Source organism: Ursus arctos, unplaced genomic scaffold, assembly GCF_023065955.2.
Source record: "Ursus arctos isolate Adak ecotype North America unplaced genomic scaffold, UrsArc2.0 scaffold_13, whole genome shotgun sequence".
Taxonomy (NCBI): Eukaryota; Metazoa; Chordata; class Mammalia; order Carnivora; family Ursidae; genus Ursus; species Ursus arctos.
In genome coordinates, this window is record NW_026622797.1 from 2,549,854 (window position 1) to 3,122,910 (window position 573,057).

Consider the following 573,057-nt stretch of genomic DNA (forward strand, 5'->3'; position numbering starts at 1 on the left):
CCTCCCACAAAAAAATCCACCACAGCTGCAGTTCAGCCAATGAGAAATCATCCCCACCCTGAACTCTTGCTTTTCTCCAAAGGGCTTTGTTTCAGAACATCCCCTTCCAATCTCCTCCTTCTCCATAAAATAATGTTCCTCTCCTTTGTTTGAGGGACCTGCCCATGGTTTTGCCATAGCTTGCATGTCCTAAATTGCAGTTCTCTGTCATAAACAAATAAACCCATTTTTGCTGGTAAAAAACTAGCAAGCAAACAAAAAAACACGTGACTTCCATTTTTAAGGTTAACAATACATGCGTGTATGTGTGAGTCTGTGCACGTGCACGCAGAGACAGCATGCATGTCTGTGCTGGAGTACAATGCAGCTTACATGCGGGTGTCCAACACGCAATTGTACTGTTCTTTACACTCCGAATGTTTCAGTAGTTTTGCAATAACGTGCTGATGAAAGTGAGGGAATCCAGAACTATGAGGAAGCTGAGTAAGAGAAAGTGCGGACTCTAGAATCCTATGGGCCCTGGGGACCCTGCCTAGGTCTGTAGTAGGTCCTAGGAATCTTTTTCACAGCGCAGGTGACTGTAATGCCGGTGGTGGGTCTGCACATTATTGTGTAAAGGAAGAAAGCAGAAGTGGAGGTTTTCCGCCTCCCCCAGCTCTTCTCCCCACTAGCAGCATCTGTTAAAATTGGTATTGCCTTTCCAGACAACCTTATATAGAAATGTGTTCCATGCACGCATACTTCTCCCGTTCCATAATTTGCATCTCTGCTTACTTTTTAATTTACTAATTTCACTTAACAAATCCTGACCACCTTCTGCCATGTATACACACAGATCCTACCTCCCTCTTAACTCCTGCGTAGTGTTCTGTTGAAGGGTACTCCAAATTTTTGCAATTACACCAGGCTTTGTTTGCATTTGTTCTGTTTGTTGTGGAAGTAATGCACACTGACGGTGAAAAATGCGAACGGAGATGGGCGCAATGGTCATGTTAAAGATTCTGGAGTCAGGTTTTTTTTTTTTTAAGATTTTTATTTATTTATTCGACAGAGATAGAGACAGCCAGCGAGAGAGGGAACACAGGCAGGGGGAGTGGGAGAGGAAGAAGCAGGCTCATAGCAGAGGAGCCTGATGTGGGGCTCGATCCCATAACGCCAGGATCACGCCCTGAGCCGAAGGCAGATGCTTAACCGCTGTGCCACCCAGGCGCCCCTGGAGTCAGGTTTTTTTTTTAATGGTATCAAAATTCTGAAGGAAGAAGGTGGCAGGTTCAGGTCAGCCAACTCCCAACCTGGGCGTGGGCAGAAACTACTCTGGGGAGCTGGAAAGTCCCAGGATACTGCATCTGCAGCTTGAAATCCCCTAGGATAGGAAACTCTATGGAGATGAGCAAATGCTACAAATTAGGGCTTTTTTTTCTAAAACAGAGAACCAGTTGTTAAGCATTTCCTAGCACACCTTTGCATTCGCCAGGTTTCCCGAACCCAGGGATTGATACTATCGGTTCATTCTCGCAGCCTCCAGACCTCTCTAAGCTTCAGACCCCTGAGCTGTGAAGTATTCACCTACCTCACAGAGTTTTGTCCTGGGTAATATAAGACAGTTCGTTGGAAATCACATCTGTTTCCTGATATTGAGAAAAGACTTAGAGAGGTTGGCTTCTGAGATTGGCCTTAAGGAGACCCATCAAATCAGAAATAAAGGTCATTCCAGATGTGAAGGTGAACACGAGTGAGAGAGGGGCTGGGAAGTAGGGCTGTGTCTGCTGTGTCAGAATTAGGACACATGAGAGAAAAGGGGAGGAAATGACTATCTGTAGACTTTAGGCCCGGGACAGCCACACGCTGTGGGCGAGGAAACTGAGGAATGGAACCCAAGTTAGTGGTGGACAAAGTGCAGGGGGCGTAGGTTCATGCACATAACGGTGGGTTATTTGGAGAAGGAAGAGTGCAAGTGTCTGATGAATGCCTAGGGTTGGTATCCAGAAGGCAGTTTGAAAGTCACCTGTCAGCACCTGACGTTGAACCCTGGCTGCGGAAGGTGTAAGAAAACAAGGTCCGGTTCCTTCAGTCAAGGACCTGGCAGGCCCAGGCATCAGTGAGATGATCCTTGTTTTTATGATGTCAAGTCAACTGTCCTGACCCCTGTGAACACTGGGATGAGGCCTCTGGCGGGGAGAGAGCACTGTCAGTTTCCAGAAGCAGACGGCACTCACTCATGGTGAGACACAAGAGATTACACCAGGAGGTTTGCTGAGGGGCCTTCCAGTCCGACGGAGCCAACGGACCAGAACACCAGGGCCCAGACTGAGGGCAGTATCAGGGAGGGCAGGGGGAGCCCAGGCTGGAGATGCAAGTCACTTGGTCATCAAGGGCTTCATCCACCCACAAAACAGGCATGACTTTTATCTTGAAGGTAGGAAATAGTGTGCTAAACATAGTCTTAAAAGGAGCGTGGTATTATTCCATTTGGGTTTGATAAAGTGTCCAGAGTAGGGGAAGTGGGTGGGTTGGACACACTAGAGGCAAAGGAATTAGTCCAGGAGCCCCGAGAGGATAAAGATGGGCCTGAACTCCGATCAGAAGAGAAAGCTAATGATCAGGAATTCTACACAAACTTTGCCAAAATTTGCTGTGTAAATTCCATCATTTCATCAGCTATCAAGGAGAAAAACTCCCTAATTTCTTTCTGTATGGAAGAGCTCAAAATCCTTTGAACATGTTGCCACATGTCATGTAACAAGAGAAGTAATAAAATTAAATTATTCTAAATTGTTTTTAAGAAAAGAATATAAGTTGGGGTGCCTGGGTGGCTCAGTCAGTTAGGCGTCTGCCTTTGGCTCAGGTCATGATCTCAGGGTCCTAGGACTGAGTCCTGCATCGGGCTCCTGGCTCCATGGGGAGCCTGCTTCACCCTCTCCCTGACACTCTCCCCCTGCTTGTGCTCTCTCTCTCTGTCAAATAAATAAATAAAATCTTTTTTAAAAAAAGAAGAAAAAAAGAATGTAAGTTTCTAAAAGTCAGTTGGAGACTGCAATACACATTTCTTTCGTGAGCCAGTTATTACCCAGGACAGAAGGGTGTACACGGAGGGTCCTCATTTTGTCATTTTACTGTCTACAATGAACCATGATTTAAGCTCCATACTGAAAACCGTAAACTCCTGCAACATAAGGAGGAACACTGTATGTAATCATTACTATTACTAGGGCGACTCAGCGGGACGCAGAAAGGTCGAATCTGTACTCAGAAAGTGAAGGAATAAAATGGTGTCTCCTGTACCAAGCTGGCTGAAATTAGGGAAAGAGGAGAGGAGCTGGGCCTAAGGCCCTGGCCCAGGCCCATGGGTAGCTGGATGTTACAGAAGCTAAGTAAATATGCTAAGTAATGAGAGGGCAGGCATGAGGGGCACCAGCATGTGTGCTCAGCAGGTGAGGGGGGGGGGTTCAGTGAGGGTGTTCACAGCAGAGAGAAATAAATAAGTGAGGGAGGGAGGGGGAGAGATGGGGAAGGAAGTGATGGGGAGGATGAGGGGCAGGGAGGAAGCGGTGAGGAGGGGGAGGGGAGAAGGGAGTGATGGGGCAGGGGAGGGGGAGGAAGAGTGCTGGGAGAGGGAAGAGAGGAGAGGGAGGCAGAGGGAAAACGGAGAGAGAGGGGAGGGAGGAAGTGGTGGGGGAGGGGAGGATAGAAGTGATGGGGGGGGGAGGGGAGCTCTGCCGACCAGCTGACCAGGAGAAGCCAGGTTTGATTTGGCCTTCTCTAGGTCTGCAACTAGAGTTCCTCTTTCAGCTAAACCACAGTTCTCCATTTTGTTTCTTTCAGCAGCTTTAGAAGATAATTTTCTAAGTTACTAGGGTATTTTTTCAATGACTTCTTTATCATAAGAGTTCATGTAACTCTTTACCTACTCCCAGAGAGTAGTTGGCAATGGGGGATTTTGCCCTAAAATGTGTGTGTGTTTCCGGTCATGAAGGCAATGAAGTAGAAACTCTGTCCAAAAACACTCATTTCCTTGAGGAACTTGAGGCTGAAGCTATCACTATCTGTACCTTCATAAATGTGAGATTTTAATACTGTTGCTTAAAATCCATTTAGTAATTGAAAGGAAACATACTATTGAATTCAGAAACTTCCCAAAGAAGGTTTGTGCTAAGGAGAAAGACGTGGAAAACATTCACTGATTGTCTAGAGAGGTAAGAGAGCTAATAATGCGTTAATCTTCATAGCTCACCACAGCTGATGGGTCATAGGTTAAAAAATATTTAAAATGAAATAATGAAAAAGATGCCCTTAAACGTGACTAATTACTTGCTTCCCATCTAGCCTGCCGTATTCGTTAATTTCGTCTCCGAGTTTTACTGGAGGACATTAGGAAGGAGAAAGGATCGCACAGCTGGTAATTTGGCTTTATCCAAGCTACTCAATAAATTGTTCTTTTTTTCACAGTTTCATTGAGGAATAATTCACATATCATGCTTTCATTCATTTAAAGTGTACAATTCAGGGCACCTGGGTGGCTCCATCAGTTAAGCATCTGACCCTTGCTTTTGGCTCAGGTCGTGACTTCGGGGTCCTGGGATCGAGCCCTGTGTCAGGCTCTGTGCTGGGCATGGAGCCTGCTTGGAATTCTCTCTCTTTCCGGCTCCCTCTGCCCCTCATTCCCTGTGAGAGGGCATGCTCTCTCTCTCTCTAAAATAAATTAATTAAAATAAAGTGTGTAATTCAATGATTTTAGTGTATTTACAGAGTTGTGCAACATCACCATACTCTAATTTTAGAATTTTTTTTGTCCTCACTACAAGGAAGGTGTGCCCATCAGCCGTTGTGGAAGCCCTGGGCAGCTGCTAACATATTTTAGGGTCTCTAATTTTGCCTATTCTGATCATCCCTATACATGGAGTCATAACATGGGGTCTCCTGTGACTGGCCTCTCTCACTCGGCATCATGTCGTCAAGGGCCATCCGTGCTGTGGCAGGTGTCAGACTTGGTTACTCACTAGGGAGAATGTTACTACAGAGTACTGCTCCATTGCACGGACACATTTATTTATGTGTCTGTTTATCAGTCGACAGACACTTAGGTCTTTTCCGAGCTTGGGCTATCACGTATAACGCTGCTGTCAACACACAAGTCAAGTTTTTGTGTGAGCGTATATTTATTCAAAGTGGTTGTGATCGGCACCAACAAATAAAGACAACTTGCCTTCCGAGCAAAGAAAGGTCTGGATTCAGGCTGCAGAAGTGAAGGGGTGTGGAAGGTGGTTTGAGAGACAGAACGAGCCACAGAAGCACCTCTTTCCCTAGATTCTGAGAATGAATTCTGGAGGCTACCCTAGGGAAATTGCTTCAGACACCCCACCAGCACATTCTCGGCACAGAACGGCCCTGGTTCCATCACATTCCAGAACTGAAAGCCTATAGTGCGCGTGGAGTAGTCCTCGAGTCTGTACTTTCTCTCGTGAGGCCAGCCAGCCTGTGCTTGCGAGGCTCTGGAGCGTGTAGACAGAAGTGGGGGAATGAATGAGGGTCTCTGTGGCCTAGGGGCTTCCACGAATGTCTTAGAGTTTGTGTAAAAGACAGCGACGTGCTGGGGAAAGAGAAGGACTCTGTGTTTCCGCCCATTGGGAGTGTTCATCACACCTTCCTGAAATTACCTGGTTCATGATTCCAGCAAGGACTTACTGATAACAGGCTGCATGGTGGTTAAAAGCACGGACTTTTGAACCACCTTGCCCAGGTTCAAATCCACTTCCTAGTTGTGTTGACTGTAGCGAGTTCCCTCATCTCTCTGTGCCTTGGTTTCCCGTTTGTAAATGGGGTAGAGGTCTGTGTGTACGTGAGTCTGTGCAGTTAAACAGATTGCTAGATCGCATCGAAGGTCTGAAACGCGGAAGGCACGATTCGAATACTAACTGTTATTAGTTTGTACTCGCGGCCTCGTTTCATTTCTCCCATGGTCCTCTGAGCTGGCTTCTGTTTTTTTGAAACTCTGTGTTACACATGAGACAACTCATGCCAGGAAGAGTTTTGTGGTTCACCCACAGCCACACCAGCTATCTGGTTCCCATGATGTTTTGCGGAAATATTCCCCCCAATATTTATATGATGTCACTTAATTACATAAAATGGAATTAAATAAAATAGGGGAAAAAGTTATTGAATGAAGGCAATACGGAAAGCAAGAGCTAGGAAAGGGGCTTCTACCTTCCCAAAGACATAATCGAAGCCACCAGAGGGCAGTACGGGCAAAGACAAGAGCCAGGAATCAGCACCGAAACCCCGAGCCCCTCGCTCTGTAGTTTTCTTTGACTGCTTGCTCAAGGATGTGAGGATGTGAGGATGTGACACAGAAGCAGATGGCCCCTGGTATCAGTTCGTGGACCCTCCAGTTACCTGATGCTGTTAAATTAGATATTCTTCAATACCTAGAACAATGGGAAAGTGTTTTTCTTCTTTCTGCTACTTCTGAGTATTTATTTAGCTTTAAGTGCGTAGCCCTTTTTATGAATTTATTTTTTTATAGACTTTTTTTTTAATGTTTTAAAGTAATCTCCATACCCAGCATGGGGCTCAAACCCAAAACCCTGAGATCAAGAGTCACGCTCCACCCACTGAGCCAGCCGGGCGCCCCTCCTCTTTATGAATGTAATTATCTTGTTGCTAAGTGCTAGGTGTGTGCACGGAGCTGGTACCAAAGCCATAGCTCTAGTACCGTATCAGTATGTGGTACATTCAGAGCTCGGAAATGCACATTCTCTGTGCTGCAGAAGCTGTCTGTATACTACTCATACTTGAAGAATTGGGATTTTTAAAAATTACTTTGAATTGTTGTTATTTTTGATTCACTCTTTTCATCCCTTAGTTAAATATCTTTGACATCAAAGCTCTGAATTTGACTGAAGTAAATTAATTAAGTTAATTAAAACCATTAGGAGCCACCTGGGTGGCTCAGTGGGTTGAACGTTTGACGCTTGATTTCAGCTCAGGTCATAATCTCAGGGTTGTGAGATCCAGCCAGGCATGGAGCCCAACATCAGGCTCTGCGCTCGGTGGGGAGTCTGCTTGTTTCTCTCTCTGCTCCTCCCCCAGCTTGTGCACTCCCTCTCCCTCTCTCTCAAATAAACAAACAAACAAACAAACAAATAAATAAATAAATAAAATCTTAAAAAAAAATCCATTAGATGCCAGTACTATTTTAATTCCCAAATGGACTTGAATTCATTCTCTCCAATGTGCGTGAAATAGAAAATTGTTCTAAAGAAAAGATTCACGGTAGCCATACTCTCAGTTTCGAAGGGGAAGAAACACTTTATTGATATGATAAAAATCTAATAGAAACAGAAAGAAAAAAAGAGAAACCTGTGTATAGATGAGGGCAGCAGTAAGCACTAAAGGATGACGAGACGGCTCCATCAAATCTGGCCCTTACAACACCCAGCCCCATCAGCTGGGGAAGCCCATGGAGACAGCCAAGCAGGAGTCCGGATTGAGAGGCCTGGGGGGAGCGTCCTCCCTTCAGGTGAGACTTCCAACTAACCATCTCCATAAGGGCCACAGTTACTGGGTAAATGGCGGGGACAGAAGTTAAACATTTGTTCGCCTACGTGCAGATTGGAGGGAGCTGCATTCCTAAGTTATCATGTCTGTGTCTTGCATGTATATGCAAGGAGCCTGGGCTGAACGTGTTTGCCTCCCTCCTGGGTACCATTCCAGGGGAGCAGCCCAGACTGGAGCAGGAGGGGATGCGAGGCAAGGTTTGCAATTTTTGGCGCCCAGACCAGAAGGGTTAGTTCTGATCTGGAGGACAGCTAATGTCACTAACCAGGCTCCCAAGGTCACTTGTGCAGCAAAAGTCTCACACACGACATTTCTTAATCTGCCTGCCTACGTGCAGGTTGGTTGGGATGGTCAGTTATGCAGGACAAATCATAGAAACCTCCATCCATACAAGACAAAAACTAGGCTGACTTAATTGGTGAATCTAAAAAATACTCATGAAGATTAAAATACACACAACACACAAAGATCAGGATATACCCATTGAAAGAACCCTTTAGCCTCTTAAAATGTCTTTCATATATATTTGCATATATACATCTACCAAACTCCTCTTTTTGCCTTTGACTTGTGTTTTTAAATATGCATTTCCCCAATGACTGTTGAGATTGCGTATCTTTTCATCTGTTTATTAGCTGTATGCATTTAATCTTCTGAGATTCTTGTTCACCCATTTTCATAGTAGGTTGTCTTTTGCTTGTTGATTTCTACAAGTTCTTTATATATTATGGACACCAAACCTTTTTCAGTAATGTGTATTGCAGATTATGGCTTATCTCTTCAATTTCTTTGTGTTGTCAGAAATTTTAAATTTTGATGTAGTTGTATTTACCATCTCTTTTATGGTTGCTACTTTAGGGACTTTGTTTTTTAAAAATCCTGTGTAACCCAAGATTAGAAATATAGTATTCTATGGGTTCTTCTAAAAGTTTTAAATGTTTGCTTTTTATATTTAAATCCTTAATCTCTATGAAATTATTTTTTGTGTATGGAGTGCAGGAGGGATCAAATTTCAATTTTCCACATACGTAACCAATTATCCCAGCATTATTTATATTGAAGGGGCCCTTCTTTGCCCATTTACATGCAATGTGGTCTCTAACATAAATCACAGTTGCAAACATCCGCGAGTTTTCCTCTGGGGGTCTCTGCTCTGTTCCAGTTTTATGTTGGTCTATAACTGCACCAATAACATAGTTATATTATTATAACTGTATAAAATGTTTTGATGTATGATAGGGCAACCTTCCACTTTATTCTTCTCTTTCAGGAATGCTGTGGCTATTCTTGGGCTGTTACTCATCCAGATGTTAGTTTACCAATGTCCTTGAAAACACATATGGATTTCGACCGGTTCTAAGTGTTAACCTTAAAAATAAGACTGTCCGTTATTTTACTAGCAAAAAATGGGCTTATTCAGGACAGCAAAGAATTAATACAGGATGCACAAGCTATAGCAAAACCACAAGCAGGTCCAGGGAACAAAGAAGAGGTGCATTATTTCCTAGAGGAAAGGGCCAGTGGGAGAGCTGTTATAAACAAAAAGTGGGTTGGATGAAACAGAGTGTGAAGGATCGTGGCTTCTCATTGGCTGAGTTGTGACCACCTCTCATTGGCTGGGCAGTTGCTAGGGGGGGAGGAAGCTCTTCTTCCCCTGCTCGGATAATAAATTAGTAGCTAAAATGGTATGGACTTGCAAGGTGGTCTCTTGCCATTGGGTCTGCAATAGCTGTCAAGGGCTAGGGCCCGAGGGCTCCCCCTACTGACCTCCCTCTCCATTCTAAACGAGACTTCCTTTTATTAAATGGTGAATCAACCACAGAAGATAGAGCAGAACCATGAAATTAGAAAAACCACCCTAAATACGTCTTCCCTTCCACATGTTCAAGAAAACTAGTGTTACACAACGATGCCCAACAGAAGAGGATTAAGGTCAAATCCCATCCAAAGTCCTTGTAAGAAAAAAAAAGATAAAAAACAACTCTGTGGGTAACAAATCATGCAAGAAAGTCGTGTCTCCAAACAAATGAACACTGTGATATTTTTAAATGACTTGTACCACAATAAAAAAATATCCTCCTTGAAAAAAATTGAAAGAAGTTAGCAGACATAAAAATGATGTAAGATATGAAAAAGTGACACCTCAGATTTAAGCAAAACTCAGAAAGGAGGTGAGAAACTCAGGAAATAATTTAAATTTTTAAAAAAAATTCTTTCAGAAATAGAAGACATGAACAGACTTTTCTCCAAAAAAGACACCCAATGGCCAACAGACACATGTAAAAATTCTCAACATCCCTCAGCACCAGGGAAATACAAATCAAAACCACAATGAGATACCACCTCACACTGGTTAGAATGGCTAAAATTAACCACTCAGGAAATGACAGATGCTGTCCAAGATATGGAGAAAGGGGAACACTCTTACGCTGTTGGTGGGAAAGCAAGCTGGTGCAGTTACTCTGGAAAACAGTACGGAGGGTCCTCAAGAAGTTGAAAATAGAGCTACCCTACGACCTGGCAATTGCACTACTGGGTATTTACCCCAAAGATACAGATGCAGCGATCCAAAGGGACATCTGCACCCCAACGTTTATAGCAACAATGTCCACAATAGCCAAAAATATGGAAAGAACCCAGATGCCCATCGACAGATGAATGGATAAGCAAGATGTGGTGTATGTATACAATGGAATAGTACTCAGCCATCAAAAAGAATGAAATCTTGCCATTTGCAACAACGTGGATGGACTAGAGGGTATTATGCTTAGTGAAATAAGCCAATCAAAGAAAGAATTATTTAGGATCTCACTGATATGTGGAATTTAAGAAACAAAACAGAGGATCATAGAGGAAGAGAGGAAAAAAATAAAACCAGATGAAGTCAGAGAGGGAGACAAGCCGTAGGAAACTCTTAAGCATAGGAAACACACTGAAGTTTGCTGGAGGGGAGGTAGGTGGGGGGAGGGGGTAACTGGGTGATGGGCATTAAGAAAGGCACATGATGTAATGAGCACTGGGTGTTATATGCAACTGATGAGTCACTAAACTCTACCTCTGAAACTAATAATACGTTATATGTTAATTGAATTTAAATAAAAATTTTAAAAAATTATTTCAGAAAGAAGAGAAATAACATAAAAGCCAATAAACAGGACTGACAATGCATTAAGAGAAAATGAAAGAATGGGAAGACGTGAAGAGGGCTGTGCGGTGGCCAGAAGGCTGGGTGTCCCGAGATGTCCGGATCCTGTGTGTTTGTTTCCCCAGACGGCAGAGGAGGGGAGGTGGAGAGACTATGCGGGGCCATGTCGGTGAGGCCGGGCTCATGACATTGTCCGCAAGGGTGGGGTATTCCTCCTGCCTGTGGTGACGAGATGCACCCTTGTCAGAGTGAGAAGTAAATGCGAGTCCCCAGAGGACAGGTATACAGAGGTCTACGGAGAAACCTGTCTCAGCCGGAGTGGCAGGACTCCCCCGAACAGCCTGGAGGGACAGGAACCAGCTGCTCTGCTGACCTTCTTGGCCCTTTGGAAGAGAGCAATACGGCTCCTTTTTTCTTACATATTCTTTTGGAGAGCCTAAGAAGAAACGATAGAAGAATACCTCATAGTTAATAATGATTACCTCTAGGAAAAGCACAAATTATACAAGAGAGTAATAAATATAATCATAGTATCCAACTAGTCTCAACAGGAAATACTACTGACATTTTCACATGAAGTAAACAATTAATACTGTTTTAACTCTTACTGCCTGGAAAGAAAGAGGAGAATCGGGGGAGATGATTTAAATATGCCATTAAACCCTTGTCTTCCCTCACTAAGACCACAGAGGATGCCTCAGCGTGAGGCAGGGAAAGCCATAAGAGTGAGCAGAGCCAGAAGGATGGAGGGAAACGTGCAGCCACAGCAGGGGCGGGCAGAGGGGGCGGCTGGGAGCAGCAGCGTGTGCCCCGGAGCTGTTGGGATTCACCCATGCAAACATCTAGCATGACTGCAAGGATAATAAAGTAAATTAGTATTTTAAATATTAGACACAAACTGTGCCCCACTTTTATTTCTCCATATGAAATTTTTGTTTTTCTTTAAAAAATATTTATTCTATTTATTTTTCTTTTTTTTTTTTAAGTAGGCTCCATACCCATTGTGGAGCCCAATGCAGGGCTTGAGCTCATGACCTTGAGATGAAGACCTGAGCTGAGATCAAGAGCCACACACTTAACCGATTAAGCCACCCTGGCGCCCCTAAAAAAATATTTTCATTAGGTGAAAATATTATAACAAGGGAAATAAATTATAGTTGCACTTTTCAATTTGCTAACTTCTTCTGTTTAATATATATTTTATAGTGATTTTCCTGTGGCAAAGTCACTGACTTCCAAATATCATGATAGGGGCTAAATTATTCTGATAATCAATCATTTCATGCAGCTAGAAAGGTTTTAACTTGGGTTGGATTTAACATTTTTCCATATACTTTGTCCTACTTTGGATTAGAATTCTATGCCTGATTTTATTAAAGATTTATTTATTTATTTTAGAGTGAGTGAGGGAATGTGTGTGTGTTTACGTGAATGTACGAATGGGGGGAGGGGCAGAGGGAGAGAATCTTCCAGCAGACTCCCCACTGAGCAGAGAGCCAACTCAGAGAACCATCCACGACCCATGAAATCACTACCTGAACTGAAACCAAGAGTCAATGCCGAATGAAATGAGCCACCCAGGGGCCCGTGCCTGATTTTTTATCAGTAACCAAGTCTTATCCCTTACTGTGCCCAACATTCTAGAATAGCTAAGATGTGTGACTTTACTTGGATGGACATGAGGAAACCAGAAAATACAGGTTTGTGTGTCTAGATTTCAATTTTTAAAAATTAGATTCCTGTTTACAAAAGTAGCATGTAGTCATAAAACAAGTGAAGATAAAATAAATACAAGGAAAATGTATTCAGAGTTTTGTCAATGTACACACATATATACCCATATATGTTTATATCAGCTACTTAAGACAAGCATTCTTTCTAAAAAAACTTTATTTAAAGTCCAATACAGTTGACATACAGTGCTATATTGGTGTCAGGTGTACAAGACAGTGATTCCTCACTTCCAAGCATCACCTGGAGTTCATCCCAGCAAGTGCCCTCCTTTGTCCCCATCACCTGTTTCCCCCACCCCCCACCCACCTCCCCTCTGTAACCAGCAGTGTGTTCTCTAGAGTCAAAAGACTGCTTCTTGGTTTGTCTCTCTCTCTTTTATCCTTTGTTTGTTTTGTTTCTTAAATTCCACGTACGAGTGGAATCATATGGTATTTGTCTTCCTCTGACAGACTTATTTTGATTAGCAATCAAATTTGCAATCAAAATTGCAAATGGCAAGATTCGTTCTTTCTGACGGCTGAGCAATATTCCATCATTAGTGCACCCTGCAGCTCCAGCCGCCTCAGGGCCCAGCCACCGTAACACACTGAAATGGGCTTGAGTCCTCCCACCAGCGGCCTCAGGGACAGCCATCCCCAACGGGCCTTTCCCTGCAGTCTGCAGGCATGATAAAATCGCTGTTGGTTCATGCTTCAAAGCATGGGGTTCCTCCCCGCAAAGGGACAGAAATGCTAGGACGTGGTCCTGAGCCTGGAGAGGAGAAGACAGGGCTATTTCTTAGACGGCATTGGCCGTATGTATGGGAAGATGGCAGGGCAGCTCTTCATGACAGGGTTAGGCCAATTCATAGATTTGGACTTAGGAAAGCGGTGGTGCCTATCACTGAGACCATTTTTTTCTTCTAATTGCATTTACCCAGTACTTTTCCAAACCTGACTTCCTTTGCTCATATCCACGGAACGACGAGCGCCTCAGGGCAGGCTGCAAGCAAGGGGACTGCATCCCTGGACTGAGCCACCTGTTCCGGAGCCCGGGGCTAGTGCAGGGCACAGCTGGGTGCAGAACTTCGACCTCCTTCTCCACCCCACAACACTCCCTGCTCTTAGGTCTGCAGACAGTTCGTGCAACACACACACGGATATGTATTTAAGAACAGTAAATAACCGTTCATTATTTCTGTCAGCGGAACTCTCGAGCTGGAGGACCATGAACAGGTACAGGGCGGCCTCTGATCTGGGCAGTGGGTTCCTGAGCCGCGTTCCCCGGGCGCAGCTGCCAGTTTTCCTGCAAGACTCCTTGAACACAAACACCAGCTGCCCTGCGGCGAGACCCAAATGATGGGCGTCATAGCAGGAGCCCCGTTCAGTCAGTTTCTCTCAGGGAAGAACTAGTGGTCAGCCTTCCATATGTGCCACCTCCGAGAAGATAGGAAATAAGCAGCTTTCTCTGATCTCCTAGCGCAAGCGTCTCACTTGCTAGGTTCAGGCTCTGTGTTACTTCAAAGGAGTGGGTCACACCCGCTGGCGTGGAACTTGAGTGGATTACGGCCCAGACAGCACAACCGTCAGAGTGATGTGTGGCTTCCTTTATCAAAGGGACATTCATGACTGTGGACAGACACTATTCATGGTCACACTGCCACCGCTACCTCTGTGCTGACACTGAGCCCTCATTTCTACCAGAGACCTCTTAATAAAATTAGTAAATAGTAAATAAATAATAAAAGTTGCTAAAATAACGTTGTGTGAGGTCATCCTCCGGGAACGCTCAGGCTGTGAAGCAGAGCCTTTGTCCCAGCCGGTCACTGGGACGATGCTCACAGCCTTGGGGATACAGACGCCATGCCGGGAGGGGGAGTTAAGACTGATCTCTGTGTGCCCAACTTCCAAGGATTCTTCTTCCTAATACTGAGCTTCTTGGAAAGGAGTCTTCCAAAGAGGAAGGCTCCTCCTGCTCTAGAGGAAAAAGATGTTCCCTCGGCCCATGGAGCCCCTCTCTGTGGGGCACGGTCTTGGGGTGTCACACCCTCTAGTGCCACTAAGGGACAGTTCAAGAAGACAGCTCCCGAGGGAGTTTCCCAGACAGCAAAGACTCAAAGACTCTCCCTCCTAAGGTTCTCTATCTGCTTCTCGAGAACCTGACATGCTCCCTTGAATCAGAAAGGTAAGCTTTTCTCACATCAGGAGTAAGCCTGAGTTGACTGATGGGTTTGACTCTGAGGATGGGATTGGGTTTCTGGCTGACACTCTCTAATATAATAAGTTCTTTGTAGGTTTAAGGTTCTGAATAAAATATATTTAAGGCAAACAACATATGATATATACAATATATAAAATACGTAATACACCAGAAAATATGTTTTATAATGATTTGAATTTATGATAATGTTTACATGTAAACTTACAAATGGGTTTGTAGGCTTTCAAAACTGTTTTAGAAGTTTGAGAGCAAAAGCCTTTGAAGTCCCTACATCACAGTGAAATGCCAGCCCTGGTTGGGTTGGTTTCTTAAATTGGGTCAGTGGTAGGTGTCAGAAGTGTTTGAAGTCGGAGGATCTAGAGCTCTGGTTCTCAAATGGGGGTGATTTTGCCCCTTGGGGCATTTGGGGTGTCTGGAGACTCTTTGGGTGGCCACAGCCGAGGGTGTGCTCCTAGCATCTGGTGGGGGAGGAGCCAGCAATGCTGCTCCACCTCCTATAGCCTCCACCCCCACACGTCCAAGGATTATCAGTTTCCCTGGAGGGTTACAGAAGGGAGGTGGGTGGGGGATGGGGTAAGGGGGTGATGGACATTAAGGAGGGCACATGACGTGATGAGCACTGGGTGTTATATGCAACTAATAAATCATTGAACACTACACCAAAAACTAATGATGTACTATATGTTGGCTAATTGAATTTAAATAAAAAAAAAAAGTTAAAAAAAAAAAAGATCATCTTACCCAAACTGTCAAGAGTGCTGAGAATGAACTCTGATCCCAAAGGTCAACTTTATCCAATACTAAGCTATTTAAAGTACCACCATTTTAAAATTAAATAAAAAGCAATTTTATGAAATAGAATTAAAATTTAAACTACAACAATGAATTTCAAGACAAGCCAATTCCCATATTAGTGACCTTGATGAGGATTAGAGTATTAATTTTATTAACTCTTGCCCCTCGTGTGAGTGTTCTAGTGTTCCGTGACATAAACCTGGGAGGGGGCAGAGCTCTTCCCTGCCCGCAGGAGCACAAGGCTGCCTGCCTGTGAAGCCTGAAGCTGGTGTGGCCGAGCTGCCAGCTGAAGTGCATTTTTAGTTGTTAGAACATCGGGCAGATAACGCCACTTATTCAGACTTCAGTATTTGGAACACTTTTTTTTTCCCCCAAAATAAATGAAGTTTAGGCTGTTCCTTCAAGCCAGACAGCTGACCACGTTTGTCCTCAGTGATAACACTGGAGTTTTCAAGTGAAACTTTGGAAAGGTTGGATTGGCCATGGCTGCTTGAAAGCCTCCTAATGTTTAAAGAGCTTTCTGCGGAGGTCAGTGTGGTATTAATGAAGATGATTCTTTGATATCGATCATGAGACACGTCAACACTGGGGAAATCTGCGTATAACTCAGTGAGCCATTCCTTTCCAAATTCCCGGTTCACAGCACTCTGGAGTCTGCGCGGCATAAGGCTTTCCCATTGCTGCCGTGACAGGCAAAGTCGGGGCGGGAACAACATGACTGCAGGGTGGCTGAGTCTCCCTGGCTAAAACCAAGAGTAGCATATTGGACTGAGGTCCTTTCTGGAGGTGCTGGCGGGGGGGGGGGGGGGGGGGATCTGTTCCCTTGTCTTTCCAGCCTCTCGGGGCCCACGTTCCCGGCTCGTGGAATTCCTCTTCCATCTTCAAAGCTAGCACCCACGGGTTGAGTCCTTTCCATGTTGCCTCCCCCTGACTCTTCCACACTGACATCACCCTCTCAACGTCCCCAAACAGCCTATCAGCAAATGTCCCTTTTGCAAAGTCAGGTAACATACTCCCAGGTTCAGGGAAACAGGACATGGATGCTTTCTGGGACCATTATTCTGCCTACCACACATGACGATTGATGTGCTCAGAACTCCGGCTAGAGCAACGGATCCGAAGGTAACAGAGCCCAAAGTTCACTGACATGGTTTCAGGTCCCGCATTGCAGCTCATTTTTCTAAACTTCACATTCTAGCATTTTTGTCTAGTATCTAAAGGCTATTAAAAATACTCCCACCCTTCCCAGCTACATATGTGAGTGGGCCTGGATATTCTTTATAAACTTTAACCAAGCAGCCTACTGCAACAGAATGAATGCAGAAACAAATAAAAGAATCCAATTTTCTTTCATCCAACCAGACATTTAGGAGATTTGCAAAATGTAAAAACAATGCCACGCTTCTCACTAAATTGCTTGTGTTTTGAAAAACATTGTAATTTGTATTAAAAATGTTATTTATATTAATGCATAAAGGGCTTATCATTATTTTTAAATTAATAAATGTTTAAAATGTTCTCAGTTTTAACTGCAAATAAGGTAAATATTATTAAATGTAACACATATAAAAAAAAGTCTGAGAAATGCTGTCTTAGAGAATAAAGTAATCCTTGGGCGGGCCTGTAAAATGATGCCCCAGGATGACGTTGGAAGGGCCTGTAATGATCCTTTTTGCATTATTTCCAAGTCTTAGGTAACATTTGGTAAATATTTTCCGGAATGTCTGTGGTGTAGGAGGGAGAACAGTCTCTGAGGACTCAGGACGCGGGGCTCACCCAGCAAGGACCCTGCTGACCTTCTCACAGCCCCAGGCTCCTCTGAGAAATGGATGGGAACACCTGCTTTGTCTACCTATTGGAGCGTCAGAGACTGAATAAGTATAGTAAAACGCTTTTGAATCAGACGTAAATGGAAGTTATTTGTTTTGTTTTGTTTGTAAGCAGGTATGGGGGAACAATAGGGGAACATAGCTTTGGCTGAGGGGGGCTGAATGTATTAATTAGCAAGTGTCTGTTAATTGCCTCCCCTAGCCACAGCTCAGCGGCAGCATACAAGAATCACCAGACGCAGCTCTGTCCTGAGGAGTTCCTAATTTCTGTTAGAGAGGGAGTGGTAACTTCCGTATCCGAGAGTATATTTTCAGTGGCTTTAGGCTACAGAGAAATTCAAATTCGAATAAGGAACTGGAAGGATTAAACGGAGGGGGCAAGTTTTAAGAAAAAGTGAAACCTGATTTGAGTTTTGAAGAATGGTGGGATTTGTTTCCTTTCTTACTGGGATATAATTGATATATAACATTCTATTAGCTTCCAGTATACAAAGTAATGATGTGACGTTTGTGTGTATTGTGAAGGACCACGGGAGCACGTCTAGTTAACACCTGGAACCACACAGTTACACAGTTCTTTCTCCTGGAATGGGAACCTCTAAGATCCACTCTCCTAGCACCTTTTGAATATGCGATAGGGAATGACCAACTGTGGTCTCCATGCCCTACATTTTGAATGGACAAGATTTGAAGCGAAGGGGGAGCAGGTCCCGGCAGAGACGCTACAATTAAGAACAGTTCAGACCGAGGGGAAAGAGCATGATTTTGGTTTCTGAGCCCACATGTCTGGTGCTCTGGGAGGCCCCAGGCCTGCTGCTGGCCTGGCAGGAGGCAGCCTCCACTCCTCCCTGGGCCCCCCTAATTCTTCGCTTCCCCTGCCGCGTTCGACGCTGTTTATGCACAGATACAGAGGGTTAATTAATGATGAGACAAATGACTTCCCGATGACACAGACTTTTTCAGACAATGATGAAAGCCGAATTAGGATGAGCTCTTGTTTACTTTAAGCTGGTTATGACAAATTGTGAGTCACCATCTTAATCTGGTCCAGGTAAACTATTGTGTGGCTTAGCCAGCTTCCAGGCCAAATCAGCCCCAAAGGAAAGTGCAAATTGCATTAATGACTAGCTATGTGTTGAAGGAGGAACACGATAGCACTTAGACTAAAGAGTCCCCTTTTTCACCTGTGGCCAAATAAATGCTTGAGACAGATGAAAAGGAAACTACAAAGTTGTATCCAAATAAGAAAATCAGCCCTTCCACCCTAGATTAGACTCTCAAATGAACCCATGATGCCTTTTCTTCAAAACAAAACCCAAATAAATGGACACAGAAAACTTATTTCCTAGGCTTGGGCCTTTGCAAGGCCTGGAAAACCTAGGCTAAACCCAGGGGCAGAAAGGTCCAGGGCTGTGGTCTCTGAATACAGATTTCCACCTTGAAGGATCCAGGGTGCCTTTCGACAAAGAAAGGCAGGAGTGGCAAAATGCATATTAACTGATGTGGAATTTGAGGCAAATACAATAGAAACAGGGAAACGTTCCTAATGATAAATGGGAATTTTATAAAGAAAATGTGAAGCGGTATCACCAAACAACGCAAAAGCAAAATACACAGAAATGCAAGACCACCGCAAGGATGTGGTGCAGGTGGTGTGGTGGGCGCCCCGTCGCCTCGAACCCGGAGGACGCCCTCTCTGCCTGTCTCCTGTGATGTGAGCACACATCGTGGCTGCCGGGGTCGCCACACCCCTCGGTCCCCTGTAAATTTCCCTCTGCTTCTCCTCCAGTGGCTTAGCTCCTATTGACGATCATCTCCAGATCCACTATTTTATTTGGGGTTGCAAAATGGCAATATCGTAATACCACTATTCCTTCCTCATGCTTTGGCTGGAACTCCATAAAGGAGAACTTTCCTGATCCGTGATATGATTGACGTGCACTTCATCAGGGAAGAGTGAGCAAGGGATTCTTACTCGTTAGTCACGGGTGTTCAGCATTAATGACTTGGTGTTCTCACTGTCCCCAAAGGACCACTGAGGCTCGTTCCCTGGGCCTGGGGAAGGGGGGTGTCATTAAGCATTCACAGATTCTAATGTATTTGATATGTTTCAATCCATTGCATTTATTTTTTATTTTGATGCTCAGAAAAATGTGATTTTGCCAGTGGGCACCCCTCAGCTGCACTCCCGAGCTGCGTGGTGGACGTGTTGGCCAGCGTCCCCCTCCTCTGTGGTGCACCGGGTGCCGGGCTCCGGGCTTGCGGGGTGCAGTGACCCCTCCAGCCTGGGAGCAGCCATTCTCAGAAGCCCTGGCTCCCCCCGGTGAGAATCTTTGTGTCCTAGTGCTTGTTGGTACTGAGCTGCTCACTGCTACTGGGTCTTATCCGTGGAGAAGTAACAAGGTTTCTGTTTGGTGGCTCTGCGTCTCCTTTTTACAGAAAACATATCACGGGTTTGTAATGAGGTTCGCAATCAAACTGAGCATGACAGAACTTCCACTTAATTTTTAGTACATTTCTTTGTTTTCTTTAATTTTTAGGTTGGCACTGTCTTTCTCTCATTGTTAAAACATCCCTACTGGCTTTCATCTCATTCCCTATTTGTTCGGTTTATTTATTTTCTTAGCTTCGAAGCAACAACGCTGTGCCCTTACTGACAAAATCGACACTGGACACAGCCCAGTCCCTTCCCAGTTCCTTCTGCTTCAGGAGGTGTCCTACTGGGAAGTACAGTCAAATTACGGGGTTCAGAGTGACTTCAAAGAATTCTGGACCATGTGGTTATGCCATGCATTCAATACCTACACACATTTCTTCCACTTTGCTTTCAGTTCTTAGGGGCTGCCTTTCTAAGAATTAACTTGTGTTGCACAATGATGTCACATGTACCCTGTTCCAAAGTTAAACCTGCAAGACAATCGCTTTCAAAGAGTCTCCTTTGTTCCCTCCCCGGAGAATTTGTTCCAGTTTCTAAGGCTGTGGAACAAAGGACACAAAGGTCAGCGGCACGCACAACCACTTATTAGACTCTCTAACTTTGTGGGCCATCAACTCAGACAAGCCCAGGGCAGGATGACCCCATTGTGCTTCTGGATGACGGTGGGCCTCAGTGGGAATCGGCCACAGCCGGAGCCCAGGTCCTCAGCAGGCCCTGCCGCTGGCTCTCAGCTCCTGTCCAGACAGGCCTTTCCGGGTGTCCCTTTGTCTGGGCAAGCCTGTGCTTCCCCACGGCCCTGCTTGTGGCTTCCTCACAGTGAGTGCCCTAGGACAGCAGGACAAAGCCACAGTGACCACATGGCCTGAGAGGCCACATCCCTTCTGCCACCTGCTATCTGTCAGGTGTCAGCGGTCCCATCCAGGTTCATGGGGATGGGAGTCTCCATATTTCCATAGAGCCAAGCAACATTCTGGAAGAGTCTCTGGGAAGAATGCCAAGGCCACTTTCAGATACAAAGTGCCATCACATTTTAGTTAGATTTTGGTTTGTCCTTCCATTGTAAATGCTTAAAGACAGGAGAAGAACGGGAAGAGCTATACAGGAGCATTCCACACGGCAGTGGATCTGGGAGGGGACCTGGAAAGCTGGAGGAGGGGTGGTGTGGAGGAGGGACAGGCTCCCCAAAAATGAGGAAGAGGGGCCGAGCAGAGAGTTCAGGGCTGGGCTGTAAGGCCAGGCCAGTAAGAGCCCTCTTTTCTCCCTCTACTCTAGGGGAAGGAGGACACTTGGTCCTGTTTACATGAGTTGAGATTTTTAATTGACTTGTAAACGCTTCTATATAAGGGATAGCGTTCATTACGGGACTTGTATTCAAAGACGGCACGAGCTTCTGCATGCGGGCAGCCTCCTGGATAATGCATACGGGCCCCTCTGCCCCATGCACGCAGACACAGTCTTTCTAGGGAGGACATGACCAGTGGGTGAAATGAGCGCAGTGCGCCGGGTCCCCCTACCTCAGGGGCTGATGGGCACATCCCGAGCCTCTAATGGCACATGGTGGGCAATGAAGACAGCTTTATGCCACTCGATGGCTGCCTTTAGAGTGCGTGCTCTTTCCAGTATATTTGGGTATTCTCTCAGCTCCTAAAAACTGTAAGTCAAGACTAAAATTTTGAGAATATCCACTACATGAACTGTTAATGCAATATTCAATATTTTTCGTAATGCAGAATGTTTCTCTGAAGAAGAGTAGCTCAGTTAGGTAGGACCCCCTCAGAAGTCTACAATAGCTCACTTAGTTCTTTTAAGATAAGTAATTGTTAAAAATAGCCCAAGTAAACAGTCTGTTCTAATATCTATGTAGGAGTGTACGTGAGTGTGTGTGGGTGTGTGTACACGTGTGCATACATAGGTGAGTGAGCTCATCTTTTTTGCTGTTCCTTTTTCAGAGCCTTTTATGACAGCAGTCAGAAATATCACAAATAATAGACTTTTTAGGTAAGCATTTGGTAATAATTCCTTGACCTTGAAGTCTAAAATTTGTTATCAAAGAATAAAGTTAATACAGTTGATGCTTGAACAACAGGCTGTAACTGCTTGGGTCCACTTCTATGCAGGTCTTTTTCAATGGACAGAACCGCACTATAAATGTATTAAGAAAATGGATTTTCTTAATGGCATTTTCTTTTCTCTAGTTTATTTTAAGACAATAGTATATAATATATACAACATGCAAAATGCATATTAATCAACTGTTTATGTCATTGGTAAGGCATCTGGTCAACCCAGGCTATTAGTAGTTGAGGTTTTGGGGAGTCAAAAGTTATATGCAGATTTCTGAATGCACGGGATCAGGGCCCTTAACCCTTGAGTTGTCCAAGGGTCAGCTGTATAGTCTTTTATTTCACATTTCAGAATCTCATACTGTTTGATTTGATTTAGTCACTTTCTGTTCCAGAGAGTTTCTTCTTTGTGGTTCCAACTATTAAAGTGACATCTTCAAGAAACATTACCCTGAGAAGCCCTTGTCTGGCCTCCTCTTCTATCCCTGTTTCGTGGCAGTCACTGCCCAGAATAAACAGGTCCACAAAATCGCTGCCACAGTAGCCCCACTGCATGGGGAGGCCACAAATATTGGTAGTATAAGAAGAGAAAGATAAGGAGCGCTTGGGTGGCTCAGGCTGTGATGCTGAGTCCTGGGATCAGTCCCCACGTTGGGCTCCCTACTTGGCGGGAAGTCTGCTTCTCCCTTTCCCTCTGCCTTTCTCCCCAGCTCCTGTGTGCACGCTCTCTCTCAATCAAGTAAATAAATAAGATCTTAAAAAAAAAAAAGGAGAAAGGTCAGAGGGAAAAAATTTAGAAAGTGTCCTAACTTTCTCAGCATACAAATAATTTAGAATACAAAGGAGTTTTTAAAAGAAGATTCCCCTAAGGGTGGCAAAGTTATTTAGAGCTTGAGAACCCTATGGACACAGCAGAGACGGGGGTCACGGTCGCCCCTCACACCTTTAACGCACAAGGTCTATAACCAGCCCCCCAAAGTCAGGCTCAGGGCGAAGGCAGAATCTGAGTTCCCACCAGGAGTCCCTTGCTGTCCTGCCCTCCCAGCACAGTGTCCGGAGTGTCTGTAGTAAGACAGGATGCAGCCCTAAGCTCCCACCTGCACCAGGCTCAGCGGGCTCCTGCTAAGCCCCCACTGACATCTCTTTTCATCATCCTGACACTGTAGAGAGGATTGCTTTCCTACTTTACAAATGAGGTCACCGAAGCTTAGAGGAGACAGCTAGTTCACCGAGTTTACACAGGTAACGAGTGGGAGAACCCGAACTTAGGCCAGGCAACCTACCGTCGGAGCACAGGCTCCTGACCACTGTGCTCCCTCTGCTATAAAACGAGGCTGCTTGACCTGAAGTCCTTGTTCACCCTGAGCCTCCTGGCCTGGGTCAGGGCTGTTCGTTTGAAAGACGCCCAGTAAACATGAACTTTGAAGCCAGTGGGCCAGAGTGCTCCCTGGGCTGGCCAGGACCCTGCAAGCTCCCTTTCCTTAGCACACACAGATATTGAGGAGTATGTCTGAAAACTTTGCACCCTGACATTTGGCACACGCAATTGTTCCACAACTCAGGGCTCGTGTTTATTAGTTGCATCTGACAAATTCCCCACCAACAGATGCCGCTCGCCCACGGGGAGCTGTTCAGTCAGGTTTGAGCTTCTCCGGGCTTCCTGTTGCGGCCCCCCGCACCCCCCAGGCTGCCCTCTGTGGGAGCAGCATAGGGCCCTCCCATCCAGACCCCGCATGCTGTCTACTCTCCTCACCCTTCACTTTCCCACCTGGGTTTGTTGAAGGTCCTGTTTCCGCCTCCTCACCTATGAGAGACCCTATTACTCTTCCTAGCTATTTGATGTTGTTGGCCGTATGTCCCAGACGTTTGCCGTGTGACCGCAAGGCCCCTACTTTTAGGAGGTGGATATTTTCTACTCTACTGATGCCAATCTTGACCATGTCACTTGTTTGGGCTAAAAAGATTTAAGTGGAAGATGAGACATCAGACTGTAAGGTTCAGAGCCACAGTGTGGTTCTGTCACAGCGTGGCTGTTAGAATGGCAGGTGGGGCTATGGCTTTCCTTCAGCCTGGGTCCCAGAGTGAAGAAGGCCAGGGTCTGCAGCTGCCCAACCTACAGCCAGCATGGAGCGTGAGCAAAGGTCAACGTCTGTTGGGGTAGTTAGTGAGCCACTGAGGTTTGGGGACTGTTTGTCATTGCAGCATAACCAAGCAAAAGTGACTTGGGAATGAGAAACCAGAAGGAGTGAGATCGACAGGAAGCTAGTCAATAAAAGTATCTTAGTCTTTGAGGCAACAGCACTGACTGAAGGATGATCTGTTCACAGAAATGGCCATTGCCACCTTGTCCCTGCCTCTTGGGGACCTGCTTCTGCACGAGTTGACTCCACCTCTTAACCCTCACAACCGGTCCCTGTTTCTGCTGTCTCGTGGGGGCCATTAATATCACCCTCAGGTTCCTCCCCACCTCTGCTTGTTCCCGTGAGAGAGCCTTTACTCAGTGTCAAGGAAAAACCGAGTTTCCCTATGGAGGGAAAAACCCAGTTCTTCCGGTCTGTGTGTCCCTTCCCTGTGGGTCTCTCTTACTCCTGCCACAGAACACTCCACTCAGCTCACCACATGTATGGGGGGTTTTCCTGGTAGCTGGTTCCTACAATTTAACTCAATTCGGACACTACCTGGAATCAGCATCAGACCCCACAAGTTAAGGGGTCCGTCTAGAGGGAAAAACAGACATTACAGAATCATCACACACATATTTTATTCGAACAGTGGTAAGTACTATGCAGACACCACCCAGGAGAGCATATTACCTGTACGCCTGACCCTTAGATGGTCCTAGATGATGAAGGACCCTGAGGAAGCCATGTGTTTACTCAAAAGGTAAATATGATTGGCATTAACCAGGTTGAGGATGTGGGGTGGGGACTGGTGGGAGCGGAGTCACCTCGGTGGTGAAAATGGCTGGGGAACCGAACAGACCAGCATTGCTGGGGGAGCCAGGACCTCTGGCACCGGTGTGCGCCCGGGGCCTGCACGAGAGACCCAGGCAGTGAAGGTTGTCAGGGCCGCAGAAAGCCCAAGGGGACAGGACACCCGTCTCGGTTGGGAGGTCTTGGGCAATCTGTGAGGATACAGTTTCCGAGGACCTAGAGGGAGGACCGAGGACTGTGAAGGCCAGCCCAGTAGGTGGTGGAGGACGGAGGGCAGTGATGTTAGCGACTACTTTGACGGATCTGCACCCGCCCCTCCCCCCACGCCCCCTGAGCTTAGGCCCAAGGACATTCATTTGCTGCCACAGCTTTGCTTTTCCGTTTGACTATCCTGGAAGAAGGCTGATGGCCCTTGGACGGTGAGGGGGGCAGCTTCAGCAGTGAAGTCCAGCTGTTCTGTCCAGTTTCTGTGAGGTGCTGCACACAGTAGGGGCCATGTGAACTGAGCAGAGCTGAACGCAAATAGGTGGGGCTAGTGTAGGGGCGCGCTCCGTGCTCTTGGAAGAGAACACATGACCTCCACGAAGGTCCCAGGCTGCCTCCCTAACGGGCCCGGTGGCCCGAAGGGCAGGGAGTCCTGAGGGAACCGTCGCGCCCCGGCTCCTGGAAGCCTTCAGCACTGCCCTAGGCCCTACAGGGCCACTTCCTTTGTGGCTGCACTTCTCGGAGGCCTTGGAAGCGCGGTCCTGTGCACCCCTGCCATCGGCTCTACCCAGAACGTCCCTCAGGCGTTCAACTGTGCGAGGAGGGGCCGGGGACACAGCAGACATCACAGAAGGCAGGCCCGGGACGAGAGCTAGGCTGAAAGAGAAGCCTCCTCAAGCAGACAAGCGGGGGAAGGGCGGACCACCGGGATCAGGGGCTTGCCGGTCAACGGGGCCGTGTCCTGGCGGAGGGGCGCCAGGGGGCGTGTCTGCCGGGGCCGGGGGCGTGTCCGTCTACGGGGGCGTGTCCGCCAGGGCCGGGGGCGTGCCCGCCTACGGGGGCGGGTCCGGGGCCCGTCGCCTAGGGGAGGAGACGTGCAGGTCCTGGCGGCTGGGCGGAGTCCACTGCGAGGTCGCGGCTGGGGTCACGCTGCGGCACTGGCGGGGACGCGTACGTGCTTGGGGGGCCCGGGTGAGGCGGGGGCCCTGGCCGAGGCCCAGTCGGAACCCCGGCTTGAGAGGGGGCCGGGGCCCGTCGGGACTGCGGGCTGGGGGAGGGGCCGGGGCCGCTCGGGACGGCGGGCTGGGGGGCGGCCGGGGCCCACTCGGGACGGCCGGCTGGGGGGAACCCTCGGGAAGGCGGGCTGGGGGGGGGCGCTCAGAACGGCGGGCTGGGGGCCCCCTCGGGACGGCAGACACCTCGGGGGCGGAGTCGGCCGCCGGCCAGTCAGAGGTGGGCCTCAGGAGTTCTGTCCATTCTCTGGGAGACGCAGGGCCTGGCGCCGGATATTTCGGAGCTGAGCATTTGTGCACGGGAGTGTGTCGTCCTCTGGCTTGGGGCACGATGAAGCCTGCAGCCGCCCACAGCCTGCTCCTGCGCTCCCTGTGCCTGGCGCTGTGCTGCTTCGGCGGCGCGCGCGCGTCCTTGAGGAGGTGAGCCCGGGACCCCTGGGCGTGGGTGGGGCGGGTCTGAGCTTCCGCAGGGGCTGGAGGCCTGGGGTCGAGGTCGCGGCCAGGCAGGTGCTCTGACACCCTCCGACATTCTAGACGCGCACACTTGAGTTCGGTGCCGGTACAGCGTCGGGGATAGGGAGCTGGTTCCTCTTTTTAAACTGCTTATGCTGGCTCTGCATCCCCCTGCTTTCCCCTTCCACCTTTTCATTCAGTGTTGCTGCTGATCCGAGGTAAACAGGAGGTTTTGTGGAGGATTCTCGTTGCCCTTTTGTAGAGGAAACCAAATTTTGAGCACCAGATTTTAATTTTTTCTTCTATTTATTTTGGGTAATGATTTCGTATTTAATAAAGGTTTTCGTACTTACGTAGTAGGTAAGGGAAAAGGTGGGTTTTACTTTTTAATTAAGTGTCATTGCTGTTTTATCACCTACTTGAAAAGGTAACATTATATTTCAGCTTTCCCAGAAAGCTTATTTTCTGAAAAAGAGCTACTGTAATTAATGGATTTGTTTTTGCCATCAGGTTAAGAGTGTATCATTGGAGAAGTAGTATGGGGTTCTGGTTGAGTGCCAGCTGCTGGCTCATCCAGATGTGACCTTGGGGCTCCCTGTCTGGCTTTGCTCATCTGTAAAGCGGACGAAACAGCGCCTGTCTCCTCAGCGTTGATTCCAGGCGAGGCAGAATGTGCTTAGATAGAGCGACGCCTGGACTGTAGCAGTCAGTAAATGTCAGATAAAGACCTGACGTAATATGTGGCCCCTGCCCCCCCCCCCAATCCCCTCATAGTTCAGGCACTGATGTAGCTGGACAACCACGGTGAGCAAGGTGTGGTTTGGAGAAAACACAGCTGATTCAACCCTCCAGGACGTAAGGGTCAGCAGGTGGTTTCCCAGGCGCTGGCTGGGTTGACAACCTGGTGACTCTTCTCTCTTCTCTGCCTGATGGCCTCTCTCTTTACAGCACTTTCAGCCTCTGCACTGCTTCGGGGGGCTTCTCTATACCCCCGCTGCTCTTGCCAGGTTGGGCGTGGGCCTTGTGTTGTAGATGTTCTGAGTCTTGATAGATTTATGGTAAATAGCAACCTGGTACTCTCTGTCCCTGGCCGGAGCTTAATCCTGTAGCCTCAGTTTCCACCTAAACGAGGGTTTTGCACCCAGAAGAAAGCAGCTTCTGATATTTGTCCCAGCTCCAGTTCTCATGCTGCAGCTCATCTTTTTTTTTATACTGTGTGCTACTTACAACTAAGTTATCTCTAATGTGATTCTGTACTTGACTCAGCAGGACTCACCACTTTACAGAAGCCAGTGTGTGAGAACTTGCTCCTGTTTTACTTTTGAATTATTCCTTCTAAAATCTAATTTATCTTGAATTAAGTGTCTGTTTGAGTGATGTCCCTGTGTGGCTGCTGACATTTCCCATCTGTGGAGTGTTTTCGCCAGTTATCCTCCCTGCTTCGACCAGTTTGACGCATCTCCACTCCCCCTCCACTCTCCCCTCCTCTCCCCCTCCACTCCCCCTCCATTCCCCCTCACCTGGAGGTCCTAGAGCCAGGAGGTTTCAGGCCGTGTGGGTCATGGAGGGAACGGCCATGCTGCAGACCGAGTCTGAGGGAGCATCGTGTCTGAGGGAGCACTGGGAGGCCAAGCACCTGCACCTTCACACCAAGGGGTATAGAGCGCTGAGCAGCTCGTGCTAGTTCAGGTCGTGTTTTGTTGCCACGCGAACCACAAAAAAAATTCAGGTTTGAGGGCTTTATGGGTTTCGCAAATGCGGCTAAGGGATGACAATGCTTCTGTTTCTACACTCGTGACCAACCCTAGGAGGAAGGCACTCAGGGTTCCTTCCCCCCTCCCTCCCGGCCTCTGCCTCCCTTCAGTGAGGTCTTCCGGGGCTTTCTGGCCTGAAATTTCAGTTCCTGGCCGCACTGCTGACATGCCTTATATTCTTTGTCACTTGTCACTGTGGGGCACCACATGTGTTCTCTTAGCTACCGTGGTCACCATCCCCCTCCCTGGGTCACGTGCTTCAAGTGGGTGGGGGCTTGTTTCCTCACTCAGGGCTGAGTCCCCGTCCCACCGTAGTGCCTGGCCCATGACAATCACTCAGTGTTTGTTGAATGCGTGATGGTGTGAATGGATGGATGAATTAGTTTTTCTTTAACTTTAAAACAGTTCTTGAAACCTAAGTTCCTTGTCTTTTAACAGCGGCAATCATGAGTGGAAAAAACTGATTATGGTTCACCACTGGCCTGTAACAGTGTGCAAGGTGAGTTTTTCTGCCTTGACTGGCCCTGTTCATCTGGTGAAGCCCCATGCAGGTTGGGTTTCTGTGCCCACGTTTCCTCGCGGGCCAGAGTGTCATTCGTTGCTGGATATCACTGACGCTCTGGGGCTGCTCTCTCTGGGTCGAGTTTCCTAAACTTCACACCTCGTTGTCTCTTTCTGCCTCTAGTGCTGTTGCTGTGCCCTGGCTAGAGTAGTGTTGGAGGGAGGGGAATGGAGTTGTGACCAGCTTTGAGTTTTGTTGGAGACCTAGCCCTCCCCCAGGCAGCGGGCGTCGCGGGAGCCCTGGTTCCTGTGGGCAGGTCTGCATGTGGAAAGCTCCCGTCTTGGGTGACACCGGAAGATCTGCCTTCAGGGCATGGAACAAGGTCATTTGGTGGGCGAGGCCGTTCTGTGACAAAGTGTGGGTGTGTTTCTGTGCACTGACTGTAACTATGCATGGGAATGCATGCCAATCTTGAGCCTTCAGAAATAAGATTTAAAAAAAAACCTGCTAGTGAAGTGTCACTGTTAGGGAATTAGTTTCAGTCCGGGGTCCCCATGACAAGGCGTCCCGGTACTCTGGTCATGGTGTCATTCTGGGCAGCAGGGCTATGTTGGGGCTCACTCCTCACATGAGTGACATAGGTGTTACAGGGGCAGTGGCCGCTGTGTCTTTCTCCACGATCCTCGGTTCTCTACATGGGCCCTCAGGCACACGCCAGGGACTGACAGGTACTTGCTGATGATTTAATGAAAGCCGTCCCTGGGCCCCAATCGTCCCCTTAAAAGCTCGTCTGAGACACTGGACGTAGGGCCAGCAGAAGACCCCCCGCTCCGGCCGTGGGTCCTGTCCTTGTTCTTCACCATCCGGGCAGCTGTGGGAAGTGGGCCCCCTGCTTGGACTGTGCTTTCCTGAGGGATGAACCTGGGGTGTCCGGAGAGGTGAGGTATATACCCCCTGCTCTGATCCTGCACTTGTCGTCCTGCTCTTCTGCCCTCTTGGTCTGGCAGGTACCTTTCTCACCTCCTCGTACCAGTCTCCTAAACCAGAGCCTCCCTAATTGCCAGACCAACCTGGGGCAGAGCTGCCTCCCCAGAAAAGGTGATCCCGACAGGAATGGCTTGAAAATCTGCCTGCCTCTCACCAGACACCCACGCCTGCTTTTCATGGGCTTATTCCCTGCGGGAGCATCAGGCATGAGTTCTGGCTTACCTGGTCCCATAGCTGAAACATTTCTTGATAGTTGGTTGTTTTGGAAGAACTCCCAATTTAGCTAAACAATTTGGAGGTCCCTTAAGAGTATGCTACTGAGCTTTTATCTCTGTGAGTTTATCTTTATTGTCCCACCCTCACCTTGGCATTTTTCGCTCCAGAGCACTCACGTTTATATTCTGTAATGTTCACACTTACTGTGTCACTCACGCATCCGGACTTGGCCCCTGAACCAGCTCGTTTCATGGGGACTGTGAATCCTCAAACATTTATTTTTGGTTACACAGTAAGGAAATTAACAGGCAAATAAGGGTGTTTCCAGCAGATTGACTTAATTTGAGAACACATTAAAAAAAAAAGCAAAACTCAGTTTTTGAATGTGTTGTGTAATTGAGGATTGGGCCTCTCCTTGCAGATAGAGCGCCTGCCCCGTGCAGCTCCTCAGGGCCGTGCTGGAAGCCGCAGTAAATAGATAACGGGACGGTGATGTGCCTGTGTCTTTTCTCTGCAGGAGGTTGAGCACGACTGCAGAGACCCCCCGGATTACTGGACCATCCACGGATTATGGCAAGCCCCAGCGCCGGTCACGTTTAAACAGGGAAAATCTGGCTAACCCAAAAGTAGCTTGAGGCTGGTCCTAAGAGTTACACTGGTGATTTTTGTTAGGAATTTATTCACTAGACCAAATTCTTATTTAAAATATCTTCGCTGTTTGTAAATAACCTTAATTTTGTTGTGGTTTAGTTCTGTTTTGGTGGAACAGTGACGATTTGCCTCAGATATGCCTGTAGGGACTGTGGGGCCAGGCTGGGATCACTAAATGTAAGCCTCCCATTTTATCCTTCTTTGGGGGCAGTACGTAGATGCATGAAGATAAGTGAGCGCGTGTGCGCTGTACATACGTGTGCATACGTGTTCCGCGTGCCCACATTGTACGTGTGTCGCAGATACCCGAATTCATCTTCCGGGTATCCCCTGCATTTTTGTAGTTTCTTCTTTCCCTCTTTGTGTACGGACTTGTCATGTTGAACTGTGCACACGAGTCTGTCTGTTGTGCCCCTGTCCTGCTGCTCCCATGGGAGGAGGGGCGTTCTGGCCTCTGCGGGCATGTGCTTGTTCCTGAGGAATGGGGTTCTGTGGGCAGCAAATTAAACTGGGGCTTGGGGCCCCGGCTCCAGCCCCTCGTTCGCCACAGACTCGTCAGTGACCCCGACATTGCAGTCTCTGGGAGCTTGGCTTTCTTAGGTCATGCTGATGTTCCTGCTGCTTCACTTGTAGCTGGAAGGACAGTGCACAGCTCTGCTCCCAACCCAGCGGGGAACTGCACTGGTTTTGGGGTGCTAGGTCAGCCTGTTGACACTGGAGACACGTCAGGGGTCTAGGAAGTAGATTTGGCGGCCTGGGAACTCAGCTGCATCTGAAGACTGGGAGTTGACACGTCCAGAATTAGACGTGGGGAAGTAGGGAGGGGATCCGTGCATGGGATTTTAAGAAACCGTACTAGCTGAGCCTGGGTCATTGGCAGGTGCGCTGTGAGCACCGTCTGTATGCTGAGTCATTGAGCCTCATCCTCCTGTAAAGAGAGGGAGAAGTGCCCTGCGGGTGGGGGTGGAGATTGGCTGGGGGTGGAGAATTCAGGATGGGGGCCTGACTCCCTAGCTCCCCCTACTGGCTCGTTTCATTTGCTTCCTGGGGAGAGAGTCCTGTTGCCTTACTCCTGGAAGGGTTCTTTGGTGGCCCTTACCTGAGCGTTCCTTGTTAAGTGACTCACATGGCCTTAGAGTGTCTCTGCCTTTGCTCCTTGTAGGCGTTAATGGAAGTGTTGCCTCCTGTCATTTGGAGCTCATCTCAACCAAGACTAATTTCTGTTGTTTTTCATTTTAATTTCAAGGCCCGATAAAGCAGAAGAATGTAATGGATCATGGCCCTTTAATTTAGAAGAGATTAAGGTATACAGTGTTCGTTATGTCGCTCCTGCACATACCGCACTCAGGTGTCTCCTCATAAGTGTACCCTCAGCGTCATGCTTTCAGATGAGGACTCACGATCGTATTTACCAGGATTCAACCCCTGCCACTTTTTCGGATTTATGGATCCCCAAAACAGTTCCACACATTAAATCCAAACTAAGCTTTCTCCCCCACCTGGGACCCACACCACTACAGGTGAACTGTATGAAGTGACAGCAGACGAAGGTGAAGCTGACCCCGACCATCCCCCGCCAGCCCACGTTAGTCCCCGGTCCCCTGTGCCTCCGGCCAGCATTTCTAGACCGCTCTGGCTCAGAGGACAGGCGCAGGGTACTATTCCTGTCCTTTCTGGCTGTGGACGGCTGGGTTTCCAGGTAGGGCCTGTGAGCAGGAAGGAAGGGGTAGGCCTTCCCAGCACAAAGGCCAGTGTTACTGCATATACCAGGGAACGGCTTTTATGAGCACTGCTGGCAGATGTTCTCTTTTGAGACACTTCGCTGTGCATCAGTCATTTGTCTGGTAACAAGAACCTGGATTTATAGGGCAGGGTCTGCCAGGTCACTGGGCCTCCTGAAAACATGAGGTAGCATCAGGATTTGCTAGAATGGGGGTCCTTCCTGGGCTATGAATATATGGCCCCCAAAAGGACAAGGTAGGAAGTTCCAAACCCTTCACACGTTCTAGTCCACATGGCATTCTTTTCTCCTCTTTCCTTCCTGTGAGGACCTTCTCTGGCATGAGCCTGGAGGCCTGAGTCTGAGGACCATCTGTGAGAACTATTAGTGCACCCCAAAGCCTGGCAACGTCTCGTTCCTCAGACACACATCCCCCTTCCCAGACTCACTTTAGCTTGCCGAATACCGCAGGGCTGCTCCTGGTTCTAGAGTCTCGTGACCCGATGGTGGAATTGCAGATGACAGCGTGCTGAGTGCCTCCAGCATTCCCATCCGAGGGAGAAAGAGCCCCGGCTGCCATGTTTGCATGAGAGCTGGCATGGGGTACGGGCCAGGCCTGGAGAGCCCAGTGGGCAGAGGCCGTGGGAGTGGAGAGCAGGAGGGGATCCCAGAAGCCGAGTGAACAGGGCTCAGTGACTCCCTGGGAGAGAGGCTTCATGTGGGGCTCTGGATAGGGGCTTTGCTGGAGGTGTCCTTCCTGACATGGGGGTGCTGGCTGGGGACTGGGCTTTGGCAAGTATGTGGTTGACAGTCAGCTTTGGACGCGTTGGGTTTGACGTGCCCTGGAAATGTCCAGGTGGGGTACGTGTGTCTGTCACAGGAGCAGTCTGGGCTAGAGATGAACTTTGGGTGCAATCAGTGCATAGACAGTATGAAGCATACAGGTGGGAACACGGATGGGGTGGAGAAGCAGGAACAAGCCTGGAACAGAGATGGGGGGTCATGTGACGGAGTAGCCAGAGGAGGGGAGGGGAGGAGGCAAGACAGGAGAAGGGGGATTCAGGAAGGAGCGCTGACGGGGTTCCTAAAAGGAAGGTTGAAAATGCCCTTTCAGTTGAGCAGCCTGCCGGGCAAGGTGGGGATGTGGCCGCAAGCTACTCTTTGTTCAGAACACAGCTGGTTTACTTGTTCTGTCCCAGAAAGCCCAATTTAGCGTAGGTCCCCCACAAATGTGGCCTACTCCCCACTATGTGGGGCTGGTGGGAGCTGAAGCCCGAGTGTGGGAGGTGCAAGATGGGAGGACATGGAGACAGTGAGGCAGACCGCTTCCTGGGAAGTTTGGCCGTGAGAGTGTGAGGGCAAGGTTTCTCAGGCAGGCGACACGAGGGGGGTCCAGTTGTTCAGTGACTGGCGGGTAGTGGGGGGAGTGGCAAATACGGGAAAGCGAGGTCGCCCAGAGTTTGTTTAGACACTGTTTTAACTGAACCTTGTTTCTGATCTAATGGGTTTGTAGAAACTGAAAAGTAAACCTGAACTCTGTTCAATTTAGGGCAACTATCTTCACAGCATAGGGGGGCCCAGCCCGCTCAGCCCGGATGAGCTCCTTTCTGGGGGAAGGAAAACCTGAGTTTTGTGGCGTGTGTTTTAATTAGTAGATGCTACTCTTTAGAGCAGTCTCAGAAACCTAACGCAGAAAAATTGAGTGGCAGGTGCAGAGTTCCCACGTATGTCCCCCGAACACACACACCGTGTCCCCTGTGGTTGAACCGTGTATTTGTGTGGCATGCTTGTCGCGGGATCGATACTTTGTCGCAGGCGGACACTGTGTGGTTCCCAGTAGGCTCGCTCTGTGTCAGAGGTGTATGGGTTTTGATAGATACGTAATGACATGCATCCCCGTTATACAATATAGCAGAGTTCGCTGCCCTAAAATCCCTTGTTCTCCACCTATCCTCTGCCCTCCTCCGGCCCCTGACACCACTGACCCTTCACTGTCTCCGTACTTTTGTCTTTTCTAGAGTAGCGCACATCGGGACTCACAGCCTTTTCAGATTGTCCTCTTGCACTCAGTGATGTGCATGGAAGGCTCTTCCGTGTCCTTTCCTGGCTTGATGGCTGGTTTCTCCTTAGAGCTAACATTCCCTTGTCTGGCCGGACCATCATGTGTTGACCCACTCCCCTCTGAGTGCTCCTGTTTTCCAATGCACTTTCATGATTAGTCAGATTTCACTTTTATATGTGTTTTAAGAAACACTTCATGCAGAACAAGGACAGAATCGTTTTACTCACCTGACTTACTGATTACAGAGGTCAGTTCTCTTAATGTATTGGTTTATCAGATTTGCCTTCTAGGTGTTGAGTTTTTTTTTTTTTTTTTTTTTTAATGCACAGGACCTTCTGCCCAAAATGAAGATGTACTGGCCTGATGTGATCCATCCGCTAAATCACAGCCATTTCTGGTGAGTGCAGGAGCCCCATAGCCTCAGGGGGGGACCGCACGGGGCTGGGGGCGTGGGGACAGACCACGGGGCTGCCCTTCTGAGCCACGGATGTGTGAATGATTTTTTATTTGGGGTGCCATTTTCAGGGCCTTTCTCTAATAGATAAAAAAAATGAGGGCAAGGGGCACCTGGGTGATTCAGTCAGTTAAGCAGCTGACTCTTGATTTCAGCTCAGGTCTTGATCTCAGGGTTGTGAGTTCGAGCCCATTGTTGGGCTCTGTGCTGGGCATGGAGCCTATTCGGAAAAGAAAAATGCAGGCAAGTGGAATTTATAGACTTGCTCTTAATCTGCTATTTCGTTCATCACTTGGTTTTAGATTCACCTCTCCTGAGGTTTCACTAAGCCAAATACATGCATATCTAAGGAGCAGTCGCTCCAACACAGGCGGGAGAGAATGTTTCTTAAAGGCTTTGTGCTGTTGTCACGAGATACATCAAGAAAGAAGAGGCGCTTCAGAAGATCTCGGTCCCATGCTACAACTTAGGGAGGACAGGGTGAGGTCCCACCTGCGGCTCTGCCCGCAGCCTGTTCCAGAAACGTCTTTAAGTGTAGCGAGAGCTGAGCCAAGAAGAAAAATGCTGTGTTTAACTCAAGATAGCTTTTTCAGTCATTGCTTTTGAAGAAGGTAAAAGTAACATCCCTTCTATTTACATTATATTAACCAAAAATAATTATTGTCTCTGCCTCACTCCAGTGTGGCAATTTATAATTCACATCGCAATTATTCAGATTTTGTCCAAAATGATTAATTCAATTTGGAAATACTTGTGTGTAGAATATTCAGGAAAAGAATGAAGTGTAGATGGAAGCTTTCTGAAACCATGGAACGGTGCTGAGCACCCCGGGGTCCCTGGTGCTCTGGCAGACACGTGTGGCAGGGACGTGGCTCTGGGGTCCACCCCCCCACCCCACCCCGCCCCCAGCTCTCTTCAACAGGAGCAGCACTCAGAGTCAGGGAGAGGAATGGCCTGGGTCCCCGGTGCGTGTTCTGCACAGCCGCGTTCCAGACAAGGCTTACCCAGTACTTGACGGCGACTGAGCTGGAATGGGGGATGGGGAAGCAGGGAAACCCTCTGCAGCCCTTCACAGTGCATGTAACAGTGCCGAATCTGTGCAGAGTATGCCAAGTACGGTTTTCCCACTTGTTCCAGTGTTCCAGGACATAGTCAGTCACGTTGTTGGTGCCAGGTGACTTAACAATAAATCAGATACCCATAAAGAAGGTGGCCTGAGCTGGTCCTTGAATGTAATCCAGGTAGTGCGGGCAGAGCACACGTGTGTATTTGTGCTCTCGTAAAGGCAGAGTGATGCTTTTTCAGGTTGAATAGTAAGTGGAATATCTAAAAACTTTTGTTCTAAATGCAGAGATGAATATCCCACTCTTGTTAGTACTTATGCTCCTAGAGCCTGAGTACGGGGCAGCTGCTGTCACTGGCCCCCTCCCTGCGTGTGGCGTTGGGTCATGCTTCACTGTTGCCCAAATTCCCTTTGCTGTGTGAGTTTCTAGAGGGTCCCAGAGGCACTTCGGCCTGTCCACCTCGGCTTTGTCGTTGGAGGCCGGAGGTGGAGGAGGGCTCCTGTCTGAAAACTGTCCTCTTTCATCCCAAATAGGAATCAAGTTTGCACAGTACATGGTCTTGGTATTACTTCATGCTTGAGATAATTCTCTAAGATTAAATCTGTTCATAAAATTGGCCATATTGAAAAACGCCATGGACACAGCCCTCTGCAAAGTAGGATTTCTATTTGTTTTTTGATGCTTGTTTGAAAAAGAATGAGAGTTGGGTGAGGCTCAGTTTGGCGAGCAGCCTCACTGTGGAAGGTGTCCTGGGCCTTAACATCGCCTCTCATCCTGGACGGCGGCCCCCGGGTCTGCTCGTGGGCCCTGTTGGCGGGCGAGAGGGCCACATCATGGTCACTTCTGCCTGGTAACTGACCATTTCGTGTTAAATGAAAAATGTCCAGTTCCATAGGATGTGGGATTCAATGTTGGACGTATGCTAACAGTGTGCTAGTAGGTTCTGATCCTTAAGTTAAACTTGATCCAAACGTAATAAATACTCTCCCAGGAAGCACGAGTGGGAGAAGCATGGCACCTGTGCTGCCCAGGTAGACGCCCTCAACTCGCAGAAGAAATACTTCGGTGGAAGCCTGGATCTGTACCAGCAGCTGGAGCTTAACAGGTAGGGGCCCTCTGCGGCCTGGTCCTCCCAGGCAGCGGAACCGTCCTGGGGAATCCTAGCATCTCCCACCCAGCCTTCCAGATCAGTCTGGGCCGTGGTCACGTAGAGTAGCCTTGGAGGCGTAGGTCCCTCTCTGCGCTTGGACGCCATCGGACGGTGAGTTGGCCCGAGGAAACAAGGCTGGCCAGGGCATGCGTCTTCAGCCGGGACTTCTGATGGAAGTCTATCGCGTTAACGCGACAGGTTTGTAAAGACCGCGCGTCGCTCAGTGTTTGGATCTCTGCTCTAGTGCTTCTAGCACGAGCAGGAGGAGGTGGTGGGCAGGGGTCCTCAGAGCCTAGAAATTACCCAGGCCTCGTAAAGACCACCTCCAGATGGCCCTGCCGAGGGCCTGGGCCCCACCTGCTCATCAGGCCCGCCCGTGACCCGAGCTGGGGGCGAGGCTGGCTGTCCACTGAGCATTTCTGGTGACCAGGTGTGAGGAATTCTTGGTCTTCTTCATCTCAGTGGTCACATAATAAACCCGTGACCTTACATTAAAAGACCAGGACGGGAAATTAGACAGTTTGCTTTAGTTAGAACAGTCAGAATCCTATCACGCGCCTTTGCTCTTCACCTGTGTTTAAGCTTGTGAATCACATGTGCTTGGCAGTCGCCTGAGCCCGCATGGGTTCTCTGCACGTGCGGGCTACTCCCCTGGCGTACAGAGGCATGGCCGCCCCCTTTTCCCTGGGATTGGGGTGGGGTGGGTGCAGTGCTGGCACAGGAGGGGCGAGCGCCTGTGGGGAGAACAAGATGGCCTGAACTGCGCCCTCCGAACGAGGCCTCAGAGCCATGTGTGCCTCGGATCCTGCGGCTGACGCTGGCCGGCTGTGCTATGTGTCCAGTTTCTAGTCTTTGGGTCTTACTTCCGTGCTGGACGATGCCAGAAGATGCCGGAGGGGTCACCTCAGGTTCCAATGCCCTCCCGCTCTCGGACCCGCAGGACTGAGGACTGCCACTCGGGGGGTACACAGGGCCATGCGGGCCTGCTCCCGCACGCCGGGCTTCTCTGCAGGCTCTCTTCGCAGAAGGAGCAAGACCTTTGGGAACATTTCCTCACCCCAGAAGTGTAGGCGACACCCAGTTCCGACGTCATGGTGAGAGGTAACCGGGAGAGTTTCCGCGGAGCACACGGGCGGAGCAGGATCCATCCGTGATCCCTCTGCAGAGAGGAGGCGGCCCCGAGTTTTCCTGATGCACGAGCCGCGCGGGGTCCGGCTTACTCCCCAGGCCTGGTTTGCTGAATTGGGTGGGGAAAGGACAAGGAATGGGGACTGCTGAAAAGCTTTTTATAAAACATCTAAATAATCCGTCCCTTCATCCAGCAACTATTTATTAAGTGCCTCCTGTTTACACTTTTTGAATCTCTGCAGCTTTACGTGTGTACACGCCTGTGCAGGATCCCCAGTCGTGGGGTCACTGCAGCATCAGAAAGGCCGTGGCCGTCGGGTGGGGGCGCCTGCTTATTCCCTCCTGCAGAAATCCTGCAGAAATGCGTGCTCAGGGCCTGCTGAGCACAGCGTGTGCTGAGGTGTAATGTCCGTTAGACTACGTGGGAATAGAGTTGTAGAGAAATCAGACTCTTACCCGGTTCCTCCAAGGAAAAGCTAAAATCTCAGTACTCGCAAAATCAGGAAGTCAAAACATAAAATCCTTTGTATTTTTCTCTATTATAAACCGTTACCACAGATTGTCTTTTTCTCAGAGGGAAGCCTGTCATATTATCATAAACCAGCAGTGTTTTATTCACTTTATCATATGAAGGTAGCAAACCTGAAAAAATGCAAAATATCGTGAACCGAAGATCTTGGATAACCCACACAGGCCAGGGAATTAATGCCAAACTAATCTTAATGCCGTAGAAAACAGTACAGATTAATCTGGGCTGAATGCCAGGCTTCCCCAAATATTTCTCTCTCTGCCTCACTTCCTTGGTGACCTGACTCTTCAGCAATGCTGCCCAGTAGAAATATAACGCAAACCACATATGTAGCTTAAAATTTCCTAGTACCTCATTGAAAAGAGCAAAAAGAAACCAATGAAATTGGTTTTATATTATTTAACCCAATATACCCAAAATATTACATCTTGAGATAAATATTTAAAAATTTGTGAATTTTGCATTTCTAGAGCCAGAGCCTTTGAAACCTGGTGTTTACGCAGCACAGTGTGAGGGCAGAAGCGGGCATGATTATTTCTAGGCTCCGAGGACCCTTGCCTACCACCTCCTCCTGCCTGGGCCAGGAGCGCTACCTCAGAGATCCAGACACTTGGTGGCGTGCAGTCTTTACAAAGTCTGTCTTGTTAACGCCATATATACTGTTGCCAGAAATCACGGCTAGAGGAGGCGTGCCCTGGTCAGTCGGGTTTTCCTCCGGCAGACTCCTCTGACGACGTCCATGTCCAGAGAGGCAGCCCGGGTCTCTGTCTGCTCCGGGTGGTCGTAGCCCGGATAACCCAGGGAGGCGCGATGGGGGCTCGAGTGTGGTTTTGGGACTATTAATCTGAGGCTTGCTTATGTTGTGCTCCGTGATTTAACAGGTACACTAGTCCTGCGGTATTTTGATAGGATAGCTGGTCAAAACCATATGCTTTAGGAAATGATTCAAGTCTGTGGGTGTTGAATATATTTAAGGATTTGACCAAGTGTGGTTTTCTAGGATAAGCCTGGAATCCAAAATCAGTTGCTAACTATCTTTTGAAATAGGCTTTGCAAATAGGTGGTAACGTGTGTGCCAGCTCCAGTGGGTACCGGCCGTCTGGCCACTGTTGGGAAGGGTCCAGGTGCTGGAGAGAGAACTCAGATCAGCAGTGTGCGTGCTGTGGGGGAGGGGTGGTCGGGGAAGCCCCAGCACCATTTATATGCTGTCCTTCCTCACGGATTTATTGCCCAAAGCAATAGAAAATAAGTGCTTTCTTTTAAGAGTGTCTTCATTTTTATTAGGAACTGTCATGTTCAAAAAGAACGAGAGGAAAGTGTACGTTATTATACAGCTGGTTTTTTTTTTTAATTTAAATTTTAGCATGCTCCAAAAACTGGGAATAAAGCCATCTATCAATTACTACCAGGTAAGTCTTGCTGTAGCTTCGTAATGTGTGTCTGCTCCCTGAGGACGCTTAGCGTCCACCCACGGTCACTGCGGCCCGAGTGCCACACGTGGGTTTAAAGTGACTCCAACAAGCCCCCTCCTGTTTGACTATTTTGTTTCCAAATGGATTATATTTAAGTCTTGTTTCCTGGTGCACATTGTGTGTGAACGGAAAGCTGCGTAAACTGATGATTTTTGAAGCCTAGATTCACGGTCCCTCCGTGAGAAGTGTGTTCCAGGCTCGCACAGGGCAGGGGAGTAGGCGATTTGAGAAGCACATTCCATTTTATAATATTTTGTTTGAAGAGGAAGCCTAAGATTCATTTTTGTTTTCGTGATAAAACTAGAGAAATTTAAACAGACCAGATCTTACTGTCTGGTAAGTGTATGCAAAAGATAATTGTTTTCCACCCAGGATAGCCTGTTTTTGTAAATGGAGTCTTACTGGCTCATGGCCAGGCCAGTTCCTTTACCATCCCCCACCATCACCTTCCGTGGGCAGGTGTCCCACCGGAAGACACCAAGTGACCCCCGGAGCCTGAGGTACTTCCTCTGGTCCTTTTCACAGTCAGCTTGCTGACTCCCGCTTTAGAGAACCTGATATGTTCTCGATATAGGCTGATTTAATCTCCTGAGATTAAAAAAAGATTTTAAGTTACCGATTTTAGCAGTCCCTGGTTTCCAGTCTCCTGACTGCACACGGAGCCGCCATTTAGGTCTCTTGACTGTGAAATCAGTCGGCATTTCTGTGCTATGTGGTCTGTGCTCCACTGTGCAGCCAGTTTCCTCTTGATCTGTTTTCCTCCCTGCAGCGAGAGTGGGGCGGGGTGGGAACAGTGACCCTGGGGACACAGTGTCCACTGCCCCGGGAGAGAGGGTTTACAGGGCCCCCTCGGTCCTCGGGGTTCACGTTCAAGCAGGTAGAGGAACCATGTTTTCGTTTTTGCCCAGAATGTGTCTATTTCCATGAGAGTAAAGGCACCAAGGACAACAGATGGTTTGAGCTCCCTGTTGGTGCTGCAGGTACCTTGTTAGGTTCAGAAGCAGCAAGATGTGAGCTCACACAGGAGTCCTGGCCGGGGGAGGTTGGTTTGCCTTAGTGCACACAGCAGCCAGGCTCTGGGTGTGGATAGAAGCGCAGGGCAGGGGCGAGAATGGAGATAGTGGGGCATTTGCGGGGCCGCTGTGGTCTGAACGTGGAGCCCAGGTGGGCGACAGCCTCTCCTCGGGGCGCCTCCAAGTCTTGTCTGCGAGCCCGTGTGCCCGGAGGCCTGCGCACTATGGTCAGCTGTGCGCGTCTGTGAGCGTGGAGCCGGAGCGTCCCGTGTGCGTGGGGCAGAGCCCTTACACCACCTCTGTCCAAGTATTTCTAATGCGTTTCTTTCATTTCAGATTTCAGATATTAAAGATGCCCTTGCCAGCATATACGGAGTCATACCTAAAGTCCAGTGTCTTCCACCAAAGCAGGTCAGATGTGCTGCGCTCTTTTTGTTGCTCTTTCTGTCTTTATCAAGAGGACAGGCTCAGTGTTTTCAGCGTCTGTGTGCTCACCACAGAGTTCCCAGGGGCAGAGATGTGTGTGTGCATGTGTGTGGGAGTGTGTGCGTACAGGCATATGCTGTGCGTGCTTTAAAATCTCAGATGGTTAAACACGGATTCGGAGGGGTACATGCACCCCTCTGTTTCCAGCAGCATCTACAATAGCCAATCCATGGAAGCAGCCCAGGTGTCCATCGACTGATGAATGGATGAAGATGTGGGCTATATATACACGATGGACTATGACTCAGCCATCAAAAAGAATGAAATCTTGCCATTTGCAGTGATATGGATGGAGCTAGAGAGTATAATGCTAAGCGAAATAAGTCAGAGAAAGACAAGTACCATATGCTTTCACTCCTTTGTGGAATTTAAGAAACAAAACAAATAGAAAGACGGGTGGGGGGGAAGGGAGACGAGAGAAACCAGGAAACAGACCCTTGACTCTGTAGAGAACACATGCTGGTTACAGAGGGGAGGTGGGAGAGGGGAGAGGGAGACAGGGACTGGGACGAAGGAGGGCACTTGCTGTGATGAGCACCGGGTGATGCTTGGAAGTGAGGAATCACTATCTTGTACGCCTGACACTAATATAGCACTGTATGTTAACTATATTGGACTTTAAGAAAATTTCTACACACACATACACACGCACACACTCACACACTCACACTGTTCTTCGATGCCGTGCTCGAGTAGGGTTTGTTTTCTTGAGACTCGGCCCCAGCGGGAACACACCTGCTCTGGCAGGTGGAGTAGGAGCAGGAGGCAGGAGGCGGGTGTACGAAACATTCTAAGTTAGCGATTGTCTCGGGCTTTACATTGTCAGTCTTAGTCATTTTAGCCATAGATACTTGTCTAGTTTGTAGATGGACTATAATTTCTTTTGTCAGCTTTGATGGAGACTTGAGCAGTAGGGTACTTTTGACCCATTTATTCTACGGAACTTCTTCTCCCGATGCCGTGATGCATATACCGCGTGTGCAGGGGGCACGTGTCTAAGGTGGCGGTGTCTGCTCATGTGGGGCCACCAGGCTGGCCCCGGGGACGTCTGGGTGGTGACGGGGCGGCGAGCTCTGCGGCCCCCTGCCGGTCGCTGCTGGAGAGAGGGGCTCGTTGCTGGTCCCTGGAGTCCCCCCTTGTCCCTTCAGGTTCTGAGACTTGATGACCCCAGAACAGGTGACCCTCTGAGACCTAGGTGTTCAGGCGCCTCTCATTTTCCGTGTTCAGGGTGAGGAGGTGCAGACGATCGGTCAGATCGAACTGTGCTTCACCAAGGAGCTGCAGCTACGGAACTGCACGGAGCCCGGGGAGCCCGGGGAGCCCAGGGGGGCCTGGGGCCCGGGGCTGGAGGTGTGCGAGGACGGCCCGGCCTTCTACCCCCCGCCACAGCAGACCGCTCACTGACGCCCACAGGCCACGGGATGTTGTTTTGAAAAGCCAGAGAGAGTCCCAACCCGCTGCTTGTCGGAAAGCGGCTGCCAGGTGATACGTTCATTTCCCAGTGTCTTTACTGGAAGGCTGCTGTGTTTAACGCTCCCCTTCGCGCCTGCGAGCTGACTCTGCGGTGCCTGTGACTCCGGGTTGGGTGTGGGTACACTGAGAGAAAGGTCTGCCGTGCCTCAGTAGAGGCTTTGTGGTTAGAATAAAGGAAACAGATTTTCTTCTTTCTCCTTAATGAAGCTCTCTGGGTCTTAGACACGGTGGGCACCCTTGGAGGTGGGCTCACGGTGAGCATTCAGAACAGCTCTTGCCTGTCCCTCTAAGTGGGCGGCTTTCTTGGCGTGGGGTCGCGCGGGGCCTGTTCTCAAGCCGGGATCAGGCCAGCAGCGGGTGGCCGTCTCCACCTCCTAGCTCACAGCGGGCTCACCCGCGTCCACTCGGTGTCCTGGCGCTGGCAGGTGAGATGCTCCGAGGGGCTGCAGGGGACATGTCAGCCGGCGTCCCCACCCAGTCAGGTGCTGCTGAAGATCCGCTCAGACCGCCTGGGTTCCTCTGTGTGAGGAGCTAGCCCAGCCACAGCTGTGTGGGGCCACTGGTGAGTCTGGACTCAGAAACGTGGTGACGCGGTGTAGCCCTGGAGACTGTGCCCCGTCCCCAGGGACCGCGCCCTTCCGTGTGCGCAGGGCGACACAGCTCCTCCCGCTGATGGGCAGGCCTCCCACCTGCTGCACAGCGGCTGCGTTTGTGAAGTGGACTGCCCGAGCTCTGTAAATCCCTCTTAACGTGATTTCTCCTTGGTCTCTGTCATTTTGAAATGTGTTTGGCTGTGGGGGTTAAAATAGAACCCATCTGTTTGCCTTAATCAGGTTGATACCATCCAAGTTCTTTTATTTAATCAAACACTTGAAAATAGAATTGACTCTGTGCCAGGCCTTGTGTTAAGTACTTCGTAATCCTAAGAACAACCATATTTTCAAAATAACCCTGTCTTTCACAAAAAATCTATTGAATTGAATGGCTGTAAAAGGTCATGCTGTGAGGAAAAACTGATGTTTCATGTTTTAGGGTTAGTGTTAGGGAACAGGTAGGTGTGATTGATTCCAACAGCAAGACGATTTTCTTAAAGATGCTGAATTTCTCATCAGAGCAAGTCCTAATTTTTTTTCCCCGCAGGGTGAATCTGTAAGGCTGTGTGTGTTCTAGGGCTGCCATAACAAAGGACCACACACTGAGTGATTTAAAACAACAGAAATTTATTCCTTTATGGTCCTGAAGGCCTTTCATCTGTGACCAAGGTGTGGGCAGGGCCGTGCTCCCTCTGAACGCTCACGGGGAGAATCCTCCTTGGTCTCTTCCAGCTCCGGCAGTCCCCCACTCATGGAGGATTCTGTTCAGCCCCTGCCTCTGCCCTCCTGTGGCTTCCCCCCGTGTGTCTGCCTGTGTCAGGTCTCCCTCTCCTTAGAACAACACCAGTCATACTGGACTAGAGCCACCTTAACAACCTCATTTTAACTTGATTACACCTGCAAAGACCCTATTTCCATATAAGGTTATATTCACGGGTCCTGGGGATTAGAACCCACAACACGGACACAGACAAGACCGGTCTGGCTGCTGGTCTTTGTGTTCCGTATAGTAGGGTTTCAGTGCTGTGATGCCGTTACTCCAAGGAGGAGCCCACTGGAAAACGACCCTCCTGCAAAAGGAGAAAACTAGGAATTGTCGGAGAGGAGATCTCTGAGGGACCTCAGTGCACTCAAAGCCCACACCGTAAAGGTGGCTTACTTGATCCGGGCCGAAGTGATTTTTTAAAACAAGATTGAGGTTATCCTTTGTAACGTGCGTTTCTGGTAATGCACAAAGACCACAGTGAGAAACACCAAACAACTTCTCAGCAGGTACGATCAGGATGTGAACAGTTCCAGCCACCTGGAACTTTGAGTGAGTGCCGTGTTGGGGGCGAAGGGCAGGCTGCCCCCAGATAGGTCGCTTTGGCATGAAGATTATTTTGAGTTATAAAGGAATCAAAACCCAGATTTGGGAAAAGCTCTTTACCTCCCCCTCAGTGGCCAAAAAAAGAATTCAGATAGGGGCCCTGCTCCAGGAAGAGAGCTGTCTCCATATGAACTAGGGGTGGGAGATGGGGAGGAGGCGCCCAGTGCCCTGTTTGATCAGAGTCTCCTAGTCCCAGGGGGTCTGTTGTGCAGCCCAGCAAACATTGTTTGCCAAACATGTACTCATTTTCCTCTTCCTGTGAATTGCATTTCTTTCCTGGAAGTCCCAGTCCCCTGCCCTTTTCTTAGTTTAGGATGACACATATACCTCATTTTGCTGGTCTCTGGAATTTCTAGGTCCGTGTGGATTTCCTGTGTGTACACTATTAAATCTGATTTTCTCCTGTTACTCCGTCTCATGTCAACTTGATTCTTAGTTCAGCTAGAAGGACCTTTGAAGGGGATAGGAATTCTTGCTCCTGGACAGCTGACAGATGCATAAATAAACTTCTGGAAGATAGAGAAGGGCATGAACAGCCAGACCCTGGCAATAGGAGATGAGAGAGGACATGATAATTGAGAGGGGCCATGAAGGTTAGTTCTGTGGAGAAGGTTTGCTAGGATATGTCTCAGCGGATCATTCTGGATCAATTTATCCTGGTACCCAGTGGGTCCTTTCAGTTACGTAGATTCACATCTTTTATCTCTGGAATGTCTTCAAGGGTTATAATTTTATTTTTTTAATTTTATTTTTTGAGAGTAAGAGAGCAACCTTGGGGGGAGGGACAGAAGGAAAGAGAACCTCAAGCAGACTCCGTGCCCAGTGTGGAGCTGGACGCAGGACTGGATCTCACGACCCTGAGATCATGACCTGAGCCCAGATCAAGTCAGATGCTAAACCTACTGAGCCACCCAGGCACCCCTATAAATTTTATTTTATTTTTTAAAAGATTATTTTAAAGAGAAAAAGAAAGCATATGCACAAATTGTGGGAGGGAGGGAATCTCCAGCAGAGAGAGAGAATCTCAAGCAGAGTCCCCACTGAGCCTGGAGATATGGGGCACCGTCTGACAACCCTGAGATCATGACCTGAGCTGAAATCAAGAGTTGGACGGTCGCCCCACTGACAGCTACACAGCACCCCAGCAAGGCTTATATTTTAAAGGGTAGTTTTGTTACATTGTTACAGTTTTCTTCTTCAGGGACAGCATTTATACACTGTAAAGTCTTAAACTTCCTTATAACTTACAGCCCGTTTGATGAGGTTTTGGAGTGGTGTTGGGGTCTGGAGCCAGCAGCCAAGAAAGAATTCTTGAGATGTGTTTGGTGCAGAAAGGTGGTTTTATTAAAGCCCTGGACAGAACCCGTGGGCCGAAAGAGCTGCTGCCCCTGGGGTTGTGAGGAGCAACTGATGATAGACGTTGGGGTTGGGGGAGGTCAAGACAAAGGGAAGTTCCGAAGGGACTTCGATCTGCTGAAGAAGACTCACAGGATCCCGGAGGCCTGGCTATGGTCCCGCTGAAGTTGTTTCTCCCTCCAGCAAAGCATTAACGTGTGACAGCAGGGAGCTTCCAGGAAGAAGGTTATACTCTGCCTGCCTCAAGTGTTTGTCGGTGGGCTGCAGGTTATAAGCACATTTAATTTTATCTATATTTCCCTCTGCCTTTGTTCCCCACATCACACTGACAACTACTTGAGGCAGGCCGGGTAACCCTCCGAGAACTCAACCGCCTTCATGGGCATACTTCGTTAAGGGCAAAAGGCAACCTTAGCTTGACATCAGCCGGTCCTCCAGGATCCTGCAAGTCTGCTTTAACATATGACAGTCCCCCCAAGATATATGTTGGTAGTCACCCACCCAGCATGTGATCAGCCACTCCTCCCCACCCCAGGGCAGCTGTTTCTGCCCATGGATCCTGGCCCTGTACTTTAATAAAGCCACCAAAGACGTCTTAAGAATTCTTTCTTGACCGTTCACCCCCGAATCCCAACATTTCACATCAGTTACCACTAGACTGAAAACACAAACCTTCCCAAGTACCAAAATCAATTTTTCACAAAACAAAAAGAACACTCCAAATAAGGAAATGTTCACTGTAACTTAACACACATGGTAATTGCCACATGATGTAAATGACAGAGTTGAGACTAAGCAGCCCTGTGCAGACACATGAAAGCACATCACTTACCCACTGAAAAAAAAACTTTTTAAAAGGCTCAAAAGCAAAACCCAAACTCTATGGTATAAAAGAGGCGCACCTGAAATGCGGTGATTTAAAAAGCAACAAGTAGAGAGGGACAGACTGACCCGGCAAATGGAGACAGGAGGGTGTTGCGGACAAGAGAATCTGTCTGCCCAGAGCATTCCAGGAACTGCAGCGGGGTCCTTGGCCATGTATAAAAATAAGCTCTACGGGAAGACCCGGGTTCCTGAGACCAGGATGCTCAGTGACTGCTTTCCCCGGACAGATGGTGAAGTGGCCGCGTCAGGAGTCTGATCAAAAGCAGTAGCATGATTTTGTCTTCCCTGTAAGGGAGAGGATGACAGGGCCCTGCTGTCTGAGCTGAGGGCGGGTGAAGGCTCAGCCTCCAGGGAGAGACGCGCCGGCGGCCCTGGCCTCTGCCTCCGGGTGTCTTGCCCTCTCTTCTGCGTGGACCATCCCTGTCCCCCTTCTGTGCAGGGGCAGAGGGTGAACGTCTGTGTCTAGACCCTCCTCCCCTTGGGCCTCCAGCAGTGTCCTTACTCAAGAAAGAAACTTTATACCCCAGAGAGTCATTGAAAAGATTGGTATTGTTTCTTTGAGTCGTTTTGTAAGTACAGGGCTGGAGGCTAGGGTTTCAACTTCATTATTTCCAGCCTAGCCAGGGAATCTAAACAAACTTCTCGTTTGAATTGCTTTTCTGTTCTGGCCCAAGGAGATCCAGGAAAGCGGGTGTGTGTGTGTGTGTGTGTGTGTGTGTGTGTGTGTGTGTCTGGAGAGGCTTCTCAGACACCCGTCTATCTAAAGCCTGTCTTTTCTTTGTTCTGATAAGCCGTTATCTTTTTTTTTGTTTTTTTATTATATTCTGTTAGTCACCATACAGTACATCCCTGATTTTTGATGTAAAGTTCGATGATTCATTAGTTGCCTATAACACCCAGTGCACCATGCAATACGTGCCCTCCTTACTACCCATCACCAGCCTATCCCGTTCCCCCACCCCCCTTCCCTCTGAAGCCATCTGTTTCTCAGAGTCCATAGTCTCTCATGCTTCATTCCCCCTTCTGATTACCTCCCCTTTCTTTAAGTCAAGCAGAGAAAGACAATTATCATATGATTTCTCTCATCTGTGGAATATAAGAACTAGGAAGACCGGTAGGGGAAGAAAGGGATAAAGAAAGCCATTATCTTTTTAAATAGGGCGTATTTATCAGTGTGCTAGCCGTTGTCTTGTGGGTGGAGACGTGGCCTGGCGCTGGGGGCCCGTGAGCTTCCAGCAAAGCCAGGCGGTCAGAGGGGGAGCCGACAGGGGCGGGGGGACGCCGGGGGCAGGCTGGCTTCAGAGCTGTCGTGTGGCCCGCCCAGGCACCCCGTACGAGGAGGCTTAGGTCACTGCGGGATGCCGCTCAGGCCCTGAGGGGGACTGTTTACCAGGACTTGTTTTGGCCTGGAGCGCACAGCAGGTGGTGGCCGCGCGCTGGATAACGCGGACGGAACCTCGAGGAAGGGCCCTGCGGGGGCCGCAGGGGAGTGGAAGCTGCAGCAGTCTGCCCCAAGGGCTCAGTCTGTCCCGCAGACACTCGGAAGTCTGTGTATGCATCACGCCCTGCATCCAGCTCCGCCCACGCCCTTCCCCCTGCAGACATTCGGGGGCGGGGCCGGGGCGGCCCCGGGGAGGCAGCGCCCCAGGACAGGCAGGAGCAGGTGGGGGGCGGGCGTAAGCGGGATGGGGGGGGACAGAGGGGGGATGGGGAAAAGCGGGCAGGGGTCTTCCATGGGACCAAGGGAGCCCCCCCCCAAGTCAGCACCCAGCGGGTGGGCAGGAGCAGGTGGGGGAGGAGTGCAGGGAGAGCGGGCAGGGGTCTCCTACGGGACCAAGGGAGCCCCCCCCCCCAGTCAGCGCCCAGTGGGGGGAGGAGGGGCGGGCAGGGGTCTCCCACAGGACCAAGGAAGCCCCCACCCTCACCCCAGTCAGCACCCAGTAGATGGGCAGGAGCAGGTGGGTGGGGGAGGGACGGGCAGGGGTCTCCCACCGGACCAAGAGAGGCCCCTCCCCCCGAGGGGGTCGGTGTCCAGCTGGTGGGTAGGAGCAGCTAGGGGCCCAGCGAGTGGGGCAAACAGAGGGGGCAGGGGTTTCCCACGGGGCCAAGGAAGGCCCCTTGGCGGTAAGCGCCCAGCGGGTGGGCAGGAGCAGCTAGGGGAGGAGCTGGAGGGGGAGGGATCTCCCAGGGCTCCCCCCCTCGTCCCCCCGACCCCCAGCCGAGGGCCAGCTGTGGGCTGATCCCTTTGCCTGGAGCATCACAGGAAGAGCGCCCCTGAATAAACCCAGAGGAAGAGCGCCAACCCTGAAGCCCAGGAATGACCTTGGAGCCCCCTCTGCATCCCCAGCACGGGGAAGGGGCCTGGCACCCACCTGGCGCTCCCACCTGCCCAAAGCAGTGCCTCTCCCTGCTGGTGAGTGAGTTGTCATCGTTCCTGAGTGATTACTGTCCCAAGTCACTGCTTCCCATGGAAGCCTGGTGGCCCTCCTCAGTAAATGCCATCACCACCCTCCCCTCTCTTGGTCCTGGCAGAAACTCCAGCGTTAACTTGGAACTTTCTCTTCCTTTGCTCTATTCTTGTCATTCAAAACATATTTGAATTATATTCGTTTTCTCCTTTCCAGAAGACTTAGTTCAGAATCTCATCATTCCTTCTGGAGACCACTGCTGACTGCAAGCCACTCTCTCCAAAGGCACCTCAGCACCTCGTTTGTGTCACTCTGAATCACAGGGAGGCCCTCTGCCATGGGGTCAGACCTGCAATCCTTAGCGTGGGGACCAGGGAGCCTACAGTGCCCTCCCTCCAGACCATCAGCGTCAGCGGCACCAGCACCCCCTGGGGCTCTGGAGGGGTCCTGGCCGGCAGGTCTCCATGGCCTGAACTGTCCCTGCTTTGCTCAGCCACCCCCACTTACATGATAACACCCAGCTCCATTGGGACCCTCAGAAGTTCCTGCAGACCTCCTGGACCCCACTCTGCCCCTGGGTCTGGGGGAGCCTGGGGTCATGCCTCTGTTATAGCTCTTGCTGAGTGTAGACACGGGCTACATCTCACTTGCCATGAGACCGTGGCTTCTTTTTTCACTTTACAAAGGTTTGAGCACTTCCGTGAGCCAGGCACTCATTCAGGCACTGGGATGCAGCAGTGAACAGATAGACAAAAACCCTTCCTCTTGGAGCCTACGTCCTAGTGGAGGGAGCAAAAGACAATGAATGAGGACGTTGGGTGGTTTATTTAATGGTGCTGAGTTTGGGGGTAGGGGACGCGCTAAGGGTTAAAGAACTTGGGCAGGCTAGGGAAGCAGCTGTCAGCCTGTCCCCCTGCCCAGAGGAGGAGGCGCAGGAACTGTCTAATTACGTTTTCTCTTTCTGTGGTGTTTTTGTGAACTTTGGATCAGGAATACAAAGAATTTAATCCAGGTCCCAAGGCAGTTTGTAAATATCTTTCCAAAACTCAACGAGATCAGCAGTAGTCATTGCTGCTGAGGGCTGGAAAACACTTCCGTGCAGTCCAGGAAGCTGCTTTCCCTCCCGAGATCTGGCTCATGGAGTGGGAGGCCAGGACACAGCCCCAACATGTCACACTGATGCCCATACTTCTGTAAGACAGTCAGCCTAACCCCATTGTTTATGGGGTCGGCTGCATTTACATAGAGGGGTGGTAATAGGAATTCTTCATCCTAAGCAAAACCTTTGACAGAAGACGAGAAATGCTTTGTGATGGGAATTGTGTGTTTCTGAGAGCTGTAACCAGCCCTCCACCGCCTGTAGACAAGAAGGACAGTTTCAGGTTCAGTTGACACTGGATTGCCGGAGGGTTGGAAATGCACAGGGTCAGAGCTGGTATGCTCCACAGTGTCTTCACATGGACTTGCCTGGAACATTCCAGACCTCCGCGGCTTCCGTACATTCAGAAAGCAAGAATCGTGCACTAATTCCTGTTCATTCTTGGATGTTGAAAAGTCTGCAGTGTTGACGGGCCCATTTTCACCAGCAAAAGTGTTGACCCTGGCTTGTCTAGTGGGTGGTCCCCCACTCCAGACCCCGCTGTCCCAGTAATTCAGGTCTGGATTGGCTCCACCGCGAGCTACGCACGCCTCATGCTTTCGCAGTGCACGGTACAGCTGCTTGAACACAGGTGCTTAGTACATGTGTGACCAGATTTGCAGAAAGACAGTCGGCAGTGGCCCAAAGAGGATCCTGTTCATCAGAAGTCACCTCCGAGTGGCCCACCAAGTGTCCAGTACTCAGGTGCAGGGCGCCCTTCGTTGCAGACTTGAAGGTCACCTGCATGCTTTTTCTCCATGTTAGAGCACAGAGCACCATAAAGAAGAGCAACAGATACTTGTGGGGTCCCATCCAGGATGCTGGGAGTCTCCTGCAGGTGGGTTACGCCATGCACATCGATGGATACGATTCAATGTCGCTACAACTGACGGTCTCGTCTGTGATGTGGGTGCAGTGGGGCACCACTTACTGGAGGGGACATGCTGCAGTGTGGGCAGGCACCAGTGAAGGAGGGGTTACTAGCTCTGGGAGAGTGTTGCCTTTTGAGTGTGTGAGTTAGTGATCCATGAGCACACGGATAGATATTTCTTTCACATTTATAATACATATCACCGACATAAATATGAACATATATATTCATGAACACATACATGCATGCATATCAGTTAGGACCCTGACAGTTACGAGGAACAAGAAAATGAAAGCTGTCTTTAAAAATGAAAGGAATTAGTTGACCTCAGTTATTGGAAACGGCCCTCAGGTGTAGTCTGATCAGGGGTACAGCTCAATTACTATGCAGTTGGCCCGGCTCTGTCCTCCACATGGTGGTTTTCCCTCCGCCCCGTCTCCACATGGAGCAGAATGTCAGCTGCCCTGCCAAGCCTCCAGTCCATCCGGGAGGAGCTTCCAAGTAATTTCCTTTGAAAGCAAAGCAACGTTCCCCTAAACAGAGTCTCCCTAAACTCCTTGTTCACTTTCATTTTTATCTCTATGGGACATAGAAGGACAAGCAGGCCCCTTCTGCAGCGGCTACTCAGAGCTGCAGGATTGTAGGAAAGGCCGCCTTTTTATGCTTTATGCCTAATTATGACAGAGGATAAGTACCTCAAGTCATATACCAGTGTTCTTATTTCTCTTTTTTTAAATAGATTTTATTTTTTTATTTGAGAGAGAGAGAGAACACGAGCAGAGGGAGAGGGAGAAGCAGACTCCCTGCTGAGCAGGGAGCCTGATGTGGGGTCTGATCCCAGGACTCCAATATCATGACCCGAGCCGAAGGCAGACGCTTAACCGACTGAGCCACCCAGGTGCCCCCGGCGTTCTTATTTCTGTTAAGGTTTTTAAAATTTATGTATTTGAGAGAGCAAGAGAGTGTGAGCATGGGGGGGGGGGGGCATGCAGAGGAAGAAGCAGGCCCAGGCTGAGCAGGGAGCCCCACGCGGGGCTCTATTCCAGGACCTGAGATCATGACCTGAGCCGAAGGCAGACGCTGAACCCCCCGGGAACCCACCCAGGCGCCCCTAGTTCTTCCTCAATCCTGCGGGCAGCCCGCAAGGCGTAACCCCGGGCGCCTGCACGAGACCAGAGCAGTGGCCGCGCTGGCAGACTTGCGGAGGGGCACAGCCACGGCGGCAGCGGCGTACGGAGAGCGCGCCCCTCCCACGGACACGCACCGACGTGAGGTGGAGACGGCGCAGGGCAAAGGGCGCTGCGTCCTGCCACGGCCTCCCAGCGCGCTTCTGTGCTTTGGAAGCCGCTGGCGCCGCGTGCGTGGCCCTGGCCGGCTGAGCTGCAGACGGCAGTAGGGTCTAGGCAAGCGTAGACAGCTGCCCACCGCTAGCGTCCTGCCATTGTTTAACCTCGAGGTGAGGCTTTGCACTTCGTTGGGTCACCTTCTCCCCTTGGGCCCTCCTTCGGCGGAGAATGGCGGCGGGGGGGAGGCCGCCGCGGGGCAGGGCCGCTGCAGGGGAGCCGGGCGGGCAAGAACACGGAGGTCAGCAGAACACGGCCTGCAGCCGCTCGGGGGACGCACTGGGTCCATGGGCCCTGTCCCCAGCTTACAGGGGGCCGCAGACCCCGACTCGGGAGGCCCAAGGTCCAGCAGGGTGTTCGGTGCAGTTGCCGCGCAGTCCGCATGGTGGCCGCCGAGGGCCGGAGGCCGCAGTGAGACGGCGTCCGTTCCTGCCCACGCGCAGGCTCTCTCCGGGGACCGCCGCCGGCGGGAGCGCATTGATTACTGAACACTTGCGCTCCCATTGGAGAGAACGGGCTCTGCTCCGTGCCTTTTCCTCCATCATTCTCGCCCAGACCTGCAGGGCAGGCGGTGACTCGGGCCTTGTACCGCGGGCACCGGCCTTGTGGTCACCGCGTCCCGGGGGCCCGTGCGCTCTGGACGGTCACCGGCGGTGACACGGGTGGCTCGGGAAGGGCTCACTGCTCTGCGTGCTGGCGGTAGGGCCGCGAGACAATCTGAGACCTCCTGGAGGCAAAACTGTCCCTTGCCGTGTTCTTAAATCTGAGGTGCGCCAAAGACAGCGCGTCTGGTGAAGGGGAGCCCAGCCCCGGGCGCTCTGCCTGGAGCCCGGGACCACCCGGTCCTCCTCGCGCCTCGCATTGGGCACCGGGGCTGGGCGGGAGCATGGTGCCCGGGCTGTGCGTGGGAATCTTCCCAGCACCCGCCGCGTCTGTGCATTGGGACGGCAGTTTGTAGGGTGACCACGGGGAGGCGGATGGACAGGGCGTTCGCTCAGGTGTGTAGGGCTTGTTGAACGTTACAGTGAGGCCCTCTTAATCCCTCCTCACTAAGTGTGATTGTGGGGCTGCTGTTACTTCTGCGTTAGTTTGTAAGCAGAAGGATGGGTCATCAGTGTTCGATCCGCAAACAGTGTTTGCGTGTTGTAAAGCTCGCCTTTGCCTTGGTGATAACGGTCTTCCGCGTCTGAGGGGTCTGTGTTCCTTTATCGGTGATTTTCTGTAGTCAGAAATCTCTTTAGGAGGACCTGTCAAGCTCTTAAGAATGTGCTACATCTCCTGCTTATTTTAATCTCCAGACTGGTCACTGATTTTTTTTTTTTTTAAGATTTTTATTTATTTATTTGACAGCACTAGAGAGACAGTGAGAGAGGGAACACAAGCCTGGGGAGTGGGTGAGGGAGAAGCAGGCTCCCACGCCAGGAGCAGGGAGCCCGACATGGGGCTGGATCCTAGGACCATGGGATCATGACCGGAGCTGAAGGCAGACACTTACCAACTGAGCCAGCCAGGTGCCCCTGGTCACTGATTTAAAAAAAAATTTTTTTTTTAAAGATTTGATTTACTTGAGAGAGTGGGGGGAGGGGCTGAGGGAGAGAATCCCAAGCAGGATCCATGTGGAGCCCGACAGGGGGCTCCATCCCACAACCCTGAGATCATGACCTGAGCCGAAGTCATATGTTTGTCACTCAACCAACTGAGCCACCCAGGCGCCCCCAGACTGGCCACTGATTTTTAAGCTGAGCTCAGGATGGGCCTGCTTTTGTGTTACCCCTAAGGCAGCTGTGGGTCACTATGCTGTTTGTCATAGGTGTAATGCAGAGAACATTGATACAGTATTTGGAATATGTCATCGCATTTACATTGGACCATAGCTGTGACATTCAGGCAGTTTACCACTTTTGCATTAGAATCATGAGACTATAACATGAAAATATGGGCCAAAAGAATTGAAAAATTGTTCTTTCCTTCTGGTTCTTCCATTCAACATTTTGATCCACTATGATGGTTAATTGTATATGTCAACTTGGCTGGGCCACTGTGCCCAGATACGTGGTCACACATTATTCTGGATGTTTCTGTGAGGGTGTTTTTAGATGAGATTAACTTGTAAATGGGTAGACTTTGAATAACAGAGATTGCCCTCCCTAGTGTGGGTGGGCCTCATCCAATCAGTTGAAGGCCTGAATAGAACAAAAGACTGACAGCCCCAGAGACAGAAGGAATTCTCCAGCAGATTTCAGACTTGAACTGCAGGTTTCTGACTTGACAGTCTGCATATCATGTGAACAAATCCTTATACTCACTCACTCAGTGTCCCTTTCTCACACACACATCCTGCTGGTTCTGTTTCTCTGGAGAATACTGATACATACAGTTTGAGTGAAGGTAGCATTGGCACCTGCAAGGCACCCAGCCAGCTGAGTTCCTGGGGTCTCCCTGAGCCGGCTGAGTTTCTGCTGTTCTGCTTTTCAGCGGTGAATGTAGGGTTAATGCTGATTCCATGCAGGGCTCCCTACAAGGTCTCTACCGCCAAGAACTATGAGCGTACCCAGAGACAGATCGTGATGGGTAATTGGAGGTGTCGACTTGGCTGGGCTAAGGGCTGGTAAACATCGTGGCTGGGTGTGTCTGTGAGGGTGTTTGTGGAAGACATGAACACTGGACTCAGTACAGCCAGTAGAGACCCACCTCACCACAGTGTGGGGCACCATCCCATCTGCTGGGGCCCTGAATGGGACAAAACGGCAAAAGAAGGGCAAATCACTCTCTCTTCTTGAGCTGAAACATCTGTCTTTTCCTGCCTTCGGACCCGAGAGGAAGGTTCTGCACCTTGGGCCTGAGACTGAAGGACCCCACAGGCTTTCCTTGTTCTCCAGCCTGCAGATAGCAGAGACCTTGTGAGCCAAGTCCTAGAATAAAGCCCCACTCACATGTCTGTATGGATCCTGTAAGCCTCCTGCTTTCTCTGCAGAACCCTAACACAGACAGTACTACCAATATCGATGGAGTTGGTGAAAATAGTCAGATGGGGAGCTGAGAGGCACCTGGGGGGCTCAGTGGGTTAAGCAGCCAGCTCTTGATTTCAGCTCAGGTCATGATCTCAGCGTCATGGGATTGAGCCGCGAGTCAGGCTCCCTGCTCAGTGTGGAATCTGCCTGAGAGTCTCTCCCTCTGCCTCTGCCCCTCCCTGCACTTACACGCTCTCTCTCTAAAATAAATAAATAAAATCTTAAAAATGTGGAACCGAAAATGTGGTGGCCAGTGAAGTATGCCCACCCCATCCTGTCCCTTAGTCACTCAGAGACTCTGGGCCACCTGGTACCATACGTATTCTTCTTTCTAAAGAGTTTCGAGTTTACAGGAAACTTGGAAGAATGGTGCAAAATGCTTCCCCTCTGAGGCCGTGGAGGTAAGCTGCCGCCGTGATGCCCGTCACCCACACGCATTTGGCGTGTGTTTTCTGCAACAAAGGGCATTCTCTTACGAGCGCCGTCATCTGGATGAGGAAATCGGCCTGACCCTCCACTGCCACCCAATCCGTAGACTTGCTCCGTCTCCACCAACTGTTCCCACATCACCTGTAGAGAAAAGCATCTACCCAGGACCCCTCCTTGCATTTAGTGTCCATGCTGCTTTGTGGCCTTCCATCCGGAACATTCCTCGGGACTTGTGGGACCTTCATGTCCTCGGCACATGGGCAAACTATTTTGTAGGCTTCCTCTGAGGTTTCTTCAGGGCATGTTCTTTGTCGAGTCTGCTGGAGAAGTGGGCCTGCGTCTCCTGCATCCTGCCGGGGTGCCTGGTTTCTGCTTGTCCCGGCAAGCTGCGACCTGACAGCCTCTCCACCCTTACGAGTCTCCTTTCTTCCTCACCGTCAGTGACTGTTCTGTGTGTGGACGGACTCTGTAGTTACCTAAATACATTGTTCCTCACGGCACTTATTTGGTGCTCAAATAGCCCCCAGTTTGGCCTGTGGGAGCCCTTCTGGCTGGCCTGTCTGCTCACATGGTCCTGTCATTGCCTGAGCATTTCCTTACCTTCGGCACAGAAGGATGCCTCTCTACACTTGATGTCTGTATTTATTTCCATATTGGTCTGTGCATATTGCAAATGCTGGGTTCACCACATGCTTCCCGTTCCAGTCGAATGCAGCAAAGATCGCTGCTCTGCTCGCTTCCCACATCTGTGCCTTTCTTTAACGTCGGCAAAGCCGGCTGTTGATCCATCCATGTCCTGCCTGGCTGTGCCCCGTGCATGCGCTCTAACACCCCATCCCTACGGGGCCTCGTCCCACCGGGGCAACATCCCAAGGGACGAGGGGAGGAAGGGAGTTTCACCCCTTGTAAAGCTACGCATGGTGCTTGCATTTTCATGATGTATAAAGTCTGTGCCTGTGCACACTTGTGCCCTGAAATTCTTCCGGAAGATGAAAAACAGAAGCCGTGAGGCCAGAGAGAGTGATTTATGTTTAGTAATAAAAGTGTTCTGACGGCTAACACTCAAATCATTTTACCCCAATTATCTGCTGTGCGAATCCACCCCGAAGGCTGGCAGGATTCTCGGCCGAGGGTTATGGTGGGGATGGCCCGGATTCTCTGCAGCGGGCAGGGGGTCCGGCAGGCGGGCCTCAGGTGCAGTCGGGGGCATTGCTGGTTCCCTTTATGCTGGAGTTTTGTGATGCTGCGATAACACTCTTTCGAAAGAATCTGTTTTGCCACATCGGCCTTCTGAGGTGCCTGCAGCAGGGGGAACCGGAGCCCTGGCCTGGGGTGTGTCTGCTCTGGCGGGAGAGGACGTGTCTGCGGGAAGCCCAGGAGGCCGCGGAGCAGAGCTGCTGCAGAGCTTGTCGCCCCCAGGAAGCCCGGGGGAACCGGGGGAACCGTTCCAGGAAGGTTGAAGAAGCCGCTGATGTTCCTTCCTGAAAAGCCAGTGTGAGAGGAACGGCCCCGAGCGCCGGGGAGAGATCCCGACGCTCAGAGGCTGCCAGCGACGAGGAGCCACACAGGCGGCCCAGGACCAGAGCCCTGCTCAGCACCCCGGTTTCCCGGAGCATTTCACTGGGGCCGCCTCTTCTCAGCGCTCTCACGGGAGAGGCAACGCAGCGGCAGGCAGGCGGCCTTGTCTTTAACCGCGCTCCCTCCCCTCCCTCACGTTTATCATAGAAGTCGCCCTGAGCAGGAGACCCAGGAAGCAGAATTTCTGGGGGTGAGAAATCCCGTAGGCTCTGCAGCTTATGTACCACCTTCTGTTGGTTTCACCCTCACGGAGGGGAGGGGAGACAGTCACCCCGTGAGTCGTGAGGGGTCACGCCACCGCCAGAGGCCCTGGCGAGGCCACACAGGGCCCAGGCGCAGACCCAGGCTGTGGCTGCAGGTAGCACATGGCCCCGGCGGTCACCGCCCACTGCTTGGAGGCTCAGGGGAGACACAGCGCATGGGCACGGTGACTGCCCCGTCACCCCTCAGAGTCCCAGGACACACATCCGAACAGGCAGGCCTGTGTCTCACGTCAGCGTCCGCACTGATCAGTACTGGTATTAATTACTGGGACGTGGGAGAGGGACCCAAGGGCTCCTTACAAATGAGGAATCTCGAGGTGATTGTCTGTGAGCACGGGAGAGCAATCCTTACTCAGTCTCCCAGGGTCAGGAGAGCCTTTGCAGGGACACAAGTCCAGCGCAGGGTCGGGGAGCCAAGGACAAAGCTCCCAGGGGAGAGGAGCATGCAGGAAATTGGAGAATGAAAGCCCTTTCCGAATCTTTTCTGTGATGAAGAATCATGTTTCTTTTTAAAAAAAAATATTTTATTTATTTTTTTGCCAGAGACAGAGAGCGAGAGAGCACGTGCGTGCGCGGGGGAGGGGCAGAGGGAGAGGGAGAGGCAGACCCCCCCCCCCCCGCTCAGCAGGGAGCCCAATGCAGGACTCGATCCCAGGACCCCAAGATCATGACCTGAGCTGAAGGCAGACGCTTCACTGACGGAGCCCCCCAGGTGCCCCAAGAAGAATCATTTTTTAGCTTGAGAGAGGTGTTTGCCTGGCTCATCAGCTTGCCCGGGGAGAAAGAGTTGGTGCCTGTAGCAGACGCAGGACGCAGGATGCAGGGCAGACAGATGGACTCGTAGAGCACCCTCAAGTAGGACTCTCCAGCCGGGACGAGGAGGAGTGTTCAGGCAGATTTCCGTCCAGGCCAGGTGTCAGAAGCAGAGAACGTATTCACGCATCTGTCGGTGGCATGAACCAGCTCATGCCCATGTCACTGGCTCACCACCCCTGCCTGTCCTCTGCCCCGTCTGCGTGCGCGGGGCGCGGGCCCCAGCTTCTGGAAGCAGGCACATCGGAGACAGTGACTTCACGTCCTTCTGGCCGGACACTCGAGGGGGCCATGGCCTTGGCTTCTCCCCGCTCCGGGGGGTGGCTGCCTGTGCTTGTAGGGGCTGTGCTTCCCAGGGCCTCTGCCCCGGCCCCTCTCCTGGTCCTGCTGCTGACAGGCACCTTACGGCCTCCTCCCACTGCCTCCTTGGCCTTCTAATCCCATTGCTGTAATGTTTTATTCATGCTTGTGTGTGAAGTCTGCAGTATTTATTATTAGTGTGTTACTGGTGTTCATGGTGTGTTCGCGGGAGAGCAGAGACCCTCTGTCGTATCCCTGGTCTCACCCCATCATGGGGGCTTGAGCGTCCTGCAGACATTGGGACACGCGAGGCCACGGCATCAGAGAGGTGAGGGACTGGCACTGGGCACGTGGACGGTGAGCGCCCAGCTAGCAGTCCCAGCTCAGGAATGTCCGAGTCTGAAGCCAGCTGCCATGTGTCCCTTCTCGATGATGGTTTTCATGTCTCCACATCCGTAACCGCCTGGGATCATTTATGACCAGCTTCCTATGGATGAACCGGCCAGTGGACGTGTTTGCAAATCGCGGGCGTAGACTGTGTCAGGAGTGAGTCTGCAGAAAAGCCCCCCCATGCCCTGGACACACTACCCGCATCCTGAGTGGGGGCTGTCTCATCCCGTCAGGCTGCCCCAGCAAATAGACTGCAGACGGGTAACGTCTGAGCAAGACATTGATTCCTCACTGTTCCGGAAGCTGGAGGTCCGAGATCGCCAGCAGGGTCAGTGCCCGGGGAGGCTGTTCCCGGTTCACAGAGTGGTCTCCTCGCTGTGTCTTCATGTGGTACAAGGGTTGGGGGTGCCTGGGGTCTCTCTTATGAGGGCACTCATCCCATTCATGAAGGCTTCACCCCACGACCTAATCGCCTCCCAACGGCCCACCTTCTAGCAGCATCACGCTGAAGATTGAGAATGCAACCTAACGGCTGTGGGGGACACAACCATTCAGGCTGCACCAGGAACCAAGGCCAGCTGGGGCCTCTGACTCCAAATCTCGTCATCTCGGGGGAATCTCATCTGGTTTTTGTCCATCTGGAAATCTCAGGCGTCTCTCGGAGCTGTCTAGAGCGTGCAGGAGGCGGGATGAGTGTCGAGCCCGAGGATGCTGTCGGCAGTATCTACTCTTCACCTGTGCACAGGGGAAGCAGGAGACCTCAGTTTTCTGTCTTCACCCAAAGGCTTGAGCTGCCTTTCGTGTCTCTCTGTCCTACAGAGGGACCATGCAGACATCGTGTGCAAGAGGAAAAGACACTGGACTGTGGATTACTATCAATAATGGTAACCGCGATAGATAGCGGTTATCAATCACAGCATCATTAAAACTGGGCTTCGTTGAGTCAGGATCAAGGTATAATTATTTCTGGAGGCATAATTCAATGAAGAGGGGGAAATCCAGTTTAAAAGCAGTAGTTTCTATAAACTACAGGCTCAAGAATTGTGCCTACAATTAATTCACTCATGCCAATGACTATGGAGTATGATTTTTGAAGAATATGTGATTCAGACCGTTTGGTATCTCAGAGAGGACCTGTAAGTTACCTGCCTTATTTCACCCCCTTATTTTTCTGAGCCAAGGACATTTTTGTCCTGATATGTCTGGGAATGCCTACGAGTATTTTCCTGCTAAATTAAGTTAGCAGGCCTCTGCATTAAGGAACTGGAGAGATGGAACAGAAGACCTGGTCCCCGTAGAACTTTGCTGTACAGTTGGGTCGAAGTTCATCCAGATCTATGATATGACACAGGTGGAGCATGAGACGCCGAGTGACTGGTACAGATGCCGAGGGGGGTGGCGGAGAAAGGCAGCCCCCCCCCAACACGGAGTAGGGAAGCAGCAGGGCAGGAGCCGGGATGGGGTGCAGAGTTTGTGAGCAGGTGTGGCGAGCCTGGAGAAAGGCTGAGGGGCCACCATGACCGTGGCCGTTACTGGAAGTTGAGCAGGAAGGGACACTGGCAAAAGCAGGTTTCTCAAATGAGAGTCTGGTGGTTCTTTCGGACACAGGGCTCAGAGCTCAGTGGCTGCTTGGTGGGGGGCTCGAGGCACAGCTGCTGGAGGGTGCCCGGCGCTCAGAGGGGGCAGACGGCCTGGAGGAGGCAGGGCAGGGTAAAGAGAGAAGCACCAGGACTCCAGCCAACGATGGAGGGGTGTGGGGGCAGAGGCTGGGAGAAGGTGGGCCCCGGGCTGGAGGGGACTGCTGCCCACCACGGAAAATCGGAATGTGTTCTGGGAGCTAGCTGAGTGGGAGGAGACAGTGTGGCCATGTCCGGGCCGAGTTTCTGCCAGGAATGAAGGAAAGGCTGCGGGAGAGGTCTCGCCACAAACCTCAGAGCTGCAGAGCTGCCGAGACGCCCAGGTGAGGATTATTCCACCAGAGCGTCCCGCGTGTCCTCCAGGGACATCCATGAGCTCTCGAGAGGCACGCGCACCAGACACGCACGGAGTTATGCGCTAGGTTTCTGCAATGCGGGGATTATGGGGGTGTAGTTTATGGTGACGGGATTTCCTAGCGAGTGCATGCTCTTGCGGCTGTCCCCCGCACCCCGTGTACTCCCCTTCACTTTCACCTTTCTTTATTCGTTCAGTTATGCAACAGCTGTTGCCAGAGCGCCTCCCCCAGGTGAAGAGCAGTGTGCTGAGGGCTGGGGGTTCCGTGGTGAGTGGGAGAAGTCCGGGACCACCCTCCTTCTCCTGCTCGACACGACAGATGCTGAAGGACCCGCCTGGATAGAGGCGGTGAGCGTGAGGCCGGGTCCCGAGAGGTGCTATGGAGCACGGGGCCGCTGGGGACATCACCCGTCACGCTCACCGGCCAGGGTCCCCCACGTGTCTCTGCTTTCCCTGTGACATTCTATTCCATGTCTTGAGCAGAGAATCTACCACTCCCGGTCTCCATGGTCTCCATGGTCTCCAGCAGAGAAAACACTTAAATCTCTGTGCACAAAACCTCCCAGAGGTTCTCAGAAGGTCAAGACCCACAGTTGTCCTTGCTCTTACGCCGTGGACGCTACGCAGGTGATTTTCTGTGTGTCCAGAGCAGCATGCCGTGTGAGCGAGCAGGCCCACGCCGCTGGCCGCACCGCCATGGAAACAGGCCCGCTCCGCCAGGGGCCCCTCCCGCCTGCTGCAGTCAAAGCTGCGAGCACAGGGAGGGAGGAGGCAGCCAATAAAAGAGAAAATTATGTATTGTGACATAACACACAGAAAGCCGCATGCTGTACTTTCTCCTCTGTGCACTGGGAATTGTGTCCTTGGGATTTAACGCCCACGTCCAGTGAGGACCAGGCTAGAATTCTGGCGCTCAGCTCCCAGATGGTAACTGAACGCCCCCGCGTGCCTTCTCTTTGCCTCATGGTCCTGTACCCAGTGTCCTTTACTCACCAGCGTGAGGTTGGTGCTGAGCCACTTGATCGGTAGACCAGAGGCCCGGGTGACTCCAGTTTGCTTCTCCAGCTGGGAATTCAGGGGCAGGTGTTCGGTGGCTCCAATGTTCATATGTAGCTATAACCTTCGAGAAGCAAGGAAGAGCCCACACCTTTTCCAGCCTGAAATTACATCAGAGCTGAGATCGCTGGCCGGGATTCACCCAGCGTCCTTTTGCGGCTGGCAGCGCAGTCGGCACGATGCTCTGGCCCATCTCACCTCCGTTGGGAGCTGTCAGGAGGGGCAGCATCCTGCTGGTGCCTGAGGCCTCGCTGGGCTCCTGCTGGCTTTCTCCTCCTCCTCTGTGGGGCCTGTTTGTCAGTGCTTCTGGGCCAAGGTCTCCTCTGTTCCACAGGGACTGGCAGCAGGACCCTGAGAGTTCAGCACAGCCACAAGACACTCGGGTGAGCTGTGCTTTATGATTTCGGTGTTTCCTCCTGCGATTTCCCACGTGGTCCTCCCAGCAAGCCTGGGGAGGTGGATGGAGCAGGTATGCTCAGGCTCGTCTGAAAGGTTACCAGAAGGTGTCCGAGTGCATATTACTGCAGCGTGGGCCTGGGCCTCCCACGCTAGAATCACCGCATGCTGGTTAGAAATGCAGAGTCTCAGGCTCTTCCTCCACCCGTGTCTCAGTCTGCATTTTAGCAGGGACCCCAGCGATTGCTGTCCTCGATGCCCTCTGACAAGCATGGTTTTGGGAGCCCAGAGCCGGGACTTTCCATGGCCCCCCACAACCACCCTGTCCTTCCCATGGAAAGTTCAGCATCTCCCCAGCTCCACACTGTCTCCCAGTGAGGGAGCTCAGGACTCGTGTCTAGGTCCAGGACACAGAACCAGATAGATTCACAGCTCCTGAAGCAGCAACTGGAAGGCTGAGTCCAACCAGCAGGGATGGGCAGGGAGGGGTGGGTGAGAATGGCAGTAAAGCCCACAGGCGGGGGCATCAGGGCATGAGGGTCCAGGAGAGATTGCAGAGTCCCGGGTTCGAATCCCTGTTCGACAATGCACTGGCCTTCTGACTCTGCTTCACTTCCCTCCCCTGTGAAACGCGGGCCGCGTTAGGGAGTGGTAGGCGAGTCAGCACGGAGACAGGCTTAGAGGGGTATCTGGCGTGTGTTAAGATTTCAAAGGTGTAGCAGCCATCAGTCCCCGAGAAGCCTCTGGGGCAGTTGAGAGATGCTGGGCACTGGTTGGGAAGCATCTCACCGCCTACTGGCGGAGGCCCAATTCTCACCCACTCCCCCTTCCTCGCCTCCTCTTGCGTGTCCGTGGCTGTGTTCCAGTGTGGACCTGGCTGCCCGTCAGCTGCTGTGGGAAGAGAGTCACTGATGACAACAGCGCCGGGATCTCTGCATGAAACGGCACCGCTCTGTGACCATGTCAGCTCTCCGGCACCACTGCAAGGCCAGTGGATGATGGGACCTGTGGCCTCTTTTCCAAAGCAGAAGGATCCTGACGTGACGCCACTGGCAGTGAATCTCGGCTGTGGGGCCGAGGAAGGGGCTGAGCAGGGCTTTGCAGACAGATCTGTAGGCAGAACAGCAGCCCTGCCTGACTCAGGCTCCTGGGCAGAACGCCCCCCACCCCCGCACCCAGGAGGGCCCCGTGCTACAGACGAGGTGAACGAGTACTAGGCTGGGGGCCAGCATGTGTGGCTGCTCCCGCTGGTGGCCCGTGTGTCTCTGCAGCAGCTGGGGTGGTGCTCGCTGCTGTAGCAAACACACCCCGGCTTATTTCTCCCTGTGGAGCTGTGTGGTTGCAGCGTTCTGGCTGGTGGGCGGCCTTGCACGCGGTGACTTAGGGGCCCAGGCTCCTGTGGCAAGTGGCTCTGCTGGCCCCTTTCACCTTACTGCTGGGCTTTATCGTTTTGGGAGCCATGGACCCCTTTCGGTGGCCTGAGGAATGGGCTTTTCTCAGAATAACGTCCTTAAACACATAGAGTAAAGCACCTAGGATAACGCAGAATGGGATCTATCAGTAGCAAAATCACCAGTCCTGATGCAGCTACCATGTTTTCCTGGCCACGCTCACACCCAAAGGAAATGCAAAACATCGCGGAGGTCAGTAAAAACAAAGATGTAGTTCTTTTCCCGACTGGAGTTCACAGAGGCTCCTAAGGATTTGATAATAATTGGTCTGTCCTGATGCAGCTACCATGTTTTCCTGGCCACGCTCCTGACGTCTGAAGTCTGACCCCTGAAGTCTGACCACAGGTTTAGACCCTCAGCCAGCAGTCCAGGGCAGAGCAGGACCACGGCTGATGCCTCTGCTGGGAAGGACAGCCACGCCTGTCACACTGACCGGCTGCGCCAGCCACACAGCACACTAATGCACTAATGCCCCGGGACAGGCTTTGTGTCTCACACCACGTCTCTGGCTTCAGCATCTCCTGTCTGCCGCGCCCGAAACACTGATGTTTGCTGGTGGATGGAACATCTTCTCTCTGAACCCTGGGAGGAAAACTTAAATTCAGGGGTCTGCTCATGTCATTCCACAAATCCACCAAAAGCTGTTTTCAATGTGTGATACCTGGCCAAGGTCCCCCTGAGATCCAGGTGGGGTTCTGCTTTCAGAGGCTCCAGCTAGAGATGCTGCTGGGAGGAAGCCGGCCGTGCATCCCCTCAGCTCTGGAGAGACAGACCGAGACATGGTCCTGAGACCCGAGGCCTCGGGGAACAGGAGCGACCTGCGGCCCCTCGGTGCTCCCTCCTCCACCACTTCTGTCTGTCCGTCTGCGCAGGGCATGCGAAGGTCCTGCGCAGGACCTTCTGCAGGTAGGAATTGCTGGGGAAGAGTCAGGTTGGTCCTCCGGGCATCTGGCATCTTCCACCGAGGTATCTGTGAGGCGAGCACGGGGAGAGGCTCCTGTCAAAGTGAAGGTGATGCGGACGGCCCTGGGGCCGTGCCTGGGGGCAAGTGCTTTAGCTCTCCGAGTCAGCCACGCTGAGACAGCCCATCTGTCAGTCCCGAGAACAGAGAGCCGCTCCAGCGCCAGGTCTGGCTTGTACTACTTTGCTCGGGCTGTCGGAACACATTACCCCGCCGGGTGGCTCACGGCACAGGCGCTCATTCTCCCCCAGAGCTGGAGGTCAGAGCCCCACAGTCACGGCGTCTGCAGGCCGTGCTCTTCCTGACGGCTGCCTCGGCCGGCTTCTGGTGGCTCCAGGCGTTTCCTGGCTGTGGCCACGTGCCTCCAGCCTCTGCCTCCACCTTCGCGTGGCCTCCCCCATGACTGAGTTCTCTCTTCTTACAGACACCAGTCACTGGATTAGGGCCACCCTGATCTAGCACAGCTTCATCGAACCGCATCTGCCAAGACCCTGTTGCCCGAGAAGGTCACAGCCGCAGGTGTCAGGCGGACCTGACTTGGGCTCGGGACACCCTCCAGCCCAGAACGCAACACCTCCGCCAGGTTCCAGTCAGCCCCGTGCACACGCACACACCTGGGCGCTGCGGTTTCTCACCTCCTAACTGAGCTTTCGGTGCCCAAGGCTTGAAGAGGATAAAAATATGTTGCCTAGTCCTTCTTTGGGCCTGCCTCAGTTTCCCAAGTCCCCCTCAAAGCCGACGGCCTACTTTGAGAGGAAAATGAGCAGTAGGGGTGATGATGCGGGGACGCTACGTGAGCGGGTGTGTTTCCTTGTTTTCAGATCTGATGCGTCTTCAGCCGACGCTCTGTAAGGACCAATAGTCTCTCAGGAGGGTGTTTGTTGGAAAGTAGAATATAAGCATCTCAACTGATGATACCCTTACTTTCTCTCTTTTTAAAAACTCATTCATGCCTAGACCAATTATTATCAAATCGTTAGGAGCCTGGGACATGAGCTTTTTAAAAAAATCAGTGATCTAACCACTGACCTAAAGCTTTGGGTTTTCTGGTTCAAAGCTTTGTTACATTCTTTATACAGATCCAACCTGTTACTTTTTAAAAAATTAACAATTTCAAAGAAATTTGAAGGACTGTCCTAGGGAACAGCTGTACACTCATCACTTAGATTCTGCCATGCACGTTTTGCCGTGTTCATTCTGCCATCTGTCCACTTATCCATCCCTCTGTCCCTCCACTGCCGACACCTCTGTACTTGCCCATAAGTACTTTATCACGTGCGCCATTACATGTGTCTACAGGTTTCACTGTAGGCGTCATATTTGCCTTCAATGAAATGCGGATCCAAAGTGTCCATTAAGTGGGCGTTGGCAGCGCACACGCTTCTCTCACCCTGACCCCGTCAATGTAGGGAACGAGACCATTGACCCAGAGGTTCCCGGGCCTGTCTCAGTTAATCCCTGCCCCATTACTGTGCTGATTTTTTCATCACACGGGAGACTGGCCTATTCTATAACTTTACAGAATTGGAGCCAAACAGCCATTTCCTACTGGAACTCTTCTACTTTCTGTGGCTGCCGTAACAAGATAGCACAAATTCAGCTGCTTGAACAATGCAACTTATTTTTTTTTTAAGATTTTATTTATTTATTCGACAGAGATAGAGAGGGAACACAAGCAGGGGGAGGGGGAGAGGGAGAAGCAGGCTCATAGTGGAGGAGCCTGATGTGGGGCTCGATCCCAGAACGCCGGGATCACGCCCTGAGCCGAAGGCAGACGCTTAACCGCTGTGCCACCCAGGTGCCCCTGAACAATGCAACTTTATCTTCCAAGCACAGGAGCTTCTGACCCCGTGGGGTTTGGAGTGAACCGCCCTCCCCACACATGGATATGCTCTTGTTCACTAACCCCATCCTTTGTTCTTATGGAGGCTGCATTACACAAGCATGATTGATTATATCGCTGGCCACTGGTGATGAACTCAGCCTCCAGCCCCTTCCTTCCCCAAGCTTGGGGGTGGGGCTGAAAGTTCCAGCTCTCTAATCCCACGGTTGGTTCCCCTGGTGACCAGCCCCACCCTTAGGTCATCTGGGGGCTTTCTAAAAGTCACCTCATTACATATGCTCAGAGTTTGTTACGAACAACAGAAGACACACATTTCGCCTTTATCGCTCTGAAACTATTTCAGGAACCAAAGACAAAATCAAATATAACAAAATGTGCCCCTATTGCTCTAATCACTGAGGAAATCACAAGGGCTTTGGGAGCTGTGAGCCTGGAACTGAGGACCAAAGTTTCTATTTATTACGTCACTGAAATTACACTCTCGTCCTCCATCACCAAAGCCAGCCGTGGCCTCTCTGGCCTCACTGTGCACCACTGTGACTTCTTTTCTTCCCTCTTCAGCTCTTAAGGAAAGTGACGACGACGGTGGCCCACGGGGGTGATTCAGGATAACTTCCCTATTGAGGGTGAGCTGATTGGCACCCTGAATGCCTCCTCACCGTGTAAGCCAACAGTCCGGGGTCTCAAGCCTTTAGGAGGCGCCATCCTGTCTACCACGTCTTCGCAGCAGTCCTGAGGTTCGTCCGTGTTGCTTGTGTTGGGTAGTGGAGCCGGGAGCCTACTGTACAAAATTACTGGCTGGTTTATCCACTCTGTTGGTGGGCAGCTGGGATTCTCCCCATTTGGGCTATTATGAATAAAGCTGTTTTGATCATTGTTGTTCACGTCTTTCGATGAGATGTGTGTTATTTCCCTCGAGTGAATACGTAGAAATGGAAGTGCTGGATCAGAGAGTAGGTGTATATTTCATTTTTTGAAAGAAAATGCAGACCTTTCCCCCAAAGTGCTTATGTCATTTATCCTCCCAACAACAACGTGTGAGTTTTGGTTGCTCCGCATCCTTGCAAACATTTGGCGGTATTGATCTTTTTAATTGTAGCAATTCCAGTAAGTTGGTGTTCGTAGCTCATGGGGATTTACTTTGCATTTCCCTGATGACTAATACCGTTAAGCACTTTTTCTTGTGCTTATTAGCTGTTCCTGTATCTTATTTTATGAAGGGGCTCATCACATCTTTTGCCCGTTTTTAGAGGATTGTTTTTTATTATTGAGTTGTAGTAGTTCACATGTTCTGCAAACCAGTTCTTAGATACAGGTTTTCCAATTTTTTTAAAAAGTTGAACTTGCCTAGTTGTTTCCTTAATGCTGTGTTTTGGTGAGAAGTTTTTATTTGAATATAATCTATTTTTTTCTTCTATGGTTATTTCCTTCTGTGACTTATTTAAGAAACATCTGACTACTCTAAGTCACAAAGATTTTCTTTTACATTTTCTTCTGAAAGTTTTATGGTTTTAATTGTGATCTATTGCAAATCACTTTTCATATATGGTATGACAAGGAGTCACGTTTCCTTTTCCTACAAAATGGAAATCCAGTTATTTCAAGACCATTTGTCAAAAGGTTTATCTCTTCCTCTGGGGATTGTTTTGGCATTTTTATTGAAAATTGGGAGAGTATATAAATAAAGGTCTATTTTTGGGGTCTCCATTCTGTTCCATCCATTTTTCAGTCCTTTTGCCCGTATCATACTCTTGATTACTGGAGATTTATGGCAAATCTTAAAGTCAGGAAGTTTAGGTCCTCCTACTTGGTTTTTCTCTAAAGGGATTTCTTTGGATATTCTAGGTTCTTCAAATTTCTATATAAATTTTAGAATCTACTTACCAATTTTTATTTATTTATTTATTTATTATTATTTTTTAAGATTTTATTTATTTATTTGACAGAGATAAAGACAGCCAGCGAGAGAGGGAGCACAAGCAGGGGGAGTGGGAGAGGAAGAAGCAGGCTCACAGCAGAGGAGCCTGATGTGGGGCTCGATCCCAGAACGCCGGGATCACGCCCTGAGCCGAAGGCTGACGCTTAACCACTGCGCCACCCAGGTGCCCCAGCCAATTTTTATTTTAAAAATCTGCTGATATTTTGATTGTGATTGAGTTACTGAGCTAAATATACAGATCAATTTGAGAAGAAATGACATCTAAACAATAGTGAGTCTTCCAGTCAGTGAGGATGATATATCTCTCTATTTACTTAGGTTTTCTTTAATTTTTCTTTACAGTGTTTTATAGTTTTTGGTGTAGAGTCTTATATATCTTTTGCTAAATTTGTTCTTAAATATTTTGTTTTTGATGGTATTGTAAGTGGACTTGTTTTAAACTTAATTTTCCAATTATTTGCTACAGATACAAATTTTGTTTATTATTTGTGATAATTTAGCACTATTTTAAATTCATTTATTAGTTACAGTGATTTCATAGATTCTTTAGGATTTTCTATACATGCAATTATGTCATCTGCAAATAGAGACAGTTTTTTTCTTCTTTTATACAGTTAAGTCTTTTATTTCTTTATCTTGTCCATTGTGATTTCTAGAATCACCAGGACAGTGTTGAATAAAAGTGATGAGATAAGGTATCCTTGTCTTATTTTTTGCTCCTGAGAAGAAAGTATTTAATAATTTACCATTAAGGATGACATTAGCTATAGATCTTTCATCAGATGGAAGATGCTCTCATCCATTTCTGAGGGTTTTTTTTCCCCTTTAATCATGAATGGATATTGAACTTTGTCAAATGCTTCTTCAGAACCTATTAAAACAATCGTGTGAGTTTTCTTCTTTTTTTCTATTAACTTGGAAATTACCTTTTTTAACTTTTTATTTACTAACAGGGTGGTTGATTTTGATCAAGGTTAAACCAATCTTGAATTTCTTAGATAAACCCAACTTAAGTATATATTTTTCTTTTCATACATGTTTCATTTATATTTGCTAGTATTTTGTTAAGAATGAGTGTGTTCATGAGGGTTATTGATCCGTACGTTTCTTTCTATTTTTTGTTTTTGTTAATGTTTTTGTCAGGTTTTGGTATTAATGTTACATTGGATTCATGAAGTAATTGAGGTGTTTATCCCTCCTTTCTTTTCTTTTTTTTTTTTTTTTAAGATTTTATTTATTCACTAGAGAGAGAGAGAGAGTGTACAAGCAGGGGGAGAGGCAGAGGGAGAGGGAAAAGCAGACTCCCTGCTGAGCTGGGAGCCCTTGGCAGGCTCCATCCCTAGACCTGGAGATCATGACCCAAGCCGAAGGTAGAGGCCCAACCATTTTAGCCACACATGTGCCCCCCTTCCTTTATTTTCTGGGAGAATTTAGGTGACACTTATACTACTTTTTTCCTACAATATTTGAATTCAACACTAAAAATATCTGGACCAAACATCAAAAGTCTTTTTGATGTTAATTCAATGACTTTAACGGATATAGGATTATTTAGATTTTCTGTTATCTGTGCCAATTTTGAAAGTTTTGTAGTTTTTCACCTACAGAAATCCCATTGGATCTTTTTTCTTATAACTTTGGTTTTTCTCCTCATTTCATTCATGCTTTCTTCTACCTTCTCAAACATATGGTACATATTTATAATTGCAGTTTTAATGTCTTTTTCTGTTATTGCTATCATCTCTGTCATTTCTTTTTCTTTTCTTTCTTTTTTTTTTTTTTTTAGAGAGGGACATGGCAGGGGAGGGGCAGAGGGAGAGAGACAGTCTTCAGCAGGCTCCATGCCCAGCACGGAGCCCGACGCAGGGCTCGATCCAACGACCCTAGGATCCTGACCTGAGTCGTTATCAAGAGAGAGACGCTCAATCGATGAGCCACATAGGCGCCCCTCACCTCTGTCATTTCAGAGTTTGTTTCTTTGATGATTTTTCTACTGATTATGGGTCATATTTTCCTGTTTTTTTAAAAATTCAAAACATTTTTTAATTGAAGTGTAGTTGACATATAATATTAGTTTCAGGTGTACAACATAGTGATTTAACAATTCTGTATGTTATGAAATGCTCACCACAGTAAGTATACTTACCATCTGTCACCATATGTTATTATAATATTATTGGCTATATTCTCCATGGTGTACTTTTCATTCCTATAACTTATTTGTTTTATAACTGGAAGGTTGTACTCCTTTATCCCTTTCACCTATTTTGCCCATCCCCCATCTTCCTCCCCCGTGAATTCTCCGTGTTTGTGAGTTTTATATACTTAGAGTCTGTTTCTGTTGTTATTGAATTATTTGTATTGTATCTTGTTTCTTTGCATGGCTAAAAATTTTTGATAGGATCTTGGACATTTTAAATTCAACATTGGTGGGTGCTGAATTTTGTTGTTTCAGTATTGTTGAGTGTTGTTTGGGGAGGCAGTTTAGTTACTTGTAATTAGTCTAATCTCTTCAAAGCTTGCTTTAAAACCCTGTTACGGGGTGCCTGGGTGGCTCAGTCATTGGGCATCTGCCTTCAGCTCAGGTCATGATCCCAGGGTCCTGGGATTGAGCCCCGCATCGGGCTCCCTGCTCAGCGGGAAGCCTGCTTCTCCCTCTCCCACTCCCCACTCTCTGTCTAATAAATAAATAAAATCTTAAAAACAAAACAAAACAAACCCCGTTACATGGGTTCAGGACAGCCTTGTCTAGGGATAATTTATTCCTATTACTAAGGCAGAAGTCTTTTGAGGACTTCACTGATGCTCATGTGGTAGGAGGTCTTTCTGCTCAGGCTGGGGAAAGCATGACCTCTTCTCAGTCCCATGTCAGTGCCATGGATCGTGCTCCCTGCTACTTCACTGTGGCTCTTTCTCTGGCCTCTGGTGTGCTTCCCGTACACATGCACAGACAAATGTCAGCTACATCTTCAAGGGTACATCTCTTCATATTTCTGGAGCTCCATCTTCATTGGTTTTAAAACCAGAAATTTGAATCTTCCCAAATCCTAAGTTCTTCCCAAACCCCAAATTCTGTCTCCTCCATTAAGGGGGATGACTGAGCTCTGTTTGATCTCTGCTTCCTGCTCTGTCACCTGCAAACTCTTTCAGGCAAAAATGTGGGGAAGTCTTGGGGCTCACCTTATCTCATTCCCTTCTCTCAAATAAATGGTTGATGGGATCTCTGTCCTGAGCTAAAATTGAAAATGTCAAGCATCTCATCAATATTGGCAGCCATGCAAAGAAACAAGAAAATGTGACTCATGGTCATTGTTCCACATATTTTGAAAAATATATTTATGTATCTTTTTGGTTTAGATAGGAGGGTAAATGCAGCCTCCGTTACTCCATCCTGGCTGAACAGAAGTCTCTGTGGGTTTTGATCACAGTTTTCAGCCCTACCATACTGTTACTATGGCTGAAAGTCATAAAACAAGAAACTCACCATGTGGCACTTCTTTCTCCCAAATTGTGTCTCCCTTCCAAAATCTGCTTGTTTTTGTTTACTCTCAGAGCCTCTGAGTAGTTGTTTTTGTATTTTGTATGTAGTCCATGGTTATTCTATTCAAGAGGGTTGGTCTGTTGAGAGGTGAAACCAAACTTTATCTTTTCTTAAGAAATGTAATTTACTCAATCTTTAATATATCCCCATCGATACTGCCAGCCAATGTGAAAACATCCTCCCATCCTCTGGTTCACGGTCTGATTCTTCCTGGGCGGGACCCAGTCTATGTCTAAACCGTGAGCCTTCTTCCCCACCAGCTGGTCAGCTGGTATCTGTTTCCTGACCTTTGCTAGCCTTAGACCCCTTGGCACATAGTACCACCTGAAAGGAGCTTTGGCCATTCTGCAATGGAAGCAGCTGTTAAGTTATAATATAACAATAATTCATATTATTAATTCATTAAGTAAGTTCCCAGGCATTCTGTGGGTGTTAGAGATAAATTTGAAAATCAAGGTTTCTGTTCTCAGATCATTTGATTTTAGGTCAGAAGAATGAACAGGTGGCATAAAGCGTCAGGGAACACGTGTGAAAAAAGTATCACACACTTAGGTAATTGTTATAAGGCTCCTAATGACCTCCAAGGGAAGCATTGTACAAATCAGCCTCGGGGAGCAGGGGCGCTGCATACGGCTGTGCAGGCATGGGACGGTGCTGGCGGCAGCCCTGCTATTACAGCCTCTCCCCCCAGTATAATAGGACATGCACAACAGTCCGCCATAGCCTTGGAAGAATGCAGAAAAGCCTCAGGAGGGAATTTTGAAGGACTTGAAGTATGAATACTCATTTGCCAGCAATGATAGAATAAATTAATATTTGGATGGCCGATTGTGATATATAAAACCTGTCCTTCCACACCCAGATGACATGCCCATTCACAAGGCAGCTCCCAGCACATGGAGGCTGACCACTGAGGACCCTGCTCTTTCAACCCAGTAATACTCATTCCCCCTCATTCCAGATGTTCCATGTGCTTAGCTCCCTCACTTTCTAACCCACAGACCGGCTTTTGGGGACTTCTGACTCCTTCAGTTTGGCCGCCCTTCCTTCCTGGGTTTGGGGTTCACACCATCGTGGTTTGGGCTACTTGTAGCACAAGTGGGACATGCTCCTTCCACCCGTCCGGGGAGCTCAGGACGTTCTGTCACCACCGTGGGGCTGTGGCATCCAGACACGTGGGTGTTAGTGCTATTGATTACAATACCGATACTCTGATTTCTGGGTGCAGACCGAAGCTCAGAGAGGGGAGGCCATCAACCCAGGCCACAGGATAATTGAATCATGGGGTTGGGGTGTGGACTTTGGGTGTCGGGCTTGGACGTTGTGGTCTTTCTAACCCACACCCATATTCTTTCCGTAAGTTGATTTAACGCCTTCTTTTTATTCACACCCAGGCCATGTATCACCTGCTGAGTCACCTGCTCAAATGCTGACCACGGCGTCTCCCCATCTTCCTGAGTCCCTGTTCTGTGAGTATCCTGCCCTAGCTTGCGCTTCCCCCAGTCTGGCCCCAACGCATCTAGCTTTCGTGTTTTGTTTAGTTTTGTTTTCAATCCACTTGAAAATTTTCCTCAAGGCTGTACGGTAATGTACATTTCTGTCCTCTCAAAGAGCGCTGTGAAAGTTAGGACACACTCATATCGTTAACCCGATCATCTTGAGCTGCCTGTCTGGGATCCTTTTCCACACCGACAACTGCCTCCTTGTTTCTTGGAACATTTAGCTCAGATGGCAACCGTTAAGTCACCACCAGTAACATAAGCATAAACAAGTCTATAATTTACCCAATTACTAATTTCTCAATTTTTGAAAATAATTTTTGGACAGATGGTTCATTAAAATGTAGTAGAAAACATCAAAAGTGTTACAGACACATAATGAAATATATAGATAATGCTTCGATGTCATGTTTGAAAAGACTTCCTCTCCCCAGTTAGGGAAAAAGGCAGAAGTTTTGTCTCTAAGCAAAAAGGAAAGGGAAAATTTCATAATTATGTTCATGTTAATTAAGTTTTGGGTTTGTCCCTGTATTTCAAAACTTATAATAACACGAGTTATGTAAAAGTGATCATTTGTAAAACTTTACTGTCCTCTCAGGATATTAAGAACAGTCTTTAAATTTTATGTAGACAAATCTATTTGTTCTTTTGTGATTTATTCCATTTTTTATGCTTAAAAAGTTATTCCCCAACCAAGTCAGATAAATATTCAGCTGTGTTTTCTTTTTGTTGTTATAACTTCATTTTTTACAATGAAGATTTTAATTATCCCGAATTAGCTTTGTGTATTTGGGAAGTGAGACTTTAGGCTGTTTCTTCCCCCCGAAGGGCCACTTTCTCCGCGGTAGTCATTAACCCATCTATCTCTTTGTAACTGCTGTTCAGTCTTTCTCTACTGTGTTTTAAGTCTATATACTTTTTCTGCAGTTACTCTGTGAAGGACTCACTCCCATTGATTTATGTGCGTATTTTTGTCTCTCTGCTGCCCTGCTTTCATCAGTGTGCCTTTCAAGTGTAAGTTATAGCTGATATAACATATTGTTCCTGTTATTCTTTTTACTCTTTCTTGGTTAGTTTTTTTTTTTTTTAAAGATTTTATTTATTTATTTGACAGAGATAGAGACAGCCAGTGAGAGAGGGAACACAAGCAGGGGAAGTGGGAGAGGAAGAAGCAGGCTCATAGCGGAGGAGCCTGATGTGGGGCTCGATCCCAGAACTCCGGGATCACGCCCTGAGCCGAAGGCAGACACCCAACCACTGTGCCACACAGGCGCCCCTCTTTGGTTAGTTTTAAACTCTTTTTTTCTTTTCTTTTTTTTTTTTTTAAAGATTTTATTCATTTATTAGAGAGAGAGGGACAGAGAGCAGAAGCAGGGGGAGGGGCAAAGGGAGAGGGAGAAACAGACTCCCTGCTGAGTGAGGAGCCTGAGATGGGACTCCATCCTAGCACCCTGAGATTGTGACCTGAGCTGAAGATAGACACTTAACCGACTGAGCCACCCAGGCACCCCAGACTCTTATTCTCATAAGTTATAAATCACAGTTGGATTTTGACTGTAGCCACAATAACATTAAAATCAATTCTTGTAGAATATACATGCTTACATCTTTCAGTTTTCCTAGCCAGGAACATAGCATATTCTTTAATCTAGCCATGTCAATAAGTCAGTCCTTTCACTACTCCTATATTTGCTTTCATGAAAATAGGCCACCATGGAAAGTATGTTTGAGTCACAAAGATCTTTTGGTCACTATAAAATCACCCACGTAAGCAGAGCTCACTTTTCCTATTTGTAAGATGAACCTTGTAAAGATTTTTGTATTAAAAATTATTTTATTGTAGTATATAACAAGTCACAGAAATGTTCCTGAGTTCAGGCCAGTATATACCCAAGTACACACCCAGTACAGACCCCAATACACATCTGGGTACACACCCAGTACACACCTGGTACATACCTCGTACACACCCAGTACTAACCCAGTACAAGCCAGTACACACCCAACATGCCCAGGACACACCCAGTACACACCCAACATGCCCAGTACACACCCAGTACACACCCAGTACAAGCCAGTACACACCCAACATGCCCAGTACACACCCAGTACACACCCAATGTGCCCAGTACACACCCAGTACACACCCAGTATAAGCCAGTACACACCCGACATGCCCAGTACACACCCAGTACAAGCCAGTACACACCCAACATGCCCAGTACACACCCAGTACACACCCAGTACAAGCCAGTACACACCCAACATGCCCAGGACACACCCAGTACACACCCAAGCACACGCCCAGCACACCCTCAGGCCCCTGCACTTGCTGGACTGCTTGCGCCCAGGTGTCCGCATGACCGTGCCTGAGCTCTCTCGCCACCTCCAAGTGTTTGCAGGACTTTTCTCCCTGCATGGGCCTCGGCTGCTGTGCCTGGCATTCCCTGTCCTCCTTCCCAATCGTCATGGGCTTACTACATGGGACTGACTCTTTGTTTCTTGTTGGTCTCCTCCAACCGCAACGTGATCTCGACAGGGATTTTTGTCTTCTTGGTCCAGATTTTTCTACCCAGGCCATATGGAAAGGCACCTGGGCACAGAAACAAGCACTGTCAACAAATTGTACGATAATCGAGGGCCTAGAGACGTTCTGTTACTAGTTTGTATCCTGTCAGTAACGATGAACAAGGCCTATCTTGCTCCTGCTCCGAGTAGCTTTGCCACCGATCTTACTCATGACTGAAGAAGTCGAACAGATGAGGAAGGAAAAGCTTGGGTGGAGGGATAGGGGCTGATGAAAAGAGGCTGCAGCCCCACTCCGCTTCTAGAGGGCACTGGGACTCTGGTGGGCGTCCTGGGAAAGCGGCCTCCCTCTGCCCTGGGGCCCAAGGCCCTGCCGGTTCCCGTGAGCGTGGGTGTGGCCCCCGTGGTGCGTGTTAGCTACGGGAGCGGCCCTTGCGGCCCATACCCACGCCCCCGGGCCAGCTGACTTTGTGGTGGTCGGGGAGGGAGAACCACGGGCTCACACGGGTCACACGGGCCTCAGTGGGGACGTCCTGGCCAGACCCCGGCGGACGCCGCCATCCCCTCGGCCGCACCACTTCCGTGCCCCCCAGATGCTCTGCCGGGACCCAGTGACGGCCGATCCAGAGGTCGGGAGAAATGATCTTCCCTCCCCTCGGGCTTTTCCAGTTCGCTTAGCAAACATTCCTGAGAGAGAGCAAAGACTCACGTGCACGAGGGACCGGCACGCGGCAATGCGGAGGACATCGCCCGAGCTCCCATCCGAAAACATCTATTTTTACTGGGGAAGAAAAACGTCTAGCGGAGCTTTCTCAGCTGACGGCAGCGCCACCTCAAAACTGCGGTAATCAGCCGCGGGGCAGAAACACATATTCCAAACACAAGACAAAAGGCTGCTTTTAAAGAAAATCAAGCCAGATCACAGAAACGCTGGATGAAGTAAACACATGAGAGGCTGTTTGGCTTGGTTTAAATAGCTAAGACTTCAGTGTTTTTATACGAAAGGAATCCAGGTCTGTGAAAACACCTCATGAAGTGAAATCCCTGGAGAAATTGGGGATTGTTCTCGGGCCACCGTTCGGGGCCCCAGGTGGGTCAGCTTAGGCCTGCAAAGACAGAGGATGTTGATTTGAATGACCGCGTCGATTTTAACCTCATTGTGGACGCTGTACGTGGGGGACCGAAGAGAACAGCTGGGAAAACAGCACAAGGGCATTTGAGCTTCTGCAGCTCCGCACGAATTTTCTTATTCAGCAAGTCCTCAAAGCCTGACCGCTGTGGGGTCACGTGTATGGCACAGCTGAGCTCCCGGGGTTCACGAGGAAAACCTCACTGAGGTGACTCCCTCCTAGGTAGAAAACTCAGCCCATGAACACAGCTGTGCAGGAACGGTCATGTTTCTTTAAATCTAGTGAGTTCTGAGACCAACTCCCAATCACCGCAGACCCCCAGTTGTGCAATGACGATATAACCGGACTGGGGTCGGTGCTGGGCACTCACTCTCCCGTCCTGCTCCTTCCAGGTCCAGCTGCTATTCTGGGCATCTGTGTCCATCACAGGGAACCCGTGTGGAGGCAGGAGGTGCAGAAGGGCCTGGCTGGGAGCTCAGGGCGGTGGGTAGCAGTGGGTGAGGGGTGCACTGAGGACAAACGGGGGCTCTGCATGCCGTGAATCCCCAACACCCACTCTTGCTTAGACCGAGAGCATCACCCTCACTGACTGGCTGCCCCAGCCGGACGCAGGAGTGCCATCTACCCTCTCTGGGGTCACAGGCCACAAGCCTCCCATCACAGGGGGGGAAGAGGGGCCATAAAGATTTAATGTGTTTGTATAAAGAAACGTGTTTGGTTACGCAGATGACTATATATTTTTTGGGTGTCTTTAGTTTTTGTCCACAGTTCCTGAAAACACTCAGAACCCTGAGGCAATATGGGTGTCTTGTTATTAATGAAGGTGACCTCTGGACCCACCCAAGGGCACAGCTGATTGCCTGGAAGAGGGCATCATTCTTCTCCATGTGACTGGAGGGCTGGAACTTTCCGTCCCGCATTAAGCCCTACCCCCAACCCCACTCCAGAGAGGGGAGAGGAGCTGGAGCGTGAATCAGCCGATGGCCAGTGACTTAGTCAATCACAACTGTGCAATGAACCCTCCCTAAAAACTCAAGACGAGTGGTTTGGGGTCCTTTTTTTCTGGACAGCTTCCATGCTCGGGGAAGCAGAGCATTTCCACAGGCCGCCGAGCCACGCATTGAGCTCCGTGAGGACACAAGCTCCCTCGCGCAGGTCCCCACCCCCCGTCTCTCTTCATCTGGCTGCTGATGCGCCTCCTTTAATCACATCCCTTAATGAGCTGGCAAACCCGAATTTCCCTGAGCCGCCCTAGCGCATTCATGGAACCTAGGAACAAGGTCCTGAACACCCCCAACCTGTATCCTGTGGGTCAGAAGCACAGGTAACAGCCTGGGCCTTGCACCTGCACACCCCAGTCTGCAGTGGGGGTGGGGCGGTCTTGTAGGACTGAGCCCTCCCCTGTGGAATCTGGTGCTGGTAGTGCCAGAACCGGCTTGATTCTCAGACTCCCTGCTGCTGCCTGAGAGGGGCTTGGTGGTGTGTGTTGGGGGGTGGGGATTGGGTCCAGGAACTTGAAGAGGAGGAGTCCCTTGGGGACTTGGGGGGGAAGAACAGAATGGACTTTTCCCAAGACTTTTTATCCTTACAAGAGATACACACTACTTCATTCCCAAAATTAGTCTTGAGAATTCAAGGTTAGGTTAAATTCTTCTTTTTGTTTTTTTTAAAGATATTTATTTATTTATTAAGCATGAGTGTGCATGCATGAGCACGGGGAGAGGCAGAGGGGGAGGAAGAGGGAGAGAGAATGTCAAGCAGACTCCCCCACTCAGCATGGAGCCTGATGTGGGGCTTGATCTCACAACCCAGAGTTCATGATCTGAGCTGAAACCAAGAGCTGGACACTTAACTGACTAAAATTATTCTTAAGAAATAGCCCAGGAGTTCAAAAGAAGCATTTGCTTTAAAAAAAAAATGCCTTGCTGTGATGATTCCTTTACCAGTATTCTCATTAATGTAGTCAATATTGATCTTACAGATTTTACAGTTAAAACTAGGACAAAAAAATCATCATTCTTCTATCCTTATACCACTTTGGCAAAATTTATAATCAAAGCACTCCGATCAATGCACAGATCCCATTGGTCCTGCATGTTTTTATTGTCTCCCTCTACCGTGCCTGACCCTCTGCAGCCTGAAATACTCCTTTGTTTAGCAAAGACTTGGCCAAAGACTACATACGAACCAAGCGCTTTGCTTGACTGCAGAGACGTCAGGGACAAGAGTGGACAAGGCATCCTGCCCTTGTGGAATGAAGGACGGAGGAGTCACTTGCTGGCAAGCTGTTCTGCTTGGATGATGCATGAACCAAGTCAAAGGGGAAAGAGCACTGGACAAATCTGCAGCCTTCACTCTTCCCAGGAAATGACCATGTCACATGTGTGCACATGCACACACACAATGTTGTTGATGCCTTGTCAAATTCCCTTAGCAACTAATCAGTTGTAAGCACTAAGCTTGTTCAGCTCTGCAGTGGGTGCTTCGGTGAAGGCCGCATTGCTTGTTTTCTGGTATTGTCAGTGCCTTGCTTCCTGTTCGCAAACACCGCCCCTCCTCTTCTTTTATGACAGAGAATTCCACACCACTGTCATTATTATTCTGTAACTGTGAATATTATAACACACTCCAACACTTTGACCAGGAGCAGATGTTTGATTCCATACGTTACTTGGAAGATTTCTATAAATACTGTGGGTTTTAGTGATTCTTTATATTCTAAGTAAGTAACAAGCATGGTTTTAAGAATTCATCAAGTCCTGTTTATACATATGCTTAATTTTCTAAGGTCAGTACAAATGACGACTGGTTCCAGTTCTTTCCAAAGCCTAATACTGAGTCGAGGACAGAATAGTTTTCTAAATTTTACTGTTTATAGTCTTTCATCATTTTAATGGCTAAGTTTGTTGCGTTTATCCTTTCTTAACCTGATAAGCGATGGCCATTTCTTTCTTGTATAGAGACTCAGTCGTTATTAAAAGACTTCAGTAAATGATGACAATCGTAGTGCATTATCTGTATGCTGTCAGCCATGGGAAGGAAGGGAGATCAGAGCACATCTCCAGGACTGTTCCCCGGGTCATTGACCAGGCTGCGCTCCCGACACCCTCCCCTGCCCTCAAAGCTGGAATCCGTGTCCACATTTCCACTGCGTTCACGCTGCTTCCTTCAAGAGGCACTGAACGTGTTCGACTGACAGATAGTAACATTAATGTTTGTGTTTCCAAAAGGAGCTTGAGTTGGTCCAACGGGGAGCGCTTTAAAAACAAAAAATCTAGGAATATATTTTCCTTCAAAAGTCTCTTGTGAAGGCATGGTGACTCGTGTGAATTCCCACAGAAAGGCCCGCGCGCCGAGCTCACGTCTTTCCAATGAGGTGTAGCTTCGGGAAGGCATCAAACGCAGTGTCTTGTGGACGATGGTTTGTTCATGGTGTTAGTCGAAGGGCTGTACGATTAGCCTTATGAGAGCTGAAATAGATTTTGGAACAAATATGTTTGGCTTGAGGCCACATTAATTTAATTTAAATAAATCCCTGGGAATCACTTAATTGACAATTACTGCAGAGGACGCCGAATTAGAGAGTGCAGCTTTCGTCTTAGCATCTCTGCAGGACAGCGCTTTAGAAGACTCCTGACCGGGAAGGCTGGTGAACGTCATGCAGGCTTTTTAAAAATTTTTTTAAAGGATTATGCTAACTTCTGGGAAGTATTATTTGTGGGCAAAACAGATGAGTGAGCTGAATAGGTAAACATAGATATTTTATCATGTTTACTTCTTTCCATATCGTGTGTGTGTTCTTATCTCCGGTGTGAGATTCATGTGACCGAATGGGGAAGTCTTAGCCAGGGCTGCGTGTGTGTCCCTGAGTGAGACACCGTTAGGACTCACACCGAGACCCGGGGCCCAGCTGCCAACGGTACAGAAATCACGGGTCATGTTGACCTTCCTCACCAGTGAGATGAAAAATTAGTTGGGAGGATTGTAGATAAAAGCTTCTTCTTTAAAATTTTCTCTTAGCTTATAATTTACTTTTCATAGTGAAAAGACGCTGTTTACTCTGTACTCAGCCTTTTTTTCCCTTCCTTGTGAATAATTTCTTTTGGAAAAAAGCTGATGTTATGGTTCTGATTGTCACGACTTTGTTTTGTTGTAAATGGGGCTTTGGGTATTTCCCATGAAAGGGGCTGATTTGGATTCCAGTTACCTTTGGGGTCTTTCTGGACAAACTGCAGAAGGTTAGTATGTAAAGTGGTTTCTGGAAGCCTGTGAGTTGCCAGCTAAAATGATGTGCCCTCGCTCGTCCCCATGGAAGGAATGTGCAAACAAGGGTCTCTATGCACCAGTTTTCTTTGGGCCTCTGGTTCTCGATTGTTGTAGAACAGTAGCATTCTAGTGCTTTCTGCTTTATTGTTGTATTCTGCCCTCATTCTGCGGTGTGCGTTTGCTTGGGCCACCGTAACAAAGTATCACAGACCGGCTTACGCAACAGAAACTTACTGCCTCGGGTCCTGGAGGCTGCAGGTCCGGGATGTGGGCATCGCCAGGGCCGCAATCCCTCTGAAGGAGCTGGGGAAGATCCCAGCCTCCCTCCCAGCTCCCGGCGGTTCCCTGGCTTGTAGCAGCAGAACTCACATCTCCCATGGTGTTCTCCCTGTGCCCATCTGTGTCCACAGTCCCCTTCTCTAAGGACACCAGCTGCAGTGGCTTAGGGCCCACGACTCCAGTATGATCTCAACTTAACTAATTACAACTACTGTGAACATCAGGAACAGAAAATCCCACTAAAGCGGAGTGGGGAGGTTGAGTAGGGGCACTCTCACGACCTATGATTCACACTGGGAGTCCATTGCAGACCCCACAGGAAGAGCTAACCCTGGATAGACTTGACCTTGCAGGCAGACACTCCTATCCCAGCCAGAGGAAGAGACACTTTGCCCATCCTGCAACAGCTCAGCCAAGGAGGAGCCACCAGACTTCCAACTCCCAATGGACTTTCTATGACAGCCCTCCAGGTGACTCCTTTGCTCCTTACAGAGCCTCCTGCCTCTCTTGGTCCTCCTGACTCCCTGCGGCGTCGCCACAGCTTGTCTGACCTGTAACTCCTCTCTTATTCCCCAATAAGTCCATCTTTTGCTGGTGAAATAACTGGTAGATTTTTTTTTAAGGTTAACACTACAAAGACCCTATTTCCAAATAAAGTCATATTCTGAGGTGCTAGGGGCTAGGACTTCAACGTGTGAATCTGGGGATGGGGGTAGGGGACGTCACAATTTAGCCCGTAACTATGGAGAACATGCCTTTTGTTAAAGCTGAGTTGGTTTTGAGGGTTTTGGAGGAGGATTTTGTGAAACTCCAGATTGGAAATACCAAGGCCGGTGATCATGCCCCTAGAAATTAGTAATTCTCTTCATTTTACCAAATCCTTCGAACCTATCAACTTACAAAAATGCAACAGCCTGAGTTAAACCACCGGGTCAGTTAAACATGCCCGTCACAGTGTGGAGGACTTATCATCTTAAGCACCAGACCCCTTGAAGTTAGCGGGGGCCCCTGCGCTCAGACCCTGACACACACTTTTATGCAGCATTGTGGATGGGATGGACTTCAAACTAGTTGGGTCTTAGTGGCAGAATGGGGCCAGAACCAGATTCCCGATCCCACTTCGGTGCTCGGGAGGCTTTAGCCTTCCTTCTGTTATCGGAGACCCAGAGGGTGAAGGGGCTCTCTCCCACCCTCCTCTCCTTCCTTCCAGGGCAGGGGACATACCCAGTTCTCCTGTTTTCATGTACTCGGGAGAGTAATTTTTACTGGGGGCCAGGTTTCAGGGAGCGTGGTGCCCGTTCACATCTCATTTTGAAAGAGGACTCTGGCTGCCTCCATTTTGACCTTAAACTTTCCAGTTGGGTTCTTCTTTCCAGTTGCTCTTGGCTCAGAGAGAAGACCCTGCGGGCAAAGCGTCCTCTGATGGGAAATAAAACTACCCCTCAAGTAAGGACTACCCTGAGCAAGCAAGACCACGACCCTGACCATTGGACCTTCACTGCCCGCCTGCGTGTACCCGCCCGCCTTTGCCCCATTATTCTTATATAAACCTGGAAATGTTTTCCATCTTTTGGAGACAGTCTTTGAGACACTAGTCTGCTGTCTTCCCGGCAGTGGCCTCACTGAAACAAATTCCTTTCATGCTTTACCACTGCTTCTTTCTCTGCCTTTGGTTTTGTCAGGAGTGAGTGGCCAGAGCTGGTCTGTTTGAGACACCCCCCCCCCCAGGTGCTCGTGCTCCCCTGCTTCCCCCCTACACTTTCACTGTGATTTTGTGGCCAGGGACTCTTGAAATACTCCCTACTCTGTGTAGGTTGTGTGGCTTGCTTCACAGAGACCCACTTTACCAAGTACGCTTCGACAGCCATTTCTTCTTGGAAACTGATGCTTGTGGATGGGTTCCTGGAAATCAGCTGTTGGAAGTGTTATTCCTGTTGAAAATGTTTGAGTTTTCTTGGGATTTGATTGAAAGCTCTGACCCAATCGCACATGATTTCTTGAGTTCTTTATCTGAAGCTCTATCCTTGACGGTATTCACACAGAACCATTGTCTCCTTTCTGAAAAACTGTCTTTCTCCTCTCTAATTGTTCATGACTCCCAACGCCCTGGGAGCTTTTCAGGTGTGGCTGATTCTTTCCTGGGTTGATATGTTTTTTTGAAAGTTGTCTTTTCTCTTTTACTTTATTTTTTGGTCTTGCAGGTAGTCTGTGTTCATGGTCTTCTCTCTTCTCTGTCGGGCACACCTGGGGCTGCATCTAGACAGGTTGTCCCAGGGGAGGGCCACAGTCTACAAAATGAGTGCAGGGGGGCGCCTGGGTGGCTTATTCGTGAAGCGTCTGCCTTCGGCTCAGGTCATGATCCCAGGGTCCTGGGATGGGTCCTGGGAAGAGTCCTGGGAAGGGTCCTGGGAAGGAGCCCCACATCGGGCTCCCTGCTCGGTGGGGAGTCTGCTTCTCGCTCTGCCTGCCACTCCCCCTCCTTGTGCTCTCTGTCAAATAAATATAAAATCTTAAAAAAAAAAAATAAGTGCAGAGGTAACTCACCGAGGTGAGTGATTGTTTTTAAATAATCATCTTGGATGCTTCAGAAGGCAATGATGCAGGGTGATGAAGCACGGAAGTGTGATTCCAGAGCCGGGATTATATCACAGCTCCTCTGGCTGTCTGCAGGATCCTTCAGCACTCCTGGCTTCTTTGCTTCACCTGTGGAATGGCTGAACGATGTTCAGTGCCTTTGTGAGTGCCACACCTGCAAAGTTTAAAAAGAGACATCATGCTGAATTGTGAACCATATTTTCAGCAATTCCTAAAGATATACCTTTAATAATATCTCTTTTGTGTCTGATGACAGCTGATTCTGGTAAGGTTCCAGCACATCCACTGGAGGCTGGGGTCCTGGGGGGGGGGGGGTTTGTCCTCCTCAGCGGGAGGCAGGGGGCTTGGCTGGACCTCACAGGAGGTCCCAACCAACGTCCTTCTCCATATTCCTTCCCCAAACAAAAGGATGATGTTTCACTTCAGTCAGCCTACGTCTGAGTTCTCGTGGAAAATTCCAGAAAGTGGAAGTTTTATAAGCACCCAATAAGGAATTCAATTTCACTCCCTCCCCACTGCCTTTAGAAGCTCCATGTTCTCAGTCATTCAGGTGAACCGATCTTGACATCTCACCAGCACTATTTTTTATGTCAATGATTTCCCTATCTTTATTACATAAATATCCTTTCATTTTATGTTATTAATCTGTGATCTCTTACACTATGCCCCCGATTACCTTATTATAGTGAACACATTGAAACCCTTCATTCTGCTCTATCAGTGAATGCTCGCTTTGAAAACAAACAACATTGTTATTATTTTTATTTTGAATGGAATTCATTTTCAAGATCTTACTGGCCTGATTTTGTAGATATGTAAAGTGCCTCATGAATCAACACTAAGAATGGATTGGAGCCTATCCCCTTAATTCTGACTCTATTTGCTCTGAAATAGGAAGGATCTAGGATTTGGGCTAGTTTGCTTTTTTTCCCCCCTTGGTAATCAACTGCATTTCTTAGCGATTTTACAAAGATGGAAAAGACAAAGGGATTGATAATTTTTGGAAGCAGTGAGCCATTTTTCTTAGATATTTTTATCAAAGATAAAGGAATTTGCTGTAGAAATGAATAGAGGTATTTGACTTTAACACCATTTCCCGAAAGAGGGGATCAAACATCAGATTAGTAGTTAGAAGTCTGGGAGACGAATCTTTTATTCTGAGAGAGAAATGTAGTAAACAGAAGACAAAGAGAAAAAGAAGGAACCGAGGATGGAAAAGTCCCCTTGAGACGCCGCAGGTCCTGATCCCTCTGGAGAGAAACTGGGATCACCAGTCCCTCATTTCCGGTCTTGTCCTGTGGGTGGGTGCCTTTGGGCAAGTTCCTTCTCTATGAGCCTCAGGATTTTCTCATCTGTGAAATTGGATTGTTAAATCCACATTAGATGGAAGTTAAATGAGAAAAGGTGCACGATGCACATAACATTCTTGCCGGAACTTGCTAAACGATTGACCCTACATTGTTTGAATTAATATTTCCCCCCAATCCCTGTCCTGACTTGGACAGGTGCTGTAACTGGCCGGTTAAACAGCCCATTTTGCCTTCGTTTCCTCGCTGGAACACTCGGCCGCCTTGTGCGGGGGCGGGGGGGGGGGGGTGGGGGGAAGGCGCTGGGGCCGGGGTCGTGCGCCCAGGCGCGGGGGCTGGAGCGGGGCCGCGGGGCGCGCAGGGAGCCAGGGCCGCGGGGGCCGCATCACCTGCTGTCCCTCTCCCCCCCCCCCAAGCCGTGCAGTCCTGCGGCCCGGCCCTGCTGGTCTCCTGCGGGGGGCCCAGAGCTCGGGATGGGGTGGGCGGCTGGGAGGAAGCAAGAGGCCCTGCCGGGTCACGATTTTCTTCAATATTCGAGCACGAAAAGCAGCTCCCCTGCACCTGGCTTCCTGCCTCATCCCCTCCTGTCGGGCTAATGGGGGTCTCGTAGGGCTTAGGGAGTGGTTGGTGAAGGAAGGTGTGTGTGTGTGTGTGTGTGTGTGTGTGTGTGTGTGTGCGCGCGCGCTCGCGCGTGTGCCGCGCCGGGAGGGAGAAGGGCAGAGTCTGCCGCAGGGCCCCCTCCTCGCCTCCCCTCTTCCCAGCCCTTGGTTGCTATGCAGTTTCTATGGCAGCAGCATCCTCAGACCCAACTTGCACCCATCATTTAGAGCCAATTAAGGTAAAATAGTGGGGGGAGGGAAGGAGGGAGTGGCAATGGAAGGGGGAGGGGCGAGGCCGGGAATCCGCTCGCAGGCTGCAAGTGCAGGTTCGCGGTTGGGTCTCGGCTCTGCTCGTCCGCCCAGCGTAGCGGCAGGAGCAGCGGGAGCGGCAGGAGCAGCAGCAGGCGCCGGGCCCGCAGCCGACTCGCCCCGCAGCCATACTGCAGACCCCTGGCCCCCTGCCCACCGCCGGGACCCTCTCCGACGCCGCCTGCCCCTGCCCGGGCGCCGACTCCCTGTCTGTCCCCTCTCGGCACTGTTCCGTGCCTCCGCTTCTTTTCTCCTCACCACCAGTACTTGATCAGACGGAGAGGAAAGTTTTAAAAAATGCCGATTGCACAGTTGCTGGAGCTATGGAAAAAGATCGAGGTGGAGCCCATGGAAATAGAGGTGAGTACCACGGAGAGAGCAGGCATGCTGCAGGAGCCTAACTGTGGCGCGCGGAATGCCTCCTAGAATGGACTCATATTTGTTGGGGACTTTTATGTGACAGAAACTTGAATTTTTAGTGTGTGCAGAGCTGTGCATGTCGTGTCCCACGGGATGCGTGCGCGTACATATAAACATTATGTATATAGGGGCCCCCCCACGCGGGGCGTTGTGTGGGGTGTCAATTAAATTAAATGAATGAAAGCTAACGCGCTGAAGAAATTGTTGCTCTTACACCAAACTTCAGGGTGCTTTCTGAGCAATGTGTGTATCTTGAAGTCTTCACAGGCTTCCAAACGGATCTGCATCCGTTGATTTTCCTTCAACAAGTGGCTTTACGTTATAAGAACTCCATTTGCTACAGTCGAGGATGAAACCAGAGGCAGAACGGTGATGACTTCTTCAGAAACAGAACGCACGAAGATAATGCAGCCTTAATAGCGTGTGCGTTCCAATAAAGAGGAGCTGTTACAAATAAAGAGAAAAGATAATGAAATGAAAGTGTCGATGGCCCCTCCCCAGGGCTGGCTGGTGGGGGTCACCTCTGACACTGCTTAACTACATGCTTCCCCAGGGACCTGGAACTTTCTGGAAGTCTGGTCCGTGGAATTTGATTTGCTTAATTTGAATTATAGATGATCAACATATATTTTTCCGTGAAGAGTATGTTCCTCAAGTTATGCATTATGAGACCACCCCTCCTCCATTATTAGCTTACCTACTGAATTATTAGACATACCTGTGCTGTGTCTTCGGCAACTCAAGTTGCTTTCCCAAATGGCAAATTCTAATAACTTACTAAATGGTTACAAAATCCAAGCTTTAATTTTTGTCTTATCTCTTATCCCAGCATCATGTCTGTAAATTCAATGCTTCTTTTAAATGTTACTTATGTTTATATGTACAGACTCTATGTTGAGACATTCACGTAACAATTTTAAACTGAATGGGGGATTCTGTTTTGGAAGAGAATTTACTTCATATTTTATATTTAGTACTTTTTGGGGGAGCCAGACTAACTTAGTGCTTGGGCTGCACACTGGTATTCAGCAGAGATGTTGGGGCATGGCATAGATAGGAGCCTATTTTTTGATGGACAACGTGCCGTTGCTGCCGATGACATGGAGCTAAGTCTAGAGAGGTGACACCCCAGCTCTTTACTGTCATTGGCTATTCTGTTTGCACAGGATATCTTTCCTGGCATCCAAGACAGTGCCTTAGAAAGAGCCTCTCACGTACGAGGTTGCTAATTCAGGGTTTATTTTTTTTTTCTTTTGAGAGAGATTTGAGTTTTTAAAAAAACCGAATGAGTGAATTGAATTAATAATGATTAGCCAGAAGTTCTTTTCTTACTTCCTGGTGCGTTCTGAAGCCCTCTTGGTAATCTGAACTACGTCTGTGGTGGAGAGCCAGCTGCCAGCCCCCCCACAGCTGGGCCCCACGAAGGAAGCCCTTCTGCCAGGGCTGGGGGAGGATTTGGCTGGAGGCCGAGAGACGAGGGCAGCAGTGGGGAAGCGAAGGGGCTTTGCAGGATTGCTTGTAGGGCTCCAGACTTCACATCACTGCCACTGACCAAGGCTCTAAGGAGCAGCTGGTGTCGTAAATATCCCTGAGATCAATTGAAAATGGACCAGCAATGTATATATTCATGTTATTTAGAAAATATGTCGTAGACAGCACTGCCTGGCCACCCTGTTTAGAGGGCAAATTTTTAAAGTTTTTGAGACTGATGTACATGGAACAACAAATCATGAAAATTGGATAAAGTAGATGGTACCGAAGCAAAAGAAATTTTCTTCAGGCTTCCTGGGTCCACGTTTGAGGACCGTGCACCCTCTGCAGTGTGCTTTATGAAGACAGAGCATCCAATAGGATTGGATTGGAACTATTGCTTTGGAATCCAGAAAATCCGAGCTTTTTCTGGAAAGGTTAAATGTGAAGCCTTGGTCCCAAGGTCCTTCAGGTCCGGGGGAGTCCTGTGGGTCCGCTCCAGTGTGAAATCCATCTGCTCTGGGGCGGAGGCTCATTTTACTTTCCAGTTTTGCGCAGTTTTAGGTTGTATGATATTACACTATCTCACATGTCAAGACATTAGGCAAAACACATGGAATACATTTGGCCTCTGAACTCCAAATTAAATATTGTAAAATCCTTGCGTGGGAAGCTTCCCATGCTCTTCCTAGGGCGCTAGTGATTCTGTGAGTCGCTTTTGCACAAATTTAACACGACTAATGACTGGTTTTCCAGTGCAACCAGCACTATGGGATTCCAGTTTTACTCCAATTTAGAAGTCGCTCTGCCCTTGCCTTGTTTTCTCGGACTGGCCTGGGTTGGGTCTGAGGCTCACTGTACTGGAGACGCTGTTATCTTCACACAAACCAGCTTTGCCTCAACACATAGACTGGGCGAAATACATTTTTTTTTTTTAAACAAGCTGTGGCCAGTTTTATTAAAGAAAAATTTTGCGTGATTTACTTTTCACCAGTCTATTCTGGCATGCTTCTGATGATATCAGAATCGCCTGGATCAGTGAGAGCCAGTGTGCATGCTCTGTAGTATCTCCCACATGCTGTGCCCGAGTCAATATTATTGCCACTGCAGCGATGGACACCAGTTTTGGCCAACATGGCGTGGTATTCTATTTCAGATTTCCTCCAGGCTGGGCAGTTGTTGGCGAGGATGAACAGTTTCGCTTTGCCACGTCTGATCATTTTCAGAGCCTGCTTGTACCCAGCACGTACTTCCCACTTTTCATAACGAGCTGGAGCCTAGAGTTGATCGACTCCAGTGACTTTTTCGTTTTCTTTGTGGCCACCATCTTCCTGCCTTAGATGCGGGACGGCCCCAACCAAGAGCAGCCGCCAAAATGGGCGGGAGAGGGAAAGGCTGGGGGAAATTCATTTGACTGTCGAGGGAAAGTATTTGCGGTTTTCTAAATTGTTTTGAGATATTTCGGGTGGTATATTTGACCAGTTAATGAGGTGTATTGACAAGGAAACGTATGCTAATTAAAAACTGGGCCCTCCATAAGATCCCTGAAGAATCTGGCCTTAAAAAGGAGCCTACGTCTGATGTTTTAGCGGGACTCTTGCTCATTGCTTTCAGCAGGCTTATCGCGGCCGAGGGCATGCCTGGGGCGGGGGGTGGGAGGGTGAGAAAACGGGAGACAGTTTGGGTAAGGTAGGGCGGAAACCTGCCCACAGCGGCTACCTGACCCATTTATCCCCTTTTTGTGTTCTTTTAAAGGAATAAGCATGACCTTCCTTTCTGGGATGTCATCATGCGTTAAGCTTAGAAAGGAAAAGCTCCTGTTTTTAAAACAATGCAAATAGTCAAATAGGACTCCCCGACATCTCACGGTCTAGCTTGTCCATTGCTGGTTATCTTATGGCCGTTAGGTGAGCAGACTGCCTGGAAGTGAGGGATCAGCCGGCTTGGGGTGTGTGGTGGACAGTGGTACCCGTGCTGCCTGCCGGCTGGCGCTCCTCCCCTGAGCTCTCTCTGCATCTCTCGGCGGTAGATGCTGTTACGTTCTGGACGTATATAGGGGAACTGAGGCCCAGGTTAAGCAGTTTGGTTTAAGTCACGATGCAGTAAGCAAGACTCAGACCCAGACCCTCCTGGTGAAGGCTTATCCTACAGAAGCACTCTGCTTTATGTGTTTATGGACCAGGCACTTGACTCTGTCCGAGTTAAGTCGTTCTCTTATCGTCCCTTGAGACTGTGATTTTATTCCGTTCGAACAAGAATGGTTGCAAACGCCTTCCTGTTTCCGTCTGTTAGTCGTTGAGCCCCACGCGAATCCATAGCCCCCACCTTGCTGGTCAGGGAGCTACGTCAGTCACCTGTTCCTCCTTCCACTTGCGGCCTGAGTTGTACACGCATGGCTGATGGAGCACGTTACAGTTGTGGATGTGAACACTCGGTGCTTTACTCACCGCCTGTTACAGAAAGAGCCACTTCCTGCAGAAGCTTCCCATGGTTGCAGGTAGATGCAGGTGGGAAGGGGCCTTGGCTTAGTTGCCCTGCTCTGCTGCACTGGTAGGGGATAGCTCGTTCGCTCTCTGTATTGATTACCTGTATGATGCTCTTTACAAGAGTGTTGCCATGCTAACGCTGTTCAATGTGTATCTTTGTTGTCAGACCACCGAGGAGGATCTTAACCTGGACTCGGAGCCCACCGTCGAAGATACCGTGGAAGAAGTAATTATACATGTTTTATTACAGCCTGATTGTTTGGGGAGAAGGTGGGGTGGAGGGAGGAATGGAAGTTTGAAATTAATAGCCCGTGGCGATTATTTTAGTGAAATATATGTGTGCAAACATACGCCGACACAAACACATATATGCACACATGTGTGCTATGTGTCTATGAGAGTCCATAAATTTCCCTCCAAAGGGATGCATGAAACATAGGAAGAAAAATCACAAACCAAGGTTCAAGGCGTAGTCTTTGGGTGTGGACTTTGCAGAGGGAGATGACATATTTCACCAGTAAGGACAGGCGTGTGGAATAACCAGCGGGGCACGGAAGTGATGCATAATTTCACCTGCTGGGGGTAGGCGCCGCGGCCTCTGCACACGTGTGGGGCTGTGCTCTCAGAGCCCCGCGAGCAGAGTGGGGAAGTGGTCCCTCCGAGGGAGCAGATCAGGAGGGGAGGCTGAGAGGAGAGACGGGATTGTGGGGAGGACACCCTGCGGGGTGTGGAGTGGGAAAGAGCCAAGAGCATTAGCTGTCGCTGGCTGTGTCAGCCTGGTTGCCACGCTGCGTGGGGGCATGTGCCTGACCTGGGTGGCAGGAAACCGGGTTTGCCCTCAGGGAGCGGAAAGGTCCAGACCGCCCCCCCGACCCCGGGAGTCGTGGGGAGGTTATGGTGCCAGCAAGCTCGCTCTGAGGGGCCTCGGATAGGAAAGTGCTACATTCCAAAGTTGATTCACAGCCAAGGGAAGGGATTCTATTGAAGCAGTCGCATCCCAGCCGCTTGTGAGGAAGTGCCCTCCAAGGCAGCTGTAGCTGGGGGAGGTTGACGAGGCAATTAAGAAGCTCTCATTTCCTGAGTTGCTCAGCGATGCACCACTTGGAACCATAAAAGTTGTAAGATGTGCAATTCTGTTGACTTTTGAAAACAGCTGGGATGGGTGGATCAGTGAACATTGCTGGCTTTACAAGATGGTCTGTTCGGATGCTAAAAACTGTCACGTCTGTGGAAATGCATGCCCGCCAATCTGCAGTTGCAGCCCAGTGCCACCGGATCTTATGATCGCATGACATAATATGTTGGTTAAATAAGGAGAAAGGGCACAAAGCTACCTCATCTCTAGCTGGCGGCCTTTCCGCTCTGTGTGTTTGCTGCTGCACTGGGCTCTGGAAGTGTGCAGCCCGGCTCTGCTCCTGGCTTGGCAAGGAGCTTCCAGCCTTCTTCACAGAACGTGCCCTGCTGTATGCCTGCCTTCCCTGGGACAGTAGGTGTAGCCCTGTTTTTGCCATCCCATGGAGGTCAAAGGCTAAATGGACTTATGAGCCGGGGACTTAATTCCCTGAGAGGACAGACTGCCCAGTAGCGGGAGTGAACAAGGAAGGAGTGCCCTCCTTGCAAACCAACAAGGTCGAACGCCCAGGGTCTCAGGGAAACCAAGCCATGCCTGACCTGCCACTTTTATTTACACTTTGCTAGGTATTTGTGGGAATTTTGCTCAGCAGAAACCTTCGGTGTGTCTCTTGCAGGCAGATTAATGTGGTACATTAGCAGTTAGGGTCAGGAGGCTGCATGGTGCTGAGCTCCTACAGCTGTGCCGACTCTTCCTTCTGGAAGATTGTGAGAGCCACGATTGTGTCACAGGACATGCTCAAAAGTGCTTATGCAATTAACAGAGAATCTTTTATTTTTTAAAAAGATTATTTGAGAGAGAGAGAGTGAGAGAGGGCATGAGCACGGACAGGGGGAGGGGCAGAGAGAGAAGCAGACGCCCCACTGAACAGGGCTCGATCCCAGGTCCCTGGGATCATGACCTGAGCTGCAGGCAGACGCTTCACTGACTGAGCCACCCAGGCGCCCCCAACAGAGACTCTTTTAACTCATTCACAGTATTTATTTCCTAAGATCTCCTAGTCTCAAGGTGTCTCATCCTTAACATTTTGGATGGAAACGCAGATGATGATTTGTTGCAGTAAAATCCTTCGACCTCTTTAAAGTTCTTTTGATAATAGGAGGTGAGACATGGTAAATTATTACTATTTCCTGATGGTAGAAAATGGATTTAACTTTGACTCTTAATGAACTAAGGAAGAAAGTTCCAAACACATTTTAGGAGTATTTTGTAGGACGTCATGTTGATATGTGACAGGTTCATGGTGTTTGTGGGGACACTGAGACATAACAGGACCGTGGGCTGCTTCCGGAGGTTTCTGACAGACGACGCTGGAAGCAACATGCAGGTCCAGCTGCAGCAGACCAACGTTTCTGTCTGAGGGTTGGTGAGAAGCAAGCGCTTCCTTGTGTGTCCTCTTTGGCCTTCAGAGCACAGCTGTGGGGTCTCCTGTAACGGAAGGATTTATGGCTCAGACACGTGAGAAAAGTCAGAGCAGAAAATTTCACACCTTTGGCCAGTCTGACGTGTATGATGACGAAAAATCCTATTTAGGAAAAAAAAAACATTCGAATCAACAACAGTTCATTCATTCATTCATTCATTCAAGAATAGTTATTGACAACCTGTGGGCAGAACATGGTGCCCAACACGGAAGGATGACAAGGAAAGTGGGCGCGTCCTGGAGGCACGAGGGAGAGGACAGGGGAAAGGACGCGGGAGCTACTGCAGCCTTGTCGTCACTCTGATATGGCTCCTCTGTGTGGAACCATATTCATAGGATATATTTTAAAGCCTAGAACACACTTGGGACATCTTCTGTATAAATATCTCAACGTGTGGTTCACATCATGGCTCTGTCCATGGAAGCACGTCTGGAATAAAGATCACAAGTGAGACAGGAAGTTGGTGTTGGTGCCACGTGAAGAGAAAGGCTTCCTCCCTGCCAGGATGTCGGTGCTGGGGCAGGGAGTTTGTGTCCTGAGTCCAGAAGGGTGGCTCTTAGTCGAATTTCACTTGACAGAAAAAACAACGAACTCCAAACAACAACAACAAAGACCTCAGCCAACTGCATCAGGAAATGTTTCTTCAGCTGTGTCTTCCAGGGGTTCTTGGGAGGGACTCGCAGTCGTGGCAGGGAAACCCGGGAGCAGAGAGCTGACCCGTGCATGTGTGGGAGGCGCCTCCTTTGTGAGGTGTGCGCTCCTGTTCCTGTCTCCTTTTGCGGGTTACGTGTGCAAAGCTGGGCGGAAGGTGAGGATTTAGGACCCTACCAGAGTCCACAGTTGACTGCAGAATCGCATGCTTCCCTTGCGCACACACTGCAGGATTAATCCACCAAGACTGAGCCTGGGTGTCTGGGAAGCCCCTGGGGGCCGGCCTCACCACACAGGAGCCCCGTCATTGGTCTCTGGGGGCAATGGCGTGGTGTGGGGAGGCGGGAAGCAGAGGGCCCCTTCCAGCATGCGGAAGCCGGGCCTCTAAGCACCGCTCAGCCCGACTCCGCGTCCCGGCATCATCAGTTACCCTTCCGTCTCTGTGTCACAGACACAGGTGTTGTTTTAGACAAGTTCCTAATCTCACAGAGCAACCCGTGAAAAATACTGGAATTCTCTGTATCCATTTTTAAAGCGATTAGATATCAGGGTCATGTTTATTAATAAAGACCATTTTCTTGTCTGGTTGACTTCAGAAACCAAGTCCAGATAAGTTATTCTCCACATTAGCGTGGTTTTACTTCAATTGCTCAAGACGACTGGGGTGTTTCCCTCTCCCCGCTGAGCTTCTCCTCCAGGTTCTGATAGCAGAGATTCTGACGTCTGTAAGGCAGAACAGTGTGTGTGTGTGGGGGGGGTGTCACCTGTGGAGGTCAGCTACCACTTGGCGAAGAGCTCTGTGGGGGGCCGGGGGGGTGGCTACCAGCGAAGGGAAGACAACTCCCGTGGCCTGTGAGGATGCTTGAAGATGTCATCCCTGTTGCCCGGCCCCCGGCCTCTTCTCAGAGGTCAGGTGGAGCAGTGGGCAGTTATTTGGGGAAGTATGTTCTGTGACTTCTGAGCATCTGTCAACGTGATGTCTCCAGTGACCAGCAGCCTGACTTCCAAGCAGCTACACTTTGGACCCTTGATTTCTCTGCTCAGGGGAGGGGGGTTCAGAGCAAGGCCATGGCAGAGATTTGAGGGAGCGTGAAAAACCCTTCATGCTTGAAGGAAAGAATGACACTTCCCAGGTTTTATCAGAACACTAATGTCACGGTCACAGTGGGATGTCACCCGGGTGGGGGCTGAGCCACCCGGATCACCTGTAGATTCCAGCAGATCATCTCTTCCCTGTCTCACTCTGGGGATCTAGAGAGTTCCATTGTTCCTTTAAAAAAAGAAAGAAGAAACAATCCAAACTGGTTTGAATAGAAATGAGACAAGAAGGATAATGAAGCCTCAGAACTAATAAAGCGATTAAGAGCAAAGCAATTAGTTTAAAGCCATAGTTAGCAGCGTGGAACAGAGAGGGACGGTCTTCGAGCCCCACTCATTTTCCTCCTGCCTGTCAGGCGCTCGTCACATCTCCTGGAGCCGGCATCACCCACATCAACTCCACACCGTCAGCCCGTTTACATTCGTATTTCTTACCGTTTTTCTGTCCAGCAAAACACAGGCATCCTTTCGGCCCTTACAGAGATTCCGGAGAAGATCCTGCAACCAGAAGTATTTGGAGGGTTGTGTGGCTGAGCCAGGGAAGAGCCCATCTGTGTTTAAACACGCTGTGGGGTCGGCAGCGGGAATACGGACTTCACGACGCAGGGACGTTTAGTGAGGCAGAAGTAAAGGCCAATGTGCCATTTCGTCACGAGAACGGGTGCAGCCCATCATCGGAGGTGTGGGCGGCAGCTCTCCGCGAGCATCCCCACGAGGCAAGAAGTCGGGCTCTTCCCATGTGCCCACCCTGCGGCGCGGTCGTCCCGTTATCGCTTAGGTGTCCCCACCCGTTACTGCTGGCCACAGGAGGACGGCTTCAGCTGGTTTCTGAGGCTGAGAGCCTCATCTTTCGGCTTCTGTAACAAAGCCGGTAGCCAGCACGTTTCCGAGGGCGCTTTCTCTCTGGCGATGGAAGGGCGGCTCCATCAGTACCGACAGGAACATTCTCCAAACCCTGCGCGCCCCCCACGGACCCTGTCCTGCTGTCTTAGAACACCCCATCCGGGGGCAATGTGGTCCCATATTTGGGCCAGCAGAGCAATTGCTCGCTTTGTTCTGTGTCCGGGCTGGAGCCTGTGTCAACGAGCAAGTGGCCCGCGTGGGCCTCGTGGCAGCCGCGGGGGCAGGACGGCCACGGATGCGGCCCGGGCGCGGCGATTTCACGGCTGGCCACGTAGAGAAGACGCTGCTCTTCCCGGGTGGAGGGTGCTTACCAGTCCCATCGTGGCCAGGGATAACCCACGTCCCGAAGCAAGTGCCCAATCAACGCTACACTTGGGCCCAGAGCACGGGGCTGGAAAAGCCCCGAGATCAAGTCTGGGTGTCTTCTAGGGCCACCTGTGTTTGAAGCCCCACAGAAGGACAGCGCACCGGTCCCGCCAGAGGGGAAACCCAATGACTTGGTGAGATAAGAACGCTGCCTTTTAACTCGAATCTGATTTCCATCACCTTCCGTCCTCGCGAAGCCGCAGAGAAGTGGGGGGAGGTCCATCACTGTCCCTCTGTTTTTCAGGTGGTGAAATTGAGGCGTCAAAAATGCTGTGATTTGCTAAGTATAACGCAGCACCGACAAATTAGGGAATTTCAAACCGAAGCTATTCATGCTGGTGTACTTTCTCTTCCTAGAATCACTGCTCCCCCCGGGGTGGCTGATGGTGGCTGATGGCGTTTGGCTAATGGAATCAGGGCCCAGGTCAGACGCTGTGGCTTGTCTTCTCCTCTGGGATTAAAGCAAGGTGATAGGTGCCTCCCCGGCCCCACTGGCCCCTTTCTGTGCCCACACTGGAGACCTCAGGCAGCGTCCCTGTGGCCACATCTGCACTTCCCGTGGCTGTGAGGAACTCACGGGCTCCACACTGTCACACTGGGATTCTCTCTCCTTTCCTCTTTTCAAAATTCTCTCTCCCGCTCTCTTCAAAGTGGGAAAACACAGAATTGTTTTCTCTGTGTACCAAAAAATCCAAGAATTACATAGGTTCCTTATATTCTGTTAACCTCAAATGGATAATTTGAATAATTATGGTAAGAGAGGATCCTTGTATCCTCCATAGTAATGCTCTCTGTTGGGTAAAATTGAAAGTATCAGGTAGAAAATTGTGTAGTGTATGACTGTTCAGAAATTTTGAGGTAATAAAAGAGTAAAACAACAGAACCATATTCTTGTAACATAGATGCAGCTGTGAGTGGGGTGTGGAGACATAGACTTTGCAATTTATGTGAGTCATAAACCTCTCTAGGGAATCATTCAGACATATTTTTCTCCAAGATGTAGTGCCAAAACACCCCTCAGTGCCAAATGCATGTTGAGTAAGCAGCCGGCCGGGCGTCAGCAGCGTCTCTGCCCTGGCCAGGCTTCCCTGGGTGCCGGCGGGGGCTCCGGTCCCTCGGCCCTACCCTGATTGCCACCCACCCCGGAAGGAAGGGAGCAAACAGTGGGCACAACTTATATGCAAAGAACTCAGAGTCTCTGTGCAGACATAGTTTGGGGAGCGTCTATTGTCTATTTTAGGCTTGACAGAAGCATGAGTAAGACCTCCTGTTCTTCAAGAAATCATCATCTTTGAGGATTCACACACATAAATGCCTGTTTCCAGAGTAATAGGATAAATACCAGAGGGTGATTTCTAGCTCCTTCTTGAAATGACGAGGGTCTCTGGTGCTGTGGGGGATCACAGGCCCTGGGCGCACGCCGGGTGGGAGCCAGCCCACCCCTCCCCCCACCTCCTCCCACTCTCCCTCCTCCTAATTCTCCCGGCAAATGTCTGAGTGAGCGCTGTGTGCCTGGCACTGTGCCAGGCTCTAGGGACTCAGTGACTCAGATAAAAGAGACAGACAGGAGTCTCTGTCGCATGGACCTTCCATCTGAGTGTTCTTGTAAATAAGTAACTAAATGAGACCGTTCCATACAGCGGCTAGTGGTGTAGGGGAGCAGTGGGGATGGAGAGTGAGGGGGCCATGTCAGCAGAGTGGTGGGTAGAGAAGTCCCCTCTGAGCAGGCGGGGTTTGGGTTGGGACTTGAATGAGGGGACAGACCAGCTAAGGAACCTGGGGAAGACAGTTCCAGGCACAGGGTGGGTGCAGTAGCCTGGGGAGCTTGGGAGCCCAGGAGAAGGTGGGGTGCAGGGTCATGGGGACCAGGCTCAGGTCTCTGGTGTGACTCTGGATTTTCTGGGAAGTGGGAACGTCCCACGGAGCTCATGCGAGAAGAGTAGACTCTGGGAGCCTGGCCCGGGGTGTGTGTGTGTGTGTGCACTGCACGGCTGGCAGGTGTTTCTGTTGGCTTTGTGGGTACGGCATCCTTTCCCAGGCTGCTGTGACGGCTCCGCGGACGGGGCTCGGACAGCAGACATTTACGCCCACGGTACTGGAGCCTGGATGGCTGACCTGGAGTGCCAGCGGTTGCCTCCTGCTGGGCTGGGAGGGAGAACCCGTTCCAGGCGCCTCCCGAGCCTGGTGTGGCTGGTCATCTCCGTGTTCCCGGGCTCGTGCACACGTGGCCGCGCCCCTGACTCTGTCCTCATGGGACGTTCTCCCTGTGTCTTCACACAAGGAGTCTGTCACGTTGGATTAGAGCCCACCCAACTTCATGACTTATTTCTTAGCTAATTAAGTCTGCAGTGGCCCTCTTTTCAAATAAGGTCATGTTCTGAGGTCCTGGGGTTTAGGACTTTCGAGGGCAAAGTTCAACCCATAACAATTACAGTGTTTGGGAAACTCAGTTTTCTTGGTTTCATGGGTCTGGGGCTCAAAGTCTTTGCCACAGACCCTGCTTTTTAGGGCATGAACTAAAACCCACAAGTGTATGCCAACTAATTTTGTAACAATTTCTTCTTCCACGCCAGCCAAGCGGCGTGTGGGGCTCCCTCTGACTTTGGGTGACCCCAAGCTCTGGTGGTGGGGGTGCCTTGTTTGGGATGAGAGAAGGTTTTCGGGTTGGTTTTGCCTCAGACCCCTGTCCTCTGAGGGCACATCCCTCCCCCTCGGTCAGTCCCTGTCCCTCTTAGAGCGTGGTCATGGGGTATGATGCTTACGTGGCGGCGGGAGACGGGAATATAACAGAAATCATGACGCGTGCTGTAGAAACTCTCACCTGCTCTCAGCCACGAGGCCCCCTCCCCGGGCCCTCTCCTGACTTCACTGCAGTGTGCCTCTGGGGGCCAGGGGCGGCCAGCGTGGCAGGGATGTCTCCTGTCGAAAGAACTTTTTGATTTTTACATTTTCTTGCTCTGCAGTTAGGCTCCTTTCTTGGGCTTTCATCTTGCCTCCTGTAGCCCCAGGAAACTGCGTCTTCTGCCCCTTCCTGACACCTGACGGGCCCCAAGGCCGCTCCCTCCCAGAGAGTGGGGCGGTCTCGATGGCCAGAAGCCCACCTCAGGGGCTCGGGCTTGCAGACACCCCTAACAAGACAGTAAGGAGTGGGAATATTCAGCTTTCTTTTCAAATAAGGTGAGGCGATGCGCTCCATCCTCAGTGACCAGGGACGCGGCTCTCAGACTGGAAAGAGGTTTGGTAGCACCACGCGCGGCTGGCGGACACCGAGGATCTGCGGGTCTGTACCTCTGTGTTACTGTTGGGCTGTCATGGCGCACGGACAAGTCAACCCAGAACCCAGCCTTTGCCCGGCCCTGGCCTAGGCTGTGCTGCGCCACTGCCTGTTTCTGGGGTCCGGGCCGCCCCGCAGAGCGTCCCTGGGCAGCCCCAGCCGTGCTGGGTTCCGGAGGAGGCAGAGAGGGCGGAGGCCGGGCTGCTGCCTGACAGTGCGCGCTCGCTGGGAAGTCTGACAGTCCCGTGGAGGGTCTGGTACAGCTGCAGACTGGTCCAGCAGGTCTCGGGGGCCTGAGAGTCTGCATTTCTAGTCAGCCTTTTCCCCAGGGGTGTGGTGCTTCTCGTCCGCCGGCCACACCTTGAGTCCCCAAAGCAGGGAACCCTCAGAACAAGGGCAGGATACTCACAGTTAGAAAGTGCTTTCTAGAAGCAGTGCGGTAGACTGATTGCTGCAGTGACCACAGCCGTACGTTCTGGAGGTCAGGAGTGCTAGGATCTAGGTGTCGGCAGGGCTGCGTTCCATTCCAGGCTTTTTCCAGCCTCCAGAGGTGTCTGAATTCCTTGGCTCACCCCGCCCTCTGCTTCTGTCCTCCTGTCTGCTGACTCTGACCCTCCTGCCTCCTCTCAGAAGGACCCTTTGATGACATCAAACCCATCTGCATAATTCAGGATAGTCTCCCCATCTCAAGATCCTTAACTTAAGGGGCGCCTGGGTGGCTCAGTTGTTAAGCGTCTGCCTTTGGCTCAGGTCATGGTCCCAGGGTGCTGGGATCGAGCCCCGCATCAGGCTCCCTGCTCCTCTGGGAGCCTGCTTCTTCCTCTCCCACTCCCCCTGCTTGAGTTCCCTCTCTCGCTGGCTGTCTCTCTCTCCCTGTCAAATAAATAAATAAATAAATAAATAAATAAATAAATAAATAAATAAAATATTAAAAAAAAAAAAAAAGATCCTTAACTTAAACTTGGAAGGTAACCTATTCACAGGCTCCCGGGCCCTCTGGGCCCTATTATTCACAGCGGGTGTGTCTGTGGGACAGCTCATCTGGTCTCTTCACAAGACTGAAGCAAAAGACCAGGAAGGACAATTGCATATCACAGGGACAAAAGAGGCATAATGAAATGTAATGTATACTTCCAGGCTGGGTCCTGATTTGAAGAAACCAACTGTAAAACATATTTCTTGGGACAACTGGAGGATTACGAACGTGGAATAGATCATATTTTTGTAGATTATTTTTGTTAGTATTTTTAGGTAAAGTATATGAACCATACATTTCACTGCTAAATATTTCATTTTTTTCCCTCAAACTTAACATTTTCCTATGTAAGCACAATGCCCGTAATGACTGACAGGTGGATACTTTCATTCTGCCTTCTCCCAAACCTTTAGATTAGGAAGGTCAAAAGCATCTCACTTTATAAGTTAAGGGCTACCTACCCTTCTGTCCATGTTATTTTACTTCCATGAAAATAATCAATTACAGCTAAATCGTACCTCTGTTGGATAGGGCATTGATTTCTAGCTATTAATTTTAACAAAGAGCATCAGCTGCTGACCCCTTCATATGAAGCTTTTAAACACCAAAGTACTCCGTTCATGACTCAGACATACCTTGTTTACCATACAGGGATTTGGGGTTTGTGACCTAGAGCCTTGGTTAATGAGTACTTGCTTATGAACGGAGTCAACATAATTTTTGTGTGCCTTGAAAGTAGGAGTTAAAAAGAGGTCTTAAGTTAATTGTGAATTAGGACAAATTCTGCTTCTTGATTGTTTTTTTTTTTTTCATGTGAAAACTTTATTTACTTCTGAAGGGAAAGATAATCAGATAAGTTATTGGTTCAAAGCAAGCAAGCAGATAGCATCAAAAAAGACTGGTGCTCTGGTTCTGCTTAGGGTGCAGAAAGTCATAAAGAAAATGTTCTTGGGAAAGAGAAATAGCTTCAGGTGAGCTACAAAGTCATAACTTTCCTTGAACCCACCAGAAAGCAAGGCAACCAGGGCGCTTTATCCTAAAGGATGACGAGCCCCTTCAATGAGGGCTGGGACATGATCTATTTCACCTGTGGCAGAGAACAGGCAGAAGACACAGCCATAGAAGTGGGTAAAAACAAAACAGCTAAGTGTGGGCTTTTGCACCAGTTTAGAATCTGGGGGCCTCAGGCATATGGGAGCCCACACTCCCTTGCATCTCCTCTCCATGGGCCTTTCTTGGAGGTATGTGAGAAAGATCAGGGCCAGAGCATGGCTTGAGGGAGACTTGAACCCAGCTCCTAGCACTTCTCTCACAGGATGCAAAGGTCTACACTACTGGGAGGAGCCTCATACTCCCTTCAATGTTCAGGACCCTGGAGGGACCCTGTCTTTGGAGCAGCTAAAAGCTAGCTGCTGTGAGAGGGTGAGAGGGTCAGGAATCCCACCCTGCTCCCTATACTTCTAGATATTACCAATAAGAATTGGAAATTGAAATTAAAGTTATATGCAAAACATGCAAAGACTGTAACACATAGGGATAAATCTAACAAAATCTATGCAAGGTTTATATACTGAAAACTATAAAACACTGCTGGGAAAAGAACACTGCTGAAAGATTAAGGAAGACTTAAATTAGTAAAGAGACATACTATATTCATGGACAAGAAGACTCAATATTATTAAGGTGTTTATTTTCCAAACTGATTTTGCTAGTCTATGCAATGCCAACGGTAGTCCCAGCAGATTTTTTTCCCTTTATTTTTTAGAGCAGTTTTAGGATCACAGAAAATTGAGCAGAAAGCACAGAGATTTCCCAGGTAGTCCATGGCCCACACATGTACAGCCTCCCCCACTATCACTGTCTCCCTCTGGAGCGGTACATTTGTTACAATCGATAACCATACATGGACATGTCTCAGTCACCTAAGGCCAAAGTTTGCATGAAGGTTCGAGTGTGGTGCTGTCTGGACAATGCATGATGACTTCTACCCATTGTTACGATAGCTTACAAAGTAGTTTCACTGCCCTGAAAATCCTCTGTCCTCCTTTGAATCCATTTCACCTTCTTAGCTCTGTGACCTCTGCTTTGGGTTCATCACCTGTTAGTGTGGATAAGATTTGTGTCTACTCCATAGTTGTGAGATCAAATGAGGAAATACTGTGTGAGAGTTTGGCTAACTGCCTGCACACAGTGAGCACTCTGTAAAGGCTTTCTATTAGGATGATCTGCATTGTCATGGAAGAAAAACCTCACTAAGCATCTTAATCAGGCTAATTAAGTTGTCTTACATAAAAGAGCAAGCTGTTTTCAAATAGGTTGGCAAGATGTATTTACAATGAAACATTTTAATGGGGACACTATAAATAAATTCTGTTCTTTAAGGCATCATGGACAACGCTTTGGCTCCACAGTGCTTTTCCAGCTTCTAGTTCCTTTGATTATGTGTGCTTGAAAGTAATAAGTATATATTTAGAAAATAGGATATACGGTTCATGGTTTTCATTTATTTAGACTGTCCTTTATTTATTTATTTATTTATTTATTTATTTATTTATTTAAAGATTTTATTTATTTGAGAGAGAGAGCGAGCGAGCTGGGGGAGGGCAGAGGGAGAGGGAGAATCAGACTCCCTGCTGAGCAGGGAGTCCGACATGGGGCTCCATCCCAGAACCCTGAGATCATGACCTGAGCCAGAGGCAGACGCTTAACTGACTGAGCCACCCAGGTGCCCTTGTCCATTATTTAAATATCTGTTTATCAGCTACTTATCATGCCATCATCTACTTGCTATCTATTATCTATTTGTCCATCAATCATTCTATCATCTATCTATCTTTTATCTACCTATCCGTACTATGTAATTTTGAGATTGTGCGTATATATGTATGTGTATGTGGTAGAATATAATTTGTTTGAAATATTTCCTGTTGTAATTTCCCCTCTCAGTTTTGGAATTTCTATCACCTTTTGCTGCTATGACCAGGCACGGGGAAGTCCAGGAAGAATACAGTCAGAGAGAGAGGAAAGAGGATGATTGCCCTGAAAGAACTCCTACCAGGAAGTGTGAAGCCCTTTTTCTGTAGGAAGATGCTCTTGTAAGGAGCTACAGAGAAGGGCAAGAGAGTGAACTCAAGGCTCGATGTTCTCATTTTCCTCACAGTTGATCTTTTTTTTTTTTTAATTTTGGCAGAGGTGGGGAAGGAGTGATGGTTGTTAGAAACACAAAAGAAGTTTAAGGGTAAATTCGAGCAGGAGGTGTGGTTCTCACTTCTCCTGGCCAGGCCTAGAAAGTCCACCTGCTTCTTTAGAAACGCACAGGGGTCGTGACCTCTACAGATCCAACGTAGCTGAGGAAGGATCCTGAGGGAACACGTCTGTGGTGGGGCTTCGGGTTTTGGCTGCTTGGAATTGGGATTCTGAGGTGAAGACCTGCCTTCCTTTGAGGGAGTTTCACAGGAGTGCTCTCGGGGTCCATACTCCTGGGGAGTGCAGGGAGAGACTGGGCAGAAGGAGCAGTTGTGCACATATGTAGCCACAGCAAAGGCCTTGCCAATCCTAATCAAGAGGGCAGGGACCAGGTCGTTATAGCCCATCATTGGTACCTGCCAGTAGGGGGCGAGCTCCTGGGTGAAGGAGATCTTCTAGCTGAGGGCAGTGCCTTGCAGGGATTTGAGTCCCCAGCCACTGGAAGGACTGTGCTCTCGTCTTGCAGAGGTGGGGCTGGAGAGCTGGGAGGCATACCCCAGTGTCTGCAGTCAGACTCTTGGCGATGCTATGGTTCCAAGGGAGCCCTTCATCATAGAAGTAACACCCCAACTGCATGGCATGGTCCAGCTCTAAGGAAGAGAGAGCATCTGGCTAGAGGCATTCAGTGGTCAGGGCTCTGGTGTGATGGGAAGAGCCAGGAAAAGGTTTTAGTCTAGAAGGGAGGGGGAAAGAAGAAAGAATGTCCTGAATTTCAAGTAAAAGGTCATAAAAATCAACATGGGTGTCAGGATGGAAGGTCATGGCTATGGGATTCCCACCCCTATCCTGGAGAAGGGAGTTAAGGCAGCAGCACGAATACCAGACCCGCTTTCAGGGTCGAGAAGGGAGGGAGCCAATACCAGGTCGAGGGAATGTGTCAGATCCCGCAATGTAAGCACACCCGTGAGAAAACATAGTGGTGTGAATTCAGCACACTGTGCCTCTAAGACAACTGTCCTTGCTTCATTGCCTTGCAGAAAGACGTCTTTGAACTTGGTATAGCTTCTTTCTTGCACACATATTGAGAGAGAGGTTTTATACTCTGGATCAGTGATGTCATTCTTTGGGGGAGATTCTTCAAAATTTGTAGGAAAACACACATCAAATTTACCATCTTAACCATTTTTAAGCGTATAGTTCAGTGGGTTTAAGTTCATCCACACTGTGGCGCCACCATCACCACTAACCATCCAGGAAACATTTTTTATTCTGCAATACTGAAGTGCTGTACCCATGAGCAGTAACTCTCCATGTCCCCTTCCTTCGGTCTCTCCCCTCCCCCCATAGAAACAGACACCCTCTGCTTTCTGTCTCCATGATTTTGACTACTCTATGTGCCTCATGTAAGTGGGATCGTACAGGATTAGACTTTTGTGGTGGGCTCATTTCACTGAGCGTAACGTCCTCAAGGTCCATCATGTTGCATGTAGCAGGCGTCGGAACGACCTTCCTTTCTAAGGCTAAGTAGGATTCCGTTGTGTGTAAAACCATATTTTGTTTATCTATTCACCTGCCGATGGACACTCTTGTTGCTCGCATTTTGGGCTATTGGGAATAATGTGTCTTTGAACAAATATTTGTTTGAATTTCTGCTTTCACTTTGAGTATATACCCAGAAGTAGAACTGCGGGGCCATTTGGAATGTCTATGCTTCATTTCATGAGGACACTCCACAGCAGCTGTCCTGTTTCATATTCCCACCAAAGGTTCCAATGTCTCTGCACCCTTGCTGACATTTGTTATATTCAGGGTTTGTTTTTTTTTTTTTTTTGACAGTAGCTTTCCTAACGGGTGTGAGGCGGCATCTCATGGGCTTTGGTCCGCGTTTCCATAATGGTCAGTGATGTTGGGCATCTTTTCATGTGCTCATTGACCATTCAGATATCTTTTTTGGAGAAATATCTATGCAAGTCCTTTGCCCATTTTCGATCGGATTATTGTTGCTGTTGTTGAGTTGTGGGGATTCTTTAAACATTCTGGATATTAACCTCTTACCCGATGTAGGATTCGCAGATATTTCTCCCATCCAGTGGGTTGCCTTTTCGTTCTGTTGATTGTGGCCTTTGGTCCTCAGAAGCTTTCCATCTTGATGTAGTCCGATATATGTGTTTTTCCTTTGTGCTGTTCTTTTGGTGTCCTATCCAAGAAGACATTGCCAAATCTAACGTTATAAAGCTCTTCCCTGTTTTCTTCTCAGGGTTTTATACTTTAAGGTTTTATATTTAGGTCTTTGATTTTTGGTCAGTGTTTGTGTAATATGGTGTAAAATAAGACTTCAACTTCTTCCTTGTGTGTGTGTGTCCAAGTCTTGATCTTCCTTCCAAGGACAAGGGCTCAGGGACGCTGTGGTGTTAGCACAGAGCTGGGGACACAGTGGGGTCTGGATCCCTGCTCTCTGGGCTCATTGTATGCTCAGGATTTAACGTTTCAGACATGATGAACATCATGTCCTACAACTTTTCTCAGAAGACACAGAGGACTTTGTATCAGTTTTTAGATTACAACTATAAACTGCATATCAACTTAGAGTTGATTTGGAGGAGGAAGAGAAAGCTGTGGGAAAATGTTTTCTATGCTCCAGTGATTCCAGCCGGTTCGTAAAATTTACATCTGTTTTTCTCGGTAAAACTTAAAATACCCACCAACCTAGAAAATTTGCCAAAAAAGAACATTTATTCATGTCTTAAGTGTTATTTAATGACTCATTGTTATATTTGTCTTGATTCATTCTTTTAGGTTAATCCCATTTTTCTTTAGTTTCTACGCAAGATTATTGATGAGAAAGGCAGGATGCTCGGGTGACAGTCGGGTCAGGGCTCTGGTCATTGCTGCTGGGAGATCTCATTTGCAGGGTCCAGAGTCTCCCCCACGGCACCCCCACCCCAAGGTGAAGCCCAGCTGAGCCCTGGGTCTCTTCGTTCATGGCATTATCTGAAAACAAGAGTTAGAGATCCTGCCTGTTGGAAGTGGTGGCTGCCACGCAGACCCAGCTCCCTGGATGCCGCTGTTCCAGTCCGTCCAGTCTGTTCCCTCCCTGCTTCCCCGCCGGCCAGCAGGTGCACATGCTCCTTTCTGTGGTCCCACCTGGAACCCCGCCCTTTCCATTCATTTGGAGAACCTGCCGCTGTTCTCACTTTGAAATGAGTGCCTGACCACACAGTCAGCTGAGTTCTTAAAGGATTTTAAAGGCCCTCTTTCTTCATTTGTGGGGAAACACCACTTGAAATGCAGCCACGTGTTTGGAACCTGAAATATGCTCACTTCCCGTTAGAGGCCCCAAGGGGAGGGAAGCTCGCGGCCCAACAAGCACTTCAGCCCAAGCACTTCGGGGTATGAGGTTGGGGTCAGTAGGCTCGTGGGGGCCAGGCAGCAGAGGACCCTAAAGCATGACGCTTAGGCGTTTAGCTGTCTTAATGGGACAGGTCTGAACACACACATACACACACACACACACAGAAAGACTGACTTGGAGCCAGATTAAAGATTCAATTTCACTTCAACTGTCATTAGGAAATGTGTCCTGGAGCATCTTATAAAGTGAAGATCCCAAGTTCTAGCTGCTGACATAGCACAGGGCTCCCAGGCTGGACAGACCTCCGGGGGTATGCGTCACAAAGTGGGCTGTCCTGTACTCAGTGGCCGAGGGGCAGAGAGCTGCCCTGGTTCCCGTGTCGCTTTTGGTGGAGATCACCAGTGCTCATCATGAGTCCACGCACTGCTCTCCTTGACTTATTTATTCATTTATTTGTTTTCTATAGACATTCTTATTCACAACACCTGGACTGTAGGTGCCGGAGTTTCTCCTGGATATGTTGACATGTGTGTATGGGTACATGTGTATACACACACGTGACTATGCATGTACACACAGTACAGGCATACATGTGACTGTGTGAACGTGTGTGCACACACACACCTACTACACACACACCTACGACACACACACGTACTACACACACACAAACACTACACACACCTACTACACACACACACACCTACCACACACACCTACTACACACACACACCTACCACACACACACCTACTACACACACACCTACCACATACACACCTACTACACACACACACCTACTACACACACACCTACCACACACGCACACTTACTACACACACACACACTACACAAACACCTACTACACACACACCTACCACTCACACACCTAATACACACACACACTTACTACACACACACACCACACACACCTACACACACACACCTACTACACACACGTACTACACACACACTTACTACACACACTTACCACACACACACCTACCACACACACACCTACTACACACCTACCACACACACACCTACCACACACACACCTACACACACACACCTACCACACACACAACTACACACACACACCTACTACACACACACACCTACTACACACACCTACACACACACACCTGTTACACACACGTACTACAAACACACCTACTACACACACCTACCACACACACATACCGACTACACACACACACCTACCACACACACACCTACCACACACACACCCACACACCTACTACACACACCTACTACACAAACACACCTACTACACACACGTACTACACACACACCTACCACACACACACACCTACTACACACACACCCACACACCTACTACACACACACACCTACACACACGTACTACACACACACCTACTACACGCACACACCTACTACACACACCTACTACACACACACACACCACACACGCACCTACCACACACACACCTACTACACACACCTACCACACACACACCTACCACACACACAACTACACACACACCCCTACTACACACACACACACCTACTACACACACACACACCACACACGCACCTACCACACACACACCTACTACACACACCTACACACACACACCTACTACACACACACACCTACTACACACACCTACACACACACACACCTGTTACACACACGTACTACAAACACCTACTACACACACCTACCACACACACATACCTACTACACACACACACTTACCACACACACACCCACACACCTACTACACACACACACCTACTACACAAACACACCTACTACACACGTACTACACACACACCTACCACACACACACACCTACTACACACACACCCACACACCTACTACATACACACACCTACACACACGTACTACACACACACCTACTACACGCACACACCTACTACACACACCTACCACACACACACCTACTACACACACACACACCACACATGCACCTACCACACACACACCTACTACACACACCTACCACACACACACCTACCACACTCACACCTACTACACACACACACCACACACACACCTACTACACACACCTACCACACACACACGTACTACACACACACACACCTACTAAACACACACCTACCACACACACACACCTACTACACACACACCTACCACACACACACACCTACTACACACGTACTACACACACACGTACTACACACACACCTACCACACACACACCTACACACACGTACTACACACACACCTACTACACACAACACCTACTACACACACACACCTACTACACACACACACCTACTACACACACACACCTACTACACACACTGACTACACACACACGTACTACAGACACGTACCTACACACACACGTACTACACATGCACATCTACTACACGCACATACCTCCTACACACACCTACATGCACATGCACATCTACTACACGCACACACACTACACACACACCTACTACACACACACACACCTACCACACACACACACACTTACCACACACACACCTACTACACACACCTACCACACACACACGTACTACACACACACCTACTACACCTACTACACACACACACATACCTACTACACACACACACCTACCACACACACCTACTACACACACACACCTACTACACACACGTACTACACACACACGTACTACAGACACGTACCTACACACACACGTACTACACATACACATCTACTACACGCACACACCTACTACACACACCTACTACATGCACATGCACACCTACTACACCTACTGCACGCACATGCACACCTACTACACGCACACACACTATACACACGCCTACCACACACACATACCTACTACACACACACCTACTACACACTCACACCTACTACACACACCTACCACACACACACACCTACCACACACACATACCTACTACACACACACACACACACACACACCCCTTCCTAGATGGAGTTGTTGAAAGGAATTCACACAGAGAGTGCATGTTCAGTTTTAGGGGAGAGTGACATGCTCTTTTCTAAATCAGCTTTTGTACAAGGTAAGGTCTTCCTTCTCCGCTGGAATGATGGCTTCGGGTCACGACCGCCCCATCCGGAGGGGCCACGTGCTTGTGACTCCACGTTCAATCCAGGTATCTGTCAGCAGGTTGCCGCTCGGCAGGGCAGGGCCTTGGGGGGTTTTCCTTCAACAGTTTTTGTCTTAGGAGGAGGGCACATATGAGCATGCTTGACAGTCTGAAAGTTTGCTTCTTTCCCTACCTGACAACTTGATAGCCTCTTGAGACATAGTTTGACTTTGATTACTGAGTACTTCCCATGGAGTAACCCAAGACGTTCTGTTTAAAATTTTGTAGAAGACGGAGTCCATTTATATCCACTTTAAGACATTACTGTCATCTTCCCATTCAGTTCAGTTCAGTCCTTTTCAAAGGTTAACACCATGTGCCCGCTAAGGAGACCCGGGCCCTTCAGGAACCTGGTGATGGGCTGTGCGTGGTTATGAGGGCAATGCTGTGGAAGGCAAGCGGGATTCTTCTGTTACAGAATCCTTACCTTATTTAAAAATCTCCGTGAAAGCCTTTTAATCATCTGCCATCCATATTTGGAAGAGGCATGTGTATCGACAGCAGTACTTTTTAAAAGGTACCGCACGTGCCCTTCCAGGCTTGGTGCTACGTAGACGTAAATGGTACAACTGCTACGCTTTTGTGTGAAGTCTCTCCTTTTACTTGTGGAAGGAATCAGTACAGATGAAAACTCGAGCAACCGCAGACAAACCCAGGACCTCTCTCCATGGTACTAAAACCCTCCTTCTCACGTAGGCACAGAGTTCTATGGTCATTCCCTACCTAGTCAACCAGCAGTTCTCTTGGATTTTTCTTTTTATTGTCTTTCCTCTCCAATTCTGCTGCCGCAGATCTATCCCAGGCCCCCCGCGCCTTCCTGAAATGCTGAACCCTTTGGCTGAGGGCCTGGGTAACGAGGGAGAAGGGATGGGGTGGAGCATCCAAGCCCCTGGCAGCCCCGTGAGAATTTCTCCTTTCATGCCCTGGACTGTTTCCCCAGTTCATTGGTATCTGTAGATCTGAAGTTACAGGCGGGATGATATAATTTCGGTGGAGTGGATTAGTTTGGACTTAGGTTTCAGTAGCATTTGAATCCTGAGGGTGTTACTGTATGTGAGCAGCTGTAAGTCTGGCGTAGGTCTGGCTAGGCTGGAAGCTGTAACAAACTATCCCAGCAGCGCAGCAGTTTGAAGAAGTAAGTGTTCACGGCTTCCCACATCACACCCAGGGAAGTGGTTGTGTGCAGCCTTCCCACGCCGTGAGCTGGGGCTGGGCTCCCTGGGGCGCCGCCCTGTCATGCCCTGGTGCACCCACCGGCCCCACTGGGGCCCCCACATCAGTCAGAGGGGAAATGGTGAACGTGATCAGTTTTCTGGATTATGTGGAATTATGATTGCAGAATAATCTTTAAACTCGTCTTTCATGTGATATTTAAAAAAAAAGATTTTATTTATTTGAGAGAGAGAGGGCACACAAGCAGGGGGAGCAGTAGAGGGAGAGGGAGAAGCAGAATCCCTGCTCAGCAGGGAGCCTGATGCAGGGCTCCATCCCAGGACCCTGGGATCATGACCTGAGCCGAAGGCAGACGCTTCACCGACTGAGCCCCCTGGGTGCCCCATGTTTCATGTGACTTTTGGTCCGTTTCTTTACTCATGCACACGAAACAGTGCTATCCTTGGGGTTTCTCTTCTCTCCTTTGTTGTCCCACAGAGTAGCATCTCGTAGATGCTGGGGTAAGATATTTCTAGCTTTGGAGGACTCGTGAGAAAGCATTAGCGTGTATTGCCGAGATACTCTCCTGTAGCTTCGGTGAATAATAATGAGCAGTTTAGAAGAAAGACACTTGTCTTTGCTCTACTGTGCCTTAACATGGAAGGGCTCATACGATTTCTAGATTACATTTTAAGAATATTGTCTCTTTGTTCTTTCCTCATTAATATAGCCAACACTTAAAAAGGGTTCTTGATTATAATTGGTTTTATAGATAGTCTTTTTAAAAAGCATAATGTCTTCTATGTGGTGTCTCAGTAAGATGATCTGGTACAAAAAAAATTTAGGCATAAAACCGTACATATCTTTGAGAAGCATTAAATACATTTTATGTTGTTTATTGCGAAATGTATGTATACCAGTAACATGGAGTTGATCAGTAACAGTCAGCCAATCAAAAAATACTTACGTAGTGTCTGCCATGTGCCAGAGAATACGAGGGATCAGGCATCGCTAAGCTTTGAGGTTCAAGACAGTCTGACCTTGGTGTCTGACGTAAATATGCTGGAGGAAGGTGAAGGCTAAGTCTGGTCTCTGTCCAATGGTGTTACTCCATAGTGTTTTCTAGATTACATTCTAATTTTAATATACTTCCTTTAGGAAAAAACTAGTAACGCCCAGAGTTTTCTTCACAGGGAAGGTAGATGCCCCTAATACCATATGCACGGGTTGACTTGTGTCCCCTCACATGTTGTAGTCCTCTGAATGTGACCCCACTTGGAAATAGAGACTTCACAGATAGAAGCAAGTGGAGCGGAGGTCTGTGGGGTAGGCCTTCAGCAACTACGACCGCCCTACGAATGGAGGAGGAGAGGAGTGTGGGCACATGGGGAGACAGCGTGAGCCGAGGTCGGCAGAGGCCGGGCGGTGTGTCTGTCGGCTCAGGGCCGGTGCGTTCGCCGGCAGCAGCAGCAGGAGCTGGAAGAGACGAGGGAGGGTTCTCCCCTGCGGGTTTCTGAGGGAGCATGGCCCTGCCAGCACCTCGATGTTGAACTTCGCTCCTGCAAAACTGCGAGACAAGGATGTGCGTGGTTTGAAGCTCCTGGGTTGTGGTGCTTTGTTATGACGGCCCTGGGACGCTGACAGAGAGTATTGTAAGGGAGCTTGGAAAACAAGTGACAAAAGACAGAATGGATCTCCTTTAATGTTGTTAGAGTCAAACAAGATCAAATCTAGAGTTTGAACAGAATCACGTTATAGACTTAGGTGGTTCTAGGAAGCCCACCATGAGGTAGCGACCTGAGGTTTGTCTAGGAGGAGCGTGAGTGGGGGAGGCGCCCCTTCATCAGGACGCCTGGTCCCTCGTTCCTGCTGTGGGACCTTCCCCTTCACCTCCACCCCTTGACTACAAACGGGATCCAGAGAACTTAGAGATGCAGGAGGGCCACATGATTTACTGTGAGTTATTTGAAAATAAAATCCATGAGACAGTTTTTTTCTCTGAATGGTCTAAAAGTTACTAAAAACTTTTTTTTTTTATTTTAAGTAAACTCTACACCCAACATGAGGCTCGAACTCACAACTCCGAAATCGTGAGTTGCATGCCCCACCAGCTAAACCAGCCTACAGTTATTTTCAGTTAGAGAGGGAGTTTTCTGACTTTTAGGGGAGATCCTCTTTGTCTGGGGCAGTCTGTTTTGAACGGGATCATTGAATTTATAACCCATCAAACTCCTTGGCATGTGTCTCCATGAAGTCATGGTGAAGCTCAAAGATGGACAGCACGAGACGCTGTGAAAATGATCTGCTCATGATCTGGCCTGAAAACCTGCAAATGAGTACGGTCTTTTGAGGTCTTTTAAGTTCTTAGCTTAAAATTATTCATGAAACTAGGTGTGAAGTTGCAGGAACAAGGCCTCGGACTTGCCTGAGAAGGCGCTAGAAGCGGACCATCTATTTACAGCCGAGTGGGGCAGGAGGGGCGCGAAGGAGGGGGATCCCACTGCGTCGAGTGCTGGGAGGGGAAGGTAGAGGACGCCACCTCTCTGGACGAGAGTCTGTCCAGACTACGAACCTGGGAAGCCTGTCCGAGGAAGTGGTGTTTACACTGGGAACTGACAGCAGGCCAGGGGGGCTGGGGGTGGCTTGCAAACATCGGGATGCCTGACACTTGCTGGGATGCCCCCAGCCTCCAAGATGGCATCATAACAAGGTTGTATGGAAGTTCCCTCTACAGAATTCAGGCTCCGTAGGGAACTGGCTACTATTGTTCACCCGCATCATTAACATTCTGAACGAGACCCTGAAATCCACCATGACTCTGGAATCACTAGAGAAAGAATCCATTATGTTCGATGTAATTTTCTTGTTAAGTAAATTTTATTTTTCGAGAGCTATTATTTCAGGAGTATATGCGGTAATTTGATTCAGAAGGACATGTGATTAACCAGGACTCTTCATCCCTTGACCGCACAATGGGAGCCCGAAGCAGACTGCACTCACATTTGCAAAAATGCTGCTTTAGACCTTTTAAAAGGTCAAGGATGCCTTTTTTTTTAATCGAAGGATTAAAAAGAATTTTTATACATATACAACTTTTTAAAAAATGAGTGAGTATTGATTCTAGCATGCTAAGACTGTTGTGCTTTTCAGGGGTCGAAGGTTCATGCAAACATTCCCCAGTATCAGCGTCAGGTGCTGTGGGTTTCCATTTAGTGTTTGGAGGCCTTCACAGAGGGCCTGCCTCTCCATCACAGACTCATGCTGGGCCTGGGCTGCAGGCGCTCCCCGTCAGCAGCACTGAAATACAAGTAGAATACAAAAATGTCAGGACATTTCCACGGTGGTTTGTGCCCATTTACAGTAGGTACAGTTATCGTGTAGACACAAGTAACCGTTCTGTGTCCAGGAGCTGCTGGACTGGGGAGGAGCCTCCTTTGCCCAGTTAGCGGGCCTGTGTGCGTGAGCAGAGACAGAAGAGGGCAGGGTGTGTGGGTCTGGCCCCACCGACCGTGGTGCAAGAGGCGCACAGGATGGGCCAAGAAGCTGCTGTCCCCACATAGGCGCTTAGGCGCATCGTCAGAAGTGACCGGGTGAAGACAGCGTTTAGGACAGGAGCACTGCGCCCACACGCCCTGTCCCCTGGAGCATGCTGGAGCCATGGGACAGTGGTCATGGTGACATCGTGCCCTCGATTCAGGTCTGTGTGTCACTGTGGTGCACACAGTGTGAGGTCCCTCCCACCCCCAGCACGAATACTCCCCCTGCTCCTGGTCACACTGTGCCGTTTGGAATGACTGGTTTACTTCACAACCAAGTTCAGGTGTATTTGTGTTTGCAAATGTGCGGCCATCCTAGGAGCCGCGGGTGCCGTCTGTCCGTTCTCGCTGCTCGAGATAGTTATGTTCTGTGAAGTTGCCACAAACACTGAATTGGCAAATACTGGACCAAGGCCCCTTAAGGAGATGCAGGGTGAGGTCGCTGTGAGCCTCTGGTCACGACATTGTCATCAGTGGACCAATTTGCAGGCTCCTTTTGTTTGAGTGTCTGTCTAGCAGCACCTGACTTAGCATATGCTGTTGAACGTGCTCCCAGTGACACAGATGTGTCCCCCTCCCAGGGCACTCACCTGCATTCGCAGGACCTCCTTGTCTCCCTGACATCGCTGTCATTGGAGCTTTGGCCCCGAGCAAGCCGTTCTGTCTGAAACTCCAGGCAGCTGCACGGGTCACAGGGTGCCTGCTCTGTCCAGCTGGCCCAGGGAAGACGAGTCCTGCTTGACTGGTGCTGAGTTGTTAGTGGTCTCAGCTGGCGTGATGTTGTGTGCAGACACTTGGTGCACTGTGCTTGGTCATTATTATGTGTGTTGGTGATAAGCCACAGTGAGCGTCCCCACATGTGCCCCTATATGGACCTGTGCACGTGGATATGCAGTTAGCGGTGAAGTTTCTGGATCATGGCTGTGCATGTTTTTAGTGTGAATAAACATTGCCCGAACACTGTCTGGCAGGGCTGTGCCCGTCCACACCCCACAGCTGTGCGTGAAGTCCTGGGTCCCACATTTCCACTGGCCCTTGGCGCTGTCCAGCATTCTGACTTTGCCAGTCTGGCATGTGTCCAGTGGTGTCCTGTTGCTGTTTTAATTTGGACCTAATTATTAACAACTTTATCTCTTCCTAGGCTTGGTATCCACTTGGGTTTTCTCTTCTGAGCATCACCTGTTCATAGTATTTGCCCATTTATGTATTTGAATTCTTGTCTTTTTCTTTGGATTCATAGCTGTCCTTATTTATTCCTCATGTTGATTTTAAAAATTACAAATATCACTCTTAATATAGCTACTATACAGTAATCTCGTTCTGAAGTAAACACAAAGCCTAAATTTGATGTTATCAAATCTATATTTTTTGTTTTGCCTTATGGTTTGAGCTTTGGGGATTTCTTCATTTAAACAAATTTCTCATTCTTGAGTCACAGTGCTGTGCTCCTCTTATGCAGACATAGACTCACATATCTTCTATGAACTTATGGCTTAATTTTCCAGTTGTGGTTCTTTGGCCCCCTGAGGCTCCTCCTGGCACACTGGGGCCCTAGGACTCTGTACCTGTCTTCACGCAGTGATCCAGGTTCCCCAAAATCACCGTCTAGAAATCAGATTAAAGCGGACACCAAGTTGGGTCAGGCACACAGTGATGTATCTGGAGGGAGTTCAGCAAGCTTGCGTGGCTCTGACTCCTGAGAGGAGAGGGCGGGAGAGGATAAGGATGGAGAGACCCCCAGCCTGGGGGCCCCATTTTTTTGTTTTTTTAAAGATTCATTTGTCTGTTAGAAAGAGGGCACAGATGTACTTTTAAAAGCGTGTTCAGGGAAGACCTCACGAAGATGCCTCTGAATAGAGAATAGAGAACGTGAGCGAGGAACTTGCTGCTCCCCATGGAGGGCGTTCCTGGCAGAGGCAGGAGAGCGCTGGCCCCTTTGAGGCCTGGAGACACTGCGAGAAGGCCAGCGTGACTGGCGGAGAGGGAATGTGGGGAGAACGTTGAGGTGAGGTCACGAAGGTAATGGGGACTGGATTGCGTGGGGCCTCTTGGACCACTGTAGGGTCAGGGCAGCTGCTCAGTGAATGGAAACCGCTGGCTTTGTGTGGTGTCCTCCCTGTGTTCTCGCTGGGTCACCCTGGCTGCCAGGCTGGGAAGGGAGATGTCTGTAATCGTACACAAGAGGCCATGATTGCTTGGACCAGAGGGATAGGTAGCTAAGGAAGTGGTAAGAAGAAGTCTTACTACAGACATATGTGGAATTCAAGCCAACTGCATCTTCTGCAAGAGTGGGTGTGGGTGTAGGAGGAGTTCAGTGCAGAAAGCTGAGTGAAGAGGCGTTTCAGGGAGGAGGGAACGACCTGGGTGCTGAGCAAGGGAGGGGGCGGTCAGAGGATGGACCGCCACATCGAGCACTGCAGAGTGCAGCTCTGGTGGGGGGCTGAGTTCCAGAGAGCTGGGAGGAGGGAAGTTGGAGATGATGGTCAATCAGCAAAAGGGGCAAAGAAATGGAGGCAGGTAGCAGGAGGCTGTTCGGGGTTCCTATGATTCTCTAGCGGGCAGATCGAGTCTCGGTGAAGTGAGTGAACTTGCCCAGGGACACGTGGCCAGAGCCACACTCAGGAGCCGGGGTCCTTGACCCCACCCACAGCCTCTGTGGGACCTTGTGCAGGTTTGCTCACTGTGAATGATGCATTCTTTTTATGTAGTTTTGATTGTTTGTTTGCAGGGATTTTTGCAAAGTGAACTTGTCCCAGGCAAACTTACTTACCTGTCATTAAGCACCTATATTTGCAAGCCCATTAGTGTTTCTGCATGAAAGGTCAGAGCAGATGATAAGACCTCCTATCAAATTGTCCCCCAGTCATGTGTGCCTGGTTGTGCGCTAGGCCCACGGGTGACGGCTTCACACCAGTTTAAAATCCCGGAGCCACGGAGTTTAGGCAATTTCTCCTCTGAAGTTTTAATCTCTTCCTTGGGACTGCTCCTGCAGTTTGAGGGGGACAACAACAACACTGACCCAACATCGGGGAATTTACAAGAGTATAAACTGGCCGCATTGCAGCGGGAGCAGTGGGGGAAGGAGAATTTCTTTTTAGTAATAATATGTCAGGAGGGAGAGGGAAAAATTAAGTCTGCTGTCTTGGCTGCTGGACCTGGAGTGTGTTTTGTGTTGCAGTAGAACTAAGAAATGCTCTCTCTTTGATTAAAATCCAAATATCTAGGGATGTTTTATCTCGTAGCTTCAGGCCATGCTTCTGATTAGTGCAGGTGCCCAGGTCACTCGTGTTCAAAGGGAATAACTCGTTATCTCCCCACTGGGCTGCATAGAATGCTTTGTATCTTTGATAGAATTTAAAAACTTAATGGATAATAACAGTACAAGGGGTAAAACAAACATATTTATGTAGATAGAAATAAAAACATAGGTAATGCCCTGACCATTCACTGAACTCCGTGTTTTTATGGGCCTGGGGTCCTTATTTATCTTATAATAGAAACCTTTACTGTGAATTCCCACTTTATTAGCTAATCTATTTCTGTCTACATATTATTTTTATCACCTTTACTATTTCATATAGGGGTTGCTTAACATTAAAAAACCACTTATGGAAATGAGCAAATGTAATCAACATTCAGAATCATCAGAGACTTTTGAAACTCGACAGAAATTTCCAGTGGAAAATTTTTTAGAGGCTCATGGTTTTGCAGTATTATCTGGGTTCCACAAGAGGAGTCTACAAAATGACATCAGCACATTTCAGATGCAATTTCATAGCAGCGCTACATTTAGCCTTCTGCTAACATCTTAAAAGCAATTTGCAGCCATTTCTGCTCATCCCCAAGGGAGTTTCCATTTTTGAATTAAAAAAAAAGATGGCTTTGAAAAATAGCTATGGAAAATGTAGGGGCAATTTTCTAGATTTTATGTACATTGAAACATGGCCTGCTCCCCAGCTGTTGGCTCTCAGGGGCTGAAAAGCCCAGGACACAGGCTGCAAGCCTCTCTTGGGGCTTCTAGTCCCAGAGGATCCCATGCGAGTCCCAGGTGAGGAGCGTGCTTGGGTGGAAACCTGAGTCTGTCAGTGAAGCATTTGTCTCTCTGGTGGTCTGGTTGCCTGGGCTTGTCCAGATAATCCCTACTCCGGGATTGCCGCCAGCCCAGTCTTCGCATTAACTGCTGGCTTGGTGCTCAGAACCTGGGGGTCGCGCAGTGTGTGGGTTCCCTTGGTGTTCCCTTGGTGTCGACTGTCCTATGGGAGTAAGCTGCCGGTGTCCCGGCCAGCCCTCCTCGCCTCCACGGGGCCCTCAGCCGATTTCCACCTGTGCTCCGTCCTCCCGGGCAGGCTTTCTCCCGTCTCCCTGCAGTTCTCCATCAGTGTGGCCAGGTGGCTGGGACACAGGGCTGGGGTGGGCCCCTCACTGGCTGGCCAGGTGAGCGGGGCTTCGGGGTCCATAGCTGTGAGCCTGGGACCATCCCAAAACCACCCACATCTTCAGTAGAAAGGGCGTGTATTTCTCCCCATCCTGTTATGGGAATATTTGAGAGCCGTGAGTGACAGTGAAACTCACAGCCACCAGCCCCTGGTTCACTTAGCTGTGGATCTGAATACTTTGTCCTGTCTCAGCAGCACCTGCCGGCTTGCTTCTGTGTCCACGTCACCAGTGGAAGCTCCATTTCTCAAATGCCTCTGATTTTCTGTTTGAAGGATATTTAGTCAAAGTGCACAGTAATTTCTGCATCTCTGTTTTTGGACATTCTTTTTTTTAAACCTCAGTGACTTTGTACAGAGTCTTAGGACCAGAGGGACAGATTTAATACCCAATATTTAAGGAGTATGGTTAAAAGAAATGACATAAAATCGATGTAGGTCTTGAAAAGTATTCTAATTGCTCTTACTTCATCATTTTATATACATTATTATCTACGGTTTATCACTTGGTCACAGAGATTATCATTTTGATAAACAGTGTAACTCAAGCAGTTTAATACTATGGTTACATATGCGTACATTATTTTGTCTTTGTTAGTAAGGCCGCTTGTCTCCTTTTCTCTCTTTCTTAATAAGTGATGAGCTTGGACCCGCCGGCTGAACTCTGATGTCATTTTATCCAGGGAACTGGCTGGCGCACGGGAGAGACCATCCAGTTCTTCAGGTCTCCCTTTCCCTATTTGAAAGTTGGGGTCTGGATGGATTCCCCTCGGAGGGACACCCTGAAAACCAAAAGAGTCAGGCTGCCGGCACAGCGTAGCACCCAACGGAGCCAATGCCTCTGCTGTGGGACTGTCCCTATCTCCTTTGTCCAGATGTCACCCTTTCCTGAGCACAGAGACCTTCCCAAGGGTGGGCAGTGGGGGCAGGAAGGAGTAAATGCCCCTGCCTGCTCAATGCAAAAAAAAAAAAAAAAACAAAGAAAGAAAAAAAGAGATACAACACCTTCCAAAATCCTAAACTGGGTCTTATTTTCAAATCTTGTTTTAGATAGTCTGTTTTTCTGTTTTTTTTCCTTGCACGAATAAGTTAAAGAGTCACTACAACTAATTAAAAGTAATTCACTTCTCTTTTACTGTTTGCTGATGTCTGGGGAAACATTTTCAAGAACATTTTCTGTAATTTATCTGCAAATTTTTGAGATTACACACCTTTGAGGCCATTGAATAATTACTTCTCCAAACCCTTTTTCTCTTACCAGTTATAAACTATTCACACAGCTAATAAGTAAAAAAAAAAAAAAAAAAAAAAAAAAAAATCATTTAATTTGATTTCTCAAAATACTAAGTTTTTTGTAATTAAATATACTTATTAGTTTAAAATTATATGAATAAATGTACACAGAATACTATAAATAAGCATACAATACGTTTAGTGTTAAAAAGTTGAAAATAAGGTGAATAAAATTAGATTTATTACAACCATATAAACCATTCTCTTCCCTTTACCTTCTGTCTCCCCCCTCCCTTTTTCTATCAAATGTCTTAAATTTCTTTAATAGTAGGCACACAATTAGATTATTCCAGGACTGGTGACAACACTTAAGCAAAATCATTTACCGAAGTGCTAATGCCCTTAAATTGCTTTCCTCGGCTTCTGCCGTCCTCCTGGACGCTGGTCCCCGAGAGCCCAGAATCTCTCGGTTTCACTGTCCTTTCTGGTGTCCCTCAAACTCTGACAGTAACCCAGCTGCTTTTGTAGAGTGCAAGTTCTATTCCTTTTAGATTCTTCCTGTTTACGTTATGAATAGTCTGCAATTTCAGAGCTAACCGAGGGCATGTTTCCAGCCTCTCACGAAATGTTATTTTCCTGGGGCGGGTGATCAAGGGAAGGGCAGTGACTGGAATTTGAAGTGATCTCAGGTGGCAGGTGCCAGCTCCACAGACATGTGAAAGGCCAGCACCGCATTCCTACAGTTCATATGTGCCTCCCCCAGGTGTTTCCTTCAGACATTTCAAGCAGTCCCAGCCCCAGGTTCAGCAGGTGCGGGGATGGAGCGGGCCTGCCCCCATCCCTGCTCCGTCTCAGGGCAGATACTGCCACCAATTTGTCAAAATCACCTGAAACCTTTCTCCTGGACCCTGGCTGTGTCAGCCTAATTGCACCGCCATGAGCTCTCATCTCAAATGTGTCATTGACTCAAAACTCTTTTTCTAGAACTCCTAAGGAGTTGGCTTAATTGAAACAGTGATCTGTTTTCCAGGATCTAAATGAGCTCATGACATCAGCGACTGTGAGATGTGCTCGAAACCAAACAGGTCCCTGATTTTTACACGGGGACTCCATAGTCCCCGTGAGCCCGCTGCTCAGCAACTCCCCTCCTCGCCCCCTCCCCACCCCAGACAGGCTGAGGGTCTCCTTCTTTGCAGCCTGAAGAGGAGGAACCACCAGATCACACCTTTTAACATTTGCATCTAAAAGTAAGTTTTATTAGTTACCAAGGGAACATCTTCTGTCATTTAAAAAATGCAGATATTACAAAATAAAACTGTCCACTGCTTTGAAGCGCTCCCCCCACGGTCTGAATGCATAGGGACTCCATCATCTTTTTAAAAACATGACCGTGCTTTTCTCTGAGCAGGCAAAAATTTTTTCTGACTCCTCTTCTCCTTGAATTTGGATTTCCATCCACCTACCACTTTCAATATTATCTTAATGTGATATAGATGGATCTTGGCAAAAAAAAAAAAGTCTTTTATTCATCGCCTATATTCTTGCAGTAGACATCTGTTCATAAGTTGATTTTTAGATTAATTATAACCACCACAAGACTCTAGGTGCTAAGTTTCTTTTGAATTACTGTTATTATTGGTATACAGTTGCATAAAATGTTTCTTAAACTGGAAAATGATCAAATGTAGCAAGTGCAATGACTGGGACTTCAGAGCAGCAGAGAGGACAGCCCCTCTGCAGTGTTATGCGTGCCAGGCACGGGGCCGCTGTGCCCTCGAGCCGGCTGTCCTGCTTCTGAGCTGGGAAACTCACTCACATCAACAGGTCTGAAAGGTGGAAATGAAGAAAGATTTGTTATAGAGTGACTTGGTCTTTCTGAGCTGTATGCCCAAGAGCGCCTTGTGATTGTTAGAGAAGATTATTTTGAAAGCTCTACCAGCTGAAAATTTGAATATGTTTCCCTTTGGATTTGCTGAAAGCAAAGATCTGGTGCCTGTGGGATTTGCTAGAGAAGCCCGAGTGCAACTAGCTTGTAGGGTTTCAACCAGGAGCTCTGTATGGCCCCGAGGTGTCTGTCCCCCCTGCCCCGAAAATGCAAATGCACAGAGGGAGATTGAGGGGTGAGAGGTGAGCCTTTGTTTTGGAAAGAGGAAGCCAGGCCTCGGAGTGGAAGGGGGAAGGGGAATTGGAGGGAGGAGTTCTTCCATCTCTTTTAGGAAGGAGTTGGGCATCTGGAAATTACAAATAATTGCTTTAAACATATTTATGCCCACGTGCTCCTGAGAAGGTCTTTGCACGTATGCGTACCCAGTCTGGGGAGCACTGAAGTGGGTGTCTCAGCTGGCTGCAGGGCCAGCAGATGGTAGGTCTGAGCACAGCCCCCGGGAGAGCCAGGCAGGTGACCGCCTGTGCTCGGGTTGGCAGAGATCATTCGGGGTCTAGTGGGAGAAGCCCAGTAACGACCTCTTTGGGCACCAAGGTTTTGGTGTTGTCCACATAAGCTCCTTTTGAATACTAACTAGTAATACCGGACTTGTCTGCTTTAAGTAGTGAGGAGGTCAGACACACACGCCCAGATGTGTTGTGCCAGGTGTCATGGTTTCGGCTTCTGCGTGGTGGCGGACGCGGCAGGTGGGAGGGGACATGTCACCCATCCCGCAGCGGGCTTTCTGCCTCCTGTACCAGCACGTGCGAGCGGAACAGGCCCAGTGGTGCAGCTCCATCACTCCAGAGAATTCTTAACTCGATCAGGCCCGTGACGGTGCTCTGAAGAACCTGGCAGGCACGTTTCACCGTTCCACACTTATGGCCTGTTTCACTTACCATGAGACACGGACAGAAACAGTGTGGCAGAGTCGAATTTTCCCGTCCCCCAGAATGCTGCTACGCCAACAGTTCTGTCTTCACTCAGCTCACGACGTCTGCTTGACGAGGAGGCTGATGATTTGGACGTTATTTTCCTTCTGCTTCTTTTCACTGTGCAACGAACAAATCAGGGATTCTCTTTTCACTCTTGCCTGTGTTGTACCCCAGTATCCAGTGGGGCACCCCGTCCCGGTGCTTGCAGGGCCCAGTCTGCAGACCCTGGCTCTCCCGCTCTGTCTCTGGCACGGCTGCGAGGCAGGCGCTTGCCCGCCGTCACCGGGACGTGGTCAGCCGTTTCTGTGCTTCAGTTCTTCAAGGGCTTCTCCACACTGATATATATATTTCTTTCTAAAATAGAATAATTCTATCATGCCACTGATTAGAAACACATCATGTGTTTAAGCGGCATCCACACCCTGTGTGAGCCCTACCCTGCCTAGGTCATCCTCCAAAATACACGGATGGGGTGACTCCCTCCGCTGGGACCCTGAGCCAGCCCAGGCAGGGAGACAGGGCCGCAGAGCCCGGGAGTGGAGAAGCTTCTCTGTCCCCTCACGTTCTATTTCGGGGGCCTTGGAATCAAATTGACAAAAGGCATATTGGCAACAGGAGAGAAGGAGCTTACCTAGGCACACAGCAAGCTCATGCGACATTGCTCGGCGATGAGTAACTCCAAGGGGTAGTCAGAATTTGGGGTTTCCTTACCTGACTTAGGAGGGAAAGGGAGGAGCGAGGACGGCTCCTGTGGGAGGAACAAATGTGTTTCTTTGGGGAAGATAAATAGGTTTTTTAGGAGAAAGCGTGTGTAGCATTTGTCGATTCAGGTGTGAGTGGTCTCTCCATCTCTTCAGCGCCCAGAACCCCCTGCCCCCCCCAGAGAGGGGGTTCATGGTGGGTTTACACTCGGTCTCTCCCTGGGAAAGGAGCTGCCCTGTAGATCAGATTCACGGCCGACCTCATCTCTCAGAAGTTTCTGCTTTGGGTCTGATAAGGGAAGGTGTGACAAGGCTCCTTCCTGTGTCTGTTGAATGTCAAAGGTCTTCAGCTTTAAACAGTCTTTATATGAACCCCGGGGTTCCCAGTGGGTCCCCATGCTGCTGGTCGCTGTGCCTGTCCTCTGCCTTCCTTGATTTCTAGGCCACAAGGCGAGCCCAGCCGTGTCCCGGATCCGCCTTGTCCTGCACTCTTCCCTCTGCCCGGACACCAGCCCTGCTCCCCTCTGCCGGACCATTCAGGCTGGCCTGGAGCACGGGCTCTGGTGGAAACCCTCCCTGATTTCCCGTGGCTTGACACAGCGCCCCTGTGGTGTCACACGCTGCACCTATGTGCACACCTGCTGTCAGTCTGTGAACGCTGAGCTCTTCCACGGAGCCCTGGGCGCTTAGCTGGGTGTGGGGACCAGGACAGTCTCCGTCTGTGATGATCACCTGCCATGTGCAAGGAAAGGGGGTCCTGAAGCACTTGAGGAGGAGCCGGGGCAGGAAGGCACTGTGTTCCTCTGACGTGCTGCCCTCATGGGAAATAGGGCTCAGAGAAGGAGCCCTTGTGGTCAGTGGCCCTGTGATGCCCCACAGTCACGTTCAGTCTCCTGTGGGACCGGTTTCAGTGTCTGGCAAGTGGAGGGTTTCAGAGTAAAAGCAACTGTATGTGTGTATGTTTCGTGTTCTTTTTTTTTTATTTAAAGATTTTATTTATTTATTTGACAGAGAGAGAGACAGCCAGCGAGAGAGGGAACACAAGCAGGGGGAGTGGGAGAGGAAGAAGCAGGCTCCCAGCGGAGGAGCCTGATGTGGGGCTGAATCCCAGGACCCTGGGATCACACCCTGAGCCGAAGGCAGACGCTTAACGACTGCGCCACCCAGGCGTCCCTTTTGTGTTTTTTAATTTAAAGACATTAATGATAACGTGGCTTTGCTAGAACAGCAAAGAAACAGGCACACACTTGGGATTTGCAGGTTCCCTTGGAGAACAGATGCCAGTCCATCCCAAGTGGGGTTGGCATCACGATCGTAAGACACTGACAGGCCAAATAGGGTTTTTTTTTTTTTAATGAATACACGTAATGTATATTTCTTTTCTTCCTGAATTTGAAATAAATATATTGAGTTATAAAAAATGTGGAGAAACATAGAAAAGTATAAAGCAGACCTTTAAGATCACCTCCATGTAACGAAGCGGAGAACATCACTCGTACCACGGGGTGTATTTCTTCATCTCATGACCTTACTTCCTGGTCTATCTCCCCCCCCCTGAAGGCACACTTCACACCTGTTTCTTCACCTAGAATCGGCGTCTCTGTTCTATGTGTCTATCACCACCAGGTATGCAGCTTACTAGGACTGAAGCACACATTTTTATGTTTTTTTAATTTCTTAAAGATTTATTCATTTATTTTAGAGAGAGAGAGTGTGCATGAGTAGTGGGGGAGGGCAGAGGGAGAGAGAAAATCTCAAGCAGACACCCAGCTGAGCGCAGAGCCCAACGTGGGCCTTGATCTCATGACCCTGAAAACATGACCTGAGCCAAAACCAAGAGTCGGATGACTGAGCTACCCAGGTGCCCCTATAACGTTTTCTTAACATTTTATAACTTTCCCCTAAAATTCTTAAGTATTTTTAACAACTGTAGAATTTTCCATCCTATACTTATACCATATTTTATTTGTACCAGTCTTTGCTGTTGAATATTTGGGTAAGTGTTCAGTTTCTCACCATTATAAAAAGCACTATAATAAACATCTGCATACTTATGTCTTTATCTTTGGATAAACTCCTAGTTATTGGGTCAAAGACTTTAGATTTTCCTTTATAGAAACACTTAGTTTGCATCTTATGAGTCTTGTGCAAAACAGTCTTCTTGGGCCTCACCGGGAAGCACATTTTCCTTCTGGGTTTGCGTGTCTACACGGGTGTTGGCAAGCGGCACAGGCGACATGCACAGCGGGTGAGCCTTCAGGGCTGGGCGCTGCTTATGCGACGCAGACGCCCGTATCCCGCCCTCTGCCGAGGGGCCGTGAGCCCGAGCGCGCTGCGGGAAGCCTGCGAGTGCTGCTTTGGGAAGCGAGAGGACTGGAAGCAAATGACAGCAGTCAGAAAACGGGCTTCGGCATCCGCTAAACCCCACTCCGCAGCGCTAGCCATGCGACTTCGGGAAAATTACTTCTCTGCCAGGCTCCATTTCCTCAGCGGAACTTGGAGCTGGTGCCTGGAGGAGTCACCGTGAGGACCTAGCGACCTAGCGACCTAGCGCGGGAGCGGGAGCGCGTGTGGCTTGTGCCTGGTGGGGATGCTCTGCTGGCCTCTCCGCCGTCCTTGGGCATTTTCTGGCGCCTCGTCCCCAGAAGGTAACTACTTCGGCAATGACAAATCCTCTGGTACATCGAACAGCAATCGCCCCATAGACCAAAAGAGCAAATGATGTGTTTTTCCATGTAACCTCTGACCTGGCAGTGAGGAAATGGAACCGGGGTGACCTGCCCCTGCACATAAAGGGCGGTGACCCACGGGGGCCCAGGGAGGCACCAGGTCCCTTCCTTGGCTTTCTGGTCCAGGAGAGACTTTTCCATCAGGTTGGAGGTGTGAGTATAAGGATGGTGTCAGGGAACTTCTAATTTCAGAATGAGAATTGCCTTTATGGACGAAAGGATTGTGCTGTCAGGGTCCAGACTAACAGAGGGCGTGTGTGTGTGTGCATGTGTGAGGGTGTGCGTGTGTGTGCATGTGTGTGTGTGCAGGTCTGTGCGTGTGTACATACACATACAGACGGCTGGCACGTATTGTCAGGAGATGGGCTCCAGTGCTCAGGGTGCTGGCCAGCCTAAACCATGTAGGGCAGGCTGCCAGGCGGTGCTGTAGTCTCAGGGCACCTGGAGGAGAAGCCCTTCCTTCCTGGGGAACCTCAGTCTTTCCCCCGAAGGCTTTCCAATGAAGGATGCGGCCGTCCATAGGATGGAGGGCCGTTTGCTTTACTCAAAGGTCACTGATGTGAAGGTTAAGCGTGTCTAAACCTTCACAGCAGTATCCAGACTGCTGTCTGGCCAGCACCCGTCCCCATGGCCAGGCCAGGTTGACACACACAAGTTAACTGTCCTGGGAACCTAAGGCCTGTCATTGGCCAGGGTTGAGCAGACAGGTCCTGGGACAGGGGTCCCATGTTCCATCTGGGGCAGAGGAAGAAGCACTCTGCTGAGTAAATCACAAATAATTAGAATCTGTGAAACTTTCATAAATGTGCGTGCCTGGCCTTGCACGCATCTGGGTTGTGTGTCACAGGGCTGAGCTGGGAAGGGGACGGTCCCCTCTCCCTGGAGCTAGTTGCCTCTCCGCTGTGCATTAGGGGTCCGGGGAGCCCTGCCCGTGCTCAGCAGGCTTTAGGGAGGCTGGCCCAGCTCCCCAGGCCGCAGAGTGAAGTCATGCTTCCTCCCGGGGCTCTAACTGAGCTACAGTCTTAGTACTGGGCCTTCTGAGCTGCTCCTGGGGCACAGCTGCGGCCGTTTCCCAGTCTCGTGCATGCACGTGTGTCTCTGCCGCCTCCTCCACTCGTCCTCCTCCAGAACCTGCCAGGACCCCCAGCGGGCTGGAGTCTTGCTCCTAAAGGTGCAGTTCCTTCTCAGCCAGGGGTGATCCGGCACCCGGGGGGATGCTAGCCATGTGTGGAGATGGTTTTGGTTGTCGTAACTGGGGTGGAGTTTCTCTTGGCATTGGAGATGAGGGATGCTGCTGACCATCGCACAGTACGCAGGACGGCCCCCACGACAGAGGTACCCACCCCACGGGATGGTAGTGCTGAGGCGGGGCCCCGGGGCCCCACCGGGGCCCCACACGCTGGCTTGCGGGAAGAGCTGGCCCCTGCAACCTCTGACCCTGCTCCTGAGCCTACTTTTCCGTGTGGTTCTTCCCAGCTTCTGGCTCATGGCTCAGCTCTGCACTGAATCCCCGGATGCCATGTCCACACTGGGTCTTCCCGGCCGGCTGATGGCTCCTGGGCCAAGTGCCCACATGACCCCAGTGAGTGCATGGGCTTCCTGGGAGCCTTGCTTCCACGTAAGGTCAAACAACATGCTCAAGTGATGGGGATGTCCTTTCATATTAATATTATCGTGGCAGTCCTAAAATGCATCAAGTTGTGGATAATGAAGCACGAAATGAAACTAGTTTCTAGTTTCTCTGGAAGAGTCATTGATAATGACCTGACTTGGTCCTAAATGCGTTCTGTAGATCTATTTTCTCTTCCTTGTGATTTTCTTAGTAGCGTTTTCTCTTCTCTAGCTTATAGCATCATATAACATAAATTATGTGTTAACTGGCTGTTATGTTACTGGTAAGCCTTCCGGTTAACAGTAGGCTAGTAGTAGTTAACTTTGGGGGGAATCCAAAGTTACGTGTAAATTTTCAACAACGTGGGGGTGGGTGCCCCAGCGTCCGCATCGTTCAAGGGTTAAATGTACACTTGTTTCACAGTCCGGTGTATAGATGTGTGTCTTCTCCACACCTGGGTGCTCCCCCTTCAGACTTCATACACTGATTTATTTTCCAAAGGCGTGGCCCTCACAATGGAGCCAAAGGGAAAGGCGTGAGATGGCCCATGTTTCTGTGGGAGGAGAGCGCTGACCTTCCGTCTTGCGGTGCTGTTTCTTTAGAGGGATCTTCTGGTCCTCAGACTCCGGGAGAGAGCTCTGTGCTCCAGGAGGGTTTGAGGAGGAGGAGCTGATCGTCCAGCAGAGTGACTCAGCACACCTGAGTGGTTGTGATTTGGTTACTTGGACTGTGACGGCCACACACAGAAGCATGCCCGGCTCGGTCTACATGACCCAGCCAGGCTATTTTGTAAGGCAGTGTTGAGGAGGCAGGCACCATGTATCCTGAGTCTCTAAGCTAAGTACACGTGTTCCACAGGTGTAGACAAAGACCATAAATAGCAGGGAAAGTGTCCCCTGAAACAACCCCAGTAGAGGCTTCAATGTCTGGACTCGGCACATATTTCAAGTTCAATTACTGCAGTGGTTTGAAGGCTCAGTGGACATTTGAGCCGGTTTCCTGGCTCTTCTGGGTTGGCCCACAGAGGCATGTGGCTCCCTGGCTGTGTTCGTCCGCTAGAGCTGCTGTGACAAGCGCCACAGACGGGGTAGTGTTCCTCCCAGGCCCGGAGGCTGGACATCTGCAGCCCGGGGTGGGCAGGCTTGCTCGCTTCTTCTCTGCTGGGTCGGAGACAGCATCTCCTGCACCCTCTGTGCACTCCTGTGGCCTCATCTCCTCTTACAAGGACACCAGTCCTGTTGGATCAGGGCCCATGACACGCGTCACCCCATTTAACTCGATCACCTCCGTAAAGACCCTTCTCCAGGAGAGTCATACTCTGAGGGTGTGGGGGTTCCAGCTTCAACATGTGAATTTTTGAAGGGCACAGTTCAGTCCAGATCAGTCTGTACCTATAAATAATGGGTGTGTTTTTCATTTTTTTAACATGGATGGAATCACGATCTATGTTCCCTCTTGAAACTTATTTTCGAAAAGCTCTTTTTTTTAATTTTACTTTTGAGATTTATTCATGTTGATCACGTGGTTCTGTTTCATTCACTTGGAGTGCTGTGTAGCATTTCCTGATATGAAAAATGTGTTTATTTGTCCGTTCCCCTACCAAGGAGCCACGTCAGGCGATTTCCAGTTTTTGTTCTTTTAAGCAGTGCTCAGTGGAGAACCTGTGTCTTCCCATGAACGTATTCTAGAGTTTATTTCTCTGCTTAAATACTCAAAGTGAAATTGATGTCCATAAGATATGCACATTTTCAAATTAACTTGGCATTGACATATTCCTCTCCAAACTGGTTGAACTCATTTGTTCTCCCTTTGGCAATTTATCAGAGGTCCTTTTTCCAGATACTCACCAACTCCCATTGGATGCAACTGGGCACACGTAGGCTATTTTTTTTAAAGATTTTTATTTATTTATTTATTTATTTATTTATTTATTTATTTATTTTAGAGAGGGGGCAGGGCAGAGAAGGAGAGAGAATCTTGAGCAGACTCTACCTGACGCAGAGCTCGATCTCAGGATCCTGAGATCATGACCTGAGCTGAAATCAAGAGTCTGATGCTTCACTGACTGTGCCCCCAGACGCCCCACTTATGCTCTTTTTAGGAGTGAAGAACTTGTTTATCTGATGAAGATGAAAAGCACCTCTTTACCTCTCTCTAGTGTGTGCATTAACTGTAACATATCTCTGATGCTAATTCTTTTGAAGTCACATAGGTTATGAGTATATTCTTCTAGTCTGTGCCTGTTTTGACCTTGTGGTGTCTTTTGTCATGCAAAATGTTTCTTATTTAAATGTAGTCAAGTCTATTGATTTTTAAAAATAGAATGTATGGATTTTTGACTTGTTCGAAAAACCCTTCAGTAGTCCAAGTAAAAATACACCCTCCTGGACGTCCTCTGAACAATTACGTATTCAGCTTTTTCCCATTTTGGTCTCGCGTTTATTTTTACCCTCGGTAGGAGGCCGATCTGACACTTGGCTGGAACCCCTCGTCCGTCCCTCAGTGTCCGGTCTGTCCTTCTCTGAGCTCTCGTGTGTGGGGGGCGGCTTCTGGGCGCTGCTGGGCTCCTTGCGCAGTTGTGATCCCTCCGGCACTGGCGAGAGTGCTGATTCCTGTCCGGTCGTGCGTGTCCCCTGCTTGCCTGTCTTCAGAATAGTGTTGGCTACTTTTCAGCCTTCACTCTTTGACTTGAATCCCAGGAAAAAATATTCCTGCTTGGATTTATGATGGTCATTGCATTAAATGGATAGATTGATTTGGGGGAAAGTGACTTCTTCTTCTTCTTCTTCTTCTTTTTCCCCATGTTAAGATTTCCATTCTGGAATAGGATATTTATCTTCACTTTGGTTTTCTTATATTTCTTTCAATAAATTTTTTTCATATTTTCTGTAAAGTCCTTACACTTTTTCATTAGATATACCCTTTATACTTTACAGGTATCCTTTTCTTGTCCTTTCTTGTGTTTCTCCCTTCTCCTCCTCCTTTTTGCAATTTCGAATGTCATCTCCTTAAATGGCTTCCTGCTGATGTACAAAAGCACTGTTAACTTCTGAGTATCACTCTTACGTTCGATAACCCATCATCTTCTCTGAGTAGAGTGACTAAGTTGTCAGGAGGCTCTCTCGCATTTCCCAGGGAATTAGACTCTCCCTGAGCCCCGGCTATTTGTCTACATGTATTTCTTCTACTATGTGTCTGTTGAGTTTAAAAATATTTATCTTATGTTCTGTTCAGTGCTGCCCTCCTGCTGTCGGAGGCTCTGGGTGCAGCCCGGGCTCTTCTGTGGGTCCGCTGTCTTTTCCTCCGGCCACATCTCTGCGTGGGTGTTGAGACTTGGGGCTGTGAGCACACTTGGGAGCCTCACCCCTTCAGTGTGGACTCCTGGCAGCCTGGCTCCAGCCCGTGTCCGTCCACGGGGAGCCCTGATGCGTCTGCCGGGCGGCTCAGGTGGAGTCCTGGCGTGGGCGCGACTTTCGTGTGAAACTCAAAGGGAACCTACCGCCACTATAAATCCGCCCAGACTCACGGGGGGCACAGCTCTGGCATGTTCAATGACCAGCGATGACTTTATTTTATTTTTATTATTTTTTAAAGATTTTATTTATATATTTGATAGAGAGAGACAGTCAGTGAGAGAGGGAACACAAACAGGGGGAGTGGGAGAGGAAGAAGCAGGCTCCCAGCGGAGAAGCCTGATGTGGGACTCGATCCCATAACGCCGGGATCATGCCCTGAGCCGAAGGCAGACGCTTAACGACTGAGCCACCCAGGCGCCCCCAGCGATGACTTTATAAAAATACTTTAAACCTGAGCCCAGGACGCGTGAGGTGAATTTCCTGATTCTTATGCTGCTCAGTGGATTGCTGTCCCAAGCTGACCCCTGCCAAGCCGACTGAGTGTCCCAGCTTCCCACGGCCGGCTCCGTGCCAGCCCCTCCGCTCACGGGGCCGGGCTCTCCTTTCCTGTACTGCTCTCCTGGCAGTATGAAAACCTGCTGCCAACAGCAAAACGACGAACAGCCCACATGAAAAAGGGCAGAGGTTGTGAATGGATATTTCTCCAAGGAACACATACAAGTGACCAAACAGCACGAGGAATGATGCTGAACATCATCATGAGGGAGACGCACGTCAGAACCACGATGAGGTCCCATGCGCACCTAGACGGCTATTGTGATCAGGAGAAGGGGGAGGGGGAGGGGGAGGGGGAGGAGGAGGGGAAAGGGGAGGGGGAGAGGGAGAGGGACGGGGAGGGGGAGAAGGAGGGGGAGGGGGAGGGGAGGAGGAGGGGGAGGAGAAGAAGAAGAAGAAAAGAATATGCAAAGTCAGAAGTTTTGAGTGAGATCGTGGAGGGGTTGGCCCTTTGGCACATTGCTGGTGGGAATGTAAAATGGCTCCCCTGCTCTGGAAAAACCTGGCAGTTCCTGAAAACCGTTACCGTAACTCAGCAATCCCACCGTGAGCTACATAGGCAGGACTGTTGAAGACAGGGACGCCCACGCCGGCTACAGCAGCCCGAGGCGGGAACGCGGGCGCCCCTCGGCAGGTGTATGGCTGAGTGAGGAGTGGTGTGCCCGCACCGCAGAGAACCGCTCGGCCATAGAAAGGACCGAGGTACCGATGTGTGCTACAGCGGGCTGGACCTCAGAAATGTGATGCTACGTGAAGGAGGCCAGGCGCCGAAGGCCTGCGTGGTCTGGTTCCGTTCATGTGAAGTTGTGGAGCAGAAACTCCAGAGAGGCTGCAGGGGCTGGGGGAGGAGGGCCACTGGGTGGGTGGGGTGGGCGCGGACTCCTCAGGGCTTCCTTGCAGGGTGATGAAAATATCCAGAAGTGAACGGTGGGATGGTTGCACGACAGTGACAATGTGCTTAATGACACTTCATTTCGAAAAGGTTAATTTTATGTTATGTGAAATTCACCTCAATTAAAAAATGTTTTTAAAATTCAGAATTCAAAGATGACAAAAACGGCAAGCCTCCAGTTGGTGGAGGTCCAGTCCCGTGGTCTGTGTCCTTCAGCCCCTGTGGGCTTCCCTTCCTTCCTCCCACGCTGGCTGCTCACCGAGGGACATTTTCCTGTCATCTCTAAGTGTGCAGGGGGGATCCTGCCGTTTGCAGGCAGTGCACGTGCTCGGAGGGCCCCCCATCTGTTTCACCACAGACCTGACCCCTGGGGGCCCGGAGCTGCAATCCGGAACACCCCTTCTTCTAGTGCCCACAGCCTCTTGGCCTGCTTCGTCTAGAAACACGCCGGCCACAGTCCCGGAGCCCCGGTGACTGGCCAGGGCGCATTTCCCAGTTGGTGGTGTAACATCACCTCCATGACCCCTCAGGGTGAATAAATGACCCACATGTGGCCGAGGGTCTCTGGGGCTCTGGGTCCCCAGCAGAGGGAGAGGACGCTGGGTTGTGGAGAACAAGCCCCGCTGTCCCGACAATTTGGTCTCTGTGGGAGCTTGGTGTTTGGCTCCCATAACGCCGGGATCATGCCCTGAGCCACACAGATGAGCGCCGTCCTCTCCTGCAGCCCCGGCCGGGCTGGCGGACTCGCAGTTTCCGCCCCGCGCAGGTGGGAGGGAGGAGCGCTTGCTTAGTGAGGACCACAGGACCTGTGGATACAGGGACTCCAGCAGCCTGCAGGCCTGTGTGTGGGGCAGGGGTGGGGGTGTGTGCCCTAGCCACCCCCGTCCACAGGCATTTAAGAATCAATACTGCAGAGAAGAGGGTGGATAAACCCGACAGTTTAAGTTAGAAATTTTGGGAATTTCTAAACGATTTCAGAACATCAGAATTGACATTGATTTACGGCCTAATTGTTTATGGGAAGTAGAATTCGGATAGGGCCCCGCTCAGCCTCCCCGTAAGCGGGTGCTCGGCCGGAGACCGGGTCTCTGGCGCCATCTGCTGTTTGTCCGTGGCCGCGCAGCCCCCACCGGCCGGAGGTGGGAAACCAGCCAGAAATACAGACCAGTTAGGTCTAGTCGGACACCTCTGGGGTCAACTTCCAACGGATCCCAGACCGGAAACAGACGCCAGCATTTGAGTGATGTAATGTCTCTGAGGCGGGCTAAGCCAGCCCGGTTTGGGGAACACGTTCCTGCATCCGTGTGGCCAACAGACAGACTGTTGTTTGCTCCGCGTTTAAAGCGTGTTGCTCCTTTCTCCCAACTCCTCCAGAAGGCTGGTGCTGCCCCACCTGTGCAAACAGGGAAACCGAGGCTACCTGGCTAAGTCACTTGCCCAGCATCTGATGGCAGGAGACAACCAGGAGCCTGAGCTCTGCCCCCGCTGCGGCTGCACCTGCTGGTGGCGCCCGGGAGCCACAGTCTGCCCCAAGACCATGCGGTCAGTTCTGTGCACGCAGTAACTTAAAGTAACAGCAACATTCCAGGCAAATCAGGGCTTAAAGTGTTGAGCTTTCTCAGCGTCCCATGGACGAATTTCACTGAGGAAGTGATAGTGTGTATTCACTCTATCACCTGCGTACCTGGCCAAGTGTGGCTTTTGAGGACGGTGCACACAGTCTGCAAGGTGCCCCATTGTCTAGTAAACAGGGACTCTGGGAGGGAGCCAGACCGCTTAGGTTTATAAAGTGGGGCCGTTGACTTTATCTACTGAAAAGCTAATCTCAACAGACCCACAGAGTCACATGAAGCTTGGCCAGACTCGAAATTCCAAACGCCGTAAACACTATGGTGGGTGCCTCTCACTTTCCTGTGGCACATGATTGCTTCCTAGAGCTTTACAAAAATACTCAAGCCATATTTTTTCCAGAATGGTTGTTGATACTTTGTCTAGATAGTTCTGATATTTTCTTTCAAGTTAACAAAGCACAAACATATTTGCCCCTGTTTGTTTATTTTCCACAAAGAAGTCTGAGGGGTTTTCTCTTCGTGGCACACACCTGGAGTCCCATCTGCTTGTGCGAAGTGCTTCATACCCTCGTCACTGTAGTTTTTCCCTGGGGAGCCGGCCCAGATGCTATTGAACTCATGCTAGATGCATTTTGACAAGAACGCAGTCACAGGATGTAATGGGAAGAGAGAGGACAGGCCGATTCCTCTCACGATGGAAACCCGAGTCATCGTCCTCCTGGCTCTCCCGTTCCCTCTCTCCCCCCACCTGCCTTCTGTCTCCTTCCCCACCTGCATAATCACAGGTGCTCTGAGGGAGAAAGGTGGGACTTGCCGGGGAGTCCTTTCTGCTCATCCTGGATTGGAATGGAGTGGGAAGGATGGGGGTCAGCACTCTTGGAGTTGAAAGACACCCTGCCCTTTGCCCCCCACGTTTGGCTCAGGAGCTGAGTCCGGCGGTGTCAAGGGAATGGGGAACAGTTGGGAGGAAGCGGAGGTGTGAAGGGGTCTGCCAGATGGTCGGTGGACCGGCACTTCATTTCCGTTGAGCCTGACGCCCCTGCTTATTCACTGACTCCTGTTGGCTAAGTGAGGGCCCCAGAAAGTGAAGAAGGAAACTCCATGACTGTGAGTGAGAGAATATGCAAACTCAGCATCTCGAGTTTTCAGGAAGAGCCCCCCAAATATTGAACACCTTGTACACGCGGTCTTAGGGGCTTCAAGACAGCCCTGGTTAGGGCAGCCCCCCGCAGAAGGTGACCGGTTGGTGGGTGGGTCGTGGGGTTGGATCAGACAATGGAGGAATGCATGAGTCTATGGCACTTTGGGGACTTTATCTGCAGACACATCACTGATGTTGCATTAGGCCTCACACTTCTTTTTCAGGTTGCAGAAACCACATCAAACTGGCACAAGCAAAATGGGCAGTTTATCAGCCCGTGTGGTTGAAAAAGATGTGGCTCTTGGTGGGTCTGCATGCAAGGGTCCTAACACTGACTTTCCCTCCATGCCCAGGCAGGCACATTCCCTAGGTACCACAAGCACAAACTCCAGACTCAGAGCGCCTGCAAAGCTGGCCGCCAGGACAGACAGGGCCGGTGGCTCCCCCAAAGCCCTGGGCAGGCCTCACTTGTTGTGGGGTTCATGCCCATCTCGGAGCAACACTGTGCCCGGAAAGTGACCAGGCCCAAATCAACAGGGTGATCACGGCAGGGTCACGCTCTTCTCGGCTTCATGGGATCCATTCCCTCTAGAAGGAAAGATACTTTCTCCATGAAGGGAGACAGGCTGCCAGGGAGGAGACCCATGGTGTTTGCCACACATGCCCAATGCAGCCCCAGCTGCTGCACAGGTTGCCAAAATGAATCATGGAACGTGTGTGTACTATTTAATACTCACTGTCCAGCTGGGGGACACAAAACAGGGACAAAGGGACAGGAGAGCGAGGATTCTCAACCTTGACGGCACAACAACATCACGTAGGAGGCATGGTCAGTGCTGATGTGCCAGGACTCTGTCCCTGCACTTTGGACTGGTTTCGTCTAGGGGTTTGCTAAGCTCCAGGGGTCTCGGGGTGCCTGGATGGCGCAGTCGGTCCAGCGACTGACTCATGATTTCAGCTCAGGTCATGATCTCAGGGTCGTGGGATTGAGCCCCACGTCGGGCTCTGTGCTGAGCCTGGAGTCTGCTTGAGATTCTCTCTGCCTTCCCCCACTCTTTCTCTGTCTCCAAAATAAATAAATAAGTAAATAAAATCTTAAAAAAAAAAAAGAAGCTTCAGATATTTCTAACGTGCACCGAACGTGGAGAGTCAGGGGTGTGAAGAAACGAAGGAGTGGAAGATACGCTGCCCTTGGCCAGGTGTGTGGGAAGACTGGCGGTGTAGGTTGAAGTTGAGAGAAATCATGCCCAGCAATGCAGAATTCTCTTGCTGCGGGATCCCTGGCCTTTCTTGCGTGGGGTGAGCCATGGCTGCTCACGAGGGGTGCAGGAGATTCATTGAAAGTTTGCTTTCTTTCTATCTCTTATTTTGTAGTAAGTATGAGCCAAGGAGCAGGGAGTGGAAGGCAGATTATGAATAAAACAGAAAAGGGAAATGAGCCCCGCAGTTTGTGGGCACAGAAACAAGACTAGCCTGGCTTTCTGTTCCCAAATTCCTAAAAGCACGTTGCTAAGTAAAGTCTTCAGGCTTCTCAGGGTGTTATTCTAGCCCGAGAGAGGCTTGGGGAGAGGCAGGGATGCTGGAAGCGTGTTTCTGGCTTGAACCCCACGACGGAACCGGGCCGGACTGTCACTAGCTGTGTGCTCGTGTGTGCGCAGACCCCAGGCCCTGGCGGTCCTGCAGCCGGAGTGATTGCCTCCCAGGGAACGGAGAGCCGATGAGTCGCCTTAGGACGTCTGTCCTGTTCCGTTAGTGATAGTCCTGCTAATTAAATACGCATCTGGAGATGAAACCAGTCACTTTTGTTTTTTAATTTTTGGTGGGATTTTTTTTTTTTTTTTGGTTTTTTGGGTTGAGTTTTGAGGTTGGTAATGGGAACATCATCACTTCCTTTGACTGAATTGTAAAAGTTGCACAAAAGTTTGCAAGTTCCCTTCTTTTGCTGTTTACTTCAAGCCTTCCTGAAAGCTCGAGAAACTCCTCCAATTCTTTAGAACCATGTGGAGATTGATGTTTAGAAGCAAAAAACTCCCGGGCTCGGTGAGTGCCTACCTGTCCTCACCAGCACAGCTGCTCGCCGTATATGCCATCCTGTGACTTACAGGACTTTTTCTTCACTTTCTGCCTCAACAGGGCAAATGGGACTCGACCTTGCCTGAGACAAAGTCAGCCGCGTCGGTAGAGGTAAGAGCTGCTCGCATTCACTTGTTTCTCCGTGAGATTATGGGTTCCAGTTTTAAGAGCGTGGTGAGCGTGAAGTGTTGTTTCAGTTTCTTGCATTCTCTGACACTGCTCAGTCCAGTGGAGCGGCGGTGGCGATGAGATTTTAGAGGGGGGATCCCGCACAGTGAAGTTTCAGTTAGGTGACGTTCTGGGTGAAGGGAAGAAATGCCTGGACTTGTGCAATTATGTCTTTGTGCAGCAGGGGTCTGCCTTGTGCATGAAGCTGGGACAGTCTCCTGCTTTCTCGGAAGACGGCGAGGTCTGTTCCGAATTTGTGGCTCGCTGGGGACATCATATATATGATTCCATGTGCGTTATTCCTTTTCAGACTCTAGCCCGTGCCTTCAAGATAAGCCGGGAGTAACAATGGCAAGAGGGCCCTCAGAACAAGGTGACGCTGGGGTGGGGGGCTGGCCCTGTGCTGGGTCTGCCGGGAGCTGTGGGAGAGCCTACTGACCTCATGCAGAGGTCAGGTCTTCATCAGAAGCTTTTCTAGGTATTAGGCCTAAAATGGGTCATTTTAGATGAAGGGAGATTTCCCACAGTATTTCGAGCAGCTCTGTGGTTTGAATAGTAACATCATCAATAGGGTTTGATAAGGTGGTTTTACGGGTGTTTTGCTTTGCCTGGCTCCCACGATCCCGCTACGTGAGAATGCTGCGTGTCCAGGCAAAGCCACGGCATCTGTACCGGCCAGGTTGAACGTTCACAGCAGGCATGGCGGGAACAACAGGCCTGGTCCTCGCAGGTGCCAAACAGGTCATTTGAAACCTGGGTGTTGGTCAGGCTGATTTAATTGTATGAATACATCGGATTTCTTTCTGGTTCATGCTAAACAAAATACGTACTGAACCCCCCTCCCCACTAGGGTCCCGCTTCACTGGCCTTGTTGAGGTGGTGGGCTGCCCTGTGCGTGCGCAGGTCGGGAGCTGCACAGAGGAGTGATGGGCTTCTCAGCAACTGCGCAGTGGGTCTGCAAGTCCCAGGGGGTACGAGAGAGTCCCGGCTGGTTCCAGGAGCCTGCATTCCTGGAGCAAAGGAAGCTCCTTCTGCGAGGGGTCAGTCTCGTACTTGACTGCTGGCATCCGCAGGAACAAGCTCACCACTGAATTCTGTTGTGCTTTTAGCATACTTACGGTACTCCTGTCTGCATCCCGTAGATTTTTGTAAGTAGCTCCGCACGGAGAACTGGGTGGATAAAAGGGTTCTCTGTACCACTATCTTGTGAGAAGTATTTTCCTTATTAGACATAAACATGGTGTCCGTGGGACTGAAGGTTGGTGGTGATGATTTATGGTCTGTGACGTCGCAAGGTGGTTCTGGTTACTTGGTTAAGTGGCTAGACAGGGGTCCGAACAGTCCTTTGCTTTGCAGCCTCATGCAGAAACACTCAGAAACAAGGCGTGTCATGGTGGGAGGGAACGGCCCTTTTCTCATCGCCTCTTTGCAGTCTAGTTTATAACCTGTTCGAGAGAAAAACAGTTCTGGTCTCATTGGCGCCTCTTACCAGAGTCACGTGGCTCTCTGTGGTGAGGTCAGTGAGGAGCTGCGTCTCGCGGAGGGATGAAAAGTCCCATTGTTCTGCCTCTCCTCACCCTCCATGCGTGGACTGGCCCGGAGAACAAGGACGAAGGGATCCCATACTGCATATGCTTCTCTACTCTTGGCTGCAGAAATGGATGTAGGCAGAGTGACAAGATCGTGTCTGGTGGGTGATGGAGACCGTACCAGGCCCGGGATGTACCCGTGAGTGTCACGCCTGCGTCATTCGCAATGACCAGTCCTGCACGTGTGCTGCAGTAGGGGCCACGGTCAGAGTCGGAAACATTTCCAAGAACTGCCATTTCTCTGAGGACCCTGCTTGTGGTCACACCTAGGTCAAGGCGCTGGGAGGGCCCTGGGAGCACGGCTGCAGCACCCACGGCCAGCCTGACACCCCCCCCCCCCCAGGGCTTGGCCATGTTTTCAGGAGTCCCTTCTTCCATGCAGGGTAAACACACACCAATCCGAGCTCATGCAGCATCATCGGGGGGCACTCGGGAAGTCTGAAAACGGTGACCGGAGCAATGAGTTAGGAGTTCACCTTCGTGTCTGCTCTTCTCCCTCTCTCGGCAAGAGGTTGTGTTCAAGATTGTTCAACCACGGGAGGCTCCTGGGGTCTCCTGTTTCAAATCCTAACGCAGATCTGGCTGCGTGGCTGCAAGCAGGTCCCGCTGCAGCTCTGGGGAGAGACACTACAGTGTTTTCCCAGGCGTGCCCTGGACGTGCCACCCCGCCCACACGGGCAGGGAGCCGACTTTCCTGTATTTCACCGGCTAAACCTTCACGTTGCCTTCAGGTCAGCAGCTCGTTGAATTTCCTCTTTCTCTGTTATGGTTTCGTTCTTTATGTTTTGATTGTATAAAAAGAAATGTCCAAAGGAGACAAAGGAGGTTACAGCCCCGAGGGAGGTGGGTTTTCTTTGCCGCAGCACCAGGAGAACCAAGGGGTTGCTGATGCCCCTCCAGGGCCTCCCCTCTCTCTCTTCCTCTCTTCGTGCTGAACACCAAGCCCCTTGCACGGGGCTGCATCGTTCAGCCACCTGTTGACCTGGGGGGCTGTTCCCTCAGATTTCCTGCTACCTGGAGCTGGGGAGCGTGGCCGTCCTGATTGTCACGGAGCCGTGCTGGAGCCCCGGGTTGTGCGTGACGAGGGGAGACAGAGGCAGGCTGCCCGGTCCAGGGGACGGGATGGGAAGCCACTTGAAGACTTGTGCCCAGGACAGGAGAACATGTGATGTGCCTGATACACGCTTGTCCGTGTCTGCCTGACATCAGGGTGTGTGTGTGTGTGTGTGTTTTAATTTTTAATAATTCATGAAAAATCTGTTCGTTAGTCAGATACCTCAGTAGGCAAAAAAATAACATAGTAACTCAAACTTAATCCTTTGAAAGGAAACCAGAGAGTTAAAATGCTGACATTCCTGGGACACGACGGCCACTCAGCCGGTATCCGTCCAATGCTAACCCTGCTTCTCCTTGGGAATTCTGGGTGGGCGGATCCCCGCGCGGAGGCCCCTGTGCATGCGGTCCCAAGCGTGGCTCACAGACCTGTGTTCAGTTAGGGTCCCGGGACGGGAAGGTGCATTTGGTTCTCCTTTCCGTTTTGCTTTCTCCGAACGAAGCTTTAATCTTTCTCATCCTCAACCAAGTTGAATCTGAGCCCGTGTAGTTTCTGAATCAGACAGATTTTCCTGTTTCTCTTTGTCTTTTTCATCCAATCTTCCCCTGTCTGTTTGAGTCCCAAAGCATAGGACTTGTGCTTCTCGATGGTGTGAGACAGTGTGAGGTGGGAGGGGACATGACGAGATGCTGAAGCGTGGGGCGTAGGCACGGGACTCTGCTTTGCGTTCTGCTCTCAGGGGTAAAATCCTACCATGTCACTGGCTCCTTGTGCAGAGGAGCTGAGCCTCCTTGCTCCTGGGCTCCGGGTTAAAGCGTCCTCGTCCACGCCCAGCCCAGCGACACCCTGGGGACGCCGGTGGGGCCTCGCCTTGCAGTCCTCCCATGGAACACAGGGCACGGAGGGGTCCTGGGTCAGGCGGCGGGACGGCGCGTTGGCGCTGCGGTGGGCCACGGGGCTGGGTCACGCATCTCCACGGTGCTGGCGGGGCCCGGGGAGGGGTCCAGAACAGCGGTGGCAGCAGAGTGAGCTGTGACCAGGAAGGAGCGTGTCTGCAAACTCTGTGGGTGTTTCGTTCTCTCCTTGAGTCACCAGGAAAGAGAAAAATACAGTCTCTTTCCCGCATTTACTTTAATCACGGGGTGGTCTCTCTGTGCGTGTAGCCTTTCAGTAGAAACCCAGCGAAGCATTTAGGGGCCAATTTTGTGCTAGGAACATCCTTGAATCGAGGTCATCCTTTTAACTTTCCCTCAGGTTAGCTGAAGAAAAACCAAACATTAGCTTTAGGGAAAAAGGCTGAACCCCACATTTTAGCATATTCAGCTATAGCCTATTTCCCAACCAAAACCAGACAAGATTTATAGAAAAACAAAGCAAAACAAAACGCCAAGAAAATCCTAAGGCCTTTTATTAAGTTCTAGGATCACAGGTGATTTGTTTTTCCTTTGTCATGCTTTTCTATAATTTTCAAAGAATTCTATACTACTTATAAAATAATTAAGTTTGAAAAAATTCATTAGCTAAGGCTCAAGTCATCCTAAAAGTATCAAAATGACTATAATCGTTGGGTGGCGATGTATTACAGATGTCTTGGATTTAGTGACATATGGAAAACTCTAGTATCTTAGGTGATTTCACCAATTTAAGGTGACATTTTGTGACACTTAGTGACAAATAACACAAAAGAATTCAATTCAATTAACTGACAAGTCATTGCAATTTATTAATGCAGCCAAAAAGAGGTTGCTGTCTTAATTCTGTATCCCAAGCAACCCAAAGGGAACTTTCTGTTTGAATTTGTAATTTGCCTTGTGACTTCCTCCTATTGTAATCATAGCTATTAAGATGTTGACCTCCTGTGAACCCCGAAGCAGGAAGCTTTCTGTGGCAGCAGGTGCGGGGAACGGTGTCAGCATGTGGTGCTCCTTCACCCGCTCATCACCGAGCACCCGCCACGGTCTGTTATCACCGAGCGCCCGCCAGGGTCCCTGGTCACCGAGCGCCCGCCACTGTTCCCGGCAACTTTGCATGGCGACTGTTCCTTTGCTCTTCCTGCATTTCCCAGAGGAAGAAGTGAAGGTCAGGAGGCATGAAGTAAGATGCTCGGAGTCATGCAGCTGAAGGGGGAGGCTTGGTCCCTTGTCTTTCAGACGAGTAGGAAGCTCTTTAAATTCTTTTATAAATGCCAGCTCGACACCTTACATCTTAAGCTCCAGTTTAGGCGGTGTTTTCTAAATTATGGTCTTGGGGATAAAATAAAGAGCTCTAGGAAATATGGCTATCTTTTATGATCTACCAGAGGGTAAATAAAGCTATTATTTTTTTATGACGGTGCAACTTATTTAAGACTCCACACGGATGTGCACGGCACCTGCCCCGAGCCGTGGGTGCGCTGCGGAACCGGCCGCATGGACTCCACGGCTGTGCTAAGTGTCAGAGCTGGGAGCAGCCGGGGGAGCGGCTGGTGGTGAGCTCATGGCAGCAGATGGTCGCAGACGCCGTGGAGAAGCCACTGCTTGCCTGAGCGAGGCCATGCGGGGCCACCTCTGGAATAGTGGCCCTGCAACGGCCACTCTGAGCTTCTCCCAGACCTGGATTTTCTTTGAGGCATCGCTTCAGAAAATCTACTTGTTTGTCTGGGGATTCTATGGTCCTTATGCTGTCAGCCCCACAATTGCTTCTACTGGTTTTTCCATTTGAGGAGCTGTCCACGTTCTCCAAAAGCTTAAGAAAGGACCAGACTAGAAGCCCACAGAGCTGGGCTAGTATCCCATCCTTTCCCCACTTAGCTACTTGGTAACTATGACCTTGACCCAGGCCATGTTACCTGTTGGGCCTCTGGACTGCATGGAATTATAGATGAGGTAAATGGTCAGATCTTTTAAGTACTTTGTTTTTTCTTTCATATATGTTTGGACCTTCATAGATGGGCATGTATAAATAAATCGATGTGTTGTGCAAACCTTCCATGCATTTATAAAGGTAAAAATGTTTGTTGCTGTTGGTCTCCAGAGTCCTTTTACAAGCACTTTCCCTCACGTTATTAGAAGCTGCCCATTCACGATGAAGGGTTTCCCCTTCCTTTTCAGAGAATGCTGGTACTCAGCTCCCGTGCTGTGGGAAACTCATAGCCCCCACATGGGCAGTGTGCAACTCCCTCCTGACCCACGCACCTGCTAGCCGGGGGCTGGCTCTCCTCCTGTCTAACCCTCCCAGGGGTGCCGCCTCTTCTCTCCTTCCTTCTCTGCCCCGTTATGATCTAGTCTGATGCCTTCTCTTGCACAACTGCTCTTGTAAGAAAGGGCAAGTGAAAAATCATACGCTACCTTCTTTCCTGGCCCTGGGGGGAGGAAAGACATGGTGAACACGTCGTGTTGGCTTGGACCAGGTTTGGGCTGGTCTGTCTGATTCTGTGGGGCCCAGAGAAATGGGACACCTGTACTAGGTTTTACAGGGGAAGACCCACACCAACGCCCGAGATCAACATTATCGTGTCTGACGGAAACGTGAACGGATGCTTTCTGCGTTGGTGGTGGTTTATATCTTGGACATAATTGTGCAAGCATCTTCCTTCTACCGCTGGAGGTCGGATGCCCAATGCGACAGCAATAGTAGTTTCTTTAAAGCAGTGACCAATACACAGTGATAGCTGTTTTTCAAAATTATGTCTTTTGAAAAAGTATTTGGAAGATGAATAAGCCAGGATTGTCATGGAGATCTACCGTGGCGTAAAAGGCAATTTCTTGTCACGGTCACCATGACAACATTCAGGCCACGTGCTCTCATATACCTGCAATTAAATTCTATTAGAAAGGAAAGATCGCTAGCGCCAAGCTGCTGGGTTTACCACAACTGCTGTTTAGCTGGAGACCAAAGGCCTGATCGGTTTTGCTAATGCATTTTCAAAAGCACTAAGTCTTAGCTAACTACTTTTTCATCCGTACGGGAGTTTGAGTTGAATTGCAGCTAGGACACCTCAAAACACTCTTATGAGCAGCCTGATGAGTTGAGGTCCGACAGTCCAGGCCCTCTGCTCCCCAGTCCTCCCAGCCTCACGCACATGGCCACCAGGTGAAGACAGGGAGCGAGAATTGTCGGTGAGCACATTGTTTCACCTGAATCGGGCGGAACGTGTGGGGCAGAAAAGATGACATTCTGGGCTGAGCTTCTTCAAGTTTTCTGTGGCGCGCGTGAACCTGAGCCAGCTCATTTCCCGGGGAAGGCAGCAGCCTCGCCCTGGCCGTCTGCAGCCCGAGCAGGCTCGGCGTCTCCACTCGGGGCAGGTGTGTCGCCCTCGAGTCAGCCAGCAGCTCTGCCGAGTGGGTCGTGATGCTGCTGAGATGCTTTCTGTCTGACTCTTGGGATTTCTTCTTTTCTAGGAGACCAGATAGATGTGCCCTTAGAAGTAGATGGGGAAGCCTTTCATTTTATTCTGCCTGGAAAATAATCAAAGACACTGTGACCCCAGACAAGCCCCCTCTCCCTTCTCCGAAGAGCCACCCCCAGGTGACGCTGGTGTCAACTGTGCTGTGAGGCATCCCCGTGTGACATAAGCTTCGTTTCCAAGGGGTTGCATCTGTTAGAGATAGAGAAAATGAACCATCTGCGTGCATCCCCTGCAGTTGTGATAATATTGGAACCCCAGCAACCTCCCTCCACCAAACAACAATTCGGTAAAAAAATTCTAAGTTTCTGTCAAGCCCGGATACAATATTCTTTTGCTAAAGCAAAGGACTATTGAAATAATTGAATCCAGGGAGGATCACAGGAGCCCAGGTTTTCAGGAAAATGTTTTATACGGTCCTCCTTCAACTCTCCGAAAGCATGAACTTCTCTTTTAGGGGAAACCGTGAAACTAGGATGTGTTTTCAGCTTCCAATGCTTTGAGAATTCCAGACTGAATTGTGCAGGGACTGTCTGGGCCCAAACAAAGGAAGAGATAAGAAATTTGGGTGAGAATAGGGAGAACACTTTTTTCTAGTAATTTCCCGATGTTAGTATTTTGTGCCAGCTTTCAGTAGCAAAACAGAACAGAGATTTTTTTTTAATAGGGGCACTTTTCTCTGCTGCCATAATTTGGCCTACGAGCAAACCGTGCTTTCTTCACATGGTAAATCAGATGAGGAGTGCGACCATTCTGCTCGGATGTACTAACCGTCAGGAGCTGCAGAAGAGAGAAGGGTGTGTGGAAAGCAGCCAATGTATGTGGCACATGTTCTGAAAATCCCGTATTCTAGGTTCCTAACAGAGTCTTTCCAATGGGAAGTATGACGAACAAAAATTCTGCCCTAGAATGGCCCTCCGAAGGGCTGACCTGGTCATTACTCTTCCTGCAGCTCCTGTGTGACCTCCGTCTGAGATGTGCATGTGTGTGGAACCGTGTGAGAGCAGACAACTGTACGACTAGTTTCATTTGACTGGGAAGACGTCTCCTTGAAGCACGGTGTGGTGTAAGGAGGGGATGGACCAGCCTGTCCTAAATCAGGGCAGTTTCTGTCCCTTTCATCTTCAATTTCTTCCTTGTCTTGGAATCCTTCTTTCCATGCCCTACAGTTTTATACCAAGTTATTTCCACACCCGCACTGTCAGGAGTGACTTCTCTTGTCTGTCACCCGAAAGCCGATTGTTGGTTGGTGGTTTTTGTGCTGGTCTTTAGGTCTTCAGAGAAGGAGACAATTTATGCGCTCACAGAAAGCTTTAAAAACACCAGTGTCGTAGGTGTGACCCTGACCTCACTCCCGGCTCACAGGTTTCGTGCGGAACCTCGCACGCTTCTGGCACGGCGAGATAAGGCTCGATGCAAGTGACGGCCGCAAACGGCTGCTTGTCCCGCAGGAAATAGGGGCGCTCTGTTTTCACCAGGAAGGCAAAGCAGATTTCTCTGTTGCCTAGACAGGCCCCACTCGCACTTAGCCTGTAAGAGCGCTTAGCCAAAGACGGAAAGCGCGTGTGCATGCGCGTGCACGCGGCGTGGTGTTGGTCAAAGGGTAAGACAGTGAGTAATGCAATCCTTGCACAATCCGTGCCCATTAGTTGACCCAGTGCCACCTAAAAAAAGAAGCCACCATTTTTATGTGCCCCTCTCCTGCTGGGGTCTCCTGTAGCGTGGCAGTGCTCGGGGGCTGGAGGGCGTGCTGCGGGGAGGGGTCTCCCCGCCTGCCCCCTGCGGTGTGCCTGACACTTTGGAACATTTGACTTGGTTCCGGTGAAGTTGCTGCTTTGATGGATTCAGCAGGTGTTGTGCGAAAGGCTGTTAGGACTCAGAGTCAGTGAGCTCGCATTTAGAGCGGGAGAGATGGACAGGCTCCAGGCGAGTCCCCTCCCGCTTTCCCCTTTCGCTTGGGAGTTGGCCAGGCTCAGGCTCGCCTCCACCGGAACAGCCCACCCCAGTGAGCCGTGCGAGGGGGTGAGCTTCCACCCCTCATCGCAGGGGGTCCGAGCTGCTGGTGGAGGCGCAAGGCGGAGGAGGCGGGCAGAGCTGCAGGGGCGGCTGCGGGGAGCTGACAGCGGCCGGGGCGGCACATGATGGCTCAGACGCCCTGCGGGACTGGCCCCTGGGGTAAATGATGACCAGGTTGCCGCACAAGAAACTGCACAGACTCTTTCTCAGGAAGGTAAGGGGGCGACCGGCGCTGCATGGGGAGTCCTGGGGGAGTTCTGACAGCTTGCTGCTGGGAAATTCCTGCTGTCCGCATCTCCGCCCCCAGCGGGGGCTAAGGTCAGAGCTGTTCTCTGGGGAGACTGAGGCTGTCCGTCCCTGTCTGCCCCCTGAGTCACAGGGCAGGGGCGGGTTCAGAGAGCAGGTCCGCGTTTGCACTTGCCTTGGTTCTGAGGGCCCTTCCAGCCCAGAGGCATGCCATGTATCACTCTCGTGTGCATTTGCACAATCAGGGAGGTGGGGTCACCAGTCACAGGTCTGCAACGTTAGAAGCAAAGGAAACGAAATATGATAAAGTTGACGTTTATTGAAACTGTTACTGAAAGCTGATGTTTTAGGAGAGATTCATTCAGCAGTCTGCCATTACATTTTTTTCCTTTGTAAAAAACTTTTCTATTGTAGTAAAATGCACAGCACAGAAAAATTTGCCATTTTCACCATTTTCATTTACCGTTTTAACCATTTTCGAGTGTCCCGTTCAGGGGCATTGGGTACATTGACTTAGCTCTGCGGCCACCCCCACCTTCCATCAGCCGAGCACCCTCATCTTCCCGGACTGAAACCCAAGGAACACTCAGTCCCCACCGCACCTGCCCCCAGCACTTACCAGTTTGTAAGTCTGGTAACTCAGACACGTTCTAGTCCCGTGCCGTGAGATGCCTCACGTTACAGTCCAAGCCGAGCCGAGTAGCAGCTACAGTCTGTCTGTCGGATTTGCTAGGAAATTGCTTTGAGTCGTATACCTTTTGCGGGGGGGGGGTATGAAATACAGGGTTTTAAAAATCACCAACATACTGACATAGGTATGGGATTTGTGAGTCAATGCTTTTTTTGGAAAATCTGTGATTTTCCAAATTCATATCTGTTTTTTTTTTTATGCTAGACAAGAAATGTTCTGATTTCTCTTGTTCCTCTTTAGTAAATCTCTCTAAATTGATGTACGCTTGTTATATGCAGATTTATGGTTAATAAAGATGTTATTTGTAGATCTTAATGCATGAAAATATAATTTGAAGGTAAATTTATGTTTCATTTTAAAAATCACTCCTGAAATACTATTTTTAGTGATTTTTTAAGGTGAATATAAGCTGTTTCCGTCACTTCTGGGGTTAAGTAAACTGAGGCATTAAGGTGACAAGGGGCACGCCCGCCGTGTAGAAGTGTAGACGGATCTGTGCGCCCAAGTTCACCCTGGACTTGCGCCCCCTCCCCCCAGTAGCCCACTGCCCTCAGCACTGCTTCCTCACGTGGCTGTTGGCGCCATCTGTGTGAGCCCATGTCTCTAGGAGCGAGTCCTCGTTGATACCCCTCCTTCTCCCAGAGACATCAATAAACAGTTATAATCAATTTGAGAGTAAAATATAAGTAAGTGCCAGGGGAGGGGAAGGACATAAGGTAGAAAAAATGAATCCGAGTGCCCCAAATGGGGGTCAGGAGGGGCTGCAGCTCACAGACGGCGCGGTGGGTGTCCTTCCGAGACGGTTGGCTCCCCGAGGCGTGGGACGCACACAGTCTGAGTGAAAACAAACAAAAACCGCAAGCCAGTCGTTCAGGTGAACGCATGTCTTTTTGTCCCTGAGCCCAGAGACAAGCCTCTCCCGCAGGCCTTCCTGGAGCAGGCACCACAGGATACGCGGTGAACAATGTCTCCTCCTGAGCGCACGGCATCTCGTAATAATGTTTTTTTGTGATGCCCTGAATTGTAGGCTCAGGGGTAAGACCCACATACAAAGCAGAAAAGCACTTCTATCAGAAGTCGGCCCTCTGCTGTCCAGGCAGACAGCTATCTGGAGATCTGACGTCATCAGGGGGGTCGGAAGCCACTTGGACACAGGCGTGGACGTCAGCACCTCAGACGGTGCTCTAACTTTGGGGAGGGAGTCTGTCCATTTCGTTAGGATCTAGTGGCCCTGAGTTAGGGTTCCTTGACAAGTGAGGGAATACAGTTTCTGTGCTGCAGGTTATGAGAAGGGGCTCATAAAATGTGGTCACTGGAATGGGTCTTAGAAATCACACAGCCCACTACGGTTTTCTAGACAAGGAGACTGAGGGTCCAAGATGTCAAAATGCCCAAGATCACACAGAGAGTCCGTGGCAGGGTGGGGCCCTTCCAGGCTTCTTCTGAGCCCTTCTCTTTATACCATGATGGGCAGATGTGTCATGGGTCAGCACCGCCCCCAGAACACTGGGATAGTGACCCCTAACCGCCCATGTTAACCATTCTTTATCTCCTGTATTTGACACTCTGACATCTGGGGAAGGCTGACCCCAGAGAGAAGGCCCCTCCCACGGTGAGCCAGTTCCTAGAGACAGCAAACAACTCACGGGGAGTGTACTTTTCACATGCAAGCCAACCCCCTCAGTGGGGCTCTCCCTCTCTGGGCCACTAGCCCCTCACCCGCATCACCCCGGGGCAGGTACAAGACAGCTAGCCCCCCGCCCTCATCACCCCCAGCAGGAGCCAGACAGCTAGCCCCCCCGCCCTCATCACCCCCAGCAGGGACCAGACAGCTAGCCCCCCACCCTCATCACCCCCAGCAGGGGCCAGACAGCTAGCCCCCTCCGCCCTCATCACCCCCAGCAGGGGCCAGACAGCTAGCCCCCTCCGCCCTCATCACCCCAGGGCAGGTTCCAGATAACTGGGCAGCGCAACACCTGAGAGCCCACTGAGATTTTTCAAGCTAGGCAGTCCTGAGCCTGCTGACCATACCTCACCTGTCCCTTCCCATGGAAACCTCAGTAAAGGTCCCCTGTTCCCGCTATCCTCTGACTGCCCGGGCTTCCCCGTGTGGCCCTGCATGTTGTGCTGTGCCCCCACCTTTTGGGGATGTGAGTCACAGACTGTCTTCCCGGTGACAGCTGTCTCCTGCCCGCTGGCCTTGCCATCCCTGAAGAGTAATCCAACCTGTATTGTAAAACACTGTCCGTTGTTTCTGAAACATTCAACATACTGTTGTGTGAAATAAGACAGGTGAGACCACGTCCCGTAGTTGAGAAAGTGCGGCAGGTGACAGCACTGATGCAGGGGGTTGTAATGAAGCCGACCCTGGGCAGTGGGCACCCTGAGTCCTGCGAGGGGGCTGAGACCCTGTATGTCTGGGGGCCTGGTCTGCAGGAAACCAGCACGAGAGAGCATGGTAGAGGAAGTTCACAGCACGAGCAAAGGCATTGTCCAGAACTTGGGTCACTGCCTGTGGTGGTGGCCGAGTAGGTGTCTGATAAGTGCGTGTGTTCTGGTAGGAAATCCCAAGGCTTTCGGTTGTTGATCCCAGAGAGCCCACGGGCAACTCAGTTCCGTGTGTTTTCCCAGTTTCATAGACACCGACAACTGTTTATCAAGCATGTTGCGTGTAATAATGATAACTTCACCATGGTGACGTGTCACATTAACAGCCCGCCTGCGTAGCAGGTGAAATGTGGTTCTCGCGGTGACAAGCTCTCACCACAATGGCTGATCTGTTTCCCTCTGGATGCGCTTCTAAACTGCAATGTGACTTTTTATTAAGTTCATCAGAACTGATGTGTTTTTTGTTTTTACAATGCGTTGTAACATTAGAAAGTTGGTTGTGGAAGAATGTTTAAGGTCAAAACAGAGACGGTGATTGTTGCACACGTAAAGGACATTTTTGTGTCCGTAGGACAAGAAAAAAATCATCCAACAGCATTATCTACAGCTGGTTTGTAAAAAAAAAAAATACATATATATATATGCAATAAAGTTTTGACTTGCTAGGAATGAGGGGGGAGAAATGTAATTATGTTGTTTTAAAAACATAAGCTTGAGAAGAATTTCTACCACATTTGAGGGACACTTAAAAGACCAGTAAAAGAGGAGTTTTTAAAGGCAGTTTATATTGAGGATTATTTAAAGGCTGCTAATACAAAACACGTACTGCTCATTAGAAACCGGTTGCAGGGAAAGAATGGCTCGTGTCAAGGAAAAGAAGGAGAGAGCGTTATAGGAAGTTTAATTCAGAAACCATTTGCCCATGTATTGATTCTCTTTCCATTTTATCAACGAAAACTTCTGTTCAAAGGAAACTGATAACAGTGAGCGTCAAAGAAATCGAGAAGTCGGGTAAAAATACAAGCAGCTGGAATGTCAGGAAAGAATGGGAAAGTCGTCTTGGAACGCCCGGTCTGACGTCTCCGTAGGACTCCACACTTGCGGCTCCCCAGACCCTGTGATCTTGTCAGACCGGTGAAGCCACAGACCTGGACTTCACTTCTCCGCTTGTCGTGGAATAGTTACCCCGCAGCGCACGTGTATGTCTTACAACAATGGGGCACATGACTAGTGGCACTGCTTTTTAAGAACGGAGTGGAGAGACCCAGGGATCCACTTTCTGTCACAAAGGGTGTGAGTGGAGAGAAAATACCGAGGCAGCCTCCAGTTAATAGCAAGGCTGCTTATGTTGGAAAATAGAATGGAGACTTGAAGTGTATTGTTGGGTCTTTACAGAGACTGTTTTCCTGAAGTCGTGACTAAGGTTTTATGTGTGAGAGGCTTATTTCGAGGTGGTCAAAGGAAGTCAGGTGCGTACCGCTGGGTAGCCGGCGATGGCGTCTCTTTGTTCTACCTGAGGGTGACGGTTCGTCTATTCCATGAGTATCAGTTCCGGAGCGTGGCGCTGGCTGTGAACAAGATGGCGGGGCCTACCCTCTTACACCCCGCAGGACAGCCGGCGCGCTGCCCTTGGTGAACTGTGGGCTCCACACAGGAGTAGCATGGCATTCAACGCCACGTCCAGGGAAATGGCACCTTGTTCTGCCTCCTGTGGGAGGCCCCCCAGTGCGAGCTGTTCACAGCGAGCAGGCCGGCCCCGCCATGTCACAGCGCCGTCCGGGCTGGAAGTGGTGAGCTCCCAGTGGAATGCATAAGGCTCACTGCAAGGCCGCGGCCTGGGCCGCAGTGACCACATAGGGAAGCATCCCCAAGAGCGTCCATCCCTCTGGTCCAGGTCTCACCAGGAAATGAGCCACCACCAGCACAAAACTGTGGGACAGACACGGTGGAGGAGCAGGGATGGGAGGTGGCTTCGCAGGATTCAAACCCACGTTCTCCTCTGAGCTCTAACTGCTCTATGCGCTGTCTTTCCGTCTGACAAAGTGGGAGGGCCCAAGGAAGGGATCACTAAGGCCTAGAACCTTCCTTAAATGGAATCACTGTGTGATAACCTTCTCATGCATATGGGTCGATCATCCTTGAGTTAATTATTTAACAACACATTCATTTTGTTCGCCAGTGTCCTCTTTTGAAGTCAACAGCTCTTTACAATTTTACTAATGCATAAAATAAGCTCGCTCTCTCTCTCTGAAGATTTCTTTCCATTTATTCTGAGTTATCTTTCAGTTCTTGAATCTGGGGCTTTGTAACAGGTGTGGCTCCAGCTTTCCTCACGACCGCGTGGCCACGCAGATGCCCCTCAGAGCGTCTGTCCCGCGTGAACGTCCCGCCAGGCTCGGCTGCTGGCCTTGGGCGGCCGCCCGACCACCCAGTTTGCTAGGCTGGCCCCTTCTGGAGAATAAAGGCTATAATTAAAATAGTTAGAAACAAAGTCTTTATTTAAAAGAATAAACACTGACTTTACATAATTTCTAGTAACTGCACGTCAGCCATTGATAAGTTTTTAGAGCGAGATTTTTAAAATATTAACACCCGGGTGCAGATTAATTGCCTTTTTGACTAGACAGGAAAAAAGTAGTGCATAGTAATCCTCACAGATCAGGCCTGCTGTTACCTCTCTCTGTTGTTCAAGGTCTTTTTCTCATGGGAAGACTGGCTTCTGCTTTTCAGGTTTTTCTTTGCTCCACAGCCTGTGAGCTGTGAACAGTCGTGAAGAATATTCTGTTTGTTCTATAGATTCCCAGGAATCTGTGCATCTGTTTGACTTTGCATAAAATCCCAAATTGTCTAAGTTTTAGAATCCACTGGTGTTACAAAGTCCAATCCAACTGGCTTGAGGAAAAAAGAATGGAAATTTGTGGAGCTCACAAACGGGAAATGCAAGAGCACCGTGGTTCTGGGCTCAGACACACCCCGTCCTTCCAGGCTCCTTACTAGGGCAGAGTCTGTCCCGGCCCTACATGGCCGCCCTGTTGCTAATTCACGTCACCACATGCCCAGTCCGGCAGGAGAGAGGTCCTTGCGCCCCCACCCCTCCTGTCATCTGTTCCCTGTCCCCAAGGGCAAGATGGGGGGGATGGATCTCCCTGCAGACATGGAGCCTTCTGCAGGCCTCCCCTTTGAGGGTTACCAGCAGGTGCTTGGCGGTTTCCCACAGAGGCACAGGTGGCCCCCCGCGCACCCGCAGAAATCCTCTCTGTGACTTGTGTGGTTCCCGCCCCTGGAATTCACCACCTCACTTAGCCTGCGAGACCCTCCAGAATCACCAGGCCGGCAGGCTGGTTTTCCCACTCCTCCTGAAGAACAGACAGGCAGCTTCCAAGTCCCATCGGTGAGGTTTTCAGGAAGCGGCATGGGGTTGGCCACACCGGCTGATTTGCAGAAATGATGCTGTAATTTCTTATTTCTCGGTTGTGTCCCCAGGGACCTGAAAGGACTGCCGTCCCCTGTAGCTGTGGGGGCCATTCAAGGTGCTGTGCTCTGTGATTTGCTGAGCTGTGGGGTACGAGGCAGGGCTGCCCTCCCAGAAGGACGCGTCCCACTTGAGTGCATGGGCTGAGGCCCTGCCTCTTTTAAGGCAAATAGAACCTGTCCCCCAGGAGCTGAGCCTTTCTCTCTGTGTGTGGTCATAATCTACACAGCAGGGGGGAGATCTCAGTGCTAGGGGAAGACCCCCCTTCCAAGGGGAGGGCTTGGGTGTATGGGATTTCCAGCTTCTGTTGCTGGGGTCCAGTGCACTCCTTGAGTCCTGGATCTGCTGGGGACGAGCCACATGGCCCTCCTTCCTGAAGGCCAGGGGTGAGGCTTTCATGGCATGGCCCCAGGGAGCAATGCTGTCCTCTATCCCCAAGCAACACTCCAGGAACACAGCAGGTGGCTGCCCTCATGTACGGACAGTCTGCATCATCTGGGGAGAGGACTGTGTGCTCGTGGGGACGATGAAGGGGCAAAGAAGGGGGCAGCGTGGTCAGGAGGAGGCAGTGCCTGGAGGGAAAAGGAAGCAAAAAGGAAGGAGCTGGGTGTCTGGGCAAGAGGAGGAAGGCCTGGTGCGGGGCTCAGGAATGGAGTGTGGGTGGGGAGGTCACAGGTGCTTGTGTGTGTATGTGCATGTTTGAATCCAGTCCTGTGTTCCCCCAAATTCACATGTTGGGAGTCCCACCCCCCAGGACCTCAGAGGGTGACTGTATTTGGAGTCAGGGCCTTTACAAAGGGGATTACATGACAATGATGTCCTTCGGGTAAGCCCTGACTCCATATGACTGGTGTCCTTACAGGAAGACGAGATTAGGGCATAGACGTGCACAGAGGGGTGAGCAGGTGGGGCCCAGGAGGGAGGACCAGGCCCGCTGACACTGGATCTCAGATGCAGCCTCTGGAATGGGGGAGACAGTGTCTGTGGGGAGCCGCCCAGCCTGTGGTATTTGTTATGCAGCCTGGCTGACTCCTACAGGGAGAGGCTGTACGGATGCCTGGCTGCAGCTTTGGGTGGGGCGGCCTCCGTGGTCTCCGGCTGGAGCTGCCACACTTGTCACTGACTGAATCTGGCAACAGCTTCCTCGTCCTTCTGAAACGGGGGACAGAGCATGGCCAGAGGGGACACACAGAATACAGCAAGAGCTGTCCGCCACTGCCCACATGCCCCCAGGGTTTCCAGCCTCGCCCATGAAGGCACGCAGCCATGTCTGAGCCTCTCTGGGCTCTGCTCCTCTGCCGCGGGCCCCCCTGTCCCTCCTGGTGTACACCTACCTCTCTGCCCTCTTCCCACGGCCGCCGCGGCGGAGGGCCCAGCATTATTTATACTGTTACTCTCCTATCTGTCGCCATAGAGGCTGTGCTGGGAAACGAGGGAAATGCCCCAGGGGCCCTCCTGCGGGTTGCGCGCTCCCCAGCTGGGCCGGTGACGACGCGGGCTGCGAGTGTCAGGCTGCTGTGTACCCACATCAGTGGCCGCCGTGGCCCACGACCCACCAGTGGTGTGTGGCCAGGAGGTGCCCTGAGGCCTTCGCCTCCCCGGCCGAGGGCGAGGAACCCTGCTGCAGGCCTTCTGAGGTCACCGCACCACCAGGGCTGGGTGTCCTCAGGGACTTGGGACGGAGAATGCAGGTTAGTGGACAGCACTGCATGAGGGCCAGGGGCCGCGTGCAAGGAGGGGCCGCACCGTGTCCTTCATCCCCGATGTGGGGTATGGAAGCGCCGACTAGAAACTCAGGCGCTCTGGGGGTGAGCAGACAGGTAGACTCGCGATCGCCATCATGTGTTTGGGCCCCAGAGCTGACACAGGTTTGACGGGGAGGACAGGCCTTCTGGCAGCGCGAGAAGCTGGTGTGAGAAGGACAATATTCACATCTGTGTCTCTCTGAATCTCCTTCTGTTTCTTCCTTGAAGGGAGGTGGGGCTGTGCATGCCTGGGAGCCCAGGACCGGCCTGACGTGGGCCAGTTTGTCATGTGGGCCCATGAGTGGAAAAGGCAAGGGGGAGAAGGGCGAGAAGCCCCTCGCCGCATCCGTGTGCGAGGACGGCATGCAGCTGAGCCAGGCGGACACACACGTAAAATCCCGTGCATGTCTCAACCTAGTAGGGTTCTGTGGGAGCAGGATAGCTCCCCTGGGGTGCAGGACGGGCCTGATGAGCTCTCGGTAGAGTCAGAGCGGTTGTCATAGCAGCTGAGGCCACAGCCCTCTGCTAGATGTTCAGCCGTGTGTGGTGTTGCATGCTTGCCCCACCGTTGTTTTATATCACGCGCTCATGAAGAAGCGTGGCGTGGCTAAGCCACGGGTTTGGGAATACGCTTGGCTTCAGGCTTGTTCACTCTGCCCGGCTGAGCCTCTGGGTCTGTTGTTTCTCCAGGGAGCTGTCCCACAGCAAGTCCTCCCTGCTCGGCTGGGAGAGTCCTTGCCCGCGCCCCGCCCCGGGGCACCCGCGACCCTGCAGAGTTGGCTTTCATGGGCTGCCTCCCTGTGGTGGCAGCTCTGTCCTCACAAGGCAAGCCCACGGGGAGGCCTCCATGGTGTCTCCTCTCCTGGGGCTGGCAGTTCAGACCCAGCTCTGGAGCCTCTGGTTGCCAGCTGGTTGGGGGCAATCTAAATTGCCTGGCGCCCGGGGCTCGCGTGCATTGCTAGAAAAATACGCAGGAATAAAGCACAGGAAGGCGTTCGGGTGGCAGGGGAAACGGATCTTTCTTGCCCCATTCTTAGAATAGTTTTTGGGGAAATACATTAGCTCTTTAAATACTGGTTCTTTAGCTCCGTGATAACTGTCTTGGGAAGAGTTCTGGCTGTCCGCTGGGCTGATGCTGTGGCCTTACCCCCATGCCTTCAGCCGGAGGGACTCCTGCTTCCTTCTGGAGCTGTCTGCTTGTGTTGGGGCCAGTGTGTGTGTCCAGCCCCTCGGGGCTGGTGCAGGCACAACCTGGAACAAGATTTGCCCTTGTCCTGTCACCCCCTCCCAGGGCTTGTGCAACAGTCAACACGGTCATGATCAAGCCTGTCCGCATGGAACTCACACCTGCTTACACAGTTAAATAAGCCTTATGAGTGATGGGAACAAGTTTGGTGCAGGACCTCGCTCCGCGCCTCAGAGGAAAAGAAAGCATGAGAAGGGAGCAGAGTGTGGGGAAGGGGGTGAAGGGGTGAGTGACGGAGGGAACGCTTCGTGGTCAGGTGCTGCTGGTAAGGGCCCTCCCCTGTGAGCACATGGACGCAGGGCTGGGGGCAGGGCGGATGACACTTGGCTGACCCTCGCCTGCACACTTAGGGTGCAGAAGTGGTTCACGAGCCATCAGCGTGTTATTAATGAGATGAGGATTCTAATTACCCTCATCCAATTAGGTGGCACTCATTAGGGGCTGAGTTATCCACTCAAGTGCCAGCTTATATTTATTTTTGTGCTTTTCTTTTTCCAGCTGGAAAAAAATTAAATTTAGCAAAGTACAGAACATGATTTGATATTCACCATCCAACATTTAGACACCAAACTCGCGGGCGCGCTGCACTGGGACAACATGAGTACATTTGATCTGGATCATGTTGAAAGCAAGCTGAGGTCCCTTTTGCAAACCTCAGTCCCACTCACCACCCCTGTGCCATCAAGCCTGCCACCAGCTTGAATACGGGGTGCAGCCCACATCTTTCATTCTGTAGCACGGGTATGAGGAACGTACGTATGAACAGTGCGTAGAATCATTTTATGTGCTTTTAAAGTCTCCTCAGTGGAATCACCCTGTACGTATTTTTCTGCAATCCACGCTTTTCCCTTCAGTGCTACTGGTGTTCCTTTCCTTACTCACCCTTCCTGCTGGACATCCACATTCCGTCTGAATTTTGGCGGCTAAATGAGGCTGCTGTGGCCTCCTGCTGTTTTCTGTGTAGACATGGAATTGTGTCAGAAAGTGCATTTTAAATTTTATTAGATTACTGCCAATTACTATTCAGATTTCTGCTAAGTGGGAGGATGCTTGATATTTTCAGACTTTTTAAATATTTTGCCAGCCTAACATGTGAGATATTTTAATCCGTGTTTCTCTGTTACTGGTGAGGTCGGGCATTTATTGAGATATTTTATTGGCCATTTTCATTTCTTTGTGAATTATTTACACCCTTTGTTTATTTTTCTATTGGGTTATCTGTTCTCCTTAATGATTCCTGATGTTCTTTATAAATTCTAGACATTAGTCCCTTGTCACAAAAGCTGCAAGTAGCTTCAAACCGCTTGTTGTTCTTGTCTCTGTGTGGGGTCTTTTATAATAAGAAATGTTTGAGCTTTGCAAGCCAACCAATATTTTTCTTAATCTTTTTGTTTGTTGCTTAAGAAGTTCTTCCAACCTAAAAACATAAAGACCGTCTCTTTTCCTTCTAATACTGAATTATTATTTCTTTCTAGTGCTAAATTTGGTTTTGTATATAGGGATATAAAAACCAAATTGGTTGTCTTCTAGAAAGACAGCTATTCTCTGGATCAGCTGAGCTGTCTTTCACTAGCCTCTCTCTTCTCTGATACTTCTTTGTATATGTTTTATTGGTTTTAAATGTATATCTTAGGTGCTATGAGCCCTTTAGCCTCGAGTAAAGTACACCGATTATTTGGCTGAAAATTATTTTTGAAATAGGCGCTAAGACACCTCGTTCATTCCAGATCACAGTTTTCAACAATGCTGGGTTTCGAGTAGATTGTTCCTTAGGGAGTAACAGGAGAGGCGTTGGATCTGGACCAGAGGGAGGTCAGCTTACACCTTGCGCTCTACAAGGACTGTGTTCCTAGAAGATGTTTTAGGACATCTTTCCCTCCTCTCCTGGCATGTAAGGTCCCTGGACATGGGTCCTGGCACTGGGAGCAGAGCCTGACTTTGGCAGGTGTTGCATAGACATTTAGGGAACAAATGATTTTAAAGCGTGGTGTGTAGGAAACAATGAAGGAGCTGGTGTCATTGGCACAAGGAGAAGAACACAGTAAAAACAGGGTATGTTTCCAAACATGGCCATTTTGTAGAGAAGGGTTCTAGGTATCGTGGGGCCAGCGGGTGGAAGCTGCAAGGGGGCAGGTCCATTCAACACTTCGCTCTTCTGGGATTCACATCCACCCAGGGAGGCAGGGGCTGGCCCAGTGGAGGTGCGTACTGGCCATCAGGTTGCACTGGCTGGAGAGGGCTATGTGGATGTGTGATTGTCCCCGTGACGGTGGGGTCCCTTGACCTGAGGCTCCTGCTTCCTTAACGACAAGCTCTTTCTCTGTCCTTTATGGAATTTGCGGTGTCCACACCGCGCTCTCTCAGTGACCTGACTCAGGCACAAGAAAAGCCGTAGCAAATGAAACTGATGGACTCCCAGTCCGGTCCAAAGGGCAGGACGCAGGCTGTTTTCACACATGTGTGGGGTTATTCAAGCAGTTCATCTGGAGATCCTTAAACCTAGCGGATTTCTCGGAGTTCATACTTGTAAGTTTATCTGCTTCAAGTTTTTGCATTATAGCTTTAAGTGACTTGCAGATTTAGAACTGTTTAAAAATGGAATAGCACCATGCAAAATATCAAGGAAAAGAGGAAATGTTAAAATCGTTGAAGACATGAGTTTAGACAAGTTAAATGTGAATGACTCACTGCAGATGCTAAGCTTGTCATGAGTTTTATAAATATCTGCTAACTCTTGTAAATTTTATTTCTGTTGTTAGGGTGTTTTTTTCCCCTCTCTCCACTTAAAAATAACTCCTGATTTTTTTCAACAGTCTGCATTGAAGCAATATTGCTGATATGTGTATGAGACTGTTCACATTTCCAGACCTATGTGTGTTTTTGCAAACATTCGTCTTGCAGATATACAAATCGATGTGTCCGGGCTCCAACTATACACCTGTTGTTGTGTGATGCTTGAAAATGTCTCCTGAGAACCCCTGGCAGGAAAGGGATGATAACTTCTAGTGCCTTTGGATATTTTCTTGATGGTGTGTCCCATTGCTGGGATCAAACATTTCTCTTCTGAAAGCAAACTTTCGTTTTGAAACTCAATGGATTGGGGCCTCCCATGTTCTGTGCAAAAGTTTGCTATCTCCCTGGCAGATCTCATTGTATCCAGTTATGCAGATTTTTTTAACCCAAGAAAGCCATATTCTCTTCATCTGTAAAATGGGGTCAGTACTGGTAACGACTTCTAGGGCCGTAGGGACCATGGAATTTGTCAAACTTGAAAGACAATTGAATGTGCCATGTTGTAAGGCAGCCCCCACCTCAAAGGCACAACGAAACACTGCATGTTAGCTGCTGTAGCTGCTGGTCTCTAACCATGGCCTGCATGGTAGGTCCCTGTGTGTCTAAGGGCTGCCCTGGTGTTCATGCTGCACAGTCCCTGGCTGTGCTCGTGAATGACCTTGGCATCTGGCCCTTCCGTTCTCCCACACCTGTCCCTCCTCTGTCTTCCTCCAATGCCGGGGCTCCCACCTGTGGTGCTCTGCTATCTTCTAGCAATAAGTAGTGCAAGATATGTGCCTGAGGGACTGAGCTAGGGAATTTGCTGGAAGGGTTTCTAAAAGGTGGGTGGACTTCCTCCCCAAACAGTGGCTTTTAGGATTGTTCAGCTATAACTTCCCTTTTTGTCATTTTATTTATAATATGACTACTATTGCTACTGCTACTAAAAATGAACTGGAAATAACCTAAATGTACATTAATGCAGGATTGGAATATTCAACAATAAAATAGATATTCAAATGTTAATTGATAGGGCAAAAGTCCACATGTATAATATGCCAACTGTAGAGTATGAGACAGTGATATAGAAAAAATTATATTTTAATTAAAAGTGAATATGTGTGTATGCCTAAAATTCTAGGATATAAAAGACAATGTCAAAGTGAGTTTTCTGTGAGTGATGACTTTACAATGTTTATTTTACTTCATATAATTTTCTTTATTTTCTTATTCTTTAGCAATGAGAAATAGTGGTTTTCTTCGTGATCAGAAAAATAGTTATTTCTCTTTATGAAAAAATTAACAAACAGTGTATATTAAAGGGGATTTGGGTTAATTTGGGGTTCATCTAAACTGGGAATATACTATATTTCTGGTTACTCTAATTGCCATGTGTCTCCCGCCCTAAATTTTCCAAGAGTAGAGGCATATGTATTTTTTTTAATCTCTAAGTTAAATCAGCTAGTATTTGAACTCCTATTGTGTGCGTAGCCACACTGGGGCTAGAAGGGCGGGAATGACGTCCTCAGGTAACTCGTCATCTAGCCAGGACCACTGGCTCCAAAACTTAGCAACAGAGCAGAAAGGATAAGTACAGCGTGGCAGCGGAGAAGACAGATACACTTGTGTGGACGTATGGAGGAAGAAGCATTACTTCTAGAAGGGGTGTGGGTAGACCAACACATTTCCAGGAGACATAGTATTTGGACAATACAATAAACAATGGGCATATTTGTTATCTATTACTGTGTGACAAAGTTTTCTAAAACTCAGTGGCTTAAAATGACACACGTCTGTCATTTCAAGTTTCTGTGGGCCAGGAATGTGGATCCCAAGCTTCAGGGTCGCCAGCATAGGTGTTGGCCATGACTGGACTCATCTGAAGACTCAGCTGGGGAAGGACGTCCTTCCACCTCCCTTGGCTGTGGGCTGTTAGACCACAGGCCTCAGTTCTTTGCTGGCCGTTAGCTGGAGGCTGTGGCAGTTTCTTGACATACAAGCATCTGCAACACAGACAGCAGCTTGCTTCGTGAGCGTGTGCGTGCGGAGGAAGCCAGAGCTTGCCTGCAAGTCGGAAGTCACAATCTTTTGTCACCTAATTGCAGAAGTGACAATGCATCGTTGTTACCATTTTCTGTGGGTTTGAAGCAAGATAGTAGGTTCAGCTCACACTCAAGGAGGGGGATGGACCAAGGGGACAGACACCAGGAGGTGTGTTCATTTTGGGACACCTCAAAGGCTTCCTACCATATGGAGTTGTGTGTGTAGATGTTGGGGTGGGGTGGGTACCCAGGAAGAGCTGAGCAAGGAACAGTGAGTAAAACCGTGACCCTAATTTTAGAAATGTGACCCTCCTCATAGTCCTTGCTAAGAAAACACATTCCTTTTTTGGTACTTTGCTTTTCCTTCCTCAGAAGGTAATGACAGATTTTCTCAATGTCAAGGTCATTATATAAAGGGACTAATGCTGAGCTTCTGGTAACACTTAAAGTCATGGGATCACAGCCTCTCTGCCCTGAGAGTTCCCAGAGGGCTTTCCATGCCCAGATACAGCGTCTTTCAAGTTCACGACTGTGAGTGGGTCCTTTACGTCAGGACGCAGACCAGGGACCCAACTCACCTGGGGGACTAGCCTGGCGTTGGTGAGCATGGCTGGGATGAGCCCCTCACTTAGTCTCTGTCTCAGTAGCTCTAAAGGAATAAAGGTTTCCTATGCGAGAAGAATTTGCGAAGAAGAAGTCTAGAATTCTCTTTAACACCTGGGGTGTGTGCAGCTTCTCTCATTTATAGAGTCCTCTGTATCTGCTGGGTGCTGATTATAAGTTCTGAGGTCTGAGTCATTTCACAAGGCATCTGGATACACACACTTAGGAATCTAAGGGGGTTAATTAAGCACTTTTTGGAGTAAAGAGCAAACTGTGGGTACATAACCAATTATTACACCAGGCTGAGGCAGGCAGGGGCGAAGGGTCATGGCTGAGCATGATTTATTAGGTAATGAGAACTTGACAGCTTTGGAGATCTATTTGTTTCTACATAATTGGACAAGTGCAACCCCTTTCTTTGTAGATTAAGCCCAGCATGATCGCTATTCAGCAGTGAGAAGAAATGACCTGAAAATTTTGTATCTTAGTCAGGATTTCAGATAAATTCAGCACCTAGAACCTTCCTTGATAGAGGGGGCAAAGCGTGCCACAGCTTTAGGTTCCTCTGTGAACACACGCAGGTGTGCAAGCTGTGCCACTCCCCTGCCCCCACTGCTGTCTTCCCTCTCCAGGCAGTCATGGTTCTGGGAGGACAGGTCTTCAGGGATTTTCCAATTCTGTCAAATCTGCCAAGAGATACCTTTCATTTCCTCTTGCCATGAGGACGCTGCCAGCTACGCTGTGGTTTGCGAACTTTATACCTGGAAGAGAAAAGCTTCTCCTCCTCCCTCTGGGATTCCCATCCCCAGGCAGCCACCCGCCCTTTCCATCGTCCAGCCAGACTGATGATCCACAGAAGTTGTGCAGGGACTCGGTGGGGTGGGCCTGAGCCCCAGGAGTCTTGGAGAAACAAGATTGCTGTGTTGACAGGATAAACAGTGGATTTTTAAAAGAGGTTTTAGAACTTTGCAGATTTAGGAGTGGGTTTTTTTTTTTTGTGGTTAGGAAAACTTTCTGAGTGGTCTTGACCTTCCCCACCACATACAACCTTGATATTTTGTGCCTCTCTCTTGAGTTTGGGAAAAAAATTACTGGAGAAATGAAAGGAATTCAAAGAAAAGGACAGGAAAAACATAACAGAAGCCAAGCTGTTGGTTCAATTGAAAGAGCGGGAGGGTCAGAAATGACATCCTCACTTGGAAATCCCCTGAGAACGGTGTGCGAGCAGCGCCCAGTTACGATGTGCTCTTCCCACAAGTGACTCCTGAGAAAATCTCAGCAGAGGCTTTCAAGTGAGATTCAAGAAACAGGACAGGATGACTCGGTGGGCTGAACATGTTTTGAGACAGATCCCTTCAGCCCAACTTGTAAGACGTGAAGTAGAAATGCTCCATGAGCCTCCAGAATTTTCTAACGGAAAAACAGAGGTGAAATCACGCATGGAGAGTCACTCCCAAATTATCTGCACGTGTGCCGTCTTACTTCGGTGACAACCAACCAGATAACCGGTTTCTGCATGGGTTGATGAGTCTGAAGGTTGTAGGGAGTTTTACCATGAACTTTATCATTTTAGGAACGTTCGTAACATGTTTTTAACAAACCTGTCAGTACATTGTTTAACTGCATCCAATGCGTACCCATAAATCACACATTCTGCATATCCGACCAAGCCAGAGCGCGCGGCGGGAACGCTCCCTCGGGTGCAGACTCAGTTCATCCACCGCACGGCTTCATCAAATCTCTTTCCTGTAGACATTCACATTTTTTTTGGGTGCTGTTGTCATTTTGCTTTACCAATCGCTGCCATCCATGTATTTCCTTTGTGAGCCCGTGGCTCGTGCCTGGAAGTGGGCCTGCTGGGGAGGAGGGAACCATTGTTCCTGGCTTTGCTGACGCCGCCGAAGCGTGACTCGCGTGAGTAGGTGGGGTCGCTTCTCAAAGTCCTTTCAGGTTTGCTGGGAATTGGATCTGAGATTGTCTTCCTGGGAATCACGACTTGGAAATTGGATCTGAAGCAGCTCAAGGACATAGGTGCAGACTTTTATAATTTGTAATCCGAGACTCCTTTCTGTCCGAATAATGTCTTACTGATGGGGTTAACAAGGGGATATGAACTTTCCCAGTCTGTGATATTGTGTCATTCTGTGTATGAGAAGATTGTCATGGAAAGGTGAGTTTGCTTAATATTTCATGAGACCAATTCATAAAATATTTAACTGTCCCGGAAGGAGAAGTTGCTTTATAAACGAAACATGGCTCCGTTCAGCGCTGGCTCAGCATCAGCTGTGTCAGGCACGCCCCAGCCCGGCGTTCCGGCCGACAGGTGCAGCGTCACGGGGACAGTAAACCTGCACCATTAATTCTTGCTGCTGTCAGGCCCCATGTACCTTGTGTAAACTCATTAGGTCTCCTAATGCGCTTACTGAACAATGGCTGACGGTTTTAATTGGCATATAAAAGAACCAGTTGCTGGAACCTCCTGATGAGAGCTCCTCGCCGCTGCTGGCGAGCCAAGCGGTTACACCCTCGTCGGGTGTAAGGTGTCCATGCCACTGCTCGAGACTTGTATTTTTTTCCATGAGTCTGGTTGTTTCCCTTCCACCTGGGTGGGTGGTGCTTCGGGGAGGGAGAAAGCCTTGTGTTTACTCCTCTTCTGCGTAAATGCTCTCCAGAAGGTCCACATCTGCTATTGGGAAGCAGAAACTAAGTGGCGAGAGTGGTCTCGTTCCGCCATAGCAAAAAGAGCAGCGGTATCTCTGGTCTGTGAACCCCTGTGGGCACCGCTCCCCCCATGCCTGCCGCGGCCGCCCCAACCCACTGAGGCCTGTCCAGGCTTCTGAACACAGGACCTCGGCTCCCACGCTGGAGAAAGTGGGAGCAATGACCTCAGTTCCTATCTCCCTCTGACAAATGGGTCTTTGCCCGGACCACTGTCACCCGCTTGCTTCAGCCTCCAAGGATGAAACCCTCTACCCGTGTGGGGCCAACAGCCCTCCACGTGGCAGCTGTACCCCTGCCCCAACAGCATCCTGGAAATCTCACTGCACCATCTCCCCTGAGTGCTGGTGCCCCCGACTCAGCCCACACACTCACTCAAGTCCTTTCTCACAAGGAAACCTGGGAGCATGGCTTTGACCGTGCATTCCCCTCTGACGCCCGCCTTCCTCCCCTCTGTCCTAAGTGGCGTGGGGATGATAGGAAGGACATAAATCCATGCTGCAAGATAACATCCAAATTACCGTATGAGCAGACAGGGAGGATGGGGGCAGGACCAGAAGAGCCATGAGGCTGGTGCCCACAACTCAGCCCAGAGGGCCCTGCGTCTTCCAGGAATGGATATGCACTCTCCTTGTGTGCTGTGGATTTCCTCAGTGACCGTGTAAGAGACTAGCAGGCGGTCTGCAATCTCCAGGCGGCACGTCGATCAGGTCCACACTGCTCTGATCGGAGGCTGGGTTCACGTCACTCCCTTGGGCCTATAAAGAAGGCAATCCAGACTTTAGGAAGAGAGCGGTTACCTATACCCCAGCAGCCGGAGTCGGCAGGCTTTTCCCAGGAAGGCTGAGAACGTCCCATCCAAGCCTAACCTGGGGAGAGTCCTCAAGGCGCAGACTCGTGTAGCATGGTCTGGCTTGGCCGGGAGGGCACGCTCACCCCTCTCCTGCCCACAGGCTCTGAAAGCCCCCTTTAGGAGGGTCCTGAATCTCCAGGGGTAGATGTGCCCTTTGGTGAATGCCTAGGGATTTTCTGGGGAGAAGATAGAAGCTTTCACGTGATGCTGACCTGTCTGTAACAATTTTTTAGGACAGTTACGTGGCTAAGTTCAGGATTACATGTCCTGAAAAGTCCCAGATGAGCAGAGCATATCGGTTACTCACTACAACCAGAGCCAGCTGTCCAAGGCAATAGTCACCCCGCCCCTGCCCTGGGGTAGCATTGACCTGAGAAGAAGGGTCCAACCAAGGACGTGTATCTGAACGCACGGTGGATGGGAGGGGGCCCCCCAGGCCTGATGGCACCTGTCTGTGGCATGTCACCTTGTGTTCTGCCTCATGCCGTGCTTGCCGACAGCCCTAGGATTCCTCCAGCCTTTGTCCTGGCCAATCACTGCCCGGCCTTCAGCGTTCACCTATGTCGTCGCCGGTCCAGGGCGACGCTCCCATAGGGCACACCCTCTCTCGTCTGTCTCCACACCCTGGGCAGCAGTTCCCCCAAAGGGGGCACCATGTTTAATTACTAGAGGACATTCAGAGGCCTGCAATCCGGAACAGTGACGTTTGCTGGATGGAATCGGGATAGGGAGCCGTGTCCAGACCATGTGAGCCCCGGGGGCAACTCCTAAGTCAGGGTGTAATGATCTGCAGTCCACCGAGCAGGGGCTCATGTGCGTGGTGGCCGTCTCGTCCTGCCGCCAGGGGCTCATGTGAATGGTGGCCGTCTTGTCCTGCCACCAGGCCAGCCCCAATCCAGCGTGGCCGGGGAGGTCTGATGACTGACCGCCTTTCTCCGGGGTGGTGGATGGCCTCTGGGAGCTGGATCCCACAGAGGTGGCTTGGGAGTGGACTTTCTGAGAGCTACTTTATCCCAATGCACAGAAATACTCCTAAGAATTTTTTTTTTTAATTTGGATATTTTGGGGGAAATCGTAAAACCATTGAGGAGTTCAGGAAAAATTTAACAAGATACCAGGTTCCAAGCATCCAGTTTGACATGTTAATATTTTGTCTTTTTTTTTTTTTGTCTTTTTTTTTCTTTATAGTAAAACAAAAAGGAAAAGAAAAAAATTAGTCTTGGCCAAAAAGTATTTCGACTGTATTATCTCTCCAGCCCTTCCCCTCCATCTCCTCACCATCGTGGTAATAGGATTTGGTACGATGCCTTCCAGTCCACTTTTGTACTTTTTGCTAAGAATATGTATTTATTAAGAAATGATACGTAGAATAGTTGTGTAGCTTACAACTTACACAGGTAGGGTCAGGATGTCTGTTATCCCGCGGGCTGTGTGTTTCCCACTCCGAGTTGTTGCCTGGGTTTTCCTGCGGCCCTAGTTGAGTCCTCGTCAGTGCTGCCTGGGAGTGGATGTCCTCACCATCCCCACCCCACCCCTGTGCCTAGAATAGGAACCTCTGAGGCACAGAGCAGGGCATTTCAATTTTACGAGGTGTTGTCAGCCTTCTGTCCAAACTCTCTTAGTAGAACGTCTCCTGGGCACTGAAACCATTATTAATTGATTGGTTCCGAATAGATTTTGAAAACGGTGTGTGTGTGGGGGGGAGGCACTTTGCCTGTCCGGATCTCCCTAGTGAGGCCTTGGAAGCATGGAAAACACCGCCTGGAGCCGGGCTCCTCCCCTCAGCAGGCAGGGGCCTGTCGCAGCCGCTCACCCACCTGGGAGCCAACCTGTGCTGGGGAGGGTGGCCCACGCACTAGAGCAGGGCAGAGGTGAGGCTTAGCTCAGCGGGAGCCACACAGGTCAAGGCTCCTCTGCACACCAGGGGTAGGAGAGTGGCCTGCCAGAGGCAGCCATTGCCTGGGGACCCTCAGCCTCTGACTTCCGTCTGCAGCCCTGCGTTGAGTCTCTGTAATTGAGTAGAAAGGTCTGCATGGAAGAGTCAGGCGGGAAAGGGAAGGGAGAGGGCAGGGTGGAGAGTAAAGGGAACCAGAATGGCAGGTCTTTCTAAGAGTCAGATTTTCAAAAAGGACTATTTTATTTTTGTGTTAGTTTGCTAGGCCTGCCCTAATAAGGTACTGCAGTGGTGGCTTACACACTAGGCGTTCATCTGTCACAGTCCTGGGGCTGGGAGTCCAAGGTCAGGTATGGGAGAAATCAGAGCTTGGCTCCCTCGGACCCCGGGAGAGAGCACCTGTTCCTGGCCCTGGCTCTAGCTCTCGGGTTTGCTGGTGTTCCCCGCCTGTAGCACCAGCACTCCGGTTTCCGTCTTTGATGGTGTTCTCCGTGTGAGTGTGTGTGTGTGTGTGTGTCCATGTCTCCCCTTCTCACGAGGGCACTGCCATATTGGATGAGGGCCCAACCCAGTGACCTCATTCTAACTCGATTATCTGCAAAGACCCTATTTTCAAATTAAGATTATGGCGGTGAGGACTTGAGCGTCCTTTGGGGGGGTGGGACACGACTCAACAATCTTCTTCTTGGAAGCCGGCAGGGAAGCAAGCATTTGGACAGTTGAGGACATGGGAGTTCCGTTCTCTCCACGGCGCTGCACTGTGATCCTTTACAACCCAATGAGCTCAGGATGCTTTTCCACTCGACTGCGTGGATTCTGAGTAGCTTGTCGGGCCGGTCAGTCCAGAGGGAAGGATTAGAAAGCTCTAGTAATTTTTTTTTTTTAATTTCCAGAAGCAACATTCCTGTATTTCTTTGTAGAAATGACATTCAAAACGGTGGCAGGGATTCCGCTGTCCTTCTCCTGTTGTTAGAGGTCACTGCTCAGGTCCTGCCCTGGCTCTGTGCTCCTGATGTGATGTGACCCCCTTCACGGCTGTGAGAAGTCCCTCTGCCGTCTTCCGGGTGGACGGCCAAGTAGGAAACAGTCCTCAACACTCCATAGTGAGCGCACCACGCTCAGGGCCACCACGTGGGAAGGCCCTTCGAGAGTCAGGAGGGGAAGGGCCTGTTAGGAGCATGCTACGGCATCGGCTTGTCACCAGATTTTGTTCGTTCTTTGCGGTAGTCCATTTTTTCTCTATGTGGTTATTAAAGGGTAGATCAGTAAGTACATGCTACAAGTAAGCCAAACTAAACTAACAAAGGGTACAAGTAGACTAGTTCCCCTAAATTTTTGAAAAAGATTTTATTTATTTATTTGTCAGAGAGACAGAGAGAGCACAGGCAGGGGGGAGGGGCAGGCAGAGGGAGAAGCAGACTCCCCGCTGAGCAAAGAGCCTGACGCGGACCGATCCTAGGATCCCAGGATCAGATCTGAGCCGAAGGCCGATGCCTAACCAACTGAGCCACCCAAGGCGTCCCTAGTTCCCCTAAAGTTGAAGAAACGCCAGCTATAGCACACTAGAATTACTGTTGCTAAGAGTGGTTAGCAATCACGCCCCAGAGACCCGTCTGGCGCTCCTCACCTCCAGGCACGCTGTTCCCTCTCCAGCTTCGGTGGTGGGTGTAGGAGGGGCTGCAGTCCGTGTAAACCAAGGCATGGCAGTTTTGGAAACCAGGAAGGAGGCATGTGGTATTGATCCTACATCACCCCCACCCTGTTACAAAGTCCGCGCAAACGATTTCCAGTTTCCTCCGGCGGGAGTGAGTTTGGACCACAGGGGTTTCTTTCAGATAATCCGGGAGCCTTGCCTTCAGGATCCTGGGCGTGGCCCACGTTGTGTGGGATCAGAGTCTTGGGTGAGTGGCTACGTTTGGGAATGTGGCCTAGAAGCTGTCCCACAAGCCCCCCCTTCCTGACCCTCCCCTAACGGTCCACTTTGAAGCTGAGGTCTGGTGTCCTGTTTTTAGTTTTCCTGCTGCTGTTTTTCCAAGCTCAGACAATTCCTGGCTTTTTTCGTGACAAACCCGCGCAGCAGCCGCGGTGTCCCTCCACCACCCGCTCTGGCCCACCCTCAGGTGCCGGCAGCCAGAGTTGTCCTAGGAGCAGCCCTGTCACCTGCTGTCCCAGCTTGCATGCCAGGGGCGGTGGGAGCCGCGGCTTCCAGCCTCTGAAACTAGTCATGGGCATTCAGGTAATATTTGTAGTATAGACAGTCTCCCTGCGTCAAGTCCTTGGCGGCCTGAATGTCAGCAGGAGGCCCTGTTCTCCTGAGAAGGAGAGCTCTCACTGAAGACCCGACAGCCCAGCGCGCATCGCCCGCCTCCCGAATCCCAGGGATCCAGCTGTAGAGTGAGGACCTCAGGGTGTTTCGCAGGTCAGCTAAGGCAACCCATTTAAATCGCTTTACTCAGCACAGTGCTCAGCCAATAACTGGCTCCCAAGAAAGGAATCAAAGGCTTGAGAGAGTAGCAGTTTTAAAAACTGTCACTCAAAGAACAAAGATAATTAAAATGTTTTCATTAAAAAAATCAGAAGAACTCTCACGCTTTCTTAATCAAAATGAGAACGTGCTCCAGGTGAATTGCAGATCAGTGGAATTCTCTTAAAACTGAGTGGCAAAAACGGGGGTGGTTGGGTGGCTTTTCTTTCCATAACCGGCCAAATTCCTTGCGTATTTACTCACTGACTTCTCATTTCTGTGCACTAGCTTTCTGCCTCAATGATTTTTCATAATTCCATAACGTGGATTGCTTGGAAGCTATCTTAGTGGAAAGTCTGGGCCGTGAGCAAGACGAACAGAGGTCTAGGGGTGGTTGAGCACATGGGAGAACACTCAGAAGCCACCAGAGTGGTGAGGAAGGGTCCTGACAGCAGGCTTTGTAAAAAGTCACGGTTAGGGAACTAGAAGGCTTTGCTGTGCTAAAATGCTTGAGGTGCTAGCATGAAACACGATTAAATGTGTCCTGTGTGCGTCCAGAGGATAACACGAGAATACATGGAGAGAAGTGGAAGGAGGGGAGCAGATCAGTGTCCAAGCAAGCTTTCAGCTCAGCAGTTGGAGCCACTCCCTTCTGCTGGCTTCTTGGAAGAACAGCTAGCCGAATCGTCCTTGGGAAGGGCTGTCGTAAGGGGGTTTTGTTCTAAATATGATCTAGTTGACCTCTACGTTCCTTCCAATCCTGAGATTTCTTTGCAGAAATGGCAGATTTTATTCTTACTGAAAATAATGAAAACTTCACTTAAGATGCCTTAAACATCCAGTGGGTAGTATGTGGACTAATACAGAGATCACTTCCTTCTAAAATACAATCTTTCAACACAATTTTATCACATTCCCGATAGGTTTCTACACATCACTGGCCCTCAGAGTCTTGGATGTGTAAGGAGGCTACTTGTTTATGTTGCTGATTTCCCATGCTGCGTGTTCGTCTGTGATGGGCTGGGATGTTTTATCCCCTTGGCAGGTTTGAGACGGAGTTGACAGGCACTATCATGTGAGTTTGAGCTATACAACAAATGCGATGATTTGGTACCCATGTGCTGGAAAACGCTCACCGCCATGGCACGGGCCAACACCTCTATGACCTCGCGTAATTACCCCTTCCCTGTGTGTGGTAAGAACGTTTAAGGTCTGCTCTCTGAGCAACCTTCACGTGTATGATACGGTACTATGGACTGTAATCACCATACTCTACGCTGAATTCCCAGGACGCATCCATCTCACAACTGGAAGTGTGAACTCTCACCAGCATCTCCCCATTTCCCCCACTCCCCAGCCCTGATAACCACCATTGTGTTCTCTGTTTCTGTGAGTTTGGCTTTTTATTTTTCACATATGAGGGATAGCATATAGTATTTGTCTTTCTCTGTTTGACTTATTTCGTTTAGCTTAATGCCTTCAAGGTCCATCCATGTTGTCACAAATAACAGGATTTCCTTCACTCTCGTGACTGAATAATATTCTGTTCTGTGCGTGTGTGTTTGATATCTTCTTCAACCACTCATCCGTTGTCGGGCACTAAGGGTGTTTCCATGTCTTGGCTATTGTAGATAGTGCTGCAGTGAACGTGAGGGTGCTGCGGTGTCTTTGAGATCCTCTGTTCATTTCCTTTGGAGACATCCTCACAAGTGGGATTGGTGGATCATATGGTAGTTATACTTTTTTTTTCTTTTTTTGAGGACATTCCATACTGTTTTCCATAGTGGCTGGACCCATTTACATTCCTACCAACAGTGCACGAGGGTTTCCTTTTCTCTCTATCCTCTCCACCATCTGTGATCTTTTGTCTTAACGGGTGTGAGGTGAAATCTCACTGGTTTTGATTTGCGCTTCCCTGATGATGAGTGACGTTGAGCACCTGTTCGTGGACCCGATGGCCATCTGCATCCCTTCTTTGGAAAAATGTCTGTTCAGTTCCGCTGCCCGTTTTTTAATTGGACTGTTCAGTTTTTGCTGTGGTTGGGTTGTATGTGTTCCTTACATTTGAATATTAACCTCTTACCACACTTACAAATATTTTCTCCCATTCCATAGGTTTCGTTTTCTTTGTATTCATTGTTTCCTTGACTGTGCAGAAACTTTCTTAGTTTGATGTCGTTCCTCTTACTAATTTTTGCTTCTGTTGCTTGTGCTTTCAGTGTCATACCCAAAAACTCATCACCAAGACTAATGACGGAGCTTTTCCCTGTTTTCTGTTAGGAGTTTTACAGTTTCAGTTCTTGTTCACGTTTCTAATCCTTCTCAAATTATTTTATTTTAATGGTATAAGATAGGGGTCTAATTTCATTCTTCGGCATGTGGATATCCGGTTTTCCCAGCATCGTTTATGGAGGAGACTATTCTTGTGTCTTGAAGAGCTAATCTTGTCTTCAGTTTACTTTTAATTTTATTTAGCACACTCAAAAAGACACTTATTTCAGATAGCAAGCAAACGCTGTATTGACGTTATATTTTATCTACCCCTAGGTAGGTAGTCTTCAGAAAGCAGCGCAATCTGCAGTTATGCTCCTAAATATTTAGGGAATGAAGCATCTCATGAAGTTAGTCAGGCTCAGCCTTATGTATTTGATGCCTGTGTTAGAAAACTTAGCATCTTTTTTTTTTTTAAGTGGAGAGCTTCTTCTTTATAATAGCAATGCTTGTCTTTATGTATAAATGTGCAGGTGGAAACTGCACAAGAAAAGAGAAATGGTTCTCTCTGCTATTAGCTAATGTGGGTCTGCTTGGCCAAGATCTGGTTCACCGAGTCTAACGGTGAACCTGACAGCTTACCCGTGGTCGGGGTGTGTCTCGGTGACGGGGGCCGCTGAGAACGGCAAAATCAGTGAAAAGCGACAGGGAAGCTGCTAGAAAGAGTCGGTTTGGCTGGACTTTCATTTCCTGAGTGTTTGGAGGTTAAGAAGAGCTATCCCTAAATTTCACATCTGTTGAGAGTGAGCTGGAGATGATGGTTAAGAGTTTTACTCCAGACAGGGTGCCTGGGTGGCTGAGTTGGTTGAGCGTCCAACTCTTGATGTTGGCTCAGGTCATGATCTCGGCTCAGGTCATGATCTCAGGGTCGTAAGATCGAGCCCCATGTCAGGTTCAGCGCTCAGTGAGGAGTCTGCTTAAGATTCTCTCTTTCTGCCCCTCCCCTGCTCACGCTCTCTTCCTCTCTAAAAAATGAATAAATCTTTAAAAGAAAAAAGAGTTTTACTCTGGTTATCTATCAGCACTTCCAGGACAGTAGCAGGAAAGGAGGCTTGTCTCAAAGTGTTTCAGAGATATTTGAGGCCGAATTAATGAGACCCAGTAAAAGGCAAGCGTGTCGTCGGTCCTTTCTGTACCCCGATTCTGTGTCCTGCCGTGTGCGCACACGCACATCCTCTGATCAAACCCCTGGGGCCCTGCTTCTCACCCCGCATCTCTCCACCCCTCTGCCCAGGGCGGGGGGCATTCTGCCTTCATCCTTTCCCTCTGTGAGACCCTTTGCCCCATTTAACTCTCCCTTCTGATGTAAGGTACTTGACCGTAGAAGAACAGAACAATTAGATTCTGTGGGTGAATAAAAGCTTGACACATAAATGACGTTTATATCAGAGCAAACCCTGAGTTCTGTATGCAGACCCCCAAGTGGCTGGACAGAGGGGAGCACAGCCCATCCCACCAAGCTCGGGATGCTTGTAGTACTTCGGAAAGTAGAGCTTAGCTTTCAGGACTTCGGGACCACGGGCTTCCATGGAGCGTTGACTTCTCTCATTGTGCTCTTCCTGTCACTGTTGGAGTAATTGCTCGGGTGACATTTTAGAAGTGACAACAACTGTTTTTCTTCCATTGACAGACAGACATAAAAGGCAATCGAGCATCTTAACAAGACCAAAGCCTTAAGAAAGCAAAAACAATTCTTTGCGAAGTAGTGGGATATTAAAACAAACTAAGAGTGGATGGCGTTCACCATCCATTTTAAAAATTAAATGCAAGTTTGAATATTTTTCTTTCGATGTATCAGATTCTTAAGGCACTATTTGAATTCTGGGGTTATCTCATGATTTTCCATCATAATTTTCAACAAAGAGTAATTGTTCATCTTAATATATTATAAAGATTCAAAGACTTAAAAATCAGTTCTAGAATTTGGGACATTACAATACATGCAGTTTTTCCAATGTAACGTTTGAAAGGGAAAACAACAGGTGGCCCAGCAGAGGAGTATTTACTGTGGGGCCAAGGTCCATCCTCGAGGACAAGGACACTGAAACAGTTCACATACAGGAGAAATCAGGTCAAGGAACAATAGTAATCTTCCGGGACTTTTTTTCTTTTTTTTAATTGAGTTCAGCAAGCCAAGGGGTACTTGGAAAAGCCATAGGAAAAAAGACAATATTGAATGTATTTAGATATAGAACCAAAGCCAAATAACTGCTGGGGTTTTGCGACGGAAGAGAGTATAAACGTCGTCAGTGTCAAGCCAGTGAAATGATGACATCAGACCCTGGGACGGAGGGAGAAGAGGTGGGGAGCCTGTGTCTGTTTCCTCAACTTCCACACCAGCGAGTCCGTAGAGAGCATTTCAGTGTGATAAATCAAGTGCACAGATACTGAATTACCAGAAAATTAAATATTGTAATTTAATAAACTAAAACCAAAATGAGGCGGAGAAGTAAGCAAACATGCTTGTCTGTCGTAGACGGTTCTTAAGGGAGCCCGTATAGAGTTGATGGGACTAGGAGTAGAAGTTTACATTTGTCATAAAGCTTTTAATGAAAACAAGCTGTTCATGGCTCGGCATAATAAAAACACACAGAACACAGAACTAAGAAGTCAGGCCAAATGGCAAAAAGATACAAAACAAAGGAAACCAGAAAACTGGAAATGTTGTCTGAAGTATGGCAACAAGACTGAGACCAGCACAGTTATCATTTCAAACACATCCCTGCGGTAAACACACACTGAAAGTAATTCTCAGATTGAGTCAAAAAACAAAACTGCTCTTTGCCTAAGCCACTGAGGCGATCTCTGAAAATGGTGCCTCTTCCCTTGACCTAGAAAACCCTACGGAATCATGCAAATCAAGAGGTTCACGTCTTCGTGTTCACGTAAAGAACACGCATGCACCTGCCCAGCCCATCGAGGGGATGCACGTCCGAAAAGCCAGCACGTATGTTCAGGACATCACTCTGCAGGAGCAGTGAGTGCCTCTGTCACTGCGACACGGAGGTGGCCACACAGGGGGGCTGGACACAGGGTTGGTGGCCCCAAGAGAGTGCTGAATGTTTGCTCCACCTGCTGACCTATGCAGAGACTGATGCTGAACTGACAGGGTTAGGTGTAGCTTCTGGCCCCTGAGCACATGCCGGGGAGTGGAGCCCCAGATGCAGCACAGAACTTAGAGGGCTCACGGTCGGTCTCACCTGACATGTGCTCTCCCTGCCCCATCGAGATGAGCCTTACCGAAGAGCAGACTGGTCCTAAAGCAGAGAGGAGGCTGCACAGAAGAAAATTCTGCATAAAATAAATGCCAATAAAAGTAACTAAAACCAAAACTAAACAACCCCCCAAAACAAAACCTACCTATTGATATGAAACATCACACCCTAAATAATGTGTCGGTGATAGACTGACGACAAAAGTCTGGACTAGCAAGACGTCAAGCAGGGAAGCAGCCTGCACCGCGCACAGCACACCAGGCTCAGTTCCAGGCGCAGGCAGTCAACACGCTGATCAGGACGGTGACGGTGCACTTTGCAGGGAAGCTCTCGGTCCCGAAGGCCCTGCGCCAGACAGCAGCACCACAGCTCGCGAGGCGAAGCTGCAGACAACGCACCAGCCGAGGAACCACAAAGTTAGGCAATTGCACCTCGCCTCTGGCGGGCTCTGTCTGCTCTGCACCACCCCTTGGCCCAGAGTCAGAGCCGCGCGCACGGCCAGACCCACGTCCCAGCAGGACAAGGGAGAAAACAGGAGGGCATCATTCCTCAAGTGTCGCACTGTGGTTGGAGAATATGGTCTGAACTAACTCTACTTTTGGGAAATGATAGAGTTTTTCTTTGAGGAAAAAGTGAGAGCACATGTTTGCAGATGCTTTACAGAGACCGGAGAGGGGGTGCAGGCTGTGCTCAGAGTGTGGGTCTCTTCTCTCTCGTCTCTTCCCGCGCTCATCACACACGTGTACACACATGTGCTGAGCCCGTGTGCTCGCACGCTGCCTCCTTTGGTCCTGAGTCGTTACTGCATTGGTTTTTCCGAAGAACTTGGAGATTCTGCTCCAAGCCAGGGTCACAGCCGCCTCGAACCCCGGATGCTTGGCCGGGACCCAGGCTCACTCTGCAGGGCCATGTCCAATGGAAGACACATCTGCCCTAACTCACCTCTGCTTTTTCTGGCAACTTTATCTGGACCCCACTCGGACCCTGTTCTAGGCCTTTATGCTCTTCATCGTTGCAGAACTTTTCTGTGATTCCCCTGGGCACGTAGGCCCCAAACATTGCAGTGAGCGCCGAGATGTTCAAGATGATGCTGGTGTCACGCGGCGTCCTGAGCAGTCACGTGGACGCACAGAGAAGGAGTTGCTCAAAAAAGAGCAGCTGGAATTGTTCCAGGACGGGAGAGCAGGATAGAATTCCTGCGCTGAAGCTAAGAGGGTCGATCCTGCAGAAACTGGGGACTAACCGGAAGCTCTCCAGAAGGGATGCTGCAAAGAGCTGCGGCCACAGCGCCTCCTGCCTGCAGGCGGGCCCGTAGGTAGAGCTGCCTTCTGTCCCCACCAGATGACAGAGAAAGACAGAGGTGGAGACTAGAGTCGGAAGCTAGGCCCAACTGCAGAAAATCCAGCTCTCTCCAAGCTGGGGACATTTGACAAAGACAGTGCACGTGATCCTGAAATGATATTTTCTTTACTTTTTTTTTTAAAAAAGATTTTATTTATTTATTCGACAGAGATAGAGACAGCCAGCGAGAGAGGGAACACAAGCAGGAGGAGTGGGAGAGGAAGAAGCAGGCTCATAGCGGAGGAGCCTGATGTGGGGCTCGATCCCATAATGCTGGGATCACACCCTGAGCCGAAGGCAGACGCGTTACGAGTGAGCCACCCAGGCGCCCCTGAAATATTTTCTTTCTAAATTACGGGCACTGTGGACACGAAGACTGTAACTTCCATCACTTTCTGTCCCCAGCAGCTCCCAGACAGCCTTGCAGTGTTTGAAATGAATGAATGAAGTCCTTGAAAGGCCCCTTAAAACCTACGCTTAGCAAGTACCTGCCAGCGTGCACAGCAGGTGGTAGACCACAGGGAGCCGCAGGAGACCAAGGCCGGGGCGCCAGCGCAGGCGCATGTGCTCCGTTAGCTGTGGAGCATCATGGCAGCTCCCGGGAGGTCCTGCTCGTTTGGGTAGTGGGCGTCCCGGTGGTGCGCACGCAGGCTTGACTTCACAAATGCCGACGTAGGACTTGCTGTGCGCCAGGCACTGTTCTAAGTACTTCGTAAGCGTTGACTCCTCTCCTCACAACCTATGGAGCGATGCTATTATTCTGTTTTGCAGAAGAGGAGGCGATAAGGCAGAGAGGTGAAGTCACTTGCCCAGGGTCACACAGTGCAGAGAAGGTAGATGTGGAATTTGAGCCTGAGTGGCCTGGCTCCGGGGTCTGGGCTCAACAGCTACCCAGACCTGCCTCCATGCTGTGACCGATGATGTCGGGCGTTCATTTCTTGCAGAGTCGCCTGCCGCGTCTGGTGATAAACTGCCCAGCGTCCCCATCATTGCCTCCTAATCCTGCCTGTCTTCTGAGGGCAGTGGCATTGTACCCCCCAACTCTTTTTTCCCCTTGACTTCCCTTTACCCTGGAATGACAGCTGTAGCTTTAGAAAGCGTGAAAGCTTTCAGGAAGCCAGTATGTTGCCGCAGAGGTGTAGCTGACGAGTTACGTCGTCAACAGCTGACTTTCCCGCGTGTCATCGCCCTGATTCCCACACCCACCGTGTGAAGTACGACGTGGTCACGATGATCCGTATCTTCCCGATGAGGAAGGTGGCGCTCAGAATCCGCACCCCAGCCTTGACGGTAGCGGAGTGTGGGGTTCAGATCCAGATGTCCTAACTTCAGCCTGGATGCCTGCTCCATACTCTCTTCTTCATCAGATGCAAGGGTCGGGGGGTCAGGGCCCCAGAGCCCCCTGGAACCATCCATGCTCCATCTAGCAGTCTCCCTCCTCACAGGTCCCTCCGCTGCCCAGGCCCCACTAACCATGACCACCTGTCCGTCTCCAGGGGCTCTCCACCGGACCACTGGGGTCCTGCGTGCTGGGCCCCAGGGTCTGGGCTGCACATCCTCTCCTGTATGCCATGTCTGCTTGCTCCGGAGAGAAACGCTGACAGAGAGCCTGAGGGTGCTGTCGGTCCCCCTGAGGAGGCCAGGTCCATGGGACCAGGCTCACCAAATAACCTGAGCCACTGCTGCCTTAGGGCACCTATGATCAAGGGACAGACCCCCCCCCCTCCCAGCTGCTGTTTATTTGTCATTATTATTAGAATGGAATCACCTTGTGAAAAATAGAAACATTATAGAGAAGGCGAGAGTCTCCTCAGACTGTGAAGTATATCCTACCCCAGCTCCTGACCCACCAAGGGCACCTGTCTTTAGAGTGGTTTCTTCTTGTTTTTAGAAGCTTATATTTGGTTATGTAAAATATACAGTAGTATTTTGAGAGGGTTCATATAATTATAACTGCACCTTGTTTATTTCCACCCAGCAGCGTGTCTTGGAGGTAAATCTCCATTATTCTTTTAAATGGCAACAGGAAATTGCCAGGCTGTATTAAGTCATTTCCTTAGAGATGGGCATTTAGGGTTTTGGTGTTTTTCTGTTGTAAACAATGATGCATGAGTATCTCAGGACCATTGTTCTGCCCACAGCCTTCCTAGCGCCAGCCTCCGCTTGCCCAAACAAGTCTCCTGCCTTAATGCCAGAGCGGGGGAGGACCCCACTGCCATCAGTTTGAACTTCCTCATTTTAAGGATGTAGAAACAGACTTGGACAGTGACTGTTTATGTCCACAGCAGCGGAATGACTTCTGCCAACCCCACCAAGCCCCACCAAGCCCCACCCATGGTGTGGGTTTGGCTTCCCAGCAACATAGCCTCCTTAGATGCCAGTCCTGAAATAGGGAGACTGAGAGTCCTGTGCGTGTGTTAGAAACGAGGAGTAGCCCCAAAGACGGACGTCCATGCTCAGGCCTGGCTAGCAGATTCTTTTCTAGGTACGCTCCATCCTAGCTCTTCCTCTCTCGTGCTCTCCCTGTCTGTAGGGTGGCTGCAAGCATTTTAGAAAACCTGTTAAGAAGAGGGACCCCAACGGGCACTATCGATGTCTCCAGCATGTGCGTTTTTGGCATTTAATTTGCTCTGGTCTATCATTGTTCGAACATAAACCTTTTCATTAGTCACACCAATTTTAATTACAGATTTTGAGTTGCGATCCTCATGAAATCGGTAAGTAATTCCTCGTCTCCTAAAATAGCAGTAGAGCGCTCACGCGAGCCCAGGTGTGCACAGCAGCAAGCCCCTTCCGTTTCTGTGAAGTTCGCAGTACAACACTTGCAACAGGGAAATTACGCTTTTGTATCAAACATGCAACTTCTCAGCAAGTATCTTCTCCACAAATATCTAAGGTCAAATGTGGGAGTTGATGGCATAGACACTCGGGCCCTTTGTGGGTGGTGTTCAGTGCACTGGGATTTAGCAGCAAGAAGGCAGGCGTGGCTTTACTCTCGCCTCGTTTTCCTTCCCAGGTACGTGAGAGTGGGGATAATGAGCTAACGGGGCTGCACTAATAACATGAGGTGAGGTCATTGAAAAACACCCAGCACCAACTAGACGTTTAATAAATCAAGGCCGGGTTCTTATGACCAATTCTTTCCTCTCATTTTGAACTAGGAAGATGGTCAAACCATCTCAAAAAGTGAATTATTCAATGCTAGTTTCTCACTCAAGTCTTACTCAATTTCTGTCAATAATGCCTTTCTTTGTCTTATGCTTTTTTTTAAGAGGCAGTTACATGGTGGCTGATGGCTCTGGTTCTGGGTCAGACGGCCTTGGGTTTCCTTCTGGGATTGTGGGCTTGCTTTGGGGAAAAGTGCGTGGGTGGTATTCAACTGTCAGTGCTACCCACTGACACGGAAACATCAGTCCTTTAATATAGTTAACATGCTCATCTTTTGATGGTAAGCGTTGAAAACCTATTCTTAGTCATGATCTTGGAAGGTGGATGTTGTAATTAATATCATACCCCCATCCAAGAGTTTATAAAGTATCAACCATGTTCTTAGCATGTAGTAGGCGTTCCCTAAACAGTAGTTATGTGGGATAGGCCTCACCAAACATTTGGGTAATTATGACTTAAAATATGAATAGCTATTTAATGAACAGATGTCTGTTTTATAGTGTTCTATTTTTTAAAAATATGCATTGAATTATTACAATGAGAAATGAGTCAGTAATGGTAAGAAATAGATCTTAAGGAGCACCTGGTGTCTCAATCGGTTAAGCACCCAACTCTTGATTTCAGCTCAGATCATGATCTCAGGGTTGTGAGATCGAGCCCCACATTGGGCTCTGCACTGGGCAAGGAGCCTGCTTAAGGGTCTCTCCTTTTCTCTCTGCCCTCACTAGTGCTCTCTCTCTAAAAAAAAGGAAAAGAAAAGAAAACAAAATAAAGAAATCGCTCTTAAGATTTGGGAGCCTGGGGATTCAAACCAGCTAAATGTTCAGATTGAAGTTCTTTCTCCCACACATCCCAAAGTTGTCATTTCTGAGAAATTTGACATGAATTCCCATCTGCAGATCATCGCTGAATATGGGGACATGGAATTTGCATATTATAATATGAACATTCCTTATCAGACCTCCTACGTGTGCTCTAACCAACATCACTGGGGTGATGTTTATCAGAAAGAATGCAACGTTAGTAATCATCCCCCCTTGCAAGTCCTAAGCAGAAAGTAGTAGTTCCCAGTCTGAAAAATGATGAGATTGCGTATCTCTCCATTGATTAGTGTTTTAATGACCAGTGGGCAGAATGTGAGGTACATGTGTTTTCTGATATATTTAACAATATGTAATCATACTCTTGACTGGGTCCAGAATACCCATCATGGGGTTAAGAAAACCATTCAAAATAGAAGTGGGTACACAGAAATCACTGCAGACAACCTGTGTTGTTCAAATGACAATATTAAATGAGAGAGGGCAGAGCGGGGCCCGCATACTTGGCTTTGACGCAGTTGTAGATTCATTTAAAGTTCTTACAGGTATCCAGCCTCGCATACGTTCTGGTTATGTGAAATGTGAAAAAGGAAGAAGGCTCTGAGGACCAGGGCCATTTCGGGAAGTGACAGCTAAGGAGCAGGCAGAAATAAAGAAAAGACCAGAAAAGGAAGGGCAGTAGTGAGCACCCCACTGGAGCACCAGGTGGAGTGGGAGGGGGTGCGCTCAGGAGGGGGCTGCCCTCTGGCCCCAGCACCTCTGTCCCAGAAGGAGCGACCCCCTCCTCCTGGTCTCTCTGGAATTATCTCCACGGGTTGGCTGTGGTTTATTCTGGGTTTCACCGTTGAAATGGTAGTCCTTCGTGGACCCTCAAGGGATAGAGACGCCATATCAATGTGATATCAGACCAGGGCCCACCGCCCGTCTTTGTATGGTCCTTGAGCTAGGAATAAGTTTTACATGTTTTTTAAATGGCTGGGGAAAAATTTTAAAAATAACGTGATCCATGAAAATGATAATGAAATTCAGATTTCACTTTCCGTACATAAGGTATCATACCCCAGGCCCCCCCAATTCACGGACCTGTCGTCCACGGGCGTTTCCACACGGCAGTGACCGAGCTGAGTAGGACCGAGGCCGGCCCTCCACGGGCACCTCTTGCTGACTGCCAGCATAGTCTCGTGGCTTTGTTTTCAGAGTCAACCTCCGGTCAAAACGAGGATTTCTTCAGTGTGGTTAGTAAACTGCCCTCAAGGTCTTTGCTTCCTGTAAGTCTTAGTAACTTTAAAATATTCGGTTCTCCATGCTCACACGTAAGCTCACGGACCCAGACCACAGGCGAGCGAGAAAAAACCCAGCCCTGGATTTGCAGCCTTCAACCCTTCTCCTCCCCTAGTTCACGTGTTTAAAAATACTGGGATTTCACTCTCCACGAACTCAAGGTCAGTCTCTGGGCTATAGCTGACCTCACAGTGTTTGTCGGTTCCTGTTGCCCCTGTGTGTGAGGATGCAGCTATCTCGCAACAGCTGTGAGATTGTGAGATACGTCTCTCGAAATACTTGCTAGTTACTTTCTGGGAAACACGTCCTCATTAATCTAGTTTAGGGGGTCAAGTTATTTTGACGATTTTAAAGAAAGGTGCACAAACTTGTATTTTCAGAAAGATGTGTATTCTGTTGTATGATTAAAAAGGCAGTCTGCATTGATCGAGGTTTCGATATGGCCCCAAGATTATTAATTTTATTCAAATAAACATGGAATGCTTAGCCTTTTTTAAAGGGAAAATTATTTTCAAAGGCTTTTAGTTTTTCCCGATGAGTTGGTTTAGGTGTCCTCTTGGAGACGGAGGTCCCGCCTGACAAATGAGGCTGAGGACTGTTTTCTGCTGGGCATCAGCGGCCTCCCCAGGCCGGCCTCGGGGACGGCTGTCCGCCCGGCCGAGTGGCAGCCTGACGCAGATGAGATCTCTGCTCGTAACTAAGGAAGATAATTAAAGGAAGCGAGGGTCGACTCACAATGCTGTTTTGGTCTTTGTAAGAAAATGACAAATCGATCAAACAATCATGACTGTGAAAATCTACGTCAAATATATCTGTCCCAGGTACAAGTTAACTATGAAAACATGCATTCCAGCGTGCTAATTTGTATTCTTGGAACATTCTGGAACTCAAGCAGATATGCTCTATGTGTCTGGCACCCCCGCTCCTCCCCACCACTCTGTTCTTGAACTTCTACCTTTGTCCCCTTCCATCTCGCCCCCCACACCCTGTTCTCGGTCCTGGGCTTCCAGTGCCGCCCACTGCCCCGGCCGTCTGCTCGGCTCACACGCACGTCTTTGTTCTCTCACTGATCCGTAGCAGCTCTTCGTAGGGCACATCAAGTCGTTGTGATGCACGGTGCAAATATTTTTTTGAAGTTTAAATTTTGATTACATTATTTTGACATCCGAAAGTTTTAAATTTAGTCTTGATTTCATGCTTAGAAAAGTCACATCCATCAAGCGCTCAGCCTCATTGTGTCCTAATACTTCAGTGTGAAGTTTTCACAGTTAGACTTTCAATTTTTCTGGCATTTTGAATCGTAAGGTGAATCCTAGGGATTTAACTTTTTTTTTTTTCCAAACTGTTCACCTGTCCTTTCTATTCACTTGTTCTTATAACGTTTCCTTTCTGTCCTGACTTCAAGCATCACTTCTGTTCTGAAGTCTTACACACACCTGGATCTGTTCTTGGGTTTTTCTCTCCCAAGGGTCTGCCTTTTCTTACTACTGTTCTCCAGCTTTGTTGAGACGTAATTGACATGCAGTACTGTGGTGAGTTTAAGTGAGCCTAGCTCACGTGCGGATTATCCCGGCAGGTGATTACCACCACAGCGCCCGCTAACACCTCTGCTGCGTCACCGCATTACCATCTCTTTGTTTGGTACGGACATTTAAGATCTACTCCCTTAGCAACTTTCAAATATGCAACACAGTATTATTAGCTGTAGTCACTATGCTGCACATGACACCCCAGGACATACTTACCTTCTACCTGGAAGTTTATACCTTCTGACCACCTTCCCTCATTCCACCCACCCACACCCAGGTATACTCCTTTCTAAGCAGCGGCAGCCCAGGGCTGGCGGCTTCCTTGCTGGTATTCATGTGTCCACCTGACTGATGGCCAAAGCCCATGTGTGGCACGTGAGAACTGTGGCTCAGGAGCAGAGCTGCACCTGCCAGTTGCCTCCTCCCACCGCGGAGCTGACCTGGCCTCCCTGAGCCGAGGTGCGGAGGAGGGCGAGAGGAGGGACTACACTGGACTCCTGCCTCTGGCTCCAGTCCTGACCGAGGGGCCAGGACGAGGTGCCCCGCCTTCCTGCGTGCTTCCTCCTGGAGGCTCCGTCTTGCCCGGGTGTCCTTGTTCTGTGCATTTACTGTCATGACACGATCGTGCCGTCCAGGCCGGCATTGCTCTGTTGTGCTCGACGTGTGCTGTCACTTGTGCCAAGCCCCTTGGCTGCATCCAGGAGAGAAGTGCACAGCAGGAGGGAGGTGGGCCTGGCATAGCCCCTGCTAAGGGCAGTGAGGCCTGGGCCACTGGGCTGAAGAGAGCAATCTAGAACACAGGATGCTGAAGCCAAGTTGTGCCTTTTGACAAAAACTCACCCGGGCCAGGCATTGGTTTCCTGTGGCTGCTTGTAAGAAAGTACCACAAACGAGGCAGCTTAAAAACGTATTCTCTCACGGTCTGGAGGCCACAGGCTGAAGTCAAGGCGTCAGTGGGGCTGCTTCCTTCCATGAGCTGCGCAGAGGAGCCCGCCCCCTGCGCTGGGCCGTGGGCCCTGCACGGTGCTCCCCGCGTGTAGACGCACCACCCCGCCACCTGCCTTGTCCTGTGGCCTCCTTTCTCTGCATCCCTGTCTTCTCATCTTGTAAGTACCCAGGCAGTTTGGACCAGCATCCATGCTGAGCACCCGTCTTAACTCGATGACTCCTGCCAAGACTCTATTTCCAGATAAGGTCACGTTCACAGTTCTGGAGGAAGGACTTCAACCTATCTTTTGGGGGGACACAGTTCAACCCATAACAGGTAAATAAGCTAGCTTCTTTCTCCCTTCCATCTTCTGTTTCGTGGATGTGTCTTCTTAGGACTTAAACCTGGAGGGCCAGGCCCCCATTTGGAGGCAGATGGCTTTTCTGTGGTTTATCAGGAGAACCCAAACACGACCCAACATGTTGCTTGAGTGTGAGAATGTGTTCCTCCTCTTAAGCCAGTAGCACGCAGACCAGACTAGAGAACGAGCCCCTCCCCAGCCCGCCTGCTGCAGGATGTTGGGGTGACCTCTATGGTACTCTGGGGGCTGGGGTCAGGCTAGGTGACAGGCAGGAAGGGTCCACCTCAGATGACCAACCAGGGAACTGATGCGGTTGGCGCAGGGTGTCAGAGATCTTGAGACCAGGGGGCCACGTCGGAAGCTGAGGCAGGAAGCAGTGGGGCTTTGGGCCGCATGTAGGGGACAGTGATGGGGTCAACGCAGCCGACACCACACTGACTTTGTAGAAAGCAGCAGTGGGCTGACTGGTGAGAGCTCGGCCAGCTTCGTCTGGTTTTAGAACGCCACGCCGCAACACCGTCACCTCTACAAAGGACGGGGCCAAAATTGACCTCCAGGATATCACAGGCAAGACTCCTTAATTTTTGCCTCTGGTTTCACACTATTTCCCAGACTCGGTTTTGTGGGGTGTTCTTGCTGGGGGAGTGAGTCCAACCAAGCGACAGCATCAGGCCGGGAATGAGTTCACTTCTAGGACCCATAAGTCACTCGTTTGTTCTTTTTGTGTTTTCAGCCACTCCTCCATATTCCTATTATTTGTCTTCCCTCCATCTCGTGCATGAGTGTTTTTGCATTTCTGCCCAGGGCTGTGACCCAGATTTCATTTAAAAGAACAGAGCATAAGGCAGGGGCTGCTGCCTGTTTGCTTGCACGGTCCACGTGCGCGGATGAAAACCTGCTCTCCCATGCCCTTCAGCATCCCTTAGGTTTATTGTTCTCCTCATTCTATTAATCAACTATGATTAAAAACAAAAAACCCACAAGAAACCCCTCACACTTCTCCATGTGAAATCAAGCCACAGATTCGTGTGTTCTGCCCCCTAGGAACCCAGTGGCCACAAGGTTGAGCTGTGCAGCTAGGGTTCCTACAGTCTTGAAAAGAAACATGTGAGCGGTGTTTGGACTGGGGCCATAGGCAGGACGCAGGGTCGCGAAGTGTCGGTGCTGAAGCAGGAGCGTGCGTGCCGGGGAGACGCACCAGACTGCGGATGGTAAGCCAAAGAGGCAGCTTCCGCAGAAGACGGATCCTTCCCCGGGATCGTGCGACTGTTTTCTTGATCTGCGCCTGTGTTTTTCAGGTTAATTTCTAAATGAGCTGTCAGCAATGAAGACCTCCTTCATCAAGCACTCTCTCCCTGTTCACGGCAGAACCTCGCCTCCCACCTGAGGGTAGACAAGCAAGTCGTTTCACACACCTGTAAAGGTAGAGCCTGTCCTTGAGAACACCCCCCAGGTGGAGAACCTCCGATGGTCAGCCCCCCGAATATGTACTAGTATGTTCTAACTAACGCACCTCACTGACACACTGCACACCTTATTTCCCTGCCAATAAAAAAAGAAAACACAGGATAAACTTTGTGTTGTAGTAGCTATTCAGGTAATCTTTTTTTTTTTTTTTAAGATTTTATTTATTTATTTGAGAGAGAGAGAGAGAGAGAGAAAACACAGAGGGAGAGGGAGAGGGAGAAGCAGACTCCTCGCTGAGCAGAGAGCCTGACATGGGGCTCGATCCCAGGACCCTGAGATCATGACCTGAGCAGAAAGCAGATGCTTCACTGGCTGAGCCACCCAGGTGGCCCTTCAGGTAATCTTTATCTGTGCATAGAACACATGGCAGCATATGTGATGAGGAATTGAGGATGCAGAACCCTCCAGTTTCGATACATTTTCCAGACATGTAGGGACACAGCACATCCATGGCCCTTGTGGGGCTGCATGGAGACCTTGTGGGGAGAGCAGTGACCATCTCAGCATGTGGAGCTCCTGGCTGCTCCACTTTGGGCAGTGGTACCTTTCTCCCTAGGCTGCTGCGGCCCCTCTGTGTCTTTACCTCCAGCCTGTCAGCTTAGCCCAGCTCCTGGCTCAGCACAGACACCCCGTAAGTACTTGTCAAATAGTGAATGGTGCAGCTGCAAAGCCTTATATAAACCTACATGATGGGTGTTAATTTGGCCTCAAGTACCTAGTAGTCCTCTGTATCTATCTATGGGTGCCATCCCCTTATCAATAGCAAAACACACAGAAAAAGTAATCAGTACAGTATTTAGATCTGGGCAAGAGGAGCCCCCATCCCAGGACCCGAGCATCCTGAGCCCAGTCTGGCCTGCGTCTGGCCTTGTCCCTCACCAGAGGATGTGCTCCTCCAGATTCCGCACCCTTCCTTCTCACCATGCTCCAAGGGCCTGGGATCCAGAATTTCTTGGCCAGATGACACTGAACCCCCCTCTCCAGCCTATGTGGGCCTCTTACAGAAGTCCATCCACCTGTGGGTGGACCATGCCAGCAGTGTGTCCTTCCCCAGGTGCACTTCGTCTGCCTTGGCAAATCTGTGTGTGCTGAGCCAGATCCCTTATTAACCTTTGGTGTCTGCAGGATCTGTAGTGATGTCCCCTGTTCTATTCCTCATACTGCTCATTTGGGCTCTCTCTCTCTCTCTCTCTCCCTTGTCAGTCTCGTTAGAGGTTTGTCAATTTTATTGATTTTTTAAAAAAAACAGCTCTTTCATTGATGTTCTCTATTGTTTGTTTCTAATTTCATTGATTACTGCTCTTCGTTCATATCTGTTCATTCATTCATTGCCTCGTATTTATTTGTACTTGTTTATGTCCTTTGTGCTTGCTTTGGGTTGGTGTTACTCTTTCTCTAGATTTGGAAGGAAGAGTTTTCTATTGTTTTATCCTCTGTTTTACTAATACCTTCTTTTGTTCCCTCTGTTCAGCTATTGGGCTCAAACTGCAAACTTTTAATTTTAGTTATTGTATTTTTCAGATTCCAAATTTCCACTTAGTTCTTCCATACATTTCCTGTTTCTTAGTTGAAGGTTTTATCTATTTTTATTTGTTTCGACCTGTTTTCAGTCACTAGTTGAAGCATGGTTTCCAGTGGACTGAGGAGTGCTGTACGAAGCCTGTGGTGCTGGGGAAACAGTCAGTGCTGGGAGCAATGTTTGGGTGTCCATCTAAATCAGATACTACCGATTTAAAGCCCCGGCATCTGCAGAGGTTATGGCCAGAGTTTTATCTTGAGTACCTCAGATACGAAATCAGAGGTAACATAGAAAGCAAAATTGAAGCGAGTCTTTCAGATGTTCAGAGGTTCGTGTTATACGTGCTTTAGTTGACATGCCCAAGATGGTGTCATAGAGTGTCTTTAACAGCAGTAAATTGGGAGATTGATAAGGAAAGGAGAAAAAGACATGGGTGACTCCGGTCATGAGTATGATTCAACTCAAGCTGCACTGGTTTGATTAGTATTCCCTTGGGATGTTACACGTGACTTTTTATGGCAGATTCTGCTTAAATATGGAATATGTTGCATATGAAAATTGAAGCTCTCTCAGATGTTTAGAAATCACAGTTGTTCCATACACGATGTGGACCTTTGCAACCCCTAATTTGTTTTCAGCTGTGATGAGTCAGAGGCCGACACAGAAACTGAAGTGTTTATTTGAAAAATACTTCTTGATGATAATTAAATCCATCCTGGAGAATAGAGGGTACATTTATGCACCTATAAATCCAGAGGATGGCAGGGAAAGATTGAACACAGCTGGCTAAAGAATGCGCCAGGATTGAATTTCATCCCTGCCCTCCTCCCCTTCTTTCTCTTTTTGTCAGTTGACATTTGCTAATCCTCTCAACCCACCTGCACATCAGGTTCGGCACCAATCTCTTTTGTGATTCTGACTTCCGTGCGACAGAGGTGGTGTCAAGAATAACAATGATTACAAGTGGAATGTGATTTGAGATGAAAGTGAAACCAAACCAATCCTAGTTTCCTCTTCTCTGTCACGTAGCTATCCTGAAGTGCATGCCCGATCTTTATTTCTGGCTTCCAGGACACCAGATCTGGGGTTCCTCTGTTAATGAAAGTCCTGATGTGTTACGTTTGTGTGAAGAGCACCCTGCAGGTGTCATCCCATCCCCCCTTTACGAACACCCCATGTGAATGACTGCCCAGTGTTAGGTAAGAGGTAACTGAGCCCCGGTCAGGATAAGCGACGTCCCAAGGGCAAGCGATGGGAAGTGGCAGAGTGAGGAGTAACTGTTGTCTAGACTCCAGGCTTGTCGAACGTGCGGGATCCTGCTCTTGTTTTCTTCTTTGAATATGGACGTCCCGGGTAGCACGTTACCTGTGTTTCTCATTTCTCCCAGTTGTGTTCATAATTAGCTCAACTCGATCTGCAGAACTTAATAACCTTTAATTTTGTGGTTCAGCTTACTCTTTCTATCATTTGCTGCCCATGGAAATCAGTGGTAGAGACTCCGGGTGAGAAATCACCTATTCTAAAAATGTAATTAAAGTTGAAAATGAAAAGATTTCGATTGCTTTGGAAAGTAAGCCATTGGGGTGAAACCTTACAGTAAGTTCACACCTGTCAATTTTTTAATTAGCAGTGAGGTCTGCCTGTGTCCCCAGCACACAGCACGTGGTTCCGCGTGCTTCCACTGAGGGCCCCACATGTCCGTCTGCGCGGCGTCTCTGGGCACCGCCCGCCCTCCTCCTCGGGGACAGCGTCACAGGGCAGGAAAATGGGAGTGTCTGTTTCATCCTCATAAAGGAGATCATTGGGTATGGCTTCACTTTCTGAAAGACGGGAATTTTTTTGTGGAATGCAAGGAACCATTCTTTAAAAAAAAAGATCTATTTATTTGAGAGAGAGCAAGAGAGAGCGAGGGGAGGGGCAGAGGGAGAGAGAGAATCCTGAAGCATACTCCACGCTCAGTGGGGAACCTGGAACAGGACTGGACCCTAGGACCCCAGGATCATGACCTGAGCTGAAGTCTATAACGGACTGAGCCACCCAGGCGCCCCTCCAAGTAACTAATCTTAAAGTGATTTAACTGTAATTTGACATCAAGCTTAATCCTATTATGGTTCCAACAGAGTTATTACTTAGTGATAAAAATATACTGAGCTCAATTACTGTTTTTCCAGAATCAACAGAGAATACAAACATTTTAATGAATTAAATATGAATTTAAATGTAAATACATTGATTTAATTATACTAGAGAATATTTTCCTTTTTTCATGTGGTTATACAACATTAGCAAGAAAAATCCTCTTCTTTAAAGATAAGAATAAAAATAGTAAAGAAGATAATTAGGCAATTCTTCAGTTAGCATGGCTAATTCTTGCCATGCCTCTGGAACTGTTTGTTCAGAACTGTCCTGGGTCTTGGAAGCCCCTCAGTTGCTTATTTCTTCCATCATTTAAAGTGTGCCCAGATTCTCACTGTCCTGACATAAGAGTCAAAGGATTTCAATTCTCCTGGTACCTCCCCACTACACTCACCTATAATCCAGCTGTGTCCCTTACCACGCCACTACAGTTGTTTCTAGAAGGTTCTGAGCAAATCAACAGTATTTTCTCACGAAGACTAACACTGCATTTGGGAAACTGATCTTCTCTTATTCCTGAAAGTCTCTCTGCCGTAACGCCTTTCTCTGTCAGGGTGAGACAGAGCTGGGTCCTGTCCTGCTGTGTGGTTTCGGGGAGGTCACCTCCATCTCTAAGTAGAGGTGATACCGCCTACGTCAGTGTTGCTCAGAATGTTCTCTAAGGCGATCTATGTCACGGGCTGCAAGGTAGAGGCCTATTACATGCGGTTTCTTTCCCTTTCCCTACGAACTTCTCTGAGCAGTCTTTATTCTCCACTTTCTGGATAATCTTTTTCCTGAAGACTAATTACAGATACCTTGGGCCTTGTTCAAATTTGGTAATGCTCTTTCCCTTAACTGAATTTATCCATCTGACCATCCTGACTCCACCAATAGTTCTAAAGATTGTTATTGAACCTTTTAGCATTTTTTAAAGGCTTCGTACACAGAGATTCATGACTACTGTTCAAGGCACGAGATGCAGTAATGGGCTCCCTCCTGGCCGGGGGGACTGGCTCTGCAGTGCCCTCCATGCTCATGTGGATCGCAGGGATAGCCATGCGTGATATTTTTATCTACTTTGATAGTAGTCACAGGGTTGCATTTCTCCCCCAAACTGCTTTTAGAGCCGAGCTAAGTGGCCATCCCCTTGCTGTGTGGCCTTCTAGTTTTTGGTACGAGGTCTCCAGGCCACATAGCAAGGGACGGGCAGGTCACAGATTACACTGGTACATAATCTGCATTATTGCTGGAATGTTCTCAGAGCAGTTACAGTGGTTCACATTTGCAGAAGAGGCACGTCAGGGCCTTATTTCTGCCCACGCTCACCAACTCTTGGTGCTATCGGACTGTTAGAACCGTATACGAATGACGGTTGTGAAGCAGCGTCTCCTCACTCTGTTTCTCTCTGATAATGTCCAATGAGTTATGTTTCCTCATATACTTACTAGTCATATATAGCGCTCTTGCTCCAAACTGCTTCCATGATTTTCCTGTTTTTTGATCAGGTCTTCCTGTCTTTTCTCAGTGATCACCACATTAATCATGTGATGATTGTTACAGAAAAGGCATTTGATAAAAATTCATCACATAAGTTTGATAAAAACTTTCATTGGTTATTAGAGGCATAGAGAAATGCTATTGATTTTTTAAAATATTTTATTTATTTATTTATTTATTTATTTATTTATTTGACAGAAAGAGGGAAAGAGAGAGCACAAGCAGGGGGAACAGCAGGCAGAGGGAGAGGGAGAAGCAGACTCCCCGCTGAGCAGGGAGCCCAGGACCCCAGGATCATGACCTGAGCCGAAGGCAGACGCTTAACCAACCGAGACACCCAGATGCCCCAAAATGCTGTTGATTTTTAAGCTGATTTTATATCCATCAACATTTTTTAACACTTATTGGTTTTATGTGCCTTCATTCGGTTGGGATTTCTGTGTATAGGATTATGTCATCCGCCTGTAAGGAAGGTCTTTGATCTTCCCCCTTTTCAAGCCTCCTTCTCCGCCTCCTCTTTCCCTTCCTCCTCTCCTCCCCCTCTCCCTCCTTTCCCCCTTCCCCCCATCTCATTACATCGGTAAGGAAGGACCTTTGTTAAAAGTTTAGACACTTGTTATATTGATGGGCATCCTTGCTCCTGATTTTAAAGTTTCTGTACTAAGTGTGATGTTTACTAAATGTTTCGAGAATAGCCTTTGCCGAGTTGAAGATGTTTCCTTTTACTCCTGTTTTCTGGAAGCGTTTGTGCAGAGGGTGGTGATGTGCTCAGGTCTGTGTTTCATGAGACCACTCTGACGCAGTGAGGGGCTGCTGCCGTGGTCCAAGTCTGGGATGGCCGCAGCTTGCTTCAGGGGGGTGGTAGGCAGACAGAGGAGGGGTAATTTGAGGACCATTTAAAGATAAAATTGCTGGGCCAAGGGGGTAGACGAGGTACAGACAGGGGGGAGAGAAGTGTCAGGACCGTCTCCCCATTCTCAGCTTGCATAACAGGACGGACACCCTTTGTGGAGTTAGGGAGTATTGCCGGAGGTATGGACCCTGTGCGTATGGACACTGACGTGCTTTTGAGATATTCAAACTAAGATGTGGAGTAGATACTGGTTAGAGAGTTCTGGAGGTCAGGAGTGTGATCTGGTCCAGATTCCACCAAAATTGAAAGCTGATGGAGAGGCAACACTGGGAAGCCAGTGGGAACCTCAGAATCCCAGATGTTCCGGAGAGACAAAACGGAACCGCAAAGAGAGAAGCAGTCATCTGAGGCATGGTTGGAAATACCTTTATTTATCTGGGAAAAGATCAGAATACCCAGTTTAAAGAGGTCCTTAGGTTGCAGGGGACATTGAAGAAGCTCACGTCTAGGCAGAGAGGCTTGTTCGAAAGGTCTAAACATTACATCACAAATTATACCAATTGTACTTAAATATCTGGATGCATGAACGATTGCAAACTTCTCAAGGTTTCAGTAACAAGCAAACCATTAAGAAGCGAAGGTGTTTTAAGCCTATGAATTATAACCCCATACATCAACATCGTAACTGGCATAAAAGTTAGTGAGCCACTGAATGCAACGAGATGTCTTACCTTCAGAGTGTTCGCTACGGGATTGGTGGGACTCGTATGTGAGCTATAAAGCAATCCATGTGTTTCTGAGAAACTTTGCATTGTGCAAAATCATCCGCTGAAAATAGCAAGGGCTTGGGGAAATATTGGGTTGCAGTAGAACATTCAAAACCTTAGAAATTTTGTAACCAGAGCACTAACCAGAAGAGTAACAATCCTAATTAAAAACCCTTGCATAGAGAAAAACATATCAGATTCCTAATGAATGAAGTATGCTGCGGTACACATGGAATTTTGCCCTAATACAGAGAAAGACAAGGCAGCTTGGTGACAAACCAGACAAGGGAGGAAGGGGTGACCGCCCGGGGGCGAGATCAGAGGGAGACGGTTGCAGGCTTTGCACAAAACGCAGTGACCCCAGCAACGGGAGCATCATCTGTGCTTGGTCCTCCTAACAAAGACCCCGAGAGTCTTGCAACACAAGACACTTTCAAGACCAAGCATGTGGCCAAGCAGGACCACAAGGGCAACGTGGCTCAGTGGGTATCGTTCATGGAAGCATAGGCTTCCGTGTCTTGCCGTGTCTGCTGGTGGTAGCATCCTTGGTGTTCAGCGTGGCATCTTCCGTGTGCCGCAAAAGTGAGCCTATGCCCACCACAACTTCTGCATGAGGCTCGTGCCTGCTCAGTCCCAGCTCTGTCCCTTACGAGTGCATTTGATAAAACATACGCCCGTCGCAAACCAGGCTGCATTTCATCAGTAGCTTGCAAATGTCAGAGCGCTGCTTTCGTGAACGGTCAGGTGGGTGGTTGGGAGAGGCTGATTATCTGCAGAAGCTTCAAGAAGAAGAAACTGGCCCTGAGTCACCTTGGCTGCCTACTGTATGTGATCAGTACCTGCCTTATTACTGTTAGAGATTACGCTGCCTGTGAGGGCACTTGAAAGTCTGTTAGTTACGATCCACGTAAACATGGATCCCCAGTTGTTTGGGGGATGGGGCAGTTCTTCTCCAGATGTCACCCTCCCCTCTTATGCAAAATCAAGTTCCAACCGGATTGTGAGCAACGTGAGCCAGTTTCTTCCAAGACATGAAAATAATACCCAGAATCAATTTAAGTTCTTCTGAAGACAGCAGCTAGGAAGTGGTCTCACAAAACAAATGTTACCTGAGGAAAATGTGCCAAACAATCGCATCCGTCTGTTAGTTAGATTTTATGCTCTCGTGATGTCTTCCATTCTCCTTTGGCTTTTTTCTTGCGTAGGAAAAATTAACACCTTAAAGCAGAAAGGTACACATTAGGTTAATGGACTTGCAGAAAAGAAATTGGAAGTGGCCAGCCTCTGTGACTGTAATCACAGTAGCGGCAGCTCTGCGCACTGCCACACCAAGCCCTCATCCTCTGATGTCACGTGCCATGCGTCACTGTTTCTCCTCTTCATATTTCTTCCATGAAGACGTGTTGAGCCTCCGGGGCGCCTGGGTGGCTCAGTCGGCGAAGCATCTGCCTTCGGCTCAGGTCATGATCTCAGGGTCCTGGGATCGAGTCCTGCCTTGGGTTCCCTGCTCAGAGGGGAGCCTGCTTCTCCCTCTGCCCCTCCCTGCTCCTGTTCTCTCTCTCCCTCTCTAACAAATAAACAAAATCTTGAAAGAAAAGAAAGAAAGAGAGAGAGAAACGTTGAGCCTCCAAGAGGAAGATGGGAGGGGGAAAGAAGATGCATTTTTACTGACACAGGTACAAAGGAAGCAAGGTGCTCCCCCAGAGTCGTCCTGTCCCGTGCAGCACGCTGCGGGCCTGCTCTGGCCGTGGTTGTCCACGAGCGCCTCTTCACGGCTGTGTCTCCCTGAGGTGTGACAACTTGCTAAAACCATGTTCTGGGTCTTGGAAGGAAGTTACCATGTGTATTCTTTGGATTTACAAACTGGTCTCAGCGCATGTGAGTCAAACCCTGCATGTGAGTCGAACCCTGTGTGTAAGATGTGTTCTCAGTCCAAATGGCTGTCGCCCCTCCCATGGAGAAACTCACCTCTCCTATCACAAAAGAGAGGTCACATTTGAAATGTGTCCGGTCATTCCCATGATCGACCTAATTGGGAAAGGGTGTTTTAGTCAATATATTAACCGTTGGCATCCATCTGTAATACACATTCCATGAGCGCTACACTTCACGCTGTGACCAGTGATAACATGACTTTACCTGTTTCTCTTCGTGAGATGAGGCCTGGCTGGGAGATGACGAGAGTTTCATGCCATCAGAGAGACGTGTGTTGGAAAGTCAGGCCACGAGACGTGGTGTGCACCCCCCGCCCAGCAAAGGCCTGTGGCCGCAGGACAATCGTGAGTCTTGGACGGAAGCCCATGAGGAAGGAAGTGGGAGAGGCTTGCTGCAGGGAGGGTCCTAAGGAGAGCTGGAGGAGGCCTTCCTGTCCAGGACGAAGAGCCAGGCGCATGGACATGACCCAGGCTTTCGGGGAGGCAGGTCTTAGGAAGTGGGGACAATGACGAAGCCCGAGGGGAATGACCCCCCAGAGACTAGAGGTGTTCTCAGGGCACAGTGTAGGTGGTGCCCTTCGTGGTCCTCCTGAGAAGGAAATGGAGAAATTATTTTTTAAAAATCCAGTGTGATGCCACACGTATCTTCCCAGGAACGGTTTTGAAAAGGACAGGTGTGAAAGGTAGACAGCAAACACACCAGGCAAGTAACCAAAAATCTCTAATAACAGCATCATGAGAAAGAAGCCCCAACTTAGGTAAAAGGGCTTTTAAAACCTCTTGCTTCTTTAAATCTCAGGCAATCCGCTTCGCCGCTTGGAATAAGGCTCTTCTCCCCCTCAGTAAATCATTGGAACCAGACCCTCCTTTCATCTCCGGTCGGGCATTCCTGTCCACTGTTGGTTCACGCGACTCCCTGGTGCCTGCCGTGTGTCGACACCCCTTGGCGTGTGACTGTAGCAGTGAGCATGCACACGGATGCACACGGACACACGTGGACACACACAGACGCACATGGATGCACAGGCACACACGGATGCACACACATGGATGCACACGGATGCACACGACACACAGATGCCCACGGATGCCCACAGACACACACGACACATGGACACGCATGGACACACACGGATGCACACAGACGCACACGACACATGGACACACATGGATTTATACAGACACACATGGACACACACAGATGCACATGAATGCACACGGATGCACACGGATGCACATGACACACAGACGCACATGGATGCACACGACACACAGACACACATGGATGCACACAGACACACACGACACACGGACACACATGGACACACACAGATACACACAGATGCACACGACACACAGACGCACATGGACACACACGGATGCACACAGATGTACATGACACACACACGGACGCACACGGACGTCCCCTCCAGCTGCGTCGGAGGGACCCGTGGCGCAGCCTGTGCTGCTGAATCCATGGAGGTGTTTCGATGCCCATTTCTGCTTGGATGCAAGCCAAACTGGGGCAGCAGAGAGACGAACACATTGTGACCAACATCAGGGCGCATTGAATCTGTCACAGAGGGTCATCCCGAGGTGATGTTCCAGGTGGGTATGGAAGCTTGGCTCCATGAGGTCCTTCAGGGACCTGGTTTTTCCCTCTTCTCCCTCCACTATCTTGGAGGGTGTGGCCCCTGTCCCTGGAGGTAAAACAGGATCCTTCACCCTTCAGAAGACAGGGAAGTCTAAGACGTTGACTCCATCGTCAATGAGATTGTGGAGTCATGTCAGTCCCCGGCGGGTACCAGCAATCTGAGCTCAGCCACTTGGCCACACTCGCGGGCCGGGAACCTGGGGCGCAGCTCTCTCGTTAGCTGGCCGGGCACGCAGGTGCAGCCGTGCCTGAATCCCAGCCTACCTGACTTGGAAGTGGTTCCAGCCCATCCCCATGTCTTCATGGGCTGTAGAGTTTATTTACACCACGTGGTGCGCTGTAGCTTATCTTAGTTCTCTAGCGTTGTTTGGTGTGCTTGGTTTTTTCCTTTGCCTTCTTCCTAGGCAACATCATCCCCTCTTTGGCTGATGTATTGGTCAGGCTTCTCCAGAGACACAGAACCAGTAGGATACATACGGACAGAGAGAGAGAGAGTGAGAGCGAGAGAGAGAGAGAGGCATTGTGAGGAATTGGCTCACACGATGGTGGAGACTGACAAGTCCTGATAGCTACAGCTGGAGACCCGGGAGAGCCGGTGGTGTAAGTTTTAGTCTGAAAACCAGCAGGCTCGAGATTCTGGAAGGGTGATGCTTTAATTCAAGTCCAAAGGCAGGAAAAAACTGATGCTTGAAAGTTTGAAAGCCAGCAGGTAGGTGGGGTTACCTCTTACTGAAGGGAGGATCAGCCCTTTTGTTCTATTCAGGACTTCAACTGATTGAACAAGGCCCACCCACATGGGGTAGGGAGGGGATCGTCTGCTTTACTCTCTGCTTGTTCAAATGTTAATCCCATGCAAAAACATCCTTATAGACACTCCCAGAATAATATTTGACCAAATATTTTGGCACCCTGTGGCCCAGTCAAGTTGACATGGGAAATTAACCTTCACAGATGATTAGCAAATGGTAGAAACATTTGCTATAATGCGGAAAAATGGAGGAGGAGCTGTTTGTTTTAATGGGTGGTTCAAGGAAAAAATGACATGTTCAGTTGTGGATGTGTTAGTCGAGTTTCTGTGAAAGAGTGGCATTAACGTTCCCAGCAGAGAGCGGACGTGTTCGTCCGAGGCTCGGAAGGTGAGTCTGGAGTGGGCGTAGAAAGGGAGCTGTCATCTGCACAGAAACGGTGTGTCTCCAGCCACCCGAGCAGGTGTCTGACGATCAGCTCTGACCTCACGGTTTTGTTCATCCCGCCGTCAGTCACCCATCCAGGTGGTAATCCCACCCGTGGGATCTCGGACAACCCTGCTGGTCACGCGGCCCTGGTCCAGGTCCACCCGTCTGGCTCCTGGAGAATGGCCAGCGCCTCTTCCTGTCCTTCCCTGGACAGTTACTGCACGGAGAAACACTTGTAGCTAAAGCCCTTGTGTGGTCCCACTGCCCTCCCGGTTCCAGCCGCACGGCCCTCCGTGACCTCTGGCACGGAGTCTGTTGTGCTGTGTTGTGTCTGGTAGTCTGTCTTTGTGCAGGTGGTTCTGTTCACTTGTCTTTGCCTCTAATCCCTAACTCGCCCCTTGGGTTTCAGCTTTGATGACACTCGCTGCAGCCTGGGGCCCGGCCTTGCTGCCCTCCGCGCTCCAGGAAACCGCGGCTCTGCCCCCAGACAGCGGTGTTCGTGTGTTTAACTTGGGGTTGTTTGTCTGGTGGTGCTCGCGCACCAGAATGTGAGCTCCGTGACGCTGGCGTCCCTGCCACTCGCCGCTGCTTTTCCCGAGTTTCTTTCACAGCCCAAGTGACTCGTGCACATTTCTCGGACACCTGGAGACATGAGGAGAGTTACGCACCACATGCTGACCGCATCGGCCGCTAGCACCACTGGGAGGAGGGGCAAGTGCATCCAGAGCGTTCCGTCCCGGCAGCCAAGCGCTCTGGGTGTTGGTGGGAAGCGTACCTCAAAGCTATCATTTTCTGAGCGACGCGGCACGTTAGAATGAATTAACTCAGTGTATCTTCTGTCTTGCTAGAGAAAGGGAGTCATTCATTCATTTCAGAAATATTGCAGGGTGGGGGCGCCTGGGTGGCTCTGTCGGTTGAGCGCCCAACTCTTGGTTTTGGCTCAGGTCATGATCTCAGCGTTGTGGGATCGAGCCCTGCATCAGGCTCTGCTCTCAGCATGGAGTCTGCTTGTCCTCTCTGTCCGCTCCTCCCCTCACTCATGCTCTCTTTTTCCCTCCAAAATAAATAAACAAATAAATAAAATCTTTTAAAAAATATTGCAGTATTAAGCAGTTCTCGTCATTCTTGAATTTGTGTGTGGATCACAAGACATATACGCGTTTGTGTGAATCTAGGAGTAACGTGAATTGTTCCGTGCTACGAAGGGGACTCCTGCAGCACACAGTTTATGCAAATCCCGTCGCGGTCTCTGCGTCCTTCTCAAAGCATGAATTGGAGCATGAAGAGAAGCAAGAAAATGCGCACTTGGCACGTTGGGACGGGGACAGTGATACGCAGGAGTCTGGTGTCTGCGCGCTGGGAGGCGGGTGTGGTCACGTACCTTTCTCTCACCTGGTGCTTCTGCGTCTCCCAGCCTGCTCTGCCTGGAGTGGCGTCTGTGTCCGAGGCCCCCCACACTCACCTCCGCTGCGTTCGCCTTCTTGGGTCTGAAGATGTGGGGTAGGAGTTTGGAACAGTGTGTCTGGGATCCGGGGCAGAGCTGATCAGGACGGCGACCCTTCGGGACTGTGGGCTGTGCTGTGTAGCACGTTCTTTCATGGCTGGTTACATGATTGTGCGATGCCAGGCTCTCTAAAGCACGGGGTCCAGGGCAGGGGCCCCTCCTAACCAGGCAGGGGGTGCTATTGTGCGCAGAGCGGGGAAGGCGCTCCCTTGGCCCCCAGGGCCCCCGGGGCCTAAAGACCAGTGGGCAACACAGACCAAGACAGCTATGGTCGTGCAGGGTAACCCAAGGTGCCCCGGAGGCAGAGAGGACTGGGGCCTCGACCCCTGGACTTTTATCTGCAGCTGGACACGGGGAGGAAGTTGGCCAGACCAAGGACGCTGGGGTAGAGGCGCAGCGTTCCATGCTGGAGAATCTCTGTGCAGGGGTGGAGGAGAGGATGGGGGCGAGCGAGGAGGAGTGCACTGAAGCCACAACAGGGCAAGCAGCTCGGGAGTGATTTTATGGGGGGCTGAGTTTTTCCAGAAGATGACAGAGTCCTGAAGGAAGCCTGTGGTGTGAGAGTCTCTCTGGTCACACTGTGGAGAACAGAGATAGGGACAGGAAAGGGCGGGTCTGGGGCATACTGCTGAGGAAATCGGGGGACACACAGGTGCAGAGGATGATGGACCCAGGGACATGACAGAGAGACTGAGTCAACATGTGAATGAAAGGGAAAGACCCCAGACAGTCTCCCTTTGCTTTGGCCTGAGTAATGGGCGGAGGACGTGCTATAGCTGCGGCCATTGGGGGCACAGGCAGTGAGGAGGGGAGGAGGACCCCCGTGGGGCCCGGGGATCGCGCGGCCCACTGGACACCCGGGGCCCCTTCAGCAGGTGGCTGGTGCAGCTTTCTGGAGCTCAGGGATCCCGTTCAGCCAGAGACACAGTGTAGATTGAGCAGAGTGTGGATGGCGGCTAACGTCGCCTGGAGGTAAGGGGTCCCCACAGCGGGGCCGAGGCACACCCCACCCTCCAGGATCGTGGAATCATGACTCCAGTGACCCGCACCATCACCCCAGCTGGGCACGCCCTTGGGGGATGGGAGCTGAAGCCCTGCGAGGCCACACTTGGCTCTTGGCAGGTTTAGACATCAACATTTGATCAGGGAACCCCATCTTCGGCGGGCACATCACTGGAAATCTCTCCACATCTGGCCCGGTCAGCAAATCCGCGGTTGCTGTGATGGTCAGTCTTCATTGCACTGAAAGGCCGTGAGCGGACAGGCGGTTCCAAACTCAGAGATTTTCAGCAAATTCCCCGAGAAGCAAAGCCTGCTCTCCTGACCCCAGAGGTCACCTGAATGTGAGGCTGAGCAGGGGGCCTCTGTGGAGGTCTGAGTTGCCCGAGGAAACCCCTTCTCCACTGTCCAGGTGTCCACGTGGCAGAGAAGCCGTGTGGGGCGAGGAGCACAAAGGAGCCCCTTTGTGAAGATTCTCGGACATAAAGATATTCTCTATCTTCTTGTTAAAAATGGCACACAGATTCCCAGTGAAGAGCGACGTGCAGTGACGCGGGATGGAGATGTTTATTAATTTTGTCATCCAACAGAATGGTGAGAATCGTAATCAAATGAGAGAGGAATCCCTGCGGGGGCACAGAGTGATGCTAGTAACTAAGGGAGATGAAGGCTGGGGTCCTCACCCCTTCGGCAGACCAGCTGACTCGCTTTTGGCCGAGAGGTGTCTAAGCAAGAGCACGTACCAGCGGAACTTATTTTTTAGTATTTCTCTTATTTTTGTTGGCTTTCTCTCCCAAATTGCTAAACAGCAAGTTAGCTGCTATTTGGGAAAGCACAGAAAAGGAGCCTGGTGGGGGTGGTTGGAGTTTCAAACTGGTGGGCACGCTCTGTTAACTGGGCGGGCGGAACGTCACGTTCCACTAGCCAACCACATCCCTTCAAGGAGCTGTGGGCTGGATATTCATGGTATAGATGTTTCTTTTTAGAAAACTCCATCATTCCAAGACTGCTGGGGCCATGTTATGGACAGTCTGAGTCTATGCCAGATGTCTGTGGCCACAGATTTGGAGAGAGGTGCTGATTTAGGAGACCAAGGACAGCAGCCGGATGCGGGAACAGTGAATCTTTGTGGCTTTGCAGTTAAGCCATGTGGTGCTGGTACATGGCTTACATTCTCCCGGTTTTAGGTTTCTTCAGCAGAGGCCCTACCAATGGCACAAGGAGACCAGAGTTTGAAAATGACAAAAATAGAGTCTCCGGAAAAGAATGCACGGCAACAATGCTAAGAACCATGGGAACCACGTTCTCAGCGATCTGCCTTGCTGGCTCCCAGGCATGTGGCCGGAGCGTCACGTGGGTTTGGCAGCGGCGACCCGAGATGGGATCCAACTGCCTCCTCGCCGACCGTGGGCATCCTGCCCCCACCGCCGTCGGCTTCACGTTAGCGGCTCGTCTGATCTGGGCTTCGCTCAAGACAGGCAGACGCTCAGCCGAACAGGTGGCCAACCTTGCTAGCTTGCCACCCAATGGAAACAGCAGTCCCTATATTAAGTAAATGACCCCGAGGTGTCGGATTAGGTCAGCCACTAAAAGTGGTTCTGGTTTGCCCTCGCTGCAAGGAACTGGCGTCTCGGATGCTGCCCGGTGAGAATCAGCCTGAATGTTTACAAACCACACTTAGTGGTTTGCTCGCTGACACGTGGAGGGTAGCAGTCTCCATGCTCGAAGAGGAGGTGGCTCCCTGGCCATAAACCATCATTTCTAACTCAGGCAATATGCTTTCTCGTTTCCGGCAAGCCTTCTCTAAGTTCTATGGGGCACTGTTAGTAAGTACCTCGGTTTCTGTTTTCACAGAGTGCTTTGCAGTGGGCGGTGTTCTCTTTCCAAGATGGTCTGCAGTCCTGTCGGGAGCCAAACTGGCCAGTCCGTTACGTAGTTATCTTCTCAAAGTCATACGTGACATTTGTAACCTCCCCCCACCCTGTTTCTTAATATTTAATATGAGACAGAGAGTGGTTGTTTAAAGCATTCGCTTTTCTCATATTTTCCTTTGTTTAGGTGCAAACTTGTTCTCCGTTATTTCTGTTTCTCTTTAAATTTTGTCCTGCAAGAGAGTCCTGTTCTGTGTGGCGTCTGTTCTCTGTTGGAGGTTATTCAAACTCACCCTTGAGTTGGCCGACACTCGGGTACTCTCGTACCCCTGCACGAGCTCCGATCTCTGGCTGCCCTGCTGTCTTTGCAGCAAGGGGAGATTTTCGCTGGTCTGGAGCTTGCGCCACAAGGCAGGAGGCCGAACTGTGTTCACTCCTTTTACCTTTTCTCACACCTCTGTCCTCATCTTTTGTCTTTCTCTGCTTGCTTCATCCCGCTTTCTCCTCCGGAGAGAGGAGAGGCAAGTGCTGGCAGGGGACGGTCAGCTGGGAGGTGAGGTCCTTGATCCAGGCTTGCCCTGCGGGACTGAAGTCACAGGGACCCTTACACCCAGCTCGCTGGTCCCTCCTCGGGAATGGCTTTTGACATAATTCTGTCTTTGCTAACTTGTAGTTCACTCCCCCAGTGCAGGATTCCCTGTCCTGTTGCTGGTCCCGCTTAGGAGAATGACTTCTAATTGGTCTGCGGCTGTTCATCGAGCGTCCTGAGCAGCTGCAGGGGGCCGGTGCCCTGGCTAGCTTCCTTGAGTCTTCTAGGACTCTTCATATTCTCTCCTAATCTGTGGGTAAATAAGTCAATGCCTGGGTAAATAAATGCCTGAAACATACTTAGCCCTGTTATTTGGAATGTGCCTTTGCCTCAAACCCTTGGGGCCTCCAATCCCTTTGAAGAGAAACGATTTAGATAGGAGTTCTTAGAGAATGTCAGGGCCTGGTATGCCGTGCACAGTGTGGGTCTAACGGGGAGCCGACAAAACGTGGAGTGATGTGGGTGCAGTGGTGAAGGAAGCATCTTGGAGGGGGTCAGACCCCACCAGCCCCTGAGAGAATGCAGACTGGCAGTGGGCACCCTCAGGAACCTGGAGGGGAGGCGCTCAGGCGGGGGGCAGGTGCAATGTTCGGAGGCAGCATATCTGTGTCCACTTTGCAGCTGAGGAGCCCGAAGCCTCCAGGACGAGGTGTGGTGCCCAGTTACCCAGATGGCGGTGAGGCTGGGGGGGTGAGCACGCAGGCCAGCTGTAGAGCCACGGGCAGCCCTCTCCAGGGCACGTATGCCTCAGGCACGGACAGGATGACCGTGTGGCGCCGCGTGGGGAACACTGGCCTGGAGATGGACGCATGGGGGTCACGGAGCAGGTGCTCTCTCTGTTAAGGACCCCGAGGACTGTGTAACGCTGTTTGTGTTCACCAGCACATAATTCTGGCAGCAAGGGTGCCCCAGCATCTGATCTCCTGACATGTCTGGTGGGAATCCTGTGTGGCTTTATGAGTTGACGCACGTGTTTCTGCTGCTGGGATGCTCTGTGTCGGGAAATGGGCAGGTTTGCCCTGATTCTGCGGGATGGAAAGGGTTGATTTGCTGCTCTTGTGAGTTCACCCTGGATATAGGGACACACTTCCCCACAGGAGTGGATTTACGTAACCGCCATGGGGGAGGGCCTCTGGGGGTCCACAGTGGATGCCGACGACAGATGTGACCCACTACAGGGCCTGGCGTGTTTGTGCCGCAGAGACACACAGCTTCCTGTCCTCTCTGCGACCCTCCCTGGACGGGCCCCTCCCGGTGCTCAGAGCCCCTCCACGGGGAGGGACACAGCCAGGACTCTGGGGCTCCACCAGCAAGGCCAGCGGCCTTGGAGTGGCCCTCGGCATCTTGTAGGTCCCTGTTACAACACCTCCCTCTGCAGGGTAACAGCAGAGGGACGCCCCCTGTCCCAGCAAAGCACAGGGACGCTGGGCTCAGCTCCTCGTGGAGAAGGTGCTGCGGCCAAGCTAACCTCATAGCTACAGGTGGACGGGCTTGTTCAGAGTCTCTCTGAAGCGTGGCAAGCATTTAAATGCACAGCATTCTAGCAGTTAGCTTCTACGGTTGTCCTCAGTTACCCCCACCTGTCCTGTGGGGTCCCCATCCCCACCCCGGACTCGCCCAGCTGTGTCACCTTTGCCAGGCCAGCAGGGCCTGCAGGTGTGAGGGCGCACCTGGAAGGACCTGACCCGGACATGCGCTGGGAACTCTGAGTGGTGGGAATGGCCAGGCCTCCCCTTCACCTTCACCTCCCCCCCAGGTCCCTGTTTCTCAGTGCATTCAAGCAGATGCTTATTGTTTCTATACCCCGCACGTGTGTTTCCTCTTCCCCTGTCAGACGGAAGGGACACACACCCCTGGCCGGTCCACGCAGAGGTCTGTCATCGGAGATTTCCCCGAAAACACCGCAAGAGCACATCGCAGGCTCTGCTGTCGGTCCCAGGCACCTTCACGTGAATTCAGATGTGAATTCCGTTGGAGGAAAGAGAACCCGTCCTTCCATGGAAACAAAGAAACATTGTAAATTCACATAGAAGCGTGGGGCACAGGGGGTTGGGAAAATGAACGTCTTTTGTAGGGGAGACGTTGCTAGAGGAGTGGCCCGCCTTCCACAGCGCTGATCCGGGAGCCAGTGGAGGGGAAGCTGGCTGTGGGGTCAGCTTGGGGCTGAAGGGCCCCAGTTGTCTTACTAAAGAAAGTGAGATGCATTTTTACTCGGCCGTAGTAACTTGCATCCCACTGATGCGTGCGGAGAGGAAAGCCTGGAGCTCCTTTCCCGGGAAATGTGGGTCATTTGAAAGAAAGCATTGGGGTGGAAAGCTGGCCAGCCGAGCGAGGCCCGTTTGGGCAGCTGTGCCTTGTAGGAGCAGATGCTGTCCGTGGCCTGTAGGCAGAGGAACCCCTTCCCCTGAAAAGGAGCTGGGCCTGATGGATGTTGGGGGGCGACTCCCCTGCGAGATGACCATGTGAGCAATGAGTGCATTGTATTGTCACAGATGGGGAACGGCTCCTCTGGGCCGTGTTTGGACACCAGGCACTGTCAGAATGCACTCTTTCCTTCTCAAGGAACCATACGCCCAGCTTCTCAGAGGAGTGAGCTGCTCTGAGCAGGGCAGACGGTGCCTACGAGGAGGACGGAGAGGTCGGGCAGCATCGGTGTGGGGGTTTGAAGTTGGAGGGAAAGTGTGCTGTACAGGGCCCCCAGCTCCCTGTGGCCCATCCTGTGCTGGGGAGGTGTGATGCGTGATCTGTGTGCCTCAGCCTCTCTGTCAGTCACACTTACTCGATAATTCCCATGGGTTTGGGCATCTCCATTTGTCTTCAGCCTCTGCCTTCGAGGTGTTCCCTCTGCATCATGAGCCCTGATCTGCTTACTCGGGCTGACATCTGGGTTCTCTTCCTGCGCGTGACTCCTTGGGGGCTGAGGGCTACAAGTGAGCACGCAGGTGTGCGTGTGTATACAGGTGTGAATGTGCGCACACAGATGTGGGCGGTGTGCGGCAGTGTAGGTGGTCTGTATGTGTGTTTGCATGCAAGTATGTGTAGCTGTGCAGTGTACACACAGATGTGAGTAGGTGTGCACGCAGGTGTGCGTGTGTATACAGGTGTGAATGTGCGCACACAGATGTGGGCGGTGTGCGGCAGTGTAGGTGGTCTGTATGTGTGTTTGCATGCAAGTATGTGTAGCTGTGCAGTGTACACACAGATGTGAGTAGGTGTGCATGCAGGAGTAGGTGTGCATGCAGGTGTGCGTGTGCAGGCAGGCGTGTGCAGGTGTGCCCACCTAGATGTGTGTGGGTATGCAGGTATGTACACAGGTGTGCATGTGTGCGTGTGTGTTGGTGCGTGTAGATGTGTGTGTGCATGCAGGGGTGTGCAAGTGTGTACAGGGGCTGGCTCGTGTCTCCAGTTCTGAGGACCCCCGATACCTGCGCTGGTCCGTCTCCACCTTCCAGTTCTGATTCTCTCTCCCACAGCAGCCGTGACACACGTGTTCTCACCCCAGGTGCCTCCCTAATTAGCCAAGCCAGTGATGCTGGCAGAGTCAGCTTAGCTCCTTGCACCTTCGGTTTTAAATCTGGAAGGTGGGGGAGTTGCAGTAAGATCCATGGTTCCTTAGAGATCCAAGCTTCTGATTCCCTGTTTAAAAGATGACTGTGTGCCATGTGCCGGGTGCTGTTTCAAGTGCACCACGTAATAATCCGCTCACTCCCCATTGTTCTTAGGAAGGAGGAGAGTGCGGCTGAGAAGGTCACGTGTTTAGGTGTGCACACGCTTCTACTGCCTGTCCGACAGCCTTGGTGCTGTGCAGGTAAGCCGGGCCGTCCTGGACCCGGGAGGGAATCGCCAGCCCAGCCACACTGTTTCCTCTGCCGGCCCGCCCCCCTCCGTCGGTACGCCCGCCCCCCTGCGTCCGCCCATGCTTCGTTTCAGGCACGGAGGCAACACCACGTGCTTTTGGGTCAGCCTCCTTTTGTTCCTCAAGCCCGGTGGTGACATGTGGCTTCACGGTTCTGCTCTTTGCTGAGTGGCCGTACGTGGACCTAGGAGAAACGATTTCATGTTGGTTCCTCATCACCAGTTCCCTTAGGAGTGAACCCTTCGCAGGTGTGGTTCTCCTGTCGCAGGTTATCCCCTGGCTAGGCGGGCGGCCATGTTGGGGCTGGCCTGGGCAGGGGGTCGGAGACAACTTCCAGCTATGGCCCTCAGCCGCCCCCACCTCTGGCCCCGGTGTCCCTGTGTCCACGGTGGGCGTCCCCGTGTCCACGGTGGGCGTCCCCCGCTGCACAGCTCGGCACCTCTCCAACCTCCACAAAGACTCGCTGGCACATGAGCTTTAGTGACCAGGGTTGACATGCCCAAAGACTAGGAAGAGCAGGCAGAGGAGAGCGATGACACCAACCGTGTCACAGGAAACCCAGAAATCCCTGCCAGGGGATTTCTGCCCTGCAGAGACCCAATCAGCTGTACCCCAACCAGAGCCTCCCGTGTCCTTTCTCCTGACTTTTGAGGACTCTCGCCATCGCCCTCCCATCCCGTTCTGCCAGATGGGCTGGCGGGACTCGTGTGCAAGCCCCGTAAACAGAGCACCCCTCCAGTGGCAGGTGGGAGGCCTTGGCGTCACTGAGTGTGTCTCCAGCTCTCATTCCTGCCTTGGGGGCTTAGATCTTTGTCTGCATCTCATGCTCTCCGAGATGGATGCCGCTGAGCACCGGTTTCCCACGGCTGTGCTCAGCGTCAGTGCAAACACCCCTGACCTTCCACGGGGCAGTGGGTCCACGGGCTGGTTCTGTTGCGCCAGGGTGATAATGCCCCGTCTTCAAATGTTCCGCAGCTCTGTTTGTTTGAATGCTGTCTGCTCTTTACGGAAAGTCTAGCAAGCCATATCTGAGCAAATACAGTTTACTGGACTCGCATAATCCAAATAATCCAGTCAACGGTCTTCACGGAGAGATAAACACAGGGAAGGCAGATGGACACCAGCAGAGAAACACATGTTTTAACAAACCCCTTTCCTCCGGACCACCTCCTCCTGCCTCTTAGCCTCCCTGGCAGGAGATCCACTGGCCTCCGCGATCCTGCACCAGCTGCGCAGCCGAGAGACACGTGCCCGAGCCGGGAGGTGCTCGTGGCTGTGCCTGCAGTAAGAGCGTGCATGGGTCCGGTGCTTCCCACGCCAGGCTCTTGGGTGTGGGGCTCTCGGGACACCTCAGGGCTTCGCGTTCCTCGTCGGAAAGTCAGGCGTGAGGACAGTGCGTAGCGCCGGCCCTGCCGCGATGCCCATTTCCCGCCGCTGTTGCTGTCGTCGTGTCGTCACGTCACCACAGATGGGGAGGTGGGCGCTGAAGACGCCGAGCAGCTGTGCCTGCGTTTCCACAGTCCGGAGCAGCCACGGGCGGCCACGAAGGGGTGCAGAGCATGGGCTCGTTTCTGCTGCCTGGTATGGCTGCTACCGCCACCGCGCAGGCTGCCACAAACGTGTCCCAGGGCCTCTCTCGCCCTGGCTTTGAACTCCCACGCCTCTACTTGGCCAGATGCTTCATCGTTCCTATCTCCTTCCACCTGCCGCTGAAAGACTGGGAGTGCCATCCCAGCGTGTGTGCACGCGTGTGTGCGGCACCAGTGTGCGGCCGACGGGCAGCAGAAGTGCATGAGCACAGGCTCCCAGGACACAGGTGGGAGCACCCAGCGTGGTGAGGTCCCCGCACAGCATGGCTGGCAGCCCTGACCTAGATGTCATGGGGACACAGAGGAGTGTGATCCTGCTGACAGTCAAGGCAGTCTTCATGGAGGAAGTGACAGGTCTCCCAGGATAAACAGGATGAGCCAGGATGTGAAATGCCGTGGATGACACTGAGTCTGGAGGCCAGGGACAGGCTTCGGTGGCTGTCGTGACGCGTGCTGGCGCAAGTTAGCATCGCACACTAGCATTCGCAGAGCTCCTTCAGAAGCGTCTCCCCACCTGCATGTGAAGCGCGGAGGAGCTCGGGGATGTGTCCAGTGATGAGGACAGCCACCTGCACCAGGTGTCCCATGGCAGGAGGGGGGACATTGCTTGGTGGGGCGCCCATACATCCCTACCTCTAGTGACCAGCCCCAACTCTGTTGTTGCTGGAGACGGGGGCCAGCAGAAGCAACCGTGGCCCAGTCGCTTTCCAGGAAGGTTGGTGTCTCGGCCTGATGAAGTTCAGCCCACTTCCGTCTGGTCTGGGAGGGCCCGGAGTCTGTCCAGCAGCAGCTCAGCCCCTGGACCCGAGGTGCCAGGTGGGGAGGCACCGAAGTGCTTGCATGTCCTGGCACACACAAGCCAGCCTGTGTCGCCACGGCTGTTTTTGTCTGTCTCACTCTCGGAAGAGCATCTGGACCCGGGCTGGAACCCCGCTGCTGCCTCTTCCAGTTCCCTAGCTTGCTGGCTGGTTTCTCGGGCCCAGATTGCTCCTCTTTGTCGTGGGAAACAAAGTCCATAGAAACGGGAGGCTCCAGAGTGAGGATATACAGGGAGCAGCCTTCACAAAAGCTGGTCCGGAGCAGGAGCTGCAAGGCTGGTGACGGGTTTGAGCTCGTGTTCTTCCCCGGTCTTGGCTGAAGTTCGCTCCTGGCAGCTTGTAACTCGCATGGCCTATGACCCTGTCCGTTCTCTGGAGGGAGCTTAGGAAGGAAGTCAGAGGTTGGGTCTGGGTCCAGCAGCCGAGGGAGGAGGGGCAGGAAGGACAGTGATGGAAGTGACCGGCGGGTCACGGAATCTGGCCGTCCGAGTCCTGCGCTCCGGCCCGTGCATCGAAGCCCACTCAGCAGTGCGCACCACCACCCACCACGGGGGGGACTCAGCGCCTAGCACCCTCTGTGAGCAGCAGGGTGGCCGGGGCAGGGCGGGGAGCACTGGCCCCTCAGTGACGTCTCCCCCCACCGTCTAGGGTGTTCATGTGGCCCCTCCTCCTACGGGCTTGTTTGTCCCCACTCCATTGCACTGTTTCTTAGACACACAAACGCGGCTCTCCAGACTTGCCCGACATCCTGCTGCTACAGATTATAAGGGAGAAAAAGTGTATCTCCACAGTGAGGCCCAGAATTTCTCTTAGGAAACACATTGAGTTGTTTGCAGGAAAACGTGTTTGATAAATATTTGTGTTGGGAGATAGAGCTGATGAAGGACCCATCGAGGTCCCTGCTGGGGTTCAGAGGGGCAGTGCCCAGTGAGACCCCACCCCTGCCTGAGGGGCATCGAGCCAGGTTCCCTGCACCTCCGTCCCCCCCTGCAGCTGGATGACAGGAGCTCCTCACAGCCTCACTTTGAACCTGGGGGCTCTCACAGGACACGGGGTCTGGGGTGGAATCCGGGCGCTGCCCCCTTTGCTGCACCGTGCTGGGTTCCCGGACTCGGCGTGCGGGAGCAGCTCAGGAGGAGGACGGGGGGTTCTGCTGCTGGTTGTCTCACCCAGTCTGCAGCTCAGTGCCTTAGAGGCCAGGCAGCCCCAAAGGCCTCGACCCGAGACGCTCCCGTCCCACCTACCCACCTGCCGCTTTCCATTTCTGCGCTAGCCGGTTCCCTCAGCATCTCGCGGTGGGGTGGGCTTGGCCCCACCGTCTGAGCTGCGGATTTGGGTGAAGGTTTAGAGCCTGGAATTCGTTCCTCTTGTGCGTTCTCGGTCTGATCGGCTCTGGTGGTATTGGTGTGTCTATATAGGGATCTGGGGACATCGATTTCCCTGACAGTAGCGCTGATTAATGGAGGGAAGTGTTTTAGGCCTCGACAGTTCCTAGGTGAATCATTAATTTTTTACAAATGAAATCTGACATTATATGACCACATAATTAATAAGATAAATTTAAAACTAATAATTTAGACTAACAAGATCATTTTTAAATATCTCAGCTCTCTGGAACCGAGGGAACGTGGTCTGTGGATTGTACCTGACGCTTGAAACAAAGATACGTCTCTTGTTTACTCGTTGCTGGACTGGGAGTAGTTGTCACCTTTCTGGCCTTTTCAATGTTTTCTCCTAACTAAGAGAACATAATTGTACATCAGTTATAAACTTAAAGGCTTTGAGGTCTTAGACATCTGTGATATGCAATGTTGTGTTCATACAGAGACACGCCAAGGTGTCATTGGCCACTGAACATGCGTGGGTTTGGGTTTCAAGCCCGGCCCCCGCCATGGTGGGTCTGGTGGCGCCCCTGGAGCCCGGGGACTCCAGGGTGAGACAGTGTGGGTCCCCTCCCAGAGCGTGGACCAGAGCCACCTGCACGGGCTTAGCCAGAGGCACACGATTCGGCCAGATGTCCTCCCACTGCAGGACCTTCCCTCCATCTCTCATTTAACGTCCTCTTTTAGTCCGTCACTTTGGAACCCGACAGTGACTTGGCTGCAAGAATATGGTTATAAACTTTAGCGTTTGCATTACTAATGGGCTTCCAGAAGCAGCAGGTACAGAGGGGAGTGTGTCTTTGTGAAGCAAGGAGGTCAGAGAACATTGAGGACAGAAAGACACCAGCTATTTGCTGAAAGTGGGGTTCACCTGAGAGTCTCTGGCCATTGGCCATGCTGTAGGTGTGCACAACCCTGTGTCCTTTGTGTCTGGGTCTCTGGTGCCCACTTCAGATCATGTTATTTTCGCCCTCTGAGACAGACCCTGGGGGCGCCGCGGAGCCCCTAGCTTTGGCCCTGCCCTTCTGGGCTCTCGCTCCCACCCCTGCTCTGTCCTCACGCCCCAGCCTCTGTGCTGTCCTAGAGCTCCCGGCTCTGAGCGCAGCACGGTGAGCAGACCTCCGGCATTCACTGATGGGAGCTGAGAGTACACCCCAAGCAAGAAAAAGAGCAAGGATATTCCATTTTCCTTCAGTGGCATTTCAACACCAGTGTTTTATTAAATTAACGGGACTAAAAGAGCCAAGTGATGCATGTGCCTTTGTTTTTAATTGAGCTTTTATGTTCCTCAATTCATTAATGAATTAGAAAGGAGAAAGCTGGTACATTTTATTGCCTATAATTATTGGAGTGGAAGTTTGTTTTGAAATGTGTTCCTTGGGTAAATTGCCCGTAGGTTAAACATAAAAGCAGCATCTGAAAACCTTAGAATGCTACTTAGGGATGAGCAAAATTTTGTAATTAAACAATATGTTGTGTACGTTATTTTTTTTTCTTAGATTCTTATTTATCATCATAAGATTTAAACCTAAGCCTACCATCCAGGGCAGAATGGTGTGATGGGGGTCGAGAGATACAGGAGAGCTGGGTATGGGGTCCCCTTGCAGGAGGGCTGAGGGACGGGGCTCTCCTGTCCAGGGGGACGCTGGGGGGTCAGTACATCATCATCCTGGGGGGCTGGTGGTGGGGAAGTCAAGAGAGGATTTTGTCCCTTGGACAGAGGCCACCCTGTCATTTTGGGAGCAAACTGTGGGGCAGAAACCAAGGAGACGTGCAGTGCTGGGACCTGAAGTCCCGTGAGGAGGGGGCGGCTGAATCTGGGGGCCACCGGGGCACGGCTTCCCTGCTGCACCCAGACCCCTGGTGTGGGAGGAGAGAGAGGCTCAGCCTTCCTTGGGGTGGCCAGCCCTGGATGGCAGGTGGGGGGCCACTGAGGACAGGCCAACAGGGAGATGCTGAGTGCGGGGCCGATGGGAGACACGGCACCAGGGTCAGGACAGAGAGGCCAGTGCGGCTTGGCCACGTGCGGGTGATGACGGGTCTGCGCGTTGCCAGCCCCGGAGCCGCAGTTTGCTGGAAGGTGAGGGTCATCCATTCTAGGGAAGGGGAAGAGCGCGTGCGGCCCGCTGCTTCTCCTTGTCTGGAGCGTGGCATCTGGTTCTTCGGTGAGCCTTCCTCCACGGTGTTGTAAGCTATGGGGTTGTGCTTATGTCTGTGTGATTTCCCACACGTTACTGGTGGATACACTAAGGGGTAGATTCCTTTCCTGCTCTGATGTTTACCCCTTTTTCTTTCTGGCTGTTTTCCCTTCCATCTCCGTCTGTCTTTGCTGTTAGCTGCAGAATGCAGACTGACTTCGAGCAGAAAGGGAGGAGTAGGACGGGAGATGAGGTGCTAATAGGGAAGGACGGCACCCCTGACCCGGGGCTGCTCCACCCCAGCTGGGCCAGCCTGTCCCGAGCACAGTCGGTGCCGGGACACCCTCCGAGCTTAGGTCTGGCTGTGCTGCACGCTGGTCACGGACGGTCTCCCGTCCCCCTTCCGTCCTCCCTGGGCTCTGTCCTCCATGCTGTCCGGTGCTTCTCAGTTGGCGTTGTCTTAGAGGGGGAACGTGTTGTGACTTACGAGGAAACATCTCTCACTGAATTGTCGCTCCGTTTGCAGTTTTATTCCCCAGACTCACTGTCCAGTTGCCTATTGGTGCTGAACTAAATTCTGTAAAGTTAACATTTGTGGTAAGCAAATATGGTTCTATCTACTAGTGATCACGACCAGAGACCCACTTGGGGAATGGACACCCAAACACACGCAGCTCCTGGAATTTGCAGCCCTTTGTCCAACATCAGAAGTGTGCCGCCGTCACAGCCGTGTGCCGGGCGCTCGAGCGTTGAGCGTTGCCACACACGGCGGGCTGGAGGTGCAGCGTGCGGTGCAAGGGGTGCAGGATTAAAAGACCAGTCTTCGAGCCCCATTGGCGGCTTCCCACCTGTAGTCTGACGCAGGGCTGCAGGGCTCTCTGACGCTCGGTGTCTCTTGTTCTTTGCTCACCTTGCCCCTACCTCCCACCCCCGGGGGTGAGTCACAGAGCACAGTATCCTCCCTACCGGGCTGGTGCAGGCTGTGAAGCCCTCACAAATGTTCTCAGCTGTTGGGAAAGACGTTGCGACGTTATCCCCACCTCGTGGAGTTCAGGGCTTACTTAGGAAAGCCCAAGTTTCTTATGTGAAATGAAGGAGAGGAGAGTTGAAGGCAGAAAGGCAAGTCTCTCTATTGCATTCAGGTGAAAGAAGAGAACACGTGGGGCTGCGTTGCTGCGGGAAGCCGCAGACTCGCGCACAGCGTGAGGAAGGGGCTCGGAAGGCTCCGGCTTCTCAGTGCAGGGCTGGAGCGCGGGAGGGGGACAGGCACATGCCCTGGACAAAAATAGCCTTTGTGAGGAGCACATGGCGTTGCTGGGAAGCGGAGAGACGCAGGCGGGACGGGGGAGGTGGTACAGACGAGCTTTGTGCCGTGGTGCTGGGTCGGCGGGGCAAATACCTCGCAAGTATGGACCGACATACAGACGGAAGGAGTGTTACGTGTGCCGGGGCCGCGGCTGCAGCTGACACAGCAGCGCGAGAAGTGAGTGATCCCGTGCTGCTCTGGGATGCTCCAAACGCCAGAAGCTTTTTACAAGTTATAATCTCTGCAAATAACCTACAACCACACTCATCGGCTTGAGAGGTTAAACTGCTTCTTAAAAAATGAATTTCACTGTAAAAATTGTGAGCACATACAGGCGAAAGAGTTTAATAAATCTCTGTCACAGATACATCGTTTCAAAATTATTAAGTAAAGGCCAGTCTTGTGTTATTTATGTATAAACCCACGCCCTCCCCCCCAATTCCAGATTATTCTGAGGCAAATTCTGATCATTATCATGTAATCCAAATGTATCTGCCTTCCTTTCAAAGAGTAAAATTTGGGCACCATCATCACCTACTTGTGGTTGGTAGATAAAACCCGTATGAACAAGCTTATTACTTTCCTCCACGGTGAGACCTGCACCTCCTTCTCTGTGTCCCCCTTGGTGCTCTCCATCTCTCTGCACCATGTGAGGAGACTAGCCCTGCCCGCACACCCTTGACCTCTTGTTGGACCCCCGGAGGACAACGGCACTGACCATCTCCAGCTCAACACTGCTGCTCCCAGGGTGAGCTGTTGACACACCTGGAAGAGGTGTCCGTGTCAGGCTGTCCGTTCTCAAAATATGCCAACGACCATGTGGAAACCCACCCGAGTTTGGTAGACCGAGGGTGTTTGCAGCAAAAGGCTTCTCCCCAGGTTAAGGAAGACGAGGTTGAAAGGAAGACCCGTCTCTCTAGCGTGTGTGTCTTCTGTGCTGGTGATAAAAGAAGCTTCCCTGAGTTCCAGGGGCCACAGCAGCGGATAAGCCACGCCGCGCAGACTATGGGAGGGGCAGTCCAATCGTAATGATTAGGCTCTTTAACGTGCAGGCTACGTACAAAGGTGTAGATCGAAGGGGATGATTGGAATCTGGCAGAGTCTAAATGTGTAGACATTCCGAGCCTTGTTCATATGGCAGAATGCCGAGTGCCATGAGAGGCGGAAGGTCTCCGCAGGAGGGGGTCCGGGAAGTTGGCTCCAGGTGGGCTTAGCACAGGGACCCCCGGATAGGTGGCGTAGGAAGGGTCTGGGACTGTTGTAAGCGAGGTCAGGCGAGATTTACTGCGCATGTCTTTACATGATGGAGGGAGGAATTAGAACACATGATAGGGAGCGAGGAGCCACTGAGAGTTCCAGAGCGAAATGATGGGGATGGAGTTGCCCGTCAGGAGATGAGCCCACCGCAGTTACAGGAGAGCCCAGAGATGGCCCGTCCCAAAACTGCAGGGAGAAGAGTGAGTATGGCAGGTCCCTCACTGAGGTGAAGCCAGTGTGCACCCGGCTTTCTGTTAGGACCATGGCAGCGTCCCCCCTTTCCAGAGAGATGCAAACAAGTGGTGGCCCCAGAAGAGGCAGATGTGGCTCAGGGAACAGATGAGAACTTTAGAGGCCTGCAAAGGTTGGAGAAAATCCGGCACCGCGTCCATGCATCCAACAGGCTGAGACGAAGCAGCAAGGATCCAGGAAAAAGAAAGCATTCTTCCAGATTTACAATACGGCTGCTAAAAAAATTCAGAAAAATTGGGAAAATGTTGGGGAATTCCTGTAGTACGGAGAACTAGAAAACAGAGAGAAACTAGGATCAGAAAGAGAAGGAACGTCATGAGCTCTCTGTCTGTCATGTTGGGGAGTCCTCCGTATTGCCGACTTACCAAGAAGGAAGATGTGAGTGTTCTCCTTACCTGTGGGGGGACCACGTGCCTCTGAGAGCGGCAGGTGCTGGGGACTTGTATCCAGCCATTCTGCTCTGCTACTTTGGTGACCTTTTGCATGTAGGGCCTGCCATGAATATTTTTACAGGCAGGTTATGAACAGAGGGGAGAGGCACAGGGGAGTGACCGGGGCAGGGAGGAGGCTGGGACAGCTGGAGGTCGAAGTGAGATTGAAGGCGGGGTGGGTGGGGACCCTGGGTCCTCACCTGTCAGGAACCAGTGAGGGACAAGGCCAGCGCACCTGCCCGAGGTGCTCGGCCCATCTCTGTCCCCGCATCCTTTCCAGTGAAGAGGCGGGTGCTGACGCTGACCTTGGGAGGTTCACGAGCAGGAGCCCGGCCGTGGGCTGGAAGGAGAGAGGAGAAAACTCTAGAACCTCACCATCATTTATTTGTTCACCGTGGTTCACTTTCCGAGTATCTGTATTAACACAGAAATGAGAATCATGAATTTGAAAACGTTTCGTTCTGACCATGATGCTTATTTCTGGTTCACTTCCGGCCTCTTTCAAGCAGGAGTTGTTATTTCCATAAATAACTCCGAATGCATTCCTAGATCCTATTCGGTGCTTCCTGATTCCTAAATCCTCTCCTCACCCTGACCTCCCTCCAAAGACATCAACCCATTGTTCGGGGCGCCCATTGGACTGCATGTCCTGCTGTCCCCTCGGGCTCAACACGTTGGCCACTGGGGATCCTGTGCCTTCCCCTGGGTGGGCGGCCCTGACATTCATCCCCATCCGGGATCAGCTGGAAATTGCCGGCCACTGACGTGCATGTTTACCTTGCTGGCCTGTCCCCGCCCAGGAGTGTCTCCGCTGAGCGCCCGCCCGCTGTGTTCAAAGACCCATTGTCCCTAATCAAAGTCAACCAGGCTTTCACATTAGAGCCTTCCTGTTTGCCATAAATAACTTTTTGAACACATTACGTTGCTCTTTTTAAACAAAAATAACCTATTTATTGACATGGATGAGTATAAAGAATTTTCCGGGTGAGGAACACTTGCGGGTTCCTGTTTTCCGACGGCAGGGGTGGAAGGGACCTTACATGGCTTTCTTTGTCAGAAAGAGAATCCAAGCCTCACCCAGAGCTCTGCCCCAGAGCACACCTGCCCTCAGCGCCCACTGCCACTCCGCGGACAGCTGCACCAGGGAGAAAATGGTGGTCATTCTTTACTGATATTTATTTGATGGTAACTTTTCAGAGCAAGCACATCAGGTTGTCCTGACAAAGGCTATTTTTAGCAGCAGATGGTAGGGAGATGGTCAATGCCTCAGAGTATCTTACGGCAAACTCCCTTCTGCTTGTCCTACTGTGTGCTCTCCCAGTCAGTGACGGCCCGTCCCCCACAGCCCTCTGCCACCGTGGGCCCTTCCAACCCCTGCCCTGGGTTCGGGTGTGTATGAGCTCTGGGCTGAGGACCTTCCTCTGTACCTGGGACCAGAGTTTCTGCAGCACAGAGCCCAGCTCTCTGGCCTTGTGGGGAGAGTGTGTATGCGTGTGTGTGGAGGAGCACGCACACGCGTGGCCCAGGCCCCGGGCCTGGCACTGCCTCCCCCCGTCGGCCCGCATGCGTGCGGCCCAGGCCCTGGGCCCGGCACCGCCTCCCCGCCCCCCCGCCCGCCCGCACACGCGTGGCCCAGGCCCCGGGCCTGGCACTGCCTCCCCCCGTCGGCCCGCACACACGCGGCCCAGGCCCAGGCCCCGGGCCCGGCACCGCCTCACCCCCCCCCCCACCCCCCACCCCCCGCCCGCCCGCACACGCGCGGCCCAGGCCCCGGCCCAGCACTGCGCAAGTAGGCAAGTAGCTTCAGAGTCGGTGAGCATATAATGACCGAGGGGAGGTGGGAGCAAGCAGGAGGGAGAGGATGGTTGGGGAGGCCAGGAGGGGGCTTGGGGTGCCTGCCCAGGGTGCAGCCCAGTGCAGCTCCCACACGGGCACCCTCAGAAATGCTCTTGAAGCTGTGAGCACGGGAGCATGTGGGAGCCCTCTTCTGCCCTCCACTTGGCTCAAGACAAGCGTGTCTTTCTCAGCTGAGAACAAGGCTACCTCCTTGGGAGGCAGAGTCTGGGAAAGAGGCAAGAACATTCTGGCCCTCCGCACGCCGAGGCCGAGGCCGAGGCCTTCCCAGGCAGGTGGCAGGGGGACTGCAGTCCCTTCGATGCTCTGGGGTCTGAGAGCCATCTCCTCTCTGAGATGGTCTCCTGGCCACAGAGAAAGGGTCTGGTCTTCTCCATAAAATGAGCTCTGCCATCACATTCACAAGAGATCTTTTTTTTTTTTATTTTTATATTTTTAAAGATTTTATTTATTTATTTGACAGAGACAGAGACAGCCAGCGAGAGAGGGAACACAAGCAGGGGGAGTGGGAGAGGAAGAAGCAGGCTCATAACGGAAGAGCCTGATGTGGGGCTCGATCCCACAACGCCGGGACCGCGCCCTGAGCCGAAGGCAGACGCCCAACCGCTGTGCCAGCTAGGCGCCCCACACAAGAGATCTTTTAGAGGAATAAGCATTTATTATTATTATTATTATTATTATTATTATTAGGAACTGAAATCAAGGAAAAGATTTGGAGGTAACCACCTCGCATCGTGTGCGGGTGGCAGAGGTTACCCTGCCTTTGCTGCCCTCACAGAACCAGGACAAGGATCTGAAAAATTTCTGCCTCTTCATAGCTTCCTGCTGGAAGAGGGGAGTTCAGACGGTAATAGGATGTAATGTCTTATTAGTATTTGTGGGTTAACTGGTTAATTACAGTTATTATCTGCTGTTCAAGTAACACATGAGTATCATCCGCGGGATTTTCTTATCTTTCCTGAATTTTGATGGTTTCAGGGTGAACTGTCCCTCGCGGGTCAGGATTTATGCCACGACGCAGCCTTGGGCCTGGGTTTGGTCTCTCTCCCACCCTGTCCTCACCCCCAGACCCCGCGGAGTGTGCTTCTTCATACCACTCTGTTTGTTTCATCTCCACGAGGACATTTTAATGGTTTTTTTTTTCTGTAATTTTCCCTGTTTTGACTTTAGAGCAGACACGCAGCCTCTGACCTGTCAGCTGGCAGGACCCTACAGGGACGCACGAGGCTGTGTCAGCAGCTCTAACCTGTAAATCGGGCCGAGGTGGGGGCCGAGGCTACATGTGTCAGGATCCCAGATTTTAGACCCCTCGGCTCTCTACTGAGTCTGTGAATCCAACATGGGTGAATTCCCGCCCAGCTGGCTGGGATCTCTGGTGCTGCTAATTCACGGATGTGCGATTGGAGACCCCAGCTCAGCCCTGAGCTCCGGTCCAGGCTGCTCCAGGACAGGGTCTGGCTCTGACCTTGACACGGGCTTGCCGGGCAGCCCTTCCTGGGCCCCGTGACCTGGTTCCCCCATTCAGCCTGTGGTCTCTGTTGATCTCGGAGCATAGAGATGAAGGCAGGTGCTGACAAATTGACCTCAGTCATTCTCGTCGGATCACTGAATGGCATCCTAACGCCTGGTGGCAGCCTTTCCTATCCCGACAACTAGCTGGGCTCCCGTGGCCGAATATGAGTGTCTTAATCAGTATCGAGGATGGTCGTGCTGGGGTGGCTCTCCTTCCATCGTCAACATTCCATGGGGGCTGTGGGCAGGAGTGGACTCTACTTGCCTTGGAATTCCCTATTTCCGTATCCAGCGATCATGGTTGTTCGTAAATACTTTCTATCTGAGGCAGCCCCGGATTGGTGGGTTACACCCAATTTTGAATGGAAACAGTTACCAGACACACCTTCCTAAATATGTTACAAATAGACCAGAAGCACAGTGATGAGCTGGGTATTGTTCCCTCTCCCTGACTTCTAGCAGCTGTGTCACCGATTTCTCAAAAGTGTCATTCTACTTGTCTTGACTGTGTCGGACAGTTTGCTCTTTGATGCCCTGATAACAAGGGCAACAGGGAAATTGCAGTGAAGTAACATGTTAGATACAGTGGAGTTGTGGAGAATTCCTTTCCCTCCTATCATCCGCAGCAACTACGAGTTGTCACATCTCAAATATGACAAAGAAAATTGTGAATTAAATGCTCTTAGGGGTGAGGGTCACACTCCGAAATGGTATATAGTGGCACACTTTACTTGGGTCGTCGATGTCTTAGAAGGCATATGGTTATGCTTGTAAGGAGACATAAGCATCAGACACTCTGATCATCTCAGAGTTTGAGACAGACTTTATGTCATGTTTCAGCTTTTCACCCCCTGTATTAACTACCCTTGGATGCATGGCAGATTATCCCAAACATGTCACCTAAAAAGCGAGCATTTACTATGGTACAGTGGCTGTGGGTCAGTGTGGCTGGGTGCCTGTGGCCCAGGGTCTCGTGATGTTGCTTCCAGTTGTGAGCCAGGGCCGTGGTCTCACTTGAAGTCTTGACCAGTGGGCAGTTGCTTCTCAGTGCGTCCGTGTGACTGTTCACCAGCCTCAGCCCCAGGGCATGTGGCCATTGGCACCGGTCTTTGTCACTCTGACGTTCCAGGGCCCCTGGCGCCTGCTTCTCCAAGTGTCCCCACACTCCTGCACACTGCCCACTTCCATCAGGGAGATCTCATTCAGCAGGTGCTGGTCCCTCCCCAGATATCCCGCAGGCTCCTACCATGTCCCGGTGCTGGCTGCCTCACCTGTACATCTGCGACCTCTGTGCCACAGCTGTCCGAGGGTCAGAGACCCACCTGTCCTTCGTACCTTGAGGGCCCCAGCATTCCGAGCCTTGCAGAACTACTTTGGGTTGAAACTTTGGCAAGCTTGGAAGATTGTAGATTATTCATACCAAGTACTCTGGGTCTCTTCATTGATATCTTCCAAATTTTGTCTCGTTTGAAATCAGGGATGTGAAAAGTGTGATCTCCCTCAGGACTTGTTTGCTGTATACTCTTTATTCTGGCTACTTTCTTTGGCATGTGGTTCTGCAGTTTTAGAATAGTGGAGAATGTGCAATGAGCTCTTTTTGCCTATCCAAGTGGTCCATGGATGTGGAATTTTGAAAGCTGCCATCTATAAAGAACCGTGTGTTCCTGTGACATACTGTTTGCCTAAAGGACATGAAATCTGGCCTTTTGTGTCTGTCCTGTGATGTCTGAAGGATTTAAATTTTACAAAAATGCACATACCGCCAAACTGTTTCAATATGTGTATATTATAAATTCAATTTATGGTTCAACCATGTTTTTTTTTAATTTTTATTTTGTTATATTAGTCACCGTACAGAACGTTCCCAGTTTTTGATGTAAAGTTCCATGATTCATTGTTTGCATATAACACCCAGTGCACCATGCAATACGTGCCCTCCTTACTACCCATCACCAGCCTATCCCATTCCCCCAACCCCCTCCCCTCTGAAGCCCTCAGTTTGTTTCCCAGAGTCCATAGTCTCTCATGGTTCATTCCCCCTTCTGTTTACCCCCCCTTCATTCTTCCCTTCCTTCTCCTACCGATCTTCCTATTTCTTATGTTCCATCAACCATGTTTTTAAAAAGCAGGAAATGAACTATTTTCATAGAGTATATCTTTCATAGTTTTTTTAATCCTCATATTAAAAGAAGCTTTAATTGTGGCAAAATACAACATAACATAAAAGTTACTGTCTTGGGGTGCCTAGCTGGCCCAGTCAGTAGAGCATGTGACTCTTGATCTGAGGGTTCTGAGTTCAAGCCCCACACTCTGTGTGTAGCCTACTTAAAAAAAAATGACCATCTTAAGCATTTTTAGGGGTATAGCGCCATGACATTAAGTTCATTCACATTGCTGTACCACCAGCCCCACCATCCCCGTCTGCGTCCCGGTGCCCCAGCCCCTGGCACCCACCCTCCTACTTTCTGACTCTATGAACGTGACAGCTCTAGGAACCTCATGTAAGTGGAATCATACAATATTTGTCCGTTTGTGACGGACGTATTTCACAGGACGGTGTCCTCAGGGTTCTTCCGTGTTGTAGTGGGTGTCAGAATTCCCTTCTCTTTGAAAGTTGAGCAATATTGCCCTGTGTTCATACACGGCGTTTTGACCACCCATTCATCTGTTGCACGGGCGTGCCAGTATCTCTTCGAGATTATGCTTTGGAGCTTTGGGTGTGTAACCAGAAGCGGGATTGCTGGAGCATATGGTAAGTCTATGGTTGACTGGTTGAGTAACAGCCATACTGTTTTCCACAGCAGCCACTCATCGCACGTTCCCACCAGCAGTGCACAAGCGTTCCAATTTCTCCACGTCCTCACCTACACTGGCTGTCGTATGTGGTTTTTCCTTTATCGTGGACATCCTAACGGGTGGGAGCGGGTGTCTCATTGTGGCTTAGATTTGCATGTCCCTGATGATGAGTGCTGTTGAGCCTCTTTTCACGTGTTTGCTGGTCATTCGTATATCTTCTGTGGGGAAATTATCCTCATGTGTTGTAAACAAAAACAAAACATACTGGCATTTGAAAATGGTACTTTCTCGCATTTCTACAGAACAAACAACCGTCAGGATTCAGGTACCTGACCGGCCAGACCACTTGACTGAGTGGAACACTGTTGACGTTACCAGGAGGGTGGATTGGCTTAAGGAGCCATCAACAACTTTCAGAGAGTGCGCCCTTGGCCTGTGCTCCCCCAGGAAGGCGTCCTGTGCTCCCCCAGGAAGGCGTCCTGTGATGTCTCCGCTCTCTGACGTACGGGAGAATAGCCCCAGCTCTCGTGGTCGTGACCGACCGACCCAAGTGTGCCTTACAGAGCAAGGCTCCGGTTTTAGACAGAGTGCTGGTGGAGTTCAGCTTTGTGCTTTCGTCATTTCTGGATCAATCTGCTGGATGAAAATTGCCTTTCAATAACTTTTCTATTTTGGGACTACTAATCACTGTTCTTTTCAGATCACAGGCTCAGGGGAATTATAGTAGCTGGCGAGGCCCCTTGATGGTTTCCACTTTGATTTAGTTATAAGTGTGTAATTGGGCTCATCACCATGATGTAAGGCAGGCTCTCGGGACCGTGAATTTCTTATCTGCCTCTCTTGCCGAGGCCAGCAGGGCAGCGCGAGCTGAGCAAAGCCATCTGCTCTGTTCTGACATGGTCCTGCCTCAAAGACAGTTGCTTCCCTCTTCCTCACTCAGCTTCCTTCTTGGCGACAGGGGGAGATTTCACCCAGTTCCTCCCCTGAGCAAGATTTGGAACACGTTCCGTGGGAGGGACTTTTCCTTTACCTTGGGTTTGGTTAGGGATCAGCTCCAGCTGGCCAGGTGATCTTAGCCACTAACTTTGTCTTAAATGAGGATTGTGTCCACTCTGGAATTTTTCCAATAGAAACACGATACTTAGAGTAATTTGTTTGTGCTTGATTTCTGTACGTGTATTCTTTCCTGTGTGCTTTGTATGATTCTCTGCACAAGTGGGAACAACCTCATAGGGTCTCCGCAGAAAGGAGGGTGGGGCTGAGCTTCTGGAGTTTTTGGCTGGACGTTTTGTCCAAAAACTGCTGCAACCCAAGCCTACTTTAGGTTTGGTGATAATGGGGGTAGAAAAAAAGGAAAAGCCCATGTACAATAAAAAGCTCAGTAGCAGTTGTAAAGAGTTTTATAAACATACCTTGAGTCAGTTAACCCTTTACTTTGTATTCTTCATGAAATTTAGGGATATTCTGACTAGTGCATAACTCAGCGTGCTCCGTAAATTAATCCACAGTGTGAGAACCTGACGGCACATTCCCGGGACTCTCCCTCACCTGGGCTGGCATCTCGGGGGCCATTTCTCTGCAAAATGTGCCCTGTAGATTTTGTCCTGTTTGGAAAGCTGTCTCAACAGCCAGGAGACAGCAGGCTGGTCTGATTAAGTGCTGATCCTTCTGGTAGAATATAAAGAGGTACATTTTAAGATATGTACTGCTTTCCTTTCCTTGAGAGTCCCATAAACAAATGACTATTTTCAGCCTTCTGATAACTTCCACACTCCCTCCCCATGTTCCTGATGATCTAGAACTCATCTCCTTTACTGAACCCGCCCCCCAAAACCCAAAAACAACAACAACAAAAAAAAAAACAGGAGTTATTTCGAGTACAAACGACCATACCAAATTTGGTAATGGTTCTACAACCTTGTTCTTTTATTCATTCTTCACATTTATTAATCATGTGCTGGGTCAGATAGCCAGGTACTCTGATAGATTCCAGACTCCGTGGAACATGGCTAGAGCATGCAGGCTACATGGGCCTGCTGTTACATGTGCAGACTGTGGCCCTTCGTGTCCAATGCCATCATAAAAAACATGCAAAGTACTTTGTGCAGATAGGGGACAGGGTGTGTGACTCCTCCTGGGAGACTCTGGCTGTGGTTGGGGCTCCAGGGCTGACCTTGTGGGGGGATGGAGAGAAAAATAGGATGGGCAGACACGGCAGCATGAACAAAGGCCCTGAGGCACAGAGAAGGACCCTTGGCGAGGTTTACCATTTGGTCCTTACACTTGAACATGAGGTGTTGTTATTAAGGGGGAGGTGGAAGCAAAAATAGAAGCAGAATTAATGTCCAGATGAATTCATACCCACAAAGTTCCATGTGGGACATACACATATAAGTCCATGGTATAGGGACAGGACAGAGGTGGGGTATGAGTGACATGTTCAGATTAATGGGAAAGAAGCCATCATAGTGTTCAGGGAGGAGTGAGTCCAGAGGCAGTGGAATGGGATCAGAATTTGAGAAATTCAAGGATCATTTAGGAGAAATTTAAAAATTATTAACATTACATTATTGGCATAAAATATTTGGCCCTCTAGCTTAGGTTTATTAAACCAAGGATTAAAATAGAGCCATTATTCTTTTCTTTTTGTATTAAGTTTCTTTTATTTTAATCCCAGTTAACATACAGTGTAATATTAGTGTCAGGTGTACAATATAGTGATTCAACACTTCCGTACATCACCCGGTGCTCATCACAGCAAGTGCCCTCCTTCATCCCCGTCACCTGTCTCCCCCATCCCCCACCCACCTCCCCTCTGTAACCAGCATGTGTTCTCTAGAGTCAAGAGTCTGTTTCTTGGTTTGTTTCTCTCTTTTCTTCCTTTGCTTGTTTGTTTTGTTTCTTAAATTCCACATATGAATGAAATCATGTAGTATTTGTCTTTCTCTGACTTATTTCACTTATCTTTTAGAATTGTTTTACTAATTACTATTATTATGTTATAGAGAGTATTATTCAGCATAATGCACTCTAGCTCCATCCACGTCATTGCAAATGGCAAGATTTCACTCTTATTTGTGGCTGAGTAATATTCCACCGTATATATATATATCGTATCTTCTTTATCCATTGATCAGTTGGTTGACACTTGGGCTGCTTCCATATCTTAGGTATTGTAAACAATGCTGCTACAAACATAAGGGGCATGTCTCCCTTTGACTTAGTGTTTTATTTTGGGGGTAAATACCCAATAGTGGAATTACTGGATCGTATGGTAATCCTATTTTTAACCTTTTGAGAAAGCTCCATACTGTTCTCCAGAGTGGCTGCCCCAGTCTGCATTCCCACCAACAGTGCACAGGGTTCCCCTTTCTCCACATCCTCGCCAACACCTGTTGTTTCCTGTGTTGTTGATCTGAAGCATTCTGACAGGTGTGAGGTGGTGTCTCATTGTGGTTCTGATGTGCATTTCCTGATGATGAGTGAGGTTGAGCATCTTTTCATCTGTCTGTTGGCCACCGGTATGCCTTCCTTGGAGAAACGTCTCTTCATGTGTTCTCTACTGGACGCGGAATTCCACAGCTGCATTTGGGGTAACCTGTTACAGGCTTGTGAGGTAGAAATGACCCCCATTGTCCAGAAGAGGAAGTGAACATTCAGAAAAGTATAGAGCTTGCCAAGATCACACAGCTGTGTGGCTGAACCAGACTGGGCCCAGGTAACAGGTTATAATTTTATTTATTTATGATCCTTTTTAGTACATATACCTGCTATTTGATATAGAAAAGCCCAAAGAGCTGGCTTTACTGCATTTTTTACATGGATAGTGGGGATATTGAGAAGAAGGGCAGAGTTCACGCTCCGGACATCAGAAGGCCCTTGGAAAGGTCTCCTGGAAACTTGAGCTGCTAATTGTGGGTATGAACACTTCAGCCAGAAGGAACCAGGCTATAGCCTTAAGTAAAGTACTGATTTTCAAATTTTCATGGCTTGCTTGAATTGGTGTTGGTGAACCAGTGATTATTAAGAGATCGTGTAACATCCAGTTGATCTTTACTCTGTTTTCCTTTGTTGATCAAATGCTGGTGTTGGACCTTCTGGTTCCCTTGAGGTCGGATTCCAGGGCAAATATCTTGCCTGGAAGATCTGCATGAGGCTGATGACTCAGATTAGTTGCCATTAATCCATCAAGTGGGGTGGCCACAAGGCGGTGGCCTTTTTGCCCTAACCTTACTCTTTGAGCACGGCTAACCTGGTTGTGCAGTCTGGAGGATGTGGAAATGCCAGGATGAACCCAGGTACCACCTTGCACACCATGACTGCCGGGGCACCCAGCCCCAGCCCAGAGCTCAGAGACCTTGCTGCCCTCCAGAGGCATAGTGCAGTACCCCGCGACCTCCGTGCCTTTCCCATCCCTGTGTGGTGTAGTGAGAGCACAGCGAGGAGGAGCCAAGGACACGTCTGCCACGGTACTGGTCCAAACAGCATTGGCACAGCCCCGCTGAGAAACGAGCTTGCACTTGTTACCTTGAAGGGAGGTGAACGGGGCACGTGTAGACATGCATGGGATCACGGCCTTCCAAATGGGCATGTTGTCCCCAACTCACCACACACAGGACTCTAGGCCCGTGGAAACATGGTGGCTTTGAGGCCCTTAGAGAATCTAGGCTCTCCAGAGTGTACGACGTGAAGATATAGGAGTCTAGACAGGAAGAGAGGATCTAGGTTTGGAGGGGCTCCGTAAATGGGAAAGCAGTCAAGGGTTCAAGTGTGGCTCATTCTGGGCAGTGTGCAGATGAGAGGGGAGGCACAGGACCAGATCCAGGCTGGTGGGCTGTGCCCAGGAGAGGCGTGGGGGCAGCCTTCAGGAAGGGGCTGTGGAACGCCGTGGTGGTGGGTTCCAGAAGTATTCAGCAGGTGGATGTGGGGGTTCCCTGCAGATGGGGCAGGATGTGCAGAGATGCCAGCTGGGTTGGAGCTGGTGGGATGCCCTTGCCTGGCCAGTGAGCCGGGCAGGTGAGGACCCGGGTGGGGGTCGCTCCTACATGGCCCTCTGGCATCTTTCTCATCTATGATGGCGCCCAGAGCTGGATAGTTGGTCCCTAAGGTTTGGAGACCTCCCTGCAGAGCCACTTCTCCTTCTGGGAGGGGTCGCAGGGGTTGTCTGAGTTGAGGAGAGGGAGAGCCCACCCTTTGCAGGGAGCAAAGGTTGGGGAGCTGTTCTGTCCATTGTAACTTTCCCCTTTCATGCTCTGGTCTGTTTCCAATGAGAATAATCTCTACAAATATCATTAGTAGACTTTTCTCTTGTTCTGTAGGATATAATGTGTAACGTACGAACTTGTCATTTTTATTGAAAAATGGCCAAAATTTTGGCAATTTCATGTGGCTCAGCCTAATTTGTTTGTTATACCATTCACTATTCTTTCCCTGTAGCTTTGCAATTCCCATTCGTAAAAAAGGAAACAAAACACAAAATAAAACAAAAGTGAGCGAGTATATTTGTGTGTATACCTCAGGGACAGGCTCCGCTTCATCTTTTTCACGTAGCCCTTAAAATATCTTCTGAAGTTCACATTTGGTACTAGGTGTATGTTTTGGTGAGTGGCTCTAAGAACATTTTGTTCTTTAGTGAATACCCCACACATTGGCCATGACCAACGACTGCTCGTCTCTCATACAGTGTGTTTATTTCCCGTTACTTTGGAGCACTGGTCCTGTTGTGGGTGCATTGGGCTTTGGAAGAAGACGGATGATGTCGTCTTTGTTGACTAGGTATACTCATAGTGAAGGCCAATGGAAACAAAACAGAAACATCGTGCTCATGTTTTTTGTGGTCTAGGAAGCTGAACAGAACAAGGGCAATTAGATCAGGTGCCAGTGTCATGCTAACGAATGGCCTATATTGTTTGCAGTGTGCAACCAGACACAAGTTAGTAAGGTTCTAACAAACTTAAAGGTTTGTTATAAACTTTGTTTGTTATAAACTTTGTTATAAACTCTATAAACTTAAAGGTTACAAGGCATTTTTTAAAAGATTTTGGGGAGCGGGGCGCCTGGGTGGCACAGAGGTTAAGCGTCTGCCTTCGGCTCAGGGCGTGATCCTGGCGTTGTGGGATCGAGCCCCACATCAGGCTCCTCCGCTATGAGCCTGCTTCTTCCTCTCCCACTCCCCCTGCTTGTGTTCCCTCTCTCGCTGGCTGTCTCTCTCTCTGTCAAATGAATAAAATCTTAAAAAAAAAAAAAAGATTTTGGGGAGGGACAGAGAGAGAGAGAGAGAGAGAGAGAAGAGACTCCTCAAGCTGACTCCCCGCTGAGTGCGGGGCCCGACATGGGGCTCCGTCCCAGCATCCATGAAATCATGACCTGAGCCAAAACCAAGAGTTGGATGCTTAACCAACTGCACCACCCAGGCACTCCTACAAAGCATTTTCAAGTACTATTGAACTTTCCAGAGAATCTGTGAGATGGGTAGTATTAGCCCTGATTTATAGGGAATGGAAGTGAGACATTGAGTCTAAATAGTTGATGCAAAGTTCCTCGGCTAAGAGACACACGTGCAGAGCTTAAACTCAGGTCTTGACATCAGATCTTGCTCCGCTCCCCTGATACCGTATTCCTCCCTGCTTAGCAGTGAAGGAGCATAGCGCCCACACACCTGTGTCCTGGGCGCTTGAGCCAGTTGCCATGGCCCTGCTCCCTGCTCGTTCTGCAGGGACCCTCCTCTGCCTGCCGTGCCCCCCCCCAAGCCCTTCCATAAAGTGGTGAGAACCTCCAGCACCTGCTTCTCCACGAGGTGCTGTCGCAGGTTCTTTGAGGGATAGTGGGAATGGTTCTGACCATCTGATGGGCGGAGGTGCTGTCGCAGGTTCTTTGAGGGATAGTGGGAATGGTTCTGACCATCTGATGGGCGGAGGTGCTGTCGCAGGTTCTTTGAGGGATAGTGGGAATGGTTCTGACCATCTGATGGGCGGAGGTGCTGTCGCAGGTTCTTTGAGGGATAGTGGGAATGGTTCTGACCATCTGATGGGCGGAGGTGCTGTCGCAGGTTCTTTGAGGGATAGTGGGAATGGTTCTGACCATCTGATGGGCGGAGGTGCTGTCGCAGGTTCTTTGAGGGATAGTGGGAATGGTTCTGACCATCTGATGGGCACACTGCTCCTTTTGGGGTAGGGGCAACACCAAGCATCCAAAGAGGGGAAGACCCCTTGTATGCCCCCCACAGGTTCTTCAGGGCATCCCCAACAAAGCCACTGTCAGAGGTGAAGCTCCATGTTTTCTGCCTCTTCAAGGTGTGCTATCTGGGTTCTAGGGGGCGAGGTGAGCCACAGAGTGCTAGATCCCGTTTTCCTCCTCCCTTCCCGGAGCCGTCTTTTCACACAGTGCCCACTGGCTGCATGTTGAGGCAGAGCTGCCCTGAGGCCCCAAGTCCAGAGTACGGAGCAGAGGGTTGTGCGTGGGTGTTTGTTTCAGCTCAGACTTCCAGTGAGGGAGCAGCAGGGACAACTCATGCTTGGGTTGCTGTTGTCCTTTCTGTCTGCTTGCGCCGCCATGATTCCATACCCTGGACTGGGGTCTAAGACAGTGTTTGTTGTCTCAGAGTTCTGGAGGCCAGGAGTCCAAAATCAGGAGGTTGGCAGGTTTGGTTTCTCCTGATGCCTCTCTCATCGGCTGCAGATGGCCAGCTCCTGGCCTCCTGTTGTCCTTGGTGCACACGCATCCCTGGTGTCTCTCTGTGTCCAAACACCCCCTTCCTGTAAGGACAGCAGTCAGATTGGATGGGGGCCCACCCTAACCACCTCATTTTAACTTAATTCCCTCTTTGAAGGCCCTGTCTCCAAATACAGTCACATTCTGAGGTCCTGGGGATTGGGGCTTTAATGCATGAATTTGAAAGGTGGGCACGATTAAGCCCCTCCAGTTAACTTGGTTTCGTGGGCTATGATGAGACACTACAGTAATGAGCTAAATCAGAAAGTCCAGATACACTCCATTCAGTCGAATTTCCATGCTCCCCAACACAGCGTCTGATTCTGTTCCCATGCAGTAAATCATGTTTCTGTGCTAAGCTTATCTTTAAGTTTGTTTCCACTTTCACACTGGGCACAGCGAGCCAGGAGGGCACAGATGGCTGTGCATTAGGATGGGCTGATTCCAGGTGAGATACATGCTCACCTGTTGTGCTCACATTAAGAAATCAGTCTGCTCTTGTGTATTTCATTTTCCATCTCTTTTCATAGGCCCCCATCCCTGCAGCTGGTGCTGATGGGGGTTGATAAATAATCGATCCACATAGGGCTGTCCTTCCAAATGGAAACATGGGAGAACTGCACGCAAGTTGGGCTTGCAGACAGAGCAGTTCTCACATCCCCAAAAGTGGACACCCCGTGGCTCCTGTGCCCACCATCTCTTGTCATCCCTGCAACAAATGTGTCCCTTGCTTGCCAGCCGATAGCTAAATTGCTGTAGCGAAAAAGCTGTCACCGCACGATTACAGCCAATTCTTAGAATAGCAATATCCCAGAAAGAGGAGGACCAGGGAATTAAATCCGTGCAAGGCAGGGAATTCTATACCTATGATAATCTTGGAAGAGGAAAAAGTAATTGGACAAAATCTAAGACCTTCCTGATTTTAAGATGTTAAATAGTTGAGAATAAAGAGATATTCATAAGATGCTAAAGAAAGTCTATCTTCACTCACTCGATGCAGCCCTGTTAATTCAGGAACAAAACAAGGATTCCCACAAGCACTATTAAGAAATTTCTTTTATTGAAGTACTAAGAAGAATAAAACAGGCTGAAATAGTTCTCCAGTACTTGGTGTGTTCTAACAGAATCATCAAAATTGGGGGACACATATACAATTCAGTAAACCACATTGGAAAATTGAATATAGGTAAAGAAGACCCACACTTTACATTGTGCTCCCAAACAGCTCCAGATAGATCAGTTAAATAAAGGTAACTAGATCATAGAGAAATTAAAGAAAATATGATTGAATATTTAATTGATCTCAGAATGGGTAAGTGCTTTCTAAACAGACATGACAAGGAAAGAAAAATTTCACAAAAATACATCATCTGATTTGACTTACTAAAATATTGAAAACTGTTTATATGTCAAAATTTATAAACAAAATGATAAGACAAGAGACTAAGAAAATAAATATACATAAACTTTGATCAAGGGCTAATTCCTTAATATGTAAAGAGCTCTTAGAAAGCAATAAAGAAAATACTAACTCTCCGATAGAAAAACATGGGCAAAGGGCATGGATGTACTTTACAAAATAGAAAAATAATACAAACAACCACCAAATATTTTGAACCTCTACTTTGAATAAATGCAAATTAATTGAGTAGACAACTTTTGACCGTGCAAGCTGGCGATCTTCTAAGTGCAATAGTCAATACCAGTAGGTGCTTTAACTTTCCTAGGGGAGTATGCATTGATTCAAGTTTTCGGAAAACAACTTAACACGTGTATTATTAACCTCAAAGTTTTTGTGACTTTCAACTTGGTATTCTAATTTGTAGAGATGTGCTCTATGGACTTAATAAGACATTAATTAATGATTTATGTCCAAGAACACTCCTTGCAGTATTATTTTTTACTTAAAAAAATCTACGTTACCCCACATAGTGAGGAGATCATGCAACCATCAGAAGTTTACAGAAATGCCCATTCTGCAATGTTAAGTGAAGAAACCAGGCTTCAAAACTGTATGTACTGAAAAGTCTCAGTTTGTGGGTGTTCTCCCGTTACTCTCATGTTACTCAAATTATACTTTGTAATACTTACCCTTTTTGTGAGGAAACCATTAATTGTGTAAATGACTGTTTTGTTTCTCCAAATAGAATTTTTGCTCATGAGATAGAAACTGTGTTTATCTTGTTTGCTTCTGCACCCCCAGTGAGGACATAGGACATTCCCGGCATGCTGTGTTAGTGATGTCTCAAGAGGGCATTAAAACATTTTTTCAATAATCTCTCTCTCTCTCCTTCTCTATCACTCTCTCCCTCCCTCTCTTTCCCTTCCTCTCTCTCCCTTCCTCTCTCCCTCCTTCTCTGTTTCTCTCTCTCCCTCCCTTTCTCTCTCTCACACACACACATGCATACACTCACAAAGACAGTGAGAAGCAGGCAGACTCATAGGGACACATTGGAAGAGATTAGAACAAAATAATAGTACTGATTATATAAGGTTTTTCACTTATAGAGAATGACATTATGTTCCCATCCAGTTTATGGAACAATTACCCGTCATAAGCCCTATAAGGGAAGGAGAGCAGACCTGGAAGTTCCTCCACTAGCTTAGTGGGGATTATCCATGCCTTACACTTAGCTAGTGTTTCTAGTTCACAAAATTGATTTGCGAATATTCTTGATTTCCATAGATTCCTTTGGTTCACCCAGTAAGGCAAGAGCAAGCATCCCCCATCTTCCCACTAAGGGGCTGGGGTCCAGGAAGTGCTATCCCTGGTCACATGGTTAGTGCTGGAGCCGGCGGGCAGCAGGCCCGGGGCTGGAGCGTGAGGACCCCCGTCTGGACCGCCTTTGGGGCCGACAGCTCTGAGAACACTCCTCCTTATGCCTGAATCCCTGGACCTCGCCCCTGGGGTTACTGCCCCTGCAGGGAGTAGCACTTCAACAAAATGCATGTTTATGGTCCGGTCTCTGTTTAGGAAAGAAGAAACAAAATTTGGAAGCAAACACTTGCTTTCCAGGGTAGAAAAGAAAAAGAAACAGAAACTATCACCCCCGAGGCACTTGCGCTCTGTCCTGCAGAGGTCACGGAGCAGAGGGGGCAGCGTCCTGAGGACAGAGCGTCCCCTTTGCCGTCATCCCCAGGCCTTCCAGGACTGTGCAGAGGCCGCTGGGAGCAGCTGGGCGAAATTTCTAGTGCAATTAGTTGTCAGCCTGTGTTTAAATGAAAGACTCAATGAGAGATCCTACATAATTTTAATTTTGGTTTTTAATTAATAGGGTTGAAATGGGGAAATGGTACTTTGTGTCTTTGTATATTTAGCCTATCTGACTTGTTTTTCCTCCTGCCTCATCAGTGCTTCACTTGGGACATCTGTCCGATTTGTGTTTGAGCTGACGACTCTGTGGTCCCCAAGTACGCGCCACAAAAGGCCTTTGGGGGTGAAAGTGCTTCGTCACCCACGTGGTGGGGGCGAGGCAGGGAGCAGGTGAGCCATGTGCAGGGAGGCAGTTGGCTGGAGAAGCAAATAGAATTCTGGGAGGGACGTGGAAACTTCTAGTACTTGTCAAGGGGGAGAAATCGGATCCAGTGTCTAGTTACTCAGTCCAATGTTGGGGCTGTAACGTGGGAGCTACAGGCATGTTGCTGGTGTGTCCTACTCCTCGTGCACCACGTGCTGACACGTGTGTCTTGTACACAGCAGGTGAGGAAACGGATGTTTGGTGACTGACCCTGCTTGCTTGGTTGGGGAACCCACACCTCTAGCCCATTTCCAAGGTCACCAGAAGGTCATGGGAGGTCTGAGTTTGTCCACTTGAGCACCCCCAAGGACAAGTTCCAGCCACAACTTTTGACTCTAGCACCTTCTCGAGTGGTGTTGAGGGACCAGGAAGGATTTTAGGGTCTTGAGTTGCTTGGGACCAGGTATTTTAGCAAGTTCCCTTGAGACAGGCAAGGTCAGAATAGCTGGCAGGAAGGCCACACCTGCTGTTGAGCTGCAGGGGAAAACCCAGAGTTCTGCTTTGTAGGACTTTCTTGTTATGGGCCTGCTCCACTCAGGGTTTTGAGGTGCATCCCCAGACTGGTGACAGCTTTCACAGAGTAGCATGGCTGCTGAATCTGAAATGCCTTCAGCATGTAATTTTAAAGTTCCCTCTGACCCGCAGATGCTGACCTGCCCCCGCTGCATGCCATTTGCGGCGTCTGCACAAAGGGCAGGTGTCGCAGGCAGACAAACCGTGGGGGGCATTCAGCGAGGCTCCATGGGCACCTGTGCCTGTCACCTGTGCACGGAGGGCTGTGAGGGGAGGTGACTCGTCCTTCCTCGCTCCCCCTTCGTCACAGATGATGCTTGAGGCAGAAATCAACTCTTGCTTCAGAAGAGTGAATTCATGCCAGCCAGCCGTTTGCCTAAGCCCCATCCACAGTTCCCATCTCTCATCGGACATGTCCACTAGATCGGCTGGACACCTCTCATTTCCCTACTCCCTGTACCAGAAAAGATCTGCTCACGCATCCAAGACGAATGTGCTGTCAGCTCTGGCTTTTTGCCTTTTCTTCTCTCCTGACGTCTGTGTGCACATCCCTCCGTCAAGACCCGCTCGGCTCTGTTGCTTCCTGTCTTCATGGTCATTTGCGGGAAACCCTGCAGGGCCTGCCTTCCGCTCCCCAAAGCTTTGTACCTGTCGTTACGCGAACATGATCGTTGGGCATGTCCAAACCTCAGGGACGGCATCATTTGCTGAACTGACAAGTTTTATTGTAGAAATGTCATGTTTCTCTCCTAGTATCTCAAGTTTTTCTAAAGTTTTAAGAAAAGCAGCAATAATGGGACAAACACTTGAATCTAACATATCCGTAGCACGAGGACACATGTGCTGTTGTCCAGCTCTGCTCCTTGTGCGTGTTTCCAGCAGACATGGATTTGTACCCCATGATGCTGTTCCAGATTTCCCCGGGGGCTGCTGGGGCCACATCCCAGTGATGCCCCTGTGCTGTTCACGCAGACGGTGCCTTATGGCCTCTTGCCCCTCGCTGTCTGTCCTGTCCTGGGCTCATCACCTCACCTGCGGGGTCCTTACTCCCATTCTGTGGGCGAGGAAGTCCAAGTGCAGAGGGTTTGAGGGCCTTGCCAAAGGTCTCAGAGCCACTCAGTGACCCCAATCCCAGTCCGAGGGCCCCAAAACAGAGTAGCTATCCTTTCCTGCTTTTCTGAGTCAGACAAGGTCTCATAAAACCCAAGTGCCAGCAAGGGTAGCTGTGTTCATTGAGCCCGGTTTACCAGGGCATTCACCTGCAGCTTCTCATACCTGATCAACCCTATCCTCTTGGGGATTGAGAGGTTCTGGAATGTTCTTGCCTCTCTGCTACCACGTGCAACACAGCGAGCTCACCTCGTGCTTCAGGGGCACGTGAGTTGTTTTCCTCCCAACCGAAGTCGAGAGTTCCTTGAAATCAGAAACCACATTTATTGTTCTTCGATCTCCCAGAGCACAGACCCAGTGTGCTGGCAATGGAGGAAGCACTACAGAAGCATTTATCGAACTGCTCTGTTTTGTGCCAGTCAATACACATTTGCTACGTTCACCGTGCTCCCGAGTGGCTCTATTTCAGGCAGCTTGCAGCCGCCGGTGCGGGAAGCACACCGAGTGCAGGGACCGTCTGTGTCTGAGTCCCAGGCTGACTCGGAAGGTGGGACAGGGTGAGCGCCCATTGTGGGAAACAGAGTTCCACCTGTGAGCGGGGCGGGATGCAGGACTTTTCTCGTTATTTGAAATAAGTTTATAGACACAAAGGGGGCCTGAAGGGTTCCTGTACAGTTTAACAAGTAATGATAAGACAGACACATAGGGAACCCTTCTGGGGCCAAGAAACAGAACACCCCGAGGTTACCGTCACCAGTTTGCCCCGTGCAGGGCTTCCTAAGCAAGAGGTGTGTTTTCCAAGTTTGTGATCCATCTGTGTGCTTGCTTTTGCATCTGTATTTTGCTCATGGCTGCGTTTGGGAGAGTCACTGTGGTGCTGGGTGCCGCAGTGGTTCGCCTGTCTCAGCACTCAAGAGTGTTCTTCTCGTGCCCGTACCCCTCTCACCCCATGCCCCCCACCCCCGTGCCCGTGCCCCTGCCTTTGCACCAGACAGCTTGCTCCCAGCTCAAGACTGTCTGCCAGGCTCGGTCCTGAGAGCTCACGTGCCCCTTTCTGCCCGGCACCCCCACCCTCTCCTGATGGGGCCTTCCCATTTTCCAAACTGGTGGTGCTATTCCCATTCCCACCAGCCAGGCACCAGAGTCCTCATTACTCTGCACAGCGGCCAGCCTTTTTTAGCCAGCAGGACTTCAATAGCTGTATGGTATTTGGGCGATAACAAGAAAGGACTATGGATCTTAGTTCTTAAAGAGTTTTAATTTTTTATTTGCCATCTTATGTGGAGTGAGTAACAAGCAGACTCTTGTCCAACCTTCAGCCACCGCCCACCAGCCTCACCTGTGATGGGTCCCACCTGCAGGGCACTGCCCTCCAGCCTCACCTGTGATGGGTCCCACCTGCAGGGCACTGCCCACCAGCCTCACCTGTGATGGGTCCCACCTGCAGGGCACACGGCACACAGCCACAGCCAACGTGGACTCCTCTGGCACGTCTGCATGGCTCAGCTCCACCACTGAGGTTGCCGGGTGTACAAGAGTCACCTGTGTTGGTTTCCTTACCTGTCTGGACTGCTTTGTGCATGTGGTATCACTTAGCACTGACTCTGGCTGCAAACACTCTCGCTGAAATCAGGCTCCTTCTCACAATGATGGTGTGTCACATTGAGTAGCCCGTGTGTGTTCTGTTTTGGTGGCATGTCATGGTGCACCTTGCCATCAGCATTACCTGAGATTCACTGGGTGTGATAACTGCTATAAACGGATGGACTTTTGGCTAGAAAAAAAGAAAATTTCTACAGAAGATAAACTGAATACTTTGGAAATATCTGGTATATATGAACACAAATGAGAAAAGGGTTGGGTTAAATAATCGTAAACATTTGGGGGTGTAATTGTCTAGAAGGAGTCGGCTATTGGGGCGCTTTGCAAAGTTAATTTAAGTTCTTGCCCAATCCTCTACCTTGAGAATCACACTGGAGATGTGGGGTGCTGGAAACGATTTGAGACCACTCGGCTAGGTCCTGTCTCTCTGCTTCCTCGGGGATGCACATTTTCTCACGTGCCAGTACCATTGGAAATGGCATGCATCTTAGATGAGAGGAAGTATAGGGTTCTATAACGGGGCGAGTTCTCCTTTCCAGCTAAATATATGTAGTCCTACTTCACCTTATGACCCTCAGGAAAGACGCACTTGACACGAAGCTAAGGTTGCAGATTGAGAGCAGAGTCTCACTGTCAGTCTGCTGGTCAACAGCTCCGAGGCCAGCAGGAGCTCTTGGAGCTCTTGTTGGGAGAGATCATTCATTCGTTATTACTTACGTCAGTTTGAGTCACTTGCAACTGAAAATACCTTCATACAGCCCAGTATGCAGAGCCATGGCTTAGCCGAAGGAGAAAGTAGACTCCCATTCAAAGAAGCCCTTGGCCCTGCCCAAAACAATTGGCAAATTAGTTTATGTATTTATATATTTTAAGTTCAAATAGGGTATATTTTGGGAATTGATCTCAGTTTTCTCATGATTTCCTGATTGCTGGCAGCGATGGGTCCGGGAGATGTGGCTCCCCTGAAGCCCAGCGGGGGAGCAAGTAGGTAAGGAGGCATCAGGAGTACACAGGTGAACTCAGGTGGGGAGCATTGCCGGAACGGTGCCTGGTGTCTTTCCGGGGTTGCCCGAGACCCTCAGGAAGCTGAAAAGCTTTCAAGCTCTGATTCTGGAACATGAGAACACTGTCTCCTACATTTGGACACGGAATTTGTGGTCGAAATGGTCTCACACTTAGAGGGGCAAGGGGCAGCTTAATCCAGACGTCCTTGAGAGACACGAACGTTGTTGCAAATGTGACAACATCGTTGCAACTTGCATTCCAGCCTTGGTCCCTGCTTTATTGCCTGAGCCCCCACATCAGCACTCCTGCTTCCGGACGGCAGGCAACAGCAGAACTCCCCGCGATGATGGTGTTCTGTCTGTGGCTTCTAGACGTGGGGTGGTGTGACTGAGGAACGACGTGGTGGGTGCTTTGCATTTTGTTTTGGAATACTTCTAGACTTACAGAAAGTTGCCAAGATAGTAGAGAGGTCCCTGCGTGGCCTTCACCCAGTTTCCTTATCTTGCTTGCGATGCGTGGTCCATTCGTCAAATCTAAGATACCAGCATTGGTGTGTTATGAACCAAACTGCAGACTTCGTTTGAATTTCATCAGTTATTCCTTTCATGGAACTAACTTTTACGTCTATTTAATTTTAGTTAACTTAAATTTAAGGAGCCTCATGTGGCAGATGGTTCCTGATTGGATGGCTCAGCTGTAGACAGTTTTCACCATAAGAGCCAATGGTCCTTTGGGAACTGTGGCCAGGGCTGCGCCTCCCCAGCTCAGAGCCTGCCCATGGCTCCCCCTTCTCTCAGAGTCAAAGCCCGGGCACTTGCTCTGGACTAGAAGGTCCCCGGGCTCTCCGTCCTCATCTCCTAGGACTTCCTGCTCTTGCTTACCCCATTAGCACTGGCCTGTTGGAGTAAAGGGAGACTCTGCTGCAGATGGACTGGTTAGCATCACCCAGAGAGAGACCATCTTTCTTAGCAATGCGGGGTGAGCAGCATGGCATAAAGGGGAGCCTGGGCTTGGAAGACCGAACAGCCTGATTAATCCATGCCTTCAGCACATAGACACCGACGGCCGTCCACATGCCAGGCTGTGTCTACAGAGAGTTTCCTCTCTAATAAAGGACCAGAAAATGAAGAAATAAGCCAAGAGCATATTGTATGTCAGGTGCTGAGAAGAAAGAGGAAGAACATAAAGAAGAAGAAGAGATGATGGCATCTTAAATGCAGAGGGACTCAAATCTAGGCTTTGCTACTTTGCAGCTGTGCGTTCTGGCAGCAGGAGCTAACTTGGCTGAGCCTCCGTGTCTTCCTCCAGGAAATGGGGACGTGAGCCCTGCTGGGATCCCAGTCGTGAGCATTCGGTGGGATAAGCAGGATGCCTGTACATGCAGGCTTCCAAGTAATGCTCATTGTCCCCTGGTTCGAACCTCCGGTCGTGGGGTTGGGAAGAGGGCGCATGTATGAAGTCTGGGTTGTCCGTGAGAAGGTGTAGCTGTGCGGAGGGAAAAGGTTGAGAATGCACCTGTAGGAAGAGGTGAGACCTTCATCCGCAGGAAGCCGCACGCTCACACCCAAACTGGAGAGCTGCACCCAGCGTGCAGCCAAATGCATTTCTCTGTCCCGTTTTAAGAGGCAGAAAAAATGTTTGTTTTGTTTTTTGCTGGTAATTTGTTTTATATTTCTCCTTCAAGATGATGAGACCACTAGGGGAAAGGCTGGGGCACAAGATACGCACATAATCTGGACAGCCGTGCCTGCAAGTGCTGGTGGGAAAGGTCGTCATCAGGGGGTCTCCGGGCAGAGGCTGAAAGCTCTAGAATGGCACACGTTGGCGTTCCAGGCGTCCTGAGACGATGCAGGGCAAAGTGCTTTGTTCATCTGTGGAGTATCGTTCCTGAACACTGCATCTGAACCTTTAATGGTGGAAAAACAAGCGGACAAGAACAGGCTGCAGCGCGTGCACGGGACCCCCGACCCCTGCTCTTTCCAGAGTGTGAACGCCGTAAACACAGAAACAGATGATTTGATAGATAAGCCTACACAGACGTGGCCACTGGCTGCACACCTTGATCCTTGACTGGATTGTGGATTGGGCAAAATAAACAGTTTAAAAGATATTTGGGGGGGGGGCGGGAAATTGTAAAATGGACCCGAAATTAAATAACATGATATACATGCTAAATCTCTCATGATTGTGGTTCGCGAGAGGTGTGTCTGTGTGAGGGGAGGTATGCTGAAGCATTTTGGGGGTGAAGTGTCAGGACATTTACAATTTTGCTTTCAGAATCACCTAACAAAATGTAACGAGCACTGGGTGTTATATGGAACAGACGAATCACTAGGTTCTACCCCTGAAACTAGTAATATACTATATGTTAACTAAATTGAATTTAAATAAGAGATTAAATAATAATAAAAAATAAAAGTTATAGTAAACACCAAAACACACACACACACACCCCTATACAGAGACGTTTACGTGCATCTGTATATGAATGGGAGAGAAACAGAGCAGGTGTGGCCAAGTGCTGAACTACTCTTTCAGCTTTCTGCAGGTTTTAAGTTTTTAAAAACAAAATGTTGGATAAAAAAAAAATACAATGGCAGAGTAACAGTCATTGAAGGACAAAGAAGCATTCTTTTTTTTTTTTTTTTTTAAGATTTTATTTATTTATTTAACAGAGAGAGAGACAGCCAGCGAGAGAGGGAGCACAAGCAGGGGGAGTGGGAAAGGAAGAAGCAGGCTCCCAGCAGAGGAGCCTGATGTGGGGCTTGATCCCAGAACGCTGGGATCACGCCCTGAGCCGAAGGCAGACGCTTAACGACTGAGCCACCCAGGCACCCCAAGAAGCATTCTGGTTAAGATGTCCTAAAACTCGTGTTGACTGGGGGAAATGAGTAGCCCTTCTCAGGTTGTGGGAATTCCCTTTCTGGGCCTGAGCTCCCTCACCCTGCAGGCCGAGGACAAAGCCCCATCGCCTTCCTTGGTCTACTGGGTCTCTGACACCTTATCAAAGTCATGTGGCCACATGACGGAAAGCAGAAGGAGGGACAGAGCATCCCAGAGCGCTCTGAAGCCCCAAGCTACCGAGATCCTCAACAGCTCGCAGCTGGCTGTTGTCAAAGTGGCTCACCCACCCCTACGTCTGCCCTGTCACTTTAGGGGACATGGAAAGGAAATGCTACGTGGGGGAAAGAGCTCAATCAGGGAATGTTCCAACGGATCCTACTTCACAGATTCAGGGTAATTTCCTCTTAAGAAAATAAAATTCTTTGATCATAGCATGTTGGAAACTATCTGTCAGATCATCCAGTAAAACACCCTGACATCCCCCAGGATGGAAGGCTCAGAGTAAGGTTGCTGCCCAAGGTCAGAAAGCCACCTGGTGCAGAGGCAGCTCCCGACTGCAAGCTCCTCTCGGTCTCTGCTCCTGCGTTTGTTCCTGCTCCTGTGCCTGCACCCGCACCTGCTCCTGCCCCCGCACCTACTCCTGTACCTGTTCCCACCTCCTGCACCTGCTCCTTCTCCTGCACCCATGCCTACTCCCGCACCTGCTCCCACCTCCTGCACCTGCTCCTTCTCCTGCACCCACACCTGTTCCTGCCCCCGCACCTGCTCCTGCACCTGCTCCCACCTCCTGCACCCACGCCTACTCCTGCACCTGTTCCCACCTCCTGCACCTGCTCCTCCTGCACCCACGCCTACTCCTGCACCTGCTCCCACCTCCTGCACCTGCTCCTTCTCCTGCACCCACGCCTGCTCCTGCCCCCACACCTGCTCCCACCTCCTGCACCCACGCCTACTCCTGCACCTGCTCCCACCTCCTGCACTTGTTCCTTCTCCTGCACCCACACCTGCTCCTGCACCTGTTCTCGCACCTGCTCCCACACCTGCATCTGCTCACCTGCTCCCACCAGCTGCACCTGTGCCAAGTCCTGCTGTCAGTATCGGAGCCAGCAGAGCAAACTTCACCCTTTCCAACTGAACACAGTCAGTAAGGGGTGTCTTGTTCCATGTCCAAAACGCCATGTCCAATAGTCAATGCAGAGCATGGCGATGATCTTTATGGTAGTTCTGTAATATTACTGTGGAAAGGTGTCTCATTTTCGGAGGAGTAAATGCAGCTCTGGAAACATTCTTTGGAATTAGCTCTGGCTCTTTCTTTCCAGTAGTTCAGAGGCAAGCACTTGTTAAATGAGAGGATATTAAGAGTCTTCTGCCCTGAAGAATGGGCAAGTGTCTTTGAAAACGTAACCAGCATGGTTGAAGAATTACTCCATTTAGATAAAAACACAACCTGTTGTTGGCCGTCATTGTCTCCCCTGGTTCTGCCGGAGGGAGATGCTTTCTTGAAGGGGTCTGCTCAGTGTGGCGGCCAGTGCTGGAGAAGAGGTCTCTGTGGGACAGATTGAGAACATTCATGATATTTGCAAAGCCTTATAATCAGTCATAGTAAGCATTTGAAGATATATGCTCTAAGTGAAACATAGGTATTAGTGAACACGTTTACTCACGTTTGTGAAACAAGTGCCCCTGGGTTACTTCCGCTTTCCCGTTTGTTTCTGTTCCTACTGCAAACCAGTGAGCCCGAGTCAGAGTGGATGGTGCCTCTCCCCTCAGCTTTCACTCCTTTCTCTTTTCCATCACGTAGTTTGTAAAATGAACCAAGAGTCACAAAATGCTACTAGGTTTTTTCACCAAGTCACACAAAACCTGAGCGAGGTTCGGGTTGCTCTGCCCTCCGTACTTCGGGTTATTAATAAGAAATCCAGGGAAACATTTGTACTTTTCCGGTGATCTGATAAAGGCTTACTGGCCCTTCTAAATGCCAAGGACAGTGTACGTTCTGTCTTCTTGTGCCCGATTCGAGAGCTGTGGGGCCTGGCTCAGCTGGAGCTCACACCAAGAAGGAGCCTGGTGAGTCTCCAGGGATGATTTACCTTCTCAGAAAGGACATAGGACAAAAAAAAGAGGAATAATGAATAACAGAGTGGCAGGTTTTGGGATTCAAACCCCCCGCAGCCCGGTGTGGAGGCCCAGTCCGGCCCGTGCAGAGCCCAGCATGGCGGAGGCTGCCGGGGAGCGTGGGCACTGCAGGACCCTCCTGGTCGTGGCAGTGGGAATTTGATTTCAAGAGAGCTTCCCTTACTCTAGTGGTCAAGACCAGGCATGGAGAGCCCAGTGCAGCTCCCAGTGGGCCCACCTGGGACTAATGTGGTCCCAGATGTCCTCGAACGCCAGGCACCCAAACAGGTGGCTCTAGGACTTCAGCAGCGAGGTATGATGTAGCATCTTGCCCTCTGCCAGGCGTGAGTTCTCTCCACGTTATAAAGAAGCTTGTTGTGAGCAAAACAGAAAAGAACTTGGTGATGTCGAGAAATGGTGCCAGATGCAAGGTTGAGTCCCATGAAAGTGATGCCCGTGTGCCTTCTGCTCGGTTCCTCAGCGGGAACACCGTGAGAATGATCCAGCTGTGCAAGGGAGGCAAAGCAGGACAGCGGACTCCTTTTTTTTCTGTTGAAGACTATGTGTTTTCAACTGTCTATTGGGTAAAACCACATGGTGTAACTATCCCAAGAAAAGTTTAAGATACTGAATAACATGTTGCAAGTGAGAAAGAAAATCAGAATGAAAATGCACATGGAAATAAATTACTGGTGAGATTTTTTTTTTTAAGATTTTATTTATTTATTTGATGGAGAGAGAGACAGCCAGCGAGAGAGGGAACACACGCAGGGGGAGTGGGAGAGGAAAAAGCAGGCTCCCAGCCTGATGTGGGGCTCGATCCCAGACGCCAGGATCACGCCCTGAGCTGAAGGCAGACGCTTAACGACTGAGCCACCCAGGCGCCCCGATTTTTTTTTTAATAGCAAAGAGAAACGAGAGGATCTCCTATCCCAGAATGGCCTTTGCCACGTGATCTGAGGGGTCTTCCTTCTGAGACCCCCCAAAGCCCCAGCCCTCTGACTCCTCCTCTCCACAGAGTGGAGGTGTTCCCAGAACAGCACTTTTGCCGAGTTTCTCTTTAACATTCTTTAACATTCTTACATTTGTTTGGCATTCAGTGGTTTTGAAAACCCAACAGCAGGAAAGGACAGGGGGCTCTCAGGAGCACAGCAGTAACGGGAGCCCGCGTGGACAGGGTGGGCCTCGTGCCCCTGAGTCCTGACTGCATTCACCGTTGGTCATCAGCCGTCAGGGCAGCGCGGAGTGGTCTGGGTCAGTCGTGGGGGGGGGCACCCATATAACCACGAGCTACAGTAGACACACTGCTTCCACGGAAGCTGTATTTCAGGATGGACCCAGGGAAGAGCTCTGAGGATGTGTTAACCCCAAGAGTCAGCTAGCAGCGTGTTGCATGCACTCCCCGTAAGCCACACATCGGCACGTAAATGTCATTGTCATCGTTAGCCCGCTAGTCAGACTTGCCGTGTTAAGAACCCTGCGTAAAGGTGGTTGTCACCTGCACAGCCTCTGAGTGAGCTTAGTCACTGGTGCTGTAATATTTGATCGTTATCACCAGTGTTTCAAAGTGACAGCATGAAGTGCCTCGAGGAAATTCTTCTCTCCCCTTCTTAAGATGAAAGCATCCCTAGCTTCCCTCGGGTTTCCTTTGTCCTTCTGTGAAGAATTATCTACCGTTGACACAGCGTTCAGCTAAGCAAGAAAACAGCCTAGTGGATATTACAATGCTTTACAAAGTTCGGAAATACGTAAGAAGTGAGTCAGCTGCAAGTTTCTAGTTTTATTGCTGGTAATAACCTGTTTTTCAGGTACACTTACATAACGCTGTGCATTGGGATAATTGCATAATCTGGTTTAAAAAATCTTTGAACTGCTACCCACATGATACAACACTTTCCTGTACTTGCTGAGTTGTACAAATGGTTACATCAGTTGGAAGTGGAAGATATATTCTGCTTTTCATCAAAGAAAAAGAAAAAAAAATTAAGGTGTGACCATGAGATAAAGTAGAGAAAGTACCAATGTTCAACCAAGACATCTCAGTTCTGATCTGAATTGTGGTCCTCACTTAGCTGGTGACGTGTCCTGTGCTGACATTTTCGGGTAGATGGTGTCTGTGGCTATAAAATGAGCTGGATGAGGGAGGGTATGAAACGTGGTTGCATCAGGTGCATGCCCCCGCAGGCAGGGGACTTCTGCATGGAGCTGTCCATGGGCCAGGATTTTAGATGCTAAAAACAAAACAAATCAAAATGGCCTGTCCAGGTATCAGACCTGAGCCAACCCAAGTCTCACGAGCTCTATGCACCCATCTCAAATCTCACTACGCTGCCCAGACACAGATGTGTCCTGCAGTGTTGTCTATGGTCCTGGGAGACACCTTTCTGCAAATTGCTCTGAAAGTCCAAATCACTCAGAACTTTGGTTGGAAGATCAGGGTAGGAGGATGGGGGGATTGGGTAAGCTTGAAGCCAAACACTGAGCTTTCTTGAACCCATAGAATGCGACCTGTGTGCACCTGCCTAACTCAGTTTACCTTTGCACACAACGCCATAGGCTTATGATGCCCCTGGCCTTTGTGTGAGGCCAGCTCTGGTGAATGTAGGACCCAGGCCTAAAAAGAAGCCATCCTTTCTGGGCCCCTTCCATGCCGCCAGGGAGCTGGGAATACCCCTCTTATCCACCCCCTTGTTCCTGATGCAAGTTGGATGCTGTATCGTTTTAGTGGCTATGAGTAAGAACGTGGTGATAAAAGATTTCCTGCAGAGACCCCAAAATAGAATCCTGGGGAAGCCTCATCTCATTCCCTCAGGGGAGAAAGGGACTCTGTCAGCAGCGCGGGGTGTGAGTAAGTTGTGCATGTTTGTAATTCCCAGCGAAACAAGTGACATGATGTTGAGGGAATCTTCCTCGTGGCATATAGATGTGCCGGTCCAGCTGGCTTGGAGACTGGAGCAGAGGCCAGAGGTGGTGGGAGCTGAAGCCCGAGGGCAGCCGGGGACTAATGGTGGGTGTTGTTTTACTGAAGTATAGTTGACACATGACGTTACATTAGTTACAGGTGCACAACATAGTGATTCAACAAGTCTGTGCTCACCGCAAGCGTAGCTATCATCTGTCACCACACAACCACACAACCCTGTTACAGTATCAGTGACTGCATTCCCCAGGCTGTGCCTTTCATCCCCATGACCTACTCATGCTATAACCGAAGCCTGTGTCTCCCACTCCCCCACCCATTTTGCCCATCCCTCCACCCCTCTGGCAAACATCAGTTTGTTCTCTGTATTTATGTGTCTTTTTATTTTTCCGTTTGTTTTGTTTTTTAGATCCCACCTTAAGTGAAATCATAAGGTATTTCTCTTTCTCTGTCTTATTTCACTTAGTGTAATACCCTCTAGGTCCATCCATGTTGTTGCGAATGGCTCGATCTCATTCTTTTTCATGGCTGAGTAATCGTGTGTGTGTGTGCACATGCGTGCCACAAACAACACTGCAAATGGCAGGTGGAATATAGCCAGGTTAGCACTGGGTAGCACAGGTGGGGGCGCCGGTCTACTGTGGTGTGTTGACTGGGTGCGAGTCAGGTTGAAGGAAGGAGCTCACCGGGAGAGCTGAGACCTAGCGGGAGAAGTAGTTCAGGGAAAGGGGATCTGGGAGGTGTGGCACAGGTGAATTCTACAGGACCTGACAGTCAGTGGAATGCCCAAGAGGTGGTAAAGAGGGAAGGGGAATGATGTTTCTAGCGCAGGCACCCACATCCGGGTCTGAGGGCTAAGTGACCAGGAAACACAGTATGGGGCCATTACCAAGGTGAGGACCTCTGGATGGGATGCAGGTGCTGGAGGAAATCCAGCCTGCAGTGACGTTCATAAAGGCCACCCAGCAGGCAATTGGAATTACAAAATTTGAGCTATTCAGGACTGTTGGAACTTGTAATACTTACAAGTTAACTGCGAAAGGTAATCGATGAAGATACTCAGATGGTGAGTCCCTGCTCACCTTGGTTCATGAATACATGAATTCACTCGTTCGTTCTATCAAGACACATTATTTAAGCATCTCTCCCACACCAGTTGCCTCCTTGTTGAATGAGACGGCTTCTACTCTCAACTGGCTCTGTCCAGTCACATGAATGCAAGCAGACAATTAGGGTAGTCGTGGAGTGTGTGATGAGGCATGTACCTTATGCTATAAAAAAAATTTCCCAGAGAAGATGGCCCTTAAATGAAACTTTAAAGGAAATTGGCTAAATCAAGGAGCTGTTTTTTTAAAAAAACAAAACCAAACCACTGTGTATGGATAGAATAAGGCAGGACAGCTGTAGTGAAGGGCTTCTGTTTGTGGGTAGACCAGAAAGATGTTGAAGAGGCATTGGAGACCCTGGGGCGGGGGGGAGGTCATCCAAAGGACTTGATCTTTATCGTAAAAAGTATGGACAATCAATGAATCTGTAGACAAAGAGAGGCTTAATCATCCTTGACTTCTGAAAACATTTCCAAATGGCCGTGTGGAATGATCCGCTGTGTGTCGTACACATCGGAGCCACCATCCGCTATGTGTAAAAACATAGACCCATCTGTGCTCAGCACCCTCGGAGCCCTCACCTCACCCTGGAGCCTGTCCTGGGGTCATCCAGAGGCACGTGGCTCCACCCACACCTCTCGCCACGTTTCCTTACTGAAACAGACTCCAGTTCGGCACCATGGCTCTCAGGCATCAATCTCGACACCCCCTCCAGGTAGGAGGAAAACCCAGTCAGGGGTGGGGTCTGATTTTATTCTGGACGTTGTGTTGCACGGAGGGAGAGCCCCTGCCCCGCCCCCAGTGTGCATCCTGGGTTCACTGGCACCACACTGGGCCTCCCCGTAGGCGGGATCTCCTGGGACACGGACAAGGACTTCTCACACCAGTGCTCACCCCAAAGAAGTTACCCTGTGAGCCCCGCCCCCACCCCTGGCTCTCACCACACCCTGCTCCTGCCCCAACTCCGACATCAAGGCATCTGCAGGGCAGGGTATCATGAGGGCAGAGCCTGTCCCAGGCCTCTCCAGCTTCTGGTGCTGCGGGCGATCCTTGGTGTCCCTGCTGTGTGGACGGGGATGCCTCGCGCCGGTCTGCCTCTGGCTTCTTGGGGCGCACCGCTTCTTACAAAGATGGCAGACATGTTGGGTTTAGGGCCCACCCGAATCCAGTTACAACCTCATCTTAATCTTTTTAATATATTTTTTAAAGATTTTATTTATTTATTTGACAGAGAGAGAGAGAGACAGCCAGCGAGAGAGGGAACACCAGCAGGGGGAGTGGAAGAGGAAGAAGCAGGCTCCTAGCGGAGGAGCCTGATGTGGGGCTCAATCCCAGAACGCTGGGATCATGCCCTGAGCCGAAGGCAGACGCTCAACTACTGCGCCACCCAGGCGCCCCAACCTCATCTTAATCTGATTGCATTTGCAAAGAGTATTTCAAAATCAGGTCATATTCAGGTTTGGGTGTCTGGACTTCAGTATATATCCTGGGGGGACAGGAACCACAACACCTGTCATATCAGTACTACACAAATGTGACAGATTCCCAGACCGTAACTTGTTCTTGGTTTTTTGTATTTTTAGTCCGTGACTTAAAGTATTTCCAAAGGCAAATGTGTTTGCAATGTACTTTCATGTTCACAAGCTAAGCCTGATGATCCCTGAGAGGACAGGGATCTCGCTGAAGCCGTGCTTCCCCGACACATGGTGGGGGGGGGGGGGGCTGGAGTCTCAGGCTTCCTGCGAGTCCGCCGGACGATCCAGCCAAGCTTCCCGGGAAGGAAGCACGAGCACGAGAACCACGGCAGCCGTGATGTCGTGGGCTGCGGAGCGGGCTCAGAGAATGAGGCACTGTGGCCGTCCGGCCCTGGACTTCAGGATGTAGCATTGTGAATCTAACATCTGTTCCCTGTAAAGAATTCTTGTTTTAAATAGCGTATGCCGTATGTCCTTCCATTCCTAAAAATACGATTTCTGGTTACTGACTTGGCCCCTCCCTCAGTGAGCCAAGGTGATGTCCAGTCTGGCTGAGAGACAGGAAGAGGGAGGGACGGGGACGAGGGGACAGGTCTTTATAAGTCAGTCTTCATCTACACTCTGTCCTGCACCACAAAGCACGTTGTGTGGGAAGGCAGCCGTGCTGTCTGCTGCCACTCATCTGTCCGCTCAGCAAGTGCTCGTCTTGGACGTACCAGCCGCCGCAGCGGGCACTGTGTGGAGTGGTTTGCAAGACAGACACAGCTCTGCCCTCACAGAGTCTCTAGTCCAGTAGAATAAAAGCACTGATCAAATGGCCACACAGAGACCCCAGTGTTCCCCTCTAAGTGATTACTCTTACCTTCAGAGCGTCTGCCTGGGGGCCTGACGGATCTTGGGGTTCGTGGAAAGCATCCCTGGAGAGCTGGTATTGGAGGAGAATTCTAATCTCGGTGAAGGAGACTGGGGGCTGCTCCAGGCGGGGTGAGCAGGTGTATCATGGCCTGAGGCAGTGAGGAGCTGAAGGAGGAGGTCCGTTCTGTCCAGCTGGCTGGACATCAGCAGCCCTGCTTGGGTTTGTAGGCAAGGAGGGTGGCCTAAACGTTGATCTGGAAATAGGTCTGAGACTGATGTCAAAACGTGAGGAGTGTTTCATGAAGCCTCTGCCAGCATCAGCTCCCGTACACGGGACCACGTGTTCTGTTCCATTTCCTGCTGCCCCGCGGCCTCACTGCCAGGCCTTCGGGTAAGTGATTAATCACCAGCTGAAGGCCTTGTGCTCAACCTTGACCTCCGGTCGGGAGAGCCCCTCTCGACTTGTTATTCTTCAAAGCTGTGTTGCTTATTCTTGACCTTTTGTTCTCCCATGAAACTGGTAGAGTTAGTTTGTCAAGTTATACCAAATAATCCCAGGATTCTCTTTGGAATCAAATTAAATTATTACTCAACTTGGAGAAAATTTACTTTCTGAGAATTTTGAGGGTACTTTTATCTTTGTATTTTTTTCCCTTAAGCATTGGTTGTCTCTCCATTTTCTAAAAGTGTCCTTTATATTATTCAGTAGTTTTATAATTAAATATTTGCTGATGATTTAAAATTATTGTAGTTGGGGGCGCCTGGGTGGCTCAGTCATTAAGCGTCTGCCTTCGGCTTGGGGCGTGATCCCGGCGTTCTGGGATCGAGTCCCACATCAGGCTTCTGCGCTGGGAGCCTGCTTCTTCCTCTCCCACTCCCCCTGCCTGTGTTCTCTCTCTCGCTGGCTGTCTATCTCTGTCAAATAAATAAATAAAATCTTTAAAATAAATAAATGAATAAATAAATAAATAAAATTATTGTAGTTGTATTTTAAATAGTATTGTTCTAAAACTGCATTTTCTAAATTTTGCTGATGCATAAAAATACAGTAAGTTTTCCTCATTGATTGTATTGGCAGCGACTTTACTGAATTCCCTTAATTTGAATAATTTGTCCAAGATTTTTGTAGATTTTTTCATATAACCAAACATAATCTATGAGTAATAGTTTCTCTCTCCAAATTTTATTCTTTCTCATGAGAAATTGCCCTTCTTATATGTTGTTAACTTCAAGTGGCTGACGTTTTGCTTTAGAATATGTATTTTCTCGCGAGTGTGAGCCCCCGTGAGCTGTTCCCACCTGCTTTGACGTCAGAGTTTCGCTGGCCCGTTTAATGCACTAGAGGGTTCTCTCATTCTGTGGTTTCTGGAAAAGAGTTCCCAAGGTTGTAATTATGTTTAGAGATAGATGGATGGGTGAAGAGGTGGTGGAACTCACCTATAAAACTTCCCGGGACTGGTATTTTTTCTTCGTGGAAAGATTATTACCTGCTGGCTCAATTTGTTAACTAATTCTGAAACCTGTAAGATATTTCTTTTTCCTTGAGTCACTTTTCTCAAGTTATGTTTTCCTAGGATTTGTCCATCTCACCCATGTCTTCAAATCTATGGCCCTGAAGTTGTTTATGATCGACTCTGATGATCCCCTTCATCTCTGCTGTCCCTGTACCAACGTCCCTTTCCATTCCTAAGTATTTATTTGTGCCGTCTCCTTTTTAATTGATAATTCTTACCAAAATGTATCACTTATTCAGTTTTTCAAAATACACTTTTGAATTTATGTGTCTTCTTTATTGTATCTTGGGTTTTTTCTCTCATTAATTTTGATTCTTAATTTTATTATTTTCTTATGTCTACTTTCTTTGGGTTTATTCTCCTGGGGATTTCCCCCCTAATTCTTTAAGTTTTATATTAATTTTTAGACTTCTTTCTAATAGAGCCATTTGATGTTATAGACATTACTCTAAATTTTAACTTAATACCATCCCACGGAGATTGAAAAGCAGTATTTCTTTAAATCTATCAAATCTAAATAACCTCCTATCTTCACTATAATTTGTATAATAATACATATACATTACAATACAATATTATGCAATATTATACAAATTATTTAAGCTATTAAGATTTTATTTTTTAAAATTTCCAATCATATAGGATTGTTTAAGTGATAAAGTAAAAGTGATCTGTATGGCGTAGTAAGAAAAATCAATCTATATGGTAACAACTGTGTGACTATTTTTTAGATAATTTACTCATCTGTGTGCTTTGTGGCCCAGATTACAATATGGCCAATTTTTGTACACATTCCATGTGTACTTGGAGAGAATGCATAACATGGTTGGATATCGAGTACTATATATGTTCCTTCTGTCAGCTTTTCCAAATGTATTATTTAAATACTTAATTTTGTTTTTCTGCTTGATTTATCATTTATTGAGAGATATTTTAAAAAGTTCCCCTCATGATAATGGATTTGTCAATTTCTCCTCTTGTTTCTATCAATTTTTGATTAGTATATTTTGAAAGTGTATTATTTGGTGCATCCAAGTTTAGAATTATTGAACCTTCCCAGTGAATTGAAACTTTCTTCAATATATAGTGGTATTGTATCTTCAAATGCTCGTTGTTTAATTTGTATGCATTAATGTTACTTTATCAGCACTCTTTTAAGTAGAATTTGTATGATATATCTTTTGTCATTCTTTCATTTGAAACTTTGTGTCTCTTGTTTCAGACATGTCTCTATAACTAAACTTGTTTTATTTTTTAAACATTTATTTATTTATTTATTTATTTATTTATTTATTTATTTATAGAGAGAGTGTGCAAATGGGGAGGGGGCAGAGAGAGATGGAGAGAATCTCAAGCAGTCTCCCCACCAAGCACAGAACCTGTCGTGGGGCTCTATGTCACGACCTTGAGATCATAACCTGAGCCAAAACAAGGGTTGGATGCCAGCCCACTGAGCTACCCAGGCACACCAACTAAATTTATTTTAAACCACTTTAACGCTCCTTGTATTTTAACTGGAGAGTTTAGCCCATTAACATTGATTGTAATTTTTTATATATTTTTTTTATTTATTTCTACCTTTTTAGTTTGTGTATGGTTTAGTTTTATTTTGCCTTACTTACAAACCAATTAGCCTGGTACTGTTTTGTGGAAGAACGCATAAGCTTCAGGGATCAGAAAGAAGGGACTTTATTATGCAAAGAATAGAAAGCGTCATGAATACCATTTTGGCATCCGTTTCCTTTGCCCCCAAGTTCCAAGTGGGCATCGGCATGGGGGGGCAGTTGGTTACCATGCTCACAGTAAAACTGCATCCCTAGTGAGAAACACTGAGCTTGGGGGACCTGGTATTTTATAACAAGTGGTAGCAAGCCTGCTCTTTGTCTTGGAGAGAAACATTACTTCATCCCTCAAGGATGCTTGCTGCCAAAACAATCCTGAGAGATGGCCGGGTTAGGAGTGGGCAGTGCCTTATGTTTTCACATACTCAGCAAGAATGAATAGAGAATGCAGAGACACTCAGAGCCCATGGTGGCTGAACTCTCAGCAAGTCATTAGATGTTAACTCTAATTACCATCCTGCTGTATATGCTTTTTAAATCAAGATTTCATTTCTAACTTGATGTAAGCCCACAAATTGTGCAAAACTTTGACTTTTTTTTTTTTTAATGCAATTCATAAGTGTTTAGCTTTACCCATAAGTGTCATTGTCAGTCAAATTTCTCAGGTTGTTGATCTGGAAGTGTCTTTATCTTGCCCTTATTCTTGAAAGATATTTTGCAAGGTAGAGACTCTGAAGTTATTACTGTTTCCCCCTAGCAGTGTTTGCTTATTACCCTACCCTTCGGTGCCTTCCAGTGGTGCCATTGAGATGTCTGTGACATTCTAATTAACATTCATTTGTGGAAAACCTGTCTTTTCTTCTGGTTGCTTGGAAGAAGCATTCTGCAATTTTAATATGTATTTAGGTGTGGATTTCTTTTTATTTAATCCTCTTTGGGACTTGGGGGGGGCTTCATAAATATGAAGACTGGTGTATTTTATCAACTCTGAAAAATTCTCAGCCATTGGCTCACCTCCTTGAATAGTGAGTGTCTGTTTGTCTTTCTCTCAGTGTAAGAATCAGGCACACTGGATTTTTCTCCCCCTGTCTTCCACTTCTCTTATGCTGGCTTTCATATTTCTTGTCTTTTTGACTTTCCTGTTTGCACTCTGTCAGTTGTCATCAGATCTAACTTCTCCTTTACTAACTATTTCTTGGGCTTTGTCTAAACTGCTCTTTATTGAGTTTTTTTTTTTTTTAAAAGATTTTATTTATTTATTTGAGAGAGGCAGAGAGAGTGAGAGAGAGAATGAGTGGGGTGAGGGCAGAGGGAGAAGCAGCTCCCCACCGAGCAGGTAGCCCAACATGGGGCTCAATCCCAGGACCCTGAGACCATGACCCAAGACGATGGCAGACGCCCAACCTGCTGAGCCACCCAGGTTCCCCTATCTATTGAGTTTTAAATTTAAATCATTGTAGTTTAATTTTTGAAGTTCTACTTACATTAACAAATCTGCTTGATCTTTTGTAATCTCCAGTTTCCTTGTAATGCTTTCCATCTTTCTTTTTGTGTTTTAGACATGTTAAACGTATTTTATACTATTTATACAAAAATTTCAACCTCTCCATCTTCGCAGGTCTGATTCTTCTGACTCTTGCTCATGGTGGCTATTTCCTCGTGTATGTAGCAATTTATGACTGCAAGTCATGTTCCTTAGAATGTTCTCTGTTTAAGCTTTGAGGCATGTTTAAAATAGTTCCTCCAGAGTACTTATATTTGCTCCTGCCTGGTCCTCGGGATGCTGCAGTCTGAGACCATTCAAAAGTAAACGTTTGGCTTAGAGTTTCTCAGGCTGCTAGTGTGAATTTTGGCCTGGAACTGGCCTAACCATGAGCTGCAGGAGGCTGACAGGAGAAACCCTGTCCTTAGCCATTTCCAGAGCTCACACCTGAATAAGCAAGTCTCCTCCCAGAGTGAGGCTCTCCCTGCTCTCCCCCTACAGTCTGCTCTGTGGGGACCACGATTTTCAGCAGAGTGCCTCTGACCTGACCTCCCACCCTGCACTGCCCCAGGCTCTCTCCAGGTCCCATTCTCCAGACCCTGCTGAAATTCAGGTCTGGATTACAGGGATTGACATCAGACTCCAGGACAAACATCGCTTCTTCGTAGGGGATATCTTCTTATCCTAGTTTTTGCGTACATTTATGTTCCCCTACTTACTATTGGATTGGCCATGGTTTAAAGAGGGTTTTCTTCTGGTTCTGGCCAGCATTCTTATCTGTCTCAGGAAGGCTCCTCTGCATATGTCATCCGTCACATGACCAAGAATGGCACCCGCCAGCCTCCTCCTCCAGTTCTCTGCTGAGGAGGACGCACCACAGGCACCGTGTCCCGGGGATTAAACCCTGCTGCTGCTAGTGTCTCTGAGAATTCCTTTTATATGTTCATCTAGTTCCCATCTCGAATACGGGTATTCAGTATTTGGAGTGCTATAGATGTCTATGAAATATTGTTTAAAAGATGAATATTTTTTGCTAAGAAAAACCGGCAGAGACTGTACATTCTCCTTTGTACCCATTGCAGGTCTTGAGAGACATTTCTATTTTGAGGACTTTATTTTCCTTTTTAAGTTACAGAAACCCTTCCTGCTATAGTTTTCACCTGTTTCCTCTTTCCTGCTGACTCCCTTCCTCTTAACGTTCAACCGTAATTTATGTGTAGGCTCGGACTGACGAGGAAAAGCCCCCGTGTCTCTGCTCACAATCAGGTCTGCTCCCATACCGTCAGACCAAGTGCCCCGTCCACTAGGAACTTGTCCACTGGCCGTCTTCGTCACGGGGGCTCACTGTATCAGCCGTGGAACCAGAGGCGTGTGTGTGCGTCTCCTTGGGCCGCAGAGCAGACGGCTGGCTGGAAACAGTGTGTGTTTGTTGTCTCATACTTCCAGAAGCCAGAAGTCTGAGATCGCGGTGCCGAGGGCCATGCCCCCTGACACACGTAGGGAGCTTCCTCCTCACCTCTTCTATGTGCGGTGGCAGCTGTGACGCACCTGGGCTGGTGGCCGCACCGCTCTGATTTCTGCTTCTGTTGTCACATGGCCTTCTTATGAGGACACCAGTCACGATGGATTAGAGCCCACCCTGCTCCCGTATGCCCTCATCTTAACTAATGACATTGACAACAACCCTGTTTTCAAATAAGGTCACATTCTAGGGGCTGCAGGTCAGGACGTCAACGTATCTTTTTAGAAAGGGACACAATTCAACCCATAACAAACAACATGGGAACACCAGTAGGGTCAAACCCAGAGGTTCTGCAGATGCTGTCACCTCCCAATAAAACATGGTCCTTTTGCCCCTACCCTACTGATGAGTAGAAAAGACCAAGCACATCTCCGCCTCTACATGAAATGTTTTCAGAGTTCTTCTCTTAACTACACACTAGCGTCCCTTGGCTCTCAATGCTGTTTCATGTAACGAGCCTCCCTTTGGTGTCTCTGTGTTGTCTTGTGAGTAAACTGACCTTTAACAAGAAAACCTAGCCATTCTGCACCAAAGACACTCTCAGCGTCTGTCCCCGAAGCCACGAGGAGGCCCGTGGAGGCCACCTCCCAGACTTTTGTCTGAGACACTCTGTCCACAGGATGTTGTCCTCATGGCATTTCTTGACCAAGTGTAGTTGTCTAGGGAAATGAGGATCTTACCCTGTCACCCTCTTGGTTGCCACTCCCTTCTTTGATTTCTTCTGATACACACCTAGTAAAATTCTGGACCCGTTGCTGTGCACTCGCAGATGGGCAGATCTTGTTTGGACCCTTTCATCTTGTGTAAGTTTAGGCAGTAGGTTCAGCTCCTTGAGCCTCGTAAGATGGGACTCATGTGTCCATTCTGCGGATTTTGTAAGTGTGTTATACAGATGAAACTGGAAAAAGAGCCCAGCTCTTGATAACCAGCAGATCTCTGCAAGCAGTCACCATAAAACCCCTTTAAACAAACGTAGGAAGGGTTGCAGACGGTGGCTGTCCGGAGTGTTTCCTCATTGGTGGGAGAGGCAGCCAGAGAATCTAAATCATCATCTGGCACTGTGAGTAAAACGGGGAGCCCGGGGAAGACACCCTCCCACAGCCCGCAGCGTGGAGGAACTTGGTAGGCTTCTCAGGAGCGACACGGCCCTGCACCGAGAAGTGGGAGAGCGGTACAGCCAGGGCATCCCGGGCAGTGACCACAGCACCCACAGTGTCGTGGACCCGGGAAGCCCATCTGCACGCAGCGTGTCAGCGTGGCCCAGCCTTTCTGGGGCAGGAAGGAGGGCGATGGTGAGGAGAGGGAGCGGTGACCAAGAACGGCACAGCTGCTCCGCTCTGCAGTTTGTGCTTCTCCTGGACGACGGGGCACCTGGTGCATGGGGGTAACTTGACCTGGTGTGCTTCTAGAAAGATCGTTTAGGGGCGCCTGGGTGGCGCAGTCGTTAAGCGTCTGCCTTCAGCTCAGGGCATGATCCTGGCATTCTGGGATTGAGTCCCACATCAGGCTCCTCTGCTGGGAGCCTGCTTCTTCCTCTCCCACTCCCCCTGCTTGTGTTCCCTCTCTCGCTGGCTGTCTCTCTCTCTGTGTCAAATAAATAAATAAAATCTTAAAAAAAAAAAAAAGAAAGATCGTTTAAGTAGCAGGACTGCAGGTGGGTTGTAAGGGATGGCATCTAGTCGGAAATTACGGTATTCTGGCGGGAACTGATGGGGGCCCAAACCACGTCCCTGAGAGCAGGGCTGGATAGAAGGGGAGACGTGAAAAATACTGAGAAAGTCTCACCAACAAGTCTGTGCATCGTTAGACTTCCAAAATAAAGAAGCACCAGAAGTGAATGTAGTTCTTGCCTCCCAGTGTGGGCCGTGGGATAAACGGTTGCCCCCACAGAGGACAATAGAGTTTAACAGGGAGCTTTCAGATAAAAATGCTAGAATTGGGGGTCTACTCCTCTCCCAGTCGTGTCACTTTCTGTGTGAAACTCTAGAATTTTAGCAAACAACAACTTTGGTGAGCAGTTTACAGTTTGCAGAGCACGTCCACATTTTGCTTTAACTGCACAGAAAGGCCCCATTTGTAGGTGACAACCTTGTGAGGAAGGAAAACAGGTTCCCTCTCCCGCCCCCCGCCCCCGGCCGCTGAGTGCACACTGGTTCTCAGACGCGGCCGTGGGCATTTTGGACACGGAGGGCTGTCCTGTGCACTGGGGGTGCTCATCAGCACCCCAGCTTCTGCCCCCATAGCATCCCTCCCACCCACCCCCAGCTGTGACAACCACACATGTCTCCAGGCATTGCCAAGTGTCCCCCTGGAGACATGTGTGGTCAGCCCCACTTGAGAACCCTGTTCTAGCGGCTCAGAGTTTCAGGAAAGGTCAAGTCACAGTCGGGACAGTGGATAGAATTCGGGTATTTCACATCCGCCATGTGTCCCACGGAGCAGCCCCTGGTAGCACCGCACACAGCCGGCTCCCTGCTCGGCCGGTCTGCTCTCTGATGCTCGCACACCCGCCCAGCACCACACGGGTACATTTCCAGGAGTATCTTGTTCATTCCTCTATCATTTTACGTTCTACATCTGATAAACCTGGTAGGCGGAGTTCACGTCTGGCTTGCCGGCGCCCAGCACCCTGTGAGTCGAGTGTACGGTGACCGTGAGCTCACGCTCCCTGGAACTCCATCTGGGGGAGTTCTCTGAAGCCTGGGTGTAATGTAGATTTCTCTAAGAGAGCATAGCTGCGTGTTTCCACCGGGCACCTTGGGTAAGAAGTAGTCAAGACCACTGGAGCTTTTGCTGCTGTTTTCAGATGACACAGGGGGTGCGTGAGGGCCACAGGCCTGTGTACGGAGGGGCTGTGTGCACAGATGGTCAGGGGTCACTCTCGCTCCCCCGGTCCTCTCTTGTTACTGCTAGTGCTCAATCACGGGCCCTGGTCTGCAAGGGGGGTGATTTCCGTCCATCTCGCATGGGGGGTGCAGTCCTGTGAGACCCCGCACTGGGCGGGTGACTTTGTCCCCTGAGGCCCTCGGTGCTGTAAACGGAACCTGGGCAGCATTCTTGGCTTGTAACAGGTTTGTTGACCAAACGCGGCTTGTAATGGGATCAAAGCACACCTTTCAGTACTTATCAGAGTGAATGACTGGGGACCCTGTCAATTTGCATAGCTTTTTCTTCCCACGCCTGAATAACAGACAATCATGTTTGCTTTCAGTTTTAAATATTTGATTAAGAAATTAGTATTTCCAGCCCTACGGACTGACCAGACTCATGGTCTCTTTGCCCAGCTTGAGGTTGTGTCAGGCCAGGAGGCTGCTGTGTCACTGCCAGGCTCAGCGTGGGATGGGAAGAGATACAGGGAGAGAACAGACTCACTGGGACTGGTCTGCACACAGGTGGCCTCCCTCTGACCGTTTCTCTCATGGAGAGCTGTCTTTTCTTCTGGGGTTACTGCAGCTGGAGACCCCCCCCCCCCCCCCCGCCCCAGCCTGCACGTACTTACAGGACAGAGGCTTCCGGATCTGGAAGTTCCTGGAATTCCTCCCTCAGCCCCAGGCCTGGTGCTGCATGCTTCTGCTCCAGACAGCATCTCAGAGACCCCCAGACGTGCCCCTTCATCACATGGCCACACCTGATCTGTAAGAAACCTTGCACCCTTCCTCCTGCAAGCTCTGTGAATACAGGTCCATTCAGTGAAGAGCCCCTCCTGAGCCTCCCCGCAGCAGTGACCATCCCTGCTCTCTGGAACTCAGACCTGAGCTGCTGCGCCCCCAGCAAATCAAGCTCTTGTGGTGGGGCTTGAAGCAAAGGCGGTGGCATCCCCCGACCCCGTCCTTCGGGTGGAGGGCGAGGAAGGGTATGACAGTACGGATTTTGCCAAAGTTACCTTCCTTCCAGAAGCCTCCCTCTCCTTCCTGTCCAGGGCGTGTTCTGTGCTTAAAGAAGGGGGAATTCCAGGGTGGACCACACCTTAGTTATTGTTTCTGAAATTCTGAAATCGTATGCCTCAGGTGTCCTGGGGACTTGGTAGAACTTTAATTTCCATTAATCAATCATGAAACCCCCTTTGCTCTAAATTCTCAATGACCTGTTCTTGTACAAGTTGGGGCCCACCTCATCTGTTTGCCCAGGAAAAATGGCTCCTTATCCCCAGGGTTCACCCCAAGTGCCTCCTCCTCCAGTTAGGACCGACTTCTCATTTGTCTTTGTCCACGTAGCATTTCCTTACACGTTTCTTTCGCATTGCATGGAAACTGCATTGTGTTTGCCCGTTCACCTTGTCCTCATGGGACGGCGAACTTCGACAGGTCAGGAGCTGTCCACACTCATCTCTGTATCCCTAGGGCTGAGCACAGCACCAGGCCCCAGGAGGTGTCCATGACCATTCGTGGGGCCGAGGACAGTGCACGTGGTCAGCACTTGCTTACTGGCAGTGGCACAGAACACAGGCTTCCCATGGTCAAAGCAGAGAAAAACTCAAGGTCATTAGGGGGCTGCTGAGCTTGGTCTTCTCTCCAAGCCTCCCCTCCCCTCCCCACCATCAGGGCACGAGACTTTGTTAAGCTTACCGTTCCCCCCCAGTATTTGGGAGGGTCATTTAGGCCCAGGTGAAAGTGGGCCCTGATACCTACTGCAGAGTTGGTGGTCTGGAAGTATGCATTGTATTAGCACAGGAAGTGGTGGTAAACGATCTTTAGAGATTATGAGACGTACTTTACCAGGTTAAAGATAAAGGCAAGCAGAAATATTCTAGTAATGAAATTATTTCTACAGTTGAAAATATGAAAGCTTTTTTTTTTTCTCTTTCGAGACATCCAAGTTCAATAGAACAGTTTGGTTGCACTTAAACATGGGGGATCGTGAATGCCCCATAAGACATTTCCTTTCCAATTCGGTTATAAATGCTCTTGTGGTAAAACAGAGCCTTGATCTAGGCCTGCCCGAGGCTTTTGTCCTCAGCTGGATGCCCCCAAGCTGGCACATTTGGCATACGGTACTGCCACCCGCTCCCCCAGTGAAGCTTGTTAGAACTGGCCCCTTCCTCATCCCAGGGGCTGCACCAGCCCCATGTCCACGGCCCATCAGCTGCTCTCTGCCAGAGCTACATGGCAGAGTCCTGGCCTGTCTCTGCATTTGTTCAGAGCCGGAGGCCTGAAGTGCTGGCCAAGGAGAAAGGGAAGTCTCTAGGCCTTAAGAAGCTGTTTCCCAGAGTGGGGAGAGCCGCCCTCCAGCAGAACCCTTGTGGGAAGCAGGACCCAGTTTTGACATGCATATTTGCATCTTAGAGATGCGCGGCGGGAGCACAGAACTTGCAGGTGTGCTCCAGCTCTCCAAGCAAGGGAGTGGCAGGACCATCATCACTCACCACCCAGCCTGTGGCATCCATCGTACCCCAGAGATCTTACGTGGCCTCACGTCCTGACCCAGATGCAGCATGAAATTGCCAGTTTGTATTTGGGGCACACTTTAGCAAAGATAGCCCTTTACAGGTAGTAATGTAACCTTCGACTTAGCCAAGGGGATGACAGGACACTTGGGATTTTTCACAATCTACCTGGCAAAAGAGCAGTGTCTGTCACGCAATACCATATGCATGAATGTTTCTGAACTTTTCAGGGGGTGGTGGTAGTGTGCTGACATTGTTTGACCTTATCTTAAACATTGACTCAACACGTGCATGTTGCACAAGAGTAAAACAGAAAAGGCTGCACGGAGCTCAAAGATCTGGAACTGTCTATAGCCCTCTGGTGAGCATTTCTAGAAAAAAAAAGAAAAAAGTATGTTCCCCTTTAAGGCAGATCCCCTCCAGCCCTCCAGCCAGCAGCCGGCCTCCAAGAGCCCTGCCTCAGGACACTGTGCTGGGCCTAGTAAGTCATCCGTTTGGATAATTTTCTATATATGGAGTCGGAGGTCATGGAGAACGGATGTGTCTTTGTTCTCCAAGCACTGCCAAGGGAGGTTTCCTCAGACCGCGTGGGGATCCGTTCATCCCGGGGGAGTGACGGATGGAACCGCAGGTCCGGACGCCCCGGGCTACGGGGCCGCGGCGCGGGGGCGAGGAGAGGTGCAACGCGCACTGCGAAGGCTCACGGAGCCCCTCGGATTTTGTGTCATTTTCCAGAAATGTTCGCTAATTAACAAAAGTTTTGTTCGGCACAGAAGAGCATTACGCCAACGTGTGTATGTGGCTGTTTTAAGGAAAGAAACCATCACGACACCCCCAAGCTAGAAAAGAGCCTGCAGGGCAGCGGAGCAGAACGGAGGTCCGGCGCCGGAGCCGCTGGGGCCCCAGCACCGCCCGCCGGGCGCAGCGCAGCGGTCCTCGGTGGGGCTCGGCAGCCTTGCGCCGCCCCGGGCGCCGGGTGGGGGTGTGGGCCGGGGGCGGGTTAGCGCGCAGGGAGTCCTCGGAGGGAGGGAGCACCAGGAGAAGGGGGAGGAGAAGGAGCGCCTGGGGCGCTGGGACGGTGGCCCTGATTGGTGGTAGTGTCAGGGGGCCGGGGCAGGGGCGGGGTTGCTCGGCGTTGGTCCTCTGGCGGGGGGGAGGGGGAGGAGGAGATGGAGGAGGAGGAGGGAGCGCCTGGGTTTGGACTTGCTGATTGGCGGCAGTGGCGGCGGGCGGGGCGGGGCGGGGCTGGTCCTCGCCGGGGCGGCGGCGGCCGCAGCAGTGGGGGGGGGGGGAGGGAGCATCTGATTGGCGGTAGTGACTGTGGGAGGGGTGGGTGGGGCTGCCTGGGGCTGGTCCTCGCTGGGCGGCGGCGGCCGTAGCGGCTGCAGCAGCGGCCGAAGAAGGAGGAGGGCGAAGAGAAGGAGGAGGAGGAGGACGAGGAGGAGGAGGAGGAGGAGGAGGAGGGAGCATCTGGGGCGGCCGCCACTGATTGGCTGTAGTGGCTGAGGGCGGGGCGGAGCTGGCGGAGGCTGGTCCTCGCCGAGCGGCGGCAGCAGTGGCAGCCGCGAGAGGAGGAGGAGGAGGAGGAGGGGGAAAAGAGGAGGAGGAGGGAGCATCTGGGGCGGCGGGCGCTGATTGGCAGTAGTGGCTGAGGGCGGGGCGGGGCGGGGCAGGCTAGGGCTGGTCCTCGCTGGCTGCAGGAGGAGGAGGGGGAGGAGGAGGAGGAGGGCGGGAGGAGGGAGCGCTGGAGCCCCGGCCGCGGTGGCCGGCTCGGCCTGCCCTTTGTGCCCGCAGCCCGCGCCCCGCGCCGATGGCCGCCGCGCCGGGCTCCCCCGCGGCGCGTACCCGCCCGCGGACCTGACCCCGCGCGCCTGGGATGCGCCGGGAATGCGCGTCCTCCGGGCCTGCGGCTCCTCCCGGCTAAGCGCGGGGCGATGGACCTGAGCATGAAGAAGTTCACCGTACGCAGGTTCTTCTCCGTGTACCTGCGCAAGAAGTCGCGCTCCAAGAGCTCCAGTCTAAGTCGACTCGAGGTAAATGCCATCGCCTCTGTGCGCGCAGGTACCCAGGTCCCCGCCGCGCCCTGGAGGATGCTGCGGGTCGCAGAGCCATCCCGAGCCCTTTCTATTGTCACATGCACGATACCCACAGACCCATGTCAGGGAGTTAAAGTTATTTGAGAGCCGGTCCGGTTTTTCTAAAACCGAACGCTATTGTTGGGACTTAGCAATAACTGGACCGGTCCTCGGGTTCTCCTCGGGGATTAAACTCTGCCCCTGTGGAATTTCTAACTAATTTTGTTCCGGAGTCTGCGCAGGATGCGGAGCGGTCACCGTGCCCACATAGGTGCTGGGGTAGGGAGGGCGTTTCGGTCCGTGCGGCTGGACCGCGGCTCGGTGTGGCATCTTCGAAGTCCCAAGAAGAGAACCTCCGCGGCTCTCCCCTCGGCTGAGGGTCGTGGGGGTAGAGGGGTGGGTTTATATTTCTGTGGCCCGCAGCCACACAAGTGCTACCGTATGGTGCAGATGTTGGTGTATTTGAAATCAGTGTAGCATTGACCGTATATATACATACATACGTTAAAAGGTAACAGCTCAGTCTGGTCGGGCCAGTCTCAAACGGTGCTCAGTAGCGAAGTGCCTGGCGCAATATCCCTGCAGCCCCGGGTTTGATAGAGATTCGCCCTGAAACCCAGAGGACCCTGAAAATTATAATCTTTTTTTCTGTCCCTCATCTTGTCATCTTTGGGTTTCCAAAATCGCTGTGGACAGTTCTCTGATGTGTTTATTTCAGCAGTCAGATCTTGTTCTCTTCATCCCGGTGTCCAAATTACATTGTTGAATCTATAGATGACCAAATGGTGGAACGTGTTTAAGTAAAAAGAGAGAGAGAGAGAGAGAGACATTGTGATGTTGGGGGAGGGGCTGGCCACACAGCTAGTGTTGCCCTTTGACGTTGCCCTGGCCTTTGCCACAAGGCTGGCACCTCCCTGGGTTTTGACTTGTTTCTAAGGAAGTCAAATCAATTGGAACAATGTCACATTTTTCATCTTGGTTTTCTTTGTCCCGGCTGCCATGATATTCGATACAGGCATGGGCTGTTACAATTACCAGATATTTAAGCAAAGCTCAGGAATAGCCATGAATGCAACAGGGAATTACTTGTATAAAAAGTTTCTGTTATGGTATCACTAAGTCAGAGTTGGACTGGATAGGACTTTTGTGGCTGGTTTCTGAGGGTAGAACGTATTTTTCAAACAAACACAACTGTTAATCAAATAATGGAGGAGGGCTTGCCTCAAACCTACACTGACAGAAATTAAACACGAATTCAGTGAGATAAATCATTTTCCTGGATCTCAGGGATTTTTTAAAAAGCTAAAGTTGATAAGAACAGAAAGTCAGAACAGTATTTACCTTTATGCCCAATAACTTTTTATTCATCAAAACGCCAAGTTTATTATACAGCTCCTTGTCTCCCTTCATTTATTGTCCTTGCCAAGGGGAGGCACAGGGGTGGGCAAACTCCCAGTGCTGGGCAGGAAGACCAGCAATAGATACCGGGCTGGGGTATCTGGTAGAGGGTCAGGAATTCCATCAACTTGATGTACTCACCTCCAGTGTTCGGGTTCAGCAGGGAGAACCAGGTCTGGGAAGTGCCTCAAAAAAATAACATAATGAGAAACCAAGAGGGAGATAGAAATGAGGTTTCTTCAATGTGAAAATAAAATTTCTAAACCATAAATACACGATCAGATGGGCAGAAGGTCAGCTGACTAGAGAGGAATGTGATCTATCAGCACGTAATCCATGAGCACTCCGTATAACCTGGATGCTGGATGCTGGGTGCCGGATAGAAGTACTGAGAAAGGTGGTCAGCTGGGACGCAAGTCTCAGTTCTCTGCAAATGCATTCACCTGTCTCTTGTGAAAACTCAGGTAGGCGTGTTTTCCTATCATTCTGTTGACAGGGGGACTTCCCCCCAAATTGAGGATTTTGGTGGAAACTTACCAACTAATTCATCCTGCAGTTGCTTTTTAAAAACCTGCTATGTGTTCAGCCCTTTTCTCAGCATTGTAGATCCGAAGCTACAAGTCCTAGAAGTCCTGGCCTCATGATGCCTCCACCTAGTGGGGGATCTGATAAGCCGCCGACCCTGTGCTTCCGTCCAGCAAGTTCCATATTCCTGCCCAGCTCTCTTTCCATCTTTTTCCAGAGAAGCCTGTTTACCCACTTGCTTATCCACAGCAGATTGTAGGCCAAGAAACATTCATCAGAAAAATGTAAAATTGTGGAGTGGGGAAGGGGGGGCTGTCCATAGTTCGAGGTTGAGTAATAGGACATATAAAGCACTTAGCATGGATGTATATTTTCTGTTTGGACTGATGAAAAAGATTACTCATTTTGTAAAAATGAACATTTTTTCATTGTTTCTGTGAAATTTATTTTGTAAAATATACACGGAGACTGAAAATTTTTGTTTTTTGAATTCAGACTCTAGTGCCATAAATAGGAAAGTGACAGTAGTTACTGTAAGTTGAAAACACTGTTATCTTTATTAAAATGGCCTTCAGGGAGAGACTCAGTCTTAATATTTTCATACTTGCTTTTAAATTTAACTTTAATCTAGAATCCAACATTTGGTAAACTCTAACCAACAGAGAAGCCAAATTACTTAATCAGATTTGGAAACAGTTTATGAATGACAGCTTAAATATTTTTATAGTGTCTCGGCGTTGCACCAACTGAGATGGCCAAATCGTTGACTCTGGCAAGAGTGATTTTTGGAGTTTCTAAAAGGAAATTGGGTATCTTTCCTAGACTTCTTTGTATGAGCCCTAGAAAGATATCAGCTTTCCCTGGCTGACCTTCACCTGATTTCAAGGTGTTGACCTCACTGCCTGAGAGCCTCCACGCCTCCCTGGAGGGTATAACCAGCTCCTGATTCAGCAGTCCATTTTGTAGATGAGGAAACGGAGCCAGGGAAGCCAAAGGACTCACTTATGCGCCTAGACTGTTTTAAAGGAAGTTCTTGCTGTAAGAGTATGTGCCGTCTATTATTAATTTTAGCCCTTCTGGTTTGTGGGGTTGCTGGAGTTTCCCGTGTATTAGATGAGGCTTGAAGGAAAGCTATTGTAATTATTAAAAAGAAATTACTCTGAGGGGTATTTTGGAAGGTGCTCCATAACCTAGAATTATTCTAGAGAACCTTGTTTGAAGTCAGAAAGTTCCGGGTAAATCTGGGCTTTGTATCCTGTCCGCCTGCATTGGGTTCTCGTGTGATCTTTCACAGCAGGAGACTGCTCCTGAACGCGTGAGCCCCATTTCCCTCCACTGTGAGATGGGCTGGGACCTCCTGCCTCGTAGGGTTAAAGTGACGAGTGTGAGCTATCGTACCTATATACTTCACGGGGAGTCTGGGTGGTGGCACTGCTCGTTAGCCACGGATACTGATGAATATTTTCTGGGCGAGGGATGGTTTTCACAGTGCTCATTGTCTCCTGGTGCCATGTGAACCTGGGATTGCCCCGTGGCCTGCAAAACCCATGGCTTGTGCTATCCCAGTAAACCCTCAGCCTGGTAATTAATAGTTTAGACGACCTTCCTCCATACTTAGGGGAAGAAAAGGCCAGAGATCACTTCTCCCAGGCTTCCTTCCATACCATCGTTCACTAGGATCAGACCCATTGGCTAAGATGGAGTTTCCGTCGTCTGGCTGGATGGCGGTATTCCTCTTCCTTATCTTACGTATCACCCTGTGAGTCAGCTGCACCGGTCCGTGAATGCATTACCAATTCAGGCCCCAGAGCCATAGCATCAGAAGCTAAGGTGGCTTCTAGAGTCAGGAAATGCCCCAGCATCAGCATCCCAAGGTCGGGAGCTTCAGGAAAGCACCCTCTCTGGCTCAGCCTTCAGTTCCCCAGGAGAGACCTCAGAGGTCTGACGTTCAAGCTCCAAGCCTGGCATGGGGCTGTGGAAGGTTGAGAGGGTTTGGCTAGGAAGGGCTTGGACAGGGATATACTTTTTAAATTAATGAAAAGGGATCTTATTTACTCAGTACAATTTATCTACCAGTTTGTTAAAGGTATCAGTGCTCAAAGACAGTTCAGTCCAGGAACGGCTATTTTATGTGTAGTCACCAGAGCTGGGGAGTTGTTTCTCTTTAATTACCTGTCATTTTTGACATTTTTACTCAAAGACATTTGAGGGTGAGTGAGAAGGACAAAATGCAAGTCCTTTAGCTGGGACATGGGCAGTGGTAAGCTGTTGAGTGGAAGAATTTCATTTATTTATGTACTGCTCAGCTGTTTACACGAAGAATTTGTAGCCTGTACCATGTACATCGTGCTAAACAGTTGGTACATAGGATGTGATCTTTGTATGATCTCTGCCCTCAGTGGGCTTAACGTCTAGTGAGAGAGGCAGACCCGGGAATGGAACCTAGCATGTGAAATTTCTAGCATCCGTGACTTAAACAGTCTGATTATATTGATTGTTAATTAATTTCTATTTCCCACAGTCGCAGGTCACCAAGTGTTGTCTGCGTGTGCGTTTGAATATATTTTAATTGCTTACCCCTTTTAAAGGGAAGCAGGATGTCCTAGTAAAGTAAGTGCTAAGGGGCTCTTAGCAAATCCTGGGAGTGATGTTGGCTCTGGTCGTGGAGAAAAGGAAAGCTTCCTGGAAAGTTAAACATTAAGGCTTATTCTTGGTGCTTGATAGGTAAGCTCTTCTTCTAGATCTTGGGTGGTTTCCCGGAAAACCATTTCTAATTAATATAATTTTCAGGTACTTTCAGTAAATGCACCCAAAAATTCTGTGGGAAGTCTGATTTTTATTGGGCTTTCAGACAACAAGAACAACAACAAAAATCAGAGAAGATCACAAGAAAGAGTCCATATTAATAAGTATTTAATTTGCTTACTGTTTTGCTTATATATGTTTCTTCTATTTTAAACACACTAAAATTAATTTCTTTTTGGTCACTTCTTGGGATAGGCCTTATCTCAGCAATTTCATGACATACTTGCTCTCCTTACATCGAAGAAAACTCCCCAAAATATTGTTGCTTTTTCAAAAATATGTGAAAAGACAACCAAAAATATTGAGATTTCCCCCATTTGTCTTTTTCACCTCCTTTCTGCCTTCTTTCCCTAAGCCTCCGTGCCAACTATCTTCCACCACACACCCCAATCTGGCAGAGACTGTTCCAGTATGTTTTTCATGCTTTCAGAAGCACAGGAAAGAAATGGAAATCCTCTGACTTATCACCCCGGGTTTCACCCTGCTGCTTGCATGCTGGGTGGACGGTTCTTAGTTGTGGCCAGTTAGTCAGTGGGTGGAAGAAGTCTGAACTCTCTGGGGCAGGGAGGGAGGTGGAGAGAGAGACGTTGGGGCTTGAGAGGCAGGACATGTTAACCAGTGTGGGGTGGGGTATTTAGTACATTCGGCTGCTCCAGTGGAAAGGGCTCCTCTGAAATATGGGGAAACTGAGGCTAGGTCTGTTTTATATGGAGTTGGTAACCAGTACTTTAGCCAGAAATAACCTTCCTCTTGGGCCCGAAGGTTCTGTGCTTGTCAAGTAAGTACAGACGGGCTGGAAGTAGAGACGTCCTCTGGAATGCTCTGCTTGTATTTCTGATGACGCTGGGTTGTGTTGTGTTGTATTTTTCCTCCAGCATTATATGTTTGCCGATATATTTTCACTGGCAAAAGCTATTAAATTAAACTCAAGTAGGAATTATCAACAAATAGTCTGTTAAGCTACAGTTTGATTTAATCAAGCAAATGGATGAGGCACAAATATATTCAGTATAAAATATGGTTCATCATGTCTGGTTTGCAGCTGTGTCAGAAGCCTTTCCTGCTCCGAGCTAGCAAGGAGGCGTAGTGGTGCGGTAGTTAGCCACGAGGCACCTGCACTCCGCGCTCTGGATGGCGAATGTGTGCGCAGTGACCACAAACCTGTGATTTCTCATGAAGTGGGCAAGAGCCTGCGTTTGAAACCACCCGAGATGTGCTGTGACAGAGACTCTTCTCCATCAAACTGTAGTCAGGCTCCTCTGGGTCCCCTTTGCAATGAGGCTCTGACCTTGGGCTCCTGCGTCGTCCTTGCAGTGCCCAGTGTTAGTAAGAATCCCGCTGAGCCAATTTAGAGAGAACTACCCCTGCCCCCCCGCCCTGATATCTGCCCGAATTCGTAATCCCCACCACTCCTCAGGTGATGTCTGGTCACCCCCTGCCTGCAGGGAGAATCCTACGAGGTCAGTTTAGAAAGACTCACCTTGCCCTCACCAACCCTCCAGCTCTGCTCCTTGCCCACAAATCCCCACTCTTCCTTCCTGTATCTGGGTCCAGCTCCAACTCTCTCCCCTACTAACAAGACCCCATTGCAGTGCTTGGGTGAATGGAGTCTTCCTGCTGTTTTAGCAGGGGTCAGAATAATCTTCCTTGGCCAGTATTTATTGTTATGGTAATTTGCATATGTATCTTGAGATCCATGAAGGCATGTCCCAGGGCCACCACTGGTCAGAGAACCCTACTTGGTTCCACCCAGAAAATACACAGTGCCACTGGCCACTCCTCCACGAGCTCTGGTGCTTGGGACCCCAGGCCGTGTTCCTGTCCCGCCACACCCTGCATAGTGCTACCTCCCTGCCTCTGGATGTGCCCCAACCTTGCTGGCTGCCCCTTCTCCGGGCCACCTGGCACGCCCTCGTCTCTGCCCTGAGCCTCGCCAGGCACGGCACCCGTTTGGGTTCCTACCTGCTCAGCTATAGGGGGACAGCCGTATACTACTAATACCATCTCGCGTCACAAAATGCTTGGAAAGTGAAATGGGCCTCGGCGGGGGGGCGGGGCATCTGCACTTGCTTTCTGGGGTGTTACACAAAGCTGGCTTTGGTTGGACCCTGTCTGTAACGAGTTTTGCACTACATTATGGAAACGTGGAGTTTCTCTCCTCTTTTGTCAGCCTCTCTTGCCCTTCTGAGGACACATCTGCTTCAGGTTAGTATTATCACCGCAAAGCAGCTTTTCCGAAGTTGTGGCTCTGTTAAGGTTACCAAGAGTGGTGGTTTAATCTACAGTGCTGTCGTTTTGAATGTAAGTCATGAAACAGCAGCTCTCGTGAAACAGAGGAGGGAGTCCACGCTGTTCTGGGGTCAGCCCTTGAGCTCGGGGACTAACAGCATGGCCGGGACTGGGAATGTTGGAAGAGGGGTGAGGCGTTCCTAGATACTCTCCGGCTTCTTATAGAGAAGAACTGTCCTGTCTTTTGACTGCTCTGTGCTCCCATATGTAATTAACAAGAGTCAAAAAACTGAATCCGCGACTGAGTACTTAGACTGTTGGCCATTGTGTTTTCTTCTGTTGCCAGAGGAAAGAGGGCTGTGAATGAGACTGGCAGGCTTCACGCCCCTGGAATGATTCATGTGCCGTATTTGCAGGCCTGGGATTTTCAGAGGGACATTAGCCAGAACACACCTCGGGACCTGCTTTGCTGCATCTCTGCAGCTCCCGTGAGCTGGAACACTCTGCGCTGAGATGATCCCGCCACACCGTCCAGCCCAAGCCCCACGGGCTTGCAGCTTGTACTCATTAAAATGTGCAGTTGAATTTATAAGGGGAAGGAATGGAGGGATTCTACTTTGAAAGACTCTATTTTGGATTATTTTGGGTAGAAATGCTCTAATGATTACTTAAGAAAATTGCTCATTCGGGTCCCCATGTTCACACTTACGGACCAAGATAATTGCAGACTTTCTAGAACTAAAGTTAGTATTAATATTAATTTCCAAATGTATTTTCACATCCGAAGTATAGCGTGGACAGCTCCTTTCTAAAGGTGTAAAAGAAAGCACATCACTCAGGAACGCGAGTAAAGTGCAAGAGGAGGCCCAAAGACGCGGTGGCACGTCGTGTGTGGGAAGGTGTCCGTGAGGCCAGAAGGCAGCGGCGGAAGCCCCGTGGAGCTGTGCAGGCCCCACTGGGGCTTGTGGGACCCCCCATTCGCTCGGCTGCCCGCCGGGGAACCGCCGAGGTGCGTCACGGCCGCACTCTGCAGGGCGAATGCACGGAGGTGCCCTGGGAGACATTCTTGTCCCAGGACTTGCTAAAGTGACTCTCTTTGGTTGACTTTGAAGATAAAGCAAAGGAAAGAAAACCAGACAAATGAAGCAGAAAGGAGCCCTTATTTTTAGAAGCCCTTCGGCTCCTCGCCATTGGCTGCGGTTGTAATGACCTGAGGGAACAGGGCAGGCGTGCTGCTGAAATAATACACTGGCAGTTGGAGCTAACTGCCTGCACCCCAGAGAACCCCAAGAAACAGCAGGAGGCCGGGCATGACTTCTGTATTTCTGGGTCTTATGTCTCTAGATCTCACATGCATTCTGATGTGTGACTTAGTCAAGACTTTGTAGGATCCACTCCAGCAGCGAAGTGGATAACAGTGTCCGACCTGATAGGCCACGCGGAAGCTGATGTGCACAGGGCTCGCGTACGTGCACGTGGTGGGCTGCGACGGCTGGAAGGATTTAGACTGTCAGAAAATCTTTATCACTACGTGTCACTGTTTTCTTTGACAGCCTGTGTTTTGAGGCTCAGGACAATGGGACTCCAAGCGTTGGCATAAGAACGTAAGAGTGACTCTTCAGAATGGACCGTAGTCATTTTGCATGTGCATTAGGGAGGGAGAAGGGGTACGGACTGGAGACGTCATCCCAACCCTGACGGGGCTCCTGCCCACTAGCGGTGATGGGCACGGCCGGATCAGGCTTTCTGCTACGGTCTCCACATCCCACCCACAGAGCGAGCACTGAGTGTGGCCTTCTGCCGTCATTTCTAGTGCTGCACTCAGTCCCACCCACCCATGGACCCTCCCTCAACCCCCTGTGTTGTCCCCTCTGAGTGGCTGTCCCCCAGCCCAGGCCCATGCACTCAGCCCTTCCTCCACACCCAGCCACCCCCTTTGCTCAGAGCTCCTCCGTGGAGGCGTGAGGACAGGGCCGCCTCCTTCCCCGGAGGACTGGCTCTGGAGCATTGGTTTTGGACAGAGAAACTCTGGGAATTGGTGCAGGGAGGTAATCACTACTCTGTGACCCAGGATGGAGGAGAGCAGGCTGCCCTGAGTCCTCGCGTAGAGGGTGCTTTGTGTTCAAAACCACATCTAGACGGGAGGACGGTGTTAAATAGAGAAGCAACGGGAGAAGGTCTTCCTTGGGGTGTGGGCTCGGTCACCCATTTCTGTGGTGTTCCGGGTTTTTGTAAAATTCCTCAAATCACATGTCCTCCTGCTGGGTCAGGCCCAGCTGTTGGGGAGGCGCACCCCCGTCCTCCCTGATGCTATCATTGGTGTGGACGTGACTCCTCCATGGTAGCTCATTGCTTTGTGGCCGTGTGTGAATAAAACCCTTTCGAACCGGCCTGCAGCTGATCAGAAGCCCATCGGGCTCTACTCCAGTGGCTCTGCGTCCATGGACAGCACGAGCGGCCCTCAGGACTCTTGTCCAGCTGTGTCCTACACGGGCGCTGTCCGTGCACTGAGCGTCTTCTGTTATGTGTGAGGTCCTTGGAGGCCTCAGGTATTAGCTGAATATTCACCACGTGCCTAGAAATTATCTGTAGGGCTTGCGTTTAGGGAGTTAAAGTGTAGGAAGAAATGGTCATGACCTAGTACTAATGGTGGAGGAAGTAACATCACCGTGTCCGTGCAACAAATAAGAAATCCTTATACACCTGCACGTCAGCTTCGCATGGTCCAGCGCTGGGCAGCTCACAACGGTAAGGCTGCTGTTTGCGTTCGAAACATTTCTGTACAAGTGGCGTCCAGTCTACACTCACAGTGTAGCTGCTGATAGTGTCGTCCCGTGATAAAGACCGTGGGAAAAAGCAAATCGTTTTGATCATTTAAAATTTCTTAAAGCTGTAAAATATCTTAAAAGGTGAAGAAACTATCAACATTTTAAGATGTCAGGAATTTCGACACATATGAACACCAGCAATTTTTGAAAACTGAGAAACAATAAAAGCCGATAGGGATTTTTACTTCCAAAGCTTGTGCTTACGGAAGAATGGGTTAATTGCAGGATGACGGCTTTTGTGACGTCTCTGAAGGCAGTTTCTCATCAGATGTAAAAGCTCTCCAACTCCTAATGCTGGTTTTCTGTGACAGATAATGTCGCTTTAAAGCTTCGCTGCCCAAGACGGCTTTCCCGGCTCGTGAACGGAGCAGAAGCAGCCAGCTTCTGCCGAGGGCTCCCTCTGTGCCCGTGACCTCCGGGACCTCCAGGACCTCGCCTCTGTGTGGGACTCCACAGCCTCTAGGCACCCTCTGCAGTCCGTGCTTCTTCCCCTCGCTGCTCTGGCTCAGCACTTGCTGGCCAAGCACGATTGATGTCCTTCCTTCATGGTTTAGGCAGGAAGGTCGCGGCTTCTCTAACATCCCGGATGGGCAGCCGTTCATTCCGATGTGACCTGGAGTCTCATCGGTGTCTGAATCCAGGACTTGCCTTAGTTAAAAAGAAAAAAGCCATCCTATCTGATAGCTTCAGAAGTCTTAAAACGCTTTTCTTACCCCTCCCTCCATCCCCAAACCCTCCCTCATTTTCCCTTCCCTCTGCGAACCCCAATATGTGGTGCGTGACCAGTGAGCCGTACCCTGAGAGGCACCTGTGAGCATGGAAACACGGTGTTCTTTGCAGCTTGCTGGAGAAGGGCCCTGCTGGCTCGACACCCAGGGGACTCCACCGCTAGTTTTCCAGTTGGGACACTCGGCGGTGATGAACCCTTTAGTTATGAGCACCGAAATGCTGACAACAGCAGGTGCTGAGCATGGCCCCGTGTCCTGCTGGGACGCAGTGGCAGGAGTCCCCCATCAGCCGGGGAGCACTGGAGGGCCCAGCCCCAGGGTCCACGTGTGACACACTGGGCCGGCGTGCTGGCAGGGGGGGGCACAGCATCCCTGGCCAGATGGAAGGCTGAATAATGGCCCCAGAAGGGACCCATCCATGTCCTAACCCCGAGACCCTGTGAATGTGACAGTATTTGAGAAAAGGCACTTTGCTGATTGGATTCAGTGAAGGGTCCTGAGAGGGACAGTCCTGGATGACCCAGGGGGGCCCCAAAGTCATCACCTGTCCTGATGAGAGGGAGGTAGGGGGAGACTGAGAGGAGGGAGCAGGGGCCATGATGACAGAGGAAGAGCCACCATAAGCTGGAGAACGAGGACTCGGTTGTCCCAGAGCCTGCAGGAGGACCCAGGCCTGTCTGCAGCAGGGACGCTGATCTTGGACTTCTGCGCTCCGGAACTGTCAGAGAGAAGTCTGTGGTTTTGCTGGCCGCTGAGTCTGTGATTTGGCACAGCAGCAGACGGGACTGGCACGGGGAGTCACCTGGTTTTGAGTTGGACCCCCCGTTGTGGAAGAGGCACCGCAAGGCGAGGGGCTGTCCTTTGGCCTCCCGGGGGACAACATGTCAGGAAATGATGCAAGACCTCGGCTCAGAGCCTGAGCCCCTGGACGTGTCTTGGGGCCTGTGCGGGTCAGCGCGGCGTGTCTGAGGGTCCGCCCTGGTGTGAGGCTGGAGGCCGAGGACCCACCACTAGCTGTGGCCGTGGCTTTCTCAGAGGCTTGTGGGACTCCCGGGAAGCTCACCACACACGCAGCAGAGATCTGTGGAGCACTCTCTCGAGGGGTGAAGCCTGTGCTCATGGAGCTGGCGTTCTCCTGGGGAGACAAAAGGCCAGATCGACACTGAAAAATGTACCAGTGATGACAGTGGGGGGAGAGAAGCCTCGCGGAGTGAGCAGGAAACCAGGGGGACAGAGAGAGCAAGCTCTGATAGTGTGGCCTGGGAAACATCTCGGGGTCATTTTAGCAGGGGGGACAGAGCAGGGGTGCGGCTCCTGGTGTCTCTGAGTGTTCCTCAGGGAGAAGCAGGTGCAGGGGTGTGTGGGGGTGGGGGCAGCCGCAGAGTGGGAGGACCAGAGCCAAGAGCGGCCTTGCGGCCTGGAGGGGTTGGATCTCAGCCTAAAGGGGTCCTTCCAGGGAGTCACAGGGACATCTCTGCCTTAGAAAACCCCTCCCAAATGGGGTATGGGAAGCGGACCCTAGGATGGCAGGAGGAGCCAGAAAGCTGTGTTTGATGAGGGTTGGCAGGGCTCACGGCTCCCCCCAGACCGGACCCCAGCCTAAGTGAGAGTGGAGCCACGGACAACATCCAGGCCATGGGCGAGAGCTACCCCGGGGATGTGGCGTGAGTGGGAAGATCACAGGGTGCGGCCTGGGGAGCCACCTCGAGCTCTCCTTTGTCGGTCACAGGTCAAGGTGCCTCCAGACAGGGAGGTGCTGGCAAGTAGACAGAATTGCTTTCGAAGGCTCACGCTGCAGTGGGTTTGCAGTGCTGAGCCTTACCTTCCGCCAGCGCGGCCCTGCCATCCGCGGGCTCGTCGAACACCACGTCAGAGGCACTAGTGAAGGACTGCAAATGCACTTCCAGTGAAGGGGTCCAGCAGAGGCAGTCATGTGTCGGGATGGGAATTTTTCCTAATTCCTACATCAGACTTCTCCTCCAACTTTGGAAGTCTGCACACATGCTTTTCACTAAGGACTTGAAATATAAGAAAAGGTCCTAAAAATTTGGTACGAAGGGATATCTCCTTTTTCTCAGGCTAAGCCTTCTCTGTGCTTTCTTTTTCTTTTTTTTTTTAAAGATCTTATTTATTTATTTGAGAGAGAGAGAGCATACGCACAGGCAGGGGAAGGGCAGAGGAGAGAGGCTCTCAAGCAGAACTCCCACCAAGCATGGAGCCCGACGCGGGCTCAATCTCGACCCTGAGATCATGACCTGAGCCAAAATCAAGAGTTGGACACTTGACTGACTGCGCCACCTGGGTGCCCCTTCTTTGTGTGGTCTGTTAACACCGAACAGCTACTTATTTTTTTTTTTTAAAGATTTTATTTATTTATTCAACAGAGAGAGAGACAGCCAGCGAGAGAAGGAACACAAGCAGGGGGAGTGGGAGAGGAAGAAGCAGGCTCATATCGGAAGAGCCTGATGTGGGGCTCGATCCCAGAACGCCGGGATCACGCCCTGAGCTGAAGGCAGACGCTTAACCGCTGTGCCACCCAGGCGCCCCTGGCTACTTATTTTTAAAAAGAAATAGTCAAGGGATGGGCATGGATGAGAGAGGATGGGGAACAAGGAGAAGGGAAGATGGAGGGAAAGATGGAGAGAGTGAAGTCAGCAGACGTGGAGGGGGATCAGGGGCAGGTGGGCAGACAAACGGAGAAGGATGCCTGAAAGGAGGACCAGAGACTGACATGGAGAGGATTTGGTACTGGCCACTTAGGAAGGAACATCAAAATGTGGGAAGAAATTGACACCCAGACTGTGAAGTTCTGCTGCCCCCCCTCCGTGAGCACGAACGCAGCACGGCAGGTGGGAATGGATGGATGGAGAGTTCCCCGTGGGCTCCACAGAGGCGTCTCTAACCTACATTAGAGACACAGGACTGCTCACAGTCCTGAGATGGAAGGAAGGTGGCACGGAGCAGGGGCACAGAGCTCCTCATGTCCGGGCCTCTCACCCTGGTTCATAACTGAGGCACCGAACAGAGGGACGGGACGTGAGCCTGGAGTGAACTCCGCATGTCTACAGCTGTCTTCTGCTTTTCCATGGCCTGAAATCTTGCTCACATGTACCCCCCTCACTGCAGGGAGGGCAGACGTCTCTCAGCAGATGGTGGAGGGGCCGGGAATCCTGGTGCCGCTCTCTGGTTGCTTACGTCACACCCGGCAGACGCAGGGTGGGGCCACGCTGAGCCGTGGAGCTTCCCCAGTAGGACGCAGGAGCCTCCCCCAGACTCTTGTAAGTGGGGACAGCCTAGTTCCCTCCTGCTGCCCTAAGCTTACCCCAAGACTGGTGGGCAGAGCTCTGGCATCCAGGGGTGGCAACACCAAGGAAAAATTGGAGGGAAAAAAATCAACAACAACCAAAACAGGACTTGGAGAGGGACTTTGTTTTGTTTTGTTTTTTAGATCTTATTTGTTTATTTGACAGAGAGGCAGCGAGAGAGGGAACACAAGCAGGGGGAGAGGGGGAGGGAGAAGCAGACACCCCACTGAGCAGGGAGCCCAAAGCAGGGCTGGATCCCAGGTCCCCAGGATCATGACCTGAGCCGAAGGCAGACACTTAAGGACTAAGCCACCCAGGTGCCTCAGAGAGGGACTTTGGAGAGAAGGTCACGTGTCAGTGAACTGGCGGTATTGCGTCCGAGGTTAGAGAACGCAGAGGGTGTTCCTGTGTTTAGGTGACCAGAGCCGCTCGTGGGCTCCCAGGGAGCTCCGCGCCACAGCCTTCCCTCACATCCAGCAGGGGCATCCCTGACTGCTGGGGCCAGAGGAGCCTTCGACGCTATTTAAAGCTTTATGGAAATATAAGATGGTGTTGTCATCTACACAACGGTGGAAAATAGTTGTGAGGAGCCCAGGGAGGGATTAGAGTTTGTACAATATCAGTGATGAAAGACTCCAGAATGGCAACTTACAAGATCTTGTCGTACTTCCCAAGTCTTCATAAGCGACGTGCTCTGTGGATGTCACCCCCTGCAGGGTCATGTCATCACTGCCAGCCCTTCTTGGCGTTTGTAAACACGTGGGGATCTGTAGTTACCATCTGAGTGCCTTTCGAGTCTCCAGACACATGCCTGTCACTGACATAGCGGCAGATACGGCACTCCCAGAGCTCCTCCATCTGGGGGGAGAAAAGGAGAGGCAAAACCAGGATTAACACGACTATTACTCTTCTAATCCACAAGCCCTTCGTGCATTTTCTCATTCCTGCAGTGAAGGAAATGGAGCCATTTGAAAATCGATGAACCCGAGTGTTCTTTCATAGCAGAGGAGAGTATGAAATGTTCTCTGTGACAGTCTGGGGATTAGAACAAAATGATCCAGTCTCTATACATGTATGTTTATATATACATGTGTTTGTAAGTACACATATGTGTACATGTATGAGACCATGAGGTAGCCCAGACTATGAATGGAGCCAACCCGCAGAGACGAGCAGAGCCAGCCGTGGGGACGTGACGTCGGAGCCCTGCTTCAGCCGACGCCTGAAATCCAAGTACCCTGGGACATTTAGTTACATGACCTAGCCAGCTCCCTTTATGGTTTAAGCCAGTTTCACTTGAGTTTTTGCTTATGTGAATAAAATCATTCTGGAACAACATATGATTTAATTACCTTTGCGTAAGAACCCTAAAAAGTAAGTAAGTTATATTCTTTGTACAGATGAGAAACTGAATACTAAAGCTCCAAGAGCTTGACAGGGGTCGTGCTGATCATACTATAAGAGGGGAATCCAGACTCAAACTAGGTCCTGTTGCCTCCAGGACATGTGCCCTCAACCATTATGATGTATACTGGACACCAAATAACATGTCCAGACCACATTCCCTGCTCCGTACACTGGCCAGGAAAATGCCATCCCAGCGATGTGCTTGGTCTGAAAAATGAGAAGTGGACTCCCTTATGAGGTATACATTGTGTCTCAGTTCTAGAGACCCTGGAGCAGGCGTCTGCTACATACAGGTGTTCAGTTCACATGTAGCAGCTCATACATGTGGCTGCTTCCCAACCTCGTCCCACTGGAGGGAGCTCAGGAGATTAGCACGTCCAGCCCCTTCAGGAGTCCTGGGTTTCAGACCCTAGAGAACCGATCCTTCCACCAAGCCACAAAGCTTCTGATGCCTTTATAACTACAGAGAAGAGGTGTCTGCCACTACACCTTATGTCCCCCCTTGGCCCCTGTTTTGTGTCCCCATGGTAAGGACTGTGGTGAGGGGCAGAGCCGAACATGCTGAGCAGACCCCCAGAGGAATACAGCCGGATGCTGCTCCTTGGGGGGGCACTCGGTCCTGCTGCTGCATTTTTGTTACTGGTTCTTTAGCATAAATGGACTTATGTGGTATACTCTTTAACCATTTTAGAAACATGGATAGAATTCTGATAGAACAGGAATGTCTTAATAAGATGTGTATTTGGAAAGCATAATAATATTTTTAAATTAATGTTTCAAAACATAAGACAAATGCTTTTTCAGATTTTCCAATTTAATTGAGGTGATAACCTTGGGGAAAATTAAAGTTAGATTGTTTTCATTCATTGAAACAGACAAAAGGTATTATATGTCTGCAGTTGTTGTTCTGTTCTTTCAGTGTGTTTACTGGGTCTAAGGATACTTTTGTATCCCTGTTGACTTTTCTCTCTCTGTACTCTCCAGTCTAAAATCTAGAATATATAAATAATAATGTAAAGAAGTAAGCATTCAAAGCAAGATAAAAATGGGTCCTGATTCTAGGAAAATTGTTTTATTTATCATACTTAGCTCCCCACTTCTTAAAATTATTCGGTTATAACTATACGTAATGACTGAATATGCATGTACTCATTTTATAGAATACATTTTATGAGAACATCATAACACTGTTTTCTTTGCTGTTATTTTTCACATGCTTTTATGGCCAGATTTCACCAGCACTGTCTTTTAACTGTAGTGACCATATTTTGATAAATTACTGGAAGGAAATGGTCGTAGAAACAGTGTACAAAACTATGATATATGAAGATGCATGTGCAAACCACCTTTTCTGCCCTGGAGACATCTGTAAACTTCATCCTAAATGCATTCAGCAGTGTTCGGCATCAGAAAACATGTCAGCTAATTCCTAGGATCTTACCTCCATTTACCATCCTGAGTCCTTTCCTCAATTCCGAGGAATTGTGTCCTTGATTTGTGCTTATAGGTGATGGTCAACTAACTCTCTCAAAACTCAGGAGATTCACCTTAATTTTCACCCCTGCTCTATCACCATTGTCTATGTTGTCTGGATTATTTTATTCACAGGAAAGTACTGAGCCATTTGCTTTTACTGTTCATGATCTTGTCACACTGCTTGGGTGTGACAGGAGTAATAACTTGCTTTTTATACATTTATTAAATTGGTCTGCCACACGTTGTACTAACTGCCTCGCGTGCTCACATAACCGTGTCAGCATACGTACTTACGTGATATTTACCATGAAGTGCTGCTGTGTCTGGGAAGCCGTTCCGGTGTTGAAGTCTATAGCAAAAGATGTAGTGAGGAGATGAGCGTAGAGAACAAAAATCAAAACAAGAAAAAAAGGGTAAGAATGATCATAAAAATGTGTAAAAGAGAACAGGTGATTCGAAGCTAACAAATTCTCTGTAGCTAGAAGTCTGTTTCTTGGTTTGTCCCCCTCTCTCTCTTTTCTCCCCTTTGTTCGTTTGTTTTGTTTCTTAAATTCCACCTGAGTGAGATCATCTGGTATTTGTCTTTCTTTGACTGGCATATTTTGTGTAGCATCATACTCTCTAGCCCCATCCGTGTTGTTGCAAATGACAAGATTTCATTCTTTTTTATGCCTGAGTAACATTCCATTGTGGGTACACACCACATCTTTATCCATTCATCAGTCAGTGGACACTTGGGCTGCTTCCATGGTTTGGCTATTGTTGAAAATGCTGCTATAAACACAGGGGCGCATGTATCCCTTCGAACTACTATTTTTGTATTCTTTGGGTAAATACCTAGTAGTGCAATGACTGGATCATGGGGTGGTTCTATTTTAAGTTTTTGAGGAAACTCCATACTGTTTTCCACAGTGGCTGCACCAGTCCCACCACAGTGCCAGAGGGTTCCCTTTTCTCAATACCCTTGCCAATACCTGTTTCATTTTTTTCTATTTAAAAAAAAAAAATCCTTATCTTCCTGGTTGTTTGGATTTGGGAATAACAATAGCTTTCTGTCTAAATATGTATCAACTTTAGAAGAAACAGAATAAACATCTAAAGAATAATTCCACATCTATGAGGGACCAAGATTGAAGGCTAGCAGAGTTGAGGAAGTTTTTTCTTGAAGAAGAACGGAGCAAGAAATAAATGAGGGGACGTTCTATAAGACTCAGAGGAAAAAAGCCATTAGACCCTTTTACCAATTTCAGAATGTTGCCTCTATCTGTGTGGTGTCCAGAGACATATGCTTTAATAGCCTTTCAGATCCAAACAGTAGTCAAAATGTTAGATGTCCCTGGAGACTCAAATGTTAGCTCCTGATTTTGTCTCCCTCACGGATGGAAATAATCCCAAATCTGTAACTGGAAATTCTCGGATGTGGATTTGAGTCTTCCACATATGAATAGATTGTTAAATTAGATGTGAGAATTTTGAGTTGAGCATTTTTTATTTTTATAGCACCAAACGGGATTATTTACAGGGATATAAGGATACTTTCTTCCACCGTAGAAATGAATAGAGGTATCCAGCTTCTAACCTGCTGACTGCCTGTTTTTCTCAGTGGGGGAGGGAGCATCCTTCATGCAGGGCGGGTGGGGGGCAGGCGGCTCCATTTCCTAATTGTGTTCTCCTTCCATCCTAAATTCTCTGGCATTGTCAGTGAGCAGATATCCTGGGGTGATTGCCCATTGTAGCTTCAGCCAGGGCCTCCTGGGGGGTCTTTGTGAAAAGTTCCACATTTTTTTCTGAGACTTGACTCAGAATTTGAAATTAGATGCGCAAGAAGAAATGTACTGTGCACCGGGTTTAAGCTGGGCTCTCATAAAAGTCGCCAATCAAGTCCCTTCTTTGAATCTTCTCAGGATTGCTTGGTTCCAAATTCCCTTGAATGCCATGACTTTTTTCTTGTTTTTATAAACAGGTTATGAGCTCTAATCCATATCCCATACGGTTCACCCAGATAAAATGTGCAACGCCAGGGTTTTTGGTCTCTTCACAGAGGTGTACAACCATCAGCACAATCTAGAGCTTTCCTCACCCCAGATGGAACCTCTGGACGATGGTTGTGACACTCATTTTCCCCTCTGCCGACCCTCCCAACAGCTCTAGTGAGCTACCAGTCACTTTCTGTCTCTCCAGATTGGCCTACTTTGGGCATTTCCTGGAAGTGGAATCAGTGGTGTTTTGTGACTTGCGGCACTCACTTACCGTAATGCTCCTGAAGTTCATCCATGTGGCAGCAGGTGTCTCTCTGTGGCTAAACATCTCATTGTACGGACACAGCAGGTACTGTCTACCCAGGACACAGCTGATCAATGTCTGGGTTGTTTCTACTTTCTGGCTTCCTGTATCTCTACACCTAGATGTGGGATCGGGGGATCAGATCGTAACTCTGTGCTTAAGCTTCTGAGGAACGTCCAGGCTGTTTTCCAAAGTGGCTGTGGCATTTGATGCCCGTGCCCCCCAGCAGTAATGGAGGGGCCTGGCACTGTTCTTGCACACCATTTGGGTTTCAGCGCTCCTAGTGGGTGTGAGGTGGTATCTCGTTGTGGCTGAGTTGTGTCTCCCTACTGACTGGTGGTATCGGCCATCATTTTATGTGCTTATTGGCTATGTCTTCTTTGGGGAAATGGCTCTTCAGATCATGTGACCATTTTTACCTATTAGGTGATTTTTTAAAAAACAATTTTATTTAAAAAGGGTTATTTATATATTCCAGATACAGGTCTCTTATCAGATACATTATTTGCAGTTTCCCCCCCCCATTTTGTGGGTTGTCTTCCCTTTCTTGATGGTATCATCTGCAACTATTCAGCCTTAGCTTCTGTGTGAGCTGCGTTCTGCCGTAGTTTGAGTCCCTTCCAAGCCCTTTGCCACCCTGTTTAGGCATCCAGGTTTCCGTAGGGTGCTGTGTTCAGGGTATATTGTGCAGAACTAAATTCTCAGTGCTACTTGCTTTTCTCATGTAATACGGCAAGGAAGGCCAGGGGTCTCTTTAGCTTGGTTCCCCCATGGTGAATAGGTAAGCATATTTCAAAGGAATCGATTTTAACTCTCTACAAGCACTCAGGTCTAGGGGTCTCGAAAAATACAGTGTACAGATGGCCGAAGTTTGGTCTATTTGAATAGTTTGATGTCTACCAGTTTATTTTCAGATGGGCAGGAATTGCTGAAACCACAGCCCTGGGCTGTAGCTATAACAAAGATGTATAGAAGAATCTAACTTGGGGACTTCCCCTTGCTCCATCCATGGGGGCCTTGGGCTGACTCCGCTTTCCAGACGCTAACCATGGTTCTGAACCTCCAGTGGGAAATCAGCCCAGAGGCCAGAGATGTGATAGCAAGTGGTGACTTTGTGCCTGAAGCTAAGTTCACCTCAGCCTGCAAAGTAACAAGCTTTCTATTTGGGTTGCCGTGTCTTAGGCAGGCTAATGCCTCTATATCTCAATCATTAGTCATATGTTTTTGTCTCAAGTCTTATCACCACAGAAAGCAACCTTTTGGTTTGTTCTTTTCAATAAAATTTGTATGCTATTTTTATTTTTCTGTCCCCTCTGAAACATCCCAGTTGAATGCATAAAGGGGAGTGTGAGAGAGTTTCTGCACGCACTTCTATTTAAGATGCCACCCCCACATGCCCTTTTACTGTTAGAATCATAGTTTACGTGAGTTTAATTTTGTGCTATAATGTCATATCAAATTTTAAGTGCCTAGATAGAAAGCATGATATTATAAGACTTAAACAGGAATATCTAGTAGAGATTTATAAATATAACTTCTGATATTCTAATTGGATTAAACCTTAAGAGGCAGTTTTTAAGTTCTAAGTCAGAACTTTAGGACCCCATATTTAATCTGATCTTTTAGGCTTAGTAATGACCCAAATGTTACCTTTTAAGAGCCTACAATCTAATTGAGATAAGAGTAATATTCTGGAGATAATTTTGGATGCTGTGAGATTTTATGTCCTGTGTGGCATAGATCACAGTAGGAGCTCCTCTGAACTTAGTGTGAAACTGCAGGTTTTTGAAGAAAGGAGAGTGTCTGGGGGCAGGTGTCTTCACCGATCTGATGAACAAATGTCCTGAGACCATGCCTGTGGGCCTTCGGAAGCAGGACCCACATGCAGGTGACTTGGTTGCAAGTTGGGCAGAATCTTCAGAGGAAGTCTGATTGGCGATGCTTCCAGGGGAGACAGGAGTGGGGTCGTGAATGCAAGAGTGGAACACTGTCCAGGGAAGAGCAGTGTGCCCTTGACGCCCGTGGAGGGAGGGAATGGGCACGGGCTGAGGCTGTGTGGGGGCCTGCGGCACGTGGAGCCCCTGGCTGATGCTCTGGACGGCACAGGCTTATGGTCTCATTCGCGGTGTGAATAATTACTTTGCTATAGAAAATCTGTGCTTGATAGTGCTTTTCTTCCCCAGACCTCACGTGCACCGTGCTCTGAGCTCACTCCATGTTATGTTTGATCCTCACAACACATGGCCCGTGATGGACATACGTTTCTTAACTCGGTTTTGCACATGAGGCAGGGCACCATTTGATTAGGTGACTTGCTGAAGGTCTGCGGGCCCAAGCTCCCAGAGCCCCCAGACCCCCCTCCCAGGGTCACCTCCATCTCCAGGCCCAGCCAGAAGGTTCTCCCGTCTGCTCTGACAGGTCAGCTGTCTAACACCTGCTGGAATCAGCCCACAACGTTGCCGTCAGCCGTCAGGGGCCGCGGGCCACTCGCACTGTAGCAAAAGGGACTTCGTTCCTTTATTTGCTTCTGGCCCTTTTCTTTCCTTCCTTTTTTCTTTTCTTTTCTTTTCTTTTCTTTTCTTTTCTTTTCTTTTCTTTTCTCTTCTTTTCTTTTCTTTCTTTTCTCTCTTTCTTTCTTTTTTTAGTTTTCCACAGGCTCACTCCAAGCCACCAAATAGGTCACATGAGCAATCCTGTGTTGGGGGGAAGTTTTGAAAGAAAGAAAGATGTTTTTCTTACTTTTTATTAGTGAACTGTGATGTTCCCATTTAAGTGAACGTGAAACTTCCACACAGTGATTGTAAAGCAATTATTTCCTAGACCATTTGTTCAAATCACCTCTCAGTGCCAGAACTGTCTGCAAGGGGAAAGTGTTAGTACACGTGTATTTTAAACTAGTGTTGCTCATAGTTAAAAACTTCACATTGAAACAGTCTCCTCCTGGGAATGTTGTCACAGAACGTTAGTAAGAATGCAGCTTTTCTCTGTTTTATTAAATCCCTGTTTTCACCAGTAAATGTTGGCTTTTCATCCCACTTTCCTGGTGACCTGAGGAGGGGTGTGTAGGGAGAAGTGGTTAGCTGCAGCCTCACCCCTTCCAAGGCAGTTACCCCGGCTCTGCCTCCCAGCGGTGACCGCCGCTTTGACAGGTGCTGGGGGCGGGGTCCCTGGCCCCTCCGCCATCCCTGACATCACATCCTGCCGGGCAGGATGAGGGAGTTTTCGGTGTGGGTGTGCATGTCCACATTGAGGATCCTTGGCGGTGCTCTGGCTGTCTAACTCCTCCCTCAGCTCAGCTTGACCTTGCTTGCCATATTTCAAATGGCGCCCTGCCAATCACAGATGTTGGATGCTGGGAAAATCCATGGATGAAATCCTCCCCGCAACCTCTCAGAAACCCAGCTGTCTCACAGGAAAGCTCTCAGGTGTCCTGACTCCAAAAGGACACCAGCATCATTGCCGTCCCAGTGCCTATCCCATTTCAGAGTCAAATGAAGCACTGAGATCCCATGTCCGACACCAGTCCCCTGTGTCTGGAGGATGATGAACTAGGAGGAGGAAGCCACTTGCCCCTCCCTCAGTGGTGCCCCATCCCCCCCACTCAGAGTGCATCAAGTTCCCGAGCAATCATGGGGAGCACAATGTTTTGGGGACAAGGACGGATGCGGTGGATCTCTGCATAGCTTCCCTTGTCCCTCGGCAGCCATAATGTGGGTCCCCGTAGAGAGATCTCAGAGACATGGAGTTCTCGGGGATGTAAAATGTTCTGCCCTTGATATCCGAGTGCCCTTTTATCCCAAGAGCTTGTGTCATCATTTCAGACAAACTTAACACTAACAACCTATGTAGGTTTCCGTGAATGTTCGTGCTTACAAACACCGAGGCCTCTTAGTCTTCCAACAAACTCATCCAGAGAGCGAAAGCCGGATGAATTCCAAGGTGACCCTTGTTGATGCAAAATGAATAAACCTTTTAGAATGTCTTTTAAAAAAAGGAAGAAAGTTTTATTTGAGTTCAAGTGAGGACAGCTGCCCGGGATACACAATCTTCACAAAGAAGAAGGAGCTCGGGAGAGGGAATGTGTAACACAAGGTTATACATGTTTTTTGTTACATCAAGACTTACAAATCATCAGGAGGAAGGACATTCCAGAAAATTACAAACTGCCTTGTGCTTTATGCAGGCTTCGGAGGTGTGAGAACTAAGGCAGATTTTTACTCTTATCTTTAGTTTGAAATGTTTCTTTTAGATTATTTGCTAATGAAGCAGATGTACGTGTGCTCAGAGCAGAAACAGCCCATGCTTTGAAGTTGGGTGAAGTCATTCTGACCTTGGGAAACGTGAAAGCACAGCTTCCCGGGGAGCCCAGGGGCAGGGCCCATGGACATCAAAGGTTGAAAATTGCCTTTATCGCCCTGAACAACATCTTCCTCCTCACATTCCACACTCCGGGTAAGCCCCCTGCTCTGCAGAAAATGTACTCAAATTCAACAAACGGAAATATTGACTCCTTTTCCAATTTTTATTATGAAATATTTCACGCATATATACAAATAAAAACTATTGTAACAAATACATATGTCCTCATAATTCAGCTTAAAAAATAAAACGTTATAGATACAGGTGAGCCGCAGCACGCCTGCCCGATCTCGTTGCGGTCGGTCACCCTGGGGTTCCGCTTGTCCTGGATTTGATGTCATCATCCCGACTGATGTCTCCACGCCCCCGCTGTGTGTGCCCCGACACTGCCTCGTACTGTCTGGGGGGCTCGAGTGCTCACATTCAACACAGCTCACTGCATGTCACGGTGGTGAGACACGCCCATGTTGGTCACTTCCGGTTGGTTCCCTCTGCTCGCTTCTGTGTGGTGTTTCGCGGGGTTTGCTGCCCACCGTACAAACATAGGCAGTTCTCCTGTGGACGGGCGCTGCTGGGTTTTCCTATTTCCTATTTCTGTTATGAGCGATGCGGCTCTGAGGATCTGGCACAACAGTTGTTCCTTGTGCATGTGGAGGAGGGTGTTTTCTCGGGTGCAGACTGGGGGTGACGGTGCTGGCTTGTGGGGCCCGTGATCTTCACCTTGACTAAATATCACCGAGTTCCCCCCAGCTTGGTGTGCGCTGCACACTCCCCTCTCCCAGCCAACGACGTCCAGGGGCTCCTCATCCCTCCCTGCAGGGTGTCGGGCGTGAGGCCGGTGGGAGCCGGTGTCTCGCTGAGGCTCTGACTCACGCTGCTGGGCCCCGCGTGCGTGGCGCTCATGGCCGCTGGCTCCGCGGGCATCTAGCTGCACTGCCCGTTTGTAGAGCTTGCCTGATCTCCTTTCCTCTCTTTTCGTTGCTTTATGAGAATTCTTTGTGTGTCTGGATAGTAATTCATCAGTTATGTATGTTATAAATTAGCATCAACTGTGTGGCCCATCTTTTAGCCTTTTTATGCGGAAGCTTTTAATTTTTATGTAGCTGAATTTATGAATCTTTTTCTTGATGCTTTGCGCTTTCTGGGATAAGAAGTCGTCTTTACTCTGAAGTCATAAAGCTCATCTGTTCTCATCTAAAACTTTTAAAGTCTTATTTCTAACATTTAGGCCTTTAACTGCTCGAGATGAATTATTTGTCAAGTCTGAGGTAGGAGACTAATTCTGTGTTCTGTCTTTTTTAAACAAGACAGCCAGTTTCTCAGCCCCACTTCCTGAGCTGTCCATGCTTTCTGCACTGGCCTTCGTGGCCACTCTTCACATTGCCAGAGCCCCTGCAACGATCGGGTCTGTTTCTGCTCCATTTGTCTCACCTGGCCCAAAACCACCCTGTCTTATTTGCTATTGAATTAAAATAAGTCTTGGTATCAAATGCAGTGAATCTTTCTTACCCTCACATTGTTTTTCTTCAATATCACTTGGCTTAACGCTCCCAGAGCTTTACTATAGATAGCTGGTCATTGACACAACTCTAACCTGACTAGATCAGCTCCTTCCAAATTAAATGAGATTTTTTTTTTTTTTTGAGAGATAGGGAGAGAGGGAGAGGTGGTGGGGAGGGACAGAGGGAGAAGGAGAGAGGGAATCTCAAGCAGACTCCCTGCTGAGCACAGAGCTTGATGTGGGTCTCGATCTCACAACCCTGAGATCATGACCTGAGCTGAGATCAAGAGTCAGACGCTTAACCGACCGAGCCACCCCGGTGCCTGTAAATGGGATGCTTCATGTGGAAGTGTTTATAAGCAGTGGGTGCTATATAGATTTAAGTTGTGGATATTCACATTAAGAAAATGTTGTGATTTATATGAATTTAAGAGCATTTTATGTATTCCATGTATCTGCGAGTATGTAAGTTGCTTACAAGTAGAGAAATATGGCCTCATGTTTATTACCTTCCCTCTTTCACGTCATGTAGCGTGTGGGTACTTAGTAAATATTGTCTGCATAGGATCCTCAGTCAGGCTGAAGGCAGACCTTTTAGCCGTTTCTGTTTTTGTTTTTTTTCCTAATTCTTCCTTCATTCATCACCATCTTTTTGAGGTGAGGACAAGATGGGTTTTTTTGCTTTTTTTTTTTTTTCTTAAGAAGTACTGGACACAGAGAGTATTTGATAAATTACACCCTATTTCTACTAGAGAGAAGCAAGACAGATTTCAATGGGAAAAATATAATAAAAATGACTTTGGGTTTAAAATTTAATTTCCCACTGATTTGATAAGACCATTTGCTAAATGCATGAGCATTCCATTTGCTTTTGTCACTGAAAGCCACACATTTGAAATTTCATTTCACGTTGAAAAGTCTTTAGGAAGCTTTATTATTTAGCCCTGAAAATGGGGTAAGTGCAGCAACTTTTATGTTACGAGAATGGTCATTTTGTTCTTCCATATATTCAGCTGCCCTTTGGGCTTGTTGCCCCAGTAGTGCTTGTCCAAAGATCCATGGGGCACTAACAGATCTTAAATCCATCAGGAGTAAGAGATGTCCTCGAATTCCTGAGGCAATGTGTCCAAGAGGAAAAGTTAGATGAACTCAGATAGGAAAAGTCACATCTGATTCATTTCTTCATCAAACAAGCCTTTACCGAGTTTCTGCAAGTGCTGCACAGTGCCTGGGGGACCCTCCCAGAACGGGGTGGAAGCAGCCTCTACCCTTGGAGCCTATGGTCTACTTGGGAAGACAGACATCAAGTCCACAATTTTCGTGCCGTGCATGGACAATGAAAGAGTAGAGAGTGCGGTGGCACAGAGAGCCGAGGGAGCTAATGTGACGGCGCGGTGGGAGGCCCCAGGGAGGAGATGGTGTTTGCTGCACGTCCTCATCAGTGAGCAGGCATGGACCAAGGAGTGTGTGGGGGAGGGGGAGGATGTGACCCGCCCAGTGAGCGTCATGGAGTACTCACCGTCATTGTCCTCACACCCCGGAGTGTGATGGAGTAACCACCATCATTGTCCTCACACCGCGGAATGTGATGGAGTAACCACCGTCATTGCCATCACACCGCGGAGTGTCACGGAGTACTCACCGTCATTGTCATCATGCTGCTGAACTCCACTTGGGCCAAGACCCATTGCTCATCTGCCTCCTCTGTTCTGGAGCTTATTTGTCTTTTCACCTTATGCTTGTTTTGCTTTCGTTGGTAAATTCTGCCTTGAGTCTGTCAGTAGAGTTGGAGGCCTGCCTTCTGTCATTCTGTAGGGGAACTGTCCCTTCAGCTCCAGGAAGCCATGGGCTTCACCCAGGAGCCAGGAAGATCGCTGCGTGGCGGGAGGCCAAGGACACGCCCGTCAGGAACCTCCTTCCTGGTTGGCATGCGCTCCTCGCCCTGCTCTGGTCGAGGCCCGCAGGCAGCTGGGATTCCCGTGGTCTTTATTTCTCCATGCTCTGCCCTGTACCAATGAGAAAACCTTAGTAAGTGTCTTTCCGAAGACCAGGCATGTGTTTTCCGTATCTCCCTCATGCACCTGTCTGGTAACACCCCCCCCCCCCCCCAAAGAGAAGGAGCTCGGCTTACATTAGAACAACTCTGTGATTAGGACTTCCTCTCTAACATGTTCCCAACTGCCCACAGGTCTCCTGGCCGACTGTTCACAGAATCATCCTTTCAAAACCGTGGCCTGTTTTCAGTCCTCTACCATTTCGGCTTCTTCAGAAATCACCCGGAGTGGGTCTTCAAGTACGGGTGGCTAAGCTGTGGTCCAGTGGTAAACCGGGGTGACAGGGACAAGCCCTAGGTATGCAGGTGACCTGGGCCACACCTGCACACCTGCTCCCCGGCCAGCAGCTGTGCGGGACCGTGCTGTCAGCCGAGAGTGGCGGGTGTGCGTGGTGTCAGAAGGGGCCGAGTCCAGTCCGCGGGGAAGAGGGCAGGGAGGAAGGGAAGTCAGAAGGGAGGGAGCGGAGAGAAACGCTGGGTGCGTATCCAGAGAAAGCCCTGTCATTGCCTGCACCGCGACAGAATCCTGCAGTTGGGACATTATTTCTCTTCCCTGCCTCCATTCCTCCAAAGAAAACAGGCTTCCTTCTCCTGACGCAAGAGGAAAGAATGTTGTATAAACAGAGACACTTAGAACCAAAATGTTTAGAGCTTTTACCCACACAAACCACCCATGATTTAGTTCCTGATGAGCAGATTGCACGTTGTTTAATCAAAAGTCTTGAAGTTCAAAGGGTCATCTGATTCCAAGTTCTCCATCCAGACCTGGCTTCGAAATCACATGAGCTCAGAACGCCGAGCCTGACTTTCCATTTCTTTGCTGCCTCTGCCTGTCTGCATTGTTGAGAATCCGGTCTTAATTTTGCAAACCATTTCATCCATCAACAAGCCTCTCTGCATTGTTCCTATAAGTTCCTGTAAGTAAATTAAAACATGGTCCGTCTGCCCCCGTGGCCGTTTGTAGGGACCCCTTCCTCCCACGTGGAGCTGAGGAGCAGGACGGGGAGGGGGGACCAGCAAATACGGCTCCCGCACTCTTGTTTGGCCTGTGATGCCTCCATCTCCCTTTTCTCTCCCTCTCCCTCCTGAGAAGTGTTTTGTTTACTTTCTGCCTGCGAGGTGAATAGTAAGGGGAAATAATAGCAACAATTACAGTTGTCGAGCGCCCGTGGAAGAGTGAGCCATGCCTTGCTGCCGCTGGAGATATCTCTGGGACCGCTCCCGAACCCATTTACACGGGAACAGAGTGGAACATTTTAATAGAGGAAGACAAATACCATTTGCACAGAAGCTCTGTCTGCTGCATGATTGCAGCGGTTCGATGAAGCAGCCATGTGCTCCGGCTTCATCGAGAGGAGCGGGCGGTGACGCCAACGACGGGCTGCGCACCGCAGAGAGCAGAGTCCGCCGCACTGGCCTCCTCTCCAGCCGCTGGTGAGGGACACCTCCCTCTCCTTCCCTCTGCTGGAGTCATGCCCCCGTGGATATTTCAAGATTCTTTTTGTTTCCTAATTTGAAAGCAGCATTTTGATGAAATCCAGAGAGAACTAAATGAAAATTTGGGGTTTGCCCTTATCATCTATTAGAGCTGTATTCGTGCACATTGTCAGGATCCCTGCAGCTCCTTTCTAAGATCACTGGCATTTTCATGAGTTTTCCCTGATGTATTGAATCTCTCTATCGGTGCACCCATCTTCCCCCTTGTTTTCTCTCCGAGGGACGAGAAGTTCTTCCTTCTCTCCCTGCCACTTTCCCCTTTGCCCTGCAGCCCATGTGTCCCTCCCTGGCTGTACTTCCCAGGAAATGCCATCCCTTCGGCATTGCCTTGCAGGGTCCCAGGGGCTGTGTGGAAGGATTCAGCTTGCCCTGTGATCCCGGCTGCTGGTTTATGAGTTGGTCTTCGGCACTCTGCCTCCCTCCGTTCATGGACAGGGCACCTCTGCCCTGCTGACGCCCTCCCTCTTCCACATCAGCCCGTCCCGAGCTGTGCCCTGCAGAATGGCATGTGGCCCCCTGGCCTTTGAACACTCCATTTCCTTTGGCATGCTGCCCAGCCCCCTTCTTGGCCTCCCTGCGTGGCCTGCCATGGCGCACCATCTTGCTTCCCATCCTTCCTCCTCCAGCCTTTAGTCCCTCTACTTTCCACCTGCGTAGCCTTCCCTTGGTGAACGTGGGCAAGCTCATGTGCGTCCAGGGTTTTGCTTAGTACGTCTGTGCGCTGCCACCCAGCCCTGTCTCGGACTTCACCCCACACTGCAGGGAGGATTTCTACATTGCCGCAAAATCTCCCCTTCCGCCTCCACATCTTGGTCTGTCTGTGGCATGGCCATTTTCCTGGTCAGAGGAAGAATCTCTGTTGGAAATCCTGCACACTCATCTCCGTACCCAGGCCCAGGTGTGCTCCCCCGGTCTTTACCATAAAACTGACATCTACCCCCTTCCTTCCTTCCTTCCCTCTCTGGTCCTCACCTCGTGACCTTCCTGACAGCCTGAGACCCCAGCCTGGAGGGTTGTCTATCCTTACGCCAATTCCAGAGTGGTGTCCCTGGCATCCTGCTCTGTTCACAGATTCCAAACCCATCAAAGCCTTTCCCTTCTTGTAAGGTCTGACACTGGTTACTGTTCAAGGATTTCTACAGCCAGATCCTGGTCTACACTTCCAGGCTTATCTTTTTTAAGCATTTTAAAATTGATTGAATGGCATTTCAGTAAATTCTAAAAGGCAGCCCACTCCCGAAGGTCTCGATCCGCGATTGGCTTGGGTTTGTGTCCCTCGTCAGACTGGGCAATAAGGGATCCTGTTCATTGATATGGTGATAACCAGTTGAAGGGAGTTCCCTCCACTGGGTTGTAAGTTCTTCATCTTCCTTCTTGGGTATCGTCCTCCCTGCCCCCGTCAGTGAGCAGATCACATGGTACAGAATGCCTCTCGAGACATTTTACATCGGACGGTTCCCAAGAACACAACTTCCTACACGCGTGGGTCTCACTGTGGTTAGTCAGACAGGTTTTCTGTGCAGTCGGTAAGATTTCTAGAGGTTATTAGTGTACACAAACTGTGCCTACAGATCAATGTCCAAGCAGAGCCAGCTGGCAGTGTCCCCCTTCCTGCATTTCAGAGTGGGAGAGGGTCGACAGCACAGTGAGCTGGGACTGAAGTCCCAGGGGACAGGCTCATCTGTGCCAACCTGGCACACAGCCCACCTCCCTGGGCAGCTTGCCTGCAGCAAAACCCAAGTTTCTGGAACTTGAGAGAGCATCACAGAGTTGTAGAGTAAACTGTCCATCGCAGCCAAGCTCTTCGTGCCTGGTGAGCACACCCAGACCAAGGACTTCGGCGGAGCTCACGAAAGTCATCCATCTTAAAGCTAATGCCAGAATCCCAAACCCAGTGACCACATTTCTTTCCATTGTATGATTTTGCCCCTTTAAGTTTTGTACTTCTTGTCAGTAAGTATTGGCTAGGAGGAACTTTGGTGTTCTGGGAGCCAAATGCTACTCTTTTTTTTTTTATAATAATATTTTTTTATTATATTATGTTAGTCACCATACAGTACATCCCGGTTTCTGATGTAAAGTTCGATGACTCATTAGTTGTGTATAACACCCAGTGCACCATGCAATACGTGCCCTCCTTACTACCCATCACCAGCCTATCCCGTTCCCCCACCCCCTCCCCTCTGAAGCCCTCAGTTTGTTTCCCAGAGTCCATAGCCTCTCATGGTTCATTCCCCCTTCTGATTACCCCCCTTTCTTTATCCCTTTCTTCTACTCTTACAACAGAAAGGCAGCATGAAAGTGGTACTTCAGGACAGAGCGTTGAAAACCCCATGTGTCTGAAATAGCAAAGGTTTTTGTTTTGTTTTTTTACATTTGACAGTTTTTTATATGATTTTTTGTTCTGATTTCTAACGTAATACATGAGTATTATTTTATAAAATTATGAGAGGAATAAATAAAAGAAAAACTAAAATAATCTGAAATTTCTCCTCCCAAGCAACAATGATCTAATTTCTGGTGTGGAGGTTCTGACCCTTCCCCACGTACACATATGAGCAGCTGTTAAAAAATTTAATCACACTCTAAAAACTGCTTCATAATCTGCTTTTGTCTCTTACCAGTACATTTTCAGCATTTTTTCCTATGTCGCTAAATAGCCCACACACTAAAAAATAATGGCCATACATCAAAAAAGGGCTTTATTTAATTTTCTTTTTTATTTTTGACATTGAGTGCATTTCTATTTTCATATTATTAAAAACACTGTGACAAACAGTTGTGACCATGAATTGCCCATGCATCTTTAATTTTCTTTGGATGAATTCTGAGCAGTGGAACCGCTAGGTCAACTGCACCAAAACGAATAGTTCTCCGCATTTACCACAGGATTTCCTGAGATTTTTACCTTCCTGTTCTCTCAGAACCCTAATGTCCTATTTTATTACTTGTAGCAATTTGACACATTAAAAATGATAAATTTTCCTGTTCTTAAGTATCACTGAGTTTGAAATTTGTTCATAGGGTTATTATTATTCATCAGTGTTAATCTTATCTGTTTGGTTCTTTGCCACTTTTAATGGAGGTATTTGTCTTTTTCTTATTAATTTGTAAGAACTCTTTACATATTAAGAATGTCAGCAACTTGCATTTACAAAAAATTTTTTTAACCAATTTGCCTTTTTCCTTCTTTTATGGAATGTTTTTGATCTAGGTAAGTGTCACATTTCAATGTAGCCAGATTTATAAATCATTTCCTCCGCGACTTCTTCGTTTGTTCTCGTACCTAATGAGAAAGATCCGCCTGTCTCTGGGATTCAGAGACGCTCACCTGTAGTTACGCTGGTTACATGGTCATTTCACACTAACCGCTTCATCCCTGTGACTCCAGATGACTGTGTCATGCTGCGGCAACATCTTTTTTGGAAATAGCTACTTACCCACAGGTTTAAAACTACTTTTTGCCCTGTGCTTTTTCCATATAGCCTGAGGTTTACTTTGCTTTCTGTTCCCATCTGTTCTGTAGCGGTCTGTCCTCTTGCTCTCTCCGTCTCGATTTGCACTCGTATAGCCTTATTTAAAGTACTTCTCTTCCGAACTCTTAGAATTCTTTTTCAGGATCCAAAAAATATACTTTGGGATGTGACTGTAATTAAAATAAACCCATCAGTTGTTCAGGAAAATGAGCCAGTAAGGCCCCCTGCATTCTCCTCTGAGCCCCCGTCCGTGTGTCTGTCTGTCTCAGGCCGCGTTCCACAGCTCTGCGCTCTGGAGGCCGCGCGCCTCTTGTCTGACTGATTGCCCTTCCGCTCCGGGACTTTCTCACACGGTCTGTACGAGCGATTGGCTCACATTCTGGATGCCTAAAATATCTTTGTTTTGCCCTCTTGTGTGATTAATATCGCGGCTAGATGTTGACTTGGAGGCCCAAAATACTTTCCCTCAAGAGGTCGTGCAGATGCTGTTTTTGTTCTCCGATATGTAATGATCCTTTGTTATTGGTTATATTTATGAATAAATGATATCATCAGGTTCGGGTGCTGGTACGGTCTGCCCTCTCAACAAAGCTGCGCTTTAAATAAGGAAGGACGTGTCCAAGGGCAGTGCTGCCGTAGAACACAAGGCCAGGCAGCAGGTGGGCGGGGGCCCCCAGGTAGCCAGGTAGGGGTGCCTCCTTCCCTTGAAGCCAGGTGTTTCGGTGCAGTGCCCTCCTCCTGGGCTGCTGGCCTCCTTCCCCCCGCCTCGCCCCTTCCCTTCCTGTGCCTCTCTCTGCTCCAGAGCTGATGGGGGGACAGACACTGCATCAGGTTCGGATCCGCTTCCCCCTCGTGTATCAGGCGCTAGTGTTCAGAAACACTGACTCTGGGTCCTGGGTTCAGATTTCTAGCTCCTCACGTACAGGAAGTTACGTCCGTATAACATAAGACGGACAAACAGCCGCATTCATAGGGGTGGATTCATTGGTTAGCGTGTGTGATGTCCGGGGCGTGGGGCCGGGCGCAGTGCAGGCCTGCTGGGGCCAGCCGTTAGAGTGAGTGCAGCAGGGCCCGCATGCACACCCCTTCTTTCCCCGGGGAGCACTTTTCTAGTCCTCGTGGGAGGTCACACCCGGCTCTTCCAAGTGCAGCTGCTGATCAGTTGCCCGTTGTCACCGTGGCCGAGCCAGCTCCTTGCAGCGGTTCCTCTCCAGGCGCTGGGAAACAGCTCCCCTTCAGCTGATGGTGACATCTGCTTCCCCAGCGAGCCGCTCCCATCTCTTTCCCACTTTGCAGGACTTCGACAAACTTTCCTGTCCTCCCCGCATCCTGGCTGCTTGCTGGCAAGGTGGGGGGGTCATTGTTGGTTTATTAAACAATCTTCCATTGTTTCCTCTTTGCTCTCTGAGCTCAGAGCTACTTCTGGATTACAGATGCCGTCTGTCCCCTGCAGGTACCAAAGATTCACCTGTCCTTTGGGGTCAGCTCACTTTGTGTTTGGTTGTTGTTACTGTGCTTTGTGGCACTAATTGTACATACGATAAAGGCAAACCCAGAAGTGGTCATGACCGGTCACTGTGGGTGCTGCTGTCCTGGTGACGGTTAGTGGTGGCCAGTATTGGCTTCACGCTGGATTAGTGTCCCGTAGCCGCCGTACCAGCTACCGCGGGCCCGGGGCTTACACGACAGACATCTTCACCAGCGCATTGGACTGGGGCCACCCTACTACAGTCTGACCTCATCTTGACAGATTACATTTGCCATGACCCCATTTCCAAAGAACCTTTGCTCCACATCTTGACATCATTCTGATAGGCCCTCGGCCCTCTGTGGGTGAAGAAGGCCTGGTTGGCATCTCTGCCATGCCCCTGACACAGGCTTCCTTCTCCATTTGTGAAGATTAAAGTGGTCAGTCTTGGGTGCTCCGTGCCCTGGAATAGAGTCTTCTCTTTCCCAGTCTGAGGGAGTTTGAGGTCACATCTAGGGATCTGTAAACGAATCTTAGATCGACGTTTTTTCTCTGCCGGATACCCTAATGGCTCTCATTGGTACAGTGCTTGGGAGGTCCCTGCCCCTCCAAGCCCCCTGACGTGGAAGCTAGGACCGTACTCTTCTGATCGGACTCCCACGCTTTCCAAGTGTTATACAAAAAGTAAAAACAAACAAAACAACAGCAAAGAAAAGAAGTCTGCTCCAATCAGAAAGACTTGGTGTCTGTTGTCCGAATGACACTTGAAACCCCAGCCTTGTCTGTGGCCTGAGCGGCCTTGCCCCACCTTGGACGCCTTCTCCCCGCCACAATCTTTGAATTCCCCAGACGGCCCCGCTGCCTCTTGGAAGCCTGCCCTCCTCAAGGCAGCCCCACCCCTCCCCTGACTCCGTGGCTCTCATTGTCCCTGCGTCCCACGCTGCATGTCACAGGCCTGGGGTGTCTTGTTTGGGGGTCTATGATCTCATGTCTCCGTTAGACTACAAGATTCTCTCCATTCTAGTCACATTAGGACAGTGAGTGTATATTGTATACAAACGAAGGGAGTTCGACATTTTGAAAATGTTTCTAACAGATACAATTTGCGTGGGCGTAAACATTCCGGAACGTCCTCCTGAGACCGCCGTCACATGCTTTGCCATAATGAAGAGATGCTGGGGGCACAAGTGACGTGTCCCTCACACACAGCACTACCTGTCACTCCCTTTCCACTGAAGCCAGGATTAAAAGCTCAAACTCCAGAGTTTCCAGTCTCTTCATGTACCGTTAGGCACTTATGGTCCATGACTTAAAAAAAATAATAAGGATAAAACAAAATACTAAGGACAGCATGGCATTGCTCATGCAGCTTTTCCAGTAAACTTGAGTCATTTCAACTCATTTCGAGAGCAAAGGAGCAGCCGCTGTGTGAGGAAGAGCGGGGACCTGTCTCTACTCCCAGAGGCCGGGTCACCGGCCCGCAAGTCAGGCGGCTGAGTTTTCAAGTCCAGTGCGAATCGGTACTGGCAATAATTTAGAACATGTGTTCACAAAACCACAGAGTCGGCCGGTGGTTCCAGAGATTGCTGCCGCCCATCCTTCTCCTTTCCTCGTGGGAGAACGAGCACAGGCGTGCAGGAGAGCCGCGGAGGGCCTGGAACACGCACAGCTCCTCGTGAGACGTCCGCTGAGTCCTTTCCACACTGGCTGTTAAACACAACGGACTTCTGCCGGTGGCGGGAGGCGACTGGCCCCATGGCCAGGATTCTCATTGCAGTCTGACCATCTGTTTCCAGAAACTCTGGGCTGGTTTTTTTTTTTCCCCTTAAGCGCCTAGCTTCTGAAAGAGTGGTGACAACTCGAGATCCTGGGAGGTACGTTACTAATTTCGGCTATGATTCATCAAAGACTTAGAGCTTTTTCCCTCTTGTTGCGCAGAGGGCCCACTCCCTGGCCACCCACCACTTAGATTCCCTGAACCACCCACGCCCCCCCCCCCAACTTGGAAACAGGCCTGAGAAAGCCATTGTATTCCTTTCTCAGTGGCTCGAGCGCAGCACCAGCAGTCACCCCGCGATTCTGTAGATGGTCCCCAGCAGTCACGTTGACCGTGAACCAAGCACGTCTCACGGCCCCGGGGCCGAACGTGCAGCCGCGTTTTTATCAGGGCGTGGTGCCTCTCCTGCCCTCCCAGAGCCCAGGCCCCCATCACCAGGGCTACAGTGGAAAGCCCAGGATCCGGGGTACTCCTCGATCACCCCGGCAGCAAAGCCGACAGCTGTGGGATGGAGACCTCAGGATCCAGGCTGCCGGTGACTGTTTTTCCGTAGGATGTGAATTACGGGCATGCAGAGCTGTAGATCCCCGGATGGAAAACCACTCGCGTGCTAAGCATGGCGCCTGGCTGGGCGAGAGGAAGGACACATGCGGAACTTCGCCAGAGCCGAGCGTCTCGGCCGTGTGCGGGGTCCAGAGCTCCCAGCGTCTGCAGAGGGGCCAGCGAGGGGAGTCCTCTGAGAGCCGGGGCTCCGGGAGCGACGAGCCCCGGACACCCTCGCGACACTGCAGCGACCTGCGCTTCCTGCCCTCATCCCCTGGGCAGTGACCGTGTGGCAGGCCTTGTAGATGGCACTTGGAGTAGTTCTTTAATACTTAATTTTTTTATCTAATCCTCAGAATTATCTTACTATAAATATTACTGTCTACAGTGTCGTGGTGAGGAGGGAAGTTCGGGGGAGGTTGGCCAGTTTACTCAAGCTCCCATGGCCTGTAGATGGTGGAGGTGAAGGAATTTAACTCAGACCATTTGATCTGAAGACTAGGTTTTCTGCAGAGTGCAAACGCCCCCAGGGCCTGGTGTCGGTGCTGGAGTGAGGGCAGGGAAGGTGGTGCACACACACGCACACTCCTGTCTGCACACACGTGTGGGCACACGCACTTGCTGTTTCCGTAAGTAGCTGTGATTTGGCTGCTCCCCCTCTGAGTGTGGAGCCGACTGTTTGGAGGTGTCTGTCCCTCTTTTCAAAGCGCACCCCAAAAGCAGGCTCGGGTGGAGCGTGAGTCGCTGGTGCTCATACCTGCCTTTTCCAATGGGGGCACCTGGGTCACTTCAGACCTCGACTTAGGGTTTCAATTGAGGAGCAAAATGGAAGTACCTCCTGTTTCTTTAGAAGTCCAGATTTAGTTCATGGGACTAACATTCTCTAGCCACCGAGCATGAGCGGGGAGTCGGCAGGCAGAGGGGTTCCCCTCTCGCTCCTCAGGTCGCTCACACAGGGCAGGGAGTGGGCTCTTCCCAGCATTTGTGAAATAGTGCCCACAGGACGCGCCATTCAAGGCAGGAGAAAGTCAGAGGATTGAAAATTCCGATATGACCAAACCTCTGGTTTTAGCATCTCAAGATTTATTTGGTCAGAGATTCAGGCCCTCCAACTTACATATTACGTTTATTTATGATGATTTGCTTTCTTGGTCTCTTACTACAGAAGCACCAACTTTTCCAAGGAAGACATTATATTACTGTGTCAAATATTCAGGAATAACAATAATGACAATAATGTTTATTATGACAGTAACGTGTGGAGGGTGCCTCTACCCCGAGCCGGTAGAATGAGCTTTATCCATGTGTTAGCTCCTTCTTATCTCACAGTAACCAGCTAAGGCAGGGTCATCCCATTGTACAAAGGGGAGAATGAAGTTAAGTAAGCTGCCTGATGTCACAGTTAGACTTGATTTTGGTGACACACTTCCCTTGCGAAAGCAGATACGACCCACCAGCTTGTGAGCACTGCTCTTCAGGGCCTCTGCGCCAGCCTGTGCAGTGTGCAGGCCTCGGGGCCAGCCTGACCCAGCGTCTCTCTGGCGCAGAGTAACGGGGGCTCCAGGCCTTGTTGGTACTTTAGTGCAGTGAGCTGGTGAAAGAAAAATTCATTTCTTGCTCCAGTATCTGTCTAATGTCACTTGTTCCTGGCCAGAGGCCAGTTTTTTTCCCATGGTGAGCTGGGCTGTGGGCTACACCAGCTCCAGGGCCTGGACACCCCAACACTCCCTCCCTGTGCAGGGGTAGAGACTGAAGAAGAGGGCAGCTGCTGCTTAAAGATACATCGCTGCCCTCCTTCCATTGGCCAGACCCAGTCACATGACCACACCCTGCCACATGGGGTGCTGGGGAATGTAGTCCAGGCTGCGAGGCCTCCCCACCCAACCATGGTCAGGGAAGGATTTCTGTTCACAGTGGTACTAAGGGAATTTGACTCCATGTGTAACTGATTTACATTAAATCTGGCATTACTTCAGAATAAACCTTGGTAATTCTGTGGAGTAGTCCGTAGGCCTTATTAGAAAAACCTTTTAATAGCATTGCTGTTTCTCTTTAACATTAGAAAATCAGCCTGGGCTTTTGCACAGTTGTAAATAAATTTCCGAATGAGGCTGTGTGCTTAGACTGACAGCTCGACGTGATGCAGACCTGTCGCTAGTCCGCCCGGATAGGTGAGCCGTGCTCACGTCCTCACTGTCCAGAGGAAACCGTCCTAAGGAGCTGAAGTGAATGCCGTCGGGGCGGGGGTCTTCATTTCCAGAAGGTGCTCACTGCCTTCTCCCCGCCACCAGTGCTGTAGCCACTTGATCTGTTTCAGGACATTCCAGGGGGACAGGAAAACGTGCTCCTTACGATCTCCTTGCGCAGCCTCAGCTCCCAGCCCCACGCAGTTGCAGACGTTTGTCGGCGTGTGTGCACCTGGCGCTGGGAAGCTGGCAGGTTCTCCCATGGCAGTTGCCATAGTAGAGATGTGCCGCGTGTTCCCAAGCCACTCGGAGGCACCACCCCCTCCAGCGATCCTAAAATAGCCCTAGATCCAATGTGTGTGTGCGGCCACTGTTGCTCCCCTAAGCCCCGAGTCCCCCCCCCCCCACATTCCCAGGTTTGTGCACCAATATCACATTTCAAATAGATCATTCGTGATCTGCTCAGGGGGAAGTGGATCCTCCTGGAACAACTTCTGTGCTCACCGCTCCTCAAAGAATTTATTTACTGAAACCTTGGCACGGCAGCACAGCTCTCTCGTCTCATTTAAACTTTCAGTCGGAACATTATAAAACAAGACAGACCACACTCAGATATGGAGATGAACAACCGGGTACGCTCTAGGACACGCGTGTCAGTCACACGCCGGAGGTCTGTGTACCATCCACGGACACCCAGGCATGTTTAAATACGGACCGTATTTCATGGCACAACTCTATAACCTGGCCATAAAATAGATTTTAAGATGTAAAATTTTATTGGCCCTTAATTGGAGTGTCTGTCATCGCGGGTGAGCTTAAGCAGACACTGTAAGTAGAACTAATGTATTGACCGCCTTTCACGGGGAGCTGGGTCGCCGCTAATAGAACAAAAGCAACATGCTGCAGAAAAATAGGAGAACCAGCAGATTTGCACATTTCTTCTTGAACATATCCAGTCATCGCTTTGCATGGTGCTTCCTGGGTAGAGATGAGCCTGACGAAAACATCGGCGGCCACCCGGGGAGGAAAGCCCAGAATCTTGTGATATTTGTTGCCTCTTTTGGCTATCAGAGCTTTTAATAAGCACCCCAAAGGAATGTGATGGGTTTAGTTTTAGGTGTTTCGGGTTTTGTTTTGTTTGTCTTTATTTTGTTTTGACATACTGTTACATGCAAATGTTTCTCGGGGGCGGCTCCGTTGCCCCGTCTGGGTGGGGGAGAGACTGTGCTTGCCTGAGTGTCCACACTGCCCCAACCTTTGCTAAGAAAAATGTGCAGGACACTCAAGCCTTTCATAACCAACTTCTAACAACTGGCGTTCCCCTCTGTGCTCTTGAAGTTGTGCAAGGATCTCGTGAGATGTGTAGTCACTAAGATATGCAGGGACTAAGTGGAGGGAGGCATTTTTGAAGGTCAGAGGTGACAGTGTGATGGTCTTGCCAGGATGTGGGCGTGTGGACCGTGGGGATGGGCGCTGGACATCAGGCCTGAAGATGAGGGCCGGGTGCTTTCTAGACAAACATGATTTTAGTGCTTTTAGAGCAATTCGGTAGTTTTTAACTAATTATGTGTAACATAAACATGAAACTTTGAAGAACATGAACATTTAGAGTAAAACTTATCAAATTGATTTTTCTTAATTAGAATTGATGTTGAAACAACCATTTTGTTTTTCCAGGTTGTGTGTGTATATGCTTTAATTCTGTTTTCCAAGTGATTTTTTTTTTATGAATAAAAGATGTTAACAATCAGGGATGGCTGAGTGGCTCAGTCGGTTAAGTGTCCGCCTTCAGCTCAGGTCATGAGCCCGGGGTCCTGGGATGGAGCCCCACATCGGGCTCCTTGCACGGTGAGGAGCCTGCTTCTCTTTCTGCCCACTCCCCTGCTTGTGCTCTTTCTCCCTGACAAATAAATAAATAAATCTTTAAGGAAAAAAAAAAAAGAAGCCAACAATCAGATTAAGGGAAGTTAAATAAATTTCAAAATAGGAGAAAACACAGAGAATAAAAATATACTGAGGTAGGGGCACCTGAGTGGCTCAGTCAGTTAAGTGTCCACCTTCAGCTCGGGTCATGATCCCAGGGTCCTGGGATCGAGCCCCGCAGTCGGGCTCTCTCCTCAGCGGGGAGTCTGCTTCCCCCTCTGCCTCTGTGTGCTCTCTCTCTCTCTCTCTCTCTCGAATAAATAAATAAATAAATCTTTTAAAAAAATACACTGAGACATTTTTCCTAAACCTTTAAATTGTTATCCGCCCCAAATTACAAAGAAAATTTAAGTTTTAAAACCAGCTTATTATGACATTGCTGTATTTTATGGCTTTTCCTATTATTCAAGAGGTGTTTTTCCTTCTCTGTAACTTGGATGCATAACGGCATCTCTTACATAAGAGCCTCTAAAAGGTTTTCTCAAATATTCCAGCTTTCTCAGTTAAGATGGAAATCACATCTAATGTCTTTAATAATGGAAATTTTATTACTGTCTGTATATTTTTTGGCACTATTTTCCATAGAGAATATAAATGCCTTTCACATTTTGTGTTTATGTTACGCAATGAATTTGGTAAAAATAAATTGCATACTACAAAACTTGTGATAAAAAATAACTCCCACAGATCCATAGAAGTCGTGAAATACATTTTGTTCCAGGGAGAGGACTGGGTACGCGGCGACGCGCGCTTGGCGAGGGCACGGACGCCACGCTGCTGGACGAGTCCGCACAACGGCTTAGAGGATGGTGGTTTTAAAGCCTTTCCCTCTCCCTGCAAGTCTGGTTTCATCGAACGAAGTCCGCACCCCCGGAAGCCACCCCAGCAGACCCAGACAACCTTGGATGGCTCTGAACGTGCATCCTCCTGTTCTGGGCCGCACCTGCCCAGCCGGGGTTCAGGTCACAATTTCTAGGGGCTTCTGAGCGCGATTGAGCCTACTTCAAATGAAAGGAAGAGCTCGCAGTGACGCCCCCGGCCCCCACCATCAAGAAGCCGCCCTCTGCTGTGGCTGGACATCGGTTGTGTCTGGGGTGTGTGGGGAAGACCGAATCTCACCTGGGGGGGGGGGGTGAGAAACGCCGAGAGGGGACATCAGCCCCCTCCTCGGGGCAGGGAGGATGCGAGCATCTGGGCCAGAGTCTGGGTGGAGATAGGCCTGGAGACCATAGAGGTCTGGGGGCGCATCACGGGGGCTCACAGGGAGGGCAAAGTTTTTGTAATGAGAAAAGGAGAGAAGTTCAAGTGTCCATTGGTATTTGAGCGGATGTTCAAGTGGAGAATTTAGGCAGTACGTACACCCAAGTAAGGCCGCCTTCATCACTGTGAAGTTTTGCTGTCCCTGTTCCTTGTCCCCAGCAGACTGACATCCAGTCCTCGCCCTGTCCTGGGGGGCCGTGGGTGTCAGGACAGGGCGCCCATGGGTGTTCCCGCATCCTGGGTGGATGGCGCCTGCCACCGAGCATGGCTTGATCCCAGCCGTCTCTCTCAGCGGGAAATCGCTGGGAAACGGGGTGGGATGTGTGGGGAAGAGCCGGCCACTGGAGGTGTAAAGACAAAACAAATCACATAAGCCTTTATAGTCCAAAGTTTAACTTCACTGTATTTTTAATCTTCCCTCGAGTGCCTGCGTTTTGTGTTTACAGTTTTGCCTGGTGGTACTTGTTGCGGCTGGAGCCCGTTCTCAGCAGCCAGCGACGCTGGCAGGGAAGCAGGGGGCACACGTGGGGGTGTTAAAGTACTGGCTCCATCTTGATTTGTTAGCTTAAGACCATTCTTATCTGTTGGGGAAAACAGGACCCCCGCGGAGCTCCTCCTGCTCGTTCCTGGTGTTTTACTAAGACTGTTATATTTTCAGGTAATGAAAGTTTTCTTTTTATAAAGTCTAGTATTCAGATATTTTGCTGCTTCAGAAAGTCCTGCTTTTTAAGCCACCTGATGACTTACCACAGTTTTCCAGTAATTATTTGTACGGTTCCTGTTTCCATCTCAGCCTTGTATCTGTAGAGGCTTACAAGCCCTGGGCTCCTGTGCTCGGCCCTGGCAGGTGCATCAGGGAAGGCGCAAGGACTCGGGTTCTACCCGCTCAGGTCACCTGCCCAGGTAGCAGAGATCCAGAACAACCTGCCACCTTGCCTAAGGGCTTCTGGATTGCAGTGACTTGAAATGGTTTTATTTTGAGATTTTTAGAACTGAAAACCTTTTGCTTTTGAATTCCTTAAGATTTTTTTAAATTCTCTTTTAATTTTATTTCAAAATTGGGAAAATCCCAGACTGTTCCCTACCCAGCTTGTTGATTCTGGGTTGGACCCACCCTGGCAGGCTCTGCGAGAGGACTTCAGTATTTACCATAAGGACCAGGGGTCTCAGGAAGCCACTAGACCAGGACGGTCAGCAGCCCACAGTGTCCATGTGACAAAACCCGTGTGGGCTTCACAGAGACCAGCTCGCTCTGGCTCAGCCAACCACACAGGTGACACAGGGGCAACCGGACGCCTTCGCTGCAGGAATTTTATTCCTGGGTTTTCTGTTGTCCGACGTTTAAACGGGGAGCAGTGTATGTCTCAGCAGTGGGGTGCTGCACGTGGTACGGGGTCTCGAAGCCGAGCAGGAGCAGGGCACGGGCCAGCTTATCACTCTGCTCAGCGGCCCTTCTGTGTCCTCGAGGCTGCAGGCTGGTGTTCTCCCCGCATGCATGGACCATGTAGGTCCAAAGGAAGAAAGCAGAGTCAGGTGGCGCCCACCCAGCGCAGAGTGACCCCCATAAAAGGCCATGAGCAGCTGGGCTTTGCAGGATGGCCTTGTGTCCGAAATGGACTCTGTGTCTGGGGCTGCCCATGTCCCAGCAGAGGGAGGGACACTTCCACGCATTCCTGGCACTCCAGCTGTGCCCAGGGGACAGAAGGCTGTGCCTGCAGAGGTGGCCTGTCCCTTCCCACACCTCCACAGCCTCTGTCTCCCAACCCCAAGTGGACTCTCTTCCCCTTGTTCCCTCCTCGAGGGGGGAAGCAAGAAGACCCAAGGATGCAATCTGAGGGGCACCGGGGAGTTCCCACCCTTGTGAGAGTGGGGTGCCTCAGTGTGAGCACTGTTGCCCCCCAGAACTTGGGGACGGGAGGGACAGGAGCATGCAGGTCCCGGCTCACATCCTGCGTCCCCTGCACGAACCCGCCCAGTGGCATGAGGGGCTGGGCTGTGAGCCTCCGACCCAGGGGTCAGCCCCCCATGTGCCAGGAAGGGAGCTGTTCCACATGTGATCCGTGAGGATCACTCAGAACCCCCAGAGCCCTGCTTGGAGGAAGGAGCTGAGGCTGTCCTTGCCACTCGTGCGTTTCTGTGCAAGCTGTCGGAAGTGCCCCCCACACGCTCAGGGTGGGGGCAGCATCACCTCTCACGTCAATAATGTTCAAACTAATTCCTGCTTCATAACATTTTGGGGCTTTTCTTAATGTAAAGTTAGTAACTGTGTATGCTGATGTCAGAAATTTGAAATACGTTTCTTCTCTTCACCAATATTTGCTAACTCACGTGGGGAAGGGGCGACACCAGAATGCAGACGACTATCAGGACAGCGAGGGTCCCTCCTCCACCCACCACTCACCCCTAAGTATTCAGTACTGGGGACGTTTTCATTCTTGCTGAATTTGTTGTAAGTCTGAACATAGCATTTTGTGTCCTAAGAAAACCGGAATATGACAGCATAAGTATACTTGCTTGTCGTCAAGCATCATCGCAAATGAATTTTCTTTTACATGGAATGTCTACTGGGTGTCTTCAGTTTGCCCGAAGAGTGCAGAGCGTTTAGGGGTCTTTCTGAACGGTTTGCACATAAATAATGCTCTGATGGCATGCTTACACACAAATATTTGATTATTTCTCAAAATCCTGAAAGCGAAGTCCCTTGTTTCTGCATGAAGGGCTTTGGTGCAGAGGCGTCCGGTTGCTATCTAGAGTGTGTGCTGAACGTGCAGGTCTTGCGTGCCCAGCAGGCAGTCATCACACTTCAGTCTGGCAAACACGGGATATTTTTATTTTCATCATCTTGGCTCAATAGAGAGACGAGAAAAGTGTCTCCTGTATTGAATTTTATGTTCGTGATGGCTGGTGAGACTACTTTAAAAAGTCCATTTGCTGGATTTTTTAACTTTGTCGTGTTCGGGCTAGTACTCCAAGGAGTACTTTTCCCTTTGAGCGCAAACACGCACCCACACACGCACACTATTGCCTCGGTTCCAAATATTTTCCCAGCTTGTCACTGGCCTTTTAGCGTTGTTTATGAGCTTTTAGAATTTTTTATGTGGTTAAATATTTGTCTTTCTGCTCTGCCATTGCATTTAGACTTCCTTCTTCCCTCATCTGCAAACAGTGATGTCTTTGCTTCTGTTTTCCCTAATTTTTCATACTGAGTGTGTGTCGGTGTATGTGTGCATTCACACTAGACCATCTGGAAGGTGTTTTGGTATCTGGTGTCAGCTGGAGGTGGGCTGGCCTCGCGCCTCTAGATGCTGGCTCCTTCCTCGTGGATTTGCTGTTACGTCCGTGGGGGGTCCGCGGGGGCCCGAGGGGGGTCCTGCCCCATCAGTCCACCACTGGCTGCATCTGCCCCATGCTCTTGTCACTGCTGCAAACTTATGATACAGTTTAGTAACCCAGAGGGCTAACTCCCCCCAGAGTGCTTTTTATTTTCCCCAGATTTCTATAGTATTCATTAGTATTTCATATATAGCTTAGATAAATTTGTCATTTTTAAATCCCTAATGAAGCCCCTTATAATTTGGATTCAAATTAGGTTAAACATCCATTACATGAGAAAGAGTAAGCAATACTCAGTCTTACCAGCTGGTCTTTCTACTCACTCAGATGGACTTTGCGTCTCAGTCTACTAGCTAAATACCCTGTGGTTGTTATTTTTAATATTTTATTGCTCTTTTGAATGTTATCTGGCTTCCCTGTTGTATCCGCTCTCTTGCTAATTTTGACTTATGAGAATGAATTGTGTGTTTTGTTTTGCATCCAAACCCTCTATCGTTAGATCGAATATCTTTATTTTGGTTGATGTTCTCAGCGTGCTAAATATACACGCATACAGCCTCCCGGCCACACTTGTAGCTCAGATTTCTATTTCTGTGCTTATTGCGTTTTCTAGATGTTCCAGGGGAGTATTAAGTAGTGATGGTAATTATGTGCGTCTTTGTAAGTTCTGTAGTTTGGGGGGATCTTTTGTTTTTGTTTTTGCAGATGGAATACAAGAAACAAAAATTAAAGCATTGTCACTGGTGACATTAATTTCTGTTGGTGGGAGAGTTGCAGATACTGCGTAGACGGGCAGAGGGCCACGAAGATCAGATTGAACGGCCCTCTTGTCCTCTTATCGATGGGACAGGGACTGCCTGTACTGAAGATGTCCACAGCACTGTCCCCCAGGGTTTTGGAGACTTTGCAGGGAGCCTCACTTAGGGCAGAGACCAGGTCAGCCCCTGGTTGTGTCCCTAGGAGCTGGCCCAGCACAGAGCAAAGGAGTCAAGTAGGTGTTCAATGAACAGAGCACGGAGGCTCAGGCCGCGCAGCTGGAACATGACTTCGGGTCGTCCCGTCACTGAGCACGTCTTCCTCACGCCTACCTGTGATTTTCTGAACTTTCTTCCAAGGGATAACTGCCTACCAATACTTGTATCATGAGTGTCAGGACCCCCAAAGTAAGAAAAATGTGAAAATCTCTTCTGTGAATCTGTCACTCTGGCTGCATCGTTCCGCGGCAAAAGTACAAACAAGACTTTTCTCCAGGGATGGCAGAATTCAGAAATAAGCGGCATCTCTCACCCAGCAGCTGTGTGGGATGAAGCAAAGATGGTTTTCAAGGAAATAGCACCGACTCAGTGCTGGGGAGATGTGTCGTTTCCAAGGGGATGTCTTCAGAGACATTTTACCAGTCTTTCCTTTCACGGATCACAGCAGAAGGATTCGTGTCACCCCAGAGGGTGACAGAAAGGCCTGAGTCTAGAAGGCAGTCCACGAGCTACGTTCCGGGTGGTCTGTGAAGCCGCCACGTGTGTGGCCCTCACAGGAGAGCATGTCTGCCGAGGGCCCAGGATACCTACGAGCGTCAGGCCTGGTGTAAGAGGCCTAAGAGAAACCGCAGGCAGCTCTGAAGGGCGAGCCCGTGGCTCAGGAAGGCCTCCCAGACCACCCAGACGAGACGCACTGACGGGAGGGTGGTCCTGCCTTTCCCAAACCAGGCAAATCCTTCCACAGGAAGAGACACCATATACCAGGAGACAAGAGGCAGAAAGGAAGAGGAACTTGCAGGCAGCCCCGTCACTAAGGCCACGACGTCCACGGACTCCTGTCCCCACACCTGCAGAGAAGGGTCATCACTGTTAGAAGGAAACCAGCCACAGGACAGGAAGAGGCCCCGACCGAGACCAGCCCGTGCTTCTCAGATCGCTTCTCGGACTTGTGGCAGGAGGATTGTGCCAGCCCCTAGGGGGAAACCCACATTGAAAAAAGAGTAACTCTGTGTAATTACTTCTTTCTAGTCAACTTGCTTTTCTCTTACTTACAGACTTTCCTGGGTGGTTTTGGTTTTTTTCAATGAATTCCTTTGTTAGTAAATCCAGAATATAATATTTTTGCATACATTTACTAAAGTAAGTTTAATTTTTTTTAATACACTTTTAACATACATTATTTGGTAAATGAGGCTGGGACACTTACTTGTCCAAAATCATAAAACCCGGAAGAAGCAGAATTTAAACTGAAACCCAGATTTCCTGATATATTTTCTTTGCACAAAACACACTTTTCATTTGCCAACTTGTTTTCTAGTATCTTAAATTTTGGCACAAACCTTCAGCAGCTCCTATCAGAGGAGAGGGCTTGAGGTCCATGCTGTGGTCAGCAGCTACCCGGAGACTTGTGACAGTCAGACTCGACCACAGACTGTAGGTTGGGTGGATTCTCTCAAGTCTCATGCGTTTCAGAGACAGTGAAATAAATTCAGCCCCCAAAAATAATAGTCATTATGAACTCTGGCTTCAATTTTCCTTTAATATGGCCCTCTCAGATAATACATCCTTAACTCAGGGCTCTAGGGATGGGTCTCTGTAATTCCTAACCATCTAGGACAGACACATTCCAGGTGTATGTGCACTTGTGTGGTTTTCTGGGAAGAAGATTCCATGATTTCCTTCTATTGTCAAAGATTTCTGTCCCCCCAGAAAAGTTGTTGTGTGCAACCTCGTTCCCTTTGGTGGCCACTGAGAACAGGGAGCAGTAGTGATGGGGAGACTCTAAGACCAGCAGGTGGGGGCTCCCTGGGCAGCAGGGGTCTGTCCTCCAGCCTCCCAGATTCTAGAGGTGACCCTGCCCTTGGGTGCCTGTGCTGGCGTGGGCGCTGCAGCATGGCCTAGTCCCACTTGAGTGCTGTGCTCTTTCCCCAGATGGGTTAGTTTTTAGATGAAGATGCAGGAAATAGGTATCTCTCAGCCATGATTTTAGCAGACCCCTGGGAAATGTAAGCTTGTCATAGATTGCCCGAAGGATGTTCACCTCCTTGCATTCCTGGTCTGAGAACTTCAGGGGGTCCCGTGGGTTCCCTCCGGGCGCACCTGCCAGCTCAGACTGGCCGTGAGTGTGCGCCATGCCGTAGCACGGCCTGCCCCGGCGGCGCCCCGGGCTCCATTCAGTGACCACGCGGGCTGGGCTTCTCGTCGGCCACCCCGTCCACTGCTCACGTAGCACTCTCTGCTTGAAGCTAGTCTCCTGGTCAAAAGTCATTTTCTTGGATGGTTAGTTCTGTTAACATACTGGTGTTCCTCCATAGTTGATCAGTCCAAGTGCACTTTCTTACATCCAATTAGAGTCCTGGGAAATGGACCAAAATTAGTCATCTTTTTCTTATTTCCCCTTTGGGTGTTTGCTCATCTCTTAGACAGTTTTCCTTTTGGCTTTTGAGTCACTGGCATGGTTCTTCTGGTGACAGTCTCCTTGTTAATCATGCGTGCCCAGAGTCATGATACTGAGATTATGTCCAGACGTGTGGTGCAGTGGGGAGCAGGGCGGTGTTGTGGGGAGGGGGTGCGGCCAAGGACCCAGTAGGAACGGAGCACGGTTCTCCAATCCTGCTTTAGAGAGAACATCAGATTCACCCCTGTGGATATGGCTGGAGTCAATCCAATATAAGAATTTGTCTTTAGAGGTAGCAAAAAGGGTGTTTTGTGAAGGAGCGTTAAGAGGACCCCTGATGGTTTAATAATTTACCAGTAGCATTAATTTATCCTACCCTTTCTGGAAGCTCCCAATTCTTTGGACTAATAAGATTGTTCAGTTTACATTTGCCATCTGTTACATAAAGGGGACTTTTCTCTTGTGAGTCACTGAAGTCAGCGGGATAATCCCTTTGGCTCAGTCTGTTGCTGTCCGTGGCGTGAGGAACTGGGGTGCTCTCCAGCCCCTGCACTGCCTCCAGTAGGCTGGCTGAGTGACTTTGGGTTGGCTCTCAGCTTCTCTGGGCCTGACTGTGTGCAGAAGTGAGGAGGGAGCGTGCGGACAGGAGGCAGGCTTGCCCTCTCCCTCTGGCCTCCAAGGAGAGGGAGCCCCTGCCAAGAGGCCTGGCGGCCGGAAAGAAGCAAGACTCCTTTTCTTTTTTTTTTTCTTTTTTATTATTATAATAATATTTTTTTATTATATTATGTTAGTCACCATACAGTACATCCCTGGTTTTTGATGTAAAGTTCCGTGATTCATTAGTTGCGTATAACACCCAGTGCACCATGTAATACGTGCCCTCCTTACTACCCATTCTTAAAAGGCTTCTGAGATTCCAGACAGGGTTGGGCAACGCTCAGAACTGACAAGACTGGACACAAGTGGGGATGCGGGGCAGACAGTAGAGAGCCGTCTGGGGAATGCTGTGGTCAGCACCCACGCTCTGCCTCACCTGAGATCCCCGAGTTGTCCAGAGGCAGAACCACCGACCATATCTGGAGGCGGCATTTCCGGTGCGAACAGTGCGGCTGCCGACTCTGGAGGCCATGGCAGCCCTGGGCTCCTCCCATCAGCAGGCGAGTGCGGGCAGGACTGCGAGGGAGGGAGGAGGACCCGGTGGGGCCGAGCCCTGGACACTCCTGCTTATCAGGCTGGTACGCACGCTCATGCGAGGGTCCCTCCGGAGATGCCAAGAAACAGCCTGAGAACACTTCCAGGGAGAATGTTCTGGAAATGACACTGATGTAGGCTTCGCCCAGCATAGTACAATGAGGAAAAGGACGGTGGCCTTATCCACAGTAACAGGCGGTGATGAGGCCTAGGACGCTGGGCTCCAGGCGCGGAGGAGTTGGGTCTGTTCCGACCGGTGCACACCCTGATGATATTGTAAGTCGTCCCACGCCCCAGACGTAACTTGCAGGTTAATTCCCAAATTCTAATCTGAATTTATGTGAAAACTTTTCCACTTTTTATCCCTCCCTCAAGTACCGAAGTTTCACTTGTCTTTCTTGAGAGGTAGTTACAAGAACTGCATGGCAGTTTTTCACCAGGACAGAACATCCCTTCTGGTGATGTCCCTGCTTGGCCTCCCGTCTCCTGAAGTAGTCCCAGGTGGGGCTGGATCCATTTGGAATCCTGAGTCCTCCTGGGTCCTCGAAGAGAGCTCAGGGGACACCACGTGAAAGGACACTGGGAGCTCAGCTTCATCCGGCCCGTGCTGGTTGTCCCGAGGCTGTGGTACGGCTGCCCGACCTGGTGCTGGACTCCTGGAGCTGAGCGTTCACTGGCTCACGGCATCAACTGCTGCTCGAAGTCTAAACTGTCTGGGGCTGGCTGTTCTCTCCTGCAAGCTGCCGGCCCCGTTGGGGAGCGTACGTGCTGAGCGCTCAGGGAGGGGCCAGCACCCTCTGGGGCGGCAGGTGTGGCTGGGAGGCCAAGCTCGCTCAGGGAGGCCCTTCCGGACAGGCGGCGGGGCAGGACCTCCGCTGTCATTGCTGGGAGTGACAGCCGGCACAGGTGCGTGCGTCCTGGGGACCGATGAGTCAGAATAAGACACTCCTCACATGCTCCCAAGGGAAGCTGGAAACAAGACAAAAGTACAATGCTGAGGAGAACTCAGGGCTTTAATTTTAAAGGCAGTTCCTTCTCGTTGTCATGACTGTCTTCCGGCTGGAGGGTGAACTTCTCCCGTGTCGGAGTTTAATGACTTAGAATCCGTTGTACACGTAATCATTTAGAGGGGGGCCAGCAAGCCCTCAGCAGGATCGGAGGGTCTACTCTTCTCCCAGGCCCAGACCTGCCAGACCTGCCAGACCTGCCAGGACCAGTCATAGGACTTTTAAGCATCTCCAAGGGTCCCCTGTGACGTGTTCGCCGACATCACTGCTCAGATGGATTGTGGCATGAGAATGAAAGTGGCTTCTCTTAAGCACGCCGCCGTTGTTGAGCTGGTTGTGCTGTGGAGCGAGCGCCCAGTGTGGCTTTTTACTGAGATGATTGCGCCACACCACGTCTCCTGTTTCCTTCCTAACGTTGGGCTTGACTTCAGGAGCCTCAGAGAGGAAGAAAATCGATTCCGTGGTTACCCAGGAGGCATTTCCTCGTTCTTAAAACCCCTAATATTGAAGTCCTGATGGCTAAGGAGGCTGTGCTCGGCTCGCAGGAACCGCAGGCAGGAGTCAGCCCGCAAAAGGGCGAATTATTCGAAAAGCTGCCCTCTCCCACTCCATCCAGAAGCCTTGGTTCCTCGCTTTGTTCCCTCCTGTAACCTTTTAATGGCTGGTTCAGTAGAAGCCTCCTGATAACTCATTAAAATGATCACCTTCGAAAACGTCTTTGCGCTCCACACGCGGACGGCCGGGATATGAGAGGGGATCGCGCGTCCCAACGGCTCCGCCTTGTTCTTGTCGCTTAGGTCTGTCGAGACAAGAGCTGGCCACTCAGGGCCACTGAGCAAGGTGGCATCTGAATGGGGTGGAAAGGCCGTCCTCGGCCACGGCAAAGGGACGCTCTGGTGACCGCCTTGAGAACATGCAAAACGTTCCTAAGTGGACAGTTCCAGAGCCTCATTTCCATCTATCTAGACTGTCATTTGTACATCAGAAAAATGCCCTGTTTTATAGTGTCAGAATGGGAACTCCTACAACAGAAAGGAAGGATTCAAAACACTTCATATCGAAGAATAGAGGTGGGTTAGACACTGGAAAAGGAAAATAATCACCTCACAATTTGTCGGCTCTTGTGTTCATTTCCTTCGGAAGCTCTTTAATATTGGAGGCCTCTACACCGCTGCTGGGGCCGCCGCCTTGTCTCTGGAGAGGAGAAGTTCTGGCACATTGTGCAAGTACTCAACACCAGCACTGATGGGCGGTGGAGAGTAGCCTTTGCCATCACTGCGGTTCAGGGCGTGGGGCGCCCTTACGCTTGTGTGGCGTTGAGGAAGGCAGGCATGCTGAGGCTGAGGTGGGACTCGCCTCCCGTGTGTGGAGTCCACGCCACCCCACGATCCCACACTGGTTTTTGAACAGACAAAGGACGTGAAGGATGGGAAGCACAGCCAGGTCGCAGCCGGCGGGCTTTCACAACAAACCCCGTGAAGAGCTGGAGCGACGGAAGAAGATTCGGGTGCATAGGGCCTCACCGCTTCTGGGGACGTCGTGTCCGAGGCCAGCACACCAAAACCACAGGCCGCCGTGGCCGCACCGTGAGGGGGCCAAGCAGAAATAAATCTGTAGGCCTTGTCTGTGAATAAATAATTGATACACCTAAAAGATAAAATAAAATAAAACCGGAGATGGGATAGAAACAAGAAAGGGAATGTGTAGGGCAGACGGCAAGTGCCTCGCGTGACACAGCGGACGGGACAGACGGAGGCCGCCTGTAGGTGCCGGCGCTTTGCGGGGTGAGCCACAGGTCCTCCGGTCCCGCTCCCTGCGAGCTGAGGGAGCCACAGAGGCACGGCCATCCCACCCCACCGGGACCTCACCCTTCTCCCACCGTAAGGCCTGCTGTCTACGCACGAGGAAGGCACCGTTGCTCAGATGGAATGTTCCTGGGTCAAGCCAGGGTAGTGTATCTGAGCCCAGAGTGCTCCAGAAGTCGGTAATTTCGCATGGTGTTTACGGAGCAGGCGTGTTCCGCTCTCACTCACACAGTGTTTTAGCTACGCTGGGGAAAATTCTAGAAACAAGAACTCCCTCAACTCATCTCAGAATCAGGTTCGGTAAGTTACCAGTGTATCTTTGTAAGACCTGGACCGTACTTCATTCGGTGGGCCCTGAGCACACCTGCCGCACGTGTGTGTGTGTGTGTGTGTGAAGACTTGCGGTGCAGTTGCCAGGGATCGTGGTGCAGGATTCTCCTTGGCTGGATGTCAGAATTCCATCCTAGGTCAGCTTTGCCCTGATGGAAGCTCACACCTGTTGGCTGGCTTGCTTGCTGTCCTGTCCCACGGGGCAGCGTGTGACCTTTGAGGACCGCCGCGAAGGAGACCGGGTCCTCACTGTCGCCGGCGTGCCTGCCTCTACCTCCGCATCAGAGGAAGCCTGGTGACTCAGTCCCGGCTCCTTGTCTCTGACCACTCTGTCCACCTTCCTGAAACGGGGTACACCTCCAGGGCAATGAAGCAGAGCCCTGGGGGATTTTTATTCCATTGGCAGCTCCTGGGCGCATTGCTCATTGTGTGTGTCCATGCTCACAAGCAAAGGAGACACGGGAAGCTTCATATCACACCCTGCTTTGCAAAGCTGGCTTGCTGTCCGGGAAAACGGTAGTCACAGGGCTTGAGACAGAAGTTAAAATTTGCGCAAACTCGTGAAAAGTTGCATTGCTCTTACTTGGGGAAAGGGCCAGTCATAATTTCCCGGGTAACCATTATTTGGAAGGTTTGAAGGGTAATAAGAAAAACATGTCAGTCTGTGGGAAGGAGTGACCGAAAGCCAAACTGAGAACTGTATCAGTTGCCCCAGTGATGGCAGCTCCGGGGACGGTCCCTCCGTGCCGCACATGCACAGGCCTTGGTGCAATTTCAGCCTCTGCTTCGGGGCAGTCGTCCGGCGAGAGCGCGGCCTGAGACCCACACCCTTGGTTCCCACGCCGACTTTGACCTGACCCTGTGTATTTTTCAGTGGAGCGCAGTTCTGAGTGAGAGCCAAGAATACATGCAAATCTCAGTGGGATTTGCGCTAATGTTCCAAAGCTGTCATTCTGGGAAAGAAGAGCAATTTGGAAACATTCAAGCACAGATGAAAGTGGACTGGTTTTCTTTTTGAAAATATAATTGCCGCAGAAGTTAGCCAAGTCCATTCAAAGCAGTGCAGTTTGGCTCAGTGCTAGTGGCGGCAGCAGTGAGATGAGCCGGGCGGGTGACGGTATGACAGTTGGGGCAGGTGGGGCACCGGAGAGACAGACAGGTGGGCACTGTCCCCGGGAGGGGACCTGCGGTAGCTCAGGGGTCCCCGTGCCCGGGACCTTGCGGCTCACCAGCACCACCAGAGGTGGCCATTCTGCTCTAATGAACCCTGTTCCTTCTGAGCTTTGCCTTGGATCAAGGAGTTTAACCAAAAACAAAAGGAATGTGAATAAACATGAGTCAGTGAGCAAGATACTTAATACCTGCAGCATCTGAGTTCAACCGGCATATCTTTATTTTTTTAAAGATTTCATTCATTCACTTGACAGAGAGAGACAGAGAGAGAGAGGGAATACAAGCAGGGGGAGCAGCAGAGGGAGAGGGAGGAACAGGCTTCCCTCTGAGCAGGGAGCCCAACACGGGCCTTGATCCCAGGACCCCGGGATCATGACCTGAGCCAAAGACAGATGCTTCACCGACTGAGCCCCCCAGGTGCCCCATTTTTTTAAGCTTTCATTGATTTGTTCTGCGGGGAGAGTGTGAATTCTGTGGGATTGTATTAGTGTGCCCCTCTGCCGATGGGACCATTCAGACTGTGGACTGTTGGTAGAGCCTGGCGGATCCCGTCCTAGTTTGACCTCGGAAAGGACGGACAGAGCTGCCGAGCACTCCCGGCTGCGGCCATAGCCGAGATGCCAGGAATTTGTGCTAGAGCACCGGATGAAGACCTGCCTTTCTCTGTGCTCCGGAGGTGACAAAACGCTTACACCTCCACCGATGGGGTTCTTTGAGCAAGCTTTCATCTCATTTTTCTGGGATGAACAGTTCCCTTTTTGGCATACAACTACCAGGACGTCAAAGAGTTTTAGGATTTTCTCCACCGCCCGTTAGGTCTGGGACAGATGAAGTGTGTGACCTAGAAAGGCAACAAGATACCATCCAGAATTGTTGACTGTGGTTGAAGCATTTTGGTGAAGCCAAGCTAGGCTAGGCTTTTAAAAACTTTTATGACTTCTTGGAATTTAGAACTTCTGTATAACGTAAGTGATGACTCCACGTGTGTGGAAAGTTCTGGAGTCCGTGTCTGATGCCGTAAGTAGGTTGACGTGGTCATGCTGCACATGGGGTTGTGCGGACTAACGCTCGGAGCGGGGCTTCCTACAGAATGCCAAACAGGAGGGGGTTTGCTGTGCGTTTTGAAACCGCCCGGAAGGTATTCGCTGATTCCCCTACAGACATTTATTGAGTACACACGGTGTGCCAGACACGTGGCTGGGTCGGAGGGCAGCACCGAGAACAAGTCGGGCGTCTGCACAGAGGCGCCAGGCTGATGGAGGGGTCAGCTGAAAACCTGCCCTCCCTGCACGTAACCTCCAGTTTCTCGAGGGGCCTTCTCTGCGTCCCTGAGCTGCTTTCACTGGGTAACCAGGAACTTCAGGCAAGTGAAGTCTGCCTACTGGAGGGTGAACTTTTCACCGTCCAGATTGCTCGGTGGGCCCTACGATGGATCTTGCGAGTCTCGGTCCTTGGTGGTGTGTGATGATGGCAGTGAGCGGCTGTGTCGGAGACCGTCGAGAAGGGCGTGCTGTGCACACTGACTCAGTTTTGTCACCTCAGTCACAATACTTCATCTGTGCGCAGGACCGTTGGGAATCTGTCATTTACAGCTCATATTGGCAAAAACTAATGCCTGTGTAGATTTCAAGGTAGCTTAATGCCATTCGATTTCATGGTCTTGGGCAGGTTCTCCCAGCTCCGGGCTCGGGGTGGGGGCTGTGGGGTATGTGCTGTGGGGCACTTGAAACCTCGAAGCTCTATCTGCTTTGTTTTTTAGCAGAATGCTTCGTAATCTTTGAAAATGTCGCCTAGGATGGCTTAAAAACTGGAAGAGAGATGGTTATTCAGTTAACTCTTTGAATGAGGTTTTTGTCCAAAAGTTTTGTCTTTTCAATGGTTTTGGTAACTGATAAAAAGTAATCTGTACCTTGCTGCTGAAATAGTTAAACCTCATTATGAAGTTCATGACCATTTTCTGTCTGGATTCTGTTTGTAAGAATCATCGGGTCAGAAAATACAGTGTCTACAGCAGACCTGCTCCATGAACCGTGTTCTGAAACTCTGATAACCAAATCGGCAGTCTTCTCTAAGGAGATGTGGGATGGACTACTTCTGGCAGGAAACTGGAAAAATAGCCAGGACCAGAGGTTCTCCTCCATTGCTCCAAGTACCGAATCCCACGTGGGCTTGTCTGGGGGAAGGCCACTCATGTGAACCATCCCTCGGAGAGGCAGGGTTTGCTAATCCCCCCCCACACACACACTGCAGAACCAGCCATGCTTGATTTTGCTTGGATTTCTACTCATGACTCTTCAAGAAAAGAATGTAAACTCTTCGTATTTATAGCTACAAACATATTTAGGAGAAATCGATCACACTCAGCTTGGTTGTGTCATTAGTGAGAGCACACATTCATCTCTAATCTCACTTTTAAACCAGCTTTTTGTTCATTGGTTTCCAGTAAGTTCATACCACCCACGCCCAAATACCTGGCATCACAAGAAAATAATCTGTTAACTCGCGGGCCCCCTGCCAGGCTGGGAGTGCGTGTTGGTCTCTGCGTAGTGCACGTTTGTGTCTACCATCTGCACCCTGACTGGAAATTTTGTGTGAATCCACAAGATGAATCCTGCATTTTGAGTATAAAAATTTTAATAGCTTTAAAAATATTGAGCCTTCCTTTTACACCAAATGGCAAGTTTATTCTTTGCATCCAGAAACGGTATCCAAATACTTAATGCTGGCTTCCGTCTTCTTGTGTTCTTGCAGTGAGATTTTATTTGCTTCATTAGCTCACAGTTAATTTTGCCTAAACGTCCCATAGTGTTTCAGTGTTGCTGGATAGGAGAATGGTGAGTGAACGTGGGAATCTCACATAAACGGTTATAGTAAGGTGACTTTACTGTTTTTTTAATTTCCTTATATAGAAGCGTGGGTCTTCTTGATCATTTTTATATTTCTTTATAACGAAATTTAGAAAGCAATGAGAAGAAAATTAATCATTTATAGTCCTCCAATACTGCTACCATTAATATCTCAAATTATTTCCCATAAATATTTTTCCTACACATCTTTTAAATATCATGGTAACCATCGTGTACATAAAATTTATAGACTGTCCCCTTTAACTTACAATCTTATAAGACTCAGCACTGCCAAATGGACTTCAAAATCACTTAAAAAAATTTTTTTTTATTTTGAAATAATTATAGAGTCACAGGACGTTACGATCTCCGCTGCTGGTAATATGTTGTAAACAATACTGCAATATTAACACTAGGGATTTGGCATTTGGTGCCGTCAACAGACTTCATTCAGAAGTCACCAGTTACGTGTCCGTCTGTCTGTGTGTAGTTCTATCAATCACATATGTAATTTCGTGTAACCACCGCCCCAATCAAGACACAGAATTGTCCCATCTCCAGAGATTCCTCCTACAACGCTTTTATGGACACACATACACCATCCCCTACCTCTGGCAACCACTAATATGTTCTTTTTCTCTATAATTTTGTCATGTCAAGAATGACATACAAATGAAACTCTATAATACAGTCTTGGAGACTGGCTTTATTTACTCAGCATCGTCCTCTGGGGATTCATTCGAGTTGTGTGTATCGAAAGCTTGTGCTGTTTCATTGCTGTGAGCGGATTGATCTTGGCTTGCTTAACCATTTACGCCTCAAAGGACATCTGGGTTTTTTCCAGCCTGGGTGTTACGAATAAAGATTTCTGTATGAACAGAGTCTTCAGTCCTCTGGGATTACTGTCCGACGATGGGCTTGTTGGCTTGTACAGTAAGTGGGCAGGTCGCATGTTGTAAGAAACGCGCAGACTGTTTTCCAGTGGCCATACTGCTTACATCCCCCCGGCCGTGTGTGAGAGATCCAGTTTCTCTGCACCCTTGCCAGCATTGGATGTTATCACTCTTCTGTTTTTTATTTTAGTCATTGATAGGTAGGTAGCGATATCTTATTGCAGTTTTATATTTCTCTGATGGCTGAAGATGTTGAATATATTTTCACATGGCTCTTTGCCATCCGTATATCTTCTTTTGTGAAACAACTGTTTATCTCTTTTGCCCATTTTTTAATTGGACTGTTTGTTTTATTTTACTGTTGAGTTTTGAGAATTCCTTATGCTATGGACACAGACCTTTGTTGGACGAGTGCTTTGCAAATGTTTTCTCCGAGCCTCTAGCATCTCTATTCATCTTCTTCACAGACTTGTTGAGAGCAAACATTTTAAATTTTGATTAAGTTCAATTTATCGTTTCCCTTTTAGGGATCATGCTTTTGTTGTCATGTCTAAAAATTTTTCCCCTAGCTGTAGGTCCTAAAGATTTTCTATTAAACATTTTATAATTTTATGGTTTATGTTTATATCTCTGATCCATTTTCAGTTAATTCTTCTATTATAAGTTATGGGAGTTAGGTCACATGGCTTGTTTTCTTGTTTTTCCCTTGGACATCCACTGCTCTAGCACTATTTGCTGAAAAGACTCTCTTTCCTCCAGCAAATTAACTTCCCATCGCTGTCCGAGAGCAGTTGGGTATAACTGGATGGGTCTATTCCAGGGTTCCCTCTTCTGTTCTGTCGGCCCCCGCGTCTGCCTCTCCCCCAGTACCACACTCCCTTAATTACTTAAGCTACCTTGTAAGTCTTCACATGGCTTCAGGGATTCCTCCCACTTGGTTATTCTTTCTCAAAATTGTTTTTAGCTATTTCTGGTTTTTGGCATTTGCATTTCCATTTTAGAACGAGCTTGTCTATACCTACAAAAAGCCTTGCTTAGATTCTGATAAGAATTGCATTATACCTACAGATCAATTTTTGGAGAATTAAACTCTTCACTGTGTTGAGCCGTCTCATCTATGAACGCAGCATCTCTCTCCATTTACTTAGCTCTTCTTTGATTTCTTTCCGTAGCATTCTGCAGTTTTCAGCACACCGAGACTGTATGCCTTTTGTTAGGTCTTACCTAAGTATTCCATTGTTCTGGGAGCAATTGTAAATGGCACAATCGCTTTTAATGTCTGTGTACAATTCCATGCAGGGGATGTATCATCATTTACTGAATTCTTCTGAGTTTGCTGGACATTTAAATTGTTTCCCATTTCTTCATTCTTATATATTAAAAAAACATTGTAACAAACAGCTTTCTATATTCAAATTTTATTTACAAAGTCTGAAAACTGAGGTTCCTGGGTCAGAAGGTACGAATGTATGTGCATTTGGATAGACCATGGAATTTGTGCATAGAATAAAAGAAGTCTGTGCATAAGACCAGTGCTTTTCTTTTTTTTTTTTTTAAAGATTTTATTTATTTGACAGAGATAGAGACAGCCAGCGAGAGAGGGAACACAAGCAGGGGGAGTGGGAGAGGAAGAAGCAGGCTCATAGCGGAGGAGCCTGATGTGGGGCTCGATCCCATAACGCCAGGATCACGCCCTGAGCCGAAGGCAGACGCTTAACCGCTGTGCCACCCAGGCACCCCAAGACCAGTGCTTTTCCATTCATGGAATTTTCTTTTCTGTTCACATTTCTTTCTCTTTTAAAACATGGATTTATTGGCTCTTTAGATCATTTCTTGCATTGTAGCTGATTACTTTCTATCACAATATAAAATTCTTTACGGGCATGATTATTGTTTTCCCCAAAACATGACCTCATCCTGTGTCCTTGCCCACGTGGTAAATGGCGCTGCCGTTATTCTCCCCAAGCAAGTGGCCTCTTAAGATCCTTTTGCAAATTATTCCAATCTGAATGTGAATAATGCTATCAGTTTGAATAATTCATCCTTATCTGCCCCGGACAGATTCTGCTTTGCCTGCCCTCCCGCAGGTTACAGACGTGAGGCTGAGCAAACGGCCAGTGCTGGCCTCCTGCAGGGAGGGTGCTCTGCATGGCTACTTTCAGAGGAAGGGCTGGGAATGTCGACATTCCAGGATAAGGCTTTTCCAATCGGAGCAATCAATCTTAATAACTGTTGCCACGTATTTGTTGGACCATTAAAAAATCTGTTCCGTAAGCCACCTTGTCTTTATGGAAACCAAGGTGGCTCTCTCTACACAGGTTTGCTTGGAGACACCCCATCAGCCTGTCCCGGTGCTCCCTCCTTCCTCTGCTCACTCCGCGGGAGAAGGTGCTGTTGCCCTGAGCCTCATGTCTTTCAATGGACGTCTAAGCTATTAATACCGCCCATGGTTTCTGCCCAGCAGCTCGAGCCCTTGACTCGCCTTTTAGGTCTGGTTTGCCCGTGAGTGCCAGAGACTCTATACTCGCGTTACAGTTTGTGCCTTTGACTTAAATGTTCCCAAGGACAAATCTATAGTGATGGTCTTCAGCATCTAGCAAGAAAGACACAAACAACCCGTGTAGATGTCGATTGTTCACGCTATCTTGGCGAATATTCTTTGCCCTTTGAAAGATTTGAACCTACCGTCTGACCAGTAGCCCCGAATGTAAGTTCTTAGGGATGGTGATGGAGAGCCGTGGTTCCACAGCTCAAATTTTCTTTTGATGAGAAAAATAAGTGAAACCCCCATAATGACACTCGTAGATTTGTCTTCTGCCTCTAACAGTGTAGTCCGGCCAGGGGACTGTCCCCTTTTACTAGAGAAGGAACAAGAGCGGGCCATGATCCGTTGGACACGTAGCTGTCCATCCAGGTGGCTCAGCACATCCTGGGTAAGGTTAGTGCCCGGGTGTAAGCGGGGGACCCAGGGCTGTTCACAGACTGTAGTTACAGAGGACTCGAAACAGAAAATAGCCTCTTGTGAGCGAGAGAGTCCTGTGGGCACTGAGTTGCCGACCACTGGCTGATTCAGCATTTCCTTATTCTGCTCCTTCAGGAACATCGGGGTTTTGTTGTTGTTCGTTTTTAAAGATTTATTTATTTATTTTAGAGAGAGCAAGCTTGCAAGCATGGGGGGAGGGGCAGCAGGAGAGAGAAACTCAAGCAGACTCCCCGCTGAGCACAGAGCCTGACCCTGACTCTGTGCTCCGGCCGAGACCCTGAGATCATGACCTGAGCCGAACTCAGGAGTCAGACGCTTCACCGACTGAGCCGCCAGGTGCCCCAGGAGCATCGGCTTTTGACAACTTCTTCTGGTAGAGGTGTTGATCAAGCATTTACAAAATGTTCATTTTGGGGAGAAAATAAAACTAGGATATCAAGTCAGAAATATATAAATAATTGGGGCGCCTGGCTGGCTCTGTCAGAAGAGCGGGCAACTTGATCCTGGCGTCATGAGTTCGAACCCCATGTTTGGTGTAAAGATTACCAAAGAAAATAAATAAATAAATTTTTAAAAATAAAAAAGAAATATATAAATTTATGAGTCTTGGAGAAGGTAATATTCAGATAAATGAAAGTTTCCATTTGCTGGAAAAGGATGACACGCGTCCCTGTAGATCTCACTGGGATATGACCGCAGCTCCTTAATTTTACTGATCCTGGGGATTATCACCACGTAGGTTTTTCATTTGGGATTTTAAAGCCTCTGTTTTTCTGACCTCTCAGTACATCCTCTCTCATACTACCCATCCCAAACCCAAAGTGAAAAGGTTCTGAGGAGGAGGAAAAGAAATAGCGTGGTGGCATCTGTCTCTTTGGTGAGCACCTGGTGGTGTCCATCCCCTCTGTGGGTCTTTACTTGGCGCTCTTTTTAAACTCGTGCTGAGGAATAAGGTCCTCGGGCCCTTCGTACGCACCTCCTGCTGCCCCAGAGCTCACACCATCGCCACAGAAAGCCGTCTGTTCCTTGAGGAAACCTCTCTGTGGCCAGACCTAAGGCTTAGGTTTTCCGTCCACACCCAGGTCTGAGGCTCTTTGGAGACTCCTCCGTGCATCTGAATAAATGCACATCCACAGGTGGGGAAGTTCTCGTCTCGCATTAGAGATGACTCGTTAGAAAGTACATCACCGAAGGCAACTTTCGAGATGAGGTGGGAAGGGCCAAGGAGCCATGTGTAGAGCTGGACAGCCGCCAGAGCCCCCGCCCCCGGCCTTGCAGATGCTGCTTCCCCAGTGGGCTGGGGTGGGGAGCCCACCGGGAGGCTGGGGAGCTGCAGCCTGCCTGCCAGTGGGGCGTCGTGGCCCTCAGACCCCGCAGCCCTCCCCTGGGCGAGGGAGGCCTGCAGAACTGACACTCCGGGGTCTGTCTTACAGTCACAGCCCTCAGGGAGTCCGAGTTGCGTGCACTGTGATTTATACAAGTGCCGCGGACAAGAGCCTCTCAGAGGATGGGAGGGAAAGTGATTGGAGGGGACAGCAGGTGATGGGAGGTAGAAAGAGGGACAGGTGAGGGGCTGGAGCTTGCACTTCAACACAGACGGCAGCATCCATCTTGCCTCGACAACCAGAACTGACAGGAGTAGAGGTGTTGAAGGCAGGATTTGGGATGGAAGGGAACGGGGTTTGGCTCTGCTGGTCTCCCAGGCTTCCTCCGTGTCCTTCACCTTGTGCTGCCCTGACGCCCCGTGCAGATGCCCCGTCCTGGCCCAATGTCCCTGGGTGTGAGCTATCGTGGTAACCGCTCCTCCGTGCTGATGCTCTTCTTTGGGAAGAAGGAAACGCAGCATTCCAGGATGAGAGCGAGCCACGGACTGCGTGTGTCGGCACAGACGCCCAGCCCGCCGGGAATCCTGCGGGAGCAGCGAGTTAAATACACCTGCACTCCCGCCCTGGAAACGACCAGGGTGGAAAACAGATCTCGGGCAGCTGAGCACCTCTTTCCCCTACTCAGGTGTCATCTGTCCCACTCCTGAAATTTCAGAGCTTCTACCTGCTGGCTCAACATTTCGCCAGCGTTTTCCTTTCTCTTACCGGCCCTCCGCCTTCCTGCTCGCCTCCCTCCTGCGCGCTTGTAGATTTCCTCCTAAATAGAGCCGTCCGTGTTTTGTCCGGTCTCCAGCAACTGCCACAGGATCAGCTTGATTTCTGCTCTTGCGGGGAGGGGTGCCCTTTACTAAGTGGCTCAGATTATTTTTAGCCCCTGAGAGATGGAGAGCGAACTTTCTGTGGACACCAACGGATGGGACAAATGCAGCGGGCCCTGTCCCCACACGCCGGCGAGAGCAGACACGCTGGCCGAGGCGCGGGCTGGGCTGCTCACACATGGCCCAGGCCTGGTCGGGGGGCTGCGGGGCTGCCTGCAGGATGGGTCCAGGATGGATGCAGGGAACCAGCTCCAGGCCCTTGATCCGCTGAAGGAGCCGCCTGACCGTCCGAAAGGAGGGGGCCCTTCTGGTTCCTAGAGTTTGTGGTTCCGGTCATGCTCATGTCACATTAGCACTGTGTACAAAGCCACCTGCCCTGGGGGTTTTGCAGTGAGCTGCATGTCTGCATCGGTTCAGCAAGCTTTACTGACCACAAAGACGGTGCAGGAGCTCCCGGGGGGGTGCTCCCCCACTTCCCACCCCACCCCCAGGGCTGTTTAGGGCGTCCCCTCTGATCTGCACCTTCTGGCAGAAGCACAGAAAGCTGGGGGAGCTCTTCTCTCCTCCTCGAAAGCATTCCTAAACTTCTGTTTCCAGCAACAGCCTAGACTGTGAGTGGCGAGCTCTCTTGCTAAGAACAGTTAATAGTACTGGATACACTCTCTTTCTTAAAATATGTACGTTAGTGAGTTGGGAAGTTAGTAACAAATATTCAGAGGCCAAAACCTGTGTTAGAGGGAGAACCCAGAATGAGAGGACAGTGTCTTTGATGGCAGCTGACAAAGCTGCTGAACTTGCGATGACCTCATGGCCTCACAGGGCAGGGGTGCTGGTGACAAGTCCCAGGGGACCTCGTCCCCCCCCCCCCCCCCCGCATGAAGGAAAGCCTCGAGGAGGACACGGGACCCTGTGCCCCTTAGATGGGCCTCGCACACATTCGGCTGCCTGTGATGGGCCACCGTAGTCGGAGTCCCAGGGAGAGGTCCGTCTGGAGGTTGGCATAAAGCCCCAGGACGGGCTGAGGTCCACGGGGCGATCACAGGGAAGGCCAAGGACTGAGGTGGGCGGGCAGGATGCTGGGAGGCAGGGAGATAAGGAAGAAGGAAAGGAGACAGAAGAATAGGGAGGTAGGGGGCTCCCAGGGAGCAGGACATCCTGGATGCCAGTGAGGAAAACGTCCCGAGGACAGAGCAGCAGGTAGAACTGGGATCTGCCTCCTGGGCTTAGCACTGTCATGATCCAGTGCGAGATGGTGGAAGCCGGATGCCAGTGGGTAGAGGAGAGACCGGAGACCCTGAGTTTGGAAAATCCCTTCAGAGTTGTGTCCACACCTGGGGTAACCTGGGGGTGTGGGTGGGGGGGACAATGAAGGTTTATTTTCACAGAGAAGAGCATCCCCATAAGCCGGTGGGAAGCACAGAAGGAGGCGAGGGAGTGCCGGCGTGAGCAGGGAAGCCAAGCAAGAACCAGTTCTGTGTTCCGCTAGGACCCCATCCTTCACAGAGGCCAGGCCTTGCCCCGCTGGGCTCCGCACATGTGACTAGGTCCTAGCTCCCCCAGTGGTTCTGACGGACTGGCTCCTAGTGACTCAGAGGCTAGGTCCCTTCCCTGTTCTTTCCTACACTTTCATAAAGCACCTGTTTAATAATCCATTCTGTACCCTTTGTGGGAGTTGATATCCCACCTGTGAATTGGTGATTTCTAGAATGAACTCTCCCCGTTCTGGAGGTGAAGCTAACACTTCCCCAATTTTTATTTTCTGTGCCTTTTTCATTAATATTTCACAACTTTTAACTTGCACGTGCTTTTCATAAATATTCTCCCTTTTAAAATGACGTGAAAAGCAGATGCTTCAGAACAGAGGACATTCTAAGGAAGTGACCTTGGTGCAGGGAGGAGAGGACAGCTGTGAGATATCCCCCACCCACCCGCCCTCCCACGGTCTGCAGCCCACCAGCCTCTCACAACCACGCTGGGATACCTGCCCAGCAAGCTCTGTGATCCGTCAGAAGTTCAAACACAATTCAACAGGGATTTAAAAAATTCATTGTCACAAATTATCTTGTCACATATTGATGTCATTTGAACAATTTATTTCTCTAGCTTTTATCTCTCACATTAGAACATTTTGAAACCCTCTTGCTTGTGAAGCAAGCACCTGACCATAGTACCACTTTCTCTCCACCAAATTTCTCAAGTTATTTAAAAAAAAGAATACCCATTCAAAGGAATCACACTAGAAACCAAATGTTTAGTGCCATACGTAGAGCATTTAGGGACAGTTTATTTTCTTAAGGGAATCACATTAAAATCCATAGAGTTCTAGATAAAATGGCCTGCCTGATGACGAAGAAAAGGCATTTATTTCAAAATGAGACGTGGGTGGTATTATAATGCTAGTTGCCCTTTAGAGCAATGATCACCCAGAAAATAGGATGTTCCATCTGGAAACAGAGCAGACATGCCCGGGCATGTTCCCCTCCCTGCATGCATTGTGTGTTTTCCGGGGGGGGGGGGGTTGTGGTCAGCATAGGATGACCTCCCCTCCCCTCCACTCTCCTCCCTTCCCCTCCCCTCTTTCTTTCTTTTAAGTTCTTGGGAAAGAGAAAAACAAAGTGTCCTCAGGCAAATTGAAGCCAAAATGTCACTACAAATGCAAAACTCTGAAATCTAAAATGTGACACTCCTGGTTCTGTAGGGATAACTGAGATTCTTTGTTCTTAAAGACCTTGCTGATTTCATGTGAGAAATCAGCTGCCTCGCAATGTGGTCAGGCAAGAAATTCTGAGGCCTCTGGTGCCATTCTCAGAGGTGAAACTAGCTATGTGCTTTGGGTATGTTTGCTCTAAATTCTTGGACAGCAAGAATACACAACACTGGAAATGTTCTGAGAGATTTGTTTGTCAATCTTTGGTTTGAAACGTTAAGAAGGTAAACTACTGAAGTGGACGAGGGTGCAGTGGACAGGGAGGAGAAGGCAGCTCGGAGGCTGGCCCAGTGTCCTTAGCAGGGCAGGGAACCGGCTTCACCGGCTGGCACGCCAGCGGTGGGGACACAGTGGGATTGCCCAGGGTCTGGGCATGGTGGGGTCCCACTGAGAACACCACCTGACAGTGTCCCAGTGGGTTGAGTGACCTCATTTACTGCCACTGCGGGCCTCTGGCTCGCCGCAAAGAGCGGCTGAAGACGAGGAACGATCTGGAATCTTCATGAATCACACGTGCTGTGAAGTGTGATGGGGAAGAGACCAGCGGGCCAAGCTAAGAGTCCGCGCCCCCGTGGTCCCCGGGCTCCTCGGCCGTCTGCGTGGACGCTGTGTTCACTCTCCCACCCTGTGCTCGCAGACAGTGTTGAATTTGACTCTACTCGGCACTGTGACTGCTAATGTGTCCCCCTGACCAAAATGAAGTCATGGAGACGGGGACTTGCTCGTAGTGTAGGTGCAAGTTCTTTCAGGAGGGAAATCGGAGCCCGGGGGCTCCCTGAGGGCTGTGCAGCACGTGGAGAGTGGTCGGTGGGCCCAGGCCTGGAAGTGCTTCAGTAACAGAAAAGGGGCACTTTGTTCTCACCTAAGTGACAAATCATCTGCCGTCCCTTTCTTCCGTTGACAAGTCAACAGCGGGAAAGGAGAGCAGCTATGTCCCCATGGGGACTCGGAGAAGTGTTTTGAGCTTCGGCCTTGTTTTCTGAGTGGGAAATCGAACTCTGCAGTAGCCCCCTGAGTGCCGTCTTTGTGGACAACAGGACGACACGGTGACACGGAGGTTCTCGCAGTCGCTTTCCCTTCCTGTGCTAAATGGAGAGGCTCCTTCCAGAAGCTGCTCGGTCTGCTGAGCCTAGAGGGTATGCAGGTCCAGGAGGCCTGAGGCAGAAAGCGGGAACGTCTTCAACTGTGGCCTCCACCCCAGACGGCAATCTAAATATAATGCCCGTTGGGTGACCTTTGCCCCCAGATCCTTTCTCACTTACTCAGGAAGTGATCACAGATCAGTGACAATCTAATTGGTCGTCTCCTGAGCTCCTAGAAACCTAACGAACTGAGCAGAAAGAATCCATTTTGGCTATATTCATTGTTTCTGTTCACAAATAGGAAAACCATTGTTTTGGGACTCCGGGGTGCCTCGGTCATTTAAGCGTCTGCCTTCGGCTCAGGTCAGGATCCCAGGGTCCAGGGGTCGAGTCCCGCATCGGGCTCCCCGCTCTGTGAGGAGCCTGCTGCTCCCTCTGCCTGCCGCTCTCCCTGCTTACGCTTGCTCTCTCTCTCAAAAATGAATAAACAAAATCTTATTAAAAAAAAAAAACATTGTTTTTACAAAACTGGCAAATAATCCTCAAAGATGTGGAAATTGGAGTGCCCCCTTAACCATCAGAAGAGAAGCCAGCCGTTGCCGTGGAGGCTGCTGACGTGCCGTGAGGCTCTGCCGCTGTACGGCCTTGGTCTGCTTTAGAAGGTGTCCGCTACTGGTTACGCAGGGGTGAAATAGTGCAATTCGGAACTTTCGAGAAACAGAAATTTTCGTACATATTAGAGAGTCCCCTGTAATGTACATTATTGCTATCATAACTTCACTTGAAAATACCTGCTCTTCGACTAACGTCCAGGGAGAAGCGGCGGCATTCCAGCAGCCCAAGAGTGGAAGCCCGTCTCTAACACTCGTGGCTCGGGGCCTGACTCGGACTGAATCTCTACTTCAAAACAAATTTTTAAGGAATGAAAGAAACAATGAGAAGTCCTGAGTGCCCAGAACACAATGTGCTTGTGATTACTGGTCGCTATTTTTAGACGAGCTTTTCAGCCAGCCCATTCTGCTGTTTTTCAACACCTCGCACAATGCCAAGACGATAGAGCAGGGGGGAATGCTCCGATGGACGGAGGGTTGAAAGGGAGTCTCAGAGAAGCAGAGGAGGGACTCGGCAACAGTTAGCCTCTAGTGCCAGGAAACACGCCTCTTTTCCAGTTTTCCAATTTCAGATTGCTGGCATTGGGCGGATCGCATGCCCTCTTATAAGTGAAGAGAGGCATCTTTGGGGACGGGAAGTTCTCTGATGAAAAAGTCGTAGTGATATCTGTCAATGTTTTAATTTAAAGAATCAGGGCTTTTTTTCCTACTGGGAAATCTTGCTTTTGGACTGGCAGAAAAATCTTATCTGACTGCTTCTTCTGAAATTTAGTCTCTGGGAGACCAGTGAAATGCACTTAGCATTAGCTGTGGCAAAGATAGCCTTAAAAAGAATATATCCTTTGAGAAGGTGGAGGAGTGAAGGTGAAACACATGTGCGTTTCACAAACCACAGCCACGTATGGGGCCTGCAGATGGCCCTTTTCATCACAACCCCATAGACATGAAGACAGGTTCTCAGAGGTTCATTCTGCTGCACAGCTTCCATAATCATCCCTATGCCAACCTCTGCCCAAACCGTTAGACGCAGAATGGATTTCATGGAAAGCCCCTGACATGTCCTTGACATAAGACCAAGTAGTAAAAATCCATGCAGAAAAGAACCAAATAACAGCTCCCCTGGCCTGCTTCCAGAAGATAGGCACAGATCAGGACGATGATGTAAAGCTCTGTGATGTCACATATGTCACAGTGCACCCCCCCCCATGGAGGGTACCCTCCGTCACCAGGAAATGGAGACCGCCTGTCACCAGACATGGGAGCCTTTGCTCCTTTTCCCCAGTTTACTGCCCCAGCCCAAATCCTCTAGAATGCCTAATTAATTTAAGCTCCCAAAGTCAAGCTTTCTTTGTCCTGCCAATTCCTGGCAGATCTGTTGTCTTTTTATCTATAAAGAATAAAAACTGTCTGCTCTGGTCATTTCTTTGGTCTCAGCTTCGTGATTGGGCCTCTGTGCACAGGGAATGATACTTTGACTTTTTTCTCCCATTAATCCATCCTCAGTCCAGCTGGAAGACCTTGAGGGCAGAGAAGAGTTTTTCCCTGCCTTCCCCATAGTCCTCAAAACCCATTACATGACCCAGCGTGTGGTAGCTTCCATGTAGGACGGAGTGTGGTGAGCCCGGGGCACCTGCTGATCCGTGTTTTCACCGTGCTGCTGCTCTCTTGCAGGAGGAAGGCACCGTCAAGGAAATTGACATCAGCCACCATGTGAAGGAAGGCTTTGAGAAGGCCGACCCTTCCCAGTTTGAACTGTTGAAAGTGTTAGGACAAGGCTCCTATGGAAAGGTAAGTTGGCGGTGATGGGTATTAATGAAGGCACGTATTGCATGGTGCCCTGGGTGTTATACGCAAATAATGAATCATGGAACATTGCATCAAAAACCGGGGATGTACTGTATGGTGACTAACATAACAAAATAAAAATTATTAAGGAAAAAAAAAAAGGGAAAGGTAAGTGGGAGCTTTGATTCCCTCTGGGTGAGTCTCATGCACAGCAGGTCCCCCATCCCAAGGCAGAAAGTGCTTGAATGTTGGGGGATGCGAGTGATGGCTAGGTTGGCTCCTGAACCCAGGAGGCCGAGGGAGTGAGACTCCAGGCAGCTCCCCGTTTGTGGGGTCCCGTGTTCACTGGCACCTGCATGTGTGCACGGTTACAATTCTGTCACGTGCAGCTGTGCAAACCGCAGCAGCATGGGCCTGCAGGAATACCCCACACCGCGGCCCTTTCAGACTTTCCTGGGCGTCTACTTGTCATGGCGGTGAGGACGGCTCTTGACCTTGAGCCCACGCCTCTCCAAAAGCGCAGACTCAACAAGAAGGAAGAAAGCGGGGCACCCTTCGCAGCCGGCACATGACTGGCCCTCGGGAGTCAGGAAGGCTGGGCCTCACCGCCGGCCTCCTCTCCTTACCCTCTGCCTCAGCTGTGCAGTTTCTCTCTCTCTGAGCCTCAGTTTCCCTCTCTACACAATGGGGAGGGCATAAACCACGTGATTATTCTATGACTGAAGACTGGATCCCATCCAGCAGTTGCCCCTGCTGTGTCTGCGCACAGAATCGTGCCCTTTCTGTGTCACCATCAAAGTGGGGTGAAGCTGATCCCTCCCGGGAATGAGAAGTGGTCGGCCCTTCGCTCGGGCCACGTCCAGGTTCGGCAGGACGTCAAGGACTCTGCAGTTAGGACGGCGTGAGAGTTCTTGCCGCGCAGTGCCGGTCCCTCCGCGTGCCTGTGTAACAGGGAGAAATCCGCACACTCTGCCAGCGTGGTTTCTGGAATCTCGGGCAAGAAGAGTGGTACACCCTTCCCTGGGGCGCAAGCAGAACAGCGGCCTGGAGCTTTAAAAGAGTCGTTCCTGTATGGAACGTGGACATCCACCAAGTGTCCCCGTTCTTCAGAGGACTTTGTGCCAAGATGAAGTGTGGTGCCTGTTGATCTAATGCACAACTGATAACACGCTAATGATGTGCTGGAAGGTCTCTTACACACCATGAAAATTAGCTCGCAAAATTTATCTTTTGGCGTGCGTATAAGCTAGACTGTCTCTGCTTGCTTTTCCACTTTTGTACGGTAACGTGGGAAGGAGGTGTCTCCGCTGATGTATATACAAACACACTCGCCTTGAGCCACACCAAATTTCCAGTATTCAAAACCTCGCGTCCTACAAAAATGGCTATTTAACGTGGATCGTAAGGTATTTTTGAAAGCAGGGAATGAAGACTTCAGTCTGTCACAGCGTAAAGACCGTTACTGAGGCGTAAGGCAGAGCCCATTTATGTGGTAATGGAATGTCGGTCGTTAATTAGAAATGTCAGAGAAAAGGAGAAGGCATCATTCTTTCTCTAAGAACTAGGATTTCAGAACAGAGACAAGCAAATTCGCAGACACGCCCCACGTGTTGTTTCCAGAGCCCGTTCTCCGCCCAGTGGTCTTCGTCTGCAGTGAGGGCCCAGGCGCGGGCTGCTGTGGGCAGTGCCCTGGGATTGGGTGCCTCTGACCTCGCTGTGGACACCGCCTGCCACCCCATCTCCAGGTGCTTGAGAACAGACCGAGGGGACAGTGTTTTGGAGCTCGACGGAGACACACATCTGGGGCTCTAGGGGTCTGTCCCGCAACTCAACTGGACGGAGCCTGCCCTTGAAGATGCCTAGCCCGAGACCCGGGGCTCCAGATGAAAGGAGAAAAGGTTTTGCAAATTCCCAAATTTCACATTTTGAATTTCAGTTTTGCTTTAAAAACATTCTTTGGAAAACAAGTGAAATAACGTATGGTGTTTGGTGCAGTCGTTGGAATGGCCGTCTTTGCAGCGCTCCGTGCGTCTCCTCCCCAGCCTTCCACACGCCAGCGCTGTTCACGCGCACTGAAGCCGGTGTGTGTGCAGCGCGGCGGGTAACGACGAGCCAGAGAAGTGAGAGGAAGGGGAAGGAGCCACGCGTACGGCTGTTCTCACCTCCACTCACTACGTAATTCGCAGCTTGTGTGTGGAGCCAGGTCAGTGGGGCGGTGCCGCCTGGGCCCCCGAAGTGAAGTCCAGGACTTCCGGGGGACGGGGGGTGCCAACAAACGGGACAGGACTCTGGAAACCTCCCACATCAGCCACTAGAGAGCCACAGACACAAATTATATTTGTCCACACAGGGCTGTCTGTGAGGGATTCTTTATAAAAGCAAAACTAATGACAAGGGGGGAAAGCCTCATGTTCTAACCCAGCATAGTATTTTAGTCTTCATCCCTAAATAGAAACTGTATGCCCTTATGCAAAGGTCATCTGGCTCTTGCTCTCTAGAAAAGTAAGGCAAGACTAAATGTTTTCATCCTGCAGAAAGCTCCTATTAAACAGATTTCCCTTCTTGCCTCTGCTCCCAAGAGCAAAGACCCAGAGTGGATCCGGACTCCAGCATCCCTGGGTTGTATTCACCTGTCACCGGGTCCCTCCGTTCACCTGTCACCGGGTCCCTCTGTTCACCTGTCACCGGGCCCCTCCGTTCAGCAGTCACTGGGTTCCTCCCTTCTGTCTTTCCTCCGTGCAGTGATTGCAGATGTTGGAGATGCAGGAAGGAATAAGATGCTGTTTCTGCCACTTGGCCTTCTCACTGATGCCTGCTTCTGACAGCAGGCTCGTCCCGGGGACCTTTGCCATCCAGTGCAGGGGCCCTGATGGCTGTTCCCTCGGCTGCTGTGCTCTGCTTGTGCAGCCAGAGGACTGTTGCCGGGGCAGAAGCAGCCCAAGCCCCAGAGTATGACCCCCAGGTGGCGGCAGCTCCGGAGGGACGGTGGGGGCTCCAGGCTGCAGGTCCCCGTGCGGGACCACATGGAAGGTAGCACGTGCTCTCCTCTCCAAGTCAGTCCTGCAAAGTGTAGGAAGCCAGATAGCCAGTTTGCCAAAGCAGTTTGCTGGGTATGGTGGAGAGCATCTCTTGTCGTTAGTGATTTGTCAAGTCATCGTGATTTCAAGGGTGTCTGAGAGCAGAGGAAGCCGTGGTGCTTGGACAGGAGAAACAGCCTGTCCTCAAAGAGATTTAAGCGTTGAATGGGGAAAGCAGCGAAACTCTGGAAGATGTGGCACAGTGTGTCCTGCTGTTCCAGTGCATGGTGCGGGCCAGCTGCTCAGGTGCTCAGGTGCATGGCGTGGGCCAGCTGCTCAGGTGCTCAGGTGCATGGTGTGGGCCAGCTGCTCAGGTGCTCAGGTGCATGGCGTGGGCCAGCTGCTCAGGTGCGCGATGCAGACCAGCTGCTCAGGTGTGCGGTGCGGGCCAGGTGCTCAGGTGCTCAGGTGCGCGATGCAGACCAGCTGCTCAGGTGCGCGGTGCGGGCCAGGTGCTCAGGTGCGCGATGCAGACCAGCTGCTCAGGTGTGCGGTGCGGGCCAGGTGCTCAGGTGCTCAGGTGCGCAATGCAGACCAGCTGCTCAGGTGTGCAATGCAGACCAGCTGCTCAGGTGCGCGGTGCGGGCCAGGTGATCCTTGAGAGTCTGCAGGCAGGAGAGGTGCCGGAGCCGCCAGGGAAGTCTGAAAGCGACGCTGTCGCCCTCCTCCCCATCACCTTGCCTGCTCCTTGGGGTCCCTCGTGCATAAACACCAGAGGCTGATGTGCGAACATCCTTTTCTTTAAAATATTCAGGGGAAAGATACACAGATTACACTTCCCACATTCTGAGAAGGGATCAAACCAAATAAAAAACATGTCCTTGCTTTCCTAACACTTAATTGGTGGCATATAAGAATGGGTCTTTAAATGTCTTCCTTTTGAGGACATCGTCCCCTGAACGTCCTCTGGAAGTGTGGCTGCCACCCCGTTGGCTTCTGTGTCGGAGAGCACTACAGACCGATCGCAACGTTGCAGCTCCGAGAGCTGAAACATTTGTTGAGAGAAGCAGTGGTTTCACCGATTACGACGGCACCGGAAGATTTGGGGTGATTTGGGATGACACAGCATCTGTCTCTGTGTGTCCCCACGTCATGTCCTCGCATGTCACATGCTGAGCTGCTGAAGAAGCAGTTGAGAATGAAACGGGGAGCACGTTAAAGCTGGATTAGAGACGAGAGATCGGCAACTGTGTGTGCTGATGTTGCTGGAATTATCCAGAACTTATTTCACTGCACGCACATGTGCTCCTGAGCGATGTGTGTCCAGCACCAGAGGACGAGGCACGGGGCGGTGGTTGGGAGCCTGTGGCTCGTGAGCCCGTCTCCTCACTCGTGACCACATCACTTGTGGCATTGATGACACCATAGTTTGTGCCCTCAAGGCTGTGTTTACCTCTTGTCAGGCCCTGCTCGCCCAGGGGGTCCCTCCCGCTGCTGTTCTTGAGGGAGCCCCCAGGGCCTGGCACGTAGTGGGGGCTTCGCAAAGAATGGAATTTTTTCCAGTTCTTTTCAAAAATAAAAGCTCTCTTTTAGTAACAGATATGTATAAATAGCCATCACTGTCAATCATCTCATTTTAAAAGCCTGAAATACAATAGAGAAAAAGGTTTTATGTGCAACGCTTTTTGTAAAATTCAGCATCATTTATGCTATGCTTCATGGGTGGCAGCCCCGTGGACTTGGCTTCAGTGGAACGGGCTTTGCTCTAGTCCCTGAGCTCATATGTACGCTCTCACGCATGTTCCCGTGCGTCATGCACACCCTCCTTTATTGCGGGGAAGAGGTGGACGAAGGGGTGAAAATGATAGTTTCTGGATATTGCACGTTTTGGAAGACGGGTTTTATTGCTGTTGCCGGTCTTCTGATTCTAAGAATGCCTCGTCTTGGGGCTAACTGTTGGCCTCAGTGGAAAGGGTCGGTAGGTTGACTGCCCCCAACTGCAGCGCACGGAGGGCTTGAGCCAGGAGCCACCGCAGCCTCTCTGCACAGTGACTGAGCGGCCCAGGCTGGCTCGCCCCGCCCCGCCATCCTGGCACCACCAGGGGCCCAGGGCACACTCCCTCTCTGCTGGAATCACAGCTGTTTAGCAGCCCCTCCCCTGCCACAGGCACCCCTGTCTCTCACCTCCATGCCCTCAGGGCACAGCTTTCTTTCCTGGGTGCTGGGCACTGATGCTCAGGCCCAGGCCCCGCAGGAGGTCCCCCAGCCTCTCCCACCTGCTCACTGGGTTGCTGCCCATCCCCTGGATCCTGCTGCTCCCCTCTGCCCACATGCCTGCACCAGCCTGGGGACAGGGCTTGGAGACCGGAGGGGACCCACAGCGTGAGCAGACACACTGCAGGGCCCATGACTTCCCATGAGTCAGAGGACTCAACATGTCAGACACTAGTTTTTCTCTGCACACCCGTCCTTCCGACCACTGCTGGGGCAGCTCCACCTGCCCGTCGGGAGGCTCGTCCCCAGCAAGACGTTCCCCAGGCAGAGGCTCATTGGCTCAGGCATGTGTCTGTCCTGTGCAGCAATGTCCGCTGAAGGAGAGACCCCAGACTCTCTCCCCAGGGGTCTGCACCACAGTCTGCTTCATCCAGCCAACACATAGACACATCACATGTCCCCCAAAGATAAATACGAATGCTCAGTGACAGAACAGTCCAAATCCAAAGAAAAGGGGTAACCGACTTCTCATTGTCCGTGATTGTGTGGACCCCTCATTCCTGGAGGCAGCAGCCAGTGGGGCTGGCCTGTCCCTCTTGCCCTCAGTTTTGTCTGGGCCGGGAGAGGTAGGGTGATCGGGGTCATTGACCCCGATCTGTGACTTGAGTGCTGGCGGCAGTAGGGAAGGCGTGGGGCAGGAGCTGTCCCAGGGCCAGGACGTGCTCAGGGTCAGGAGACAGCTGCATGGGCTCGAGGGCACACGGCAAACCAAGGACTGACTCTGTGAACCCGCGTTCGTGTGCTGGGACTTGGTGTGTTCCAGGTCGCTGGAACAGACACTGAGCGGTGTCCTGTGAGGATGGCAGACCCGCTCTGGAGACCCTGCCCGTAGCCATTTTCTTCCCCTTCACTCTCGTCCCTGGGGGTAAGCTGTGAAAGAGCAAACCCCACATGCTGATCTCTGTCCCCCACGGTGACCCTGCAGCCTCGCCCGCCAGCCCCATGCCCTGGTCTGGTGGTTTACCTCTGATAGAAGATGTTTAGGAGAAAGTTAGTGGTACCAAAAAGCAACGATTCTTCACGAGAACGTGTGATGCTGTTCATCACAGACTCACAATTAGATGACATTTGTCCTGGCAGCCTAGATGTTGGAGGAAATTTTACATGTTTATTTTATTGGATTTTTTCCCCTAAACTCGCTTGTGTATCGCCTTGTCAAATCAGATAAGGACAATGAGTTCAGTCTTCCCCGTCTCAGATGTCGCGTGCTCTCTTCATCAGGTGTTCCTTGTGAGGAAGACCAAGGGATCCGACGCTGGGCAGCTGTACGCCATGAAAGTGCTTAAGAAAGCTACCTTGAAAGGTGAGCATCTCACGAGGGGCTGGCTGTGTCTGACACGTGCAGCTGAGGTCTGTGCTCTGCCTGCTGTTTGCGCAAACACACGTGCTATTTAGTATCGCGTGATTTCTGAAGCTGTCTCGAAGGGTGTATCAGACACGTACTGTCTGACTGACAATCAACAGTATAAACATCTCCCTGAACATTTAACATACCCTTGCAAAACTTCCACAGTTTTCAGAGAGGTGGCCGTATTGCATAAATACCATTCTCCACATACGTCCGGCGGTGGAGTATTATCTGGAAAACACGTTGGGGAGGAAAGCAGAAGCAGGTCGTATGGCTGGTGTGGACCACAGATCAGCCTGACTGCTCAGTGAGGCTGGATTGCTCCGTTTCAACAAAACGTGCTTCACGGCTGTGGAACTTCCCTTTGTCCCCTTGGCTGGGTTTTAGAAATACAGTGCGACCCCTGATTCTGGTGCTCTGTACTCCCGCCCCCAGTAAAGCGTAAGCGCTGAACACAAGGTCAAAATAAAACTGCATCCAAGATCCCCACTCCCGGCTCCCAGCCTCACCGCCAACAGCACAGAAGAGCCGAGCACCTGCTGCACTCCGATCCCCGCCTGCTCGCCCCGTCGGTGAGGGAGGGGCCAGTCCCCGCAACAGGGTGAGATGTCTGGGCACACGCGCCAGGCCCTGGGCAGGTGCAGCACAGCTGATTGGTCATATCCACTCGTCACACCCTGGGGAGGGGCAGAGCCACCGAGGACAGGCTGGAGGGGGCAGGCTTTGTAGTAACAAGAAGGCAAGGTGGCCCCTGGTTCCCGCGAGGGATGTGCTGGGCCTGTTTGAATCATTCTGTAAGCTGGCAGGGAGCGGAAGCCTGGTGAGAACCAGATGGGGTGCAGCTGCTCCGGCTTAGCAGGAGCCCGCAAGGTGGGGGCCCCTCTCCCGGGCTGGGGGAGCTGTGTGTCAAGGGCAGGGGGCTCACAGTTAGGCCTTTGGGCTCTGTGAGGCTCAAAGATGTCAAGGCAGCATGTGAATTTTTAGGTGTTAAGACAATGTCCTCAGCAGGTGCTTTCAGGGGACAATATAAGGAATATATCATTCTCTGCAGACACGTCGCTTACTCTTGGCTGGCAAATAAGGTAACCGACAAGATGGGCCAGGAAATCCGTGAACCAAATAAATACAGACGTTCGCATCCTAGGTATTCCGAGGAGAGCAAATGTTCTTCCGAAGGAGGTTGTTTAAGGATGGGACCTTACATGGTTCCTCTTCCCTTTAATCACAACTGTCCCTTCTTCCCCTCATATATGACCTCACCGTCCCCTGCCCTGGAAGGAGAGGGAGGGAAAGTAGGAGTGACATTGGAATGGCTGTCAGGGGACGTGGCTGTGCACCTACTCTGGAGGCAGAAAGTCGGGTCAAGGGGCTAGATTTTGTTCTGTTGAACCCGCCGCTAAGCCTGCACCCCGTCAGCATTAACCTGGACCTCTCAGCTCGTGCCAAGCACTCCAGCTCAGTGATTCACCCTCCACGGATGCACATCTCCACATTTGTTTGTGATCTGATTCGGTGTCCTTGGGAAAGTGCCCTGGACACAGTGTTACACAGATCAGACAGGATAGAAAGCTGCGTCCGCAGAGCCATCATCACGTTGTTCAAAGCACGACATGTCCGTCAGTACGGGTCCATGCGTGTATGAGCAAGTAGGAGATACACGTCATGCTAGTAGGAAATGGGCCAAAATGAAAACAGACTCAAGATTACCGATAGCTTTTATTTTCTTCCTTATACCCTATATTTCAAATTCTCAACAAAAATAAAACATGTTTCATTTTTTATAGGGTAAAGTTGTTTGTAAGATACTCCAGAACAATGTGCTTGATGATGTAAAATTGTCTTTACAGTGAGAATGAGCCATATAAACATAAAAGAATAGGAAGATTTCCCATGTCCTTGTGCTCCTTTAAAAGCTGTCTTTCAAACTAAACATTATTTGACATCCTTTACTGTTCTGGCTTTCCATAGTGGTCCATCACAAAAGAACAGATTTTTTTCCAGAAAGGCAATTGAGATTTATTTTCTTAAGAGAAAATAAAAAGGTGGTATATATATACACAATGGAATACTACTTGGCCATCAAAAAAAATGAGATCTTGCCATTTGCAATAATGTGGATGGAACTAGGGAGTATTATGCTGAGTGAAATAAGCCAATCAGAGAAAGACAATTATTTAGGATCTCACTGATATGTGGACTATAAGAAACAAAACAGAGGATCATAGGGGAAGAGAGGGAAAAAAAAACAAGATGAAATCAAAGAGGAAGACAAACCATAGGAGACTCTTAACCACAGGAAACAAACTGAGGGTTGCTGGAAGGGAGGGGGTGGGGGTTGGGGAGACTGGGTGATGGGCGATAAGGAGGGCACGTGATGTGATGAGCAGTGGGTGTTATATGCAACTGATGACTCACTGAACTCTACCTCTGAGACTAATAATACACTGTATGCTAATTAATTGAACTCAAATTAAAAAATTTTTAAAAGAGAGGAAGTAAAAAGACTTACAAAACAGTGCTTTGAGTGAGGTGGTCCTTGGACCCATGATAGGAGGACGAGTATGTGCAGGAAGGAGGCCGGGTGTCTGTGTGCACAGGGAGAGGACACCGACCTCTCTGAACCTCCCTCCTTCCTCACTCACGGAAGAAGAGGCTTGGCTCCAAGGATTCCTGAAACCTGCTTGAGCTCCACCACCCCGCACTCACGAGCCCGTGTTCTCCAGATCCTCTCCACCTTCACGTGTGCGAGAGAGACAAGGAATGCATGGTGACCGCGGTGACGCTCCCCGCTCGCCAGCAGCAGCCGAAAGTACAGACAACCCCCCCAGAGCGAAAATGCAAGGAATTTGAATAGTGAAATCATGTTGAGAAGGTAAACATGAAAAGGGGGCGGAGGACTCGCTGAAGTCATCATAAAACTCCAGATTGTTTCTCAGAAACACGGGTGACTGTCATGTGTGCGAAAGAGAGAATTGTTGTCAGTGGAATTCCAAATAACGTGACAGAAGGATAATGGTTTCTGACAGCCCTATTTTATCTTTACAAAAGTGTGGAGTTGTCAGGCGCCTGCCCTCTTTCTTTAAGGAGGTGGCACATCACTTGTAAGGGAAATGTCAACCGTTCAGCAGCTGAGGGTGTGACGAGCTGGCCGGCCCCCCAGTCCCCCGCCCTCATCTTCCAGCACCTTCTTCCTGCCTTGCAGGGCACTGCTGCTTGCTTCCTGCCAGCTTAAGGACCCTTTGCAAATGTTCCCCTTCCTTCCCAACTCGGTAGTCATTACTCAACACTGAGTTGTTACAGGAACAATTCCATATAAAATATTCCAAACATCACGAGTCCAAAGGCTGATGCCCCATTCATGTTGTAAGGGAATGGGGCTCAAATGACCGTACACATAGCCCCACACATGAGACCAGGGATGAAGACAGCCTGGCTCTTCAGGCTGCCTCCATCTCCTGGGTCGTGGGTCGGCAAATAGGGACTGCCGCCCACGTTAGTGATGGTGGCCACAGCCAGCATCGCCTGCCGGACTTCCACGGGCTGCCACTGCTGGGGGCCACCCCGAGGTTCGGAGTCGGTTGGTCTGGGTGGGTGTCTACACAAGAATTCGTCACCCCCAAAGGAGAGGACCCCAACACTGCGGTCGGGAGCACACACCTGGGCCCTGGGGCGCGTCTTGCCTCTCCTCTGCGGGCTCTGTTGTCGTGGCAGCCTGACCTGCCTTCGTGTCCTCCTACTTAGAATGGGTGATGCCCACGCGAGTACCTCCCTCGTAGTGGTGCTGATGTGAGAATTACACTCACGGTGGGCATCGGGCGCTGCAGGCAGGGCGAAGTTCAGGGCCGGCTGTCCTCGGCTCTGCTCCTGTTCTCTGTGAAACTCGGAGGTGTGTTAGGGCTTTTCCCATCTAGATTTGGGGAGGTCTGATTGTGTGCGGGAGTGAGGAGGGAGGTTGGACCCTAATTGCCATCTGGTTAGAAGAACTCCGTCTTCCTCCAGCCCGGGGTCTGCAGCTACCAGCACAGGAGCTGCCACGAGGGGCTGGAACGTGCCCAGGGGCCCAGACGCACCCCCCGCAGCCCGGCTCCGGCATCGCGTTCTCTCCTTTCACGGACCGTCCGCCACCATGTGGAAGGGCTCCCTGCATGAAAGATTTCTTTGCAGTGATGATTTCCTGATAGGACTTCACCTGTGTTTTCATGCAGAACTAATTTTTCAACCGTCTTCCCTATAAGTCAACTTTCCACGCCCAAAGGTGGGCATTCCCTGCTTTGAAGGAAATGAGTCTTACTCTATCCTATTGGTTCTAAGGGGGAGAATACATTATTCTGGCAAATCCTCTTTGTTGAGCAAGTTCCGTGACTCCTGGCAGTTATGGTTATGGCAAATGTGTTTGTTGGCAGCGGTGGGAGGGCCGCCAACCACGAGGACGAAGGACGTGGACCTGGCTGCCTTCCAAGCTCGTCGGATGGCTGGTCGGGGCTGTTTCTGCTAATCTTCCACCCGTTCTCTACGAAGGAGAGCTCTGATGACATCACTCGGACTGTCAGCAGATACACTGGGAGCGCAGAGTGTGTGGTGGCCGGGATGGACACACACGGGTTACATTCATACTGATCACAGCCGCTGCGCTCGTCCCCGTCCGACTCAGCCCTCAGAAGGCTGTTTCCCGCACTGTTACATTGACTCCTTTCCTCTTACACCGATACGCTTCATTCTGCGACACTGGCTTGCTCAGAAAGAGCTTCTCGTAGCACCTTACAGATTTTATTTCCAGGCAAATTCATGAATATCAGTTGGTTCACATTTGGAGGATTGCAAATTCCTGGGGTGGGGAGGAGAGTAAACCAAGTCGCAAGCACACGTTCCAAGTGCCCTCCTGGTAGCACGATCCTCAGTGCACAAATGAGGACACTGAGGCACAGAGCAGCGAAGCCCTCACCACCGTCCCACAGTTGGCAGCTGTGACATCAGAATCTGCTGCTCCTCCCGGGAGAACAGGCACGAGGGACCCAGCCCATCCCCCCACATACCCAGGCTGTCATTTCCACACGAGAAGCCACAGCACGCTGATTGTCCTTAGGGCTTTCACGATTCAGGGGTTATTTTCCCAGTACACGGTCTGGGACGAAAGTAAAATGCGATGGCCCCCCCTTATACCTTGCTGGCCTGTCTCTCAGGCCTCCCAGAGGCACCTTGTACCTTAGGTGAACACCACCCGTAGGGAAAAGGCGCGTTACCCTACTTCATGGTCCTTTATCTGTTCTACCAGAACTGTGTGTCTTGGCTTGTAGGTAGGTTAAAAAGTAGGAAATAGGGACGCCTGGGTGGCTCAGTCGTAAGCATCTGCCTTCGGCTCAGGGTGTGGTCCCAGGGTTCTGGGATCGAGCCCCGCATCGGGCTCCCTGTTCCGCTGGGAGCCTGCTTCTCCCTCTCCCACTCCCCCTGCTTGTGTTCCCTCTCTTGCTGGCTGTCTCTCTCTGTCAAATGAATAAATAAAATCTTTTAAAAAAAAGAAAAAGTAGGAAATAGGTGACTCTCCCTCCTTGTCATCTCTAACGTCTATGCAGTGTAAATGTAGAAGAGAAATGGGCTGAAGATTCATCCACAGGAAGATTCTTCAGTCAAGAAGGGACTTAAGTAACCATGTCCCCCTCTCTTTAAATAATGTGGTATAAAGAAAAAGACAAATCCTGGGGAGTGAGGCCTCATGTGGTAACCAACATGGTTTCCATTTTTGATTTTTATTATTTATGGTTTTCTTCCTTTCTTCTTTCTCTGGACTAAAGAATGCCCCAGTTTTGGCCATTAGACTTGAGCAGCACAACTCACGGGAGGCCACTTTTTGCTTACGAGTTTGACCTTTGAAGATTAAACTGTATTGTGTGAGGACAGATTTTCATCTGCATCCGGGAGACCTCTTGGGGTAGAATTTCAGACCCAGTGAGTGTGGGCAAGGGAAGGAAGCGGTGAGCAGAGGTCACGGCGCTGAGCCGGGCCTGAGCTCACCTCCCACCTGTGCGTGGACTCCCGTCCTACTCCAGCATTTCCGACTGGCTCAGACTGGACTGGCCATTTCTCGGGGAGCCCACTGACATGTAAGAGGGAGGGGGTGTAGGTTCCAAGAAGCAGCCTCGAGGTTCAAAACCTCTCCACTCCAAGGTGCCAAGCCATTAGGCTGGCCAGCAAAAACAGGCCTTGCATTTTGGTTTCTCACTTGTTGGGACATCTCAAAGGACTATGGGTATTGAGCTATTTTTTTTACTGGAAAGGGGCATGTGCCAACTTTTAACTCCTTAAACTCCAGAACAGGCCAAGTGGTTGAGTAAAAAAATTAACAGGTTGGAATGTCCTAAATTTAAATTCCTCATAAGCACAAAGGAGTAGGTACATCTAAAGTTGTCTAAAGGAGTGCGTTGCTTAGAAACAAGAAAGAGGTTTCCAGAAAGTCGCTGTATTTTGTATGGTATGTCCTGTCCACCAGGGTAATCCCACAATGCGTCTTGTCCCCTGTTTTCCTGGGAAAGAAACCACGCCCTTCACCGTAAGGTGAATTTCTGAGCATCTCCACATTCATCTTAGTGTTTGGGGCTGCCACAGGCCATGATGGCCAAAGGACACATGAAGGTCACAGCTGACACCGGGGCAATGCCGATTGCCATACAGAGCAAAGCCAGTCGTGAAAACCACATGCCCTGATCTCCACGTTGCAGGGCAGCTGCAGTTAAACAGGGTTGGTTTGAAATACAAAAAAAAAAAAAAAAAAAAAAAAACAAAACATTTATCCCCAATACCTATGGTTTATTAATGAATCTCAAAATAGCTTAGAACATTTTTCTTTTTATATCTGTAGTAGCAAGCCCCACTCAATTCCAGATTCACCCGTCAAATTCCAGGAATAAAAATCCCGGGGAGATTCAATGTGGCCGGACTCCAGGTTCTGCCCGAGCCTAGAACGACCCAGCGAGACAGCGGTTGGCACTTTGCTCCGGCCAGCGTGATGGTCTCTTGACTCTGCTCACGACATCTTTCCCATGTTCTGTGACTTGGACGCCACAGCAATGCAGGGAGGAAGGAAGCATTTCTCTGGGCTTTCTTTTTTATGCATCTAGGTCTTAGGAATCAAAATCCATCAGCGCCCTGAGCTGTCCCAGAGGCAGCTCGAAGACAGCACCAGACAGTGACACGTTTGCTGTCCATGCCCACATCTTTCTTCATGCCAGGACGCTCCGTGGCTGCCAGTCATGTGGCACAGCCGCCGGTCCAGGCCTTTCCTGCCATCCCTGGCTCTGAGAGCAACCAGCGGGGCAGGGAGAGGCATTGGTGAGGGTGGAGCGTGGGCTCTGCTCGGCTGGACAGAATCCGCAGACCTGGAGACGACCCGCACGTGGTCTTGTGGCCGAGGGGCACCGCTCTGTGGAACCGCTGGCCTTCCACACCTTGTTGGCTCCGTCCTGCGGGTCCCTGGACATGGCAGGGTCGGGGATGCCGTCTCAGTGCTGACAAAACCGTGCACTGTGTGAACACAGCCTGTTCCCGCCGGCTGGGGAGGACCCGTGCACACTTGCAGAGTCGCTGTCATGACGCACGTGTGTGCGGACGCGTCTCCCCAGCCGAGCTGTTAGATCTGTCTCTTCCATCACTCGGGGCTCTGGCATTGACGGAGCTCTTGACCTCTTTCTGTTTGCCCCACACAACCTTCTGCTGTTACTCTGCTGGCCTTTTACTATTACGATCTTCTGGCCGGCCGGTCTGTGGACGTTTGTCAGTCAGTCTCCACCTCTTCCCTGTGTCATTTCTCCCTTGCTTTTATGAACCCAGTTCCCGCCCAGACATCAGAAGGGCATTCCTCTTTGTTATCATCTTCATGGATTGATTTTTTTTAACACTTAACTCTTTAATAGATCTGGGATTTATTTTTGTGTAAAACGTAGGTAGGAAATTTTTTTTTCTGCTATCACTTAAAAGTTCTTTGGAAATTTAAACGTAAGGTCTTTTTCTAACTTTTTCACCAGGCTTCTCAGAGCCTCTGGTCTCCATTCCCAGCACGGTATGCAGGTATGCGACGAAGCAGGTTTCCTCACGCCAAACACATCTAGGACAATGACAAGACTAGTCCTATTTAGGGGACGTTTAGATGCTCTAAACCAGCGTTAAAGACCAGGCCCTGCGAGGAGATGCTAGGTGGGTGTGGGAACGCGGTGGCCCCTTTCCTTAGCTACTCTGCTTCCGCGGATCTTGTCGGCGGACAGCGCATGGAACAGAGACTTCTCCCAGAGCAGGACGCACCTCGGGGGACAAAAGACTACCCTCCCACAGGCCCTGTCTGCCTGGCCTGCTCCGCTGAGGTAAAGGACACCCCCGGGAGGCTGGCCGGATGCATCGAAGAGCTCCTTGCCATGAGGAGGCAGCCCAGTCCTGGGACGGGGTGACACACGTGGGTCCCCATGGCAGGTAGCTTAGAAAGGCTTCTGTGCATTAGGAGGGACAGTCACGGGGCCCCATGGTCACTCACGGGTTGTACCTGCAGCCGATGGCTCTGCCGTCCCCCCAGTGTCCCTCCTGCTTCCCCGGCCCCCGTCCCGGCTCCCACATGCGCAGAGAGGCCTCCGGGGGTGCCCCTCACTGCCGTCTCCGCACCACGGCTCCCAGACTCTTACTCGCTGGGGGCAGAGTCAGCAGCTTTGTGTCCTTGTGCCACACAGAGAAGACCGACACCCGGTAGACAGGGCGTGGGCAGGAGGAGAAGGAAACTCAAGGTGAGGCCGGGAGAGCGGTGCCTTCACCGTCCAGTGTCCTGTCTCTGAGGAGCAGGGGGACTGACCCTGTCCCGGGGTCAGTGTCTTCTCGCCCCACAAGGTGCCCGTGCTCTGCCTGCGGCACCTGCACCTCTGCTATCTGTGGCCCGTTGTCCGTTTACGTGGAAGAGAGAGGCCACTGAGCAGAGCCTAGCTCACCAGACGGAGGCGCACAAGTGATAAACGGGGAGGCAAGACAATGACGTCTGCCCCACAACCTCCTGAAGGGCTTGCCCTCAGGGACCACGACCACAGAGGGAAGCAGGATCTGAACTCGGGGCTCGCAGCTCAGTGATACAAGGCCTCATTAACTAAAACGCCAAGTGACCATCTTTGCTCCGAGCGCCATGCTCCACTCCGTTCCTGGGGCCACAGTCCGCACTCACGGCTCTTACTCACGGCTCATTTCCAGCCGAGGCCACTGTGTCTCCGTCATCTCCTGAGGGTCTGTGTCCTCAAGGCTGGAGTCTGTTCCCAGCAGGGACGGTGCACCGCGCCCCGGCGGGATGCACCCAGGAAAGGCTGCCGTGCCAACCGGCCTGGCCTGGGGCACCGCTTCTCTCCACAGCGAGCCTCGTCTGCTCTCCCGTGAATGCGGGGTTGGGTGACGTGCTCCCTGAGGCCCTGTGAGCAATGAAGTCCAACTCCGCTGGTCCAGCCAGAAGAGGACCCACTGTGTGCCACCTGGGGCATGGACGGTGACGAGCCAGACCCCCACACCCCCCTGCCTGGTGCTTTGGTGCTGGGAGTTGGGGGCTGCAGGGACACAGAGAAGGCCGGGCTGTGCGGGTGCCATGGGAGGCCTGCAGCTCTGCCCACAGCCCTCTCTGCTGACGCGAGGCCCTTCTGGATGCTAAGGGACACCAAGGCCACTGTAGTCACCAGGGTCTGGCGTTGGTACGGGACTAGACCAGCGGTGGACGGAAGAGGAAGATCAGAGAAAGCCCCGGGGCCTTCCCCAGTAAGCCCACCCCACAGATGAGCACAAGCACGGGGTGAGCTGTAAGGGATTCACACGCTGCCTCCTCGTCCTCATGACAAGCCCGTGAGGCAGGTTCCGTTACCATCCACGGTTTACGTGCAAGGAGGGTGAGCAGAGAGCAGACCGCCGGCCAAGCGACAGGGTGTGTGCTCCAGGCCGCTGCTCACCGGCGGGCCACCCTGTCCCAGCAGGCAGGCGAGGCGCGCACGGCCACGGCCCCGAAGCAGAAGGGGGCTCCAGAGAGCGTGGATACTTGAAGCAAAAGCGAAGCTGTGGTTAACAAAGCAGAAGGTCGGAGATGTCCTGTGACCAGCAGTGAGGAAGGACTTCTTTCTGCTCTAATTGTGGTAAAATGCATGTAACATAGCATGGATCGTTTTCCCCATTTACAAGTGGCGTTACCTCCATTCCCAGGACTGCATAGCCATCACCACATTCTAGACCTAAACTTTGCTGGCACCGCGAACAGAAGGTCTGTCTGCTGCCCCTCCGCCAGCCCCCGGCTCCTTCCCATCCCCACGAGTCACCGGGAGTTTGATGGCTGGAGGGACCTCGCATAAACAGAGCCGCACAGTATTTGTGCTTTTGTGTCTGGCCTGGTTCACTCCGTGTCGTGCGTTCAGGGCTCCTCCAGGCCGTGGCGTGCGTCCAAGTTCTGTTACTTTACAAGGAGCAGTACTAGGCTGCTGTCCGCTTAGAGCACGTTTTGCTTATCTGCTCAGCGTTGACAGATGCTCCGCTGGTTTCCACCTTTGGGCTGTTGTGAGTAGTGCTGCTGTGAACATGGGGGTGCAGCTACCTGGGTGAGTTCCCGTCTTCTGTTCTTTGGGACGTAAACCTAGGAGTGGAATTGTGGGGTCAGATAGCAGTTCTGTGGTTAACCGTTTGAGGAGCAGACTCATGTTTTCCACGGAGACCAGCTTCTGCACAAGGGTTCCGACTTCTGGCTCTGTCCTCTCCAACACTTGTCTTTTTCCCTTTTTTTTTTTTTATTACAGTCATTCTTTGGGAAGCATTTCTTAAATAAAACTTTAAAATTTTGCTTCACAAAGCCAAAATATGGATGGATTAAATGCCTGGTCCGGTCACACAATACTTACACTGGTCACTTGCAGGAATATTGGAGATTTTCTCCCTCTGCTCATGTGCGGCGGTACGAGGTCGCTGCCCTTGGCATATCAATTTGCTTATGGGAATCTTGGGGTTATTCTTATTCTCAAGTGGTGATCCTATTTGGCGTGTTTATTTTTGCCTCAAAAGTAATTCCATCTGTATTCCCAGATAGCTACAGTTTGGACAATGTCAGCACCAAAAAGAATAATGATGTAATTGGTTAAAACACGCTAATTTTTTTTAAAAATCCCTCGTGCCTACTTACCCTCAGGGACAGAGGCAATTTTCCTCTTGATTTCCGGTTCTGTCAGAAATGAGTAGATGACCATTTTATAGCCCTAAATGACTCAGGCAAGGATCGTTCACGTGCACGTGCTAACACTCTTGGATGAAGTGGTGTTGGGGCCCATAGCTCACTCCATACCCAATACCATCCTGCAGGTTACTTATCACTTACCAAGGGACCTGCGGTCTTTACAGTAAGAGACCGATGACTTGTCACTTTAATCCTATCATCAAATTTAGCATCATCTAGAGAGGGTCCCGTGGCATGCACAGCTCGTCCGCTGCAATCAGAGGCACACAGCATCGTCTTTCAGAGACTTTTGCTGAAAATGTTTAGCCTCAATCTTATAAAGCCTCCAGACCTAACCTCAGTTTGCAAGAAATAAAGGAGAGCCACCAGTTAAGCAACAATCAAACAAACCCAGAATATGGAACAATATACAGGAAACTGGCCTGGCCTTACCAAAAAGTCCACAAAGCATGAAAAAAACAAAACAAAACTGTGGGACCATTCTATTCTAGAATAAAGAAATGTAACAATCAAATGTAACGTGTGAATCTTGACTGGCTCCCACATTGGGAAAACTAACAGCTGTAAATGACATGGTGGGGTGGGGATGTTGATCATGGATTGGGTATTAGATGACACTGTGGAATGATTGTTAATTTTCTTAGAGATGACAGTCGTGTCAGGGGTTCTGTAAGACTGTCCTTACTCCTAGGAAATGCTGCTCGCAAACACAGCTAGGAGGCAAGTGTCTTGGTGTCCATGATTGAGTGTCAGAGTTTTGGCTACGATGTGTGTATGTGATGAGACAGACAGAAACAGAGAAAAGACCCAGAAGGAAAGCAAATGTGTCAGAAAGTCAGCTTTTGACTCTAGGTGGTTGGTTTAAGGGTGATCGTTATCCTACTGTTTCAACTTTTGTGTCTGCTTGAAAATTGTTGTAATAAAACGTTGACGGAGGTTATTTGTAGCTAATGTTTTATGTTCCATGTTCTCTAAAACTCCATTCCTGCCTCCTGAAAGCCTTTGTTTTTCTGTTTTGCAGTTCGGGACCGAGTCAGATCGAAGATGGAGAGAGACATTTTGGCAGAAGTGAATCACCCTTTCATTGTAAAGCTTCATTATGGTAAATAGAGTAAAACATAATCTACTTTTCATAGGACCGAGGCAAACTTCCCCAAATCTAAGGAAAATAAAACAGCACTAGGTCAGGAGAAGAGCCCTCCGGTCACAGGGCCCGGCCTGCAGGGTGTGGGGCTGCCTTCCCTCTGCAGCCCCATAATCTCTTCTGCCTTTTCCCGCTCTGAGGGAGCAAGATGCCCTGTTTTAACCAGAGACTAAAGTGAGGGAGCTATACTTTGTTACCAACTAAATTATCATCACTGATAAAGTAGTAAAAAAATAAATGAAAGGTCTCTTGGCTTAGATTGGGGTGAATCTGTGACATATTTTTGTGTTTTTTTAGAAGAAAATGCTTTATGACCCAATAATTTCTTTAACCAGAATGGCATCACCTTCTATATTTTAAGTGAATACTGTGTTTCAAGCTAAAATGCTTAAAGTGGCTCATTGAACCCTTGAAACTTTCTTTCAAGGGAGGTTACTGTTTCTGTTTCCTGGAAGAGAAATGAGACACAATCAAAGAATTGTGATTCTTAAGGCCTGCAGCACCCCACAAACTCCTCTGAGTTTGCTTTCTGTCACTTCCCTCCTCAGGGAAGAGTAAGTGATATCATCAAATTAAAAATAATGAGTGAGGGGCACCAGACAACATGAACGCTTACCACCCTACTGAATAATTAATATGAGGGAAATACAGGGGGAAAAAAAACCCTACCTTGTTAGTTTCAAAGGCATCAGGTGTGGGGGGCTGTCCACGACATTTTCACGAATCGGGAGGAAGCAGAGGTGTAAGCCCTGCCCAAAGGTAGGAGGGCAGCGGCTTCTCACTCTTTGCTGGTTAACTTCTTATAATACTAAGAAAACACTGCAGCCTCGTGTAGGAGGTGTGCGGCTTATCCTTTCAAAGCTCTTAAGAGTGACGGTGGGTGTGAATTTGCTGGAAGGCTTGGTGGCTGCAGGCAGGTGCCCGAGCTCTGTCTTGCAGCGGGCGGTGCAGGGAGGCTCACACTCCCCCTCTCACAGCTGCCTGTCAGATCCAGTCCCATCTGTCACTTCGGCTGGTTTCCAGGGGGGTTCTCTGAAGAAGAACCAGGCATCTTTCAAGGATTTCTAAATGTGTCTTCCATGTCAGCTCTGTGGTTGATCAAAAGATACTTGTTCTCCCTCTGCCCATCAAGGCCTAGGAGAGAGGATTGAACCCATACTCACTTTATACAATTCTGACTAGGGTTTTTTTAGTTAGAGGCTATCTGTTTCTAAAACCCTAACATGTATCATGTTTCTAGTGTTTTCTTTTAGAAAATAAAAAGTTTTCAAGTAAGCAGGGATGTCAGGACCCCCTGCAGCCACACTTTCTAGGCATGTAAGATAGATGCCGAGTGAAACGAACTGAGAATCGATAGTCAACAGTGATTGGTTTCTCTTGACCCTCACGTGCATGTTCAGCCCCGTTTGGAGCGAGGGGCGCCTGGTGAAATGGTGGGCAAGACTGGAAGTATAAACAGTGGGCCCGTAGTCATGGCTCAAACCTAGAACATGGGCCCCATTTGCCATTATGTACGATGCATGAGGCCAACCGGTCACCAACGGCTCCGTGAAAGAAGGGAACAAATGATGGATTTCCTTGACTGGAGTTGTATAGAATGCAGCTCCACGGAGGAAAGGAGGCTTGCCCGCACGGGTCAGAGCCATCATCCAGCCCCTCACCAAACACAGCAAAGCCGATGGTGCCCAGAGCCCAGCATGGGTGGTGGTGAGAGTGAGAGCAGGTTGGAACCTGCAGGTACATGCCTCCCTGTATCTTCTGTCCCCTTTGTGATTAAAAAAGGAAAGGGGGAGCGAACCAGAGGAGAAGAAAGAAGAGAGGTGACCCTCTAGACCCGTAATAAAAGTGGGGGACACAGACAGACTCATTCCCGCCAGCCCTTCCTTGGAGTTTTGCCCCAAAAAGGGCCCCCTGCCTGGCTCCAGTGCTGTTTCTGGAACGTCCAGCGCTGCAGCCTGCACATGTTCTGGGACCGCTGGGATACCAACTCTCCCTCCTTCCACAGCCTTTCAGACGGAAGGAAAGCTCTACCTGATCCTGGACTTCCTGCGGGGAGGGGACCTCTTCAGCCGGCTCTCCAAAGAGGTACGCGGGGCAGAGAGGGATGGTGAGCACTCGAGGGAGGTCTGTGTGTGCCGTGCTTTGGGGCGTGTGTGAGAGTGTGTGTGCAAATGGTGTGCATACTGTCAGTATGTGTGAGAGCGTGTGTGAGTGTGTGCTGAGTGTGTGTGAGAATGTGTGTGGTATGCATGCTGTGTGTGTGAGAGTGTGTGTGCAAATGGTGTGCATACTGTCAGTATGTGTGAGAGCGTGTGTGTGTGCTGAGTGTGTGTGAGAATGTGTGTGTGGTGTGCATGCTGTGTGTGTGAGAGAGTGTAGGAGAGAGTGTGTGTCTGTCAGTGTGCATGCTGTGTGTTGTGTGCGTGCTGTGTGTCGTGTGCGTGCCGTGGAGGTTACATGGCGTGTGTGGGATGTGTGTGCGTGTGAACATGTGTGTGTGTGCATGAACGTGTGCATCTGTTTTAAAGAAGTTGCACAAGTCATACAGGGAAGCCATCTGTTGTCCTTGAAAGGTTGTAAGCAGACAGGTGCTCCCGGGCGCCGTGAACGCGCCGACCCTGTTGCATTCTGCGCGCTGCCCCGGGGGGGAACAGACGAAAGCAGAGGGGGTCACAGAAGCAGCTGGGGAAGACTGTTTCCCGGGGTCTCCCTTTCCGTCGTGGGAAGGTGCGGTGAGCACGCTGCCCACATGTCCCGGGCGGTGCTTCCAGAGCATCAGTCGGGTCTTCCCATGGGAGGGGAGGTCTCCATGACCGCTTCCAGCCCGGGGCTTGTCCTTGACCCCACAGTCCTGACATAGGAATTTTCCAGAATGTTACCCAGGGCAACACAAAAGCTCTCTGGCTCCTAATTGATGTGAAGAGCTCTCTGCTTCATGGCGTGGAAAAAACCAGGCTTCTGCCTGAGGCGACAGCAGCACTGGGCTTAAATCCCAGTGGCCCTGAGCGGTTCCATCACATGGTGATGCAGGCAGCGGCGCGTCGGACGGCCCCTCGCCCAGGTCTCCAGTCCCTCCGGTGCCGTCTTACCCCGCGCAGCTGGGTTTGTTTGACTGTGACGGTGCATTCACACTGCCTCTCCCCTTCTCTCTCGTTCCCACTTTTTGGCCAGGAGCTCCTTCTATCCTGTGTGGACCTCCAGAGTGAGCCATAGATCAAAGTAGAGCAGGAGGGGGTCCCAGGGCCCCCGGGCTGCTCTCTCCCCCCGGTATTTAAGGGCCCCTCAGACAATGCCCAGTTGATCTTTTGGGCTCTTTGCGATAGAGGCCAAAAGCCCAGGGCTGGAGGAATCAGATCCTACTTTCTGGGGCAGGTGTCTGGTCCCTGCTTGTGCTCATGTGTTCCCAGGACTGTTGGCACCTGCAGTCTCTCACCTGATAAGTACTGATTTCCCTTCCCTTCTCAGGCCATGTGGGGTTTGGTTTTGTCCAGCATGTGGCATGACACACCCTGTCATGGGCCTTCTTGACCAAAAGGCAACAGTAATTAGCAAAAAGCCTTGTACGACCTCCTAAGGGGAACATGTGTCTCCCATAACACCCTTTATTTCAGAATAAAGGTAAAGTTGTCAAGTGTGGGGACACCAGATTCTCAGAAACAACATGGGAAAGTATCCTCTCCCCTGTCCTCTCCTTCAGCAAGGCCATTGGACCCCATCCTGCTGTGTGTGGGTCACCGTACCAACTCCTTCAAGGATGCACATCATGGGGTGTCTCATTTCTGCGCAGACGCTATTTGTCGCTTGTACTTGGGGACTATACTGAGATGTGCCCTAAGAACTGGACAAGTAGGGAAGTAGGGTTGCACTCTGAGCACGGACCCGCAGACAAACCGTGGTGGTTACAGAGAGAGAACAGTCAGATTCAGGAGAATATGATAGCAGAGTCTGACTCAAAGTAAGCCCGCGGACTATGTTAACCGATTTAGAAAAGAAACGCCCAGCCAAGAAAAGGTGCCCATGGGCACAGGAGATAGAACAGGACGTTCCAAAGACCAGAAGGGCAAAAAGGGTTGGCAGCCCCCAGCAGTGACCTCCCAGGACCGTGGGGCGTGAGCCCCGGCCCCTATGGGAAGCGTCCCTTCTGTGGAATGGACGTGTTCCTCCTGTGGCAGCCTGATGTCCTCACCATCCAGGTCCCCAGACGGCCCTTACTCTAACTCTATGAGTCCCAGGAAGTCTGCTGCTTCTGATCGATTCTTCCTACGTCTGCATTCAGAGAGAGAATTCAGGAATCACATACACTTCCAGTCTCGGGGACACTGATTTCTCATGGTGAACGTAAAAACCGGTTTGTGATAACCTTCTGGCTTTCTAGTAAGGTGACTAAATATTACACACCGATTCTAACAAGCCCCGGAGGTACAGAAACATCCCCCAGACGGTGGCTTTGAAGGGCGCTGGGCACCTGGCCTGGCGTATACGTCAGCTCGCCTGAACCAGGATGCCCGACTCGTGGGCCCTGACGCCCACGGGTCCCTCTCAGCCGGCCTCCCCTGCCCGGGTGCCCGCTGACTCTGTACGCCACGTTTATGTTCTCTTTGGTAGAACTCAGCCCACTTTGGGTAGATGGAAGGGAGTGGGATGAGATCTGGGGTACGTTCTCAGTAGCCCCTCATCAGGCCTTCGCGGTGTCCCTTCACATCCGAACTGCTCATATTAAAATATCAACCCAGAAATACGCCCCAGAACTCCGTGATTCCCGGGGGCGAGGAGGAAGGGGAGGAAGAGGAGGAGGAAACTAAGTGCCCCGTTTACAGGCTCATTAGGCCATCTTTGTAGGGAACGGCTCTTCTGCCTTCATGGATCTCCAGACGAGAAAGGGAGCTCATGTTCGCGTTGTAAGAGTGAGCGGAGCACCGTGGGGGGGGGGGGGGGGGGGCGTGATCTTCCGCAGAGCAGAATTGACTCGAGAGCACTTTGCGGGGCTGACTCCTGACGTTCTCTGGCAGAGTGCTTCGAAACAGACCAGCCACCGAATGAGCCCAACAGTCTTGTTCTCTCATGGTAGGTGATGTTCACGGAGGAGGATGTCAAGTTCTACCTGGCTGAGCTGGCCTTGGCTCTAGACCACCTCCACGGCCTGGGGATCATCTATAGAGACCTGAAGCCTGAGAAGTAAGTGAGGACGTGGTAGGACGCCGCCTCTACATCCCCCTTCCTGCTGCCCCTGTCAGGAGCCACTGCTCTCTGTCTGATTCCCACACGGGGGTACAGCAGGGAGTAGGCCGGGGCCATCCTCCTGAGGGCACCCCCCACACGGGTTCCACCTTCCCGCCCCTGACACGGTGCCCAAACAGGTGTGGCTGATGCAGGCCATTCCCAGCAGCGCCTCTCACCCGATCCTCGTAACAACGCTCTGGGGGAGGCCAGGCTGGCGCCCCTGTCCCTGCTGTTCCGGTAAGGCTGGGCACGTAGGGGGCACCTCCCCTCCTCCCTGCCGTGAGGCTGCCCCCTCGCCTGCTGTGGGGAACTACTCAGACGTGGCCACCTTGACGCTAGCTTGTCTCTCCCACTCCGGTCCTTTCTCTGCCGTCACCTGCAGAGCCTGGAAGCTCTCTCCGCGACTCCAACAGGCCATTTCCACGTGGCACGTCAGAGGAGCTTTTCGGAGAGTTTTTCTGAAAGACAGTAGCACCAGTTTGCCCAGATCTTCCAGTAAGATTTTGCATGTCTTCGGCAATGATCATCTGTCACATTTTAGGGTATTTAAGCAATCTATTCTCAATTGAAAGATTAAAGTCCCTCCAAAATCACAGTTTCCATTTCAGGTTTTTTCTTACGTTCCGTGTAGCGCGGACGCATAGCAGTGGCCCACGTGAAGAAGGAGCGAGCTGGTGGACGCTGTTTTAGGTTCAGTGGGGCTGCCCGACCGTAGTCCCGAAGGCAAAGTCACTGATTTTCTCACTCACTCTTCACTGCCCCGTGAGACCATTCTATTCCACCCGCCGAGGCCGAGGTCCACCGCTGCCCGTGGACAAGGTGGAGGCTGGCGGGACGACCAGCGTTGGGCACAGAGCAGCCCGTACCCGTGGGCTGACTCCTCACCGAGGGCTCGGGCAGCGGGGTTTCAGCTCGTGCTCCGCAGCCTTTCCTCTTTCATCGACACCGAGCTGAGGAAAGACAGCTCTTCTCTGCCGCCATTTTTATTGGCCGTGGCGGTCATTTATGGGAGACATCCGGGCAACGTTGAGTCCATAGAGGATGTAAAGTAGGTGTGTCCCCCACCAGCAGACGCTCGCGTCATGCACGGCTCTGACGTAACAGCCTGCGGTAGTTCACGCCAGCCGAACATCGCTGGCTGCACAGGTCCGTAAATGTCTAGATAATCACAGAAGGCGCTATCGTCAGCGTCCCCACGGAGAGAATAGACCCTATTAACGACGGCTGCCGCCCTCGGCGTGCGGTCGCGTGAGGCCGATCGCAAAGCCGTGAGCCGCGGGCCCCCGTGGGGTGTGCACCCTGCTTCTCTCTCTCTTTAAAGGTCAAAGGGATCTTTACAGTTAAACATAGTAATATTTAATAGCAGAGTTGAAGAAAAAAGATTTTGTTGTCAAATTGAATTAGTAGGGGATTTATCTTGAAAGCTGCTCATTTCTGGGCGAAGATTAAGTATAACTGAAAAGCAAAGATGAAAACATTCACCTCTTTCATGATAAGTTGTCATCTTAATGGCGCTGTAACATTTTCCTTCATGTTTCAATAAAATAGTGGGTCTTTTTTAAACCCCATGGCAGATTTTTTAAATTGTGGTAGGAAAAACAATAGAAAATTCGCCTCTGAACCCTTTTTAAGTGTGTGGCTTGGTGGTGTACGCACACTCACATCGCTGGATTCACCAGCTCCGTCCGTCTTCTGAACTCTGATCTTGCAGAACTGAAACTCTGTCCCCGTGAGACACTCCCTGCCTCCTCCAGCTCCCCTGCCCAGCCCCTGGCATGCTCTGCTTTCTGCCTGTCTGGATCTGACTGCTCTAGGACCCCTGTAGAAGTGGAATGAACATTTCCTCTGTTGAGCCTGGCTCACTGCACTCAGCACCTTGTCCTCAGATCCATCCATGGGCTCACGTGGGTCAGGACGTCACTACTCTCCCTGACCGTGTAAGGCAGCCCATATGAATCCTCAAGGCCTTGCTTTGATTTCTCTCCATTCCGCTTCCTGGTCTCTTTAAGGCTGGGCTGGTACCCCCAGGAGCTGACGGGCTGGGCTGCTGCCCCCAGGAGCTGGTGGGACAGGATTTAATTACAGCAAAAAAGAAAGAAATGGAAGACTGGGAGCCCTGGGGACCCTGGGGGCTAACAGCCTGGCAGAAGAGCTTCCTCACGTGCTGGACTGCCTCTGCTCTTATGGACTCTCCCTCTGCCCTGCAATGAGGGGCACGCTCCCACAGTAGAGCTAGGACAAGCAAGGCCGACACTCCCTCTAGGCTGACGCTCTGGGTGTCAGACACCGGTGGGACAAAGGCTTGCACCCAGTGGGATAGCCCTATGACACGGTGAAGCCTGCCGAGCCCAAGCGTCCTTGATGCCAAGGCCTAAGGTATCAAAGGCTTCCCCAGCAGAGCTTGGATTGGTCCAGAGGCAAGGTGAGGCTCATAGAGAGGTGATGGGAAGAAATAGCGGGCCTCTGGCTGTTGAGGGCCTGCCTGCATAGGGAAAAATTCAAGAGGCTCCAGATGTCCACAGGCCAAGGCAATCCTGGGCCTTCTCAATCACGTTCTTCATGCAGGATGGTCTGAAGGGTTCCCGAACCTTCCTGTGGGCTAAAGAAGGTCTCAAACCTGCAGGTCCCAGCTTGCCTGGTTAACCCCAAACACCGTGGATCTGAATCCACTCGCGACCCAGCAGAAGCTGCTGACTGGGGAAGCAGTAAATCCTGAAGCCCACATCTGCACAGAGCAGGTGACCCCCGCATGGGGACTGCTACCCAGGCTGCCCTGCTGTGCCCCCGAGGTCTGCACCCCATCCCACAGCTGGCCAGGCCTCTTGTAAAGCATCTGTTTTCTTCCCTCTCTTTCAGCATCCTGTTGGACGAAGAGGGACACATTAAGATCACAGGTTTGTAAAGGACAACAGTCTCCCGGTGACTTCCCCTCAGCCCTGGTAAACATGGGAAGCGGCCCTGAGCCAAAGCCCTCACGGCGCCAGCATTTGCTGACGAATGCCTCCGATTTGGCTGAAATTTTCATAGAGCTTAGTTATGTTATGTTGGTGTGTGTCCTCACAGCCTCTAGAAATGCTCGAACTTTCCATTCCCCTTCCTTTCCTCTCTCCTGACCAAAGAACCGCCCAGCCCCTTCCCTGCAAACTCTCATCCCTGGCAGTTTTGTTCAAGAACGATGATGCACAGTACTGATCTTGAGGCAAGTACCGGTGCTGTCCCGGTAGCGCGTGCCGATACCGTGGTCCCTTCCTGCCCTCACGTACCACGTGTGAATCCACATGGGAGCCTGCCTTCCTACTGAAACCTCACGCCCCTCCCGTTGCCACCAGATTAGATCAACCTGAAAACACACGCCCCAGCTCCATGACACCCATTGTGTTCATTTCCTCTTGCTGCTGTCACAGTCACCACACACTGGGTGGCTTACAATAACACACCTTCTCATCTTCCCGTCTGGAGGCTCCAGAGAACCCATTTTGCTTCCTTCTCCAGCTTCTAGGAGCTGCTGACGTCCCTCAGCGTGTGGCCCCCTCCTCGCTCTGCACAGCCAGCAGCACGGCATCCCCTAACCTCTGTGACTCTGCCCCCAAGTCCACATTAGGGTCCTGTGTCACTGGGCCCACCTGGATAACCCAGGACAGCCACCCCATCTCAGGATCCTTGGCTCATCACTCCTGCAGGACCCCTTTGACCTGGGAGGTGACCTGCTCATGGGTTCTGGGGCTTCGGTGTGGGCACCTCTGGGGGCCATTCCCCCACCAGCTGCCCTGCTGACCTGTTCTGCCTCATGTCCGTACACGGCCACTCCTGCGTGTGCACCCGTTTGCGGTTCCTGAACTAACACTGTCCTCTCCTCCCCTGGAGGCTTGTCCCTGCTCGGGGGCCTGGTCAACCCCTGTTCTTTCCTTAAGGCTTCCCTCAGCACCCCTTCTTCTGGAGACCTCCTCTTCCCTTCTCTGTGGCCCCCATGTGGTCGCACTGCCCCTCACTTGCTGGCCTGCATCCCTCCACGCCCCGTCTTCTCAAGGGTGGGTTGACCCCGTGTTCGTGGACCCCCAGGACTTGGCGGAGTGCACATAGTAACTGGCGATAAATGTCGGTTAAATAGTTTTACATGCTTGTTAATGTTCAAAGTTTGATTTTTAAAAGCTCTCGTGAACTTGTATAGCAGACCCTGATGATCCCTCCCAGTGAAGCTTCAGACCGCCACTCCCAAACAGGCTCTCTGGGCTCCTGTGAGGTCACGCCATCAGCCACGTGGCACGTGGTGGAGATGGAAGATTCTCTTAATACTTCAGAAGTATTCTCTGCCAAATGGGGAACTGAACCTATCTTATAAAAGTCACACTTGTGCCAGGGAGCTGGGATGCCTGTGAAGCTACCACGTCCAGTTTATCTGTAACATGACAGAGTCTGGCCTTTCTCTGATTTAATAATCATGGATTCTATTATTATTATTATTATTATTATTATTAATCATGACCCCAAGTTCATAACATGTGATAATTTGCCATTTTGGTGAAGCACAGATGACGAACAGCCCCCTCCCAGACTCTGATGTGCAAAGCCAGACACTTACGCCGCGCGTGAGCAAACCCACGTGTGGATGTTTGATGTTCTCACTCAGCATGTGGCCTCACGCCCTGCTCACGAGGCCCTGGCAAGAACCGATGGCTATTACCCTTCTTCCCGATATGCTGAAACCGAGGGGCACCCCCTCTTGGAAGTAGCGTGTTCCCTGTGTCCTTCACCCACTAAGTGCTCGAACACACAAGCTTTGGAAGAAGGTGGGACGTACCGAGGACTTCTCGGAGGATGCAGAGGGAAGCGCTCAGGCAAACGCTCCACGATCCTTACCAGACTCGCCTGTCTTCCCTTCGTGCCTCCCCACCAGGAGCTTTATGCGTGGAACCCCCTTCCAGCCCTTTCCTTCAGAGCTACGCCTTCCCTCCCCTCTCACCGCAGCAGCTCCAGCTGCCCGTCCATCCCGGCCGCTGACCTGCAGCATCAGAGTGGCCCGGGCTACTGGCTGCCCCTTAAACCACAGGGCTCCTGGGACTTCTTGTCAGTCTTGACGAAATACAGCTTCCTGATACTCTTACCAGGCACTCGGGCTTTGCAGATTCCAGAAAGACGTTGAGTTGGGGAACGTACCACGGGGGGCATGGGGATGCTTGTATCCGAGGAGCATGCCGTGGCCGGGACAGAGCAGATAGAGGTCACATAATGACGCGGAAGCTTGCAGGTTGGGAGTCAGCATGGACACAGTCCTGGTGCCTCTCCGACTGAGGCAGTGCCTGTTTCACTTTCAGATTTCGGGCTGAGTAAGGAGGCCATTGACCACGACAAGAGAGCTTACTCGTTCTGCGGGACGATCGAGTACATGGCGCCCGAGGTGGTGAACCGGCGGGGACACACGCAGAGTGCTGACTGGTGGTCCTTCGGTGTGCTCATGGTAAGGGTCCTCCCCGCTCTGCCGCAGCGTCCCTGTCGCCGATCCCCAGTGCACAGTCCCATCCCCAGGTTGGCTCAGAGGTCCAGGAATGACCAGGGAAAACAGTGCTTGAAATGTGTATAGGCAGTGTGTCCCCATGTGACCCACGGACAAGGAGGCCGCCAAATTCCTGACCCTACCATTTCCTACAGCCCTTCCTCTGCCCATCCCAAATTCCCACCCCCAGGAAACAGAACTGGGATTCAGATAAGGACACGAATGTATTAAGAGACAAACCTTCTTTATACTTAATATCTTTACAGCCTAAGCATGAAGATTTAAAGGGATACAGTGATTTTCATAATAAAGACATTTTTCTTATGTCAAACACAAAATCCTTCTACTTAGTTACAAAAATTAACATGAGCCAAAATACACATGGAGTGAGACATTTTTACATCTACATCGAGAAACTGGAATGTTCTTTAGCTCGTGCGTGCGTGTTCACAGAGCCCAGACCCGACACTGCCTAGCCCAGGGGTTCTGTAGCTGCACTAGCAGTGGTGTTGGCTCCCTTTTCCTGTCCCCAGATGGTCCTTCCTCTCCCTTCCACCTACCCTGTCCCTCCATCCGCCTCCCAGCCAGCACTGTGCCCGTGGCCCTCCATGCTCCCTGTGCCCTCAGCCCAGACCAGGCTTCTGACGCTGTGGAGGGTCACTCGGCTGGTGTGAGGCCCAGCCTCCATGTGTCCCAAGCCACCTGCCTTGCCACCACACCACTTGCCTCACTTCCTGGCTGCAGAACTGCTGGGCTGTGTCTGGAGGGGGGGGTTCAGAGGTGTCACCTGGGGAAACTTAGCTTGGCTCTGTCTTATGTCGTCTTGGCACTTTGACAAGTTGCTGTTATAAATCTGTCATCTTATGTTGTGAATACCCACCTTGGAGTGTTTCCCTAGCATGGGGGCATTTCCTCAGCAACCCCATGACTTTCCGTGTGGACTCCCATCACAGACAGCAGTGCCCATGCTCAGTGAGCTCTGTGCCCCAGGGGTGTGAGATGGCTGTGGACTCCCCAGCCTAACCTCCACCTGGGGTCCCCTGCCCTTCCTTGTCCCAAGGCTATAGGAATGCTCTGGAGTTTGGGGAATATCACACAGAGGATGGTTCTTGGCTTTTCTAAAGGAGACCTGGTTCCAGGTACTGTCTGGCAGCGTTGACCACCAGGGACTCTGGGCTCTGGACACTGGGCATTTCTTACTGGACTGGTGGTATCATTTTAGTCGAAAGGACTCTGCACGCAGCGTCTCACAGCAGCTGGGGGAGCGCATGGTGCTGGTTCTAGCACCGTTGTTTTACTCAGCGGCAGGAAGCCGGAGGGGCTGTCAATGACAACAGAATAAGTCTCATGGCACTCAGACTTTATAAACTTTATAAGGCCTTATAAGGCACCTGCGCATTTCATCTGAACCAAAACATCTTTACGTTGCGAGGGAAAGACGCCATTCTTTCTGGTTATAGAAGTGGAAATAAGGGTCTTCGGCGGTTGCTTTAAGACATATCGGTGTTCTAAAACCACATTCTTATTTCGTCCTGCCGCCAAACCCTTCGGCCCCAAGGGGTAACCAGCTTGCAGCCAGATGTCAGGATTCCTGCGTTCAGCACTTCCTTGGGCAATTCCAGAAATGACTTCCAAATTGCCATTTGCAATAGAAGGATGGGTTTAATGTGGCATTTAGTGTAGTGTCTGAGCTTGGCTTTGGGACGAGATCAGTTGAGGGCATGTTGTGTTTACATGGTGCCCTCCACCAGCTTTGTTAAAGAGAAGTCAGAGCCATGGAGGGAGCATCCCAAGGAACGGTCTGCACCCTGGAGGGCTCACTGCCCATCGCTTGCGTTTCTCCACTGAGGAACCACACCCATGTCCTCTGATGATCCCCAAGGGCCCTCCAGAGAGCTTGTATGAAGACACCTACGTTGTGGTGGAGATCCTGTCCTTGAACAAAATCGAATGTTGAAGTTAGGTACCTGTACCTGGAAAAGAACATAAGCCGTAGTGATGGTCTCCATTGCAATGGTAGAGTGCTGGCATTTCCACACTCGTCTGGAGCTCAGTCTTTAGGAGGACATTGGGGTGTGTTTTGTGGGTGCTTTGGAAACATGTCCTGAACGCTCCAGTTTCACACGTGAGACCACCTGAGATGCTTCTCCTGTTCTTCACCGGCACTGAACGTGTGTGGACGCTCACACACGGGTGTCTGTGCAAACGCAGAGCTGGCTCAGGGCTCAGGCGCCGCCCCGGGAAAGGACGCGAAGACCGTGCCTTCCTGCTAAGGCTGCTGAAAGGAGCAAGTCGGCATGAACCTTCGAGCGCTCAGAGCAGGGGTGGTGCGCGGTGAGGTGTGAGGTGTGGATTTGCCTGTGCCCCAAGCACCCTGACACCAACTCACAAACAGAGCACAAAACACTGGTGAGCAAAATCCAGCCCTGCGCACCCTGCCCCGGGGACTGCTGTCCATTTCATTGTAGGGTTTGTGCTTGTCTGTTGTCAGATCAAGACGTAACTTGCTCTTGGGTTCTTTTGTAAGAAGGTTGATCGACCGAGTGAACGTGAATTGTAGGCTCCCTGCTATGAAGTGTCTCCCTTACAGAGAAGCTTCTCATTCTGCTGCTCCCAGCACCATTTGGGCTCCTTCTGTGTCGGTGCTCCAGGGCTGGCCATTCTCTTCAGGTTCATTGGATGTCCCTTCAGATGGGCTTTCAACCCTAGCACTGTTGAGGTTTGGGGCTGGACAGTTCTTTGGGTGAAGGCTGTCCTGTGCTTGTAGGATGGGAAGTGGCATCCCTGGCCTGTACTCAGTAGACGTCACTGGCACCAACCCCTCCAATCTCTCCAGTCCTGACCATCAAAACTGTCTCCAGACATTGGGAAATACCCCTTAGGGGGCAAAGATGCCCCCAGTTGAGAGCCACTGCTTTAGACAACATCAAAATAGTTATCTTTCTGGAAGTTTCATAACTGCTCACAGTGAAGCTACACCCAAGTCTCTTCAGGTTCCCTCTGCACATTTCCACGGCCTGCCTTGGTGCTGACTTGTGAATTTATCACTTGGGGTACCCCCAGCACGTGTGCCGGAGTAGGAGACCCCACGGCAAACCATGGCTTACATTAGTTTGCCCTGGTAAACCTTGGTCAGTCTCAGCACTGTTCAACACCAGACCAAAACTCTTACTGTATATAATGTTCCAGGAAAGCTCATCAAAAATGCCCTGATTTAATGAGATACTTAAATACTGAGAAATTTCTTGTTGAGAACAGTAATACTGAAATGATCTCCTTTATCCACGTGTGATAGAAAGGGAACCCTTAAAGGGGCTGGAAGTAAAGCCAAAGGAGAGAGACGTGTGTGGGTTGAGAAAATACATAGCTTTGCCCTCACCACCACCACCATCATCATCTTCATTACCAAGTAGAGTTCAAGGAACACCCACAGACGCCATTGTGTTGGGTGTTCACAAATGGTTCAGGATTTCCCACTGTGTTGCATGGGGAAGAACAATGTAGAAAGAAGAAGGCGGCTGGCGGGAGAGAAACACAAAGGATGTGGCTCCTGGGAGTTGTCAACAAAGCTAAGAAGTAATCGCTAGGCAAATGTGTGCAAGTGGCTGGTTGATCCATAATAAATAGTTACGTGATGTGCAGACTTTAAGAGGGGCTCCATTTTTGTAGCAATGATTAATAGCTTTCTTGTTTCACATGGCCTGAAAGGCGTTTCCTTGAAATGGAATTTCATTCATAGTAGACTCAAGAAAGAAAGGAGGGAGGGAAAAAAGGATAGAACCAAACCAGGAAGAGAATTTTCTTTGCTAATATTCTATTTCAAGAGATATTTTAATTTCTCTGATCAACTTATAAACTTGCATCCTATTTTATCAGAGGAACAGCTCATGTGCCAGAACATTCTATCTTTCAATTTAGTTGTTTGTCTACTTTCAGATTCTTTCAGGGACTCTCTTACTCCCGGTTTTTATGACTTAGTCTTGACGGACGGCCCGCGGTCTGTGCCGTGCGCCCGCACTGAACGAGTGAGCGCGGGATGGACAGCAGGTGCCAGTGTGGGAGCGCAGCCTTCAAACATCGCACCGGGCAGGAGTTTTTAAACTTCTTTTAAAATTTTACTTTCAAAAAGCAAGCCAAGAGTATTAGTAAAGCCTTAACTGCATTTATTTCTTTGTAATTTCACTCCTGGTAGCACACCATCAGGATAACTCCAAATCTTAGGATTTCAGTATTACCTATAATAGCAGGAAATGGAAAAGCTCCAAGTGTCCAACAACAAGTAAACATATTTTGGCATATCCACGTAGAAGGCGATATTAGGAAGATTTTATAATCAGCATGGGAAGTTTTTGTCTTATTCTGTGAAAGGTGAGTATATAAAACCATGTTTTTTAAAAAAAAGCTTCAAGAAAGTACTAGAAGGAAATAACAAATGTTAATTGCGGCTTTCTTTGGATAATGGGATTATGGGTGATTGTTTTGGTCTTTCTACTTTGCTGTATTTCCCAAGATTTTCATAATGCAGAGGAAAAATACTGTAGGATACATTTTAAAGGGAAACAGACATGCCATAAAAATCAAAACTAAGGCAAATTTAATAAGATCATACAAACTCCTGCACCGAGCTGTTTTCTCATATAGTTGACCCTTGAACAACACAGGGATAAGGGGCGCTGACCCCTGAAGGTCAGCAAAAATCCACATGTAACTTTTGACTCCTCTCAAAATTAACTAGTAATAGCCTGGTGTTGACCAGAGCCTTACGATAACATAGACAGTAGATTAATCCGGAAAAAAAGTGTCATTAAGAAAATCGTAAGAGAAAATACATTTACAGTATAATACCATATTTATCAGGAAAAGACCCATGTATATAAGTGGGTGTTTGACACGCGTGTTGTTCACACCTGTGGTGTTCAAGGCTCAACAGTCGTTTGAAATGACACGAAGACGCGGCCCGGGACCGAAGCCAGGGGCCACTTCAGTTAGAGTCAGTGTGCTGTGTTCAAGGACAGGGTTTGGTGGCGCTCCTGCCCTAGTCCCTTTCTTCAGAAAGGGTCGGGTGTGCACGTCGTGGGAATACCCCGTTATCGCTGGCCACTGCCTCCAGAGCCCGTGTCGCCAGGGCTTTTGTGTGAGAGAGAAATCCTTGCTGGGGGAGGGCTGACCCTCAATCCCGTCTTTATCACAGAGCCCATCCTGGCAAAGGACCACTTATTATTTTCAGCGTGTGGCAGCCTGTACTGGGGACGTTATTGGTGCCATCATGTTTTCACCAGATGTTACAGATGGACTGAAGTCATTCTGCCCTGGCCTCCTCCACAGCACCCACCTGAGAAGGGCGGCGTCCTTAACCAAACCCGTAGAAGCTGTCCAGCCCAACGCCGTCCCTTCACGTCCCCCTTTGTGTCCCCACAGCACTCAGCCCCTCTCACCCACTGCCGTCAGATTATTTCCGGTGTTTATCGCTTGTCCGCCTTCCCACTGAACTTTGAGCTCCATGAGGCCGTTCCGTTCACTCATGTACACGACACCTGTCGGCCAGCCCTATGCTTGATGCATCAGGATTTGGAATGGATAATGAACTTCGGTGGCATTTTGCCCATCCAGGCTCTCTGCTGTTACATCCGGTCAGTCTGAACACTCACTCTCCCTGTTCTGTGTTGCTCTGCAGTTTGAGATGCTCACGGGATCTCTGCCATTCCAGGGGAAGGACAGGAAGGAGACCATGGCCCTCATCCTCAAGTGAGTACGAAACACCTACCCTTGGGGACCCGTCCAGGACTCGTTAGCATCTTCTGATAGCAAGAGCTTCTGTCTTGGAAACCCGGGTCATTGAATAGGCATTAGCAATAACCATAAGAATTCTTGGCATTTTAATTAATTTAAATAGTGGGCAGAGTGAATGGGATTGCTGAGTGGTCCTGTTGAAGTCTTCCACCCCAGATAACATTTTCCATCAGCAAAAATTGCATATGTGGTCCAATGACTGGGATTTTAGATGTGGTGATTAGTGACCTTCATAAAGTACAGAAGGATTTAGGGGCTCCAGAGAGAATGCAAGAGTGGGGGTTCCCTTTCTTGCTCTACCTCTTGACACCATTTTTGCAGGTACCCAAGTTCTCCTGCCTGACATTGGCAGGAATCATGTTGCCCATGTGACCAAATACAAACAAATTTTTTGTTCGGTTCTCACGAAGAATCATTTACAAGCAAATGGATTTGCTCTTAGGATCCTAGAAAGAAGTCTAAACCCGGTGCTGGTCTTGCTGTAACACCTTAAATGTGAACAGGCTCCATCCAAGCACGTGTCAGAAGGGAGAGATCTGAGAGGAGCGTGGTGGGAGTAGGGCAGCGTCTGGGGAACAGGGAAAGCCCAGCTCCAGATCGAGGTCCCCTGCTGTGCAAGGCGTGGGCTTCCTGCACCTGCAGGACGAGCCATGAAGCCACTGGTCCTCACACTGGCTCTCTCAGACACGCCAGACGGACATGTCACTTTTATAAAAGCAAGAGGCACCTAAAAAGCTGAAGTTTTTGTAGGTTACCCCCACTGTATAAATGCAAGGAGAGAAATGAGCGGAGGAAACCCCACAGAGAGGATTTGATCAGTGTCTTCTGGTATCAGGTGACCTTGTTGTGGCCGACGTATATGTGGCCACTGTCTTTGTTTTGTGTTGGTGACCTCTATTTCTCTTAATTTTAAGAGGGAACAAGATCTTTACTTTTTCTCCAGCTAGAAGAATTCCCTCCAACTAATCCTAGGTGTGGACTCCTGACTTGTCACGTGGGAGTAACTGAGCACTTCTGAAGGGGCAGCACCCGACTGTGGTCCCATGGATCCTAAAGCGTGATCTGAGGATCCCTGGGAGCCTAAGACCCTCCTGGGGCCTTGCAAGCTCCTCCTTTCCCAGATGGTTTTTTTTGCAGTTATTTGGATAAATTAGATTACTGGATTTTATTTTATTTTCATTTATTTATTTTTTCATCCTGATATGTGTCCTCTTTAATCCCCTGTGCCTATTTCCTCCATCCCCATCCACCTCCCCTTTGATAACCATCAGTTTGTCCTCTATTGTTTAAAGAGTCTATTTCTTAGTTTCTCTCTCTCTCTCTTTGCTCATTTGAATTTCTTAAATTCTTAAATTCTACATATGAGTGAAATCATAGTATTTATCTTTCCCCAATGGACTTATCTCACTCAGCATAATATTCTCTAGCACCATTCAAATCTTTGCAAATGGCAAGATTTCATTCTTTTTTATGGCTAAGTAATATCCCATTCCATTGTATAGAGACCACCTCTTCTTCATCCACTCATCAGTCGATGGACACTTGGGCTGCTTCCATAGCTCGGCTACTGTAGATAATGCCGCTATAAACATCGGGGTGCATACATCCCTTTGAATGAGTGTTTTTGTGTTCTTCGGGTAAATACCTAGTAGTGTCATTGCTGGATCATAGAGCAGTTCTATTTTTAACTTTCTGAGGAACCCCCACGCTGTTTTCTAAAGTGGCCGCCCCAGTTTGCAGCCTCACCAGCAGTGTTAAGAGGGTTCCTTTTCTCCACGTCCCCCACATCCTTGCCGACACCTCTTGTTTCTCATGTTTTGGGTTTTAATCTTTCTGACAGGTGTGAGGTGACATCTCATCGTAGTTTTGATTTCATTTCCCTGATGATGAATGATGTCGAGCATCTTTTCCTGTGTCTGTCCATCATCTGGGTTTCTTCTTTGGAGAAACGTCTGTTCATGTCTTCTGTCCATTTTTTTAATTGGATTATTTGTTTGGGGGGGTGTTGAGTTGTATCTGTTCTTCATATATTTTGGATACTAACCCTTTATCAGATATGTCAATTGAAGGTGTCTTCTCCCATTGAGTAGTTTGCCTTTTAGCCTTGTTGAGTCTTTCCTTCACTGTTCAGAAGATTTTTATTTTGATATAGTCCCAATAGTTCATTTTTGCTTTTATTTCCCTTGCCTCAGGAGACACATCTAGAAAAGTGTTGCTAGGGCCGATGTCAGACCTTACAGCCTGCCCTCTCTTCAAGGATTTTTATGGTTTCAGGTCTCACATTTAGGTCTTTCATCCATTTGGAATTTATTTTTGTGTATGGTATAAGAAAATGGTCCAGTTTCTTTCTTCTGCATGTGGCTGTCCAGTTTTCCCAACACCGTTTGTTGAAGAGCCTGTCTTTTTCCCATTGGATCTTCTTGCCTGCTTTGTTGAAGATTAATTGGCCATATAATTGGGGGCTTATTTCTGGGTTTTCTATTCTGTTCCATTGATCTATGTGTCTATTTTTGTGCCAGTACCAGACTGTCTTGATCACTACTGCTTTGTAATATAACTTGAAATCTGGAATTGTGATGCCTCCAGCTTTGTTCTTCTTTTTTAAGATTGGTTTGGCAATTTGAGGTCTTTAGTGGTTCCACACAAATTTTAGGATTGTTTGTTCTAGTTCTGTGAAGTCCCAGATTTTCTTCATAATATTGCAACAGATTGAACACAGAGGAAGATAAGAAGATCTGGATGTTGGGGCACAGGGTGGCTCAGTCAGTTGAGTGGTGGACTCTGCTCAGGTCATGATCTCAGGGTCCTGGGATCAAGTCCTGCATCGGGCTCTGCGCTCAGCGCTGAGTCTGCTGAAGTTTCTCTCTCCCTCTCCCTCTGCCCCTCCCTGCCCCCCGTGAGCACGCTCTCTCTCTCTCTTTCTCAAATAAATAAATCAATCTTAAAAAAAAGGGGGGGGGTATCTGGCTGTTTCTCATCTAACCCAGAAGAGATTCCCAAAATGTAAGCAATAGCACTCTTCTAGCCAAAGCTTTTGTTGTTATTTTGGAAAATGTAGTTCAGTTCAATTAAAAATGTTACTTCTGTTAATGGGATTTTTATTGTTTATTTTTAATGTTCGTATTATTTTTAAGTGAATTATTAAATAGCTATTATAAAAATTTCTCCCATAGAACCCATATAAACAGAAGCTCTTTGATGCCCTCGATGACGTCTAAAGTGCAAAAGAGCCCTAAGACCAAAAGTTTGGGCCCTGCTGCTCTGGGTCAAGTTGATTTGATTCACCTGTTGATGCTGACCAAGCAGGACCCCAAAGCGCTGGAGAAAACTCTGGTCATCCTGCCCACCCCAAACTACCACTCTGTTTTTCAGAGCCAAGCTGGGCATGCCACAGTTCCTCAGCACGGAAGCCCAGAGTCTGCTGAGAGCCCTCTTCAAACGGAACCCGTGCAACCGACTGGGTAAGAGCCCCATGCACCCACAGACCACGGGGGCTGCCTGCCCACTCCACTCAGCTCCTATCTGGCCACACATTTGTCCAAGTTCACTGAAAGTGAAGGTCCTAAAGCAGGGGTGCAAATGCTCTCCCATGTACCCGCTATGAGGTTCTCCAAAACACAGTCACTGGCCAAGTCTTGTAAGCTATTTTCTGAAAGTCACTGTTTTTACACAAAATGGTAGCACTTGTTTCGACTCATTTTACTTCCCTTTTAGAACCCCATAAACTAAGAAGAGAACAGCTGAAAGCTGCTTCTTATTTAATCCCTCTTTAATTAATAAATCTCAACATATATTAAAATCAAGCTTTATATGAATGTTAACTAAGGACTAACCCATTTTCAGAATAATTCTTTACAAGAGGTTTCCCCTAGTTGCTTTTCAGTGGTGCTTCTACAAATGAATTGTTGTGTAGACCTCCCGCGAGTCACACAGCTGCCGAATCGTCCTTGTCCACTTGCGGCTTTTCATTCCTCGTGGTCACGGGCACTGGTGCGCGTGCCCAGCGTAGTGACGCGAGGTCAGTAACGAGGTGGCTCCATCGGGACAGGAGCAGGTGCCGCGCACAGTGCCAGCTACGTGGGAAGCTGGAGAACGATGAAACAAGGGGCCATGTTTCTGCCCATGCGGCGGCAAACGCTAACTAGCGGAACGGAAGGCGTGGGTCGTCCTGTTCCCGCCATTGCCATCGTCGAGAGAGCAGACGCTGCAACATTTGCACACTTCGGCAAAACCCACCAATATTTTAAACTGTATACAACCCTTTACCAAGAAATTTTACTTCTAGAAGCCTATCCAGCATACAAGTTACATGTACAGAGAACGCTCGTTGATAATCTTTCTGTTTAACAAACACCTGGAAATGAGGTAAACGTCAGTCAGTAAGGACACCATTAGGTAAATTATGGCACATCCAGACCAGGCCTACGGGCAGCCATTTAAATGGGATAAGCTGGGGGCCCCTGGGTGGCTCAGCGGGAAGTCTGCTTCTCCCTCTGCCCTCCCCCCATTCATGCTCGCTCTCTGTCTCTCTCGCTCTCAAATAAGTAAATAAATAAATCTTTAAAAATATAGAAATAGATAAACAGATAGATAGGTAGATAACTAAATAAATAAATAAATGGGCTGAGCTGTCACCAGGTGTCTCCACTGTGGCACAGGTGACCTCTCGGCTGGGTAGTTCTTCCTTGGGAAGCACCATCTTGCACTGTAGGGTGTCTAACAGCATCCCTGCTCTCTGCTAGATGCCTCCCTCCCCCTGTGATAGCAAACCAAGCTGTGTTTAGACTTGCCTTGGGGATGATCCCCCCACCCCCACGAGACCCACTGTTCTCTAATCCCTGGCTGGAGAGATGCCCAGGACCTATCTAGTCGCATAGATGACTTGCTGCAGAGTCTAAACTCATCCCATGGTGGAACCTGCACCCATTTTACACCAGAGCAGGTGTCTGCAAGGGGGTGTGGGGAGAGCCCCATGGGCCCAGCCCCCAACATCCCCCTCGCACAGGCTCCCGGATGGTATCTGTTAAAATGACTGTTGTCGAATGACTGTGATTGAAGCCAGCAAGTGTGATAACTGGACGCATCTTACAGGCCGCCCCAAACAGAGCCCCAGAGGCTGGGCCCTAAAGGCAGGGGTGTTCACTCTGGCCAGGCCTCCCCGGACAGCAGCTCTGGTCACTGGGCTGCCAAGCCACCAGGTGCCAGTGGGGTTGGCAGGGACAGGTTGTGGTACAGGAACTGTGTCTCTCAGAATCGGGGCCCTGGCCTTGCCTCTCCACACAGCCGGGGTCAGCTCTCCGGCTCCTCTGCCCCACCAGGTCTATAACCAACCAGCTGAAGAGCTCACTCCTCTTCTCAGGTCTCGGTCTTCCCAGGGAGGACAGTGGTATGCATGGAGCACTGCACTAAGAAAATCAGTATCTCATTGAAATCCTCACAACCGTGCTTCCAAGTAGGGAAAAGGAGACATGCAGATTTGCTCATGAGAGAGGCGTACCCAAAAGAATTACTTTTAGTTGCAAAGCACAGAATACTTAAGTTACTTAAAATTATTTAACCCAATGATTTAACTTCTCAAACTGCGGTTTATTTTTCTTGCAGTAAAAGTCACAGGGCAGCAGAGGGTCATAAGCGTGGGCTCAGCAGCCAAACCATAGTTATCAAAGGCCCAGATCTGCTTATCTTTTTAGTTTACCATCCTTAGTGCATTGCCTTTTCATCCTCATAAGTGGTGCCTTGTGATCACAAAGTGGCTGCCTCAGCTCCAGGCATCACATTCAGTTGAAAGGAGGAAATGGATGAGGGCAGCTGCACCTGTCTCTCTTATCAAGAAGGCAAAGCTTTCCCAAAATCCAGGGACTCTCCTGTACTCCTTGCTGACTAGAAACTGTCACATGGCACTTCTAACTACAAGGAGGGTGGAAAGACAAGTAATGGGATACAGGAGATAGGGGATTGGGAGCAGTTGCTTACTAGCCAGCCGCCGGGGTCGGCTGCAGGCGGTGTTCAATAAAGGATGAGCAGACTTGAGGGGGGTCTGGTGCCTGGCCTGCCTTCCTCCAGCACCTCCAACCCGATTTCTCACTCCTCTCGGCACATCTTAAGGACCTGTTAGCTAGGAAGGAAAGGGACTATATAGCACGCGATCTAGAAATAGTACACACCTACACGGGGTTCCCCCGTGCTTTCTAGGCTCTGGCTCTGGCAACACAGTGGAGCAGAACCACGGTCCTTGTTCTCATGGGGCCTTCCGTGCAGCCAAAGGAACATTAGCCAAAGAACATTCACCAAGGAAGCGGCAAATGGAGAAAGAGAGAAGTATAAGGTGGAGGTCATCGGAGGGGGAGAGAGGTTTGCCGGAACGCGGACAATGGCAAGTGTGAGCCAGGAGAAGAGGAGCTCGTGGGGAGCACCAGGTGGCAGCACTGCGCTCAGGGGCAGAGGGCGGTGATGCCAGGACCGTGTCCCACCCGGCACTGGCAGAGGGCGGTGATGCCAGGACTGCGTCCCACCCGGCACTGGCAGAGGGCGGTGATGCCAGGACTGCGTCCCACCCGGCACTTACTTGCTGAGTGGCCTTGAGCAGATGGATGCCCTCTCTGGGCCAGTTTCCTGTGTGTGAGCTGAGGGTGACGGCACTGCCTACTTCATGGTGTGGTTAGAAAGACGTCAAGCGCTAGAGCTGCCCGACATACAGGACACGAATCCGTAAGGAGGCAGAGATAATCGGCGCACCCAGATCCGTGGTGCGGGATCGTGTCTAGACCTCTTGGCCACGCTGCCCCTTGCTCATTGGAATGTGTTCGTTCTCTGCCACGTTCTTGTGGGACCGAACGGAGAAAAGTCAGCTGCTGCACAAGTGCTGGTGAACTGCAACTCCGGTAAGGACGAAACAAACTATCGTTTTATGGGGCGGGTGCGTTTAGTAGATGCTGTTAACCCTTGTCCTGAGATCACTGCAAAAAAGAAAGAGTAAGTGTCTGACCTGTGTCTGGAGAGCCAGCATTCCTTGACAGGAAAGCTTTCGGGTGACCTGTTGGGTCCCGAATTCAACCGGAAGGAGCACAGGGCATCTCGAGCCACAGAGAAGAGGGACGCCGGCCCTGTCGCCCTCCGAGGACTCCTTCCACCGTGTTCCCCAGTAACCTCGCCCATGCTGAAACGTTTCTGTCCGTTCCGAGCTTGTGCTGTGAATATCTGTGCAGTCTCCGCCTTGTCATCCTCGGGCGCCTGCAGGGAACCTGGGCACCTTGTGAATCGTGACTGCATGAGCACGTGTGAAAAGCACACGCTTGCGAGGGGAGCAGACGTGGCGCCTCCTGTCCCGCGACACTTCCCTCTCCGACGAGCCCCGTCCACCGCCTGTCCACGCCTGTGGGAGCCTGGCTGTGAGTCTGACCCCGCCTGACCTCCCCGCGGGGAACCGGACTCAGAACAGAGAAATGAAGACATCGGACACATCCAGTCCCTGAGACACACACCAGAGAAGAAGCAGTTCACACGCGTCTCCTGCAGGGACTGAAGAAGTCCCTCTCCTTTCAAATATCCTTGCATTTGCTGGAGAGGATTTGTGACCGGGCACCGGATGAATGTGACCTGGGGAGGGGCCCTATTTGTTCTCTCTCTGTTTTGGAGGAAGGAAATAATTTTCCACATAACCTATTGCTTTGTCTTAGAATTTAATGTCACAAAACTCATAGTTCTTGAACCCAAAATATCATTTTATTATTTGGTTTAAATCATTGATGAGAGAGAAAGATGGGCTTATCTCATTAAGCATACAGATAATCATCTTGGGAGAGACTGGCCCAGTGGAGCCCACAGCAGGCGTGGACGTTGGCCCGTCTGTGGCCGAAGACTGCCCTTCAGCCAGTCTCTAAAGGGAATCATCGCGCAGCTTTCCAGGAGCTACAGGCCATCCCTCGGGAGTGCTCACAGCAAAGACGTCCTGGCTCAGCACAAAGAAGAGCCTGTGCTTGGGGTTGTTAGTTACATGACTTTCCCCAAGGAGGCAACTGAATCTAATTGCCCCAAATCCGTCGCCATAAGGAGCAAGATCACATTGAGTAGATGAGCCTTGATCTGCACACGCGGCCGAACTGGAGGGCTGGGTCCTCCACCCCGCTCTGTTTGCTGTGAGCCTCGGCCCTAAATAGCCCCTGGGACATTCAAGGAGCTCAGAAGGCCTCGTCCCGGTGCCGATCCTCACACAGCTTTGTCATGACCGCGTCCCCTTCAAATCAGCCAGAAGCTCTTTCTCTGGAGTCCCGCCTGTGGAAGAGCCCCCGACCCTCTGGCCGAGCCTGGGCACCCCAGCCCTGGAGGCTGGGCTGACGTTGGTGCTGGGAAACAACAAACCCCCTCCCTGTCCCGCTGCTCCCCTCCCAGCACCTCCCCTCCCACCAACTCCCCTCAGAGGCCATGTCCCAGGCCTAGCACCAGCCACGCATCCCTGTTGCCCAACTGCCTCTTTCCCTCACTCGGAAACTGAGTTTCCACAGGGTTCCGCCAAGCCCGCTTGCGTGTTGGGGCAAAACCAGTAAGCTGGCCCGGTGGCAGCTGTAAGGATGCCAGTCATGTCAGATTGGGGCCTGTCTGTCCCTATGACCTCATCATACTAATCACATCTGCACCGTCCCCATTTCCAGATCAGGTCCCATCCCAAGGTACTGGGCATTAGGACACTAACACAAGAGTTTCGGAGGGACACGGTTCAATCCATGACACCCTCCAGGGGTGTGTGCACGAAGCCTACAGCTGGGAGAAAGAGCAGAGGCCTTCGGTTGACCTCTTGCACTTTGCAGATGAAGAGGCCGGGGCCCCTCCCCACAGGACTTGCACAGGCCCCGTGGCCTCCGGTCTAAAGCTGGCACTTCTGCCTGAACGTCCCTGGAAGGTCCTCACTGGAGAGTCTGAATTTCACACTGGCTGGAGGTGCTCGCTGCTTGGGAGACGTGCTGGTTGACAGGTGGATTGTGCTGCCAGCCTCTGAGGGGGAGTCCCGTCCACGGCCTCCGCCCTGCAGCCTCTGGGCTAATAGACCTAAGGCTGGAGGGAGGGGTGGAGCGAGCAGAGCAGGCAGTCCTGGAGGGAGGGAGGGGACCGGATGGGAGGGAAGGGAGGAAGAGGGGAGCAGGCTCTGCATGGTGGCAGTGAGCAGCGAGCTCAAGAGGCTTGGAGTGAAATTTGTGTGGATTTCTACTGTAGCAGCGTGGGGTGCATGGCAGCTGCAGGACTCTGAATTGAACGAGGGGCTACACCCTTCTCGCATGACGTGATATGCTCAGTGATAGCGCCATTTGTGTGGATTTCTACTGTAGCAGTGTGGGGTGCGTGGCAGCTGCAGGACTCTGAATTGAACGAGGGGCTACACCCTTCCCGCATGACGTGATATGCTCAGTGATAGCGCCATTTGTGTGGATTTCTACTGTAGCAGTGTGGGGTGCGTGGCAGCTGCAGGACTCTGAATTGAACGAGGGGCTACACCCTTCCCGCATGACGTGATATGCTCAGTGATAGCGCCATTTGTGTGGATTTCTACTGTAGCAGTGTGGGGTGCGTGGCAGCTGCAGGACTCTGAATTGAACGAGGGGCTACACCCTTCCCGCATGACGTGATATGCTCAGTGATAGCGCCATTTGTGTGGATTTCTACTGTAGCAGTGTGGGGTGCGTGGCAGCTGCAGGACTCTGAATTGAACGAGGGGCTACACCCTTCTCGCATGACGTGATATGCTCAGTGATAGCGCCCTGGGCAAAATACACTGGCAGCCCCGGAACAGCTGCTGTTGTCAGGAGGGGCCCCGGGGGCAAAGGTGCAGGAGCCCTGCACGTGCGAGGGGCGTGTGTCATCTCCCTGTGCCCGAGGGGGACGCTGAGGAGGTAGTGGAGGCCGAGCCAGGCCTGCCGGGCATCCCGCGTGGGGTCCCTCTGAAGGGTGCAGCCAGGGGACGGTCTCCCTGTGAACTAGAGAAAGCCCCTTGGGGCTGCACACAGAGGCCTCCAGGGAGATGGAGGCGGGGGTTGGGCGTGTTGCATGAGGGAGGGAGGCCTTGGGAGATGGTCACTGCGCTGGGCCTCCGTGTTCTCATCTCTGCCCCTGGAAGAGGTGCCTTCCAGGTGTGACACTCATCACTCTGAAAGATTCACAAGTCTAGGAAGTCAAGGACAAGAGCGAGAGGCAGCGGTTCCATTCGAGCCCCGAGCCCGCACGCCGCAGCCTGTGTGATACGTCCCCCCGGCTCCCCCGTGAGGTCTGGGCCGAGCACCGCAGAGCCTCAGGGTGCACGTCCGGGCTCAGGGAGGTCACCGGACGGTGGGGCCGTTCTTGTGAATGGGTGTGTCAGGGCCCCACAAGGGTGCTATTTTGAGTAAACGCCTCTCCAGACAGAAGTCCGGCCTCCTCTGCAGAGTTCCCGCAGGATGGAAGACTAGAATGGGTACTAAAACCAGGAAACCCACTCTCTGGGGTTTTTTCAACCTGACGGCTCTCTAGCTCATCCCTTGGGAGCATCTGTGTCTTCCTATAGGAACTTCTGGGAGATTTTCAGACTCGCAGGGGGGCATGTGGCGGAGGTGAGAGGAATGGGCTGTGCTGATCCGTGTGAAACCGCACAGCCGTGTGGACCGCGTCAGATCCCGACCCCGAGCACACCTGTCGGCTACAGCTCCGCGCACTAGCAGAGGATTTCTGTGTCTCCTGCTTCTGTTTGACTTTCCAATGCTGGTCTCCACAAGACGTGCTTCACCGACTCTGGTCTCTGATGTCCCATCCCGGTTCCCATTAGCAGCGGGCCAACCTTGGACGGCGTGGTCAAGACCAAGCTCGCCGGTCCACTCAAACCAGGGTCCTTTGAGCCACAGCCAAGCAAACGTTTTAAACACTGAGCGAATGAAATCTCAAAGGGACAGCAAATACTTCAAAACTATGAAAAATAACATGTAGATAACATGTAAGTGATGAAGATGTAGAAAGCCGACCTCGTGTTCACATCCCCGACAGGAGGGCCCGGATGTTACAAGTGTGCCAGCTGGCGGAGCTCGAGGATGCAAAGACAGTAACCAAAGTGAACTTGTTCTGAATGTGCATCAAGAGTTCAACCAGGCGGCGCCCAGCTGCCTTCGGGGAGCGCACGACTCTTGATCTTGGGGCTGTGAGTTCGAGCTTCACGTGGCCGGTAGAGGTTACTTTAAAAAATTAAAATTTAAAATCAAAAAAAGAATTTGAGGTGAATACTGTGTGGCTCGGAAACAAAGAGGAAATACTTCAGAGGCATCTCAGACGGCCTGGGGATTAAACATTCCCAACACTGCCTGTGGAAATGAAGAAACCATGAAAATATTTGGGGCAGATACCAAAATCTTTGAGAGTAATTTACTGAGAAGGTAGAAGCCCAGTGGACGACTGACCCCACAGTGAAGGAAGTCGCCTTGTTAAGACTGGAGCAGTGGGCTGAATGTCATCGGTGCTGGATAGCAAACCCCCAGCGCAGGCGGAGGGCACGCTCACAGCGGTGCGTGGACGTAAGGAGGTCCCACCCGGATGCAAGCTGACACGCTCAACAACGTGCGGAAGTCTGAGACGTGGGTCCCCACGAACACGCTCAGGGATACTCCCATTTGCAGAAGGACCACAGGTGACGACATCTTCACACTGCAGAGAGTGAGTATGAGCTCTTGAATCTACCGCCCTGTTGAACTTCTTAACTCATCCTGACCTGGCATCGAAGGACTTTGTGAAAACTCACCAAGCCTAATAAGAGACGAGTATCATTCTTCTGCTCCAGACATTTCTGTCTGTAAACTCTTGCTCTTGTCCACTCTGTGTGATCTGGGCGAATCGCAGCCTCCACTTGGGACAGAGGAGAGACCTCCAGGGCATCAGGTCAGACCCCACAGCACCCAGCTGTGGTTCAGGGATCTGCACAAGTGCTCTGACTCTCCTGCCCAGCACTCTGCCGACTGGCAGGTGTGTTCAGTTGACATCAAAAGGGGTCATCAGTACAAAACAACCTGCTCACCACGTTTCGGGAGAGGATAAACAAGACTAGAATCCAAAACAACGACCCTGTGTGCCCTAGGAAGGATGACATAGGCCTTAACGGTGTACAGAAATTTTCCTTTCCACATTTTTCTCCTTTTGGAACACCTATAATTTTTGAGTAATCACTGAAGTGTTAATTAATTCACTGTCGACTGTTTGCTGAGGCCTCAAAGCACAAACATGGTACAAAATCTCACTGCAGCAGAAGAAAGAAGGTGCAGATAAGAATGTGCTGAGTAAGTATCCGAGAACACCCAGCATGCCCCAGCACGGAATTTGGAGTCACACCAAAATCTGTATTCCCTTTGTGTCTCACTGGGTTTAAATTCCTGCAGACCGTGTATTTGCACATGAGGAATGAGGATGACGGGAGTGGGTACAAAATGCAGTGTAGATTCTTCAAAGAGATTTAGCGATGAGTCACCGGCAGGTGCATGCCACCTCGGGCTCTGACGTGTGCGCTCGACGCTCCCACCTCTGACCGACCCACAGTGGTTCTGGAAGCACGGCAGCCCTCACCAAAGAAGAGCTGGGAAACAGTGCAGATCAGGGGATTTAATCCTCAGGACCAGCAGGATTTTTCCATCCAGAGATCTGGTCTTCATAAGGAGGCCAGCACATGGGATGGGCTGAAGGGAGGTCAGTGTCGGGAGTCAGACCACTGGTTTGTTCTCCACGGCTCTTCACAGGAGCAGTTGGGGCACCTATCACGGGCTGCTGGCTGTTGGGATCAGATCTCGGAACAAGGGGGCCAGACTCGGAAATCCAGAGAGGTCTTCAGCGGGAGGGCCTCGAAGGATAGAACCCGTTTCTCTCTACCCATGCCAACACTCATGATGCCAGATGGGTGGGTTTTCCACACCAACAAATTCTTCACTTCCCAGGAGACACCAGCTTGGGGTCCTACGATTCACCTTCCTTCTGGCACTAACCACCTGGCATTGGCCCAGACCCGGGCTCAGTCCCACGGCCCAGGGCACCACCTGTGATTCTGACCAACCAGCTATAAATCCAGAGTTTCCAAGACCCCTTCTTTGGGTCTGATGATATGCTAAAGCGGCTCACAGAACTCAGGAAACCATTTCACTTACTATTATCACAAATATCACAAAGGATATTTGAAAGGATACAGATGAAGAGGGGCATAGGGTGAGGTCTGAAGGGCCCCCTTGGAATGTGGGACGCACCACGCTCCTGGCACATGGATGCATTTTTGTTCATCAACCCGGAAACTCTCCAAACCCTGCTGTACGGGGCTTTGATAAAGGTCCCACTCCTTAGGCGTTGAATCACTGCAGCCCTCTCCCCTCCCTGGAGGTCGGAGGTGGGGCTGAACCGGCCCACCCTCTAGTCACGTGGGTGGTTCCCCCATCAAAGCAAAGACCCGGAAACATTGCTCAGGGGATGAGGACATGAAAGCATCCAGCCACGTGCAGGAGAGCTGCATCTCCTGGGACCCCAGCACCCTGTACGGAGGGGCCACCTGACTTCTCAGGCCCTGACAGTGCGGCTGAGTGGGCAGTGCCTCCGTGACCGCAGCACTGGGGGCGGCTTCCCTGCCCTCCATACCTTCCAGCTCCTGGTCTCTGCCATCTCAGCCGACAGCCACCAGCACCCACCCTTCTGGGGCATAGGCTGAACAGGGAGCATGAGACCAGGCCTTGACCGGCAGCAGGGCTGGGCCCGTGGAGCCCGGGGTGCAGACCTGGGAAGTCTGTGTCTCACAAACCACGTGACACGCAATCCCCCTACCCAGACTTGGGACAGGAGCTGGCTGGAGATGACCCAGCCCATGCGGCCCACCTGCACTTCCCACTTCCCCCCCTACCCCCGGCCCCACCCCTGTGCCCCCAGTCCCCTCCCTGGCCCACTGAGGCTCGTCTCCTGCTTTCCCATCCTGGAGAAAACCCAGAGCTCTTAGGGCCTGGGTGATTGGGTTCCTCTGAATTAACGGACTTTTTTTTAGAGCAGTGTTAAGTTTACAGAAAAACTGAAAGGAAAGTACAGCGAGTTCCCTTGTACTCCCCACCCGCACCCCCCACCTGGCCCCCCAGACAGTTTCCCCTAACCCCGAATGGATGTCCATGCTGTGTGTTCATTGTAACGATGGACCAGCATTGTCAGTGTCTCCGTCAGGCCTCGCGCTGCCCGTGTGCCTATGGCAAAGCGTGACATCACCATGGCGGGCAACAGTTTCCCTGCCCTGAATCCTCCGAGCCCTGCAGGTGCGGCCCGCCCCCGCTCCCCAGGACTCGGGGAGCAAAGTAAAGAGAGAGCGGGGCAGAACCAACAAGCCCAGCAGAACTATTTATAAGCAGTCTCCGGGGGCCCCGCAGATGTGGGCGCCAGTCTCTCTGGGTCCCAGCCTGTTGGAAGTTGCCCCTCCAGTTTCCGGCTGTCTTCCCCTTCCCCGTAAACCCGGAGCCACCTAACACGGTGCTTGCACTGCAGCCCGTCCTCCTGCTTCCTCCTTCCGCACTTTCTCACCCTTCTGGAAGGCCAGCCTGAGCTTACACGCATGGGCATTGGAAGCGCAGCGGAGGGGGTGTGGGGGGGCTCAGTTGGTAGAGCATGTGACTTGATCTCAGGGTTGTGGGTTCGAGCCCCATGTCAGGCATGGAGCCTTCTTGGATGGATGGATGGATGGATGGATGGATGGATGGAAAGGTAGATAGATGGATAGATGGGTAGATGGATGCATGCACACATGCAGTGGGCTGTGATGGGCCTCCAGCTCCCCCCTCCAGGTTTCCAAGCACCCCCCACACCTGTGGCAGGAAGCTTCCAGCCTGCCCCGCCCCTACCCCTGGCCCTGTCACAGGCCTGCAGGGCTGATTGTGGCTTCTGTGGACTGTGAGGCTGGCGAGCAGGAACCTGTTCCTGCAGGAGGAAGGCATTGGGAGCCGCTCTGGGCATCCCCCAGTCCCTTGCACTGCTGTGCCAGAAACTCTTCGTAGAGATTACGAAACTAGGGGTTTGTTCTGATGCTCATCTCTGCTTTGTCCTTGGGACAGGTGCTGGCATTGACGGAGTGGAGGAGATCAAGCGGCATCCTTTCTTTGTGACCATAGACTGGAATGTAAGTTGCACAGCACGGTCCCCAGCAAACGGGGGTGATGGGGAGGTGAGGTGGAGGGCGAACCAGCTTGGTACAGACCAGAAGGAATGTGACCCTGTGCCCTGGAGGGTGCCCTCTCTCAGGAGCCTTCTGAACAGGCTGGCTGCTGGACTGCTGGTCTCCGGGTCCCTGGGGGTCTCCCGGCCACTGGTTCTCTGGGTCTCCGGGCCCCTGTGGGTCTCTAGGCTGCGGGGCCCAGCTGGTTCTCTGGGTCTCCGGGTCCCTGGGGGTCTCCAGGCTGCAGGGTCACTGGGCCGCTTGTTCTCTGAGTCTCCGGGCCCCTGGGGGTCTCCAGGCTGCCAGGCTGCTGGTTTTCTGGGTCTCCAGGCCCCTGGGGGTCTCCAGGCTGCAGGGTCGCTGGGCCGCTTGTCCTCTGGGTCTCCGGGTCCCTGGGTCTCTCCAGGCCATGGGCCAGGCTGCGCAGGCCCCTTCCATGTTGAAGCGCTGGCGTCTCGCACTCTGTGCTGCTCTCCAGTCTCTGGTTTCGGGCTCAGGCCCACACAGCTGGCACTCCTGTAGACTTGTTAAAGAAAACAAACACCCAGACTGTTAAAGACAAAGTTATTGGTGACACTTGTTAGCAACATAAGGACTTCCGTGGTGATGCATTCAGGGACCACGGGGACAGGGTCTGCCATCGGGGGACAGATGGGGCTGAACTCTGAGCAGCTGCGGTGATGGGATTTATAGCAGGGGAGGGGCACAGTTGTGAGGGGCTCTGGGTGAAGCGACCTCACAGGACTTCCGCGGGACGCAGGCCTGGGGCCCAGAGGTCACCTGGTGGGGGGAGGGGCCTCCCAGGTCCAGCATCCGGCCCCAGTTCTCCGGGCCGATGTCACGATGCCGCTTGCAGCTGGACGCTGGCTGAGGGGCTCCCGAGTCTCATTCCAGACAGCCGCTCAGAGCCGCCTCCGGACCAGTCAGCGTGGAGAGCGGCCGCGGCTGGGCTTTGTGAGCAAGGAGGGCATCCCTCCTCGGACGTCAGTGTCTTCTGGTCCTTTCCTGAGGTTCACACAGCAGGCACATTCAGGGGCTTCGTTTCCCGAGCTGACAAATTAACCTCCGGAGACTCTAACAGAGTATATACGTATTACGTTAACGTCCTGTCTAGGACAGAGGCTGTTAGCTGTGTTTGCCTTTCTCCCTGTCTTCGTCCTGTCACCTCCACGGGTTCCAGCAACCGTGGCGCGGTGGCAGCCCACCCCCAGGCCCCCAGGGTTATTACCTCTGACAAGGTGCTGACACAAATGCTGGGTGGAACCAGCTGCGCCCAGAGCTTCTGACCTGACTCCTCTCTCCTCCTCTTCTGAACGTCGTCCCACTGGGAGAGCACGAGCTTCCTTAAAACCCACTCTATAGTTCTTATTACGGAGCTTTTCTGAGGTTAAGATTCTTTTCAATGCTGAGACCAGAGAGAAGCACTCGAGATGTTGGCACACCTATGACCTCCCCGCCAGGTGCACCTGTGACCTCCCGACAGGTGCGCAAGCCTGGTTAAAGGGCCAGGTGGACATCAGCTTGCGTTCAGGAAAGTGGACAGTGGAAGCAAAATGCCTGCCCGTGAAATCTCTTTTTCCTTAGCTTCCTGGAACATAGGCTTATAAGGGGCTCGGTCATCCTCAACTCACACATGGACACGTGGGCACCTGAAGATCTTTGTCGGTCGATTATTTAGGAGTTCCATCCGGCACAGAAGCTCTGCTGTATGCTGCGGTGATGAGGCCTCAGGCCAGCTGGCTATGTCCTAGCCCCGGAGCGCCAGCACCGTGCCTTGGGCAGGAGCCTCAGAAGCTGACCCCTGGGGGCTCGGCCCCCTGGTGCCCAGACAGGTGCTCGGCCATGTGTCGTCTCCTGCCCACAGGCATCAGGGTAGAGCTGCACACCCCTTCTGTTATTACTCACCATTCCGTGTGTTCAGCTATGCTGTTGACCACGTTTCAGGCTCTTCCAGGACATGGGGACAGAGCAGTGGCCGTGACGCCCCGGGCTTTACAACCTGGTCAGGAGAGCGAGGCAGGATGTGAAGGGTATGTGCTTGGTCCCAGAGAGAAAGCAGCACCATGAAGAGAGCCACACAGGAGAGAGGTGGGTCATCGAAGCTGAGCCCTTCACCTGCCCCTCCTGCCCCCACGCCTGCCTCTCCGCACACCTGTCTGCTGGGCACATTGGCCCTCCTGGCCCCAAGTGCCCTGTGGCTCAGTTAGGACCTCCTCCTTGTGTCTTCTCTGAAAAGCCAGCCCCTCGCTGAGGCCTGTCCTGCCAACCCTTCCAAAACCACAGCTCCTTGCCCAGCGCCCCGACTCCCCTGACCTTGCTCCATTCCCAGCTCCTCATCACCATCCAGTGCCCTGCATCGTGTCCCTTACTCACGGTGTGGATTGTGAGTCTCCGTTCCCTGCTACTGGATTGGAAGCCCCAAGAGGTCAGGAGTCACTGTCAGTGTTGCGTAGAGACGTCCCCCGGGCCTCTGAGACAGCGTGGTTCAGAGGAGGCAGCTGCCAAACGATGAATGAGCGAGGGAGCCAGGGAGTGAATGGGAGAGGCTCTCAGGGCAGGGGGACCCACTTCTCTTCCTCTCTCTCCGGGACACCGCAGCGCCTGCCGGCAGAGATGAGAAAACAGAAGAAGGGAATGGCTGGGGCCGGGGCGGGACCGTGTGGGGTGGAGATCTGCAGTCTGAGCTGGGAGGAAAGGGGAGGCCCGGCCGCACGGCTCCGGGTACCACTCAACACGGCGGCTTGGCTCAGAGGAGCTACTTGCGAGTTGCTGTGGGCAGACGCTTCTCTCAGCCAAGAAGGGGTGCCCCCCGCGCCGAAGAAGTGGGCATGTGGAGGGGGAGCCAGGACGACTTTGCGAAACGCTTGGAATTGCCACAGCACGATGATGATCTTGAACACTACGCAGGTGGGGCTGACATGCATCCCAGAAAGCCCAAGTCGCGGCAGCTCTGAGCAGAAGCCCGGCTTCTTTCTGCAGCACTGGGAGCCGCGCCGGTGAGAGTCCAGCGGTGAGACCCCGGCCGCGGTGTGCACGGCTCATCCCGTCTCCGCGTTTGGGCCCAGGTCCCTGCCAGGGCACACACAGTCATGGGATGTCTGCACCAAGAAGGCGGTATGCTGCATTATTTGAAAGTAATCAGACTAAAATTGAGGGTCGGAAGTTTCTTTTGTTGCTTTTAGCATTTAATTTCATTTCGTTTCTGAGAGAGGCCCTTCAGATTCATGGGGACCAAGCATATTTACTGTCACTTCCGTATTTACCTGAGGATGATGAGGCAGGGACAGTCTGACAAGCCCTGAATGAAAGCAGCCGGGGAGTGGTTGAGGGAAAAGAGCTCTGAGTCACCACTTTTATGCAAATTCATTTATTTCATGAATAGTACTTGGCGCTTGCCCAGGTCCAGGTGAGTGAGCAGGGTGTCTGTGCTATGGCTATGGAAAAACACAGCTATCCCCAAATGGCTCGACATCTGACGTCTGCACGAAAATGTCTTGTCCAGCCACAAAAGAAGTGTGTGGTGTGGGTGTCCCGTCGGAGAGCAGACACGGGTAGGAGCTGACAGGTGAGGTGAGATACTCCTAGCAAACTCTCCTCAGGACCACCGCCTCTCTCAGCTATGCAGGCCTTCCTGGGAACCAGAGGAGTGGCCCGCATCTCCACCCTCCCTACCTACCCGTGAGCTGTGAGCTGCGGCCCCACGGCCAGCCTTGGCCCCACTCACACACCGATCAAGCAGCAGACCCTTCCTTGAGAAAGCAGACACGAAATGCAAGGCATTGCGAGGTCTCCGGTGGGCAGTGTTGCTAAGTCCCTGTCCAGACGTGCCCATTCTGTTTCAGCGGCTTGGATAACAAAACCGTAGCACAGCAGGCTTTGCAGAAACTGTGAATACCGGGAGGTACTCCTTCTGCCCGGCCGACGCTCAGGACGACAGCATGGAGCCTTTTCCCTAACCCGTTTGATTTCTGCCTGGGTGCGTGAACCCAGCGCTTGCCTTGGGCTCCACCCTGGAAAATATAAGGATATTTATTGCACTTTCTGCTTCCCTCTGTGACCCAAAACTGCCAGGAGAAATTTTCAGGTGACCTGCTGGAGCAGAATGAGTCCATCGCAGCAGATGTGGGGTCACTGCCCTCGTCCGTCCTGCTCTGCCATTAACTTGTCTACAAAGGCAAGCAGTTAACATCCCTGAGGAGCGCATCTTCCTGAAAGCTGCTCTCACGAGCCAAATGAGAAATTACAGTTACAGCCCCGAGGCCTCGGCAGAGGGTCACGGGGAGTCCCGCACCTACGCCACGTTTACTCTGCCCCATCACTACATGGAAGGTCATCACACAGGCCATGGGAACCACCCCCTGCCCCGAGGAAGCCCTCCCGCCCAGCCTGGCACCCCTCACCGTGGGCCGACACCTGCTGGCGGAGGCTGCGACCTTCACTGTAGCCCGTCAGGACCTGTCATCACGACGACTTTCATTAGCGCCAGGAGCTTGTGCTTCAGTTTCTGAACCCTGCTGAGGGTTCCGTCAGTGGTTACTCGGTGCTGTGGAAGGGACGCCCGGGGAAACCAAGGCACAGGGCAGTGAGAAGAGAGCCCAGGGTCCGTGGGTGAATGGGCAGCACATGCCAGAGCCTCCCCCCACCCTTGCCAGTCGTGTGTACCAGCAGCAGCAGAGGGGAAGTCTTTGTGCCCACAAGACTGCACAGTGGATTTTAGGGGTTCGGTTCCCGGAGGGGTTGGCTGCTGGCCAGGATCTCAGAGCCTGTGTCAGAGGGTGAGGGAGCTCCTCCCACTGCCCGGTAGAAAGATTTCTATCAGTTTATTCCCACCTTAAATACACCAGCAGAGCTTCTCCTTTCGAGGAGCCCAATAGGACTCTTCGTTCAGTGAATAACCGCTCCTCACTCCTCAGGGTTGTAAATCCAGATATTTTGACTGGAACAGCTTTCAGCGGGGATAACCTGTATAGACAGAGTCCCGCTGCGTGAACCACTGACCCAGCAGACCCCCTGGGTGTGCTGGGGCTATTTGAATTCTCCCTGTTACCCCTGCCAGCCTAGCATCCCTCCACATTATTTCTCCGTTGCTATTTCAGGAATAATCTATAGCTGTGCCCTTTCCTAATTGGAGAATGTTAATTTTGAGATGCCCAGAGCCAAAGCTGCCTGCAGAAGCAGATGTTAGGTCTGCGACCCCGAGCTGGAAGCAGCTTCCTGCTGCATTACCCAGTCACCATTCTCACTGTGCCCCCCATTCTCCCCTTCATCGTCGGAAGGTCGTTTCGGTATAAACAGCCCTGGTGCACCTGCTCGGAGCCTCCTAGCGCATCCTGGCCTGATGCGTAATCGTTCCCATGTGGCTTCGACTTGTGTCATCCTAAGATCCTGGGACAGGCGAGATGACTTAAAGTGCTGCCTGGAGACTGAGCATGAGGCCCCACTCTCTTTCCATCAATGTGAAATGGATTGTTCTAGAGGCTCAGAGAGGGGAATCTAGGTCACAATTATAATGCATCTCATCCAGCTGAAAACCTACCCAAAATGCCGTCACCCGTCATTCTCTGTTTAACCCCGTGTCTGCAGTTTACACCACGAGAAGCAAGATTACTTTTTCCCTACAACCTCAAACCTACTCCTAGGTTTGGACACAGAGAAAGAAAGGCGTGTGTAATAATAACACATATTAGCACTTGCCAAAGTTTACCCAGTAACGGGAAGCACCTGACCGACCTTTAAGACTGCGCAAGGGAGCCATCCAGAGTGTGGAGGGTACTGGGGTGCCTTATGCAGCCCTTCGCTACCTGCTCAGAACCAGGATGAAGGTGGATTGAAAACAGGGACCAGTGTTCTGGGGGGCTGAGGGGCCTGCGAGGGAACTGGTCGGCCAGCAAGCACTTGGTGGGCTCTCCCATGCTCTCCCTTCCAGTCAGTTAGGGTCTCCTTAGTGAAACACAGGTTTACAGAGAAGGTTCGAAGGCGTCATGTGCACAATGCCCAGGGAAGCCGGGTTTTCATACACGGTAAGCGTGCTGTGTGATGGCTGGGTTCTGTGACCGGCTTGGGGGCCATGCACCAGGCTGGGCATGCAGTGGGAAGGAACGAAATAGAAGACTCTGCACCAGGCCGACAAGCATGAGCGTCCTGGGGCAGGGGAAGCCAGGAGGTACCATGTCCTCATTTGCTCCCCGAGTTATCGCTAAATACTTGAGCTGAAGGGGGCAGTAGGCTCCACCCAGACGAAGTGCACTGCCACACCACTGCGGGGGCCAGATGCCGTTCTGATGGATTCCTTCTCCTTATGGGTAAAGACGTGGAACTTGGGAAGCTGTGTCTCCCCAGGAGGTCAGCCTCCCGGCCGGGACCACTATGCTGCTCTCGGGGGCAAGGAAGGAGGAAGACTGGGGTAAAGCACGTGGCCGTGGGAGTCCGCTTGGTCAGAGGACGTGCCTGTGCTTTCTTGGGCCTCTTGGATTTTCAAAGCCTTGATGTCCTCCTCCATGGGAGGGAGCGGTAGAGGGATGGCAGGACAAGGAGCAGACTTAGGTTTCTGCAGGGAGGGGAAGGGGCTCAGGAAAGTGCCAGTCACCTTGACGTCCCCGCCCTGCTTCTTATCAAGCTGGTGTAGTTACACTGTTGGTGGTCGGAGGGGAATCGAGACTCTGGGGTGTCTGTGCACAGCAGAACGGGGAGCGGCGTCACGGCCTCTACCAACTGCGTGTCCACACACGCACACAGTTGTCACCGCTGATGCCCCCAGGCGCTGCTCCGTGTTCCATCATGGAGCCAAACTGCTTCGGTTCAGGGGTTGTTTTATCTGCAGCTGTGAGGCTGGGGGCAGGTCCTGGCCTCCTGCTCCCAGGGGTCCCTGTGTCGGTGGAGCTGGGGCGAGAAGAGAAGCTGAAATGTGTGACCTTCAGCTCCAGGTGCAAAAGCCTCGCCTCTCATTTGGACTAAGTGACAGCCAGTACTGTGTGCATGTAAATAAATGTTCACAGGGCAGGAGCCGTGGCTCTGTGGGAGAGATTCCCTCCCTCCTCCCTCTGCTCCCTCTGCTCCCCTACCTCCTCCCTCCCCACCCCACCCCCAAGTAGCAAGGGAACACATGCTACTGAGGGAGAGGATGCGAGTTTTCCTTGAGTAGGACAGGTATCGATTTAGTAACCCAGCTCAAATACCACCAGAGCATCACTGGTATGAGCAGAAAGGGTCTGAGCCCCACAGGGCTGCGCCTGGGCCATCGGTCTTGGTAACAGCCAGCATTTTAATCAGGGTGCACAGCTCACTTGTCCTTCATTCGATTTCCTGTGACAAGTGCACACATCAGGGAGGTTTATTCCCACCCCAGAGTGCGTCACAGCAGAAAGTAGCACCTTCTATCTCTGGAAAGAGCTTATGGAGTAAATCAATTCCTAATGGAATCTCTTCACCCAGGCAAGAAATGACCAGATCATCGAGGGTGGGGTTAATGTGTCCATCTTCCTCTGGCGGTTCCCGGGTGCGCACCCTGAGTGATGTCCCATGCATGCCTGCAGCTCGCTAAACCAGGGGGCCTGGCAGTCGCCAGCCCAGACACATCTGTCAGTCGTGCCCGGCAGTTTCCGCAGCCACCTTGGCTTCTAGAAGGGTGTGCTCCTGGCGGGGATCAGGGCATCGCGCCCTCCTGCCGCTGCTGGACGTGCTGAAGTCCACCCTGCGGCCACCCCCCAGCCTCAGCCAGCAGTGGCAGCGTGCGGCCCCCTCACCTCTCCCTCACCTCCCCCACCGGCCCCAGCTTCCTGTCCTGCCCAGACTCCATTCTTGCCCATCTGTGGCTTTATCCACCTCCTTCCCAGACCTGCTTCCAAACTATATTGTTCCTAAAGTTGAATCTCCCCAAAGCCATACATTGTTGCCTTGCCTAAGAGCACTGAAAACAACAGCGTCAGGTTGGAAGGCATTTTCAAGAAGGCCAGCATCAGAGGGAAGCAACGAGGGGTGTGGAGTTTCTGGGCATCAGAGGTCAGGCTCCGTGACCTAGGTCAGGGCCTCCTGACGTGGCCACTGCAGAGAAGCACTAACTCTCCGTCTGGACTCAGGTGTTCTCACGGGCTCACTGAAGTGCGCAAATGTGTGTAAAGGAACACAAAAGCACAGACTCCGCCCACTTGAGCAGAGGGGTCTGGACCCCCAAATGTGGGGGTAGCAGAGAGCCAAGGGGAGTGCTGCAGCCCCTGGTCATGGGCTCTGGGGCATGTGTGTGTAAGGAAGGACCTCGTTCGTCCTCGCTGGGGGCTTTCCCGTGTCCCCCAGGCAAGGGCTCCGTGATGGTCGGGGGTGGGGGGGGGGAGGAGGGTGCCAAGCATCGGGGGCTCTTCCCTGCTGTTCCCAGGGGGTGGGGGGAGGGGGTAAGATGCGGCTGTCCTGTCAGATTTTATTTGAAGAAAAAAAGTTTTTAAAAAACATTCTGCCCCCACAAAGGTTTAAAGCTTCACATTGCCCTCAATGATGAATACTTAGTATGTGTCCAGACCCTCCTACCTCCTGTGTGGCTTTTATAGAATATAGTTTTATCATGTGTCTTCTGTAATATCAGCCCACAACTGGTACGGTGTTTCCCATGCATCAGCGAGCACAGGGGCGCCGGCAGCAGCGGAAAGCCCAGGCGGTGTGTGCAAAGCCCTCTCCCCTCCCCCACCGCGGCTCTGCCGCTCCGTCACCCTCCCGGTTTTCTGCGGCTCCTCAGCATCCTGTCTTGCTCTCCCCACAGAAGCTGTACAGGAAGGAGATCAAGCCGCCATTCAAACCAGCGGTGGGCAGGCCCGAGGACACCTTCCACTTCGACCCCGAGTTCACAGCACGGACGCCTACAGGTGTGTGCCAGCCGTGAGTGCAAGCAAGCCCAGAGTTCTGCCAGCTGCGGGGCCTCCTCCTCCCCGGCCGGTTAGGGATGGAGGCTCAGCCAGAGGGTCTCACGTTCGAGAATGCGTCCATGGAGGGTACTAGTCGGTTCTGTTTGACTCTCTCGTTCTCTCTGCTCCACCATCAAGCTTTAAGTGAGAGAACCAATTCTCGGTCCTCCCCCCGGTGACATCTGGTTTGGAATCACCCAGGGTTCTGTAGATCCCCTCTCCTGCTGCCCCTGTTCTGAGCTGCGATCTGGGGACTGCTTCTTTCAGGCACGCACAAGCAGAGAACCTTAGGCCAGGCACATCTCTCACGCAGGTAGAGGATTTGGGGGACAAGGAAGGCTGCAGGCGACGTCTGTCGCTGTGGGTACTGTAGATCTTACTCATGCAAACCGCAAACACCTGTCGGAAAAGCTCGGTCAGCTACTGGACGTCAGCACAGCGGATGACACGTTCCCTTAGCTTTCATGAAAATCGGCAGTCCCTCTGAGGTCCATCAGACTCAGTCAGAACTCGCCAGCTCCCTCCAAAAGTTACCATTTTGTGACATCGATGAGTTACTATGAATGTTTTGCGGTGTGGGAATTGTCTCGGTCTTCTCAGGCTGCCGCGACAAATGACCAGCCTGGGCACCTCAGTCAACATTTATTTCGGTTCCTGGTGAGGGCTCTCTTCCCGGCTTGCACACGGCCTCCCACAGCCTTCTTCTGTGCTTGAGGAGGAAGAGTGAGATCCCTGCTGTCTCGCCCTCTTCTTATAAGGACACCAGCGACACTGGATCAGGTCTAGTGACCTCATTTAACCTTCATGACTTCCCGAAAGACCCCATCTCCAAAGACAGTCACATGGAGGGCTAGAGTTTCAAACTATGGATTTTGGGGGAACACAGTCAGTCCAGTCCATAGAGTAGCATATGTTATATAGTCATGTGGGGAAAAAAAGGGGGGGAAGAAATCTCCTGTCTATGGGGGGTCTTACTACTTTTGAATCTGAGATTTTCTGTGATTTTTAAGGATAATTGTGAAACAAATACATGGTCATATACAAAACATGACATGGAGGAACTTGGAACAGAAATCCACTTTGTTCCCTTTGAGTTAGGCTGTGAGTGCTGGGAAATAAATTCCCACCGTGCTAGAGTAGAGAAGCTTAATTAAAACCCAGAAGGCTCTGCTGGGTAGTTTTTAGAATCTGAAAACTGCACACCGCTAGACAGCAGAGACAGAAGCGTGGCGGGCGCCAAGCTGCTCCAGACCCGAGGCTCGGCTCTCCGGCTTGCTTCGCGCTGTCTGCCTTTTTCCTTCACAGAATTATGGCTTTGAGGTCTGCCTTCTCTTGAAAATCCCCCGCACTACCACGGGCTGCCCTGAAGGACTCCACCAAAGCACAGTGGATGCATCAACCTTAAGCAGTCTTCAACCCCCAGGGCACTTTGGCGTCCTCCTTAGGGCTTTAGATTTAAGAATTCCAGCTCGACCCGGAGAATGAGCCAGAGCCCGGCAAATGGTCAGGGCAGAGCCTAGCCCGAGAGGCTCATTGACAGCCGCTGGGGAGTGTGTGTGCTTTGCAGGGGAGACCAGCCGGCTCTATTAACTTGAACTGATGCATTTTCATTCGCGAATGGAGACTTTGCAGATCAGATAAGCACTGTCTCCGAACTAGGGGCACAGAGTACACCGCCATGCCTCCTGTAGCCAGGGCTGCCTCCCCCTGCATGGACCAGAGCAGTGGTGGGCAGGCTCGGGGTGATCGGCTGAGGCTCAGCTGGGTCTTCATGGAGTCCAGCTCGGCTCACACTCGGTGAGGTGGCTGGCGGCCTGAGGGGTAGGTGGCATTAAAAGTTTAACATGCTTGAGAATCACCCGGGGGATGCTGACTTTTGGCACAGACAAGACACAGGAGTGAGATAAAAGAAAATTTAAAGCTTTGATGATCCCATGACTAGTTTCTGACTAGTATGTTCGAGGGGTTCTTAAGTCTTGGACGGGCCCCTTGCACCAGGCAGCACGCTCCAGTGGGCAGCTGACTTGTGTGCATCCAGGGGATAGAAACCAGCTTTAGTGTTGGCTTAGTTTAAAATAAAGACCGTGAGCCTACCGCAAGGCATTCCCACTCCGCGTCCCGAGCCCTCGCACAGGATGTGGGTTATCCTCTGCTTCAGAATCTCCTGGCTGTAGATGCCCTTTAACACAACCACGCACTGAGCTCGTGTGCTTAGAAAATTCTACCTTTCATTAATATCTAAATGCAGAGAGAACGATTTTTCTGTGTCCTTAGCACTTCAGTTACAACCCAGCACAAAGGCAAGCTGTACAGTGTCATAAATTAAGCAACAGTGATGGAGGATTCAAACGAGGATCCCCTCCTGGAAGGTTGAATTCTCTCGTTGTTACCTGCAGACTCACCTGGCGTCCCCCCCAGCGCCAATGCGCATCATCTATTCAGAGGATTCAGTTTTGTGGCCTCAAGTCTGGTCCAGGAGCCCTCGCAGCAAGATCTGCACAAAGCCACGGTTCACCCCATCGTGCAGGTAATCCCGTACTGCCCGGCGGCCCTCGGCCCCAGCAGGTGTGCGCGGGGAGGCGCCAGCACGCATGTCACACGTGGACTGAGAGCTAGCCTGGGTCCGGCGGTGCTGATGCCGGGGGTACCGACTCTGTTCCCAGCCTCTCGGGCGTTACTGCGTCTCATGGTGGCCTGAGCCATGCCTCTCACCCCTGCTCCACGTGCACCCTAACGAAGGGGAGAGTTCTGATCAGAATGTCCCCGGGGTGTGTCTGTGGCTGGAGCACCCGCAGGGGTCAGACAGGGGCGTCCTCACTGTGTGGATCGAGTCAGTACCCCAAGAGAGTGGTTTGGTTTGTGGGTACCATTTCCCTGTTGTGAAATGTACTCTTTGGGAGATCAGGTCACATGACATTTTTAGAAGGAATTTTCCACCTACTAAGGGTAACCAGATCCAGGGAATTCGAAGGAGGAATTGTGATAACATTTTATTTAAGGACAAAGTCAGGGGAAATGAGGTGGCCTTAGATTTCCATATTTCTCTCTCCCGAGCCTTTAGGGACCCCGTGGTGTGTCCCCAGGGGACACTTGATGAGACGGAGTGCACCGTCTACGGTGTATGATTGGTGGCTTGCTGTCTGCACTCTCAGTGCGTGGGGTAGAGGCTTGTGCATACGGGCGGACGGGGGCTGTGCTGGGACATCACGGGGTGACTTCTACTTACATGTGCACACCAGGCACCGCTCTGGCCTCAAGCGTCAGAACCACACACCCCTATCTACAGGGCCTTCTGTGCTCCCACCTCCAGATTCTCAGACTCTGTGTACTACAGCCTAAAAATTAAGCTCATCCCCGGAAAGTTAGGATTTAGATCTGGAATCTTTGCTGACCAGCAGCGTGACCTTCATGATCCCATTACCTCCTGGCCTCAGTGACCTCGAGTGCACCATCCAGACCCTCCCTTGCTGTCCACGTCCTGTGTGTCTAAGCTTGTCCCTCTGCCCGAGAGAGCTCTGACGGCAGTCTCTGCCCCGGGTCTGTCTCCACAGCAGTTACATGGGAACAACATACACTTCACCGATGGCTATGAGATCAAGGAGGACATCGGGGTGGGCTCCTACTCCGTGTGCAAGCGATGTGTGCACAAAGCCACTGAGGCAGAGTATGCCGTGAAGGTAAGACCGTGCGTGTGTGAGCGGCCCCGAGCACAACTGCGTGCGGCCCCGAGCACAACTGCGGTGCTCCCCGTGCCTGACTCAGCCGGCCTCGCTGAGCTGGCCAGCTTCCTCCCTGGGCACCGTCCCCCAAGCTCGCATACGAAAGAGTTCAGTTTGCTTTGACACTAGGTCACCCATTCAAAACGTATTTTGCAGATGATGAATATCTGATCGTATCCAACATATAAGCACTGACCACGTCTAGTAGCTTTGTATACAGCTGACCCTGGGGTAAAAGCTTTGGGTGCTCAGTATTTTGGAAAATACGATTGGGGGACAGGCACAGTGTTGTTTGAGGGGGCTGGAGTGGGGGGGGGGGGGAGGAAGCAACAGTCACCAGAAATTAACTCAAAGAAACGAATAGAGGCATAAACTGGTAATATCTGTGCAAACTTAAACATCAAGAAAAGTAAATACCAAAAATTATCTAGAGTTATCCAGAATCCAATCTCTACGGAATACCTGTAGCTTCTGTAATTGTTGCTAGATTTGATATTTGACCTAGAAATCCCAAATACCAGTTTCTTGAGTTTTCTGGTTGGTGAAATGTGGACTAAAAGCTAAAGCTTCCGGCCGAAAGCATAACCGAGTTTCTGTAAAAAGCGTGAACTGTGCATTCTCTCCACAAGAGAGCCAGAGAGCTCTAACGCCGCTGCTTCCCCACAGAACTGACCTCGAGCCCCTCGAGAAGCCGGCTCCAGCCTGTGGCGTCAGCATGGCCGACCCGGTCACGTCCGTGCCACGTGGCGCTGTGCCGGCCCCTCACGGAACATTTGGGGAAGCATGCGACCCGTCCAGCAGCGGCAGCGTAAAAGGAGCACGGCCTTCCACTGCAATTTTCCTAAGTCAGAAGAAATTGCTCGAAATGGTGCCTGCGGGGAGATGACCCCGTTCCTTCGTGGGTCACCCACGCCCCGTGTTTCTCGCACTGAGCAAATGTTCAACTCTGTCAAAACAAGGCACCAGCCCCAAAAAACTAGGCCCTTTGGTCTCGTTTGGGTTGGAAATTGCTGGCTTGCTGACAAATGTATCTTGAAGTCCTCAAGCAGGAAAGAACGTTTGGAATACGGAGGTATAGTCTGTGGGTTGGGCAGACTCCCGGTGCTCAGCCCACCCGGAGTCCCGAAGCCACAGAAGGGCACGCGGCGCGGTTCCCGGGAGCAGTGGGCACACGCACTGGCACTGCTGTCAGCCCCGGCGTCCGACAGCAGTGGCAGCACGGGACCCCAGGAACACACATGGTGTGGCCAGCAGTGACCGCTGCAGAATGGGCGTGCGGGGCTCCACGCGTTCCAAAGACCTGGGCTGGTGAGGAGTGTCGTGTCTCCGTCTCCCTGGGAGCGTTCAGAGGCGTGCGTGCGTGGACGCCCTGTGTGCCCGCGCAGATGCTGCTCCCGTGGGCAGGTGCGCCCAACGTGCGTGCACTTGCCCTCCGCCCTGGACCGGGACTGCACTCCTGCTGCAGGACGTACAGCACACACGCCTCCCACACGCGTGGACTTCAGAGAATTTTCTGCCTGGGTCATTTCTCACAGCATTCCTTCAGCCGTTTATCGGGTGACCAGCAGCCATCCTAGAAACAATCCCTGCTTCCATTGAGCATGGAGAAACGCGCCCATTGTTTGGCTGGCTCAGTGGCCACGATGCCCTTCGAGAAAACAGCCTGCCTCTGTCAGCTGCGTTTTGTGCCTCTGAAAATAAATCTCCCATTGACAGAGGCAGTGGCGTGTTTCCCTGTACTGTCCCCGTAGCCAGCTCTCTTATGAAAACACCGTCTGAATTCAGCTTTGTTCCATGGCTTTACCTCGGTCCTGACTCTCTTGCTGAGGCCACGCTGTGCCGGGAACTTCTGGGGCATCTCACCCCAGGGCCCAGAAACCAGACACATGGCTGTAGCTCTGCGAGGCAGAAAGCCGGGTCTTCCTGTTCTTTTTTCCAAGCCTTGAAGTTCCCTGGACAAAGGGAGCTGGCGGACCTTGCAGGACTTCCCCGCTCCTCACTGAGACCACTGTGGGTCATCATTTATTGTCTGGAAGGTGTTTAAATTCACCAAGCGCAGGGAGGAGCTGCTCCCCTTCACCGCACAGCCCCCCGGGACCCAGAGCTGGGTCAGAAGCCCGTGTGAGCTGCCTGTTGCAAGGACAGCCGTCAGGTCCTGGGTCCTGGTTTGGATTTCCTTCAAAGGCAAAGAACTGGCAGGAGTTTCAAGGCAAAGAGCTCCGTATTCAGGATGGGCCCATTTATTACTGAATGTATCATCCTGCAGATTGCACCTCTGTCCCGTTTTCAGCATTTTCCAGGTAGAACACAATGGAAATATTCTTTAGCCTTTGTCTGTGTCAGCTGACTGGTGGATGAATGGCAGTATCCTCACTTAGGGATGGAAGAACTAGCAAAACGAAGAATGTCCTGTAACATAGCCTAGCCCTGAGAGCGTGGCATTTAATGACTTGGCGTGCGAGTTGGACCCCAGGTCAACAGACGTCTTATTGAGCCTCCGCTGCCGGACTCAGCCCCGCACCCTGGCTAGCACGCGAGCAGTTGGCAGACCCAGCCCTCCAAATTCCCACGTGCATGGAAAAGGGGTGTTTGTTTCGTGTTGAGAAGCGGTCCAGTCCGAGCCAGCTGGGGCCTCCTCACCGCACTGCATTGATTCAGAAAACTCGCCCCTGAGTAATGAGCAGAAAAATGTATGCAGCGACTTTGATGAACAGCGGGACTGCGGTCAGAGGGCAGGGGCTTCTGCCTGGGGCAGTCATAATGGGGGGCGCGGGGGGGGGGCACTGGGGATGTCTGAGACACTCTGGTTTTCATAGCTGGGGTGGGGGTCGCCACTGAGGCCTCATGTGTAGGGGCCAGAGATGCGGCAGAACGTCCTGAACGGGACGGCCCCTCCCAGGATCCTGGACACAGGATTACCCAGCCCATAATGTCAGTGGGGCTGAGCTTGAGAGCCTCAGCCTAACGCATCCTTTGCGGGTGGGGGATGGATGCCTCCTGCAGATAAATTCCGGGAGACTGATCTCTGGGAGATGAGGGTGGCGTGTGCCTCCTCTGACTCTTAGCAGCAGGATGATGTTCTGAGCGGAGCCCAGTGCTTTCTGTGCGCTACTCAGGGCAGGGCAGGCCCTCTGGCGGACGGAGCTGGAAGTGCCAGGGCACAGCCTTCCCAGGGGCGGGCGGGGCCCGCCCTCAGCTCCGAGCAAACTGGGCTGTCAGTCTCGGAGCACATGGGATATATTAGCTCTCACATCTTGGAAATATCACTGTGTTTTGCTTTAAGCTTATTTCTCTGTCTTATGGGAGCCTAATTTTGTCAGTATAATTACTCTGTCATCACATTAATGACATTTAAGGCCGTATTTAAACCTCTCCACCCAAGTATACTCCCAGTCAGCAAGACTTGGTCTTGCGTGTATTCTTGGCTGCATTTTTCTGTGCAGCTCTTAAATTAGCGAGGCCAGGTCTAGCTACCACGTAACGAAGCCTTTAGCGCGGTGCGCACGCAGTAGGGACTCAGGAAGTGTTGCTGCAGAGTCTGAGTCCCCAGGGTTTGGTGCTGCCCCCCAGCCGAGGCAAACAAGGCTGGATGGCCCCCGATCTTCCACGGAGAGCCTGCCCTCAGGCCCTCATCCTCCTCATGGGCACCAGCTCAGGCTGACTCGGCGTAGGATGTCCCACCAGCATGCCCAGCTCGTGCTGAGAGGGGGTGGGAAAACCGCGATGTCCTCTCTTCCTCTCCCCTCTGTCGGGCGCTTGGCAGTTGAACAGCTGTGCCCCACTTTCTTAGCACGCAGAGCTGCGTCCAAGGGGCAAAACCGCACAACGCTCCGATGCACAACCCAAGTTGGCCTTTGCTTTCAGAGCCAGCCCCGGAAGGTGAGGAGCGGAGATGAAATTGTGCAGGACTTTGAGATAACATGACATAGAACTGCACAGATGGCCGGGCGCGAGTGACTCTCCATTTAAAATAAGGTTGACACAGAGTCGTTTACGACGTGCAGAAGGGAACTATGACTGAGCCGCACTTGTTGGGGAGAGGTTGAGTTGAATAGAAAAAATCATTAGTACTCTCTCCATCAAAGGTGCTGTACCCACTTTACACGAACTGCGTTAGAGGGTTTTTGGTTTCTGTTTTGTTTTGGAGTCTTCGTGGCTCCACATGATGAGGCGCGTGTTCCAGACAGCCCAGGAAGTCAGTTTGCATAAAAGGCAGGAAGCAAGGACGGTGCACCTCGAGAGAGTTCCGGGGGGTGTCTGTGGACGACTCAGGTGTGTGCTGCTCGCAGGGTGCAGAACTCACATACACACCCAAGGTACTGCTTTTGCCACCTCGATCCTTGGTTTTGAAACAAAACATCAGTAAGTTTCTAGGGAGCAAACCATACAACACCTGAAGTTCATGAGACCAGGAGCAGCAGGCATGAGATAGAATTCAGACTTAGCGCAAATTCGACCATCCTGTTACGACAACAATGATGACCGCAAACAGCGCTCACTATGTGCCAATCTTGCCAAACTCGAAATGCTCCGCATGTTAGGTCCGTTGATCTTCATGACACAGGATGTAATTACTGTCATCATCCCCTCGAGGGCACAGAGACCAACAGGTCAACAACACACACAAGGACACCCAGCCTGTAAGTGGGAGAGCCAGCGAGCGTCCAACCGTGCATGCCCTTGACCTCCCCGGGGCGCTGCCTCTCGCTTCCATGGGGTGGGGCCCTGAGGCTCCTCTCCAGCTCACTCCCTGCTTTCTGCAAGGCCCAGATCCTGAAGGAATGACACCTCCATGCAGAGTGGATGGGGCGGAGCCGTGGTAAATTTAAGCCCAAGTCATGGGATCTGCAAGGAAAACATGTGTGGTTTTGATGACCATCTAAGCTCCCTAAACGTTACAGTGAAGGTGTAACTGGAGAAGCGGAGGTGCCCGTGACACCGGATCCAGGTTCCTTTTCTCGTATGTTCCCTGCTGTTCTGCCACCAGCCCTCCGGCCCTGCCTTTGGGATGGGGTTGACTCCACCTGGCAATCCATGCCTTCTCTTGTGTGAGTCTGTGTCACCCGGTCCTTGATTCTAGGGAGGAGGTGGGGCCGACGCTCGTCTGCCAGGAGCTGGGCAGGCTGTCCTGACGCGGAGCCCGTTTTGTGTTCTCAGCAGACGGTTACAAGAGCATGGGCGCTCCTGTGCACGTGTTCTCATGTGTATGTAAGTTGCCATCCAAAAACACCAGGATTGAGACAAATGTTTGACATGAATAGAGCTTATTTTTAGAAGGAAAACTGATCGGCATGGGAATTTTAATTGTTTCCAGCAGGAAAACTCAGTCTTCCCGCTGTGTCGTTTATTTAAATTAATTGTACGAGAGAAGCCGTCTGTGAAATCTCATGAACCATTGCGTGCTCCACTACCCTGTTCACATATGGCATTGATCCTGGGAACAAGCCCGTGGAAGTACCCCGCCTCAGGGGCCTGCAGCAAGCCTGTGAGCCCCTCCTCTGGATCACTGCAAAGCCCATTTCCCCGAGGACTCAGTGTCCCAGGAGGGGCACGCCAGAGAGAGCCAGAGAAGAGGAAGGTGGAGGGGGCAGAGATGCAAGAGGAAAGCGTGCTGCGGACGGTGAGGCCTCCTTTCCTCTCCCCTCCTGTTCCTATCTCCGCAGCCAGGAATAAAAATGCACAGGAGGGGCTCCTGGCTGGCTCAGTCTGTAGAGCCTGCGTCTCTTGATCTCACGGTCGTGAGTTCAAGCCCTACATTGGGTGTAAAGCTTACATTAATTAATGGATTGATTGATTAAAAGGAAGAAAAGAGAAGTGCTCCTGATACGTCTGTCCCCACATGCTTCACCTGCAGAGAGAGTCCTCGTCTGCCATCCGTGGCGTCCCGGGGGTGCTGACTTACCCCGTAAACGTGCAGCTTACTGGAGAGCAACACGGCGGTGGGCTGTTTAAGGGCCATGGTGGGGGGCTGACCCCGTGCGGCGTCCTGCCCGCTCTCTGCAGCCGCTGCGGGATGAGAAGGACAGAGACCGTTCCTCCGACTCCTTTGTGGTTCTGCCAGGATCATCTGAGCACCAGCACGGCGGAGAGCCGGCCTTGCTCACCGCACTGACTGGGAATTCCTTCCCTGGTTATGTTGCCTGAGGAAGATTGTAAGTCAGTGTTGTTCTCAGAATAAGGAACATGATCCACCAGCGCTTTCTTGAACTAGGAGCAAGTCTAACAATGGCAATCCCAGGAAACCGGTCCCACGGGGAGGAAATTCATTCCTTGACACGTCTGAACAGCCTGCTCGGAACATCTCTCTGGGCCCTGCCGTCCCTCCTGCCCAGACTGCAGCTTGGGCTCAGGGACCAGTAACCCTGCCTCCCGGCTCAGCGTCTCTGTTAATAATAATTCCAGAAAAAGATGTGTGGGCAGAAGCAGCCAGCGCTCGCTGACTGACCACAGTGAGGATCTAACAAGCCCTGGGTCTGAACAGACCGTGCGGCTGTGCGGACCCCACGTCCCCCCTGCCAGATACGGGGCTGGTGGAGGGCCAGCAGGGCGGCTGTAGGAACTGCGCCTCCACGGTTCTCCCGGACGCCTGCCCTTCCAGGCTGGGTGCCCCATCTCCCCTGCGCACCCCCCACCCCCCTCTCTGAGCCCAGCGGCCACATCGCAGTGCCCAGCCTTGTCCTCCAGCTTCTGGTCAGCTTTGCCATGGGGAGACCCCACAGCAGGAAGGGAGAGCCCCGAGCTCCCGTTGGACGTATCTCTGTGCAGCTGCCCCACCCGGTCCTGTAACTGCCCCCCCCCCCGGCCGCTGGCAGGAAAGAAAAAGCTTCCTGCTTCCAACTCCATTGTGAGGATGATGAAACAGATTTATGCTGACAACACACCACTTTTATCATGACATTTTATTCAAAAAATGTATTTGTTTAATTGTTTAAAAATCCACTCATTTTTTAAGAATCTAATGCATTTTAACTTTCTCAGGTTTCAAAGAGAAGGTCACAGCCCTGAGAGACTGAATGACCCCCAAGGGCTGTTGGAGCAGAAGGGGTCCTAGAGGGGCGCCTGGGTGGCTCAGTCGTTAAGCGTCTGCCTTCGGCTCAGGGCGTGATCCCGCCGTTCTGGGATCGAGCCCCGCATCAGGCTCCTCCGCTGGGAGCCTGCTTCTTCCTTTCCCTCTCACCCTGCGTGTGTTCCCTCTCTCACTGGCTGTCTCTGTCAAATAAATAAATAAAATCTTAAAAAAAAAAAAAAGAAGAAGAAGAAAAAGGGGTCCTAGAACCCCGCTGGCCAGCACGCACTCCAAGCAGTGTATTCGACCCCCACACTGCTGAAGACACCTTCAGAAAGTCCCGCCCTTAGAACGCTGCACCATCTGCTAGCTTCTTTCAATACTAGAAGCAATCCTGGCGTCCCCGCTGGAATTTTGGTGCAGTTAAATGTAGCAAAGGAGAAAAACGTGTCAAGAAAGGGAGCTTAACTTTGGCTTGTTTGACAGTGCGTGTCGCTGGGCTCGGAGTCCTGGGGCGCCAGTGTCATCGGAGCTCGGCTGCCGGCTTTAAAGCCGAGATGCAGAGAGGAGCGCGGGCACTGGGGTGCTCTCTCCTAACAGCAAAGGGGAGAGACCAGGGGTGTCCGGGGGCAGCGTCCCAACAGTCTGTATATTAAACAAAAGAGATTGAGTTCCACGCAAAGCTCCGCTGCAAGTCTGACCTGAGAGAAGGTCAAAGCCAATCTCCTTCCTGCTCCGTAGTCAAATTATGGCATTCTCCAAAGAGCACATATTTTCAAATTAGGTTATACTGATGTCGAAAACAGTATGAAGGATTCTTCCGTTCTGGTGTTGTTTCTAACGCACGTGCTTGGGATTCACTTGGGTGAGGACCCCCACCCCAACGGTTCCATCCCCGTGGAAGTGGGAGCAAGCAGGCCACCTCCAGAGACATCAGCCATTATCTGCCAACAGAGGCCTCCCTGTTCGAAGTAGGCTTCTATTCGTGACCTTGTCCTGTCTTTGGAAGCTGTTTTCATGGGCGGAAGGACTGTACCTGTTACCTTAAGACGTGGGATACAGACGCTGGGTGGCGGAGGGGAAGGAACGTGTGTGTCTCAGCCAGCGGCCGACTCGGTGAGCCCGCCAGTCCCGCCGTCTCCTGGGGAGAACCATGCACTCGGTCCCGCTGCGGCTGTTGTGTTGCCGCAGAGAACGGCGAGAGGTGCACCGCGGGTGCTGGAGCCCGCTCCGAACAGCGCGACGAGCATCGGCCACCCACTCAGAGCCTGCCTCCGTGATTGAGAGCGCCTGCTGCTGTTTGCGGGTGCCTGTGTGAGCCCCCCAAGCCCACCCTTCCCTCTCCAACCCTGTAATTTCATAAAATCTGTGTCCCAGGCTTGTGCCTGCTTTTTGTCAATGTCGCTCTGCCGCTAGTTGGGATGGAGGACGGCCGTGAACATGTAGGCAACCGTCATTTATCCTGCGGGAGCGGGAGCTGGGGGGAGGGGAGGGGGCAGAAGGGTCGGAGCCAGCCGACGCCGTCCCGCGCCTCACATCCCCTGCTCCGTGTATTCCAGATCATCGACAAGAGTAAGAGAGACCCCTCGGAAGAGATCGAGATCCTGCTGAGGTACGGGCAGCACCCGAACATCATCACGCTCAAGGACGTAAGTGCGCCTCACCCGGCACCCGTGTGGGTTCAGCCCCTGCTGCCGCCCCCGAGTGTGCGCCGGAGCCCGCCTCTGCCGCCAGCACCTTGTAATCGCCCGGCGGCTGCCGAGTTCCAGTCTCGGACAGCACCCCCCCCCCCCACTCCCAAATCCGGTAACGTGGACTATGAGCGAGGAAGAGAAGCTGGTGCGGATTCTAATCCAGAGGTGGTGGTGCCGTTCCGAAACCCAGCAGAAAGGGAGTCTGGAGTGGCTGAGACAGGGCTGGGTCAGATCTGAGACCCCAGACTGAGCTCTGGCTGTGGCGCTCCTCCCAGCTCCCTCTGCTTCTGCTGGGCAAGGAGTGGTCCCCAGCCCGGGAGACGGAAGGCAGCAGGAGCCCACCCCCTCGGAAGCCCGGCACAGAGCCCGGGGCTGTGGCGCGGGGGGCCAGAGGGGAGACAGACCTGTCCCCTCGCCACCTTTGCCCTCACACTCCAGAATGATTTCAGGGTCATGAACCCAAACCCTCAGGATCTGGGGGCTGCCTCAACTTCCCTTTGGGCCCCATCAATTCCTGGAGCAAGGGGGCTGCAGAATGCCAGTTCACCTCGGAGGAAACTGTGAAACAATCCCTATGTTGACCCGCGCGGAGTGAGCTGGCGATCTCCCCACGGTCCCAGGCACCTTCACGGTGCAACCCGGTCCTCCGGTGGTTTTGGTGTTTATGTTGAGATCCACCAGCAGACGTCAGCTAACTTGAAAACTCCTAAGCTCTTCAAACCACTTTCATTATGTTGGGGTGAGTGATTCTGAGCTGAAGGTGCCATCGTATGCACATTCTCAAAAGTAGAGCATTTTTTTGAGGCATAAACTGGAAATAAATACACCAAAATCAACTTTCTATCTTGCATTGAGCTCCGAGTTAGGCGAACTATTTTAGTGAATTGTTCTGGAAACTCAGTGATTCATAAGCTAAGAATTACTCGTGTATAGGCGCTCGGCCCCATTTCCACAAGGTCCTTCTAACTCCTGGACACCCGCGCAGGGTAATTGCTGTCTACACGCGTGTGTCATGGGAAGAGCCAAAGCGGAGGGCCTTGGGGGCTGTTGTTCAAGTTCAGGAGAGTGAAGGTGGGGTGACAGAGCTCTCTTTTTCCATCGCTTTCCTGAGATACAAGAATTGCTACAATAGGGTAGATTCTGTCTGCCTCTGCCTCCCCTCCCCGCTGGACTCCAGGGTCTGGCGGCTCCCAGGCTCGTCCACGGTGCAGCGGGAGGGAGGGCCCCTGGGCGCTGGCTGGACATGACCCAGGCCTGCTGGGCCAGACGCTGCCGCCTAACAAGACCCCCCCGGGGGTGTGCACACTGAAGTCTGAGGGGCTCGGCTCTGTGCCAACGGCCCTGGTTCCACCTCTGAAGATCTCCACGGCAAGGGTGGGGCCAGATCAGGACAAGTCATGTCAGCTAAAATCTCACCCTTGCAAGCGCCTGGCCTCGCTGACTCATTCTGTGCTTTGCAGCAGATTATTAAAGCTGGTTTTCCCTAACAGCCACGTCGGGTAGGACTGTGATGGCCGTTCTCTCACTTTCACCCGGAGCCTTGTTTTCACACCCTGGGGGGCAACGAGCCCCCAGCCTGTGCACTGGCCGCTGCCGCCTCCGGGGCTGCCCTTCTCCCCCGTGGCAGGCAGGCCTGCGCACGCAGGGGGGCCAGGGTGACCACGTGCTCCGTTCTCCGCCACCCAGGTCTATGACGACGGGAAGTTCGTGTATCTGGTGATGGAGCTGATGCGCGGCGGGGAGCTGCTGGACCGCATTCTCCGGCAGCGCTGCTTCTCGGAGCGGGAGGCCAGCGACGTGCTGTGCACGATCACCAAAACCATGGACTACCTCCACTCGCAGGGGGTAAGCCTGCCGCCCTCCCCGGCAGCCTGCGGCCACGCGGGTAGCATAACAGCAGGAGAGACTGGCCCGGGAGGGAGTGCCCTGGCTCCAGAGCTGGGGAGCCTGGTCGTCCAGGCTTCCTTCTGCACCACAGCCACCCCTCCCGTGCCTGAGATCATTGCACACACCGCGTGCCCAGCAGCTAGTGGGGAAATTCAGTGTGCCTGGACCAGTTATAGAGAAAAAGTGTTTGGGCTTGATAAATGGACGTGTTGGGGTTCACCACTTGCTCTGTTCACAGCTGGGTTCCTTAGCCGACACAGAGGAATCCTACAGGTGACAGAGACAGTGGGAGCGCACTCTGCCCCGGCCCTCACCGGGTTCCAGGTGCTGCTCTGTGCTCTTCGTCCCTGCAGCCCTAAGCTCCACATTACACCCATTTACAGACCGGGAGACTAGAGCAGAAAGAGGTGAAGCCTCTTGCCCAGGGCTGGTTGCCCACGAGGGAGGGGCAGGCCGGGGTTCCCGCCTGGCTCTCCGCTTCCAGTCCCCATCTCGGGGAACCTCCCGTGAAGCAGTGCTTCCGCAGCCGCCCTGCACGTGTGGTCACAGGCGTTTCGAATGTAGCCACCTCCAAACGGGAAGATGTTCCGCGCCACGGGCCTTTCTGTGGTGATCTGGTGGTCTGGGAGTGCAAAGCGTTTTCCCAGAACAGTCAAACTCTAGAGGAGACCCTTGGGATGACGGTCTTTCCAGATTGGCTTCTATTTAATGAGGGAGGTAATGGGCCTGCTCCCCTGCCTTTGGGGCCTGTGTAAGCCAAGCTGGCTGCGTGCGTGTGTCCCTTCCCCTTCCCTCCATCTCCTGCCCCTGGGTTTTACCAGGACAGAAGAGACGTGTGGGTTCCAGGCTGTGTGAGGGCACACGTGTGTGCTCCCAGTCGGCCTCTGTGCCCGTCAGAAGAAATCGCTGTGTGCCCCCAAATAGCTGCTTTGCTTTGGGGCGTCAGGACAGCTTTCTCCGACCCCGTCCCTTGTGCTCGGAGCACCTGCACCTCCCTCCCCACCCCCCAGGTGCCTCTGTAGGGCTCCAGTCGATCGCTTGATCCCTGCCCATGGGTCACCTGCCCCACGACAGAGGCTGCGCGTCCGCCTCGCTCTCCGGTGAGCCCCTCACCGTGCTGGAGCGTGCCAGGCACACGGAAACATCTACCCGTACAAATCCTTGTAGTCACGTCACCTGAACTCAGCGCCACATTGCCTTGTATGCAATTCTCTCATTTGGGCTAGCTGCTTACTTACTTACTTGAATGACAATGAGAGAGCAAGAGAGGAGGGAAGACTTGCCCTGAAGAACATAGCAGCCGAGTCCACTGGCTTCTAGCTGCAGGACCTGCTCAGAGTCACAATCCCAAAAAACCCCTTACCTTCTGAATGCTTCCCCTTTCCCCTTCCTGCTCCAACCCCGCCCGCTGCCTTTCCAGGTGGTTCATCGAGACCTGAAGCCCAGTAATATACTGTACATGGACGAGTCTGGGGACCCGGAGTCCATCCGGATCTGTGACTTTGGGTTTGCCAAGCAGCTTCGAGCCGAGAACGGGCTGTTGATGACACCCTGCTACACGGCAAACTTCGTTGCCCCGGAGGTAAGAGCTCCGAGCCGGCGGAGATGAGCCCTCTCCCAGGGCGAAGGAATGGGGGGATCGTTTGGCCCCTCAGAGTCACCTTGATTTAGTCCAGTGGTCATGTTAGAGAGGAGAAACGAGTCAGAGAAAGAGCCAGCCACTGACCTTGCTCAAACACAGTTATTTTATCGTTCTCCTATTTGTAAAATGTTTAGTGGTGATGTTTTTATGTAAAATTGTGACCGTGCAGTAGGCCATTTGGATCAGCTCCGCATATTTGCCTGGAGTTACGGAGAGATAATGCAGGCAGCCTGTCATGCCGCCCGGAAGGAAGCTCACGGGTCACCTGTGTCACCTGGGATCAGAAATCTACCTACAACAACACAGACAGGGGAGACGGCGTTCACGGATTCCCCTTGTGCCGGAGCTCTGCTCCAGACCGGTTTCCACGGCAGAAGCAAGCCAGCGCTGTGGGAGTTAATATGAGGGCCCGTAGTGTTCTGCAGGGGGGCTCTCAGCCCGCATCCAGACTCGGAGCATCTCGGCAGCACCATCTTGTACGTCTGCCCCTTCTCAGGCTCCCTGGGGATGGTTTCGTTAGGCTCTGAAGTCACTGCTGTGTATGAAGCAAACCCAGTGTCATGTGTTAAGTAAGCAACAAAACCTGAGAGGCCGCTAGAGCAGGACCCGTGGCTGGTGGGATGCGGGGTCAAGAAGGAGAGCAGACATCGGAGTCTGTGTGGATCCTTCTGGCTGTGGGTGAAACTGAACTAGGGCTGCAATGAGGAGCACAGCAAGTCCGAAGAGAAAAGCGTCCAACTCTTGATCTCGGCTCAGATCTTGAGCTCAGGGTCGTGAGTTTGAGCCTGCCATTGGACTTCACACTCGGCATGGAGCCTACAAGGAAGGAAGGAAGGAAGGAAGAAAAAGAGAGAAAGAAAGAAAGAAAGAAAAGAAAGAAAAAAAGAAGGCCCCTGGCACCTGGTAGTGGGTCTGCGAGCTGAGTAGCCCCCACCAGTGGTCGTGAGGAAGGCAGCAGTGTGCTGAGCCGAGATATGGATGGACCCACACAGGTGAGCTGTGAGGCCACTTTTAGGTTTCCCAGATGCCACCTGTGGCCCCCTTTAACATAATCTGCTTATGAGCCTCTATTATTGCCTTACTTGATCAATACTAGTATTGATAGTATTGATTCTGGTGATTATAGAGTATCTTAAATTGGTCTATTACTTAACCATTTACAAAGCACTTTTATTACCGATAGTTTTTACTTGTATCTTCATATGCCGTATGAAGTACGCAGGGTAGATACTATTAGCCACACTGAGTGGATTAAAAAAAACAACCAGGTCCAACATGTGCGCATGACTTTTGAAGGTCACTCAGCTGGGGACGCACGTGCTGGAACAATGGACATTCAGTCAGTCTGCCCGCATTGGCTGCCACGCAGCATCAGTGATACAACGATGGGAGGATGCACCCCTCGCCTTTGTGTCTAAGAAGACTGAACACAGGTCTTCTGACTCCGTGTTGGTGCTAAATCCAGCGATGTACAGGAACCCATGAGCATTTGTGCTGCTCTCTGTACGGTTATTCCACTGTGAATATATCAGAGGACCGCCCTCTGCTGAAGCATGTAATCCCAGGACACATGCAAATTCTTCTGTCTTAACTATTCCCCAGAGAATTAAACATAGCACTACCATGTGACGCGGTAATGCCGATCCCCAATGTCACTGAAAGCAGAGACAGGAGCAGCTGTTTGCCTCCCCGCCTGCACAGCAGCATTTGTCCAGCGACGGCTGATGGGACGAACGAAATGTGGTGCATTCATACAAGGAGAACTGGCCTAAAAAGGGAGGAGATCTTGTCCCACGCTGCCACAGGGACAAACCTAAAGCACGTCATGTCATGTTTGATAAGCAAGACCGAAAAGCATGATTACTGCATGATTCCATTCATAGGAGGTCCCTAAAGCAGCCAAATCCACAGAGACAGGAGGAGGGTGGGAGCCAGGGTTGGGTGAGGGGCGTGGGGAGTAACTGTAATGGGGACAGTTTCAGTTTTGCAAGAGGAAAGAGATGGATGGAGATGGTTGAACAAATGAACTGTGCTCCTAAAACTGATTAAGACGGTAAATGTCATGCTATGTATACTTTGCCATAATTGTTTTAAAGTTCTGCCTTAAAAATCAAGTGTTTCCAAGCTATCTGTCACGTATCTAGCAAGAGCTGTGGTTCCCGTGTGTGGGGTCTTTGGGGAATCCCACTGCAGGGCATCATGGCTGACTTGGCGTTAATAAACGCTATCTCCCTGTTCCCCCACCTGCCCAGCTCATGGGCTCATCAGAACAACACACCGTGAACTCGAATTTTACCAAGCGCTCACCTGTTGTCTGCTTTCCCTCCTCCAGGTCCTGAAGCGGCAAGGCTACGACGCGGCATGTGACATCTGGAGTTTGGGGACCCTGTTATACACCATGCTGGCAGGGTAATGTACACCCTCCCATAGGTGTCAGCGCGCGATGGCATACGTGCCTGAGACATCCTGAGGCAGACATCTCGGGGGAGGTCCCTTCAGCCCAGGGTCAGCCCTGCCCTGGGGCACGGGTGGGGACACACACTCACAGGTCTTGGGTAAACACTTCATTAGCACTTTCAGGACAACTGAAGAACAGGGATAAGAAAGTTGGCCATGTGTTTTCTTTAAAATATATCTCCGGAATTAGGGAACTGGAGTGCAGGCCTCAGCTCACCGACCAAAAACCCACGCCTCTGACCACGTGTCCACATTCTCCCCAGCACCATGCCGCCCCCTTAAGAGGTTGAGACATCTTCTCTTAAAAACATTCTCTTGAGTTAAGAAGCACCCCTAAAAGCTTCCTGGCCAAACAGCACCTCAAGGTAGGTGGCCAGGTAAAGGCAGGTGACTGACTTGCGTCGCCACCAGATGAGACAGCCGGCGTTTCAGAAGGAGGGTCGGGTCTGCCGTGCACACATCTGCTTCCAATCCGAGTCTGCCCCTCACCAGCTCTGCATCTGGGCTGGACTCCTTGACCCTTATTGGCTTCACTTCCCTCACTTTTGAATGAGAAGAGGACACTGTGTGGTCTGTAAGGCTTCCAGCCTTAAAGATCTAGCATCCTAAGAAACCCAGGGAGACCTATGTCTTAAGTTTATTAAGGATTTGCATAGAAGGAAAAAAGAGCTCTAGACCATCCAGTCCTGCTTACTGTAGCAGAATGGACAAGAAGCCCCACAAGAATGAATGGGAGTGGCCTGCTTTTTGTGGCCTTAATGAGGCATGTGGTGATACATGAGTAATCAGTGTCTGTAGGGAAAGGAGGGGGACGCGTGAGCCTGGAGCTGGGCCTTGAGGACCACAGTAGCAGGGAAGGCATCCAGGCCCTTCCAGCGTCACACCGTTGGATTGCCCTGCGATTCTTCTGATACTCACGTCTGTACATGAACCTCAGATCACAAACTTGGCCACCAAAAGAAGTGCCATGAGGATCACAGAGAGTTCCTTTTCTAGCAGGCATGGGTCGACATGCCCTGGTTTATGTTGGGAGCTGAGAGAATAACTCACAGGGGGGCAGATGCCGATGGCGTCTTATATGTGTCCGTGTGGGTCCCTGCAAGTGTGTTATTCCACCCATTGTGCAATTGAGTTTTAAAAAGTTAATATGTCAAAGAACCAAAGTTGGTAATAGATCTACCATGGGTCTCTCAGACTTCAAATCTCAGGCTGTCCTCCATTATACCACAATCTCACTGTGGAAACCGAATGACCGGGCCAACCACTGTAACACGGTCACCAGGGGAGCCCGAAACGGTCCACGGATGTTCTTGTGCTTGAGTCCACAGAGTTTTCTACACTTGCCTTATTGGCCTGCACCACTGACCACGTAAGGAAGATGGACATAGCATAAGAAATAAGCGACACTTTCCCACAAATCCTGAATTTGGAACGTGATGGCAAAGAAAGAGCTATTCTTTCTAACAACACAGAGGCAGGGGTGCCTGCGTGTCTTAGTCGGTTAAGCGTCTGACTCTTGATCTCACTCAGGTCTTGCTCTCAGGTTTGTGAGTTCAAGCCACATTGGGCTCCATGTTAGTGTGGAGCCTACTTAAAAAAAACAAACAAACAAAAAAAAAAAAAAAACAAGCAACAACCACAGAAAGAGGCGATATCAAGCTGTGAACTCTACTGTTGGTCATAAAATGGGAGCTCATAACCACGCATTCTCATTGGCAGATTTACCCCCTTTGCAAACGGACCGGACGATACTCCTGAGGAGATTCTGGCGAGGATTGGCAGTGGGAAGTACGCCCTTTCTGGGGGGAACTGGGACTCGATCTCCGATGCCGCGAAGGTGAGTGTTTCCCACTGCTCTTGCGTCGCGGGCGTGGCGATTTGCTATCAATAATTGCATTTGCGAGGCAGCTGGAGGGTACCTTTCATATAAATAACTCATGTATTTTACCTCATAGATTTTTTTTTAGCTTCTCAATTTTTTTTTTGCAAAACTCTTCTTATAGCACTTTTCACATTTTCTGCTGTCTTGGTGTACTAGGGTTCTCCAGAGAAACAGAACAAATAGGATGGGGATAGAAGCACAGAGACAAAGATTTGTTTTTAAGAATCAGTTCACAAGATTGTGGAGGCTGATAAGTCTAACATCTACAGAGTAGGTCAGCGGGCTGCAAACTCAGGCAAGAGTTGGCATTGCAGCCTGAGTCCAAAGCCCATCTGCTGGCAGACTTCCCTTTCCTTGGGAAACCTTGGTCTTTTTTATCTTAAGGCTTTCAACTGATTGGATGAGGCCCACCAACATCATGGAGGTCATCTGCTTAACTCCAGGTTGGCTGATTTCAATGTTAATCTCATCTTAATAAGACTTTCACAGCAACATCTAGGCTGGTATTTGGCCAAACACTGGGGACCATTTCTTAGCCAAGTTGACACATAAAATTAACCGTCACACTTTTAGTGATGTTGCAAACTGAGTGCCCTGAATGATCACAGACTGATCAAGAAGAACTCTGGGACAGGGGTGTATTTCTGTTACTTTAAAACTCTTTGCACTGGGGCTTCCCTGCAGCTTCACTATTTGTGACCAGCCTTGTTTAAAGAGACATCAGACTTAGTCTTTTTCAGATGAGATCATCAATTCCTCTCTAATTAAATAGTAAATGCTATTTACTGCTAGTATGAAGCAGCGTCAACAGTCTATTTCCTGTGTTACCATAAAATGACTGGAAGAGGAATAGACCATCTGGGGTTCTGACTCCAGTGCTGCCATCGTCATCACTGTGTGACCTCATACAGAAATACAGAGGGGATGGTGGAGGAGATGATAGAGAAGATGATGGAGCAGATGGTAGAGGAGATGGTGGAGGTGATAGAAATGATGGTGGAGGTGATGGTAGAAGAGATGGTAGAGCTGAAGGTGGAAGTGATGATGGAGAAGATGACAGAGGAGATGGTGGAGGAGATGACGGAGGAGATGGTGGAAGGGATGGTGGAAAAGATGGTAGAGGAAATGGTGGAGATGATGGTGGAAGAGATGACAGAGGTCATGGTGGAAGTGATGATGGGGAAGATGATGCAGGAGGTGGCAGGGGGCTGGTGGAGAAGATGATAGAAATGACGGTGGAGGTGATGATAGAAGAGATGGTGCAGGAGAGGGTAGAAGTGATGGAGAAGATGATAGAGGAGATAATGGAGGAGATGGCAGAGAAGATCATGGAGAGGTAGCAGAGATGATGGTGGAAGTGATGATAGAGGTCATGGTGAAGGTGTTGGTGGAAAAGATGATGGAGGAGATGGCAGAGGGGATGGTGGAAAAGATGGTGGAGGAGATATGGAAGAGACAGTGGGGGAAATGATGGAGGAGATGATGGAGGGAATGGCAGAGAAGATGGTAGAGATGATGGTGGAGGTAATGATGGAGTTCACGGTGGAGGTCATGGTGGAGAATATGGTGGAGGAGGTGGCAGAGATGATGATGGAAGAGATGGTGGGGAAGATGGTGGAAGAGATATGGAAGAGATGGTAGGAAAAAAATGATGGAGGAGATAACAGGGCATGGTGAAGGAGGTGGTAGAGGGGATGGCGGAGGTCATGGCAGAGACGATGGCAGAGGAGAGGGCAGCTGGCATTTAGCGAGCACTTCCTGTGTGCCAGACCTTGACGCTCCCAGGGCTCCCATCCATCCACTCTGTCTCAAAGGAGTATAGGAATTATCTAGTTCTGGTCCCCAAAGTAGACCAGGACTTGGATGCTGATGGTTTTTTATGAGGTGACCTTGGAAGCGGAGTGGGGGGCAGGGAGAAGGTGTCAGGAAAGCAATCAAGTCAAGTACCAGGATTGCTGCTGTAGGCAGAGGGCTTCACTGCCTCCTGGGACCTTGACGACTTCTTCCTGCCCCTTCACCGCCGTATCTTCTGCCTCATCCGCCCCGTGCCTTTTCCCCTCTCTGTGTTCACCAAACACACAACAAAACCTCCAGTTCTCCAAAATCAGACAGTCTACGGATTTGTGTGTTGTTACTGCGCACCTTGCATGTTCTGCGTAGAAACATTGCTTTACTATGAGATCTTGAGCGAACAATACAGGTCTCTCTGCTTTCAGTCTTACACGTGGAAATGGGAACAATACTGCTTCTAGGAGATATTTGTTTCGAGAAGTTACTAAGATCAGTGTCACCAAATATTAAAAGGCATTGGTATTCTCTATTTGAAAAAGGATATTGGATTAGTCTAGAGTATTTCTCTGTTGTGGTTTATGACCAGAAATTCTGTTGAGCACATCATCATATTATGTTCATACGCTAACTCCCTTATTTCCCTGTGAGATGCCACGGGAATGCCACACGAAGGTGAGCAGCCTAGCAGGAAAACACGCATTCTCATCATGGCTCTTCCTTGGACAATTGTTTGATCACTACAAATGTCAGCGTTTTCATCTGCAAAACAGGGGCAGTAACATCGGCCCTCTTTCCGCCGAGGACAATCCCGATGACTCTCTCAAGAACAAGCCCGTCACGCGTGTGCAGACAGCATCACGAATGCCATGCAGACGCAGATCACAGTTGTAATTGTGTGTGTGTGCACATGTGTGCACACACAGTGCATGAAGGGCCATGTGTGAATGTGAAGTGGAGCTTTGTCTTTAAGCCACAGTCGTAGGAATCTTTATTGTGATTATCTTACAGTCAAATAAGAAAATCACCCCATGGGACATTAGCCGGTTGGACCACGTAATGGCTCCAGACAGACAGTTTTGTGGCTGGTCATGATTTGTAGCCAATGTTTGTGGACAGTGCTAATACAAATGTCACTACATGCATTGTCATAACTGCCTTACGTCTGTGGGTCGGTCGTTATCTAGTTTCTCCCTTTGGAAGGATATCATTTTTACTAAAATAGCAGTTCAGTAAATTACACGCACCATTCAACATTTCTACATTTGATTTCTCCTTGCATGTAAAATCTTTAATACGACACAAACCTGAGGTGAGGGGCGCCTGGGGGGCTCAGATGGTTAAGCATCTGCCTTCAGCTCAGGTCATGATCTCAGGGTCCTGGGATGGAGCCCCATGTCGGGCGCCCAGCTCAGCCGGGAGTCTGCTTGTGCCTCTGCCCCTGTTTGTACTCTCTCTGTCTCTCTCAAATGAATAAAAAAAATCTTAAAAAAAAAAAAAGATCGCAAACCTGAGGTGAGCCACTAAGGTGATGATGATTAAAATGCAAAATCATTCACGTACTTTAAAGCCGAAAGTAAACATCGACCCCCAAATGCAGAGAATCAGTGAGAACAATGGTGAGGTTTTCGTGAGAGGGAATGAAGGGGTTTCGCTCAGGAGGCTCTCTGAGCCGCTTCTGCTGTCTCCCCCGTAGGACGTCGTGTCCAAGATGCTCCATGTGGACCCTCATCAGCGCCTGACGGCAGTTCAAGTCCTGAAACACCCGTGGATCGTGAACAGAGAGTACCTGTCCCAAAACCAGCTCAGCAGACAAGACGTCCACCTGGTGAAGGTGAGGACAGGGAGTCATGAGAGCAAGATGCGGGGCGGGGGGGGGGGGGGGGTTCTGGGAAAGTCTCCCTGATCCCCCCCCCCGCTAACCTAAGGAACCGCGGGGTGGGAACCAGATAGCGAAGCAGTGAGAGGCACGGGCAGGTGTCCCTACCTTCCTTGCTTTTCCACGTCCTCGCCTACAGGCAGTCACACAGAGAGCCGAATAAGCTGCGGCTTCTGTTAACAGTCGTGAGCAGCTTCACTGCGTGTGCAGGACACGCATGCGTGTGCGACAGAGACAGACACGGAAGGAGGAGGGAGACAGAGTAGGACAGACAGACAGACAGACGGGGTGGAGAGAGGGGGAGAGAGGTGGAGGGAGTCTCGCCACACACCGCGACCGTCTCACTCCATTTTCCGGAGACACCTTCCAGGGCACGCGCCACGTGGAATCTGGCTGCGCAGCTTAGACTAGGGCACCCTGACCACCGGAGCCCCTGGCAGAGGCACAGGCTTGGTGGGAACAGAGGTCAGGACGCAGCGGCCATCAGTGAGGTGGTCTCACTCCCAGGGAGCCAACGGTTTTAAGCTAGAACAGCTGCTCATTACATGAGCGGATCTTGGCAGGCCCTCGCCATCCGACCCCAGGGTCAGTCATGGAGGGTGGAACCTATCTTCTAAACTCTAAACTCCAGCTACTGTGGTAACGTACCGTCGGGCAGGGGACGTGTGACCTCATCCTGGGGCTCCATGCGAGTCTGAAACACCCGAGTCACACACAGAATTCAAGGTGGGTGTGGGATGGAAATAGAACCAAAGTGCCATTATTTAGGAGGGCCCGGTGTGTGCTGGACACCGCGAGCTCAGGGCATCCTAGCCCTGGGGTCCTGCAGGCTGGTCGGAGAGGCCCCAAGGCTGCAGGCCCCCACTCTTCCCCTCCCTTCGCAGGGCGCCATGGCCGCCACCTACTTCGCTCTGAACAGAACGCCCCAGGCCCCGCGGCTGGAGCCGGTGCTGTCGTCCAGCCTGGCTCAGCGCAGGGGCATGAAGAGACTCACGTCCACAAGGCTATAGTGCGAGCAGGCCCTGCGGAGCGTCCTGGGCTCTCGGGCGCCAGCTGGGGCTCCCGTCCTGGGCGCTGCTGGGGTGACCACGCCCGACTCGAAGGCCCAGGTGCCTCTGCTCATTCCACGTTTTCTTGTTCAGCCTGGATTGGATCCAGATCGGTGACCTCCCAACGCCTCGCTGTGCCGACCTTGCCGCCTCCTTACCCCGAGCAAAGCCAGACAGACTCATTTCACCGCACACCACCATGCCCAGTGCCTGTAGGGTTCCTTCAGACTCTGTAGGTCTTTTACGATCATGGCTTATATTTATATAGAGAGATATTTTTTCCAATGATAAAGCCAGTAACTGGGTCAGGTTTCCGACACACGCGTCCTAGTGACTCGGGTGGGCGGACGCGCTGACCAGCTTAGGGCACAGCCTCCCTGGGAGGGGCTGGCCTCTGCGGTCTGGTGTTGCCAGAAGGACGGGGTCGGCACATGGCACCCGGGAGTAGACGCCAGGTCCCCTCCAAATGATCCAAAGAGCCCTTGTCCCATCGCCCTTCTTTCTGACTGAGGTGCTGGGTGTTCTCTCCGGGTCACAGACCCACGTGGGGGAAGAGCCCAGAACCGGCAGCCGAATCTGCCTTGGGAGCCTCTTTTCACAAGAACGGCGCGTCCCTGGGGAGGATCCGGCGACAGCCTGTGCCCCCCCCCCGTCCTTGTTCCCCCCACGGCCGGGCTGCAGGGCTGGGGGTCCACGCTCCTGCCCTGGCTCTAACCGTTGCCAGGGCTGCCCAGAGGTTTCAAGAGAGCGCGTTGGGCCTGACGGCTGCCGCAGTCTTCTGTCAGCCTCCTGTGCTTTCCCAGAGCAACGGTTTTGCTGTGTTGCCTTCCCCTCTCCGGTCCGCGGGACATCCGTGAGCACTGACAACCCTGAGCTCTGTTCCCCGCCTCAAGGCGTGCTCTCGGTCCCACTGCAGCCGGGAGGGGGACGGGAGGCCCTGCGGCCACCCTGGGGCCCGGAGGGGAGCCAAACGATGGGTCACCCAGGGTAGCCGTGCACTTTGTAGAAGCTGTGCTTTTGTGTTGCATTTGCGTGTCTGTTTCTCACCTGACCTTGCAGTGACATTTAACGTTTCCCTCGGGGCACGTGCACACAGGGGGGATGCGGTGCCGAGGGAGGGGGCTGTGCGCTTCTTGTCAAATGAAACCGGGACAGGCTCGGTGCCAGTGCCCGGGCAGGAGGGTAGAGAGCACGTGGCCTTTCGTATCCTCCCGCCAGCCCCACCAGGGGTGCCCCCAGGCCGGCCCAGGACTCCCTGCTGCCCTCCGCCGGGTGCAGGGTGCCTGTGGTCCTCCCCCAGATCTCACTAAGAAGACGAATTTCATTGTTCCCTTCATCCCCCGTCTCCACCAACGACACCACCTCAAAAAGACAAAAAAGCAACATGCCACATTCTGAGTGTAACTCCCTAGCTTGGTCCATTGTGTTCAGACCTTAAAATGTAACCTTATTTCAAAAGCTTTCATTATTCTATGGCCTTTCTCCCCCTCAGACAACCACGAGACCTAAAGGTGGGGGCAGGTTCGCGGACCGGTTTCCCACAAACCCTCATTAGGCATCTCCCGTATTTTCTCACTAGAAAATGCTTTTCCCCGAGGCCACAAAGACTTGGTTCACAATAGTTTTGTTTTAGGTCTGAGTTATTTGACCTATTATTAGAAGCTTAGGAAAAACTGGAGAGCCCTTAGGTCATGGGTTTGCCCTCCTAGGAAGCCACCGAGGTCATCACACCTTCCATCGGCCACCCGGGGCCACGGCTCCGGGGCTCCCTGGCCAAGGTGTGCCGCCCGGCGGCTGGTTTGCTTGCGGAGAGTCGGAGCACAGAGGGATGCAGGCCGGAGGGGGGAGTAGCCCGGGAGCTGCAGCGAGAGGGGCCAGTGGGTGCTCTGGGCGCACCACCGCTCCTGCTCGCCCTCCCTAGGTGCCACCACGCACGCAGCCCCACCTGCCGCACTCCGAGAGCCGCAGAGCGACCAGGGCTCACCTTGCACCAAGTCGTGCCCTCAGCCCAGGGCGGGCGAGCGGCAGGGGGTGGCAGAGACCCCATGGCACCTGCCCTGCTGGACCAACTCTACTTGAATGTCTGTAAAATACCTCTGCTTTCTCACCTTATCCAGAACACAGAGATACTTGAAACCCTTCCAGAAAGTCAGCCTAGAGAAGTCGATACCATATTTTAAACTGAACTCTGAAGTCTTCAGTGAACAGCCAGCGGCTGTGCGTTCTAAGCAGCAGTCAGGCACCAAGAAAGGGGTCATTTCTCGTCTCGCTTCCCCGTGCGGCGCACCCCTGCCGGCCGTGAGCGGTCCCAGGGCTTCGCACAGGCAGCCAGACCGTAGGGAGTCAGATCGCTGCCCCTCAGAACCCGTGGAACCACCTCCTCTCCGGACCACAGCCCCACAGACCGTGGAACCCCCCCCACCCAGATCACAGCCCCACAGACTGTGGAACCGCCCCCCCCCCCAGATCACAGCCCCACAGACTGTGGAACCAACCCCACTCTGGATCACAGCCCCTCAGACTGTGGAACCACCCCCACTCTGGATCACAGCCCCTCAGACTCCCTAGAGAAAACCGAGCCCTGGCCCTCAGGCCTCCTCCCCCACCGCCGTGCGGTCCCCCCAGGGAGCCCACTGTGGTCTCGCCCCACCTGCAGGCCCCCCTGTTTGACAGGAACACGTGACTCATCCCACCAGGGTGAGGGCTCTGCCAGAGGCCACCCCCAAGTCAAATTTGGCAAGAGCGAGACTTCACCTGCATCCTTAGGTCAGATTGTCCGTGATTTCAATCTAACTCTCTGTGTGTTGATGCCTGGAAGATTGTCCCGCGTTGGAAGTGATAATAGTACTTAACGTTAGCCAGTATTGTTCATTAAACGGTGTTATTCCTCAAGCCGCACATTGGGACTTTTGCCTCACACCTGACTGATTCTCTCAAGCACATGACGAACTTGGTTTGCACTCTGTTTTTCTTTCCAAATGGTTTTGTTGCCCTTCACCTCTCCAAGAGTCCGTAAAGTTCTAGAACGGAAAAGGGCGCTGCAGGTCCCTGGGTGGAGAGAAGACTGGAGAAGCACCCAGCGTGGGTTCGCAGAGCTCGGGAAGAAACGTGGGAGACTCGAACTCGCCACCGCTGTCGCTGTGGAGCACGCTTTCCGACCCAGACCCCGACTCAGCACGTTGTTTACAAGCCCGCATCTGTGTCTACAGGTCACTCTTCTGTTCACGCTTCGTACTTTATGTTGGAGGCGGGCGGCCACTCTACAGATATTTATTACGCTTTCCAGACTTTCTGAATAGATTTTTTTGAATAAACATGGGTTTTATGAAGTGTAATCTTTTTCTAGGATAACAATAATTTTTGGACTTTCTGTGTGGTTGCCATTATATAATAGTTGGCCGATAAGCTTCTTACTCGTCCCGTCCCCTCGCTCTGTCCTCAGGCTGCTGCCAGCCTCACTGCCCCAAAGTGGCATCTTCGTAGGGAAGGTGGGACCATATGGCCACCCACTCCGCACTGAGAGCTGTGTGTGTGGCCACGCCAGTGCCTCTGCATGCATGTGTGGTTGTGAGTGTGCGCACACGTGCGTTGTGTAGTGTGTGTGAACATGTGTGAACACGTGCATGCATGTGTGGCTTGTGTGTGCACACATATGTTGTGTAGTGTGTGAACATGTGTGTGCATGTGTGACTTGTGTGTGAGCGTGTGCACACGTGCGTTGTGTGGTGTATGGGTGAACATGTGTGCGAGCATGTGCTTGCATGTGTGGTATGTGCGCATGTGTGGATATTCCTGTGTGTACATGTATGGTGTGAGCATATTTGTGCATCTGGCGTGTGTGTTGTGTGCCTGTGTGTACACACATGTGCAGGGTGCATGTGGTTATATGCATATGCATGTGTGGTGTATTGTGTAGGCATGCACATGTGTGTATCTGTGTAGTATGTGTGTGCACACGTGTGTGTGCGTGTGCCTGTGTGTTGTATACTTATGTGTGTGCCTTGTACAAGCATGTGTGTATATGTGTGGTGTCCATACATGCACATGTGTGTGCCCGTGTACGTGTGTGCACTCCGCATGGAGCCTGGCCACGTGATGGCATGGGCGCTGGCAGGAGACGGTGGCTAGTGTGTTGGTCGCGAAGCATGTGGCCCAGGGTGGGGGGCTGGAGGCCGTCCCTGCTGGAGCTCGTTCTGTGCACGGCCACCTGGCGTCCTCGTGCCCATCTCGTCTTTGCACAGAAATCAAACAGGAAGCTATGCTCTTGCTCTTCAGCTCTCCAACTAACTTCTTCTTCCATTTGGTCAATTCCCGACCACAAGCGAGAGACACACACACGTTCACGCTTTTCTGCCACCACTTTCTGGGCTGCTTCCCCAGCAGAGCGAGGGAACTTTCTCTCCTAAACCCTTCAGGCTCACTGTACAGGCAGGGGTGTTGAAAGCACTCAGGGATTCCAGAGCCCACGGGAAACGCGTGAACATTCTGCCCCTGGCTACGGTGGGGAATACCTAGAACACACCAGCAGCCAGCCGCGCCCCATCCCGTGTGACAGACCCCGCGGCACAGACCTGCTGGGGTGACATGGCCATCCCTTAGGTCACAGCTCTGGAGGTCAGAAGTCCCAGGTGGGTCTTGGGGGCTAAAGTCAAGGTGTCGGCAGGACTGCATTCTTGGGGGCTTTTGGGGACAGTCAGAGCCCTGCCTTTCCCGGGGCCTGGAGGCCCTGCCTTCCTGAGCTCCTGCCGCTTCTGCCATCCTCAGAGCCAGCCGCGGGGGGTTGAGCCCCGTGTTCTCACCTCACCCACCCCCCACCTCCTCTTCCACTAATGAAGACCTTTGTGGTGACACTGGCCCACCTAGACACCCCAGGATACTCTCCCTGTTTCAGGGTCAGCTGATTAGCGGCCTGAACCTCACCTCTATGTCACCTGGTGCACTCGCGAGTTCTGGGGACCAGGACATGACGTCTTCCGAGGGCCACTCGAGTCTACCACACCACACAGAGCGAGCGTAGACCCTCTTACAGTCTTCAGGCTGCGTGTTTGTTTGGGTGCGCAAAGATTCGGACACCTTGCTAACATGTCAGCCTGGCTCAGTCTTGTGGGTGCGGATGAAGACACGACGCTTGGGGTCAGAGTCCCCAGCAAACAGTGCGGCTCCCCTCGCCCCCGGGTCTCCCGGGGTGACAGAGAATGGCACGCACAACAGGCTGGGTCACAGCTGGGCACCCTGGCTTGAGAAACCCCGGTCACTTATAAGGGCTGGCCGCCCTTTGCCCCAGAGGGGGCACCATCTCGGTTGTCCTGGGCTGCCCCCAGCAAATGTCTTGAAGAGAACTGTCCAGTGACTACTCACACCTGCACAAAAATGCAAGAGCCGTGGGATTCACCTCCCAATCGTAGCGGCTCCATTCTGTATCTGCCGCCCCCAAACACTGACTGAGTGTCATCCAGGAGACACCCCCAGGGGGCCGAAGAGGTAAGTGTGTGTGCTCTGCTGCCCCTGTCTCGTGGGGACATCGTCCCAGCTCACAAGCACAAGTGCATCTGCGGATGTAAATATCCATCTTTTGTAGGACTTCAAATTGTCCTCCAGACACCTTTCATGCAGAATATTGTGCATACATTCTCAAACTTGGCCTGTCTCTTGCTGAAAGCACCGTCACCCAGGCCATTAGGCACGTGTACTTCCCAAGGTGCTGGAACCACGCGCCACGAAGGAGGCACGGGCCTGGCTCCTGGCTCCCAGCACAGCTCCAGGGCCACGCCCATCTTGGCCCCAGCAAACCCTGAGATTTCATCTGGCTTGTGACCTTCTAGGTAAGATGAGTCAATTCCGTTTGCAAAGGCGAGCCCTGGTGTAGCTCACGACTCACAGCCCAGAGTCAAAGGCCCCATGTCAGGTGCGGCTCTGCTCCCGAGACAGCGGACGTGCCCCGCCCCCACCCCATCCCCATGGGCCCCCCACCCCCCACCCTGTCCCCACAGCTCAGCTTGCTCGGCCTCACTCTGGTCCTCGGCACCCTCCTTCACGTAACTGGAACCTCGTGTTTTTTCAGTTTGCCAGTGTTTCCACGCATAGTGACATAATTCTGTAATTGGTGTATGAAAAAGCAGACTAAATGAGATGATCCCTCATGGCAGAGACCCAGGCATTCAGAAAACACGTCCTGAGCACGGACCACAAGCCCATCACAGTCCCAGGAGCTGGAGCCAGAACGGCAGCCACGCGGAGCCCTGCTCTGGTGAAGGCAATGCCCTGGCAGAGGGAGAGAGAAAACAGACAGGAAGCAGTAAGACGCACGAGACAGACAGCAGTGCTGGGAGGGAACGCCGAGCAGCGCAAGGGGGTAGCTACTCTACTCAGGAAGGGGGTTCAAAGTACAAACCAGTCCTTAAGATTTACCAGACCTTGAGGTCCCTGAGTGGCTCAGTCGGTCAAGCATCCGCCTCTTGATCTCAGCTCAAGTCTTTTTTTTTTTTTTAAGATTTTATTTATTTATTCGACAGAGATAGAGACAGCCAGCGAGAGAGGGAACACAAGCAGGGGGAGTGGGAGAGGAAGAAGCAGGCTCATAGCAGAGGAGCCTGATGTGGGGCTCGATCCCATAACGCCGGGATCATGCCGTGAGCCGAAGGCAGACGCTTAACCGCTGTGCCACCCAGGCACCCCTCAGCTCAAGTCTTGATCGCAGGGTCATGAGATCAAGTAGGCGTGGAACCTCCGTAAAAAAAAAAATTTACTGGTTCTCAGCAGCAGGTCTTACCAGCCTTTCAGTGCAGAGCTTATGAACTTCATAGTTTATTTCATTTATTCCCCATTAATGGCTATAATTCAGGACCTAAAATCAAAAGCACTCCTAGACAACATATGTTCAGTTTGGGTATGTGTTTGTCACTTTACTCTAACGAGGAGAAACCTCAAACAAGCATCTGGCACAGAAACCATTTCCCATGTGCTGCTTTCAATCACCCCTGAGCTTCGGCAGGAAAGCCCCACTTTTTTTTTTTTTTAAGATTTTATTTATTTATTCGACAGAGATAGAGACAGCCAGTGAGAGAGGGAACACAAGCAGGGGGAGTGGGAGAGGAAGAAGCAGGCTCATAGCGGAGGAGCCTGATGTGGGGCTCGATCCCAGGACGCCGGTATCACGCCCTGAGCCAAAGGCAGACGCTCAACCGCTGCGCCACCCAGGCGCCCCAGGAAAGCCCCACTTTCTAAACGATAGCTGTGGGTTCGGTTCAGAAGCATCGGTGTTGGCTTTGAGTTCCATTAATTGCAGTGTTTTCCCATGAAATCTATCCACAGGTCTTTCCTTCCTGCAGGCATGGGACCCCAGTTCACCCCTGAGCCTGGCTCTCCTGCGGTTCTGCTTCGGACCAAAGCTGAGATTGTGAACCCGGAGACCTGGATCGTTCGGAGCTACGCCAACAGCATGGGCTTCGGACTTGGCTTCCGTTTCACCGCAGTTTGGCGGACACGGGATGCTGTGTTGGTCTCAGGTGTACAACAGGGTGACTGGACACGTCCATGTGCTCTGCTGTGCTCGCCACATGCGTAGCTGCCCCCTGTCACCCCACATGCTGTCAGCACCATTCCAGACACACTCGTGCTGTGCCCAAACTTGCTTCTTTGTCATTTAAAACTATGGACATAGAAACTCCACCCATCAGGTTTTGGTCTTAGTCCTAAATAACAGCTGAAAAGGTAAGTATTCAGATTGAGGAAGAGATTTTTTTTAAAGGAGAAATGAAGATAAGAATTAGGCTCTTTACATAAACTTAAAACTTATTTTTAGAGCCTCGAGTTTTGCTAACATGTGTAGCCTCGCCACAAAATATCCCCACTAGTAGACACCCAAAGGAATTCAAAATCATGTAGAACTCCACCCAGGCTTTGATATGCGCAGTAGCGAAAGTTCAGTCTCTAAACCCTGGAGATGATTAATGACAAAATAATGAATTTTGGCCTCACAGCACAGACAAGCAACTGCCCTGATGTTTTAGGCGAAAGGAAGCCGGAAGGCTCCCACACCCCTCAGGCTCCAGTGGTTTTCAGACTTCTGTTTCCTCCAAACCTTCGAGGACCCCCACATACATTGGAGAAGGCAGGGCTGCTGCACACGGTGCCACGTGTCTGCTCAGACTCTCATCCCGACGTTGCCCTGACGGCATTGTTCAGACGTGATGAACGCTTACAATTAGTTGACTCTAAGTTAAGCAGATCCCGGGTCCTGGGCTTCAACCAATCAGATGAAGACCGTGAGAGCAAAGACTAAGGTTTCCCAAAGAGGGAATTGTCCTCAAGACGACACGGAAACCCTGCCTGAGTGTCCAACCGTCAGACCCACACGTCAGCACCAGCGCTTACTTGAACCTCCAGCCCGCAGCTCAGTGTACGCACATCAGACCTGCTAGTCCTCACGGCAGTGTGAGCCAGTTCCTTCAAATAGATGTCTCCCTCTCCCTTGATAGCTAGCCGGATCGATCGATTGATCAACGGTAGATAGGCAGATAGAAATGGAGGTATAGATGTGTAGCTGGAGATAGAAACCTACCTCCTATTGGCTCCGTTTCTCCGGAGAGCTCTAACTCAGTAAGACTGTGTTCACCTTGCAGAAAACGAAGAGGAGTTGGCCGTCCTCTGAGCCGGACGCAGTCACACCAAGTCGTGCACGCCATCAGTACACAGCGGGTACTTGAGTCTGTACACAGCGGGTACCAGGCAGCTCCGTCACGGAACGGCGCTGAGACTTGCTTCAGCCACAGCTATGTGTCCAGCCGTCTCCTGCTCCGCTACTTGGAGCCGCGTGCTGTAGGCAGATTTGGGCGCAACGCTGGTCGCGAGGGTTTCTTACCAGCAAACAAAATCCCGCCTGTCATTTTCCTGCCGGCTCAGTGTGTCCATAAAACCTTCTCCAGACCCCATTGTTCCCCCAAAGAGCCTGTGCTACAGCAAGTAAGCTTTGCAGGGACCTTGGCTTTGCTGCTCCCATTTCCCGCTGCCTGGGACACCGCACTCTCTGTTCCCAGCTCAGCACGGTGCCTCACACAAAAAATGATTTGTTAACGAATACATAGATGAGGTATTGAACTGGGGGCCATATGATATTCTAAATAGGGCTTTGGCGTCCTCAGGTGGGTTAGGTGGCCTCATTGACGTGGCAGGTCCATCACCTAAGTTCACTACTGCACCCAGCACAGGGCACAGGCCGTCGGTGTGTTTGCAGTGGTCACCGACCACCACCAGAGGGTGCAGATCAGCTCCCCGCAGACTCAAACTTGGCCTCTCCTCCAGATTCCTGACTCAGTTGCAACACTTCCACACACACCATTTCCATAGGTTACATGCAGAGATCCTTTGGTCCGAAGCCTCTCTCCCGCCGCTCATAGTCATGGGTCATCACATCCTGCTGGTGCTGGAGTCACACTCCCTTCCGCTGGTCCCCACTCTCACCTCGGCCACCTTGGACACCTCCTATCTGGCCTTCCTGCTTCAACATCGCTTCTCAAACCCCCTGTCCACCCTGCAGCTCAAAATTCTAACAAAAGACAATGATGCCTCTATCACTTTACTGTGTTAAAGGGAAACCTCCATCACGACCGCTCTTCTAGAGCACGTCTGACGCCCTGGCCTGGCGCACCTGTCCGCCATGACCTTGGCCACTATGTCCCCATCAGTCAGTCTCCAGGCACACCCGGCCTGCCGTTGATGCCATGCTGTCCAGCAGAGTGGCCACTAACCCACATTTGGCTATTTACATTTACACTCAGAATTAAATACAGTTCACGGGCACTGGCTGGCTCAGTTGGTTAAGCATCTGCCTTTGGCTCAGGTCATGGTCTCAGGGTCTGGGATCGAGCCCCGCACAGGGCTCCCTGCTCAGCAGGAAATTTGCTTCTCTCTCTGCCTGCTGCTCCCCCTGCTTGTCCTCTCTCTCCCTCTCTCTCTTGCTGACAAATAAGTAAAATCTTAAAATAAAAAAGAATTAAATACAGTTCAAACTTCAGTCCCATGGCCACGCTGGCCGCTTTCCAAGTGTCCCACAGCCACACGAGGCTAAGGCTCCCGTGTCGGACAGCAGAGACTAGCACATTTCCATGACCACAGAAAGTTCTGCTAGACGCTGCCATTCTCGCGTGTCGGTCAGGAGTCTTCGAGACAAGAAAATCCACTCTTTCCAGCTTAAGCAGAAAGAGAATCATAAAGAATACGAGGCAACATGGAGAGCTGTCAGGAGAGCAGGCCTGGACGCTGCTCGGCGAGCGACAACACTGCCAGAGCTCTGTCCCCACAGCGCGGGCCTCCGCGGGCAGAGACACCTCCGCCCCACCACCGGCCACCCAGCTCAGCCTGCAGCGACCGCAGCCCTGGACCAGACTCGGGTCCGCTCCGCGCCTCGCAAGGACAACTCCCTCCCACTGGGCTCTGACCTCAGCCCAGGTCACTGGGCGAAGCCGGTGCTGCAGGAAAGCCTGAGCAATACCAGTTCTGGCTTTGGAATATCCGCAGCACAAGAACACCGGTCCACGACGCCGTCCACACTGCAGGCTGTGGCCACCCCACGTCCTCGCCGCCCTCTCCCTGTACCGAAAGCAGCAATGGCCCAGCCACATGCCCACCTGACAGGCACCTGCTCTTCATGAACGATGGGAATGCACACACTCTCCACAGAGAGCCTGAAGCTGCGTCCGTGTCCACACTGCTCAGGGTAGCCTTTCTCATCCGGGTAAGTTCAGGCGGATAGCCTAAGACCGAGGGGAACATATGAAGTTCAGCGCCATCCGCGCACGCCACGTGCAGTAACGGGAAACAGGAGGGGGAGGGAAAAGAAATGAGTTATGATAAAACCCAGGAGAAATTGTGGGTAGTTAGTGTGGTGGGTTGAACTGTGTCCTCCTCCTCCAAAAATTCTCATGTGGGAGGACCGCAGGACCTCACAATGTGCCAGTGGTTGAGGGAAGCAGTCAAGTTAAGATGAGGTCATTGGGATGGGTCCTAACCTATATGGCTGATGTCGCTATAAAAAGGGGATTTGGACCCAGAGGTGGACACACATGGAGGGTCGACGGTGTGGACACACTGTGAGAAGATGCTGGCCTTGTGGCCAAGCAGGGGGGCCTCAAGAGACACCACCCCCACCCCCACCTTGATTTGGGACTGCCAGCCTCGAGAACGGTGAGAAAGCAAAGTCTGTTGTTTAAGCCCCCCAGTGTGGTCGTCTGTCACAGCAGCCCAAGCAGACCACAGAGCCACGACAGCCCGCGTGGCCAGGCAGGTACAGAGCGCTGGTGGCGTCCCCAGCTGCCTCCCGCACACCCGATTCCACGCTCCTGTCCCCTAGGCAGCATCTGAGCGGGTTGGGAGCTTCTGTCTTCATTTTCATCTGCATATCTGGGGCATCTCCCAGTGGACGGGCCATGGGGGCACCTCCTTCTGCCCCCAGGGTATCGAGAGCCCAGTCCCCTATTCATCAGCTGAGACCACTAGATGGCGATGCTTCTTGGCCTGTGGGTTTCTTATGGCACCTGACGGGTCAGCTGGAGGGAGCCACATGGGTCCCTTGGGAAACACCCTCTAGCAGAGCCCAAAAGCCCAGAGAAAGGAAAGAAGCGATTTGCTGGTGAGTCACTGGGTAGGAACCGAAGCAGCTCTGCTCGCTCCTACCCTCCCTCAATCTCCAGTCCGCGCGGGAAAGAAAAGCCCCCAGCCGTGGTGGTGCAGCGCCCTGCCGAGTCTAGGACGCACCCTGGTCCCCGGGGGCCGTGACCATTTCTCAGTCGCCCACACCACAGTCCTAACAAGCCTGATACGCAAGACTGCATGGCAAGACTCGAGAACCCGGGGTGCTTGGTCTCCTTCCTTCCGTCTGGGGCAGCTCGGGCCGCCGAGACAACAGAGCCGAGCAGGGCCTGAAGCCAGGGGCCTTCTTTCCACGTAGTTCAGGAGGCTGGGAGGTCTGAGAGGAGGGTGCCGGCCCTTACGTGTCTGGCGGGGATCTGCTTCCTGGTCACAGAAGGCTCTGGCATCTTGTACGGGGCCCCACCTTCATGACCTGCCCTCAACCTAATCACCACCAAAGGCCCCCTCCTAATACCGTCTCACCGGGCGTAGGGCTTCACAGTGTGAATCTGAGGAGATAAACCCTCGGCCCGCTGCGCCTCCTCGGCTGTGTTTCTGAGTCAGAACCAACCGGTGGGTTTCCGATGTCATTGGTCCCCGGGAAGCAGGACAGGTGTCCTGTCTCACAGCGCTTATCTCTCTAGGAAGGAGCTTACTTCTCGCTCCCACCCAACGGGTCAGGGAAGGGGCTGGGGGCTGAGCCACTGCTCCCCCAACATGCCTGTGCCCGACCACCCACTGCTCACACCCCAGCCCCGCACACCCCCGCTGTTACTCAGACAGACTGACGGACAGATGGAGCCCTGGTCTGCTCTGCGGTGTCCTTCACCGAGAACACCCCTCCCCGGCCTTCGCGGGCTGTGTCTACCGCTTCTGAAAGGCTTTGTCTGATGGTCCCGTGCGAAGAGCACCGCACCCTGCGCGGCTCTGCTCAGCTCGCCCCCTCCCTGGACTCCCCCCTGGCCCTCAGCGTGACCTGCATTGATTTATTCTCTCTCCTCTCTCTCCGCCTGCCTCTCCCGCGGGAATGTGAGCATGGCGGAGTCCCTGATCGTGTGTACCCGAACGCAGGGCACACTCATCGACACTCAGCAATGCTCACGGCACAAAAGTGGGGAATAGCGGAGAGACAAGGGTGGGAGCCCACCCAGGAGATCTGAGCTGGGTTTCCCTTAGAAAACACATCCCCTTCCTCCTGCTCCCCAGCCCTGCCAGAAGTCACCGGGAAATAATTTCTACACAAGGTACCAGGGGTGGGTGAAAGCAGAGAAACACATGCCCTTTGGCCCCTGGGAGTCAGGGGTTCAGATTCTCTCTTGGGCCATCATGAGCTGTGTGGGGACCTGTCAGGGGTCCTTCAATCAGGGGGACCTCACAGAAGTCTCGGGGGCCTCCCGCACTTGAGTGCATGGGGCTCAGGAGGTGTCTTCCTCCGTTGGCGGAAACATCCAGAGTAATTTACTGCCACCGTGGACAATGGCCTCTTAAAGTTAATGATTTGGTGATGCTGGAGTTTGCCTGACCAACAGGGAATTCGGTAAAGGGGCACCTTCTCTTTCTAGGTGTAGAACTAGGCCAGGGATAACAGGCAAAGACAACCAAATATTTGCTTTCAGATACGCTGCTTAGGACGGCATTCCAGACCCACGCAGCTGGGCCCACGGGGAAGTTCCCTTGAGGCCACGCCAACAAGCTTAACTCAGGCAAAGGTCAACCGTCCTGTGGGTGAAAGATTTCTGAACAACCGACCTGATCTCGTTCTGTGTTTAAATGTGTCTGCCTCCGCCCTGTGACAGTATTCACGTCACATGGGCCACCATCCACCTGGCCGTCCCAATCTCCAGCACTGAGATCACATGTGGAGAAACAGGGACTGAAGTCTAGACGGAGCCCTGAGAACTCAAGCTCCCCACTCACGGCTTCCCCCTGAGAAGAGGCGCCATTGCGGGAAGCCGGCGGGGCTGGCCAGGGGTTCTTTAGGTGACATAGAGGTGACCATCGCCGTGACCAGGAGGTCAGAGGAAGGAATCCATGATGGGTCTCGAGGAGACTCACAACGGACCACGCGTACAGAAGAGCAAGGAAGGAGGAGAAACCGCAGTTTGCGATGCAGAAAATTCATCTTCGTGACAAAGATGTGAAGCCGACATTATGTATTCAGAACGCGCACAAGTTCTCCCACTGCCTGAAATACACTTTAGAGCAAACAGTCATCCCTAATGAACTGATCTAAAACATACCTGGGCGACTCCCGTATGAAACCAGATCCAAACTGAACAACAGAATTTCAGATGTAGAAAGAAACTGCCCGTTCGCGTCCTGGAAAGCCGATCCATGCAGGGGGTGTTTTTGAGTCTGGAGTGACCGCTAAGGGTGGGTAAGCTAACTTCTGCCCCGACGCTCTAGCTGTGTTAGCTGAGACGGGGGATTTATGGGAATTTGAAAACAAGATGCTGATGGTTCTCTTATTGCCTCGTTCCATTATGCGATACATTTTGAAGATATTTGTATTCCGTTTTCTGGAGCAGACACTGATGTGGGAAACAGAGGCAGAAGAAAAATTATTAAATTTCCTTACTACCTACAGCCCACTGACAAGCCCTTGAAACAGGCAGAGTGACTCTTCTAGGAGCTCAGCTGCCTCGATGTTAATACTTTGCTAAGGGCGAAAGGCAATCTCAGCCCCATCCCCAGGACCCTGGAAGTCTATTTTAACATAAAAATTCCTGTGGAAGCTTCCTTTGTCTCCATCCCCCACACACACACCCAAGATACGTGTTGGCAATCATCCCCAAGCATATGACCCACCAGTTTACGTCTGAAGGGTCTCATGACTGAGGGTTTACTAAACAGTAATAAATGACCTTTTCAACAATAGCTAGCCCCTCTCAGGATCCTGGAAACCTTGTTGTCAAAATACCTGGCAGCTCTGTGCCGTCCCCCTCCCAACTTGAAAGTACGTAACAGGCCACTCCTCAGGACCCCAGCGCAGCTCCTTCCGCCCACAGGTCCTGTCCCCGTGCTTTCATAAAACCACCTTTTTGCATCAAAGACACCTCAAGAATTATTTCTTGGCCATCGGCCTCGAACCCTAATGTCTTTCCTACATTAGAGATCACTAAAAAAAACAAATCAATCAACTTTTTTAAAAAAGAAAATTTAGCATTTAAATTGAGATGAATCATAAGTGTAAAATACACAGGAGATTTTGGAGACTTAGTATGGAAAGAAGAAAATAAAACATTTCAATAATAATTTGTATACTGATTATATATTGAAATAATATTTTGGATATATTGGCTAGACTGTATCATTAAAATTATCCCCACCTATTTCTTTTTCCAGTCTTATTGTGGTTACTAAAAACGTAAAGTTCCGCGTGTGGCTCCGCTTCTATTCCTAGTCCCTTTTCCCTCACGCCAGGGCCGCGTGGGAGAGGGTTCAGTGGCCCTGTTGTCCTATTAAGTGGTCCACCTGCTGGACAAGTATGACGACTCCCTCAGCGTTTCCTTGGATGACTTCTTTCAATCCTTGCGCTTCCGGTGGGCCAGCTTGATCCGATTCAGTTTCCCAACCTGGGTGGACTCCACCTTCGGGGCTGGGACCCTGAGGAGGCATCGCACCAGGAGGCACCAGAGTTCCGTCCTTCTGATGGTTATGTTAAGTAGGGTCTCCTCGATCCCTCCTGGTAAATTTGCATCTCCCCTTTCAGACCGCAAATAATCCCTGTAAAGATCCCCCTCCCATTTATCTACAGAATGGTTTTAGCATTCCTTGCTGATTTTCATCGGAATCTGTCATTTCCCTAGGGATTGCAAACCGGTGTTCTTTGAATTCTACCATTCTTTCACATTTATTAGCTGACTTTATTCTGAGAAGAGCTTTCCTTCATCACTAGGATTATCTGAAAAGTTCATACAGGTAAATGCTTCTTTCCCTTTAATTACCAAAAGAGTTGGTGCACTGGTTACCACAAAGGAGTTTCAGGTTTTTGTGTTGTTTGCTTTTTTTTCTGGGCATTTTTAAGTTTGTTTTTTGTTTGTTTACTGTTTTTTTTTTTTTAAAGATTTATTTATTTATTTATTTATTTGACACAGAGAGAGACAGCCAGCGAGAGAGGGAACACAAGCAGGGGGAGTGGAGAGGAAGAAGCAGGCTCATAGCGGAGGAGCCTGATGTGGGGCTCGATCCCATAACGCCGGGATCACGCCGTGAGCCGAAGGCAGACGCCCAACCGCTGTGCCACCCAGGCACCCCTGTTTACTGTTAAGTTCTTAAAAATAACTTTACTGGGATAAAATTCACATATCATGCCATTTCCCCCCTTTAAAGATTATTTATTTATTTGACAGAGAGAGCGAGCGAGAGCACAAGAGGGGGAGCGGCGGGCAGAGGGAGACGCAGTTTTTGAGAGCAGGGAGCCCATGAGGGAGGGGCTCGATCCCAGGACCCCGGGGTCACAACCTGAGGCAAAGGCAGACGCTTCACGACTGAGCAACCCAGGCATCAGTTTCTCCCTTTGAAGAGTACAATGCCCTGGCTTTTAGCACATTCCCAGAGCTGTACCACCAGCAGCACAGCCCATGTTGGAGCATTTTCACCCCCTGGAAGGAGACGCATACCCACGCCCGCCCCTCACAGCCACTGGCCTGTTTACTGTGTCCCCAGATGTGCCCACTGTGGCTGTTCCGTGTGAGTGGGATCACACCGAGCGTGGTCCCGTGTGCCCGGCGTCTCCATAAGCATAGTGCCTGCAGGATCCGTCCATGTGGTAGCACGTGCCAGAACGTCATTTCTTTTTATTGCTGAATAATATTCCATCGTATGGTTATTCCACATTTTACTTATCTATCCGTCAGTTGATCCAACATTTGGGTTGTTTTCACTCTTTGGCTGTTATTTACAATGCTGCTATAAGCATTTGGATACAAGGGCTGTGTGAACATATGTTCTCAGTTCTCTTGGGTGGGGGTCTGGGAGTGGGATTGCTGAGTCATGTGGCAGCTCTGTGTTTAGTCGTTGGAAGAACTGCCAGACTGTTCTCCAGGGCCGCCGCCCCACTCTGTGAGGCTGCCTCTTCCTCTACCTCCTTACCGACACCTGCTGTGCTCCATTTGCTGCCCTTCTGCGAAGTGGGAAGCAGTATCTCTATGGCTTTATCATTTCCCGGATGGTGGATAACGTTGAGCATCTCTTCATGAGCTTGTTGGCCATTTGTGTATCTTCTTCGGAGAAATCTCTATTCAGTCTTTTGTTTTTTCTTTAACTGGGTTGTCTTTATATTACCAGGTTGTAAGCATTCTTTCAGTATCTTCGGTGCAAGTCCCTTATCAGATACGTGATTTGCAGAAATGTTCTCCCATTCTGTGGTCTTCCTTTACATCTTTTTGTTCTGCCTTGAGGATCATGGGAAAGAGGCATCCCCCGTTGCTTGTAGTCACTGTTCTTCCTGATACTCAAATTGTCCTGGGTTTAGCCAGGGGGAGCCCCTCCCCAAGGCTTCTTGTTCTATCAACACAAGCCCTCTCATCCTCAGTAGGTAGAATTTCATCCGGTGTCAGGGCAGATCAGAGGGCTTTCTAGGCTCCTTTAGTCACAGCCATAGAGCTCATCCCCACCCCTACCCACGGCCGCAGAGAAGGCAGGCTGGCTCCCACCATGGGCGAAGTCTGTAGTCAGAGGTGTAAGCTTCCATTTCTGTTGATGCCATTGTAGCCGGGGTGCAGGGGTGCACGAGCGCTTGGCTCCAGGGGTCCCAAACACAGGGGGTCGGCTGTTGGTCACTGACAAAACCCAAAGCAGAGACAGGAGTGGCTGTGAAAGAAGAAAGGGATTTATTTCAGTGAGGCCAACACTGGAAAGACCGCAAACTGGTGTCTCAAAGGCTATCTCCAAAGTGCCGAAAATATTTCCAGGTTTATATAAAGAAAATGTGGGACAAAGGTGGATGGTTATGGGCAGGTGGACATGAAGGTCAAACTGATGGTCGTCTCGGAGTTAATCACCAGTGGGGTCTTGCTGGCTCAGGGCAACCCCTGCTGCTCGAGGGGTAGTTTGTTCCCATCAGGGGACGCTTTGCCCAGAGGATCTTCCCCCTGAGCCAAGAGACCAGATGGAAAGAAGAGCCCAACTGGAGAGTTTGAGGTCAAAACGGAGGCAGCTCAAGTCCCCTGTCGTATGCTCCCCCAGCGTGGTTTTCACCACACTCAGAACCAAACAATTGTGCAGGAGAAGTTGAGATGAGGCCCCAGAGAGAGCTGGGGGAGGTCCGACCTTGCTCCCAGGGCAGAGACCAGCAGGATGACCTCTCAGCCCTTCGTCCTCAGACAGGGTAAATAATGCTCGGAGGGTTAAAGGTGGCTCAGTATTTACATACACTCCCTGGTTAGAAAACAGCCACCTGAGCTGTAGCAAAGGGAAGAGGCTGGCGGGTGAGCTGCGGGGCACTCAGGCTGTGCTAACGTGGGTACAGGAAGAGGCCAACCTTCACCTAGTGGTGGTGGACCCTGGGGACCTTGCCCAGATGTTACTACTGGCAATTCCCACAGACACGCAACAACATGTATGGTGTGACAATTATTGTTTCCATTTTATAGATGAAAAATCTGAAGCCTGGGGGTTTTAGAGACTTGCCAAGTGCAGGCAGCTAAATAAAAGGGGGCAGGCTGTATTCACCTGACGTGAAGGTCCTGTTTCTTCCTTGGGCACACCCTGGCTGGGAGGGTGTACAGCCGCTGGAACGCCCGGACCACCAATCCTACAAGATGCTCCTTCCGAAAGCACTCCGTGATTAAGGAAATTTGGGAAATGCTACAAGGGATAAGCCTCTTTTATGCTGTCACAGTTCATGAGATCCTAAGTAAAGGCTCTCAGAAGAGCTGCAGAAAAAAATTAACCTTGTTAGATTCAAACATTTCCTAAATACCTGGGACCAAGAAATCCGTCCACCCACCACACCACAGCTTCATTTTTCCCCTGAAGCCCCCAAAACACAAGCGCGGGAGAAAGCTGCCTCTACTCATATTAGAGCATGTTGGCCTGTTTTCCCCATAACCAGCAGCGAGCAATCTGGGGGCAACAGTTGGCATCCTGGGGTTACCCAGTTCCCTCTCCTCTTTCGGTGGTTGGGTTTAGTGTTCTCTGATGGTTGTGGCCAAAATCGCAGGGATTGGGGGATTGCAAAATAGTGATGTCTCTGCTTCCTTTATCCTTCACCATTTATTCACTAGGAAATTCCTGAACTGCCAAGCCAAGTGAAGATTCCTTGCCTGTGAATCTATTTCTTTGTGACTTCTGTGGGCACAGTGTGAGCCAGGGGAAAAAGTGGACGGGGGCGGGGGCTGCTAATCCAAGAGCATTTACCAGGCCTTGCGTGCAGCACGACGGATTCATGACAGGTAGGACGCAAGAGCTAACTGGGCAAGACCGTGCTCATTCATATTCCAGACGGTGCCTTGCCTCTGAGAGCAAGTGTCCCCAGTTCTCACTGAACTCCCGAGTTTCTCGGCTTCCTCATTCACTACATCCTTTAAATTACTACAGCCATCCAACGACGTGCACCTCCCTAACCGGAGCCAGAGGCAGGTGCTGGGCTTCAATAAAAGTGGGCAGCTGGACGAAACAGCACGGCTGTTCATAAAACACTTTCTCATCCACTCAATACGCCTCAAAAGTTGCCTCTTGTCATTACAATGGCCCTCCCAGACGGACAAAATGGTCATTTTAACCTCCATTTCCAGAAGAAAGTCTGTGCAACGAAGTGTGTTAGTTCATAAGCACAACTATGCTGTTTCCTCTTTTCCTTATTTTGCTGCTATCTTGATGGGTGAAAAAAATGTAGCTAGTTTGCTACCACCCCGAAGATTTCTTCCACCACGTGAGGCATCACAGACCTGCCTGCCGTGAACCCTTGCACTGGACAGCCAACCGGGGGACCGCCCTCCCTCCTACAAACAAGCCCTGCCCTGGACACACACCGTGTGCAAGCTACCCACACACGTCTGGCCCGTACAGGTGCTCTGTAACAGGGCCAGCTGTCCCCCTCGGACTTGGGCAGTCTGTCTGAGCTCACAGATCCTGCTCCGAACAGTCAACAGGGAAGCGCTGCGTACAGGTGGTGATTGTCGTTTCCGAACTTGGATGGACATGTGAGATTCGTTCCTCCACAAACTTGGGACTCAACGTAGCCATCGATGTTTGCATTTTTACCTTCTCTACTCTGTCCCTGTAGGGACCATGTCGGGTTTTTAGGCCTTTCTGAAGTTTTATGAAATAATGTAGCAGGATCTCTTGCCTACTGTTATGTTCTTATAGACCATATAGCCTGCTCCATATTTAAAGGTTTTATCTATTTATTTGAGAGAGAAGAGCGTAGAAGCAGGGGGAGGGACAGAGGGACAAGCAGATTCCCTGCTGAGCAGGAAGCACAACCCTGACCCCGGGCTGGATCCCAGGACCCTGGGATCAGGACCTGAACGGAAGGCAGATGCTTAACTGACCAAACACTCCCGTGCCCCTGCTCCATATTTAAAGTAGCGAAGATACATATTAACATGGAAGAAGTCCTTCTAATTAGAAATCCTGGGGAAAGCATGGCTCTCAGAGAGAACTGGATTCAGATCCCGGGTTAGCTGCTTAGCAAGACATTTTTCCCTTTATATATTCCTTTAAATTCTCCAGCTCATACTCCTCCACGTAGTGGGAAACTAACAGAAGGCTCTAAGGTCCAACTGAGGCCCACATGTGGAAAGCAGAATCTTCAGAAACGGGTCTGGTGGTGACACCAGTAATTGGGGGCAGGAGCCCTCAGTAGTGTTTCTCCAAGCTCTGTCAGTGGACGCTCCAACCTCCTGAAGCTCTAAGGTAGAGATCTAGGAATCTGCAGGTGGTTCTTCTGATCCACTGTTCATGAGAAAAAGGAAAACACCAGGGGATAAGACTGAGCCACTGTGAGATCCAGGAGCTCTTTCTCACATTGGGTATTGGGAAGGGTCCCTTCCCCATTAATCTTGCAGAAGCAGTTTGGTTTTATTGAAAAAGTCATTCAGTTTCCTTAGACCCCCCCCACTTCTGGGTTGTAAGAATTACCGTACAAGAAGTGCCTCCTGGTTAGCAAAAGGTAGCTGCTATCCTTAAAAAACAAAATTCAAATTCAATTAGTAAATTTTAAATCTAATTGGAGGGATTCATGAATGGGGCAACATTCCCTCTAGCAAGTAGAGAGATGCTCCAAGGAGTTGTATAAAATGGAAGGTTTTTATAGGAACGAGGGTGGAGCAAAAAATTAGCAAAAGAAAAGATTGTTTCAGGGAGGGTCACTTTCCTCTGGCGGGAGGGGAGAGGGGTCTTATGCGGATTACTGCATCTCCTTTAGCGGTGGAGGTCGATGGAGAGGGCCCTCATGACAGATTACCTCATTGATAGACTGGAAAATTCCAGATTGACTGGCTTAAAATTCCACTCCTGTGAAGTTTGAAGTTAAATTTTGGTTTGCAAGACTGGTTCTGGTTTGCAGGATTGGAAGCAAGTGACTCCATCTTGGACCTGTGGTTTTGTTTTGCTTTTTTAGCACTATTAATAATACTACTATTAATAATTAAGACGCCCTATGTTTTCTTAGCTTATATATTCCTACCTCCACCGTGAAGCATCAGTTCAACATAATTGACTTTCCTGGTGTTAACGATGGATTTGCAATGTCGCCTATTCAGTCTTCAAATGAGGTCAAGGTCAGGTGTGACCCACGGAGGTCCTTAACAGGAAATGAATCTGATTCAGTCAAAGGCTTGCTATTTTCCTTCTCAAAAGCATTTTTCTTCAGTGTTATTTATTTTCATTGTAGAAATTTCAATAGGAACAAAAAAGTATACAGTGAGAAGTTTAGCTTCCCTCCACCCCTCTACACTTAGCTATCTTTGGAGGCAGTCACTACTAACATTTTCCTTTTACCTTTGGAAACAGATTTATAGATTTTTCTTCTGTCCCTCTGCACAAATTAGTAGCAAACCATATACACAATTCTGCACCCTAATTTTTTTTTTGAAGATGTATTCATTTGAGAGCGAGCGAGCGCGAAGAGGAACGGGAAGGGCAGAGAGGGAGACAATCCCCAGCACACTCCCAGCAGAGCGGGGAGCGCCACCTGGGAACTTGATCTCAGGACCCCGATCATGACCTGAGACGAAAACAAGAGTCTGAGGTTTAACTGACTGCGACACCCAGGCGCCCCCGCACCTTGATTTTTCTTACCCATTTTAAAGATCTTTCCATACCAACACATACAGAGCCCCCTTCCCCTTCCAAGCTGCCGTACAATATTCAATGCAATGGATGCAGCGTGATTTAACTCTCTTTATGGATGGACATATTAAAAACAATGCTGTACATCTGAAATTGCACAAGCTTGCTGGTCTGTCCATTGTCAATGTCAGCCACCCGCCCAGCGCCCAAGGCGGTTACATCCGATCTACGTTCCTGCCAGTGATGCCCGGCAGCCCCGGTCCCCTACACCTTCACCAAAGGCATTTCCAGGGACCCGATCGCCTTCACTTGGGGCCCGCAGAAGTCTGCAAAGAGCCGAACAACCGAAGCCTCCGGTCCTCCCTCCCCGATGCGGCGCCGCGGAGCCAGCGGCCCGGGCTCCTTGCCGCGCGTCCCCACCGCGGACTGCTGCGGGCCGCACACGCCCGCACTCCCGGCGCGCTCGGGGCCGGCTCAAGGTGCCCTTGCGAGGACGCCGCCACACACCCTCGGGCGGCCGCAGGAACCCGGCCCGTCAGCGGCAGGACCGTCACCACCACGCCAGGAGGACGGCCAGCCAATCCCCGGCGGGCCCCGGCCGTTTTACGGCAGCAGGCCCCGCCCCCGACCGCCGCTGAGGGGCTGTGAGGAGGTGTGGGGCGCGCACGAGCCAATCCGCGCCGCCGCCTCCCGCCCTGCCTCCTCCCATAGGTCGAGAGCCGGCCGGTGCGGCGCGGCCGTAAGGCGGAGCTGGCTGTCGTGAGGCGGGCCCGCGGGCGGGTGCGGTGTCCGAGCTGTCCGCTAGGTTGGGTGTCATTGGGCTCCGAGGAGCGGACGCGAGGGCAGTGTGGGCTGCCTGGTGTCGGGCACGGCCATGGCGGGCGCGCTGGTGCGGAAAGCGGCGGACTATGTCCGGAGCAAGGACTTTCGGGACTACCTCATGAGGTGACGAGACCCCCGGGCCCGACCCCCGGAACCACCGAGGGCTCCCGGAGGTCGGGTCCGCGCCGCGCGGGACGTGAAGCCACAAGGGCGCGGTAGCCGGGCAGCGGGGCAGCGGGGCGGTGGCCGGGCGGCGGGGCAGCGGGATAGGGACCGACGGGGCAGCGGGGCGGCGGCTGGCGGGGGCTCCGGGGCGGCCGGGCAGGAGACCGCGGGGCAGGAGACGGCGGGCAGCGGGAGGACCCTCGCCCCCGGCGCGGTTTCCTGGCTGTAAGTCGCCAGGCCCCCGAAGTCAGGCGGGGCTTGCTGCACCTGCCCGGCAGCTGCGCGCCCAGGTGTGCGGTGGCGGTGGCGGTGGCGGTGGCGGTGGCGGTGCCGGGATGTGGGACCGGGAGGCGCCAGCGGGAGGCGCTGTGAGAGCGCTGGTGAGCGCAGGTGCGCAGCAGGTGCGCTGCAGGTGCGTTGCAGGTGCGCGAACGCCTCTTCTGTAGTCACAGAAATACATACGCGGTCCACCTCGCCTTTCGGTTATCTCGTTTTAAAGATTTTCAGTTTAAGCGGGGAGGGAAATCAAATCTCACGTGTTTTTATATACGAATATTCTGCCAACCATGGTGGAGTATCTCCAAGGACATACTTTCTCTTACTTGATTTCCTTTCCAGTTAGAATCAAAGGGCATTGGCGGATGAAAGGCCTCAAGACACACTTTCTGTATTTTATTTTCACCTCGAGTCTTGAGATGCCTGTTTTTATTTCAGAATATTTAGAATAACTTGAAACAGTTTTAAATAGTTTTAGGTGTATAATTTTTAGTTTTCTTGTGTTGTAATTTTAAAGCCTAGATCGGTGTAGGGCTGCGTTTTGGTGTTTTTTTCTTTTTTTCAATAGTTAATAGTGTGGTAAAGAGGCAAAGTGATGACAGCTGAGGAGAAATAAGTCCTATAACCATCCAAAGGTACAGTGTGAAGGCAACTGAATTTTTGCCGATATAAAAGGATTAATTTTTAAGGCCTGGACTTTGTTGCAAATACTGTTTACTTCTAATTTTACAGAGCAGTACCATGAGAAATATAATTCAGTCTCAAATGATAGAGTAATTTTGGAAACAAGCTTCACTCCTGATTTTCCAGATAGGAAGTTTCTGTACTTAAATAGGACTGTGATTAATTAAGACAGATGTTCAGAGTGATTTATCAGATTAATGTGTTGGGAAAATCTGAGCAAGTAGTAATACGAGGATATGTTCTTAGTCCCTGCAGTTAAGTTTCTCTGGCTTTGAATGTTACCTTTTTTATTAATGTTTTCTGCTTTGGATAACGAGCCTTCCTAATCCTTAGGTACAGCTAAGGATAAAATTGCATAGACTAATTAGGAGTAAAGTAATTACACTTATTCATATTTTTAAAAAATACTGATGGTTATGTAATGTTCGTAATAGTGTTATGTAATGTAATAATAGGAATAGTTTGTTAAGTGTATTTTCCAGGAAGAGAGCCTGGTTTTCTATTTCTTATTTCTATTATTTTTACTATTCTATTTATTTTTCTTTTTTCCTCAAGTAGGTGGTTTTCTAAGAGCCAGGCTTTTCCATTAAATACTTTGACATATGGCTTACCCTTTTTTCTAAGATTAACTTCATGTGGCTTAATGTGTATATACTTTTTCCAGTGTTACTTTGAGTTAAGCTTTGACTAAATGAGGAAAAGAAGAGAATTGCAGTGTCTAGGAGGAGTGCTGCCTGCTAGGGCACCGGACAGAAGAACCACTTCTAACCAAGGGACTGCAAGCAAGTCCAATCCCAGTGGACCTCGATTACTGTGACATGGGTTTAATGATAATTCCCTATCTGGTTGAGTTTTTGAGAACGTTAAACTGGATGAGGGATGTGAAAATACTTGGAAACTCCAAATCACTGTTCAATTTATATTCTGCTATTTTTTGTGTGTGAGCAGAAACATTGTATACTGTTATGGAAAAAGTTAAAATCTTAAGTGTGAGGCGTGAAGCTCGTTGATTTTTGACCTGGAATTACTTTTGTGAACTGAATAGGTGGAGTGAGATGCCAGGCTTGTATTCCCTACCATTCTTGGAACAGTGGGATTTCCTGCCAGCATTGCCAGTGATGGAGTTTGAGGGCTGGTATCTGAACTCTCACCAGAAGATCTTTATTTAAGCTTTTTCTCCTAGAAAGAGAAACTCTTCCTCCTAGAACTTATCAGAGGAAAGTTTTCCCTCAGTGTTCTTCCAAGCCTCTTGCTCACAGCCCTGCTGTGCTTTTGTAAAGAAAAATGAAGCATAAAGAAGAAAATTTCATTTTGTCCCTTTTCTGGATCAGAAATGAGGTTCTGTGGGGCGCCTGGGTGGCACAGTGGTTAAGCGTCTGCCTTCGGCTCAGGGCGTGATCCTGGCGTTCTGGGATCGAGCCCCACATCAGGCTCCTCCGCTATGAGCCTGCTTCTTCCTCTCCCACTCCTCCTGCTTGTGTTCCCTCTCGCTGGCTGTCTCTATGTGTCGAATAAATAAATAAAATCTTAAAAAAAAAAAAAAAAAAGAAATGAGGTTCTGTGTCTTCTCACTTCCTCAATAACTTGTTCTGTCTACTTTGCACTCCCTACCAACTGAAGATCTGGACTCCTTTTACAGCTTACTGGAGGGATATAGAGATTTTTCTAAACTAAAGCTGTTCCAGAATTTTAAGAATTATTTTTATAACATAGCTGGGTGTTTCAGCAAAAATTTAAAATCATATTTCATACAGATATTTAAAGTTCTGTCAATCACATTTTATGAGTAAGACTGAAATGTCTTTCTTACTAAAGTGGATTTCTAAGTGCATTTTTTCTTTTTTTCCCCCCCAAGTGTATTTTTTCTTTTTAAAGTTTTATTTTTAAGTAATCTCTACACCCAGTGTGGGGCTCCAACTCATAATCCTGAAATCAAGAGTAGCGTGCTCTACCAACTGAGCCAGCCAGGCACCCCTCTGAGTGTATTTTAAAATGTTGATTTTTTCCCACCGAGAAACAGGAGTTAAGGAAACAGGCTGTAACCATAGGTGGTGTGTGGACATTGATTGGATCCAGCATAGAAGAAAACAGCTGTAAAAGGCATTATCAGGACAACCAGGGACAATTAAATAGGGTCTTAATATTAGATAATATTAAGTAATTACTGACAATTTTTATTAGAAGTGATTTACAGTATTATTAAACCCAAGTGATGAGTTAGAACTCTAGCCCTGGTGATTTTTAGCTGTGTGGTCCTGGGCAATTACTTACCTTCTGTGCTTTGGTAGCTGTTTACCAACATAACAGTGCTTCACAAGAGTAATATTCCATGTTTAATTCCCAGGGTTCTGGTACTCTGTTTTGGGGTGCCTTCCATCTCTCCTGTCACCGATTTCTTACCTTAATGAGGATCTTCAATCAAGAACTTCCTGGATCTCTATTACTTTTTTTTTTTTTTTTTTTAAGTAATCACCATGCCCAACGTGGGACTTGAACTCATGACCCTGGGGTCAAGAGTCCTGTGCTCTACTGACTGAGCCAGCCAGGCATCCCCTATCTTTTTTTTTTTTTTTTTCTTCATATACCTTCTTGATGGAGTAAAAGAAGATAGCTCTTTTTGCTTTTGCTCTTCCTGTCCTCATGTCCTTTCATTCCTTCCCTGTCCTGAATTTTGGTTAGGAAGAATAAATGAGATTGAACAAATAAGTTCTGAGGTGTAGGACCTATGCTTTAATGATTGAGTCAGTAGCAGTCTATGCAGATTTACTCAACAGATTTATCCCCCTTCCTGAGAGGTGAACAGATATATGTGTATATGCATGTATGTATTTGAATATATACATGTAAAGGATGTTTTCTTAAGCAGAACCTAGATCATGGAGTGTTGTTAAATTCATTTGTCTGTTAGCACACTTACAAATCTGAAATTAATGAGGTGTTTGCTATGAAAATGCTTTAGTTAATAAGGTATGCTATTCTAATTTTAACTCCTTGTTTTCAGGAAAGCTTTAAAGATTTCTCCTTACTACCCAGGTGAGAAGTTGCAGTGGAACAACAGGAACCCTTTCCCAAATGATAGACTAGCAGAGCTGGAACAGACCTGAGGAGTCTGATAGTCCAACACCTCACTTGCCACATGAGAAACTGACATCTAGAGCAAACTTGAAACCCTCTGGACACCAAGTCTGTAGAGCCACGGCGGGAATGTCGGGTTAGGATTTAGAGGAAAATAGTAATGCACAAGAATGGTTTCAAAAAGAAGGTTGGGGCCCCTGGGTGGCTCAGTCACTTGAGCATCCGACTCTTGATTTCAGTTCAGATCGTGATCTCAGGGTCCTGAGGTCGAGCCCCGTGTTGGCTCCGTGTTTAACGCAGAATCCGCTTTTCCCTTTCCCTCTGCTCCCCCCCCCCCCGCTCATTCTCTCTCTCACAAATTAATTAATTAATTAAATTTCTTTTAAAAAGAAGTAGGGTGTAGGGTACTTTGTGCCTCTCCTCTCTGCCACGCGGCTTCTGCTACCCTGCCCTTTGTTTTCCTTCCCCGCCGAGTAACTGACCTTCAACATGTCATGAAGCGGATAGTGTTGAAGCAGAATGGGCCACAAGAGAACCTTGTTGTCTGTACAGTCCAGTTTCCAGAGGTCTTTTCTGTCGTCCAGTTAGTTTGGACCAGCTAAATACAGTGGGACATCATATATTCTAGTTGTGGAAACTCCCTCATTTTAACTTGAATTAGAAAATCTGGTAAAACTTTGTGACAATAAATAAAACGGTGAGCGTTTTCAGGCTGCAGAACTGCAGCTTAGAGCATCCCAGACTCTTACCCCACTTTACTGTAAGTCGTGGCGTAAAGAGACTGTGCGAGGCTGTGGCTTGGATTCCTTTAGTCCTATCCAAGCAAGTTAACCGGTTACACAGACTACCAGTGCTCTCAGACAAAGCCAACAGCTCCTGTCTGTAATGTGAGGAAAATAAACTCAGATTGGCCGTTTTCAAACATTATGAAAATAAAAGTGAGCTTAGAAGAAATCTCGAACCCACCAATCACTTCTAAATTAAAGAGAAGAAGATAAGGTTTTGGGGGGTTTTGTTCTGTTTTGTTTTTAACCACATGGTGGTTGTCCTTCATCCTCATCCTCAACCAGGAAGGTTGAACTTACCCCTGAGAGTTCAAGGTTGTAAGTGAACACAAGAAGAAAGACCCTTATACTTTTTTTTTTTTAACCTTCATGGAAATAAAAGCAGCATACCGAATAGAAAAATCAAGGTTGTTTTTGTTTTTGTTTTTAAAGATTTATTTATTTGAGAGCATGCGTGCACGCTGCTGAGGGGATAGGGAAGAGGGAGAGAATCTCAAGCGGACTCTGCACTGAGCACGGAGCCCAACTTGGGGCTCCATCTCATGACCCTGATATCATGACCTGAGCCGAAATCAAGAGTGGGACATTTAACTGACTGAGCCACCCAGGCGCCCCAAAACCAAGGATATTTTTACAGTTTTACATTACTCTCCCCAAATTGAAGTTTGTGTGTTGCTCATAAATTTATCATTCTTTGGAACAGATATTCATACACACTAAGAAGCTTTTCTTTTTTTCATTCACATGGCTCTGCGAAAATATGCATTCCAGATTTTCCGACTCGGTAGTTGATTCATGTTTTGGACAACTGACTAGAATTAAGGGATGTTGAGTTGTAGATCTGTGTATTTCCCAGTGTCGTTTCGAACGATTTTATTCTCTGATTGTTTTACAGTCATCGAATCACTAAGTAATCAACATGATGTTCTTTTCGAACAGAATTTTTATTCAACTTATTTAAACTCTAACAAAACAGCTCAGCCATTTCTCAGATCCCTCACTCCCTGCCTCTGGCAGCCCTCAATCTGTTCTCTGTGTCTACTGAGCTTGTTTGTTTGTTTGTTTGAGGATTACACGTACAAGGGAGATCACACGGTATTTGTCTTTCTCTGCCTTATTTCACTTAGCATAGTGCCCCTGAGGTCTGTCCATGTTGTAGCAAATGGTAAAACTGATATTTTGTTATGGCTGAGTAATATTCCGTTGTGTTTATGTACCACAATTTCTTGATCCATTCATCCATCAGGAGACACGTAGGTTGTTTTCATATCTTGGCTGTTGTAAATAATGCCTCAGTGAACATAGGGTATATATGTCTTTTCAAATTAGTGTTTTTGTTTTTTTCAAATACCCAGAAGTGGAATTGCTGGATCATATTTAATTCGGTTTGAATTTTTTGAGGGACCACCATACCGTGTGCCACGGTGGCCACACCAGTTACACGCCCACCAACAGTGCGCAACCAGTTTATGTTCTCCACATCTTCGCCAACACCTAGTTTTAATATTGTTGATAGTAGTCATTGTACCAGGTGTGTGGTGGTACCTCGTGGCTTTGATTTGCGTTTGCATTTTCCTGATGATTAGTGAATGTTGAATATCTTTTCATGTACTATTGGCCATCTGTAAGTCTTTTTTGGAAAAAAAAATCTGTTCAGATATCTGCCCCTTTTTTAATCAAACTGGTTTTTTTTTTTTTTTTTTTTTTTGCTATTGGGTTGTAAGTTATGTATTTTGAATATTAGCCCTTTATCAGATACATGATTTGCAAATATTTTCTCCCATTCAATATGTTGCCTTTTCATTTTACTGATGGTTTCTTTTACTGTTCAGAAGCTTTTTAGTTTGATGTAGTCCTACTTACTTATTTTTGCTTTTGCTGTCAGATTCAGAAAATCATTGCCAAGACCAGTGTCAAGGAGCTTACCACCTAGTTTTCTTCTAGGAGTTTTATGGTTTCAAGTCTTACATTCAAGTCTTTAATCCATTTTTGTGTATAGCATAAGATAATGGGCCAGTTTCATTCTTTTGCATGTGGCTGTCCAATTTTCCCAATACTATTTATTGAAGAGACTGTCTTTTCGGCATGGTATATGGTATGTTCTTGGCTCCTTTATCATAAATTTATTGACCATATATATGTGTGGGTTTATTTCTGGGCTCTATTCTGTCCTATTGATCTCTGTTTTTATGCCAATACCATACTCTTTTAGTTACTACATCTTTGTAGTATAGTTTGAAATCAGGTAACCTGATGCCTCTAGCTGTGTTCTTCTTTTTTGAGATTGCTTTGCCTATTTGAGGTCTTTTATGATTCCATGCAAATTTTAGGGTTGTTCTATTTCTGTGGAAAATGCCGTTGGACTTTTGATAGGGATTTCATTGAATCTGTATAATTGCTTTGGATAGTGTGAACATTTTAGCAATATTAGTTCTTCCCATCCCTGAGCATGGAATAGCTTTGCACTTATTTGTGTCTTTAATTTCTTTCGCTCATGTCTTGTAGTTTTCAACATACAAGCCTTTCACCTTCTTGATTAAATTTATTCCTAGGTATTCTTTTTGATGCGATTGTAAATGGGATTTTTTAAAAATATATTTTGTTTATTTGACAGAGACAGAGCACAAGCAGGGGGAGGGATAGAGGGAGAGGGACAAGCAGACACCCTGCTGAGCAGGGAGTACCATGTGGGACTTGATCCCAGGACTCCAGGGTCACAACCTTAACATTTTTTGGTGGCATCTTCAGGGTTCTCTATATTATATCATGTCAATCGCAAATAGTAACAGTTTTTTCCTCTAAGTTTTTTTTTCTTAAGATTCATTTATTTGAAAGAGAGAGCACACGAGCAGGGTGAGGGGCAGAGGGAGAGGGAGAGAGATTCTCAAGCAGAGTCCCTGCTGAGTGTGCAGCCCAACTTGAGTCTCGATCTCAGGACTCTGAGATTGTGACCTAAGCCAAAATCAAGAGTCACTTAACTGACTAAGCCACCCAAGTGCTCCTTAAAGATTTTATTTTTAAGTAATCTGTACACCCAACATGGGGCTCGAGCTCACAACCTTGAGATCAAAAGTCATGTGCTCCACCAACCAAGCCAACCAAGTGCCCCACAAATAGTGACAGTTTTACTTTTTTCTTTCTAATATCAGTGCCCTTTCTTTTCCTTCCTAATTGCTCTGGCTAGGACATCCAATACTATGTTGAATAAAAGTGGCAAGAGTAGACATCCTTGTTCCCGATCTTGTTCTGAGTGCAGCATTAGCTGTGTGCTTGTTTTATGTGGTCTTTATTATGGTCAGTTACTGTTTTATCAGTACAGTCTCTGTTTCTGCTTTGTTGAGAGTTGTTATCAAAAATGAGTGTTCGGTTTTGTCAGATGTTTTTTCTGCATCTGTTGAGATACTTGTATTGTTTCTACCCTTCATTTTGTTAGTGTGGTGTGGTGTGGTGCCGCACGTTCATTTGTGGGTGTTGAACCATCCTTGACTCCCTAGAGTAAGTCTCACTTGATCATACTGTATCATCATTTTAATGTATTGTTGAGTTTGGTTTACTAATAGTTTATTGAGGATTTTTGCAGCTGTGTTCATCAGGGATATTGACCTGTAATTTTCCATTTTGTATGGCATCCTTGTTTAGTTTTGGTATCAGGGCAATGCTGGCCTTGTAAAATGTTTTTATAAGAGTTCTCCCTCTTCTAGCTTTTGGAAGTGTTTGAAAGGGATTGGTATTAATTCTTCATTGAATGTTTGGTAGAATTCACCAGTGAAGCTCTGTGGTCCTGGACTTCTGTTTATTGGGAGGTTTTTGATTACTGATTCAGTCTCTTCACTAGTAATCAGTCTGTTCAGATTTTCTATTTTATCATGATTCAGTTGTGGTAGGTTGTATGTTTCTAGGAATTTATCCATTTCTTCTAGGTTATCCAGGTTGTTTATGTACAGTTATTCATAGTAGTCTCTTACAGTCCCTTGTATTTCTGTGGTATCACTTTTAATCTCTTTTTCATTTCTGGTTTTATTTGAGTTCTCTCTTTTTTTTCTTGGTGAGTCTAGCCAAAGTTTTGTTTATCTTTTCAAAGAACCAGCTCTTGGTCGTATTGATCTTTTATCTTTTTTGGTTCTAATTTCATTTATTTCTGCTCTAATCTTTGTTATTTTTTATTTATTTATTTATTTGAGAGAGGGAGAGAGCATGAGAGGGGGGAGGGTCACAGGGAGAAGCAGACTCCCCGTCAATCAGGGAGCCCGACATGGGGCTCAATCCCAGGACTCCAGGATCATGACCTGAGCTGAAGGCAGACAACCAACTGACTGAGCCACCCAGGCACCCCTAATCTTTTTTTTCTTCCTTCTAGTAACTTTGGGCTTTTTTTGTTCTTTTTATATACTTCCTCTAAGTATAATTTTAGGTTGTTTGAGACTTTTCTTGTTTCTTGAGGTAGGCGTTTATTGCTTTGAATGTCGTTCTTAGAACTGCTTTTGCTGCATCCCATAAATTTTGGTATGATACATTTCCATTTTCATCTGTCTCGAGGCATTTGTTTATTTCTTTGACCTATCAGTTACTCAGCATGTTGTTTAATCTCCATATATTTGTGAATTTTCCAGTTTTCTTCATGTAAATTTCTGGTTTCATATCACTATGGTTGGAAAAGATGCTTGATCTCAATCTTAAATTTATGAAGACTTGTTTTGTGGCCTAAGATATGATCTATCTTGGAAAATGTTCATGTTCCCTTAAGAAGAATATGTACTTTGTCGCTTTTGGATGAAGTGTTCTATATATATATATGTAAATCTGTTAACTTCATCTGGTCTAACTTGTCAGTTAAGGCCAATGTTGCCTTACCGGTTTTATCTGGATGATTTATCCATTGATGTAAGCAGGGTATTAAAGTCCTCTGCTGTTATTAAGCTGATGTCTCTTTCTCCCTTTAGGTATGTTAATATTAGCTTTATATAGTTAGATGCTCCTGTGTTGCAACTGTTAGCTCCCCTAGTTGGATTAACCCCTTTACCATTATGTAACACACTTTTTGGTCTCTTATTACAGTTTTTGTTTTAAAGTCTATTTTGTCTGATATCAGTAAAGATAACTCTATTCTTTTGGTTTCCATTTGCATGGAATCTTTTTCTGTCCTTTCATTTTAGTTTGTTCTTACATCAGAAGTGTTGTTGTACACAGCATGTAGATGAATCTTGTTTTTTTACCCATTCAGCTGTTCTTTTGATTGGAGAATTTAGTCTATTTACATTTAAAGGAGTTGTTGGTGGGTATGCGCTTATTGCCATTTTGTTTGTTTTTGGATATTTTTGTAGTTCTCTGTTATGTTGTTCTATCACTCTCTTCCTTTGTGGTTTGATGACCTTTATTTTTTGCTATTTACTCTAGGTTTTTGCTCTGTGGTTGTCATGAGGCTTATATATAACAGCCCATATCTGTTAACAGTTTTCAGTTGATAACAACTGTAAGTTTGGCCGGATTCTAAAGCTCAACATTCCCCCCCTGCCTTATTTTATGTTTTTGGTATATTTTACATCTTTTTATCTTGTCTGTCCCTTAACTAATTATTTTAATCATTGTTATTTTTACTATTTTTGTCTTTTAACCTTCATACTAGCTTTATAAGTAAGTAATCCACTTACCTTTACTATATTTATTTTTCCAGTGAGATTTATTCTTTCATATGTGTTCTTATTACTAATTAACCCTGTTTTTTTTAAGGCTAGTTTAATGGCGATGAACTTCTTTAGCTTTTGCTTGTCTGGAAAATTCTTTCTCCTCCAATTCTGAATAACTTTGCTGGGTGGGGTATTCTTGGTTGGAAGATCATTTTTTGTGTGATCACTTTCATACTGTAAAGTAAAGTAGAATTTGAACTGTTGTACAGTTCAGGAAGAGTCCTGAATTGAAAATTAAATTATCTCCAAGTTGACATTTTAGGTTTTTGGGGTTTTTAAAAGATTTTATTTATTTATTTGAGAGAAACAAAGATAGCAACATATATAGAGAGAGCATGAGCAGGGAGGAGAGGGAGAAGCAGTCTCCCCACTGAGCAGGGAGCCCGACACAGGACTCAATCCCAGGACCCTGAGATCAACGATCCAAGCTGAAGGTAGACACCCAACCAACTGAGCCACCCAGGTGCCCCAACATTTTAGGTTTTAAAACTACATCTTTTAAAATATTCTTATGGGGAAAAAATGTGCCACTGGTAATTTATAGCTAATTAAATATGGTTCTTTGTTCAGGATCTGAACTGGTCAGTTAAGGCCAATGTTGCCTTATCGATTTTATCTGGATGATTTATCCATTGATGTAAGCAGGGTATTAAAATCCTCTGCTATTATTAAGCTGATGTCTCTTATTAGCTTTAAGAATAGTGACACTGCAAAAAACAAAATATCCAGGCAAGAAATGGGCGGAAGATATGAACAGACGTTTCTCCAAAGTAGACATACAAATGGCCAACAGACCATTTTCATTATAATGAAAAAATGCTCAACATCACTCGGCATCAGGGAAATACAAATCAAAAAACCAAAATGATATATCACCTCACACCAGTCAAATGGCTAAAATTAACAAGTCAGAAAACAACAAATGTCAGCAAGGATGCAGTGAAAGAGGAACCCTCTTACACGATTGATGGGAATGCAAACTGGTGCAGTCACTGTGGAGAACAGTATGGACGTTCTGCAAAAAGTTAAACATAGAGCTACACTTTGGCCCAGCAATTGCATTACTGGGTATTTATCCAAAGGATATAAACACAGTGATCTGAAGGGGCACCTGCACCCCAATGTTTATAGCAACAATGTCCACAATAGCCAAAATACGGGAAGAGCCCAGATGATGTCTATTGACAGATGAATAGCTAAAGAAGATGTGGGATGGATGGATGGATAGATAGATAGATGATGGAATATTACGCAGTAATCAAAAAGAATGAAAACTTGCCATTTGCAACAATGTGGATAGAACTATAGGGTCTAATGCTAAGTGAAATAGAGAAAGACAATTATCGTATGATCTCACTCATATGTGGAATTTAGGAAACAAAACAGATGAACATAGTGGAAGGGAAGGGAAAATAATAAAAGATGAAAATAGGGAGACAAACCGTAAGAGAGTTTTAACTCTAGGGAACAAACAGGGCTACCAGAGGGGAGATGAAAGGGGGGCTGGGGTAACTGGGTGATGGGCATTAAGGAGGGCACGTGATGTAATGAGCACTGGGTGTTATATGCAACTGATGAATCACTGAATTCTACCCCTGAAACTAACAACAACAAAGAACAGTGGCACTGCGGGTGGGTGTAGTCCACAGTCCACTACGTGTGCCGTCTGATGTGGTAAGGCAGTCCACCCCTTCCGCCGCAAAGACCCTGCAGAGTTTGGACTTCCTGTGAAATAGTCTTGGTAACACAGTCTGTTACCACAGCTGAAAGATAATTTGTTCAAACAATTCACTTAACATCAAAAGGCTCTTTCTAGGCTTCTTGTATTTCATAGTAGAACCTATTTGAAGAATACTATTAGCACTGTCAACAGATATTTTCACGCTGGAAATGAGAACCTTCTCAACCTCTAAGTCAAAATGGTGAGAAGAGCCATTTGGATGTGTGTTTATAAAGGATTTTTATAATTTTATTTCACTAACTCTTTCAACACATAAACTTTAAGATTTTGCTGTATAGAACAATTAATCTATATCCTGCAAAAAGAATTGCCATTTCAGAAATAGGAGTAATTCATTATAAAACTTTTGATATATTTTTAAATGGTACCAGGTTTAACATTCAGAAAAACACAATGTTGAAAGTTTTTACTATTCATTCACTCACCAAATACTTTTTGAATGCCTTGTAAATGCCAGGCACTGTTTGAGGTTCCAGAGTTTTAGAAGTGAACAAAATGTAAAATTAAGTGTCTGTTTTTAGGGGCTTTCGTTCTGGTGATAACTCGTTAGCACAAATGGTGAGCTCGCCATTACTAGAGTTCCGCAGCACTGTGTGTCTCCCAGCCTCGCCATTTCCAGATCAGCCTGCGCCGAGCCATCTCAGCCGTGAGCCACAGACGGCAGCGGACATCGTCCTGGTGGCTGCTCCGAATGACACGCACCACGGATGCCAACACACACTAGATCTCAGACACTTAGTACAAGAAGGAATGTAAAATACCACATCGCTAAGTTTTTGTTGAGTGCGTGTTCACATGAAAATATATTTGATACATTAGAATAAATTTAATAAAATTCTGTAGTTTCTTTTTACTTCTAATGTGGCTTCTAGAAATTTTAAAATTACGTATGTGGCTCCTAGTAGGTGACTTGCATTATATTTCTATTGGACAGCTTCACTCTGAGGCTTGCGTTCATTTTCATAAAACTGCGGTTTAATTTCGTTGGGTCAAAGTTGTTAGGAATGTGTGCTGCTCAGCTTGGCGTTCTGCTGCTGAAACGTAACCACACGTGTGAGGTTGAAGTAACCTAAAAGAACCGAAGTCTTCCAAAGCATCTGATCTTTGTTTTTTTTCTTCCCCCCACATCTCTCCTGTCTGAACCTTGGGGACTCCTCACAAAATAGTACGGTAAGAAAACTGTTCTACTTTATTTCAGGCTCTTGCAGACTTTGTGCATTGCCAGACTTACGGACAGCAGCCCTGGCTTCCTTTGCTTGAGCTAGCACGTGCAGCTGCCGTGCCTGGTGGCTCTCCCAGTGGCCCCTTGGTGGTCCTCGTCCACTCTGGGTGCTCAGTCCTGGCAGGACCAGTGCATCGACTGCTGAGCTGAGGCAGCCTGGACCAAACGCATATTTCCAAACAGGGAAGTGAGAACTGGGAGCTTGCGCTAGATAGGAAGGATGCATTGTTAACTTCCTAAGGTTGGATCTTTTAGTAAACTAGTGTTGAGATCATTTTTACCTTTCATGTTCTTTTTAAGAAACCTGTTTTAAGTGTATCTCAGTGTTCATCATCACTGTGTGTATATCGCCCCTAACTTGCAGAACTCTGTTCACGCATAACAGTCCTCACACTAGAACCTATAACGCCACCATTTGAGTGCAGGTGCCCCAGGGCGACTTGAGGTGTCAGATTTATGCCATGGTCCTGCCCGTTGGCTCCGGCTGTGGGCGGAGACACCTTTGTGCCTGGTGATGGAGAAACCGCCAGGCTCTGTTCCAGCCCCAGGTCTATGGATGAGAAGGTAGACATCGGAACCAACATGCAGAGCAGAGTTGTGGAAAGAGATGAACTAGAAAAAGATGAAACTAGACCAAAGTGGAGAAAGGCCTGGTCAGTAGGGGAGAAAAGGGAGACACTGGCATGACAGGGAGCTGAGAAAGGAAGTACCTCCCAGGAAAAGGACAGGTGGGGAAAGAAGGCAGCCAGTAAGGGAAGTCAAGGCACTCTCCCTCTCCAGACCTCTCCCACAGCTCTGGTGGGGAGGAGGGGGGGGAAATGGCCACCCCATGTCCAGGTATAAGAAATTACAGTTCCAGCAGTGTGGGTCTTCCTGAGATAATAGCCAGTCCGAACACAGGAGGACTCATTAGCCACCCCAGATCCTCCGAGATTGTTTACACCAGCTGTGTCTGATTTACGGGGTCATAACTCACCTGTAGACGCTTCTGGGCTTCGCGTGTTGGCCCCGTGGGAGCTCTGGCGCGTTACAGCTCCTTAAGGCCTGGGCCTCCTGTTTATATCGAAGCGTGTTAAGTAAGCATTTCGAAATATTCTCCTATCATGCCAAATGTAATTCTCATTTATTTTTCTTGCATTTCTCTGATTTCCTACTTCTTAATGGAATTTCAGATTTTAATGTCTCCTGGTCAATGTTAGAAATGCATTCAGCAGTCTGAATTTATCTTAAATGCTCTGACAGCAGAAGTGGATCCCTGATTCATAGTCTGATAACTAAAAAGGGTGTTCAGCCAACAATGTGTGGTTTCTTTCATACTTTAAAGAATTGCAAATTATTCATTCATAAAAGAATTTTTAATTTAATGGGAGAAGCCACTGAACTTAGTTCAGCCTCAGAACTTAAATCGATTGGATGTTGCTGCTGTTAACACAGACGATGTCATTTTGCTGTCCTGGGATGGCTGCTGTCACAGCATGAAAACTGTTGAGCCTTTTCTAAACGTAGGTTGTTGCTAGGACTTCGAAAGTATCTTCCACTCTTAATTTCTTATTATCTTTGGGGTTCCAAGTGGAGATTTCCAGGCTCTCTGATCTAAATAGAGCTCATAGGAGCTGAAAAGCCAGTTCTCCCCTTTTACGTTGCTTTCTTCAGAAACGATCTCCAATCTAGGATCAGCATTGTAAGAGATACAAATATCTTAATGAAAATTTGAAAAGGAGGTTTTGATAGATGTAAGCATTACATTATCGAGAATAGTTGTAAGGAGGTTTAAATTGTGGCCAGCGGGAATTGGGTAAGAAGTTAATCTGATTTAAAGTTCTCTCAGTGGGACAGAGATTACCTAGCGGTAAGCTGGAAGTTGATGGGGACCTTGGTGAACGGCCAAGTCCTTTCTGACTCGGGGCTCACCCTGGAAGAGCCGCCGATGTCCAGGCAAACCCTGGAATAGTCCATGCCCAGATGTTAACCGGCCATCTGTTGACCAGTAAACCTGCACGATGTAAACGTGAAGGTTCATTTCCATCGTTTCCATTATCGTTTAAAGGAAGAAATTGCAGCTGTTCACAGCCCCGCCTTATCCTTCTCCTTTACTCTTCCCTTCCTCTCATTTTTGTAGCATTTCTGGGGCCCTGTAGCCAACTGGGGTCTTCCCATTGCTGCCATCAATGACATGAAAAAGTCTCCAGAGATTATCAGTGGGCGGATGACATTTGGTAAGGACACAGATTTGAATAATTGGGAGGACTTTAATACATATAATTATAGCATAATATGGCTCCTGTTTCCATTCGAGGTTTTGTAGCTCCAGGTACTACAGTCAGTATTGGAAAGTTACGTACGGAATATGATGGCATGGAAGGGTGTTGCTTGTGCATGGGGAGGAAAAAACGGTGTTGTTTTGAAGTATTTATGCAGGAAGTGTTAGGGTCCTGTACATACAACTGAAGAATGTGTCCTCTTGAATTTTATTTGGAAGAAGTGGCTTCAAGTTTACTTGCCATCCCGATATTTGACCATAAAAGTCTTGTTGTGGGAATTAAGTAGCAATTCTTTCAGACAATGGCTTGCGAACAATTCTAAGGGGACAGAAAAAGCAGCTAGAACTAACAGCCCACTCTCGCAAACAAACATGTCCCTGAAATGTTTGCTAAGTAAAGTACCTACCAGTAGAGTAAATTTAGGATGAGCTTCCCAGTCGTGGGAGCATTTAGCAACAACTTGTATCATCCGTGCAAAGTTTTAGCAGAAGAGATTCTTTTGCTGGTGAAGGCAGTCGAGCCACTGATCAGTGACGGCGCCAGCCCCGAGTCCGCTAGGTTGTGAGTCATTGCTGTGCTCTGATGTTTCTGGCAGCCCTGTGTTGTTACTCCTTGACATTCATGAGATTCGCCTACAAGGTACAGCCTCGAAACTGGCTTCTGTTCGCTTGCCACGCCACAAACGAAGTAGCCCAGCTCATTCAGGGAGGACGCCTTATCAAACACGAGTAAGCAGATCCCGATTTTTTCGTTTCTGGTTTGAGAAATTGGGGAGAATGAAACTCACATCTTGAGGCCTTGGGGGGCTGGCGGTGAGTGTGTGCGTACAGAGATATGTGTTTGCAGTTGGGGAAACTGGATTCTAGCAAAAATGTGCCGTTGGAAAAGAAAAAATCTGCTGAATTTAAAACAGTGATTGGTCAGTGAATGCACTGCAAATTAACATGAAATAGGGTATTACCATTTTTATAAAATTATAAGTTGAAATAAATGTAAAGGTGTCTTAACACCATCCAAGGCCTTTGAGGCTGGCAGTGAAATTTGCTTCTCATTGAATTTTTCTTTGTGTTTATTTCCAGGATGAGTAAAAAGGCATCAGCATAACAGTGGAAAGTGAGAAACCAGGTGTTCCGAGGGACAGCCTCGCCCACGCCGCTGCGTCACAGAATCCGTGCTCAGAATAGCCTTGCTAAGGAAAAGAAGCTGAATGCTATTTTTACTAACCAATTTTTCTAGAAATAGCTGAGAGTCCCTAAACCAACTCTCTGCTGCCTTACACATATTGAATATTTTACTTCTCTTCATAAAGAGTAGCTCAAAATATGCAATCAATTTAATAATTCCCAATGATGGTTTTATCTGCAGTAATATGTATATTACTTGGTAGAATTTACTTAATGAAAAACTGAATAGAGAAAATTTGTAATTCTTAGCACTCAAGTACTCAGAATCCTTAACTCTTTACTGACCACGAGCCCACTGACTGGCCACGGCCACTGTCCTGGCCGGCGTTAGAGAACGTGTCTGTGCTTCCGTGCGGTGTGTATGTTCAAGTGCTGTAACTTAAAGGCAATAAATGACTTAAATATTTGTCAAACGAGTGTGATGAAATATTTTGCTGTTGAGAAACAGCAGAACTGTAAGATCCCTGGAAAGATCGTTGTGGGTAAGAGGGTGGAGCGCCTGGAAAGGTATCCCAGTGGCTGGAGGGAGGGGTGGCAGGCTGGAGGGCCGGCCTCTGGACAGTGCCCACCGGTACACAGAGAACCGAGCTGCGTCCCGGGGCTGGGGACACGGGCGCCTGGCGGGAGGGGGGCAGTCAGCTGGGGAGCCCACAACGAACACAGGCTTACAGGTCAGCTCACGTTATGCAGCGAAGTCGGGCTGTAAGGGCTCCTCCGTGCATGGTCGCAGCGCCTTCTGTTCCGGGCGGCAGGGGTGGCTGAGAGCAGCAAAGGCACAGCAGACTCAGGCGGGGTGTGCGCCCCGAGTCGTTTCTCTGCGGCCGCTTGTTTTTCTGGACAGGTGCAAGATCATTGACAACGCGTTTTTATCTGTGTTCTCTCGTGCAAGCTGCACACAGGCCGGGAGGGGGGGCAGGCAGGACAGGTGCTGCTTCCCTTTTGTGGGTGAGGGAGAGCGGCTGGGAGCAGGGGGCGTCATGTGGGCCCCTGGCCATCAGCCGCACCGGCCACCGCATCCTTGATACCCTCGGGCTCATCGCTCCACAGTGGACCGGCTGCAGTGGGTGAGAGGCTGGACTGGCTTCGGGAAGTTCATACAACGCCTTCTACTCTAAAGCAAGTACCATTGCTTGTGAGAGACCCAAACTGCAGGGGCGTAGAAAGTACCCCTGAAACCCTCCTGGCCTTTGCGTTTGTCCCCTCCCCCACACCAGCCACTGCTGTGTCTGTGGTTTAGGATCTTCCTCCTTCGTCACCTTAGAAGAATTCTCCTCTGCCCGCTCGTGTGCTCATGGGAGCAAGGGCCTCTCCGCACCTCTGAAGCCCCGAGGGCCCCAGGGACCTTGGTGCACATGCAGACATGAGAGCAGGAAAGGCCGCGATGACTTCGAGTTTGCAGGCCGCCTCAGTGGACCTTGCCTGTACACCCCACGAGAAAGTATGGAGAGGCCGGCAAGGTCACTTCTCTCCAACAGCTGCTTCTGACATGAGCGGGAGACCTGCAGAGGGACCCAGAGGAGCTCTCGGGAGGCAAGGACGTGCAGATGCAGAAGTCGCACGAGGAAGGAGGGCCCAGTGCCCGTGGGAGCCGGGAGACTCACCATCCCGTGGAAAGGAATGAAGGGCCCACACCGGTCTCTGATCTTGTCCCTGGCTCCCCCAGAGCAACCGTAGTGCCAACCGTCTGCCTTCCTTGCCGAGTGCTTACAGGGATGAAGGCGAGGAACGGGTGAGCCGAGAAGCAGCGAGGACGGGGAGGAAGGGTTTACAGCCGTGAAAAGGGGCGAAGCGTTCACTCCCGGGATCGGGTTCCTGAGCTCATCCCGCATCCGCCCGTGTGTGAGACAGTACGTCCAGAGCATGATTCCTTTGGGTCTCTTGTTTTAAAGGTTCTTGGTTGCTTTAAAATTGCCAGTGTCCATCATTAGCAAAAAGGACACTTCCAGCAACAGGGTATTCAGCACTGGTTGCGAGAAGCCTGCGGGTTCTCTGCATGCGTCTCCCCGCACTCGGAGGCGGGCGCCGTCCTGGCTGCAGGGACTGCGAGGCCTGGGCCAGCTCCAGCTCTTCCTGCTTTTACCCGGGACTCGGCAAGGGTGGTCTCCTAGGGATGCTTGCGGTGTGTGATCACAAGTGGTGGTGTTTGCTCTGCACTCAGGGCAGTGTGCACCGTGACGTGCGTCAGCTCCGGTCCCTTCCCTGCTCGGTCGTGAATGCGGGCGACAGAACGGAGCCAGCCCTCCCGGAAGTCCTGCTCCGCCACTCAAGTGCAAAGACGGGATCAGGTGAGGCAACACTGGATCTACCTTAAGAAGCCCAGTAAGGCATATTGATGATGTTCCCTTACCGCCTATAACGTTCTCTCTAGAAGTAGTGCACAGGGTGCGAAGTCTCTCTCATGTCTGATAATAAAATGAAGAGAGGTGGTGAGGACGCAGAGGCGCCGTGTCGCGCTTCCAAGGGGAGGCTGGCACGAGCCGGCGAGGCTGACGTGCGTGTGGTTTCAGCAACACGGCGTCTCCTTCCTTGTGATAGCTCCGTGGGGTGGAGGTGACCATCGCCCAGCACTTCCTGCACGACGCAGACTGTCGGCCGCAGACAGCGGGTGTCCTGGCACGGGCTGCACTTGGCCGTTGTGGCCCCATGAGGAAACCAGAGAATCAACCGCCTTTTGTTTCCTAATCCCCCCTCAGCCCAGCTCAGCGCTGCACCGTGTCCCAGGCACCCGGCAGGGGTGAGGTCCTGCCCGCCCATCTCAGGCTGCGCTCAGTCACTCCCGGTCCTTTTACAGTCGCAGGCTGGCTCTGCAGAGGCTTTCCGGATCCTTCTGTAGGGGGTGTTTACAGACCAGAGAGGTAGGAAGTGCGAGTCCTTACATCTGAGGCCCCCACACGTCCACATGGGGTCACATTACTTAGAAGTCGCTTGATGGCCTCAAAGATGAGACCCTTTCCAGGTCCGGAGGAGAAGCCGGCCTCGAGACCGCGTGATCTAAAGCAAAGCCCCGGTGACGGGGGCTGGAGCCGTCGGGCAGCGGGGGGAGAGCAGACGGCAGGGGTCTGCGCGGAAGGTGGCCTTCCTCGTCCCCCCTCGGCAGCTGCCGAGAACTGACCACCGCCAGGCCGGCTCGCCGGACTCCCGGGGTTTGGGTTGGTTTTGGTGGATTCACAGAAGCCACAGAAACATGGCATGAGGACGAGCTACTGACAGCTGCACGACAGAAGCTTTGTCACGAGAGCTCTAATCGGCCTCCCCTGCAGGCAGAGCAAGCCGTTCTCAGTAGCCGGCAGGCCCGGCCCTAACGGCTCTCCGTCCGTCTGCGGCAGACGGGGCCATACTGCGGGCCGACGGGCCCCTCCGCCTGAGCGAGCAGTTCTGGGACGGCTGCATCTTCTGTTTCCCAGCCAGCCCTCCCCGGAAGGGGGTAGCTCCCCCCCAACCAGGGCTGCAGACGTCACACGCGGGGAGGGCGGGACACACCTGCTCCATTCTCTCCTCTTCCACCTGATTGTACAAGCAAGGGACTGCTTCAAAAGCTGTTTCACGTGTAAGAGATTACTGGGGGGGTGGGTTCTGGCTTTTTCTTTTTTGAACATAAATCTAGACTCATGAATTTTCCCAGATTTAATGTGGTTTTATCAACTTGGGTTATTCTGCTTTTTGTATTTTTGTGTTTGTTTTGTTTTTCATAGCTCGTTCTTCCCTCCTCCCAGCCCTAGCTGGAGAAAAAAAAATTATTATATCTTTAAAATTTTTCTTTAAGTGAGCTTTCTGTCCAGTGTGGAGCTTGAACTCAGGACCCTGGATTAAGAGTCACATGTTCCACCAACTGAGCCAGCCAGGCGCCACTTAGAGAAAATATTTTTAACCACATTGGCTGGTGGCATGAAAAACTGTGGAAGTAAAACATACATTTGCCAATACGGGAATAATTAATTCATTCAATAAGCATTATTGGATAAAGACTTCATCCTGTTTAAGTCAAAATATAAACAGATACACAGAGAGGAAGACAGGACTAGAAAGGTGTTCACTGAAATATTAACATTGGTTTGGGTGGTTTGTTGAAGATGACTTTTACAATTGGAATGAACTTACTTTTAAAGGAAAACAATCTGGGGCGCAGGTGGCTCAGTTGGTTGGGCGTCTGACTTTAGGTTTCAGCTCAGGTTGTGATCTTGGGGTTGTGGGATTGAGCCCCACGTCAGGCTCTGCACTCAGCAAGCAGTCTGTTTGAGATGCTCTCTCTCCTTCTCCCTTTGCCCTTCCTACTCGTGCTTTCTCTCTCTCAAATAATTTAATTAATTAAATAGTTTTTTAAATGAAGGAAAACAATCTTGTCATGCATTCTGCATTGTTTTAGATATCGGGAGATTATTAGTAAAAGAAAAATGTCTGAAAGAGCTACCCACCTCCAGCAGATGGGAAGTTCAATATTATTGGAGAGTAAAAGCTACATCCCAGTAAAGTTGCAATTAATTTAACATGATAAATTTGTGGCTAATTACAAATGTAATCACAGTTTACAGAAGAGGAAAAGGGTGGAGCGGAGTCTGGAGAGCCAGAGGTTCATGCAGAAAATGGGGTTTTCTCTTGGGATCCTGGATCTGGTGACCCAATGTGAATGTACAGATGTTAAAAGGCTAAGTGGTAGGATTTGTGAAAGACTTAATTTGGGTGAAGTCTGAAGTAAGTGTAAATTTTATCATTTTTTATTGAGGTGTAATTGACATATGAGTTTCAGGTGTACGACAGACCGATCTGACGTTCGTATGTGCGCAAAGTGATCACGGCGAGTCTGTTAACATCCCCCACAACACAGCTACAGAACGTTTCTGCTTGTGATGAAGATGTTAAGATCTACTCTCTTGGGATGACTGGGGGGCTCAGTCGGTGAACCGTGTGCCTTCCACTCAGGCCATGATCTCAGGGTCGGAGGATCGAGCCCCGTGTCAGGCTTCCTGCTCAGTGGGGAGTCTGCTTCTCCCTCTCCCTCTGCCTCTTCCCTTGCGTGTGCTCTCTCTCTCTCAAATAAATAAAATCTTTAAAGAAAAAGTTCTACTCTCTTAGCAGCTTTCAAGTACTCCATACGGTGTCATTAACCACAGTCACCTTGCCATCCATCACGTCCCCGTGGCTTGCTTGTTTTATAACTGGAAGCTCGTACTTTTTGATTCCCTTCACCCGTTATTCTTTTTGGCTTGAATATTATTCCTTTGGCCACTAGTAACCCCTTTAAAGGGGTCTTCAGATGTGACCCTACCCCTCTCTGACAGCAGGAATGTGTCTGGCACACGATGCCGCCTGTCCCCAACATGGAGACACCTCCTTCCCGGGGCGCTCCGTCGCCACACGTGGGGATGGCGTGTGCACCGACCCTACGGGCTCCTGCCGGCTCTCGCTGCGGGCTGGACAATCATTTCTTGGCCATGTCGGCGCCCAGCACTAAACAGAGGTTTCTAAAACCTCTGTCCATACTGTCCATGACTCTGTCCATGAGTCCGTACTGATATTTCTACTGTTGTATGCAGTACAGTATTTCTTTGATTTTCATGATCGAGTCTTTGGTCCTGACAGCACCATTTCTAACTCGGACACTTCATTACCCAACTAGATAAAAATGGTTTCACAATCGCACCATTATTACCATCAACAATGAAACTGCTTAATAAAAGCTCCAAGTTTTCCTTACGCTTTGTCTGTGGAGCGCACGACCTAAGTTCCAGGTCATAGTTGTGAATTCACTTAAGATCATCTCTCATGGGCGCACACTCAGTGCAGAGTTCACTACAACTGTTCATTGTTTTCGGGGAAAGGTGTTTGCATCTGGCAGCTGATCAGTCAGTTTTCTCAGTGCAGGAAATCCAGTCGGGGGTGGGTGAGCCCCCGTTTCGAGGTGACAGGCCCATCTGAACGATCCGATCTCTGTGAGTGCTTCAGGCCAAAACTGATGAGTTCTGGCTATACAAGTCAGTTCTGCTTTTACTGTTTCATTTCTGGTACCGTCACCCACCTACACAGTGTGGCTTTTTCATCTTGTCCTGATGTGCAAGTTTTATCTTGAGCCCTTGCTAACCTCCCACCGAGTTCCCGTGCCATGCATTTCCACACCCAGGCTTACGCCACATGAATTCAAACAATTCTCTCAGTGAACATGCTCCTGACTGTGAGTCCATGTGTAACTTTCCTCTGGGAGAGTCTAAGGAGATGTGTCTCTAGGATATCTTTGATCCCCCAGGGAAGCAAAGGGGACTTGGGTAAAAGCAAGCTCTAGGGTTTTGTCTGAAATTTTTCCTTTACTCAGAAGTCAAAATGCTTTATTTGTATCTTTTCTAGCAGAATTAAATACCCTTCGGGGATACTGACCACAGTTATGCACTTGGCACCTTTCAGCGACTCGAGTTGTTTACATAAAAATGCAAACGAAGAAACCCCAGACCAAACGTGCTTAGTTTGTCTCAGCAAAGCACTGAGGCCAGACTGAGCTGTAAGTCAGGGAAGGGTACAGGGGGCGGCGGGAGGGCTTCCCTGCAATATCTCTGCGTCTGGCCAAGAAAGATAAACAGGAGCACAGGGCAGGACAAGTTACCGCAGGCTTCAGAGCACGCCCTGGGCATGCCCAGGCCCCTTCCTGGCCTCATGTCTCCTGCATTTTGCATGTAACACAGAAAGTGGAGCTCTTTACACATAGTCATGGAGAGCTCAGCAGATCCAGTCCTTCAAGTTTTACCACATTTAAATTCAACTCCACTCCACTTCCTTCTAAAAGGCTTTTATTTTAAAAGATCTTTTTTTTTTTTTTAAGTAATCTCTACACCCAACATGGGGCTCGAACTCACGACCCTGAGATCAAAAGTCACACGCTCCCCCAAGGCGGCCAGGCTCCCCTAAAAGTCTTTCTCATTAAGAATTACAACTTCATAATTTGTTGTTGTAGTGTTCAGAAGTGGCTGCACGAAGCACAGAGCAAAGTCTTTAAAAACACTTGGGGTGGGGAAGGCATGTCAGCAGTTACTTCTTCTAGGCGGGTGCTCCGGAAACCCTCTGGATCAATGAGCTAATGTCTCTGTTGAATAGACGAGCTTAACCTGAACAGTTTGTAAAATAGTCTGACCAATTCTGGACACATGAGGGAGAACTCTGCAAATTTTATTTAAAACTTAAAAGTCTTCCTTTTCTTCTAGAAAGGAGAGTCAGACAAGACCTCGAAGGAAGTGTCCGGTTTTCCGTGTCGGTGTCAGCTGTCTCAGGTTAGATGTGACATCGTGGGTCGATCTGGGTCACTCGGCCCGACAGGCAGTTCCGAAAACTGCCGGGACTGCAGGCTCCCGGGGCATCGCGGGGAGGAACATGTGTCATAAACCCAGCCCAGAGGAGTTAAGCAGCCTTTATGGATTTTAGGAAGTTCCCAAACTCCACTTGTTTTTCTTTTTTAATTTAAATCCAAGTGAGTGAGCATATAGTGTAGTGGGTTTCCGGAGTCTCACGTGAGCTCCCTGTGATCAGCTCTGGCTCCCAGCGCACCTCCCCCGGGCTGGCGTCAGGCTGCCCTGTGCAAGCCAGCAGCGTCCCAGGGGGCAGGCTCTTGCAAAACAGGCTCCCCCGCTGAGAAGCACCTGGGCTCTGGCAGCAGGAGTCCGTCCAGGCGGCAAGCTGGTGGCACAGGCGTGGTGGCGGCTTGCCCCTCCGCCCTGGCCCTTGCTGCGGGGTGAGTGTTGCTCCCGTCCTGCAGCCACCACACAGCCGTAGTAAATTCCTCTTCTGCTTACACTGGTCAGAGTCCATTCTGTTGGCAATTAAGGACTCTAACCGACCTCACACAGGAACACGACTCCTAAGTCCTCATGTCCACAGTTCCTGATGAGAAATCAGTAGAGGCCATGTGCATCTGGAAACATCTTTTACAATTATTAGAATGCAACGTCTTCCTAGGGAAGGCCAGAGGATCAGGCCCGGGGACTCTCACCAGGGCCTCTGGTGCTGCACGCACTCAAAAGTTAACACGTCCTGGAGTTGGAGGTATAAGACAGAACACCTTCTTAAAATTTGCGGTGACTGAACAGCTCATGTTGGCTACGTAAGTGTATCTCTACATTCGACTGCAGTCAAAGTCTGAGTGAGATTCGAGCAGAAACCGCTGGAACATAGATGGGATGGGAGGAAGGGGAGAAGGAGAGAAGGAGGGAGGGAGAGTAGTGATTCAAGCATAAAGAATTCACAGAAGGCCAAGCAGGGACAAGGGCAAACCACGTGTAGGAGCACTGCAGCAAAACCCAAGAATATCAAATGCAGAAAGAAAATTCTAGAAGATTCCAGAGAAAAAGAATAAATCACCTATAAATAGGATGACCAAACAACCTATAAATAAATAAACCATGTGGCTTAGTTCAGCTACGACCTTGCTGGTTTATACCTACTGTCCAAGCTTAATTATTAGTAGTGTCCCCTTCATTCTCAAGTGTCTGGGTTGAACGACAAACTATTTCTTCACCTGCCTACCAAAGAATAAAAGACAGATCAAAGACTTCTCAATAGCAGAATGGTATGCGAGGATAATGGTGTAATATTTTTAACGTATCGAAAGAAAAGAACTCTGAAACTTAAAATTGTATTCAAATTGTCATTCAGATGTGAGAGTGTAATATAAATGTTCTCACTCATATAAAGCCCCAAAAGTTTGCCGTGCATTGGAAATGCTCTTGAAGGGAGAATTGGGGTAAGAAAAGAAACAAATCCTGGAGACTGTTGCAAGAGACATGGAATTCAGGGAGATCAAATACCTATGGAAAAGTCCATTATAGTATCAAAACAGGAAACAGACGGTACGCACAACAGCGGCTCTGTGGACCCAGGACAAAGGAGCGGGGAGGGGGGCAGCTTCTGTCTAATCTCGGAGCCCAACACCCCATGAGGGCTGGCCTCCTGCCAGCAGCACCGTGCGGGAGCTTGCCAGCTGTCCTCCGTCAGCTGAGCCGTCTGGTGAGACCGCAGCCCTGCCCTCCGGCCTGACTGCACCTGATGACACCTGTGGGGGGGGGGGGGGACCCTGAGCCGATGACCCAGCCAGGCTGCTCACAGACTCTGGCCCCACAGAGGCCTTGAGCTGATCAATGTTTGCCGTTTGAAGCTACTGCACTGGGAGGCCGTTTGTGACCCCGCAGTGCATAGCTTAGAACTCCAACAATTAAAATATCATGTACGAGCAGGCATTGGGTTACTGATTGCAGCATTGTTTTTTATTGAAAAATTATAGAAAGAACCTAAATAGTCCGTGAGAGAACTATGGAACGCAATGTAGCCTTACGCTGCTGTAATAGAGAGAGACCTTTAAGAGCTGAGATGGCCGGATTTCGGGATATAGTAAGAGGAAAGAGCATACACACCACCCTCACGCAGGAAAGAAGAGCTGACACAAGTCCATGTATCTGATCTTCTGTGCGAAAGCATCAGCGGAAGCACAAACCAGGAATTAATGAGTTACCTGCCTGCAGGGGGTGGGTGGGGATAGGGGCTGGAGGAGGGGGGAGAATGGAGGAAAAGCGTCTGCCTGTGTTTGGGAACAGTTCTCTTAGAACAGTTCTGCCAAAAATGAATTCTTAGAACGAGCCGGGCTGTGGGGGATCCCAAATGGGTCCCAGAGGCAGGAAATGGTCCTACTGGTGTTCTGAATGAAGACGGAGCTGTAGAGGGGGTGGGGGAGAGAGGAACTAACCTGTATGCCCTTGGAGAACAGTGTGGCGACCGCACATTGTAACGCCCCCGAGGAAGAGACCCACACACAAATGTTATACTCTCTTCAGGAATTGTGTTTTCCACAACAGTGCGGGCAAGAAGTTCTGAAACTGTTACGTTTCATCCAGGACCGAGCAAATACCTAAACACACTGTGGATGACCAGAGCCAGATTTCTAGCTGTCAGAAAAAGACGACATAAAGAAGGCAACGTGGGCGTGTAAGACTGAACTCATGCCGTGTGTGTGTATAAAATTCCCCCAGCTCTACCTGCTCAGACAGCCCGGAGGCGATGGTGTGCAGGAGCCACGTGCACACCTAGGCGAGGCAGAGACCCGTCTGTACATGTGACTATCCCATAAAAGGAACGGGGGCTCCCGGGGAGTGGTGGACTCCAGGGTGGGGGCAGGAAACATGCCACGAGCCGCGCACGTTCATGGCCAGAACCAAAGGAAGTGCCCAAGAAACGATGCGGGCACACTGAGAGAGCGCAGGAGGCAGCTCGCGGAGCTCCCCATCAGGGACAAACTGACCGCCCTTACGAATCCCGCAGAGTAAAATGAATACCCAGCGGTGCACAGCGCTACGACTGAATCATTAAATGAATGAAGGAGTAAACGCACACACACACGCATGCACACACACATGCACACGTACACGTGCACCCACACGCGCTCACGGGAAGATGGGGCAGCCCCGCCTTATGACAGAATGCCACGAGATAAATACCGAATGCGTGATGACAATTCCACGGGAATGCAGGGTGCAGGCCAGAACCGTCGTTGGGGCTGAACTCAGTGAGTAGAGGCAGAAGGAGAAATGACAGTTGTGGTGTCAACTATCTTCTCCCAGGTCCACATTAACAACACAGGGGAAACAGCAGCTCTACAGTGAAGGAATCTGGCGGCCGGCACCCTGCCCAAGGGATCGAAGTTGGCAGTATCCGTAATAAGACAGAGACACACGGTGCCCTTCCTGATAGACGCACTAAGAATTCCCACAGCCTAGGGGCGCCTGGGGGGCTCAGTTGGTGAAGCTTCTGCCTTCGGCTCAGGTCATGATCCCAGGGTCCTGGGATTGAGCCTCACGGTGCCCCTGCTCAGTGGGGAGTCTGCTTCTCCCTCTCTGTCTGCCCCCACCCCGCTCCTGCACGCTCTCATAAATAAATAAACAAAAATCCAAAAAAAAAAAAAGAATTATAACAACCTCAATCTAATCATAAGGAAATATCAGATTAACCCCAAAGCAAGGGACATTTACAAAATAACTGACCACGAATCTTCAAAGTGTTATGGCTGTACTAAATAGAGACCGTAGAGGCGCGGCAGGTTGGAGACCCGGCAGCCAGACAGGGGGGGCGGATCCGGATCTTGCCCCAGAAAGCGGCGTGCTGGCGGGACAGATGCAGAGGCAGAGCAAGGGCTGTCCGTGGGTGAACACGATTGCATCAGCCCCGACTCCCCGGTTTCCGTCCCAGGGGTCTGCTTATGTAAGGTGTTAGGAAATTAGGGGAAGGGTAGAAGCAAATGCTACGTATGTTTGCAACAGTTTTGTGAGTCTACAATTATTTTGTAAGGACACATCTTGCAGGATGAAGAGGAGCTGCTCAGACATGATGACGCTATACTGACTAGTGTCTGTGAAGCACTTAGGACGCTCCAAGCGCTTCCCACGCCAGGTAGGGCCCTTCCGCATGAAGAGCCCGGATGCCGAGAGGTGAACGAGCACGTCAGACCCATCACGCAGCCCCGGGTCAGAGTTTGTATCCAGCTCTTCGAGACCAGAACCCGCCACCTAACCCCTCAGCACCGCCGTGGGTCTCGTTCCCAGTCCTCCTGGACCGTTCACCTAAAAGCACAAATTCGGACATGGTCACTGCCACAGCCACGCTGGCCAAGACGCTTGTCTAATTCCGGGGAAGAGTGCCAGCCCTGGGCGTCCGGCCGGCGCTCCCAACCAGAGCTCGGAGCACACACAGCCAGGCAGGCACAGAATGGTTGTCCTGTGGGAGCAGGACAGCCAGCACCGAGAAGTCCTTCCAGAAAGCCCTGGACACAGAGCTCATCTCCAGGGGTGGCCCTCCAGCCTTCGCTCTTTTCCTGTTACAGAGACACTTGTGGGCTGCACCACAGTATGAAAGCAGATGGAGACTCCTGAGTTTGGGAGAGTGGAGAAGGGAGAGAGGGAGGGGGAGAGGGAGGGATGAGGGGGAGGGATGAGGGAGAGAGGCAGAAAGCGTTCACCTGCACCCCGTGACTGCCTGTAAATGTCACCAACAGTTAACACCCAAAGGAATGACAAGCACCAGAGAACTCGTGTGAAAGTAGTTTGACAAATAGAAATGTGAAGACATGCAGATCTAATGCTCCCTGCACACACACACACACACACACACACACACACCCGCCAGCACTGAGCATGTAACCAGCAGCGTCCTAGAGCAGAAGTGCAGCTCTTTCTGCCCCCGGGTCCTGCCTCGTGCCACTTAAACTCACTAAGTTCTACCGTAAAATGTCTCAAGAATTCTTTCCTGACCCTGGAGCTGGATGATCTCACACCAGAAGGGACGGAGGGGGGAAGATAAATAAAATCTCTGATACCATTCGCCCACGTGCAGAGCTAACTTTCTCTCCCCCTCGGTCAGCTGAGGTCTCTTAGGGACATGGTCACTGGGCTGCGCGGGAAGGGACTTCCTACGACTTCTGAGCAGTTAGGCATCACTTGAACAGGACCCTGAAACTGGCAAACACTTGCCTCCAGGATGCCAGCCGCACCCAGGAGGGGTAGACTTGCCCTTTCCCGGGGTCTGAGACTATTTTGTGGCAAAATTCCGCCACCTTGTGGCCTCACAAGATTTAAAAGCTGAGGTCAGGGGCGCCTGGGTGGCACAGCGGTTAAGCGCCTGCCTTCAGCTCAGGGCGTGATCCCGGCGTTATGGGATCGAGCCCCACATCAGGCTCCTCTGCTGTGAGCCTGCTTCTTCCTCTCCCACTCCCCCTGCTTGTGTTCCCTCTCTCGCTGGCTATCTCTGTTAAATAAATAAAATCTTAAAAAAAAAATAAAATAAAAGCTGAGGTCATGAGTGATCCATTGGGATTCATGTTCAGCTAGTACTTCTTGTAAGAAATACAAACACACCTTTCCAAATACATACACCCACCTTATTGGACTATCCCTTTTATCTGCTAAGGCTGACGTGCAAACCCAGGACAGAGAGCTCACAAACACGGCAGATGTGGCGTCTGGGCTACGTGAGGCGGGGCGACGACAGACAGACGTGCTTGGACTGTACAACCTGCACGTTTTTTCATAACCAGCCCCTCTGTAAGTGACCCCGACGCAAAAACAAAAGTCTACCCCCTAACTGACCTCTGCATCCAAGCTCTGCGTCCAAGCTCTGCACAGTGGCCGTATCGTGGCCGGTGAGGTTTATCTGAGGCGATGATTGCTAACTGATTTCTGCCCTGTAACAGAGCTGCGGGAAAGGCCGCTGGTGAGCACAGGAGGCTCTACCCATCGGGGAGAATGCCTGACATCACCTCCCACCCAGCCCAGCGAGATGAGTTCTGGTCATCAAGAGTTTGTTAATTTGGGTGTCATTTGTCGTGCCTTTAACCAGCTAAAAGACGGCCAAAACCCAAACCAAAACAAAACAAAACAGAAGGGCCACCTGGGTGGCTCAGTTGGTTGAGCGTCTGCCTTCTGCTCAGGTCATGATCTCAGGGTCCTGGGATCGAGTCCCACGGAGCCCCTGCTCAGCGGGGAGTCTGCTTCTCCCTGTCTCTCTGCCCCGCCCCTCGCTTGTGCTCTCCCCCCACATCAAACAAATAAATATAATCTTAAAAAACAAAAAGAGAAGAGGAAAGACAGTATAATTTCTAAATGAACTTTTTTTAAAGATTTTATTTATTTATTTGAGAGAGACAGAAAGAGCACAAGCACGAGCAGGGAAGAGAGGGAGAAGGAGAAGCAGACTCCCCACGGAGCAGGGAGCCTGATGCGGGACTCGATCCCAGGACTCTGAGATCGTGATCTGAGCTGAAGCAGATGCCCAACCAACGGAGCCACCCAGGTGCCCCCTCTAAGTGAACTTTTACATACGTGGGGCTGTTTTATTTTTTTAGAGAGAGCTAGAGAGAGGGGGCAGAGGGAGAGGAAGAGGAAAGAATCTTAAGCAGGCTCCACACCCAGCACGGAGCCTGACACGGGGCTCGATCTCACGACCCTGAGATCATGACCTGAGCCCAAACCAAGAGACAGACACTCAACTGACTGAGCCATCCAGGCGTCCGTAAGTGAACTTTTAGTTCATTCATTCGTGTAAAAAATACTGATGGAGAATCTACTATGTTACATGACCCTGCTGCACTTTGAGAATACATGAAGAGAGACAGAACAAAACAACCCGGAATAATAAAGATCTGGTTCCTGAATCCGAGAAGCTTGTCCTGCGGGGAGATCCTCATTCTGGTCACTGTGCCAAGGCAGGGGTACCCCGCGTGGCTTTCCTACCAAGGGAAAGTCACAAGTCCAGACTCTGATCCTAGGAAAACCATGTAAGGGCTGAAAGACCTTGAGCCCGGCCAAACTACCCTACAGCATTTGGAAAAGCGAGCCCTACGTCATGCTGCCCACCAACCTCGGGTGACGCTGGAGCGCCCGCGGAGTCCGGGGAGCCCGTGAGGTGAGCTGCAGTTGCAAAACTCGAGGGCTCATCGCCGCGCTGGTTAGAAAACTGCAGAGCACGACTGTGATTACACGGGCTCCTGCAATACTGGTCACACGTCATGCCAGCAGTGTTAGCAGAGATAAGAAACCCCCATCAGCACCCAGAACACGCAATCTTCCACTGAACTTTTTAGGAACTTGTATCAGCATCAATTACATAGGCCGCACTTGACCAGGATCTGTAAACGGCGTATGGAAAGTCCCTGTCAGGAGTTCTGTAAAACACACTCACGGTGCCGGTGATGGGAGAACGAGGCAGACTTGATAACTGCGAGAGATTTCAAATACGAATTGTTCTGGAGTGAAGACGGCACACAACACGCTCGGCAAATGTAGCAGACCCCAGTCCATGCATCCTGCGTGTAAATACTCTTTGCAGTAACACAAAACCATTCTTTCCTTTTTTTTTCCGTGATGATCTAAACAGATGGTTTACCACAAAATTGCAGTTCATTTTCTTATCCAGAGACTAGAATTTCCAGAAGATGCAAGCAACAAAAAAGTGCACGTAACAATGTTTTTTTCCCTAAGGAGCAACGCGAAGTTAAAACACAAACAGAACGGCGCCTGCTACATATCGCGAGCGCCCTCAGCGAACAGTGGGTTTCGGCATCGTTTGTTTGGATAAACCGTGGCTGGTACCCAGCTTGCTCGCTCATTTGTTACGATCTTGTGCAAATGGTTCTAAGACCCCCACTCGCATAATCTCATTTAATCCTGACAACATCCCTATCATGTCAGTTCCATTATGATTCCCAGTTTACAGAGAAGAAAACAGAGAAAAACATGAAATGACTTGGTCACACTACATGACAGTCAGGAGTCCAATACAGCCAGCCCTCAACGCTGAGATAAGCTGTTGTCACGCTGTCCCTAAAGTCACTTCCTGTTCATCGGCCAAGTCAGCATGCAGAAAGTGCGGGTTGCTAAGCCTTTCCGGCTGCACAGCTGCCCCCCCCCCCCCGCCCCAGCCAGAGCTGCGGCTGCTGCCGACCTCGCCTTAGCTCCCGACACCGGCCTTGCGGTGGGCTGCACACGGTGCTCACCTGTCCTGGGTCACTAGGCTGACCCTTCTCGCATGTGTCCTTGGATAAGCCTCCTGGTGCTGGGTGCGTCCCTCTTTGGGACCCGAGGCAGCCCCCAGCCCACGACGGGCGGATACAGAAAGGAGGGCCCTCTGCAGGCTTGAAGCCTTTGAGGTGACCACTGTATTTCCGCGTCCATCTGCCCACCCTGCCCCTGGCACTTCCCCCAAGTGTTGGTCCTGCGTCCTGCGTGCGGATACCTGCTCATCTGCTTCCTGCGGAGCCCAGCTGGGGCAGGCTGGAAGGACCCGACCCGTTCGTAAGAGAGACCCACACAGGTGTGAAGGTCAAGGGGCCACCGCCTGCCTCCCACTCGTCACTCGGGCGCTGGCACCGGACTTGGGCTCGCGCAGAGGAGCCAGGCTGTGGAGAGGCCAGGATACCTTCTTTGCTGAGAGGGATGTGGCCTGGGCTCTGCAGAGAGAGCTGAGATGGAGAAAGCAGCGGGGAATCAATACAGATTTTGAAAGTAAAATCTCTGAAATTTGGCAGCAAATTATTTTCGTACAAGAACTCACTTCCTGAATAAGACAGCCTTGGAAACTCCCTCTCTTGGACTCTCGCAGTGGACCCCGGTGCCTGGACACTCTGCTGCGCGTAGTCCCCACTGAGGGTCCCGTGAGCAGAAGGTTCTCACATGTAAGGCCGGCCAGGGGCCCAAGACTCTGCATTTCCCACGAGCCTCCAGGCACTGCTGGGCTGCTCTGAGGATGAGGTGGTATCTTTTTCTTCTCTGAATAAAGTATCAAGTACACGGCAAACATGTTAATCCACTAACCCCTTAAGGGCAAGGCGATGTTACTTCATCAGGTTGTAACGTAGTCGTGCTGACACACACTTTTCTTCCATAGGTTGCGTCCTGGTCATTAGCAGAGCTATCGGGGAAACATGCTCTATTCATTCATGCAATATTAAAGTCACATTTCCCTCAACTAATTGGATATTAGCAAATGGATCAGGAGAAATAAATGATCAAAACGCCAAGTTTACTTATGCTTTTAAGCAGTCAACATCCAAAACTTGTGTACGGCCGGCTCATTAATTCCAAGCATCAGTCATGGAAGGACTTGTTTTCATGGACTAGCAGAGGAGTTTCACGAAGGCCTCGAAAGGACATGAGCACATGACCGGAGCTCCACTTACAGCACAGCTGTGACCGCAGCAGGGAAACTACGGCCGACAACACCAGCTGCTGTTGGAAAGATCCAGCAAAGAGCAGAGGTCTGTTCTTAGGGCACCAGGTTTCCCCTGCTGCCTTTCTGGAGACAGGATCTGGGAAGGCAGTTTCTCTCAGGGGGGATCGAGGTGTAAAAACTTCTCTCTTGGTAAGAAACAATGCCTAATAGCCATTAAAAAGTCACCTTCGTGTCTTTTTTTTTTTTTTAATAATAACATATATGGGCAAAATCTAGGAGCGAGATATTCTCTACAAAGCGCAGATCCCTGGGGAAGATATTTCCCTCACTCACCATTTGGTGACCTACCTGACTCTGCAAATGAGACCTGAGTGTCAAGGCGAATCGGGCTTCGCTGGACATACTTAATGTACATGCAACAAAGATTCTGGATCTTTTCTTCGGCAATGGGGTGATGTTCCATGAGCACCCACGGCAGGCGAAATGCCTGGTTTAGTCGGGCCATTCGAATACTCATTAGTCCTCCGAAGGGAGAGCTATGGAAGAGCGCGTGCAGGCGCACAGGAGCCCGCCCTCGTTGCTTGTGTAGACAAAGGACCGCACTGGACCTCACTGTTCCGCTTCCCCGCCCTCTGCTCCCTGCTCCACTCCTTGGTGCAGACGTCTCTTCTGCCCACGTGCTTCCTGGGGTTTTCCTGCACGACTGGGGCTCCACCGAGATGCCCCCCAAATCTCCATCTCCAGTCCATCTGTGCGCCACGCTCTGCGTCCACCCTAGGAGCCCCCTCCTCTGCCACCCTCTGCACGCCATCAAGGCCCACGATCCCACTGTTAGCCTGGTGACTGTTCGCTCTGCCCACCTGCACACCGTCCTTGTTGAAGGCACGGTGCCCCTCCCTCCTCCGGCCCACCATACAGACCCTAAGAGATGGTGCACAGCCGCGCTTCTGAGACCCACTTTCCAAGCATGAGTGAGTGAGCTTTCTGGAAACCGCAAATCTGATGTGTCGCATTCGCTTTCAATATGACAAATTCAATGGCTTCCCATCTCTCCAAGGTGACAATCCCAGATCCTTAATGTGCTTGCTATGGACTGAAGGTTTGTCCCTCCAAACTTTGTATGTTGAAGCCCTAAGCCCCAAGGCAGTAGTATTTGGAGGAGCCCCTGTGGGAGACTAGGGTACATTAGGCCATGAGCGTGGTGCCCTCGTGATGGGATTAATGCCTTGCTAGAAAGAGGGAAACACCAGAGCTTCCCTTCTGTCCAGCACGTGAGGACACAGGAAGAAGGTGACTGTCTGCAAGCCAGGAACTCTGCCCTAACCAGACCCAGAACCAGCCAGCACCTTGGTCTTGGACTTCAGTCTGCAGAGCTGTGGGGCGGAAATTTCCATGAGCTGCGCGATCAGAGGAATGTGTTGTGACAGCCCGAACCCACCAAGACAACGGTTTGCAAGCGTCCCAGTCAGCTCCTTCCTTCCTCCCCTAACTCGCTTCTCCCTCTTGTGCTGCTCACACAGCCAGACAACGTACACTCACAGCTTTCTTCCTGTTTCAGATATGCTAAGTTCCTTCTCAGCCCAAGGCCTTGCACGGTTCCCTCCTCCTGGAGTCCCTCCCCGCGATCTGGGCCCACTCGTTCCTGAGGTCTGGTGGCCTCTCCTGTGCGCAGAGACCAGCAGAGCTCGCAGGCACAGCTCTTGCGGAAACCTGCACATCCTTACAGAACCGTGCTCACAAATACGACAAACTAAGGGGTGCATTAGTATTTTTTAAATTAATACACCATTTTGGGAGCAGTTTTAGGTTTCCTGGAAAATGGGCAGAAAGTAGAGTTTCCATATATTGCCCCCCCGCGCCATTTCCCCTCCTGTTAATATCCTGCAATTGTTTGCTGCAATTGATGAGCCGGCTGGTACGCTGTTACTAGGTGAAGTCCATCTTCTACACCAGGTTCCTTCCTTGCCTTGCACATTCCACGGGTTTTGATAAAAGCAGGACAACATGTATCCCCCACGACAGTGTCATACAGAACAACTTCACTGCCCTAAAGGTCCCTTTGCTCCACCTGTTCACCCCTCTCCCCAGCCCCGGGCAAACACCGATCTTCTCACTGTCTCTGTAGATATGCCTTTTCCAGAACATCATGTGGTAGGAATAATACAGGATGTATCCTTTACAGACTGGCCCCTTTCACTTAGTAATGTGCATTTAAGTTTCCTCCATGTCTTTTCATGGCTTGATAGCTTGTTTCACCAAAAGTGGGAATAAGGGGTGGTGGTTTGTGCATGGGCTCCCTTAGAGGCAGAGTTCCTGGCACGGGATGGAGAGTCCCATCTGGAGGGTGGGCGGGGCCTGTAGAAAGGACCGGTCTCCGGCTCCCATGGCCCACTCCCCCAGTAGGGAGACTTCTTTCTCGCTGACCCAGGCTCTCCTCTCTGGCCTGGCCTTTGCCTTGTTTACTCTTGCTTTCCTGCGGTCCGGTGAAGTGAGGGAGGCGGGGGAGGGGGCAGGGGCTGATTTCAAGTGTGGAGACCATGGTTCCAGGGGAGGCAGCCTGGGAGCCAAGGCCTTCTCATGTGTAGGAACTCTGGACAGCACTTAGCACTAGGCTTGGGGACCATTTAAAACAGTGAAATCATCAACAAAAGGGGCACCTGGGCAGCTCACTCGGTCGAGTGTCCAACTCTTGGTTTTGGGCTCAGGTCATGATCTCAGGGTCCTGAGATTGAGCCCGTCATCAGGCTCCACACTCAGTGGGGAGTCTGCTTGAGATCTTCTCTCCCTCTGTCCCTCCACCCGCATGCTCTCTCTCTCAAATAAATAAATAAATAAATAAATAAATAAAATCTTAAAAAAAAAAAGAATTCTTTAAAAAAAGAAATCATCAACAAAAAGTACAAAAATGTGAAAAACATGGCAGTAACTAGACCACGAAAAGTGGCACCTGTTTATGGTGCGAGCTGAAACAAGAAGGCAGAGCACCACCTTGCTCCCTCTTAGCTGGGACCACGCGCCCCAGGCGACCCAAATTTTATGCTGTTCTGCTCTTTCAGTGACCATGAAAACGCTTGCAAGCATTGATTTGGGGGTTACAAATGAACTTTGGCAAGTAGGTGAATTTGCAAATATAGAACCCATGAAGAATGAGGATCCATTTTAGCAATGCTTATTCAATCCTTGTAACAATCCTGCAAGGTAGGAATTGTTACCACCTTGATTTTCACACATGAGAAACTGAAAAACTGTGGGCTGCTTGCTCAAAATCCCAGAGTTACAAAGTTGGGGGGCAGGGGGAGCCAACTCTAACCCAGGCAGTCTGGCTATAGAGCCTGGATTCCATCATTTTACCATTGGCACTGGGGGGTCACACCCTTAATACACGTTGTGCAGTATTTTTCAAGAAACTAAGCCTGGCTCAGAAGGTACAAGAAGTGAAAAAGCCCAAACCACATTCTTAAATGTTCAGTATTATTTTCCAAGTAAAATTTCTTATACCCAAGTACAGGTTGAAACATAGGAAATTTGTCCTTTTTGGGTTAAAAATAGTTGGACACTGTCAGTTTTACATGGTTCAACCTCATGTATCCTTGGAAAGCTTTCCGTCCATTACCAGAGATATCCGTTGTTTCCTCTCTCTGCATACGGAAAGCTAAAGTTACCATACTTCAAAAATAAGTCTTTACAAAAGGTATAGATGTTCTTACTCCTTTATTAATTAGAAGCATAGAAATTTATCTTATAGCAGATGTTTATCATCTATTTTCTGGTTTTTTAAAATTTAGGACAAAAAGATAAGCTCTCACACTTTAGTATAAACAGGCCAAATGTAAGCATTTTCTGCCCAAAAGAAGCTGAGCATTGGGCTGTTTGAGCAAGTGTATGATCTGCTTTTCTAGGGTTTTTATAATATCTGTATTTATCTGAGATTAGATAAACTCTCTACCGAAGACAATACGATGGGCAATAGAAGTCCTTGGGGGTCACCTTTTAATTGTCAGATTTTAGGAATCTGGGTGATGTGACAAAACAAAATAATAGACATTTTCATTATGATCTTACCAAACTCAAAAGCAGAACCTATCACTTGATGACCTTAGAGTAGTATATTTATGAAAAGCTCCAAGATACACTGAAATTCATATTGTACAGGTAGCCTAATTTTTAATCTCTCTTTAAAATACCCATGGTGGATAATAAGAAAAAAACACAAAACACGCTACTTCCCCATGTGCCAGTGTTCACTCACCCCGGAGCAACCGGAGAACAGTCAACACTGGTTCGAAGGTTTGCAGTATTTACGCAAAACTGGAAAGTTGGGTTGGATTAGCTATTCTTCTCATAAGTAGGGTTTCATGCTTTCAAATTCCTAGTTGGAAGATAAACTGAGTAAATAAGTACACACACTGAAGTAAAAGGAGTAAGGCAGCCTCCTGCTGTTTCGCTTAGGGTAGTGTGAAGTATATCTACTCTCATTTAACCATTTAAATAGGTGTTATGTCTTGAGGAGATTAGGCTGGGAAGAGCTGGTTCCCAATGCCACATGGCGAGTGGCAGGGCTGAAATCAGAATACAGAGCCATCTGCCCCAAAGCCTGCCCTTCCCTCCCTGACTCCTTGCAAGTGAAGATATTTTGAGAACTTCACTGGTAGTAAGGAGATGTCCAGTTTAGAACCAAAACCCTACCTGTCAGTATTCCCAGACTGGCCCCCAGTATTCTTCTGGTGTCGGGACTGCACATAGCATTTGTTGACCTGGAGGTCGGGGCTGCAGCGCTGGACGTTGGTCTGAAGTTCTGGACCTGGGTCTGCGGTACTGGAGGCCGAGGCTGCAGTATTGGGTGTCGGGGCTGCAGTACTAGAGGCAGGGGCTGCAGTACTGGGTGTTGGGGCTGCAGTACTGGGTGTTGGGGCTGCTGTACTGGGTGCCGGGCCTGCAGTACTGGGTGTCGGGGCTGCAGTACTGGAGGCTGGGGCTGCAGTACTGGGTGTTGGGGCTGCACTACTGGAGGCTGGGGCTGCAGTCTGGAGCTCGGATCTGGAGGACTGGCCCTGGGTCTGCGGCACCGAGCGTGGAGTACACGGGTGAGGACCTGCGTTCACCCTACGGCAATAGCTGTGCATCCGCTCTGCCTGAACTCCAGGCGATAGGAGACAGTGACTGCAGCTACTGCGGCCCTCTGAGCACGAGCCCCGGGGCCCACAACTGCAGCGCCCACAAGCACGCACTCCCAGCCCGGCCCGCGAGGCCCCAGCGCGCATGCGCGCGCTGCTGGGAAGCGCCGCAAACGGCGGCCCGGATGTCCGGTCACGTGGGGTTCAGGGTTCCGGGTTCTGGGACGGCACCGGGGTCCGGCGAGCGGGGCCGCCAGTGGGGCGGGGAGCAGGGCCATGGACAAGCTGCGGCGGGTCCTGAGCGGCCAGGACGACGAGGAGCAGGGCCTGACCGCGCAGGTAGCGGGCCGCGGCGGGGCCGGGCGGGGCCGGGCGGGGTGCGGGCCCGTCTGCCCGCCTTCCGGGAAGAATCTAGGGAGCTTTCCGGGTTTTCGTGGGGTCTGCAGAAGCCTTAAGTCCCACCCCACGCCCCGCTTTGGCCTTCTGACCCTCGGGGACCCCTGTGCCGCCCCCGCGCCGTCCTCCCCGGGGCTCCCCCGGTGTTCTGCGCTGCGCTCTTCAGCCGGGCTGGGCAGCGCCGGCGGTGGGCAGCTGCTTTGTCCTGCGAGCTGCGGGAAGCCGAGCTCTGAGCTTCGTCGCACGGGTGCCCCTGCAGGTGAATGAGGTGCCGCGAGTGGGTGTGTGTCTTTTGGAAGTAGAAGACCGGAGAGGGGCGGGGAAGGTCACTGAAAAGTGAAATAAGAGGAATTAAACGCTGTTAGGGCTTTAAGCCCTTGGTAAAAGATTCCGAACCAAACAAGACCATCTTTTGCCTCTGTGCTTTTACCCCAGAGACTCAGTGAGGGTTGCTTCCTCTGGGGGAAGAATTAAAAATAGCCGTGGCGCAGGAACTGCTCTCTGTCTCTGGCATGTGCGTGCTGACAGCTTCTCTTCTGTTTGTCCGTCTGTTGTTCTGTTTATTCAGCACTTCTTGTGGGCAAGACGCTAGGCTAGTCTGTGAGGGTCCAGAGACTAGGAGACAAGCATCTGCTTTCAGTGGAGGCCTAACCGGTTCTGCAAATGATCACGGTCTTACAGGAATCCACAAGTGGGAGCGCCAGGGGTGTCAGTGGGGCAGTCGTGGCTCGCTGGCTCTCTTACTGAATCCCTGTGCTGTGCTCCGCTTCATGCCCCAGCGCTGTGCTGAACCATGCAGTATCCATAGCCGCGTGTGGCTACTTACATTTAACCTAATAAAAAATAAGATTTAAAATTTTTTCTTCGCCACACCAGCCACTTGTGTTTGGCAGGCACGTGTGTTAGTGGTTGCTGCATAGGACGGTACATGAGTGGGACATTTCATTGCAGAAAGTTCTCTTGTTCGGAGCTGCTCTAAACCTTGGGGACATGAAGATGGGGACTTTTCTTGAGCCCACAGTCCCCACAGTCTCCCACAGAGGGGAGAAAGATGTTGAGAGTAGTCCGGAAGACGGGAAGCTGATGGGTGCAGGCAAGAGATGGGATGGTGGCGTGCCATCCAGGAGTGGTTGGGGAGATCCCTGGGGTGGGGTCTGGTGTACCCGAGAAGGGGCTGGCCTTGCTTGGGCGTGTGGATGGCCAGCATGTCGGGCTGATGGAGGAGAGGGGAGAGAGCATGTGGCACAGCTCCCGGTGCTGTGTTTGGAGCAGGAGAGGATTCTGTCCTCACTGAAATAGGACATGAAGTGGCCAGTTGGAAGTTGGTGGGGGGGCGGTGAGTGTTGGAGCTCAGGAAGAAGCGCGAAGGTTGTGTAAGAGAATAGCCCCATGAATGGATAGGGAGCGACAGTGGGACTGTTGGCGGCACTGAGGCCCCACTGTGGGTAATGGTCCTGACTTTGAGGTGGGAGCCCCGTTCAGCAGCAGGAGCGCAGGGCAGGGCTGCAGAGTTGGATTTAACCAGGGCCTGGGTGCTACCCGATGAACGCCTCAGAGGACAGAGGGCAGAGAAGTTGAGGCTGTACGCAGGATGATTATAGGAGGGCAGCAGGGTTGGGGGGTGTGGGGGGAGAGTGAGTGTGTGGTGGCATTGGTGGGGTGGGTAACTAGGGTTGCTGGAGGGTAGGAGATGGTGGTCGGAAAGGGGGATACTTGAAACTGAGATCACGGAACGTGTTGAGATGATGCGCATTTTTACTGTAGACAAGCGGCTTGATGTAAGGTGGCTGATGTAAGGTGCAGGGTCGTTGGAGGAGAGAGGGTGAGGAGCAAGGAGTCTTAGAGTTTTGGAAGGCTTGCTTATCCAGTGATGAAATCACCAACAGTGAAGACAGTAGTGGAAGAATGATAGTGAGCCCCATGCAAAATCCTTAGAAGAGCAAGAGGTGTGATGTGGGGGGCAGTGATGGGGGTGACCCAGGGGATGGTGGTAACATCAGTGAGGAGGAGCAGTGGGTGGCCTAGTATGATGGCAGGATCGTGGAGGCAGCTGGTTCTGGGGCTGAGGAAGGGACGGGAAACAGCAGTGTGGAGGGGCATTCACCTGACCCCAGTGGTCAGGATGTGTGGGCTGGAGAGTGCAGGGGAGACCAGAGTGCAGAGAGCAGGAGGCGGGGACCTGCCAGGGCAGAGGGTGAGGACGTGGGGAGCTTGCTGATGGTGTCTAGGGTGATGTCCTGGGAGTGTGGCAGGATGCACACGAGGTGGGGGTTGGAGGACTGGATGGAACTGGCTCAGAGCAGACTGCGGAGGTGGTGAGACGGCGGGGGGGTTGGGGGTGCATCTGAGATCTGGGACTGCTCCATCATCCTGCTGGGGAGGTTCGGAGGCCCGGGAGGAGGCAGAGTAGCCAGAGTTGTAGGGTCCCTCCTTGTGAGATGTCTGGGAAGATGGAAGGAGGGAGAGATGGAGCCAGGTGTGAGAGGGTCCAGACCGATCATACGGCTTCCTGCAGCACTTGGTCTAAGTTCCAGACTCTGCTTGAGGCGGCTCGGCGCTCTGCACAGCCTCCCGCCTCACCTGTGTCCCCCAGGACGACTGTGCCCTGCTCGGCCACCTCTGTCTCAGCCGTTTCTGTTTCCTGGGAAGCCGCAGCCTGGCTCCCAGGGTTTGCCTGCTGGGCCTTAACCTGTGTGGGCCCTTTCTCACCGGGATCGGGCAAGGGCGGCAGGGCAGTTTCTGGAGTGTGAGATGAGGACATGGATGGGGGGGGGGGGTAACGGGGAGGAGACGGCGCTCTCTCTCTGATGTTTCTCCCCACTTGGGTCAGGTCTCTGTTCGAGGCGCCTCCCCAGAGCCTTTAGCAAGACTCCCGAATCAGCCGAAGTAGCACCGCCCTCCACCCTGGACCTGCTTCATCCCTCCCTACAGCACGCGCGGCGCCGATGTTCTAGTGTGGGCCTTTGCTGGTTTGAAGACAGCCACCACATCACGTTCACAGCTGGGGCACCGGGGTTGAGCTCAGCTGCTGGGCAGTCGGGGTCAAAGTGGCCAATCAAAGCAGTGGGCTGGGGCGCCTGGGTAGCTCAGTCTGTGAAGCGTCTGACTTTGGCTCAGGTCATGGTCCTGGGATCCTGGGTTCGAGCCCCATGTTGGGCTCCCTGCTTAGCAGGGCCTCTGCTTGTGTGCTCACTCGTACTTTCTCTCTCTCAAATAAATAAATATATACAATCTTAAAAAAAAAAAAAAGCAGTAGGCCAAAATGACAGGGCAAACTGTGTCTCGGATCGCTTTCTGTGACAATAGTAGCAAGAGGCTGGAAGCGAGGAAGGGCTGGCTTCTCTCTCTGCTATTTTCCCCCATGGTCTGGGCACTGGGCGGCAAGGGAGCCCCAAACACAAGGCTCGGGCAGGTTTATGGAGCCTGACGTCAGGGAGGAGGGTGTGCGGAGGACAGACTTCTCAGCACATAGGACAAGCACCTAGGAGCGCTCGGTAGTATTTGCTGTGTGAATGAATGAGCAGAGGCTGAGGAGTGAAATCAAGTGAGCTGCTTTTTTAAGCCGGAAGGGGCTACTCACGCGGATAGGGTGGTGGGAATGGTCTCAGGGAGAGCACATGGGTCGCTCTCGAGAGTGGGGAGCAGCCGATCCCGCACGTTCCCTGAGAAGATCGAGGGGTTGGGCTCTAAAGCAGGGTGAGTTGACCTTAGGCCCTCTGCGGTCATCCGAGGAAAGGAAGAGAAGGTGCTCTTGAGGGGGGCTCGGTGGTTTGGTGGAAGCACACAGTAGAGGGCGGGCACAGTGATGGTTTGTGTTTTCCGTGTGACGGAAGGGAAGCTGTCTGCACAGGAGAAGTGTCAGGGCCACACCTGGAGGTTTGAAATGGCTCGTGGGCAGTGGAGTGAGAAGGCAGGTTGCCGTCAGGGCGCCCGTCAGTCCGCCGCGTCACGTTGCCAGGCAGACAGCGTCAGGGCCCACGGGAAGATGCTGATGACCTGGTTATGATCCCCTCGTCCTGCCACATGACGGACCGGAGGAAGAGGAAGCGGGCTTGAGTCATGGTGGCATTTTGCCAGATGGATGCAGCAGAAAGGGAGTTGTAAATGTCTTGCTGAGCTGATGTGGCCTGTAGTTTCTGCAGGCAGGAGAGGAGAAGGACCGGTGGGCTGGATGCGGGGACCCAGAGACTGCAGGGCAGTCCGGGCCCGAGCAGTTGGATCCTTGTGCCACCAGGACGACATTGGGCCCAAGAGCCGTGGCTTGAAGTTTGGACATGGAGTGGTTTCGGGTAGTAAGTGTCCTGGGTCACTGAGTGGAGTGGAGGGTAAAGGCCGTGGAGATGAGGGACGAGGAGCAGAAAGGCCGAGCTGCCCATGTGGATGTTGGAATCACCCAAGACTCTGCCAGGATTCAGGGTTGGACCTGTGAGCGGGGTCCCGAGCGAGAGAGCGTGACAGGGAGAGCAGGAGGTGACAGGGGTGGGGAGGGCCTGCTCGTCACGGGAGGAGACTGAGTAAGGAGCCCGGCTCCCGAGAAGGTGGGGCGATGATCCCACTCGAGAGCGTCTGTGGACCGCTGTTCCTTGAGCTCACGGCCGGCTCCTCCTTCCCTCTCTCTGCGCCACCGCCGTTCTGAACGAGGGCTTGCAGGGGTGCTGCGCTCAGGGTGTCCATTAGCTGAGAGCCTGCTGCGTTCGCACTGCTCGAGTGCTAGCAGCCCCGGAGCGAGGCTCAGGCCGAGACAGCTGTCCCCTTGTGGTCAGGGGCTCTCCTCCTGGCTTCTCCATCGCTAGGAGAGAAGCAGGTGTCTGCTGTGCCACGGGTTCATTCTCTCATCTGTAACGTTGCTGCTGCTGGGGAGAGGTTTCCCAACTATTTTAAAAAAATCAGTCATGTTCTGGTTCCCGGTGGTTCTGTTTACTGCAGCAGGGAAAGGACACCAGAGAAGGGAGAGTCCCTCCTGCCGATGAGAGGCTTTCTCTTTGCTTCCTCTTCCGTGGTTTTGTTTTTCTAATTATTTTTATTTATTTATTTTTTAAGATTTTATTTATTTATTTGTGGGGCACCTGGGTGGCACAGCGGTTAAGCGTCTGCCTTCGGCTCAGGGCGTGATCCTGGCGTTATGGGATCGAGCCCCGCATCAGGCTCTTCTGCTATGAGCCTGCTTCTTCCTCTCCCACTCCCCCTGCTTGTGTTCCGTCTCTCGCTGGCTGTCTCTGTCTCTGTCGAATAAATAAATAAAATCTTTAAAAAAAAAAAAAGATTTTATTTATTTATTTGAGAGAGAGAATGTGAAAGAGAGAGCACAAGCAGGGGGAGCAGCAGAGGGAAGAGCAGATTCCCCACTGAACAGGGAGCCTGATGTGGGGCTCGATCCCAGGACCCTGGTATCATGACCTGAGCTGAAGGCAGATGTTTAACCGACTGAACCACCCAGGTGCCCTCTAATTATTTTTGAAGATTTTTATTGATCTATTTTGAGAGAGAGCACGTGTGTGCCTGGGATTGGGGGGAGGGACTGAGGCAGAGGAGGAGCGAGAATCTCAAGCGGACTCCCTGCTGAGCCCGGAGCCCAACGTGGGGCTCAATCCCACGACCCTGAGATCATGACCTGAGCCGAAATCAAGAGTCGGACGCTTAATCGACCGAGACAGCCAGGTGCCCCACTTCCTCTATCTTTGATAACAAATAAGTAAAGTAATTGGTTCCAGTGTCCGTTCTGAGACTCCCTTTAAGAAGTCAGCCCAATTGCTGGTTTTGCTGGCAATTCCTGATCGTGCCTGGACCAGAACGTCGCACCTGCGTGCTTCTGCTGCGGCGGGACTGCAGGGTCCGGGCTCCTCGTGGCTCCTTCGTGGAGAGCACAGTGCTGGGTGTTCTTGCGTTTTTTCCCAGTTAGGTGTTAGGGAATCTAGGATTTGTTTCCGTGTCCTGGACAGTTGGCAAAGCTGAAGGCAAGTCATTGCTTGTGGGTTGAATATTCCCTGTTTACAAATGGAAATGACTTGTTTCCTTCTAAAGATCGTCACTCGGAAGATGGTAATAAGGGGGAAGTACCTATAATTATATAAATAACTGGGCTCTTGAAAACCAGCAGCTGAACACAGGAACGGTGGGGTGATGTAAACTTGTAAGCCCGTCCCCACGTCACTGCACTCTCGCTTCCCGGCCCCAAGTCCGGCTCCCGTGGGACACCGCTCTGTGCGCGCTGGCCGCTGGCCGGCTCCTGTGCGGCGAGCGGTCCTCGGGGTTCGCGCTGCCCTGCGGAGTGGAGACGCGCTGCGGGCGCCCTCTCCCTAGTCAGGAAGCGTGGCATTTGGTTGTTTTCATAGGCAAGTCCGTTCTTTGTTAAACATGGAGCAGTTTTGCTCTAAACAGGTGACATTGCTGGAAACAAGAATGTGAGTTAAAGCAAATTTTTAAAAACATTTGAAATGTGTGGATTGATGTATGTTGCAATTACAATCTTTATGTAGTTGTTTTTATCTACTTTTCATGCTGCGTAAGGATTCCCAGGTCAATCGGTTGAGGTAAGGAATGTAGCAAAAGGTGTTTTTGAGCTTTTGCATAAAAATTTTCTGCTTTTGCTTCATTATTCTTGAAAATACATTTTAAGCATGTGATCTTATTTTTAAGTACCTATGGTAATACAAGTTAGAAATTGAATTTTGATACATACATTCTTAATATCTATTTCTAGCGTCCTGAAATAGCCATTGTTGACACTTCTTCAGCTTCACTGGAAAATAAGTTCTGAGTGTACTTAGAAATCTAAATGTGTCTACAGCTGCGTCTGGGTTGCTGTAGGAGGAATGCCCCCTGATTTCCATGCGGCCCACGTAATTTGGTTCCAGTTTGCATATAGGAAGCTGTTGCTCTAGCATAAATGATCAACTAAAAAATGTGTTTTTAACGGTTGAGGAGGTACCTCGGGCTTTCCTGAGTTGGTCTTAAAGAGCATTTTATAATAGGTGGAAGTTACATATCCAGTGGCAGACACGACTAGTGGCTGCCCAGGTCCTCGTCGTGAGACAGATGTACGCATCCCCCAGGGGCTCACAGCTGTGCCTCCACACTCTGGGGGTCCTGCAGGCACCCCCACTTTGCTGACAGCCCATGGCCAGCTGGGAGGAGGTGGGTTCCAGAAGGCCGGCCCCCTGCGTCAGGGTGGGACCCACACTGAGGTGCAGTTGACAGCCCAGGCCCAAGCTGAGCTCCAGCTGAAACCACATGATCCCTCCCCTTCCCCGTCAGCTCCTCTCACTTCCCTCGGGGTTTCTGCTGAGAGCAGTTCATGTATCAGTACCCCTGTCTCAGGCTCTGCACTCGGGAGCCTCCCCTGTGCAGCCTCAGGCGAGGACACTGAGGGAGGCCTGGTGAGCCCTGTGTGCCTGGGACCCAGCCTCAGTGGTGCTCCACATTTTGCTGGCCTCGTTTCATCTTCCCCCTATTTATTTTAGTCATTGAATATTTTATAATACATATCATACATTCTGTCATTTCATCCGTGTCGGGGTGTGTCTGCTGTCCTGCAGGTAAGGGCTGTTAAAACCGGGAGCGCAGTGCCATGGGCACACCTGTCATTCCACCTGGTAGGGGGAACGGCAGTGCCCCAAGACCATCTGAGCCCCACGTCATGCTCCCATTTCCCTTCCCAGCCTGGGGGGGTCAGGAGGGTCTTCCCCTTCTCACGTGCCTGCAGCATGCACAAGCAGATTCCGCAGACAGGTTCAGGGGAAGCCTTGCGCTCTGGCCTCGGGAAGAGTCAGACTGCCCAAGGCAGCTGGAGCACGCGTTCTCATTCCCCTTCCTTCCGAAGGTCCTGGACGCCTCGTCCCTCAGCTTCAACACCAGGCTGAAGTGGTTCGTCATCTGCTTCGTGTGCGGCATTTTCTTCTCTATCCTTGTGAGTTACAGCCTTCTGTTGCCTCACGATTTGTATTTTAGGCCAGACTAACCCCATCGGGTTCCAGCAAGCAGCCCGCGGTCTGGACTGCCGCGGGGACATAGTCACCTGAAATAAAGGGCTAGAGATCAATACAAAGATGCAGAAATTAGTATTTGGGGGAGGGGTTTATGGGTTGTGAAAGTAATTTTTTTTAAGAAAAATGAATATGTGTTGAAGGCTGCAGTCAGGAATTGAGATGCGTTAACTGTTTAACTTGTCATTTATAAAAAATAGTAATTAAAGTAGAGTGATTTTTTACCCACGTGTGTAGGGAAGGTGTATTACGGCCAAGTTACATATGCTTATACGCAAAATAGGCAGAAGAGTCCAATTAGCAAATAACAATGAAAATTAACTGTTTTTTTAAAACGATATAATTAGAGACTATATACTAGCACATTTATACTTAAACTATACGTTATTATATAATCATATTATTCCTGTTGTAGCTATTACAATGGTAAAATTATTTCAAAATGTATCTGAACTCAGGGGACCGGATTGCTGTGGCTTCCTGGAGGCATAAAGCTTTTTGCCGTGTTTTATACCTTTGGAAATCTCGCTGCGCTGGCCAGGTGCGTATGGAAGTCGGGCTGCTGTGGGTTTGGTTTGCTGGCGGCATCACCAGCCTTCCTTTCCGGGAGGCGCTTCCCAAATAGCATGGCTCCTGGAGCCGCAGGACGTGTGTTTGTTCGATCGGTGCTTATTCACTCCTGCTGCGTGTCGGGGGCGCCGTGGCGTGGGGATGGCAGGAATAGCCAGGCTTCGGGGCACTTGCTAAGCGCTTCTGTCTGTCACCCCAGTGTCTGAGGTGGGCACTGTTGTGACCCCCACCTGCGCCCCGGGGGGAGTAGCACAGAGAGGGTGGGTCACTACCCCGCGATGTGCCAGGAAGGTGACCGGCAGGCCTTCTACCAGACCGTGCTCCAGAGCCCCGGCTCATGGTCCTGCGCTCTGCTCCCTGCTTGGGAAGCCCTGTCTCAGCGAGGGCAAGGACCGGACTGCCCCCCAGGCAGCCCGAAGACCCTCCGGTAGTGGTGCTGAGCAGGGACGTCCGAGGGTGAGGAGCGCCCGCCAGCACTTTGGGTGGGGGCACGGGAATCCCTCTCTGAGGATCTTGGTGCCCGTTCGGGTGTGTGGGTGTCCGTTGGAGTAGTTGTCGGGTGCGTGCGGTTTGCATTTGCGTACACGGAGCTCTCAGAGGTGACCTTTGTCTCCTCAGGGGTGTTCTGGATCAAAGGTAGTCAAGTGACGCTTGCGTGAGCTGGCGCCAAGCTCGGTGGGCTTTCCCGGGCTGTCCCTGCAGAGCTGCTCCTTCAGGCTGCGGTCGGAACAAAGCCCAGCTCAGCACTTTTCGGTCGTGTCGCAGTTGGGGGCTTTCCACTGACCGTTGTTCGGGGGTGGTGTAGCATGGTTCTGGTCTGTAGCATGCAGGGGTGAGGAGTGGCAGTGCCGGAATTGGCTCAGACTGGGAACAAATGACCTGTGAGTTCAGGACTGCGTCGGCCGTCACATTCCCCTGGAGCTGTGAGGTAACACGGCGAATAACACGTGACCGGCGTTGGTGTGTCCAAGAACACTAGGTTCAGGCTTCGTTTTGGGGCTCCTGGCTGACTCAGTCCGTAGAGCATGTGATTCTTGATCTCGGGGTCACGAGTTCAAGCCCCGTGTTGGGCCTAGAGCTTAGTTAAAAAAAATGAAGTATTAAGGTTTTAAAAAAAGCTTCCTTTTAATGTTAAGGAAAAATATGATTTAGTGAGAGATTTTTATTAGTAAACCAACATAAGATATCTTTTCCTTAAAGCATTTATGTTTTTGTTTTTTAAAAGATTTTATTTATTTGAGAGAGAGGGAGAGAGCGAGTATGAGCGGGGTGAGAGGCGGGCTCCCCGCTGAGCAGAGAGCCTGCCGCGGGGCTCGATCCCTGGGCTCTGGGCTCATGATCTGAGCTGAAGGCAGAGGTCTCACCGGCTGAGCCCCTAGGCGGCTGAAGCATGGATGTGTATATAGCCGGACGAAGTGGTAGGTGTATCTCTTTGTTCTCCTGTTTGTTTCAAATAGTACGGACTTTTTTTTTTTTTTTAAGCACGTGCTTTCTAATGGGACCCGTGAAGCAACTAAAGAAAATGTTTGAGACAACAAGATTGCTTGCAACAATTATTATGCTCGTAAGTAAATAATGAAATTAAAACTTAGGGAAGTGTTTTCGCATTCTTATCTTACAGATAATTGCCCACTCTGGTGTATATACTGTTATGTTTCTGTTGCTGCGTGTATTAATCCTGTCCTCAAGGCTGTGTGCTTAGAGAACGTAGATGGTAGGACATTACTCACATTGACGGGCTTGCCCGAGCCTGCTGCCTGTCGCATACACCCGCCACTGGAGGCTGAGTAGTTCATGCGGAGAGCAGCGGTGGGGGTGTGCCAGTCCCCAGCCCCCGAGAGCGCCTCAGCACCGGTGGCTGTGTGCGCTCGCGGGAGGGTGCGGCTGGAACACGGGTCTCCTCTGAGGCCCTCCACCTCTTTGCGCAGGGACACTTGGCTTCATGTAAGTAGCCTCTCGTCTGGCTGTCTCCCCGGTGCGACTGTCTGTACTCCCGGTGGCATGGCTCCCGAGCCGTGCCTTTCAGTTCGCCGTTCATCACTCGGGTTTTGTCGTGGCTGTCAGCTCATCACTCTTAAATTTAGTACCCGTGCTCACTTTAAAGAGCAGAGGACTGATTGAACACTCAAGGCGTCAGAGCTGGGATGTCGCCCGCCCCTCACATTCACTCCCCTGCCTCCTCGGGGGACACAGGGACGTGGAGTGGTGATGTCCTCTTGGGTGTGAAAATCATTACGGTAGATTCCTTATGTTTTCTGGGTGTTCCCAGTTGTGCTGAGCGTGTCGCAGTGTCGTTACTGAACATAAACGTAAGCACTCCTCGGAGCAGCGGCCGTCGGGTGGAGGCACGGGTGTCGAGATGAGCGCTGAGTCGCGGAGGGAAGTGTTGAACCCCAGGCTGCACACCCAGAACTAGGATAACACGGGACACTAGTTACACAAGACTTAAAAAAAACTAAAAAACAGCCAGTATCCTTCCTCAAACATCCTTTCTGTTGATTTACTCAGCGGAGTAGTTTCTAGGTGCTTGTAGCTTACCAAGGAACGCCGCGGTCCTGGACTTTCAGGTAGAGTCCACTTGGCACAGAGTAAGTATGGCTAGAGTGGCCGTGTCCTTGGTTCGGTCCTAGAGCTGTGGTATGTGTGCCAGGTTAGTGTATGAATCTTATTAAGCTTTTGGAAGGACTCACATTTGCAATTTTTTCTTTCCTTTCCCGTAGCTGTGTTTCGTATTTACCTTGTGCGCCGCTCTTTGGGTAAGTTACGTCAGCCGTGCCTGCCTTCTGCTAACTGTGGCCCCTCACCCGTGTCATCACACCTCCATCCCAGCAGAGCTCACACGCTGGCGTCTAAAACCCCCAAAGGTTGGATGTCCCTAAGATTGTGTGTAGTAGCATGAGGTTAGTGTCTAGACTTGGGACAGACTCCGCCATCCAGAACAGACTGGTGAGTTCAGACAGCCCCTCTGACAGCTCGTGGGCTCCAAGAGGCTCTGGCTGGGGGTGTGTTTTCTGTCTCCTGTGCTCGCTGGCCGGCCGTGCCGTACCCTCAGGCAGGGGGATGCTGCGGATGCCGGAGTACATTTTGAGTCACGAGATGTTGAAACTAATAAGGAGAAAGGGCAAGAAAACAGACCAAAAATAATGAACCAAAAAGAGGCAAAAGGGGGCACTTGGCTCGCTCAGTTGGAAGAACGTGCAGCTTGATCTCGGGGTCATGAGTTGGAGCCCTATGTTGGGCGTAGAGATTGCTTAAGAAAATAATTTTTAAAAAGCTGTAAAATCACTAAAAAAAAAAACAAGGCAAAAAAACTTAATTTTGTACCTCTTAAGTGAAGGTGAGCAGCTCCTCGTTAGCCTCCGGGAAATGACAGTATTCCGGTTCAGCTCACGTCTCCGTGCTCCTGAGCCTTCATTATATGTATTTATTGCCCCGTGTCTGCTTCCCGAAGGGATTTGAAGTGGTTCCTGAGCTAGTAAGAAAACTGCACATTTAAAAAGAGAATGTGTTCCTATGTTTTAGGAATATTCTATCAGAAATGTTCTGATTTTCTTTTTAATTTTGATGAGGTAAAGACTGAGCTTTAATTATGTGACAATTGTTACACCTCATTTCTCAATGATAACTTAAAAGAATGTTCTTTTTTTTTTTTTTAAGATTTTATTTATTTGACAGAGACCACACACAAGCGGGGGGAGTAGCAGGCAGAGCAGGGAGCCCGACACGGGGATCAATCCCAGGACCTGGGCCGAAGGCAGACGTTAACCGACTGAGCCACCCAGGCATCCCTAAAAGAATATTCTTAAGCTGTACTGGTGTGCCTGTGTGGGGCACTGATTTCTGGCTCTGGGATGGTCTGACTGCCTATTTATTTGTAGGCAGTAGACTAAAAATGATAAAGAAATGAACAAATATAAATAAAAATGGACAAGGAATCCGAAAAATAGGCCATGTTAATACAGAAACTGTTCATTTTACAGTATTCTGGAAGATCACAATAAAATGCAGTTTTCCTTCAAAAACCAACTCCAGGAGCAGGAGAGGAGTGAAGTGTGTGAGCCCCACGGACGACAGAGACCGACAGCTCAGTGCGGTTTGAGCGTTAAAGTAGTGGAGGTGCCGCTGACGTGGACACGGGGCGTTAGTTACCTCGGGGACCCTGAGCCAGTGCCACACGTTTAGCAGTACTGAAGTTGAGGTACAGAATTTTAGAGAGGAAATGTGAAGATGTAAACTTCAGATCTACTGAATCTTAAATCTGTCGGACTAGGGGCACCTGGGTGGCTCAGTAGGTTAAGAGTCTGCCTTCGGCTCAGGTCGTGATCCCAGGGTCCTGGGATCAAGTCCTGCATCGGGCTCCCTACTCAGCGGTGAGCCCATTTCTCCCTCTGCCTGCAGCTCCCCCTGCTTATGCTCTCTCTCTCTCTCTCTCTCAAATAAATAAATAAAATCTTTTAAAAAAACAAAACAAAACAAACACCAAAGTAAACAAAGCCGTTGTCTGCATTTTGAAAGGGAGGAATTGAACTTGTTCATGAAAAATATTTTTAAAAATCCTTAATCTTGTTCTTTCTCTGTGTTTGCTGTTACTAGTGGCACAAGAAGGGACTGGCCTTATTATTCTGCATATTGCAGTTCTTGTCCATGACCTGGTAAGTCTCACATTGATCAGAAAGTTAATACTCCCTAAGCAGTGGCAAGTGTTCTGTTCCCAGCCTTTGAGCCTGGGAATGTGGTTAGGCTGTCACGTGATGAGGGCTGTGCCCAGGAGGGGCCAGACCTCCGGAGAGGTCAGGTGAGTGAGATCTGCAGTGTGTCCCGTGAGACTTGCAGTGGGACCGGAGGGCGGGCTGTGAAGAGGTGGGGTCACCACCGTGGGGCGTGGGCTGCTGGGCCGGCACGCTTACACTGTGACACATTTACTGCTTTCCTTGTATGTGAAAGAGAAATAAGAAATGTAGGTGATACCATGTGAATCCATAGAAGTAAGGCCATGTCGTGGGAGAAGCCCCAGAGAATGTCGGCTTACCGTTCCCTTTGTGCTGCATTGCTGAATAATTACAGTCGAATTCGTTCTGCTGAGTGTGGCCCTGTCATGTCTGGCACTGTCCCATCGGAATCGTCAGTGAATGTGGCCGACCATTCAGTACTTCGGGGATGTGCGGCACCAACCCCGCACCCAGTCGAACACCTGTGTATAACCTTTGAGTGCCCAGAACTCGCCCGCTAAGGGCCTGCTGTCAACTGGAAGCTGATCAACACGTAGTTTCTATCTATGTCTCATATGCTGTATTCTTACAGTAATACTTGCTTCATAATTCCTTTTGGTATTCCTACGCTACGTGGTTCATCTGTGAGTTTTTCCAAATTGTTGCAAATCTCCAGCAAAAAATTTCCCAAAGTATATATTGGGGAAAAAAATGCACACTTAAGTGGACCCAAGAAGTCAGCGGCACATGGCTGTAGATGCCGCCGCCCTGCCCCGCCCTCTGCCCGTGCGTCCCTGTCCCTCCTTCCAGATGTTCAGTTATGCCCCTTCTTCCTGATCCCACGTTCCCCTCCAGGAAGCCTTGTGCTGTTTTGGACTGCACCCAGGTCAGCTGCATAAAAGGCTCAGCGCGTATGTGATTGAATCAGATGAGCTCCGCTCCACACGCTTCCATGTTTTCCAAACACAAGATTTTCTGGAGTGTTTTTCCCTCTCTGTTTAGAGCTCATTGGTCTGCTCCCTCCCAGAGTCAGTCCCCCCGAGTGGCCGCTTTCCAACTCTGATGTTGCCCATCTGAGATCAGTCTCTGCTTTGGCCCCTGTTCTCTCTCCTCTGACAGCTGGAGCGCCCACAGATGTTGTGTGTGCGTCTCTAGCTGTTGTTTCGCTGTTTAGTGAACTGTGGCAAGGTTTCAATCAAATTCCTTGGCCGATTTCTATAATATGTTGCTTTTTCTATTGCGTCATCTGAACTAATGATGGCCTTACTCCCTAAAGGAGAATGCAGTTTATTCTAAGTTGTTTCGTAGTTTTTATTTAAAAAACAAAGGGTAATTTCTCGTATCCCCGGCTTAGACTCCAGCAGGCGTCAGGGTCAGGTGGAGAGTTTGTCAGGAGGTGGGGGGCAGGGCACAGTCATTTGCATTTTCATTCAGTTCCTGGTTGATGCTCTTCTTACTGGTTTGGGGCCACATTTGGGGGATTACCGTACAATATCATGCAGCCGTATTTTCTGTGGTGTTAGAGTAAGGCCACTTGGCATGAAGAACGGTGTTTAGATGGTCTCAACATCTGTGAACTTTTCTTGCAGGTACAGCCTGTCATACATCCCGTACGCAAGGTGAGGCTGTTGTTTCTGGTCCTCTAGCGATCTTCACACAGATACGTGAAGTTTAGCATATGCACGTTAAAATGTGATATAAAAAGCTGGGTTTTTTTGTGGACGTTGACTTTCTTCCCCCAAAGAAAGTATTTTTTACATAAGATGAGTAGAAGTCTGCCATATGAAGCGAAACCATTTTGAGCATGTTAGCAGTTAGGTTGGGAATGTGCTGCTTTCCTGGACATTTGCAGGTGGGAAATTCCTGATCCTTCCATGACTGCACATACTCAGGACGTGGGACGTAGAGACAACAGCAAAACAAATTCAACATTAAAGAAAACACAAGTTAGTGAACAAATGACGTGTGATACGTGTTTGTTTTAACCCAGCAGAGACGTATTTATTTTACGTGTCAGAAGTAACACTGCCATCGTCTTCTGTTTTTCCCGAGAAGCGTAGTCCTTTAGTTGTGGAGGGAAACAGAACTTGCTGTCATCTCACACCTGACCAGCTCAGAAGGACCCTCTGTCGAGGCACAGCTTTGTTTCTTCGTAAAGTCTGGAAACATAGGTTATGTAGGAAACACAGCGAACTCGTATGCCTGACATGAGCGAGGGAGGAGAGTGTAGAAATCCTATTTCCATCCCGTTTCAAGGGGCCGCTTGTTTTTGATGAGCGCTTACGAGGGGAAGGCAGACCAGGGTCAGCTCCAGGTGGGCAGGCCGTGGAACGAGAGACCGCACGTGGTTCTCCAGTCCTCAGGACCTCAGCGGGAGATCTGGGGCCGTTTCTCAGCTCCGGGAAAGGTCACCTAGAAATGATGCCCGGCCCTGTGAGCCTGCTCGAAGCCACAGCAGCTCCAGGCCGCGCCCGACCCGCTCCGACATCTCCAGTTCATCGGCGCAGGCTCCCAGCAGCCCACATACAAAGAGTAACTTCAATGAATGAAAATGTTAAGTGATAGTGGAAGCAAACTGTTTTGGAAAGAAAATGTGAAAGGCGAAGGAAGTCAGTGTGACCATTTCTTTGAAATTCTGAAGATGTCGTTATAAACATTTTGCTTTTAAAATCCAGTTCATTATTTCTCTACTTTTGTTAGGTTATTTTTGGTATTTACATTTTTTTTATATGAAGATTAGCGTATGTGCTAGAAAAGATTGCCTAAAATATCAGGCATTAAAACATTATTTTCAAGTTTCAGTTCTTGATTTCAGGTGATACTCAGCAAAGTTTTCCTTAGGGAATGTGAATTCTGTTGTAACGGGGCGTTCATGCATCTGTCTCTTGGCAGGAATGTTTTCTCCAACGTCATTATATATGAGGCAGGTTATTACATTGATTTTTCTCTTTCTTTTTCTCACCAGGGATGCGGTAATTAAATGCTGCTCTTCTCTCTTAAGCTGAAAATCAGAAACTCTTCAAAAGAAGAGCATTGGAAAGTTGATACTCTGTTCAGTCCCCCAAACAGCTGCTGCGACGGGTTAAGACCATCGTGTGTGCTGGCGGAAACCACAGGCTTGATGAAACTGTTAAATACTTGTCATGTGAGATTCACTGTGTGTCATTAACGTGTTCTTCCCCAAAGTAAGGCGTTTTTAATCATTGCCAATTGTAAATGATTTTTAGCTCGTTTTTTAACCCTTTCTAAATAGTATTTAAGATGTGAATATTGAAGGATAAACCTAGTTGCAAGCTTTTTTTGGCTCTTTAAAAATGCCTCATTTTTCTTTTTTTAAAAAAAATTTTAATGTGAAAGTTTTTACTTTGATCTAAAAATTGCTTATTATATGTAATAAAAATAATATATAAATCTTTACAATTTTGAAATAAACCCACACTTGGAAAAATAATATTTTCTGGGTCAAATTTATAAAGTGTGGGGGGGCACGTTGATTTAGTCCTGGCTCCGTGCAGTTTTTCTGTAGAAACGTGAGTAAGATACAGTCGCTGTCGTCGTGCTCCTGAGCACACATTTGCCGAAGATCGTGGTGTCGTGGTGCAAGCAGTGATAAGGGCGTCGTTCAGGGTGTGGGGCACAGCGTCCTGCAGGCTCGCCTCCGCTCCTGGCCCTGGGCTACCCATGTCATTTAGGGTCTGGCGGGCCGCGGTGCCTGCCCGGAGAGGCGGGGCGGGGTGGCCGAGGCCCGTGTGAGCAGGCTTGTCCTCATCCAGAGGCCAGGCCCCGACAGCCCTAGCGTCCTGTTCGGTGTTTGTCAGCATGCCTCAGAAGCCTCGCCCCGAGATCCAGGAGGATGAAATGTCTCTTCCGTTTCGCTGCTCCCAGCGGACCTTGTTTTCAGGACCGGAGTGGCGTGAGTTCCTGAGCTCTCACCCCGCATCGCTGGTAGGTGTAGGGTTCAGCCAGACCGAAGGGGAGGGGTCCTCGGAGTCAGAGAGGTGCGTCCGTCCAGGTGGCCTGCTGGGGCAGCGCCACGGTGCGAGTCCTGGGCAAGAAGGGCCAGGTTCTATCAAGCAAAATCATTTGAATCCGATTATAGAAATGAAGTATTGTCTGTGGGAAGGAGGTGTAATTTAGAAAAAGAGCATTGATCTGTTTTCCTTTCGAAATTTTTCTTTTTTCTTTTTTTCAAATATTTATTTATTTGACAGAGAGAGAGAGACAGCCAGCGCGAGAGCGAACACGGAGTGGGAGAGGAAGAAGCAGGCTCCCAGCGGAGGAGCCTGATGCGGGGCTCGATCCCAGAACGTCAGGATCACGCCCTGAGCCGAAGGCAGACACTTAACGACTGAGCCACCCAGGTGCCCCGAATAAAATGTAACATTTCTTAACTCTGATAAAAGAGTAGGAGAAAGAAAATTACCATTAATTCCCACAAGGTGACAATTACTATGTTTTTTTGAAATTTGAAAATAAAATGTTACAGCATCGTATGGTGACAGATGGTAACTATGCTTGGGAGCGCAGCAGAACACAGACTGGTGACTCTGTTGTACACCTGAGACTAAAACATTGTGTCAACGAGGAAAGGCAAATAAATGTAGTTGGAAAATTAAATGCCATAGGTAAAAATTACGGATAGTTCTGAATACATAGATTTGCTTTTGTATCACTCACCTTTCAAATCAACCAGCTAACTTGAAAGAGTAACTTGTAACCTCAAGATGAAACGTACGTGTGTTTTAGCCATGGCCTCTTGTAGTCTGGTGATCCCAGAAATACGGTTGGGAAACTGATAAGCCGATCCTAGGGTTCTGGTACTCAAGTTCTACTATTTGGTATATAGTTAGAGCCCCATTGTTGGGTTCTGGGCACGTTACGCAAAATCCCATGCAAATCACAAGTTAAATTTGACCCTATTTCTTGACTGTGGTTGCTTTTCTGTTGCCTCCCCTATTCCGGACTTAATTTGGCTGCCTGTCCTAGTGTGGTTTTCCTTACTGGTGTTATGGGCTCTCAAGTCAACCGAATAGAATGTGTAAGGGATTGTGTGACAGCCAGTGGGCCGTGACAGCGCGGGAGACACGTGCTGCTTTCCCACGTTCCCAGCCAGGCTCTGCCACTCCGTCTAGCGTCCGGTTCCCAAGGGGCTGAAGGGTTCCGGTACAAGACGCAGCTGGTAGGGAGCAGCGATGTGGTCACGTGGATGCTCGAGCAGAGTCTGGAGAGCCGAGTCCCCTCAGGAGCGGTCTCCTCCACCGAGAGGTATGGGAAATTCTCACTCCAGCGACGGTGCTACTGGGCCTTCGGACCTGGACAGGCACGTCCTCCTTGGAGGTCAGGCACACTTCCAGCTTTCCCAGTTCCCAAGCTTTTGGGCTGGGACGGGATGTGTGGGGCCCTGGAGAATCCCAGAGACTGTCTGGTCACATGTGTGCATTGGTTTGATGAATCTCACGCTCTCCTCTGGTATGGTGGTGCGTGTGGCCCGTTCCCCCCCCACGCCCACCCAGGACTGTCCTGTCCCTCAGGGGGGTGGCTCAGGTGTGGGCTGGAATTCTGTTGCTGGGATTGAGTGTCCCCTCCATCCCACTGGAGCTGTGTGGCGCTGGGGCTGCTTCCACGCAGCCCCCGTTTCCTAGCAGAGCGGAAACAGTGGTAGGAGCCAGGAGAGTGCCTGTCGCACCCCAATCAGTGTAAGCTACCCTGATGCTTATGGGATCGCCCACCCAGCCCCGTCTCCGACTGCCCTTCTGCAGCACCCTAGGAGCTGGGAGGGAGAGAGAACCCCATCGCTGACACTACTGCAGCTTTCAAACGGCTGGGGTCCATACTCGTGTGTCTAGGCATCCCCCTGTTGTTGGTTTCCCTCCGTAGTTTACCTCTGGGGCTGTGCCCACAGATGTGGTATCTGCCACCTTCCTCTCCTGGTCCTCCTCCGCCTCCGTCTTCTGTCTCCGTCCACTGTCCAGTCCTGTGCTCTCCCTGCGGGGAACTGTCCGCCCACTGCCACCACTAACATAGCCAGCCCCACAGCCACCTAGAAACACAAGAACTTGGAATAAAATACACAAGTGCTGTCAGTACCCATGGCAGAGATTTATGACCTAAACCATCTCAAACACACGCGCACCTGAGCGGTGGGCAGCGACAGGCTGCCCTTGAGGCCCTGGCGGGAGGGGGAGGATGTCTGTGCGAGAGAATGACCGCTGGGCCACTTGTCCTGAAGCTGTGTTTGCACATCAGGAGAAGATGTATGTAGGTTTCAGGTGGGTTTAGGGTGCCGGTGGAGATTATGGGACCTAAACCTCTCTCTCCACCCCCGGCTGTGGTGAGAAGTGCTCCTGGCCACCTCTGGGGTTCCATTCTTGCCTGGTGCCCAACCCGGCAGCCGCCTCCACTGAAAACATGGGAGCAGGAGGGGAACGGGGCCTGGGCCCTCACACCCAGCAGGTGCCGCTGCTGGGACGGGGTCTGTTGGCACAGGGCGCTTTGGAGTTTGCCCACACTTGGTCATGTTCCTGGGTTAGGCCTGGAAAGCCTGTCCTGTGGAAAAAAATGTCTTGGGGATCTAAACAATAACCCCCCTTAATGCAGGGGCTGCTCTTGTGAAGCTGACTTCTGACGCATTGCTGTGTAACTGTCCAGTTCTTCATCTGGATGCTGTAGGAATGTTCTCGTGTCTCTACAACTGGATAAGCTGACAGTGAGGATGTCTCATTCATTTCGAACCCCTGTCATAGCAATAAATACACTGCTTTGCTGACAATGATCATTCAAAGAACTGAATGTGTAACATTTCCTATGTCATTATCATGGTGTAATTGAAACCGGACTATTTTGCCTACGCATAAAACTAGGTCTTTAATTTCACACGACTGTCTTTCAGCAGTGGCATTAACACGACCAAAAGTGAACTACAGTGATCCCCTGAAATGCCCTCTCCCCAGCGCCCTGACACCAGAGCCTGGGGCCAGCCTAGCCAGTCTCCCTGCGGCCGGTCTTCCCACCATCTTAAAGGCACTGGGCGGTGGTCAAGGACTTTCCCTCCAACCGGCGAGGACTCCGCCTAGGGCTGAGGACACACCCGGCCCTCCCAGGGCCTCTCCCCGCCTCCCGGAGATGAAAACCGGTCCCGGAGGCAGGCGGCGGGCAGAGTCCCCGGCCGCTCCCACCCTGCGCTGTCCCGGCTCCGTGTCCGGTCGCACGCAACAGTCGGTCGCACGCAACAGTCGGTCGTGACACCCGCCGGGCGCTCGGCTCCTCCTTCTGCGGGCGCGTCCCGCTCGGCCTGAGCCAGGCTGTGCCAGCGCTCGCCGGGGTCGGGCGGCTGACGGCTGTTCCCGCCCGCCGATCGGGCCGAGGAGTCCCCGAGCTCACGGGGAGCCCCGGCCCGGAAGCAAGGAAGAAAGGGAGCTTCGGCTTACGGACCCTGGGTGGGGGCGCCGAGACGTGAGCGAGCCGGGGATGCCGCGGCTGGACGCAGGTGGGTGCGGCGGGAGCACGGGGCGCCGAGCCGGCCACCCGTAGGGGTGCCCCGGGCCCCCGCGCACCGCTGAGAGCCGTCCGTCTCTTTCCAGGGCGCCGATGACCCGCCGGCTCGGCGGCACCATGCCTTTCCCGCCCATGCCGCCGCGGGCGCCCGCCCCGACCCCGGGGGTCCCCGCCGCGCGTGCCCCGAACCGGAGGCCCGGCGCCCCCCGGAGGGCCGCGGCGCCCACCTGCACCCCGCCCGCGCCCTCGCCGCCCGCCGCCGCCGGGGAGAAGAGGCGGCCCCCGGAGCGGCCCGAGGGGCTGCTGTCCGGCTCCTGGCCCTCGACCACCCTGAAGAGGCCGCCGGCCCGGCGCGCCCCCGGCCCGGCCCCTCCGCGCGCCCCGGCCCGGCCCGCCCGCTGCGGCCCCAGCCCCGCCGGAGCCTCAGGGCCCGACGCCGCCGTGCGCTTCTCGCTGAGCCTGACCCCCGAGGCCGTCCTGCTGCTCCAGAGGCGCCACCTGGAGAAGCAGCTGCTGGCGCGGCCCTGCCGGCCGGTGCCCTCGCCCTCGGCCGACGCCAGGCGCCTGCTCGGCCCCTGCTCCTGCGCCCGGCCCGCGGGCCCGGGCCGCCGCCCTCCGCCCCCCGGCAGCCTGCAGGCCCCCGACCCGCGCCCGGCGCTGCCGGTGTCGCTGCTCAACGAGCGGCACAAGTACGACGACGTGGAATACGAGGAGGAGGCCCCGGCGGTGGACGAGGGCCTGGTCCGCAAGTGCACGGAGTGGCTGCGCGGCGTGGAGAAGGCGGCTGCCGCGCGCGACCACGCGGGGCCGCTGGACACGCTGCCGCACCTGAGCTCGCTGTGAGCCGCTGGGTGGCCCCCCGCGCCCTCGCCCGCGGCCGCCGCCGGCGCCGCCGCCACCTTCCGGGCACCCGCGAGCAGGCCCAGCGCCCCCCTGCCCTCCGCCGGCTTCGTGGACACGCCGCTCCCTCTGGCGCCCTCGCGGCACGGTCTGCCTTACACGGCACCCATCCTGGGCTCCTGGGAGCCTGAAGGGCCGGCGTGAGACGCAGGCTCGCCGGACCGAACCGCCTCCAGTCCAGGCTTTCCCCACTCTCAGCCGGGGCAGCCCCCCTTTCCCTCTCCCGCACCCGTGGCCTGTACCCCACGAGTTTGCCTTCCACAGCATTCTGCCCTCCTCTTCGCTCCCCCAGATGCTCTGTGGGTCAGTTGGTCGGGGAGTAAGCCACCGTGAAAATGCCTCTGGTCCCCCACCCCTATGTTCTTGTAGGTCCCAGAGACCCTCTGGCTGGGCCAGTGGTCTGTCACTTTCTGCTGGCAACGAGCGCCGGGTGCCCGGGGTGGGAGGAGCGGGTGTGGCCAGCAGGAGCACGTCTACAAGGGTGGCTGGTCTGTCGCAGAACCGGGTGTGGTGCTGCGTTTGATTTTGTTTCTCCGAAATCGAAAACATGTCCGGGGATGGGAAAGCTTGGAAACTCAAGTTAACCTAACTTTCCAACTCGGAAGGGGAGGGTAGGAACCCCAGCAGTGACTCCACAGGGTGAGTGAGGCCGGAATGGGAAGGGCTCGGTACACACGGAGGACGCATCCGGCCCCGGTCCTGCCCTCGGTGCAAGCCTGTGCACACTTGCCCGCACGTTTACACACATGCTCACACACCCACACCCATGACGCTCCCACACTGCTCCCACACACTCACATACACACACCATCACCCTCACGGCCTCACACTCAGGGCTCTCACACTCAGTGCTCACACACACGCACACACACACACGTGTTGCGTGAAGCACAGCTGCGGGGCTGGGTGGAGACATGAGCAGGAGTGAGGGTCCGCTGCTGCTGAAGCTCATTGCTTCTACCGGAAGTGCTGCTCACAGAGCCCCTGTGCTGGAGGGAGAGAGGCTGACCACAGGGGCAGGGAAAGGCAAAGCTGTGTGCAATGGGAACAGAACGTTCCGGGCCAGAGGAGCAATTTATTGAAGGGAGGAAGTGGGAGTCGCTGGCTGGGGTGTATGTTCCCAGGACTTGTAATTAATCACTGTGTAAAAATCAGTAACGCAGATGTACAGTTGTGTATAGTGATTTAAAACAATTTCTACTCATCATCGGAATAAAGGGTAACACTCTTCAGCCTTTTAGGAGCCAGCCCTACCCTTCGCCTCTAACTCCAGGCTGATTTCTCGATATTTCCTCCATGCATCTGATTATATTTAACTCTAAGGTTGAAAAGGAAAAAACATGTCATCCTCAGCTACGGCTGGTCATAGAAGAGTGATCTCTTACCTCGACTCTGACTTCGTAAACATCAGTAAGTAGCTGAATGTTTATCTTATTGACTTTAATGTGGTACGTCTTAATTACATGTTACATGGAAGGCTTACATCTTTGAAAACCAATTTTATATTTTTCTTGTGATCTTTCCTCTAGTTTCTCTCTCTCTCTCTGCACAAATGTAGTCAAACGTGAAGCACTGAATTCAGCAGGACTAGGTCTGAGTTGCAACCACAAAACCCCTACCCACTGAATAGCTTGTGTTGTCTGACTCCCATTTGAATGCAAAGAGCTCCGTTGTCCTTTATTTAAAATGAATGTATTAATACCAGGGGGGTGCAGGTGGCAATCCGGCCAGGGTGACGCGGAGACGTGTCCTGTGGACGCTGGGTCGGAGGCCGAGTGCTGGCTCCGGACGGTGCCCGGCAGGCTCGGAGCGAGCTCCGGGTGCACAGGGCGCTGACTTGCTCCGTGTGCGCTCGGGGCAGAGACCAGTCACTGGGAGACCGAGCTTTCTGCTTCTTACCGTAACGCTTTGAAGACTGTCCTAAAGTACTCAACTTCTGCCAGCATCTTTCCGTGTCTGCCGTGTGTGTGTGTGTGTGTGTGTGTGTGTGTGTGTGTGTCCTGGGTTCCGTTGCTGTCACAGCACATAGCTCTGTGTGTCTCTGTCACTTCTCTGTCCCCCTCTCCTCTCCCCCTCCTTCTCTGGATCCCCATCTCTCTCAACTGGCTGCAATGGGACACTGAGCTCTTTTTTCCCCATGGCATTTGTCAGAGTTTTCTGTGCCTTGTTCTTCAGTGTAAATGCAGATGAGTGGAACGTTTATGGTTCTCTGTCTGAGGACCCTCAATAAAAACAAAAGTCTACACACGACGCAGGATGTCTCTTCATGTCGTTACTGACATTTGAGAAAGTTTTCTGAGTCCCTGTGCTGCACTTCTTAATGTTCAACTAAACGAGAAATTCAAAGCCTCGTGTTTTCTTTTTGAGGAAGATTTTAAAAACTGGTTGGGAAGAGATTCCTGAGGTATTTGGAGTTGGAGTGAGGTGGTCTCCCCGTGTTGCTGCCCCACCGAAGGCCCGGGACCCGGGGATCGGTGGGGGTTCATTGGCTCTAATGACTACCAGCAATGACCAGGGTTTTGAAAATTCTAATGACGGTCAAATATTATTGTAATAAAGCTGTTTGGGGTGCCTGGGGGGCTCCGTCGGTGAAGCGTCTGCCTTTGGCTCAGGTCATGATCTCGGAGTCCTGGGATGGAGCCCCATGTCGGGCTCCCTGCTCCGTGGGGGCGTCTGCTTCTCCCTCTGCCTCTGCCCTTCCCTCGTGCTCTCTCTCTCAAATAAATAAATAAATAATCTAAAAAAGAAAGAAAAAAGCTGTTTGGCAGGATACTTACCCTTGTGTTGGGTCACAAACCCCATGCAAGCTCTTTTCCAAATCCATCCCCAGAACACAACAGAACCCTGTCTGGCCCAGGTCACAGCGGCATCGCCTTGTCCGCGGCCTGGGATGGGAGCCTCGGGCCGAGCTTAGAGACTGAGCGTCTCTTCCGCGTGGTCCAGGAGAACGGCCTCCCCGCGGCAGGTCAAAGACAGAATTTCCACACGGATGCTGTCCTGTGTCTTCCCTAAAATGGGGCTAAGATGACACAGCAGACCCTGGTTAAGGTTATGACGAGATGTGTGTGAAGCGTTGGGGACAACCTCTGCACGTCACCAGCTCAAGGTCAGCCGTAGTGATTGCGACCTCAAGGAAACCTCCCTGCTCGTTATGAAACACTGTTCTCTGGCACGTACATGTGCAAAATCAAAACCCGCCTTGGCTACCATATTCGCAGGTTTTTCTCCCTAACTTTCAACACACACCTGTGGTGGGGTCGACGCTTTTATTTCCGTGAGAAGTTTAAAAATAAAAGTGTCTATTGTGCGCTACCTTCTTATTTCAAAATTGCTTACTATTTATGTCCTGAACACAAAAATCACCTCTGATCCGCTAGCAGAGACAAAATTAAAAATAGTAAGTTATATAATTTCAGTATGCAATAATGAGAACATTGACACACAACAATGTGTGTCCTTAAATGCAGTTTCTGGAAGATGCATAGATGTTCTTCGTATCTATGCTTGTTCCTGATAAAGGCCAGTGGGAGAATATCCCCCTGCGTCCTCTCCCACGCTGGCCCAGCCCATCTTGGGGACATGGGTTATATAAGAACCTGCAAAAAATGGTAGAGAATCTTTAGGAAGCAGTTTTATTTTTTTTTAAGATTTTATTTAATTATTTGACAGAGAGAGAGGGAGAACAGCAAAGGGAGAAGGAGAAACAGACTCCCGCTGAGCAGGGAGCCGATGCAGGACTCGATCCCAGGACCCTGGGATCATGACCTGAGCCAAAGGCAGACGCTTCACCAACTGAGCCACCCAGGTGCCCCAGGAAGTAGCTTTAGATCATCAAGTACTGGCTGAAAACTCTAGAGAATTATATGTCAGTTCCTGAACTTTGATCTCAAGACTCATTTACACTCTTAAAAGTTATTGAGGGAGGCCAAATAGCTTTTGTTTATGTGGATTCTATCCTCCAACACTTCCTGCATTAGAAATAAAAACCAGGACCCTAAGGGCCTGGGGACCCTCAAAATCTTAGGGCCACGTTGTGAGAACCACTACATCTGACATACTGGAGAAACATTTTAAGATACAGATGATCCAGACCCCAAACCTAGAGACCCTAATTCAGGCGATCTGAGCGGGGGCCCAAAGGAGCTGGTGCGCACCCAGCTTTGGGAAACACGGCTCTGAAGGAGAAGTGCTGGGAAGTCCTTAGGGATCTTACCAATTGTGTTTTGTCATAAAAGACCCCAAATGTCAGTATCAGAATCTCCTTTTCTAGGGGCCCGACCCTTTCCCCAGCCGCATGTTAGTGATGGCGTGGAGAGCGTAACGTGGTGACCAGAATCGGGAAAGTTATCCCAGGTCGGTGTTGTCACTTGAGTGCCCGTGGGAGCCATCGCGCTGGCAACACTGGGCATCCATCCCACTTCTGGGAGACTTGCCTCCGACCCTCCGATCCCAGAGTCCCTGCCGTCCCCCGTATGGCATTCCACAGCTCTACCCACAATCTTACCAGAGGGGGAGGGTGTCCTGGGAGGACTGCGGACATCCCGACTGGAGTATGGAAAACCATCTCCAAATGGGGCACTTTGCTCACGATTTCCTGATTTTACATATCAACTCTCCCAGGTATTTATAGTATATTTTACTTTGAGCAGAGTAATATTCCAGTAGGCCCAGAATAATTCATTCACCTATTCAGCAAATCTCTATCCTGTTTCTACCAGATGAGGGGTACCTGAGATGCAAAGCTAGTTAGACGCTGTTCCCTAACGGAATGAACCCACCTGTTAAGCGGCATGATTTAGGAGAGCATCTGCCAGGAATAATGACTGTGTTTGGACCACAACAATGGGTCTGTGGCCCTAGCTCAGGCCGCCCCAGACAAACTAGGGGCTTAGACAGCAGACATGTATGTTCTCACAGTTCTGGAGGCTCAAAGTCCGAAATCAAGGTACTGGCAAATTCCGTGGCTGGTGAGAGCTCCCTTCCTGGCTTGCAGACAGCTGCCTCCTCACTGTGTGCTCACATGGCCTGTCCTCCGCACACAGCAGAGAGAGAGCCCCAGGGTCTCCTCCCCTTGGTGACCTACTGGATCGGGGCCCACCCCGATCACGTCTCCAAAGGCTTCAGCTCCAAATACAGTCGTGCTGAGGATTAGGGCTTCAATGTGTGAATTTGGGGTGACATCATTCAGTCCATAACACGGTCTATCATTTATATATGACAGCAAGATAGGACCATCAATTCCCTCCTACCACTAAGGTCCACACACACACACACACACACACACACACACACACACACACAGCTTTGGGAAGCATAGAGAGGTGAGAAAAGAAATTTTTACTGAATTCTGAAAAAAGAAAATAGTCCGTCTTTTTTTATTTCTCTACACAAGGACATGGAGGTGAAGACATTTGCCCCGCTGGTCAAAAGGGCTCCAGCTGGACTGTAACCTAACATTTTAAAGATTTATTTTGCCCTCCATCTCTCTTTTTTTCCCTTTTTGTGTTTGTTTCAGTGTTAACTCTTGTCCTGGAGTTCCTGATGAGGTCTTCGGCGGTGGGTGCCTGGTGGTGGGGGACCTGCAGGGGGAGGCTTGTGTGTGGCTGGGGTTTGGCCCCTCGGCTTTGCTGGCTGGCCCTCCTGTGCTCTCCCGCGATGGGTGCTTACACACGTGCTCTTTTCTGCCTTCTTCATCCCCTTTCTCTTCTTTTCCCACCTCTCCTCTCTGCCCTTCTACTGAGCACCTCCTGGCTGCTTTTCTTGGTCCTAAAAGTCATCTTCCAGTGCTGCTGCTGCCTCTGGGACACTGTGACTGCCCGTCGATTCTGGCTGATGCCCGGTTATTTTCCTGTCTCTGTCCGGTGGAGACCATCTAATGAAGAGGCGATGAGAGAGCGCTGTGGGCCCCTCTCAGCGCCTGCGGGGAGCCCTAGCGCCCTTCCCTTTCCTTTCTGTGTCTGCATCTTTGCACACACAGGCATATTTGCATAGACACACACACGTGGCTTCACATGCACCTGGACATGCGCCCAGACACTTGTGCACACGCACGTGCACGCACATGCTGCTACGGAAGCAATGACGTGAGCCGTTGCACTTGAAGTGACGGGACTTGGTTCTAAGATACACTTCAAGTCACATCCAACAGGGCCTCTAAAAATGCTGAACACGTACGAGTGGTCACCTTGAGAAATTCTGTGTGGTCTCTCCGATGGTACTGAATACTGGATGTTGAAAAGGAAACCTTGTCCATTCCCCACACCCTCATCCCAGTTCTGTTGGTGAAGCACTATGTTTCATTTCTTAGTGTTTACATCATAGATGACAAGTGTCAAGATTCAAAACACTGGAGCCACAAAATTATAATTCACACGTGATGAGGGATGTGGGGCAAGAGTTTGTGGAATGAATGAGTGAAGACTGGTAGTCATGAATTCATTTATCTGTGACATAGTATGAACTTCAGGAAGGCTCTCATTACACCTACAAGCATCAGTGAATAGAACAGGAATGAGGACACATCAACAGCTCAACTCTGTGGGTAGGTGATAGAGACAGACGATAGAGACATAGTGCTGAATGTCTGTGTCTCTCCCAAATTCCTGTGCTGAAACCTAAGCCCTGATGCGATGGTATTAGGACCTATAGGGAAGTGATCGGGTCATTGGCTGGAGTCTTCATAAAAGGGGCTTGTGCCCTGTGAGAATTAAGTGTTTGCCGTGTAAACCCCCCAGCCAGAGGCAAATCCTTCAGCCAGAGCAGCTGGAACTAAGAAATACCAATATGTATACAGGTGGATAGATGAATTATATAGACAGACAGGCAGACAGACAGGGCTGAGCATTTGCCCCATCACCCCCCAAGATGTACAGTTCCTTGTCTCTTGACTCTCAGCTCCATCCCCACAACCACTGTCAGCATCTCCCAGATGCTCGCCAGCGCCTTCCGGTTGCAGTCTGCACTGGGAATACCACAGACCACTGAAGGTTCGAGGGACGGAAAACACTGTGGTCCCTTTTGCTCCTCTAGACCTTCCAACACTTTGAAACCAATGTGCTCTGTTAGGTTCCCCTGCCTAAATTTCTACAGTGGTTTCTACTTGGTGGTGATGCACTGGGGAGTCATAGAGCCAGTGCATGTTGCACCTGTCATGACTCCTGGAGGTGGCTTCCTCCACATTTCCCCACCTGGTACCTCCAACATGCAGAAGGGGAGATGCCGTGCTAACCACACGGGTACGTTGGTCCTTACAGCAAACTTCCTTCTATTTACAGGTGTAGATAGAGTTTTAGAGGCTAAAGAGCCCACACCAACACCTTACAAGGATCCAGCTGCTGGACTGGGCATCATACTCAGGTCTACCCAAGTTCTGGTTCCCGACCTTCATGCAAAGGGGCCAGCATAGTGCTGTGGGGGCCCAGGTGAGCCGGCAGCTGAGCACCATGGCGGACATGGTTAGCAAACATCAAGGACTGTGCACAATGTGACTTCGAGGAACCTCCTTCGAGGTGGGTTTTAGGAACCTTGATGTTTCTGTGGAACATTGATTTAATACTCGTCATGAATAAAGATCACAATAGAAGTCAACAAACCAGGGTACAAACAATAGAGAAAATTAACAGAGACTCAAGCTGGTTCTTTTTAAAGATTAAATTGAGCAACCCATAGCAAGACTCAAGAGAAAAAGGAATTAAAAAAGAAATCACAGATTGCTTAGATGGGGAGCAACCAAAGAGATATAAGTACAGATCCTACAGATTTTGAAATGGTAATTGGACAAGAGCATGGACTGAAAGCAAGGGCCCAGCCTCCGGCCTCCTGCCAACAGCATTGCTCAGAGCAGGCACTGAGCAACGTTTTCTCTGCATCATTTCAGAAAACATCCTTTCTCAGATCCCTGTATAGTTTGCCAAATGGTGAAGACAGCTGATATTCATGACTGAGGCATGTTTTTGACTGTGCAATGTGCTTCATCAGATTGGATGCAAAGAGGATTTTGCCTCTGTTTCCTTAAGTGGAAGAACAGATACAACTCCTCAACGCGCACAGTCACTAACATGCAGGAAAAGATATTTTCCTTTTGCAAGGAAAGGATGAATTGCATGGTCACATCAGTCAGTGAGGGGTCTGTCCTGCATCAGTGGGCATACTCCACCTCCCCGTCCATGGTGTCCCCTCTGTCCCACAGTGTGCACTGCCCCATGGTGTCCAGGGTGTCCCATGATGTCCCACAGTGTTTCATGGTGTCTCAGTGTCCCCTGTGTCCCATAGTGTCCCATGATGTTCCAGAGTGCCTGGTAGTTACCGCCCGTGGTACTGGGTTTGCAGGGGCGAGACGTGGCCTCCCCACTTCCCCATCCTTTGTGCCGTTCATGCGCAGGGCAACATCTCTGCAAATCCACGCGCGACAGCCTTGGGACTCCTGCCGGTAGCTTTGCCACTTCATGAGTGGAGGGCCAGCATCCTTCAGGTTGAGAGGATTGTACAGGAATTACAGAAAACCATGTATGTTTTACTAGTTTGTCACACAGTGGACGGGTGAAAATGGGCTCACTTGGTTGCTGTGACAAAAGCACGAAAAACTCATCCCAGGGCATCACTGAGAAGATACTGAGACGAAACCGACCGCCTGGCAGATGCCGACGGAGAGGGGGGCACAGGCCAGGCATCTGCTCAAGGTGGTGCCTGCTGCTGGCCAGGGCCTGGACCCAGCAGGTCCTCGGGGGCCCTCTCCGGTCAGGGGCAGGGGGCTCTGCCCGGGGCGGCTGTGGGCGGGGGGCATGGACCCCGGGCTCTGGGCCCCGGAGCTTGAGCCCCGTGCCTGCAGGCCTGCACAGCAGACTTCCCAAACAGGCATCACTCTCCTGGGGACAGCAGTGTTGAACGGGGATGGGGGGTTGGAGGTGGAGGTGGGTGGGTGGAGGGGGTGTTCCCTCCTCGACGAGGACACATGTCTGGTCCCCTCGCCCTTGGGGGAATGACAGCAACTCGCACGTCTGGCCACCGTCCCAGCCACGACACTGGCATGATCTCACCCACAGGCTCTGTTCTCCATCCCCACCTGAGTGTCTCCAAGCCCCCCGCACCTTTCCTGGGAACACCTGTCTGTACTAAGAGCCTAGCAACTGCTAGGAGAACCCAGTCTCCCACAAACAGTGCAACATTTGCCAGAATTTTAGAAAGACGTGGTCAGAATATTATAAACGCTGCCCAGAATGAAGGGACCCCACACCTAAAGAATGGGAAAGCTGAGCAGATGTCCAGGTGAGGTTGAACAGACCACATCGGTGATGTTTCTCCCTGTGTCGTAGTTTAGTCACACTTTCCTGGTTCTGGAACTTCCCGCACAGCGCGCTGGGGAGATCAGTGAGGAGCGGGGGGCACAGAGCGGGAGAGCTTGGACTCCGGGCATGTCTGCTGGCTAAAAGACAGCCTGTGCTTTCTGAACAGAAAAGCAGCTGTTTCCAGCTGGCCTGGGGACCAGGGCCGGGGCTGGACGTGGCCTGATTCCCCGATTCCTGTAGCCACCCCCCCCAATGCAGCATGTACTTGTCCGTGGCCTGAAGACTCTACCTTCGCCCTAGAGCACAGATATTGATAAGCTGGGCGTGCAAGGCGACGGGAAGGGCCCGTTTGCTCCAGAGTAAGTTGTTGGGATTCTTTGTTTTCAAGGGGGCAGCGGAAGGCAGGGAGCATTTGGAGAGGCGGAGGGTGGGGGGGATAGCAGATGGGGGAAATGTGAATGGAAGGGACTGGGTTGGCTGGGGCTTGGGCTGTCACACTGTCACTCTTCTGTCTGTTGCCCTAGGGAAGGGAAGGGAGAAGCATGGGAACACTAAGGGAGGGGAAGGGCCCATTGGTGTGGACTTTGTGAAGTGCCTGGGGTTGCCCCCTTGGCCCACCCTCTCGGGCCCCACTCTCCTGGGCAGGGCACAGATCAGCCGGGGCTCCAACCCCCACCCTGTCCTGTAGGTCCTACCAACCCTCCAGAGCTTAAAATACTTCTGACACTTCTCTGTGGGAAATGCCTTCACAGACTGTTTTGAAGGAATCCAACCCAAATTAATAATATTACATCATTATTCAAACATATACTGGACGTATTTTGCACCCTGTTCCCAGGAGACGTGTGGACAGAAGCATCGTGCGAACTGTGCTGGCCTTGCTGGCGTGGGCTGGCTTTCTGGAAATGTCCAGAGTCACTCTGTCAGGCTGTGTCTCAGAGCCCTGACCGCCATGAGATACACCAAGCCCTTTAGCTCTGATAGAACCCCATGGAACCTCAGAGAATGACCGTTGTTCCTTCAGTCCCCTCGCGTTTCCAGATTGTGACTAACCCACTCTGGTATGACGTGCTGATACTGTTGGCTTGTTCAGCAAATCAAGAGACCACGAATTCCCATGGTTGGTCCTGTGAACACCCTCCCAGGCACGTCCCAAGACCGGTACGCGGGTGCCTGCCGCCAGGAAGACACATCCAGATGTCTCTCAGGAACCGTAAACGGGCCACATTCCAAAGATCTGCTCTTCGATATCCCTGAATGACAACGAGAGGTTTTTAGTGGGTTGTGTTGACATGGCACAAGCTTGTTTACCAGTCATTCTGGGAGCGCCCAGAAGCTGTCTCACGTGATTCTGCAATCCCAGATACTTGACAGATGGAAACAGAAAATTCTGCCATATGGAACTCATGCCTGATCAGGCATTACATAGTAAAATACTTTGCAGTTAAAGCTTTCTCTTTCTTTTTTTTTTTTAACGATTTTATTTATTTATTTGAGAGAGAGGGAGAGAGAGGGAGAGAGAGAGTGCGCACAGAGAGAGAGAAAAAACAAACAGGGGGAGGGGCAGAGGCAGAGGGAGAAGCAGCCTCCCCGATGAACAGGGAGCGCAACTCAGGGCTTGATCCCAGGACCCTGAGATCATGACCTGAGCCAAAGGCAGACGCCCAGCTGACTGAGTCACCCAGGCGCCCAGTTAAAGTTTTCTTTATCAGATTTTTTTCATTATAGAATTCCACGTGCTCCGTGTGACCAAAGATACCAGATATACAAAGAAAAAGGAGTCCCTGTTCCCGGTGCCCCAAGGCCCTCCTTGCTAAGTAGCAAAGATGAATCTGGAGTGGGTTCCTCCAACCTTCTCCAGTCAGCATTAGGGTTACTATTATCCTTGCTGGTGGCGATGCTATGCTATGAATTTTGCAATTAAAATAAAAAAGACAAATGAAATTATTTTTTAAGTTTATCTAAGAAAATATTCATCTGATGTTAGAAAAATCCTTGTGCCCTTGTCCAGCAAAAAAGGTTGATTTTCTCAGTGTGAATGAAAGGGGCCCCAGGCCGCATCCCCGTGGTCACCAAGGACAAGGCGATCAGGCTGGTGGTTGTCAGGCTCCAAAATAATCAGAGTGTTACTATGGGCGTGTCGCTGCTTTGGGGTCCCGTCCCTCAGCGAGGGAAGACCCGCACATCTGCGCCCATCAGTAGGAGCGAGCGTCACCCGGGCTGCAGGCACCTTCACACCACCTCTCGGTGACTCATCTCATTCCCGGATGGAGGGAAATGCAGAGCACTCATCACCACCACCGATTCTGGATTTTCCAGGGATGTTCTCGTTCATGAAAATTCATTCCCCATGTCGGTTATAATGTCACGTCGGGAGAAATGGGTGGTCATCAAGCAGATGTGGCCACGTGCGGCCGGGGGGAGGGGCACCTTCCCTCCACCGGCTGCAAGGGTTTAAAGCCCCTTGACGGGTCCTTCCATGGGATCCTCTTCCAGCTGCCTTAGAACAAATAAGGGCACCTCCGTGCACAGTAAACCCAAAGTGAAAAAGTGATCGCCTTTCATCAGAATTCTCTTCGTCAAATAATAATTGCTTAAAATAGCAAAAACCACACAAAAAATGAGCCCAGGGCAAGGTATACACCTGTGCTCTCCTGCTTAAGACCACCATCAAACCAACACATGAGAGACTGGTAAACAGATAAGAAAACCTCTCCCATGGCTTCCACGGCTCCAGCTGGGTTCTCACGACATCTCTTCTATTCGTGTATCAACTAATGTGACTGCAGATCATTGCTCAGTTATTTTTCATTCTCAAAAAACTTACAGGGCACCTGGGTGGCTCAGTTGGTTAAGCATCTGCCTTCAGCTCAGGTCATGATCTTGGGGTCCTGGGATCAGCCCCACGTTGGGCTCCCTGCTCAGAGGGGAGTCTGCTTCTCCCTCTGCCACTCTCCTCCCCCCCCCATGGTCTCTCTCTCTCTCTCAGATAAATAAATAAAATCTTAAAAAAAACTTAGTATCTTATAGACTCTTACGATCAAGTACAAATTTTATAAATCATAATAAATAGAAGCACTACCTCTCTAGTGACATTTTAACAACCTCATGGCTATATAATAGTAAAATTTAAATTATTATTTAAATTATTTAAAATTTAAATTAAAATTTAAAAACTAAAAGGAAAGGAAGCAAAGGAAAAGAGAAAGCCCCCCTCGATCACTCTAATCTTGGTCAAAAAGATTAATTTTCTCTTGCTTCCCCTTTTCTGGGTTTCTTTAAGCAGGCAGAGAAATAAGAATTAAACTAAAGTACTTCATGCGTTATGCACCTGGAATTAAATATCAGCTAGGATTTCAACATGGATGTGGTTCATCTTTAAGTTGATACTTAATTGTCAGGCTGAAACAGTTTGGGCTTTGGGTCAGTTCCTCCTGACCTTCCATTCACGGAAGGACTGAATGAACTCTTACTTACCTCCCGTAACTAAGATTTGAAGCCCCTGCTTAGGCTTTTTCACCCCTGTAAGCTCATTTATTCATACTGGTGCTCATAGTTGGTGCATAGTTTGGAATGTTGGTGTTCTCTGGAGGTTTTAAAGATTTTTATTATTTATTTGACAGAGAGAGAGACAGCCAGTGAGAGAGGGAACACAGGCAGGGGGAGTGGGAGAGGAAGAAGCAGGCTCCCGGTGGATGAGCCTGATGTGGGGCTCGATCCCAGGACTCTGGGATCACGCCCTGAGCCAAAGGCAGACGCCCAATGACTAAGCCACGCAGGCGCCCCTCTCTGGAGGTTTTAAAGGAAAGGTAATAATCGAGGAGCTCATGTTGGGGGGTGGGGGGGGCTGTCCCGCACCAGTGTCTGATCCCTTCAGGTCATGGTCATCTGCGGCTGCTTCCTGAACACACTGCAGACTCGCAGACCAGCAGCCCTCCCTGCAGGCGTCTGTGCAGAAGTCACGGTCACACCTGAAAGCTCAGGCATCGCCTTCTTCCTGGAACCAGCCCTCCACCCACAGCTCCCTTCCCGCTCTCCCCTGACTTGGGCAATGGCCCCCCTGAGATGGAGCTATTTTTACCCATAAAAGGGGACTTGTATTCTGTTTTTTCAGCACGTGGAGAAGTCTACAGGCAGGTGGGATGACCCAAGCAGCTATTTCAGGTGAATTGGATGAAACCGTGTTCCGGAAATCACACAGTTTTCTACCCACGGGTTTGGACTGCCCCCTCATCTGTGGGAGATCTAAGTCGGCTGGGATTGTCCATCACCAGGAGACTTCAGCAATCCTGTTCATAATGGAACGTTTACTCTGTTTACACTTCGATTACCTTTTATATTCATCTTTACCTAAAGTATTAGCCAAATAAGATCGTCATCTGGTGATTTCCCAACATAGCAGCAAGAAAGCTGGTAACTCAAAAATCCATTTGTGGGCAGTGGCCGTAGCAACGGGAAATGGGCAAACAAGTTGATGTCCTTTCGCTAACAAGAACGCAAGTGAGGGGCCCTGGACGCTGGGAAGCATGGGGGGATTTTTAACATCGCTTCCTCGGTGTTAGACCCTGCTAGTCGCTGACACGGGAACCCCACCCACGGCTTCTCGAGGCCTGATCTGCAGCCGTGTGTGTGAGGTGCCAGCTCGTACAGCCTGCAGAAGGTGCCAGAGCTGCGTGTGTCTTCAGTTCTCGGAAGGGACAAGTCGACAGGCACCTGGGCGGGAGCCACACGCCAGCACATCTAGGGCTTTGCCCACTTATGAAGTAAAGACAAACGACTGCCTAACCTTGGTTTTCACCACCCATAAAAAGCATTTGAGTAGAGAAACAGAGAAGCAAAATCTGCTGTGAGGGTTCTTTGCTTTCCAGAAATAAAACCCAGCTCTGCTCCCACTTGAGCAGAAAAGGACAGTTCCGAGAAAGCCATGGGGTCCAAGGAGGACAGGGGAGAGGCTGAGCAAGCAGGCTGGGGAAGGGCGGGGGGGCTGCAGGCATTGAAAGGGGGTCTGTCAGGTTCTGGGGAAAGGGCAGCAGTGGTTTTACCTTACATGCTGGGGGGGCGGGGGCGGTCAGGGGAGATGGGGATATTTGACCAGAGAAGGGTGGGGTGATGCTGGCCGCCACCGCAACTCAGGAACATGGAGCGCCCTGCCTGTGCTGGGCACATGGTAGCCACAGTCATTCACTCACCAAGTGCTGACTGTGGGCTGGCGCTGGCCTGAGAGCTGGGATGCATGTCTGTAGGCCATTCATGCAGGGGGAGAAAGAAAACGCAGGTCGAATGAGACAATCATGTGCAGTGGGGGCGGCCGACTGCTGTGGTGGGTCAGGTAGCCGGGTAGACACCACTGGGAAGGGGAGTCTGAGCGAAGACTTTAAGAAGGTCAGGGGCTGGCCACAAGGAAGCTGGCGTGCATTGAGCCGAGAGCCCAGAGGACAGGTGTGGGCATAGGACGGATCACACAGGGTCTTGCGGGGACCCCCATGAGCACAGACGGGACAAGCAGGTTTAAGAAGTTGCCGCCGAGGGGGCGCCTGGGTGGCGCAGCGGTTGAGCGTCTGCCTTCGGCTCAGGGCGTGATCCCAGCGTTATGGGATCGAGCCCCACATCAGGCTCCTCCACTATGAGCCTGCTTCTTCCTCTCCCACTCCCCCTGCTTGTGTTCCCTCTCTCGCTGGCTGTCTCTCTCTCTGTCGAATAAATAAAATCTTTAAAAAAAAAAAAAAAGAAGTTGCCGCCCAAGTCTACACAGCTGTTTGTGGCAGAGCTGGAACTCCAGCCGTCTTTGCTCTGTGTGGAGCTGACCTGCTCTTTCTTGCTCTTCTAACAATAGTCCCGGCCCCTAATGCCCGGCGCTGGTTACAGTCCTCCTTACCGTCTTCACAAGCGGCAGAATCGATTTTTCTCTGACACGAGAGACTGTACACATATGAACCCGTTTCCTTATCTTGACATCCTTGTGAGATAGACGTCGCTTTGCAGAGAGGAAGACCGAGGCCCAGAAAGGCTGGTCGGCCTGCCCACCGTCACCCAGAGCAAGTGCGGGAGGTGAGAGCCACACCTCCCCAGGCCGGAGCCTGACCACTGCCCCGCGTGCGAGCCGCGGGCTTCAAGGACGGAGGGAGGAAGCCTGTAGCAGCAGCATCAACGAAGAACCACCCTCCCACGCGGCTTTCATTTTCTTCCGTCAGGTGAGGACCCCGCCCTGGCTGGGCCCTGAGAGCCGGGCGGGCGAGGCTTGCGGCAGAAAAACTCAGGACCTCCGCCTCCCTGGGCGTAACTGCTGAGCCCCTGGGAAGGCACGCCGGCTGTCAAGGTAACACACTCCTTGCGTGCTGACCTAAGACCCTTGACCTGTCACAGAACTAATTTCTTTCTTTGAGATCTGCAGGCCACTGGCCTTGGGGAATGAAGGACCAGAGCGTCCCCAGGCCACAGAGGCCTGAAGTCTGCTTGAAGCTGCCTGGGCTTTCTGATCAGCCCAGCCGTCTGTTAGCGAAATGTTTTTTTTTTGTTGTTGTTGTTTGTTTGTTTGTTTTGTCTTGTTTTAAGTAGACTCCACACCCAGTGTGAAGCCCAACGTTGGGCTTGAACACACGACCCTGAGATTAAGACGTGAGCTGAGATCAAGAGTCGGACACTTCACCGACTGAGCCGCTCAGGTGCCCCTGAAAATGTTGTTCTTTTTTAAGGTCACACACACGACTTTACTGACCTCCCTTTGCGCGTCTCTAGACCTTGCCCTCCTTTGAAGAAAGAGCACAACCATCCCTGGGCAGGAAGGAACCAGAACTTCTTGCACAACCTGGGAGCACTGAGGTAACTCTGTAGCCGACCTCATCAGTCTGCACGTGGTCAAGAAATGTCACAGCCCGCCGGGCCGCAGTCTCTTATCCGATTAAACCCCTTTACACAGCCCTGGGCCAGGCGGAACACTGGGAGTTGGCCTTTGGACAAGAGCCCGCCTTCTCCCCAGGTGTCCGGCCTCCTGAATAAAGCTCATATTCCTTTTCAATCAAAACTGGGCTCTTGAGTGTTGGCCTTTCTAGAGCCCCGGGCAACAGAACATGGGTTTCTGTAACACACTCTGCAAGCCAGGCAGGAAAGCCAGCCCTCCCACACTTGGGCCAATGAGCCAGTCGGCCCCACAGTGCCCTCGGGATTTCTCCTCACTTCCAGGCTAGTCATCCTAGGTCAGGGGGACCAGCCGCTCCAGGTTGGTTGGACTTGGAAGGAGCCCAGGGGGCCCGACCCTGCAACCACCGAGACTGTTTGTGTCTCAGGGAAGCTCCCGGCTGATTTCCGACCAACACCAACTGCCAGTTTCACTTTTTGGTTTGAGTGGAAACGGAAGGAGCCTTTGGGGAAGCCGATGAGCCCCTGGACCTGGTCAGTCCGTCGGCGTCCAGGCCGCCACACGTTTCTCATTTGTGAAGCTCTGGGGGCTTGGGCAAGGCTTTGCGGAGAAACTAAGGCCTTGGGCCATGGTGTTTGTGTTTGAAATTTGGAGCAGATCTGTCTTGGTGTATGTGTGTGGTGTGTTGTGTTAAGTTCATGTATAATGGGAAATTCTATTTCTGTCCCCCCAACAGCCCATCGGGCCATATCTTCAATAAATGGAAAGACTATAACGAAAAGCCAGGGACTAAGAAAAGGATGATTTTTGTTGTTGTAACACCACCTGGCCTGTACACACTGGGAAGCCCCCCAACTTCAGGGGAAGAACTTGCTAACAGCTGCTTCTAGTTATTGTTTTGTTTCTTCGGTGTTCATTCCGAACTTTTGCCCAGGAAGATGGGGAATACTCCTTATGTTCCCAAAGAAAGTCCATTAGGACAGATTTTATTTATTTATTTATTTATTTATTTATTTATTTATTTATTTTAGGGCATATTTTAAATAAATAGTGCAAAGAGCTGAAAAGCAATCAGAGGAAAAGCCTGTTTTGCGGGAAGGGGAGACAGAAACAGAGGTAATGGAATGTTAGTCCAGAATTATTTTTTTTTAGATTTATTTATTTATTTAAGAGGGGAGGGGCAGAGGGAGAGGGAGAGAAAGAATCCTCAACCAGTCTCCCTACTGAGTGTGGAGACTGATGTGGGGCTTGATCCCTGGACCCCGAGATCATGACTGGAGCCGAAATCAAGAATCAGCTGCTTAACCAACTGGGCCACCCAGGCGCCCCTAACCCAGACTTTAAATCCACCTCCAGCCTTGCCAGCGGCACCCCTGCCCCCTCTGCCTCTCCTCCCCCTCCTGTTTCTGCACCACCATGGGCACGGCTGTGTAACGGGCTTCTATGCCATCCTCGGTGCCCCTGGCTCCTGGTCCTCTTATGTCACTATTGAGGAGCAGAAAGCCCTCAAGCTGTTGGGTCACTTCCCTATGGGGTTCAAACCAAGGCAGCTCCCAAATCAACATGAAGGGTCGCAGGGCTCCCCTGGACTTAAACCACCCAGATTTCTCCAAAGGTACCCCAAATAAAATTGACAGTGGGGAACAAATTGATTGACTTTTTAATGGACACAAGTACATCATATTTGGTATGAAAGCTAATTCAAGGTTGTTAGTTTAACTGAAATAGACATGTCTTTAACATTATCAGCATTAAATATAAAACTTTCATTCTACCAAGGTTTACTAAAGGTCAAATAAGCTCATGTTATTTCTGTTGCAATTTGTCAGCAAAAGACAGCTTAAAATGATCGTTAACTTTGTCTGTCTCATGAAGTGTTCTTGGGCAATTAAGACAGTTTTCAAAATCTTTGGTAACCTGAAACCTTGAAGTTTTGCTAAATTATAAATTGGGCTGAATTCATTGGATAGCTAAGTCTTTCCCAAATGAGATAAAATGCTGAAACACTGATCACTAGAATTAAGGATTATCTGCCTTTGATGTCTTACTGCGGGGCAACTAAGTATACTTGGGTCTGTTGGAAAACAGGCTTTGTGCCTTCCTGAAAGACTGTACTATGAAAAATGCATGTTCCTAAAAATTACGAAATGTATTCATGAATTTGCAATCTAAGGAATCCTGGTGTAACAGACAGTTCACAATTGGTTACTACTTAGTTTTCACTAGAGACTAAGGTTTCTAAGAGTTAAAATTCTGCTAAATGTAGTGAAGCCTGATAGAAATGACCAGGAAAGCAACTCCGTATGTAGCAAAGTAGGAGATGTGAAAGAAAGGTATAAGGAATGAGAATACATTTTTGTTGAGGTGAAAGGAAGTAATTTTGTCCTAAAATGCAACAGGGATACCTGGGTGGCTCAGTTGGTTGGGTGTCCGACTTGATTTGGGCTCAGGTTGTGATCTCAGAGTCATGAGATGGAACCCCCCCCCACCGCACCCCCGATGGGCTCTGTGTTCAGCCCAGAGTCTGCTTGGGACTGTTTCTCTCCCTTCCTCTCTGCTCCTCCCTCCCAATCACACGCCCTCTGTCTGTCTCTCCCTCTAAAACAAATAAATAAATATTTTTTAAAAATGAGATTGTTTACTTAGAAAGAAGGCTTAGGACAAAATCTGAATGCAAAAGAAAGTTGTAGAAGGCTCGCGAAGGAAGCTTTAGAAAAGAATTTTATGTGTGGTCAGGACTGAGATTGAAATGAATGGATTTTTTTTTTAAGATTTATCTATTTTTAGAGAGAGAGAGAGAGAGAGAGAGCACACAAGGCGGGGAGGGGCAAAGGGAGAGGGAGTCCTAAACAGGCTCCATGCCCAGAGCAGAGCCTGACATGGGACTCAATCTCACCATCCTGAGATCTCAACGCAGAGATCAAGACCTGAGCTGAAACCAAGAGTGGGAAGCTTAACTGACTGAGCCCCCCAGGCGCCCCTGAAATGAATGGATTTTGAAAGTACACTGGTATAAGATTGAAATGCTGCTTTTCTCTCTGTTAAAAAGACAAAGTTTTCTTGGATTGGACAAAAAATTTCTTGGATTTTTTTAAATTAAAAAACCTTTTTTTTAAAAAGATTTTATTTATGTGACAGAGAGAGACACAGCGAGAGAGGGAACACAAGCAGGGGGAGTGGGAGAGGGAGAAGCAGACTTCCCACTGAGCGGGGAGCCCGACGCGGGGCTCGATCATGAAGCCAACAGAGCCCCTTGGAAATGTTGGTCTGATACCATGCTTACAGAGTCCTTACTGGGTGAGTAAAAATGTCACTTCCTGGCAGGTGCAGGAAACTTCAGGATACTTTGGGGGCCCTCAAGAACAGGAATTTGCCCAAATCTACAGGTATTGCAGGTGTGTCTGATGGCAAGCATTTGGCTTGGCTTCTGGCCTTGAAAGCCTATGAAAAGTTCAATCTAGAAATTCCTTACGAAAATTTCCAGCAAAGCAAGTTTGAAAGAATCTATACGATCAATCACTATTCTTGCTGAGCTTATTTAAATAATTAGGCAAACTTTGTGAGAATTGGACTTGTTTTTCAAATGAATTAGTCTTGATTTGGCCCTCTTTGAAAATGAGGGTGATTTTAGAGAAAAAAATAATGTTTCAATAACACAACTTTGTGGATGTTAAATTCTAGTTCTGATTATCTTTGAATGTTTGTTGTTTGCCTAAGCTAGGCAACTTGAGGTAAACTTCAGAGAAACTGTCACAATAGTGCAATCCTCATGCTTGTTGTTCTGTGAGGATAATAACAGGACCCTGAGACATATGATTATTTGAACAGCTGAACAATAGGATGGACTTCCCAGCAATTGTGTAACTCAGCTATCACCTTGACCAATTCTATGTGGCCAGGATGACAAAACCACTCCTTAAAAGCTGGAGTGAGTGTTCCCCACTCCATGGTGTTAGTATGGACTTGTGGAAATAGTAGATGGTCCCACTTCCCTTATCATTGGATAGACGAAGCACTTGGGGGTGCCATATCCCCAGACAGGTCTTCTCCCACTTGCCAGAGATTCCTCAGAATTGGAATATTGTTAAGGTTACACATCAGGCAGAGAGGGATTCTTGGTGGTTTTATCCCGTGGCCGTATTTGTCCTAGGAGCCACCTCTGTTGATGTAAACCTGCAAGTAGAGGCTTTAAGCCAAGCATACAGAGGCCACCTTTAACCAAATCTGACAGTCAGACCCACAGATTTGGAAGGTGGGTCTCCAAAACTGAATGGCCCTTGGTGTCTTCACTGCAGCTCACAGAGGAACCTGTGCTCTCACTAAAACAGAGTGCTGTGTATGTTCCAAATTACCTGAAAAATGTAGCCGAAGTTGTGAAAAGTTTAGGCAAACAAATCACAGCTATAGACGCCCTCACTATAAGTTCTTTTAGCATTTGGGTAAATTCAGTATCTTCCAAATGTAAATATACCCTATTAAGCATTGCTGTATTTCTTGTTCTCCTTCTCTTTGGTTGTTGTTTGACTTTTTACATCTGTCAAGCCAGAGCTCATGCTATCGGGAATGGCTTGGAGTTGCCCTTATTTTTCTCCTCAGTGCAAATGCTGGAAACAAGATTCCCCCACTCCGTAAAAGTCTTCCACTCCAAAATCCCTTTGTCATCCCTGATCAGCAGGAAGTAGCTACAGAAGACAGCCCCTAATCCCATGGTTACGGAAAGAGGAAATTGACCATGGGGATTCATAGCCACCCGGCTGGTCTTAAGGGTTAACTTGCTCAAGGTAACACACTCCTTGCTTGCTGACCTAAGACCCTTGATCTGTCAGAGAACTAATTTTCTTTCTTTGAGATTTGCAGGCCACTGACCTTGGGGAATGAAGGACCAGAACGTCCCCAGGCCACAGAGGCCTGAAGTCTGTTTGAAGCTGCCTGGGTTTTCTGATCAGCACAGCAATATGTTGACAAAGAGTTTTCCTTTTTCAAGGTTACACACATGACTTTGCTGACCTCCCTTTGCACGTCTGTAGACCTTGCCCTCCTTTGCAGGAAGAAGAGCTAAGTTTTGATAGGAAAGGAATATGAGCTTTATTCAGGAGGCTGGTCACCTGGGGAGAAGGAGGACTCTTGTCCAAAGGCCAACTCCTGGTTTTCTGCCTGGCCCAGAGATGTGTAAAGGGGTTTAATTGGTTAAGGGGGTGCAATGGGCCGATGACATTTCTTGATCATGTGCAGACTAAGAGGTCAGCTACAGTTTTCTCAGTGCTCCCAGGTTGTGCCAGGAGCTCTGGTTTCTTGGTACCCAGGGGTGGGTGCAAGAGTTCTCTTGAGTATTGGCCTTTCAATACATGGGCAGCTGAATTTGGGTTTTGCTAACCCTCCAGGTGGAGTAGACACGTTACAGGTAAAAGGAAGGAACTCCAGATGCATTTCCTTATCACTGGGACATGGCCCCCCACATGGATTGGGCTCACTCACAGCTTCCCCATCCCAGGACGCCCAGGCCACACCTCCTACCCTCCCATTCCAGGATTTGGACCTGTGAAAGCACCGAAAGTTGGAAATGATGTAACTTGACTGAATAATAAACACAGAGGATGACTGCTGTTTCCATAGTTATTTAGCCTAATGAGGTGTTCTCAGCCTATGTATTTAGGGTAATTCTTCGTATCCCTGCATGCAGCACCCACATAGGGTGCCCCGAGTGCCTAGTAATTTCCAAGATAGAGGGAGGATCCAAAACCTCAGCGCTTTCTGGGAGGAAGGAATCCAACCTAAAACAGAGCAAGAAAAAACATTTCGTAGCAGGGACCACGAGCAATCAACCCCGACCCCCCCCCCCCCCCCCCCCCCGGCCCCAGGTGGCCGTTGAATAGAACAACAGCCACCTGGTGAGGGAGACAGTGAACAGTGTCTCAGTGTCTCAACAACAGTGAAGAATGACTGGAGACGCTGGCCCAGGGCACGGAGTGTGTGTCAGTCACCAGGGGCGGCTGGCTTCTGTTATGACAACGGCAGGAGATGTGGGGGCCACGGTGAGTCCCGGGCCTGACGTGTCCAGATCAGGGACCCTGCCAGCAGGAGCTGCGCCAGAGCACGGGGCTCGAGGCTGGGGGTGGGGTGGGGGGGGGACGACTCAAGTTTGGGTTGGTGGGGCAAGGAGAGACAAAGACCACCGCGGCCGCAGAGGCAACAGAGGGACCAGAGGAGTGGGGAGGACCAGCCTCACTGTGAGGCCACCTGTGCTCCGGGTTTGGCCCAGGCTGGACGCTGGCCTGATTTTTTCTCTAGGGAATTGGCGGAGATTAAAATCGCCTAACTAACATTGCCTGCCAGGCCTGTAAAGCCACTTTATGTAAAATACCACTGCGGAAAAACAAACATTACATTGTTTGCTGGCATGTGGATTTTTTCTTTTTATTTTGCAAGAATAAAGCTAGCAAGGAGAGTGGATTGTTATACCCCTCCGATTTTCATGACAAAGCCTCAGGAAGAAAGGAAATTTATTACATTCTTAAATACTCTTGCTGATAATGTAGATTTCTTTGTCATTAAAATGGCTTTTAAACGGCAGCACCATTAAATGTTTTTTTTCTCCTTCTCAGCTGAGTTAAGAGCTCTTCTGTGTTGGACCCTGGCTGCCCCTGGATAGTTCAAAAGAGAGCCAAAACACAGCTCTGCGGTCGGGGTGGGCTCTAAAACCTTACTTCCTGCACCCTAGCCACATGGACAAGTTACTTAAATTTATCATGAGCACAGCAACTTAAAATCCATGCAAATTCTGTTTCTTTCCTCCTCATCGTTTATAGAGAAGAAACTTTGCAAACATAGGTCCTAAGAGGGCGTCACAGCTTCCCTGTGATGGACGCTGGAAGGAGTCTGGAGAAATGTTCCTTCCTGGTGTGAATGTCTGAGGGACCTGCCTCCTGGCTTTCCCGAAAGTGAACTTTCTCCAGGACGCTGGGGGACAGCACCGCACAGAGCCAAGTTGCCCCTGGCTAGGTCAGTGTATGGACAGGATGAGCCCTTAAGTGTGTGTGGCCAGGGGTCCCAAGGCGATGGCTTCCTGATTGCATGCACGAGTGAGGTCCCTGGAATCCAGAGCCAGGCAGGGATCCGTCCCCAGAGCGTGCCGGGGTGTAGACAATGTCAGAGTTGGACACGTGGGGGAGGCAGCTGACTCCTCCTCTTCTCAGCCACCAGCCTGGAGGTACAGGGCCAAAGTGACACCGTGGTGGGGACCGTGTAGACACGGCCATGGGGCCTCCTGCCTTCCCATGCTCCTCTCATCTCGCCAGGAGACCGTGCTGTAGGTGGAGCCCCGGGTCTGGCCAGTTGGTCCCATTGGGCTCCAAGGCCACAGGCCCGGCTGTGTGACCACGAGAGAGCCAACTGCACTGCCAGAGGAGCACCTGAGAAGACCCTGCGGGGCCCTCCCGCTCTCCAGTGCGTCCCCCGAGGACCACACCAGCTCCTTCATCATAAAAGGCAGAGGCACTATTCGTGTTTTCTCGGCCATCGGGAAGAAGACTCAGCAACCAAATAAAATGGCACGTCAGACTTTCTGGCACCCCCACCCTCTCTCCCAGGAGACTGCCACGGACGAACCACATCTGCAGAGTGAAAGGCACGCGTGCGGGGCGCCCTCTGGCCCACGTGGCCCAGCGGGATGGCAGCGAGAGAGGCGTGCAGGTGGCTCCGCTGGGCACTGGCCCGTGGCTCTGCTCTCTCACGCTTGGCGGAGGCTGTCCCCAGCCGACACCTGTCCTGATTTTGCCCTCTGTGTCCACAACAGGTGACGAGCCTCTTCCAGATCGTGGCAGCTGGCTTCCCCTGCGTGGAGGGAGCACGAGGCCTTCTCCCCGGAGCAGCGAGCGCCAGGCCGCTCTCCCCAGTGGTCGGACTGCCGCTACCTGGCCCCAGAGGAAATGTGTTCCCGCCTTGCCTTCCCTCTTCATTTATGCGGAATTGTCTTCATGACAGGCCTCTCTTCGGGTCCGATTTGGGGGTGGGGACACAGGCGTGTGGAGTCCGGGACGAATCAGGAGTCAGGGAGAGCACGGGCCACGTGGGGTGGCCGTGGCAGGGGACATGGTGCTGGTCTGAGACCTAAGGCTTGATGGTGCCACTGATGGTTTCTGCTTCCCAAGCTGTTGGGCTGAACGGCAGGAAATGTGCGTGTTTATTTTAATACAATTACAGCTGCTACAACTTGTGTGTTTGTAAAATCCTGAACGTAATCATGCGGCACCTCTGAGTGTCCTGCCCAAACTGAGAAACCCAGCACTGCTGTGAAGCTTGGCGACACCCCTCCCACACTGGTGAGAAGTGTCCGGAGGTTAGCGGGTGTTAGGTGAGAGCGGAAGGTGGGGGTGTAACAGTGGGGGGAGAAGAGAGAAGAGAAAAGAACACCCTAGAGCGGTATCCGCTGTCTTTGGCATTCTAGAATTGACCCTTGTCGGAAGATGTGGCCCCAGTGACCTGAGTGTCACTGTAAACATCCGTGGGAAGACTAGAGGACCCGGAGCCCCTTCGGTTTTAACCCTCTTACTGCTTCTTCCCCTCCATGACCCTGGGCCCCCAGCCCTCTGGGAGATTGTGGGTGCTCCTGGGGATGGGGGCCTAGAACCACCCATCCCCAAGCCAGATGCCTCTTCCTCTGACCTGAAGCATCCAGGAGTAACATGTGCAGACCCTTGGGATCTGTGGGGCCACCGGTCACAGCACGGAGCTCCCAGGGAGCCTGCAGCTTGGCCTGTGAGCTGGCAGTTAGCAGCCAAGGTCTCCAGAGAGACTGCAGGTATCCTATTCTGGAGATGGAACTTTCCAAGAAGATGGCAGAACACCATCTCATGGTGCTTGATCTCCCATCCAAGATGAAGGTCTAAGACTCAGTGGGGTGGCGACCAGGATGTTCGTTTGAGGGTTGTTGGAGCTCCACGGCAGAGCTGGGTCTGATCATAAGTTTGGGGAGGGGGCCTTCTGAGTTCCTGTGTGAGGGGGCCCTGCCCAGCCCGGCTCCCGCCTGAAAACCCAAGGGGTGAGGCTCCGAGGCTGTTGGGCCCCCGGTGGACTGAAGAGCAGAGCTGGGGTTTCCTGCCCCCTGTGGGCTGCAGACAGGGCCTTCAGGGAGCTTTGGACTCTGCCAGCGGGCCCCCCCCGGGAGCCGTGCGTGTGCGAGGTGGGCAGCCAGAGACCAGGGGTGGACAGGGAGTCGGTGGTCTGAATAGAGCCAGCTACCACGGCCCAGAAGGCACCACAAGATCAGGCCAGGGACGTCACTGAGCCCCCTCAGAGACCCCAAGCAGGGGTCAGCCCTGTGCAAGGGCAGGAGACCTCAGACTGCAGCTGGGGTCAAGAAAGAGCGCGGTTTCTCTGGTGAGCGGAGGATGGCGGGAAAGGGGTCAGCTGGCCCCCAGCCTGTGTTCCTGCCGCTCTAGACCCAGTCAGGGAGGCTGCGGGGAGAAGGCCCGTCTCTGGATGGAGATGGAGGCAAGACAAAGTGGCGTTCCCAGTCCCAGGGAGCAGAGTGGCACAGTCCCAAGCGTACAGGCCATAGCTGGCCCCGCTGGGCTCCTGTCCTGTCCAGCACTTCGCCGCTGGTGACCACAGGCCGGGTGAGCTGGAGGCCACCGTGCAGGAGAGGGGAAGGAAGCTCCTGGGGCCTTGCTTGACAAGTTCCAACAGTGCAGGGGCCCTTTTGTTACCCCAGGTCCTGCCCGAGCTGACCTTCTATCCGTTCCCTGGAGCTCCCAGCACGTCATGCCTGCCAGTGCCCCTTGGCACTCCCCGTCCCAGCGAGCACTCGGGCTCCTCTCCTTCCGTCCCACCTCTGCTCACGATATTCCTGACCGGAGCAGCTCTTCCCCTTCTGCTCCACCAACTGGGTCCTCCAGGGCCAGCTCAGTCTCCCCTCTTCCGCCCACCTGCCCCCTCTGAGCACCTGCTCCGGGAATGCCAGGAAGCACGTCTATCACTTCCTTTTCTGTGCACTACCGCACGGTTTAAACCTAACTTCGAACCATCCTTGGGCCTTCACCCACTCTGACATTCTAAGATCCTTGAAACAGGAAGCAATTCCCACCGTGCGACAGACACACACAGATGACCCCGTGCGCCAGATGCTGAGCTGGGACCCGGGAGTCTGGCCCCAGGCAGCCAGGCGGATTCACCGGCCCGCTGAGACGCTCCTCCTCTCACTCCAGACCCAGAGCCACAGTCCTCCGTGGCACATCCAGAAATTGACACGTGACACGTGTCGTGGCCTCTGGGATTCCTCTCGAGCCGAAGCTTTGAGTGCACAGTCCTGAATCCTTGCCCTCCTCCCTCCTCTCTTCCTCCCTCCTCTCTTCCTCCGTCCCCTCCTTGTCACCCTTGAGGGTGACCTCTGGTCTCCGAGAGCACTGCAGCCAGGCCGAGCTATCTCCACGCCTCCGGGGACATCCCAGCGATGTTCATGGTGGCACTCACTATTTATATGGCTTCTGTGCGTGTATGGACGACCCGTGTCTGTACCTCTGACATCGAGCCAGGACATGGTGGGAGCGGCCACCTGGCCCTCCACCCACATGAGCCGCGTCTGCCTGCCCTCCTTTCCCTACGCAGGGGTGGAGGCAGAGCGGCAGCCAGGCGCTCTGTCCCAGGGAGACCTATCCCGTCCGGCTGGTGCCGAGAACCCCCGAAAACCCCCTCAGGCAACAACCCGCATCTCCTGGCAAGCTCATTTCTCCCTGGAAGTTGAAAGCGAGCTGGAGCTGGGCACTAGCATACGCACTGCTGGCCCGGCGGGCAGGAGCGGGTGCCCTGCACAGGGCTCCCTCACCTCCTGCGGCTTCCCGGCCCACCCCGGCCCTCCTCCACTCCGCCTGCCTTGGCCTACCTGGTGGACTGAAGCCCGAGGCCCACGCCCGGCTCAGCCCTCAGGTGCTTCTGCCCCGTTCCACCTTGCTCCTCCTCAGCCCAGGCAGGTCAGGGGTCTTCCTTTCTGGGCTCCTGAGCTGGCGTGGTCTCCGTCGTGTGGCTTCCCGGGCCGCGCCTTATCAGTGTGCGAACCCATTCCCCTGCCGGCGAGCCGGGCCCGGCGCCGTCTGGCTGGAACATGAGCCCCACCTCTGCGGCCAGGCTGCCTTCGGATGGCACCAGACGACGGGCTTTCGTTTTCTTCTGGTTCCTATGTCACAACACTAGCCAAAATGGAGCGCAAGGTCTGCCTTCTGGTTTTTAGTGGGTTCAGTGTGCATATATCTGCAAACAGCGACAGCAAAGAGAATTAGACCTTTCTTCCCGCGGCGGAGGGTGTCAGCTGTGGTGAGGACCCCCATCCAGTGGCTTCCATGTCCTGTCAGCTCCAGGCCAGGATTCCTGTCAGGGTCTCTCCGTGCGGGGCCTCAGGCCGACGGAGCAGCCCTCGCCCAGGACACATTCTTAGGGTTTTCCCTCTGGTTAGAGGGGAAAGCTCCATGGAGACACCACGTGACGGCTCTTACAGTTCTGCCAGGCACCTGCAGGCCCAGCCCGGCCTCATGCCAGAGGTGGGGCAGTCGTCCGCGGGACAGGCGGGAAGGACGGGCAGTGCACACTCAGAATAAACATGACAGTCCAGCGCAGTGTCCCTCTGGATCACAGTCTCCTCTCTTCCTTCCACATGCGAGATAGACCCCTCCCTCCCCAACGGAGACCCTCCAAAGTCCCACGAGCCTCCAAGTCTCAGATAGGGTGGGGGGGTATCCCAGAGGGCAGGTCTGCGAGGAGCCGCGGGAATGGCGGTGTTCCCTGACTAGCGCCTGCCTGCTCCTTCTCTGCCTGGAAGCAGTCTCCGGGCCTTCGGCTGAGCCTTCAGGAGGGAGGAGGAGAGGGGCAGCAACAGAATACCCTAAAGAAGGGGGTCCCTCCAGCACGGTGAGCTTGGTCCCCTCTTGGCTCCTCCGTCTGAGGCGTGTTTCCCTCTGCCCATGATTGGTGAGAAGTGAGATCCCACCGACTTCCCACAAACTATCGCTTCCATAGATCAGCCCATTATTTCATATATTTTCTTTGCTTCTCCAATGATCTGCAGTTAAGGATCATGGTTTCTTTCCTGTTTGCAATCACATTCTCAAGGAAACAAAATAGACATCCAAAATATAAGGCAACTTCTCGGTTACTAGAGCCAACAGATATTAAGTTACTCCGTTCGCTTTGTTGTGAAAGTTCTAAATCCTTACTGTGAACTTCTGTCCTCGTCTCGTGCTCGCACCGAGTGTCGTGGTTCTAGAGAGAGGTTTGCCTCTCAGAGGGTGTCTGCGTGTGTTCGCACCTGTGTGCAACGTTTAGAATCTTCCACATACGCCTTTTCATGAATAGGAGACTCGGCTCACATCCTGAGAAGTTGGGAGCGAGAACTGACTCAAGCGAGCTGTTGGCAGAATGCGTATTTGCACCGAACCTTCTGTTCAGGCTTTGCTTTACTTCTACCATTAACCCTAATTCATATTTCTTCTTTGCTGTTTCCGATTAAAACGATTTGTTTACGTAGCACCCGTTTTGCTCTCCAGCTTACTAGAAGAGGTGTTCATCTGTGCAACAAGTGTGGGCTTGTGGGGTTTGGTCCCAGAGCCGGGTCATTCTCCACCGATGATGTCATCTCCCTGTTTTCTGACTGCTTTGGAAAATAGCCCGTCAACTCCACGGAAGCCCTGTGGTGGCCGGAGGCAGAATATTTTCTGCCCACAAACGTCCTGCCCTGCATGACACCACGGTGTCCTCCGGAAAGGTGAACGCCATCTTGCTGTCCGACTGGAACATTCAGGTTTCCCTGGTGTTATGTTACCATATGTCCTCTTTCCTTTCCATCTTACTCACCATATTTGTTCCAACAAATATTTTCTGAGTTTTTCTTGTGCTAGACACATAGTAAGGACGGAGCCAGATAGACTCCTGAATAACTTAAGCAAAAAAAAAAAAAAAGAAAGAAAGAGAAGGAAAGAAAGAACTGATCGGAAGAATATTGAATAGCCCGCAACGCTGCGGGGATTCGAGGGAGCATGGTGTGGGAAGGAGAGCGGGAGCAAGGGACCAGGTGTGGCCAAAGTCACAGTGGGGAGTCACCTAAAGTTACCACGACCACAGCTGCCACCACTACCACGGTGCTGCTCATTGCCCAACCCCCCCAGAAATCGTATCCAGGTAGAAGCTTCCGAGCGGGCAGGCATAGGTCCCGCCCCAGTTGAAAGTGGCCGGGGACCCCGCATTTGGAGGGGAGGCAGTAGGCGGTCCTAGAGCAGGCTTCGAGTTGCTCACGCTGTTTGACATTCTCGCCGTGGGTGGATGAGAGCCCTGGCTGCTCTCCATCCTGGCCCAAGCCGGGGGGGTGGGGGGGTGGGGGGTGGTGGTCACGGGCTGAATTTGAGCTCTTCCCGCAGGCGTGTGGGAGCATCTCACTGGGATTTTGAATTTCTTCCCTCTAATGATGGATACTGTCGAGCACCATCTTATCTCTGTACTGACTCAGGCACTGTCTGTTCCCGTCTTTGCCCATTTTTAAGATTGGTTGTTTCCTAATTATTATTCCCATTCTAGTCTAAAAGGGTCCCTTGAACTCACTGAAAAGGGGTTAAATATTTGAAGAAAAAAATAGAACGGATTTCAAGAACTCTAGGCTTTACTGAAGGGTGTGGCTTTCTTAAACAGTTTCCTTTACCTTCCCGGCCTCTGTCCCTAAGCGTTTCAGTTGACTTTCCCGGATGACAGAAAGAGGAGCGGAAGCAGGATCTGAATAGAAATCCCGAGTCTCTCTGAGCCAGAGCAGGTCACAAGGCCAGTGTCGGCCTCCGTGGCCCTCTGTGTGCGTGGCGCAGGAGGTGGGCGAAGGCCCCTGGGCCAGCCGCGTGCCACCTCATGGGTCTCGTTGCTCATCAGCGGGGTACGGGAGCCCTTCCTGAGTCTGCTGCCCGCTCCCGGAGCGGGGTTCAGGCCGTCACCAAGGCAACAGGAACGTCTGTCTGCTCGGGCCGCCCCGCCCCCTCCTCTAGACAAGAGCGTCGCTGGCAGACAGCTAAAAAGACGAGAGTTCTGCCTGCTGGCGGATCCAATCACTCAGCCCCGGGGCGGGGGGGGGCTGCTGCCAGCGCGGCTGCAGGCCTGGGGGGGCTCCCCAGGGGACTCTGTCTCCCTGGGCTCGGCGGCGTCAGGGACGATGCACATGCCCGGGCAGCAGGTTCTCGGAGGCACCGCCGCGCGGAACGACAAGATCCTGCTAATGTGCAGAAGGCCGACGCGCTAGCAGGTTGCCATGGCAACGCAGCGTGCGGGGCCGGCTCTGCACAAGCGCTGGTTTCTGCCCTGAAAGCGGCGTCTGCTTTTGGTAGTGCACCTGTCTTCTGGCTAGGTGACCCTTAGGGCCACGTGGTTCCCCCTCAGGAACCGGCTCGGTGCCGCAGCCCCCACCGCCCCTACTTCCTTCCGCGGAGGCCCCTGGGCTGCGTGCAGGCGGCCGCGTGCAGGCGGGAAGGCTTGTTCGCATCCTGCAGACCTGGGCTCAGACGGCGCCCAGGCAGGGGAGCACCCAGCCTTCCCTGAACCCCTCCTCCTCCCCCACCCTCATCCCTGGAAGGAATGCCTTTGCTTTCTCCCTCTCCTTCCTCTAGGACGGTGGCTTTCAGACCCCACCGTGACCTACAGTAAGAAATACATGTAGGTCACCTTGTATGTGTGTATTTGAAACAAAACATCTAACGAAACCACCGCTCTTCCCCTCCCTGAGTGAATGCAGTCTCTTCTATGCCACTGATGTTACAGAGTAGGTCACATTATTTTCTCTTCTATTACAGCAAAAGATGCTGGCCATACCCACTGGACTGACTACGGGATCCACTAATGGTGGCAGGCTTAAGGTGGGGAAGACCCCGCCCAAATTACTATGCACGACCGCAAGGAGTGGCCTCAGACTTTCTGCTTCCTCCGTGGTCCGCCTCCTCCCCTCTTCAGCTTCAAGGCTAAGCGGGAGGAAAGGTTAGCGCACTCATGGGGCAGCACAGCCTGAGACTTCCAAGCGCAGGTCTATGGGGTCAGTCTGGGTTCAGGGAATGAGTCTAGGTACGGTCAGAGGCGTGGCTCGGAAGGACACAGAGGTGCACCTTGCATGAAGTCGCTCGGCGGGGGGTGCAGAGCTGGGCAGCCGGCTCAGGGTCATTTCTGAGGTCTCGCGGAGGCAAAGGGGCATCTCCAACCGCAAGCAAGCACTTTGCTTTCTAAGCCATGTGAGTAGTGTTCACGCTGAAATGCCGTGGCCTTGCCTTGATGGAGCTGATTTATGAAGGTGCTGGAATATCACTTCTTTCTCTCCTTCTCTGTTTAAACACAATTTCAGGGATAATAGTTAAAATGCTTAGGAGTTCAGAATCGCCCAAAGCAATTCACCTCACAATTTGGAAGAATTTCTGGGATGATTTCCTCCAGTTTGCAAAGTGTATGTACACTGTCAAAGCATTTGTCTCTAGGGATGCCTGTCGCTAGGGTGGCTCAGTCCCATAAATGGTCTACTCCTGATTTTAATCCAGGTCATGACCTCAGGGTCCTGGGGTCGGGCTCCGTGCTGGGCGGGGGGGGGGGGAGTCTGCTTGAGAGTCTCTCTCCCTCTTCCCTCTGCCCCTCCCCGCTCACACTCCCTCTAAAATAAATTAATAAATCTTAAAAAAAATAGTCTTTAGAAATGCCTTTCAATTTCTCTTTATTTTTGTTTTCAAAGTCGAGTTTATATAATTTAAATACTTTCTCTCTATTTTTATACTTTGGTGCTACAAACTTTTGAGTTGTAGGTAATACACAGCATGGTGAATTAGGACGGGCCCACAGCCGCCGTATAATTTTACCTACTGGGAAAAAAAGAACTCTACAAAGAAACATAATTACTGTAAAAAAGGGTAAGCTTTATCCCAAATTTCAAAAACCCTGTTCTGTGCTCTCCTCCATTTTTCCTCTGTCCTCCCTTCCCTCCTCCACTCCTCCTTTCTCTCTCTTTCCTCACTTAATCTGTCTTTCCGTCCATTCATTCCTGAGGCTGAGTGTGTCTACTGTGAACTCTCCGTGGTCTTTCTCTTCAGTCCCTGTAAGACTTGCACTTAAATGCCCAGGTCGTCCACATGTCTGTCTTCCTTTCCAGGCTCCTGGCCCTTGCCAGGGACAGGGGGGTCTGTATTCCTGGTCCCGCCTGGCCTCCCCCTGTCCTGAGAGCAGGGGCAGAGGGGGATGGGACTGAGAAATCCTCAGAGATGGACGGCATCATTTAGGAAGATTCCCTCTAGAATAAAAACATAAAAGGTTGGGCAGCTTAGCAAGAGCATGCTGAATTTGGGTGTAACAAACAAAATCGATAACAATGCCATCTTTCTTTGGGAGAACAAGGCTTTCCAATGAGTTCGAGCAGCAGCTGCATGGCACTGACCTCACTTTTCGGGGGGTGGGGTATGAAGGAGAGGTGACCCTTCCAGGTCACCCGTGAGCTGCACTCCCCTGCCGCCTGGCCATGCCGGCCACCCACAGGAAGTTAATGTGGCGTCTGCCGGAAATGGAGCCAAGGAGCGACCCCAGAATGTGTCATCTGCTTTTCATGTAGAAACTGGAGAATGTCGTGAAAAGCCAGCGCATAAGGATCCTTCAGGGGAAGAGAGGACGAGCGCTAAGCGCTCGGACACCAGCGATGCGCCCCACACGCGCCACCCGGATTCCCCTTGCCCTCGTCCCTTCCCCCTCCACTCTCCCTCTTCTCTCTGTCACACTGGCACACACACCCTCACGCTCATTCACATACACCCTCACATTCTCTCACACACACATTCACATCTCACACACACTCTCACACACCCTGTCACTCACACACTTTCTCACACTCACACTCTCTCTCACACACTTTCTCACACATACCCATCCACCCACACACGCACACAGAAGGCTGCCGTTTCCCTCCCTGAGTTTTGACATTAGCAAGCTGCCGGCAGGAACTGGGTCTGCAGTGTGTGATGTCCTCTGATGCCAAAGTGACCTCGGTCGCGTGGTTTCCTCCCATGGACAGTGCCGGCTGCAGGAAGTTAGCTTTGCAGGGATTTTGGAAAGTGGAATATTGGCAGACAGAACTGGGTCTCAGAGCTCCGGACTCCGCTGCCATGGAAACCCCCAGAGAGTTTGCAAGTTCGTGGCATTTCCCCAACTTGGAGTCAGAGCCAGATGCCACGGAAGAGAGAGTGGTGAAGTGAGAACTGAAACTCTGAGAGTGCAGATTTAAGTAAAAGTCACACACACACACACACACACACACACGAGTCACACACATTTCCATGCATAATAACCACTATTGTAAAAAGATGACTCCACTATTTCATGAACTTAGCTCCTAAACCATAAAATTTATAAATTACCTAATTTATAAATTACTTGATTTTTTTTCAAAGAAGCTAATTAGAGGGAAAAGAGAGAGTATTCAGTATTCAGTCACATAGAAAAATAGCATAATACTTAGAATGCTTTTGAAAAAGTCACGGGAGTAAGAGCCTATGGAATATAGTGAATGGTATTGTGATAGTGCCATGTGGTGACAGAGGGTGGTGGTGCGCACAGCATGGTGTGTAGACGTGTCGAACTCACGTGACCTCATGTGTCAACTACACTCAAATAAAAAAAAATTAAACTTTAAAAAAATCAAGTAAAAACTGAGGATTAAAAAAAAAACTAGGGGGGACCTGGCTGGCTCAGTCAGTAGAGCGTGTGACTCTTGATCCTGGGGTCATGAGTTCGAGCCCCATCTTGGGTGTACAGATTACTTAAAAAAATAAAAAGAAATAAAAATTTTTTTAAAAGAATAAAAAAACTAATAAAAGATTTGTCATGTAATAAAGTAGAGAAGACAAAGAAAATTTAACATTCTTTTTTTTTCTTTTTTTTTTTTTACATAAAGGACTTGAAACCCCACATCGTGTAGTAGCCTTTCCAACAGCCTTACGGAAATAAGCAAACAAACAAAGCAGAGCTATAATTAGGCTTCAAAAAATGCTCATAATAGTTTAAATAGGCACCTCTTCACGTAAGTGTATTTTCCTGTAAGTAGTGCAGTGGGTTGAAAATCTGAATGTTGGTTGCTACGGACAAGACACAGGTACTGAAGGTAAAGCTCGTTTCCTCAGCAGAGAACTGAGATTGCTGTCATCCAAGGGAGCTGGACTGAGGCCCGCGGGCGTCAGCGGTGCTGGGCTGCTGTCTGAGAGTGGCTCTCGTGCGGGGAGGGGGGGCGGGGGGGTGTCCCCTCTTGCACCGGCCTCAGTGGGACGACATGGGAGCCATGGCAGGAGCCTCCCCTGCAGGCACCGGTGAAAACAGCAGCCCAGATGGAGGGTAAGGGTCTCCGGTGGGTCAGGAACATGCTGGGCTGGGTGGCCCATCAGGAGCTGGCTGGGGTGGGGGGGGAAGGGGGGTAGCGCTGCATTAAAGGGCATGTGGGCTAAAGGGGGAGGGTAGGCTGCGTCCGGGAGGCAGGTGGGAGCTGCTCTCTTTCTCTGGGTTCGGCATGAGCAGACCATCACCAAGCCCCAGCCAGGGCCAGGCCTTCCCGGCCGGGAGCCGGGATGTTGTTTGCGTGTCCTTTGCGCCAGTGAGCCCGTGCCCTCCCTGCGCCTGGGATCTCAGGATGGTCTGAGCACACCTGGCCGGGGCCCCTGCGTGTGCACTCCCATCCTTGTAGAGGGGATGCTCGGAGCCTATGACGTTGTGTGACTCAGACCTGCCTCTCCAGGAGGCACCTGTCCAGGGCAGGAGGGTGGCCTTCAACTTAATACAAAGAACAACGTCCTGGCCAGGGACCCAGGCCCTCACTGCCCGTGCCCTCACGCGCATGGGGCCTGGTGCCGGGTCCTACGGGCAGCACCTTGTCAACATTGCAGGGATTTCACACGCTGAGACCGTGCACTGGAAGCTTGCTGCGCCCCTGGGGGGACAGTGTGTATACCGCTCGCAGCACCCCCTGCCGCACAGCACGGAGGCTGGACAGAAGCTCGTGCAGAGCAAGCCTGTGACAGAAGCCTGAAACAAGAGGGATCTGAAGCCCTTCCATTAGCTTCAGCTAATGCCTTAAAACCTGCTTCCCAAAGGTAATGCCTGGAACCCTACGCCAGCAAGGAGACCCCCGAAATGTGGTAGGGACAAACGCATGCCGTCCTGGGGCTGGGGTCTCCTCGCAGGACAGGCAAGTGGAGCATGAATGAAGTGCATTCCTACTTCACGCAGCAGACGTCCGAGACCGGCAGGCCCCAAACAACAGAACCCTTCCGCAGCCTTTAGGAACGTCACAGGTAGCAAACCCGTCAGCGAACGCACCTCGCAGGGCGCGGGCCTGCCGGGCTGTGGCTGTCCTGTCAGAATGCGCCTGTGCTCTCTCGAGCCACCGCTCTGGGCCCCTCAGGCCTGCTCCACACCGGGCAGGACGGCGGCCAGTGCTCCCCCCACCCAGTGTTGGCAGTGCCGCAGGGAGGAGGTGTGGCGGCATGGCTCTCCCAGCCAGCCTCGTGCAGCCCTGCCATCCGGCTCTGACGCCACGGCCGGCGGTCAGTCGGTGGTCAGTCGGCGAGCTTGCAGCTGGCCCTGCACTGTCTTCACGCGAGGTCTGCTAGTTCAGATTTCTCCTTCCTCAAGTGAGTGGCTTTCACAGCACCAACTCTCAGGTCAAAATTTGACCCAGAATATTCTATGATTTTTAAAATATTTTCCCCAGTGAAATCGATAAAAATGCCTGAATTTCAGGGATGGGTATTGTACCGGTTTCCTGGGGCGGCTGTAACTAGGTCCCGCGGACGAGGTGGCGTCAACAACAGAAATGTCCCGTTTCACTGTTCTGGGGGCCACACGTCTGGGGCCCGGGTGTGGACAGGTTGGTTCCTTCTGGGCCAGAATCTGTTCCAGGCCTCCGGCCAGGTTCTGGGGGGCTGACACCTGTGGTATCCCGGATTGCGGCGCCATCGCCCCGATCTCTGCCTCCTCTCTACGTGGCATCTGCCGTGTGTGTCTGTGTCCGAATCTCCCCGTATCTAAGGACGCCCCTGACATCGAGGCAGAGGCCCACCCTGCTCCTGTGTGGCCTCATCTTAATTAAGTCGATCTTCAGTGATCCTATTTCCTAATGAGGTTGTGCTCTAGTGCTGGGGTGAAGACACCAATATACGCATTTTTAGTGGACACAATTCACCCCATAAACAATATGATCACATTATAGATGCCATATCTTTTTGTTTTCAGCTGCAACTTGTTTTTAGCATAAGGTATATCAGGACCTTGGAGTTTCAGGGTGAGCTGCGTTTCCAGCAGCTGGCTTTGTGACGTGGGGAAGGTAAACACGAGATCCTGCCTCTGCCTGCCTCCTTTCGTCACGTTGGACCAGACCACCGTGAGCTGATGCAGCCCCCGGAAGCATGTTTGGGTCCAACGTGACCACGCTGGTTTCTTTTTGTAAGTCTCTGTGACCCTGTTTGCGACATCACGGCTCCTCTGATAGAGGATTCACATATTTGTTATAATCCCGCGCGACATCGCCCGTGGCTCCGTGTTGAGATGCCCTTCGTCTGAACTCTCTCTTCCGTCACCCTGCAAGAGCCCAAGACTCCTCAGGAGGATATTTACTGAGAGCTCCACACTCTGAATAATTGCTTTAAAAGCATAGAGTCAAGTTGACATGAAAAGACTTCAGCTACATTGTTTCATTTCCAAATTCAGAACAATTTCATTTAAGATGTTCAAAGTTGCTGGATTACTTGGACCCAGGTAGGAGAAAGTACCAGCATCGGAGGGGCCACCAGCTTATTGGTCATTCTCTCCCCCTCTGACCATCACAACATACATCTGGTGCAACGAATACTCACTGAGCACCTGCTGTGTGCCAGGCAGCGTTCTGGTGGGGGGGATGTAAGCAGTGGACAGAACACACAGATCCCTGGTCTTGTGGATCTCAGTGCTGGCGGAAAGAGATCCTCCTGTGCCTGGGAGGCTCTGTCGGTTAAGAGTCCGACTCTGGATTTTGGCTCAGGTCACGATCTCAAGGTTATGAGATTGAGCCCCCCAGAGGGCTCCACGCTCAGCTCAGAGCCTGCTTGAGATTCTCTCTCCCTCGGCCCCTCCCACTCATGCACCTCTCTCTCTAAAATAAATAAATCTTAAAAAAAAACCTACCTAAAATTACACATGAGTAAATTATATCTATGTATATAGTTTGTTAGCATGACATCAGTCATGACCAGGAGATGATCTGCTTACGTGGGAGAAGATGCATGCACATGTGCACACGCACGTGCTGAGCAGGGAGCCCGACGTGGGACTCGATCCCAGGATCCTGGGATCACGACCTGAGCCGAAGGCAGACACTTCGCCTACTGAGCCCCCAGGCACCAAAGCAGGGGCTCTCTCCACAGTGGCTCCGATTCTGCCATGGAAGGGACCGAAGTACTAACACACGTGCTGACACCGATGGCCGTCGGGACCGGACGCTGAGTGAAAACGCCGGGGTCGAGACCCCGTGTTGCCGATTCCACTTGCGGGAAACGTCGGGAGCGGGAACATCTGCCGCATCCGTGGGGGCTAGCGCTGCCCTCACAGAATACCACAGGCCGGGCTTGGCCAGCAGACGCTCACGCTCCCTGCGCTCTGGGGGCAGAAGTCCCAGATCAGAGTGGGCAGGCCGGTTCCCTCTGGAGCCTATCTCCCTGGCATGCAGATGGCCGTCTTCTCCCTGTGTCCTCACGACTTCTCTCTGAGTGTGGCCGTCCCTGTGTCTCCCTGTGTGTCCACATTTCCCCTTCTTGTAAGAGCACCAGTCCTTGGAAGTGGTGCCTGCCCCAAGGGCCTCATTTTAACCGAATCACCTCTTTAAATTCCCTATTTCCAAATACAGTCACATTCTGAGGAACTGAGGGTCAGGACTTCAACATACGAACTGTAGGGTGACACAATTCAGCCCCTAGCGCTGGTAGAGACAGAAAGCAGCTTGGTGTTTGCCAGAGCCTGGGGGGAGGGGAAATCGGGAGGGACTGCTAATGGGTGGGGGGGGGGGCTTCTTTTTGGGGTAATGAGAATGTTCTAATTTGATTGCCGTGACAGTTGTGCAACTTGCAAATATACTAAAAAAGCCCCCACTGAATTGCACCCTTTAAAAGGGCGAGTTTTGCAGTATGTGGGTTATGTATCTCGGTTACAAATCAGCATTCTGCTGACCTCAGCAAAGATTAAAGCAGACACCCGTGGGGGAAAGACGTGAGAAACGGGGACAGAATCATGAAGCAAGTGTCCTCCTGCGGCTCTCCAAGGCCCCCTTGGCTGGTTTCCCTGCCTTTGACAGCCACCTGCTCGGGACTCCTTCCCACCCCCGCCCAGCACCGCTGCGTCACTCCCCCCCCACCCCGTTGCCAGGCTCCCAAATCTGGGAAGGAGGGAAAGCCAAGAAAGGAACAGGGGCTTCATCTTGGCCACAGACTGGCCCTGGTGCGGCTTCTGGCTTCTGCGGGAGCGACAGAGCGGCCTGGGGGCCTTGCGCGTGTAAAGACAGTGATTCCTGGTTCTCCATCACTCCCTGTCTCAACACAACCTTCCTCTTTTGTAAAAGTTGTTGGTCCTGTTCTGAGCCGGAGCCCAGGGTGCCTGGGAAAGAGGGGCCGTGCACAGAGCCCCTCCTGCACTTGTGCGTGCCCCACGGAGCAGGAGAGAGCCCACCCTGTCTCCCCTCTGCCTGTTTGCACACAGACAAACTCAACACCACGACATCCCTCCCAGCCAGAGTTGTGGGGAAAGACACAAGGCAAAACATGTCTTGGAGTGAAAATTAGCCTGATCCAAAATTTGATACACATTTTAAATAGATGTGTGACTTAGGATGTCACCAATCTTAATTCTAAAGTTTTTTACTTATTTATTTTTACTCAAGTATAATGAACACAAAATGTTACGTAGTTTCAGATGTACAATATAGTGATTCAACAGTTCTGTACAGTACTCGGTGTCATCATAAGGGCACTCTTATTCCCCATCCCCGATTTCCCCCGTCCCCTCCACCTCCCCTCTGGTGACCATCCGTGTGTTCTCTACCGTTAAGAGTCTGTTTGGGGGGGACGCCTGGGTGGCTCAATCGGTTAAGTGTCCAACTCTTGATTTTGGCTCAGGTCACGATCTCAGGGTTGTGAGATTGAGCCCCATGTCTGGCTCTCTACTCAATGGGGAGTCTGCTTGAGATTCTGTCCCTCTGCTGCCCCCAACCTAAAAAAAAGTCTGTTTTTGTCTCTTTTTTCTTATTTCTTTTGTTTCTTAAATTGCACATATGAGCAGAATCTTATGCTATTTGTCTTTCTCTGACTGGCTTAATTCACTTAACATAATAGCCACTAGTTCCATCCATGTTGTTGCAAATGACAATAGCTCATTTTTTATGGCTGAGTAAATTCCAGTGTATGTACGTATACAGGATGACACAAATCTTGAAAGATCATCTGAAAAAGCTAACGGAAAGAAGCCCAGTGGTAGAGGCAGTGGAAAGGCAGCGTGACACGGCTCCGTGGAACAGTAGTAACAATTCACGTGTGTGTAAATCGAATTTGTGGCCTTTACTCTTTCTCTACCTGGCGTCCTCTGCTCATATTCTGACGACGGGGTCATTGTTAGTGGCAGTAAACATCACAGTGCATTTATACTGAAAGTCTACAGTCTGGCAAAATCAAACCACTTCCTTGAGAGCATCAGATTGCAGTTTCTAACAAAACTTTCAGAGAAAGGTCACTTTCTTTTATATAACGTATATGAAAAACCCACACAGCTTTTGGTCATCCTCGGTCACAGAAGAGAACATGGCAAGTCGAAATCAATGACATAGAGTGTTGTATCAATAACCCATGTGCCATTGGGGAGCCTGGGTGGCTCAGTCGTTAAGGGTCTGCCTTCGGCTCAGGGTGTGACCCCAGGGTCCTGGGATGGAGCCCCGCATCGGGCTCCTCTGCTGGGAGCTTGCTTCTTCCTCTCCCACTCCCCCTGCCTGTGTTCCCTCTCGGTGGCTGTCTCTCTCTCTCTGTCAAATAAATAAATAAAATCTTAAAAAATAAAAAATTCATGTGCCCTAGATTCTTTTGCTCAGCGGAGATCTGCACCGAGGGCGCTGAGCGGCGGCTCCCTGTCCTACGGCGCCCTCTAGGGGAGAAAAGGGGGAGCAGCGCGGGCGCCGAGGGTCTCTAGGAGCCAACAGCAGCCGGCAGGTGTGATCCCCTGAAAACCAGACTTGCCCCTTATGGGCGCCCCGTATTCATTTCAGGCTGTACGAACGCTCTGGGGTCCTCTAAATCCACCCTTTGAATTTAAAACTGAGAAACTTGAATCCAGAGAAAAGAAATTGGGTCCAACCTTGGTCCTTTGACGCCAGGACCCTGGAGGAGGGAGAGCCTCGCTCCCTCCCCGAGCAACCACCTGTGCTGACAGGACATTAGAGCGGGGCAGGCAGGCCCCCAGGATTTGGTGGAGTGAGTTTGAAGTCATCCCAGAGCTTTCTGTCACAGACACACACGGGCACACACGCACGGGAGCACGGGCATCCGCACACTTGAGGAACAAGAAGACAGAACAAGCGACCAGACACAGCAAAGGCTCAGCGGTAGAGAACAGGGGAATCATTCCGAGGCTTCAGAATGAATAGCATCATATAAAACAAATGTACTTTTCCATGCAGGAGGAAACACTAAAGGCCTAATCCAGAGTCTCAAAGAGGTTTGAGAGATTATCTCATCGAACACTGGAAAGATCAGCAAAGATTGCTTTCAGATTAAAAACACTATTTTATTCTGAAGAGCAACAGAAACAAAACAGCTGCATTTGCCCTCTCCTGGCAGCCCCGCTGCTGGCCGTCTGTCCTGATGGCCAGCCTGCACAAGCACGAAATCACGTGCACGTCAGTAGCTCGTTGGCCATAGCACAGGCTGGAGACGGTCGAAAGCTCCCTGAGCAGACGGCTGGACTGAAGCGACAGGAAGGAGGAAGGCACATTAAGATGTCACACAGCGTGATAAAAAGCGAGGGTCAGAACACAATAAAGGAAATGCTGTCTCTCGTGTAGCAAGAATATAGGCGTCTGTCTATCATCTATCTATCTATCTCAAAAGAAACAGAAAAGTCATGGTTAGGTGGTCGCCTACAGGGGCCACGTGGGGAGGAGCAAGCCTCCTGTGGAAGGGAGACTTCAGTCCTTAAGCCTCTAGTCCTCCTGGAGCTTCGAACCATGTAATTATATCATGTAATTGACAGGAAAATAATTCTTAAAATTGAAAACTCCAGCAAGTGAAGCTGGCTGTCTATCAAGCTGACAATGTAGCCGCATAGAGAAGATGTTTAATTCATGGGTCTTTAAAGCAGAGCATTTGTATTATTTATATTATTGTACATGCTCAGTGGAGTGTAGGCTGATACAAAAGGAATTGCAGGAAATCTTAAACTTCACATAGTAATTTGCTGCTAGTAATCATATTAGAGTTATTACTTTGGAGGCACCTGAGTAGCTCAGGCGGTTAAGCATCTGACTCTTGATTTCGGCTCAGGTCCTGATCCCAGGGTCATGGAATCGAGCCCTGAGTCTGTGCTCAGCGCAGAGACTGCTTAAGATTCTCTCTCTCCCTCTCCCTTCGCCCCTCCCCCACTCTCATGCTCTAAATGAATAAATGAATAAATAAAATCCTTAAAAAAAAGAATTATTGCTTTGAACCTATCTTATGCATAACATAAAAGAGAAGTAATTTTATTAATGTTCTTATAAATGAAGGATTTTAGTGTGAGAGAGAAAATACAAGTAGACGAATGTCTATGCAAAACTTTCGATGTTACATTTACCTTGAAAATACTGATATGAAGTCATGCTATATTTTTTTAAAGATTTTTTAAAAATTTATTTGTCAGAGAGAGGGAGTGAGAGAGCACAAAGAGAGCCAGCGGCAGGCAGAGGGAGGGGGAGGAGCAGACTCCCGGCTGAGCAGGGAGCCCAGCTTGGGACTCGATTCCAGGACTCCAGGATCATGACCTGAGCCTAAGCCAGACGCTTCACCGACTGAGCCACCCAGGTGTCCCTATTTTTAAGATTTGCTTTCTAACTTTAGTCCACTGAAAGGGCCAAGTAGCAAGGACACACCAGTAGCAATGAGCACTCATCCTTGAACCCAGATCACCTTTTTCCCGCTAAAAGGCGCAAGAACTCTATGGTAGACGGAGTTGTTTACCCTTTGCTACGTCTTTGTGCAGTTGCTTTCATTTTGGTGGGGGGTCTGCTGTGATTCTCTCTGGCTGATGGGATCTTACCAGACCCATCGGATTTGCCGGATTAAAACGTGTTGGTTGGGCATGCTCTCTGTGCCTCGGACATCACCACGGAAGGCACGTTCCTAGGCTAGCCCACTGGTTACAGAACATATGACCATACTAAATACAACTCTAAAGGAAACATTCTGGACATCTCCATGGAGTGGTTGGTTTGTTATGCAAATATAAAGAAGGAAGGAGGCCTGGATAGACCAGTAACCAGCAAGTAGAAGAGTTAATCAAAGCCCTATCTTCCTAAAATAGACTCTGACATTTCCTGACAGTTTTAGCATGTTTCATAAAATTGATCATTTTTCTGCTATTTAAACTGAATCAGTGCTAGTTTTAGCCCAATACCAAAAACAAAGATGGTACAAAAGAAAACACTACCTAACAATATCCCTTAGGAATATAGACACAAAAATCCTTAACAAAATATCGGCAAATAAAATTTGGCAAAGCGTAAAAAAACCTGCACCACAACCACATGGGACTTGTTCCAGGTGTTCAAGACTGGTTTGGTATTTGAAACATCAATCAATTTAATTCACTACGTTGGCCAGTTAGAGCTCCTATGATCGTATCAATCAATGCAGAGAAACACCATTCACTAGGAATGGCGGGAACTTCCTTGCTAAGAATCTCTATGAGGACCACATCATTAACAGTATATTTCATGGTGAAAAACTGAATGCTTTCTCTTGAAGACTGGGAACAAGGCAAGAATATCCACCCTCACGACTCCTAATTCAACGTATAGCCAGTTCAATAAAGCAAGACTAGGAAATAAAAGGTATATGGATTGGAAAGGAAGAAATAGAAATGTCTCTATTTGCCTTTTACAATCACTCCAAAAAATTACGTACTTTTAACAAAACAATTACAGGATCCACATGCTGAAAACTACACAATACAGATGCATGAAATCAGAGAAGATATAAACAACTGGGGAGACATGCTGTGTTTATGGATTGGAAGACTAAACTTATTTAAGGTGTCAATTCTCCCCAGATTGATATACAGATGGAATGCAATTCCTGTCAAATGCCAGCAAGATTTTTTTTTTTGTGGGTAGAAAATGATCATTCTACAATTTATATGGAAAGGCAAAGGGACTAAAATCACTAAAACAAGTTTTTAAAAGAATAATAAACTAGGACAAATCATTCTACCTGATTTCAAGATTTATCATAAAGCTACAGTAATCGAGAGTCCGTGGTATGGAGAGATGGGCACTGGGGACCCACAGGGGACACACTGAGACTGAGACAGACTCACACAAGTGTCCCAAGAGGTTTCTTAGGCTTGATACCAAAACACAATCTGTGAAAAGAAAAATTGGTAAGTTGAACTTAATAAAAATTAAAACCTTTTGCTCTGGTAAAGACCTGTTAGGAGGATAAAAAGACAAGCTACAGAGCAAAAGTATCTGCAAATCGCCCATGGACAAAGGACTAGTATCGAGAATGTATAAAAATGTCTCAGAACTCGACAGTAAAAAGCATAGAATCCAATTAGAACATGAGCAGAAGACGTGAAGAGACATTTCCCCAAAGAAGATATGCAGATGGCAAGCGAGTCGGTGGGAAGATGTGCAATGCTACTAGCAGTTAAGTTAACGCAAGCTAAACCCGCAATGATGTCAGACCACATACCTATCAGAACGGCTAAAGTAAAAAACAGAGACAGCAGCAAGTGCTGACAAGGATGTGGAGACCGGGTCGCGCACGCATTGCCGCTGGGAGTCTAAAATGGTGCATTGCTCTGGAAAACAGTTCGGTGCCTTCCTAAGAGCTATGCGTGCAACTCCCGCAGGACCCCACACCTGCCCTCCCGGGTATTTATCCCAGAGAAATGAAGACTTACATCCACCCAAAACCTTGTACGGGAACGTTCATAACAGCTTTCTTTATAATCACTGACAACTGGAAACAACGGAGATGTCCTTTGATGGGTAAGGGGTTAAACGATCCCATCATGGGATACCTCTCAGCAATAAAAAGCATGAACTATGGATATAGACAGTAATCGGCATGAACCTCCAGAGAACTACACTGAGTGCAAAAAATCAAGCCCACAAATGTGACATACGGCATGATTCTGTTTCTATAACTTTCTTGAAATGACAAAATTATAGAAATGGAGAACAGATTTGTGGTTGCCAAGGGTTAGAGAGGGGGTGGGGGCAGGCGGGACATGGACAAGGCTGCAAAAGGGAAACACGAGGGGTCGTTGTAGAGGTGGAAACGTTCTGAATCTTGATTTTATCAATGTCTATAGCCTGGTTGTGATATCGGACCCTAGCTTTGAAAGACACTAACACTGGGTGAAATTAGATAAAGGGTACACAGATCACTTTGCGTAATTTCTTACAGCCGCATGTGACCCTACAAAAATCTCAGAATGTAAAGTTTAATTCGAGAATAAATTATATATGTACAAATACATAAAGTATATACACATAAATGCTATAAAACACTCCTGAAAAGCACCAGATCAGACCTTACAAATGTACAATATTCTTGTATAGGAAGATTTACATAGAGATGTCAATCTTCCCTAGTTAATTTAAAAAATATGATGTAATTGCAAGCAAAACCGGCATTTTTTTCCCCTAGAACTAGACAAAATGATTGTAAAGTTTACGTGGAAAAATAAATGAAAGTAACTAGGAAAATCTTGAAAATGAAAAATTTAAGTGGGGGACAGGACTAAACCTTCCAGATACTAAGACATATTAAGAGTCTATAAATAGAACAAAGTGGTATTAATGAATCATTGGAACAGAGCAGGAAACCAAGATGTGGACCAAATGCACATGGAAAGTTAGAATGATCAATGCAGCATCTCAGATCAGTGGGAGAAAAGATGGGCTCTTTAGTAAATGATATTGAGACAAGTGGGTCATTATTTGGAAGAAGGTAAAATCGGATCCACACCCCATTGTGCACCCAGGATGAATTTCGATGCTTCAGGGATCTGAATGTCAAAAGGTGAACCACGGCACCTGAGTCAGTGAGTGGTAGCTAGTGTAGCCTAGACCTATGCGCACGTGGTGCTAAATTTGGGGGCTGCTCCTAGCAAGGAACCTGGGGTCTGTTCCCTTGGTTGAAAGTTGTAGACTGGGGAGTCAGTTACATGCCTCAACCGCGTCAACTCGGCATATTGTAGTTCGCTTGTGCCCATCAAGGAGGATTCTCACTGTGGTTCCTGGAACTGGTCAACCAATATTCTTATTCTAAGAGAAAGAAATTTCACTGAGCATCATTTCCTCTACATTGGAAGGATTAAAAAGAAAAAGAACAGTAAGAATTTAAAGTGCAATGACACCTTTGGTCCCTTTAACTTTGTTTATTTTGCTCTAAATAACACTGATATTTCCCAACCCTGAAAAAGATTGACAGAGCTGTTTTGATCTAAGACAAAGTATTTCTCTTCTGGATAGGACCACTCACGTGCTCCGTGGATCAGCCCTTGAGTTTTGTATGAAATCTGCAGCCTACCAACTATTAGGAAAAAAAATGTGTCTGAATTTCGGAACGTGGACATTTCTCCAAGGCTTTCCTTGTACTTTGCCCTGAAGGCTGCTTCACAGCGATCACGAGAGATCTACACTTACACCTGATTTCTCCTGCGTGCTTCCTGACCCAAACATGTAGTTTTTCCAGATAAAGTCAAAAGGATAAATGTGATTCTCAAAGACAATTCTGAATTATCCATGGCAATAGACTGTGGACGACATCACACTCTTCCCTCTTTTGACCAAGCAGTCCTACAGTAATGAGACAGGGCTTCGAGCCTGGGGTGGCTGTTTGTCTTCCCTCTTTACAGTTAGATGTTGTCCTCATGGAGCTCAGAAGGGTCACCTCGATGTAGAGGAGGATAGGGACGTGTCGTATTTTATTACTTTAAAAAATCATATATTCAATCCACTTTATTGAAGTGTGGTTTACACACGATACAGCTCACACATCTTGAGTGTCTCAGTGGGTGACTTGTGACAGACGTGTACACCTTGGACCGGCCTTTGCCCTCACCAAGATACAGAATGTTCTGTCCCCAGTAGGTCCCCTTGTGCTGCCAGCAATCTCTTAATGCTCAGTCCCTAATTCTGTAACGGGGTACTTCTCTGGGCACAACCTTGAGTGCCACCAGGACACGCCCAGACTGTGATGTGCCATGCGCGGGAAGGACGTGAATGTGCCCCACAAGGACATGAAGGCTTGGCAGGGGCAGAAGGAGAACAGGACGAAGGGGAAGGCGTTCTGTTGTCACTTGCGTGTTCCAGTGACTTCCGTCTGCTGCCAGCCACGTGCTCTGGGAAGGAACCTTCAGGATCTTTGTTCTTAGCCTGGCCGCCCTTCATCTCGTTCCCTTGCTACTGGGTTTCATGTAGCGCATTTCAGGGATGAGAAGCTGAGGCTCGCAGAGAACCACGTGGGACGAAGCTGGGTGGCGGCAGAGCCAGGGTCCGCCCAGTGCCCGGTGCCCGGTGCTGCAGCTGGCCGGCAGGGGTCCTTCCGCTCTCCCTTCTGCACCCTGTCTGTGTCCATGAGCTCTTCTAGAGGCTCCCCAGAGACGTGCCTGAGCACCGCGGACATTTAAGCTCTGAGCGAATCTCTGTGCCCACTCAAGGCTCCTTGATTACCCACCTGACCCGGAATATTCAGGAAGTTTTTCATCTGTTCCTCGTGTGCACCCCCCTTCGACACACACAAACCCTCCTTTTGAAGTTTGCTAGCTTCGTGGCCCACACATATGACCACTACCTAAGCCATCAAGCTCCACAAATTTGGGGACACTCTTTTTTTTAAAAAACGATTTATTGGGGCGCCTGGGTGGCACAGCGGTTAAGTGTCTGCCTTCGGCTCAGGGCGTGATCTTGGTGTTATGGGATCGAGCCCCACATCAGGCTCCTCCACTGGGAGCCTGCTTCTTCCTCTCCCACTCCCCCTGCTTGTGTTCCCTCTCTCGCTGGCTGTCTCTATCTCTGTCAAATAAATAAATAAAATCTTTTTTAAAAAATGATTTATTTATTTATTTGAGAGAGAGAGAGAGAGAAAGCCCACAAATGGAGGGAGGGGCAGAGGGAGAGGGAGAGAATCCGGAAGCAGACTCCCCACTGAGTGTGGAGCCTAATGCAGGGCACGGGGGGTGGGGAGGGTAGGGGGTATCTCCATCCCATGACCCTGAGATCATGACCTGAGCTGAAATCAAGAGTAGGCCCAAATTTGGGAACACTCTTTAGTGTTGATAAACCCATTTTGGGCCTTCATGGTGTTTGCTTTGTACCAATGAGACACGAAGAAAGAAAAGATAAAAAATAAGTTAGATGGTGTGAAGGGAGGGGACACATGCTGTGGGAAAGATCAGGCAGGGTAAGGGGTATTCAGGGTGTTGGGGAGGGGCTGCGATTTTACATGGGATGACCAGGGTTGCCCCAAGGAGGGGGCTCAGAGGAGGAGAGGGGAGCAACCTCTGGGTCTCTGGGTCTGACCATCGGCGGGGAGGGGGGGGGAGAGCAGCAGGTGCCAAGGCCCTGGGGTGTGTGTGGTGTGCCAGGAACAGGAGGTCAGCTGTGTGTCTGGAGGGTAGAGAGGTGGGGGAGAGTGGCAGAGACACGGGGGTCAGGGGATGGGTGGGACAGTGTGCCGACATGGCCTATGAAGGACTTTGGCTTTCGCTCGGAGTCAGATGAGGAGCCAAGGGGTGTAAGACTGCTGACCAGGTCACAGTTAACACGCCCGTGAGTTTTTGCTTATAGCCGCGAAAGTGTCCTCGGGGTATTGATATTGTCTCTTTTCCCTACAGCATATTCAGCAGCTGGGGTCTGGCTGAGATGTGCCTCTTTCCTGGAGGACCGAGCAGGGCCTCTGTGAGGCTGGGGAGGCGTCCCATTGTAGGAGAATCCCAGGGTGTGTCCCTGGCACCACAGTCACCTTTATTAACCGCCTTGGGTGGACGGGCCCTTGGGAAGCGGTGGAGGGCGAGCCTGGGACAGAAGAGGCCAGCGCCCCCCCGAAGGAGCTGGGACGCCTCCATCAGGGGCTTTTGAGTGGGCTCTCTGTCGTGGGGTCACCTTGTAAAAGGTATGCTGAAGCCCTGAGCCTCAGTAACTCCGAATGTGACACTCTTGTGGGGCAGGGTCACAGAAGGGGCAGCCCGCATGCTCGGTCTGCGTAGCATTCCACTCTTGATCCGGGGTTGTGAGTTCGAGCCCCACGTTAGGCGTAGAAATTACTTAAACATTTTAAAAAATAGGGTCATGGAAGATGTAATAAGATGGAGTGGGGGGGGGACCCAAATCCAATATGACTGGTGTCCTAATAAAAAGGGGAGGTTGGGACCCAGAGGACAAGGCCATGTGAAGAGAGAGCAGAGGCTGAGCGACTCTGCAAGAGGCAAGACGGGATCCTCCCCGGGAGCCTGGGGACAGAGCGTGGCCCGCGACTTCAGACTAGCTGTCTTGGGACAGTGGAGGAGGCCTCGCTGTTGTTCCAAGCTGTGGGCAGCACTAGGGAACGAGCACATTCTCCAGCCAGTGGTGAGCTGACCGCTCTGGGTGTAGCTGTGTGTCTGTACTAAGGAAACCACGCAAACTCAGGTCACTCTTGACAACCCTGCGGCCACGTGCAAACCTCAGGCCTTTCACTGCATGTGGGACTCTGTTGCCCTGGTCACCACCCCCCCGCCCCGCCCCGGGGCGAGGCTGCCACCGCCTTTCTCTGGGACAGCAGTGGCTCCTGGTTCCTGGCCCGGCTCCACGCACCCCTGCTGTCCCCTCTGCACACGGCGGCCACGCTCCGAAGGCTCCGTTCACTCCCTGTGCCTCCCTGCTGCCTCCTGAGCACCCAGGTATGCCCCAATTTTGCCCAGACAGCTGCCTGCTCACTCCCTCCCCCTTGCTGCCCACCTTTCGGGAACAAGGAAAGCTTTGGAGTCTCTGAGAATCAGCCTTAATGCTGGAGAGCAGTGCGCCTCGGGAGCGGTCCTTGGACCAGCAGCAAGGTGCCCGGTGGGAACGAGAGGCTGGGCCCCGCCCGGCCGGGAGCCGCAGGGGTGGGCTCGCCAAGTGCTCCAGGAAGCCTTCCAGGTGATTCCGAGGCCCACTCGGGTTTGGGAACCCCTGCTCTCCTGCTGGGGTTAAATAAATATAGCCACCTGAAGACTTTGAAGGAGATGTTTGCACCTTTCAGAAGACTCCTTGATGTGGAGATAATTCCTCAATCACTCTGCTCTCCACCCAGCTGAAGTCAGGCCAGGAATTCATTCCCAGGCCCTGGGATGGCCCACCCCCCAGCACTGCTCCTCCCCCCACAGGCACCTTGATGGGATTAAAAAATACACCAAAACCCTTTTTGTTGACAATACTCAGTGTCAAATACCAGGGTCCTTCCCGGAGGCTCATTAACATTCTGTTAGTATGTGCATAAAATGTTGTCTGGGTCTGAGCCCAAATACACAGACGGGAAATCAAAGAGAAACGCTTCCCACCTTTTGCTGGCTTCCTCCTGAACAGTGATTTGTTTTAAAATAACTTCCTCAGGGAATTTCCTTTCTGAAAGAAACTCCTCTCCATTTTAAAGGAAAATTGTCCCTTATTCCCCTCTCCTCAACCCATTTCTGACAGGGAGCCCTTCCTGAGAGCGGGAGATGGCAACGCGGTTTTTCCTGTCCTCTTTTCTAAGGCTGCGGGGCGAGAGGCTCTTTAGAAAACACTCTGAGGAAATGCAGTGACTAAGAATGACTCACCTTTTGTGTGGGATTTATACTAAAGCCCCACTAACGCTTATGTTTTTGTGTATGGCACATCATCACTGAGGCTCAGTAGACTTATAGGAAAGTATAAAAAAGACCTCTCCCCAAAGTTTCACGGACCTTAAGGAAATGATGTTCTCCTTGAAATAGCGTGATCACCAACTTGGATTAAAGATGGACTGAGAGTAAAAATAGGAAAAACATCAACTTCTAATGCAAAGGTTTGTACTGTTTAATAATCCTCAGCAAATATTGTTGATAAGTTTTTGATGCTTCCAAGAAGTCAAAATAAGATTCTTTTGACAAAAAAAAAATCCGTGCCTGAGATTGATCTCTTGCTGGGTGACCCGCGGCCAGCACAGGCAGGCAACCTTCTGTCCACAGTCGGCTGTCTGTCTGAACAAGATTACCCAGAGATAATTCCTTCCGGTAACATTTAACAACTTTTAGCCACTAGAGGAGTCGTTTTCTTCCTGGTTAGAAGCGACTGGAACGCATGGTGTTGCGTGGGCAACATTTACCCCAACGTGGGATGAGCCATGCCCCGTGTTACGCTCATGCAGTCAAGGCTTAACTCCAGAGAAGTTCCTGCTACAACGCCCCCCCCCCGCAACTCTGGAGATTATATTTATTTATTTAAGGAGGGGGCGGGAGGGCAGACAGAGGGAGGGAATCTCAGGCAGACTTCCTGCTGAGCGCGGAGCCCCAGGAGGGGCCGATCTCATGACCCTGAGATCTCGATCCTGAGCTGAAATCAAGAGTTGGAAGCTCAACCGACTGAGCCACCCAGGCGCCCGACCCCACGGACTTTCAAGTCCTCACTCACTGGACCAGAGACAGGAGAGTTGAACTTCTGCATCCTCCGTGTTCGGCTTCCTTGGCCCCTCCCCATTCCTGCCTCAGTTTCCTCCTCCGCAGAGAGGAAGTGTGGGGAAGGAGGGGTGGCCGGAGGGGCGGGAGGGGGTAACCCCAGCGTCTCACTGGCTGTCCCTTTTGGAGGTTCTCTGCATGTGACCTTCCTGGGGCACGGCGTGTGTTCCTCACACACAGAAACCAAGGACTTCAGTCTGTGATCGGCAAAGCCTCTACTTGGTGGGCCCTGGCCCATCGATTCCCAAAGGCTCTGGTCAAGGTTCCTCTGAACGAACTTGAATGTCGTTCCGCGAAGACCCTGGCCAGGCTGGTACTCAGAAGCCCACATAAAAGATACTAGCCCCAGCCTGACTCAGTCTGCAATACTGGGTTTTCCAACCTCCACCCCCAGAAAGGAACCCAATTTAGGATTTTAGGATGCCCTGTTTTTAGCCTAAAGAGGGTAGATCGTAATCTTTCCCATTTCTGAAATTATCAACTCACCTTTGTTACAGAATTAGAGCTCTGTAAACTTGCTCTCACAACAGCTGGTCATTACCAAGATAAAACTGTTAACTTAGAGAAGTTTAATATAAGAAATGTGAATATTTACTTTTTTAAATTTTATTTTTTTCATCATAAGTATATTCTTTCATTCCCATCCCCTATTTCCCCCATCCCCCCACCCACCTCCTATCTGGTAACCATCAGTTTGTTCTCTAGAGTTAAGAGTCTGTTTCTTGCTTTCTTTCTTTTTTTTTCCTTTGCTCATTTGTTTTGTTTCTTAAATTCCACATATAACTGAAATCATATGGTATTTGTCTTTCTCTGATTGACTTATTTCACTTAACATTTTCCCTTCTAGCTCCATCCATGTAGGTGCAAAGGATGAGCTTTCATTCTTTTTTATGGCTGAGTACTATTCCATGGTGTGTACACACCACATCTTCTTTATCCATTCATCAGTCGATGGACACTTGGGCTGCTTCCATAGTTTGGCTATTGTTGATAATGCTGCTGTAAATAGAGGGGTGCCCTTATTTTTAATTTTTTGAGGAAACTCCATATTATTTTCCACAGTGGCTGCCCCAGCTTGCGCCGCCACCGAGAGTGCAGGAGGGTTCCTTCTTCTCCGCATCCTTGCCAACACCTGTTGTTTCTTGGGTTGTTGATTTTAGCCATTCTGACAGGTGTGAGGGGATACCTCATTGTGGTACTGATTTGTGTTTCCCTGACGATGAGTGACGTTGAGGATCTTTTCATTTGTCTGTTGTCCATCTGGATGTCTTCTTTAGAGAACTGTCTGTTCAGCTTTTCTGCCCATTTTTAAGTTTTTTTTAAGATTTATTTATGTATTTATTTATTTAAGAGAGAGAGAGAGAGAAAGAGAGAGAGTGACCCCTATGCTGAGCAGGGATCCCGACAAGGGGCTCAATCCCAGGATCCTGGGATTTGACCTGAGCCAAACGCAGATGCTTAACCATCTGAGTCACTCTGGTGCCCCTCTTCTGCCCATTTTTTTTTTAATTTTTTTTTTAAGATTTTATTTATTTATTCGACAGGATAGAGACAGCCAGCGAGAGAGGGAACACAAGCAGGGGGAGTGGGAGAGGAAGAAGCAGGCTCATAGTGGAGGAGCCTGATGTGGGGCTCGATCCCATAACGCCGGGATCACGCCCTGAGCCGAAGGCAGACGCTTAACCGCTGTGCCACCCAGGCGCCCCTCTTCTGCCCATTTTTAATTGGATTATTTGGTTTTTGTGCATTGAGTTGTATGAGTTCTTTATATATTTTGGATACTCACCCTTCATTGGATATGCCATTTGCAAACATCTTCTCCCATTCAGTAGGTTGCCTTTTAGTTTTGTTCCCTTCGCTCTGCTGAGACTTTTTATTTTGAAATAATCCCAATAGTTTATTTTTGCTTTTATTTCCCTTGCCTCAGGAGACATGTTTAGAAAAATGTTGCTGAGACCAATGTCACAGACCTTACTGCCTGTGCTCTCTTCTAGGATTTTTATGGTTTCAGGTCTCACATTTAGGTCTTTAATCCCTTTTGAGTTTATTTTTAGGTATGATGTCAGAAAGTGGTCCAGTTTTATTCTTCTGCTTGTGGCTGTCCAGTTTTCCCTGCACCATTTGTTGAAGAGACTGTCTTTTTTCCATTGGAGACTCTTTCCTGCTTTGTTGAAGATTAATTAACCACATATTTGCTGGTTTATTTCTGGGTTTTCCATTCTGTTCCATTGATCTATGTGTCTATTTTTATGCCAGTACCAGACTGTTTTAATTCCTACCACTCTGTGATATAACTTGAAATCTGGAATTGTGATACCTCCACTTTTTTTCTTTCTCAAGATTGTTTTGGCTATTTGGAGTCTTTCGTGGTTCTATACAAATTTTAGGATTGTTTGTTCTAGCTCTGTGAAAAACTCTGTTGGTATTTTGATGGGACTGCATTAAATCTGCAGATTGCTTTGAGTTGTAGAGACATTTTCACAATATTTGTTCTTTCATCCCATGAGCATGGAATATCTTTACATTTCTTTGCATCATTGTGAATTTTTTTCATCAGCATTTTATAGTTTTTGGAGTACAATTCTTTCACCTCTTTGGTTAAGTTTATTCCTAGATATTTTTTTGTTTTTGGTGTAATTGTAAATGGGATTATTTTCTTAATTTCACTTTTTGCTGCTTCATTATTAGTCTATAGGAAAGCAACAGATTTCTGCACATTGATTTTGTATCCTGCAGCTTTACTGAATTCATTTATCCATTCTAGTAGTTTTTTGGTGGAGTCTTTAGGGTTTTCTATATATAGTAATCATGTCATCTGCAAATAGTGAGAGTTTTACTTCTTCCTTACCAGCTTGGATGCTTTTCATTTCTTTTTGTTTTCGGATTGCTGAGGCAAGAACTTCTAGTGCTATGTTGAACAGAAGTGGTGAGAGTGGGCATCCTTGTCTTGTTCCTGACCTTACGGGAAAAGATCTCAGGTTTTCACTATTGAGTTCGATGATGTTGGTTGTGGGCTTTTCATCTCTGGTCTTTATTATGTTGAATTATGGCCCCTCTAGGCCTACTTTGCAGAGGGTTTTTATCATGAATGGATGTTGTTAAATGTGAATAATTTTGTAGGAACTGAGACATAGGTGAAAGCACTCGCATTTGGTAGATTTGGGTGGGTTTGGAAGAGATCATTAATTATTTTCAGCAAACAGTTTTCCAGGTGGGCATTATTCTATTAATAATTATACTTGAGGAACTTTATATCAAATAGATAATCAGTAAAAACATATATGTATTAGTAATAGGAAATGATTTTCATTAAATAATTGTTTCTGGCACCAGAAATCACTTAATGGTTTTCAAAATAATTAAAAATTATATTTCATTTGCTACTTTGCATACATATATTTTGCACAATAAATATTGGTTTTGTGTGGACTTTGCTTACAAAGCACCAACAATAACTGATTATTTGATCAAAATTGTGTTTTGTGTCAAGGAATGTAGTGCACAATTTCCTGTGAACTCGAACCCAGTGGAGAAGACTATACCGTGAAAAACTGTGTTATACCCCCAACAGACTAACCAGAATCGAACGAGATTTCAGCATTTCAGCACGCTGGCATTATTATGTCCATTGCTCACAGCACAGTGCTTTCTGCTGGTCATAGTGGCGTCAGATCTACCTGTATTATTTTGCATGGATGAGTGCATGAGTTGTAGGCACACACATGGATTTGTGTATATGTGTGTAACTTCTAAGCTCGTGCTACAAAGAAAGTCAAGATCAGCTCCATAAATCCTCATGAATGCATCACCGAGGCATGTAGCAACATCACTTGTAGATAGGGCTTACCTGTCCAGCGCTTTCTGCCATTTGGAACTTTGCTGATGACAGCAACTTAGCCAAATGACCTTAAAGAATCAAAATACATGTCACAGAGTCCATGGACTGCGGACACATAATTACTGACGTATTGATGGAAAACATAATAGCACCCAGCACTTACAGAGGGTTCACCACGGCCGGCCCACCCCTCAGTACTTCGTACGTCTCAACAAACTTGGTTCTTGAGGAGGAAACCACAGAAGTGAGGCATTCCTGTTTTCAAGCCCATTCCCCAGAGGAGGAAAACTGAGGGAGGACAGAGGGACTTGTTAAGGCCACGTAGCTCGTAAGTGGCAGAGCTGGAATGGAACCCAGACAGGTGCCTCTCGATTCCAGCTCCTAAACCCCACTGTATGCGACCCTGCAGCCTGTCACATGGCCCTTGTGTAAAAGCACCCATGTAAACTCAGGCATGTCCCTTGCAGGCAGGATGGACATTCATCTGGACTTTATGGAGAAGTTTAATTGTCTACGTAGTTGGCCAATTATCTGATTCTTTGTTGTTGTTGCTTATAAAATACGGTCGTTATACACATTTTTTTACACTCTTATTTTTTGTTGAGCTCTAAGCCCACGGCAGGTTAGAACCTGTGAATGAAAATGGTCACAGTCCGTCCAAGGGCAAGCGAGTGGGGCTGCTTTCATGTAGACCCTCACGCTGTCACCCCCTAGCAGCAGAAGAGTCATTTGTGGTCCTAGAGGCCTGGCTGCGCGTCAAGAAATGTTCCGCTGTATTTGAAATCCAGAAAGGTTCTGGGCAGGGTCTGCCTGGGTCTGAATCCACATGCCCTCAGAGGCTTGAGACCACTCCAGAGGCATGGGGAGCTGAGACTCCCGTGGAGACTGTGATGAGAGTTCCAGGGCCGACTGGGACCCCAGGAGCACCCTAGAGATGCACCCCACACTGAAGGACAGAGCCCCACGCTGACGGACGGAGCCCCACGCTGTCCTCATGGACCAACGGCAGGAAAGAATCTTGGTGTTTAGTGTCATTAAAATGCATTCCACCTGAGCTCCTTGGAACTTACAAGAGTAGCCATTAGGGGCCAACAGAGCTGTGAGCCCTGAGGGGAGAACCCTTCCCTCCCACCTGACCCCATGGGGCGATAGGGGTTGACAGAGCAGGAAGCAGGGTGAGGCCAGCGCCCTCAGACCGTCTGTGGCGGCTGGACGATGGGCAGCACGTCCGACACCCATGTGGGAGAATGGCCACAGCAGTGGGAACCTGGCCACCTGAGGAAAACCAGTCACCAGGGAGAGGCTGGAGAAGACCAGAGGCGGCAGGGCTGTGGGGCCCATGCAGGAGATGCTCAGGGCTTGGTGCAAAGTGGAGCTGGTTCAGTGTGTGTGTGTGGCACCCACTGGACAGGTTCACAGCCTCGGCTGGCTCCTGCTCCTTGCCCTCTCCCCTCTCTGGTCTGGGTAAGAAGTCTCACCATTCTCTCAGTCAAGTGCACGCTGGGAAGCTATTATATAATTACAATGATCCCTGTGGAATTGTTGCACGCAATTCAACTGGGAATCAACTGCAGGAAGAAATCCAAATTATGGAAGTTTATTTATTTATTTTTAAAGATTTATTTATTTGAGGGGGGAAGGGGCAGAGGGAGAGAGAGAATACTCAAGCCGACTCCCCACTGACTGCGGAGCCCCACACGGGGCTCAATCTCATGATCTTGAGATCATGACCTGAGCCGAAATCAGGAGTCGGCTGCTTAAGCGACTGAGCCACCCAGGCACCCCAAATTATGGAAGTTTAATGTATATCAAGTCTGTTAAAATAAACCAGCGGAGAAGAGATGTGCTACAGAATAAATGTCTTGCACTCAAGCTTCCTACGCTCCTCCAGCTACAGGAGGGCGAATGGCGAATCGTATGGTGTTTCTTACCGGAGCCATTTGTTCATCTCAGTAATGGAGAAGTTAACTTTGCCTCTTGGGTATAAATGATATAATCAGAGACACAGCAGTTAGGTTTAACCCAGAAACATTGTAAAAACCTTTATATACGTTGTAATAAACCTTCATGTTAAAGACAATGAAATCCAAAAACAATAAATGTGGAAACATGATGGAAGTTTGCATCCAGAATGCATATGGGCTGCAATTAATGAATATGTAACCAATAATTAGCTAAACAAATACTCAAAAGGTACTAACAGTTCCACACCAACAATAGCCCTTATGTTTACAGATTATATTAAGCCTTTCAGAGGGCATGTTTTATGTCCTCTTCCAGATGGCCCAGGACTAGAATCAGACAGGAGGGAACAGAAATAACGGACATCTGCATAAAAATGTTCAGCTCCACTAGTAAATCTAAGTTATAGCCACTTGAGTTACTACTATTTTACTATTGAAGGAGACAAACTAAAAATCTGTGACGTGGGCGGCCGTGGGTGAGCCCCTTAAGCAGGATCCTCGTTCTGGGGAGCAGGCTAGCCCGGACTGCTGTGCCCGGTCCTCACCTCTGGCTCAGCAGTCCCGCCTCTGACATGAAAACTTGAGGTACACAGGAAATATTTTAATGATGGCATTGCTATTAGCCCTTACATTAGCAATAACTTCAGTCTCATTATTGATAAATGCCCGTATCATAGAGCATTACACTTCCTAGTTCACATACTGCTGGTGTCCTGGCTAGACGGAAGTCTGAGGGTAGAGACCCGATCTTAAATATTTTTGTGTCCTCAGCATTTGACAGGACCTGGCGTGGACACAGTCAATGAATATTTACTGAATGGAAGTCAGCTAGATCAAGGTAGTTAATAAGATGTAATAATGTAACCTTAATAATTATATAAAACTTGCATTACATGGAAAGGCACACAGAATAGGATTACAAAATCAAAATACTGACATGCACACACCAGCTGCAGGGGCATGAAGTACAGCGGTCTGCTCACCGCAGGAGACCGCCCCGTGCAGCAGCAGTCCGGCGAGCCTCGGTAGGCTCCCCGAGACCCCTGTCTCATTTCTTAGCTGTGTGTCTGTCTTCTCCTCCAGAAAAGGAAATATCCACTTTTCAAGGTTCTAGTAAATCACCAGAGTGCAGACAGACTTTGACTTAAAACATGTTCAATACATGTTGCTGAATTAAGTAATGAAAGTAGAACTCCGCAGAGTGCCTGGTACTAGGTAGGTGCTCTTTTTAATTATTTTTAGAAATACAAGAGACAAAGAGCCAGGTAAAGGCTAATAATTGAGTCTTACTAGTTTATTTTTATAAAATGGGCTATAATAATACACACTGAAAGAGAAAAAGGAATAGCAAGTAGCTGATGCATTTTTGAAAATATCAAATGAAAAATGAATGCAAAGTTTTAAACTTTATTTTTAAATCCTGTTACCTAGGAAACCTGACTATCCAGCTTGTCTTATTCCCCTCAGCTTCTGGAAGGCTGAGGATTAACTTGTTAGATTTCTAGAGTAGAAAGGAGCCTCAGAAGTCAGGATGCAATGTAACAACAATGAGCACATGCCCCAGCAGATCACCCAGGGAGCAGCCCATGGGGCACGCACCTGTTCAGTTGTCCCTCACAGCTCGACCAGGTAGGCTTTGTTGTTGCCCTTCCCATCCATCGTAAAAGACTCCATCCTGCTCTCTCCCTTTGTTGACTCTGAAGAAGCTAGCTGCCATAAATCCTGTAATGAAAGACTCTGAATGCTGCCAACATCCTCATGAGCAGGAGTGTGTGTGCTTCCCTAGTCCGACCTCCAGATGAGGATGCAGCCCAGCCAACACCTTGCCTGCAACCTTGAGACTGTGAGCAGAATACCCAACTAATCCATTTCTAGACTTCTGACTCACAGACACCATGAGGTCATCAGTGTGTGCTGTTTTAAGTGGCTACTGCTGGGGTAATGTGTTACACAGCAATAAATAATAAACACATACGATTTATTCCATTTATTCTATTAACACCAGTAAAGAGTGTGATGCCAGTATATAGTGAAGATGTTAATGGCTACATGGTTATTGGTTTGCATAGTTTTTATTAATCTGAGCATATCTTAAGAATATTAATAGCCCAGGTCATTCATGAAATAGATAAAAGTTAAGATTTCTAAAAATTTTGCACATAGTGGTAGTTCCTCTATGTATTTAGCTTTCAAATTAGTTGATACAATTAGTAGATAAAACTTAAAGACTCACGGGGTACAAAAGGATTATTTAGTATGAATTGATTTCCTACTGTGTGCCAGACTGCTCTGGGCACGTCACAGACAGTGGCTTGCCCTCAGAACAATCCTGGGAGGAAGCTATTTTCACTAAGTCTAGTTTCTGCTGGAAAAACCGAAGGTTTGAGAGGTTAAGCAACTTGCCCAAAGCTGTACTCTGATCTGAGCCCAAGTTAGACGGACCCCAAAACTCATGTCCTTTTCATATATCCTGCTGCTTATTTTTTAAGTTTTTAAACTAGAAAGGTAGAGATTCTTTTCCCCCAGTTTTATTCATCTATTTGCTTTTACCAGTACATTTTTAAAAAGATTTATTTATTTATTTTGGAGAGAGAAAGAGAGGGAACACGTGTGTGAGTTGGGGATGGGACAGAGGGAAAGGATCTCAAGCAGGCTCCCGGAGCAAGGAGCCTGATGCTGGGCTCGATCTCATGACCCTGAGATCATAACCTGAGCCCAAACCAAGAATCGGACATTTAACTGACTGAGCCACCCAGACGCCCCTACCAGTACATTTTTAAAATAAGAATCTTTAAATATTTTTAAATCATCATAATTATGTTGAACATATGAGAAAGTGGAAATGCAAGCACTTTCCTTATTCCCTCACCAAATATTTTTGAGTGTCTTTTATTAAATATTATACAAATAGTAATTTTAATTTTGCTAGTTGTTAGCTACATTATTTCACTTTATTATTTCCATAAATATTTGCATCACAAAGAATACTGCAGTTTATATATGTCTTGGGTATGAATGAGCTGCAATTAATGTTTACTAAGTACTTCAAGTATAATTTTCAAAAAGTTAAAAACATGGTTCCCACACAAGTAAAAAATGAACATGTAGAAAAGATAAATGAAATGAGGGCTGGTTCTTTGAAAAGATAAACAAAGTTGGCAAAAAAACATAAATAAATTTATTTATTTGAGAGAGGACTCAAGTAAATAAAATTAGAAATGAAAAAAGAGATGTTACAACTGAAACCACAGAAACACAAAGGATCACAAAAGACTACTATGAACAATTATACTCCAATAAGTTGGTTATCCTTGAAGAAAAGGATGAATTCCTAGAAACATAAAAACTACTGGGTCTGAATCATGATGAAACAGAGAATCTGAACAGACCGATTACTTGTAAGAAGATCAAAATCATTAAACAAAAACCTCCCCACAAAATCCAGGACCGGATGGCTTCACTGGTGATTTCTACCAAATGTTCAAAGACAAATTAATACCAATCCTTCTCAAACTCTTCTAAAAACTAGAAGAAGAATGAACTCTTCCAAACTAATTTTACCAGGCCAGCATTGCCTTAATACTAACACCAGACAAGGAGGCCACAAGGAAAGAAACTTACAGGTCAATATCTCTGATGAAAATATATGCAAAAATCCTCAATAAAATATTAGCAAATTGAATTCAACAATACATTAAATGGGTCATACCCTATGATCAAGTGGGATTTCTCCCAGGGATGCAGGGATAGTTCATCATCTGCACATCAGTCAATGTGACACACCACATTAACAAAGTAGAGGATAAAAATCATATGAGCATCTCAAAAGATGCAAAAAAAAAAAAAGGACTTGACAAAACTGAACATGCATTTATGATAAAAACTCTCAACAAGCGGGTGTAGAAGGGACATTTCTCAACATCATAAAGGGCTATAGGACAAGCCACAGCCACATCATACTCAATGAAGAGTTGAAGGCTTTTTCTCTAAGATGTGGAACAAGACAAGGATGCCCACTCTTGCCATTTTTATTCAACACCATATTAGAAGTCCTAGCCAGAGCAATTAGGCAAGAAAAAGAAATAAGAGGTATACAAACTGGAAAGGAGGAAATAAAACTGTCACTATTTGGAGATGACCTAATATTATATATAGAAAACCTGAAAACTCCACTGAAAGTAAAAGAATTCAGTAAAGTTGCAGGAGACAAAATCAATGCACAAAAATCTATTGCATTCCTATACACTAATACCAAATTTTCAGAGAAATTAAGAAAATAATCCCATTTATAATTTCGTTAAAAAGAATAAAATACTTAGTAATAAATTTAACTAAGGAGATGAAAGACATGTATACTGAAAACTACGAGGCATTAATGAAAGAAACTGAAGAAGACACAAAAAAATGGGAAGCTATTCCATGCTCATGGATTGGAAGAACATTGTTAAAATGTCCACACTGCTCAAAGAAATCTACAGAGTCAATGTAGTTCCTATCAAAATTCCAATAACATTTTTTTTTTTGCAGAAATAGAACAAACAATCCTAAAATGTGTATGGAACTACAAAAGATCCCAAGTAGCCAAAGCAATCTTGGGTAACTTGTGGTCTAAAAGTATCTCCAAGACAATTTTATATTTATAGATTTCTGTGTTCATAGGGGAAATATTCCCCCAAAATATTGATTTGAAAGAAAGGGCCAAATTTGATGAATGAATCTGGTGTACCTGGTCTGTAGATACTACAACTCATGACTATTGAGGTTTGAAATTACCCACAACAACTAGGTTCTCATTGCCGCTATAGTTCCATGACTTAAAGCTGCCTCTCAGTCAACTGTGAGCCCTGGAAACATAGTAAGGTGTAAAGTTAGGGGTCTTTGGAGACCCCTGTGGGTCTGGCATTGCACATTCTGGGTAATCAATACAAGTAAGCTATGACTCAAGAAAAAGGAAAATCTTCTAGGGAACTCAAGGTTTGCATAAGGAAAATTCTCCCTGGATGCCTCCCTTCTTCTGAGAGGTGTCACTCCCTCACAATGAAAGGGAAAGGGGAACATTAAACACACTTTCTCTACATTTAAAGAAAGAGAAAAGAGAGAGAGAGCAGAAGACTGCAAATCATTGTCCGGGTGGTGGTTATTCTACTTGGGACTAGGCTTATACAAACATAATTACTAACGGAAGTGGGGGAAGTTGAAATTTCTGTGAAGTTGACTTGGGGTGGAGTGGGCTGAAACAGAAGTCAGTTGCTTTTTCTTTTAAGCCCTTCTGAACAATGTGATTTTTAAAAAACTGTGCACATATATTAACATGATATTTTAAAACAAAATTATGAAGAAATTTAGAATTTTAGATTCAGAAGGGACTGAAGAGGCCATCTACACTGACTCATTTTATGGAGAAGTTTTAGTGTCAGCATCAGAAATGTTGGTTCACAACTAAAAATAATGAATAGAATATATACCCATGTGTAGAACATATATATTCTGTTCTGAATTCACGTGTTTCTAGCTCAGAATCAATGGGATAAGGTGATACCATTATTAAAGCTTAGTCAAGCTTTTCTACCTTGATATTCAAGGCACAACGCAAGAAATAGAGCAATGAGAATATGTTTGAATTTTCACCGAGTCACAGAGATGGCAAGGCACAAACCAGAAGACCGGACGCCTCAGTGGGGAGGTGCCACCAAGCACTGTAGTTCCTTTGAGGATTATTTAAAGTGATTTGTTTGTCTCCTTAAACTTCATCAGTGTTTACACTGTCCTATGTTATCTATAAAGATATGTTTCTGATCAGATATATTCTCTTCTCCAAAAGGGAACACTGCATATAAAGAAATCTTAAATAATTCCCAAGTCTTCGGTACTGCTTAGCAATACTTGCTCTCCCAAGCATCTAAAATAGACTTTCTGAAATAAAATTTACTCTAAGCCACTTTCCCACTCACTTTCTCAAATGTTTAAGGCAAACAAGCTTAAAAGGCAAGATTCTGTTAGAAGTGCCTTTGCATAGCTCCCTAAATTCCTAAGCCCATCTCTGTGTGTGGTCTGGTACCTGTGGATTCCCCGGACCCAGGCCCCGAGGCCTGGAGTGGATACTGCCGGGCTTCACCGGGTGGGCCCGGCGGGCCTCCCGCTGCCGCTGCCGCGCGGACCTCGACGGAGGAGGTGGCCGCGGGTCGGGCGTCCGCTGAGGATGCTCGGGGACCGCGCGCGGACCGCGCCACCTGCTTCCGGGGTACTTGTCGAATCCTGATCCAGCCACCCGGAGAAAGAATTGTCACTCCAAGAATGAAAGCCAGCTCCAAATATCTTAAATAGTTCAGACACAAAGTGGCAGCGAGGCCATTAGCTTGACAAACCACTGCTACTTGAAAACAAGTTTCTAAATATAAAATTTAAGGGAGCACAAAGGAACATTTGGTTATTCAAAAGAGTTGTTTTTACGAGAAACTATTTCACAAGACTCCTTGGAAAGTGACTTGGTACTCACATCTTCATGTTCACACGCGGCTAGTTAAGGAAAGACGTGAGAATGTGCGAGATCACAGAATCCCAATTTTCTCTTTTTACCCCTGGAGTCTTCTTATTGGGATGCCAGTAATTGTGGCTTCTAATGGCACAACTGGAAAGGGGGGACAGAAGAGCACAGCGGGTTTACGGCCTCCCAGCGGGGCTCCGGGCGGGTCGGGGGCCCGCGGCGTTTCCTCGGCGGGTCCCCGCTGCGCCCTCATTAGCGCCCACTCTCCTTAATGGCTTCCTGTGGCTGGATGTTTACTTGTCATTTGTTGTCGCCTTTGTCTCCCCGCTACTGAACGGCAGGCTGACCGCGACTTTTCTTTCCTGCCTTGCAGCTTGCTCCTGGGGGTGAACAGGCGTCCCCGCGACCCCCCACCCCGCGCGCCTCACCTGGCGCCCCGCGTGCACCCACAGCACAGCCCCACTGCGTGCGCCCCGGGTATCACGAACACCCCTACCTCACCGCCCCCCACATGTACCCCATGCAGCGCCACCCGGCGCACAGCTCCCCCCTGCGCCATCCCCCATGCACCCCACGCACCTCAAACAAGCCCAACTCCCTGCCCCCTGCATGCACGCCACTCAGCGCCACCTCACGCACAGACGCCCCCCTGCACTAACCCCCACATGAACCGCAAACACCACTACCACACCGCCCCCTACATGCACCCCACGCGGCGCCAACCCCGCAGCGCTTCTCCGCGCGCACCAAACCGCTCCGCGCCCCGCCTCGCCCTGCACCCCACGCACCGCAAATACCCGCACTTCACCATACCCCCGCATGCACCCCACGCGGCGCCACCCCGCGCAGTGCTACCGCTCCTGCACCCCGCGCACCGCCCCCCGCCACGCATCGCCCCCCCACCGGCGTGCACCCAGCACATGCATGTGCACCCTGCTCATGGCCTCCCCGAGTGCCCCCCGCGCGCCCGTACCCCGCGCCCTGGCGCTTCCCCAGTAGGACTTAGGACAACCTGGGAGCAGGGCTGGCTGAGAAACCCTGTACAGGCATTCCCGCTGCCGCAGTGTTCTGTGTGTCCCCTGTCAGATGTGCTTCATCGTCAGAACGACCCAGGAATTGGGGGGACCGGACCCCGCAGCCCCTCAGCCCTGGGTAGGTGAGACAATGTCAGACCCTGCCAGCCCCTCAGGGACACGTGAAACGCGGAAAGCTGGAAGGAGCGGACACCCCAACACCATGCCCCCCGAACCCTTACACTTCGTGAGGGTCTGCTTTCTGTACCCCGCAGGCACTCGTGATGACTGGCACGGCAGACGTGCCTTTCATTTCAGAGCCTTTCTCTTCTGAGCAGAGCCCCAGAACAGCCGTGGGGGATGAAAGCTCTTCCTGCCCAGGGAGGGAGGGAACCTACCTGGGGGGCCCGCAGCCTCCACCGAGAACGACCTCACAAAGTGAGGAATTGCTTTGGAAATTGGACGGAAGACATTGTCCGATTAGTGCTGACGTCAGCTAATTTGCATCATCAAAAAAAAAAAAAAATCCCCTAAACTTTTTAGAGCCCTGTGCTTCCAGATTTTAGTCTTCTTGAACTGAACATGGGAAATTCCACTCCCAAGTTAAAAATCCCTGGGTTAATTAATTTTTCTGGGCGGCCCTTCTTTTAAAGAAACTGCTCTGTATACCTAATTATACTTACTAACACGGACCTTATCAGTGTGACATGTCCTCCCAATTTCTAAGAGATGCAATGATATTTAGAAGAGGTGAGAATCCCGGTGCCATTATTTATGACCGCAGGGGCATATTCCTACGTGACAATTGGTTTATAGTGTATGCTAAAGTCCTCCCGTTAAAGGGAGATCAAATTAGAAATTGAATTGTAAAAGACAGGCATCTTTATCTACTTCCTCTCACTGTCCTCAAGGCTGCTCTTCCCCCTCTTTCTCCCTTTTGTCCCTAACGTTCTTCTGTCCTCCACCAGCATCTTCCAAAGCAGTCCCCTTATATTAACTCCTAGCTACTACTATTGAGGTTAGAAGGAGGAGGAGGTGAAAGATAAGGAGAAAGGAAAAAAAAAGAAAAAAACAACCAAAAAACGCCCAGTTTACTTCCCTTCAAATTGTTCCCTTTAATTTTTAAATACAAATGAACCCCTTGAGTTTAGGGACAGAGACTTTCAAAGGTGTTAGGTACTCTTGGGGTCAATTACTGTTGAAAATAACCCTTTCCTAACTAGATATCTGTAAGGTATCCACATGTTATACTCTGGTGCTTAGAAATGGGATTTTAAATTCATAATTATCTGCTGACTTATAATTTGCCACTAAAGTATCACTGAAATACAATTATTGTTCTCTCTGAAAGTAAGATTACAGAGCTGGAAAAGGAGTTGGCCAGATGTGGCCCCTTGAAGAGCATGAGCCCCGTGAGGAGATTTGGAAGCTGATTCAGGAGGAAGCTTGTGGAACAGAAATCAAACAAAAACTCCAGAATTTAAAATTTGAAAGTGTGTATTTTTCCTATTTGTTTCTTCTGGATTTTGATAAGTGTTTTCACTTTTTAGCAGTTCTGGGCAATGGTGATATAATCTGCCTTCCAGTTAGTTTGATGTTACAGGTGGGCTGCTTTTAAGAGATTTTCGGTGTCTTTTGGAAACGATGTGGGCTTCAATATAAAGTTCTAGATCAGTAGGCACCGTAAACTCGTGCTTTCGAGGTTGCGCTTCCCTTCATGAGCTGGCATCTGCGACAGCAACGACCAAGAACCAAATCTCAGAGTCAGGAAAACCGCCCACTTTCCCCTCAGTACCGGGGCTGCCTCTCTCACCGGAGTGAAGAAATTCACTTCAGTAAGTGGTGAGCATTCCTTCTCGCTAAGTACTGGGCACAAAGACATGCGATAAATAGCTGAGGGGTGAAAAGCCAGTGTTCCCAAAAAGTGTTGGAGGTTTGAGAACATGAGATTTTAAAGTGGGGCTGCAAGAAATTTTGTAAGTTAAATTTACTTTGTTGAATCCTTTAACACCGGTCATATCCCGCAGTGGGTTTCATCCCAACCGTATCACGGATGCTTACGGAAGCAGAGCCGTGAACGCCAGTGGTGGGGAAGGGAATGAAATGAATCAACACCGCTGGGTGGCTTGTGATGCTTTCAGATGAAGAGTTGGTTCGAGCAGCCCGTGAAGAGCTTCAGAGGGCTGGAGATAAATGCTATCTTCTCTGAGGTCTGTAGTGCTCCCGGATGAATGAAGTCCTCTGCATGAGTATTTATTAAGTGGTCACCACGCCAGGCACTAGCGTAGGCAATGTTGGTACAGTGACCAGGACAGGCTGATATTCACGCCTTCTTCTTTGGGCAAAATGCTGAGGCAAAGTATGTTTAGGTGAGATCATCTTTTATTAACTATGCATTCACATTAATATCTTGCATGAATAGTCTAGACTCTCTTCCCTAACCTGTGCTCTGGGTTTTATAGACAATGTTATCTTTCACATTACCGCAAATATTGCTATGTGCCGTTTCCATAAAAAGGTCTAAAAACATTTTGTTCAAACTTGCAGATTTCTTCCATAATTTCTGCACTTCATGCATTTAACACACAAGGTTAACTTGCAGAGAAGAGTCACACATTGTTAGTAAAGTAACTTATTTTTTTTTTTAGAACAGAAAAATTCAAGGGCAAATTGTGGTGAGGTGGCTTGGAGCAAAAGGGCCTGTCGCTTTTTCATGCACACACAGAACTGCCAAAGGGTGAAGGGCAGATGATGTGGGAGCCAGCTGAGAACGTTCTTCCACCTGGGCGTTCAGGATGAGGGGCCGGCACTCCTGAGTATGAGGAAGCAAGGAGGGACGGTTTGGCACCCATCATTGTGGAATGAATGGCTTATGGCTGTTCACGCTGACCTGCCCATTTATATATGTAAACAGGACTTAAATCTTGGGAACACACTGTGGATCTTTTTGAGTGGACACAGAAACTGGGACATCTGAATGAAGGTTTTGAATTAGAGATAGAAGAAACAAAAAACCCCCAAACAATCGTTCTCACTCTTGAGAGCGTGTAGGTGTGCAGGTGACATATTGAGGGTCTGTGGTGAGCTCGGAAGAGTTTCTGTTGTCAAAACATTCCTTTCTGCCATTATCATGTGTTCTGTGTTTTCTAATACATCAGTGTGATGGGACATCCCGACAGTGGAAATCTCCGTCGTCATCCGGTCATCATAGATCTGAGGCAGTCCTGAGACTAGACCTCAGGGGTCTGAGCACCCAAGTTAGCGGCTTGTTCATAAATATTTACAAAAGAAAAATTGTCATGTTTTCCAGAAAACACAGGACCTTGTTCCAAATAAGTATCTACAAATGCTGTTTACTATAATTTTGGAGTATTTAAATGCTACATATAAAACACGTTTCTTGTCTCTACCAAAATAAGTTTAGTTTTTGTTGGAATTTTATGAATTAAAACACATTGATATAATTTTTTGTTTGTATATAATGATAAAAAAATCTACTAGCACTCATATATATAAATAATATTATTAAATATTAAAATACAAGAATAAGTACTGAAAGAAAGGGCTAAACATTTCCAGTTTTGTGCCAAAAGGATGAATTTATTGTTCAAATGTTCAACTTGATCTTAAATATTAAGCAATGTATGTCAATGTGAATTCATATTCCTTTCTATTTATAGGGTAGTGAAAATTTATAATATCAAATGCTATATTGTGTTACTACATGAGCAGATGGTCCTTGATAACTTTAAAATGCTTCTTTCCAGTGTCTACTCCTAGACCCTGGGCTGTTCCTAAGACAAGAAAAACCGGGCTGATGGTCAATGCCGATCAGAGGGAAGAGGTGAGATTTCTCATATTGATGAAAAATGTGTTTTCTAACACTCTATTTTAATTCCAATAAGGAATATTTTTTGTGTCTATCATGTTCCATGATTTTTAGTTACTTAGATTTAAAATATTCATTTCAGCACAGTGGCGAGTGTAATAAGCATTTTTAAGTTATTATTTCATGCAAAGTAATGCTTCACATCATCCAAATAGTTTTTGTTTGGGTGATCTAAAAGAGGACAGTCATGGTCCCTGCCTCTGAAGAGAATATCATGCATCTGGGGAGATAAAACCATCTAAAAATGGCACAAGGAGGGTAACAAAATCACCAAGTAGAAATATAGGTTTGGAGAGGAAGAAAATGAGCTACGCTTGTTCCTTATTATATAAAATCAGGGTGAAAGTGAACCAGGGAGTTTCCGTGTACACAGCAGGTCCAGGACGGCTGGAAAGGGTTTGCTTTTCCAGAAAGGAGAGTGCTTGTCCCCACGTGTCTGGTCTCCCGAGCTGGTGGAGCTGGTATGGCTCTTGAGGTCCCGGCTCCAGCACAGGGATGGAGATGCGTTTCTTCTGACAGGTGCGGTGCTTCCGTTGTTCCTCCTTTGCTCTTCTGTGCATCTCTGTTCCTTCCCTGAGTGGTGTTTTGCCTGTTACTCCAAAGTTAGACGGCACGATTTGGAAACTAAACACAGAAGGATCTAGGATAGAACGTAGAACAGTATGAAATGTGTTTCTGTACCTGCACTTCACTGGTTAGATTTCAAAACTAAGATAACCTTTGTGCCTTGGTTCATAGCGCTGGAGTTTTCTTTTGGGGGGGGGCATATTTGCAACTAGTGGCAGCAGTGAAGGGAAGACTGAGTCTTGGAGTAAGAAAGTCTGGGCCCAACTCCTCATTTTGTTCCTTTAAAGTGGTCTGAACATGTTGTCAGCCCCCCTGAGTTCATTTAGAAACAGTGATGATAATGCCTATTTTGTGAGCAGAACCCGCGTGAAAGTGCCCGGCACAAATCCATTTAAAGATAAAAATGAAGAATTATGCTGCTTAAATATGTTTGATTTTGTTGTGAATGGTTTTATCATTCTTTTTCTGAACAAGCTGGTAGGTTGTGTCCTGAACTTTTCCTTCAGCAGATAATCGTTGGGGCACAGACGATAGCCAGAGCTCTTTGGAGGAGGGCAGGTGACTGGGGTTTGTTCCCTATGTCCAGTGGGGCCAGGGCCAGCGTACGGTCCACTGTGCCCTCCTAGACGAGCTGAGGAAGGCTGGCCCTTCGCACCTGGGTGCAAGGAGCACATCACTTTCAGTCTGCCAGACAGGGCAGCATTTTGGGGGCCACTTTGTCAGATGGTTGGAGATGGCTGAAAGTTTAATTTGCCCCAAACATTTGTCTTATGCACAGTGTTCTCTGCAGGGAAGGCAACATGGTCTCACGACTCCAGACTCAGAAGTTCCATTTAACAGCTTTCAATCAAGATAAATCTTACATATTGAACTAGGAAAGGTGGTTTTCTCAAATAATGTTAGAAATGTGGAGCATTTGGGAAAAAAAACCACTATCTGCCTGAAAGTAAGACTTATTGTCTCTGGAGAAATTGAAGAAGTAACAGCTGTCTTTGATGTGAATGATTTTTGGCCACCCCCCCTCTAGTCAATGAAGGACTGAAAGCACTTTCTCTGTCCACATATCCAGGCACACGTGTAGAAGTTCTGCTAGCAGCAGCGGGGGGGGGGGGGGGGGGGGGGGCTTAGTAGACAACATACCAGATTTCATGCACGTTTCAAGGCAAGGATGAAAATGTCACCCCCCTTTTCAAAAGAAAGCTGGACTGCATCATAAAGCTCTAGAAACGTCCACACAGGAAAGACCCCAACAGGTTTACCTGGTTCTGGGAAGACACGTGTCTTCCACGTGTCCTTTCCCCTTCCAGGGGAAGGTACAGGTCCTCAGACACTTGGGGTTCTCAGGTGGGTTTCATATTATTTCATATTCCAAAAAGTATATTTCAGATGTATTTCATATTTTTCCTAAGTAGCTTCAGAGACCAGACTAGGATCAAAGGGAAGGAATTACAAAGAATTAAATTTCACTTCAAGATGAGAGGGAATTTTTTTAATGACTAAAGGTGTACCCTTGCTCCAGGCTAACTTTGGGTAGCCTGGAAGTGTGTAAGCCTAAACTGGGCACCACCACCCACCTTTCCCGCATCCTACCACCCCCCCCCGTACCCCCACACCAGGGATTTTAGTTTTGAAAGAGAGGCTCACCTAGGCAGATGTTAATGTTCCTCCCGATTCAAAGTGTATAAGACACAAAGTGAAAAACAAATGTACTATAGAAAACTCCTATTCAGAAGCCTGCTTGAGTATAGATGCTAGTTTATAAACCTAAAGCTATGATACACATGCAAGTGTGTATTAATGTGTAATGATTAGAGTTTTCCATTTTACAGCTTTTTAGGAGATGTTAACATTACCTTACCTATGAAAAAAATCACTGCTAAATTTAAGACAGACTTATTTGTCAGGCATCAATCTGCAATATCACAGTGCCACGGGAAAAGACTCCAGAGAAGAGACTAAAAAATGTTCTACGCAAAATATCATAATAAGGAAAAACGGGTTTAAAGTTCATATATTTTTTTAAAGATCTATTTGGGAGAGAGAGAGAGCACAAGTACAAGTGGGAGGAGGGGCAGAGAGAGAGGGAGAGAGAGGCTCTCAAGCAGACTCCACACTGAGCACAGACCGTGATGCGGGGCTGGATCTCATGACCCTGAGATCATGACCTGAGCTGAAACCAAGAGTCAGACGCTCACCTGACTGAGCCACCCAGGTGCCCTGGGTTTTTAGCTGATGTTAAAGCAATAAGGCAAATAACAAAAATAATAACACTATATAATTAATACGGTATTCCAAACATCTAACCTGGATTATACCAGTTAATCCTCACACAGACCCTGTGAGATGGCATACCTACTCTTTTTTAGTAAATTAATTTTGCAGATGAGGAAATGGAAACTCAGGACAATTGATAACTCACTCACACAGGGTAACCAGCTAGCAAGGCATGGACCCTGTGTCCAAACCCAGCCTGTCTCCAAAGCCTGTTTCCAGCCATACCTCTCTAAGGTAGAGCCCAAAAGTACCAGAGAACATGCAGCACATGCACAGAGAAATCCTTCCTTGTGACCAGTGAACATGAGTGCACCAATTTCATTATTAATGCTTATTAATAAAGTGATATAAATTACATTACAGGAAAAGACAACTACAGACCAAAACCTCTCATGAACATAAATGCAAAAATTCTCAGCAAAATAGTAGCAAATCAACCCCTCCGAAATGTAAAAAGAATTACGCACTGTAAGTAATCGGGATCTACCCCAGGTACGTAAGGCTGGTTCAGCGCTCGAAAATCAACTGACATAATTCCGTACGTCAACAGACCGAAAAAGAAAAATCACATGATCATATCAGTAGATGCAGAAAAAGCATTTGACAAAATCCAACACGCTCATTTGTGATAAAAAAAAAAAAAAAAAAAAACCAGCTCTCAGTAAACTGGAAATAGAGGGGAATTTCCTCAACTTGGTAAGTATCTACAAAAACATACAGCTAAGATCACACTTAATGGTGAGAAACACAAGGCTTTCTCACTAAGATCTAGTACGAGGCAAGTGTCCCTTCCCATTATTACTTTTCAGCGTTGTACTGGAAGTTCTTATTTATGCGATTAGACAAGAAAAGGAAATAAAAAGTATCCAGATTGACAAGAAAGACATAAAACTATCTTTGTTCACAGATGACATGATTATCTATGTAGAAAATTGAAAGAATGGACAAAAAACTCCTAGCACTAATCAGGAATTATAGTGTAGTTGCAGGATACAAGGTTAACATACAAAAGTCAGTTGTTTTTACCATAGGCCAGCAATGAACAAGCGAAATTTGAAATTAAAACCACAATACCTTTACATTAGCAACCCTGCAAACCCCCCCCCCCTGCCGCCCCAAGAAATACTTAGGTATTAGAGTTAGGTATAACTCCAAAAAAATATGGACAAGTTCTATGTGAGGAAAACTACCAAGTCCTGACAAACAAAATCAAAAGAAGACCTAAATACCTGGAGAAAGATCCCATGTTCACAGTTAGGAAGACTCAGTAGTGTCAAGATATCAGTTCTTCCCAACTCGATCTATAGATTCAGGGCAATCCCAATCAAAATCCCAGCAAGTATTTTGTCAATGTCAACAAACTATTTCTAAAGTTTATACAGAAAGCAAAAGACCCAGAATAGTCGATACAATACTGAAGGAGAAGAACAAACTTGGAAGACTGACACTCTACATCAATTAGTTACTATAAAGCTACAGTAGTCAAGACAGTGAGGTAGTGGAGAAAGAGCAGACAAATGGATCAGTGGAACAGAGTAGAGAGCCCAGAAA

The 573,057-nt window shown here is 50.1% G+C and overlaps 5 protein-coding genes, 2 long non-coding RNA genes and 2 pseudogenes across 21 annotated transcripts; 7 read left to right on the top strand and 2 right to left on the bottom strand.

Annotated features, from left to right (window-relative positions):
* Positions 1 to 25,747: 25,747 nt before the first annotated feature.
* On the top strand, positions 25,748 to 78,825 carry RNASET2 (ribonuclease T2). 9 transcript variants are annotated; one of them, XM_044386469.3, is made up of 11 exons: positions 25,748 to 25,847; positions 26,170 to 26,329; positions 28,555 to 28,615; positions 30,339 to 30,394; positions 31,719 to 31,776; positions 34,584 to 34,651; positions 36,764 to 36,877; positions 39,943 to 39,988; positions 41,401 to 41,475; positions 74,344 to 74,418; positions 76,988 to 78,825. In XM_044386469.3, the coding sequence occupies exons 2-10, from the start codon at positions 26,241 to 26,243 to the stop codon at positions 74,380 to 74,382; spliced, it is 606 nt and encodes a 201-aa protein (XP_044242404.1). In that variant the 5' UTR covers positions 25,748 to 25,847; positions 26,170 to 26,240; the 3' UTR covers positions 74,383 to 74,418; positions 76,988 to 78,825. The 9 variants fall into 9 exon arrangements, with proteins under 9 accessions (XP_044242404.1, XP_057166885.1, XP_057166886.1 ...); XM_057310902.1 differs by having other exon boundaries at positions 77,011 to 78,825; XM_057310903.1 differs by having other exon boundaries at positions 77,644 to 78,825.
* An 8,651-nt stretch (positions 78,826 to 87,476) lies between these two features.
* On the top strand, positions 87,477 to 420,099 carry RPS6KA2 (ribosomal protein S6 kinase A2). 5 transcript variants are annotated; one of them, XM_026505196.4, is made up of 23 exons: positions 87,477 to 87,819; positions 92,002 to 92,061; positions 139,247 to 139,297; positions 332,131 to 332,247; positions 338,757 to 338,838; positions 351,114 to 351,194; positions 353,242 to 353,321; positions 356,305 to 356,411; positions 359,313 to 359,350; positions 361,769 to 361,911; positions 367,622 to 367,692; positions 371,110 to 371,198; positions 382,794 to 382,858; positions 391,641 to 391,743; positions 394,179 to 394,309; positions 395,334 to 395,459; positions 404,067 to 404,156; positions 405,888 to 406,046; positions 407,509 to 407,670; positions 410,063 to 410,139; positions 411,907 to 412,024; positions 415,554 to 415,691; positions 416,621 to 420,099. In XM_026505196.4, exons 1-23 carry the CDS (start codon positions 87,757 to 87,759, stop codon positions 416,744 to 416,746), a joined length of 2,277 nt encoding a protein of 758 aa, XP_026360981.1. In that variant the 5' UTR covers positions 87,477 to 87,756; the 3' UTR covers positions 416,747 to 420,099. The 5 variants fall into 5 exon arrangements, with proteins under 5 accessions (XP_026360981.1, XP_057166881.1, XP_044242402.1 ...); XM_057310898.1 differs by having other exon boundaries at positions 87,478 to 87,819; positions 419,793 to 420,099; XM_044386467.3 differs by lacking the exons at positions 87,477 to 87,819; positions 92,002 to 92,061; positions 139,247 to 139,297 and adding an exon at positions 203,523 to 203,759.
* On the bottom strand, positions 90,330 to 90,744 carry LOC113259646 (60S ribosomal protein L30-like; annotated as a pseudogene).
* LOC123001341 (40S ribosomal protein S18-like) lies at positions 311,363 to 322,380 on the top strand (annotated as a pseudogene).
* An 8,201-nt stretch (positions 420,100 to 428,300) lies between the features above and the next one.
* LOC130543518 (uncharacterized) lies at positions 428,301 to 431,741 on the top strand. The gene is made up of 2 exons (XR_008958908.1): positions 428,301 to 428,411; positions 430,027 to 431,741. It is a non-coding gene; the product is annotated as an uncharacterized LOC130543518 (long non-coding RNA).
* A 985-nt stretch (positions 431,742 to 432,726) lies between these two features.
* LOC113259644 (uncharacterized) lies at positions 432,727 to 439,189 on the bottom strand. Of its 2 annotated transcripts, XR_008958907.1 has the most exons (3): positions 435,773 to 439,189; positions 435,086 to 435,288; positions 432,727 to 434,224 (listed from the first exon to the last, which is right to left on the bottom strand). It is a non-coding gene; the product is annotated as an uncharacterized LOC113259644 (long non-coding RNA). The 2 variants fall into 2 exon arrangements; XR_008958906.1 differs by having other exon boundaries at positions 435,086 to 439,189.
* A 246-nt stretch (positions 439,190 to 439,435) lies between these two features.
* MPC1 (mitochondrial pyruvate carrier 1) lies at positions 439,436 to 456,961 on the top strand. Of its 2 annotated transcripts, XM_057310904.1 has the most exons (5): positions 439,436 to 439,594; positions 447,771 to 447,774; positions 455,223 to 455,319; positions 455,960 to 456,092; positions 456,444 to 456,961. In XM_057310904.1, exons 1-5 carry the CDS (start codon positions 439,524 to 439,526, stop codon positions 456,466 to 456,468), a joined length of 330 nt encoding a protein of 109 aa, XP_057166887.1. In that variant the 5' UTR covers positions 439,436 to 439,523; the 3' UTR covers positions 456,469 to 456,961. The 2 variants fall into 2 exon arrangements, with proteins under 2 accessions (XP_057166887.1, XP_026360974.2); XM_026505189.4 differs by lacking the exon at positions 439,436 to 439,594 and having other exon boundaries at positions 439,918 to 453,051.
* Positions 456,962 to 478,539: 21,578 nt separating this feature from the next.
* On the top strand, positions 478,540 to 495,447 carry SFT2D1 (SFT2 domain containing 1). The gene is made up of 8 exons (XM_026505187.4): positions 478,540 to 478,681; positions 486,558 to 486,644; positions 487,179 to 487,261; positions 488,773 to 488,854; positions 490,011 to 490,046; positions 491,884 to 491,942; positions 493,589 to 493,618; positions 494,965 to 495,447. Exons 1-8 carry the CDS (start codon positions 478,619 to 478,621, stop codon positions 495,002 to 495,004), a joined length of 480 nt encoding a protein of 159 aa, XP_026360972.1. The 5' UTR covers positions 478,540 to 478,618; the 3' UTR covers positions 495,005 to 495,447.
* A 2,316-nt stretch (positions 495,448 to 497,763) lies between these two features.
* PRR18 (proline rich 18) lies at positions 497,764 to 503,105 on the top strand. The gene is made up of 2 exons (XM_057310863.1): positions 497,764 to 499,485; positions 499,580 to 503,105. The coding sequence occupies exon 2, from the start codon at positions 499,587 to 499,589 to the stop codon at positions 500,334 to 500,336; it is 750 nt and encodes a 249-aa protein (XP_057166846.1). The 5' UTR covers positions 497,764 to 499,485; positions 499,580 to 499,586; the 3' UTR covers positions 500,337 to 503,105.
* Positions 503,106 to 573,057: the final 69,952 nt, after the last annotated feature.

Coding starts and splice junctions, on each gene's coding strand:
- PRR18 (XM_057310863.1), top strand. CDS start 499,587: ATGACCCGCCGGCTCGGCGGCACCATGCCTTTCCCGCCCATGCCGCCG.
- RNASET2 (XM_057310901.1), top strand. CDS start 26,241: ATGAAGCCTGCAGCCGCCCACAGCCTGCTCCTGCGCTCCCTGTGCCTG. Junction 26,330..28,554: donor GCGCGCGCGTCCTTGAGGAG/GTGAGCCCGGGA, acceptor GTCTTTTAACAG/CGGCAATCATGAGTGGAAAA. Junction 28,616..30,338: donor GGCCTGTAACAGTGTGCAAG/GTGAGTTTTTCT, acceptor TTTTCTCTGCAG/GAGGTTGAGCACGACTGCAG.
- RPS6KA2 (XM_026505196.4), top strand. CDS start 87,757: ATGCCGATTGCACAGTTGCTGGAGCTATGGAAAAAGATCGAGGTGGAG. Junction 353,322..356,304: donor TCAGCCGGCTCTCCAAAGAG/GTACGCGGGGCA, acceptor CTCTCATGGTAG/GTGATGTTCACGGAGGAGGA. Junction 412,025..415,553: donor CGATCTCCGATGCCGCGAAG/GTGAGTGTTTCC, acceptor TCTCCCCCGTAG/GACGTCGTGTCCAAGATGCT.
- SFT2D1 (XM_026505187.4), top strand. CDS start 478,619: ATGGACAAGCTGCGGCGGGTCCTGAGCGGCCAGGACGACGAGGAGCAG. Junction 488,855..490,010: donor TTGCAACAATTATTATGCTC/GTAAGTAAATAA, acceptor CCTTTCCCGTAG/CTGTGTTTCGTATTTACCTT. Junction 490,047..491,883: donor CCTTGTGCGCCGCTCTTTGG/GTAAGTTACGTC, acceptor TGCTGTTACTAG/TGGCACAAGAAGGGACTGGC.
- MPC1 (XM_057310904.1), top strand. CDS start 439,524: ATGGCGGGCGCGCTGGTGCGGAAAGCGGCGGACTATGTCCGGAGCAAG. Junction 455,320..455,959: donor CAGTGGGCGGATGACATTTG/GTAAGGACACAG, acceptor TGTTTCTGGCAG/CCCTGTGTTGTTACTCCTTG. Junction 456,093..456,443: donor GGACGCCTTATCAAACACGA/GTAAGCAGATCC, acceptor GTTTATTTCCAG/GATGAGTAAAAAGGCATCAG.